Here is a 576,716-nt window from a genome sequence, read left to right on the forward strand (position 1 = left end):
ATATACCGACTCCGACTCCGACTCCGACTCCTGAGTCTTCGAACGTACCGACTCCAACTCCGACTCCGACTCCTGGGTCTTTAAACGTACCGACTCCGACTCCCGACTCCGACTCCGACTCCAGTAATATTACCAATTTACTTCGAAAATTATATGCCACCTTGTCGGTTGAATGACTATCATACAACCATTAAACATATTCAAACATATGAATAACGGTGGCATGCTAAATCGTTTCATTGTGGAACAGCTCGAATTATCCACTATGCAATTAACATGAAAGAAAGATTTGCTAAATATCCTTCCTATTTCAAGTTTTTATAACGTGGACTCTCTAATATCCTGAAATGTATGAATCATTCAAATATGGCAGATATCCAATAATGTATGATAAAATGTAGATAAAAAATCCAAGTGTAGCTCTTGTGTATGAGGTAGCAACTAATAAAAGAGATTGAACTTACTATTTTTGTCATTGCACACTACCCTGATTACAAGCACACACACTCGAACTACTAATATACATTGGTCATAAACGGAATTTAGTTAAGTAGTCAAAGACCATAGCCTATGTCTAGTCTACATGTACTTAATCAAGTATTCAAGGATTGGGACTTTCAGTCTTTCTTAATCACTTGTTCGACCCAAACAGCTAAGCTACACTACAAATATTTTTCATTTCGTCAAGCGGGAAGCATCGTTTGGTCATATTTACATCATTTTTACAATTTTACAAAACCAGCCGATGCATTTGCTCTGTCACAATATCATGGTATAATTCCAAGAATTGCATCAATTTCGACTGCATCGCGAAAACGCATTTTGCAATTTTCTTCCCCTGTGCAACTGAGCTGTAATGTAGTAAGTAATGTCTAATTTTATCTATATCAGGGGTGGGCAACTTTGTCGGCCAAAGGGACACATGAGATTTACGAACCATTGCGCGGGCAACTGGAATATTAATAACCTTGTCCTAGTCGTCCGATAGGAGCAAACCGAATTAGGTAACATTGCAAACAAGACTTACGCTCTAAAATTGATACTATGTCATGCAACTGTGCAGTGCACAATCAGGCCCTTGTCGCGCGAAGCGCGAAATTTTTTTGCAATATAATGTCTGAATTATATCAATAAATATGTTGCTAACATACATTGGGGGTCGCATTTGTATACCACTGGGCTCATTTGGCAAGGACAGGATTATTCGATGTTTAGACATAGCAAAATCGACGGTATCAGTGAACATGCCTCAATCATTTTGTGCAAATGTTTTGTCGACGATCTCGCTGCGAGTGCACAAGCGAAGCCGTATCTCCTTATTGCGAATATAGTTGGACTCAATTCTGTGAAAAATATGTATTTATAATTTTCAGAAGGGGGCTGAAATAGGCCTACTGAATGCAAGAAATCTAGTGACAATGAATCACGCGAAGTACCGAGAAAAATTTCAAGTCAAATAAATCTGCTATGAAACAATCTACTTTATGGTCATATACGAAGATCTGGGATAAATGTGGCTGGGCCCTGGATACGTCAATGCGTCAAAACTGTTGTTTTAATCATCATCAAATTTCGCGGTCATGCTAATCAAATTTTGGTTGGCCTTGCAATTGTACCTGATGTCATAAATAATTTCGAGAATTACCTCACAGGCCACCCCCAACCTTCTCGTGTGCCAAATTTGGCATGCGTGCCATAGGCTTGCCGCACGTGATCTGTATGGTTATTAATAACATTGATTGGTGGTACATGAAAATTATATTGAAAATTCTTCGAAAGCAAATGTTTTCATGATAGAGAAGTTGGAGTCGGAGTCGGAGTCGAAGTCAGGGTCATTCTCACAAACTCCGACTCCGACTCCAGTCAGTATTTTCCTACCGACTCCGACTCCGACTCCGACTCCAGCTATTATAGTTTTCACGACTCCGACTCCGACTCCGACTCCATCAACCGAAAATTACCCAGACTCCGACTCCGACTCCACCGACTCCGACTCCGACTCCACAGCCCTGGCTACAACACTTGGTTAATGTTACCGATTTCGCATGACTTCTGGTGAAAGTGATGATACTTAACTAGTTATCTGTATAGAGTCAGTTCTCGAGCAAATATTATCTCCAATAACCACTATCAATATATGCAATCTTGAGACAGGAGATGCATGATTTTACAGGCCATAAACTACAACATATACCAGCACAATGTATCCTATCCTCATACGGAACAGGTTCTATACAATATATGAGCATGAGATTCAGTTACTGTACTATGCGACAATTGCAATTGCTCGTTTTCATCGGAAAAATTGATGTCATATCTTTAAAGAATACTCTTTCCTCGTGTCGAAGACAACGCTAAATAATGAGATTTAGTGCCAAAACGTGCTGCTTTCTGCGCAACATGACCTGCTGGTCACCTACTATGACCACCGAAACCGAACCGCGGAGTGCATTTGATTTTGTCAGATCTCGAAATTTATTCATATCTCCATTTTAAAGCGTCCCAGTTGAATTCAGCATGATCATGGTCATATCTAGGATATCTCGCGTATGCATGGCGGTCGCAATAAAGAGCGCATATTTCGTCACTCTTAAGATTTATGACTTTCCCCTTGTCGGTTGCATAACCATATATTTAAGAAAAATCATAGCTGAATTCCGTGCATCATATGTGCTGAATTACAACGGACAATTATCTTTGTCCAGTAAATGGTAGTGAAATTCTTGGTCTAATTTTGTGGTATACGTATGTCAATCATTCGAATAATGGTAATATACGCGCAAGCTTGCGAAATGTGCAATGAAGCTCGCCAGGAAAATGTTTAACAAGCATTTACAGCTATGTGGTTAGGATTGGGATTTGGAAAATCCGGATTTGTGAAAATTGAGTCGGGTTAGAATCAGGATTTGGATTTAAATATACAAAAGTTATGGATTAGGCTTTGAAGTTTCGGATTTGGATTGGATTAGGAAATAGAAATTTCAAATCCGCTCATCTCTGGTGTTTAATCCAATCATTTTCATCGAGGTGACGTATTGTTCGAAATCAATGATTCATTTAATTTAGAACACGTTAGACGCGTTGTCGGGTTGAAGATTTGTATCCAGTGCGTATGGTGCTGCGTGTAATCCGGATGACGGCCAAGGATTTTTGGCTACGACCACGGTAATGTTCGCCATACATGTCAAATGTCATACGTCCGCTTCAGGTGATTGATTGCAATTCAAAGTTCAAAAAATTGCACAGCACAACAACTGTTGCATACAGTGGAAATCGCGTGCTACGAATTCAAATGTTTGAGAAAAAGCCATTTCTGTAAAATAGGACTATGAACACCACACTCTTCACTTTACACCAGCTGCCAGATTTCTCTTTATCTAGCAATTGTATTAATCCATTGAATCGACGACAGCAACCAAGATAATTTCCAAACACTTCGCGTGGCACACTTTCAAGGTGGAGATTATAGCCCAATTAGCGGTTACCTCTTTATCGTTACTATCATATCGTACGGAGCCTATTTATAAATAACTGCTTCATTGTCTGCCATACTTGATATATATCTATTTTACGTCAACGCACATTTCAACCCACATTCATATATAGTGGAATTAGATAGCAACACGAAGGTATAGATTACCAAGGAATCAGTCGATATAATGACGCATATACAAGTGACGACGTTTTGCTATCGTCTCACAAATGCTGATATATTAATTAGTTATTGCATTTATTGCTATTTCATAGCATGTTCTTTGCCACAGTCGATTTAATCCAACTTCGCTGTGCGTGTGCGTTGTTTGTGTGGGCGAGCGTCTGTCTGTCTGTCTGTCTGTTAAAAGCGAGATAATGATGGGGCGGGAGTGCTTGAAAGTATCTTCGGTATCATTAATTTGCCACAAATATACTAATCAATTCTCAAATCAAAATGAGAAGGAGAATCATGACAGACATATAGAGATGCCTACTGCTGTCAAGTCCAACAATATCGTGATATTAAAATGAACTCATGTTAATAAGCATGCCACAGCATTTATTGATTTTAATGTATAATAAAATATCACTGCTCTATATATCGCTCTTTTACGACTGCAACCATGCAGTTTGTTTTCTGACTAACCCTGTTGCTACCGAGATCTAACACGACTAATGTCGACATATGGAATTCCGTTAAGTCAACAATTGACGGTTTCCCATTGTTAATGCAATAGTGGATTAAAAAATCTACATAACCTGTAACCAACTATACGGTATAGCATTTGTTTTCGAAAGCAGTATTAGTTTATGAATTGCGTTTGCTAGATAGTACTGCGGGTCGATCATCAACAGAAAAATCATCGTCCATGAATGATGTACTAATCACACGAAAGATTCAGTTCCAATTCAGTCACAGATGACGCAACGACACATATGCGAAGTAATGACAATTGTCCACATCAACTCCTTCGTAGTTACGGAAGCTACTTCTTCAAAGTGAAGAAATCAATATTAAAAGTATATATGCTCTGATTATATGCGATTACTGCTGTTAGGACATTTCGCAACTGAATTAATATTGGCCCGGATCAGGTTTATGACTTTATTTCCCATTTTCCCGAGGAATAAGACGATGATTATTATTGTCCTTGATGTCTTTGCGGTATATAACACCGACTCATGACCTCCATACACACAATTTGTGAATATGAATATGCATACCATGAGCGCATGATGAGCAGACGCCGCAGAACAAGGAAGACGCAGATATAGCCTTGTAAGGCTTTCTAATTCTTATACCACCCCTCCATGATATCTCAGTAATGCTGAGCGCTCAGTGGGGAAGCCATGGATACCAGCGTTTCTAATAGGATATTTGGTCTGACCTTGCCGGGGATTGAATCCACGACAAATGTTCCCACTAATTTTTCACGAGTCTGCGCAAACTCACCTACATAGGATTGCGTATAACATAGGATTGCCACGGCTAGACTCCCAATATTTTGTGCGCGGCACACATTTTCCTTCCGCGCAGAAGTTGTCAGCGCTGCCCACGATCTACCGATCAAGAAACCGGACGCTTCACCATTACGCTATCTTACCGGTGCCGGAATCAGACATTTGGCATAATGAATCATAAAGAACAGTATCGATGTTGCACCGATTCCTGACTCTACACGGAGGCGGAAATAGATGTTTGAAAGTATAAAAATAGAACAGCTTATGACTATGATTCTTGTCGATATTTTCACGCCCGCTCGCGCTTGAGATTATAAGACCACGGTATGTCATATCGATTTCGCCTGCCAACACATTCCACCTCTTTTCATTGCTTGTCATTTTTATGTTATCTTCCGTTACTTTTCATTCAATGTGCTGTATAGAATTTAAACACCTTTTATGTACGTCTTTAGTTCATTACCAACGTCCAACAAAGGACCCACGATAGTTAAGATCAGCGACCCTACTTCATGTTGTGGAATGCAAAACGTGATAATTGGTCAATGCTTACGAAATGTATATTTTTCAAACGGTCGAATAAGATCAAAATAATATATTCTGCAAACGTCACTACTTTTTACTGCACAACGCCGCCGCGTGGTTTCTATGTCCCAGCAGTGCCGGATAATCAAACGACAATTGGCCTGTATCGCGCATTCCTATATCACGTTCTATTGCATGAGATTTTAGAAAATGTATGCCCGGACGAGAAGATAAGCTGTTTCTGAGATATGGAAGATATTTGTTAGGGATGCAATGTCTAACTTTACGATTATAAATGCCCTATTGCAGTGCTTTTCAACCTGTGTGACGGTTCGCACTGGTGCGAACGAAAAAAATTGCGGTGCGAATGACGGAGGTGGTGCGAACGGTGCGAACGAAAAATCCGGATGAGTGCGAACGAAAATCGTGACTGATAATTCGTTCATTTTTCTGACGTGGAATATTTCAAATAAATCTAATGGGAAATTCAAGAGCAGTGCAACTTTTGTAGTTGCGACGCATTTGTAACTTGTTTAACTTACGACACACCACTAATCGTAGGTCTCACAAACCGTAGTGAATTAATATTTTGGACTATAATTATTACGTAACGAAAAGCCTAGTTTGGAAGCTAGTTTAGCGGCAGACATACAGTATATCAGCCCGTCTGAGCCTGTGACAGGCTGGAAAAATGACGTTAAACTAACTTTCTGCTTTCTTTCGCTAGCTGTAATAGCTGTTCGATTAGCGCGAGGCACGTGGATAGAATACCATCATTATAGATTCACATTTGCAAGTTCACATTTGCAAGTGTAACGCAAATTTCAACCCCTTCATGGGGTTATTGAAGTATGGACCGCAAAGGGTACAAGTTTAGGTCAACATGGTGCCAAAGCTATCTTTAATATGTATATGTAATATTTGTTGAAATCATTGCAAAAAATCCTGCGATAGTTTATACATATCCACGGTCACTGTGTTGGGTGATGTAGCCAATAAGCGAGACACGCAGAAAGATGACTTGATCATGAGAATCTTCCGACCTTTGCTTTAAATTCATGATAAGATCTGTCCGAATGGTTTTCCTAGAAAACACGGACGAAGACCGTTGGGATGAACTATAGAGTAGGGGTGTGCAATGAGAGGTTTCCAGCATATGAGACTTTATTCAATACCAGGACAACCCCTTCTGCGTCGGGGCGCCTGAAGACGCAAAGTTTTGGTCATCAAACCGCTGATAAAATGCGGTGCCAAAACATGAGCGGTAACAAAACCTTCTACAAAATGACCGACGCTGGATAACCAAACCTTTCGATATGGTTATGCTCCGTTGTCGGCACGGAATAGTCCCGTTCTTGCAAGCATAGACAGTAGTAGGCTACAAATGCGACACGCAGAGGAATTTATTGATCCTAATTTGAAATCACGTGCGTCAGACATGTTTTGAGAGCTGTAATGGGTAGCATTTTGGCGTGTGCGTTCTGTATGTCATACTTTACATGCCCGCAATATCGTAGCATACAACTGTAATATTAAAAATGAATTCCTTTTCATGGGTGAGGCTCGGGTTGCGAGATGCCACTAAAAATCAGATTTTGGTGGCAGTCTAAAAAGCTGCTTGGAGGTTATGAAACTGTTATGAATTCTCAAGTAAGATTGATCTAAAGAGCCGAATACACAGTTTCGTGAGTCTATTCGCTCATATTTACTCGCACAGAAGAGATTTTAAGACCTCGCCATCCAAGCACTAGTGGACGTTCTTGTACAAAACTCAACAACTTGTTTGGTTTAAGTGTGAAGTAGTTGAAATCAAATCGAGCGAAAAAAGTAGCCATTTCAATGAGACAATTGATAGCTTAAGCTACATAGTAGCCAATTTGTTGGACATCTGAACAAAATGCTGTTAAGTATCTTCATCTTTTTGTATAACAATTTTCGGTTAGTGCGAATGAAATTTATTTTACAGAAAAAGTGCGAATGGAGCTCAAAAAGGTTGAAAAGCACTGGTGTCAGACATACAGTATATCAGCCCATCTGAGCCTGCGACAGGCTGAAAAAATGACGTCAAATTGACTTTCTGCTTTCTTTCGCTAAACAATCATCAGATTTTCGTAATAACTGTTCGATTAGCGCGAGGCACGAGAATAGTAGTAAATAACATCATTATGGACTCACATTTGCAAGTTTACTGTAACCCAACTTTTTACCCCTTCAAGGACCGCAAAGGGTATGATTTCGGGTCGACACGGTGCCAGATCTGTCTGTTAATGTAATATTTATTGAATTTATTGCAAAAAATCCTACGATCGTTTTTACATATCCTAGGTCACTGTGTTGGGCACTGTAGCCAATAAGCGAGACAAGCAGTAAATATGGCTTCATCATGAGAATTTATGATCAGATATGTCCGACTGTTTTTTTTTCTGGAAAACATGGTCGAAGACCGTTGGGATGAACTATAGTGTAGAGGTGAGCAACGAGCGAGTTCATGCCTATGATATTCACTCATTTCGAGGCCAACCCCGTCTGCGTCGGGGCACAAGAAACCGCTGATAAAATGTGGTGTCAAAAACATAAGCGTCGAGAAAACCTCGGTCTGAAAATGACCGATGCTGGATAGCCAAACCTTTCGAGATGGATTGGACATGATCCGTTGTCGGCCCGGAATAGTCCCGTTCTTGCAATCTGAGTAGACAGTAGTACAACTGCGATACGCAGAGGAATTTAATTCGCCGTAATTTGAAATCGCGTGCTTCAGTCATGTTTTGTAGAGCTGTGTTGGATAGAATTGTGATGTGCGCGTTCTGTATGTCATACATGTCCGTAAAATCGCAGCATGCTACTGTACTATTGAAAACAAATTCCTTTTCATGGGTGAGGCTCGGGTCGCGAGACGCCACAAAACTCAAATTTTGGTGGTAGTCTAACTGCTTTACCGTTATTAAATAGTTATGAATTCTCAAGTTATATTGGGCTAAAGAGTAGAACACACAGTAGGCTACCGTGAGTTATGCGCTCTTCTCATAAACTTGTGAGATAGAAGTTGGAGCAACGTATCATCAGGTATCGAGCTCTGATGTGCCTACTCTCCTTGATCGTTTTGCACCTTATGCCCCAAAGACATAAGGCAAAAGCCTCAACGCAAACATGTGGTTTATTCATCCTTTCGACTAACTGGAGCCTCGCGGGACCTTTGTGTCAGCTCTCAAAAACGATTTCTGCCAGCAAGCATTTTTCACTCGCAAAAAAATACGCTGTATTTTGGATAGGAGTGCAGAACAGATTTTAAGACCAGGTCATTCAAGCACTAGTAGACGTTCTTGTACAAATTCTCAACAACATTGTTCGGCCGAGAAGGGTTTTAGTGAAATAATTTAAAGCAAAACGAGCGAAAAAGTTGCCTTTTTAATGAGACACTCGAAAGCTTAAGCTACATATTAGCCAATTTGCTGCACATCTGAAACAAAATGTTGTTAAGTATAGACCTATCTTCATCTTCTTTTTGTATAACAATTTTCGATTAGTTTGTGCGAATGAAATTTATTTCACAAAAAAAGTGCGAATGGGGCTCAAAAAGGTTGAAAAGCACTGCCCTATTGCTTGAAACATGTATCTCCAAATAGATGTGCCTTTATCACACCTAAAAAACTACTGCGATACCGAGTCGGCAGGCATACTCCTGTAGCGATTCATTTCAAGCCTAAGCATTTTAACTTTGCAACAGGCACAATGATAGCTTTTATCAATTACCGAATATTTACGTCTGCAATCTAACTCCTGTATGTATTCCATAATGATACCCCATGTCAAAGTAACTCATTCCGATATGAAATTCGCTATCATTTATGACATCACACAATCGTGAACGCATCCATTTCTGCCAATTTCTATTATCTTTTTGTGAGTTGCAAGCACGCGACAACTATAACCCTTTCGACTGAAGCTCATATACATTTTAGCTCAACCGGCAGACCATTGGCTTATGTCAATCGTCTGCGTCTACCAGTCTTGAAAACGTCGTGAGCGCTATCTCTCATCCCGACGTTATCCGAGTGGACTGTAATGACATAATGAGCTCACGTTGATATGTCTCGCAGGTATGAAATATGAAAGTGTCACCTCCGTGTAACTTACGGCTCTAATTGATTCTCTCAATGAATGTCACAAAATTATCTTCGTGTATGCGAAACCAAGTACATGTATCCAGCTCAATTCCAAAGTCTTCCGTAGGCTCATTATCGCACGACACCACAAATTATACGCTATTATATCGATTCATATGTTCTTTCGCGGAATTCCAAGTATCATACAAATGTGTGAATCGGAATGATCTTCTTCGGCAGGGCAGTGTTGTTGCCAGGTCCAGTTCCTATAACATAGAGTCGTAGCACTCAATTCATATTTTAGAGCGGAGATAACGATCCGTGCAAATCATTACAATGGTATTATGTTCCCTTCGAGTTACACGGCCGATTTCTTTTCCTTCACCATTGTTAGGTTCGACGGTTAACGAAGTACGATCACGAAATCGCGTTTTGATGTAATAGTAGGGATCCTGACGCCGTTTTGCGAGCTACGCGCTCTATCGTATAGCGTAGATTTTGGGTTCTATGTATTGCTGTAGGTTTCACCACCGCATATTGTTTAGTAGTTGTCTCTACCTATTACAGTGGCTCTCAGCATTGGTTTTCATGGGTTTCGCTGGATTTCAAGACACACAATTGTGTTGGCTGTTGTGGTGGTACGCTGTGGACAGTAGCCTAAGCCGGGGAGTTTAGGGTTCGAAATGGAAACCCTGTCCTTTTGAATACTGATTTTATCTTCATAATTTATTACATTTTTTAAAATTACGCAATCGCTAGCGCGCTGTTCCGATTCGGGAGAACAATACGATTCGAATTGCCTGGGTATTAGAACTTACAAGGCCAACCAAATATTTGATTCACCTGACCGCGAAATTTGGTATGATTATGATAATAATAAAATATCCGTTCCGTCGCATTGGCTAGCCAGGGACCAGCCGCATTTTTCATAGATCTTCGTATAATATTAGGCGGTATGTTTATTTCACTTGTAATTTTTCTTCGCGCTTCGCGTGCTTTATTGTCACGGATTTTCTTGATTTTGAAATTGATTTCCCTACCGTAAATTAAAAATACGCCTCATTTACAGAATTGAATCAAACTATATTGAGGGAAAACGTGTCTTCCAACTTGCGAATTCACGTGTGCGCACGCAGAACTATTGCCGGCGATGACACTTTGGCGAAAATGATAAATGCATGTTGGCCGAAAACTTCGGTATTGACATTTCCAGGCGCAGAATAGTCCTGTCCTTGCAAACCGAGCTCAACGATACACAGCGGCGACCAGCAATATATGCAAATAACAATATTATTGACCGTACTTCACGTGGCAAAGGTATAACTGCACAGTTGCACAATGAAATGTCATGTTGTCCATTTTGATGCTTAGTGAGATAAAAAATGTTTTCGCCGTTACCTAATCCGGCTTGATCCTATAGATAGGGCGTATAAAAAGATCATCAACAGTCAAGTGACCCTCACAATGGTTCGTAAATTGCATGTGGAGTGTGGACCTTTGGCCGAAACAATGATGGTGTGAACGCGAGGTTCACGTTCGCGTTGTGTATGTGAACCTTATTTGGAGTTTCGCGTTCACAAATGAACCTTGGTAGGTTCTGCGCCGTGAACCATTTACATCTATTACAATTGTAGCGTGATTATAAAATCTTTGGTTGACATTCCATTCAATTCAACACCGGACCACTCTTCGCACTTTCCGCTTATGAATATTTAGGGACTCTGCTGAGCGTATTGCCCGCAATTATACACAATGACAAGAACGAAATATACTACGGTAGTGAGCAAACTGTGCTTATTTAACCAAGGAGGATTTTGAGGTGGGCCACAGAGCTATTTGGAAAATTGTAGAATTAGTGAACGTCTGGTTATGTTTTTTATGTTATTCGCTCAAAAATATATTCATATTAACGAATTATACGTAGGCTACATAAAGCTTTTCATCCAACTCTGATGAGACGTAGTGACACGTATGGAGTCACAATGCACAAGTCGAAAATGGGTGGGCGAAACGGCGGCTTAAATCCCCCCGGCTATGACAACCTACAGCAAACAGCAACGAAATTAAGTTCGATTGTACATTAACTGTAAGTATTATATCATTGGGTTTCGCGACGTGAGCGAAACAGCAGACGATCATAATATACACCAGAGTTATACGATCTACAAGGACCGTAAGTTCCTCACCCCACAGCCCCAATTGGGGAGCTGGATGGGGCTTAAAACTATTTCGTTGGTCATTTGTTGGAGGAGATTTATGCAACTCGAAAGTTTTCGTCGCGCTTCGCGCGGTTCCATGTCCCCACACTCCCCAGTGGTCTCGGTTTAAATATGAACAATAGCCATCGAAATATGCATACCGTCGCAGGCGATCGCCACGCACAGGACTAAGGCTCTAGTCCCGGTCTAGGTGTCGACCTCAAGGATAGGAGGTGGGTCACAGAGCATTTACAAACAAGAAAATGGGCCACGGCCAAAGTAAGATTGAGTACCCCTGGCCTAGGCGATGTAAAGAGAAGGCATGCACACTGAATGAAAAGTACGTGAGAAGATAGTATAATAAAAAGCAAGCGATAAAAAATGCGGTGGCAAGTCACGGAAGGCGAGATCGATAGGTCAGGTCGTGGTCAGGTGATCTTGAGCGGTGCCTATAGTATTTATTTGGTGAAAATTTCATTACAAAAGTTACTTCAAACTTGATAATACGCTACACCCTGTCTTTACATCTCTTAATACTGATTGCCATAACGGTAGTACAATGCAATTGTATATAAGACCGACGAATGGATTTCTTTCATCCAATTGCAACAGACGGCATGTTCAATTGTCCCTGTTCTGTTCATGCTCATAACAATAAAACATTCAACGACATTACTGTGGTAAGACAACTAATCTTACAATTATTCCAAGACACGAGCGCCATCGTGCGTATTGTAAGTTTTAACAGATAAATCGACGCATATCAAACTACGCCAGAATCCTACACAGGCATAGCTGATATACGGGTGGGTGGGGGGGGGGGTGCTGTTACTGTGGGCATTTCATGTTAATTTCAGGGGGGTCAATAATTTCGGAGCCATACTTTTATTCGCTAGATGGCGTATGCTTGACGACACTTCCTGGTCTGGTCTAAGGTAATATTCTGGATATAGCTGTGTTTAGGGTACAATTTGTCAATAGTGATCGGCCCACTGGACGTTCCCCACTGTATCTACCGATCCTGTTGGGACAATACTATTCGTGCTACTAGCGTGTCTTATAATTTGGATATAAGGAAATTCGATCAATAGGAACTTCAAGCAATATACTGTTTTACCGTAGCCTACTTCAAGATCGCGTATGTTTATATCGCAAAACTTATAGGGCTGTGCGGCGCTGTAAGTTGAAGGGAAGACAGCTTACACAGAATCATATAGACCAGCAGTTCTCAACCTTTTTTGACACGCACCCCCCTTGGCGATGGTCAAAAATATCGCGACCCCCCCCCCCCTTGGCGATGGTCAAAAATTTCCATCATTTATGTAGCCTAAGGCCGCATTCCAGGGCATCGTCGCAATGAAGGATCTGGACGCAAAATACCTATGGTAAACTGTCCTAGTGTCCATATCCATTCCCGGTCAGAGAGAGAGACACACACAGAGAGAGATGGTATCCTTTTTCGCCTGCACCATCGAGATGCTTTGACGACGGAGTTGCGATACGGCCCCATGAGGTCATCTAGTCTGCGCCCCCGTATTTTCCCCCCTCCATTCTATCCGGGATTGCTGAGCGGATACCAATTATCGAGTCTTTGGTATGACCCGGCCGGGGATCGAACCCACGACCTACCCGTCGAGAAGCCGGACGCATAACCATTACAATATCTCGCTTGGTGAACTCGTGACTATTATACTTTTCACAACGGCCTATTGTACGCACCGAAGTCGCGAGTGGCAATGTTATGAATAGTCACTATTAATATTATTATAATCACACAACAACGACAGTGGCGCTTATCGCCTTGTGCGCCACGACAATGCATTCGGTAAGTTAAGTTTCTTTGCTTATTGGATACTCTGGACGACTTTCATGCTCGCGCACATCCACTCCTCTTGCTGGTCTCTGCTGCCGACTTCGTAGCTCGGCTCACTCTTCCTCTGGGCTTTTTCAAGGCGCTGCGTTAACAGCGGGATCGGCGATGAGGAGCCCAGATAAACCTCCGACACGTAAAACACGGCAGAGCCGAGACTCGAACCACCAACCATTGGTGTCGTGACGGTGTCGCTTAGCACACTGCGCCACTCAGTTCCCCGCTATGAATAGTTGCTGGGAGTGCATATTGTCGCGCGGAGCGTGAAAATTTTTTACAGCCGCGAATGAATTGTTATTTCTTGAGGATTCCCATTCCTTCTCCAATTAAGAAGGGCGTTACTGCATTAAAATCGAAAAATGAAATCTTGTTGAATTGCACGGAGCGAGAAGAGAATTTAACGATTAAATAAAATCTCTCGAAAATTCGGGAGTGAATTCGTAATTGCAATCTGTATGTCTACGGCTGCCAACACATACTAATTGAATTAGGCGTCGACGGCCGCACTAAATCCCTTCTACGACCGCATGCAGCCGGACGGGCTGCCCACACCTGATATAATAGTAGGCTATAAATAAGGTATATCTTACGCCAATTTTGAATCCACATTAGAGTTGTTTAGTCTTTTATATTGCTGACGAACTTCCCCAAACTTGTTTGAAAATAACAAAAAATCATTGAAAAGGACATCAATTAATTTCAAGGTAGGTTGCATTGAGACTAATCCTGATGCTGGTAGTGACTACAGAGAGCACGGCGTCATTCTGTCCTGCCATGCTAAATTTGATCAGTTTTGGAAATGAATTAAATTGTGTTGTTTTACAGCTAAAATGAGGGCGAAACCGGGCAACCTATATTGCATCTAAGTCTGTCTTAGGCAGTGCAGTTCTACAGCTATAAATAACAGCTACCTAGCGCACAGAGATTTAGGCTACTGCCAAAGCTATAAAGTAATGAATGACTTGCACGTAGGAATTTCTCTAAATCTTCAAAGAATATCAAAAATTTGCTCAAATGAAGTTGAAGTCAGCCTATACTCCGTTGAGCGCGACTGCTGGAATTTGAGTTTGTCAAGCTTTCTAGAATACGAATTATGTTTAATCTATCTACAAGAATCGTATCTTCAGAATGGTTGTGAAACACATGTTTAGTGACGGTTTATACAGACATTGACAAAATTGACAAAAATTTCTCGCGCCCCCCTGAGAGCCTACCGCGCCCCCCAAGGGGAGCGCGCCCCCAGGTTAAGAACCCCTGATAGAGACAGTTCAGCGACCGCAACAGGTGCTATGAGTTGAGATTTTTCGATTCGAATAAATATTAATGGATGTCGGCACTATGGAGTGAGCTTTTAAACAATCACCAAGTCCCATGACTAGATCTTCACTGATAATTAATTCGAATTCAGTAGCACTTCACAGATTCCCCAGAATATAGCTAGATCGCAAATCATTACTGCTTCTTCAGTTAGTAGGCTACCGGATAGTATATTTGTTTTCAATCAATTTCCATGGTGGTGGACTCAGGGGGCCAAAAAATTCTTTCGTGAATTACTAAAAATGATTTAATAATAATTGGATATTCATATCACTGTTTTCTTCGCGCATTGCGCGATTAATTGTCGTTAGATCTCTTGATATTACCAAAGTTACCCTTGCCCAAAGCAAACAAACGCATAATTTATAGAGATATGCATCTGCGCGTCGGCCATTACAGCGTCACGACACACTCAGACGTTTAAAATGACGTGTCGGCTAACATGCGACTCAGCGAAATGTGCCGCCAAACAAGCTCAGCGTCGTGGTAATGCTAGCCGAAACGGACTGTCTAATGCTGGCAAAACCCGATGTATTTAATGTCGAATTTTACCTTTGTTTATATGCGTCCTAATTACGGTTGCATTTAAAACAAACCGTGTTTTAAAACAAATTGTTTAGAGCATGTTTTGTACAAAGACCTTTAAAAACATTGTGTTTTTTTTCTAGTTGTAAAATTATACCATAATTATGTAAATACTTTCCAAAAACCTATTGTATGAGCCTACGGGCAATTAGGCCTACTACCGGATATAGCCGAAATATATCGATGTGGTATGGTTGAAACCCTCAGAATAGTCAGTTCAACAGCAATAGTACATTTATTTCGTCAAAGAAGCTATATTTACCCTATAATGTCAATTGTCAATATCAATCCACTATGACGGCACAATTTAATATTCGTGACGTGTATGGCTTATAAACAAAAATAAACAAACAAAAAACTGACAATAAAAACATGTTTTAAGCAAGGGGCTTTTTTTAGACATGTTTGTTTTAAATGCAACCTTAATCCTTATATTTTTGTCCTGGCAATCTGAGCTGAGCTCTACATTACAAATAGCACCCCCATGAAAATCTGTGGGCCCCGTGAAGAAATACCACATACCGTTGGCACCCCATGGATGCGAGCACTGGTGGTTACGAAACGCTGGTCTAGAAAAAACCATATAAATTAGGAAATAACAGCAATGATCTCATATTCTCAAGATATTTTAATCGTGGCTCAGTCTTGACCTGCTTAGATAATATCGACTACTTGTCGTCGCCGGTGTAGTTACAGGCATTCATTTCAACTTATGCACCGCATTATAGTAAGAATAAAGTTGAATTAAACAATAATTGCTAACCGGACACACGTACTAAAAAGTGTTAAACTTGTTTAGCATCTTGTAAATATCTCCATAGAAACAAAACAGCCATAAGAAAGCACAACAAAAAGGGCACCGGAAACAAGACACCGAACGCGGAGCTGAAATTATCTATCAAAGCACGCGCGCAAGGTGTGCTAAATGTCAAGAACACAACTCCACCTGCCGTCAGAATGCTGTACGATTTTAGGCGAATGGAACTCGAAAAGTTGGCAGTTATTCCCGATCCGCGGTGTTTCAGACAAATCATCAACGCAGAACGGGTGGATGATAACGTGAGATACGACACATAAACACCAGCAATGTTGTTATAATGGAAGCTCATTGCTGAACCAATGAAGGCTAGGATGAGCAGTGAAGCAACGGAAATTATTGTCAGTCTCGGTTTCGAGAATTTATCAAGTATTTGTCCAACTATAGGTCCCGCAGCAGTTGCTGTTACGATTCCAATGATAAACAGCAACCCAACAAACTGATCATTCAAATAGGGGAATTGTTTCAAAATCAAAGAAGATATAAGGGTGGCACCGAACACTTTGTCTGTCATCGTGAAAGCGTACAGAATAAAAAATATCGCGTATGGGCGATAGGTGAATAGAAATGCGACATCTTTCAGCTCTCTTTTCAGACTGTAAGTCGGTGATGTCTGCACTAAAGGCGTTCTTTCGGTTAGTTCTGGATCATCAATCAGTTCGCCATGCTCGCAAACAGGCGGTCTGTCAGACACAAAGCATTGTACTAAAACGCAACAAAATAAGCACATTACCGACAATGAACCAAATGTCGAAGCAAAAACAATCTTAAATCTGCGATCAATCTTTTCGGACGTCGCCGAGAATATCGATGTTTGCTGAAGCTCTTGATGGCTATACGGAATCCCCATTGCTCTTGTAGCTACCAAGTTACACATCAAATATGCTAGTCGCCTTGTAGCAAATGACATTGCTGTCGCTTTTCCTCTCTCATGCAAAGGAAACCAATTCACGGACACCAACTGTGCTATCGGTATTATAACCCCGCCAGCGGAACCGGAGAGAAACATCCCAGCAACTGAAAGTACGAATACTTTAAACAAAACTCCATTCGTAACAAGGAGAGTACCGAATCCGTTAAAGATGCAGGCTAGCAAAGTGATTTGACGAAGGCTAATCCAACCACCGCTCACGCAAATCAACACAACACTAGCCACACCACCGAGAAGATTGGCGATTACTAGCAAGTCGGTCGTGGCTGGTTCGGTTCCGTAATATCTCGACGTGATATCGTTGACGAATGAGAATGATCCGAAACTGAAGACATCCAATACAATGATGAAACAGACTAGCGATGACATGCCCCATCTTTTCCACACGACACGGTACCTTTTACCCTCCAACAGGAACGTCTTGTCGGATTCTGAATCACAGCCACTGTCATTCGACTCCATAGCGAAAACTCGACCTGCCGTCTCTAACTCGGTTCGGTTTCAATGTATTTTCCGTAATGGATTATCAATGCAGGAAACGAAATACACCAGTTACACCAGCGATTACTAAAAGTAACGAGCACGAGAAGGATCATTCGTGCTCATACGGAAGGAAGAAACACAGAGAGCGATATGCTGTGAGTACCTATTTCTGAGAATATAGGGATAACAATAATGCTACAAATCCTATTTATTTACTGAATGATTAGCATAAAGCTCACTGCTATCATCAATTACCAATCGTTGTACGTATTTTAAACAGCTGCCACTAGGGTTGCATTTACAACAAATGGGTGTTTAGAACACTTTGTTTGAAACATGTTTTGTTTTTTAAATTGTGTTTTTAAAGCTGTATAATTATGATATAATTGTGTATATACTTTCCAAAAAACATGTCGTATGAGCCTACGAACGATTACCAGTCGTTATAGCCGGCATATATGATATCAGATGGTTCAAACCCTCAAAATAGTCGGTTCAACAGCTACACACACAAAAAAATTTACCTCGATTTACCGCGAAATGTCTGGAAGCAGGGTGGCCAGCCACTTGGCAGTAATATAACATTACCGTCACTCAATGTAAATTCAACTTACACCCGTCCGGTAATCTAGCTCTACACGCCAGACTGTAATGTTACAGTCACCTCTGGTATATTCAATCTACATTCTCTCCTGTACATTTACGAGGAGACTGTAATTTTACCTCCTACCTACAACCCTACATGCTGTCCTTTGTAAATCAGATTACATGCCAGCTTCTAAATTCACGTACATCCATACCTATCCCAAAGCAACGCGATGCCAAAATACAGCAAGTTTCTTCACGCTCTAAAAACGACATTGGGACAACTGTATATTCATTCATGATTCACGATGAAAAAGTATTGCTGCTGGAGGTCTAATTCTTCTGTAGGAGGAATGCAAATATAGCGCAAGTGGTCCCAAGAAAAGGTGAATTAATTCCACCGCCGGATAAACTTCCAATTGTTTCTTTTTCTCGTCTTCATTCCTTCTGTGTGACTAGTATCTTGCAGTTCCACTAAAAAGAACTCATGCGTAAGTCGCTATATTAAGCAAAGTTCCTAATCTAGACATGACATTACAATAACTACTAAGACAAATAGGCTAACAAAAATATAACAATTTTTGAAGTACCGTTACTGGTACATTTTGTGACGACGGCTCCGCCTTTTACATGATATAGCAGAGATTCATGACTTACTTTATCTAATGCAGCGGTTCTCAACCTTTTTGGACATGCGCCACCCTCGGCGATGGCCAAAAAGTTTACGCCCCCGATGCACTTATCGTCACGTAAAAAGAGCACATCATCTAATACAGAGATAGGCAACCTTTTTGCTAATCACGGTCACATTTCAATTACTTAGGTACCGGTAGCCTAAGGCCGCATTCCAGGGCATAGCCGCCGCATAGCAACCTATATTGCATCTAAGTCTGTCTTAAGTAGTGCAGTTCGCCAGCTATTACCAACAGCTACCCAGTGCACTGAGCTTTAGGCTACTGCCCAATCTATGAAGTAATGAATGACTTACACGTGGGAATTGCTCTAAATCTTCAAAGAATATCAAAAATCTGCTCAAATGAAGTTGAATGCGACTGCTGGAGTTTGAATTTGGCGAGCTTTCTTGAATACGAAATAAGTTTCTTCTTCAACAATCGTCTTCTGAAAATGGTTGTGAAACACGTTTAGTCAGAATTCAGACAGACTTAGTCAATTTCTCGCGCCCCGCAGGTTGAGAACCACTGATCTAATGTATTGAAGCAAAAGGTTCCTCATTTGAGGAGGCATGTGTGCCAAACAAATCCAGCAGTGGATGGAAACATCTCTATGCTATGGCCCGAAAATTACATGAACAAACCAACAGTTTCAACTCCTCTGTGGCGGAGTATGTGGTGTCACAGGTCACTATGTAAGTCGACTAATATCCCAAAATAGAACAGAGAATGCGGCGAATGAAATATTTCAATAATGAAATCAAAGTCATCCCGATGGTGTGCACAGTCGTAGATATTCACGGTAACAAATACTATGTAGTACTGTACCTTTTACGATGCGTATCCCATTCAGCATTCCTAGGAATCTTCAAGGATCCACTTTCTTCACGCACAACAAGCTTCGCTCCAGCCGGGTTGGAATACCGGTACGTTTAGCGAGACACCTATGACCGATTCCATAATGGCGCTCCACCCTTTGCTCAAATCTCAATAATGGCCAGACGACGATACGACACTCGAACGATTTCAAATCGAGTGGTATTCATCCGCTGACATGCCACCAATAATATTTACCGGCCACGTTATAATGTTTGATTTAGGTCGTATTTTTTCATACAGAAACAATTATCATTACATATAGTCCCTTTCTTTTCCATCTAATCTCGTATAAATTGATATATATTCCACGTGATGTTCACTACTTACTATACATATACTTACCCAGACGCTGCTTGTGATGTCACAGTTGTGCGTTGGTTGTTTACTACGAAACTCAGAAAAAGCAGTAACGCGTAACCCTAACCTACTGTAACCTATGACAGATCGCGATGTCCGCCATTAACAAATGGTCAACTTAGCATGCGGTGCTGATATTTCCAGTTTCCCGAACAATATTATACATCCTAAACTGATATTTTAACTTATCAGTCCTATCCCTGGTAACCAACAAAACCGGCCGTATAGCCATAGCCTTATAATATAATATAGTGGCTATGGTGTACCACATTAGCTACGATTGTCAGTTGTTTCTTTTACCCCAGTATGTACTTTAATGAAATTGGTACTAGGGCCAACAATTTCCGTATGATAGACCCCAGTCTCGCGAACGTGGTTGAATCAGGTCAAATCACCACAAAAAATGATATCAGTAACATTCAGTTCCACGTATAACATTGGCCGCAGCGATTTTCAAGCTAATCAATTTTGCCAATAGCCTGATATACTGCAGGAACGATTAACTGCCAGTAATTTTGCGAATAAATTCCGGTAACTTGACTTTACAGCTAAATTAAGGTAATATTACACATCAAAATGTAAAATTACAAGCTACTCACAGCTATGGGCTGCGACTAGTAATTCGTTGCAAAATTTACAGAGATTTCCCAGTAAATCTACCAGATTTTTTTGTGTGTATAGTACGTAGATATTTCGTCAAAAGGAGCTATGACTACCCTACATTTTCGAATGACAATGTCAATCCACATGAAGTCACAAGTGAATATTCGTGACGTCATGGCTTTAAAAAAACGAAAAAATAGAAAGACATGTTTTAAATAAGGGCCTTGTTTTGAACATCATTGTTTTCAAATTAATATTAGTTTTAGATGCAACCCTAGCTACCACATTATCAGTACGATGCATCTCCGAGTATTGGTAGTTGTTTTCTTTCATTTTCAGTTTGGCTCTTGCTCAAAGGCACGATCTTGGTTAGTATAATGGTGGGATGATAAGTTGCATGACTTAACTATTAGATTTCTAGGTTATTGCATCTATTTTACCCACAAGTAGCCGGCGTACTGCATGTCTTCATTGCCTACGTCTCCTAATGTTCATGAAATACAACATCAGCAATATACTTGTCATAATATATCTGTGGTTCCCAAACTGTGGTATGGTATTGTTCGTATCACCAGTGGTTCGAGAAATTCTCTCAGGTGGTACGCGATAACCTTCAGCGGATCGAGAATTTAAATATTCGATGAATCGATATTTGTACTTCGTAATCAGCCACAACTAAGCTTACTTGTCGATGTCGATGTAAAATCGGCCAACGCCATATGTCCCCAGTTTCTATGGCCCTTGCATTGATCTATGGCTGTGATTTTGCAAGACACTACTTGTTACTTTGCGTGAGCAGTGGATATCTAATTTAGAATCCTCCTAATATCGATATCAAATATGCACATGCTGTATGCAGCCGAGTGTCATGCATCAGAACAGCAATTGTGAGGCACGTTAAAAAGCTATAATAGCGGTATAATCTTACATATCCTATTTTCATAAATCTTATAATACGACCGATTCGAGGATACTTCAGACTCGATCCCGCAAATCCGAAAAAAAATTCTCGCTTGACACAATTCACGTCACAGGTAACTAACTACTTGTTTGGATGGTGGTATAACGGTCATTCTAAGTATAAAAGATTTGAATATTTTGTATGCAAAATATTGGGCGGTATGAACGTACCAATACTCATTCACTGAATTAATCTTGCATTCTTGACAAACCGCGTATGGAGGACAGTGACGACTTTTATGCTTTAATCTCGAGGAATGCAATATCTAGCATGGCGAAGATATTTAGGCCTACCTTTCATTGTTGTCGAGTTTGAAATCCTGTTATAGTTAGATACAAGCTAGGTGGTACGCGAACACTGTATAAAACATAAAAAGGTTATACGTGCAACTAATGTTTGGTAAGAACTGTATTTAGGGTTGCATCAAAACAAAAATAAATTCATGATCCTTGTTTAAAACATTTTTTAGTGTTTTATGTTTTAATATGACGTCACAAACCCTTAATTTTGACCTCAGCCAGTTCAGTTCCGTTTATTAGCAATTTTATCAGTTCTATACAGCACAAAAATGCGATACAATGAAAAGATAGGAAGGTGTTGAAACGACTTGGGGGAGTCATAGGAATAAGACACCCACCTTGTCCTAGGGCCTAGGCGATGTAAAGAGGAGGCATGCTCACCGAATGCAAAGCGATTGTGCATTGAGATTGACAATTGAAAATGTAGGGTACATATGGCTTCTTCGACAAGAAAGGCTTCCGACCAGTGTCACAGAAAATATGTTTAACCGAGACCACATCGTCTGCGGTCATCGTCATCAGAACGCTTCACTTCTTGCGTACCAATGATCCATATTTGCATGCTATATAACTGTTGAACCGAAGACGATTTCGAGAATTCCGGCCACTCCTTTGTCGTATGATTTTCGAAAGTATTTACGCAAGTATGGCATAATTATACAACGTTTGCTAGAAGAAGAAAAAAAATGTCGTTTAAATGAATTTTCTTAAACTCAGCTCAAAACATGTTTTAAAACACCATTTGTTTTAAATGCATCCCTAACTGATATTATGCGAATATGAATCATTCTTAATTTTCATAACTCTTATGATCTTGGAATCTACGTGTTAAATGGTCCATGCAGTCATGGTAGTCCACGGGCCAGTCCAAGTTCACGAGGAGTTCGTTACTGCTACGGTAAACACTTGATTACTACAAAAGTGCAGTGAAGATTCGGAATTATAGTGGTCGCGATCCCCGAGATTAATTTTGAAAAAATAAAACGGGTGAAGCTCGGTTATTACTTGTAGTGTCCATGGTATTCATCATTTTTTATCCGTTGCTGCCGACTTGTTGCGTGGCCCACTTCTAGGTTCTTATAAGACACTGCTTAGGAAAGGACATAGTTTATTTTGGTCCCTGGTGTTTTTGCGGTATACACACTGACTCATGATACACATACACACGATCTGTGCATATGCATACCATGAGTGCATGATGTGCATATGCCGCTGGACAAGGAAGCGCAGAGATAGCCTTTACGGCTTTCTAAGTCATGCACCCCCCCCCCCCATGCTATCCCAGTAATGCATGAGCGCCAAGCAGTGAAGTCATGGATACCCAGTGTTACTAATCAGGTCTTTGGTCTGACCCGGCCGGGGATCGAACTAACTACCTACCGATCAAGAAGCCGGACGCTTCACCATTACGCTATCTTGTCGGTACACGGATGAGATGGCGAAGAGGAGCCTGGATAAACCTCCAACACTTGAGTAGGAATTCTGGAGTCGACCTCGGTCAGACTCGAGCCCGCAAGCCATTGTTCTGTAGATTATAACACTGCGCTATCTCGCCACCTGGCGGTAAATCTCGGTAATCGTGTGTTACCACTGAACACGCATTCTTTCGATTAAAAGTGCATGAGCCGTAACATATTTTCCACATTTTTGTTTTTGACGACCATTGCTCAAGAAAAAACAAGATTTCGAAACCATTCCGCAGAGTCCAAAGTTGCCCACTCCAAATTTAAACAATTCGCCAGACCTATGAGCTCTTACTGATTCGTTTTGTATTAAAAGCCTTGATAACTTTTGCAGTAGGCTAGATGCGATATCCTATATATTCAACAGTTTTTTGCTGTTCGTGTACTGACTATTTTAATTTCGTCGTGTTTTTCCGGTGTCTGTGTAAGTATTCGAATCGATTGGAGCATGCAGGATTGTGGTTGTCGACTTGTTAGCAGGAGATAACAGGTGGTACATATCAATCAGTGAAGCTCAGTAAAAGATGATCAGGGTAAAATTCGAGATTCTGAGTCTGATAAGACGTCAGTAATAATGGTGAAGTCAGTAATAACGTCAGTTATAATGGCTGTGCTTAGTATCCTTCTGCTTTTTCGAAGTCCTTGGAGATGACTTCTGGAAGAATGCAAAAACGTGGTATTCTCATGTAATAATGCCTATATTTAGATTTTTGTGAGGAAGGCCTTGGGAAACAGGTAATCGCAAAAGGTTTGCAACTGAGAAAGTCTAACTGCCGTGACTGATGATGAAATACTTAAAATACTGCTTTGGCATTTGCATCTTATACAGCTACCTATTCCGAAAGTACAATGGTAAGCGCACCGAACATAGTCGAAACTTTATTATCGCTGTTTCAGCTTGAAATAGACTAGCTATACGATTTTTTAGAACAGCTTAGCAGAAGTATAGTGTCGAGCGCAGATACGGAGCCGGATTGATGTAGATATATACGGTTCCGAAAAATATATTTAATCAAGATATTGATTCAAGATATCGACATTATTGAAACATTATCTCGATTCAATTGTTTATATATGACCTAAACCGCTGATGCAAATGCAGTGAATGTTTAAATAGTACCATGATTAAGAAAGAATTATTGGAATTAATGTAAATCAAGTTCTGCAATGAAAGTTAAAAAAAATCAGATATTGCAATTGTAGACGAATTTCTCATTTCAGAGTCATCCCAATATTCAATGAAAGGCGAGTGTTTCTTAATCATCTTCCCATCGTATACCACCAATTTGTTTCTATTGCACTGCGTACCATCTGGTATGATAATGACTTATTTTAGTGAAATGCATTTAATAAATTTAGCGTTATTACTATGCCATAACAACGATGAATGGCAAGAAAACAGACTTTTAATGTGATAAAAAAACTGTTTCGTGTCCACAAGCTTGTCTGCACATCTAGTTGAATGATTTCTTACAAGAACAAACTGCAAATGTAAACTAAAATAATCTAAAAATCGCCTAATTATTCGCGCCACCTCTTAAAATGCTCTCGCGTACCCCTAATAGTGTTAGCCTACGTGTACCACAGTGTGAGAACCACCGAAATAAGGGTGGGTTTCAAATAGTCAACCTAATCCCGTCGTCGGGCTTAAGCTACACCCCTCAGCCCTAAGTCAATTTCAAAACTGTGACTTAAGGGGATTTCCCTCCCAGCGTGGTCTTTGTTAAGACAGATATCCAAGCCTGGTAGGGGGTAGGCTGAAGTCTCCTGTGCTGGTAACTGTTGTGCTGTTTTTTGGAGGAGGTAGGCCATTTTTCTGATGAACAGCTAGTCAAATCAGATGATATTATTGTTTAGTGCTGTCAGGCAGTTTGGAGCAATGTTTTATCACATAACGTGATCCATCTTGTCATGAACGTGACAATCTGATATGATATACCGTTATATAATGGGATTTACAGTGAACAAATGCTGCAGGGTTCTTCATAAGCAGATCTCATTTGAAATGGATAGCCAGAGCCCTGAGCACTGGACACCTCAGCACTTCTCCCATAACCGCACCATATTGTATCAAGTAATGTTCCCTATGACCACCGTAACCCTCGTCATCTGACTCCAATCAATTTGGTTACGAATATGATATGACTATGGTTACGAGACACGGGAAGTGATATTTGGGGTAAGGCGTAAAGGTGTGCCTAGCGTTGGACTTGCGAATCCCGCCCATTTCGGTAAAGAAAGGTCAGCGATAAGAATCCGCTACGGGTAATGATGCTGATCAGTGGTCATGGGGAACATCAGTTAATATAGTGCATGTATCGAAGAAGCCCCAAGATGAGATTTTAGGTTGCGGCAGATCAACAGGTCCTTTATTGATAGCCTACGTCCAACGTCAACTCATCATTATTGTTTTCTCGACTGGTTACGTCTTTTAACTTAGGCACGTTGACGTTTTGACAGTTTGCCGTTGCTGTGGTTCTAGTCGAAAAGTTAACACACGACGCGTCACCAGAAAATAGAAAATATGTATCATGCTCATTTCGTTGAGCCTAATCAATGTTGCACCACTTGCACGCAACTGTGATTGATTTCAGGGTTCCCCTAAATATCCATTTTTGCTCCCCCCTATGAGCATTGTCATGAATATGATTAACCGCTACCTTCTAGAATAGTGCCGACTACATCGAACTTTGATCAATATGTGTTTTTTCAACCAGCATTGTATTGATATTCCGCTCACTGCACGCGGACCGAATTTCAGCATAGTGGATAAAGATCCAGAAGTTTCGGAAAGAAAAATTACATGACTAGGCATGAAGTTGTTAGTGAATTGCTATAGATGTGAAGCAATGTTCCCTCTAATTTTGACGCTATAGATTTGAAGCAATGTTCCCTCTAATTTTTGACGAGTCTGTGCGTACACTCAAGAACTCACTACTCAGACCCACGGACAACAGTGCGTAACGACTAAAAAAGGGTCATGACTTCAGATTTTCTGTGTGCATAGACCATGTCAGCACTGCGCATCTGCGCATGTATGCAGCTTAAAGGGGCCATTGATTTGAAGTGATATATGCCAATAATATTAAAAGTGCAGTACATGCTAACGCTTCAGTAATCCAAATGTTTTGAGATATATGTCAATCCAACATTGATTTTCACAGATTTGCTACCCAGTCATGGTATCGACATAGTAGCATAATCAGTCAATGTAAAAATTATTATATAGCTGTGCAATGTGCCACCAGAGTGAGCTGCAGGCTGTGAAACAAATGATAGCACCATTCTTTTGGAACACAGAGAAAATCAAACGAGCAGTGATGTGCCAAGCCATCAAATAGGTATTTATCTATCTATCCGTATATGAGAGTGTGAATGCGCATACCAATATCCAGTTCCTTTTATATTAAGGTTTTTCTGAAAGCACTTTGCTCGAGCTTTATCCAGTTCCTCGCACCGTGATACCAACACTGGGCTGTAAGTATGTCATTTCCATTCATATTTATACCATGCTTGATAAGTTGTTTTGTGATAGATGCTGACCCATCTGATCTGCCAACTTATGGAGTAGCAGTTGGGAGCTGCATCTGCTAGTTGTTTGGGCAACATTTCCAACCAAATCAAGGTAAATTTGCATTCATTACTAGGCCATCAATTGTCTGTTTGTTATCTCATTATTATTGCTATTATTATTATTATCTAATTATTATTGCTATTAACATTCGTATAGTTTGCTGATGCTATGTATTACAATAGACTACTGAGTTTTGTATGGATAGCACCAGTATAAAAATTTAAAAAATTCGTTCGAAATTTATCAGTTATATCTCTACCAACAGCTCACCGAAGTCCAGGCCCGAAGTCAAGTATGAAGCAGCGAATATTTGAACATCAGTGATAAAGCAGAAGAGAATGAAGCAAGTTGAGCATGGTCTCAACGTTAATAATTATAGAAGATGCTGAACAACATTAATTTGACGCTAGCCGAATCTAGAGTCAAAACATGTCTTTTGTACATTTGATTCAATTTTGTTCAGCCGTTCATGTTCGCCTGCTCCAGTTTTCTAAGCCCCTTGCAATAACTTCGCTATCTTGTTTCCAAATTTATGAACTTGAACTTACTTAAAGCCATAATGCACATTTTACCTCATTTTAACGTGTCACAAGAAATAAAGCACGAGTATGTTTTGGAATGTAATCGAATGTATTGCAAACAAGAATGCCAGCTAGAAAAAATCTCTAGATCATGCGTTGTCGTGCAGATTTCTCTGTAGGAGTCGATACTGTGGGAGTGCGGTCAACGCTTCCAGTTGCAGTATGTCATCAAATTCAGCTCCATCTGCCTTGTCAGCATTGCTATGATTGTAAAGGCAGAAGCAGGCTATTGTCATATCGATATTCTGAGGTTCTTCCTTGAATATAGCCAATGCGTGAGATATTTTCTTCAACACAAAGCACTGCGCTCTGCCAGAGGGTAACAATATGCATGAAAACAATAGTGACTTTTTTCGGTCAACGTTCTTGGGCATAATAGTGGCGTGAGTAATAAGTCCTCAGTGGATATTCAGCATCTCCAAGACCATAATCTTCATCAATTATTACGCCATAATGCTGGGCAGTTGTGTCTTCAAAAATCGGTATCACAGCCGCACTATTTCTTCGAATACTTTGCGATAACGTGCTGATCATTTGCCAGATACTTCCTCGGGGTTCCGTTCTGATCATCCGTCCGTAAATTTAAACAACTCAAGCAATTCCATATTCCTTCACTGCATCGCTACCATACTTTACGACATCAGCAAGCAACTCAAAACAATAACAACTGGCCTCGGTTCCGTGTTGAACTCGCTACAGCGACGAAGTAGACAGTAATTACTCGCAACTAACGGACTTGGCCGAGCGCGGCGCCAAATTGACATTTGAAACCGAAGTAAGACCACCGACGCCTGGCGTCTTGAGCAAGTCAATCACTGGCCTTAAGCCAGGTCTAAATTAAGACAACTTTTCGAAACCCACCCTAAATGTATGTAATATTGGTCACAACACAGTGGTGTTTATTGCGTTTTAGGCCTTGTGCTTCACGAGACGAATTTTATAATGAACATGGGTCTTTGCTTTTTGTATTCTTGCGGACGTCTTTCAATCTCTCTCGAGGTCATTGTTCAGTCGCTCTCACTCCCATGCGTCACAATCGGGGTCGTTGCTGCCGACTTGTAGCTTGGCTCACTATGCGTCTGGGCTTTTTACTGCACTGCAGTTGCAGTGCGCTCGGCAAACAGGAGCGTAGATAAAGCTCCGACACATATAAGTTGGTCAGAACCAACCAGGATTCTAAACCACATCACACTGGTGTCGTGACGCTGGTTTTGATATCATTCTTACAACAAATGAGATCGAAATATAAAATAAATAAATTCTGAATTATTCGCCTACCACATAAAAATCTCTCGCGTACCACAAGTCGAAAACCATTGAATTAACTATTTCGAATATTTAACCGGTCATGTCATGGAAAATCAACATAGAACTTCCGGTTGCGCATCTATCACACTAGAAATAATATTCATTACAGATATGATATTGTTGATACCTAGGAATCGAATAACATTACGAAAGAATGACCAATGGAAAAATCAAATGAGCAGAAGATATGCTCGAAATACATGTCATCGGACAGCATGTAATTTTCGTGTCATCACAATACGTGCTGTTAATATTCTATATATATGTATAATGTTACGATCATGTGGTCGACGTAACGTTGATTCTGCAAAAGCGACGATGAGTGACAACCAGGAAGTATATGCATGTAGTGTCTCAGAAAATAAAACAAACTATAAAAAGTCATTTTGTTCTTTCACATGTTAGCATAGGCAGGTAAATAATGAACTCTCCGAGCGAAGCCGTGTACGAAGAGCACCTTTTCGATGTTTACGAAGCCCCAATGTCAGGTAATGAAAAAAATCGTACGGATTAGCTACGGATGTTCTTATTTCTTTACAATGAAAATCAGTGCAAATTTTACTCGAAATAATTACTTTTTTCAATCATCCATGTATTATAGAACTGCAGCGACGATTAAATATAGAGTTATATTCACAACAAAAAATAATTTATAAAAAACATGTTTCAGACATAACCCTTGAATCTTCATTTGTGACGTCACATTGGACATTTTCATATGAATCCTTTAAAATTGGAATTAAAAATGTACGGTCACTATATGTCTTATTTGTAAAATAGGTCTCTGCCATGTCTTTGCATATTGCATCTAATATTAAAGTGCAAATTGCACGCCACAATTTGGCGGATCAGCAAGGTTAAAACTGTCGAATGGAAGAAATTCATAACAAATTCCGATTTCATTTGGATAGTTTTCGGCCTTGCGTTAATATTTCAAAGAGTTTTCTTGTTTGCACTGCAACCCTCTCCATATAAGATTGTAATCAAAATATTATCGTGGATCACACAACTTAATTGAATTCGACTCTGAGAATTCAAGGCAGATAGACTGTTCACAAATTCTGTTCGCGTTCTTCAACACTACCGAGAAGGTGCCTCGATGATAATAATGACTTATTAGTCGTATACATTACATATGTTAGCTAATTCTTGATAGCTTTGGGACGTAGGCTCCATTTTTCCTTGAGAAAAAGAATGCGTTTTCACCATATTAGCTATGCTGGTTTGGCCGCAGCGGAAAGTCCGTCACTGACAACCAATGCCGTAGGAAATAGCCTATCTTGTATCATGTTCTTTCATTACATTAATGATACATACATCATCTTACTAAATGGACCGTGTGCTTAGAGTTCGATGGTGAATTCGATTTTATTGCCTTTGTGAAACGAAATCCAGGGACATGAATTTATAGTTATCTCAAAAGTTAATCGATGACAAGAATGACAATACCAAATACCAAACTGAAAAAAAATCATGTTTAAATGAAATAACAGAAAGAAACACCTGCAACTTATACACTTCCGCAGTATGAATTTCCCTATCTACTAAATTCCTCCAGGAATTTGATATTGATGGCATTTCTTTCAGCGCGCTACGTTTCGCAACCCATACGATCGCGAAGCCCCGATCGCTCGACTGGCAAACCCCAGCAATCAAATGAGAGTGTGAACATGAACCGCAAGCTGTACCTAGTGTGCCTGCTGACATCGTTGATGTTGGCAATATCTGTAGTCGTATTACAGGCGTTCGTGCTCGAGAAACAAACGGTAAGTGGCTATGTCACCCATCATTTGTACAGTCACTTTAGCGTGATCAATTCACTTGCGAGTAATCCATTCACACTCCACGTAAATGTGCACAGTAAGGTGCATAGTTATTTGTAATTGCCAGTAGATCTAGTTCCCGATTGCTGTTCTGAATTTTGGTTTGCATCTGAGTTGTCTGAACCAAGACCAATTCTGCTAACGTGAACTCCAAAGATATAGGCGTCCAAAATCTGGGAAACACTGTGGCATACGCAGGGGAGCGCGTATTGCCAATGTATTATACTCATCTGTATCATCGGTTCTCTCAATTTTATATCCCTATTCGAAAATGCAAAAAGTCTGACGCATCAAATGCATAAAATGTTTGATTGATTGATAGAAATTTGAAATCTATTTTGTTGCATGGTGTCGTAGTATATATAGTTCATAATCTACTTTGGACTCGATGCAATCCAAAATTGTGCCTGTTTTACAGTGCAGCTAACGGGTTATATCAAACTAAAAGTTGTCTTCAATACTCCTGACTTGCCAAAGCGATTCGGGTATAAAGTTATCCAAGGTTTCCCTGTTTAGACAATGTATTCGATGTTGGGCGCAGCTGAAGAGCGAACAGTTAGTTCATGTTTGGACATGAGACAGCTCGGCGTCGTAAACAGCGGCATACATAAAGTGCAGGTGTCAGATGAGAATGTACCAATTGAGGTAATTTTCATAACAATATGCCATAATTTCCTTACCAGGACTTCGGAACTTGCTAACCAGATGTAATTTCAAACCCAAGGATATTTCGCCAACAAGTACTTTCGTATACTAAGCTACATATTCAAGTAGAATATACAGTTTACACTTGTGCGTGATCTCCCGATCTATAAATTGCACATATCCGCGTTTAACAGCGTGCTGATATTGTTGTGGACTGGACACGCTAATATTAAAATAATAAAACCAACGATGGTCTCTGGCCCCATTGGATGATCAACACAACTTCTAAGGGCGGTCTTCACCACCCAGATGTCCTTTCCTTCTACGAGGAATTTCACCGGTACCGTTACATTTTATCGATGCATACGTTTCACACACACACACACACACATACACACACACACACATACACACACACACACAAACACACACAAACACACACACACACACACAAACACACACAAGCACACATACTTACACACAAACACACATACACACATACACACATACACATACATACACACACACAAACACACACGTTTCGTGTCCCCGTAACGATTGTCGATGGTAATAAAGGTAAGAATCGCTCACACGTACCATATCAAACTAAACAAATATTCATTTTGTGAGACGCATGCGGGTCCAAATTCGTATTTCGTCATGGGGAGCAGTATATTTTTATTTGCGGATCGCATTGGTACCTCGAGGATCATGTGGCATAGGGTTACCATACGTCCTCCTTTTTCAGGTTTTTGAAAATGTCCTCCGATGACGCCTAAATGTCCTCCATTTTGACAGTTCGTCCTCCTTTACAGCTTTTACAGCTAGGATAATGGACAGATTGGACCGAAAATGGGTATAAATGACGCTAAATAGAAAATACGGACGTTTGAGGGGGTAATTCGGGTGTCGCTTCAAAATGACGACCATTTTATAGGTGAAATTCACTAAATTCAATAAAATGTATTTAAATCGCGAGTCCAACGAAAGTGCTGACCTTTTTTTCCAGTCCACTCCACATATTTTCCGGCAAAACAGCAAAATCCGCTGATTTCAGAGTTGATCAGCAAACTTTTATGATTTGGTAAAAGTGTCCTTCTTTTCCTATTCCAAAATATGGTAACCCCGATGTTGCAAGAATAGGATTTTTAGATGCTGAACATTTCTGCGACTGGACATATTATTATCGGAGGCTTTGGTCAACTGGGGTTGAACATTTCATGCTAACGTTTCATCGTCGTCAATCGATATGGGAGCTCATTTCGCGAAGCCGCAATTTGGTCGAAACCTTATGTGTCCCGGCGCCGAAACGCGAGCTCGTAATCGAAAACCAGTTGGTTGCACACAGCGTGTTACGTCTTTAAGCGATATAAAAATTCCTTTCAGCTATGTTAATGAGTACAAGGTAGTAATTTCGTCACCAAGTCACAAGGTTTCAAGCCAATCTCACTTTTATAGTCTTGACTTGAGTCAAGTCGAGTCATTTTGAATTGACCACTGAGTCAAGATCGAGTCCAGGTTGGGGAGCAGAGGTTTGTGTCTGAGTCATTGTGTTATGACCATAGTGTCCAAGTTCAAGTCCTTGTGTTGATTGTTCAGTTTCGTAATAAAGTCTTCTGAAACCCACTTTTTACAACTCTGCTTTGTGATGACGAATGATTCGCATTCACAATATACAAATTTTACACACTTTTATAAATTTCTGGTCGCATTTTCAAGTACCCATACTAATATCTACTCCATCATAAACTGATTTTCATTTATTACGCAATTCTTGGTGTGGTGCAAAAGACCAACAGGTGATAAGCGCCAAATCTTTCTTTTTAATAAACAACAACAACAACAACCCATACTAATAGACGAAATATTAATTGTGAGGAAACTTTCGCATTCGTCAAATTACATTGAAATATAGGTTCAAGGCGTTCGAGTATAGAGTCAAATGACTTGGTGCATGGCATGTCCAATGACTCACGGACAACTCGAGTCAATACTCGGACTGACTCAAATCGAGTCGAGTAATTTTCTGCATTTAGAGATGTCTCGAGTCAAGTCGAGTCACCAAAAAAATCGCGACTCGAGTGATACTGATTACAGCCCTGCGTGACACACATGAGAACCACAAGAAAGCGTCCGAGAGATAACGTAAAGAATGAAGAAAAGTATCTTATATTTCAGTTGCGCTCGTGATATGATTAACAGACGACTTATTCAGGAAGCAGCACCTTCTCCTAGGAAAGTCGTGACATCTACTCTTTCATATCAATACATCGTTTCCTTTTGCAGGTCTTTTGTGACATGGAAACTGACAATGGAGGGTGGACTTTGGTTGCCAGCATCCATGAATCTGATATCAAGAGGAAGTGTACATTTGACGACAGGTGGTCGACCTACGCAAAAAATATTGAAGATCACAGAGGTGAACACTGAACATGTTATGCGGACGACAGAAAAAAAGCCATATATATCGTATAAATTTCACTGATTTAATTCAGGGAATTAGACTCATGTGTATCCATGGTACATGGCAGTCACACAGTTACGATATCTGTAGTTTTGTCGTCGCACTATCACCTCGCGTTGTTCGAGCTGTATGGTCCATTGTCACATGTTCAGGTGTCAAAATGGCAGGGCTATGGAGTCGGTTCCTTTTACCACCGACACCAACTCGGACACTAGAGTCTAGAGTCTAGACCAGTGGTTCCCAACCTTTTTGACCTCGCGGCACACTTCGAAAATTAAAAATAGTTCGCGGCACACTAGCACAGTGTTCCGAACTCTTTTGGCTTATACGCACAGGCAACCACCAGAATGCGTATATCAGCAACCATAGTTTTACAGAGGTGGTCACTGACTAAATACTGCTACCTTTTCGGAGCACTCAAGTTGGCGTTTCTCTGCTTGAGTTTTCTTTTATCTCTGCGGACATCTCACAAATACGTCTACGAATGGTATCATTTGACATGGGACTCGTTTTCAATTCTTCCCAAACATTTTTTTACGATTTTTTTGCAGGCCGGAAGAAGAGCTTTCTCCGTTTCCATGTGAGGTTTTGAATTATCAGCTATTAACTCTGTTACCACATAACTGGCCTGTTGAGATATCGTTCAAACTTCAGGTTCAGCTTAATTTCATAAGATTGACTTGACAATGAAGTCTGCCCACTACCGCATTGTCGATGTAATTAACCGTCGCATCGAAGAGTCCATCACGATCGCCACTAACAAATACGGAGGTGTATTATACAATATACATGGATGCCAAACGCATTTCCACGCAGATAGTGTAATAGCACCTGTGAGGATAGTATACCTCACTTACTCGTAGCCACCCGCAGTTCAATTGTAGTTCCAATAAATCGGGATAATAAACCTCAGCGGAGGGGAAATTTGTAACTGATATAATTTGATCAACTTTACTTCTCAATTCTCGAATTAATCGCCTGCAACATAATATTGCGCACTGAGCCTTCATTTTAACTGCAGTTCTGGCACGCTACCTAACAATCGAGATGTGAATGGCAATGTTGGCAATTCTAATGAGTTCATTTCTCGATGGTGAGAATGCTTTCCTAGGTGTTGGAGGTTTATGTAGGCCCCTACTCGTCCTACGATCTGCAAAAGCAGTGTCTTGCATAAAGTGGGCCGTGCTATAAGTTGGCATCTCAGGAATCAAAATATGTAATATCGGCATGGTGTAAAATGATCATCGATGACGAAGACATGGCAAGAATACGACTACAAATAGAAACATAAAAAGGTCATCAACCTGCGTCATGTCCCTGTTCTGCCTCCGATTGTGATGGGGGTGACAAGTAAAAGGTGAACAGTTCGTCCACATCTCAATATCACGGTCCAATTACCCGAGTTTAGTTATCACCGTCCTAATTGCTACTGATGCTACTATGTGGGCAAACTAGCATACCACACCCATTGACGGTGGAGGCCCCAGTTTGATTCATGGCAGTGCAGTAGCAAGTAACAAAGCGTTGCAGATTTATTAGATCATCCGCCCCTATATACGTTGCTGTGCTCAGAACGTCTTTACAATAAAAAGTCCAGAGAAAGACTCAATCCATGACCTAATGGGGATGCCAGATTGAAATACTAGATTGAGATACAGTAATTACGGTCGCTTCGGCTTCCTTATATCTGTTCATTGCATCGGATTGTGCATCGCGTGTCTTGATCGGGTAAATTCAATACAAAAACCAACAATGACACACTCAAAATTGGGATTTTTGTTATACTTCGACATAGTTTACCACATTTGCTCGCGGCACACCACCGCAGTCCAATTGGCACACTAGTGTGCCGCGGCACACCGGTTGGGAACCACTGGTCTAGACGATAGACGATAGACGACGTTTTCAATATACCGACTATGGGAATTTTAAATTCAGACTTCGATCCCTGCTCCGACATCAAACATTTTCTTCGCAGAGCTCCGACTAGGACATTTCCGTACATCATACACTATATTGATGATACAACAGCTATTTTCCACTTTCGGCCTTCAGATAACAAGTATCATGGTTTTTGTTGTGTCCAGCAAGTTACCATTGGCCGTACTCAGTACTAGACTCTTGGTGGCCGCAGGAATTCTCCATTTAAATGCTTCCATCGTGAGTGAGCTGTCATACTTAAAGCCGATTAGATGTGAACTATGTATATGAGCAAATCATCTACATACGTGTGTTTCAGGAAAATCGAACTGGGAGAACTCCATGATATTTGGAGCAGTGAGAAGCTGCTTGCAAGATGACTATAAAAACTATCTTTTTTACAAGTTACGCGTGAGTACCAAAGTACACTGAACCGCATGTGCCACTTATCCTGCTACGATAAAACGTAACCTTCACACCTTGTTCAAAGGCAGGCCTGCTTTCCGAGTATTTATAAGAACTGAACCATTTTAGATCGCATCTTAAATTCACGGTGGCATAGCCCTATATGCAGGACCGTAACTGCTGCGCCCCATAGGCTACCCCTCAATTGCGGAGGGAGGTGAGCTCAAAGGGGGCGTGATTATTTCGTGAATGAACATAAATTATAGACCATATTTTTTTTAAATTTATGCAACTTTAGTCAATTTTTTTTCGCACTACACGCGATCTATTGTCGCCTAATTTCTTGAATATCGGTTACCGTACCCCAAAGAAAAAATACGCATGATTCATAGAAATGGGCATGTTGTCGTCGTCAATATCGCGCCACGATGCACCAAGACATGTTTAATTTTAGGCCATGTAACATGCGACTCCGAGGAGTGTGCCAGAACGATCGGCAGCGGGACAACCTTGACCGAAAAAGACTGCCATTATGCTGACCGAAAACTTATATATATATACAATACATGTTTTATTCTCCATGGGCGCCTATATATATATATATTTAAGTATACATGTTTAATTGGCCATAGGCGCCTAAAGAGCTTGCGCCGAATGTTCATGTCCTGGAACTCTAAAACCCACCTGCCATCTCGCCATCTCGCAGAAAAGAATTAGATGCCAGTGAAAAAAATATCAATTTGAAATCGTGTGCGTCATTTAGTTCAGTACGTTTGAACGATTTCAATATCTTTCGACATAGCAGACACGAGGTCACGAGATAACATGATGTAAGGATGTCATTATACCCACGGTCCGTCCAAATATGTTTAATTAATATTTACGAGGCCTTACATTGTCCAAGACAACACCTCACTCAGCTTTCACCTTCACAACATATGTTCCAACGTCTGGTATTCAGACATGTTTTTGCCTTATGCGTCAATAATGTGCCACGTCGCCGTTATGAAAAATTGCTCAAGATTAGGAGTTTGAAGGGGCACTGCACTCTAAAAATGATATGCTCTCAAATTGAAGGGCAAAACGAAATAAAAATTTTGGCCGCAGCCGTTTTCTTCAGAACGCCACCGTAATGGAGCTGCAATTTATTGAAATTTCGATAGCAACTTCACGCTCCAGCAGTCACGCAGAGATCGAACTTTATATAGTTGTCAGCCGATGCTATGAAGGAAATATGTATAACACGCCTTGTGTCCTAGAGAAATAGAATACACTAGGCCCGACTTTGACATAAATCTCATGACTGAACATCTTCCGTTGAACGCGGTATCTAAACCACCTAGGCGTGTACGACATATTTCCTTCCTAACATCGGCAGACAACGATATGAAGTTCGATCTCTGCGTGACTGCTGGCGCGTGAAGTTGCTATCGAAATTTCAATAAATTGCAGCTCCATTACGGTGGCGTTCTAAAGAAAACTGCTGCGGCCAAAATTTTTATTTCGTTTTGCCCTTCAATTTGAGAGCACATCATTTTTAGAGTGCAAGGCCCGTTTAAGAGCTGTCAACTGTTATGCATCATGCGATGGGTCCAGGTGTGATGTTCGTTATTATTGTCCAATCACTTTCAAGAAAACGGTGGCGGCTAACTAGTTTCAGTTTTCCCGTTTTCTATTGATTGCTCATTAGTTATGTATCGGCTGGGGGCATTGTGACAAAAATATGTATCATCGTGATCGATACCGACACTGAATGATAAAAACGAGCTTAGTATGCATATTGCACAATGACTAGAGTATGTTCAAGCAATGAACACGATTGACACTTTCAAATTAGCTTAGAAATTGAAAGAAGATACCAGCAGCAGTAATATGGTGACGCCGACATACAGCCTACCGTTTATCGCAATTCAATCGGTACTACCGATTCATATAGTATTCGAATGCATGAAATCGATGGTCGGCACCAAATCTATATGGACAGTGTACCCTATTCGTGAACTAGTTTGTAGATGTGATGAATGTGTGTATTATATATATTAGCCATATACCAGTTACAATTAAACCAGGGGTCACCAACAGGCGGCCCGCGATGTGGTATTTTGCGGTCCGCGACCTGATCTGAGATTTCAGAAGAACGCTAAATACATTATTTTAAAAGGCTTGATTCTCAGTTATAAAATGTTACTGTTGTTGTTCAAAATAAGCCATTCTCTCGCGCCCAACATTACTATTTATCACTTGCTGATACGGCTTCGGCGTTGGTTATAGCATTTCGTGGAGGAAGAATTAGGTGAAATAGGTATATTGAGCCAATGCCGAGATGCTAAAAAAAACACCTCGGTCTTTGCCATAAGATCAAGCTTTACAAAAATATAGTTTGCTAGCAAGAAGCAACTACCGTGTCTAGCTAACCCTAATATCGATTCCTTCGTCGCTGAAAGTGTAGGTAAGTATCGTGCGTAGCTCATAGTTCAAAATAGAATGAATGTGATGATCATGATATTTCTCTTTCCATTTGTACTTCGTTATTTAAATATGTTCGCGGGCAAAAGCATTGTACTGACCTAAATATTAAAAAATGCGGTTGTTGTTTAACTGTGTGACCTATTTCATCTCGATGTTGAATTTATGCGGTCCGCGGCCTCCATGAAACTTGAAAAGTGGCCCGCGAACAGTTTTGAGCTGGTGACCCCTGAATTAAAAAACTGGATTATATAATTTTGATTCTCGCGTGTTTGATGATTCACAGGCATCCAATGTCATGATCTGGCATGTTCCATTCGGACTTTCCATATCTCAGGCAAGAAACGAGACTACACTACGATACAGGACGACCAATAACTTTTTGCGGAGCTACGGAGGGAATATGAGAAATCTATTCAATGATTTGAAAATACTCAACCTAGTTAAACGTAGGTCTAACGTATGTAGTAAGATATGAGAAGAAAATGGATGCTCGATTTGCTCTGATAAGGCAGTTTCTCAGCACATAGTATGCATAATGTAAATACCATGTCGAGAATAAGGATATATTGGACATTTATTGATTTGATTTCTCGTTACGACATCCTATCAAATTTCTATAACGCTTAAAAACCCACTAAGTTATAAGTTTGACCCGAAATAATAGTTTCGCTCCACGTCGATTGACTTTATAAATAATAGTAGGGTTACCATATTTTGGAATCGGGAAAGGATGACACTTTTTCTAAATTTTCAAACTCAGAATTCTGGAGAAAAATCTTCTTCCACTTCGTGGCCGGTTGACTAAATAAAGGTCAACTTTCTCCCTCAGTGCCCAAAATACAGTTTTTTCCTTCACGCTTACAGGTGGTTGACAAGAAATAGGTCTTCTTCCCGGCTCAGCTCCCGAAAGACCCGCCGGAGCTTTACTTCGGTGCTGATTTACGGTATCTCAGTCCAACTTGACAGTAAATTTGACCAAAATTCTCAGAAACGAGGACGAAATTTCGAAAAGGAGGACATTTAGGCGCTCTCGGAGGACATTTTGAAAAACCTGAAAAAGGAGGACAAATCCTCCTAAAGGAGGACAAATGGTAACCCTACATAAGAGGGCTCTTTAAAAACGTTTTGCTGTTGGATAAACTCTAAGAATTGCTGGAAAATAATTTGATTAAATCAAGAATGGACGAGGAACCCTAGCTTTGAACGGATTAATCCCTGAACAATATATACACAAAAGTCCTTCAGAGTTCAGACCCAATCGGCTATTGTTTGAAATTCAAACTTGAAATAAGCTAGTCTCACATGCCTCGGACGGCATGGTTATATATTTTTCAATTTACCAGCAACAGAAAAGACTATTCCGCACTTAAGGAGCATAACCGCCTCTCTAATGCGAATAAAACAGGACATCAAAGGGTGGTATGCATACAAGATCGATGCTGGAGATTATACCATAAGTGACAGAAAATTTGTCCATGATGATGATAGCAATCGAGTGAGTTTCTTTAAATTCATGATGAACACAACACTGTGGAGCTTATCGCCTTTTTAGGCCTTGTGCTCCACGACACGAATTTCATAATGTTCAAAGGCCTTTGCTTTTGTATTCTTGGGAACGTCTTTCAATCTCTCTCGCAGTCATTCCTCATTCTCTCTCGCTCCCATACGTCCCCATCGTAGTCTCTGCGGCCGACTTGCAGCACGGCTCACTTTCAGTCTGGGCTTTCCAATGCACTACCGTAGCAGTGAGGTCGGCGATGAGGAGCCCAGAGACACCTCCGACTCATAGACATTGGTCAGAACCGGGATTCGAACCCACGTCCATTGGTGTCGCTTCCCAATTTTTTTTATCTATAATGCGATATATAATACGCTGAAATCGTGGAATACCAACATGTTGCTTCGCACGGACGTCATATACGATCCTTGTAAGATGTGCTTACGGCTAAAGCGCTAACACTGGAAAATATCTTCCAAAATCATTGCGTGTATGTCAAATTCGGTGTTACCAAGTAACAGGTACTTCAATTCCCTGCGATGTCCAATCCCGACAGTCATTCCATTGATGGATCGTTCAACAGAGGAAAATTGCTTATTCAGGTTTTATGCAGATCGATAACAAGAAAAAGTGAAATTCTAAAAAAAAATCCTTTACCGACTTTGTGGAGAAGGGTTGTTCAGAAAAAACTGTTTTTTTTCTAATTTAATCGGCTTAGTTGTGAAATCGTCAGGTTACTTAAAAAACGTTGCACACCAAGTTTGACTCAATTCCAACCAGTAGAGGCCGAGGTTAGTCAAATTGAAATTTCGGTCATTTTTGAAATAATAGTATTTACGGTGACCAATTTCGTCACACGGTCACGATCAAAAATCGTGTTCCTGGTATGCCTGAAGAGGCAGGGATGTCCTTTCTATTTGTTTTTACCTTGACAAGGGCCCATGGTGGAGGTTGGATCAAGACATCGCCAATAAACGAGAAAAAGATATAACACGGATTAGCTGGAAATCATTCATTGAAATAGCCACGTTAAAAGGATGGTGACATAATTTTTAAATAGAGTATTTTGCACACTGAAATTAACGACCACGAAAAGGAAATAGACGGACAAGCTGGTAAAATACGGGTATATATATTTCTCAAGTGATAGTCATATCTAGAAGTATTTTTCGTCGGACCAATTTAGATTTCACGAAACCTATCCCAGTTTTGCAGGCATACCGATGTCTCTTTGCCTTAATCCGAAGTTTTTACTGGTTGCAAAGTCGCCATTCCCAAAATCTCATCCACAGAGACATCAGTTGCATTCCTCAGCAGCTCAGTGTTCGAATATTTCTCTGCTACTTGACATTGACTGATCCAGGACGTTAAAAATGATGCCCATTGCAATTGAGAATGGGCTATGCCAATGAATAGTATTTATGAGTTAAAAAGCATTTCTGGTACTTCACATAAGCATTGATACTAGAGATTTTATGTGCTCGAAACTTTACGACCTTCAAGGAAACTAAATGGTAACCCACTGAGCTTATAAAGCATATTTGTCTTTTTGTGGTCTTTTAATATTACCCGAACCCCTTTCTTTTCATAGAGTAAGAAAAAGCATTTTTACCACAATATATAAATACAATTAGATGGTATTCACCAAATGTGGAGGATGAAATGAAGAGAGGACGATGAATTTTGATAGGATTAAGATTTGTCACGATGCCCATTAGCCTTCTAATCCGCCTGTGAGAGTATTATAGCAGTGCCGCAGAGCAAATGATAGAATATCATATAATATCAAATTGTATCGTGAAGAATTATACATTGGACCGACAAAGAATATAGATATTGACTATCACTTGAGAAATATATTTATCCGTATTTTATACGTGCTTATTATTTGTTCATTTTCTTTTCGTAATTTTTAATTTCAGTGTGTAAAGTACTCTATTTGAAAATTATCTAACCGTCGTTTATACGTGTCTATATCAATGAAGTTGACTAATTTTCAGCTAATCCATGTCATATCTTTCTTTCGTTTACTGGCAATGTTTCCATCTAAACTCCACCATAGGCCCTTGTCAAGATCAGAACAAGTGGAAACACTTCCCTGCCTCTTCGGGAATACCTGGAACACGATTTTGGGTCATCTCGGTGTGACGAAAGTGGTCACGGTAAATGCTATTATATCAAAAATGACCGAAATTTTAATTTGACTGAGCTCGGCTCCTACTGGTTGCAATCGAGTCAAATTTGGTATGCAAAGGTTTTTAGGTAACCTGATGATTTGACAATCAAGCCGATGAAATTTGAAAATACAAGTTTTTTTTGAACACCTCTAATGTGGAACCTAGCTTCATGAAAATTGATTTGTAATATTCCATAGGATGGTAGAATGATAGAAAATGATGATGATAGTTCATACCTGATTTATGGTGGATTTTCACGACCATTGCAAAATTACTAGTTGTGTCATCAAACCCCGAATTTCCGAATTTACAATCTGTTGACCGTGAAACAGTAGGGTTACCATATTTTGGAAATCTGAAAAGAAGACACTTTTTCAAAATATTCAGACTTACAATACCGGAGTGAAATCCGGAAAAATTGTTAATTTACTCCGAGTTTGTAGTTGGTAGTTGGTGGTCTTTCTGGCTCATATCCCGAAAGAGGCGCCAGACCGTTTCTTGAGTGATGATTTCCTATCTCAGTCCAATTTTACATATATTAAACCAACACTTTCAAAATAGTCAAAAACAAGGACAAATCCTCCTGAAAGAGGACGTATGGTAACCCAATGTAACAGAGGCTTTAATTTCAACTTCACATTATCATACAATGATATAATCCATCCAAACACCACGTTCTACTTGTCAGAATATAACAAAAATGTGGAAAGAAAGTAGTTTGGTTTCAAAAACTCTTAGTAGAAGTGTTCAAAGAAAACATAATCGCGTGAGTAAATGATGCATGTAGATAACCCGTGCTTCAGTACTTTCAACCATTAGGTCCGTATACATCGTTACGTAACCTCTTAGCGCATATGTAACGCTGTCGAGGATGGCCTCATGCTTTAGCGCAGGCACCAATATCAATATTGTAGGCCGTCTCATTTTCTCGACGTTTTTCGTGCCGATTCCTCTCTACGGACTACCTCGGATAAATTGCACGAAATTGAAGACTTCGTCCAGCAACAATTGAATCCCACTCGGTGAAATTTCATTAATATTCATACTTTGTTGCGCCGATAGCAGACGATATATATAAACTAAGATCTTGGTATCTTTCACACTCTATTTAACGTCCACCTGCGAATGAATATAACTAATAAAGTTAGATTCATTCGCAGGTGGACGTTAAATAGAGTGTGAAAGCTACCAAGATCTTACGTTTATTTATATTCCTGTTATTCATAATTTCTGAATGCATTTAATCAAGTACAATTATCTGTACTGTCCTAAATTTTACTCCACGCGATAGTATGACAATGCCGTACGATTCGATTAGCGAATTCCAACGTTGATTTGGAGTCTGAAAATCGCTGTCAAATTTTCAATTTGATGGGATTTAATTGATGTAAGATATCATGAACATTTTCCGTAGTTGCCGCATCGAAAGGTTTGCAGGGATGCCGCTATTTGCGAAGGTGAAGCTCAAAATATAAATATAAACAAAAAATATTTATAATAGGTCTCATTCATCAGCAGCCCGTATGGATACGTGCGTTACGGCAAGGTCCACAGGTAATGATTATCATTTTCGATATCATAAAGCAGACCAATTTATCGCGAGAGCAACAATAGCAGGTGGTAGACCGTATTATTAGACATAATATTATGAATAAAACCATTTTATCGGCCCTTCTCGCAAATCAAGTTTTTTACTCAACGCAGGTAATCAAATAAAGAGAGGTCAAATATGAAACACGTTCCTAACAATGGAAATGGGAATACGTAATTAAATATATGAATCAGGTATGAGTCCGAACATGTTTGCGGCAATGTTGAAAAGTTGAATAGCCAGTACTCTGGGCCACATGAACAAGTTTTCTTCCACTCTCTATCACTTTGGAACAAGCCAATATCTAGTGATCGTTTCAATTTCCTGCACTGCTACCAGAGTTGTAAACAGGTAACGGGTTCCCGAATCACAAATCAATTATACTTGTATATTTTGAATTGGAGTCAAGGAGAGTCATTGTCTAGTCACCAGCGAGTCAAGTCCGAGTCCAAGCCATTGTATCCACGGTTCATTTCCTAATTCTATCCTGTTTAACTCACATTTGTGCAACTCTGTTCGGGAGATATTGAATGCCTCCCATTAATTGACCACACTTAACACGGTTTCGTGCCCTATTTCACAAACACCAGTCATGATAGACGAAATACCAACAATGTGATAGCTGACATTATTATTCGAATGAAAACGAAACGCCTGTATTGGCCGTGCGGGTTTCGAGTCATATGACGTGTTCGAGTCATGCGCAATGACTCAAGTACAAGTTGAGTCAATACACAAATCGCCTCAAGTCAAGTCGAGTCATTTCCCATTATTTTGAAAAAGTCAAGTCACCAAAATATCACGACTCGAGTCGAGTCATGACTCAAGACATTACAGCCTTGGTGCTGACACAGTGGTAACTGTAAGTTGGTAATTAATTTCAAAGAGCGCCGGGCTCAAAGTGATGGCATATAATCGTATGGAGACGGAATGCATTTTGTGGATTTCCTCAGCGTCGTCAAGAGCAATAAGTAAAGAATTTCCGACCTAAAAAATCTAACCACACTGATCAAATCGATTTCCACGCTAGGGGACCAAATTTCCAAAGTTTGGACATCGTTTACTTGAAGATAAAATCGACTATTACCGGCTCAGACAGGTTGCAAAATGTGGATTTTATTTGGAATTGTGATAATAATATTCGATGGGGAAGATGTTAAGGATGGATAACTATCGGTGTTTAGTAACGTCGTAGTTTTTTTTCATTAACCGAGGAGCCGTGATATTGTGGTCAGCTATTGTCATACCACCGTGTCCACGTCCCAATTTGTCGTCAATCAGATTTTTACTTTTTTTAGTTGCTTTGGTCAGCCGGGTAATCGGATTAAATTAATCTGCTCAATCTCCAGTGATTTTGCATTTACCAGTAGACACGGTACGAACAAAATTGCTTCGTTGCCCACTGACACTGATTAGATTTGACATCTGACTGTTGATTACAACGAGCATAATACTCATGAATGTTTCGAAGTTCCAATTTAGTTGTTGTCGTTGTTGTTGTTGTTGTTGTTGTTTGTGGCATTCATGATGTTTATCGAATGTAATTGTCATTTACACCAGGGCGATATTATTTACTATGGACTCCGTAGCTGCCGACTTGAAGCACGACTCTCTTCTATTTTTATAAGTGACCGCTTACGCGGGTCAGATGACAAGAAGGAGCCAAGATAAACTTACCACAATTAGAAAGAGATTTAGGAATCGACATCGGCCGGACTCGAACCCGCAACCTATTGGAGGTGCAACTGTGCAGCATATTATCTACGCGTAACTATTGGTCTGTATACGGGAAGATAGCGCAGTGCGGGGGTGGCCAACCTTCGGCCGTAGAAGGAGATCTTGAAATTTTCTTCGTGCATCGCAATTTTAAGATAGTAGCGACCTTTGTATTCTAAGCTCCACAGTAAAGATGCGGACAGCAGAGGAAAATGATGCGCCCCATATAGAAATACCAAATTGGAATCGTGTGCTTCTCACAAAATAAATGAGTTTATGGTACGTTTGGGCGATTGCAATATATTTCCACAATACCGACAACTCTGGTAGGAGGTCAAGAAATAAAAGCATGCAACATATTGACTAATAGCAACCTGCCCATCCGAAGATGCATCATCACCATTTTTAACTTGTCCTAAATCTTCAAAAACGCTGCCTCCATCCACTCTACTGGTGAGTCCGATCACACGGGCTGAGAAACGATAAATATAATACGAACTTCATGAGTGAAATATATTAAATTTTCGCGCTTCGCACGACCATAGCGAATCCCAGTAATTGCTCAGAATATGACCACTCGCGATTTCGGTGCGTCTACTAAAGCGATATGAAAGAGTAGATTAGTCCGCAGTTCACCTGAAATGGACATGGACAATTGAACAGTTTAACATCGGTATTTGGCGTCCAGTTAGTTCATCACGCCTATGCCCTGGAATGCGGCTGTAGGCTACATAAGTGATCGAAATGCCACCGTGAATAGCAGAAAGGTTGACCACCCGTGGCGTAATGATATGATCCCTCTACACTATCTTGTGACTAAAGACCAATAGTTCTGCGTAGATAAGATGCTCAGACTGTTGAAAGAAAGACAATTTGAAAACTTTAATAGGTAACTGACCAACCCTTGGAGATACACTACCCGCTGTGCTATACTCGAATTCAAATGTAATAGAAGCTATTGTACAGTTCTTCTTGAAATCGGCCATTTACAGACATGTAGCCTATCTGTATTCGCGATAATATCAGCTCTATATTTATTCCCATTATAAGATATGGACAAGTCCTCGCAGTCACCGAAGCTAATACGCCATTCACCGCTCTTGCGATTATTCGAAATGATAATCGTCACTCTCCTGACTATGGGATTCGAGTAAGGTATAGTGGATTCTACTAAAGAAAAAAAACGAATGTTAGTATAATCTTCAGGTGCGATCATACACACGACGTGAAAATATTTTGGTCGGTGAACTGGAAAATACGGTGTCAACTGGAAACTTCCATTTGCAATATCACGCGAAACAGTTTTCACATCCGTCAGCGATAACAGAATGTCAACTTTACTTTTATATCTCAAACGGAAAGGTATATGAAGTTCAGAGAGTTCTTGAATCTTCTTGGCAAATGTTTAGAGGATAAATAATAAAAGTAATATATTGGTATTGTAATATTTTTGGCTAAAATGATTTGGATTTCTTTGATGTAGTTAATGCATCCAACATTTCATGTTCATTTCCGAAGTTTCAGTTTAATAACGGCTTTCGTTCTGATGACAAAGATTGAGGTGGAACTCAACAGCAATGTGCGCAATTGCGCTGTGCTGACACGGTCTCTGCTCACATAAAATCTAAGCTGCGCACAAAATATCCGAAGTTATGTTTTTTTTTTTAGTAATTGCGCACTGTTCTCCAATGGACTGCGCAGTGACTCAGTGCGTGCACGCAGACTCGTCAAAATTAGACGAAACATTGTCCAACGGTATCCCGTATTTAATTTATTTATACCGAGCATTGAGGTTATCTATATGAGAGGCTACTTATATTTTACTGACAACAACGTCGTTGGGTACTAATCTGGCATCTAGGAGTCAGACGTATATGCTTCGTTGTGGTAAGATATGAAAACGCAACCGCAGAAAACATGCGTTACATAGAGGACAATCAAATTATATATCCGAAACATAATAGCCAATCGAGACCAAATTCAACCAGTAGGCCATGTGATCGCGTCTAGCTGAACCGCGACTAATTTTCTGAAAAACTTGATCGCCGACACAGGTTTACATATCAAAAAGGTGCAGTATAGGAGAATCACGCCGTTTCAAATAAACCGTGCCTTGTCTACGGACGAACTTCATAAGAGAATTATCGCGACAGCGTTAAACGGTCGTGTACAATTATGCATCTTATAGGATTGGAGATCTCGTTTGCCAACATCGGTGACCATACGCTATGGGTACAATGAAGTAAGCTTCACGTTACATGGAGTACCACGACGCGTCATGTTCGGTTACATGTTGCTATCAAGGTGATGAACAAGCTTCCCCATAACTAATCAATGTTGACAACCAAATTCTCTATACAATCAGAACTGCTGGACATAATTACACATTGACAGATTTAAATGGAATCGCATCATCTATAATTACAACTGTGTCGGATTATCCAAATTTGATGGATGGTGAGATATTGATTTTTTTTTCTTTCCAACTATGCCAGTGGCTCTCAACCGGGGGTTGATTTCAGGACTCGCATAAACAGATGGCCGTCTGAGATGAAATATTCTACTGTGCAACCTCATTTTAATTGCCAAATTGCCAGTAACCTGCTGATACGAACATATTGTTGTTTAGAGATGTTTTTTTTTGGTGTTTTGAAAAAAAAAGTTGTTTGAAAATATTCATTTTACCCTGTAATATACCTACATGACCGCTATTACAGAATAACCTCAAGATGATCCTCTATAAATAATGATGACCAGTCGACTAGACAGGACGTTATGTGTCTATTAAAAATCTGTTTTTCACTTATGGTACCATATATGTTGCAATCATACTCAAGGGTGTCGTCGGAAGCGTTACGCGTCATTATTACATTCGCCAGCACTACCTATTTTTGCGGAAATGGATTTTCAGCACTGATTCATATCAAATCGACGGCGCGTATTTTCAATAAATTTTAAGAATTGCAGCTACATAATTAGCTTTTAATAATAAAAGTTTTCACAAATACAGCATAAATAGTATGATGTTATTTTCTGGAGAACTACGATTTAATTGCTCCCTCTAATTGCTCAAATGCAACAAGACGAACTTTTTTCTTGCTACATTTAATTCGTGTTTTTCTTTACATGTAACCAACGTGGTGTCAAGTTATTTCAACTTACTTCCAGTAGTTTTGACGGATTTCCATCGTTTTCAAGACTGTAATCGTCATAAAAATCAGGCCATGCATAGGCCTACGATTACGGTAACGAGATATAGTTTTGTACTTCACCTATTTATTCATAATTGATCACTCTTGTCCTAATTTATGAATTTGTCAACTCGATTTCCCGGTACATGTATGACGGATGACCCCTTAGCGCAAGGGACCTTCTGAAGCTATATTTAACTGTATTGATTTCAAGAGTATCGTTTCTATACTTTATGGTGAAGTAATTGTGTCATTGTCTGGAAGTAGCTATTTGTAAGTTATTTCACTTGAAATATTTATCAACGGGCAGCGTGAAGGACTATACGTTATAAACCGTTTAAAATAGTAACTAAGTTACTGTTGTTCAATGATTATCGTACATTTTTCACCAATTTCTATGTTTCGGGAATGATACTAAAACGTATCAAATGACGCCAGATCTCGTAGTATTGATGCTGATGACATTTCGTTGATATGTAGAATTTCATTAACTGCATTTTAACCCAATATAGTCAACGAAATTGTGTTGTTGTAGAATGGATGGACCCAAATCCATTCATAGTGCCAGTAATATTCGATAAGGGAAATGAAGAAACCGTGTTGGAACACACGCCTGTCAAAATGAAACCGTTCGTCAAACCTGGAAACCTGCAATTTGGAGCGTTAAACATTGATGGATATCCCAACGCCATATGCCCAGGTGCAAGGTAAGTGAATGTTGCTTTTAAAAACAAATGTTTTTCCATCTTTTGTTATGGAGAAGAAGCTCATCGTCTCACTGTATCGGCACGGTGTACGTCAACTCATAGTATCAAATTGATTGCCGAAGTCAACGATTATTCTAATGTATAAGATCCTAGTGGATTTACACGTGACTTCACATGATATTTGAGCAAACTTGTGTTCCATTCTGATAAAAACAAAGTAAATATTGGAAAGAGGGTAATGTATAGAGAAGAGAGGATATATAGCATACCCATGTAAAAACTTAATATATATACATGTAAATGAATTGTGAATCACGAGTTTGACGAATTAAATCGTAGTTCAGAGAGTACATTTATCATCTATGCAGTTTGTATCAGATAATAGCTGCGACCAATGCCAGAGTTCAAGAATACCAGAGTAATGCTTTTGTGGTATTTGTAGGTATGCTGAAAGCACGATTGCACAATCTCACACCAATAAGTCATCTCAAGTCAATTAGAGCTTATTCGAATAAGAAGTACTAAATTTCATTTGAATGCTTTAAGACTTTTAACGCGACTTGAGTGAAGATACTAGAAACGTAATGTGGATTTTTCTTCATCCATCCATCCATCCACCCATGCAAATTCAGGTCCATTAAATGAAAACTAACAGAAGACAATATATAAATGTCATGGGAGGAAAATGAATGACTGTCATGTGTTTATAGCCGATGCTGATACCACAGATCATGGTCCGGTAATCTTGAACGGTGGCTAGTATTTATTCAGAAGAATCTTCCTATCTATTAACTTCAATGAGTACAAGCTCGAAGATTATCTGATTGCGCACAACATAATGATCCACAGTCGTGGTCGGTCATACACAATACATATACTTGATAATGGAGCGATGCGTTATCTTGTAATTCGTGCAAATTACGTGGAAATTATACGGCGAGGACGCGCGTTTGTTCCACCTATTCAATATTGATTCCGAAGTGACGATGATATTGAATATGGTGGGGTAGCTACTGCAATGGAGCTGATACAGAAGCGTGGGCTTGCTAGCACTGTCATACTTTGTATGCTTAAAACACCACATAACTGTCGTACGCCTCTCGATGTTTCAGCGTAAACACTACTTCTCCCGAATATTTGTGCGTCGGCGGGATTTCGAATGACATTGCTGAGTTTGGAACGTGTGGAGATTTTGCAGGTCGGTGTATTATAATCCAACGTATATGCTGCGTACATAAAATTTCATCATGTTTTCAAATTTATTTGGTAGGGTGGCAGGGAGTTTTAAAATCGACCGCCTATGGAGGTTTGCTGACATTGGGCATCCGAGAAATATCCGAATTAAAATGCAATATTTTAAACTCAGGTTATGAATACATGGACGGATGGGAGCACTCGACGGATTTATCGTCTACTCTTCTGATATTCTACCGATAATTGTTCGCATTCATCATCCTATTTGAAACGTATGCCACACTCGCTCGTTTTCTCCTATAGCCGTTTCTACATTTGACATTGAGCAGGGATGGCAAGTTATGATAAGAATAATATTACATGCAATTTTGGGCGACCGGCAATTGGTCAGATGTGGCATAAATCATTCTAGCGTTATTTATTTGGGATAATATTCAGAAGTTTGCGTTCGAGCATGAACTTGATAGTTTTACCCTGTGAATCGTTGAGTATAATGCTAGAAAGGGCTGATAATCTAGCAACACTGTGGGACTTTCAGCTTACTACCAACCTTGTATTACGGTGGCAGTGAATTGTGAACTTAATCATCAAACTAGGATGGACCTTGCGTCGTCGAAAAGTATACTGTTGTTTGAGATCTCTGTTTAAAATATCACTCGGTATTGCTTTGGAAAACAAAATAACTCGTTTCTGTCAGCGCTACACTGTTTGACCGGGAATCGGGCAAAAGCGAGATCGTGAGCTTATATTCCGCGCGTTGACCGAGTTAGCTCTAAACCTGATCCAACCACAGATGAGATTTAATTTCCGTTGGGAAATGACGTTTTTGTATGGGCTACAAAGAACCTCTCAAAAGATTTCCTTGGCTGCTCCGCAATAACGGGTGAATTAGATGAAAACCAATACAAAATGATATAGATCATATGAAATATTACAACAGAGCTACTATATAAAACACGGTGGTTCCCAACCTTTTGCGACTCATCATCCCGCTATCAAGGTCGAGACAAGTTTTCGCCCCCCTCCATATTTACGGATCCGATAAATGGGGCATATCAACTGGAAATTTATTCACCAAACTCTGATCGCTGGTGAATTGACTAAAAAAGAAAGGTAATTTCTCCTAGTAGGTGCTGGGAAAACCGGTATTCGCGTCTACTTACCATTGAGTGTGCTATTATTTTAGTCTAGTTTTGCGTCATATGCAGAATAATGCAGAATTTATTTAAGCGTGTTAATTGAATAAATCTCTCTGGACTGCCTTTACATTTTTGCCCATCGTCGCCCCCTAATCGCTCCCTTTGGTATTTTTGCCCCCTTATTTCTCAAAATCATCCACCACTGGAGGGAGATATCGCCCAGGTTGGGAACCACATATATATAATATGTTATGATAATCGTTTACTCCAATAACATCGGTACGACGCATGTTGCGATTGGTACCAAGAGCATTTTGATCATTGAATACCATTGAGACAGTATCTTATTATAAAGACAGAGGTTGTCAGGTAGGCTGAAGGTCTTTTCCGATATCACATATCCCAAAACAAGATTAAAATAGCGTGAATTCGAAACAAATCAGCTGGATTCTTGCTAAAATTGACAAGCGATTTCATTGATGTAATTTATATCGATCTAACTCAGAGGTCTCAAACTCAAATGTGCTTGCGGGCCGTTTTTCCAGTTTTGACGACGCCGCGGGCCGCAGCATTTATAGGGGTATTCTATGTCTTTCCAAGTAGGCCTTATTTGGCGGGAATGAATTGTCCTATTGAAAGTGAGCCGATCCAGCAGACTGACAGTAAACACACATTGTCAAAATGTGATTTACGTTTGTATCAATTTAGACAATTTAAGTTGAGCATTGTAATTCCAATCCAGGATTCGTGTATACTTCTGATAAGTAGGCTATTAATCTCATGGCCAAATATCTTCAAATATAGGAGCAGAAAAAATATACAAATATAATATAAATATATTAATGAATGTGTCCAACTGATTGAAATGTCGGAACGCCGAACGGCCCATTGCTGTTACATCGTTGGAGCGTACCACTACGGTACTCGGTACCTTTCAGTGGCCTTAATAGAATGGTTTAGCGACCAAAGATGTAATGGATTGCGAATGGTTGCTATAACTATACTTGCTTAGTTAGCGAAATACGAAGCTGCGACCTTCTGATCTATTTCCCCTGATACGTGATTAGTTTGTTGCGTCCATATAGGGCAGTGGTTCCCAACCTTTTTTCACCCACGTACCATTTCCAGGTTTTATGCAGTGCTCGCGTACCACCCACACAAGTTTCGCACGCTGAAGACGGTCAAAAAAAGGTTTCCGTCGTTTATGACGTCATAATGACGTTTTGACGTATGCGAGGCGTAAAAGGATATACTAATAAACTAGGCATTATCAGCCAGGGTTAATGGGATGCATGGAATTGTTTTTTCACCACCAGTCACAAGAAGCACAACATAATATTGAATTAAAAGCAAACAACAAACGTCAATTGTTTTAATGCGATGGCTGCATTTGCATATTTTCCACTAGCTCAGCGGTTCTCAAATTTTTTAGACGCACCGCCGTTTATGATGGTGAAAAATTTCGCGCCCCCACTATCGTTATATCACAAAATGCAACCAGAATGCTAGCAATCCTAATGAATAATTTGATGGCATGGAAGGTTATCACAGATGATAATAGAATTCTTAAATATGCAGTTAGGACTATTCACAGAGCAAAGACAATGAAATTTAGGTAAATCGCGCGAAGCGCTAAAAATTTTTTCGGTTGGCCGCAGCTTCGCGCCCCTCTCTGGTTTGAGAACAACTGCCCTAGCTGGTCAATGCGTGGCATATGTTTGCTCACAGCGCATCGAAAGTCATGCATGGGCGCAACAAGTCGGTTTTCGATCATTCTTCGACTTGATAGTCATCAGGGATGAAAATACTTGCTCGTACTCCCACGTAGAAGGGGAAATTAGCAGATGGGGAATAGAGTGAGAAGCTAGAGTCAAGTACGAGCAGGCCACGCTGAGCCTGAAGTTTATTGGAGAACAATCGTTGTGTTCAACCCCACCCTAACTAATAACTCCCTTCGGTCGAAAAAATTACAGAATCTACTCGCGTACCACCTGGAAGACCTTCGCGTACCACTAGTGGTACGCGTACCACAGGTTGGGAACCACTGATATAGGGTCACCATATTTCTCTGACCCAAATTCCGGACGCTCTTTAGCGCCCACTAGTGGATTTCAAAATGAGTTACGAGCACATTTTCTGTCAATATTACGTCACACCGGCAAAGCTTTGCTTATAGACCAGAGGTGGTCATGAACCAGCTTCAGGAGAATGTGGCTGTGTGTTGTGTAACCGGGACTGAAACCCCATTTTCAGCCCCTTCCCACCCAAATAAGCAATGATTTTGGTCCCACCATAGGGTAATCGACGCTACTTCTTGCATGCTATATGCATCTGGTCGTTAAATTTTTTTCAATGGCTTCTGTCTATAATATCGGTTCTTACATATTACTAAATAGTTTGAACCTCTCTCCGAAACATGATCAGAGTTAACGGTAGCGCTGGAGGAGGATAATGACTTCAAAAATACAGGGAGCGTACATCGTTTAGTCATGTTTATGTCACACCGATGAGATTGCTTATAAGCCTTATGCCGGTGCGCACCTCGGAGCTTTATAAACACCCCACATCCAGTGGTTTCCAGTCTTTTATGGTCGCAACTCCATCTCCAATTTGAAAATGTTCCGTGACCCAGATCAAAATTTGACGAGCTGATTAATAAAAGAAGTCAGCACCTTTGCCCAGACTTACTCACAGGCTATTTTGGAAGCTGATTACGTTCAACATCTTCACGAACCCCAGAATAAAGGCAAAGGATCTCCAATTTTCTAACTACTATCTTTGAGTAAAGCATTTAAACGGCCCTAACCATCTCTAGGAATATACCCTTCTCCTATAATTGCGATTACAATTAGGCTTTTTTCAGTAAATGAAGGTTAATTATATTTTATTGCAGTTTTTGCGAGGGTTGTAGGCCCATATTAAAAACGATAAATGTGACAGTAAATAGCGCGGAGCGCGAATAAAAATATCATGTAACATATATATTTCCAAAAATAATGTTATTATGTTGATTTACGAAAAAATTATGAGCCTACGCCAAGCCCTTAAAATTCCGGACATTTAGGCATATTTTAAAAATTCCTCCCGGACGAAAGTTTGAGAAGTGAAATTCCGCACATGTCCGAGAAATTTACGGCAAAACAAATTTACGGCATTCCGAGTCACTTCAAGTCCACTCGAGTCATTTTCATTTTGCCATTGAGTTATCCCGAGGCTGAGTAATTCTAAGAAAGGTCGCATCCTAGTTCAACTCACAAATTTCAGTCTAGAATCGTCTAAGGGTCCGGTTTTGTCATCATGAATTGGAAATTAGCGAAATAGTGAATGTTCCACTGCATGGTAGCGTTTGCAATTGATGTGATGGTGAAGTTTGATGAATAGTTTAAGGCTTTCGGAGCAATTTAAGAGGGAATTTTCACTTTATAACCTGAAAAGATATATATTTTGTAAAATTAATAAAAATCTAAAATGTCGTCGCGGGCCGCACAAAATGCACTGGCGGGCCGCATGCGGCCCGCGGGCCGCGTGTTTGAGACCTCTGATCTAACTAAATACCCACATCGTTTTGTCCGTACTTACATTTGTAGGCCTACATATGCAGTAAGGGGGGGTTGACGAGTCCAAGGCTGGCTATCCAGATTTCGGATGAAGTCATTTAGACATTATATTTTGGAACGACACTATGAGAATCTCATGTTGTCTGAGTTACCTAGAAAATTACTTTATCCCGCATGGTGGCGTCAGAGATTGGTGTTAATATTTTGCTCATATCCAAATTGTCACTATAGCTCAGGGGTTCTCAACCCGTGACATCTTTCATTATGAACGAATTTACTATTGGCACGTTATTGTTGCATATTAATTTCGCTGCTTGGCTCTCTTATCGTACCGTCTCTGTGTCGTTGAAATAATCATTATTTGATGTTGTATAGTTTCTCGATATCTGCTCGAGTTAATCGGCCTTCCTCTGAACTCTGGTTTAAGATAATCCGGCATCGTAGTACATTAATAGAGAGTGTTTCACTCACCGCAAATGGTTTGAACAGAAAAAAGAAAAAGGAATGGGAAATTAAACGGCGAAAACGGTGTTTATAACACTGCGCGTGAAACAATAAATTTACTTTCTCAGATATAAATGGAAAATCGATTTGTCACATTTGTCGAAGAACTATTGTCGCAACGAAGCGTAGACGAAGCTTAAAATGATACAACGAAAGTTTCTTCTGGGGTTATACATATCACCTGATCTTGAAAATCGTTGATAGCTAGGTGTCAAGCCCAAGAATCCATATTTCAAGGCATTGTTAAAATTGCCGACGTCGTTACAGGAACATTGGAATAGCACTAAACTAGGCTTACCATACGTCCTCTTTTAAGAGGATTTGTCCTCTTTTTTGACTTTTTGGAAAGTGTCCTAGGAGGACGCCCTTTTGTCCTCTTTGTTAGAGATTTTGTCCTCTTTTTTGAAAATTTAGGTCATATAAAGAGCAAATTGCGAGCGATACGCCGCAAATTAGCACAGAAGTGAAGCTCCGGCGGGTATTTCGTAGTGAAAAACGGTGATTTTTTTTAATCATCCACCTGGCAATGTGGAGACAAAAACGGTATTTTGAGCTCTGAGCGGAAGAGATGATCTTTTTTTTTTAGTCAACCGATCACAAAGTGGGAAAAATTCACCGGTTTTTTAGAATTCTACTCCGGTTTTGGAAGTTGCAAATTTCTGAAAAAGTGTCCTCTTTTTAGATTTCCAAAATATGGTAAGCCTAACTAAACCCAGGAATCTGCTTGGGAAAGTGTAATTTCAATTAAAATTTAACATACTGTGCGAACTTTCGCTGTTTCTTGAACTTATAGCAGCAGGGACACCATCACATGACAGATTTCGAAGCTGCAGTTGTCTGATGCAACCGCGACCAGAAGAGTAGCAGTAATGTCAGTCAATCGTCTATTGCACGTTGCCGCGTATACCACATTAGCCTAGCATCGGACGACTCCACCAAGTCCACAGACGCTGCATAGCATATTATCTGGGTGCATCATATCAGAGTGGACATATTTGCAGAGGAAATGCTGGCAAGGCAAACGTGGGGAGGGGGCCAGCCAAAAGCATCAGCATTACAAAGCTGACTTCTGTAACTATTGCTGACCTCGAAACACCAGACTTTTTCTCTTATCACGGAGATCTCAAAGTGATAATGGCCTCTGTAACGAAAATGTTACCGTAATGCGCCGCTGGGAGATACATTATTCTAAAAAAAAAACAGCAACTGCAAACTCACGAACACTGCCCATTATTGCTTTAGAATGAGTAAAAGGGTACTAAACGCCCGCATACCGACTGGTAAATAGGCTATACAGTAGCCTAAATTGAATAGTAGCCCGCAAATACATAGTAATAATGTTCTGCGGCCCGCGGCGTATTTTGCTGGTAAAATGCGGCCCGTTATCCACGGGAAGTTGAGAACCCCTGCTATAGCTCATGTTCATCAGAACTAGAGCCTCTCACAGGCTCGCGCCATGCTCATTAGTCATTGCCCCGTTCAGGACATCTATCGTCATATCGAAAAATCGTTAACCGCCATCAGGATCATTCATGCCTCAATGCTAAGAACATACTGGACTGCAATTTTACGATTTCGATCGATGTGAATGGCTTGTCTTTGTACATCAGCTATAAACGGTAGTTTGTAGCAGGTAATAGGTCTTCGCATCACTAACCAAGCCTATTGAATCTCATAACTTCCAGTGACATTCCTCTGATGACTAAAAGCTTTAGAAAATAAATGCATTACGCGATGATCGATGATATGATATGATATATCATATTGACGGACTCGTTTCGACGGATGGTTGTTGGTGCCATAAATGTCTACGGATGTAAAGTATTTATCGTCTTGACTCTTTCACGAAATGATGAGATGGTCTACCAAACCAATATTCAATGTACGTATGCAGAAGGCTATGCTGATGGAATCGATAATGGTTTACGTGATTATCAATCATTCAATTGGATAGGAAGCGACGTATCATGGTTACCTACGATTACTTAACAATAAAAGATGCGACCACCCGGCGTGCGATCAATTCTTTGGTAAATCGATGCACGTATTGATCGAGTGGGCCAAGACAGTTTGTTTTTTTGATATGGTTATAATTACGGTTGCATACAAGGACCTTATTTGAAACATGTTTTTTTATTGTTTTTTTTTTATACCATGACGTCACGAATATTCAGTTGTGACGCCATAGTGGATTGACATTGACAATTCAAAATATAGGTCAAATATAGCTCCTTTGACGAACTATATGTACTATAACTGTTCAATCGACTATTTTGAGGGTTCCAACCATCCCATGTAGGTATACGTCGGCAATATTATGTGGTAATTGTCCGCATACAACATGTATTTACACAATTATGGCATGATTTTATAACTTGAAAAAAAATTCCCAAAGGCTTTTGTTTAAACACTGTCTAAAACAGGTTTCAAACAAGGTGTTTTAAATAGCCAAGCCCCGACTGAAAGTGAGCCGTGCTAGAAGTCGGCAGCAAAGACCACGATGGGAACGAATCGGAGCGAGAGAGACTGAACTGAATGAGAGAAAGAGTGAAAAGTCGTCGCCAAGTTTACAAAAAAAAAGTTGAGCATTTTAGATTCGACAAGATAGTTTTTGAATTATTGTTCGTTGTTAGGTTTTATATCCTAATTCCATTCGATGATGTGATGACCATATTGTGAAGTGAACGTTTAAACAATCACAAAGTTTCATGAAGAAATTATCACTGGTAAAGTTCATTCGAACGAAGTTCCAGCTGACACATTTCTCAGCATATAGCTTAATATCGACCCGACTGCATTGAGTGTTCCAACCATCACATATCGTATACGTTGGCTATATCAAGTGGTAATCGTCCGTAGGCTCATACAATGGCATACCAATTTTAATTTTTTTTTCAAGATAGCCTTTGCTCAAATCAGTGTTTTGAAAATCAGTGTTAAACAAAGTGTTTAAAACAACCATTTTTTAAAAATGCAACTCTATTGACAATATTGATGTTTGCTGAAGCTGTTGATGGCTATACGGATTCCCCATTGCTCTTGTGACAAGCACGTTCGACATCAAAGATGCTAGCCACCGTGTAGCCGATGACATTGCCGTCGCTTTTCGTCTTTCATGCTAAGGAAACCAATTCTTACGCACACTAGCTGCGCTATCGGTTTTATAACTCCGGCAGCAGAACCGGACCGAAACATGCCGGCCACTAAGAGTCCAAATATTTCCAACAAAACTCCCATTGTGACCAGTAAAGTGGCGAATCTTGGTCTGGGTGGTCTATCCGCAGATAGGGTCATGAATATCTTGTGATGTTACAGCGCAATAAAACCATCGAGTAAATCAGTGAACGGAGTAGCAATCTCGGTGTAAGAGCGCGACAGTCATTTGACTATGCAATGTGTCTTATTGGTATGACATTGTTATCGGGTGTGCTTGATGACATTCGATCTGCATCAAAATTACCGGCTATGATAATGTCTGTGGATCGAAGGCTTACTCCCCGATGTTTGTATACCAACACCTTGCATGCAATGCCATATACCCCCTATTTACGCGATAAATCGCGACGTTTGTGTGGATGGTGCATTAGTATTTTTTCGTGGAAACACAGGGTGTAACATGTTTACTTGAATATTGGTCGTTGGGTCATGAGTGAATATCCGGATCCGGTTGTATACTTCCTCATGGATTCCGATTTCAAACTGAATGTAGCGACATACATTGACCAATAAAGACACAATATAGTAAGCATGCGGGAGAAAACTCAACCCGGAATTGTTAGCGCGATGGGGGACATAAATTCAACCGTTTTCCGAACACCATTATCCACGTACCACACAGTTACCAAAATCGAGGGGGTGTATAACAAGTGAATATGTGATTACACAAATGTATCGGAGTCGTTGTGGGTGCACATTTTGTCGCTGTTCGTTGTACCAATATACAAAAATATAAAATTGTCGGGTGTGATTTTCAGTTTTGAAAAGGAAAATGGTATTGTTTCTCAGGGAAAAGATAGATTTCCAAGTGAAAATGGTTTGTTACTCCTGGGGAAAAATATATTTCTAAACAAAAAGGGATTTTTACTCAGGGAAAAAATATATTTCCAAAGAAAAAGGTTTTTTTTAACTCTAGGAAACGATAGATCCGCAAGTGAAAATGTATTGTTACTCTGGGTAAACGATAGATCTCCAAGTGAAAATGGTAATTTTACTCGGGAAGGGTAGAGCTCCAAACAAAACATGATAATTTTACACAGGTAAACGTCGAGAGTTCAGTGTCGTTGGTCTTGTTATACGTAGTTGTCGAGTTGTACAATATACTTGTCGTGAGTATACAATTACGAAGGGAGAGAATGAAATTGCTATTTTGAGTGTCAGAAGATTGTTGTATTTAGATTTGATTTGTCATGACAGTAACCCTATCATTCGCATATGACAAGCGAAATCATTACCATCAATACATGTAACCAACTTGTTCGGTCTCGATCAATGCAAAAGAGATGATTCGTTTTTTGAAACCGATACCGCGCGTTAAGTCGATGTGATTTCTACCTCCTTGCATACAGTCATGCCGAGGAAATTTTCATACGGGTCCACAGGTACGAAACACGCGCACTATCACCGTAAACAGAAGACGATGATTTTGATACACATTAATAAACAGATTTTCTCAACTACATGTTCAACTAAATCGGAATTACGATGTTGTAGTTTATTGAGTTGTGTGTTTGATGAAAGTGATTGGTTACAAGTATGTGTTGGGGAAAGAAAATTTATTTTTCTGTGTGTGACAGTTTGGGATAAAATAGATTCGTGGTTTTAATTGAATTGCGCTGTTTTAATGTATGCTTCGACATGGAGACTTGACGCTGAACAACAATTCGATTCACAAAACATATCCATTGCAAAGTTTGCCACTGGTGTGCAAAGGGTTAGGGACATTTTAATACAGTTCCGTCTACTGGTTGTTTTATTGTGAGGACAATCATGTGATGACTCAGCACTTTTCGTTAGCAAAGTAGATTGATCTGTGTGAAAGATGTAGGAACCGTGACTAGAAAACATATGTACTCTGTCGTTGGAGTAGCTGATTTATTGCTATGACATTGAAAGAACCCTCGGGAAGTGAGTATGCTTTTCTTTCACGAAAGTTTACGTGGCTCCGTTGTAATAAATTTGTGTTAACTAAACTCGAATGGATACCGCAATTGTGCTGGACTTACACATGGTATTCGCATACTGTACACATACAAACTTTTGTGTAAATAACTCTAATGTTTCTGTTAGTACTAGTTCTGTGTTGAACTATTTGATTATTAAGATACATGAACATCCATTCAGACAATACAATTCTTGTGATATCGAAACAGTTTGACAGCGTAGTCGACCATTCTGTAGTATCGTTATATAATAATATCGAGTGACGTCGAATATTTTTGTGACGTAAATATCTTCCATATACCTTTGGTAAGAAATGAGTTCTGTGGGATATTCATAAACAGCCTACAAAAGTAAAACTTGATGCGTTTGATTATATACTTTTTTATCTAAGTCTTTGTGATGTTGAAAGACGGGTGAGTTTACATTTTAATATAGTAAGCGGAACAACTCAAGTAATAAATTTTACTCGTTTGAAAATACCGATTAATTGGGTAGCAGTATCAATACGAGCGGTATATCATTTTCGTGGTATGCAACCAATCTTCTAAGCATAACTTTTCAAAAATTCGTCATGTCACAGAGAAGTCGGCTAAATTTTTGAATGAATTTTTTTCATGGTGCTTTTTATAGATTCCAATTACTCCAATTTAGACAGTCAAAAGGTTTTTTTTCACAATAAGGGTTGAATTTCAGGAAAAAAGTTTATTCTCCAAAAAATTGAAAAAAAATGGCAAATTTTTGACTTCGACGAACCGAAAAGGAGGGACACCTTGCCTGAACGAAAATATAAACCTTTCTAATGTCTTAAACACCCCAAACCACTTCAGACTTCAAATTTTCACGTTGATTGGACGATTTTTTCTGTCTCAAAAATGATACCTAACTTTCAAGGTACGAAAAAAGGAAAATTTTGAGAAAAAGCCACTTTAATTTCGTAACATGTAAAAGTCACAATATCACTCTGAAAATCCGAAATTTCACACAGTTAATAATCTAAAAATCGCCAGGATGCTATATTTTCCTCCTGCATTGCCATGTTTTCTGCTTTTGACAGCCCTGTACATTCGTTCACAGTTCTGAATGAGTAGATTTCCATTCTTTGACTTACCATTTCCCCCCCTTGATTTCCCACGTTTTGCAATAGTCGCTCGATAGTCGACCGTAACACGGTGAATGGCTCGAACAAAATCCGATTCCGTGGTCAATTGCATGTCTTGACAAATGCCATGACACATCAAATGACACTGTGATAGATGTGACACTCCAATCCAGCTTCTAACAGTGATCAATATCAGCTTTGATTGACAAAAAACAGTCACCAAACACAGTCACTGAGAACCCACGAACCACCAGCTGCAAAGTGCTGAGACCGGCATACCGTTTGTTTTGATCTGTTGTAACGCATCGTTGATTACACCATAGATATCCTCAAAAGCACTAGATCGACAGCGACGCGCGTAGATAATATTAAATGATAATAATAAATGATTAGTTACTCTAGGTAAAAGTATTTTTCCAAGTGAAAATGTATTGTTACACTGGGTAAACGCCGGATCTCCAAAAGAAAATGATATTTTTACTCGGGTAAACGATGGACCACCAAGTGAAAATGGTTTGTTTCTCAGGGAAAAAGGTTTGTTAACCAGAGAAAAAGTATATTTCCAAGTGAAAACGGTATTGGTACTCAGTGAAAATGGTTTGTTATCCAGGGCAAAAAATATGTTTCCAAGCGAAAAAGGTTTGTTACCCGAGGAAAAAAGATATTTCCAAGTGAAAAAGATTTGTTAGCCACGGAAAAAAAGAGATTTCCAAAGGAAAAGGGGTTTGTTACTCTGGGAAACGGTGGACCCCCATGTAAAAATGTATTGTTACACTGGGTAAACGCCAGATTTTCAAAGGATAATGGTATTTTTACTCAGGTAACGGCTGATCTCCAGGTGAAAATGGAAATTTTACTTGAGTAGGTATCGTATGTTTAGTGTCGTTGGTATTGTTAAACGTTGTCGCCGGTAGCCGTTGGTATACTATTACGAGTGTGAAAAGGATTTGCACGTCCTGTGCAGAGTATCGCGATAGTGAATATATTTTTCCACGTGGCAAAACAAGATCGCTGTTTAAATGCTAATGCATGCATTTCGATTACCGAGTTGCTGTACAATAGAGATGACTCTACATTAGACCGTGCTGTGTACTTCGATTAAAACCACAAGACCACATGTAAATCTATTCGCACAGCTCGATGATGTTGATATAGTGTTACTAAAATTAATTATTACCTATTTACACAACATAAAATAACAATTCATGTCGTAGTAAGTAAGTTTTTTGAACTCGTGCTTGATGAAATCGAGTGGCGACAAGTAGGTTTTTGTGTTTGAGTGAAAAATAATTATTTAGAGTAGTGACATGTTGCGGTCAACGAATACAAATCGATCATGATATTACAATATACGCTTTCGTCAACATAAGGACTTGGTGTAGAAATACTTTCACGTTTTTTGAATAACTAGATTCTCGAGACTTGTTACTTGTACGATGTACCATTGGTGTGCAAACTATAACGACCATTTTGTATGATAGTATGTTTTCGTTGTATTGTTGTGAGGACAACCATGTGATGACTCAGCACTTTTCGTTAGCAAAGTAGATTGATTTGTGTGTAAGATGTAAGCACCGTAACTAGAAAACATATGTACTCTGTTGTTGGAGTAGCTGATTTATTGCTATGACATGGACATATCCTGAAGCCTTGGTTTGTTGTCTTACGAAAGATTAGGCGACCTCGGTATCGTAAATTGTGTTAACTAAACTCGGATGGATACCACAATTGTGCTGGACTTACAAATGGTATTCGCATACTGTACACATACAAACTTTTGTGTAAACAACTCTGGTGATTCTGTTAATACTAGTTCTGTGTTGAACTACTTGATTATTAAGATACGTGACCAACCATTCAGACAATAAAGTTCTTGAAGTATCGAAACAGTTTGTAGAGTCTAACCAACCATTCTTTAGTTTCGTAATGCGAGAATATCGAGTAAAGTTAATTACTTAGTGTGATGTTAATATCCTTCGTACTTTTGTAAGAGTTGTGGAGTAACATACTAAGTAACTAGTTGACACAAACAAAATATTGAATGACTGCTAACGCATTGAGTTCATAATCCAAGAGGGTGAAATTTGTTTACTGTTAAACTAACATAACTCGTATCCAGCAAAACAGATACAATCCGGCGATGTGATGTTGGTCAATATCCATTTTGTAAAGATTGAGTAAATCCTCTTCCGTCAGGTGGGTGTGATTCAAATCAATAGCATGTTACACATAAACATCATTTGTATTGAGGGTGATATTGTGAAGATGATGCCGCAACAACACAACAAGTAATATTTTGTATCGGGTGTTTGCGCTTTAGGAATAGCGAAATGTGCGATATTTTGGATATCTGTGTTCGACTGAAACTAGGGTTGTCCTTGGGTCTTGTGTTGGGTAAATCAGAACTATGCCTAGAATTCAAGCACGTCCGAGTAACGTCTTTTAGTGACAGAGTATTGTGATGACATTTACTTTAGCGAATGACAAGGGAAAAAATTTCGATTGCATTGTCGGTGTATGTGTTACACAAATAATTCTAGTACACCTAACTATAGGGTACATTTGCCAAACATCGTACAAATTGTTTCTTTGTTATGGTAACGACTTTCAGCGGCTTGGTTTCATGTCGGGAATTATTATTTGAGTGTTCAAAAACAATACGACAAATGAACAACGATACAAAACACGTTTAGTGATAGCAAGTACTTCCTTGATATTACGATTGTTGTGCACTAGACATTTCTAGCTGAATTGAATGCATCCAGCAAACATATTCCAATTTACTTTTGTAATGATCAAAGTCTTAGAGTGCAACCTCGTGATATTTTACATTTAGCACATTCTATAGAAAGTGTGAACGGAGTTGACTATTAATCGTATACTTGGGATAATGCTTTGATATCAAAGATATGTTTTCACACTGTGTAATGTTTCGATTCTCTGTTGTGAATACCACCAGTAACGACGTTGATGTTAAATCCTCACCCGTGGTTATTGTAAGTGAATCCTAAACATCGCAACAGTTGGTATGGAAATCGAACGCGTGCGTACTTTTAGATAGGTGACACTAACAAGTTTATTACATCCGTGAAATACTCTGAAACGTCGATTCGTGATTGTGTTAGCTATATTCATCTTCCATATCTGTGGACACAAAGATATCTTGACTTTGGTTACAACTCACTCGAAACGAATTGTCGCGGGCAATCTAAAAAAGCACAAGTCGAAGACGAATGATTTGATTTCAATGAACTAAAAAAGTCCTTTTGATTTGATGTTGGGTTTAATACAATTTGTACGACTATAACGAATCCGATTCCAAAAGTGCTATGTTACATTTAACAAAAAGTTTGATGACTTGTATTCTGATATTGATAGATGTGAAAAGTAATATGACTAGTTTACAAAATTCCGATCATGTTCTTTGTCATGTCTGTGTTCAACAAATATGTGATCAAGTCTTACCATTCGATATTAACTTTCGCAGTCGGTGTAATTTGTTGAAGTAAGAATACCGACGAGTTCAATAATATTCTCCATCGATGTATTCGAATAATCTGTCAGCTATAAGTGGATTAAAAAACTTGATGCCGTTTTTGTGGTTAACTCAAGTCAGTGGTCGAGTTTGTGTTGATTTCAGGAATGATCATGACGTGTGGGTAGGGTAAATTAGTTTATGTGGTTGTAACTACGACCGTAAAGAGTTGCTGACATTCCAATAAGACGAGTTGGTGGTATATGCCTAAAACCGAACTTGATATGTTTGTTGGTTGTAGTGATTACTTGCGTAGTCTTGTCTACTTTTCGTAAGGATACTTTTTGTTTTGGTTGGGTAAGTTACAAACGGATTGACTTGACAAGGTTTTTTGTATTTTACTCTTTTGTGTATGGGAAGATGTTGAAATGTTGAGACGTAATACTATTTCCGTTCACTCGATTGCAACAAAAAATAACCCGATAGTTTGTTCAAGGTTTCGACAAATAGATTGAAATATTCCGATTTAACTCATCGCGTCACAAGTCGATCGCGGTATGCACACGTGGTTGTCAAGTTAGAAATATTTACAACAGGTGTTATTTCATTGATTGATTCTATTGTGTGTAGTAACACATTAAAATATCGCGATAGTATTTACTGAAACTCTATTTGACAAATGGAAAACTCAGTCGTGAATACAGTTGTAAGTTTCAAGGATTGTTTCAAAGTGTAATCTTGAAATGTGACTGGATCAAAGTTGGTAGTCATGTTTGTCAAACCTATTTCTATTCACACTATGTCAAGTCCAAATATTTCATTCTGGATTATTTGGATTTACCTTTCTCGCGAATGGATTCCGATACCGTACTATAACATTCTTAATAATACGGGTTCGAGGATTTTCATGATACAGTTGACAAGTGATAAGATGCGTGTTTTTGTTAAGGGTTTGATTTCAAGTTGATTAAGACAATAACTGTGTAATGCACGTACTTGTGATTATTGATTCTTGTAGAGTTATAGTTGTGAAAACAGCGGCGCGGGTGTGCGAATAATTCAATGTGGCTGAAAGTCGGCGTCAGTAATATTCGGGTTACGGTCGAATCAAAAGATCACGAAAAGATTTCTCAAAATAATTAGAATTGTACCGAATTAACACATTCAGATTCGAATCAACTTGAGCTGTGTAGCAAGTTTCATTTCGAGTTGACAAATTGACACATTGCTTGAATATTCTTATCACGCAACTAAAGTTCACCACTATTCCGGAGTGTCAAAACATATAGCGACCACCAGAAAGTGTCAAATTGTTGGTTTTCGAATCACCGTCTGCGATGGTTCTGTTATTCGTTACTTATTAAATCTTACCAGTGAAATCTAGTTTCGCGACTTACTGATTGTTGGTAACCGAATCGCCGTCTACGCCGGCTCCGTGACAAACTAATTACCAAAATATTACTTGTGCGTGATTCCTACCTCTGTAAATCCACACCACGAGAGATGGCTATGCCTGATGTGTTATCTTGTCAGCGATCGCGTGGTTTTACAAATATTTCACACATTTTTAAAGTGTTAGTTTGTGAACGCAGTTATTGTTGATATTCGAATCGCCGTCTACGCTGGCTCTGTGGTAAACTAATTACCAAAATATTACCTTGGAAGTGATTCCTAGATTTAGCAAACTATTTCGCACTGAATGGATTAGTGTAATAATCGATAGTAGCGGCTGGACGAGAAATAATTCAGCGCACAGGTCATTCGAAATATAGGTCGCACGCACTGCTTAATCCTCACAACAAGCCACGTTTCCGTCCGCGCGGTTATTGTTGGTGACTCGTACATATTCAACACCGCGCGAGAGATGTCTATACTCGAAAGTACGAATCATCGCCGCGTCCATAAGAATAACGATATATCATTGTCGTACTCGCCGTAATTTGGAATATACACATTACCTAAGGACCAATCACATGACTATTTACTTGATACATATTCAACACGAAGTACGACATGCCAACAACGAAGCCGCGTGCGAGCTATCCCTATGCTGAAAAGGGTTACCGTGCGACCACAAGACACAATAGCCGCATGCCACCGCCGCCATAAGACACAATAGCCGTGGGCACAACATCGCCACAGCATATATCTGAAAGGGTACCATCATCACCACATAGGCACATCATCACCACACGGCAGTCTGAAAGGGTACCATCATCACCACGAGTTTTCACGGCACATCATCGCCGCAGCCTATACCAGAAAGGGTACCATCATCACCGCATCAATAAGAACACATGGCACATCACCACCACAAGGGGGGTCAAAAAGGGTACCATCATCACCCCGGGTTTTCAGGCACATCACCACCCCGCCCATAAGAAACAATGGCGCATCACGACCGATCTACATAACTACTCACCTATCTCAACCTAAGCTATGTAAAGATGAGGCATGCACAGATTGCACACTGAATGTGGAAAGTAATAATGGGATAGCATAATGGACAACGGCAAAAAAAGGTGGCATTCGACGAAGGGTGTGGTTGGGAAATGAGATTGTGGTCGGTAATCTCGGGCGCTTACTAGTATTTACGAATTAGAAGAGTCGGGGCTGGTAGTCGATCTGTGATCTACTAGGGGTTTGAACTGCTGACAACGTCTTTGCTAGAGTTGGATCAATTGTAATTTGTAATTTAGCTGATTGTATATATTACATTGCATAGTGACGGCAGGCGTCACACGCTAATATGAGTATGCGTAGACCGCCGCATAATTATAATTATGGTTTTACGGCTGCATGTGGCCGTACCTCCACAGGTTGGCCACCCCTGGCCAAATAGACATAAGAATAAGACAGAGCATCTAATACAGTGGTTCTCAAACGCAACAATGAGACCCCCTGGCTACGCCGCCTCTGCAATTATGTGGACTTCGGTCTGCGCTGTTTATAACCATCTGGCAGGTACCAATTCAAAATATCTGCGCTATCGCGGCGGTTTCCGCGAGCAACATACTAGACAGCAGTTATCGCAAGCTGAACAGTGAACACACGTTAACTCCATCCTGTTCTACTCCAAAAGGAACCAATATGTCCACTTACCACTACCAACGTTTAAATTATGACGAGAAAATTCGCTGATGACATCCCAAAAGATCTGTAAACATTGTACGATATTGCACATACGGTCATACTGTTCAGAAGCATGAACCTGTATATTTATAGTGATAGCTAGTTATAATGTAATGCGTATCTGGTACACCCCAGTACGATTGGCACACACTTTGAATCAGAAGCGGCCAACCTTTTCGGCCAAAAGGACACACGAGATTTGTGAACCATTGCGCGGGCCACTTGAATGTTGATGACATCTTTTAGTCGTCCAATAGGAGTGAACCGGATTAGGAAACGGTGTAAATAAACAATATTTATCTTACTACCTATATCAACATCAATAACAACTAGGTCATGAAAACTCAGTGTGCCGCAGGCGCGAAAATTTTTCAAAGTTTAGGAATAAGTTCGTTCAATAATATTGTCACTTGCATATATTATGTGTAGCCACCGTATACCTCTGGGCTCGTTTGGCAAGGACAGAATCTTTTTGCTAGTGCAGACGCGAAGTCTGATGTTGGGCAACACGGTCTCTAGGGAGAATGTAGCAATACTAAACGCAACATATCCATATGACACTTGGGATCCCCTTCCCGGTAAATGTTTTTTCCCCACATATGTCACATATACGAGTTTTACCGCCGGCATGTATGTCCATATGACGCGTGAGGCTAGCCTTCTCAGTAAATGCTTTTCCACACATCACATTCATAATTTTTGAGGCCGGCATGTATATCCATATGAGGCTTTAGGCTACCTTTCCGAATGAGTGCTTTTCCACAGACAGCACAGTTATGATTTTTGATTCCAGCATGCATATCCATGAAAATTCAGGTTATCCTTTCGTGTAAATGTTTTACTACATACATCACAGTTATGATTGTTAACGCCAGCATGGATATCTACATGACGCATGAGATCTCCCTCCTTAGTGAATGCACTCCCCATACGTCTCAGGTATGATTTGTGACGCCAACATGGATATCCATATGACGCTTGAGGTTTCCTTTCCTAGTAAATGCTTTCCCACATACATCACAGGTGTGATTCTTAACGCCAGCATGGATATCCATATGAAGCTTGAGGTGTCCCTTTCGAGTAAATGCTCTCCCACATACATGACAGGTATGATGTTTGACGCCAGCATGGATATCCATATGACGTTCGAGGTTATTCGTCATTGTAAATGCTTTACCACATATATCACAGGTATGATTTTTAACGCCAGTATGGATAAGCATATGAAGGTTGAGGTGACCTTTCTGTGTAAATGCTTTACCACATACATCACAGTTATGATTCTTAATGCCAGCATGGATATCCATATGAAGCTTGAGGTCTCCCTTTCGAGTAAATGCTCTCCCACATACATGACAGGTATGATGTTTGACGCCAGCATGGATATCCATATGACGTTTGAGGTTACTCGTCATTGTAAATGCTTTACAACATACATCACAGTTATGATTTTTAACGCCAGTATGGATAACCATATGAAGCTTGAGGTCCCCCTGCCGTGTAAATGCTTTACCACATACATCACAGCTATGATTCTTAATGCCAGCATGTATATCCATATGACGCTTGAGGACTCCCGTTTGAGTGAATGCTCTCCCACATACATGACAGGTATGATGTTTGACGCCAGCATGGATATCCATATGACGTTTGAGGTTACTCGTCATTGTAAATGCTTTACCACATACATCACAGTTATGATTTTTAACGCCATTATGGATAACCATATGAAGCTTGAGGTGACCCTGCTGTGTAAATGCTTTACCACATACATCACAGTTATGATTCTTACCGCCAGTATGGATAACCATATGACGCTCGAGGTTACCCTTCAGTGTAAATGCTTTACCACATACAACACAGTTATGATTCTTAATACCAGCATGTATATCCATATGTCGTATGAGGTCTCCCTTTTTAGTAAATGCTTTCCCGCATACATCACATTCATGATTTCTGACGCCAGCATGCATATCCATATGACACTTCAGGTGATATTTTCGTGTAAATGTTTTACCACATACATCACAGCAGTTATTGTTGTTACCGCCAGCATGGCTATCTACATGACGCATGAGATCTCCCTCCTTACGATTTTGACCGCCAGCATAGACATCCATATGAAGCTTGAGGCTACCCTTCCGTGTGAAAGTTTTCCCACATAAATCACAGTGGTAATTTCTGCCAACAGCTTGCATATCAATATGACGTTTGAAGACCAACACTCAAGTTCAAAGTGTTACAAACAAATTTTGAACAAATATTTTAAACTCTATTCAGCTTAGCTCATGACAATATGGCCATATCTGCCATGTATGATAGTGTAAAACTAATCAAAACAAAGATTATCATCAGATTGTATAGCAATTCCCATACAATATTGTACTACATACAAAAATATCAACAGCACAAAAATTACTGCTCTTCTGATAGTTTCGACTAATTCGACACCTTCCTATCTTTTCACTGTATCGCAATTTTGTGGTGTATTTAACTGATATTAATTGCTAATAAACTGAACCGAACAACAGTCCGCGTGAGTTCTTTGACAGCTTCAACGAATGCACAACGATAGTCGCCTCTTTCACGTGTATTCATCAGATAAGTATAACCGCAATAGATTAAATAAGTCTCACGAATGAGCACCAGAGATACGCAGGCCTATACAGCATGTTGGCGAGAGGCATGTAGTAAAATACTATCAATGTTCAAGACAAGCACTAGACACAGAGATCGGCACAAATCCGTTTAGACGGAGCGTTCGATTTGTGGTTGGTGCCCCCAATTTGCCAAATGGTTACGTGTAAGGCTGACCACAATGATTCGAGCAATCAAATATGAATAGAACATTAATACTCGTTTTTCGAGTCAAATAGTGAGAAACGAATTTTCTGTGCCCCGTGACGAAGCATTTTCCAATATGAAAGGTTGTGAATCTTGGTCGTATCGTTGCATACGAAACATGCAGTACCAAGCTGGGGACTGGAATCGCTCAGACGTACTACACAAACCGTCATTCATGAGGCACACACCATTCCAACTTTGTATTTCTTAACCAAAAATCAACCGCATCACTTTTTCAAGCAGTTTACATGTGTACGGATGGGCTCAGATTGCAAGGACAATGTTATATTAAAAACGAAATTGCATAGTGACGACAGGCATCACACGCTAATATGGGTATTAGGGTTGTTCAGATTTGGGCATTTTTTGAAATCTTGTTTTGCGTAATTGCAAATGATAGTTTAGTGGATAAAAACACTTCTAAAAGCGATTTTGGTCATTTTCATCGCGATCTTCCTTGCGCGCAAAGCCCCCAAAGACCCACGGGCCAATTCTCCTTACTGCAGACTATTCACCATTCCTGGTTTGTAGCTTTAGTGAAGTTTGCGGTAGAAAACGGCTGAGTAGACCTGGGAAATATCAGGTTGAATTATCTTTTTGACGATTGAACATACTTACATTCCTATACATTCCAAATGTGGTTCACATTCCCGTATTTGACATAGGTAGCCGCGTGGTAGGCCTATGTATGAACGAATACAGGCATTTTCAGCTTGTTTTAACTCAGTAAATGTTAATCAAAGACATGTTGTGTATGAATGTAATTTCATCTTTATAGTAGCTCCAATTCACCTAATCCGCATCAGGTTTTCAGTATTTAATGCGTCTGAAGGAATGTTGACCCCCCCCCCACCTCCGAACACAAAAACTCAGGCCTGTACTGTCCAATGCGTTGTCACAGTAGCGAATACGGCCAGAATACCTAGGTAAATTGTGCAAATGTCAAAAGCTCACGACACTAGGCTTCTTCTCAAAAGATCATGGCAGTTAAGTCTAAATGGGGTTCCTGATCCTCAACTACCAATGCATTCTCTAAGAAAACGTCCACGGTGTTCTTATGGAAACAAAAACAATAATCTCAATACATATTGGTCATTGTCGTCACCCACTATGGTATGTGCTTGCAACTATGTATTGAGATTATTGTTTCTGTTTCCGTAAGAACGCCGAGGACGTTTTCTGACAGAATGCATTGTTAGTTGAGGATCAGGACCCCCATTTAGACTCAACTACCATGATCTTTTGAGAAGAAGCCTAGTATCGCGAGCTTTTGACATTTGCACAATGTACCTAGGTATTTTGGCCGTATTCGGTACTGCAGGCCGTTTTTGTGTTCGGAGGTGGGGGGGTCAACTTTCCTTCTGACGCATTAAATACTGCAAACCTGATGCGGATTAGGCGAATTGGAGCTACTATAAAGATGAAATTACATTCATATACAATATGTCTTTGATTAACATTTACTGAGTTGAAACAAGCTGAAAATGCCTGTATTCGTTCATACATAGGCCTACCAGACGGCTACCTATGCCAAATACGGGAAGGTGAACCACATTTGGAATGTATAGGAATGTAAGTATGTTCAATCGTCAAAAAGATAATTCGACCTGATATTTCCCAGCTCTACTCAGCCGTTTTCTACCGCAAACTTCACTAAAGCTACAAACCAGGAATGGTGAATAGTCTGCAGTAAGGAGAATTGGCCCGTGGGTCTTTGGGGGCTTTGCGCGCAAGGAAGATCGCCATGGAAATGACCAAAATCGCTTTTAGAAGTGTTTTTATGCACTAAACTATCATTTGCAATTACGCAAAACAAGATTTCAAAAAAATGCCCAAATCTGAACAACCCTAATGGGTATGCGTAGACCGCCGCATAATTATAATTACGGTTTTAAGGTTGAATTTGGCCGTACCTACACAAGTTGGCCAACGCTGGCCAAATACACATAAGAATAAGACAGAGCATCTAACACAGTGGTTCTCAAACCCGACAATGAGACCCCCTGGTCACGCCGCCTCTGCAATTATGTAGACTTCGGTCTGCGCTGTTTATAACCATCTGGCAGGTACCAATTCAAAATGTATGAGCTATCGCGGCGGTTTCCTCGGGAAACATTCTAGACAGCAGGTATCGCAAGCTGAGCACATGTTAACTCCATCCTGTTTTACTCAAAAACGAACCAATATGTCCATTTACCACTACCAATGGTTAAATGATGACGAGAAACATTTGCTGATGACATCTCAAAAGAACTGTAAACATTGTACGATATTACACATACGGTCATACTGTTCTGAATCATGAACCTGCATATTTATTGTGACAGCTAGTTACAATGTAATGCGTATCTGATACACCCCAGTACGATTGGCACACCCTTTAAACAAGGAGTGGCCAACCTTTTCGGCCGAAAGGACACATGAGATTTGTGAACCATTGCGCGGTCCACTTGAATGTTGATGACATCTTTTAGTCGTCCAATAGCAGTGATCCGGATTAGGAAACGGTGTAAACAATATTTATCTTACTACCCATCAACATCAACAACAACAACTAGGTCATGACAACTCAGTGTGCAGGAGGCACGAAAATTTTTCAAAGTTTATGAATAAATTCGTTCAATAATATTGTTACTTGCATATATTACGTGTAGCCTCCGTATACCTCTGGGCTCATTTGACAAGGTCAGAATTATTGACCCTTGGACCTATCACTATCGAAGATTTTGCAAACATGCATTTATAATTTTGTATAAAGGTTTCATCGCCGATGTTCTTTTTGCGAGTGCAGACGCGAAGTCTGATGTTGGACGACATAGTTGGATATACAGCTAGACTCATTTCCGTAAATGTAGGGTATTTTTAATTTTCAGAGGAGGTAGCAATACTAAGAGTAAGAAATCGAGTGACAATCAATCGATCGAAGTGCTTAGAATAATTTCAAGTCAAATAAATCTACCACGAAATATTCTACTTCATGGTTATATATGTAGATTTACGAAAAATGTGGCGTTGCCAAAGCGTCGGAACTGATATTTTAGTCATCAACATCCTAAATTTCGTGGTCAGGTTAATCAAATTTATGGTTGGCCTTGCAAGCTCCTAATAAATTATGTGGATAATTCATCTTAAATTGAACTAATTATAAGAATTACCTCGCGGGCACTGTTTACTTTAAGCTGCTCATGAGCGCGGCCGCGCACTGCTTTTGAAGTCGCCGCGCACATACAAACGTCTGCCTCGCACAAGAAAGCCGAAGGGAAGACCTTTTATTAGACGTTACCCACTGTTGCCTTAGGGACTGCGCAGTGAGTTGGTGAGTGCGCGCAGATTCGTGAAAAATCAGAGGGAACATTGCTCGCGGGTCACTCAAAACCTTCTCGAGGGTCACATTTGGCCCAAGGGCCACGAGTTAGCCGGCCCTGCTTTCAACATTACGGTACACCCTTGGGTGTACGATAGCATACAGCCGGTTGAAGAGCCCTGACATAGTTAGCTATTCAACTGTGTGATAATACAGGCTTATGAACAAGCCTAGGTATTTTACAATCAACTAGGTCTCTTACAATCAAGTATCAGCCTAAGTATTAGGAAACAGCTTGGTATTTTACCCTTTATAAACTTGTCATACCCACACTAAAATATGCAAGCCTTCGGGAAACTTTAAATTTTTGCTAAATTACAAAAAAAATAGTTCTAACACAATACACATCTAATCCATTACTATCAAATACTTGTGCATAAAATGAGCTGTGCAATGTCCATCAACAACAGTGTTAGAAGGCAAAACTATTACAACATGATTTTGACATACAGCAAAAAGATGCTGATGAATATTTACTGCAAATCAGGTTGACTTTTGCTGTATGAGTCAGTTGCATGTTTTGACCTTCAGCCGATCGAGGTTTGGTTCTAGATTTGAAATTTCCCCACGAATACTCAAATTTATTTCAAATGGTGTTCATTCTGAGAGTCATCGCGTACATTTGGCTTTCATTAACACATGCTGCTTCATAACAGTGGCATTATACAAAATGTGTCAATTGAGCAATTGAGCATACTAACTACCATACAAATCTTTAAATCTCAGTTCCAAAAGGCATATTATGCATTACATGCATCTTGATTTCATAGGGAAATATCTACCGAGCTTTCTGTTATTTCGGAAAATATCTCTGACTACAAATATCAAAATTTCAGCCTTTTCAAATTAGACTAGAAGCAGAATTATAGCTGTCAGTTTTTTCTAAATTGGACTAGAATTAGATTTTTAGCCACACTTTTTTCAATATAATTAGGGAATAATTAGAAGGATCGCTACACAGTTTTCTTCACAAATTAGATTAGAATTAGTATTATTGAATCTGCAAAAACTTGAACTTAGACTCGGGTTCATTTCATAGCAATTCAAAGTTCATTGACATAAGCATGATAATATCAAATGGCTGTACACCGAAATTAATTCGTTTCTCCTAGCATTTTCAGGAAACCAGAAATTAGATTAGAATTAAAATGAAAGCATAGAAACATTACACAAGTTAGATTAGAATTGGATTAATGGCTTAGTCTAGTCAGACAACTAGAAATATCTAGTTGTCCAAGTGTGTTTTAGCGCTGATAAGCAAGCAGTTACCGAAGTAGGCCGACCTCATAAGTCGAGTTTAAGACTCGCTGTGAATGTGTTTGCATTTTAATTCAATATTGTTACAATAATGGTCTTGTCAGCTTGAAAAATATACCATCAAATTAGACAGATTAAACATAAGGATCTGTTTGTATGTTGATAGAAATTCTGCTTACAGTTACAGTAATAGCTGATTGTGTTACATGCAACAAATCCAATCACCGACATATGGCAGTAATAATATAACTCTTTGTATCAGAGGACGCATGATTACAGTATTCGAAACAATCATCTCTCATCACAGGACTTAATTTAATCAGTGTTATTGATGTTCGATTAGGATTCCAGTGCTCGAGTGATTGTGACTGGGGATGGTGTGAACCTCTGAAAGGTTCAGGTTCGCGTCAACGCGAACCTTTTTGAAAGTTTCTGTGTGAACGCGAACGTGAACCTCATGACGTCACTTGCCGTCATATTACTAATCCTAACTAGGGCTGGGCACAATGATTCGAGTACTCGAATCTGAATCGAGTATTAATTTTGATGATTCGAGTCGAGTAGAAAAGACGATTTTTTCGAGTACTGAAATTTTGCGCTTCTGGCCGCTAAAAGTTAATTTATCTACGAGAATTATAGTGTCGATACTAATTTTCGCTGTTGAAGCCTTGAAACCTTGATTCGGGGTATCGTAGCATACGAAACATATAGTACAAACCTACGAAGGTTGCTGGACGTAGCACATTTATGAAGTCATGACAATCTCACAACATTGTCATCAAGTGGAATGAAATCGATATGGTCCGAAAAATACCAAAGTATCATTTATGAGATGGATAACAGGCATTTTATTCTTTGTGGTGGTATAAACGGTGCATATTTGAACTTTGACGCATTATATTCCGTTATGACGTCATAATTATTGGCACTCGATTTCTCGACTCGACTCGAAGTATATTGCGTGATTCAGAATCGAATCACTCTGGTACTCGATTTTGCCCAGCCCTAATCCTAACCCTACATGTCAGTGAAGTGACAGCCCATATTCTTGTACACGATACCTAGCGACGACTCAGCCACATAATGCCGCGATGCTGAAGTACATATTGACGTTTTAAACGTCGCCAAATGTATCAACTGGGACAATCAAGTGATCTAATAATTTATGATACAATAAACATATGAAATCAAGATTGACCCAGTACGCCTGCTAGATTTTTTACATCAGACAACGATATCTATTTCATTGATTGGTTGAATAAACATGATTCGCTGACTACCTACATGTCGAGTATTCCGCTCTTGATGTTGTGTGATTGCGGATGAAGCTTACAGCAGAGAGTTACTAAACATTCGCAAGCGGAAAGCTGGATATTTCGAGCAAACTTTTGTTACAAAGCGAGTAAATTTTTTTAGATTTACAAGATGCATGATCGTTTAGTGTTGATATTTTTATGCGGTCAGCGCCATGCACAGAGTGACCTGCGGTTGAAATGCAATAAATTTCAACCAAAGATGTTATAATGAAGCGAAAATTGTAATATATGAAAAAGGTTCACAGTGCAGAACCTACCAAGGTTCGTTTGTGAACGTGAGCCTCTAAATTCCCAAGGTTCACACACAGAACGCGAACGTGAACCTCACGTTCACACCATCCCTAATTGTGACCAAACGCACTTGTTACATTAACTAACTGCAAGAGAACACAATAGAACACTGGTATCACAATTTCAGTGTAAAATAACATCACATGTGTCGAGTTCTAGTTCAAGTTGTAGGCTATGTTCGCAGGCGCAGCTATATTTTTTAAATGCACAACCAGAACTAGAACTGCTCCCTATTTAAACTCATGAACTAGAACTACTTGAAAAACAGTATCCAGTTGTTGATCATCAACTAACTAATCACTGAGGTCGTGGCGAAGTTAAAGCATGAAGATATCATAGACGCGATTCTACAATCCTGACCGCTTGAATCATACAAGGCATTATTATTCCAATATAAAACATACCACATACTAAGCTATCTGGATAAGCCTGACTAGTTCTGACCGAGAATGTACCATTATACTCACCTACCAATATAAGTGCTACTGGTATTACTACACGCGCGCTTTCGTATTGCTTTCGGAAGTGCCGCATATCAAGTTACAATCCGGCACAAACTACAGAAACACCTCCAAGACACCCATGGACTACGTAATACAGCAGATGTTTTAACGGAGTATATTGGTATAACGCCATTTAAATATTATTCGATAAGGAGTTGGTAAACCTTACATAATTATCTGAACTGGAACCCGATAAGACCTTTGTAAGTCGTATATTCTATCGTGTGAACGTTGATAACAATTTGGCATGTACTCTCTCGTGCCTATGAGAGAGGGTCATTCAATTCATGATATTTCGCGGATTCGGAAGTCCGTTACTTTGTCGTACGTAATTCAATAAAGTTACAAGTCGTGGAGACAGAAACAAAATATATTCGTCAGTGTGATCCATCGAATACGTGTCCAATAGACAGGCTTCGTGGTACGTTAGCCAACAAGGCCGTACGGCGCGGTTACGCCGGTTCGTCGAACGAAAGAAGAAACACGCAGCGAATTGTAAACGCAACCTTCTTGGAGTCAATAATACATCTTGGAGTCAGATATACAATTATACAACTACAAACATTCGCTCTGCGTTAAATGGTGACCCCGACGTGATTAATCACGACGACCGGCCGACCGAAGACAATATAAAGATTCGCCCTGCACGACGGCGAGAAATAGCAAGACCGAGCAACGGACCACGGAAACGATCAATATAAAGATTCGCCTTGCACAGCGGCGAGAAAGAGCATTCAGAGAAAACGACGAGACGTTATTGCCAGGAAGAAATGCAGTGGGGTTGTGCTTTCGACGATCAATACGCCGTAACAAAGACAACAATGAAGAAGACGTCTGCAGTGTCAGAAAATGCTCGGAAATCGCAGAAGTTTAGCAGATGTGCGGACAGTGGTGCTCCAAGCATGCATCACACGGATTAGAACAATAAGGTAGATCGATTTTATTCTCTTACACTACGACGTTAGTTGGTTACTGTTATTGGGATATTGACAAAGTGTAGTTTTGTAAAGTAACTTGCAATCATTGGTTTCTATACCCAGATAGGGGTCGCATTTCCTGCGAGTCTGGACGCAGGTGCTTATATAGCATAATGTTTTGATAAGAGATGTGTGCGGGTAAACCCGTAGCAAGAAGGCTACCCTATTTATTCGATGCCATGATGCATCCAATAGCTGAATAGCTTGATATGTATGTGTGATGAATAATGATATATTGCAAGCCTTATGAAGAGATATTAGGCCTCTGCCATACGACGATACCCTATGTTGAGTATATCATTGAGAAAATATGCACCGCGGTAGTGCATGATATTTGCAAACATTGCTTTGCATGTAATACAATAAATAGGGCACACTCTCGTTCTGTTGGTATGTACCAATGTTAAATGCTACGTGATATGAATTAGGAAGTTTCATATCAATTTAGGATAAAATGATTGCAGGTGAATATTCGATTTTTTTAAACCCATAACAGTATCTTGCTAATTAGTTGTTGTGCGAGTGATATTATCGGTTTTCTGAATGCCCAATGTAAGGTATCCTTTAATGTTACCGTAATATCGTGTATGTATTGTTTTGAGGTATTAAGTCATGTTTGTGTTTTTTTGTTTGATTGCCTAATGTTCTTGATTTGTATGTCAGTAGTCTGCATAAACAGACCGATGTTACTTTTTCCGCCATTTGATGTAGATAACGACGCGTTCGATGATGTTTTGCAGCAGTTTCCGCCCGTTGAGGCGGACAAAGTTGTACTAAACTCCGCGGTAAATCCGGGTGACGCAGGTGTAATTTCGTCCGGTAGTGATGACAGCGAGAGCGACTGTCCGGGTAGTGTTAGGGACGAATCTAGAGAGCGTGTATCTGATTTCTTACCTGCTGATGTTGATCGCGTAATTCGTAGGCGTGAATCCCGCGTGCGCGATAATGCTAAAACCCAAACATATAATGAAGGCAGGACTCTCAACGAGTCAAGTCCAAGATATACGTCCAGAGGGAGACGAATTGTTAGACCAAGACATTTGAATGATTATGTGTTGCATTCAATCGCATAGAATAAAGATATGCGTGATGAAAATTGTGCCTTGTGCATTAATATGTTGTATAAATGCAGGATTGCTGCTTCATCGATTGTCGAATCGCGTAACGTAAAGATGGGCGCGGTTAAATTGCGCTTCGTACAGTGATATATTATGTAAATGCAGGATTGCTGCATCATGTTGTGACTCCCCGTCGTAGAATGTAACGTGGGATCACCGAAGCTCTTTGCTGGAGTATACGTTGTAGAAATGAATGCTGACATCAAAAGGTTAGTCTCGTGTAGGCCCGGTTGTGGTCACGGAACGGTGCGTCATGTTTGAGTTGGTCACTGTAGAATGGTTGTTGGATTGTCATAAGCCCTCTGTTGATGCGCGCGAACAACACGGATTTGGAAAGAATGATTGTTGATCCCGTTGGCCAGGGGTTAACAGTAGTGATGAGAAAGTAGAAAAAGTAAGTGAATGACGGTAAATAGCAGGTTCTGTGGGTTTTGAGGCATGATTGCTGGATGAATTATAATGTTGGCCTTGCATACACGTTGATGGCAGTCGTCAGTGCACAGACTTTTTCTGTCTATGAATTGTATTGTAGTTACTTTAGCTGTTTATCTTTATTATTCATTTTCATTACTTTGTGGTTTTGCATGCGAAGTGGCCTTTAATGTCACCGCTGTCCCGGTTTTGTGCTATTGATATTTTAGTCCTGCATTTGTGTTTTATGATGGTATGTTATTGCAAGCAATGAGATCGTGATTGTCTCTATGGTATCGCTTTTGAGCTAATTTTTATGTTTCTTTTATTGTATTGATGATATCATGTTATTATTGCATGCGAAGTGACCTTTAATGTCGCTGATGGTACCGCTTTTGTGCTAGTTAATGTCTTTTATTTCATTAATTGTATTTGAACGCTAAATATGGTTGGTTTGCGTTTCAGTTGCCTCTAGGGCGTCATAGTGTGATTTCGTGTCATCCCGAGATGGTTAGGTAAAGTAGGGTTGCCGAATGCCACGCTTGGATGGTATTTCGTTTCATTAGTTTACTTTTGCCCCTGCATATAAAATTGTTTCCTGTCTTCAGTCCCTATGATTAGCCCCAGTCCATATGTTGTATGACCCTAGGTTTGAGTTATTGACCAATATACTCGTTTTTTTTTACACCAAGTTATTTTGGTGGGAAGGGGGAACTTTTAACGGAGTATATTGGTATAACGCCATTTAAATATTATTCGATAAGGAGTTGGTAAACCTTACATAATTATCTGAACTGGAACCCGATAAGACCTTTGTAAGTCGTATATTCTATCGTGTGAACGTTGATAACAATTTGGCATGTGCTCTCTCGTGCCTATGAGAGAGGGTCATTCAATTCATGATATTTCGCGGATTCGGAAGTCCGTTACTTTGTCGTACGTAATTCAATAAAGTTACAAGTCGTGGAGACAGAAACAAAATATATTCGTCAGTGTGATCCATCGAATACGTGTCCAATAGACAGGCTTCGTGGTACGTTAGCCAACAAGGCCGTACGGCGCGGTTACGCCGGTTCGTCGAACGAAAGAAGAAACACGCAGCGAATTGTAAACGCAACCTTCTTGGAGTCAATAATACATCTTGGAGTCAGATATACAATTATACAACTACAAACATTCGCTCTGCGTTAAAGATGTGTTTCGACTTTAATGTAGACAATGGGCCTGGACATGCTCGACGACTGTCGCATAGCCGGCGAGATCCTGCTCCACGAATCAGGTCCGGCATAGCTGATAGAGCGATGTTCTTTTTTGTCCACCATATGTTGAACGACGTGGACGCGCGTGTATGGTATTTATGCACTTTCGATACCGAGGTAACGAAGTCATCGAAGTTTTCGGGAAAGTTGCCGCAGTGGAATTGAAAGGCCTACATAAACTTGGCAATTTTTAGTCTTCGCATATCTTCTATGTTTAGGACACCGAATCTTTTGAGCAGCCATTGTAAAAACTATTCACAGCTCAACTGTACAGTACAGATTTTTCGGGAAAGTAATTCGATTCGGATATTCTTTGATTTTGGATGGCATTGTTCGAATTAGCATCGGTTTTAGTTGAGATTTTCCGGATTCGGACGGATAGTTCCTCACAGCATGGAAAACTGAAGGGACTCGAGCGCTGTCGGACGGATTCGCATTCCAAGAAATCAATATCAGCTCATCACTTGATGAAGTCATAGCGACACCTTACGGTCGTGCGTCGCCTACAAAGCATATTTTTGTTTTGTATAGAAATAAGGAGAGAGAGAGAGAGAGAGTCTTTATTTTCATCTAACCAAAATACATAAAAACAGACGGCAATGATAATGGTAAAGAAAAAATGCATGCACAGTATTCGGTATCTGATAGGAGTGATCGACACGACCATGAAGGTCAACTAGTCTGATCACACCAGCATCAAACAGGAAGGCCTATACTTGACTCTACACCAATGGTTCCCAACGTGGGCGATATCGCCCCCAGGGGCGATTTGGCGGTCTAGGGGAGCGAAAATAACGAAGGGGGCGATAGGGGGCGAAAACATCAAAGGGGGCGATACGGGGGCGATGGCGCGTTAAAACGGCTATATTGGAGTCGGGACCGTAACTACCGCACCCGAAACCCCCCAATTGGGGGGGGGGGGGCGAAATCGCAGGAAGCCCAAAATTATTTCGTGAATTAACATGAATGATAGAGTAATTTCTAAGAAATTCATGCGACTTATTCAAAAATTTTCCGCGATGTGCGCGATTTAATATTTTCATGTATCTTGATGTTGGGGTCCCCGTCACCCAACAAAAATACGCATGATTTATGGAAATGGGAGACTTCGGCGTCGGCCATTACTGCGCCACGGCGCACCAAGACATATGAAGTTAGCGGCCATGTAACATGCGACTCCTAGAAGTGTGCCAGAACGATCAGCAGCGAGAAGACCGAAAACTTCGATATATATACAATACATATATGTTTAATTGTCCATAGGCGCCTCAATGGCTGGCGTCGAATGTTCCTGTCCTGGCGACCTTAACCCAACAGGACAAATGCCATCCCGCAAAGAAAAATTATTTGCCAGTAAAGAAATACCAATATGAAATCACGTGCGTCTCTTATTTGGTACGTTTTGACGATTTCCATACCTTCTGGCATAGCAGATATAGGAGGTTACGAAATAGCATCATGTAAAGAAGTCAATATAACAACGATTCCGCCCGAAGATGCTTGATTATTATTTAGGGGTCCTACCTTTTCCAACATACCACACGACCATATTGACCGATTCAAACATGAATTATATAAATTTGTCGCGCTTGGCGCGTCTAGGCGAAATACAGTGACTCACCAAACAGTACATGAAATAGAGTATAGCTGATATGTAGCGACAAAAAGCCCACTGGCGGAGTGGGGTCTGGGGTTCGGGTTATCACCCTATGGGGCCAAAGACTAACGTTTTTTTTTTCGGAGGAGGGGGGGCTGACGAAGTGCTGTTTTTCGGTTCCCAATATTTGGGGGGCGATGATCGGTGTGGAGCTTCAAAAGGGGGCGATGAGTCGCAAAAGGTTGGGAACCACTGCTCTACACAGTCAGGCTGTAAAAATGTTGGTTTAAAAAGGAAAATAAAAAGAAAAGTAAACAATGGTAGCAAATGATCAATGAAGCAATGTCTGGACAAGGTAGGACAACAGTGTTATAATGACAAGAGGTGATTAAGCAAGTCTTTTTTGAATCTATAATAAGTCAATTCACGAATATCTTGTGGTAATTCATTCCAAATGATAGGAACAGTCGATAGATCTCTTAGTTAGGTTGCTATAGACTAGAGAGAGACAGTTGTTATTGAGTAAAAAATTACATTCAAAAATAAAATACAAGTTGCAACGATACGATCCTTAGGGATCCGCTAGTCAGCTGCATATATGGAGTACAAAATCGTCTTTTAATAGTCTCGCGTCGATAATAAATTAAAAACAGGTACAAAAGTGGTTAATTGGAATAACACCAAAGTAACAGGCAACAATAATAAAGAAGTAACGAAAGAACGAAATACAATGAAAACAAAAGATAAATAGAAGATGAATAAATGTACAGAGTTGTCAGTTCAAATTCTAGAGAAAAAAACAAACAATTTGGCAAGAGATTATCATATCCAATAAACGGCAATTACAACGGAACTAACTTCAATATGACATGAGTAAATGAGATTTAAATTCTCGACAAAAGGCTGAAAAAGACATTTCCTACATGGCTAATGGAATGTCATTCCATATTTTTGGTCCGTGATATATGATTGATCTCCGGCACTTACTATTCGTGACATTACAAACAAATAAATTATTGGAAGTCGAAGACCGAGTACGATGTATATGTACGATACTAGATGGCGTAAACATTTCACTAAACAAACTTGGGAGATCACTTCGATCCTCTACTGTCAAGATGTTCGGGCATTTATATTTAGGGGGAGAGTCGTTCCCGTTCTTTCATGCCAGTGATGTTTCTAATTGCTAAATTTTGAAGTACTTCAATTTTAGAATAGTACGTTTTGCAGCTAAGTCCCCAGAAGACTATGTCATAACTGAGCTGACTATCAAAGAGTGGGAAATATAAATTGCCAAGCAGAGGTCTTGGGAGGCTGTGTCTTAGACAAGAAAAAATTCCTTCAACTCTGGAAAGTTATGTGGTAATTTTATCGATATGGAACTTCCATTATAAATTATCGTCAATGTGAATTCCAAGGCAATTCACACAGGTTATGGGGTTCACATTTGTATTATTTAGATTCAAGAATGGAGAGAAGAATTTAACGGGACTAGGCTTTTGGTTAATGATTAGAATTTGTGTTTTAAACGGATTTATAAGTAGCTTGTTCACATTCATCCAAGAACTGATTCGATGCATTTGGGTGTGAACCAGACATGGGGTGATTACTTCATGAATGTAATCGATTGCGATTACGATTACTCCTGAATCATGCGGTTACGATTACGATTACGATTACAGCAAAATCAGGAAGTAGTCGATTACGATTACGATTACATTGGAAAAGTAATCACGATTATACACGATTACATTTATTTTGCTTCTTAGAACTAACCTTGGAAGATATATTGGTATACAATATAAGGATTGCAATGAAAAGGCCTAATGAGACAACAAGTTTCTTTATAAATGATGCGTCATTTGCTTGTTACGTCATAATGTACCCATTGCCCAACTTTATAAGGGACGATTTATCGCGCCCAACGATTTGAATTCTTGCCAGGTCCGTAAATGCCGCACCCCAAACTCCCAATATAGGGTGGGGAGCGAGCTCGAAGGGGACTCAAAAGTATTTCGTAAACCAACATTAAGTATTTTCGATAGATTTTATTAACTTGAAAATTTTATTCGAGCTTGGCGATTTAAATGTCTCTAGATAGCTTGATTCTGAAATGCATACCCCCTTTAAGAAAAAAAGCATGCATAATTTGTAGCAATAGGCATTTCGGTGCTGGTCGTTACCTCGCCACGACACACCAAAAGATATGCAGTTTCGGCCAACATTCGACTCCACGAAGTGTGATAATAAAGAAAGACCTTGGCTGAAAATTAGGGTATGTGTGCATTGTCAATAGCAGCGCTGGGTGGGCCTGGCTAATTATCCTGTCCTTCCAATCCGAGCCCACAATCCAAAATCCACATGGGGCACACACATAGAAATAAAGACATCACAATTTGTGTGTGCGTCTCACGAAAGTTTTTCTTTTGGCCTGCTACGTTTGGGCGAACACAATATCTTTTGATTTTTAACGGACTGAAAATCACGAATTAACAACATACAATAAAGTAATTATAACAACATACCAGATGTTATAATTATGAATTAAGTGCCCCCAGCTCTACAGGTAAATCTGACCATCGGGCGATGTGAAAGAATTTGTAACGAATAGTAATATAATGCGATTACGAATATTATAATTGACGAAATTGAGTCTTCAACTTGAAAATTGACCACCCTATATGGGGGATCAAGACCAACGCTTGGATTGGGGAACGAATTGCTGTTTTGGTACTGATTCTGATTCCAGCTGCAACCCACGCTAACATTGTATATAAGCGGATGGCTGCGGCGGCAGGTCCGAATGTTGAGTAAAGAATGATGAAATAACGATTGGCACCCGTTTCAAGTAGAGTCATATGAGAATAGGAAAAAAATTCTGCCTTCAACTCAATACAGATACTGTAAGCTGTCGCTACGAGAAACGGCAAAGAACGGCTCGGTTATGATATATATAAGCAGTTGTTGATTTTGAATTCTTCGTTGTGGAAACCGTAATGTTTTATTTGACGAGTACAAAATTTCAAATCTTTGCCCGGTGTACGTACGTACAAGGCCTACTGCTCGCCAAACAGCAACGGTCAAACTGGGTTTAACTAAGCATAACTAAACATCGATACATAAGTTGGAAAGTAGCCAGTGTGGTGATTATTATTCTGCTGCCAGGTAGTGGCGTATGGAGCGTATTAATAACCTGATATACAGCACGGCGGGTGTTCTTACAATCACACTAAAATGTACTGTACATTGAATATCTATTTACTATGTGTGGACACTTCTTACAAAATGAGAAGCAAAGCTGAATACTTCTGACGTAATAATGACAGTGGTGGTTGAAAATTTGACGTTTGTGCTATCACTAACCTGGTAAAATACATCTTCCTTGTTCACGAATATTTAGTTTATGTCATAGTCCTTGAACAAATAAAAAGTAATTGTTCTTTCACAAAGAAATCGATTAGATATGGGAAGTAGTCGATTACGATTACTTTGGATTTTTTTTCGAATGTAATCGATTGCGATTACGATTACTTGAAAATGCTGTAATCGTCGTAATCGATTACGATTACTAATCGCGATTACCCCATGTGTGGTGTGAACTAATTCTCGCAATATTGGAAGAGAGGAGGCCGAGACATACGAGCATTAGGGTTGTTCAGAATTGACCGACTTTCAAAAAGTCCAGGTTTTCAGTCCGATTCCCATGCCTTATACCTTAAAAACATATGCTGGCTACTTTTTTTGTAACTCGTCCCCTGCATCCGTGTGCACATTGAGCTGGAAGAATAGCAGCTGAAAATAGGGGATTCCCCTAAAATCTGAGTGTCACGATTTTACCTAGCCTAGTTAAAGTGACATATAACATGGATTTATGCAGCTGTTGTGGTTTGGAGTGCTACAAAACCCAACTATATAAGGCATTCCTAGTTCAGGATATCATTTCCATGTCCCACACTGCCTTAGAACTGCTCAAAACTACCTAAAACTGATAGTCATTTTGTTCGATCACATATCCTACACCCCTCAAACCTACCCGGCACTGTTCATCAATTTCCTGGATCCCCATGTGCAAGAATACAACTGTAAATGTAACATCCACTCACAGCCACATAATAAACATCACAGGAAACGAAAATATAAGGCAAAGAAAGAGATCAACCTGGCAAAATATTACATAAATCAGGTGGATGAAATGGTTGCTTTCGAGAAATCTGCATATCTGTTCCGGTGATCTTCCACAGCCTGTAGGAGGCTCGCTCGCTGTTTTTTGTCATCCGTTATGAACGCAGCATAGTCGGTATTCAATTTTACCATACGCTCTGCTGCATCATTAACTACTTCAACAGTATTCACAAATTCTTGAACAGTCACGAAATCCGGATCAGTATGCCATTCCGAAACTGGAAGACTCAACCAATCATGTTCCACATGTATAGCATCAAATAGAAACCACGATTCTGGCCCAATCAAATCGACCATACTCAATGACTCAGAGACAGAGTCAGAGACCAGACTGAGAGGCATACCTCTGCGAAATTTTTCAGGGATTGGCATTTTCAGCAATTTAGCAGCCATCGCTTCCTTCAGTTTGTCAGGAATCTTTGGATTGGCCGAAAACATGGTAAATACCACCATTTCCTCGGTTAGATACCAATGATGTTTTCGCAATTTCTTGTATGCCACATCAGCAACAGTGAGATCGCATATTGAAAAGTTTTTTATGTCATGAAGGAATTTGAGATCATTCCAAGGTGCGTCACATGCAATACCAGTTTTCAACCAAGCTGGAACATAAAACAAAGCAATGAATGTATTGATTCGTTCCAACTTTTCAATGAACTCTTCAGAATAGTCCATTTGCTCACTCCACATAAACATTTTTTGACAGTACAGGACTTGACTCATCCATCTAGCTCTATGAGTAGCATTTTTGTCATCCAAAATCGCTAAGGTGCCTGTTGCACATTCTCTGTAGTCATCTCTTATCAAGACTTCTTTCTGCTTTCCATCATTGGGTTTCATCAGTGGAATTATTTCTTGCTTTGCTTCATCAGCTTTCATCGCCAACCAGCTGCCTTCAATAAACTTCAGCGTTTTATAGCTTCTTGATTTATCAATATGTTTCCACTTCTTCTTGAAGGTATTAAAATCCGTGTTTTCAGGTTGTCGATCCAAACAAACACTTCCAAACCTCTCGAATGACCAGTTCATAAATATGATGGCGACAGGCATTGTAGAAAACTTTCCTGTTAATCAATTCTTCAAGTAACGGAACCGCACCTTTGTTTTTACCAGTGTTTGAAGATGTTATGTCAAAGACAAGAGCTCTAACAGATTTTGTTAAATTCCAAAGTTCCAGCAGTTCAATTGATGCATCAGCCTGTGCTTTTCCTGTAGCACTTTCCAGAGTTTGACTGCCAAGAAGTTTCCCTTTCTTAAATGCGCCGGAATACGCAGACGATGCGAGCACTGCCAAGGCCTCAAATTGATATCCTAGACGACTCTTAGTGAGCTGTCCATCCCAGTGCAATGCAATGTGCTCTGGTGGATTGGTAGATATTTTTTCAAAGATAGATTCGGAAATTTTCAAACGATTTGCAATGCGTCGTCGATAGGTCCCAGATCTTGAAAGATGGAAGTCATTAGGGTTGCCATCGCAAGCTTTAATCAGTGCTGCAGTTATCATGGTAGCGGCATTATCACTGACTTTCAAGCGATCAAAAACCTGGCATAGGTCTTCGTTGCTGAATAGGTTTACAGGAGCTTTTAGAGTCACAAATTTAGCGGAATGACCAGATGTCGACTGTGCAAGTTCAGAATCAGTGCTGTGAGAAGTGTCAGCTACCTGTGAAGATATAGATGAGCTCTCTGTAAATTCACCTTCGCTACTTGATGCTGGTGCAGACTCTCTTGCACTCATGGTCCGTCTCTTTTGTTGCATGATTTTCGCTTTCAACACTTTATCTTTGCCACCGATCCTTGCTAATCTCGGACCCCTTTGATCCTGATAAAATGCTATGTCTTCACGTTTTTTATCGTCAGAAAGAAGTCTACTTGCTGCAATTGTCTCTATCGCGTCAGGGGCTCCTATATCCCATAGCTTACTCAGTTTGGCTTCAAAGTCGCTTTGTTTTTTTTTGATATATTAGCTTCAAAGTCGCTTTGTTTTTTGATACATATTGCCGACCTGCAGTTTTCTTTAGTGAGAGACATTGTTTCCACACTGTTTCCAATCTTTTAGTGGCATTGACTTTCGTGATAGTCTTTATGCCAACAAGTAACCAAAAACCGATCACTTTATCTACTGCGATCTGGATGTGTGACTTGACTGGTTCATTTTTTTTTAAATGAATGCTCTCTCAGGTGTAGCACATATTGCATACCTTGCCTCAGAGTGGGCAACTTCGATCCCGTAATGGCTTCCTCAGATGGTCCAACTAAGAAATGCTGTGTCTGCGATCGTGTTCTTCTAGTTTTCTTCGGTACTGCTGCACTAGATGACGATTTTCTTTTTTTTCAGACATTTCGCACTACAGCTAATCCTAGAAAAACAGATATACATAAACTCAGTCAAGGAACAAAGAATAGTGGAAAACATTTCAGTTCTTTTAGAGTTTTAGGTCGAACACATACTGCATAACTTGCACAGGAGTAGCCAGATTAGATCCAGTTATAGATTATCGAAGATAGCTACTCCTAAATTGGAAAAACTCATACCACACCAGTATATTGATATCTTGGGATATAACAAAAAATTTACAGCAACCGACTGGCGGTTTTCCCCAGTCACTGGAATAGACATTTGCAAGCTTTGTTCCTATCCCAGTAGAAAGGAAAAGAGTATAAGATCTATTATATCAAATAGTTGTATACTGCTATAATACTATGTTCACTAATCACGCGCTAAACTCGCTAATAGCATGAGTCAAAACGCCGCCTGATAAGTCCTGCACCTCAATCGTAAACACAGTCCATCAACAACAAAGCAGCAAGGCACCTGACTAATCAATAATCCCCGTTTCACAAAAGTGCTCAGCGCTTCATCAGCGCTAGAACATACGCGTCACGTCAATGAGAACACACGCCATTCCTGTCGAGTCATTGACAACGGGGGAATCCCCTAATTCCGAAGAAATTTTTAGGTGCATGAGAAAACGGCAATGTGCACACGGATGCAGGGGATGAATTACAAAAAAAAGTTGCCAGAATTTGTTTTCAAGGTATAAGGCATGGGAAACGGACTGAAAACCAAGACTTTTTGAAAGTCGGTCAATTCTGAACAACCCTAACGAGCATGTGTCATCCGCGAATAGTGTAGTGTGAAATGGAGAGCATGCGATCAAGTCGTTCATGTATATATTGAACAGTAAGGGACCAAGGACCGATCCTTGTGGAATGCCACAGGTAACTAACGATGAAGCAGACTTGGCAGAAGATAAATCATCAACATATTGCATGCGGTTTGATGGATAAGATTGTATTATATTATGCTGAGTGTCTCTCACACCATATCGATATAATTTATCACGTCAAAGACTGTGGTTTACTGTGTCAAAAGCTTTTTGAAGGTCCAGAAAAATACTACAGCTAATTTCATTTTTAGAGTGAGTTAGGGATGATTCCATTTTCTACACACTGATTGAAGAAGTGGCAGATGTATGGTGTAATAGCTAGTGTTATTACTTTGAGCAGCTCAACTGATAACTTATCGTAACCCTCTGCCTTCCCACCCATCATATTTCTAATTATATCATGAATTTCTGGTTCATTGGCATGCAACATGAACATGCTGTTAGCATTGCTCTGCAATGGAGGCAAGATGCATCTGTTGTTGGAATTTTTACACATTAAATCAAGATATGGGCCAATTGATGTAAAACATTTGCTGAAAATGGATGCTATTGATCAGATATCACCAGCCCGTTTTCATCGATAATTTGGGATGATCTGGTTGATTTATGTGAGCAAGGATTGATAAGATTCTTTATCCCACGCCACATCTGTTTTTGATTTGCGCTATGTTGATTGAAGTATTTGTGAAAGTATGATTTTTTTTTATCTGGTTTAATCTATTTGCATATGTTTTATACTTGGTTCGGTCCAATTCATTACCATTTGTAATCCATATATGATGAAGTTTATTTCTTTTCCTAATGGAGCGCAGAATACCTGGAGTGATCCAGGGTTTGAGATGCAACTTGCGTTGTCAACGTGTAAGGCGTTGGATAGTAATGTGTTTATTGACTAGGTCAGTGATCTGAGATAGAAAGCTCTCAAACTGAGCATCAGGATTTTCTTTGGTGAGTGGCTGTAGAGCATTACCGGGAATATAGTCGAATGATTCAACTAATAACGAAGTCTTGGACTCCGTTGTGGGTAGTCTTTTATAAACATAACTACTTTACATGGTGGAGATTTAGTAACAACATTGGCCAAAATTGGATAATGGTCTGTAAGATCGTTCCGTATAACCAAAGAATGAATAGGGCACGCGGTTAAGTTGTTGTATATGTAACCAAGTAGTGTTGCAGAGTGATGAGTTACTCTAGTCTGTAAAGTTATAAGAGCTGTAGGCCTACCGTGGGAGTTCAAAATATTCAAATGGTCAAGAATTTCCGTCGTAGTAGATAGTGAGTTGATATTCAAGTCTCCGAGAATGAAAAAAGTTTTCATCTGAGAATTTAGTAATGACAATGTGCGGCTCATTTCCGTAGAGAAATCTGAGAAGCAGTGACTTGGATGTCTATAGATAACACCAACTATGAAAGAGGGAGAATTGCCGATAGGATGAGCGTAATATATGCCTACTTTAATAGCTGTTGGAGTGAATAAGACATCTGTGGCCCATCGAATTGGCAAAAAGTTCTTTAAACTCTGACGGCATGACGGACGTAGAAACTCTTAGTAATGAATGCACATGAACGTTATAACCGAATATATTGTTAACGCCATTTTAATATATGATCAATAGGGAGTCTTGTGAAACATTACCTAATTCCCTGAAGTGAAAACCCGATGAGATATTTTTGATACTTAGTCATCGTGTAAACTAGAGATAAGGGAAATAAATCGTACGATGTTTTGTGCATATAATCTATCGTGGCTATGATATATGTATGCGTGTAATACACCGTGGCGTATACTTTATTCAATTTTCATGATTTGGAAGTATCGTGACGTCGCCATACGTTGATTCAATAAATTTACAAGTCATGGAGACAGAAACAAAATATTCGTCCGTGTGATCTTCGAATACACTTGTGCTGGACACTGGACAGGCTTCTTGGTACGTCAGCCAGAGCCAACCACTGGTGTGGAAGCCGGTCCGTCGAAGGGAAGATATGCGCAACGAATGCTACAAGTATCCTTCTGGAGTCAGCTTACACAAGTATAACATCAACAAACATTCGCTCTGCGTTAAAAACGTGAACGTCGGTTAAATTTGAACACAGCTTTTTTACGTATTGTTGATGTTCGAAAATGTTTGCTCTCAAATGTATGTAGACGCGCGGACCACATTTTGTAAGACCGGAAACTATCTGTGGGCAGTTCAAAATCCCGTCGCGGGCGGGATGCCGCCGCACCTGGTCCAATATAATAGATTATCCGATAAAAGCTCAAATTATCTACCTTCAAGTGATTTAGTGGAATACATCGGACAAACCTAATCCCGAAGTTCGACAAGAAGGTATGTAATGGCAATAACAAAGTCGCTCTCAATACCTTATCTAATGTCATATTTCCTTGTACCCACTATTGCATGACTTGAATTCTTGGATTTTACAATACGTTGATTAACCGAAGAAAAGTAGACATGGCGACGCCTGTAGGATTAGCTAATCTAAATTGTCCAATGCTTAATCGCAGTTCTTCATTACGTTGCATGGTCTAAAGTCGGACTGATGGTTGATTTGTGCGGCCGTTATATCCACACACACCGACTCACGCAGGTCGAAGTTTTTTGCTTGTGAGGAAATATTATGCTAACATGCGTTTGAACAAATTCACGGAGTGTAATCATGGGATTATCATGAATAATCATTTAAGTATTTCCGGTCCAAGTGTCTCATCGGTACCACATCTCCGCTACCCTAAAATCGTTCATACAATTCCATGATGAATTTTTTTGCTGGCCAGTGTAATAAAATCGCGACATATTCATAACACCTGGGGATGCGCCCGCATCACTCGCAACGCACTCTCATACACCACTGCACTGAGATGGCAAAAAACGCACCACTAGGCCTTTCACCAAGTTTTCTGTGTAACCTATCTGAACACAACAACAGGAAACCACCACGATATGAAATTTCGCTGAGTAAATCATACAGTAGAATGAATGCCAATTCTAGGAAATCATGAAACAAATTTGGTTGATCACGCAATGAATTTGTATGTCATTCTATGAATTGTGCTGACATCAAGTCGAATGATATCGGCCAGGCATTACTATACAGGTGAACAAGTGCAAGGTTACATCTGACTACGTTACATGAATTTTGTCTTCTAGTCAGCAATAGTTAGAAAGTTAAGATTGTGCTTTTCGATTCACGAATAATAATAATTATTTATTCAGGTATAAATGTTTTCATGGTCGTTCTTATACTCATGAGTTCTCGATTTTGAACTTTGCAGCATTTCTATCGTATTGTAGATACACATCAGGTCAGAAGTCTATTTAGTAAGTAGCGAATGTTTCAACACCGGTGGGGTTGGTACACGTGCATAGAACCAGAGTCAAACCAATGGTACATATTAGGGATGGTGTGAACCCCTAAAGGTTCTGGTTTGTGTGAACGCCAACCTTTTTGTAAGATTCCATATGAACGCTAACGTGAACACGAGCCTATGACATAGTGATAATTCCAATCCTACATTTCCTTTAAGTAATATATTAATGTTACAAAGTAGGCCACATAGGCAAAGTAGGCGACAACGCAGGTCACATTATGCCACATCGCTGAAGTAGGCCTACATGCTGATTGCTGACTTTTTAAGCATCATCAAATGTGTACCAACTGGAACGATAAAATGCTATAATAATTCCATAAAATCAAACTCTTCCGTCGCCTTGCCAACAATTTCAATGAGGACTTGCAAGGTAATATAAGCTTACGGCTTAACGGTCCAGCTAGACTACACCGGCCAACGCTTTCTTAGGGTGGCCTTATAATATTGCTAATGATTGCTATTGCTACTGCTATTTATTAGAGTGAAAACCGGTTTCTTTGTAGGCCTGCTCGCTACAGATATCCCCTCATAATCAGGATACGCATTAGCCAGCACCCCAATCGGACGGATTTGGATTTTATGATATAACATTCATATCAAGATGGATCCCATGCGTCAGTAGAGTTTTTACATTAGAAATCGATCCATACTTATATCAATTTCATTGACGTGAAAATGATTGGTTGAATACGCACAATTAGCTGACAAACTACATGCAGTCTATTTCATTCTTGATATTGCGTGATTGCGCGCGACGAAAAAAGCTGAATATTTGGAGCAAACCTTTTTCAACAAAGCTATTCACTTTTTTTGAAATTGGCAAGGTGCATGTTCGTTAGTGCTGTGAATTTCTTTTCATGCTACCAGCGCAATCTAGAGATTGGTCCGAAATTGAAATGCAAAGAATTTTAACCAAAGATGTTATAATGACGTGAAAAATTGTAATGCATAGAAAAGGTTCACAGTGCAGAACATACCAAGGTTTGTTTGTGAACGCGTACCTCCAAATTTCTCAGGTTCACACACAGAACGCTAACATGAACGTAACAGTCACACCATCCCTAGTCGGCTATAAAGATGACTTTCCACATCGCCGATACTGTTATGACGTAACCGTGAGTAATCTTCGAATCCTCTAATGTACTCAAAGCCAATTCAAATCACTCAAGCTCTCGGTTTTTCCCAGCGCCAACTATTACCATAGTCGTAGTAATATCTAAACTCAAAGTAAAGTTTATCATCATCCCATCATAGCTATATGTCCGCTCCATCGAAGGTTATACCCGAAGATGCCTTCAACATGGAGAATACGGCGCAAAATTTCATTCAAAGTAGACCGCGTGCTTTGGTAGATATTCCGGTTCGTCTCATCATTGAGCGGCTCAAGCTATTAGGGAAAGTAGATCAACGGTCTGGATGCTTACTTGATGTGGGGTGTGGCAGTGGCGAATCAACCAGATTGTTGGCGAAGAACTTTCACCATACGATCGGAGTAGACCCGAGTGCACCTATGATATCGTACGCCATCGCATTCGATAATGACATTTCAGACGTTGAGTTTAAAGTTGCAAATGCGGAAAAACTGCCTATTGAAGATAGTTCTGTCGACGTGATTACAGCCATGTTTGTTGTACACTACGCCGACCTCGAGAAGTTCATTCCCGAATGCAAACGAGTGCTGAAACCAAGCGGCGTCGCAATATTTTACCGGCATCAGATATCAAAAATACTGCCGGCTGAAAATGACGCTCTACCCGTAATAGACGGGCCGAATAAAAGTGATGATTCGAAAGCTATTGGAAAAAGCGAGAGAAATGTCGCACCCGAGCTTCCACCAATATGAGCTATATCAAACGCAATTTGACGCAATCAGCTGGGAAGAGAAAAGTAGAGAGATAAATGAGCTGGAATTTGCGCCTGATTCCGTATGGACTCTTGGCTCATGGTCTCGTTTCTATCATAATCTTCCGTTTTATCAAAAAGCGGGTAAAAACGGCGTGAATCCACTTACTGAACTCGTGCAAGCTGTGAAAAATACCTGGTCGATGCAGGATAGGGATTCCGACGACATCAAAATTAGAGTGGTGTACACGACGGTGATGATTCTTTTGAAATAGCAATATGTTAAAACATTCCATTGTAAATTGGTAATCTCTTGCTCATCTCAAAGTGTGAAATTGTGAAAATGTTGATTGAAAAGTTATGTGGAAGTGTATTGCGTGAAATGAGATGAATACCACATCAGGAAACATCATTTGTCATCAACTCATCGTTCAAACTGGTGGTAAGCAACATGTTGTCCTTCGAACGGGTACGGTTCACAAGGAGTTCGTTACCGGCGAGGTAAAAGCTCGATTACTTCATTTAAAGATCACGAGAAGCTTCAGAATTATAGTGGTCAAGATCGCCGAAAAATATTTAAATTGTTTTAAAATTAAAAAAGTAATTAAACGGGTGTCGTTATTCGAAACATGTATGTTACTTTTGACATTTTGATATGAATCCTTATAAATTGCGATTAAAAATATAGGGCCAATGTATCTCGTACGCCTCTACTATATGCATTTGCATATTGCATTTGATGATAAAGTACAATTTGCGTGACAATATTGCGAATCGTAACTGTCGAAATTGTCGAATCGACGAAATTCACAGTAAATTTCAATTCCATATGGTTCGTCTTCGGTCTTGGATTAATATTCTCAATAGTTTTCTTGTCTTCTCAGCAGCCTTATGCATCTAAGAGTAAAATCAGGAATATTAACATGGATAGCGTATTCTGATTTAATTTGGTTGAGTAAATCGGGTGAAAGTGTGAACATAAACCGCAATCAGTGTGCATACTGACTTCGTTGATGTTGGCAGTATCGGTCGCCGTAATGCAGGCGTTTGTGCTCGGGAAGAAAACAATATGTCGCTGTGTCACTCCTCATTTGTATTGTCGGTTTACCGTCACCACTGATTAATAGGGCGTGTTTTTTAGCAAAAAAAACTCAGTGATTTTGCACTCAAAATTATTATTTTGACGTTTTTGACATTAAAAAAAACAAGATAAATTAAGAAAAATTTGCCCTCATGTATAGAGCCCGACCGATTATCGGCTCGCCGATAATATCGAGTCGATATCACGCTTGGAGAGAAATATCGGTATCGGCCATTGAATGTAAAAAGATATCGGCCATATTCGTGACGTCACAACATGGTGGCAGGGAGTCAGAGAAATCGATAGAAGACGTGTGGACGGTAAATTATAAAAATAAATGGCCAAGCTGCATATAGTGCATACTGCATACAGGGCAGTAGGCGTGCCTATATGAAAAATATTATAGATAACTAACCACCGTTATGCCCCACTGACTTCATGGGAATCCCCCTGCAGTAATCGATCACCAAAGACAGAGAGCAGCTGGATGGATAGTTGTATGCAGAAGATTTCAATCAGTAAGAGAAATGAGAAATCCAATCATGCTGGACTGACCCTCGTAATGATAGAGAAAATCGTCGCGTCGAAACATTTCGCGGTTCGGTACCAACAGAGCTACTTATACCAGTAATGTATGAAGTCTGACTGCGGCCTGCGGCTGCGGGGCCACTATGATGGGAAATATGCGAGCATAGAGGGCAAGAAAATCAAGCAAACGTGGAGTAAAGCCAATAATTGATACGAACATTTTTGATTCCATGATGACATTGGCCAATTCTGACAAAAGAGCGTAAAATAGTGATCGATTGATTGTTGAAATGCTGGTCATGGTCAAGGCACAAGGGGGATGGGTGGAGCAGTTGCAGACGTGGACAATTTGAGTTGTTTTGCACATTCTCTTCAGCTATTTGTTAATGATGTGCTGAAGGCTCCAGGTGCATTGCCAGAAGAATATCAATATAAAAATCAATATTTGGTGAAACCATTGAAGGAAAGATCCCCTGCAAGGGAGCGGTGAAATCGAAATGAAGAAAGATTTCCAATTATTGCTGTGCCACTAACTATTGTACCAAGTGAAAGACTGCTCACTGTGTTTAGTACTATATACATCATCTATGGAAGACCACAGAAGTTCCCTCCTTGGAGAAAGGGCCGAGAAAGTGTGCTTCGTGAACTGTAATCTGCAACTGCTGGATTGGTGCTTTTGATATATTTTTATAGTTCCTTGATCATTTATTTCATGTTCAAGCATATCAATGGCTGTAAAGTTGTTAGAAGAAATGCTCTTAGGAGTTAGATACGGGCCTTGAGCTAGATTCCATATCTTTTGAATATCGGCTGAATATATCGGGGTTATCGGTGGAGGTACTGGATATCGGTCTTATCGGTATCGGCTCAGAAATCCAATATCGGTCGGGCTCTACTCATGTATGTAGATTAGGCGTTTTAGCACATAATGTTATAATTGTAATACTTTACTTCGTTTTTGGTGTGAACTGTCTGTCCTTACGAAGTAGCTTTGCTTGGAAAAAAGTACCAGGCTTCATTTCAATGTTTTAACAAGACTTGAGTAAAGATGAGTAATTTCATATGTTGCAAAACGCTGGATCAATTCAAATTCCGAGTAAATAAAATATGAAGAATTAGGAGAGCACAACCAGACATAGCTGAAAGTTCATGTTCAAGCCGAAGTTCTGACGGTACTGCACGGCGAGCGAATGAAGTTGTGACCGAGATAGCACGCAAAAAAAGCTTTTCTAACTCATTTTGAAACATCCACCCACTGAAATACTCTGAATCTAGTACAAATGTTGGTACTTGATCACTTCAAAACACCATCAAATTGCAATAGGATGAATTCATTGAGTTACCACTATATTTTAGAACAGCACAACGGGGATCTGATGTCATTCAGTTACTGTGAAAATTACTCTGTTGTTGCTGTTGTTTGTGGTATTCATGGTGTTTGTTGAGTACTATGGTCATTTTCACCAGGCCGATATTTTTCATTTTTATTCCGTAATTGTCGACTTATAGCAAGACCCACTTCCAGGCTTTTTGTAAGACACCGTTTACGCGGATGAGATGGCGAGGATTAGCCTAGATCAGGGGTGGGCAACCTGCGGCCGTAGAAGGAAATGTGTGCGGCCGTGACACGTAATTTAATTGGTATGTGTGAGCGGCCGTCGACGGGCAAATTGAATTTTTGATAAATTGAATATTAAATAATCTTCAAATTTTCTTCGCTCTGCGCGCGATTCAATGCTATACTTCATAGTAGTTCCCTTTGCAATCTGAGCCCCATAGCACAGACACGAACAGCTGATAAGAATGATGCGCCCCATATAGAAATACCAACTTGGTATAGTGTGCTTCCCACGAAATAAATTTTGTTTCTGGTACGTTTCTAGTGATTCCCAACCGCCGCTCTCAGAGCCACATGCGGCTCATCCGAGATAACCTTCTTGCGGCTCTGATTGACCTCTAAATATGCCACAAGAATATAATAGATAGTTGTTGATCGTTTCTATGAGTAGCTATAGAAAATTAATGTATGTGAATGCTAAAATGGAGGATATTAGTTATGTCTAAAGCCGTCCAAGGCCGCTTATGAAAACCGAGAAAGAGAATTCTTGCAGACATTTATCAAACGCATGGATGAATAACCGTCAGACAACGACGTATCTTCAGTTCTGCTGGTCATAGACCTCTTTATATATCGTATCTGTGAGGAGTAAATTTCGACACAATTTAACTAACATCAAAAAAAGACTTATAGACAAGTATAAATTGCAATAAGTTCAATATTTCTCATCGTGTAATTCCCGCAAACTTCTGCATAAAGTGCAGGAATGTTTGAAGAGCTATCACATCACGACATAATAGTAGCCTACTCGCCAATTTGCTTATATCAATGCTATAATAACCGATATAGAATCTATAGCAGTCCATGTGCAATATGTGCATGCTTTTGAATTAGCTGGATGGTGAGAGCAGAGGTAGGCTTGGCTAGCTACGTTAAAATTTTCGTTATAAGTAGCCTATAATCGAGTGTTTTCATGCGGCTCCAGTCGTACTCCGAAGTTTGAAATGCTGTCCCGACATCCAAAGAGGTTGGGAACCACTGGTTCCGACGATTCCAATATATTTCCGCTAAGCCTGACGACAATCTTGATGGGAGGTCAGGAAATAATTGCATGCAAGAAAGTGACCAATACCACTTGGTCCACCCATAGATGCATCATCATGTGTAAATTGCCCTAACTTTTCGAAGACACTACCTCCATTAACTCCACCAGTGGATCTGATCACATGGGCTGATAAAGGATAAATAGTTGATTGCAATATGTGAGTATACCAATAATAATGACGAAATTCATTTGTGAATCTGAAAAAATTTTCGCGCTTTGCGCGGCCATTGGCTTTCCCTGTAATTCGTCAAAACATGGCCACTTGCGATTTCGGTGTGTATAGTAAGCCGATATGAGAATGTAGATAAGTGTGGAGTTCAACTGAAATGGACATGGACAGTATAACATGGGTATTTGACGCCCATGCAGTTAGTTGATTACGGCTTATGCGCATGATTACTGCCGTAGGCTACATAAGTAATCGAGATGCGGCCGTGAATAGCAAAAAGGTTGCCCACTCCTGGCCTAGATAAACCTCCACACATAGGTATAGCAATTCGGAAGTCGACCTCAGTCGGACTAACAAACCGCAACGTGTTGGTGTTGCAGCCGAGGATTATACCACTGCGCTATCTCGCCACAAAGAAATTACTTTCTTCTTCAGGTATTGTACGTAGACACACACATTTATAACATTGCGGAAAATGTGTTGTTATTGGCAGCGTGATGTCATAGATTCATGTTAAAATTTCAACTCATATCGAACCTTTTAGCAAAGATCGTGTTCATCAGAACCAGAAGAACCAGGACCTTATCTCAAGTTCGCACCATGAACAAGTTCTGATGGTCCTGCATATAGCGAGCGACTGAAGTCGTTATTGAGATAGCAAGTAAAAATAACATTTTCCAGCTCTCTTTTCAGGCTGTAAGTCGATGATGGCTGCATGAATGGCTTTTTTTCGATTACTGCTGCGGGATCTAGTTCACCATGTTCGCAAACAGGCGGCCTGCAACACACAAAGCATTTCATTAAAACGCAACAAAACAAGGACAAAGACCCGAATGTCGAAGCGAAAATAATCCTAAATCTGCGATCTAGATTTTCGGAAGTCATTGAGGATATCGATAATTGCCTAAGCGCACTAGCCAGTCTACCGAGAAGATTGGCGATTACTTGCAGGTCGTTCATGGCTGGTTCGATTCCGAAATATCTCGACGTGATCTCGTTCCCGAATGAGAACGATCCAAAACCAAACACACCCAACACAGACATGAAACACACTAGCTATGAAATGCCCCATCATTTCCACACGACGAGGTGCCTTTTCCTCTCCGACAAAAACGTCTTGTCGGTTTCTGAATCACGACCACTGTCATTCGACTTCATAGCACACACTCGACGCGATGTCTGTCACTCGGATCAGTTTCGAAGAATTTTTCGCAATGGCTAATCAATGCAGGAAACGAAATCTCGTGCAAAGCTACACCAACAATGACTTGAGCAATGAGCACGAGTAGGATAATTCGGGCCGATACGGAAGGAAACAGAGCGAGTAGACACTATGGATATTGGATATCGATTGCTGTGAAATTGGCGAATGATAGCGTAGTGGTGAGCGTCTACTAAAATGACCGACGAAGACAGTTCAACATCGAAAGACTGTAACATCGGGCACTAGGCCGAGGTGGATGCTAGATTAAGAGACCACAATTTTGTCGTTTCGGCGTACTCCTATGTGTTCATTGCATCGCATTGTGTCTTGTATATGGCATCGTGTATTGTGTGTATGTGTCTTGGGCAGATGAAAATATGATCGGGCGATAATCGATTATTATTATTGATAATGCGACTAATATTAATAAGGGACTGCGTGAGAAGCATTAAGCTCACTGCTATACGCTATGATTGATTGATCAACCTGAAATCATGATGGCCATGAATAAGCAATTGTGGTACATATTTCTAAACAGCTATACCTAAGAATCAGTCGGATGAATCTCGGAGCATTGCTGGTTGTTTCCATTCATCCTCAACTTGGCATAGCTCATGAGCAATATCTTGGTTAATGGAATGACTGAACCAGTAGTTTTCAACCGCGTGGCAGCGACTGCTCAGAGGTTCCGCGAGGAAATGGGGTAAAGGTGGTTGTCGTCAACATAAAATTTGAAAACTGCACTTTTCCTATGAAAGTCGTAACTATAAACAACTGTGGTATTGTAAGACACAGCTCTAGACTAACATTTTCAAGTACAACATCATAGAAACACCGAAAACCGAAACAGTGAAGAAATGCGTGCCCGGAATTTGGTAAAGGGTTTGGAAGTGATGCATCATCACATAGATCAGGCTATGGCTAGTTTGCCATATATGGTTCTTTTGATGGTAACATATGGCTCTTTGATAAGTTTCCACTTCCCATCATATTTATGAAAATTGTTTTTAATAGATTTTCATAGCGGCTGACATCATTATTCTTGTGATGGATGAGACGAGTCGTCATGAAGTATGAACAGTGATGTATATATCCTGAAGTGAGGGTTGAGGAGCTCAGAAACTCAAAATCTTGAAATTTAGGATGACAAAGATTGGCTGTTGATGATTTTTCATTATTATCAGTTCAATACTGGGGTGGACACTGGACAACCTCTCTAGTCAGCGGGCCGGATATGGGAGAAAGAAGTACTTGGTGGTAGGGACGGTGTCAACCCGAGGTTCACTTTCGCGTTCTGTGTGTGAAACACTGGAATTTGGCGGTACGCGTTCACAAACGAACCTTGGTAGGTTCTGCACTGTGAACTTTTTCATGTGATACAATTTCACGTCAATATAACGTCTTTGGTTGACATTCTTGCATTTCAACTTCGGATCACTCTCCGCATGACGCTGGCAGCACGAAAAGAAATTCAGCACTACACGTGAATGCACCTTGCTGATTTCAAAAACTATTTGCTCGAAAGTTTGTTCGGAAACATTACTTGCGTATTTAGCCACTTATAGAAGGAATTTATCGTATTCAATTTAAACTTTAGGGTTAAAGCATGGAGACCGAAAACAGTATCAACAAGTTCTTTGGACTCTGGCTGCATGACGGACGTAGAAACTCTTTGTAATTGATGCGCGTGAACGTCGGTTAAATTTGAACGCAGCTTTGTCTCCAAGCAATGTTGATGGTCGAAAATGTGTGCTCGCAAATGTATATAGACCCGTAGACCACATTATCATGTACGACCGGGAACTATCTGCGGGTCATAGGTTGCCCGCCCTGGTCTATTATAATAGATTTTCCGATATTAGCGCAAATTCCCTACCTTCAAGTCATTTAGTGAAATGTACCAGACTAACCTAATCCCACAAGTTCGATAACAAGTTACATAATGGCAATACAAAGTGGCGGTTAGTAGCATATTTAAAATCATATTTCCTTGTACCCCATATTGCATGCCTTGGGTTCTTTGACTTTACAATACGTTGATTAATCAGAGAAAAGCAGAAATGGAGACCTCGTAATGATTTGCTAAGCTAAATTATCTAATGACCGACCGCCGTCCTTCATTTCGTTGCATGGTTTATAGTGGAACAGATGGTTGATTTTTGCGGCAGTTATGACACACACACCGACTCATGCAGGTCGACGTTTTTTGCGTGTGAGGAAAGATTCTGCTAACATGCATCTGAAGACAAATTCGCGGAGTGTAATAATACGTTTATCATGGATAATTTTTCAAGTTTTTCGGTCCCAGTGTCTCATCGGGATCACATCGCCGCTACCCTAAAATCGTTCTTACATTCCATGATGAATTTTTTTTGCTGGCTAGTGTAATCAATTCGCGACATATTCATAACATTTGGGGATGCGCCCGCATCCCTCGTAACCCACCCTCCTACACCACTGTACTGAGATGACAAAAAAAACCGCACTACTTCGCCATGGCGTGCATAAGGCCTTTCACCAAGTCTTTTGTGTAACATATCTAAATAGGTCACAACAACAGGAAACCATCACGAAATGAAATTTGGCTGAGCAAATCATACACTAGAATGAATGCCAATTCTAGGAAATCATAAAGCAAATTGGGTTATTCAAACAATGTAGGCCTATTTGTATGTCATTCTATGAATTGTGGTGGCATCAAGTCAACAGATATCGGCAAGGCATTGCTATGCAGGAGAACAGGCGCAAGGTTACATCTTACTACGTTACATGAATTTTGTCTACTAGTCAGCAATGGTTAGAAAGTTAAGATTGTGCTTTTCGATTCTCGAACTTTGGTAATTAATTATTAAAGTATAAATGTATTTTCGGTCCCAGTGTTTCATCGGTACCACATCTCCCCTATCACAAAATCGTTCTTACATTCCATGATAAATTTTTTTGCTGGTCAGTGTAATTAATTTGCGATGTATCCATAACATTTGGGGATTGGCCGGCTTCCCTTGCAATCTCCCTCTCATAAATCAATGTACTGAGATGACAAAGAAGCGCATCACTTGGCCATGGCGCGCATTAGTTTAGCCGTTTCACCAAGTTTGTTGTGTAACATACTTGAATACAGCAACAGGGCACCACCACGAAATGAAATTTCGCTGAGTAGATCATACAGTAAAATGAATGCCTATTCTAGGAAATCAGAAACAAATTTGGTTAATCAAACAATGTATTTATATATGATTCTATGAATTGTGGTGGCATCAAGTCAAAGGATATCGGCCAGGCATTACTATGCAGGAGAACAGGTGCTAGGTTACATCTTACTACGTTACCTGAAATTTGTCTTCTAGTCAGCAATAGTTAGTAGAGGTGGTCAGTAACGAAGTACTGCTACTTTTTCGAAGTACTCAAGTAGTTTTGCTCTACTTCTGGTACTCACTCAAGTAGGTCTGATTTTAGCTACTTCCACTTCTACTTCGTAATATTTTGTGATCTACTTACTTTTTTTTGTTTTTTTTGTTTTTTGTTTTGGGGTATTCATGGTGTTTGTCGACTACTATGGTCAATTGGTCATTTACACCAGACCGATATTCTTCTTATTTTTCCGTAACTGCCGACTTACTACTTACTTACTTACTTACTTTCTTTTCGCTATTTTCATTTTGTCAAGTAGAAGTAGTTTAACCCTCCAATCAGGATAATAGCCTGGGCAATTTCGGGGCTGTTTTCACGGAGTATTTACATTCAATTTTCATAAAAGTTGAGTAAAGCCCAGAATTTTCTTCGCGCTTCGCGCTCAGTGTATACGGCGTAGCCAGTATGATTTCACGAAAGTATCGGTGAATATATATAAGGTAGAGGGTTGGCGTGGTTCCGTTCACACCGCATTGTGTCACCCTTCGCCGATATGAAATATTTCATCACTGTGTATATGGCTCATCATAACGCTGGAAACTGATGTTCGCAATCTAGCATTTACTTATCGTATCGCAATCTAGCAGTCTATGGCGTGTCCTAATCAGGAAAAGTGGAGTCTGACTTTTTTTTAGTTTTGGAGCTGTTTTTAGCATACCACCTTTAAAAATTTCTGGATAAATGACACGAAATACATTTTTCACTTTTAGAAATAGTCTTTATATTTCACTTTCAATTTCCAGTATCATATACTTTGAGTTTCAATTAACATCAGTTCTTTTGTCTGGATAACATACACGTTGAGGTATAAAAGCAAGTGCCTTTAATTTCCGGAAATAAAGCTACACAATATGGCATTTTTACGGTACACTGTATTTTTTTATTAAGGTTTACTAATCGCGCAAAGTGTTTACACCGTATCCTACAACTTCTACGTATTGCTCTTCGACTAAACTACGGGCCTTATAATATGGGGGAGTGCGCCATACCATGATATTTTCTAAATCGTGCTGTTCGATTAAATAGAAGATTAGTATCGCATTTTCATATCAATACTATTGTTTTCATCCTATGACGCGGACTAATGCTTATGCTGTCGAAAATTGAATACCTCTTTGTATGCATCAAGCTCGGCACCTTTCGCATAGCTCAATCTGCACCTATTGACAATCCATGCGAACGAATTACGATCGTTTTCACAGCTACTTACTTGAGTAGATTTGAAGTCAGCCAATTCTACTTCTACTTCAAGTAGTTTCAGGTTGCATATGGGAGAAGTACTTCTACTCGTACTTGAGTAGATTTTTTACCTCGCTACTTCTACTTCTACTTGAGTAGCTTTCTTGACTACTTTGACCACCTCTGATAGTTAGAAAAGTTAAGATTGTGATTTTCGATTCTAAGACAGTGTTAATTAATTATTAAGTTATATATATGTTATCATGGCCTTTCTTATAATAATGAGTTCTCGATTTTGAACTTTGCGGCATTGCTATCGTATTGTAGATACACATCAGGTCAGAAGTCGATATAGTAAATAGTACATGTTTCAACGCCGGTGGGGTTGATACACTTGCGTAGAACTAGAGTTAAACGAATGGTACATAATAGGGATGGTGTGAACCCCTAAAAGTTTTGGTTTGTGTGAACGCGAACCTTTTTGTAAGATTCTGTGAAACGCGAATGCGAACACGAACCTATGACTTGACGTCATATTGGTAATTCCAATCCTACATTACCGAAAAGTAATATATTAATGTTATAATGCATAAGATACCTAGCGACGGCTCAGGTCACATTATGCCACAATGCTGAAGTAGGCCTACATGCTGACTTTTTAAGCATCACCAAATGTGTACCAACATGACCGATCATATGCTCTAATAATTCCATAAAATCAAAATCTTCCGTCGCTGTGCCAACAATTTCAATGATGACTTGTAAGTTAATATAAGCCTACGCCTTAACGGTCTAGACTAGACCGGTGTATGTATTCGTGAGGCGCCAGAATATTGCTATTGCTTGCTATCGCTATTGCTATTGATCATAGTAAAAATTGGTTTCTATACAGGCCTTCTTGCTACAGATACTCCCTCGTAAACAAGTTATACATTAAAGAACGCCCCAATCGGACGGTTATGATATAATAAACATATCAAGACGGATCCCGCACGCCTGCAGATTTTTTACATTACGCAACGACCCATTCTTTGGTAGAAAAAGCACTATTCGCTGACAACCTGCGTGTAGTCTATTTCATTCTTGATGCTGTGTGATTTCGCGCCAAGCAAAAAGCTGATTATTTCAAGCAAACTTTTTTAACAGAGCTAATAACTTTTTTTTTTAAAATTGGCAAGATGCATGTTCGACGCTCGTATAGTGCTGTGAATTTCTTTTCATGCTGCAAGCGCCATACACAGATTGGTCCGAAGTTAAAATGCAAATAATTTTAACCAAAGATGTTATATTGACGTGAAGAATAGTAATATATGAAAAAGGTTCACATTGCAGAACTTGCCAAGGCTCCTTTGTAAACGCGAACCTCCAAATTTATCAGGTTCGCACACAGAACGCGAACGTGAACCTCACACTCACACCATCCCTAGTACATAAGCTGACATTCCACACCACCGATACTGTTATGACATATCCGTGAATATTCCTCGTTTGTACTCGAATCTACTCAAATCCCTCCTGCTCCCGGTTTTGCCCAGCGCCAACCATTACCATAGTCGTAATATTCTCTATATTCAAAGTTTAATATAATCCTATCATAGCTATGTCCGCTCCATCGAACGTTATACCCGAAGATGCATTCAACAGGGAGGAAACGGTGCAGAATTACATTCAAAGTAGACCACGTGCCTTGATGGATATTCCGGTTCGGATTGTCATTGAGCCGCTCAAGCAATTAGGGAAAGTAGGTCAACGTTCCTCATGCCTACTTGATGTGGGGTGTGGCAGTGGCAAATTAACCAGATTGTTGGCGAAAAACTTTGACCATACGATCGGAGTAGACGCAAGTGCTCCTATGATATCGTATGCCATCGCTTTCGATAGTGACAATTCAGACAATGAGTTTAAAGTAGCAAATGCGGAAAAACTGCCTATTGAAGATAATTCTGTTGACGTCATTACAGCCATGTTTGTTGTACACCAAGCCGACCTCGACAAGTTCATCCCCGAATGCAAACGAGTGCTAAAACCAGGTGGCGTCGCACTATTTTACCGGCACCAGATATCAAAAATACTGTCCGCGGTAGATGACGCTCTACCCATAATAGACGGACCGGTAAAAATGATGATTCGCCAGCTATTGGAAAAGGCGAGAGAAATGTCGCACCCGACCTTTCACACACATGAGCTCCATCGAACGCAATTTGACGCGATCACCTGGGAAAAGAAAAGCAGAGAGATAAATGAGCTGGAATTTGCGCCTGGTTCCCTATGGACTCTTGGCTCATGGTCTCGCTTCTATCATACCCTTCCGTTCCATCAAAAATTGCGTGAAAACGGCTTAAATTCACTGGCTGAACTTGTGGAAGCTGTGAAAAATACCTGGTCGATGCAGGATCGGGATTCCAACGACATCAAAATTAGAGTGGTGTACAAGACGGTGATGATTGTTTTGGAATAGCAACATATTGAAACATTCAATGAAAAATTGATAATGTCTTGCTGATCTCATAGTGTGAAATTATGAAATGTTGTTTATAAAGTTACGTGAAAGTGTAATGCGTGAGAGGAGATGAATACCACATCACGAAACAGCATATGTCATCATTTAAACCAGTGGTAAGCAATATGTAGTCCTCTGGCCGGGTCCGGTTCACAAGGACTATTTCGACTGGCGAAGCAAATCCTCATATACTTGCTTTAAATATCACGAGAAGCTTCGGGATTATAGTGGTTAAGTCGAGATCGCCTAAAATTATTTAGATCAGATTAAAAATTTTAGATTAAATTTAGATTAAAAATTTTAACGGGTGTCGTTCTTCGAAACAGGTATGTTACTTTTGACATTTTTATATGAATCCCTAATAATTGCGATGAAAAATATAGGGGATATGTATGTCGTATGCCTCAACTATGCATTTGCATATTGCATTTGATGATAAATTGGAATTTGCGCGACAATATTGCAAATCGTAAATGTCAAAATTGTTGAATCGACGAAATTCACAGTAACTTTCAATTTCATATCGTTCGTTTTCGGTCTTGGCTTAATATTCTGAATAACTTTTAGTCTCCTCCGCAGCCCTAAGCATCTAAGAATAAAATCAGGAATATCAACAAGGATCGGGTATTCTGATGCAACTTGGTTGAGTAAATTTAAGGCAGCGCCGTGTCGAACAAACAGGAATTACAATCGCGAAGAGTCCTATCCCCATATCTTAATTACCTCTTCACAACTTCTGTTCACATTCCTATTTCTCAGACAGCATCCAGGAACCGCACCGAAAAAGCAGCTGCGATGGTGATATCGACTTAATATAGTCGTGTACATATGTTGAACTCCCATAACTTTGCGCGGTATATTATTCCCTGGCTACTGGTTGGAATTAAACCAAATTTGGTGTATAGGCTTAAATTACGTAACCTAACAATTTTATCAAGTAGCCAGTACGATTTGAGAGAAAAAGTCACGTTCGAAGACTCGCAAGCAATCCTCAATCTCCTCGGTAGACTCGCTATCGTGTTGGTAATTTGCGTGATCGGTGAATGGATCAGCTTTCGGCAACTCGCTTTGCAAGCCTGCATCTTAAACGGATCCACCACTCTCCTTGTTTCGATGGGAGTTTTGTTTAAAGTCTTCGAACTTTTAGCTACAGGGATGTTTATGTCCGTATCCGCTGCCGGAGTTATGATACGGTATCACTAATACCGATAACACAGCTGGTGTCCGTGAATTGATTTCCTTAAGGAAAGAGGATAGAAAAGAGGAAAAGTGACAGCAATGTCATCGGCTACGAGGCGGATAGCATCTTTAATGTCGAACTTGGTTGATACAAGAGCAATAGGGATTCCGCATAGCCATCTACAGTGCCAGCATTTATTACTATTCTCAGCGACTTCCGAAAACATAGATCGCAGATTAAAGATTGTTTTCGCTTCGACATTTGGGTCATTGTCATTAATACTGATTGCTATAACGGTGGCAAGTTGCAGCTGTATGTAAGGCCTACGAATTAATGGACTGGTGTTATCCAACTTCAACAGTGAGCAATGAGCATGTTCAATTGTTCTTGTTCTGTTCATGTTCAAGGCAACAAACATCGAACATTACTATACTGAAGTATCTATGAAACTTACAATTATTCCGAATCATGAGCGCCATCTGGCGTATTCTCGAGAAGTGGTGAAAAAAATAGATTCAAAATCGCCCTGCGCCAGAATCGAAAACAAGCATAGCTGATACATGTGAGATGCGGTAGGTTTTTGATTGTATAACATTATAATTATTCTTCGTTGTTAGGTTTTATATCCTAATTGTATTCGATGATGTGATGACCTTATTATGAAGTAAACGTTTACAATCACCAAGTTTTATGACTAAATCTTCACTGATAGTTAATTCGAATTCAGTGCCTTGTCACAGATTCCTCAGAATCTTTCGCAAATCATTACGGCTGCTGCATAGTAGGTATATTTCCAACCAGTTCCCATGATCTCAATTTTGCCTTTGTGAACATGGATTCAACGCATGTTGGGTGTGCGTTGTTTACTATCTTTCGTAGTGACACGCGTGGAAACTGAAACCATACCGAACATGGTAATGATTCTATGTTCGCTATTTCGGCATTGTTCAAACCACGTATTCGAAAACAGCTAAGTAGTTTAGTTAAGTGGGAACAAACAAACCAGAATGGCTCTTGGATGGACCTGGATACGAGGCACAGTCATAGTTTTGGTTATAGTAGGCTAGTACAAGGATCACCATAATATGTATTACTGAATGGCAGCAATAAAATGATAACATTAATTAGGGCTCGTGCCGGACCTGTTGAGGCAATATCGATTGATTGCATGCCGTAGTAGGTAGGGGCATTTATTTAAACCCATGTATCGCATATATATATATATAGGCCTATATCAATAAGAGAATTGGACAAAACAATAATCGCTCACTAAAAGAAGCACATTGACCTACTATAAAATATTAGACTTGTTTAGCATCTTGTAAATATGTCCAAAGAAAAATAATAGCCATCAGAAAGCATAACAAAAATTGAATCGGAAACAAGTCACCGCACGCGGAACTGTAATTATCCATCAACACACGTACGCAGGCTGTGCTAAATGTCATTAACACAACTCCACCTGTCGCCAGGATGCTATACGATTTTAATCGAATAGGGCTAGTCAGGTTGGCAGTTATTCCCGATCCACGAAGTTTCAGACAAATCATCAACGCAGAACGGGTGGACGTTAAAGTCAAATATGATGAGTGAACACCAGCTAGGTTTTTTTAATGGAAGCTAGCTACTGAATCAATGAAGCTTAGGATCAGCAGTGAAGAAACGCGAAGTATTGTCAGTCTCGGTTTGGAAAATCTGTCAAGAATTTGACCAACTATAGGCCCCACAGCAGTTGCGGTTACGATTCCAATGATAAACAGCAACCCCACAAACTGATCGTTCAAATAGGGAAATTGTTTCAAAATCAATGAAGATGTAATGGTGGCGCCGTACGCTCTGTCGGACATCGTGAAAGCGTACAGTATAAAAAATATCGCGTATGGGCGATAGGAGAATAGAAATACGACGTCTTTCAACTCTATTGACAGGCTTTAGGTCGGAGATGTCTGGACTAAAGGGCTATTTTCGTTTAGTGTTTGATCATCAAGCAATTCGCCGCAACCACAACAACAGTAACAATACAACCACTGATCCATTACATTAATCAATTCCCAGGATGTTACACTTGTAAGTCGGTCATGGCTGGATCGATTACGAAATATCTCGACGTGATATCGTTGACAAAGGAGAATGATCCGAAACCGAAGACATCCAATACGGTGATGAAACACACTATCGATGAAATGCCCCATCTTTTCCACGCGACGCGGTGCCTTTCCCTCTCAAACAGGAACGTCTTGTCGGATTCTGAATCATAACCGCTGCCATTCAACTTCAGCAAATACTCGACCTGCCGTCTCTAACTCGGTTCGGTTTCAATGTACTTTCCGTAATGGCTTATCAATTCAGGAAACAACAACAACAACAACAACACTCCGATTACTTGAGCAACGACCACGAGAAGGATCATTCGTGGCGATACGGAAGGAAGAAACACAGAGATCGATACGCCGTGAATACCTATTTCTGAGAAAATAGGGGATGATATAATGCGACAAATTCTATTTATTTACTGAATGAGAAGCATAAACTTCACTGATGTCATCAATTGCCAGTTGCTGTACAATGCACATATTTTAAACGGTTACCATAGTATCAGTTAAGGATGCGTCTCCAAGTATTATTAGTGGCTTTCTTTAATTTTCAGCTTGGCGTTGATCAGAGGCACGATCTTGGTTAGTAGAATTGCGGGATGAATGATTAGTAGAATGACTAAATCATTTGAATTTTAGGTTATAGAATTTGTTTTACCCCCAAGTAGCCCGCCTATAATAGTAAGTCACTGCATGTCTTCATTGCCTACGTCTCATGACATTCATAAAACGCAGCATCAGCAACCGCTCATTGAACATCTGTGAGCTACAGTATGATATGTATCTCATATATCATACATATACTCATATTATAGCAGTGGTTCCCAAACTGTGGTGTGCGTACCACCAGTCTTTCTCAAAATTCTCTCAGGTCGTACGCGATAAGCCTCAATTCAGCGGATCGAGAAATTAATGAATTTTACAATTCAATGAAGCGAGATCTGTACTAAATAAGAAGGCTTCATAATCAGGCATAACAAAGCTTACTTGATTAGGCTGTCGATGTAAAATCGGACAACGTCATATATCCCCAAATTTTAAGACCCTTGCATTGATCTATGGCTTATGGAGTGGAGCATGGACTGGAGTCGGGCTGGATATCCGGCTTAATTTTCGACCAGAGCTGGTTCTGAGCCAGATCAGTAGTTTTTTCGATACGGCCGAAGTCGGATCGGAGCCGGATCAGTTCCTTTTACTAAGGCAATAAAATGATACAATAATCCCACAAAATCAATATCTTCTGTCGTTTTGCAAACACTTTCGACTAGGACTTACAAGGGGATATAAGCTTTCGCCTTAACGGTCTAGGCCAGACGGGACAATGCATTGGGCGTCTGAGTAAATTGCTACGTTGATATTGAGGAGAGCGCAAAGCGGGTTTCTATACTTGCTAACAATATGACCCCATTAACAAGTTATGCAGCAGTAGCCAGCACCCCAATTGCACGGAATTGGTTTTTATGATACAATAAACATATGAAGTCAATATTGACCCTGGCCCCGTATGCCTGCTAAATTTGTTAAATCAGACTACAATATCAATTTCATTGATTGGTTGAATAAGCATCATTCACTGACTACCTACATGTAGTGGATTTAACTCTTGATGTTGTGCACCAGCGTATTAGAGGAGTATGCGACGGATGCGGCCGCATCCCCAAATGTTTCCGATATCCAAATATTTGAAATTTTTTATGAATTGATTATTTTAGTTAAACGATAATTTCAAAAGAATACTCTAATCTGTTTCCTTACTATATTACAATAGCATTGACAGAAAATTGTTGTACAATATACATGGAGTAGGACAGTAGGTATATATTTAGGGAACAGGTATCTTTTTGAAGGCAGTACTCTTGGTGCACCCTTTATGGAATTAATGACATCATGACAAGCGTATGAACTGATCATCAAAGTTTCCATTATCCACTTATTTCGATTCAGGTTTCAGCATATTATGACCGTATTCGCATATACGCTATGTAATAGATGGACTTTCGGCAATCTTCCGCCATATTAGCTTGGTTAGCTTTTCCTCTCTTTAGAAATGTTTTCCACATATTTTTGATCTTGGTTTCTGCATATTATGACAGTATCACTGTCCGCTGTCATCGGTGGAGATTGGGCAATCTTCTGTCACATTATCCTGGAGCTCGCACTGTTCTCCTTACTCTCTTTAGAAATGTTTTCCACATATTTTTGATCCTGGTTTCGGCATATTTTGAACGTATCACTGTGCGCCATGTCATCGGTGGACATTGGGCAATCCTCCGCCAGATTAGCCTAGAACTTGCATGGATGGCCTTTCCTTTCTTTAGAAATGTTTTCCACATATTTTTTATCCAGGTTTCTGCATATTATGACAGTATCACTGTCCGCTGTCATCGGTGAAGATTGGGCAATCTTCTGTCAAATTAGCCTGGAGCTCGCACGGATGGCCTTTACTTTCTTTAGAAATGTTTCCCACATATTTTTGATCTTGGTTGATGCATATTATGACAGTATCACTGTCCGCTTTCATCGGTGGAGATTGGGTAATCTTCTGTCAAATTAGCCTGGAGCTCGCACGGATGGCCTTTACTATCTTTAGAAATGTTTCCCACATATTTTTGATCTTGGTTAATGCATATTATGACAGTATCACTGTCCGCTATGTCATCGATGGTCCATCTGCACCTAATTCACCATCTTCTTATGGTGGTGAAGTTTATATTTTCCGCATCTTCTTCTATGGCATAAAATAATTTGAAGGTTTCTAAACCATACAAACTGTTATGAGATAATAATGATTGACACTATAGACTTGCAATTGCAACCTAATACTTATTACGAATATAGAATTGGTCAGCCCTACGTATACTGATAGAATCGGTGACCGCCGTTACCGGTACTTGACCTGCATTTTTCTATGAAATAATAACTGTACCTACATTTTCTTGCAAAGCAATAAGGTCAAAAATACTGAATTTCTTATTGCTTATTAACTATTTTTGGTCACTCTGAGTGACTCACTCATCGCCGAGAATGACACAAGCTACAAGCTAGACGCAGTAGACTCGTCAGTGGTCACTGGGTTGGAACAAAACATTTGAGGTCATAGGTGAACGAACATATTCAGTCATCATTCCGGATATCAAAACGACTAACAGAGAAAATAGTGGCATAAACCAAGGGTTTATTCCTAAATGTAATAAAAATGAAGTAATATCGTCATATCATGTCTTGGAAAGGGCAATCGAATATCACAAGCATTATTTCAGCTACGGTTCATCGCACACTAATCCAACAGAATATGTGTTTGGTTATTCGGTTCCCGCCATACCTAGCTCTCTGCCACTTTATTCATGCCCAATTGCATTGAACAATGTTTTTGTCTTTTGTGTTGGCTGAGGGAGAATAAGAAGTATCGCACTGTTGGGAATTTGTTAGAATCGGAAATTCATGCAGAAAGCAGGTAAGTTGTATATTTTTTTAATTGAGATTTTCAAGAAAATATGTTAGCATTGATAGGCAGTATCCAAAGTTTGGATTCCTAACTAGTTCTTGTCGTTTTCGCCTATCGGGTATACCGTATTGTTCACCAATAAAGTGTGGGTCAGTTGCTGGCTAACTTAAGGAATAGCAAAAAGTAGTGTAATTACTAAAAAGTCAGGAACGGTTTTGAATATTGCCCAGGTAATCCATTGGACATGCATCGAAAGAGAAGTTTTCGGACATTAACTGACATGCAAGACTGTCGTCAATCCATATCTGGATGCTGCATCCTGCAAAGAAGAGCATATAAAGTCTGCCAATTGTTCAATTGAATTTAGTGCTGAAGAGAACCTTAAACAAAGAAACTTAACATTTACACCCATTTCTCGGCCACTTGGAATGGAACATTCACACCCGTCAGTACTGGTACCTATTGACAGTGCACAATCACATGGAAAGTCCTGCTCAAGATATAACTACTGTGGCAGCGATTGTTTTGCAAGTGTCTCTTTCTTCAGTCAATGCTTCGTTATCTGTTACGAATTTTGCAATGTCAAATATTGATCCGGCACTGATTGATGATTTCAAAAAATGTGCTGACGACAACATTGAGCCTCACCAACCTATTTTACAACGCTACAACCCAAAGAAATATGGCGACAGGAAAGAAACAAGAGATTTCAACCCAACTCTTCAAAACTCATCCCTGGTTAACTTGTAATGAAAATGACAAGACTATGGAACGCTGTCCATGCCTAAAATTCAACAAATCAAATGATGGATTCAACTATTCACAATGGAGAATGCCTCAAAAATTGGTTAATCATGCAAAGCCAAGACTCGCCTTTCAGCGATGGAAAAATGCGGACTGCACTGCTGAAAGTGCATTTTCAAGATAAAAAAGACTGAAATTCATATCTCAGATCGACTATGGGTCAGACACAACATATCAACAAGGCGGAATTTTACCTTTAATGAGAAATAACAAATATTGTCAATATTGAGCACATCATTGATGTAGGCCCATTTGGTATGCATCATGGCGGAGACAAATACTTATTTCGAAATGGTAATACTGCCCATAAATATCCGAGCCTAGATTAATTTCGGATTTCATTTCAGTGATGGGATATATTTGCTTTCACTTTATTGCAGTTTGTCCTAAATAAGTAAAGTACTTCCCAGTGCGTCATCTACACTATTAAGTGCTTTATTTATACTTTTGTGGCTCACTGTCTATTTTGGCGAAAAAAAATTTCGCATCCCCAAAAGTTTTTCCTCCCATACACCTATGATGTTGTGTCATTTCGAGTCAAGTTCACAGCTAGAAGAGAGTCACTAAATATTTACAAACGGAAAGCTGTATATTTCGAGCAAACTTTTGTAGCAAAGCAAGCAAAATATTCAAGATTGTCAAGGTACATACTCGTTTAGTGTTGATATTGTTATGCTGCTATCGACATGCACAAAGTGGCCCGCAGTCGAAATGCAATAAATTTCAACCAAGGATGTTACAATGAAGTGAAAATATTAATATATGAAAAAGGTTCACAGTCCAGAACCTACCAAGGTTCATTTGTGAACGTCAACCTCTAAATGTCTGAGGTTCATACAGAGAACGCGAACGTGAACCTCACGTACACACCATCCCTAGTACACGCCAAGGTGGGTTAGATACCGCGTTCAACGGAATATCTTCAGTCAGGTGATTTATGTCAAAATCGGGCTTGATGTATTCTATTTCTGCCGCGTACGACATATTTCCTTCAAAACATCGACTGACAATGACAACTATAAAAATTTCGATCTCTGCGTGACTGCTGGAGCGTGATGTGTTTGTGGAAATTTCATAACGGTGGCGTTCTGAAGAAAACGGCTGCGGCCAATTTTTTTTTCGTTTTGCCCTTCAATTTGAGATCACATAATTTTTAGAGTGCAGTGCCCCGTTAAAGTGAAACGTTCCTGGAAATAAACCGCATGCTATTACTAAGTCCAAGCTGGCGTAATTATTTCAGATAATGGAAGGGTTTGATCGCTGCGTTTTTAATGACATGTTAGCATTGTTTCAATCAATATTCAATGCAATCTTGTGAGCAGATAACACTGATCAACACAGCCATGGGGCTATTTTAACCAAAATCTCCCATTTTCGCTGTAATGGCTAGATAGGAAGGCGGCTCAGTCGTACTATAAAGTTTAGAAATTCAATCTACTTGTTATTTTCACAGGGGCACACTGAAGACTCTTTTAAATCAAAATACAGCAACGGCAGTATATTTAGGGTATCAGATTTATCATAGTTATGGACTTTCACGGATATCGTGTACATAAATAAACTCCAGTCATGTACAGAAGTATTTACCTGGATACTCAAATAGAGAGGCATTGATTCAATCAGTTTTACGTCCACCATCTATTGTAAATTTGAAATTATCAGTTGGAATATTTTATTTATAATTTGTTTTAAAGCACAATTGTTTTTGTACGATTTCCGCATCTAAGCAATTTAGTATAGTTTCTTGAAAGGTTCCAGCAATGGTCTGCCATAATATGTTCATCCCATCTGTCCCAATATCTTTCTTTTGTTGTTTTGATGTCTTGGTGGATCTTCTCTCCTTACTAATCAACAATATCACCAGGAAATATGCCAAGATGACCGAACAGGAAGTGAACTTTTATGCTCATGTTTGTTCCTAATTTTCTATATGCAGAAAGGAATTTTCGGACCTGCTATTTATTGCTGGGTGCTTTGTGATCATCTAAAAAGTTTTATTTACTAGACCTTAGGATAAATTCCATGCAACGAACTCCTTACTAATATGAAATTGGAATATTTCATCCGTATTCGAATCTGAAATTTATCGAATATACCAGATTTAAGCTTCTCGTTTGATAGGGATGCAAAAGGTATACCCATTTGGTTGACTCGGCGAAAAATTATCAATTTAAAATTCAAAGGAAATGAGACACATATGAGTATTTTAGTTTAGCTTTTCAAGGACAAATTTTATAGCTTTATACTCCTCTTTCATCTTGGTAGAATGCAGGGTTGTAATGAATCGAGTTATGACGATTTTCTGATGACTCAACTTGACTCGAGTCATTTTCTCGAAATGCAGAAATGACTCGACTTGGACGCGAGTCATTGCGCATGACTGGAGACACAGAAGGCCAAGACAGATATTCATCATAATTTCGAATAATAGTAAGTAATCACCCTATTGGGACTTCGTCTCTGAGTACTAGTACTTGAAAATGCGTTCAGAAAGTCTTGGAATTGAGAGAAATTAGTATATTATAAATGCCAAGCATTCAATATCACCAAACAGAGTTCTAAAAAGTGAGTTAAACAAGATTTTAACTGGAAGCTGAACAGTCAACACATTGACTCTGACTCGGACTCGAGTCATAATACCATGATTCGGATTCGACCCTCTGCTCGATGACTCGGACTCGCACTTGACTCGGTGGTGAGTGGAAAATGACTCGACTTGATTCGAGTCAAAACTATAAAAGTGAAATTGACTTGTGACTCGGAGCCTTGTGACTTGGTTACAACCCTGGTAGAATGACTAATTGATACAGGAGAATATGTATTACCGTTGTGCAAAAGTGCCATTTTTAGGCTTGACAAACTGCTTTTTTGACACACAAATATTCCGCACCAGGTCATGTTAATATTGATAGAATGACTGAGAATGACATGAGGGTTCTTCATCGTCAATTATCTATTAATGCGCAATATAAGATTAGAGAAAACTATAATTTTTTGCCCATCAAATGAAATATTCAAAGGCTTTTTTAGGGGTATAAATATTTTCTGAACAGTAGCCAATCAGGCAAAATGTGATATTCGTAATCAGCAACCTCGAAAACCACAGAAACGGCTCTCTCATTTTTTACATTTTGTTGACCAGTGTAATTATTGTCGTAGTTTTTCGGACCGGATAACGGTCATTTCTAGAATCCGGCCTTGTAGTCGTACCGGAGTCGGACAAGAGCTTTAAAAACAGGATTGGAGAAGGACCAGAGAATATGTCGATCCGCTCCGCTGTACTATGGCTGAATTTTACTAGTCACTGCATCTTACTTTTAGAGAGCAGTTAGTATCAAATTCAGGATCCTCCCAATATCAATATCAATTATTCACATGCTGTATATAGCCGAGTGCCATGCATCAGAACAAGAATCGTGAGACACGTTACAAATCGATTTCCATAAATCTTATATTACGACCGATCTGAGAATACTTTTTAGACTCGATTGCACAAAACCGAAAAATATTTCTCGCTTAGCGCGGTCATTTTAGGTATAAGAGATCCGCGCAACTCGTAGGCGAAATATCAACAAGCGGTATAGACGTATCCAATAGTCAATCACTGAATAAATCTGGTATTCTTGGCAAACCGCGTATGAAGGACACTGACGATTTTTATGCTGTAGATTGTACATCTTAGGTGGTACGGGAACGCTGTATAAAATATTAAAAAATGAAACACGGGTAACCAAAGTTAGGGCAGCACTATATCTAAGGTTGCACTTAAAACAAAAATGAATTCATGAGCCTTGTTTAGAACATTTTTTTATTGATTTACGAAACCTTAATTATGTCGTCACAGTGCATTGACATTGCCAATTGAAACTGTAGGGTAAATATGGGGTGAATATCACACCTTACAGGGGTGTGTTCCGATGTGGTGACCATGTATGGCTCCACCTACACATTTTTCTGTACCACCTTCCAGACTAACCAACACGCAAAATGACGAATAGATGCAATTTTAGAAATATATTCCGCTACCGTGATACAGGTGTTTCGTTCAGTTTTTATGACAATTTCACTGGTAAAAGTGATACAGACTTATATTAAACTACGCTATACTTTGCAAGGTACAAGGTTTCTCATGTAAATAGCGTCGCTGGAAAAACTGTTAAGTAGAAGTAATGCAGAGACGTAGCCAGTAAAGTAAGTCAGATTGAGAACGTCGAAAAGTAGAAGTAGGGTACTTTGCTACTGTCCAACTTCGAACACGTAGGGGTGGCTGTTGAAATAAGATTAAGGAAGAGCCTCCATTTACCCATGATGTCTAGTCTATGCGGCCGTCGGTAAGTGCCAATGGTCGACAACTAGTGGCATATTCCTCATATATTCTGTGCTTTTTGCGTTGTCTGATAGAGAAGCATTTCTTCAACCGATGAGACCAAAACACGTATAAATATGCATTAAGAATTACTGACTTGTAAATGAGCTATCAAGGGTTGGAGATTGAATCTGAATTTCAAAGGAGGTGGGTTTGAGTTTGAAACGGGACGGCTTCTGACCCGCAAGACCCTGGCAACGTTACTTTTAGTAGTGATGGTTGGAACAACATCACACCACAGAACACATAGGTATCACGTTTCATGACAAACGACGATACGTCATGTTCTCCAGTTGTTGCTCTACAACAATATTTCTAGTAAAATGCGCAAATAGAACTAGAACTGCTTTCCAAACTATGCAACCAGAACTAGTCAAAACCACTTGTTAGTTTACCGTGACATAACTAGATCTATAGTTTATACAAATCTGCTGTGGCCAATTTTTGACCCATACACTGAGAACGACTGAACTGTAGTTTGTCAGCATAAATCAGATACAACTGTCCCGTGTTAGTGCTTGCCCTGACAGCTTCAACGAATGTATAACGACATTTACCTCTTTCCCACGTATTCATCGAATAAGTTACCGCAATATGTTGTACGAGTCCTAAAAATGTGCACCGGAGGTACGCAAGATTATGTAGCATGATAGTGACAGGCTTGTATTAAAATGAGCACAATGTTCATGACTAGCACAGAGATCTACAAGCCTCCGCTGTACCAATGCCTCTCGACGGATTTAAGCATTTACCCGTTTATTTGACAAGATGTAGTAGTTCATTTCGACGCCTTCCCATCTTACAATTCTATCACAAACATCTGCGGTTCAGAAATGATTAATTTCCGGAACCGCACATTTCAAACGGAATGAAACTCGAACTAATTCCTGTAAATTTTTTTGCATGAATGATAAAAGCATGATTAACGATCCCAGCCTTGATGTTTGAGGTCGGTTTTCCGAGTAAATGATTTCTCCCGGATGGCACTTGAGATTCCCTTCCCAGTAAATGTTTTCCAACATATGGCACATTTACGAGTTTTAACGCCGGCATGTATGTCCATATGACGCGTGAGGCTAGTCTTCTCAGTAAATTCTTTTCCACACAGCACATTTATGATATTTGATTCCAGCATGCATATCCATATGACAATTCAGGTGATTCTTTCGTGTAAATGTTTTACTACATACATCACAGTTATGATTCCTAATACCAGCATGTATATCCATATGTAGCATGAGGTCTCCCTTTCTAGTAAATGCTTTCCCACATACATCACATTAATGATTTTTGATTCCAGCATGCATATCCATATGACACTTCAGGTTATCCTCTCGTGAAAATGTTTTACCACATACATCACAGTTATGATTTTTAACGCCAGCATGGATATCTACATGACGCATGAGACTTCTCTTCTCAGTGAATGCACTCCCACATACGTCACAGGTATGATTTCTGACGCCAATATGGATATCCATATGAAGCATGAGGTTTTCTTTCTTAGTAAATGCTTTCCCACATACATCACAGGTGTGATTCTTAATGCCAGCATGGATATCCATATGAAGCTTGAGGTGTCCCTTTTGAGAAAATGCTCTCCCACATACATGACAGGTATGATTTTTGACGCCAGCATGGATATACATATGACGTTTGAGGCTTCCCGTCATTGTAAATGCTTTACCACATATATCACAGTTATGATTCTTAACGCCAGTATGGATAACCATATGAAGCTTGAGGTCACACTGCTGTGTAAATGCTTTACCACATACATCACAGTTATGATTCCTAACGCCAGTATGGATAAGGATATGAAGCTTGAGGTGACCTTTCTGTGTAAATGCTTTACCACATACATCACAGCTATGATTCTTAATGCCAGCATGTATATCCATATGAAGCTTGAGGACTCCCTTTCGAGTAAATGCTCTCCCACATACATGACAGGTACGATGTTTGACGCCAGCATGGATATCCATATGACGTTTGAGGCTACTCGTCATTGCAAATGCTTTGCCACATATATCACAGTTATGATCCTTAACACCAGTATGGATAACCATATGATGCTTGAGGTGACCTTTCCGTGTAAATGCTTTACCACATACATCACAGCTATGATTCTTAACGCCAGCATGGATATCCATATGAACCTTGAGTTCTCCCTTTCGAGTAAATGCTCTCCCACATACATGACAGGTATGATGTTTGACGCCAGCATGGATATCCTTATGACGTTCGAGGTTACTCGTCATTGTAAATGCTTTACCACATACATCACAGCTATGATTCTTAATGCCAGCATGTATATCCGTATGAAGCTTGAGGACTCCCTTTCGAGTAAATGCTCTCCCACATACATGACAGGTATGATGTTTGACGCCAGCATGGATATCCATATGACGTTTGAGGCTACTCGTCATTGTAAATGCTTTGCCACATATATCACAGTTATGATTCTTAACACCAGTATGGATAACCATATGAAGCTTGAGGTAACCCTTCTGTGTAAATGCTTTACCACATACATCACAGCTATGATTCTTAATGCCAGCATGTGTATCCATATGACGTTCGAGGCTACTCGTCATTGTAAATGCTTTGCCACATATATCACAGTTATGATTCTTAACACCAGTATGGATAGCCATATGAAGCTTGAGGTAACCCTTCTGTGTAAATGCTTTACCACATACATCACAGCTATGATTCCTAATGCCAGCATGTATATCCATATGTAGCATGAGGTGTTTCTGCTCAGTAAATGCTTTCCCACACACATCACAGTCATGATTTTTGACGCGAGCATGGATATCCATATGGCGCGTGAGGATGCCCTTCCGTGTAAATGCTTTACCACATATATAACAGTTATGATTCTTAACGCCAGTATGGATAACCATATGAAGCTTCAGGCTACCCTTCCTTGTGAAAGTTTTCCCACATAAATCACAGTGGTGATTTCTGCTAATAGCTTGCATGTCAATATGACGTTTGAAGTCCAACTTGCAAGTTCAAAGTGTTACGAACAAATTTAGAACAAATATTTTAAACTCTATTCAGCTTATCTCATGACAATATGTCCGTATCTGCCATGTATGATAGTGTAAAACTAATCAAAACAAAGTGTTTCATTAGATTGTATTGCAATTGCCATACAATATTGTACTACATACAAAAATATCAACAGCACAAAAATTACTGTTCTCATGATAGTTTCGACTAATTCGACACCTTCCTATCTTTTCATTGTATCGCAATTTTGTGGTGTATTGAACTGCTAATAAACTGAGCCGAACAACAGTTCGCGTGAGTTCTTTGACAGCTTCAACGAATGCACAACGATAGTTGCCTCTTTTACGTGTATTCATCAGATAAGTATGACCGCAATAGATTAAAGAATTCTCACAAATGAGCACCAGAGATACGTAGGCCTATACAGGATGTTAGCGAGAGGCGTGTAGTAAAATACGTTCAATATTCAAGACAAGCACTGGACACAGAGATCGGCAAAAGAATTTGGTATGTACGACACGCACAGGTATCGTTGCACAAATCCGTTTCGACGGAGCGTTCGATTTGTGGTTGGTGCCCCCAATTTGCCGAATGGTTACGAGTAAGGCGGACCACAATGATTCGAGCAATCGAATATAAATTGAACATTAATACTAGTTATTCGAGTCAAGTAGTGAGAGACGAATTTTCGGTGCCCTGCGACGATGCGTTTTCCAATATGGAAGGTTGTGAATCTTGGTCGTATCGTTGCATACGAAACATGCAGTACCAAGCTGGGGATTGGAATCGCTCAGACGTACTACAGAAACCGTCATTCATGAGGCACACACCATTCCAACTTTGTATTTCTTAACCGATAATCAACCGCATCACTTTTCTAAGCAGTCTGCATGTGTACGGATGGGCTCAGATTGCAAGGACAATGTTATATCAAAAACGAAATTGCATAGTGAGGACAGGCATCACACGCTAATATGGGTATGCGTTGACCGCCGCCTAATTATAATTACGGTTTTACGGCTGAATTTGGTCGTACCTCCACAGGTTGGCCACCCCTTGCCAAATAGATATAAGAATAAGACAGAGCATCTAACACAGTGGTTCTCAAACCCGACAACGAGACCCCCTGGTTACGCCCCCTCTGGAATTATGTACCAATTCAAAATGTCTGAGTTATCGCGGCGGTTTCATCGAGAAACATCTAGACAGAAGTTATCGCAAGCTGAACAGTGTTCAGTGAACACATATTAACTCCATCCTATTCTACTCCAAGAGGAACAAATATGTCCTCTTACCACTACCAACGGATAAATCATGACGAGAAACATTTGCTGATGACATCCCAAAAGACCTGTAAACATTGTATACGATATTGCACATACGGTCATACTGTTCTGAAGCATGAACCAGCATATTTATTGTGATAGCTAGTTACAATGCAATGCGTATCTGATACACCCCAGTACCATTGGCACACCCTTTGAACTAGGAGTGGCCAACCTTTGCGGCCAAAAGGACACATGCGAATTGTTAACCATTGCGCGGGCCACTTGAATGTTGATGACATCTATTAGTCGTCCAATATGAATGAACCGGATTAGGAAACAATGTAAACAATATTTTTCTTACTATACCCATCAACATCAATAACAACAAGGTCATGAAAACTCAGTGTGCGGGAGGCGCGGAAATTTTTCAAAGTTTATGAATAAATTCGTTCAATAATATTGTTACTTGCATATATTACGCGTAGCTTCCGTGTACCTCTGGGCTCATTTGGCGAAGATAGAATTATTGACACTTGGACGTTAGGGTGGATTGAAAAATGAAAATTTTTGAATTTTAAAAAAGGGTCTTGATATGTGGTGCCAAATAGTAAACAAATAAATTCTATCATGATTTTGGGTTCGTACACCCTCTAGTGGTCGTGCAATTTCACCGAACGAGCAAAAAACAGCTAATTTCGCCATATCTTGATCATCACTTACACTAGCAAGTCAGTTTTGGGCTTAAAAGATGCAGAAGCAACATGTTTCTATCTCACTTCCATAGAACTTACTCTTAAAAATGAACAGAAAAAAAGTTACAAGCAAATTTCTGATTTTATAGGTAAAATTAAGCACTGAAGCAGTGGGTAGGATGTCAAAAGCGTGTAGTGATTGATCTTATGACTGAGCAACATACCCTATCAATCAGAACCAATTTTCAAAACTTGCTCAAACAAATGAAACCCCCTCCAAGCATAAATAGGGCTCGGGCATCGAATAGAGACTGCTAAAACTGTATTTAAAACAGCGTCCATTGGTAGTGCAGCGTCACGACATCGGTAAGTTTATAACAACGGTCCTCAAGAGATTTCTTACCAAAATGCTGTCGTATGGTTTGTATCATATTTGTCACAAAGCTCCTGAAGGAAAGCACAAAAATTGAAAATACACATTCAAAACACAAACATCAATTCTATACTGAAAACAGAAAATTTTTGTAGCAGTATCATATGAGTATCAGTGTGCAGAAACATTAAAATCATGTTTAGTATTGAAAGATTTCATCTGCTTTCAAGACTTCAGTTTTCGTCTGATTAGGCTATCTCTGCGTTTAAATCCTGAAACATGAGTAGATGCTTCAATAACCACGTTTTAATGTCTTTCCACTGCCGGGTTGTGGCAAGGATGACTGAGCCTTAATGGTGATGATCTTAGGTTTTCCACCTCGTCATCTGACAAGGTCTTGATTGCAGGCGGCTGTTCAATATCTTTGTGGTTTAAGTTGACAATTTGGTGGAAAGATTAAGCCTTGATGTTGATAACTGGAATTTGGAAGAAACTGATGCTCAATATCGCTGTTTTTAGGTTTTGTGTCATTTATATATCTTCCTTCAAAATCATAATTGGAATTTGGTATGGTGTGGTTGTTCTGCGCACAGCTGTAATCTTGTTAACTGTAAATCTTCGGACGTTTCCCTCCTCGTCACCAAAGCATTCCCAGCAAAATATTTTCTGGATGTTCAAAATGAGCATTTCTTTGTAGCAAAGATAGTGCAAGGGAGTGAATTCGGGTATCAGTCAGCTTTGTGACACGGGAAACTATATTGTGGACATTTTTCGCACCATCTACAATGGAATTGTGCATTTTTATTTCAAACTATAACGGAAAATTGACCCCTATGCAAAATTGAGCAAGACAGTTCAGATTTCACGATGGACGACTCTGTCCCACATAGTACTTTGAAACGTAAGATGCGAGAGTCAACCATATTGAATGAACGACGGGCCCAGCCTCTAAATATTGCAGATCTGGTTATAATTGACGACTTTGAAGGAGGATATATATATGAAACCAAACCCTAAAGCAGCAACATTGACACCAGCATCAGATTCTTCCAAATTCCAGTTATCAACATCAAGGCTTAATCTTTCCACCAAATTGTCAATTATAACCTAAAAAATATTGAACAGCCGCCTGCATCGCAATCAAGACCTTGTCTGATCACGAGCTGGGAAACCTATGATCATCACCATTACGGCACAGTTATCCTTGCCACAACCAGGCAGTGGAAAGACATGTGACAGTGGTGACATAAGCATATGCTCAATGTTTCAGGATTTAAACGTAGAGATAGCCTCATCAGACGAAAACTGAAGTCTTGACAGCAGATGAAATCTTTCAATACTAAACATGATTTTATTGTTTGTGCACACTGATACTCATATGATACTGCTACAAAAATTTTCTGTTTCCAGTATAGAATTGATGTTTGTGTTTTGAATGCGTATTTTCAATTATTGTGCATTCATTCAGGAGCTTTGTGACAAATATGATACAAACCATACGACAGCATTTTGGTAAGAAATCTCATGAGGGCCGTTATTATAAACTTACCAATATCGTGACGCTGCACTACCAATGGACGCTGTTTTAAATACAGTTTTAGCAGTCTCTATTCGATGCCCGAGCCCTATTTATGCTTGGAGGGGGTTTCATTCGTTTGAGCAAGTTTTGAAAAGTGGTTCTAATTGATAGGGTATGTTGCTCAATCATAAGATCAATAACTACACGCTTTTGACATCTTACCCACTGCTTCAGTGCTTAATTTTACCAATAAAATCAGAAATTTGCTTGTAACTTTCTTTCTGTTCATTTTTAAGAGTAAGTTCTATGGAAGTGAGATAGAAACATGTTGCTTCTGCATCTTTTAAGCCCAAAACTGAATTTCTAGTGTAAGTGATGTTCAAGATATGGAAAAATTAGTTGTTTTTGGCTCGTTCGGTGAAATTGCACGACCACTAGAGGGTGTACGAACCCAAAATTATGATAGAATTTATTTGTTTTCTATTTGGCACCACATATCAAGACCCTTTTTTGAAATTCAAAAATTTTCATTTTTCACTCCACCCTATTGGACGTATCACTATCGAAAATTTTGCAAACATGCATTTATCATTTTGTATAAAAGTTTCATCGCCGACGATCTTTTAGCGAGTGCAGACGCGAAGTCTGATGTTGGACGACACGGTCTCTTATAGTTGGATATACAGCTAGACTAATTTCCGTAAATGTAGAGTATTTTTAATTTTCAAGAGGAGGTAGCAATACTAAGAGTAAGAAATCGAGTGACAATCAATCGATCGAAGTGCTTAGAATAATTTCAAGGCAAATAAATCTGCCACGAAATATTCTACTTCATTGTTATATATGTAGATTTACGAAAAATGTGGCGTTGCCAAAGCGTCGGAACTGATATTTTAGTCATCAACATCCTAAATTTCGTGGTCAGGTTAATCAAATTTATGGTTGGCCTTGCAAGCTCATAATAAATTATGTGGATAATTCATCTTAACACAATACACATATAATCCATTACTATCAAATACTTGTGCATAAAATGAGCTGTGCAATGTCCATCAACAACAGTGTTAGAAGGCAAAACTATTACAACATGATTTTGACATACAGCAAAAAGATGATCATGAATATTTACTGCAAAATCAGGTTGACTTTTGCTGTATGAGTCAGTTGGATGTCTTGACCTTCAGCCGATCAAGGTTTGGTTCTAGATTTGAAATTTTCCCACAAATACTCAAATTTAATTCAAATGGTGTTCATTCTGAGAGTCATCGCGTACATTTGGCTTTCATTAACACATGCTGCTTCATAACAGTGGCATTATACAAAATGTGTCAATTGAGCAATTGATCATGCTAACTACCATACAAATCTTTAGTTCTCAGATCCAAAAGCCAGATTTTGCATCACATGCAACTTGACTTCATAAGGAAATATCTACCGAGCTTTCTGCTATATCGGAAAATATCTCCGACTACAAATATCAAAATTTCAGCTTTTTCAAATTAGACTAGAAGCAGAATTATAGCTGTCAGTTTTTTCTAAATTAGACTAGAATTGGATTTTCAGCCACACTTTTTTCAATAAAATTAGGGAATAATTAGAAGGATCGCTACACAGTTTTCTTCACAAATTACATTAGAATTAGTATTATTGAATCTGCAAAAACTTGAACATAGACTCAGGTTCATTTCATAGCAATTCAAAGTTCATTCACATAAGCATGATAATGGCAAATGGCTGCCGTACACCGAAATTAATTCGTGTCTCCTAGCATTTTCAGGAAACCAGAAATTAGATTAGAATTAAAATGAAAGCATATAGAAACATTACACAAGTTAGATTAGAATTGGATTAATGGCTTCGTCTAGTCCAGTGGTTCTTAACCTTGCCTCCAGCGCCCCCCAAGGGGCGCTGGCAATTTTGAAGGGGGCGGAAACGCTCAGAGGGCAAAATGGGGGGCGCTGGGCTCAGGCGGCGGTATGGGGGGCGCTGGAGAAAATGGCTTCGCAGTAGATGATGTGGTGGTAGGACATATCCTTAATGAGTATTCAGAGCAAATTAACACCGAAAACTTCGTTAAATATAGCCTATAGCCTATAGCCATCTGGCGGGGAAAAATTATATGCCAGTGAAGAAATGCCAATTTGAAATCGTGTGCGTCTTTTAGTTTAGTACGATTGGGCGGCAGGGATATCTAAAACTAGATATTCATGTTGGGCGATATCCTTGTTGGGCGATTCTATATTTTTTGATATAGCGGACAGGAGGTCACGAAATAACAACATGCAACGAAGTCATACCAACGGGTTCGCCCGCCCGAATATGTTTCATTATTAGTTACAGTTTCCAAAACACCTCACAATGTTCGCTATGAGTCTGCGCACACTCAACAACTCACTGAGCAGACCCTTGGACAACAGTGCGTAACGTAGATTTTCTGTGCGCAGAGACCGTGTCAGCACTGCGCACGTGCGCAGCTTAGAGGGAACATTGCACCTCACTCAGCTCTACTGTTAAATCTGGTAACGTGAGCAGAGAGGGCAAGGAATTGATAGCAATATATATGCAATTTCCGATCTTACTGACCGATTTTATCATGAATTATCGAAAGTTTTCGCGCTTCGCACTGACTCGCTAACAGTACAGCTAATTTCGTGGCAAAAGCGAACAACGTGATGGGGGCGGTCGGTTTATCACCCCATGGGAGCCCAAGACCCAAGTTTTTTCGGCGGGCCTGACGAAGTGCCGTTTCGTTCCTGCCAACGGGTATACGCCCGAAGATGTATAATTATTATTGACAGGGTTGTAACCAAGTCACAAGGCTCCGAGTCACAAGTCAATCTCACTTTTATATTTTTGACTCGAGTCAAGTCGAGTCATTTTCAATTCCCACCGAGTCAAGTCCGAGTCCAAGTCAGCGAACAGAGGATCGAGTCCGAGTCATGGTATTATGACTCGAGTCCGAGTCCAAGTCATTGTGTTTTGACTGCTCAGTTTCCAGTTAAAGTCTTCCTAAACCCACTTTTTTAACTCTGTTTGGTGATATTGAATGGTTCGCATTTAAAATATATCAATTTTCCTCACTTTTAGCAGTTTCTGGTTGCATTTTCAAGCACCAGTACCAATAAACGAAATCCCAATAGTGTGTTGGCTTCGAAATTACAATGAAATGTCGGTCTTGGCCGTCTGAATCTCAAGTCAATGACTTGCTTCGAGTCATGCGCAATGACTCGAGTCCAAGTCGAGTCAATACACTGATTGACTCGAGTCGAGTCGAGTCATTTCCGTATTTTGAGAAAATGACTCGAGTCGAGTCGAGTCATCTGAAAATCGTGACTCGAGTCTGACTCGAGTCGAGTCATGACTCGAGTCATTACAACCCTGATTATTGAGGGGTCCTACCTTTTCAAATCACACATCACTCAGCTCTATCGGTATATCTGTTTACGTGAGAAGAGATAGCATAAAAATTGATATCAATATACATGCAATTCCCGATTATATTGACCAATTCAATCATCAATTATTGAAACTTTTCGCGCTTAGCGCGTCTAGATGAGAACAGCTGGCTCAGTAAATGGACAGTGGACACCCAATGTAGATGACTAGTATCAGCAAATAGCGGATAGCAGAAGTGGGGTCTGGGGGCGAAGACCCCGAAAGTTTGGTGTATCACCCGATGGGGGCCCAAGACCAACGTTTTTTGGGGGGCTGACGAAGTGCTGTTACGTCCCTAGTAACGAATTAATGGTACCTACGGGCACGCCCAAATATGTTTAATTATTAATTACGTGCCCTTTATTTTCCCATACAACAGCTCACTCAGCGCTACTGGTAAATCTGATTTCGTGGGCTGAGAGGATAAAAAGTTTAGAGCGGCTTATATATGTAACTACCACCTATTCATTCATGCATTATAGAAAATTTTGGTACCTAGGGCGACCAGGCCACACAAACTTTGCTGACCATCGAAATCACAATACGGGGTCCTTGGGGGCGAAGCCCTCATAACTTTGGTTTATCACGCTATGGGTGCGCAAGGCAATCGTTTTCAGGGGGTTGACGAAGTGCTGTTACGGCCCTCCCTCTTACTCATTGTCTTTATTACATTTCTTACAATATCAGGTTGGGGGGCGCTGCAGCACGATGATTTTTGAAAGGGGGCGCTGGAGGAAAAAAGGTTAAGAACCACTGGTCTAGTCAGACAACTAGAATTATCTAGTTGTTCAAGTGTGCTGTAGCGCTAATAAGCTAGCAGTCACGGAAGTAGGCCTACCTCATAAGTCGAGGTTAAGACTCGATGTGAATGCATTTGCATATCAATTCAACATTTTTACAATAATGGCCTTGTCAGCACGAAAATAACCATCAAATTAGCCAGATTCATTATATGGATCTGTTTGTATTTTGATTGAAATTCTGACTACAGTTAAAATAATAGCTGATTGTGTTACTTGCAGCAAATCCAATAACCGGCATATGGCAGTAACAATAGATCTCTTGGTATCAGAGGACGTATGATTACAGTATTTGAAACACTCATCTCTCATCACTGGACTTAAATCATTGCGATTGATGTTCGATTAAGATTCCAGTACTCGAGTGATTGTGACCAAACGCCCTTGTTACACTAACTAACTGCAAGAGCACACAATAGAACACTGGTATCACAATTTCAGTGTAAAATACCAGAACATGTTTCGAGTTCTAGTTCAAGTTATAGGCTATGTTCGTAGGCGCAGCTATATTTTTAAAAGGCACAACCAGAACTAGAACTGCTCACTATTTAAACTCATTAACTAGAACTACTTGAAAAACAGTATCTAGTTGTTGATCATCAACTAACTAGATCACTAGTTTGTATAAGCCTGTTCTCTCTTCAGGCATGCCTGGAACAAAACGTAATGTCGTGGCGAACTTTACAAATTAGCAATCATAGTAAGGCGTGAGTCGTTACCACATGAAGATGTCATAGACGCGAATTTAGAATCCTGACAGCTTGAATCATACAAGGCATTATTATTCCGATATAAAACATACCACATACTAAGCTATCTGGATAAGCCTGACTAGTTCTGACCGAGAATGTTCCATAATACTCACCTACCAATATACATGCTGCTGGTATTACTGCACGCGCGCTTTCGTATCGCTTTCGGAAGTGCCGTATATCAAGTTACTAATCCTGCACGAACTACAGAAACACCTCCAAGCAATATTCCCTCTAAGCTGCGCACGTGCGCAAATGCGCAGTGCTGACACGGTCTCTGCGCACAGAAAATCTAAGTTGCGCTCAAAAAATCCGTAGTGATGACCTTTTTTTAGTCGTTACGCACTGTTTTTCAAGGGTCTGCGCAGTGAGTTGGGGAGTGTGCGCAAACTCGTCAAACATTAGATGGAACATTGCCTCCGAGACACCCATGGCCATGGGCTACGTAATACAGCACTAGAAGGAATACGAGCGCTCTCGCAGGGGTAGGAAACTTGATTTTCAATGGTACGGAAGTGAGTAAAATTTATGACTGAACTGTCACCAGGCGAGGTAAATATGTCAGAACGAGGCCCGGTAAATTTGAGACCTGACTAGTATTTATTTGATAAGAATTACATGTGTTTCGACCAGGGCTGTGGAGTCGGTAAATTTTACCACCGACTCCGGCTCCGACTCCGGCTCCGACTCCGACTCCGACTCCGACTCCGACTCCGGCTCCGACTCCGGCTCCGACTCCGACTCCACACATTTTCAATATACCGACTCCAACTCCTGAGTCTATAAACGTACCGACTCCGACTCGGACTCCAGCATTATTACCAATTTACTTCGGAAATTATACGACACATTGTCGGTTGAATGACTATCATACAACCATTAAACATATGCAAGCATGATTAACGGTGGCTTTTACAAAACCAGCCGATGCATTTGCTCTGTCACATTATCATGGTTTAATTCCAAAAATTGCCTCAATTTTGACTGCATCGCGAAAACGCATATTGTGATTTTCTTCCCCTGTATAACTGAGTTGTAATTTCCAAGTAATATCTAATTTTATCTATGTCAGGGGTGGGCAACTTTTTCGGCCAAAGGTACACATGAGATTTACGAACCATTGCGCGGGCAACTGGAATGTTGATAACCTATTTTTAGTCGTCCGATAGGAGCAAACCGAATTAGGTATCATTGTAAACAAGACGATATTAATACGCTCTAAAATTGATAACAATATGTCATGCAACTATGCAATGCGCAACCAGGCCCTGGTCGCGCGAAGCGCCAAATATTTTTACTAGATAATGACTGAATTATATCAATAAATATGTTGCTGACATACATTGGGGGTCGTATCCGTATACCACTGGGCTCATTTGGCAAGGACAGGATTATTCGACGTTTAGACATAGCAAAATCGACGGTATCAGTGAACATGCCTCTATCATTTTGTGCGAATGTTTTGTCGACGATCTCGCTGCGAGTGCACAAGCGAAGCCGCATGATGGACGACACGTTATCTCCTAATTGCGAATATAGTTAGACTCAATTCTGTGAATAATATGTATTTATAATTTTCAGAAGGGGGCTCAAATACTGAATGCAGGAAATCTAGTGACAATGAATCATGCGAAGTACCGAGAAAAATTTCAAGTCAAATAAATCTGCTATGAAATATTCTACTTTATGGTCGCATACGAATATCTGGAATTAATGTGGCTGGCCCCTGGATACGTCAATGCGTCAGAACTGTTGTTTTAGTCATCATCAAATTTCGGGGTCATGCTAATCAAATTTTGGTTGGCCTTACAATTGTACCTGATGTCATAAATAATTTCGAGAATTACCGCGCAGGCCACACCTAACCTTCTCGTGTACCAAATTCAGCCTGCGTGCCACGGGCTGGCCGCACCTGATCTGCATGGTTAATAATAACAGTGATTGGTCGTACATAAAAATCCTATTGAAAATTCATTGAAAGCAAATGTTTTCATGATAGAGAAGTTGGAATCGGAGTCGGAGTCGAAGTCAGAGTCATTCTCACAAACTCCGACTCCGACTCCAGCTAATATAGTTTTCACGACTCCGACTCCATCAAACAAAAATTACCCAGACTCCGACTCCGACTCCACCGACTCCGACTCCGACTCCACAGCCCTGGTTTCGACTTGAATGTAAACAATGGGCCTGATCTTTTTTGTCCACCATATGTTAAACGATGTGGACGCGCTAGTATGGTATTTATGCACTTTCGATACCGAGGTAAAGAAGTCATCGAAGTTTTCGTGGCAGTGCCCGCAATGGAATTTATAGGCTTTCCTGAGCTTGGCAATTTTTAGTCTCCGCATATCTTCTATGTTTAGGACACCGAATCTTTTGAGCAGCCTTTGTAAAAACTATTCACAGCTCAACTGTACAGTACAGATTTTTAGGAGAAGTAATTCGATTCGGATTTTTTTGGATTTTGGACGGCATTATTCGGATTCGCATCGGTTTTAGTTGAGATTTTTCGAATTTGGACGGATAGTTCTTCAGGGCATAGAAAACTGAAGAGATTCAAGCGCTGTCGGGCGGATTCGCATTTTAAGAAATCAATATCCGCTCATCACTTGATAAAGTGATAGCGACACCTTACAGTCGTGCGTCGCCTACAAAGCATATTTTGTTTTGTATAGAAATCAGGAGAGAGAGAAAGAGACTCTATTTTCATCCAACCAAAATACATAAAAACAGACGGCAATGATGGCGGTACAAAACATGCTTGCACAGTATTCGGTATCAGATAGGAATTATCGATACGACAGTGAATGTCAACTATTCTGATCACACCAGCATCAAACAGGTATACTTGACTCTACACCAGTGGCTCCCAACGTGGGCGATATCGACCCCTAGGGGGCGATTTGGCGGTCTAGCGGGGCGAAAATGACGAAGGGGCGATAGGGGGGCGAAAATGGACAAAGGGGGCGACGGGGGCAAAAGTAGCGAAGGGGGCGATAGGGGGGCGATGACGCGTTAAAACGGCTATATTTGAGTCAAGTCGGAGAAATGACCTTTTTTTGTTTTTTTTGTCATCCCACGAAAATTCAGTTGCAAAAGTGTAAAATTCGACATCGAACAGCAAATTTGAACTTTTTTTTTAGTCAACCCGCCGGTGATTACAGTAGGGATACTCATTTTTTGGTTCACAAAATTTGGGGGGCGATGATCGGCGTTGAGCTTGAAAAGGGGGCGATGAGTCGAAAAAGGTTGGGAACCACTGTTCTACACAGTCAGGCCGTAAAAAGTGTTGGTTTAAAAAGTAAAATAAAAATAAAAGTAAACAATGGTAGCAAATGATCAATGAAGCAATGTCTGGGCAAAGCAGAACAACAGTGTTATAACGTCAAGAGGTGATTAAGCAGGCCTTTTTTGAATCTATTATAAGGCAATTCACGGATATCTTGTGGTAATTTATTCCAGATGATAGGAGTAGTCAATAGATCTCTTAGTTAGGTTGCTAGAGAGAGAGATACAGTTTTTATTGAGTAAGAAATTACATTCAAACATAAAATACAGGTTGCAGCGATACGATCCTTAGGGATCAGCTAGTCAGCTACATCTATGGAGTACAGAATCGTCTTTTAATAGAATTAATAAAAAAAAACAGGTACAACAGTAGTAAGTTGGAATAACACCAGAGTAACAGGCAACAATAATAAAGAAGTAACGAAAGAACGAAATACAATGAAAACAAAAGATAAATAGAAGATGAATAAATGTACAGAGTTGTCCGTTTAAATTCTAGAGATAAAAACAATTTGGCAACAGATTATCAAATCCAATAAACAGCAATTACAATGCAAGTAACTTTAATATGACATGAGTAAATGAGATTTAAATTCGCGACAAAAGGCTGAAAAATACATCTCCTTAGTGGCTAATTGAATGTAATTCCATATTTTTGATCCGTGTTGTATGATTGATATCCGACATTCACTATTCGTGACACGAGAAACAAATAAATTATTGGAAGTCGAAGACCGAGTACGGTGTGTATGTACTGTACGACACTAGATGGCGTGAAAATTTCTCTAAACAAACTTGGGAGGTCACTCCAAACCTCTACTGTCAAGATTTTAAGGGATTTATATTCGGGGGAGAGTCGTTGCCGTTTTTTCATACAACTGATATATGTTTCTAATTGCTAAATTTTGAAGTACTTCAATTTTCGATTAGCACGTTTTGCAGCTAAGTCCCCAGACGACTATGACATAACTGGGCTGACTATCAAAGAGTGAGAAATACAAATTTCTAAGCTCAGGTCTTGGTAGGCTGTGTCTTGGACGGGAAAAAATTCCTACATCCCTGGAAAGTTTTGTAGTAATTTTATCGATACGGGACTTCCATGATAAATTATCGTCAATGCGAATTCCAAGTTACTTCACACAGGAGATGGGGTTCACATTTGTATTATTTAGATTCAAGAATGAAGAGACGAATGTAACGGGACTAGGCTTTTGGTTAATGATTAGAATTTGTGTTTTAGACGGATTTATTAGTAGCTTGTTCGCATTCTTCCAAGAACTGATTCGTTGCATTTGGGTGTGAAATAATTCTTGCAATATTGGAAGAGAGGAGGCCGAGACATACAAGCATGTGTCATCCGCGAATAGTGTTGTGTGAAAAGGAGAGCTTGCGATCACGTCGTTCCTGTATATATTGAACAGTAAGGGACCAAGGACCGATCCTTTTGGAATGATACAGGTAACTAACGATGAAGCAGAGTTGGCAGAAGATAAATCATCAACATATTGCATGCGGTTTGATAAATAAGATTATATTGGATTATGGTGAGAGCCTCTCACACCATATCGAAATAATTTATCAAGTAAAAGACTGTTGTTTACTGTGTCAAAAGCTTTTTGAAGGTCCGGAAAAATACTACAGCCAATTTCATTTTTAGATATTGTTGAATGATATTGAAGAAGAAGGTTGAGAACTGCTTGGTTAGTATTGCAGTTGGTACGAAAGCCAAATTGGTTTGGTTGCAGTAGAGGTTCAAAGTACTTATATAGTCGTGTATGGATGAGCTTCTAAACACTATAGCCATTCAAGATAAGACGGATATAAGATTATAGTTAGCCTTATCGCTTTTGTCCCCTTTTTATATAAATTGGAACCACCCTTGCAATTTTAAATGAGTTAGGGAAGATTCCATTTTCTACACACTGCTTGAAGAAGTGGCAGATGTATGGTGTAATAGCTGATGGTATTACTTTAAGCAGCTCAACGGGTAACTTACTGTAACCCTCTGCCTTCCCACCCTTCATATTTCTAATTATATCATGAATTTCTGGTTCATTGGCAGGTAACATGAACATGCTGTTAGCATTGCTCTGCAATGGAGGCAAAATGCATCTGTTGTGGTAATTATTACACTTCACAGCAAGATTTGGACCAATGATGTAAAATATTTGCTTTAAGTAGATGCTATTGATGCAGGATCAGATATCACCAGCCCACTTTCATCGATAATTTGAGATGGTTTGGTTGATTTATGTGAGCAAGCATTGATAAGATTCTTTATCCCACGCCACATCTGTTTTTGATTTGCGCTATGTTGATTGAAGTATTTGCGAAAGTATGATTTTTTTTGCCTTGAATGTGATCTGGTTCAATTAATTTGCCAAAGTTTTATACTTGATTCGGTCCAATTCATTACCATTTGTAATCCATATATGATGAAGTTTATTTCTTTTCTTAATGGAGCGCAGAATACCTTGAGTGATCCAGGGTTTGAGATGTAACGTGCGTTGTCCACGTGTAAGGCGGTGAATAGGAATGTGTTTATGGACTAGGTCAGTGATCTGAGATAGAAAGCTCTCAAACTGAGCATCAAGATTTTCTTTGGTGAGTAGCTGTAGAGCATTTCCAGGAAAATAATCGAATGATTCAACTAAAAACGAAGTCTTGAACTCCATTATAGTTAGTCTTTTATAAATATAACTACTTTTAAATGGCGGAGATTTAGTAACAACATCGGTCAAAATTGGATAATGGTCTGTAAGATCGTTCCGGATAACCACAAGATGAATAGCGCACGCGGTCAAGTTGGTGTATATGTGATCAAGTATAGTGTTGCAGAGTGATGACTTACTCGAGTCGGTAAAGTGATAAGAGGAGCTGTACCGTGGGAGTTCAAAATATTCAAATAATCAAGAGTTCCCGTTGTAGCAGTTAGTAAGTTGATATTCTAGTCTCCGAGGATGAAGAAAGTTTTCATCTGAGAATTTGGTAATGACAATGTGCGGCTCAGTTCCGAAGAGAAATCTGAGAAGCAGTGACTTAGATGTCTATAGATAACACCAACTATGAAAGAGGGCGAATATTCCGATAGGATGAGCGTAATATATGCCTAATTTAATAGCTGTTGGAGTGAATAAGACATCTGTGGCCCATCAAATTGTTAAAAAGTTCTTTAAACTCTGACGGCATGACGGACGTAGAAACTCTTAGTAATGAATGCACATATTTGATCAATGGGGAGTCTTGTGAAACATTACCTAATTCCCTGAAGTGAAACCCCGATAAGATATTTGTGATACCTAGTCATCGTGTGAAATAGAGATAAGGGAAATAAATCGTACGATGTTTTTAGGAAAATAATCCCTCGTGGCTATGATATATATATATATGCGTGTAATAAAACGTATACATTATTCAATTTTCATGATTCGGAAGTACCGTTCAGTGATGAGCGGATAGTGCTTTTCGAGACTCCGAATCCCTCCGACAACTTTAGTGTCTGAGGAAAACTCCCTCCGACTCCGGAGACCTCAATCTCAGACTCCGAGATACTCCGATGAATCTCGTCAAGTATCCGAAACAGGGGCAAGCATGATGCACTTGGTAATGTGTTTTAGTAAATTAATCTGATAATATAAATGGTTGGCCTCATAATATTGTCTACTCTCCAGTCCCCAATTGCAGTGCAGATGGCTGATTTTTATGCACTTGGCAATCATTTTTGCATGTTACCCGACATTTACAACTGTACAAGGTGTCAACTGTCGGTGTTTTGGTTTGTAATCATAATCAAGAGTGTATTCAGGTCAGAGCTATCCAAAGATATCGGAGACAAAAGTTACAATAATCCGAAATTTCTACGAAAAAATATCTGTAATAAACTCCGACTCCGCTCCGACTGTCACAAAATCGGCAAAACTCCGCCCCGAATCCACCCCGACTCCACTCCGATGCTCATCACTGGTACCGTTATGCCGCCGTACGTTGATTCAATAAATTTACAAGTCGTGGAGACAGAAACAAAATATCCGTCCATGTGATCTTCGAATACACGTGTGCTAGACAGGCTTCGTGGTACGTCAGCCAGAGCCAACCACTGGCGTGGACGTCGAAGGGAAGATATGCGCAACGAATGCTACAAGTAACCTTCTGGAGTCAGATTACACAAGTATAATATAAACAAACATTCGCTCTGCGTTAAAAACGTGAACGTCGGTTAAATTTGAACACAGATTTTTTACGTATTGTTGATGGTCGAAAATGTTTGCTCTCAAATGTACGTAGACGCGCGGACCACATTTTGTAAGACCGGAAACTATCTGTGGGCAGTTCAAAATCCCGTCGCAGGCGGGATGTCGCCGCACCTGGTCCAATATAATAGATTATCCGATAAAAGCTCAAATTATCTACCTTCAAGTTATTTAGTGGAATACATCGGACAAACCTAATCCCGAAGTTCGACAAGAAGATATATAATGGCAACAACAAAGTCGCTCTCAATACCTTATCTAATGTCATATTTCCTTGTACCCACTATTGCATGCCTTGAATTCTTGGATTTTACAATACGTTGATTAACCGAAGAAAAGTAGACATGGCGACGCCTGTAGGATTAGCTAAGCCAAATTGTCCAATGCTTAATCGCAGTTCTTCATTACGTTGCATGGTCTAAAGTCGGACTGATGGTTGATTTGTGCGGCCGTTATATCCACACTAGGGTTGTCCATAATTTGGAAAATCTCAAAATTTATGCGTATCCATGGCTCATTCTATAGATTATAGTTAAAAAACGTCAATGAACCTGCAATAAGCTCACAGGAAAGTCGGTAACATTTGTCTAAATGCGTTTGAAAGTAGCTGCCGTGGATTGGGCGTGTCAGCGACCATAGAGCGGCAAGCAGACTAGTAATCACGAAATCACGGCGTTTGATTGACTAATCTGCTATGCTTCAATGATCACGACGTTGGCGGCTTGTTGATCAGCGGGTCAAGCAGTCGGCTAACCAGGGCTGCGGAGTCGGTAAATTTTACCACCTACTCCGGCTGACGGCGGTGATTCTGTAAGTACATTATAGGTTGGTCCGCAACTAATGGTTTAGGATTAATTCAGAACATGTTGAGTTACGAAATACATGATGAACTATAAGAACAGCTGCTTCACAATATCTTTAAATACACGACTGGATGGCTTATTGTGAAGGTAACCGCTGTAGCCTGTATGCCTTGATTTCATTGATGGAAAGCACAAAAACACACGGAAAATACTGCAAAGGCTCTTATGCAAGTGGCAAACGAATTTCTAGTTTCAGAGGCGATGTACCATCAGTGAATACAAATATAAAGCTTGACATTGACACTACTTTGTCTGATCTTATTAGGCTGTTGTCGTTGTACATAAATGAAGTCTTGAATGCTGTAAGGGCTGGATGAATCAGTCATTTATGCTTGGCACTTGTCAGATTCTTGCAGCATAATGAATCATATCCGCAAGTGCTATCAAAGTCCTCAATTATGCCGGGCAAAGAGGTCTAAAGATAAGCACAAACTGTGCTGGTAGGACCAGCAAAAAGACAGTTTGCTTGCATTGCTTAGCATGTCCTTAATGAATGTTAGATCATTACCGGCTGCATAACGACTAATGCTTGAATCAAACCAGACATGGACAAAAATGGTGGATTGAAGCGGTGTGGTAGTTACACTCTTCTTCAGAAATCCAATGAAAGCTACCCGGTCGGCCCACATATCTTCTGAGCATACAGGATTGTGTCCAGCATCCATCTCACATGTTATGCTGCACCAGTTTGGTGATGTCTAATATGCCTTACCTGCACCCAGAAAAGCAGGACCACTTGGCGTAATCTTAAGCATATAATATATGTATTTCTTGGATCTGTACTTAGTTCTATAAGTTCACAATTATTCGCTGCTTCACCTCTGTCATGCCTGTAAGAGGCTATTGTTGCTCTAAACCTGTCGTTACCTAGTTTTAACACTAAAACATTCAATGACCAGATGTCTCATTTTAACATTAAATCACCAATGTACAATGCGCTTACATAATCATTGCCGTTAGCGATCTCCTTGGACTAATAGAAGCACATAATCAGCAAGCCGCTGTGATCGTGATCATTCAAGCATAGCTGAATAACCAATCAAGAGACGTGATTTCGTGATTACTGGTCTTCTCGCCGTTCTATGGTTGCTAACACGCCCACTCTACTGCAGCTACTTTCAAACGCATTTAGACAAATGTTACCGACTTTACTATGAGCTTATTGCAGGTTCATTGACGTTTTTTATCAATAATCTACAGAATGAGACATGGATACGCATCTTTTTTGAGATTTTCCAAATTATGGACAACCCTAATCCACACACACCGACTCACGCAGGTCATGGGATTATCATGAATATTTATTTAAGTATTTCCGGTCCAAGTGTCTCATCGGTACCACATCTCCGCTACCCTAAAATCGTTCATACAATTCCATGATGAATTTTTTTGCTGGCCAGTGTAATAAAATCGCGATATGTTCATAACACCTGGGGATGCGCCCGCATCACTCGCAACCCACTCTCATACACCACTGCACTGAGATGGCAATAAACGCACCACTAGGCCTTTCACCAAGTTTTCTGTGTAACCTATCTGAACACAACAACAGGAAACCACCACGATATGAAATTTGTATGTCATTCTATGAATTGTGCTGACATCAAGTCGAATGATATCGGCCAGGCATTACTATACAGGAGAACAAGTGCAAGGTTACATCTGACTACGTTACATGAATTTTGACTTCTAGTCAGCAATAGTTAGAAAGTTAAGATTGTGCTTTTCGATTCACGAATAATAATAATTATTAATTCAGGTATAAATGTTATCATGGTCGTTCTTATACTCATGAGTTATCGATTTTGAACTTTGCAGCATTTCTATCGTATTGTAGATACACATCAGGTCAGAAGTCTATTTCGTAAGTAGCGAATGTTTCAACATCGGTGGGGTTGGTACACGTGCATAGAACCAGAGTCAAACCAATGGTACATAGTAGGGATGGTGTGAACCCCTAAAGGTTCTGGTTTGTGTGAACACCAACCTTTTTTGTAAGATTCCATATGAACGCTAACGTGAACACGAGCCTATGACATAGTGATAATTCCAATCCTACATTTCCTTTAAGTAATATATTGATGTTACAAAGTATAAGATACGTAGCGACAACTCAGGTCACATTATGCCACATCGCTGAAGTAGGCCTACATGCTGATTGCTGACTTTTTAAGCATCATCCAATGTGTTCCAACTGGAACGATAAAATGCTATAATAATTCCATAAAATCAAACTCTTCCGTCGCCTTGCCAACAATTTCAATGAGGACTTGCAAGGTAATATAAGCTTACGCCTTAACGGTCCAGCTAGACTACACCGGCCAATGCTTTCTTAGGGTGGCCTTAGAATATTGCTAATGATTGCTATTGCTACTGCTATTGATTAGAGTGAAAATCGGTTTCTTTGTAGGCCTGCTCGCTACAGATACCCCCTCATAATCAGGATACGCATTAGCCAGCACCCCAATCGGACGGATTTGGATTTTATGATATAACATTCATATCAAGATGGATCCCATGCGTCAGTAGAGTTTTTACATTGGAAATCGATCCATACTTATATCAGTTTCATTGACGTGAAAATGATTGGTTGAATACGCACAATTAGCTGACAAACTACATGCAGTCTATTTCATTCTTGATATTGCGTGATTGCGCGCGAAGAAAAAAGCTGAATATTTCAAGCAAACCTTTTTCCACGAAGCTATTAACTTTTTTTGAAATTGGCAAGGTGCATGTTCGTTAGTGCTGTTAATTTCTTTTCATGCTGCCAGCGCAATCTAGAGATTGGTCCGAAATTGAAATGCAAAGAATTTTAACCAAAGATGTTATAATGACGTGAAAAATTGTAATGCATAGAAAAGGTTCACAGTGCAGAACATACCAAGGTTTGTTTGTGAACGCGTACCTCCAAATTTCTCAGGTTCACACACAGAACGCTAACATGAACGTAACAGTCACACCATCCCTAGTAGGCTATAAAGATGACTTTCCGCATCGCCGATGTTATGACGTAACCGTGAGTAATCTTCGAATCCTCTAATGTACTCGAAGCCAATTCAAATCACTCAAGCTCTCGATTTTTCCCAGCCCCAACTATTACCATAGTCGTAGTAATATCTAAACTCAAAGTAAAGTTTATCATCATCCCTTCATAGCTATATGTCCGCTCCATCGAAGGTTATACCCGAAGATGCCTTCAACATGGAGAATACGGCGCAAAATTTCATTCAAAGCAGACCGCGTGCTTTGGTAGATATTCCGGTTCGGCTCATCATTGAGCGGCTCAAGCTATTAGGGAAAGTAGATCAACGGTCTGGATGCTTACTTGATGTGGGGTGTGGAAGTGGCGAATCAACCAGATTGTTGGCGAAGAACTTTGACCATACGATCGGAGTAGACCCGAGTGCACCTATGATATCGTACGCCATCGCATTCGATAATGACATTTCAGACGTTGAGTTTAAAGTTGCAAATACGGAAAAACTGCCTATTGAAGATAGTTCTGTCGACGTGATTACAGCCATGTTTGTTGTACACTACGCCGACCTCGAGAAGTTCATTCCCGAATGCAAACGAATGCTGAAACCAAGCGGCGTCGCAATATTTTACCGGCATCAGATACCAAAAATACTGCCGGCTGAAAATGACGCTCTACCCGTAATAGACGGGCCGGTAAAAGTGAGGATTCGAAAGCTATTGGAAAAAGCGAGAGAAATGTCGCACCCGAGCTTCCACCAATATGAGCTATATGAAACGCAATTTGACGCAATCAGCTGGGAAGAGAAAAGTAGAGAAATAAATGAGCTGGAATTTGCGCCTGATTCCCTATTGACTCTTGGCTCATGGTCTCGCTTCTATCATAATCTTCCGTTTTATCAAAAAGCGGGTAAAAACGGCGTGAATCCACTTACTGAACTCGTGCAAGCTGTGAAAAATACCTGGTCGATGCAGGGTAGGGATTCCGACGACATCAAAATTAGAGTGGTGTACACGACGGTGATGATTCTTTTGAAATAGCAATATGTTAAAACATTCAATGGTAAATTGGGAATCTATTGCTCATCTCAAAGTGTGAATTTGTTGATTAAAAAGTTACGTGGAAGTGTATTGCGTGAAATGAGATGAATACCACATCAGGAAACATCATGTGTCATCAACTCATCATTCAAACTGGTGGTAAGCAACCTGTTGTCCTTCGAACGGGTACGGTTCACAAGGAGTTCGTTACCGGCGTGGTAAAAGCTCGATTACTTCATTTAAAGATCACGAGAAGCTTCAGAATTATAGTGGTCAAGATCGCCGAAAAATATTTAAATTGTCTTAAAATTAAAAAATTAATTAAACGGGTGTCGTTATTCGAAACATGTATGTTACTTTTGACATTTTGATATGAATCCTTATAAATTGCGATTAAAAATATAGGGCCAATGTATCTCGTACGCCTCTACTATATGCATTTGCATATTGCATTTGATGATAAAGCACAATTTGCGTGACAATATTGCGAATCGTAACTGTCGAAATTGTCGAATCGACGAAATTCACAGTAAATTTCAATTCCATATGGTTCGTCTTCGGTCTTGGATTTATATTCTCAATAGTTTTCTTGTCTTCTCAGCAGCCTTATGCATCTAAGAGTAAAATCTGGAATATTAACATGGATCGCGTATTCTGATTTGATTTGGTTGAGTAAATCGGGTGAAAGTGTGAACATAAACCGCAATCAGTGTGCATACTGACCTCGTTGATGTTGGCAGTATCGGTCGTCGTATTGCAGGCGTTTGTGCTCGAGAAGAAAACAATATGTCGCTATGTCACTACTCATTTGTATTGTCGGTTTACCGTCATCACTGATCAGTAGGGCGTGTTTTTTTTAGCAACTCAATGATTTTGCACTCATAATTATTATTTTGACATTTTTGACATTAAAAAAATATATTGAGAACATTTTGCCCTCATGTATGTAAATTAGGCGTTTTCGCACATAACGTTTTAATTATAATACTTTTCTTCGTTTCTGGTGTGAACTGTCTGTCCTTATGAAGTAGCTTTGCTTGGAAAAGAGTACCAGGTGGCATTTCAATGTTTTAACAAGACTTGAGAGTAAAGATGAGTAATTTCATATGTTGCAAAACGCTGGATCAATTCAAATTCCGAGTAAATAAAATATGAAGAATTAGGAGAGCACAACCAGACATAGCTGAAAGTTCATGTTCAAGCCGAAGTTCTGACGGTACTGCACGGCGAGCGAATGAAGTTGTGACCGAGATAGCACGCAAAAAAAGCTTTTCTAACTTATTTTGAAACATCCACCCACTGAAATACTCTGAATCTAATACAAATGTTGGTACTTGATCACTTCAAAACACCATCAAATTGCAATAGGATGAATTCATTGAGTTACCACTATATTTTAGAACAGCACAACGGGGATCTGATGTCATTCAGTTACTGTGAAAATTACTTTGTTGTTGCTGTTGTTTGTGGTATTCATGGTGTTTGTTGAGTACTATGGTCATTTTCACCAGGCCGATATTTTTCATTTTTATTCCGTAATTGTCGACTTAGAGCAAGACCCACTTCCAGGCTTTTTGTAAGACACCGCTTACGCGGATGAGATGGCGAGGATTAGCCTAGATCAGGGGTGGGCAACCTGCGGCCGTAGAAGGCCGTGACACGTAATTTAATTGGTATGTGTGAGCGGCCGTCGACGGGCAAATTGAATTTTTGATAAATTGAATATTAAATAATCTTCAAATTTTCTTCGCGCTGCGCGCGATTCAATGCTATACTTCATAGTAGTTCCCTTTGCAATATGAGCCCTATAGCACAGACACGAACAGCTGATAAGAATGATGCGCCCCATATAGAAATACCAACTTGGTATAGTGTGCTTCCCACGAAATAAATTTTGTTTCTGGTACGTTTCTAGTGATTCCCAACCGCCGCTCTCAGAGCCACATGCGGCTCATCCGAGATAACCTTCTTGCGGCTCTGATTGACCTCTAAATATTCCACAAGAATATAATAGATAGCTGTTGATTGTTTCTATGAGTAGCTATAGAAAATTAATGTATGTGAATGCTAAAATGAGGGATATTAGTTATGTCTAAAGCCGTCCAAGGCCGCTTATGAAAACCGAGAAAGAGAATTCTTGCAGACTGTTGTCAAACGCATGGATGAATAACCGTAAGACAACGACGTATCTTCAGTTCTGCTGGTCATAGACCTCTTTATATATCGTATCTGTGAGGAGTAAATTTCGACACAATTTAACTAACATCAAAAAAAGACTTATAGACAAGTATAAATTGCAATAAGTTCAATATTTCTCATCGTGTAATTCCCGCAAACTTCTGCATAAAGTGCAGGAATGTTTGAAGAGCTATCACATCACGACATAATAGTAGCCTACTCGCCAATTTGCTTATATCAATGCTTTAATAACCGATATAGAATCTATAGCAGTCCATGTGCAATATGTGCATGCTTTTGAATTAGCTGGATGGTGAGAGCAGAAGTAGGCTTGGCTAGCTACGTTAAAATTTTCGTTATAAGTAGCCTATAATCGAGTGTTTTCATGCGGCTTCAGTCGTACTCCGAAGTTTGAAATGCTGTCCCGACACCCAAAGAGGTTGGGAACCACTGGTTCTGACGATTCCAATATATTTCCGCTAAGCCTGACGACAATCTTGATGGGAGGTCAGGAAATAATAGCATGCAAGAAAGTGACCAATACCACTTGGTCCACCCATAGATGCATCATCATGTGTAAATTGCCCTAACTTTTCGAAGACACTACCTCCATTAACTCCACCAGTGGATCTGATCACATGGGCTGATAAAGGATAAATAATTGATTGCAATATGTGAGTATACCAATAATAATGACGAAATTCATTTGTGAATCTGAAAAAATTTTCGCGCTTTGCGCGGCCATTGGCTTTCCCTGTAATTCGTCAAAACAGGGCCACTTACGATTTCGGTGTGTATAGTAAGCCGATATGAGAATGTAGATAAGTGTGGAGTTCAACTGAAATGGACATGGACAGTATAACATGGGTATTTGACGCCCATGCAGTTAGTTGATTACGGCTTATGCACATGATTACTGCCGTATATAGGCTACATAAGTAATCGAGATGCGGCCGTGAATAGCAAAAAGGTTGCCCACTCCTGGCCTAGATAAACCTCCACACATAGGTATAGGAATTCGGAAGTCGACCTCAGTCGGACTAACAAACCGCAACGTGTTGGTGTTGCAGCCGAGGATTATACCACTGCGCTATCTCGCCACAAAGAAATTACTTTCTTCTTCAGGTATTGTACGTAGACACACACATTTATAACATTGCAGAAAATGTGTTGTTATTGGCAGCGTGACGTCATAGATTCATGTTAAAATTTCAACTCATATCGAACCTTTTAGCAAAGATCGTGTTCATCAGAACCAGAAGAACCAGGACCTTATCTCAAGTTCGCACCATGAACAAGTTCTGATGGTCCTGCATATAGCGAGCGACTGAAGTCGTTATTGAGATAACAAGTAAAAATAACATTTTCCAACGTTTTTTACAGCAACCGTCAAATAAAATATCGTGGTTCTAGTTCGTATTTTGGGTACTAATTGAATAGAAATGCGACATCTTTCAGCTCTCTTTTCAGGCTGTAAGTCGATGATGGCTGCATGAAAGGCTTTTTTTCGATTACTGCTGCGGGATCATCAAGCAGTTCACCATGTTCGCAAACAGGCGGCCTGCAACACATAAAGCATTTCATTAAAACGCAACAAAACAAGGACAAAGACCCGAATGTCGAAGCGAAAATAATCCTAAATCTGTGATCTATATTTTCGGAAGTCATTGAGGATATCGATAATTGCCTAAGCGCACTAGCCAGTCTACCGAGAAGATTGGCGATTACTTGCAGGTCGTTCATGGCTGGTTCGATTCCGAAGTATCTCGACGTGATCTCGTTGCCGAATGAGAACGATCCAAAACCAAACACACCCAACACAGTCATGAAACACACTAGCTATGAAATGCCCCATCATTTCCACACGACGAGGTGCCTTTTCCTCTCCGACAAAAATGTCTTGTCGGTTTCTGAATCACGACCACTGTCATTCGACTTCATAGCACAAACTCATAGCACACACTCGACGCGATATCTGTCACTCGGATCAGTTTCGAAGAATTTTTCGCAATGGCTAATCAATGCGGGAAACGAAATCTCGTGCAAAGCTACACCAACAATGACTTGAGCAATGAGCACGAGTAGGATAATTCGGGCCGATACGGAAGGAAACAGAGCGAGTAGACACTATGGATATTGGATATCGATTGCTGTGAAATTGGCGAATGATAGCGTAGTGGTGAGCGTCTACTAAAATGACCGACGAAAACAGTTCAACATCGAAAGACTGTAACATCGGGCACTAGGCCGAGGTGGATGCTAGATTAAGAGACCACAATTTGGTCGTTTCGGCGTACTCCTATATGTTCATTGCATCGCATTGTGTCTTGTATATGGCATCGTATATTGTGTGTATGTGTCTTGGGCAGATGAAAATATGATCGGGCGATAATCGATGTTATTATTGATAATGCGACTAATATTAATAAGCGACTGCGTGAGAAGCATTAAGCTCACTGCTATACGCTACGATTGATTGATCAATCTGAAATCATGATGGCCATGAATCATCAATTGTGGTACATATTTTTAAACAGCTATACCAAAGAATCAGTCGCATGAATCACGGAGCATTGCTGGTTGTTTTCATTCATCCTCAACTTGGCATAGCTCATGAGCAATATCTTGGTTAATGGAATGACTGAACCAGTAGTTTTCAACCGCGTGGCAGCGACTGCTCAGAGGTTCCGCGAGGAAATGGGGTAAAGGTGGTTGTCGTGAATATAAAATTTGAAAACTGCACTTATCCTATGAAAGTCGTAACTATAAACAACTGTGGTATTGTAAGACACAGCTCTAGACTAACATTTTCAAGTACAACATCATAGAAACACCGAAAACCGAAACAGTGAAGAAATGCGTGCCCGGAATTTGGTAAAGGGTTTGGAAGTGATGCATCATCACTTAGATCTGGCTATGGCTAGTTTGCCATATATGGTTCTTTTGATGATAACATATGGCTCTTTGATAAGTTTCCACATCCCATCATATTTATGAAAATTGTTTTTAATAGATTTTCATAGCGGCTGACATCATTATTCTTGTGATGGATGAGACGAGTCGTCATGAAGTATGAACAGTGATGTATATATCCTGAAGTGAGGGTTGAGGAGCTCAGAAACTCAAAATCTTGAAATTTAGGATGACAAAGATTGGCTGTTGATGATTTTTCATTATTATCAGTTCAATACTGGGGTGGACACTGGACAACCTCTCTAGTCAGCGGGCCGGATATGGGAGAAAGAAGTACTTGGCGGTAGGGACGGTGTCAACCCGAGGTTCACGTTCGCGTTTTGTGTGTGAAACACTGGAATTTGGCGGTTCGCGTTCACAAACGAACCTTGGTAGGTTCTGCACTGTGAACCTTTTTCATGTGATACAATTTCACGTCAATATAACGTCTTTGGTTGACATTCTTGCATTTCAACTTCGGATCACTCTCCGCATGACGCTGGCAGCACGAAAAGAAATTCAGCACTACACGTGAATGCACCTTGCTGATTTCAAAAACTATTTGCTCGAAAGTTTGTTCGGAAACATTACTTGCGTATTTAGCCACTTATAGAAGGAATTTATCGTATTCAATTTAAACTTTAGGGTTGAAGCATGGAGACCGAAAACAGTATCAACAAGTTCTTTGGACTCTGGCTGCATGACGGACGTAGAAACTCTTTGTAATTGATGCGCGTGAACGTCGGTGAAATTTGAACGCAGCTTTGTCTCTAAGCAATATTGATGGTCGAAAATGTATGCTCGCAAATGTATATAGACCCGTGGATCACATTATCATGTACGACCGGGAACTATCTGCGGGTCATAGGTTGCCCGCCCTGGTCTAATATAATAGATTTTCCGATATTAGCGCAAATTCCCTACCTTCAAGTCATTTAGTGAAATGTACCAGACAAACCTAATCCCACAAGTTCGATAACAAGTTACATAATGGCAATACAAAGTGGCGGTCAATAGAATATTTAAAATCATATTTCCTTGTACCCCATATTGCATGCCTTGGGTTCTTTGACTTTACAATACGTTGATTAATCAGAGAAAAGCAGACATGGAGACCCCGTAATGATTTGCTAAGCTAAATTATCTAATGACCGACCGCCGTCCTTCATTTCGTTGCATGGTTTAAAGTAGAACAGATGGTTGATTTGTGCGGCAGTTTTGACACACACACCGACTCATGCAGGTCGACGTTTTTTGCGTGTGAGGAAAGATTCTGCTAACATGCATCTGAAGACAAATTCGCGGAGTGTAATAATACGTTTATCATGGATAATTTTTCAAGTTTTTCGGTCCCAGTGTCTCATCGGGATCACATCGCCGCTACCCTAAAATCGTTCTTACATTCCATGATGAATTTTTTATGCTGGTCAGTCTAATAAATTCGCGACATATTCATAACATTTGGGGATGCGCCCGCATCCCTCGTAACCCACTCTCCTACACCACTGTACTGAGATGACAAAAAACGCACTACTTGGCCATGGCGTGCATAAGGCCTTTCACCAAGTCTTTTGTGTAACATATCTAAATAGGTCACAACAACAGGAAACCATCACGAAATCAAATTTGGCTGAGCAAATCATACACTAGAATGAATGCCAATTCTAGGAAATCATAAAGCAAATTGGGTTATTCAAACAATGTAGGCCTATTTGTATGTCATTCTATGAATTGTGGTGGCATCAAGTCAACGGATATCGGCCAGGCATTGCTATGCAGGAGAACAGGTGCAAGGTTACATCTTACTACGGTACATGAATTTTGTCTTCTAGTCAGCAATGGTTAGAAAGTTAAGATTGTGCTTTTCGATTCTCGAACTTTGGTAATTAATTATTAAAGTATAAATGTATTTTCAGTCCCAGTGTTTCATCGGTACCACATCTCCCCTATCACAAAATCGTTCTTACATTCCATGATGAATTTTTTTGCTGGTCAGTGTAATTAATTTGCGATATATCCATAACATTTGGGGATTGGCCGGCATCCCTTGCAATCCCCCTCTCATACATCAATGTACTGAGATGACAAAAAAGCGCATTACTTGGCCATGGCGCGCATAAGTTTAGCCGTTTCACCAAGTTTGTTGTGTAACATACTTGAATACAGCAACAGGGCACCACCACGAAATGAAATTTCGCTGAGTAGATCATACAGTAAAATGAATGCCTATTCTAGGAAATCAGAAACAAATTTGGTTAATCAAACAATGTATTTATATATGATTCTATGAATTGTGGTGGCATCAAGTCAAAGGATATCGGCCAGGCATTACTATGCAGGAGAACAGGTGCTAGGTTACATCTTACTACGTTACCTGAAATTTGTCTTCTAGTCAGCAATAGTTAGTAGAGGTGGTCAGTAACGAAGTACTGCTACTTTTCCGAAGTACTCAAGTAGTTTTGCTCTACTTCTGGTACTCACTCAAGTAGGTCTGATTTCAGCTACTTTCACTTCTACTTCGTAATATTTTGTGATCTACTTACTTTTTTTGTTTTTTGTTTTGTTTTGGGGTATTCATGGTGTTTGTCGACTACTATGGTCAGTGGTCATTTACACCAGACCGATATTCTTCTTATTTTTCCGTAACTGCCGACTTACTACTTACTTACTTACTTACTTACTTTTCGCTATTTTCAGTTTGTCAAGTAGAAGTAGTTTAATCCTCCAATCAGGAAGATAGCCTGGGCAATTTCGGGGCTGTTTTCACGGAGTATCTACATTCAATTTCATAAAAGTTGAGTAAAGCCCAGAATTTTCTTCGCGCTTCGCGCTCAGTGTATACGGCGTAGCCAGTATGATTTCACGAAAGTATCGGTGAATATATATTAGGTAGAGGGTTGGCGTGGTTCCGTTCACACCGCATTGTCACCCTTCGCCGATATGAAATATTTCATCACTGTATATATGGCTCATCATAATGCTGGAAACTGATGTTCGCAATCTAGCATTTACTTATCGTATCGTAATCTAGCAGTCCATGGCGTGTCCTAATCTGGAAAAGTGGACTCTGACTTTTTTTTAGTTTTGGAGCTGTTTTAGCATGCCACCTTTAAAAATTTCTGGATAATGACATGAAATACATTTTTCACTTTTAGATATAGTCTTTATATTTCACTTTCAATTTCCAGTATCATATACTTTGAGTTCCAATTACCATCAGTTCTTTTTTCTGGATAACATACACGTTGAGGTCTAAAAGCAAGTGCCTTTGATTTCCGGAAATAAAGCTACACAATATGGCATTTTTACGGTACACTGTATTTTTTATTACCGTTTACTAATCGCGCAAAGTGTTTACACCGTATCTTATACAACTTCTACGTATTTCTCTTCGACTAAACTGCGGGCCTTATAATATGGGGGAGTGCGCCATACCATGATTTTTTCTAAAACATGCTGTTCGATTAAATAGAAGATTAGTATCGCATTTTCATATCAATACTATCGTTTTCATCCTATGACGCGGACTAATGCTTATGCTGTCGAAAATTGAATACCTCTTTGTATGCATCAATATTAATCAAGCTCGGCACCTTTCGCATTGCTCAATCTGCACCTATTGACAATCCATGCGAACGAATTACGATCGTTTTCACAGCTACTTACTTGAGTAGATTTGAAGTCAGCAAATTCTACTTCTACTTCAAGTAGTTTCAGGTTGCTTATGGGAGAAGTACTTCTACTCGTACTTGAGTAGATTTTTTACCTCGCTACTTCTACTTCTACTTGAGTAGCTTTCTTGACTACTTTGACCACCTCTGATAGTTAGAAAAGTTAAGATTGTGATTTTCGATTCTCAGACAGTGTTAATTAATTATTAAGTTATATATATGTTATCATGACCTTTCTGATAATAATGAGTTCTCGATTTTGAACTTTGCAGCATTGCTATCGTATTGTAGATACACATCAGGTCAGAAGTCGATATAGTAAATAGTACATGTTTCAACGCCGGATGGGGTTGATACACTTGCGTAGAACTAGAGTTAAACGAATGGTACATAATAGGGATGGTGTGAACCCCTAAAAGTTTTGGTTTGTGTGAACGCGAACCTTTTTGTAAGATTCTATGAAACGCGAATGCGAACACGAACCTACGACTTGACGTCATATTGGTAATTCCAATCCTACATTACCGAAAAGTAATATAATATTGTTATAATGCATAAGATACCTAGCGACGACTCAGGTCACATTATGCCACAATGATGTAGTAGGCCTACATCCTGACTTTTCAAGCATCACCAAATGTGTACCAACAGAAACGATCATATGCTATAATAATTCCATAAAATAAAAATCTTCCGTCACTTTGCCAACAATTTCAATCGGGACTTGTAAGTTACTATAAGCCTACACCTTAACGGTCTAGTCTAGACCGGTATATGTATTCGTGAGCTGTCAGAATATTGCAGTGTTGGGATCAAGTCACTACCTTCGAGTCACGAGTCATCTCGAGTCATTGCACATTTTGACTCGAGTCAAGTCAAGTCAATCGATTTTCAAAGGAGACTCGAGTCAAGTCAAGTCACTCGTTTTTTGGAGGTGACTCGAGTCAAGTCGAGTCAAGTCAAGTCAAGTCACGAGTCAAGTCACAAATCAAGTCAAATTGAATTTTCGCAGTATGAGTGATGATTCAAAGTTATTACATTTTGCTAGACTTGTGTGAAAGACAGATTAATTGGCCATTGATCGTGAATCAAACAACGAATATCTAGTTAAATATACACGCAAAAAGCCGTTGTATCGCTCACGCACACGTAGAACTGCTAATATAATACGTGAGTAACTGTGCAGTACAGCTGTACAGCTACATGCTACAGTCACTTATTATCAGCCAAAATATAAGACCTAATTCGAAGCTCCAAGAATTGAAACAAATTGATATGCTACAATAGTGGTTGAAATGGGATGAAATTGGTATGATACAATACAACACATCCGTGAGAATATAAACGCACAAACTATATTTGTTCGATTAAGATCATACAAGAGGGTTGATAAACGTGAGCACTGAGCAACGTAGGCATTGAGCCGTCTAAGAAACAGAGACATATTGCTATTAGTTTAATCTTCTACTACTATACTGCGAAAACGTAAGCTGTGATCGTTTAGTTTGCGGTCAATTTATTTGTGATCTAACAATGAAGGATCAGTGTAACGCACAATCAGTGAATGACACCGGCGAATCTCGAAGAATCAGAAAATAGACAAGATCCAGTGATTTAATCGACACTGTTCACTTGATGACTTGAAATTGACTCGTGAATTTCGCTCCGAGTCATTGCACATTTTTGGAGCTCCGAGTCAAGTCAAGTCAAGTCTTTTTTCCAAAATGACTCGAGTCAAGTCAAGTCATACGAAAAAGTTGACTCGAGTCATCCCAACACTGGAATATTGCTATTGCTTGCTATCCATATTGCTATTGATCATAGTGAAAAGTGGTTCCTATACAGGCCTTCTTGCTACAGATACTCCCTCATAAACAGGTTATACATTAACGAACGCCCCAATCGGACGGTAATGATATAGTAAACATATCAAGATGGTTCCCGCACGCCTTCAGATTTTTTACATTAGACAACGAATCATTCTGTGGTAGAAGAAGCACTATTCGCTGACAACCTGCGTGTAGTCTATTTCATTCTTGATGCTGTGTGATTTCGCGCCAAGCAAAAAGCTGCATATTTCGAGCAAACTTTTTTAACAAAGCTAATACCTTTTTTTTGAAATTAGCAAGATGCATGTTCGTATAGTGCTGTGAATTTCTTTTCATGCTGCAAGCGCCATACACAAATTGGTCCGAAGTTAAAAGGCAAATAATTTTAACCAAAGATGTTATATTGACGTGAAGAATAGTAATATATGAAAAAGGTTCACATTGCAGAACGTACCAAGGCTCCTTTGTAAACGCAAACCTCCAAATTTATCAGGTTCGCACACAGAACGCGAACATGAACTTTACACTCACACCATCCCTAGTACATAAGCTGATTTCCCACACCACCGATACTGTTATGACGTATGCGTGAATAATCCTCGTTTGTACTCGAATCTACTCAATTCCCTCCAGCTCCCGGTTTTGCCCAGCGCCAACTATTACCATAGTCGTAATATTCTCTATATTCAAAGTTTATTATAATCCTATCATAGCTATGTCCGCTCCGTCGAAAGTTATACATGAAGATGCATTCAACAGGGAGGAAACGGTGCAGAATTACATTCAAAGTAGACCACGTGCCTTGGTGGATATTCCGGTTCGGATTGTCATTGAGCGACTTAAGCAATTAGGGAAAGTAGGTCAACGGTCCGCATGCCTACTTGATGTGGGGTGTGGCAGTGGCAAATTAACCAGATTGTTGGCGAAAAACTTTGACCATACGATCGGAGTAGACGCAAGTGCTTCTATGATATCGTACGCCATTGCTTTCGATAGCGACAATTCAGACATTGAGTTTAAAGTAGCAAATGCGGAAAAACTGCCTATTGAAGATAATTCTGTGGACGTTATTACAGCCATGTTTGTTGTACACCAAGCCGACCTCGAGAAGTTCATTCCCGAATGCAAACGAGTGCTAAAACCAGGTGGTGTCGCACTATTTTACCGGCACCAGATATCAAAAATACTGTCGGCTGAAGATGACGCTCTACCCATAATAGAGGGACCGGTAAAAATGATGATTCGACAGCTATTGGAAAAGGCAAGAGAAATGTCGCACCCGACCTTTCACACACATGAGCTCCATCGAACGCAATTTGACGCGATCAGCTGGGAAAAGAAAAGCAGAGAGATAAATGAGCTGGAATTTGCGCCTGGTTCCCTGTGGACTCTTGGCTCATGGTCTCGCTTCTATCATACCCTTCCGTTCCATCAAAAATTGCGTGAAAACGGCTTAAATCCACTGGCTGAACTCGTCGAAGCTGTGAAAAATACCTGGTCGATGCAGGATCGGGATTCCGACGACATCAAAATTAGAGTGGTGTACAAGACGGTGATGATTGTTTTGGAATAGCAACATGTTAAAACATTCAATGAAAAATGGATAATGTCTTGCTTATCTTATAGTGTAAAATCATGAAAATGTTGTTTATAAAGTTACGTGGAAGTGTAATGCGTGAAAAGAGATTAATACCACATCACGAAACATCATGTGTCATCACCGGTGGTAGGCAACATGTAGTCCTCCTCCCGTGTCCGATTCACAAGTACTTCGTTACTGGCGAAGTATAAATGCTCGAATACTTGCTTTAAATGTCACGAGAAGATTCGGAATTATAGTGGTCGAGATTGCCTAAAATAATTTAGATTATCTTAAAATTAAAAATTTAAACGGGTGTCGTTATTCGAAACATGTATGTTACTTTTGAAATTTTTATATGGCTCCCTAATGATTGCAATGAAAATAAAGGGTATATGTAAATCATATGCCTCAACTATGCATTTGCATATTGCATATGATGATAAAGTACAATTTGCGCGACAATATTGCGAATCGTAACCGTCAGAATTGATGAATCAACAAAAGTCACAGGTAATTTAAATTTCATATGGTTATTTTTCGGTCTTGGTTTAATATTCTGAATAATTTTCTTGTTTCATCAGCAGCCCTATACATTGAGTAAAATCAGGACCACTAACATGGATCGCGTATTCTGATTTAATTTGGTAGAGTAAATTCAATGCAGCTCCGTATCGAATAGACAGGAATTGCAATGACGAAGAGTCCTATCCCCATTTCTCAATTAGCTCGTCACAACTTCTGTTCCCATTCCTATTTCTATGACCGCAACTTGGAACAGCACCGAAAAAGCGGTTGTGATGGTGTTATTGACTTAATATAGTCGGGTACATGTGTTGAACTCCAATAATTTTTGATAGCTTTGCGGAATATATTATTCGCTGGAAAAGGAAAGTGTTTTCACCGTAAGAGCTGTTCTGGTTTGGATGGATCCGAAAGTCTGTTACCAGCAACCAATGCCGTAGCAAATATTTTGTATCGTATTCGTTATTTACGTACATCGTCATACCATAGTGCTAAGTGACGTGTCCAGTGGGTTTGATTGGATTACCTTCGTCAAACGAAATCCATGGGTATCCGTTCCTCGATCGTTCTCTCAATCAGGTTTCGCATAAGTCAAGTTAAATCGGCGACAAGAATGACAACACCAAATACTGTTGTATGCGCGAGAACTGAAATAAAAATTATGTTTAAATGAAATAACACAAAAAAACCGTTTAACTTATTCACGTTGGCAGTATGAATTTCCACATATAGTAAACTCCTTCAGAAGTTCGATATTAATAGCATTTTGTTTCAGTACGCTACGTTTCGCAACCCATATACGATGGCGAGGCCACGACCGCTCGACCGGCAAATAAAAACAATCCGGTGAGAGTTTGAACATAAAACGCAATCTGTTCCTGGTGTGGCTACTGACTTCGTTGATGTTGGCAATATAGGTCGTCGCATTGCAGGCATTTGTGCTCGAGCAGAAAACAGGATGTCGCTATTTCACTCCTCTTTTGTACAGCCGGTTTACCGTCATAGCATTCAGTAGGGCGGTTATTTTTTTACCTAAAAACTCAATATTTACTTCATTATGGCATTTTCGACATTAAAAGACTTGATTTTGACAAATATTTGCCATGATGTATGTAAATTAGGCGTTTTGCACACAGTGTTAAAATCGTACTACTGTTCTTCGTTTCTGGTGTGAACTGCCTGTTCTTACGAAGTAGCTTGACCAGAAAAAACTAGTGTTTCGTTTGAATGTTTTAACGAGACTTGAGTAAAGATGAGTAATTTCATATATTGCAAAATGCTTGATCAATTCAAATGCCGAGTAACCAAAATATTAAGAATTAGGAGATTACAACATAGCTGAAAGCTCATGTTCAAGCCGAAGTTCTGACGGTACTGCAAAGCGAGCGAATGAAGTCGTGACTGAGATAGCATGTTAAATAACCTTTTCTGACGTATTTTGAAACATCCACCAAGTAAAATTTAATCAATCTAGTTCGTATTTTGGTATTTTATCGCTTCAAAACACCATCAATCATAATTTCGAACGGTACAATGAGAATCTGATGTTATGGAGCTACTGTGAAAATTACTTTCGTCTCCGGGTATTGTACATAGACACACATATTTATAACATTGCGGAAAATGTGTTGTTATTGGCAGCGTCACGTCATAGATTCATGTTAAAATTTCGACTCATATCTAGCCTTTTACCCAAGATCGTGTTCACCAGAATCAGGAGAACCAGGACCTTATCTGAGATTCCGACCATGACCAAGTTCTGACAGTCCTGCATAATAGCGAGCGACTGAAGTTGTTATTGGGATAGCAAGTTAAAATAACCTTTTCCAACGTTTTTTACAGCCACCGTCAAGTGAAATTATCATGGTTCTAGTTCGTATTTTCGTACTAATTGAATAGAAATGCGATATCTTTCAGCTCTCTTTTCATGCTGTAAGTCGGTGATGTCTGCATTAAAGGCGTTTTTTAGTTTAGTGCTGGATCATCTAGTAGCTTAGTTCGCCATGTTCGCAAACCGGCGGCCTGTCACACACAAAGTATATTACTAAAACGCAGCAAAATAAGGGCATTGTAAGATGCAACAAAAAATGGTAGAGTATAGACAGGTTTGTTTGTTTGTGTGGGTTATTCATGGTGTTTTTCGACTACAATGGCCAATTTTAAATGACTGACAATCAGCAAAATAACTATTGCAATACCTAATACATTATTCTGGGTAGGATAATGTTCATACCATTTCTTGTAAGGTATAAGTTTACCTGATATTAACCATTATTATCCAATAGCTTATACCACGGATCTCCCAATTTCATAGTTCGGAAGACCCCACGAGCCACAGATATGCTACAACAGGGATGGTCTGCCAAAACGAACACCACAATTGCCGAGTAAAAGGTGGCTGGTTTAGCTAAACTCGCAGCCTTACTGTCCTCCGTCATCGTAAATATATACATTTAGCGATGTATAGCAAATCGGACGAAGTGCGGACGATGATTCACATTCATGGAATTTGACTAAACTGATGATATTAGAAGAAAGTAATCAGTTTTTAAGTATTAGACACAATGCAGGATGACCAATTGGGCATCTTATCGCAAAGGCTGTGGGGTGTATAATTTTAGAGCTAGCTACACGCGATCGGGATTCATGGGAGTGAGAGCGACTGAAGAATGACCTCTAGAGAGATTGAAAGATGTCCACGAGAACGGAAAAAGCAAAGACCCAGGGCCAATATAAAATTCGTGTCGTGTAGAGCACAAGGCCTAAAAAGACTCGCAAGCAATCCTCAATCTCCTCGGTAGACTCGCTAGCTTGGTGGTGATTTGCGTGATCGGTGGAGGTATCAGCATTCGGCAAATCACTTTGCTTGCCTGCATCTTAAGCGGATACGCCACTCTCCTTGTTTCGACGGGAGTGTTGTTTGAAGTATTCGAACTTTTAGCTGCTGGGATGTTTCTGTCCGGATCCGCTGCCGGAGTTATAATACGGTATTACTAATACCGATAACCCAGCTGGTGTCCGTTAATTGATTTCCGTAACATGATAGAGGAAAGGCGACAGCAATGTCATCGGCTGCTAGGTGGATAGCCTCTTTGATGTCTAACTTGGTTGATACAAGAGCAATAGGGATTCCGTATAGCCATCAATAGTTTCATAATTTATTTTATATTGTCATCAACTTCCGAAAATATAGGTCGCAGATTTAAGATTGTTTTCGCTTCGACATTTGGGTCATTGTCGTTGATACTGATTGCTATAACGGCGGTACATTGCAACTGTATGTACGGCCTACGAATTATGAGATTTGTGTTATCCAATTTCAACAGTGAGTATGTTCATTGTTCAAATGTTCTTGTTCTGTTGATGTTCAAGGCGAGAAGCATCGAACATTACTATACTGAGGTATCTATGAAACTTACAATTATTCCAAATCATGAGCGCCATCTGGCGTATTCTCGAGAAGTTGTGAAGAAAATCGACACAAAATTGCCCTGCGCCAGAATCGAACACAAGCATAGCTTATATATGTGAGATGCGGTAGGTTTTTGATGGCATAACATTATAATTATTCTTCGTTGTTAGGTTTTATATCCTAATTGTATTCGATGATGTGATGACCTTATTATGAAGAAAACGTTTAAATTAAACAATCACCAAGTTTCATGACGAAATCATTACTGATAGTTAATTCGAATTTAGTGCCTCGTCACAGATTCCCGGAATCTATCGCAAATCATTACGGCTGCTGGATAGTAGACGTGTTTTCAACCAGTTTCCATGATCTCAATTTTACCTTAGAGAACATGCATTCGACGCATGTCGGGTGTGCGTTGTTTACTATCTTTTGCAGTGACACGCATGAAAGCTGAAACCATACCGAACATGGTAATGATTCTATGTTCGCTATTTCGGCATTGTTCAAACCGCGTATTCGAAAACAGCTTAGTAGTTTAGTTAAGTTGGAACAAACCACAATGGCTCTTGGCTGGACCTGGATACGAGGCATAGTCATAGTTTGGGTTATAGTAGGCTAGTACACGGATCACCATATGTATTACTAAATGGCAGCAATAAAATGATAACATTAATTAGGGCTCGTGCCGGACATGTTGAGACAATATCGATTGCATGCCGTAGTAGGTAGGGGCATTTATTTGAACCCATGTATTGCATATATATATATCAACAATAAAATTGGACAAAACAATAATCGCTCATTAATAGAAGCACATTGACCTGCTATAAAATATTAGACTTGTTTAGCATCTTGTAAATATGTCCAAAGAAACATAATAGCCATCAGAAAGCATAACAAAAAGGGAATCGGAAACAAGACACCGAACGCGGAGCTGTAATCATCCATCAACATTGAACACACGTACGCAGGCTCACGCAAAGAGGTTACCTACTCGGTAGATGTAATCTACAACAACTTCCAAAGGACCTTCATGTACTACTGAACAATCCTATAATGGTACATCCATTAATAGATTATGTGATATTGACCGGAAGGGGAATATAACCCCCAATCAACCCTCCCACTCAGGCCTGGCGCACAAAGCCCTAGTTGCTGAGCGCCATAATACCCCATATACGTATACGCAGGCTGTGCTAAATGCCATGAACACAACTCCACCTGCCGTCAGGATGCTATACGATTTTAATCGAATGGGACTAGTCAGGTTGGCAGTTATTCCCGATCCGCGGTGTTTCAGACAAATCGTCAACGCAGAACGGGTGGACGTTAAAGTCAAATACGACGAGTAAACACCAGCCAGGTTTTTTTAATGGAAGCAAGCTACTGAATCAGTGAAGCTTAGGATCAGCAGTGACGAAACGCGAAGTATTGTCAGTCTCGGTTTGGAAAATCTGTCAAGAATTTGACCAACTATAGGCCCCACAGCAGTTGCGGTTACGATTCCAATGATAAACAGCAACCCCACAAACTGATCGTTCAAATAGGGAAATTGTTTCAAAATCAATTAAGATATAAGGGTGGCGCCGTACGCTCTGTCGGACATCGTGAAAGCGTACAGTATAAAAAATATCGCGTGTGGGCGATAGGAGAATAGAAATGCGACCTCTTTCAGCTCTATTGACAGGCTTTAGGTCGGAGATGTCAGGACTAAAGGGCTATTTTCGTTTAATGTTTAATCATCAAGTAATTCGCTGAACTCGCCAACAGGCGGCCTGTCAGACACAAATCATAATACTACAACAACGCAACAAAATAAGGACATTAACGATAATGACCCGAATGTCGAAGCGAAAACAATCTTAAATCTGCGATCAATATTTTCGGAAGTCGTAGAGAATGTCGATGTTTGCTCAAGCTGTTGATGACTATACAGTATTTTCATTGCTCTCGTAGCAACCAAGTTCGACACCAAAGATGCTAGCCGCCTTGTAGCCGATGACATTGCTGTCGCCTTTCCTCTTTCATGCAAAAATAACCAATTCACGGACACTAGCTGTGCTATCGGTATTATAACTCCGGCAGCGGAACCGGATAGAAACATCTCAGCAACTAAGAGTCCGAATATTCTTAACAAAACTCCCATTGTAACCAGTAGAGTGGCGAATCCGTTTAAGACGCAGGCTAGCAAAGTGATTTGCCGAAGGCTGATCCAACCACCGATCACGCAAATCACTACAACGCTTGCCAATCGAGCGAAGAGATTGGCGATTGCTTGTAGGTCGGTTATGGCTGGCTGGATCGATTACGAAATATCTCGACGTAATATCGTTGACAAATGAGAATGATCCGAAACCGAAGACATCCAATACGGCGATGAAACACACTATCGATGAAATGCCCCATCTTTTCGTCACGACGCGGTGCCTTTCCCCCTGCAACGGGAATGTCTTGTCGGATTCTGAATCATAACCGCTGCCATTCGATTTCGGCAAATACTCGACCTGCCGTCTCTAACTCGGTTCCGTTTCAATTTATTTTCCGTACTGGCTTATCAATTCAGGAAACAACAACAACAACAACAACAACACTGCAATTACTTGAGCAACGACCGCGAGAAGGATCATTCGTGCCGATACGGAAGGAAGAAACACAGAGAGAGATACGCCGTGAATACCTATTTCTGAGAAAATAGGGGATGATATAATGCGACAAATTCTATTTATTTACTGAATGAGAAGCATAAACTTCACTGCTGTCATCATTTACCAGTTGCTGTACAATGCACATATTTCAAACGGTTACCATTGTATCAGTTAAGGATGCATCTCTAAGTACTAGTAGTCGCTTTCTTTAATTTTCAGCATGGCGTTGATCAGAGGCACGATCTTGGTTAGTAGAATTGCGGGATGAATGATTAGTAGAATGACTAAATCATTTGAATTTTAGGTTATAGCATTTGTTTTACCCACAAGTAGCCCGCCTATATATAGTAAGTCACTGCATGTCTTCATTGCCTATACGTCTCATGACATTCATAAAACACAGCATCAGCAACCGCTCATTGAACATCTGTGAGCTACAGTATGATATGTATCTCATACATCATACATATACTCATATTATATCAGTGGTTCCCAAACTGTGGTGTGCGTACCACCAGTCTTTCTCAAAATTCTCTCAGGTCGTACGCGATAAGCATCAATTCAGCGGATCGAGATATTAATGAATTTTACAATTCGATGAAGCGAGATCTGTACTAAATATGAAGGCTGCAAAATCAAGCATAACATAGCTTACTTGATTAGGCTGTCGATGTAAAATCGGACAACGTCATATATCCCCAAATTTTAAGACCCTTGCATTGATCTATCATAGAGTGGAGCATGGACTGGAGTCGGGCTGGATATCCGGCTTAATTTTCGACCAGAGCTGGTTCGGAGCCGGTTCAGTACTTTTTTCGATACGGCCGAAGTCGGATCGGGGCCGGAACAGTACCTTTTACTAAGAATATGATAGCCTTACCCTCGTCTGCCCTAGGATCCGTGGTTGAAGTACGCTTGGGATGGTGTGAACGCGAACCTTTTTCAAAGGTTCTGTGTGAACGCGAACGTGAACCTCATGACGTCACGTGACGTCATATTGCTAATTACAACCCTACATTTCAGTAAAGTGATAGCCCATATTAATGCGCACGATAACTAACGACTCGGGCCACATGATGCCACAATGCTGACGTTTTAAACGTCGTCAAATGTATCAACTGCGGGGGCAACAAAATGATACAATAATCCCATAAAATCAATATCTTCCGTCGTTTAGCAAACAATTTGGACGAGGACTTACAAGGGGATATAAGCTTTCGCCTTAACGGTCCAGGCCAGACGGGACAATACATTGGGCGTCTGAGTATTGCTACGTTAATATTGAGCAGAGTGTAAAACTGGTTTCTATATTTGCTAACGATATGACCTCATTAACAAGTTATGCAGCAGTAGCCAACACCCAAATTGCACGGAATTGGTTTTTATGATACAATAAACATATGAATTCAATATTGACCCTGGCCCCGTATGCCTGCTAAATTTGTTAAATCAGACCACAATATCAATTTCATTGATTGGTTGAATAAGCATCATTCACTGACTACCTACATGTAGTGGATTTCACTCTTGATGTTGTGTCATTTTGGGTCAAGCTCACAGCTAGAAGAGAGTCACTAAATATTCACAAACGGAAAGCTGTATATTTCGAGCAAACTTTTGTAGCAAAGCAAGCAAAATATTCAAGATTGTCAAGGTCCATACTCGTTTAGTGTTGATATTGTTATGCTTCTATCGACATGCACAGAGTGGCCCGCAGTCGAAATGCAATAAATTTCAACCAAAGATGTTACAATGTTCAAAGTGAAAATATTAATATGTGAAAAAGGTTCACAGTCCAGAACCTATACCAAGGTTCATTTGTGAACGTGATCCTCTAAATGTCTGAGGTTCACACAGAGAACGCGAACGTGAACCTCACGTACACACCATCCCTAGTACACACGCCAAGGTGGCTTAGATACCGCGTTCAACGGAATATCTTCAGTCAGATTTATGTCAAAATCGGGCTTAGTGAATTCTATTTCTGTCGTGTACGACATATTTCCTTCAGAACATCGAATGACAATGACCAGTATAAAAAGTACGATCTCTGCGTGATTGCTGGAGCGTGATGTGTTTGTGGAAGTTTCATTACGGTGGCGTTCTGAAGAAAACGGCTGCGGCCATTTTTTTTCGTTTTGCCCTTCAATTTGAGATCACATAATTTTTAGAGTGCAGTGCCCCTTTAAAGTGAAACTTTCCTGGAAATAAACCGCATGCTATTACTAAGTCCAAGTTGGCGTAATTATTTCAGATAATGGAAGGGTTTGATCAGTGAGTTTTTAATGACATGTTAGCATTGTTTCAATCAATATTCAATGCAATCTTGTGAGCAGACAACACTGATCAACATAGCCATGGGGCTATTTAGACCAAAATCTCCAATTTTCGCTGTAATGGCTAGATAGGAAGGCGGCTCAGTCGTACTATAAAGTTTAGAAATTCAATCTACTTGTTATTTTCACAGGGGCACACAGAAGACTCTTTTAAATCAAAATACAGCAACAGCACTATATTTAGGGTATCAGATTTATCATAGTTATGGACTTTCACGGATATCGTGTACATAAATAAACTCCAGTCATGTACAGAAGTATTTACCTGGATACTCAAATAGAGTGGCATTGATTCAATCAGTTTTACGTCCACCATCTATTGTAAATTTGAAATATTCAGTTGGAATATTTTATTAATAATTTGTTTTAAAGCACAATTTATTTTGTACGATTTCCGCATCTAAGCAATTTAGTGCAGTTTCTCGAAAGGTTCCAGCAATGGTCTGCCATAATATGTTCATCCCATCTGTCCCAATATCTTTCTTTTGTTGTTTTGATGTCTTGGTGGATCTTCTCTCCTTACTAATCAACAATATCATCAGGAAAGATGCCAAGATGACCGAACAGGAAGTGAACTTTTATGCTCATGTTTGTTCCAAGTTTTCTATATGCAGAAAGAAATTTAATTTTCGGACCAGCTATTTATTGCTGGGTGCTTTGTGATCATCTAAAATGTTTTATTTACTAGACCTTAGGATAAATTCCATGCAAGGAACTCCTTACTAATATGAAATTGGAATATTTCATCCGTATTCGAATCTGAAATCTATCAAATATACCAGATTTAAGCTTCTCGTTTGATAGGGATGTAAAAGGTATACCCATTTTGTTGACTCGGTGAAAAATTATCAATTTACAACTAAAAGGAAATGAGACACATATGAGTATTTTAGTTAAGCTTTTCAAGGACAAATTTTATAGCTTTATACTCCTCTTTAATCGTGGTAGAATGCAGGGTTGTAATGAATCGAGTTATGACGATTTTGCGATGACTCGACTTGACTCGTGTCATTTTCTCGAAATGCAGTAATGACTCGACCGACTCGAGTCAATCTGTGTATTGACTCGACTTGGACTCGAGTCATTGCCCATGACTCGAACCAAGTCATATGACTGGAGACACAGACGGCCAAGACAGATATTCATCATAATTTCGAATAATAGTAAAGTAATCACCCTATTGGGACTTCGTCTCCTGGTACTAGTACTTGAAAATGTGTTCAGAAAGTCTTAGAATTGAGGAAAATTTGTATATTATAAATGCCAAACATTCAATATCACCAAACAGAGTTATAAAAATAGAGTTAAACAAGATTTTAACTGGAAGCTGAGCAGTCAACACATTGACTCTGACTCGGACTCGAGTCATAATACCATGACTCGGATTCGACCCTCTGCTCGATGACTCGGACTCGGACGTGACTCGGTGGGAGTGGAAAATGACTCGACTTGATTTGAGTCAAAACTATAAAACTGAAATTGACTTGTGACTCGGAGCCTTGTGACTTGGTTACAACCCTGGTAGAATGACTAATTGATACAGGAGAATATGTATTACCGTTGTGCAAAAGTACAATTTTTAGGCTTGACAAACTGCTTTTTTGACACACAAATATTCCGCACCAGGTCATGTTAATATTGATAGAATGACTGAGAATGACATGGGGGTTTTTCATCGTCAATTATCTATTTATGCGCAGTATAAAATTAGAGAAAACTATAATTTTTGCCCATCAAATGAAATATTCAAGGGCTTTTTAGGGGTATAAATATTTTCTGAACAGTAGCCAATAAGGCAAAATGTGATATTCGTAATCAGCAACCTCGAAAACCACAGAAACGGCTCTCTCATTTTTTACATTTTGTTGACCAGTGTAATTATTGTCGTAGTTTTTCGGACCGGATAATGGTCATTTCTAGAATCCGGCTTTGTAGTCGTACCGGAGTCGGACCAGAGCTTTAAAAACAGGATTGGAGAAGGACCAGAGAATATGTCGATCCGCTCCGCTGTACTATGGCTGAATTTTACTAGTCACTGCATGTTACTTTTCGAGAGCAGTTAGTATCAAATTCAGGATCCTCCCAATATTATTATCAATTATTCACATGCTGTATATTGCCGAGTGCCATGCATCAGAACAAGAATCGTGAGACACGTTACAAATCTACTGGAGGGGCACAACCTCAAATATCCGATTTCCATAAATCTTATATTACGACCGATCTGAGAATACTTTTTAGACTCGATTGCACAAAACCGAAAAATATTTCTCGCTTAGCGCGGTCATTTTAGGTATAAGAGATCCGCGCAACTCGTAAGCGAAATATCAGGCGGTATAGACGTATCCAATAGTCAATCACTGAATAAATCTGGTATTCTTGGCAAACCGCGTATGAAGGACACTGACGATTTTTATGCTGTAGATTGTACATCTTAGGTGGTACGGGAACGCTGTATAAAATATTAAAAAATGAAACACGGGTAACCAAAGTTTGGGCAGCACTATATCTAAGGTTACACTTAAAACAAAAATGAATTCATGGGCCTTCATGGCCCCATACATTTTTTTATTGATTTACGAAACCTTAATTATGGCGTCACAGTGCATTGTCATTGCCAATTGAAACTGTAGGGTAAATATCACACCTTACAGGGGTATGTACCAATGTGGTGACCATGTATGGCTCCACCTACGCACTTTTCTATACCACCTTCCAGACTAACCAACACGCAAAATGACGACTAGATGCAATTGTAGAAAGATATTCCGCTACCGTGATACAGGTGTTTCGTTCAGTTTTTATGACAATTTCACTGGTAAAAGTGATACAGACTTATCCTAAACTACGCTATACTTTGCAAAGTACAAGGTTTCTCATGCAAATAGCGTCGCTGGAAAAACTGTTAAGTAGAAGTAATGCAGAGACGTAGCCAGTAAAGTAAGTCAGATTGAAAACGTCGAAAAGTAGAAGTTGGCTACTTTGCTACTGTCCAACTTCGAACACGTAGGGGTGGCTGTTGGAATAAGATTAAGGAAGAGCCTCCATTTACCCATGATGTCTAGTCTATGCGGCCGTCGGTAAGTGCCAATGGTCGACAACTAGTGGCATATTCCTCATATATTCTCTGCTTTTTGCGTTGTCTGATAGAGAAGCATTTCTTCAACCGATGAGACCAAAACACGTATAAATATGCATTACGAATTACTGACTTGTAAATGAGCTATCAAGGGTTGGAGATGGAATCTGAATTTCAAAGGAGGTGGGTTTGAGTTTGAAACGGGACGGCTTCTGACCCGCAAGACCCTGGCAACGTTCAGAGGTGGTCAGTAACGAAGTACTTCTACTTTTTCGAAGTACTCAAGTAGTTATCCTCTACTTCTGGTACTTACTCAAGTAGATCTGATTTTCGCTAATTCTACTTCTACTTCTTAATATTTTGTGATCTACTAACTTACTTTTCGCTATTTTCAGTTTGTCAAGTGGTAGTAGTTCAATCTTCAAATCAGGAAGATAGCCTGAGGAATACCGGGGCTGTTTTCACGGAGTATCAACATTTAATTTTCATAAAATATTAGTAAAGCCCAGAATTTTTGTCGCTCGTCGCGCGCAATGTATACGGAGTGGCCAGTATGATCTCGAAAGTATCGGTGAATATTATTTAGGTAGAGGATTGGCGCAGTTCCGTTCACACCACATCGTCGCCCTTCGCCCATATCAAATAATTGATCACAGTATATATGGCTCATCATAACTTTTGAAACTGATGTTTCGTAATCTAGCATTTACTACACTGTCAATTTGAGATCCCAGAATCGCGAAATTATCCGCTTGAGGCATCACAAAGGAGAGCTTTCAGCGCATGGCCGCGAAAAAAGCTAGGCGCTATAGAGAAAATTTCTCTTTTTTTCCGCTTTGCGTAAGTTCTGTGTTGCCCGTCTCGCTCTTTTGCGATTCAACGTGCTGGGAACATGACAGGAACTGATTGTGCTGCAGATTTCAAAACTTTCTTGGTGAGTAACGGTGTTGCATCGCGCCATATCAAGAAATTGAAAGGTAGGTAAATAGCTTCAGCATTAATGTACCCTGTTATATAGATATCTGATATAAAGTACGATCCTAATCTGTATATAGTTCACGCATAGCTAAAGCAATATGCCAGGCTGTTATAACAACTATAGCTATAGCTCTCCGCTTTGAACTTGGAACATTGCGTAACTAGCGATTAGGGCTGGGCACAATGCTTATAGATCGCGGATTTTGAATGAGTATCAATTAACTCTTTCGACGCCGCGTATCCCCATATGTTCGCTAGAGATTGTCTTCAAAACGCCGCGTATCCCCATATGTTCGCTAAATCGAGAGAGCGTATTTTTGTCTCGAAAATCTGACATGCATTTTTGCGTCCATGGCCGTCGGGGCATTGTGCGGTAATGAATTCAAAATTCAAGACTTGCTACTAAGAAACAATTTTGCTGGATTACCTGTTCGGAATAGTAACTTTATTTGATATATATTTCCACGTCGGTAATGATTTTCAACAGATGCCAATACCTAAAGACATTTTACATCATTATCACTAATCTTTAGCGACACATCGCGCGTTAAGTTGATATACGGATCTACTGAAGCCACCAAGTCAGTACATGTACTGCGAGAACACAGACTTCACACCAATATATACGTATTTATTCATGTTTTTCAAACGTAAAATTGCATCGGGAGATGACGAGGACTCAACGGAGACAAATAATGATGTTTTGGTGCAGATCGTTGCTTGTAATCGTACACAAATGGGCTCCGTCGGTATGTTACTGCGCCTGAAAAACAAACTTGAGTACCGGTACTAGCAGAAGTCTAATTTTCGAGCCATTATTGCGGATTTGACGTCACAATGATAACCTTGAAGCATCGACGGCCGAAGATCATGTCGGCAGCAGTATTTCACGACGGTTCTGAACCTCCGCATTGCCATTGAAAAGGAATTAACGATTTAAGGATAATATAATATCGATATAAAATATAATAAGAATATTCTGTGAAATTTACAACGTCACAGCTAATCTATAAGTACCATAGAAACACCAACAAAATCCATACCTTGGCAGCAGCGCGCCTGAAATCAGCCCAACTTCAGTTCGTACCGAAGCCTGTCCTAGCAACACGACAGGATCAATTAAGGCACGTTACGCATCATTAGATAGATATCGTTCGCGGCTACAATACGGACGTAGGTATGTCTCGGTAACTAAGGTAGCGACGAAGTTACGATCGGTTGAAATTGGGGTTATTTGGTGAAAATCGCGGCGTTTTGAAGACAATCGTCAAATTTAGCTCGGCGTCGAAAGAGTTGAACTGATTCAAGTGTATAGTGGTAAAAGACGATATTTCGCCATGGGTATCAATTTTTCAACGGGAATTGAAGTTGTGATACTTATTTCTACTGTGTTAGCATTGATTGGCCGTATTGCAGCGTACCAAACATAGTAAAAAGCTTTGAATCTTGTCAATTTACATTCTGTTATTTTGTCATAATGCGTGGTCCTAGAATACTCAACTTGAAGCATGAGTCGTGATCCATCAATGCACTATGGCACTCGATTTCGCCCAGCCCTACTAGCGTTGGTAATCTACACAATTTAGTGAGCAGTTGTGATCGATGCATCTTGTACGGGGTTAAATGGTGTTAAGAATTGTGATCTAGAATGTTTTTCTTTTCATTTTGTCTAGAAATAATTATATTAGAGTGTCGTAAATGTCAAATGAAAAATCATGTTGGCTGTGCCCATTTCGTTGGGAGTTCAGATCGGATTACAAAACATTTCTTGTAACGTCACAAGGACCATCCAAGTCTGATTTATACATGCAAGCTTGTGATAAAGACTTTTGGCAAATATTCACCATTGGTGTGACGCGCCATCTGTTGAATCTGCAAGAAGTAAGAAGCTAATCAACTGAAATGTGATCATGCAACTAAGTCTTGTTGTTTCAGTTGTGGAAAAAGTTGTCAACAAATCAAGGTCGAAACAATATAGTCGATGAATCAGCCTCGATTGCTGAATCGGATACCACCTTGCCGGGAGAAGCGTCGGTTGATGAGGATTTAGATACCACCATGCCGGTAGAGCCGTCAGTCAATGACGATTTAGATACCACCGGGCCCGTAGAGCCGTCAGTCCGTTGTGATTTAGCTTCTTCAGAAGCAGCTATGCCAGTGAGTATTTGATGAAATTTTGCAATGAATTTAGCTAACCTGTCTGCCTCAGCAGTCCATACTTCCTCGAAGACGACAACTCGACAGATCTCCTTATTCTAGTACAGTAGTTCTTCAGTTCTTGAAGAATGGGTCGCGACCCAAACATAGGTCGCGAAGGGTATAATTTTGTGGCGCGACGGTACCAGAGCGGTCTTTTAATATGTATGTAATATTATATGAGGTCATTGCAACAACAAAAATATCTTCGCTTTTCGCGCGATTTACTGTAGTTGGTTTGAGCATATCAGAGGTCACTGAGTTTGGTACCACGGCCAATAAGCGAGACACGCGGAGAAGTCGCCACCACAACATGACTTGAACATCAAAATGTGCCGACCTTTGCATTAAACCAGTGGTTCTTAACCTTTTTCCCTCCAGCGCCCCCTTTCAAAAATTATCGTGCTCCAGCGCCCCCCCCCAACTTCATAATGTAAGGAATGTAATAAAGACAATGAGTAAGAGGGAGGTCCGTAACAGCACTTCGTCAACCCCCTAAAAACGATTGCCTTGCGCAACCATAGCGTGATAAACCGAACTTCTGAGGGCTTAGCCCCCACGAACCCCCTATCGTGATTACCAGGCTTCCGGGGGACTTCACTCCCAGACCCCCATTAGGCTGTCCTCAATTTGCTGAAAGCCTGTTAGGTATCCACACTGAGGCAGCTATTGTCGCCTAGTCGCGCGAAGCGCGAAAAATTTCAATAATTAATGATTTAATTGGTCAATATCATCGGGAATTGCATGTAAATTGAGATTGATTTTTATCCTCTCTCTGCTCACGTAAACACATTTACCGGTAGAGCTGAGTGAGGTGCAATGTGCCCTCTAAGCTGCGCACGTGCGCAGTGCTGTCACGGTCTTTGCGCACAGAAAATCTACGTTGCGCACAACAAATCCGAAGTTATTACCTTTTTTTAGTCGATACGCACTGTTGTCCAGGGGTCAGCGCAGTGAGTTGTTGAGTGTGCGCAGACTCATCAAAACTTAAAGCGAACATTGTGAGGCTTCTTGGAAACTGTAGGGCCCGTTACTAATAATTAAACATATTCGGGGGGCGAACCCGTTGGTATGAATTCGTTGCATGATGTTATTTCGTGACCCCCTGTCTGCAATATCAAAAAATATAGAATCGCGCAACGGGGATATCGCCCAACAGGAATATCCCTGTCGCCCAATCGTACTAAACTAAAAGACGCACACGATTTCAGATTGGTATTTCTTTACTGACATATAATTTTTCCCTGCCAGATGGAATTCGTCTTCTGGGGTTCAGATTGCCAAGACAGGAACATTCGGTGTCAGTCATTTAGGCGCCCATGGACAATTAAACCTATATGTATTTTGAAGGCTATATGTAACGAAGTTTTCGGTGTTAATTTGCTCTGAATACTCATTAAGGATATGTCCTATCACCACATCATCTACTGCGAAGCCATTTTTCTCCAGCGCCCCCCATACCGCCCCCCTGAGCCCAGCGCCCCCCATATCGCCCCCTGAGCGTTTCCGCCCCCCTTCAAAATCGCCAGCGCCCCCTGGGGGGCGCTGAGGGCAAGGTTAAGAACCACTGCATTAAACAAATTGATTTCAAATTTGATTTCATGATGAGATTTTTTTCAACATTGGATTCTCTGGGAAACACCGTCAGAGACCTGGGACGCTTTAGTGTAGAGTTGTACAACGAGCGGTTGCCGGTTTATGAGGCCAAAACCCGTCCACGCTTGGACACATGATTATATGGCGTTGGGCCAACATACGGCTGGGCAAAGTGCGGTGCCAAAAAGTTCGGTGGCGATAATTGACCGTCGTTGGGTGGCCAAACCATTCGTTATTGATATAATTATTCGGCACCCAAATGCATTCATTTTGGTGTGTGTTGCTTGGGTCACTTGGAAGGCACTTGTGGAAAAGTATCCGTGCTTAGGATCTACCTTACAGAACCCCCCCTGGGTAAAGTAAACTGGTCTCATTGGTCTGAATTCATTTGCACTGATCATCTCATTTTTTTCTAGAAAAATATCATCACGAAACTGTCTCAGAAATTGAGAGCGCTCAGACTTCTAGACAACGTCCTGCTTTCTTTAAAAACGCTTCCGTGTCAGGTAAATTACTAAATAGTATGTAATGTGTGTATAGAAGTACATAGTTTGTACTGTGAGTATATAGAAGTAGTCGTGTGACGTGCGCCGGTTTAATTACAACGTAGTTTGTACTGTGAGTATATAGAAGTAGTCCGGTGATTTGCGCCAGTTAAATTACAACGTAGTTTGTACTGTGAGTATATAGAAGTAGTCCGGTGATTTGCGCCAGTTTAATTACAACATAGTTTGTACTGTGATTATATAGAAGTAGTCCGGTGATGTGCGCCGGTTCAATTACAGCGTAGTTTGTACTGTGGGAATAGAAGTAGACCTGCATTGTTAATGGGCATAAGAGCGTTGTGGGTAGGAAATTAGACCAGACCCTGTTTGCGGTAGCACCAAGCCATCTGAGTATTGTGTCCCTACTAATATTTACACATTCAGGTGGATTCAAGTTGACTGTTAAAGAAGCCACTCGTCAGCTGCAAAAGGAATTCGACAACGAGGACTGCAACTGGCAGAAAATCGTGACTCTTTTCAAACAATTGCATGAACACCGGCGTGCTCAGCTAACGAAGAAACGGATCCCTCAATGAAATTCTGCAAACGTTCCCTTCCTTGGGTGATATCAGACTGGTGGGTGAACGCATGTATGATTTATCATTAGGCCTCTGCGATATCGAGTGCGGGTCAGTGTATTGACTCTGAATTGAGTATTAGGGTCGAGACTAGTATTCCTGTATCACTCATTCTGATGTCACCAACATGAATGATGTGGGGTGGGAATTATGTGCCTTTTATACGGCCACAAGGAATAAAGTGCCCGTTCTTGATATAATACTCGAAAAACTCATATTTTTACAGGTCAGGAAAGATTTCTGGAAGTTGATCGCACCAATTGATGAGATGAGAACTAATTACACAAAAATGATGCATACATTGGATAAGATATTTATGGTAAATTGGGACTTGCAAAGCTATTATGATTTAGAACTGATTGATAATAACTTCTCGACTTTTTTGTTTTTCAGTTCAGTGTGAATGATCAACTGAAAAATCTGCTTAAAGTACAATCGCAACTCGCCGATGGCAGAGTAAAGTGGAAGAAGACCGACGCCAGCCTGAACTCTGAGAAGAAGTCCACAGTATCTGCATTGTCAGTGGAACAGGTACTTGATTATAACAAAGTTTATATAATGATGTCAATCACTGATACATGCAGCTGACTGTGCGGCAGTGGTGAGCGAGATAGTGTAATGGTAATGCGTCCGGCTTCTCGATCGGTAGGTCGTGGGTTTGATCCCCGGCCGGGTCATACCAAAGACTTGAAAATTGGTATCCGCAGCTATCCTGCTAGGCGCTCAGCAATCACGAATAGCATGGAGGAGAAAACAAACGGGGGTGCAGACTAGATGACCTCGCGGTCGTATCGCAACTCCGTCGTCTGAGCATCTCGATGATGCAGGCGAAAAAGAATACCATATCTCTCTTTTAAACTGAGGGGCATGAAAGCATATGAAGGGGGGTGAAAAGCAGTGGTCAACAACAAAAAGTTTTCTCGCTTCTCGCCATTTACGTAAAATTCATAGTTATTGTTCTGTGTATACTCCTAATTTTGTACTTGAGAATTTTCTCATTACCAGTCATAACGTTCCATGCAATCAACTTTTGTGACATGACGATAAGGGGGCGTGAAATTTTACACTTATTGTGTGGCGTGTCTAAATAACTTGGTGAATTACTGGTGTAGAGATGTTACCCCTGTTGTTGACAGTCGTATGCATTGTTTGAATTTTTTTTAAATATTTCAATTTCAGGCTCAAGATACTCAAATCCACTGCAAAAGATCACAACCTCCGCATTTGATTGTCGCAAAGCACGAGAATGGGAAGATCCAGGGCTGGATTCTGGCTGATGGCCACAGAATTTCGTGTCAAGAATATGATACGGTCTTTGATATGCTGATTAATATCATGGCATGCTATTATGCCTGGGACCTATCGTATCCGAAAGATTTTCAGCTTTTGGCTTTCGTCCAGCATGTCGTAATAGGTGACAAAAGTGCTCAATATGTGTCTACCAAATTGGCGGTTTCTTTCTAAGATTTCAACAATATGCTCCAGAATAAGACTTTCTAAGAACGGATTTCTCACTACATTCGTTTTTTTAATAGTACTTCACAAGTACTACAAGTTCGTTACATGGTACAAATCCTGTATAAGGTCAATTTTCTCACTACATTTGTTTAGTGAGTTATACTTTCAATTAAGTAGCATAATAACAAATTCTGTAATGAGTTCAAGTAATTTTTCCAAGCTGGGCTTAGCATGTGGTTTATTTCCATGCGGGTAGGGCTGCCATATTCTAATTAAAAAATTCCGGCTACGATTTATGCTGCATGTCCTATTTCTTGCCTTCAATTTATTTTACTGCAGTATGTTCATTTGCACACACGTTCATTTTTCCGTTTATAATAGAATGTCCCATGCGGGATTCAAACAGTTTGATTGTCGAGTACACCAGGTGATTTTAGCGTTATTGAGAGGACAGAACGGAGGTCGACATGTACGCCAGATTATTTAGTATCCTATATCAGGCCGCAGTGAGGTATCACCTAGATCGGAAACACCTAAATACGGAAACACCTAAATATGGAAACACCTAAATATAAAGCACAATCGGCATCATCTAGGACATTTTACGTGGGATCTTTTTTGACGAAAAAAGTGTTGTCTTTTCTGATTTCAACGACATGAAAAAAATTACAGTGTAGTCATATCGTAATCTAGCATGTCCATGGCGTGTCCGAATCTGGAAGAGTGGACTCTGACTTTTTTAGTTTTGGAGCTGTTTTAGCATACCACCTTTGAAACTTTCTGGACTAAAAACATGAAATACATGTTCGGCTTTCAGAAGTAGTATTTATATTTCACTTTCAACTCCCAGTATCATATAATTTGAGTTATAATTAATATCAGTTCTTTTGTCTGGATAACATGTTGAAGTATAAAAGCAAGTGTAGTAATGCCTTTAATTTCTGGAAATAAAGCTACAAAATATTGCATTTTTATGGCCCCCCATAATTTTTATCAACGTTTACTAATCGTGCAAAGTGTTTACCCCGTATCCAATAAAACTTCTTCATATTGCTCTTCGACTAAACTACGGGCCTTGTAATATGGGGAATGGCGTCATACCATGATATTTTCTAAAACGTGCTGTTCGAGAAAACAGAGTATTAGCATCGCATTTCCATGTCAACACTATCATTTTCATCCCATGATGTGGACGAATGATTATGCTATCGAAAATTGGATACCTGCTGGTGCTGGTATGTATCAATACGAATCAAGCTCGTCACCTATCGCATACGGTAGCTCAATTTGCATCTTTTTACAATCCATGTGAACGGATTAGGATCGTTTTCACTACTACTTACTTACTTGAGTGCTTTTAAAGTCAGTCAATTCTACTTCTACTTCAAGTAGTTTAAGGTTGCTTAAAGAAGTACTTCTACTTGTACTTGAGTAGATTTTTTTCGTCGCTACTTCTACTTCTACTTGAGTAGATTTATTGACTACTTTGACCACCTCTGGCAACGTTACTGTTAGTAGTGACGGTTGGAACAACATCACACCACAGAACACAGGTATCACGTTTCATGACAAACGACGATACGTCATGTTCTCCAGTTGTTGCTCTACAACAGTGGTTCTCAACCGGGGGTCCGCGGACCCCTGGGGGTCCGTGAAGCATTTTCAGGGGGTCCGCGAAGCCTCTAAGTTTGCAACATGATTGATTACCTAATATTTTAAGCTATACGAAGCTCATGAGGCAGATTGGCTTCGTAACTGCTAAATTTTCAGGACTTCCATAAACAGAATGGTCGTCTGAAATGAAATATCGACGCTAGTGGTTCTTAACCGGGGGTCCGCGAGACCTCTAAATTTGCAAAATGACTTATTACCAATTTGTAACTTTTTTAAAATTAGGGAAATGACGAGGCAGTTTCGCTTCAAAACTACTAAGGCTTCAGGACTCACATCAATAGAATGACACTATATGATATGCATTATCCGACCATGCAAACTAACTTTTATTACCAATAGCATAGGCCTACTTATGCAAGCATATTGTAGTTTAGAGATGTTTTGTTTAGGTTTGGTTAAATTATTTTTTCCTAAAAAGGGGTTAAATCCACATCATGAAATCCATTTTTTCCTGTGATATAGCCTACATATGTGGCAGCCCTGCTCTATAATACTGCCCCTTATATCAGTTGTATAATAATTGCGTCGTGGTTTCACTTGCTCTTTTGTGTCCAGCCGCTTCGGCGGTATTAGGACACTTGATAAAGTCTCTCCAGCAGTTGCTGAATCGTGTGTGATTAACTCAGGTCTTTTACACATATAACCACTATATATTCCAGAATATCTTGAAGATGAGCTGCAGACAGAAACGACTAGTCTGGACGTGATAACTTCATTGAAATCTATTTCTCAATTTGGGTGCCAAATAATATGTTTCGATGACACACGAAGGTGTCGTCGGAAGAGTCAGGTGGCAATGTTACATTCGCCTCAACCTTTACCATTTTGAAAATGGATTTTCGGCACTCTTGTTCATATCACATCGAAATGCGTGAATTTTCAAGACACGGCCACATAATTTAAGAAATGCAGCTGCAGAATACACTCCGGAATAATAAAATTCCAGCCAATTTCTACATACAGTATGATTTTATTGTCAGGAACGGTCATTATGTCGCTTTTTATCACAAGCCAATAGTTGATATATGCAAATGACAGATGCCGGTGGCAATAGAATTGGGCTAAATTTGAACTAAAACTTGAGGGGGTCCGCGGGGTCCGTGACGGTTCAAAAGGGGTCCGCGAAGACAAAAAGGTTGAGAACCACTGCTCTACAACAATATTTCAAGTAAAATGCGCAAATAGAACTAGAACTGCTTTCCAAACTATGCAACCAGAACTAGTCAAAACCACTTGTTAGTTTACCGTGACATAACTAGATCTATAGTTTGTACAAGTCTTCTGTGGCCAATTTTTGACCCATACACTGAGAACGACTGTACTGTAGTTTGTCAGCATAAATCAGATACAACAGTCCGGCGTTAGTTCTTGCTCTGACAGCTTCGACGAATGTATAACGACATTTGCCTCTTTCACACGTATTCATCGAATAAGTTACCGCAATATGTTGTACGAGTCTTGAAAATGTGCACCGGAGGCACGCAAGATTATGAAGCATGATAGTGACAGCATAGTGTCCTATATGGTGTCGACACAAGCAAATCGCACGGTTCAATGAAATTGTAACACGTCACAGTTTCCATTTGGCTACAGGCAATTTGACGGTGATTTTTGACCGGCTTGCCGAGCATTAAATTTGATGAATCGGGTATTAATCGAAAGCTGACGCTGTACTGCTTGCGAAAATATAAATTTAATTTCACTCATGGCCCTGGAACCCCCACAATCAGCCCCAAATTATTCATTGTCGAGTAGATTGGCAGTGTGACGCAACAATGCTGTCTGGCGAAACGAGAGACTAGCTCAAGAGCAAGGATGCGGCCGAGCGGCGAGAGTGGGATCAGCTGACGTCGCGGCAATAGCAATGTGCAATCGCGCCACAGAGAAACGCTGCGCTGTTGATACTTTTTCTATGCGCTTCGGTACAAGCGAGCACACACCAGCCTTTCCTTGACTTGTAAGGGTAAACTGGGTCCACAGAATGTATTAGGGCCCTACCAATTTTCGCGCAATATCCTTCAGCTGATAGAGATATGTAGGCTACGTCTAAGTAGTCTACATTGGATATGTCAGATTATTATGATATCGATTGCCTTAGCCCGCTTGTTGCGTAGGGCTCCAGAGATGCGTGGCGCTGTTGATACTGTATTTGGTCCCTACCAATTTTCCCGCAATATCCTTCAGCTGATAGAGATATTTCGAGTAAGAAAAATATACTTTCAAGTAATAAGATTCACTCAAGACAGCAAATTTAGATAATGTAAATATATCATATTGTAGTAATACAACTACAGTGTTGAGTTTTCACTCTAGTCCCCATAAGCACCACGTCGGTGACCTTGACACCAAATTCCGAGAAGGCAATAAAGTGCAAACTCTGTTGGGCCGAATGGACAATGGACATTCAGTTATTCACAGATGCGAAAAAAATAATGCAAATCCGTTTTACGTAATTACTTAAGTTGCATTAGGAATATAATACAGGCTACAGAATGAATATAATTCAAATAGGCCTATATGTGATACCACTGTATTGCTTTTGACGCAAAAGGTCCCCAGCATTCAAAAAAACTGTTTGGTGATTGAAAAATGCCAAACCAAATTCCAACGTCAACGCGTTTATAGTGATATCAGATATATTCCAGTGAAAAACAAAGGTATGAATTTGGTGGTAACATTTTGGAATCATTTGGCAGGTATGGCCCGCAAGCTTTCTAGTAACGGATTGAATCCGGACAGCGATACCACTTTAATTCGACACTCCTGCTGTTAAACTTTATTCAACAATCAACATTTTACCTGCTGCATTCGCGGACCAAGTCCTACCCATACGGATCAAATAAAAGCTTGTAATGTATGCTCATGCTCAATGCTCCTTGCTCACACTTAACCGTAAAAGCGACTATAGAAAGTATCGACACCCGCCATCAACAGCGCGACGTGTCTCTGGAGCCCTACGCAACATGCGGGCTGAGGCAATCGATATCATAATAATCTGACATATCCAATGTAGACTACTTAGACGTAGCCTACATATCTCTATCAGCTGAAGGATATTGCGCGAAAATTGGTAGGGCCCTAATACATTCTGTGGACCCAGTTTACCCTTACAAGTCAAGGAAAGGCTGGTGTGTGCTCGCTTGTACCGAAGCGCAGAAAAAGTATCAACAGCGCAGCGTTTCTCTGTGGCGCGGTTGCACATCGCTATTGCCGCGACGTCAGCTGATCCCACTCTCGCCGCTCGGCCGCATCCTTGCTCTTGAGCTAGTCTCTCGTTTCGCCAGACAGCATTGTTGCGTCACACTGCCAATCTACTCGACAATGAATAATTTGGGGCTGATTGTGGGGGTTCCAGGGCCATGAGTGGAACAAAATTTATATTTTCGCAAGCAGTACAGCGTCAGCTTTCGATTGATACCCGATTCATCAAATTTAATGCTCGGCAAGCCGGTCAAAAATCACTGTCAAATTGCCTGTAGCCAAATAGAAACTGTGACGTGATACAATTTCATTGAACCGTGCGATTTGCTTGTGTCGACACCATATAGGACACTATGGTGACAGGCTTGTAGTAAAATAAGCACAATGTTCATGACTAGCACAGAGATCTGCATAACAAGGTTCCGCTGTACCAATGCCTCTCGGATTTAAGCATTTACCCGTTTATTTGAGAGAATGTAGTAGTTCATTTCGACGCCTTCCCATCTTACAATTCGATCACAAACATCTGCAGTTTTGAAATGATTAATTAACGGAACCGCACATTTTAAACGGAATGAAACTCGAAGTAATTCCTGTAAATGTTTTTGCAGGAATGATACAAGCATGGTTAACGATCCCAGCCTCGATGTTTGAGGTCGGTTTTCCGAGTAAATGATTTCTCCCGGATATCGCATTCATGATTTTAGCTACCAACATGCATATCCATATGGCACTTGAGATTCCCTTCCCAGTAAATGTTTTCCCAAATATGGCATATTTACGAGTTTTAACGCCAGCATGTATGTCCCTATGACGCGTGAGGCTAGTATTCTCAGTAAATGCTTTTCCACACAGCACATTCATGATTTTTGAGGCCAGGATGCATATCCATATGAAGCTTTAGGCTACCTTTCCGAATGAGTGCTTTCCCACAGATAGCACATTTATGATTTTTGATTCCAGCATGCATATCCATATGACAGTTCAGGTGATTCTTTCGTGTAAATGTTTTACCACATACATCACAGTTATGATTTTTAACGCCAGCATGGATATCTACATGACGCATGAGACTTGTCTTCTCAGTGAATGCACTCCCATATACGTCACAGACTCACAGGTATGATTTCTGACGTCAATATGGATATCCATATGACGCTTGAGGTTTTCTCTCTTAGTAAATGCTTTCCCACATATATCACAGGTGTGATTCTTAATGCCAGCATGGATATCCATATGACGCTTGAGGTTTTCTCTCTTAGTAAATGCTTTCCCACATATATCACAGGTGTGATTCTTAATGCCAGCATGGATAATCATATGAAGCTTGAGGTGACCCTGCTGTGTAAATGCTTTACCACATACATCACAGCTATGATTCTTAATGCCAGCATGTATATCCATATGTACCTTGAGTTCTCCCTTTTGAGTAAATGCTCTTCCACATACATGACAGGTATGATGTTTGACGCCAGCATGGATATCCATATGACGTTCGAGGTTACTCGTCATTGTAAATGCTTTACCACATATATCACAGGTATGATTCTTAACGCCAGTATGGATGAGCATATGAAGCTTGAGGTGACCCTGCTGTGTAAATGCTTTACCACATACATCACAGCTATGATTCCTAATACCAGCATGTATATCCATATGAAGCTTGAGGACTCCCTTTCGAGTAAATGCTCTCCCACATACATGACAGGTATGATGTTTGACGCCAGCATGGATATCCATATGACGTTTGAGGCTACTCGTCATTGTAAATGCTTTGCCACATATATCACAGTTATGATTCTTAACACCAGTATGGATAACCGTATGATGCTTGAGGTAACCCTTCTGTGTAAATGCTTTACCACATACATCACAGCTATGATTCCTAATGCCAGCATGTATATACATATGCAGCATGAGGTGTTTCTTCTCAGTAAATGCTTTCCCACACACATCACAGTCATGATTTTTGATGCGAGCATGGATATCCTTATGGCGCGTGAGGATGCCCTTCCGTGTAAATGCTTTACCGCATATATAACAGTTATGATTCTTAACGCCAGTATGGATAACCATATGAAGCTTCAGGCTACCCTTCCTTGTGAACGTTTTCCCACATAAATCACAGTGGTGATTTCTGCTAATAGCTTGCATGTCAATATGACGTTTGAAGTCCAACTTTCAAGTTCAAAGTGTTACGAACAAATTTAGAACAAATATTTTAAACTCTATTCAGCTTAGCTCATGACAATATGTCCATATCTGCCATGTATGATAGTGTGAAACTAATCAAAACAAAGATTATCATTAGATTGTATTGCAATTGCCATACAATATTGTACTACATACAAAAATATCAACAGCACAAAAATTACTGTTCTCATGATAGTTTCGACTAATTCGACACCTTCCTATCTTTTCATTGTATTGCAATTTTGTGGTGTATTGAACTGATAATAATTGCTAATAAACTGAATCGAACAACATTTCGCGTGAATTCTTTGACAGCTTCAACGAATGCACAACGATAGTTGCCTCTTTCACGTGTATTCATCAGATAAGTATAATCGCAATAGATTAAATAAGTCTCACAAATGGGAACCAGAGATACGCAGGCCTATACAGCATGTAAACGAGAGGCATGTGGTAAAATACGTTCATTGTTCAAGACAAGCACTGGACACAGAGATCGCCAAAAGTATTTAGTATGTACGACACGCACAGGTAGCGCTGCACAAATTAGTTTCGACGGAGCGTTCCATTTGTAGTTGGTGCCCCCAATTTACCGAATGATTACGTGTAAGGCTGACTACAATGATTCGATGATTTAAATCTGAATAGAACATTAATCCTAGTTATTCGAGTCAAGTGGTGAGAGACGATTTTTCTGTGCTCTGTGACGAAGCATTCCTTTCCACAAAGAGTTATAGTTTTTATCCTATTTTCCAATGTGGAAGGTTGTTAATCTTGGTCGTATCGCTGCTAACGAAACATGCAGTACAAAGCTACGCATTGGAATCGCTCGGAAGTACTATAAGAACCGTCATTCGTGAGACACACGTCGTTCCAACTCTGTATTTCTTAATCAAGAACCAACCGCATCACTTTTCTGTACAGTTTGCGTTTGTACGAAGGGGCGCAGATTGCAAGGACAGTGTTATATTAAAAACGAAATTGCATAGTGACGGCAGGCATCACACGCTAATATGAGTATGCGCAGACCGCCGCATAATTATAATTACGGTTTTACGGCTGCATGTAGCCGTACCTCCACAGGTTGACTACCCCTGGCCAAATAGACATAAGAATAAGCCAGAGCATCCAACACAGTGGTTCTCAAACTTGACAATGAGACCCCCTGGTTACACCTCAGCAATTCTGTAGACAGCGGACTGCGCTATTTATAACCATCTGGCAGGTACGAATTCAAAATGTCTGAGCTATCGCGGCGGTTTCCTCGAGAAACATTCTAGACAGCAGTTATCGCAAGCTGAACACATGTTAACTCCAACCTGTTCTACTCCAAGAGGAACCAATATGTCCTCTTACGACTACCAACGGTTAAATGATGACGAGTAACATTTGCTGATGACATCCCAAAAGAACTGTAAACATTGTACGATATTGCACATACGGTCATACTGTTCTGAAGCATGAACCAGCATATTTATTGAGATAGCTACGGTAGTTATAATGTAATGCGTATCTGGTACACCCCAGTACGATTGGCACATCCTTTGAACCAGGAGTGGCCAACCTTTTCGGCCAAAAAGACACGTGAGATTTGCGAACCATTGCGTGGGCCACTTGAATGTTGATGAAATCTATTAGTCGTCCAATATGAGTGAACCGGATTAGGAAATAGTGTAAACAATATTTTTCTTACTATACTCATCAACATCAATAACAACTAGGTCATGAAAACTCAGTGTGCGAGAGGCGCGAAAATTTTTCAAAGTTTATGAATAAATTCGTTCAATAATATTGTTACTTGCATATATTACGTGTAGCCTCCGTATACCTCTGGGCTCATTTGGCAAAGAAAGAATTATTGACACTTGGACGTATCCCTATCGAAGATTTTGCAAACATGCATTTATCATTTTGTATAAAGGTTTCATCGCCGACGATGTTTTTGCGAGTGCAGACGCGAAGTCTGATGTTGGACGACATAGTTGGATATACAGCTAGACTCATTTACGAAAATGCAGGGTATTTTTAATTTTCAGAAGGAGGTAGCAATACTAAGAGTAAGAAATCGATTGACAATCAATCGATCGAAGTGCTTAGAATAATTTCAAGGCAAATAAATCTGCCACGATATATTCTACTTCATGGTTATATATGTAGATTTACGAAAAATGTGGCGTTGCCAAAGGGTCGGAACTGATATTTTAGTCATCAACATCCTAAATTTCGTGGTCAGGTTTATCAAATTTTTGGTTGGCCTTGCAAGCTCATCATAAATTATGTGGATAATTCATTTTAAATTGATCTAATTTCAAGAATTACCTCGCGGGTACCGTTTCCTTTAAGCTGCTCATGAGCGCGGCCGCGCTCTGCTTTTGATGTCGCCGCGCACATACAAACGTCAGCCTCGCACAAGAAAGCCGAATGGAAGACCTTTTATTAGACGTTACCCACTGTTACCTTAGGGTCTGCGCAGTGAGTTGATGAGTACGCGCAGATTCGTGTAAAATTAGAGGGACCATTGCTCGCGGGTCACTCAAAACCTTCTCGAGGGTCACATTTGGCCCAAGGGCCACGAGTTAGCCGTCCCTGCTTTGAGCATTATGCCATAGACCCGGTTGAAGAGCCCTGACATAGTTAGCTATTCAACTGTGTGATAATACAGGCTTATGAACAAGCCTAGGTCTCTTAGAATCAACTAGGTCTCTTACAATTAAATCAAAAACATCAACCTAAGTATTACGAAACAGCTTGGTATTTTACCCTTTATAAACTTGACATGCGCATACTAAAATATACAGGACTTTAAGAAACTTCAAATTTTCGCCAACTCACAAAAAAAAACAAAGTTCTACCACAATACACATCTAATCCACTACTATCAAATACTTCTGCCTAAAATGAGCTGTGCGGTGTGCATCAACAACAGTGTTAGAAGGACAAAACGATTAGGCCTACAATATGATTTTGACATACAGCCAAAAGATGGTGATGAATATTTACTGCAAATCTGGTTGAATTCTGCTGTATGAGTCAGTTGCATGTCTTGACCTTCAGCCGATGAAGGTTTGGTTCTAAATTTGAAATTTCCCCATAAATACTCAAATTTATTTCAAATGGTGTTCATTCTGAGAGTCATCGCGTACATTTGGCTTTCATTACCACATCCTGCTTCATAACAGTGACATTATACAAAGTGTGTCAATTGAGTAATTGATCATACTGACTACCATACAAATCTTTATTTCTCAGTTCCAAAAGGCATATTATGCATTACATGCATCTTGATTTCATAGGGAAATATCTACCGAGCTTTCTGCTATTTCGGAAAATATCTCCTACTACAAATATCAAAATTTCAGCCTTTTCAAATTAGACTAGAAGCAGAATTATAGCTGTCAGTTTTTTCTAAATTAGACTAGAATTAGATTTTTAGCCATACTTTTTTCAATAAAATTAGGGAATAATTAGGAGGATCGCTACACAGTTTTTCCCAAATTAGATTAGAATTAGTATTATTGAATCTGCAAAAACTTGAACATTGACTCAGGTTCATTTTATAGCAATTCAAAGTTCATTCACATGAGCACGATAATGGCAAATGGCTGTACACCGAAATTAATTCGTTTCTCCTAGCATTTTCAGGAAACCAGAAATTAGATTAGAAATAAAATGAGAGCATAGAAACATTACACAAGTTAGATTAGAATTGGATTAATGGCTTATTCTAGTCAGACAACTAGAATTATCTAGTTGTCCAAGTGTGTTTTAGCCAGGGTTGTAACCAAGTCACAAGGCACCGAGTCACAAGTCAATCTCAGTTTTATAGTTTTGAGTCGAGTCAAGTCGAGTCATTTTCAATTCACCACCGAGTAAAGTCCGTGTCCAAGTCATCGAAAATAGGGTCGAGTCCGAGTCGGTGTCCGGACAATACCGAGAAAACCATTACCGAGAATGCCATTACCGAGAATGGACACCACCGAGAATGGACATTACCGAGAATGGACACCACAGAGAATGGACATTACCGAGAATGGACACCACCGAGAATGGACATTACCGAGAATGCAATATATGCAATGCAGGCATGTTATGCATATGCACAGGTCGTGGGAGTGCATCACGGCGTTGCCACATTGGGTATCGATGCTCAGGTATACATTTCTCGGCAACATCAGTCCCAGTAAGCTATATTCTTGACATTGGCCATTCTCGGTAATGTCCATTCTCGGTGATGTCCATTCTCGGTAATGACCATTCTCGGTAATGTCCGTTCTCGGTAATGTCAATTTTCGGTAATGGCATTCTCGGTAACGTCCATTCTCGGTAATGGTTTTCTCGGTATTGGTATAGAACCGTCCGAGTCACGGTATTATGACTCGAGTCGGGTCCAAGTCATTGTGTTGGCTGCTCAGTCTTGTTAATGTCTTGTTAAACCCACCTTTTATAACTCTGTTTGGTGATATCGACTGGTTTGCATTTATAATATACTAATTTTCCTCACTTTTAGCAGTTTTGGTCGCAACCAGTACCAATAGACGAAATTCCAATGGTGTGGTTACTTTACTATTCTTCGAAATTACAGTGAAATGTCGGTCTTGGCGGTCTGCGTCTCGAGTCATATGGCTTGGCTCGAGTCATGCACAATGACTCGAGTCCAAGTCGAGCCAATACAGAAATTGACTCGAGTCGAGTCATTTCAGTATTTTGAGAAAGTTACTCGAGTCAAGTCGAGTCATCGAAAAATCGTGACTCAAGTCCGACTCGAGTCATTACAACCCTGGTTTTAGCGCTGATAAGCAAGCAGTCACCCAAGTATAGGCCGACCTCATAAGTCGAGGTTAAGACTCGCTGTGAATGTATTTGCATTTTAATCAAATATTGTTACAATAATTGGTCTTGTCAGCATGAAAATTACCATCAAATTAGACAGATTCATAGTAAGAATCTGTTTGTATTTTGATAGAAATTCTGCTTACAGTTACATTAATAGCTGATTATGTTACTTGCAACAAATCCAATCACCGGCATATGGCTGTAATAATATAACTCTTGGTATCAGACGGTGTATGATTACAGTATTTGAAACCATCATCTCTCATCACCGGACTCAAATCATTGCGATTGATGTTCGATTGGGATTCCAGTCCAGTACTCGAGTGATTGTGGCCAAACGCACTTGTAACATTAACTAACTGCAAGAGCTCACAATAGAACACTGGTATCACAATTCCAGTGTAAAATAGCATCACATGTTTCGAGCTCTAGTTCAAGTTGTAGGCTGTGTTCGCAGGCGCAGCTATATGTTTCAAATGCACGACCAGAACTAGAACTGCTCACTATTTAAGCTCATTACCTAGAAATACTTGCAAAACAGTATGTAGTGGTTGATCACAAACTAACTAGATCACTATTTTGTATAAGTCTGTTCTTTCTTCAGGCATGCCTGGAAGGAAATCTGAGGTCATGGCGAACTCTACAAATTAGAATCGTAGTAAGGCGTGAGTCGTTACAACATGAAGATGCGTTCTAGAATCCTGTCAGCTTGAATCATACAAGGCATTATTATTCCAATATAAAACATACCACATACTAAGCTATCTGGATAAGCCTGACTAGTTCTGACCGAGAATGTCCCATAATACTCACCTACCAATATAAGTGCTGCTGGTATTACTACACGCGCGCTTTCGTATCGCTTTCGGAAGTGCCGCATATCAAGTTACTAATCCGGCACGAACTACAGAAACACCTCCAAGACACCCATGGGCTACGTAATACAGCACTGGAAGGAATACGATCGCTCTCGCATGGGTTGGAAACATGATTTTCAATGACATGGAAGTGAGGAAAATTTATGACTGAACTGTCACTAGGCGAGGTAGATATGTCAGAACGAGGTCCGGTAAATTTGATACCTGGATAGTATTTATTTCGTAAAAATTACTGGTGTTTTGACTTGAATGTAAACAATAATGGGCCTGGACATAGACATGCTCGACGACTGTCGCATAGCAGGCGAAACCCTGCTCCACAAATCAGGTCCGGCATAGCTGATGGAGCGATGATCTTTTTTTCCACCATATGTGGAACGACGTGGACGCGCGTGTATGGTATTTATGCACTTTCGATACCGAGGTAAAGAAGTCATCGAAGTTTTCGGGGCAGTGGCCACAGTGGAATTGATAGGCCTACATCAGTGGTTCCCAACCTTTTTGTCTTCATTCCCCACTTCAGATATATTCCGAGCCTTCATTCCCCACTAGGACCGTAACAGCACTTTGTTATCCCCGTCAAAAAAACGTTGGTATTGGGCCCTTAGTACCCCCTCAGCGCCGCTGAGCCTGTACGCTTTTCCCCTACAACTGATCAGCTACATTGGTTCTACTGTTTAGTGCGTCGCTGTGATTCGAGTAAACGCGCGAATCGCGAAAAATTTATATAATTCGTTTTTTAATCGGCCATTATGATCGGGAATTGCATATATCTTGCTATCAATTTTTTATCCCCTCTCTGCTTACGTAATCAGATTTACCAGTACAGATGATTGAGGTGTGTAGGATAAGGTAGGACCCCTAAATAAGAATTGAACATCTTCGGGCGGACCCGTTGGTATATTGACTTAGTTATATTATGCTACTCCGTGACCTCCTATATCTGCTATGTCAAAAGATATGGAAATCGCCAGAACTAAAAGGCACACACGACTTCAAATTGGTATTGCTTTACTGGCAAATAATTTTTCCCTGTGGGATGGCATTTGTCCTGTGGGGCTCACATCGCCAGGACAGGAACATTCGGCGCCAGTCATTTAGCCAATTAAACATATATGTATAATCGAAGTTGTGGGTCACGACAAGGCATTCCTTCTCGGCTAAGGTCTTCTCGCTGCTGATCGTTCTGGCACACTTCTCGGAGTTGCATGTTACATGGCCTATAACTTTATATGTCTTGGTACGTCGTGGCGCAGTAATAGCCGAAGCGGAAGTCTCCATGTCTATAAATTCTACGTATTTTCGTGGGGAAAGAGTACCCAATAATTAGATAATTGGCAATATTAATTCGCGCAACCAGCGCGATAATTGTTTGAAAAAGTTGCATAATTTTTAAAATATACTTTAATTTATGTTAATTCACGAAATAAATTTGGGCTCTTCGAGCTCCCCCCCCCAATTGGGGGTTTGGGGTGCGGCAGCTACGGTCCTGTTCCCCACTACCCAGCACTTTTGTCATCACAGAGGGGCTATTTGCTGGTTTGACTACACAAGACAGACAACCACACCAGTACGCAAGACAATCGCCTATAACTGCAACATAAAATGTATTGTGAACCGATGCCAGTAACGCTGAAAATTTCGCGAAATCGTAATTTCACGTCAAACTAGTCGTGCTGGATGCGTTTCTGACGCCATGATTGGCCATCCAGAGTTAAAATGAGGTTTTGTGAACTACACGCAATATAATTTTCGTTACATACATTCCAGAGCAGTTAACTGGTAACGGTGATTGCGCATGTGTCTCCGTGAATATGTAGACTGTCCTATATATACTTTTGAACAAATGCGTCTATTCCCCACCAGAAACCATCGAATTCCCCACCAGTGGGGAATTCCCCACCGTTTGGGAACCACTGGCCTACATGAACTTACCAATTTCTAGTCCCCGCATATCTTTTATGTCTAGGAAACCGAATCTTTTAAGCAGCCTTTGTAAAATCTATTCACAGCTCAACTGTACAGTACAGATTTTTGGGAAAAGTAATTCGATTCGGATTTTTTTGGTTTTTGGACGGCATCATTCGGATTCGCATCGGTTTTAGTTGAGATATTCCGGATTCGGACGGATAGTTCCTCAGAGCATGGAAAACTGAAAAGACTCAAGCGCTATCGGACGGATTCGCATTCTAAGAAATCAATATCACCTCATCACTTGATGAAGTCATAGCGACACCTTACGGTCGTGCGTCGCCTACGCATATTTTGTTTTGTGTAGAAACCAGGAGAGAGAGAGAGAGAGAGAGAGAGTCTGTATTTTCATCCAACCAAAATACATAAAAACCGACGGCAATGATGGTGGTATAGACAGAATGCATGCACAGTATTCGGTATCAGATAGGAATGATCGATACGACCGTGAAGGTCAACTATTCTGATCACACCAGCATGAAACAGGTAGCCTATACTTGACTCAACACAGTCAGGATGTAAAAAATGTTGGTTTAAAAAGGAAAATAAAAAGAAAAGTAAACAACCGTAGCAAATGATCAATGAAGCAATGTCTAGGCAAGGTGGGACAACAGTGGTATAACGACAAGAGGTGATTAAGGAGGTCTTTTTTTAATCAATTAGAAGGCAATTCACGGATATCTTGTGGTAATTCATTCCAGATGCTAGGAGTAGTCGATAGATCTCTTAGTTGGGTTGCTGGAGAGAGACAGTTTTTATTTAGTAAAAAATTACGTTCAAAAATAAAATACAAGTTGCAGCGAGTGCAAGTCAGCTGTATCTATGGAGTACAAAATCGTCTTTTAATGGAGTCAATAATAAATTAACAACAGGTATAACAGTGGTGAGTTGGAATAACACTAGAAAAAGGCTTCAGACTGGGCATTGCAAACTCATCGGGCACTTACATAGAATTGGACGTCACGACGATGGCCTTTGTGCAACATGTGGCGTTATAGAGACGGTTGAGCATTTCTTGATACAATGTTCTCGATATATAGCTCACAGCGTAATTATTTTAAGGACATAGCACTAAGAAAACAAGTGCCCATATACATTGTGTCACTTCTCGGCAACCCTTACACAATTTTGCCTGTGATTGATTATGTTTTTCTCACCGGAAGGCAACTATAATGTAGCAGGAGAGTCGAGTACACATGCCTACAACACTTTGCTCTGGTGCACAAGGCCGTAGCTGCTAAGCACCATAACCCCAATATACATACATACATACCAGAGTTACAGGCAACAATAACGAAAGAACGAAATACAATGAAACAAAAGATAAATAGCAGATGAATAAATGTACAGAGTTGCCAGTTCAAATTCTAGAGAAAAAAAAACAATTTGGCCACAGATTACCAAATCCAATGAACGGCAATTACAATGCAAGTAACTTTATTATGACATGAGTAAATGAGATTTAAATTCGCGACAAAAGGCTGAAAAAGACATTTCCTTAGTGGCTAATTGAATGTAATTCCATATTTTTGATCCGTGTTGTATGATTGATATCCGGCACTCACTATTCGTGACACGAGAAACAAATAAATTATAGGAAGTCGAAGACCGAGTACGGTGTGTATGTATTGTACGACACTAGATGGCGTGAAAATTTCATTAAACAAACTTGGGAGGTCACTTCTAACCTCTACTTTGAAGATGTTAAGGGATTTATATTCGGAGGAGAGTCGTTCCCGTTTTTTCATACAACTGATATATGTTTCTAATTGCTAAATTTTGAAGTACTTCAATTTTCGATTAGTACGTTTTGCAGCTAAGTCCCCTGACGACTATGACATAACTGGGCTGACTATCAAAGAGTGAGAAATACAAATTTCTAAGCTCAGGTCTTGGGAGGCTGTGTCTTGGACGGGAAAAAATTCCTACAACCCTGGAGAGTTTTGTAGTAATTTTATCGATATGGGACTTCCATGATAAATTATCGTCAATGTGAATTCCAAGTTACTTCACACAGGAGATGGGGTTCACATTTGTATTATTTAGATTCAAGAATGGAGAGACGAATGTAACGGGACTAGGCTTTTGGTTAATGATTAGAATTTGTGTTTTAGACGGATTTATAAGTAGCTTGTTCGCATTCTTCCAAGAACTGATTCGTTGCATTTGGGTGTGATCTAATTCTTGCAATATTGGAAGAGAGGAGGCCAAGACATACAAGCATGTGTCATCCGCGAATAGTGTTGTGTGAAAAGGAGAGCTCGCGATCACGTCGTTCCTGTATATATTGAACAGTAAGGGACCAAGGACCGATCCTTTTGGAATGACACAGGTAACTAACGATGAAGCAGAGTTGGCAGAAGATAAATCATCAACATATTGCATGCGGTTTGATAAATAAGATTATATTGGATTATGGTGAGAGCCTCTCACACCATATCGAAATAATTTATCAAGTAAAAGACTGTGGTTTACTGTGTCAAAAGCTTTTTGAAGGTCCGGAAAAATACTACAGCCAATTTCATTTTTAGATATTGTTGAATGATATTGAAGAAGAAGGTTGAGAACTGCTCGGTTAGTATTGCAGTTGGTACGAAAGCCAAATTGGTTTGGTTGCAGTAGAGGTTCAAAGTACTTATATCAGGGGTGGGCAAACTACGGCCCGCGGGCCGCATGCGGCCCGCAACACCGTTCCGTGCGGCCCGCGAGAGTTTAAAGAAACTTATTGAAAATATTGATAAAATGCGTACTAAAAATCGAATTAATGCAGGAACTTGATTAAACTTGTTCTTCGTATATTTCACCATTATTATTCTAAGGCAGTGGTCCTCAAACGGGGGGCTTGGGGGCGCGAAAGCATCTGAAGTGGGGCGCGAAGCTGAGCTCAAATGAATTTTTTTTGCGCTTCGCGCGATTGACCTCAAATTCATAACTATTGCTCTGTATTTAGTCTGAATTTCATATTTAAAAATCTCTCATCCTCAGTCGTAACCTTCTATGCCATCAAACTATCCGTTAGGTTTGCTAGCATCCCGGTTGCGTTTTGTGGTATGACGATAAGAGCGCGCGAAATCTTTCCCCATCATAGGAGTGGGGGTGCGTGTCTTAAAAAGTTTGAGAACCCCTGTTCTAAGGTAAAAACAAGTTTAATTTCTGGCGCGATATCCCGATCTCGAGGCCCACGAAGTTTGAAAGTTTAAACTGCTAAACATCACAGAAATCCTAAACGAGATTGACCTAATTCGGATCACGAGTGTGATTTCAAATTGGCCACTCCAGTTTTAATTATTTTAGTGATGTGCTTATAACAAACGATTCGCGCGTGTCTTAGGTAGAATCGTTCTCTGTAGAATATGCGTATAATCTGGGCAGTGGTTCTCAAACTGGGGCGCGCGCTCCTTGGACGCGTTATAGCATCTGAAGGGGGGGGGGGCGAAGCAGCGGTCAACTTGAATTTTTTTCGCGCTAGGGGCGAATAAGCTCAAATTTATGGTTATTGCTCTGTGTATAGTCCGAATTTCATATTTCTGAATCATCTCATCAACAGTCATAACCCTCCATGTCATCAAACTGTCCGTTGGGATTGCTAGCACTCTGGTTGCATTTTGCGACATGACGAAAAGGGGGCGCGAAATTTTTCAGATTTAAATTTCAATCCTGTTTTAGGAATCGGGACAACCGACTTTCATCTCTATAGTTTTGACAAATTGGTTATTGAGGTCGACCAGCCTATAAAATCTCGCCACTATTTCTGACGCGTGTACGTTATCATCAAAGCAATATTCGGTTTGTTTTAAGTAAGCATATATATTATCTCCATGTCCTCACTATATAATCAAATACCAATATTGCGTTTTGGTTTATAATCCCAAATTTATATAATGCGGCCCGCGAACGGACTCAGATGTTGAATGCGGCCCGCGAGCTCAAAAGTTTGCCCACCCCTGACTTATATAGTCGTGTATGGATGAGCTTCTAAACACTATAGCCATTCAAGATAAGACGGATATAAGATTATAGTTAGGCATGTCGCTTTTGTCCCCTTTTTATATAAATTGGAACCACCCTTGCAATTTTAAATGAGTTAGGGAAGATTCCATTTTCTACACACTGCTTGAAGAAGTGGCAGATGTATGGTGTAATAGCTGATGGTATTACTTTAAGCAGCTCAACGGGTAACTTACTGTAACCCTCTGCCTTCCCACCCTTCATATTTCTAATTATATCATGAATTTCTGGTTCATTGGCAGGTAACATGAACATGCTGTTAGCATTGCTCTGCAAGGGAGGCAAGATGCATCTGTTGTGGTAATTATTACACTTCACAGCAAGATTTGGACCAATGATGTAAAATATTTGCTTAAAGTAGATGCTATTGATGCAGGATCAGATATCACCAGCCCATTTTCATCGATAATTTGAGATGGTTTGGTTGATTTATGTGAGCAAGCATTGATAAGATTCTTTATCCCACGACACATCTGTTTTTGATTTGCGCTATGTTGATTGAAGTATTTGCGAAAGTATGATTTTTTTGCCTTGAATGTGATCTGGTTCAATTAGTTGCCAAAGTTTTATACTTGATTCGGTCCAATTCATTACCATTTGTAATCCATATATGATGAAGTTTATTTCTTTTCTTAATGGAGCGCAGAATACCTTGAGTGATCCAGGGTTTGAGATGTAACGTGCGTTGTCCACGTGTAAGGAGGTGAATAGGAATGTGTTTATTGACTAGGTCAGTGATCTGAGATAGAAAGCTCTCAAACTGAGCATCAAGATTTTCTTTGGTGAGTAGCTGTAGAGCATTTCCAGGAAAATAATCGAATGATTCAACTAAAAACGAAGTCTTGAACTCCATTATAGTTAGTCTTTTATAAATATAACTACTTTTAAATGGCGGAGATTTAGTAACAACATCGGTCAAAATTGGATAATGGTCTGTAAGATCGTTCCGGATAACCACAAGATGAATAGGGCACGCGGTCAAGTTGGTGTATATGTGATCAAGTATAGTGTTGCAGAGTGATGACTTACTCGAGTCGGTAAAGTGATAAGAGGAGCTGTACCGTGGGAGTCCAAAATATTCAAATAATCAAGAGTTCCCGTTGTAGCAGTTAGTAAGTTGATATTCAAGTCTCCGAGGATGAAGAAAGTTTTCATCTGAGAATTTGGTAATGACAATGTGCGGCTCAGTTCCGAAGAGAAATCTGAGAAGCAGTGACTTAGATGTCTATAGATAACACCAACTATGAAAGAGGGCGAATATTCCGATAGGATGAGCGTAATATATGCCTAATTTAATAGCTGTTGGAGTGAATAAGACATCTGTGGCCCATCAAATTGTCAAAAAGTTCTTTAAACTCTGACGGCATGACGGACGTAGAAACTCTTAGTAATGAATGCACATATTTGATCAATGGGGAGTTTCGTGAAACATTACCTAATTCCCTGAAGTGAAACCCCGATAAGATATTTGTGATACCTAGTCATCGTGTGACATAGAGATAAGGGAAATAAATCGTACGATGTTTTTAGGAAAATAATCCCTCGTGGCTATGATATATATATATATATGCGTGTAATAAAACGTATACATTATTCAATTTTCATGATTCGGAAGTACCGTTATGCCGCCGTACGTTGATTCAATAAATTTACAAGTCGTGGAGACAGAAACAAAATATTCGTCCATGTGATCTTCCAATACACGTGTGCTAGACAGGCTTCGTGGTACGTCAGCCAGAGCCAACCACTGGCGTGGACGCCGGTTCGTCGAAGGGAAGATATGCGCAACGAATGCTACAAGTAACCTTCTGGAGTCAGATTACACAAGTATAACATTAACAAACATTCGCTCTGCGTTAAAAACGTGAACGCCGGTTAAATTTGAACACAGCTTTTTTACGTATTGTTGATGTTCGAAAATGTTTGCTCTCAAATGTATGTAGACGCGCGGACCACATTTTGTAAGACCGGAAACTATCTGTGGGCAGTTCAAAATCCCGTCGCGGGCGGGATGCCGCCGCACCTGGTCCAATATAATAGATTATCCGATAAAAGCTCAAATTATCTACCTTCAAGTGATTTAGTGGAATACATCGGACAAACCTAATCCCGAAGTTCGACAAGAAGGTATGTAATGGCAATAGCAAAGTCGCTCTCAATACCTTATCTAATGTCATATTTCCTTGTACCCACTATTGCATGCCTTGAATTCTTGGATTTTACAATACGTTGATTAACCGAAGAAAAGTAGACATGGCGACGCCTGTAGGATTAGCTAATCTAAATTGTCCAATGCTTAATCGCAGTTCTTCATTACGTTGCATGGTCTAAAGTCGGACTGATGGTTGATTTGTGCGGCCGTTATATCCACACACACCGACTCACGAAGGTCGAAGTTTTTTGCTTGTGAGGAAATATTATGCTAGCATGCGTTTGAACAAATTCACAGAGTGTAATCATGGGATTATCATGAATAATTATTTAAGTATTTCCGGTCCAAGTGTCTCATCGGTACCACATCTCCGCTACCCTAAAATCGTTCATACAATTCCATGATGAATTTTTTTGCTGGCCAGTGTAATAAAATCGCGACATATTCATAACACCTGAGGATGCGCCCGCATCACTCGCAACCCACTCTCATACACCACTGCACTGAGATGGCAAAAAACGCACCACTAGGCCTTTCACCAAGTTTTCTGTGTAACTTATCTGAACACAACAACAGGAAACCACCACAATATGAAATTTCGCTGAGTAAATCATACAATAGAATGAATGCCAATTCTAGGAAATCATGAAACAAATTTGGTTGATCACGCAATGAATTTGTATGTCATTCTATGAATTGTGGTGACATCAAGTCGAATGATATCGGCCAGGCATTACTATACAGAAGAACAAGTGCAAGGTTACATCTGACTACGTTACATGAATTTTGTCTTCTAGTCAGCAATAGTTAGAAAGTTAAGATTGTGCTTTTCGATTCACGTATAATAATAATTATTTATTCAGGTATAAATGTTTTCATGGTCGTTCTTATACTCATGAGTTCTCGATTTTGAACTTTGCAGCATTTCTATCGTATTGTAGATACACATCAGGTCAGAAGTCTATTTAGTAAGTAGCAAATGTTTCAACACCGGTGGGGTTGGTACACGTGCATAGAACCAGAGTCAAACCAGTGGTACATAGTAGGGATGGTGTGAACCCCTAAAGGTTCTGGTTTGTGTGAACACCAACCTTTTTGTAAGATTCCATATGAACGCTAACGTGAACACGAGCCTATGACATAGTGATGATTCCAATCCTACATTTCCTTCAAGTAATATATTGATGTTACAAAGTATAAGATACGTAGCGACAACTCAGGTCACATTATGCCACATCGCTGAAGTAGGCCTACATGCTGATTGCTGACTTTTTAAGCATCATCTAATGTGTACCAACTGGAACGATAAAATGCTATAATAATTCCATAAAATCAAACTCTTCCGTCGCCTTGCCAACAATTTCAATGAGGACTTGCAAGGTAATATAAGCTTACGCCTTAACGGTCCAGCTAGACTACACCGGCCAATGCTTTCTTAAGGTGGCCTTAGAATATTGCTACTGATTGCTATTGCTACTGCTATTGGTTAGAGTGAAAACCGGTTTCTTTGTAGGCCTGCTCGCTACAGATACCCCCTCATAATCAGGATACGCATTAGCCAGCACCCCAATCGGAGGGATTTGGATTTTATGATATAACATTCATATCAGGATGGATCCCATGCGTCAGTAGAGTTTTTACATGGGAAATCGATCCATACTTATATCAATTTCATTGACGTGAAAATGATTGGTTGAATACGCACAATTAGCTGACAAACTACATGCAGTCTATTTCATTCTTGATATTGCGTGATTGCGCGCGAAGAAAAAAGCTGAATATTTCGAGCAAACCTTTTTCCACAAAGCTATTAACTTTTTTTGAAATTGGCAAGGTGCATGTTCGTTAGTGCTGTGAATTTCTTTTCATGCTGCCAGTGCAATCTAGAGATTGGTCCGAAATTGAAATGCAAAGAATTTTAACCAAAGATGTTATAATGACGTGAAAAATTGTAATGCAAAGAAAAGGTTCACAGTGCAGAACATACCAAGGTTTATTTGTGAACGCGTACCTCCAAATTTCTCAGGTTCACACACAGAACGCTAACATGAACGTAACAGTCACACCATCCCTAGTAGGCTATAAAGTTGACTTTCCACATCGCCGATACTGTTATGACGTAACCGTGAGTAATCTTCGAATCCTCTAATGTACTCGAAGCCAATTCAAATCACTCAAGCTCTCGATTTTTCCCAGCGCCAACTATTACCATAGTCGTAGTAATATCTAAACTCAAAGTAAAGTTTATCATCATCCCATCATAGCTATATGTCCGCTCCATCGAAGGTTATACCCGAAGATGCCTTCAACATGGAGAATACGGCGCAAAATTTCATTCAAAGTAGACCGCGTGCTTTGGTAGATATTCCGGTTCGGCTCATCATTGAGCGGCTCAAGCTATTAGGGAAAGTAGATCAACGGTCTGGATGCTTACTTGATGTGGGGTGTGGAAGTGACGAATCAAGCAGATTGTTGGCGAAGAACTTTCACCATACGATCGGAGTAGACCCGAGTGCACCTATGATATCGTACGCCATCGCATTCGATAATGACATTTCAGACGTTGAGTTTAAAGTTGCAAATGCGGAAAAACTGCCTATTGAAGATAGTTCTGTCGACGTGATTACAGCCATGTTTGTTCTACACTACGCCGACCTCGAGAAGTTCATTCCCGAATGCAAACGAGTGCTGAAACCAAGCGGCGTCGCAATATTTTACCGGCATCAGATATCAAAAATACTGCCGGCTGAAAATGACGCTCTACCCGTAATAGACGGGCCGGTAAAAGTGATGATTCGAAAGCTATTGGAAAAAGCGAGAGAAATGTCGCACCCGAGCTTCCACCAATATGAGCTATATCAAACGCAATTTGACGCAATCATCTGGGAAGAGAAAAGTAGAGAAATAAATGAGCTGGAATTTGCGCCTGATTCCGTATGGACTCTTGGCTCATGGTCTCGCTTCTATCATAATCTTCCGTTTTATCAAAAAGCGGGTAAAAACGGCGTGAATCCACTTACTGAACTCGTGCAAGCTGTGAAAAATACCTGGTCGATGCAGGATAGGGATTCCGACGACATCAAAATTAGAGTGGTGTACACGACGGTGATGATTCTTTTGAAATGGCAATATGTTAAAACATTCCATTGTAAATTGGGAATCTCTTGCTCATCTCAAAGTGTGAAATTGTGAAAATGTTGATTAAAAAGTTACGTGGAAGTGTATTGCGTGAAATGAGATGAATACCACATCAGGAAACATCATTTGTCATCAACTCATCATTCAAACTGGTGGTAAGCAACCTGTTGTCCTTCGAACGGGTACGGTTCACAAGGAGCTCGTTACCGGCGAGGTAAAACCTCGATTACTTTATTTAAAGATCACGAGAAGCTTCAGAATTATAGTGGTCAAGATCGCCGAAAAATATTTAAATTGTCTTGAAATTAAAAAAAGTAATTAAACGGGTGTCGTTATTCGAAACATGTATATTACTTTTGACATTTTGACATGAATCCTTATAAATTGCGATTAAAAATATAGGGCCAATGTATCTCGTACGCCTCTACTATATGCATTTGCATATTGCATTTGATGATAAAGTACAATTTGCGTGACAATATTGCGAATCGTAACTGTCGAAATTGTCGAATCGACAAAATTCACAGTAAATTTCAATTCCAGATGGTTCGTCTTCGGTCTTGGATTAATATTCTCAATAGTTTTCTTGTCTTCTCAGCAGCCCTATGAATCTAAGAGTAAAATCAGGAATATTAACATGGATCGCGTACTCTGATTTAATTTAGTTGAGTGAATCGGGTGAAAGTGTGAACATAAACCGCAATCAGTGTGCATACTGACTTCGTTGGTGTTGGCAGTATCAGTCGCCGTATTGCAGGCGTTTGTGCTCGGGAAGAAAACAATATGTCGCTGTGTCACTCCTCATTTGTAATGTCGGTTTATCGTCACCACTGATTAATAGGGCGTGTTTTTTAGCAAAAAAACTCAGTGATTTTGCACTCAAAATTATTATTTTGACGTTTTTGACATTAAAAAAAACAAGATAAATTTAAAAAAAATTGCCCTCATGTATGTAGATTAGGCGTTTTCCCACATAATGTTATAATTGTAATACTTTACTTAATTTTTGGTGTGAACTGTCTGTCCTTACGAAGTAGCTTTGCTTGGAAAAAAGTACCAGGCTTCATTTCAATGTTTTGACAAGACTTGAGTAAAGATGAGTAATTTCATATGTTGCAAAACGCTGGATCAATTCAAATTCCGAGTAACTGAAATATGAAGAATTAGGAGAGCACAACCAGACATAGCTGAAAGTTCATGTTCAAGCCGAAGTTCTGACGGTACTGCACGGCGAGCGAATGAAGTCGTGACCGAGATAGCACGCAAAAAAAGCTTTTCTAACTTATTTTGAAACATCCACCCACTGAAATACTCTGAATCTAGTACAAATGTTGGCACTTTATCACTTCAAAACACCATCAAATTGCAATAGGATGAATTCATTGAGTTACCAATATATTTTAGAACAGCACAATGGGGATCTGATGTTATTGAGTTACTGTGAAAATTACTTTGTTGTTGAAGTTCTTTGTGGTATTCATGGTGTTTGTTGAGTACTATGGTCATTTACACCAGGCCGATATTTTTCATTTTTATTCCGTAATTGTCGACTTATAGCAAGACCCACTTCCAGGCTTTTTGTAAGACACCGCTTACGCGGATGAGATGACGAGGATTAACCTAGATCAGGGGTGCATGGGCAACCTGCGGCCGCAGAAGGAATTTTGTGCGGCCGTGACACGTAATGTAATTGGTATGTGTGCGCGGCCGTCGACGGGCAAATTGAATTTTTGATAAATTGAATATTAAATAATCTTCAAATTTTCTTCGCGCTGCGCGCGATTCAATGCTATACTTCATAGTAGTTCCCTTTGCAATCTGAGCCCCATAGCACAGACACGAACAGCTGATAAGAATGATGCGCCCCATGTAGAAATACCCACTTGGTATAGTGTGCTTACCACGAAATAGATTTTGTTTCTGGTACGTTTCTAGTGATTCCCAACCGCCGCTCTCAGAGCCACATGCGGCTCATCCGAGATAACCTTCTTGCGGCTCTGATTGACCTCTAAATATGCCACAAGAATATAATAGATAGTTGTTGATCGTTTCTATGAGTAGCTATAGAAAATTAATGTATGCGAATGCTAAAATGGGGTATATTAGTTATGTCTAAAGCCGTCCAAGGCCGTTTATGAAAACCGAGAAAGAGAATTCTGGCAGACTGTCGTCAAACGCATGGATGAATAACCGTCAGACAACGACGTATCTTCAGTTCTGCTGGTCATAGACCTCTTTATATATCGTATCTGTGAGGAGTAAATTTCGACACAATTTTACTAACATCAAAATAAAGACTTATAGACAAGTATAAATTGCAATAAGTTCAATATTTCTCATCGTGTTATTCCCGCAAACTTCTGCATAAAGTGCAGGAATGTTTGAAGAGCTATCACATCACGACATAATAGTAGCCTACTCGCCAATTTGCTTGTATCAATGCTATAATAACCGATATAGAATCTATAGCAGTCCATGTGCAATATGTGCATGCTTTTGAATTAGCTGGATGGTGAGAGCAGAGGTAGGCTAGCTACGTTTAAATTTTCGTTATAAGTAGCCTATACTCGAGTGTTTTCATGCGGCTCCAGTCGTACTCCGAAGTTTGAAATGCTGTCCCGACACCCAAAGAGGTTGGGAACCACTGGTTCAGACGATTCCAATATATTTCCGCTAAGCCTGACGACAATCTTGATGGGAGGTCAGGAAATAATAGCATTGAAGAAAGTGACCAATACCACTTAGTCCACCCATAGATGCATCATCATGTGTAAATTGCCCTAACTTTTCGAAGACACTACCTCCAATAACTCCACCAGTGGATCTGATCACATGGGCTGATAAAGGATAAATAGTTGATTGCAATATGTGAGTACACCAATAATAATGACGAAATTCATTTGTGAATCTGAAAAAATTTTCGCGCTTTGCGCGGCCATTAGCTTTCCCGGTAATTCGTCAAAACATGGCCACTTGCGATTTCGGTATGTATAGTAAGCCGATAAGAGAATGTAGATAAGTGTGGAGTTCAACTGAGATGGACATGGACAGTATAACATGGGTATTTGACGCCCAGTTAGTTGATTACGGCTTATGCACAGGATTGCTGCCGTAGGCTACATAAGTAATCGAGATGCCGCCGTTAATAGCAAAAAGGTTGCCCACCCCTGGCCTAGATAAACCTCCACACATAGGTATAGGAATTCGGAAGTCGACCTCAGTCGGACTAACAAACCGCAACGTGTTGATGTTGCAGCCGAGGATTATACCACTGCGCTATCTCGCCACAAAGAAATTACTTTCTTCTTCAGGTATTGTACGTAGACACACACATTTATAACATTGCGGAAAATGTGTTGTTATTGGCAGCGTGACGTCATAGATTCATGTTAAAATTTCAACTCATATCGAACCTTTTAGCAAAGATCGTGTTCATCAGAACCAGAAGAACCAGAACCTTATCTCAAGTTCGCACCATGAACAAGTTCTGATGGTCCTGCATATAGCGAGCGACTGAAGTCGTTATTGAGATAGCAAGTAAAAATAACATTTTCCAACGTTTTTTACAGCAACCGTCAAGTAAAATATCGTGGTTCTAGTTCGTATTTTGGGTACTAATTGAATAGAACTGCGACATCTTTCAGCTCTCTTTTCAGGCTGTAAGTCGATGATGGCTGCATGAAAGGATTTTTTTCGATTACTGCTGCGGGATCATCAAGCAGTTCACCATGTTCGCAAACAGGCGGCCTGCCACACACAAAGCATTTCACTAAAACGCAACAAAACAAGGACAAAGACCCGAATGTCGAAGCGAAAATAATCCTAAATCTGCGATCTATATTTTCGGAAGTCATTGAGGGTATCGATAATTGCCTAAGCGCACTAGCCAGTCAACCGAGAAGATTGGCGATTACTTGCAGGTCGTTCATGGCTGGTTCGATTCCGAAAATCTCGACGTGATCTCGTTGCCGAATGAGAACGATCCAAAACCAAACACATCCAACACAGTCATGAAACACACTAGCTATGAAATGCCCCATCATTTCTACACGACGACGAGGTGCCTTTTCCTCTCCGACATAAACGTCTTGTCGGTTTCTGAATCACGACCACTGTCATTCGAGTTCATAGCACAAACTCATAGCACACACTCGACGCGATGTTTGTCACTCGGATCAGTTTCGAAGAATTTTTCGCAATGGCTAATCAATGCAGGAAACGAAATCTCGTGCAAAGCTACACCAACAATGACTTGAGCAATGAGCACGAGTAGGATAATTCGGGCCGATACGGAAGGAAACAGAGCGAGTAGACACTATGGATATTGGATATCGATTGCTGTGAAATTGGTGAATGATAGCGTAGTGGTGAGCGTCTACTAAAATGGCCGACGAAGACAGTTCAACATCGAAAGACTGTAACATCGGGCACTAGGCCGAGGTGGATGCTAGATTAAGAGACCACAATTTGGTCGTTTCGGCGTATTCCTATATGTTCATTGCATCGCATTGTGTCTTGTATATGGCATCGTGTATTGTGTGTATGTGTCTTGGGCAGATGAAAATATGATCGGGCGATAATCGATTATTATTATTGATAATGCGACTAATATTAATAAGGGACTGCGTGAGAAGCATTAAGCTCACTGCTATACGCTATGATTGATTGATCAACCTGAAATCATGATGGCCATGAATAATCCATTGTGGTACATATTTCTAAACAGCTATACCTAAGAATCAGTCGGATGAATCTCGGAGCACTGCTGGTTGTTTTCATTCATCCTCAACTTGGCATAGCTCATGAGCAATATCCTGGTTAATGGAATGACTGAACCAGTAGTTTCCAACCGCGTGGCAGCGACTGCTCAGAGGTTCCGCGAGGAAATGAGGTAAAGGTGGTTGTCGTCAACATAAAATTTGAAAACTGCACTTTTCCTATGGAAGTCGTAACTATAAACAACTGTGGTATTGTAAGACACAGCTCTAGACTAACATTTTCAAGTACAACATCATAGAAACACCGAAAACCGAAACAGTGAAGAAATGCGTGCCCGGAATTTGGTAAAGGGTTTGGAAGTGATGCATCATCACATAGATCAGGCTATGGCTAGTTTGCCATATATGGTTCTTTTGATGATAACATATGGCTCTTTGATAAGTTTCCACTTCCCATCATATTTATGAAAATTGTATTTAATAGATTTTCATAGCGGCTGACATCATTATTCTTGTGATGGATGAGACGAGTCGTCATGAAGTATGAACAGTAGGGTTGTTCAAAAATAACTTTTTTTTCCAAATCTCACTCGCCTAGTGACTAAATCGTCAGGTTGTCCAAGAAAACGATGCACGCCAAATTTGACTCAATTCCAACCAGTAAAGGCCGTGCAATCCTTAATTGAAATTTTTAATTTATTATTAAAAATTAAAAAAAAAAAATTCTCAAATTTTTCTGTCAACCCCATGAAATTGTTGAGCTGTCTTCAAAGACGATGCAAAACAAATTTGAGTCAATTCCGACTAGTAGAAGCGGAACTATTTGAGTTTTTCGTTGATAATCCCCGGATCAAGGATATATCCTGAAGTGAGGGTTGAGGAGCTCAGAAACTCAAAATCTTGAAATTTAGGATGACAAAGATTGGCTGTTGATGATTTTTCATTATTATCAGTTCAATACTGGGGTGGACACTGGACAACCTCTCTAGTCAGCGGGCCGGATATGGGAGAAAGAAGTACTTGGCGGTAGGGACGGTGTCAACCCGAGGTTCACGTTCGCGTTTTGTGTGTGAAACACTGGAATTTGGCGGTTCGCGTTCACAAACGAACCTTGGTAGGTTCTGCACTGTGAACCTTTTTCATGTGATACAATTTCACGTCAATATAACGTCTTTGGTTGACATTCTTGCATTTCAACTTCGGATCACTCTCCGCATGACGCTGGCAGCACGAAAAGAAATTCAGCACTACACGTGAATGCACCTTGCTGATTTCAAAAACTATTTGCTCGAAAGTTTGTTCGGAAACATTACTTGCGTATTTAGCCACTTATAGAAGGAATTTATCGTATTCAATTTAAACTTTTGGGTTAAAGCATGCACTGTAAAAAATAAAAACCTCGATTTACCGCGAAATGTTTGGAAGCACGGTAGCCAGACATTTCGTGGTAATCTAACATTACCGTTAGTCAATGTAAATTTAACTTACACTCGTCCGGTAATCTCACTTTACACGCCAGACTGTAATGTTACAGTCACCTCCGGTATATCTAATCTACATGTTCTCCTGTACATTTGCGATCGAGACTGTCATTTTACCGCCTACCTACTTACATGCTGTCCCTGTAAATCAGGATTACATATCAGCTTGTAAATTCACGTACATCATACATATCGCAAAGCAACCCGATGCAAAAATATCGCAACATTTTCTTCACATTTCCAAAACGACATTGGAACAAACTGTATATTCATTCATGATATCACGATGAAGTGGTTATCGTTGAAACAATATTGCTGCTAGAGGTCTAATTCTTCTTTAGGAGACATGCAGTAACACGAGTGGTCTCGAGAAAACGGGAATTAATTCCACCACCGGCCAAATTTCCAATTGTTTCTTTTTCTCGTTCTCATTCCTTCTGTGTAAGTAGTATCTTGCAGTTCCACTAAAAAGAATTCATGCGTAAGTCGTATATAAAGCAAAGTTCCTAACCTGGACAGTGGACATGACATTATAAAGACTAAGACAAATAGGCTAACAAAACTATAACATGTTTTGAAGTACCGGTATTGGCACATTGTGTGATGACGGCTCCGCCTTTTACATGACATAGCAGAGATTCATGACTTTATCTCTGTATTGAAGCAAAAGGTTCCTAATTTAAGGTGGCATGTGTGGCAAACAAATCCAGCAGCGGATGAAAACATATCTATGCTATGGCCCGAAAATGACATTACCAAGCCAACAGTTTCAACCCCTCCGCAGCGGAGTATGTGGTCACTATATAAGTCGACAAATATCCCAAAATAGAACAGAGAATGCGGCGAATGAAATATATCAATCATGAAATCTAAGTCATCGAGGGCTGGTGTGCAGAGTCAGATATTCACGGTAACGAATACTATGTAGTACTGTATTACCTTTTAAGATGCGTATTCCATTCAGCATTCCTAGGAATTTTTAACGACCGTGTCCACTTTCTTCAAGCACAACAAGCTTCGCTCCACCCTTTGCTCAAATCTCACTAATGGCCACTGGCCAGACGACACTCGAACGATTTCGAAATAAATGGTATTCATCCGCTGACACATGACACCAATAATATTTACTGGCCACGTTATAATGTTTGATCTGGGTCGTTTTTTCCATACAGAAACATTTATCATTGCATGTAGTCCCTTTTTTCATCTAATTTCGTATAAATTGATATATATTCCATGTGTTGTTCACTACTTACTGTACTTACCTAACCAGACGCTGGTTGTGATGTCACAGTTGTGCGTTGGTTGTTTACTACGAATCTCAGAAAAAGCAGTCACCTGTAACCTATTACAGGTCGCCTTGTCCGCCATTAACAAGTGGTCAGCTGAGTATGCGGTGCTGATATTTCTAGTTTCCCCGAGCAATATTACACATCCTGAACTAATTTTCTAACTTATCAGCCTTATCCGTGACAACGAATGTAACCAGCGAGACTGACCGTACAGCCATTGCCTTATAATATAATATGGCTACGGTGTACCACATTAGCTACGATTGTCAGTTATTTCTTGTACCCTACTAAGCTTAATTGATACTAGGGCCAACAATTTCGGTATGACAGACCCCAGTCTCGCAAACGAGGTTCAATCAGGTCAAATCACCTCTAGAATGATATATCAGTAACATTCAGTTCTACGTATACATTGGCTGCAGCGATTTTGAAGCTAATCAATTTTGCCAATAGCCCGGTAAACTGCAGTAACGAGTAACTGTCAGTAATTTTGCGAAGAAATTCTGGTAACTTACTTTACAGCTATATTAAGGTAATGTTACATATCAAAATGTAAAATGACAACCTACGCACAGTAATTGGCTGCGGCCGGTAATTCTTGGTAAAATTTACAGAGATTTCCCAGTAAATCTACCAGATTTGTTACAGTGTGGAGACCGGAAACAGTATCAACAAGTTCTTTGGACTCTGGCTGCATGACGGACGTAGAAACTCTTAGTAATTGATGCGCGTGAACGTCGGTTAAATTTGAACGCAGCTTTGTCTCTAAGCAATGTTGATGGTCGAAAATGTGTGCTCGCAAATGTATATAGACCCGTGGATCACATTATCATAAACGACCGGGAACTATCTGCGGGTCATAGGCAATGTTCCCTCTAATTTTTGACGGGTCTGCGCACGCTCACCAACTCACTGCGCAGAGCCTTGGAAAACAGTGCGTAACGACCAAAAAAAGGTCATCATTTCGGATTTTTTGTGCGCAACTTAGATTTTCTGTGCGCAGAGACCGTGAAAGCACTGCGCATTTGCGCACGTGCGCAGCTTAGAGGGAACATTGGTCATAGGTTGCCCGCCCTGGTCTAATATAATAGATTTTCCGATATTAGCGCAAATTCCCTACCTTCAAGTCATTTAGTGAAATGTACCAGACTAACCTAATCCCACAAGTTCGATAACAAGTTACATAATGGCAATACAAAGTGGCGGTTAATAGCATATTTAAAATCATATTTCCTTGTACCCCATATTGCATGCGTTGGGTTCTTTGACTATACAATACGTTGATTAATCAGAGAAAAGCAGACATGGAGACCCCGTAATGATTTGTTAAGCTAAATTATCTAATGACCGACCGCCGTCCTTCATTTCGTTGCATGGTTTATAGTAGAACAGATGGTTGATTTTTGCGGCAGTTATGACACACACACCGACTCATGCAGGTCGACGTTTTTTGCGTGTGAGGAAAGATTCTGCTAACATGCATCTGAAGACAAATTCGCGGAGTGTAATAATACGTTTATCATGGATAATTTTTCAAGTTTTTCGGTCCCAGTGTCTCATCGGGATCACATCGCCGCTACCCTAAAATCGTTCTTACATTCCATGATGAATTTTTTTTGCTGGCCAGTGTAATCAATTCGCGACATATTCATAACATTTGGGGATGCGCCCGCATCCCTCGTAACCCACTCTCCTACACCACTGTACTGAGATGACAAAAAAACGCACTACTTCGCCATGGCGTGCATAAGGCCTTTCACCAAGTCTTTTGTGTAACATATCTAAATAGGTCACAACAACAGGAAACCATCACGAAATGAAATTTTGCTGAGCAAATCATACACTAGAATGAATGCCAATTCTATGAAATCATAAAGCAAATTGGGTTATTCAAACAATGTAGGCCTATTTGTATGTCATTCTATGAATTGTGGTGGCATCAAGTCAACAGATATCGGCCAGGCATTGCTATGCAGGAGAACAGGTGCAAGGTTACATCTTACTACGTTACATGAATTTTGTCTTCTAGTCAGCAATGGTTAGAAAGTTAAGATTGTGCTTTTCGATTCTCGAACTTTGGTAATTAATTATTAAAGTATAAATGTATTTTCGGTCCCAGTGTTTCATCGGTACCACATCTCCCCTTTCACAAAATCGTTCTTACATTCCATGATGAATTTTTTGCTGGTCAGTGTAATTAATTTGCGATATATCCATAACATTTGGGGATTGGCCGGCTTCCCTTGCAATCTCCCTCTCATACATCGATGTACTGAGATGACAAAAAAGCGCATCACTTGGCCATGGCGCGCATTAGTTTAGCCGTTTCACCAAGTTTGTTGTGTAACATACTTGAATACAGCAACAGGGCACCACCACGAAATGAAATTTCGCTGAGTAGATCATACAGTAAAATGAATGCCTATTCTAGGAAATCAGAAACAAATTTGGTTAATCAAACAATGTATTTATATATGATTCTATGAATTGTGGTGGCATCAAGTCAAAGGATATCGGCCAGGCATTACTATGCAGGAGAACAGGTGCTAGGTTACATCTTACTACGTTACCTGAAATTTGTCTTCTGGTCAGCAATAGTTAGTAGAGGTGGTCAGTAACGAAGTACTGCTACCTTTTCGAAGTACTCAAGTAGTTTCGTTCTCTACTTCTGGTACTCACTCAAGTAGGTCTGATTTTAGCTACTTCCACTTCTACTTCGTAATATTTTGTGATCTACTTACTTTTTTATGTTTTTTTTTTTGGGGGGGGGGTATTCATGGTGTTTGTCGACTACTATGGTCAATTGGTCATTTACACCAGACCGATATTCTTCTTATTTTTCCGTAACTGCCGACTTACTACTTACTTACTTACTTACTTTCTTTTCGCTATTTTCAGTTTGTCAAGTAGAAGTAGTTTAATCCTCCAATCAGGATAATAGCCTGGGCAATTTCGGGGCTGTTTTCACGGAGTATCTACATTCAATTTTCATAAAAGTTGAGTAAAGCCCAGAATTTTCTTCGCGCTTCGCGCTCAGTGTATAAGGCGTAGCCAGTATGATTTCACGAAAGTATCGGTGAATATATATTAGGTAGAGGGTTGGCGTGGTTCCGTTCACACCGCATTGTGTCACCCTTCGCCGATATGAAATCACTGTATATATGGCTCATCATAACGCTGGAAACTGATGTTCGCAATCTAGCATTTACTTATCGTATCGTAATCTAGCAGTCCATGGCGTGTCCTAATCTGGAAAAGTGGACTCTGACTTTCTTTTTAGTTTTGGAGCTGTTTTAGCATACCACCTTTAAAAATTTCTGGATAAAGACATGAAATACATTTTTCACTTTTAGAAATAGTCTTTATATTTCACTTTCAATTTCCAGTATCATACACTTTGAGTTTCAATTAACATCAGTTCTTTTGTCTGGATAACATACACGTTGAGGTATAAAAGCAAGTGCCTTTAATTTCCGGAAATAAAGCTACACAATATGGCATTTTTACGGTACACTGTATTTTTTATTAACGTTTGCTAATCGCGCAAAGTGTTTACACCGTATCCTATACAACTTCTACGTATTGCTCTTCGACTAAACTACGGGCCTTATAATATGGGGGAGTGCGCCATACCATGATATTTTCTAAATCGTGCTGTTCGATTAAATAGAAGATTAGTATCGCATTTTCATATCAATACTATTGTTTTCATCCTATGACGCGGACTAATGCTTATGCTGTCGAAAATTGAATACCTCTTTGTATGCATCAAGCTCGTCACCTTTCGCATAGCTCAATCTGCACCTATTTACAAGCCATGCGAACGAATTACGATCGTTTTCACAGCTACTTACTTGAGTAGATTTGAAGTTAGCCAATTCTACTTCTACTTCAAGTAGTTTCAGGTTGCTTATGGAAGAAGTACTTCTACTCGTACTTGAGTAGAGTTTTTTCCTCGCTACTTCTACTTCTACTTGAGTAGCTTTCTTGACTACTTTGACCACCTCTGATAGTTAGAAAAGTTAAGATTGTGATTGTCGATTCTCAGACAGTGTTAATTAATTATTAAGTTATATATATGTTATCATGGCCTTTCTTATAATAATGAGTTCTCGATTTTGAACTTTGAAGCATTGCTATCGTATTGTAGATACACATCAGGTCAGAAGTCGATATAGTAAATAGTACATGTTTTAACGCCGGTGGGGTTGGTACACTTGCGTAGAACTAGATAGAGTTAAACGAATGGTACATAATAGGGATGGTGTGAACCCCTAAAAGTTCTGGTTTGTGTGAACGCGAACCTTTTTGTAAGATTCTATGAAACGCGAATGCGAACACGAACCTATGACTTGACGTCATATTGGTAATTCCAATCCTACATTACCGAAAAGTAATATATTTATGTTATAATGCATACGAGACCTAGCGACGGCTCAGGTCACATTATGCCACAATGCTGAAGTAGGCCTACATGCTGACTTTTTAGGCATCACCAAATGTGTACCAACATGACCGATCATATGCTATAATAATTCCATAAAATCAAAATGTTCTGTCGCTTTGCCAACAATTTCAATGGAGACTTGTAAGTTAATATAAGCCTACGCCTTAACGGTCTATAGACTAGACCGCTATATGTATTCGTGAGGCGTCAGACTATTGCTATTGCTTGCTATCGCTATTGCTTTTGATCATAGTGAAAAGTGATTTCTATACGGGCCTTCTTGCTACAGATACTTCCTAATAAACAGGTTATACATTAACGAACGCCCCAATCAGACGCCTATGATATAATAAACATATCAAGATGGATCCCGCACGCCTGTAGATTTTTTACATTAGACAACGACCCATTCCTTGGTAGAAGAAGCACTATTCGCTGACTCACTTCGTGTAGTCTAATTCATTCTTGATGCTGTGTGATTTCGCGTCAAGCAAAAAGCTGAATATTTCGAGCAAACTTTTTTAACAAAGCTAATAACTTTTTTTTAAATTGGCAAGATGCATGTTCATATAGTGTTGTGAATTTTTTTTCATGCTGCAAGCGCCATACGCAGATTGGTCCGAAGTTGAAATACAAAGAATTTTAACCAAAGATATTGACGTGAAGAATAGTAATATATGAAAAAGGTTCACCTTGCAGAACTTACCAAAGCTGCTTTGTAAACGGAAACCTCCAAATTTATCAGGTTCGTACACAGAACGCGAACGTGAACCTCACACTCACACCATTCCTAGAACATAAGCTGACTTCCCACACCACCGATACTGTTATGACGCATGCGTGAATAATCCTCGTTTGTACTCGATTCTACTCAAATCCCTCCAGCTCCCGGTTTTGCCCTGCGCCAACTATTACCATAGTCGTAATATTATCTATATTCAAAGTTTATTATAATCCTATCATAGCTATGTCCGCTCCATCGAAAGTTATACATGAAGATGCATTCAACAGGGAGGAAACGGTGCAGAATTACATTCAAAGTAGACCACGTGCCTTGATGGATATTCCGGTTCGGATTGTCATTGAGCGACTTAAGCAATTAGGGAAAGTACGTCAACGGTCCGCATGCCTACTTGATGTGGGATGTGGCAGTGGCAAATTAACCAGATTGTTGGCGAAAAACTTTGACCATACGATCGGAGTAGACGCAAGTGCTCCTATGATATCGTACGCCATTGCTTTCGATAGCGACAATTCAGACATTGAGTTTAAAGTAACAAATGCGGAAAAACTGCCTATTGAAGATAATTCTGTGGACGTTATTACAGCCATGTTTGTTGTACACCAAGCCGACCTCGAGAAGTTCATTCCCGAATGCAAACGAGTGCTAAAACCAGGTGGTGTCGCACTATTTTACCGGCACCAGATATCAAAAATACTGTCGGCTGAAGATGACGCTCTACCCATAATAGAGGGACCGGTAAAAATGATGATTCGACAGCTATTGGAAAAGGCGAGAGAAATGTTGCACCCGACCTTTCACACACATGAGCTCCATCGAACGCAATTTGACGCGATCAGCTGGGAAAAGAAAAGCAGAGAGATAAATGAGCTGGAATTTGCGCCTGGTTCCCTGTGGACTCTTGGCTCATGGTCTCGCTTCTATCATACCCTTCCGTTCCATCAAAAATTGCGTGAAAACAGCTTAAATCCACTGGCTGAACTCGTCGAAGCTGTGAAAAATACCTGGTCGATGCAGGATCGGGATTCCGACGACATCAAAATTAGAGTGGTGTACAAGACGGTGATGATTGTTTTGGAATAGCAACATGTTAAAACATTCAATGAAAAATGGATAATGTCTTGCTTATCTTATAGTGTAAAATCATGAAAATGTTGTTTATAAAGTTACGTGGAAGTGTAATGCGTGAAAAGAGATTAATACCACATCACGAAACATCATGTGTCATCACCGGTGGTAGGCAACATGTAGTCCTCCGGCCGTGTCCGATTCACAAGTACTTCGTTACTGGCGAAGTATAAATGCTCGAATACTTGCTTTAAATGTCACGAGAAGATTCGGAATTATAGTGGTCGAGATTGCCTAAAATAATTTAGATTATCTTAAAATTAAAAATTTAAACGGGTGGGCAATTCCCTGCACAGACAACCGATGTTCCCACCACTACCTCTCCAAATCTCCTGAAATTTGGTACACGCACAGATGAGCTAATTCGAGCTATTCGAAACATGTATGTTACTTTTGAAATTTTTATATGGCTCCCTAATGATTGCAATGAAAATAAAGGGTATATGTAAATCATATGCCTCAACTATGCATTTGCATATTGCATATGATGATAAAGTACAATTTGCGCGACAATATTGCGAATCGTAACCGTCAGAATTGTCGAATCAACAAAAGTCACAGTTAATTTAAATTTCATATGGTTATTTTTCGGTCTTGGTTTAATATTCTGAATAATTTTCTTGTTTCATCAGCAGCCCTATTCATTGAGTAAAATCAGGACCACTAACATGGATCGCGTATTCTGATTTAATTTGGTAGAGTAAATTCAATGCAGCTCCGTATCGAATAGACAGGAATTGCAATGACGAAGAGTCCTATTCCCATTTCTCAATTAGCTCGTCACAACTTCTGTTCCCATTCCTATTTCTATGACCGCAACTTGGAACCGCACCGAAAAAGCGGTTGCGATGGTGTTATTGACTTAATATAGTCGGGTACATGTGTTGAACTCCAATAATTTTTGATAGCTTTGCGGGATATATTATTCGCTGGAAAGGGAAAGTGTTTTCACCGTAAGAGCTGTTCTGGTTTGGATGGATCCGAAAGTCTGTTACCAACAACCAATGCCGTAGCAAATATTTTGTATCATATTCTTTATTTACGTACATCGTCATACCATAGTGCTAAGTGACGTGTCCAGTGGGTTTGATGTTGAGTTTGATTGGATTGCCTTCGTCAAACGAAATCCATGGGTATCCGTTCCTCGTTCTCTCAATCAGGTTTCGCATAAGTCAAGTTAAATCGGCGACAAGAATGACAACACCAAATACTGTTGTATGTGCGAGAACTGAAATAAAAATTATGTTTAAATGAAATAACACAAAAAAACCGTTTAACTTATTCACGTTGGCAGTATAGATTTCCACATATAGTAAACTCCTTCAGAAGTTCGATATTAATAGCATTTGTTTCAGTACGCTACGTTTCGCAACCCATATACGATGGCGAGGCCCCGACCGCTCGACCAGCAAATAAAAACAATCCGGTGAGAGTTTGAACATAAAACGCAATCTGTTCCTGGTGTGCCTACTGACTTCGTTGATGTTGGCAATATAGGTCGTCGCATTGCAGGTATTTGTGCTCGAGCAGAAAACAGGATGTCGCTATTTCACTCCTCTTTTGGACATCCGGTTTACCGTCATAGCATTCAGTAGGGCGGTTATTTTTTTTTACCTAAAAACTCGATATTTACTTCATTATGGCATTTTCGACATTAAAAGACTTGATTTTGACAAATATTTGCCATGATGTATGTAAATTAGGCGTTTTGCACACAGTGTTAAAATCGTACTACTTTTCTTCGTTTCTGGTGTGAACTGCCTGTTCTTACGAAGTAGCTTGACCAGAAAAAACTAGTGTTTCGTTTGAATGTTTTAACGAGACTTGAGTAAAGATGAGTAATTTCATATATTGCAAAATGCTTGATCAATTCAAATGCCGAGTAACCAAAATATTAAGAATTAGGAGATTACAACATAGCTGAAAGCTCATGTTCAAGCCGAAGTTCTGACGGTACTGCAAAGCGAGCGAATGAAGTCGTGACTGAGATAACATGTTAAATAACCTTTTCTGACGTATTTTGAAACATCCACCAAGTAAAATTTAATCAATCTAGTTCGTATTTTGGTATTTTATCGCTTCAAAACACCATCAAATTGCGATAAGATGGCGTCATTGAGACATCATCATAATTTCGAACGGCACAATGAGAATCTGATGTTATTGAGCTACTGTGAAAATTACTTTCGTCTCCGGGTATTGTACATAGACACACACATTTATAACATTGCAGAAAATGTGTTGTTATTGGCAGCGTCACGTCATAGATTCATGTTAAAATTTCGACTCATATCTAGCCTTTTACCCAAGATCGTGTTCACCAGAATCAGGAGAACCAGGACCTTATCTGAGATTCCCACCATGACCAAGTTCTGACAGTCCTGCATAATAGCGAGCGACTGAAGTTGTTATTGGGATAGCAAGTTAAAATAACCTTTTCCAACGTCAAGTAAAATTATCATGGTTCTAGTTCGTATTTTCGTACTAATTGAATAGAAATGCGATATCTTTCAGCTCTCTTTTCATGCTGTAAGTCGGTGATGTCTGCATTAAAGGCATTTTTTAGTTTAGTGCTGGATCATCAAGTAGCTTAGTTCGCCATGTTCGCAAACAGGCGGCCTGTCACACACAAAGTATATTACTAAAACGCAGCCAAATAAGGGCAATAAAAGATGCAACAAAAAAGGGTAGAGTATAGACAGGTTTGTTTGTTTGTGTGGGTTATTCATGGTGTTTGTCGACTACAATGGCCAATTTTAAATGACTGACAATCAGCAAAATAAATATTGCAATACCTAATACATTACTCTGGGTAGGATAATGTTCATACCATTTCTTGTAAGGTATAAGTTTACCTGATATTAACCATTATTATCCAATAGCTTATACCACGGGTCTCCCGATTTCATAGTTCGGAAGACCCCACGAGCCACAGATATGCTACAACAGGGATGGTCTGCCAAAACGAACACCACAATTGCCGAGTAAAAGGTGGCTGGTTTAGCTAAACTCGCAGCCTTACTGTCCTCCGTCATCGTAAATATATACATTTAGCGATGTATAGCAAATCGGACGAAGTGCGGACGTTGATTCACATTCATGGAATTCGACTAAACTGATGATATTAGAAGAAAGTAATCAGTTTTTAAGTATTAGACACAATGCAGGATGACCAATTGGGCATCTTATCGCAAAGCAGACTTGGACAACTAGATAATTCTAATAGTTGTCTAATTTCACTAAATTAGAGCGAAATGCCAGTAATCTAATTCTAATCTAATTTGTGAAATGTCTGTATGATCTAATTCTAATTCTAATCTAATTTGTGAAATCGTCCTATGCTCTATTTCTAATTCTAATCTAATTTGTCAAATGTTCCTATGCTCTAATGTTAGTTCTAATCTAATTCATTGTTTTCCTGTAAATGCGTCTTTGTCCGCGGCATTTTGCATCGAGAATATCCCTCTCGCACAGGGAAATTCAGTGCCAAGCCGCAATCGCGGCTTACATACACCGTACAGTCTTATTATAGTTAATATGACGAATAATAGCCATGCTGGCATAGTAGCTTGTTGTCTGCATACAACATTCTAGTTTCCATCACAAACAGAACAGCAGCGAAGAAAAAGAGATAGTTAACACGGGCTTGTTCACTTTCATGCCCTTAACTACATCATCTCTAACCAAAGAAAATACATTAGAGAATAAATTGGAAAGACATTTCGAAGCAAAGCGTGAGAGCATGGACTGCGATGTTTTAAATTACTGGCGAAGAGAAAATCGTTTCCTCATCTTAAGGCATCTGCTCGATAACTTGTAGGCATGACTTCAACATGAACTCAACCGGAAAAAATTTTCAGCCATGCAGGAGAACTGCAGTTGTCGCCAACTCAAAACGGGTCGCTGCCACTTTTAAATTTCGTAGCGGCCGCTGGCCGCAATAATGCAATATCGAGACAAAATGGCCCACACAGTTGAGCAACCATGGTTTTAAAACTTTACGTTAATACAACGGCGTGCTCACTAACATGGTCGATTGGTACGGTTAGCACAAAAGAAGTAATATTCTATCAAGGAAGTACATATAAAACACGAAATATCATGATCATAAACTTCATTTTATTTTGAACAATGAGCTGCGAACGATACCTGACCAGCCTTTTCAGCAACAAACGAATCGATATTGGGGATAGGCAGACATGTTACTCGCTGAAACACTATCTCATCCTGAACACTGATCTTGTGGAAAATCCCTATAGGCCGTTTTCCAAGCGTCTGGGTTTTGACAGTGTCTTGGCCATTGTAGCCTATGCCAATAAGGCAATATGCCCATATCAGTTTACTCTTCATCGATGTTTCCATGGCCAAAGCTGTTTCAGCTAGTGAGGAATTGTGTTGTTGAGCACAGGCGAATAGTTATTTTGAAACAACTACAATAATTTGATACTGAAATCAATTTCAGCCTTTCAAAATGCTTTATCGCGTTCTTCCAAAATCACAAATCAGATCGTCACCCGCATGTGGCCGCGTATTGGTGACTCTGGTATAGTGCAAAACGAGACAAGCTTGATGTACAGACGTTAACCATTCTCAAACATATAGGAATGCACATTGATATGACATGAACTGAGCTTAAATTTTGCAGTATTTATTTTTCATTCACAATTTCATTGAATTTCCAAGTTTTTGCGAAGTCAGAAATTCTGTTGAGCTCTAATTCTAATTCTAATCTAATTTGGAAAAATTCTGTAGCTCTAATTCTAATTCTAATCTAATTTGGAAAAAACTGTGTAGCTCTAATTCTAATTCTAATCTAATCTGGAAAAGCTGAAAATTTTCTAGTTGTCCAAGTCTGTCGCAAAGGCTGAAGGGTGTATAATTTTAGAGCTAGCTACACTCGATCGGGATTCATGGGAGTGAGAGCGACTGAAGAATGACCTCTAGAGAGATTGGAGGATGTCCACGAGAACGCAAAAAGCAAAGACCCAGGGACAATATAAAATTCGTGTCGTGTAGAGCACAAGGCCTAAAAAGACTCGCAAGCAATCCTCAATCTCCTCGGTAGACTCGCTAGCGTGGTGGTGATTTGCGTGATCGGTGGAGGGATCAGCATTCGGCAAATCACTTTGCTAGCCTGCATCTTAAACGGATACCCCACTCTCCTTGTTTCGACGGGAGTGTTCTTTAAAGTATTCGAACTTTTAGCTGCTGGGATGTTTCTGTCCGGATCCGCTGCCGGAGTTATAATACGGTATTACTAATACCGATAACACAGCTGGTGTCCGTTAATTGATTTCCGTAACATGATAGAGGAAAGGCGACAGCAATGTCATCGGCTACTAGGCGGATAGCCTCTTTGATGTCTAACTTGGTTGATACAAGAGCAATAGGGATTCCGTATAGCCATCAATAGTTTCATAATTTATTTTATATTCTCATCAACTTCCGAAAATATAGGTCGCAGATTTAAGATTGTTTTCGCTTCGACATTTGGGTCATTGTCGTTGATACTGATTGCTATAACGGTGGTACATTGCAACTGTATGTACGGACCTACGAATTATGAGATTTGTGTTATCCAATTTCAACAGTGAGTATGTTCATTGTTCAATTGTTCTTGTTCTGTTCATGTTCAAGGCGAGAAACATCGAACATTACTATACTGAGGTATCTATGAAACTTACAATTATTCCAAATCGTGAGCGCCATCTGGCGTATTCTCGAGAAGTTGTGCAGAAAATCGACACAAAATCGAGCTGCGCCAGAATCGAACACGAGCATAGCTTATATATGTGAGATGCGGTAGGTTTGTGATGGCATAACATCATAATTATTCTTCGTTGTTAGGTTTTATATCCTAATTGTATTCGATGATGTGATGACCTTATTATGAAGAAAACGTTTAAATTAAACAATCACCAAGTTCCATGACGAAATCATTACTGATAGTTAATTCGAATTTAGTGCCTCGTCACAGATTCCCGGGAATCTATCGCAAATCATTACGGCTGCTGGATAGTAGAAGTGTTTTCAACCACTTTCCATGATCTCAATTTTGCCTTCGAGAACATGCATTCGACGCATGTCGGGTACCAACGATGTTATGTTGACATGAAGAATAGTAATATATGAGAAAGGTTCACATTCCAGAACTTGCCAAAGCTCCTTTGTAAACGCAAACCTCAAATTTATCAGGTTCACACACAAAACGCGAATATGAACTTCACACTTACACCACCCCTAGTACATAATTGACTTCCCACATCACTAATACTGTTATGACATATCCGCGAATAATCCTCGTATACCCAGATCTACTTAAATCACTCCAGCTCCCGGTTTTGCCCAGCGCCAACTAATACAATTGTCGTAATATTCTCTATGTTCAAAGTTTAATATAATCCTATCATAGCCATGTCCGCTCCCTCGAAAGTTATACCCGAAGATGCCTTCAACAGGGAGGAAACGGTGCAAAATTACATTCAAAGTAGACCGCGTGCAATGATGGATATTCCGGTTCGGCTTACCATTGAGCGACTCGGGCAATTAGGGAAACTAGATCAACGGTCCGGATGCCTACTTGATGTGGGGTGTGGCAGTGGCAAATCAACCAGATTGTTGGCGAAAAACTTCCACCATACGATCGGAGTAGACCCAAGTGCTGCTATGATATCGTATGCCATCGCTTTCGATAATGACATGGCAGGCGTTGAGTTTAAAGTTGCAAATGCGGAAAAACTGCCTATTGAAGATAGTTTTGTCGACGTGATTACAGCGATGTTTGTTGTGCACTACGCCGACCTCGCGAAGTTCATTCCCGAATGCAAAAGAGTGCTAAAACCAGGTGGCATCGCACTATTTTACCGGCACCAGATATCAAAAATATTGTCTGCTGAAGATGACGCTTTACCCGTTATAGACGGACCGGTGAAAATGATGATTCGACAGCTATTGGAAAAGGCGAGAGAAATGTCGCACCCGAGCTTTCACACATATGAGCTCCATCGAACGCAATTTGACGCAATCAGCTGGGAAAAGAAAAGCAGAGAGATAAATGAGCTGGAATTTGCGCCTGATGCCTTGTGGACTCTTGGCTCATGGTCTCGCTTCTATCATAACCTCCCGTTCCATCAAAAAGTGCGTGAAAGCGGCGTAAATCCACTGAGCGAACTCGTGCAAACTGTGAAAAATACCTGGTCGATGCAGGATAGGGATTCCGACGACATCAAAATTAGAGTGGTGTATACGACGGCGATGATTCTTTTAGAATAGCAACATGTTAAAACATTCAATGATAAATTGATAATGTCTTGCTCATCTTATAGTGTGAAATCATGAAAATGTTGTTTAAAAAGTTACGTTGAAGTGTGATGCGTGAAAATAAATGAATACCTCACCACGAAACATTATGTGTCATCATTTAAATAGGTGCGAGGCAACATGTAGTTCTCTGTTTCGGCCTGGTTCACAAATACTTCGTTAAAGCTCGATTACTTCCTTCAAATATCACGACGAGCTTCTTCTTATAGTAGTCGAGATCGCCGAAAATATTTCAGAATATTTTTATAATAAAAATTTTAACGGGTGTCATCGGTATTCGAAACATGTATGTTACTTTTGGCATTTTTATATGAATCCTTAATGACTGCAATTAGAAATATAGGGCCAATGTAACTCGTATGCCTCTACTATACATTTGTATATTGCATTTAATGATAAAGTACAGTTTGCGCGACAATATTGCGAATCGAAACTTTCAAAATTGTCGAATTAATGAGATTAACAGTAAATTTCAATTTCATAAGGTCCGTTTTCTGTCTTGGTTTACTATTATAAATAGTTTTTTTGTCTGCTCAGAAGCCCTATACACGCATAAGAGAAAAATCAGGAATATTAACATGGATCGCGTATTCTGATATGACTTGGTTGGTTAAATTCAAGACAGCGCCTTGGCGATGAATAAACAAGAATAACTATCGTGAAGAGTCTTATCCCCAGTTAATAATAAACTTTTCACAACTTCTGTCACATTCCTAGCGGCTGCGATGATGATATTGACTAATTAGACGCGTACATATGCTGAACTCCAATATCGTTTGACGGATTTGGGGATTTATTATTCGCTGAAAATTGTGTTTTCACCGTAATAGATGTTCTGGTTTGGATAGATTTTGTATCATATTCGTTCGTAACGTAAATCGTCATATCACAGTGCTAAGTGACGTGTGCAGTGGGTTTGATGTTGAGTTCGATTGGATTGCCTCTGTCAAACGAAATCCATGAGTATCCATTCCTCGTTCTTTCAATCATATTTCGCATAAGTCATGTTTAATAAGTGACAAGAATGACAATACAAAATGCTGTTGTATGTTCGAGAACTGAAATAAAAATAATTTTTAAATGAAATAACAGAAATAAACACTTTTACCTAATACACGTTGGCAGCATGAATTTCCTGATCTAGTAAATTCCTACAGAAATTCGATATTATTAGCATTTGTTTCAGCACGCCATTTTCGCAACCGCTCGACCGGCAAATAAAAATAATCCGGTGAGAGTGTGAACATAAACCGCGATCTGTACCTTGTTGCCTACTGAATTCGTTGATAATGGCAATATCGGTCGTCGTTTTGCAAGTGTTTGTGCTAGAGAGGAAAACAGTCCCATGTCACTTCTCATTTGAATAGCCGCATTACCTTCATCACTAATCAGTAGGGCGGTTATTTAGCTGAGAAAAAAAAAACCTAATCATTGTACCCTCAAAATGATTATTTTGACATTTTTGAAATTAAAAAATTACATTTTTACAAAATGTTACCCTCATATTTGCAGATTAGACGTTTTCGCACATAATGTTAAATTACAATCCTTTACTTCGTTTCTGGTGTGAACTGTTAACTGCCTGTCCTTACGAAGGCGCTTCACTGCTAAATTACGCAAGCAGCATCATAGTCCCAATCATTAAAAATGGAAGATAAATCACGAAACCTTAGAAAGTTTTAAAAAGATATGAGGGAATACCCATCCCTACCCACCACCTTCATATCCATGATATACAATTATAAACATATGAGCGATATTCATTGGATTTAAATCTTACAAGAGTGTTGGTTAAAGTATAGACACCAGTGTTGGGATGACTCGAGTCCTGACTTGACTCGAGTCAGACTCGAGTCACCTTTTTCGTATGACTTGACTTGACTCGAGTCACTTTGCTAAAATGACTTGACTTGACTTGACTTGACGTATCAGAAATGTGAATTGACTCGTGACTCGGAGGAAAATTCACGAGTCAATTTCAAGTCATCAAGTAATCGGTAATCGATAAAAATCACAGTATCTTGCATATGTTCGGATTGTTCGCGAAACGCTGGTGTAACCCGTGAGAGCGACCAATCATTCAATGATCGTATTTTTTGCTGAGCCTCCATTGTTATCTGCCAAATAAATTGACATCAAATGAAATGATCGAAGCTTACAGCTTATGTTGTCGTAAAATAGTAGTAAAGTAATTTAATAGCAACATATATATTTCTGTAATCGGGTCTCACCTTAACCAAACCTCTTGATTTATTGAAATTGAATTTGGATAGAGTTTATATAGTTCTCAACCATCGGCACCGGCTCGAATTGTATCATATCCATTTGTAAATGGGTAATTTATTGCATCTTATCAATTCGTTTTTCTATTCTCTATTTTGGCTGGTAACTGTATAAACTGAGGCTACACAATTCCTTGGATATAGTTTATCGGTTCTACGTAGGCCTACCTGTGAGCGATACAGCTGCTTCCTGCGTGTATATTTAACTCTATATTCGTTCATTGGTTTAGAATTAATGACCACTCAATTATGTATTTCAGACAGCTAGCAAAATGCAATGACGTAATCATGCCTTTTACGTCGAAAAGGCAACATGACTTGAATTGTGACTGGACTCGTGACTTGACTTGACTCGAGTCACCTTCGAAAATCGATTGACTTGACTTGACTCGAGTCAAAATGTACAATGACTCGAAGTGACTCGTGACTCGAAGGCAGTGACTTGATCCAAACACTGGTTGACACCGGGCACTGTTAGCAATTTATACAGCAGATATACATTACGAGATTATTACTTTACCACTAGTTTACGACAGCGTAATCTGTAAGCTCCGATCATTGCGTTGGCGATCAATTTATTTGTGATATAACAATTGAGGCTCCGTAACACGCACATGTTGCACAATCATTGAGTGATTGGTTGCTCTCACAAGTCAAATCACCGCATCGTTAACAATCCGAGCTTTTAAAAGATACAGCGATTTAGTCGACATCGATTACTTGACGAGTCTATCCGCATTTCTGAAACGTCGAGTCGAGTCAAGTCATTTTGGAAAGTGATTCGAGTCAAGTCAAGTCCCACGAATAAGATGACTCGAGTTATTCCAACACTGAATCCCAGCTACTAAAATTCGAGTACTTTAAACAAAACTTCCATCGAAACACGCAGAATGGCGAATCCGTTCAAGATGCAGGCAAGCAAAGTTTGTTTGCTTGTTTTGAAGTATTCATGGTGTTTGTCGACTACTACAGTCATCTACACCAGGCCGATATTATTCATTTTTATTCCGTAACTGTCGACTTATAGCATGGCCCACTTGTAGGACTTTTGTAGGACACCGCTTACGCGAATGAGCAGACCAAGAGGAGCCCGGAAAAAACTCCAGCACTTAGGAGAAGGATTTCTGATGTCGACCTCGGTCGGACTCGAACCCACAACACATAGATATTGCAGCTGCGGATTATACCACTGCACTATCTGGCCGTTAGACTAGCAAATTGATTTGCCGAAAGCTGATCCATCCCCCGACCACGCAAATCTCCAAAACGCTAGCGGGTCTACCGAGGATATCAAGATTGCTTGCTAGTCATTTTAGGCCTTGTGCACAACACGTCACGAATTTCATAATGCCAATGGTTCTTCGCTTTTTGCATTCCCGTGGACAGCTTTCAATCTCTCTCGAGGTCATTCTCTCCAGTCGCTCTCACTCCCATGAGTCCCGATCGAGTATATAGCTATAGCTCTAAAATTATACATCCCACAGCCTTTGTGATAAGATCCCCATTGGTCTTCCTGCCTTGTGTATATATCTAATGCCTAAAAAATGGTTACTTTCCTCTAGGAACAGCAGTTTAATCGAATTCCATGAATAAATCCATTTATTAACATTGCCGGAGGACAGCAACGATGCGAGATTAGCTGAACGAGCCACCTTCTACTCGACAATCGTGGCATTCGTCTTGGCAGACCATACAGCATATCTGCAGCTCGTGGCGTCTTCCAATTTTTTTTAAATCGGTAGACCCATTGTATAAACTATTTATAGTGGATAATAATCGTTGATATCAGGTAAACGTACTCAGGGCCGTAACAGCACTTCGCCAGCCCCCCTAAACGTTGGTTCTGGGCCCCCCATAGGGTGATAAACCTAACTTCTGGGGGGCCAGACCCCCCTCAGTCTGTCCGTTGTGTATCGCTGCTTATCATCTATGTTGGGTGTCCGTTTCGTGAGTCAGTTTTTATCGCATTAACGCGCGAAGCGCGAAAAATTTCTATAATTCATGACTGAATCGGGCAATATGATCGGGGATTGCATATATATTGCTATCAATTTTTATCCAAATTTACCGGTAGAGCAGAGTGAGGTGTGTTTGAAAGGGTAGGACCCCTCCATAATAAATAAACATCTCCGGGTGTATTGTATACCCGTTGGCAGGAAAGAAACAGCACTTCGTCAGGCCCCAAAAACTGGAGTCTTGGGCTCCCATAGGGTGACAAGCCGACCCGCCAGGCCGCCACCACGTTGTTCACGAAATTACAGATGCACTGCGTAGTAAGCCAGCGCGAAGCGCGAATATTTTTGATAATTCATGATAAAATCGGTCAATAAGATCGGGAATTGCATATATATTGCTATCAATTTCTTGTCCTCTATGCTCAGTTGCTCACGTAATCAGATTTACCGGTACAGCTGAGTCAGGTGTTGTCTTGGAAAATGTAGAGCCCGTAAATAATAATTAAACATCTTCGGGCAGGTAGACCCATTGGTATGACTTCGTTACATGCTGTCTGCTATATCAAAAATATACAATCGCCCAAACGTACTAAACTAAAAGATCACACGATTTCAAATTGGTATTTCTTCACTGGTATGTGATTTTTCCCTGCGGGGTGGTATTTGTCTTGTGAAGCTCAGATTTCCAAGACAGGAACATTTAGGTGCCAGTCATTTAGATGCCTATGGACTATTAAACCCACATGTATTTTGTATATATAACGAAGTTTTCGGTCAGCATAATTTTCGGCCAAGGTTTTCTCGCTGCCGATCGTTCTGGCACACTTTTTGCAGTCGCATATTACATGGCCTAAAACTTTATATGTCTTGGTGCGTCGTGGCGAGGTAATGGCCAACGCTGATATGCCCATTTCTATAAATCTTGCGTATTTTTTCTTGTGGGAAGAGTACCCAATATTCAAGATACTTGGCAACTTGAAATCGCGCGCAGCGCGAAAAATTCTTGATAAAATTGCTTAAATTTTCAAAAAATACTCTATAATTTATGCTAATTCACGAAATAATTTTTGGCCCCCTTCGAGCTCGGGCCCCCCCAGTTGGGGGGTTCGGGGTGCGGCAGTTACGGCCCTGAACGTACCTTACAAGAGATGATATGAGCATTGTGCTACCCGGAGGAATGTATTAGGTATTGCAATATTCATTTTGCTGATCGTCAGTTATTAAAAACTGACCATTGTAGGGCTACTCGACAAACACCGTGAATACCCAACACAAACCAACAAACCTTTTTATGCCCTACCCTCTTTCGTTGCATCTCTTAATACTGATTGCTATAAACAGGGTTGCAATACCGTCCTTATTTCTAAGATTTGCCCTTATTTTAAAGGGCCACGTCTTAGTAAACTCAACTGTCCTTATATCTAAGAAATGTCCTTATTTTCGAATTACGTCCTCATTTTGTCTTATTTTCAACAACTACAGAACTTTGATGGTCTCCCTCTGGTATCCGTGCGGTATAATATTCTAAAATTATGCCCCCGCGTCGAGATTTTATGACATCATAAATGAAAGGAGCTCCCGTGGCGTGCGTACCACAGGATTGGACTTCGAAGTGGTGAGATAGCTACGGAAGTGAGTGGTATATTAGTTTCGGCTGTACCAACCTACCGCAGCGGACGTCATTTTAGCAGTAAACAGCAATGCCAGGTTACTGGTGTTTGGTCCACAGCAGAATAAGTTGAAGCTGTCGGGAAAGCCGCATTTACTGCGTAGTGGAAAAAGGCGCAGTGCAGTCGACACATTGGTTAAAAAGAAGTAAAGCTATAAATCATTGATAAATTTCTCCAAATTATATTGCACTTGCGCATATAGTTTTAGCTACAAAAAAGACTAAATCTGATTAGTGAAATAAACAGGCGTAAAAACGTTTTTGATTGAAGGGCTATTGTTTCGCACGTAGCAATATCTGCAATTGTGACATTAACCTGGAGGCCATAGGAGAGACCGCTACTTCAACTTACACTGATACCCCAAAACACAAGAAGTGTGTCATCATGATTAATTTGAGCCAGTCAATGAATAATTTTTCCACAAGTCGATCAGCACCAACGACCTCAGACTACAAGGCAGCAGCTGCAGCTGCAACGATTACACATCGCAATTGTTCAAAGCACCTACTCCGATTCCAACATTGCAAATAAGTTTTCTTCGACCAGGACCAAGACAACAAGAATTGTTACTGGAGTTGTTGCTCCATACCCTCAAAAATGATTTGTCTAAACTTGGTGTGCGGCCTTTTTCCATCTTGGTTGACGCCTCGTCTTAACGAGGAGACCAAATTTGGTTTATCGCACCTGGGGCAACACCAACGGTCTTTTTTTTTGGGGGGGAGGGGGGCTGACGAAGTGCTGTTTCGGCCCTAAATAAAGGTAAACCTAGAACTGAGCTGTCGCGAGATCCATGAAGCACTTTCTAATAACAGGGAGTTGCTGGAGCAGGTTCTGGTGAAAAGTATGGAATGTGATATGCTACGGCTCGTATGAATACAGTATATGTACATTGTACAAAAACGCTTTTTCATGCTAATTTAATTTTTCGACTGTCCTTATTTTTTGGTCCATGTCGATGACAACCCTGCGTATATCGCATTGATCATTGTGTATGTGTCTGCGCAGATGAAAATATAATCCGGCGATGATCGATTATAATGCGACTAATGTTAATAATTGTCTGCATGGGAAGCATAAAACTCACTGCTATTCGCTATGATTGATTGATTTACCTTAAATCATTATTTCCATGAATCATCAATTAAGGTAAGTATTTTTAAACAGCTGTCGAAGTATCAGTCGGATGAATCTCGAAGCATTGCTAGTTGTTTTCCTTGATTTTCAACATGGCTTAGATCATGAGCATTATCTTGAATATTTGAATGACGGAACCAGCAGTTATTATCCGCTGTGCAGCGACTGCTCAGGAGCGTCGCGAAAAAATGAGGTAAAGCTGTATGCCGTCGACATATAACAATTATGAAAGGGGTACCACCTATAGATATGGTGTGATATCAAATTCAAGTTGGAAGTGTGAAAACAATTTTATAAACAGCCTCTTTCCTGTGACAGTCGTAACTATAAACAACAGACGCAGCTTCTTCATGATCTCGGTTGGCAACTAATGATTTTTAGATACATTGAAAACTGCAACAGTGATTAAGTGCTTGCCGGGAATTTGGCCAAGGGTTAAGGAGTGATGCGGCATTTCGACATCACATATAGATCAGAGGTCGGAAACCTATGGCTCGTTAGCCATATATGATTCTTTTGATGATGAATTATGTCTCTTTGGCATATTTCCAATTCTGCACATTATTCCCATCTTCTTTATCAAAATTATGTTTAGTACATTTTTCTCCACGACTATGGCATTATTATTCTTGTGGTTGACGAGACAGTTTTGAGATCACTCGAGTCACCTTTTTCGTATGAATTGACTTGACTCGAGTCACTTTGCAAAGATGACCTGACTTGACTTGACTCGGCGCATCAGAAATGGGGATTGGCTCGTGACTCGGAGCAAAATTCACGAGTCAATTTCCAGTCATCATGTAATCGGTGTCGATAAAAATCAGTGATCTTGGATATTTTCGGATTGTTTACGAAACTCTGGTGTAACGCGTGAGAGCGACCCCTCAATGGCCCTCATTCAATGATCGTGCGTTTTATTCAGCCTTCATTGTTCCCTCGCAAATACATTGACCACAAACGAAGTGATCGGAGCTTACGGCTTACGTTGTCGAAAACTAGTAGTAAAATAATTTATTACCAAAATATCTTTCTCTGTTTTCTGTTCTTATCTTAACCAAACCTCTTGTTTTATTCAAATTGAATTCGAATATCGCTTATATACTCGTTAACCATTGGCTCGGGCACGAATTGTAGGTATGTAATGTATTGCATCTTATCAATTCGTTTCTCTATTTTGACTGGTAGCTATATCAACTGAGGCTATGCAATCACTTACGTAGTCTTACAGTTTTACGTATATGTGAGCGATCCAACGCTTACCTGCATGTATACTTGACTCTATATCCGTTCATCGGTTCAAAATCAATGACCACTCACTCAACCTGTATTTCAAACAGCTAGCAAAATGCAATGACGTAATCATGCCTCATATACTTCGAAAAGGAAACTTGACTTCACTCGAGTCACATCCAAAAATCGAGTGACTTGACTTGACTCGAGTCACCTTCGAAAATCGATTGACTTAAAGGGGCACTGCGCTCTAAAAATGATGTGGTCTCAAATTGAAGGTAAAAACGAACGAAACTTTTTGGCCGCAGCCATTTCCTTCAGAGCGCCACCGTAATGGAGCTGCAATTTATTGAAATTTCTACAAGACCAGCTGCCGCGGCAGCTTAACCCGTTGCATGGCACGATGTCTTCCTCGTCGCACTTGCTCGACGCGATAAGGCAGTCACGCAGAGAACGAAATTCAGACACATTTCCTTCATAATATCGGCTGACAACTATCTAAAATTCGTTCTCTGCGTGACTGCCTAATCGCGTCGAGCAAGTGCGACGGTGAAGATATCGTGCCATGTAACGGGTTAAGCAGCCGCGGCAGCTGGTCTTGTAGAAATTTCAATAAATTGCAGCTCCATTACGGTGGCGTTCTGAAGGAAATGGCCGCGGCCAAAAATTTTTGTTCGTTTCTACCTTCAATTTGAGACCACATCATTTTTAGAGCGCAGTGCCCCTTTAACTTAACTCGAGTCAATATGTGCAATGACTCGAAGGTAGTGACTTGATCCCAATACCGGGACGAGAGGGGTCTTTCTAAAGTCAAAACAGTGATGTATATCCTGAAGTGTGATGTAAGAGCTCAGAAGCTAAAATTCTTGAAATTTTTATGATAACAAATATTGGCTGTTGATAATTTCTCATTATTATCAATCCAATAAAGAGGTGGACAATATTAATCGCGTATTTATCCACATATATGGAAACGGACCACAATATCATGTAAGGCCGGAAACTATGTATGGGCCGCTCAAAATCCCGTCGCGGGCTGTATGTTGCTTGCCCCTGGACGAATATAATAGATTTTTCGATAATAGCGTAAATTCCCGGCCTTAAAGTTATTCAGTGAAATTTATCCGACAAATGTTATCCCTCCATTTCGATAAGAAGGATCATAATGACCATAACACAGTCGCTGCCAATATCTTATCTGATATCAAATTTCCTTGCACCTAATACTGCACTGCACCTAATAATATCACCCGCGGTCACAGTCTGCCGCAATTCTCCACTATGCTTGCTTTTTACGTCAGGGTCAAATTATAGCGTATGTTAGTTATTCTGCCTTTTTGCGGACAGAAATGATAGTGATTGTTAATTATTATTTAGCTCTTTGTTTTCTTTGTGCCATACATGCAGTCAGAGTTCAAAGAACCTTTCCACAATTTTGATCGACAACAGATGTCTCATTGACTTCAACAGCTATTGAAATACATTTCATTTATAAATCCATTGATCATTGTCTTGGTGGCCATAGGCATATGCCTAAAGGTTGAAGTTTACATTAAATAGCCTACGATTAATTCTATAGAGGTGGATAAATACGCGTTTAATGTATCGATTTGTTGGCATGATTTGCCCTGCAGACAACTTCCAGGATGTACATGGAAGAGTTTCCGGCATTGCCAGTATAAGGAAGAGTGAAGATGAAGAGGTGCCACCGGGTGAAGCGAAGTCCTATTTAGATGAAGAATCGAAATCGCAAACGGGCGAATTTCCTGGTCATCTGAGTTTCATGTTAGATGGAGTTCAGGACTTAACGGGGGAGCAGCAGTCGGCAGTGCGGGATCTCTTGACTGAATTCCAGGATGTTTTCATTGGGCCGGATGGGAAACTCGGACAGACGCAAGTTTTGCAGCATAGAATCACTCTCACCACTGAACAACCTGTCAAAGTACGTCCCCGGCGCATGGGCTGGGAGAAACGCAAGTTGGCTATTCAAGAAGTGGAAAAGCTGAGAGAACAGAACGTGATAGAGGAGTCTGATTCACCTTTCAATGCACCAATTATGCTGGTTCCTAAAAAAGATAATTCCTGGAGAATTGTCCTGAATTACAGGAAACTGAATAGCGTAAGATATTCTCGATTCGTTGGGAGGCGCCTCGTGGTTTTCATGTTTGGACTTGGCAAGCGGTTTTTTCCAAGTCACAATAGATCCTAAGGATCGCCCCAAAACAGCCTTCAGTGTTCCAGGTCATAACCATTACCAATTTACTGTACTTCCCATGGGATTTGCAAATTCGCCAGCTCTGTTTCAGAGATTGATGGAGAAAGTTCTTGCTGACGTATTGTGGTCGCGAGCCCCGGTTTTCCTGGATGATGTTATGGTTTTTGAAAAAACTTTTGAGCACGAAATGGAGAACCTCCGACACGTTTTCTCCAGGATACGCACGGCGGGACTAAAGTTCAGACCAACTAAATGCAGGTTGTTTCAAAGACGTGTGGAATATCTTGGCCATGAAATTTCAGACGAAGGGGGTAGCTGCAGTGAGACAAAGATATCGTCGATTCGTGACTGGCCGGTTCCTGGGAAGTTGAAGGATCTCCAAGCTTTCCTGGGCACCGCAAACTATTATCGGCAGTATGTGAAGTCATTCGCGTCCATTGCTTACCCACTGACACATCTAACAATGAAGAATGTGCCTTTCAACTGGGACAATCAGTGTCAAAATGCCTTTGACACCTTGAAGGAGTTATTGACGAAATCTCCGATACTGTCTTACCCACGTGAAGATGGTGAAGTGTTCATTCCTGACACTGATTGCAGCGCTTTTGGTGTGGGTGCGGTTCTCTCTCAGAAGCAAGAGGGTCTTGAGAGGGTAATCGCTTATGCAAGTACTACTCTTAACAAATCACAGAGGAATTACTGTGCTACATATCGAGAGCTTTATGCTGCAAGATGGGCAATTGAGCATTTCAGGCATTACCTTTGGGGGAGACCATTTATTTTGAGGACTGATCATTCTTCGTTGCGTTGGCTTCTCACTTCGAGCGAACCCCATGGGCCTTTGGTGGCAAGGTGGATTGCGTTTCTGAGCAGCTATGATTATACGGTGGAACATCGTCCAGGCGTGTTGCATGGGAATGCTGATGGTCTCTCCAGGAAGTACCGTAGACGCTGTGAGCGAGAGGAATGCTCGGACTGTTGTGATTTTGCAGAACCTCCAGCAACAAGATGTGCTGCGGTGATTGTAGGGAGCGTATGCCCATGAGCAACTGAGTAAGTCTGCTATCCGCCAGTCCAGAAATTTCGATCCATCTGTTAAACCCTTGATTTTGGAAACTGGTAGTTTGTGCTGGTACTTCCATCCACCCGCAAAGTCAAAACTGAGGTCGGGTTGGACCGGCCCACGGCTAGTGTCAGAGCGAATCGAACAATTCCTTTATCGGATAAAACATGTGGACTCCGAACGATATCGCATTGTGCATGTGGATAATTTACATCCTTACATAGATGATGTTAACTCACTTCCAGCTCTGGAAAACGATTCAGTCAGTGACACCGACATTGCTGTGTCGGAAGAGATACCGAGTGTCCTGCCCGATCGTAGCAGACAAATGCCCTCACGATTTAATGACTAAGTTATGTGAAAGTGTTCTTTTTTTACTCGCTTACTGCTTGTTGCTTGGTTATTGCTTGTATTTTGTTGTGAGAGTCTACTTGAGTAGCACCTCTCAAAATTGATGGGAGGGTGATGTAGCAGCCCTCGTGCGCCCCCTATCTGGGTTGGCGCCCTTGGGATGCTTGAGTGATTTCATGGAGCAGCTTCCTCTTTGTGTTTGTCACGTCGCTGCTGGGTTGTTGAGTACGACTGAGTGAATAAACTTCCTATCTGAGCAAAGGCCTCTACACAGGCAATGCTAAATGTCATGAACACAACTCCACCTGCCGTCAGGATGCTATACGATTTTGATCGAATGGGACTAGTCAGGTTGGCAGTTATTCCCAATCCGCGGTGTTTCAGACAAATCATCAATGCAGAACGGGTGGACGTTAAAGTCAAATACGATGAGTAAACACCAGCTAGTTTTTTTTTAATGGAAGCTAGCTACTGAATCAGTGAAGCTTAGGATCAGCAGTGACGAAACGCGAAGTATTGTCAGTCTCGGTTTGGAAAATCTGTCAAGAATTTGACCAACTATAGGCCCCACAGCAGTTGCGGTTACGATTCCAATGATAAACAGCAACCCCACAAACTGATCGTTCAAATAGGGAAATTGTTTCAAAATCAATTAAGATATAAGGGTGGCGCCGTACGCTCTGTCGGACATCGTGAAAGCGTACAGTATAAAAAATATCGCGTGTGGGCGATAGGAGAATAGAAATGCGACCTCTTTCAGCTCTATTGACAGGCTTTAGGTCGGAGATGTCAGGACTAAAGGGCTATTTTCGTTTAATGTTTAATCATCAAGTAATTCGCGGAACTCGCCAACAGGCGGCCTGTCACACACAAATCATAATACTACAACAACGCAACAAAATAAGGACATTAACGATAATGACCCGAATGTCGAAGCGAAAACAATCTTAAATCTGCGATCAATATTTTCGGAAGTCGTAGAGAATATCGATGTTTGCTCAAGCTGTTGATGACTATACAGAATTTTCATTGCTCTCGTAGCAACCAAGTTCGACACCAAAGATGCTAGCCGCCTTGTAGCCGATGACATTGCTGTCGCCTTTCCTCTTTCATGCAAAAATAACCAATTCACGGACACTAGCTGTGCTATCGGTATTATAACTCCGGCAGCGGAACCGGATAGAAACATCTTAGCAACTAAGAGTCCGAATATTCTTAACAAAACTCCCATTGTAACCAGTAGAGTGGCGAATCCGTTTAAGACGCAGGCTAGCAAAGTGATTTGCCGAAGGCTGATCCAACCACCGATCACGCAAATCACTACAACGCTTGCCAATCCAGCGAAGAGATTGGCGATTGCTTGTAGGTCGGTTATGGCTGGCTGGATCGATTACGAAATATCTCGACGTGATATCGTTGACAAATGAGAATGATCCGAAACCGAAGACATCCAATACGGCGATGAAACACACTATCGATGAAATGCCCCATCTTTTCATCACGACGCGGTGCCTTTCCCCCTGCAACGGGAATGTCTTGTCGGATTCTGAATCATAACCGCTGCCATTCGATTTCGGCAAATACTCGACCTGCCGTCTCTAACTCGGTTCCGTTTCAATTTATTTTCCGTACTGGCTTATCAATTCAGGAAACAACAACAACAACAACAACAACAACACTGCAATTACTTGAGCAACGACCGCGAGAAGGATCATTCGTGCCGATACGGAAGGAAGAAACACAGAGAGAGATGCGCCGTGAATACCTATTTCTGAGAAAATAGGGGATGATATAATGCGACAAATTCTATTTATTTACTGACTGAGAAGCATAAACTTCACTGCTGTCATCATTTACCAGTTGCTGTACAATGCACATTAGGGCTGTTCAAAAATAACTTTTTTTCCTGAATCTTGCTGGTTACTTGATTAAATCGTTAGGTTGCCTTAAAAAACGACGCACACCAAATTTGAATTCATTCCGACAAATATTCGCGGTTTACGTAGAGTTTGAAAATTTTGGATTTGCCCATAAACGCAAAAAAAAAAATTTCTCAAATTTTTTTGCCAACCCCATGAAATTGTTGGGCTGTCTTCAAAAACTATGCAAAACAAATTTGACTCAATTCCAAGCCGTAGAAGCGGAGTTATTCCAGTTTTTCGGTGATAATTCTTGGATTATCCACCAATCAAGGATAATCCCAGAATTATCGAATAAAAACTGAAATAACTCCGCTTCTACGGCTTGGAATTGAGTCAAATTTGTTTTGCATAGTTTTTGAAGACAGCCCAACAATTTCATGGGGTTGGCAGAAAAATTTGAAAAAAAAAATTTTTTGCGTTTTTAGGCAAATCCAAAATTTTCAAACTCTACGTAACCCGCGAATATTTGTCGGAATGAATTCAAATTTGGTATGCGTCGTTTTTTAAGGCAACCTAACGATTTAATCAAGTAACCAGCAAGATTCAGGAAAAAAAGTTATTTTTGAACAGCCCTAATGCACATATTTCAAACGGTTACCATTGTATCAGTTAAGGATGCATCTTTAAGTACTAGTAGTCGCTTTCTTTAATTTTCAGCTTGGCGTTGATCAGAGGCACGATATTGGTTAGTAGAATTGCGGGATGAATGATTAGTAGAATGACTAAATCATTTGAATTTTAGGTTATAGCATTTGTTTTACCCACAAGTAGCCCGCCTATATATAGTAAGTCACTGCATGTCTTCATTGCCTATACGTCTCATGACATTCATAAAACACAGCATCAGCAACCGCTCATTGAACATCTGTGAGCTACAGTATGATATGTATCTCATACATCTTACATATACTCATATTATATCAGTGGTTCCCAAACTGTGGTGTGCGTACCACCAGTCTTTCTCAAAATTCTCTCAGGTCGTACGCGATAAGCATCAATTCAGCGGATCGAGATATTAATGAATTTTACAATTCGATGAAGTCAGATCTGTACTAAATATGAAGGCTGCAAAATCAAGCATAACAAAGCTTACTTGATTAGGCTGTCGATGTAAAATCGGACAACGTCATATATCCCCAAATTTTAAGACCCTTGCATTGATCTATCATAGAGTGGAGCATGGACTGGAGTCGGGCTGGATATCCGGCTTAATTTTCGACCAGAGCTGGTTCGGAGCCGGTTCAGTACTTTTTTCGATACGGCCGAAGTCGGATCGGGGCCGGAACAGTACCTTTTACTAAGAATATGATAGCCTTACCCTCGTCTGCCCTAGGATCCGTGGTTGAAGTACGCTTGGGATGGTGTGAACGCGAACCTTTTTCAAAGGTTCTGTGTGAACGCGAACGTGAACCTCATGACGTCACGTGACGTCATATTGCTAATTACAACCCTACATTTCAGTAAAGTGATAGCCCATACTAATGCGCACGATAACTAACGACTCGGGCCACATGATGCCACAATGCCGACGTTTTAAACGTCGCCATAGGTATCAACTGCGGGGGCAATAAAATGATACAATAATCCCATAAAATCAATATCTTCCGTCGTTTAGCAAACAATTTGGACGAGGACTTACAAGGGGATATAAGCTTTCGCCTTAACGGTCCAGACCAGACGGGACAATACATTGGGCGTCTGAGTATTGCTACGTTAATATTGAGCAGAGTGTAAAACTGGTTTCTATATTTGCTAACGATATGACCTCATTAACAAGTTATGCAGCAGTAGCCAACACCCAAATTGCACGGAATTGGTTTTTATGATACAATAAACATATGAATTCAATATTGACCCTGGCCCCGTATGCCTGCTAAATTTGTTAAATCAGACCACAATATCAATTTCATTGATTGGTTGAATAAGCATCATTCACTGACTACCTAGAGGTAGTGGATTTCACTCTTGATGTTGTGTCATTTTGGGTCAAGCTCACAGCTAGAAGAGAGTCACTAAATATTCACAAACGGAAAGCTGTATATTTCGAGCGAACTTTTGTAGCAAAGCAAGCAAAATATTCAAGATTGTCAAGGTCCATAATCGTTTAGTGTTGATATTGTTATGCTTCTATCGACATGCACAGAGTGGCCCGCAGTCGAAATGCAATAAATTTCAACCAAAGATGTTACAATGTTCAAAGTGAAAATATTAATATGTGAAAAAGGTTCACAGTCCAGAACCTATACCAAGGTTGATTTGTGAACGTGATCCTCTAAATGTCTGAGGTTCACACAGAGAACGCGAACGTGAACCTCACGTACACACCATCCCTAGTACCTCAGCAAACACTAGATGTCTTTTGAACCTGTCAGGATATCTTTTTCTTGTCCAGCCAGGTTCAAATCATATCTTGTGCATGCTTTGTGCTGAAGCACGACTTAAATATATCTTTTTCATCTCCAGTCATGTTCAAATCATATCTTTGTGCAAACCTTGTGCTGAAGCACGACTTAAATATATCTTGTTCTTGTCCAGTCAAGTCCAAATCGTATCTTGTCCATACCTTGTGCTGAAGCACGAATTAAACTATATCTTTTCTTGTCCAGACAAGTCCAAATCATATCTTGTCCATACCTTGTGTGCTGAAGCACGACATCAATATATCTTGTTCTTGTCCAGTCAAGTCCAAATCATATCTTGTCCATACCTTGTGCTGAAGCACGACTTAAATATATCTTGTTCTTGTCCAGTCAAGTCCAAATCATATCCTGTTTATACCATAGCTGTAAATGTCTGTCCCGATTCCGTTGTGCGTGAAAGCGTAAATAGGTCACTCTCGAAGCCACGAGCTGTGACGGCACAGTTAGTCTGCGACGCACGTGTTCTCAGAGCCCGCATATCGAGGTCGGCGCGCTCGCGCAGCAGACGTAAGATAGACAATTGGCTCCATTTCGCTTCATTTATTCTTTCTATTTCTTATTGAACCGCAGTATCATTGAACCTGGTAAATCTACAAGTTTCTGACCACTATTACTACTATTTGGCTGTTCTGTGCTAGTAAAGAAAGCTCCTTGGATCTGCGTGTGTGATCAGGATTGCAAGTGTACTCAGAGCGGTCATTAGTCAGTGACTAGTGCGTACAACAGGAACTGTAAGCTGTAGCGTCGACTCCAATCAAGCACTATACCAGCGTGTCTTGCAACAAGTCGTTGCAGCGACCGCTACAGTCAGAAACTTTACCAGTTACAAAGTTGAAAGTCGGAGAAGTTGAAAGTAATGGAAGCTGCAGCAACGCCAGAGAAAGCTGACTGCTCAGCCGTACCAAGTCAAACTGTGGCAACGTCTGAGACGAGTGCTGACTGCCCAGCTCCACCAAGTTCGGAATATGTTGAAGACGTACGTGGAAGTGTCAAAAATGAAGTTGTGGACCAGAGCCCCGCGGAAAGCAAGTCAGTGGGTTCTGATGATCCAACCAGTAGTGTCAGCACTTTGTTCCACGGATTCGATCAGAGATTGACTGAACTTGGCAACCAGTTCCGTGAAACAAAAGGTGAAGTTGAAAGATGCATTGACGCAACTCAGAATGTTATGGCGCTATTCACAAATAAAGAAGAAGTGCGCGAAGCAATGAAACGAGTTATATGCCATCGAGATGAATTGAAGAAAATTACTGGAGAGATTGTTTCGAAGTTCGCCAAGAATACGGAAACAAATGAATTCGCCAATAGCATGAGGTCGGTTGAAATGAAATTTGAAAAAGTCCGGCAAGCCGTTACGGATTTCATCTGAAAATGGATCCGTCCGTAGCCGCGCGAGATCTGGAGCCGGCTCGAGATCGAGTTGCCATACACAAAACAGTCGCACCAGTCACAAACAGCAAATTCACGATCACCAAAAAGAAACAGCCGCTTTGAAAGCAAGACTTCAATTTTCGGAGCAAGAAGCTGAAATGAAAAAAGGTTAGTTAAAGATGAAGCGGAGATGAAAAAAAAAAGTTATTTGAAGATGAAGCAGAGATGAAAAGAAAGTTATTTGAAGATGAAGCAGAGATGAAAAGAAAGTTGGTTGAAGATGAAGCAAAGTTGTCGCAATTGGCTCTGAAGAGTCAAATTGCTGAAAAGGAAGCCGTGATCGCAGTTTGTGAGCGAATTGAAAGGGAGGAGAACCCCTTTGGTTGTGATGACGATGAAGATGTCGTACGTGAAGAACCAAGTTATACAGATATACGGTGTAAGGTTCCCGTATTGAATTCGGAAGAAAAGGTACAAAACTTCGTTATTAGTAACCCACACGTGTGTCCTGAAGTTGGGCAATGTAATGTCAAATCTAGTGAACCCGTATCCTACGGCCCAGTTATTGATAAAACTCCCGTGCAAATGAACAATTTCCCACGTACCGAACCGGAAGAAACCGGCCGAAACACGTTTGTAAAGATGCCCGTTAATCATTCTATAGATATACCAATTGATCGTCAATACAACATGAAACCGTTGACGCGAATACCTGATATAAAAGTTTGTGTTTTTGATGGTGATGAAACTAATTATATGGAATGGGAAAATTCGTTTAAAGCCTTAGTTGAAGATAGAGTGTATTGTGTTCATGAAAAGATGAATTTGTTGAAACAACATCTTGGTCCGGGCCCGTTGAAAGTTGTGAAATGTTATTTTTTGTGTGGTACCGAGGAATCTTATCGAAAAGCAATAAGTGACTTGCGAAGTAGATATGGAAGTCCTGTCGTTGTTGGGCAGGCCTTTCTAGATAAATTGAAAGGTTGGCGTCATATAAAGGAAAATGATAGACTTCGGCTGCAAGAATTCTCTGATTTCTTGGAGCAAGTTTTTGTGAACAAACGGTTTGTGCCAGAGTTAGGCACTCTTGATTACTCGTCAAATCATGTTTACGTTGTGAAAAAGTTACCTCCGTCACTTATTGATAAGTGGCGTTGTAAAGTGTCAAAGTACAAGGCACAGATGAATGATGTAAATTGCTACCCCCCATTTGAGTATTTTGTGTTATTTGTGAGAGATCAGTCTGAACGTCGAAATATGCCAGAATTCAGAATGTTGGATGAAAACCGAAATAGTAATATCACGCAATCTGCTCAAAAGTATGGCCGTGATAGGCCATGTGTTTCATTTGGAACTAATGTTATGTCAGGCGAATATAATTGCATGTTTTGTGGAAGAAATGACCACCATATCCGAGATTGTGTGGATTTTGAGAATTTACCGTATTCTGAACGAATATCGTTTATGCGTGACAAGTTTTTATGTTACGGATGTGGTGAAAAGTTGTACTAGAACGCACCATGGTAAAGATTGTCCAAAACGCGTAATTTGTGTGAAATGTGGAAAGTTACATTTGACTAGCTTGCATCCATGCTCTGCTCCCGCTGTTTCGAATTGTATTGAAGTGTCCGAGTATAAGACTGTGGATGATTGATGTTGTATAATTGGTGCTTTGGTCTCAGATTATCCCTGTCTGTTTTGCATTATTGCTATATGTTGTATGTTATTAGCATTTGCCTGTCTTTGTTGCCTGTTAGGGTCTATTTCTCCTTTGGTGTTCGATGTAGGCTAATGTTTGTAAGAGTCCGACACCCCGACGTGGAGCCACATTGTTTACGAAAATAGTTGTAAAGACATTTTGTGTTGCACAAAAATGTCCTTAAAAGGGGGAGTGTAAATGTCTGTCCCGATTCCGTTGTGCGCGAAAGCGTAAATAGGTCACTCTCGAAGCCACGAGCTGTGACGGCACAGCTAGTCTGCGACGCACGTGTTCTCAGAGCCCGCATATGGAGGTCGGCGCGCTCGCGCAGCAGACGTAAGATAGACAATTGGCTCCATTTCGCTTCATTTATTCTTTCTATTTCTTATTGAACCGCAGTATCATTGAACCTGGTAAATCTACAAGTTTCTGACCACTATTACTACTATTTGGCTGTTCTGTGCTAGTAAAGAAAGCTCCTTGGATCTGCGTGTGTGATCAGGATTGCAAGTGTACTCAGAGCGGTCATTAGTCAGTGACTAGTGCGTACAACAGGAACTGTAAGCTGTAGCGTCGACTCCAATCAAGCACTATACCAGCGTGTCTTGCAACAAGTCGTTGCAGCGACCGCTACAATAGCAATTTGCAACGTAGCTACGTAGTAAATTGCTATGTGCATACCTTGTGCTGAACCACAACTTTTCTTGGCCAAATTTTGTCGAATGCTGAAAATATATTTGTTAGGAATATCAAATTCGATTATTGCTTCCTATTATGATAGAGTGGTGTTTATAAATGTACAGTAGATTATATTGAACTTTTACTCTCATGGGACGATTAATCACCTGTGTCACTACCGTATGTTCCACCTAGTGTCACGCTCTTTCTTGCAATTTTGCAGACTAAAATTAAATATCATATTAGCCCGCATCCTCGCGCTCCGCCACCTCCGCTGCTTTCGGTTGTTGGGCTGTATTTGATTGGAATTGGTCGGCTCCCAAATTTTGGAAGGAAATTTGAAAGTCCGCAGAATCCGGCTGGAGAATTTCCGGTTCTGCGTCCAAAAAACTTCTGCCAAAATCATGATATCGTATTTAAGATTATAATTAAGAATGTTGCCAAAATCCGACTGTCGAAATAAATTCAGAATCCGCATCCAGTCCGGCTGAAATCCTGCTACGACCCCGGCTTCTGATCCGGAGTGTAAACGAGAGGACATTTCTCCCTTGCGAGTTCACATAAGTTTCGGCGCGAAATACTGGCAGACAAAGCGCTCTCGTAATGGAGGCTTACAGCTACGCAGTCGTATGTTAGGTTTAGTTGCGTTCTGGAATTAATCGTGGTAAATTAAGGCTCAACCAACCATATTCCTTCAGAGGATTACTGAAAACTGAACTGTAGATGGTAATTTATATATGCTTGATACGAAACATAGGTATATAGCAGTGGCGGCTCGTGACAATATCGGGTGGTGGGGCAAGGGCCGCAAGCGACTTGTTATCAATATGACGTCACAGTAGCGTTTTTCAACGTTCATGATGGCCACATGAATTTCCCGTAAACAATGATTTTTAACGTAGGTGCCGCGAGAGGTTTGCCGGTGGCGTGACTTGAAGTGCGGTAACAAATGTTTTATTCATTGTTTTTTATTCAAATGATTATTTTACAAAATGTACGCGAACTAAGAATCGTTCCCATGCCACGAATCAATCATCAGGTTATCCTTAGTAGCATGCGTTATGATTTCGTGGTAGAGATTACGCAAGCGCCGAGTAAGACTATACCAAAAATACACAGACCAACTACCTACAAAGAGCATTCGCATGACACCTTGTGGTGTTTAAATCGTTCCATGCTCAGCAATTATGTAAAGTGCTGCAGCGCCTCCGACCCGATTTGTATATGGATTCTCGTCCCGAAAGCGAGTCAAATCGATTTGCCCTCGTCCGAAAGTGTTTGGTACACGATCCTGATGCGTTACGACCAGGGGATAGGCAATCAAAGCGGTGGCACCCATAAACGTAAAACATTATAAAAAGCCAGCTGTTATCCATGGAAGATTAATTACGAGTCTGCCTGCCATCATTCAAGCAGGAATCAAAGCATTGTGTTAAATTGAAATGCGAGCACATATCGCATTAAACAATTTCATGAATAAATTATTTCATCTTGATGAATTTTTCACTTTTTTTCCATAGCCATAACAAAATATATCGGTAAATTAACTGTCAGTGTGCCTCGAGTAATAAGGATGAAAACCACTCACTTTTCCTTAGCCATAGACATGGTTGAGTTACCTGGGCTCACTTGATTGAAATTATTCGGAAAGAACATGATGTGTACAGTCGTCCGCCCACACACGAGTGCGCTTTCCTCCGGCGTACGATTGGATCAATGGGCAATTTCTAGGCTGATACGGACCTAGTCGCTTTACCTCTAATTTTTGCTCTAAAGGCAGCTGGCTAAACGGCGTACGGAGCAAAGATTCAACACGATTCGTGTTCGCACTTGACCTGACTACTTATCTGCAGAAATGGAAATGACTATAAATCGAGAGATTGCGTATGCCTAACTGGAAAGGTCAACGAGTTCCGACACATACGCAATTGTTATCTCATAGATTGGACAAGGAAATGTCATATTGAATCCAAAACATCATTCTGAAGAACTACGGATAGCAGCCTCGGAAATTCGGTCCCGGTACAGCTTGGGAGATTCTGGCCTTGAGGCTGGAGACTGTCACACGACACATACGGCTTACGGTCTATAGTGTCTATATGTCTGCTGCAAAATCGCCTTCGGAAAATATATTACCGAATAAATACGTGGATGAAAGCCGAAAACTTGGTACACTGTTACATGAAATCATCGAGAAGTATAGCCTCATGACCGTTTTCGGTATGGTACACTGTCAAAATTAATACGAACAGATCAACGCCGAATTTTGCGTAATATTTACTGAGGAATCGGCTGATCAAGCGATCAGCTGTTAGCCGCCATGGAAAACGAAACAGCTATGACAGGGGTTGTAATTGTGAGCAAATGGCCCGAAGGCCACCATTCCACGGTGAAATTGACATTGGAGAATATAAAATAAAACTAAATATTTGAATGCAAACCGAGGATGTTAGTAAACTGTTTCATGATATCATCATCTCATCACCTATCTCAGTATGGAACACAGATACACCGGCTTTTGCGTGAAATCCGCAATGCGTTAGGTAGGCTAAGTGTCAGATCAGCGCACATCTCTACCATACTCGAACTTAATAACGAAATTGCTGCCCTAATCATTGAGTGTCAACCTTGAGACTTGGCACAGCGTTCGATACTAAAATCAAGACATACCATGTAAAAGTTCATGACGGATCTAGCTAAGGAGCATCGTTAAAATCAATGGAGACCAATACCGGCTTTGCGTAAAATATGTTTGCGATACATGACCGATCAGCACACACTCGACTTTGGAAACGGAATTACTACCCTAAACTTTGAGTAGAAACCCTGAAACTTAGGACAGTGTTAAATACCACCATCACGACATGACATACCAAGTTTCAAGAATTATCATGGTGTGAAACACCATCAAAATCGACCTGTACCAGCAACGGTCGACTCAACGCATATCACGGTATCCGAGTTCAGATATAGATACGATTGTTACATCACACCTTAGGGGCGAGCAAGCATATTTGCCACGGTTGTTCGGCCATTTTACGAATAGGAGAGAGTAAAGCAACGTTTCTTAATTGTGCGCAGCTTTGAGAGAATAGATAGTGAAAGCTTGTTATGAGCGCTACCGGGGCAAGCCCCGGCTAGGCATTCACAAAGCGAAAACACAGAAGAGAATTCGATTTTCGCGGAGACTTCGCTATGTATGGGCATTTGCAAGCGAAAGCACGAGAAGAACGCGGGTTTCGCTGTGATCTCGATATATATTGAGCGCTGTGCATCTATAAATGGTTAAATTGTTATTGAACAGAATTTTAGGTGGGGCAATGCCCCAGTTGCCCTATAGGACGAGCCGCCACTGGTATATAGTGTATGGTATAATGTCACAAAGTATAGAACTTGGTTTGCACTTTAGCGAATATCATATAAGCTATATTGTGACAGTGCTGGATTATATAATATCATCAGATGGTGGTCGCTAAAATCATTCATTGTGATCGAATGTTCTTGTACTTTTGTCTATAATAGTGTAGTGGGAGCTCAGCTACAACGTGGTAATGCCCAGATATAAAATAAGACGGGGGAAGCACAGACGTAGGCAGTACCAGAAAGAGTGGCAACGGTTCAAGCGAGCTAGAACCGCCGATTTGACGGGACGGATCGTTTCATCATTATCAAGTGAAATATGACACAGGCAATTGGACTCTGTACAAAATACGTATCAAATGCTCATCCGGTAAGTCAACTCATAATTTGTGAAGGTTTACCGTTACTCAGCACCAGTGTTGGGATGACTTGAATCATGACAAAAATGAGACTAGCATGTAGCTATACCAGTGATTCCCAACCGCGGCCTCGAGCTAGCCGTCTTGCGTCCCCCACAAAAATTTAAAGAAATCGATTTATGATATAAAATAAAATTTATATTTATAAAATTCTCTTGCTTAGCTTGGAGTCTGGAGTTGTTAATTAGGATTGCAGAAAAGTTCTGAGTAGAGTGCTAATGTTATGTCATTACAGTATATAGGTATTGATAACTAATCATTGATTAATTATTGATCTAAAGCAGTCACGAATTCGTGCGGCCCCAACTATATACTCTGAAATTCTAAATTTGGCCCTGACACCGAAAAAGGTTGGGAACCACTAAGCTATATATACAGTTACTTGCGTACAGTATTTCATTAGCAGTTCTATGTTTGCGTGTGCGATACAATATTGTTTTTTCAAGTTTGTGCGAGTTTTCAAATTTGAGTAATTCTAGATCTAGTTGCGCTGTTTACAAATCCAGTAGTTTGATAAATCTGGAAACTTACCATCTATATTATCCATCTGTTTTAGATTTATGGGTCAAGGCCTTTCGTGATATGAGGGCAGTTGCAGACAATAGTAGCTTGCCCTCCGCTTCAGATAAGGACCTACAACGGCCTAACCGAAAACGTCAGCCGCCAAAAGATTTTTTGACAAGTCCATGTCATCTGATAATCAAGGTATAGCCTACACCAGGGGTGTCAAACTCAACTTGCGTCGCGGGCCGGATTCAAACCTTCAGAGCACTCGCGGGCCGGACCAGTCAAATGATTTTAAAATGACATCTCAAAATCCATTCCATTGTTTTTTACTTGAATACTCAATATCAAACCTATATAGTCTACATATTAATAATTATAATTACGCTATATCATGTACCATAGGGTTCTATTCTATTAATGCTACTCAATGGAAGCAGAATCATTTCATACATTATACCTTTACTCAATAAAGACTACAAGTTGCGGCTTGCTACGAGAGGTCGATTAGTGTTATACTTAATCGACGGTGACAAATCTCGCAACATGCGAAGCTGTCAGGAATAGACAAAAGGAGAACCTTACACTGTGTTACCGTGATAGGCCGGTGCTATTTAGTACTATCATTACTACGTTTTCACTCTACAGGGGTGTCAAACTCAACTTGCGTCGCTGGCCGGATTCAAACCTTCAGAGCACTCGCGGGCCAGTCAAATGATTTTAAAATGACATCTCAAAATCCATTCCATTGTTTTTTACTTGAATACTCAATATCAAACCTATATAGTCTACATATTAATAATTATAATTACGCTATATATTGTACCAAAGGGTTCTATTCTATTAACACCTTTATTCGAAAACAATGAAATTGGCAAAATTACGATGATTGGCCGGTTGAAGAATTATATGAACTGCTAAAATAGCGGTTCTGCCGACAATATATGTTGGCATATTGCTATATGATTACTTTGTTATAGTCGTAATCTGACAATATTGTTCTGTATATGCATTGGGAGGAATACAAGCGATTTAACCGTAAACTTAGGCGTTGAAATTCCGTTCATTATTTTTATATCGCGACTCGGTTTCTCTCGAGGCCGACGGGCTGTTAAGTCATAAGCACAAAATTATATTTTTGTGTCATGATTATATTCTCGATGTAACCTGCATAGACCGATTTCTGACTGACGTTTTCACTGCTGCAAATAACTATTTTGTTGTCGATTTCCCCATAAAACACTGAACTTAACTCACTGTGCATTTTTTGTCCTCTCAGAACTGGGTGTCAATGGGAACGACTTGTTGCTGATGGTGACTACAGTGTAACCACAACACCAATGTCACGTGGTTATAATATAGCCTATGGAACATAGTCAACATTTTCTGTTTTGAGGGATTATATTAATGAAAGTACTTCGTACTAAAAATCTTGTTGACATTGTTTCGAAATATGCTGGGTATTACAGCCATTTTTTCAGAATCGCGTCGCGGGCCGAATGAAACCGTCTGGCGGGCCGGATGCGGCCTGCGGGCCGGATGTTTGACACCCCTGGCCTACACTGTTATTCTGCCTAATATGTTATACGCAGAAGTGACATATGTATAACTTTCATACTTTGTAGATGATGCTGTTCCTTCAAAGAAAAAACGTAATCCAAGTATTCAGACACAAGGCATTCCTATACCAACTCCAAGAGTGCGGTGACCTCCTGATTCTGGCGATGAAAGTGTGACAAGCAAGAGTGCTCTTGTTAATGATGCTTCGAATGCAAGTTTGCCATCATCAAATGAGGAGAGTGTTCAAGAACAGCATGATCCCAACATTGAATGTAGCGGCCAGTTGCAGGGAATCAACCAATGCAGTAAGCTCCTAACACTTTGATTCATTCTCGAATTTAGGCAATAGAGTCGCTCTATTTTCCAGACGATCCTTCATTTGTAAGCAATGTTGAACTGCAAAATTCTGACTGTCAACAACAAGGCCTATCACAAAGTAATGGTAAGTTTATCGCATATGATCAATCCAGTTTTCTTGAATTCAAATAATTTTTTAGCTCCTCCATGTTCTTCATCAACTCCAACATCTGCACACAGTGACCACTCTATATATTTCTCTGATGCGTAAAGACATCAAAGACACCAAGTTGCAGATGAACCAGATGATGGACCTCAGCTCCAAGCAGATGAACCAGATGATGGATCTAATTAAAGGTCACATCATCAACGACTCAAAAAATAAACACAGTACAACAGCCCCAATCTTGCTTGAAGATCTTATTGAAAACCCCTGTCAAACCGTATCTCAGCTTGAACAACTGGAAAAGAACTTGACTGACGGCGATTGCAAGAAATCTGAACTGGTATGATTTTGTCGATTAGAGCAAACTTAGCCGGAGTATCTAACCCAGGGGCAGGCAGCATACGGCTCGCGAAGTGATTTTGTCCGGCCCGCCGGCAGTTTTCTGTCCTACATGATAATGCCCCGCCCCAGTTTGCCGAGATTCCCCACTAATTCCTTACTACGTCAAATTTTAGTGACTATGTTATTATATTATACGTGTATGCGCAGCGTTGCGAGAGTGGAGCTTACGCGTAAGTTCGTTGAAGCGAGAAGACTTGCATTATCGGCATTGACGATGCAATCAAACCTAATGTGGTCTGTGGTAATCATGATTTTTGTCGACTACAATGGTCAGCAGGCTGATATTTCCTATTTTTGATTCCGTAACCGCCGACTTGTAGCACGGCACACTTCTAGGTTTTTGTAAGGCACCGCTTATGCCAGGGGCGCCAACTCAAAATGGGTTGCAGGCCACTTTTCGAATTTGGTAGAGGACGCAGGTCGCATGAATTCAGTATCGAGATTGCCTACATGACAATGTTATTCTCAATTCCACATTGTATTCGCCATTATCGGCGAGAAATGGCTTTGAAGTGACATTGCTGTCGTTAAAATACATTCATTAAATACGATATATTCCTTGTGGATAAATGGACGAATAGCATCGATTCAGCAATCCGGTGCCCAAGTATTTAATTTTCCTATATCCGGCCTGCCGACTGGAGAAGTTGCCCACCCTGATCTAACCTCTCGTCAAGATCAACGTTCCATCAAGTTATTTGATGTTCATGCAGGCGCGTAGCCAGAGGGGGGTTTGGGGGTATAATCGTCATTTATGCATGTACTTTACCATGATGAATTGATGCTATATTAGTGAATTCGAAAAATATCGAAACCCTACTTATTTTTTGAGCTGATCTAGTTATTTTTCATTCTGGTACACACCACTATCGTAAGGCAGAGCCATTTGTATTTTGTACTACAGGTATCTGCTTTGAAAGGACATCACGGTGAACAATTGGCTTCAACGGTCAGAAATATCATGACAAGCATAGCTGTAAAAGATGTGTGGCAATTGTTCAGCCTAAAAGGTCAAAGAAGCAAAAATGGACAAAAAAGAAGTTTTCAAAATTTTAATATTTACAAGACTATTACACGTAAGTTGTTACTGATATTACAATCGAGATTACAAAACCCTCGATAACAATGCCTTCGAGAGCATTTTTACTGAGTTAAAGTATTTTGCTTTCCCTTCTTGTGAAAGATCATCGCAGCTAAATTGCAAATAGTTGCTGACCACACCGCCTTATAAGCCCTCGTTTGAAGTCATCTTCTACTGACATTGCTGACATGGCAAAATCACAAACAAGTGCGTTGATTGCGCAACTCGGTGTTGAGTCTGGAATGTTTTGAAATACCAATTTTGACACTATGGGGTGATCACATTCGAGAGAGATTGTTACCGCTGGCGGAGATTCCGATTTGCCGCATTGTTTTGTAATGCAGCCCCTGATCTACTTATATTATCTTTGAAGGAGCATGTAAAGTGGCTAATCCTACGGCCGAGAGTACAACAATTACAACCAAAGTGGGACGATTTCTAACTGTTATTGGAGCTTGCAAGGTAATTTTGTTTATGAATCTGACGTCTGTGTGACAGCTGCGTTCTTTATCATATCATTTGACAGTAAGTGAATCGTTGCTACCTCCAGGGCCGCTACCATTCATCTTCAGAACACTATACCAGTGGTTCCCAAACTTTGACGTGATGTAATTTAAAAAAAATTTAGAGTCATTTAATTTTGTCAAAATTGTTGGTCTTGCTTGCATAAATGTTTGATCATCTAGTTACACTTGCTCAGATTTAGCGGTGGAACCAATGTCTCCTAAACTTTTTTGCCAATAATCCGTCACTCATTTCAAACTCCTTTCAATTCACATTTCTACACGGGAAGCAAGTTCATCCTCAACTGGTCGCATTCGTACCGCGTGGGGGGCTCAGATTGCTATTGCCTGACCCATGTTCCCTCAAAGCTGCACTGCGCACGTGTGCAATTGCACAGTGCTTAGTTGGTCTCTGCGCACAGAAAAAATCTGAAGTGATGTCATTTTTTTTAGTCGTTATGTACTACTGTGAGTTGGTGAGTGTGTGCAGAGTCGTCAAAAATTAGAGGGAGCATTGGGTCGGCTATTTCGGTGGCGAACAAGATGCATGGCAAATATGGCTGAATTCCAACGTGTAGATGTCAAATCATTGAGATACAAAATTAGGGATTTGAAACTTCGCTGGTATATATATTAGGTACATTTTACAGCTAGCTATAGTATCCCGGTCACCAAAGAAATGTTTGAAGCTGGCCCAGAACGATAACGATGAGTTATACGATCGTCCAGGGCCATCACACTTCAAACACCCAATTAGAGGAGCTCGACTGAACCCAAAATTACTTGGTTTGTCGTTTGTTGAAGTAGATTTTTGTCGTGCTTTGCGCGATTTTTTGTCCCTGTTGGTCTACATTTAAATATGATTAGTAAGATGAAAAGGTGCTTATAATAGAGAAATATGCAAATTGGTGGTGGCGATTACCACACATTGAAAAGGACTACGACTCTACTCTGTGGTTAGAGATGGGTCTCAAGAACATTTTCAAACCCGAAAATGGGCCACGGCCAAAAGATGGCTGGGAACCCCTGGTTTATTAGCTTCTATATGTTGGAATTAAGCCAAATTTGGCGCGCAGAGTTAAATCGACAATTTCGTCGAAGTAGATGGTAAAGTTTGACTTGGCTGTCACACTCCACCAAGTTCGTATTGACTTCCTAAAGACGGTTCGGAATCCTTGGATGAATGTGACTTGACATGACCGTCCCACATTACTCACAAACAAACACATATAATGACCATTGCTCTACTGCTAATCAATCAAAGTAATCAATTCATTTATGTTATAGGACGACGATAAAGGAAAAAACAGGAGCAAGACTGTTATCGAGGAGGCAGAAGTATTGGCTGAAGTGATTGCACAGTTCTGTATCAAGGCCCAATTCTTGCTAACATATTTTCTTCATCCATGTTTTTTTTCGTGTTTTGAACTGGTACAATACAGAACAAAAAGCCATACATGATTTGTAAAACTGAGGATTCGTATTCGTTCATGTGTGAAGTGCAGCATATAGCAGGTTTAGCCAACCAGGGTTCAGGGTCACACAGGGTCGAATTGTACAAAAAATATCTTAATAGGATATCGTTGAGGATGTTTATCAGGATATCTTTGAGGATCTCCATCAGGATATCTTTGAGGATGTTTATCAGGATGTCTATCAGGATATCTTTGAGGATGTCCTACAGGACATCTTATATATATCCATTTCTGTCGACAAATGTATATATTTTGCACTTCATTGAAGGACATCTTTTGAACTCATGGAAGATGTTTAAAAAATATCTTTAATAAGTTTTGTGTTTGCTGGGACACGCCAAGGTGGCTTAGATACCGCGTTCAACGGAATATCTTCAGTCAGATTTATGTCAAAATCGGGCTTGGTGTATTCTATTTCTGTCGTGTACGACATATTTCCTTCAGAACATCGAATGACAATGACCAGTATAAAAAGTACGATCTCTGCGTGATTGCTGGAGCGTGATGTGTTTGTGGAAGTTTCATTACGGTGGCGTTCTGAAGAAAACGGCTGCGGCCATTTTTTTTCGTTTTGCCCTTCAATTTGAGATCACATAATTTTTAGAGTGCAGTGCCCCTTTAAAGTGAAACTTTCCTGGAAATAAACCGCATGCTATTACTAAGTCCAAGTTGGCGTAATTATTTCAGATAATGGAAGGGTTTGATCACTGAGTTTTTAATGACATGTTAGCTAGGCTTACCATATTTCGGAAATGAAAAAAGAGGACACTTTTTCAGAAATTTCAGTCAAGCATAACTGGAGAAGAATTCTCAAAAACAGGTAAATTTCACCCGCTTCATGATCGGATGACTAAAAAAAAAAAAAAAAAAAAAAAAAAAAAAAGGTCATCACTTTCACTCAGAGCTCAAAAACACGGTTTTCACTCCACATTACCAGGTGGATGACTAAAAAAAAAAAAAAAAAAAAGTCTTCTTTTCGCTCAGAGCTGCAATCACCACTTTTCCCTCCGAAATACCCGCCGGAGCTTCACTTCTGCGCTAATTTGCGGCATATCACTCGCAATTTCCTCTAAATCTGACCAAAATTTTCAAAAAAGAGGACAAAATCTCAAAAAAGAGGACAAAAGGGCGTCCTCCGAGGACACTTTCAAAAAAGTCAAAAAAGAGGACAAATCCTCTTAAAAGAGGACGTATGGTAAGCCTAATGTTAGCATTATTTCAATCAATATTCAATGCAATCTTGTGAGCAGACAACACTGATCAACACAGCCATGGGGCTATTTAGACCAAAATCTCCAATTTTCGCTGTAATGGCTAGATAGGAAGGCGGCTCAGTCGTACTATAAAGTTTAGAAATTCAATCTACTTGTTATTTTCACAGGGGCACACAGAAGACTCTTTTAAATCAAAATACAGCAACAGCACTATATTTAGGGTATCAGATTTATCATAGTTATGGACTTTCACGGATATCGTGTACATAAATAAACTCCAGTCATGTACAGAAGTATTTACCTGGATACTCAAATAGAGTGGCATTGATTCAATCAGTTTTACGTCCACCATCTATTGTAAATTTGAAATAATCAGTTAGAATATTTTATTAATAATTTGTTTTAAAGCACAATTTATTTTGTACGATTTACGCATCTAAGCAATTTAGTGCAGTTTCTCGAAAGGTTCCAGCAATGGTCTGCCATAATATGTTCATCCCTATCTGTCCCAATATCTTTCTTTTGTTGTTTTGATTTCTTGGGGGATCTTCTCTCCTTACTAATCAACAATATCATCAGGAAAGATGCCAAGATGACCGAACAGGAAGTGAACTTTTATGCTCATGTTTGTTCCTAGTTTTCTATATGCAGAAAGGAATTTTCGGACCAGCTATTTATTGCTGGGTGCTTTGCGATCATCTAAAAAGTTTTATTTACTAGACCTTAGGATATATTCCATGCAAGGAACTCCTTCCTAATATGAAATTGGAATCTTTCATCCGTATTCGAATCTGAAATCTATCAAATATAGCAGATTTAAGCTTCTCGTTTGATAGGGTTGCAAAAGGTATACCCATTTTGTTGACTCGGCGAAAATTATCTATTTACAAGTAAAAGGAAATGAGACAAATATGAGTATTTTAGTTAAGCTTTTCAAGGACAAATTTTATAGCTTGATACTCCTCTTTATTCTTGGTAGAATGCAGGGTTGTAATGAATCGAGTTATGACGATTTTGCGATGACTCGACTTGACTCGAGTCATTTTCTCGAAATGCAGTAATGACTCGACTCGACTCGAGTCAATCTGTGTATTGACTCGACTTGGACTCGAGTCATTGCGCATGACTCGAACCAAGTCATATGACTGGAGACACAAACGACCAAGACAGATATTCATCATGATTTCGAATAATAGTGAAGCAATCACCCTATTGGGACTTCGTGTCTTGGTACTAGTACTTGAAAATGCGTTCAGAAAGTCTTGGAATTGAGGAAAATTAGTATATTATAAATACCAACCATTCAATATCACCAAACAGAGTTATAAAAAGTGAGTTAAACAAGATTTTAACTGGAAGCTGAGCAGTCAACACATTTACTCTGACTCGGACTCGAGTCATAATACCATGACTCGGATTCGACCCTCAGCTCGATGACTCGGACTCGGACTTGACTCGGTGGTGAGTGGAAAATGACTGGGCTTGATTCGAGTCAAAACTATTAAAGTGAGATGGACTTGTGACTCGGAGCCTTGTGACTTGGTTACAACCCTGGTAGAATGACTAATTGATACAGGAGAATATGTATTACCGTTGTGCAAAAGAACAATTTTTAGGCTTGACAAACTGCTTTTTTGAGAAACAAATATTCCGCACCAGGTCATGTTAATATTGATAGAATGACTGAGAATGACATGGGGGCTCTTCATCGTCAATTAGCCTATCCATTTATGCGCAGTATAAAATTATAGAAAACTATAATTGTTTCCCATCAAATAAAATATTCAAGGGCTTTTAGGGGTATAAATATTTTCTGAACAGGCAATCAGGCAAAATGTGATATTCGTAATCAGCAACCTCGAAAACCACAGAAACGGCTCTTTCATTTTTTACATTTTGTTAACCAGTGTAATTATTATCGGAGTTTTTCGGACCGGATCAAGGTCATATCTAGGATACGGCCTTGTAGTCGTACCGGAGTCAGACCAGAGCTTTAAAAACAGGATTGGAGAAGGACCAGAGAATATGTCGATCCACTCCGGGAGTGGCTGAACTTTACTAGTTACTGCACCTTACTTTTCGTGAGCAGTTAGTATCAAATTCAGGATCCTCCTAATATCAATATCAATTATTCACATGCTGTATATAGGCGAGTGCCATGCATCAGAACAAGAGTCGTGAGACACGTTACAAATCTATTGGAGGAGTACAACCTCAAATATCCGATTTCCATAAATATTATATTACGACCGATCTGAGAATACTTTTTAGACTCGATTGCACAAAACCGAAAAATATTTCTCGCTTAGCGCGGTCATTTTAGGCATAAGAGATCCGCGCAACTCGTACGCGAAATATCAAGCGGTATAAACGTATCCAATAGTCAATCACTGAATAATCTGGTATTCTTGGCAAACGGCGTATGAAGGACACTGACGATTTTTATGCTGTAGATTGTACATCTTAGGTGGTACGGGAACGCTGTATAAAACATTAAAAAATGGAACACGGGTAACCAAAGTTTGGGCAGCACTATATCTAAGGTTGCACTTAAAACAAAAATGAATTCATGGGCCTTGTTTGGAAGATTTTTTTATTGATTCACGAAACCTTAATTATGGCGTCACAGTGCACTGACATTGCCAATTGAAACTGTAGGGTAAATATGGGGTAAATATCACACCTTACCGGGGTATGTACCGATGTGGTGACCATGTATGGCTCCACCTACGCATTTTTCTATACCACCTTCCAGACTAACCAACACGCAAAATGGCGAATAGATGCAATTTTTGAAAGATATTCCGTTACCGTGATACAGGTGTTTCGTTCAGTTTTTATGACAATTTCACTGGTAAAAGTGATACAGACTTATCTTAAACTACGCTATACTTTGCACAATACAAGGTTTGTCATGTAAATAGCGTCGCTGGAAAAACTGTTAAGTAGAAGTAATGCAGAGACGTAGCCAGTAAAGTAAGTCGGATTGAGAACGTCGAAAAGTAGAAGTAGGCTACTTTGCTACTGTCCAACTTCGAACTCGTAGGGGTGGCTGTTGGAATAAGATTAAGGAAGAGTAATTTGTTGAGACAAGCCTCCATTCACCCATGATGTCTAGTCTATGCGGCCGTCGGTAAGTGCCAATGGTCGACAACTAGTGACATATTCCTCATATATTCTGTGCTTTTTGCGTTGTCTGATAGAGAAGCATTTCTTCAACCGATGAGACCAAAACACGTATAAATATGCATTACGAATTACTGACTTGTAAATGATCTAGCAAGGGTTGGAGATGGAATCTGAATTTCGAAGGAGGTGGGTTTGAGTTTGAAACGGGACGGCTTCTGACCCGCAAGACCCTGGCAACGTTACTGTTAGTAGTGATGGCTGGAAGAAAATCACACCACAGAACACAAGTATCACGTTTCATGACAAACGACGATACGTCATGTTCTCTAGTTGTTGCTCTACAACAATATTTCAAGTAAAATGCGCAAATAGAACTAGAACTGCTTTCCAAACTATGCAACCAGAACTAGTCAAAACCACTTGTTAGTTTACCGTGACATAACTAGATCTAAAATTTGTACAAGTCTGCTGTGGCCAATTTTTGACTCATACACTGAAAACGACTGTACTGTAGTTTGTCAGCATAAATCAGATACAACTGTCCCGCGTTAGTTCTTGCTCTGACAGTTTCAACGAATGTATAACGACATTTGCATCTTTCACACGTATTCATCGAATAAGTGACCGCCATATGTTGTACGAGTCTTAAAAATTTGCACCGACGGTACGCAATATTATGTAGCATAATAGTGACAGGCTTGTAGTAAAATAAGAACAATGTTCACGACTAGCAGTGAGATCTGCATAACAAGGTTCCGCTATACCAATGCCTCTCGACGGATTTAAGCAGTGCCCGTTTATTTGAGAGAATGTAGTAGTTCATTTCGACGCCTTCCCATCTTACGATTCTATCACAAACTTCTGCAGTTCTGAAATGATCAATTAACGGAACAGCACATTTCAAACGAAATGAAACTCGATGTAATTCCTGTAAATGTTTTGGCAGGAATGATACAAGCATGGTTAACGATCCCAGTCTTGATGTTTGAGGTCGGTTTTTCGAGTAAATGATTTCTCTCGGATGTCGCATTCATGATTATAGTTGCCAGCATGTATATCCATATGGCACTTGAGATCCCCTTCCCAGTAAATTTTTTCCCAAATATGTCACATTTACGAGTTTTAACGCCGGCATGTGTGTCCATATGACGCGTGAGGCTAGTCTTCTCAGTCAATGCTTTTCCAAACAGCACATTCATGATTTTTGAGGCCAGCATGCATATCCATATGAAGCTTTAAGCTACCTTTCCCAATGAATGCTTTCCCACAGATAGCACATTTATGATTTTTGATTCCAGCATGCATATACATATGATAGTTCAGGTGATTCTTTCGTGTAAATGTTTTACCACATACATCACAGTTATAATTCCTAATACCAGCATGTATATCCATATGTACGATGAGGCCTCCCTTTTTAGTAAATGCTTTCCCACATACATCACATTCATGATTTTTGTTTCCAGCATGCATATCCATATGACACTTCAGGTTACCCTCTTGTGAAAATGTTTTACCACATACATCACAGGTATGATTTTTAACGCCAGCATGGATATCTAAATGACGCATGAGACTTCTCTTCTCTGTGAATGCACTCCCACATACGTCACAGGTATGATTTCTGACGCCAATATGGATATCCATATGAAGCTTGAGGTTATCTTTCTTAGTAAATGCTTTCCCACATACATCACAGGTGTGATTCTTAATGCCAGCATGGATATCCATATGAAACTTGAGGTGTCCCTTTTGAGAAAATGCTCTCCCACATACATGACAGGTATGATTTTTGACGCCAGCATGGATATCCATATGACGTTTGAGGCTTCCCGTCATTGTAAATGCTTCACCACATATATCACAGTTATGATTCTTAACGCCAGTATGGATAACCATATGAAGCTTGAGGTTTCCCTTTCGAGTAAATGCTCTCCCACATACATGACATGTATGATTTTTGACGCCAGCATGGATATGCATATGACGTTTGAGGCTACACGTCATTGTAAATGCTTTACCACATATATCACAGTTATTATTCTTATCGCCAGTATGGATAACCATATGAAGCTTGAGGTTGCCCTTCCGTGTAAATGCTTTACCACATACATCACAGTTATGATTCTTAATGCCAGCATGTGTATCCATATGACATTTGAGGCTACTCGTCATTGTAAATGCTTTGCCACATATATCACAGTTATGATTCTTAACACCAGTATGGATAACCATATGAAGCTTGAGGTGACCTTTCTGTGTAAATGCTTTACCACATACATCACAGCTATGATTCCTAAGGTCAGCATGTATATCCATCTGTAGCATGAGGTGTTTCTTCTCAGTAAATGCTTTCCCACACACATCACAGTCATAATTTTTGAAGCGAGCATGGATATCCATATGGCGCGCGAGGGTGCCCTTCCGTGTAAATGCTTTACCACATATAGAACAGTTATGATTCTTAACGCCAGTATGGATAACCATATGAAGCTTCAGGCTACCCTTCTTTGTGAAAGTTTTCCCACATAAATCACAGTGGTGATTTCTGCTAACAGCTTGCATATCAAAATGACGTTTGAAGTCCGACTTTCAAGTTCAAAGTGTTACGAACAAATTTTGAACAAATATTTTAAACTCTATTCAGCATAGCTCATGACAATATGTCCGTATCTGCCATGTATGTATATAGTGTAAAACTAATCAAAACAAAGTGTTTCATTAGATTGTATTGCAATTGCCATACAATATTGTACTACATACAAAAATATCAACAGCACAAAAATTCCTGTTCTCATGATAGTTTCGACTAATTCGACAACTTCCTTTTTTTTCATTGTATCGCAATTTTGTGGTGAACCGATAATAATTGCTAATAAACTCAACCGAACAACATTTCGCGTGAGTTCTTTGACAGCTTCAACGAATGCACAACGATAGCTACCTCTTTTACGTGTATTCATCAGATAAGTATGACCGCAATGGATTAAAGAAGTCTCACAGATGAGCACCTTATATACGTAGGCTACGCCTATACAGCATGTTAGCGAGAGGCATGTAGTAAAACACGTTCAATGATCAAGACAAGCACTGGGCACAGAGAACGCAAAAGAATTTGGTGTGTACGACACGCACAGGTATCGTTGCAAAAATCCGTTTCGACGGAGCGTTCGATTTGTGGTTGGTGCCCCCAATTTGCCGAATGGTTACGTGCAATGTTTCGCATCTGAATAGAACATTAATCCTAGTTATTCGAGTCAAGTAGTGAGAGACGATTTTTCTGTGGACTGTGACGAAGCATTCCTTTTCACAAAGAGTTATAGTTTTGATCTTATTTTCCACTAGGGAAGGTTGTGAATCTTGGTCGTGTCGCTGCATACGAAAAATGGAGTACAAAGCTACGCATTGAAATCGCTCAGACGTACTATAGAAGCCGTCATTCGTGAGACACACACCATTCCAACTTTGTGTTTCTTAACCGAGAATCAACCGCATCACTTTTCTATGAAGTTTGCATTTGTACGGATGGGCTCAGATTGCAAGGACAGTGCTTTATTAAAATCGAAATTGCATAGTGACAACAGGCATCACACGCTAATATGAGTATGGGTAGACCGCCGCATAATTATAATTACGGTTTTACGGCTGCACGTTGCCGTACTTCCACAGGTTGGCCACCCCTGGCCAAATAGACCTAACAATAAGCAAGAGCATCTAACACAGTGGTTCTCAAACCCGACAATGAGACCCCCTGGTTACGCCGCTGCAATCATGTAGACTGCGGACTGTGCTATTTATAACCATATGGCAGGTGCCAATTCAAAATGTCTAAGCTATCGCGGCGGTTTCATCGAGAAACATTATAGACAGCAGTTATCGCAAGCTGAACACATGTTAACTCCAACCTGTTCTACTCCAAGAGGAACCAATATGTCCTCTTACGACTACCAACGGTTAAATGATGACGAGTAACATTTGCTGATGACATCCCAAAAGAACTGTAAACATTGTACGATATTGCACATACGGTCATACTGTTCTGAAGCATGAACCAGCATATTTATTGAGATAGCTACGGTAGTTATAATGTAATGCGTATCTGGTACACCCCAGTACGATTGGCACATCCTTTGAACCAGGAGTGGCCAACCTTTTCGGCCAAAAAGACACGTGAGATTTGCGAACCATTGCGTGGGCCACTTGAATGTTGATGAAATCTATTAGTCGTCCAATATGAGTGAACCGGATTAGGAAATAGTGTAAACAATATTTTTCTTACTATACTCATCAACATCAATAACAACTAGGTCATGAAAACTCAGTGTGCGAGAGGCGCGAAAATTTTTCAAAGTTTATGAATAAATTCGTTCAATAATATTGTTACTTGCATATATTACGTGTAGCCTCCGTATACCTCTGGGCTCATTTGGCAAAGAAAGAATTATTGACACTTGGACGTATCCCTATCGAAGATTTTGCAAACATGCATTTATCATTTTGTATAAAGGTTTCATCGCCGACGATCTTTTTGCGAGTGCAGACGCGAAGTCTGATGTTGGACGACACGGTCTCTCATAGTTGGATACACAGCTAGACTCATTTCCGTAAATGTGGAGTATTTTTAATTTTTAGAAGGAGGTAGCAATACTAAAAGTAAGAAATCGAGTGACAATCAATCGATCGAAGTGCTTAGAACAATTTCAAGTCAAATAAATCTGCCACGCAATATTCTTCTCCATGGTCATATATGTAGATTTACGAAAAATATGGCGTTGCCAAAGCGTCGGAACTGATATTTTAGTCATCAACATCCTAAATTTCGTGGTCAGGTTAATCAAATTTCATCTTAAATTGAACTAATTATAAGAATTACCTCGCGGGCACTGTTTATTTTAAGCTGCTCATGAGCGCGGCCGCGCACTGCTTTTGAAGTCGCCTCGCACAAGAAAGCCGAAGGGAAAGCCTTTTATTAGACGTTACCCACTGTTGCCTTAGGGACTGCGCAATGAGTTGGTGATGGCGCGCAGATTCATGAAAAATTAGAGGAAACATTGCTCGCGGGTCACTCAAAACCTTCTCGAGGGTCACATTTGGCCCTAGGGCCACGAGTTGGCCGTCCCTGCTTTAAGCATTATGGTACCCCTACCATACCATACCATACACCCGGTTGAAGAGCCCTGACATAGTTAGCTATTCAACTGTGTGATAATACAGGCTTATGAACAAGCCTAGGTCTCTTAGAATCAACTAGGTCTCTTACAATTAAATCAAAAACATCAACATAAGTATTAGGAAACAGCTTGGTATTTTACCCTTTATAAACTTGACATACCCATACTAGAATATGCAAGACTTTGGGAAACTTCAAATTTTCGCTAACTCATAAAAAAAAAAGTTCTACCACGTTACACGTCTAATCCGCTACTATCAAATACTTGTGCCTAAAATGAGCTGTGCGGTGTGCATCAACAACAGTGTTAGAAGGACAAAAACTATTACAACATGATTTTGACATACAGCAAATAGATGCTGATGAATATTTACTGCAAATCAGGTTGAATTCTGCTGTATGAGTCAGTTGCATGTCTTGACCTTCAGCCGATCAAGGTTTGGTTCTAGATTTGAAATTTCCCCACAAATACTCAAATTTATTTCAAATGGTGTTCATTCTGAGAGTCACCGCGTACATTTGGCTTTCATTAACACATGCTGCTTCATAACAGTGACATTATACAAAGTATACAGTTCTCAGTTCCAAAAGGCATTACATGCATCTTGATTTCATAAGGAATTATCTACCGAGCTTAGGCTTAGGCTTAAACTCCTGTGTATATTATGATCGTCCGCTGCTCCATTCGCCTCGCGAAACACAATGATCAAATCCCCGCATCCACTGTATGATTGGGGTTTATAGTTCCACTACTGTAAGGAATATTATATTCGTTATGGGCCAGCTTCAACCAATTCATTAATGAATGGGGTGCTAGTACTACAGATTAGTGGAGAAAGAGTTGTTTATTATGCATGCTGTACCATGTACATTGTATGTCTTGTACAAAACCGACTGCAAAGATTAATGCACTCTGTGTAATCCTCAATCCATTACGATTCGTTGCGGTCGGGGCAGTATACCTTCACCAGAAGTCACTAATAATTTTCAATTAGGACTATTTTTGTCTTACAATAATACGATCTGCCGAAGTGCAGTAAATCCATACATCTATTACACTTAATTCCAAGTTTATTGCACACCCCTTTCAACGGCATACGACATATCACCCTGTCTACATACTTGGTTACTTCAGCATTACCTTCCAGTTATCATATAGTCGAAATTACTTTAGTTGCAGTTGTCCGTAGGTTGTCATAGCCAGTGGAGAAAACCGCCGACTTGTACATGCTGACTCCATACGTGCCACTACGACTCCTCAGAGTCGGATGAAAAGTTTATGAATATATTTCTAGCGATTAACTTAACAAATATAACTAAACGTACATTAATTCTAAAATTTTGTAAATAGCTTTGTGGCCCACCTCAAAATGCTCTGTGGCCCACCAGTTGGCCATGGCCCACCCTTTGAGAACCCCTGGTCTAGTCAGACAACTAGAATTATCTAGTTGTCCAAGTGTGTTTTAGCCAGGGTTGTAACCAAGTCACAAGGTACCGAGTCACATGTCAATCTCAGTTTTATAGTTTTGACTCGAGTCAAGTCGAGTCATTTTCAATTCACCACCGAGTCAAGCCCGAGTCAAATTCATCGAAAATAGGGTCGAGTCCGAGTCACGGTATTATGACTCGAGTCGAGTCCAAGTCATTGTGTTGACTGCTCAGATTCCTTTTAATGTCTTGTTAAACCGACCTTTTATAACTCTGTTTGGTGATATCGACTGGTTCGCATTTATAATATACTAATTTTCCTCACTTTTAGTAGTTTTGGTCGCAACCAGTACCAATAGACGAAATCCCAATGGTGTCGTTACTTTACTATTCTTCGAAATTACAATGAAATGTCGGTCTTGGCGGTCTGCGTCTCGAGTCATATGACTTGGCTCGAGTCATGCACAATGACTCGAGTCCAAGTCGAGCCAATACAGAAATTGACTCGAGTCGAGTCGAGTCATTTCAATATTTTGAGAAAATGACTCGAGTCAAGTCGAGTCATCGAAAAATCGTGACTCGAGTCTTACTTGAGTCATTACAACCCTGGTTTTAGCGCTGATAAGCAAGCAGTCACCCAAGTATAGGCCGACCTCATAAGTCGAGGTTAAGACCAATGTTCCCTCTAATTTTTCACGAGTCTGCGTAAACACGTTAACTCACTGCGCAGGCCCTTGGACAATAGCGCGCACCAGCACCCCACATAAGGTGATAAACCGAACTTCTGGGTGGCTGCGCCCCCCATACCCCCATCGGGATCTGCGCTTTTTGCCGATACATATCATCTACATCGGGGGCCGGTTTGGTGGTTGTGCCGCCTGAACGCGCGTGACGCCAAAATTTTATATGATTCATGATTGAATCGGTCAATATGATCGGCAATTGCATATATCTATTGCTATCCCTTTTTATCCTCTCTCTGCTCACATAATCAGATTTACCGGTAAGGCTGATCGAGTGCGGTATGTTAGAAAAGGTAGATCCTTAAAAATAATAATAAAACATCTTCGGGCGCACCCGTTGGTACAATGACTTCGTTACATGATGCTATTTCGTGACCTCCTATCGGCTATGTCAAAAGACAATGAAATCGCTCAAACGTACTAAACTAAAACACGAACACGGTTTAAAATTGGTATTTCTCTACTGGCAAATAATGTTCCCTCGACATGGTATTTGTCTTGCTGTGGGACTCGGATCACCAGCACATGAACATTCAGCGCCAGCTATTTACGCGCCTATGGACAATTAAACTTAAATGTATGAATCGAAGTTTTCGGTCAGCATATAGGGCAGTCCTTTTCTGCCAAGGTTTTCTCGCTGCTGATCGATTTGGCGCACTTCTCGGAGTCGCAAGTCACATAGCCTATAACTCCATATGTCTTGGTGCGTCGTGGCAAGGTAATGGCCGACGCCCAAGTGCCCATTTCTCTTAATCACGCGTATTTTTTGTTGTGGGAAGGGTACCCAATAATCAAGATATTTGACAAAATTAATTCAAAATATTTTGAAATATTCCCAAAAAATACACCAGGATTTATGTTAATTCACGAAATAATTTTAGGCTCCCTTCGATCTCGGCCCCCTAATTGAGGGTTTGGGGTGCGGCAGTTACGGTCCTGAGGAAATCTTACGCAATATTCATGACACGCGGAGAAGACTATGCGCTAGTTTCTCGCAGATTAACTTCGAGCCAGCCCATTGTTATATATAACTTTGTTAAACCATGTTATTTCGCCATTACAAGAAAATAATGCGTTATTGAAATGATATCAGTATCGCTCACGCGTACGAGACCTTACTAAAAGAAAATATTTTTCGTTAGGCGCTCGTGATTGCAAAGTCTCATTTCATAATGGAGCGCAATATTTACATTTGCGGGCCGCACTTGTACATCGATCTAAGACATCAGCGATAACACTATTTGCCCTTGGCAATGTTCCCTCTAATTTCTCACGAGTTTGCGCGCCTGCGTGGTCCCTTCCTTGGACAACAGTGCGCAACGACTTTAGAAAAAAACATCACTTCGGATTTTTGTGCGCAACTTAGATTTTCTGTGCGCAGAGACCGCTTCAGCACTGCACATTTGCGCACGTCCGCAGCTTAGAGGGAACATTGGTTAAGACTCGCTGTGAATGTATTTGCATTTAAATTCAATATTGTTACAATAATGGTCTTGTCAGCATGAAAATTACCATCAAATTAGACAGATTCATAGTAAGGATCTGTTTGTATTTTGATAGAAATTCTGCTTACAGTTACAATAATAGCTGATTGTGTTACTTGCAACAAATCCAATCACCGGCATATGGCAGTAATATTAAAACTCTTGGTATCAGAGTGCGTATGATTACAGTATTTGAAACCAACATCTCTCATCACTGGACTTAAACCATTGCGATTGATGTTCGATTAGGATACCACTACTCGAGTGATTGTGACCAAACGCACTTGCTACATTAACTAACTGCGAGAGCACACAATAGAACACAGCATCACATTTTCAGTGTAAAATAACATCACATGTTTCGAGTTCTAGTTCAAGCTGTAGGCTATGTTCGTAGGCGCCGCTATATTTTTCAAATGCGCAACCAGAACATGAACTGCTCACTATTTAAACTCATTAACTAGAACTACTTGAAAAACGGTATCTAGTAGGGATGGTGTGAACGCGAGGTTCACGTTCGCGTTCTGTGTGTGAACCTCGGAAATTTAGAGGTTCGCGTTCACAACAGAACCTTGGTAGGTTCTGCACTGTGAACCTTTTGGTAAATTGTAATTTTCACTCCATTATAACATCTTTGGCTCAAATTTATTGCATCTCAACTGCGGGCCAATCCATGCATGGTGCTGCCAGCATAAAAAATCAACGCTAAACGAGCATGCATCATGCACCTCGATAACCTTAAAAGTTTTACTTGCTTTGTTGCAAAAATTTTCTCGGAAAAACCAGCTTTCCGTTTGTGAATATTTAGTGACTCTCTGCTGTAAGCTTGACCCGCAATCACACGACATCACGAGCGATATATACGTAGTCAGTGATAGATGCTTATTCATATTCAATTAATCAATGACATTGATATCGTCTTCTGATGTAAAAAATCGAACGGGCGTACGGAGTCAATCTTGACTTCATATATTTACTGTATCATTAAAACCAAATCCGTGCGATTAAGATGCTTGTTACTGCTGCATAACCTGTTGTTGTTGTTTGTGGTATCGGTATAGCGAGTATCGAAACCAGTTGTACACTCTGCTCAATATCAATGTTCAAATATCCAGACTCCGAACACATTGTCCGGTCTGGCTAAGACCGTTAAGGCGTAAGCTCATATTCCTTGGTAAGTTCCAGTCGAAATTGTTGGCAAAGCGACGGAATGTATTGATTTTATGCAATTATTATATCCTTTGATTACCGCGGTTGATACATTTAGCGACGTTTAAAACACCAATATGTACTTCAGCAATGTGGCATTATGTGGACCGAGTCTTCGCTAGGTATCGTGTACTTTAATATAGGCTATCACTTCATTGGAAGATAGGGTTGGAATTTGCAATATGACATCACGTGACGTCACGAGGTTCACGTTCGTGTTCACACAGAACCTTTCAAAAAGGTTCGCGTTCACACGAACCTGAACCTTTCAGAGGTTCACACCATCCCTAGTATCTAGTTGTTGTTGATCATCAACTAACTACATCACTAGTTTGTATAAGTCTGTTCTCTCTTCAGGTATGCATGGAACAAAATCTGAGGTCGTGGCGAACTCTACAAATTAGCAATCATAGTAAGGCGTTAGTCGTTACAACATGAAGATGTCATAGACGCGATTCTAGAATCCTGACAGCTTGAATCATACAAGGCATTATTATTCCAATATAAAACATACCACATACTAAGCTATCTAGATAAGCCTGACTAGTTCTGACCGAGAATGTCCCATAATACTCACCTACCAATATAAGTGCTACTGGTATTACTGCGCGCGCGCTTTCGTATCGCATCCGGAAGTGCCGCATATCAAGTTAACAATCCGGCACGAACTACAGAAACACCTCCAAAACGCCCATGGGCTACATAATACAGCACTGGAAGGAATACGAGCGCTCTCTCAGGGGTAGGAAACATGATTTTCAAAGGCACGGAAGTGTGGAAAATTTATGACTGAACTGTCACTAGGCGAGGTAGATATGTCAGAACGAGGCCCGGTAAATTTGAGACCTGACTAGTATTTATTTAGTCAAAATTACTTGTGTTTCGACCTGAATGTAGACAATGGGCCTGGACGGACATACTTGACGACTGTCGCATAGCCGGCGAGATCCTGCTCCAAAAATCAGGTCCGGCATAGCTGATGGAGCGATGATCTTTTTTGTCCACCATATGTTGAACGACGTGGACGCGCGTGTATGGTATTTATGCACTTTCGATACCGAGGTTTTTTACCGAAGTTTTCGGGGCAGTGGCCGCAGTGGAATTGATAGCCCTGCATGGTCTTGGCAACTTCTAGTCTCCGCACATCTGTTATGTTTAGGACACCGAATCTTTTGAGCAGCCGTTGTAAAAACTATTCACAGCTCAACTGTACAGTACATATTTTTCGGAAAAGTAATTAAATTCGGATTTTTTCGGATTTTGGACGGCATTATTCGGATTCGCATCGGTTTCAGTTGAGATTTTCCGGATTTGGATGGATAGTTCCTCAGAGCATGGAAAACTGAAGAGACTCAAGCTGTCGGACGGATTCGCATTCTAAGAAATCAATATCAGCTCATCACTTGATGAAGACATAGCGACACCTTACGGTCGTGCGTCGCCTTCAAAGCATATTTTTGATTTGTGTAGAAATCAGGAGAGAAAGAGAGAGAGAGAGAGAGAGAGAATCTCACCGAAACCGTCGATATTGATATGTCTAGGCCAAATGAGCCCATTGCTATACAGAGGCGACCCCCAATATATGCAAGTAATATATTTATTAATCGACCATGGCATGACTGCATACTGCACAGTGCACTGCACATATTGTACAGTTGTGCACAGAGTTTTCAAGACATAATTGTTATCAAATTTAAAGCGTAGTTATGTAAGTCTTGTTTTCAATTTCACCTAATTCAGTTCGTTTCTATCGGGCGACTAAAAAAAGGTTTTCGACATTCAAGTTGCCCGCGCAATGGTTCGTAAATGTCATGTGGCCTTTTGGACAAAAAGGTTGGCCACCCCTGGAATGGATAAAATTCTACACTATTTGTAAATTACAATTCAGTTGCATAGAGGAAGAAAGAAGCAATATGCATATTCGCGATGCAGTCACAAATTGGACACTATTTGTAAATTACAATTCAGTTGCATAGAGGAAGAAAGAAGCAATATGCATCTTCGCGATGCAGTCACAAATTGACGCATTTTTTGGAATTACACCACGATATTGTGACAGAGAAAACATATCATATAGTTCAGCGGGTCCGCGAAGCATTCTCAGTTGGTCCGCGAAGCCTATAACATTACATAGTTGATAACGTAATTTATATATTTTTGATTAGGAGCATCAGGAGGCAGTTTCGCTTAATTACTAGTAACACTCCAAACCTCACATCAACAGAATGGCCGCCTGAGATGAAATATCCTGCTGTGCAGACTCATTTTAATTGCAAAATTGCCAATAGCCTACTGATACATATATTTTGCTGTTTAGAGATGTTTTGTAGGGGATTGCAGTGTTGGGATCAAGTCACTACCTTCGAGTCACGAGTCATTTCGAGTCAATGCACATTTTGACTCGAGTCAAGTCAAGTCAATCGATTTTCAAAGGTGACTCGAGTCAAGTCAAGTCACTCGATATTTGGAGGTGACTCGAGTCAAGTCGAGTCAAGTCAAGTCAAGTCACGAGTCAAGTCACAATTCAAGTCAAGTTGTCTTTTCGAAGTATATGAGGCATGGTAACATCATTGCATTTTGCTGCCTGTCTGAAATACAGATTAAGTGGTCATTGATTTAGAACCGATGAACGAATATAGTGTTAAATATACACGCAAGAAGGCGCTCTATCGCTCACGTATACTTAGAACTGCTAAACCTCAGTTTATAGTTACCAGCCAAAAAAAGAATTGATACGAATTGAGAAGATGCAATACAGCACGCATTTACAAATCGATAGGATACAATTCGAGCCCGCGCCAATGGTTGAGGACTGTATAAACTATATTCGAATTCAGTTTCAATAAAACAAGAGGTTTGGTTAAGGTAAAAACAGAGAACAGAAATTACTTTACTATACTAGTTTACGACAACGTAAGCTGTAAGCTTCGATCACTTCGTTTGCGTTCAATTTGTTTGTGAGAGAACAATGGAGGCTCAGATAAACGCACGATCGTTAAATGATTGGTCGCTGTCACGGGTTACACCAGCGTTTCGCTAACAATCCTAACATATGCAAATACAATGATTTTGATCGACACCGATTACTTGATGACTTGAAATTGACTCGCGAATTTTGCTCCGAGTCACGAGTCAATCCACATTTCTGATACGCCGAGTCAAGTCAAGTCAAGTCATTTTAGCAAAGTGACTCGAGTCAAGTCAAGTCATACCAAAAAGGTGACTCAAGTCTGACTCGAGTCAAGTCATGACTCGAGTCATCCCAACACTGGGGGATTGTCGAAAAAATAAAAAAGTTTAATTAGCAAGATCAATCACGGTGACATAGCCTTTCTCCCCATTAACATCAAGATGAGCTACTAGAAAGAAATGACCTATTAACCAGGTTTGACGTTTATACTATGTTCAATTTTGGGGCCATATTTGTTGCGATCATACCCAAATGTGCCGTCGGAAACGTTACACGTTATTATTATTATTATATTCAACACCACCTATCTTTGTGGAATTGGCACTCGTTCATATCGAACCGAAGGCGCGGATTTTCAAGACACGAACACGTATTTCAAGAAATGCAGTTGCAGAATTCGCTTTGAAATAATAAAGGTTGACCCGATTTTTACATAAATATGATATACTTTTAGGAAAAGTCATTTTGTTGCTGTTTATCACTAGCCGAGAGTTATCATTTGTTGCACGATAATTGAGCTAAATTTGAACTAAAACTTCGGGGGTCCGCAGGGGTCCGTGACAGTCCAAAAGGGGTCCGCGAAGACAAAAAGGTTGAGAACCATTGGTCTAGTTGTAAAATAGATATAAATATAACTAAACGCTCCTTCCCACTTGACAAAATTAAAAATATGTGTAGTGTATCTTAGCTGTTTGGCTCGAACAAGTGATTAGGAAAGACTGCAAGTCCTAGTCCTTGAATACTTGACTAAGTGCATGTAGACTAGACGTATGTTAGTTAACTACTTCCTAAATTTCGTTTATGGCCAATGTCTATTAGTAGTGACAGTATGTGAGCTTGTCATCAGTACAGTGTGTAATAGGGTTGTTCAAAATTTGGAAAATGTTTGGAATTATGCGTGTCCATCGCTTATTCTGTAGATTATTGTTAAAAAAACAATAATGGGCTTGAAAGAAGCTCCCAGGAAAGCCGCTAACATTTGTCTAAATGCGTTTGAAAGTCGTTGTTGAAGAGTGGGCGGGCAACCGACAGCAGAGGCGGGCAATCACGAATCCACGGTTCTTGATTGGGTAATCGGTTAAGCTTCACTGATTACTGCAACAGCAGACTCGGATTCGGGAGCTTCGCTTTACTAAATTGAAAGTCTGTTTTGCTGAGGTAGAGTGTGTTAGTAGCGGTTGTGGTTCTGTATAAGCGCGTTGTGGGTTGATGAGTCATTAGTAGTACTGTAACACGTGTTCTTTGAATGCTTCACAGTCGATAGCAGTAGTTTATGATTTGGAGCAACAATAGTGCAGTCATGGCAGAGGCAAAACGGCGAAAGATTGCACACATGCCGCAGCGAAGAACAAGATCCAAATCTGAGCAGTACTTGGTCGGATATACTTGCGATTACATCTGTGGCTCGAGATTACGTACTATACGAGAAGTAATGAGTTACTTGCTGCATCTGAAATAGCATTGTCCTCAGTCAACCCCTACTCATGAACTATATGTACTGTGGTGGTGGATGATGTAATGACAGTGTGGAAAATGGCGAGAATTGCGACAATGCAGAAATCACATGTGGTGCGGTCACTTCAAAACCTGCACGAAAGATGGCGTGATCTGAAGAAGAATCCGAAAAAGGAAAGTGATCCCAAGGGTAAGAGGAGAAAATGCACTGGTAATTTGCACAAGCTGTGGGATATTGGAAGTAGAGATGCCATAACAACAATAGAAAATGACATTTATCTATCACATGAAAGAAAGCTTGAAGACATTGCATTTTATGAAGATCAACGGCAATCTCGCCAGTCAATAATGTTGGGAAGAGACAAAATTCTGGCTAAAGACCTCAAAAAGAAAACAGCAGCCATTGCAGATCAAACTGTTGAAAACGTTTCACACGGTGCAAGTTGATGTACAGGATGCTGTAACAGCTTTGGTTTTTGGCACCACAGCAAGCAACAGCGGCTGGAAGAAGGGTGCAGCGAAGATCCTTGAGGACCTTCTAGGAAAGAAGGTTTTTTACCATGCGTGTCGGCACCATGTGAATGAGCTAGTAGTCAAAGACGTCTGGAAATGTTTATTTGGAAAAGCAACAACCGGACCAGAGAACACATGGTTTGCCCACCTTAAGAAGAGCTGGAGCAGTCTTGACAGAAAACAGCAATTCAAGACTCTGACTATTCCTATATGCTTTAAAGAACGAGCAGCAATGACAGTTGAGAACTTCAAGCTACTACTCGCCAGAAAAGATTTCTTCACATGGGATGACTACAAACAATGTGTGACTAATGCTCTTGCTCTTCTCGGTGCAGATGGAGATATACATCATCACAAACCTGGTGCAACACACCATGCAAGGTGGATGGGCACAATTATGTATGCTCAGATGATGTTCATGTGGGCTGATCAGTTACATTACAAATCTGAAGAAGTGGAACTGCTGCATCGCTTCAATTTATTTTGAGTTCTCTTTTATATCCCTGCCTGGGTTGCATCCAGCATCGGTCGTGATGCAGCCGGTAATGACTTGAGATTCATCCAGGACATGTTGAGTTACAAGGAACATGATGAACAAGTTTCCAAAGCTGCTTCACAAAAGCTTTTAAAGCATGACTGGTATATCGTGGAGGAAACCGCTGTATATGCCTTGTTTTCGCCGAGTGAAAGCAATGAAACTCGAGAAAATATGGCAAAGACGCTCCTGCAGGTAGAGCGAACTTCAAGTTTCAGGAGAGGCCCGCCCTCGTTGAATGCAACTGTACACATCAACAAGGACACTACTTTGTCTGATTTTATTGGGCCACAGTCGTGGTACATATTTGATGTTTTTGAATGCTCTGATGAATGCCCAGAGCATTCAAAAACATCAAATATCAGATTCCTACACCAGAATGAGCTCCTACATCAGTTCTGTCAAAGTCTTTAATGATGCCGCAGAACGAGGTGTAAAGCTAAGCACAGACTATGCTGCAATCTTGACTGACATTGAACAACAAAGAGACAGTCTGCTTCAAGATGTGGAACAGCATAGGAAGACAGTTGGAGACAGCAGGAAGTCAACTCTAATCAAAAGCCTGTAATCTGCAACTTGTGCCTGACAATGCAACACTGATCTGCAACGTACTTTTTTAATGCCTTTTGTAAATAGTGCTTTTCGCCTTCATTCAATTGTGAATAAAAAGTGTAATATGCGTTCGTTTATGGGTGAGACGTCGACTAGTCATAACAAGTACTACTGAGATGTTGACTCCTGGTGGTAAATTTTTGAGTTTCACTCACTGTCAGTAACTTTTGGAAAGGTTGAAGGTAGCAAGATGCATGCATCTAGTTTATTCGTATCTCAACTAGCGAGAGCACCTGTGCAATACATAGCACTTTCTGCAGGTAGATATTACCTTAGGCGGTTGCAATGTTATACTATAGGCTCTTGATGACAACATTAACAAAGGCAATATATCATGTCTGTAATGCCACCAAAAGAAACGACTGCACAACAGCACGCAAAAATCGTTACCAGCAGTGTTCAGAAAGTCGGTCTTTCAGCCAATCATTAGCTTATTATTACCGGCTTCAACCAATCAGGATTAATGGCTTCTCTTTGCCCGCCCACTTCATCGGTTCCCCGCCCACTCGCCGACAGCTACTTTCAAACGCATTTAGACAAATATTACCGGCTTTCCTGCGAGCTTCTTTCAAGCCCATTATTGTTTTTTAACAATAATCTACAGAATAAGCGATGGACACGCAGAATTCCAAACATTTTCCAAATTTTGAACAACCCTAGTGTGTAATGAGAAATTAGTAAGATGCAGCATCTCATAATCTGTTTTTTTGTTATTTTCAAACAAGTTTTGGAGAAATTTGTCAGAAATATAAAAGACTCAACAACTGGAATGCGGATTCGAACTTACCGTAAGATATACCATATGTATACTATGCTACTCATCTACTATGCTATGTGCTCTTCTTTACATGACGATAAGTGCAGGGGTTTCCGGGGCGCAATTTTTTGACCATTGGCAAGGGAGGCGCATGTCAAAAAAAAGTTGAGAACCGCTGATCTATGTACAATATTTGATACTTTTTTCATACTTTCGCGGTTGCCCAACCTATCAGGGTATGCTGTATTTTTATGTGAGGAATTATTCTTTTATATTCTGAATATTTTGGATGTAATCATTCATTTAAACTGCCCTGGTGCACAAATTTATTCTCCAAATTTTGTGTTATATGCCAGCGATGTAAGTTGCCCAATTATCGAAGAGGGTAAGAAAAATATATGCGAGATTATTAGGGAATCACAACTTAAACTCATGTTAAACTAGTGTGGAAAAGTACCGATTGCAGTAATATGGAGATATAATCTACAAAATCACATAAAACAAAGGTATTGTGCCGTTAGAATGTATTACGAAATTCAGGGGTTTAGCGATGTGTGGGTCGTAGGCTACTCATTAGCTTCATTAGCAAACATCAGGGTGTCCATTCTTTCATAAGAGCTAATCAGAAGGAAAAATCCGTGTTAGAGACCGACTACATATTCTGAATACAATGGTGCTTAGGTCAAATAGATGTAGCTTGATGATCATCCGAGCAAGCGCAGGAAATGGCTTCCAAAGTTGATATAACTATTCATGAAACTGCTTCAGTCACAGAGTCTGCGATAACAAAACTCCTCTTGTAGTTTACGTAGTGGAATTTACGATAAGCGAAATGTAAATTGCAACGCGACAGCGGTCGAATATCATTCGTTTTCATTATATTCATATTGGGATATTTATCAATAATATTATTTTGGTTCATAGGCGAGTTGCACAACTATATCAGGTCTTAAAATAGCTGTCGACCATAGGGGGTATCATAGGAGTCTGAGTCGCACTTTGAGATGTGAACATTGAACACAGACCTGTCAGAGATAGATAGTATGACGTTTGACTGTTCACAGTGATAAAAATATTAAACGGCAAGCTAACGCATGCACTGCATTAACTGCATACATCGAGGTGGCCATTGTAGGGTGCGTTTCCACTCAAGTAGTCGGTGTAAATTTCTACTCAATAACAATTATTTAGAACTTGAAAATATGGTTGGAGGTACTAAACTTGAGTATTGCTTTCACAACTACATTCATTGCAACCAAGAATTTATTACCTCGAAGACTTTTCGTGTGCCCCTTATCGAGAGTTAACGGCACAATAACAAGCATACAGAAAGAGACCAAATTGGCAAAGTATGACGTATTAATACAATAATAAAAAATGAACGCTAGGCAAAGTCAGCTGTACCGGTAGTCAAAACAGGAGACGAGAGAAGATGTAAGGGTGGCGCCGTACGCTCTGTCGGTCATCGTGAAAGCGTACAGTATAAAAAATATCGCGTATGGGCAATATGAGAATAGAAATGCGACGTCTTTTAATTCTATGTTCAGTCTGATGATCGGTGACGTCTGCACTAAAGCCGTTTTTTTTTGTTTACTGCTGGATCATCAAGTGTTTGTTGCTGTTTATTAAAAAAAAATATGGTGCTTATCACATATTGGTCTTTTGCACCGCGGTCAATAATGGCGTAAGAAATGAAAAGCAGCCGATGATGGCGTACGTATAGGATAGACATAATATTTTTAAAATAGATTTCAGTGAAACGAAAGAATATCAAAGCCTGAAAAAGGAAATTTCGGGACGGTGGAAATTAAAACATTCACGGCCAGTCACAAATTACGGTTGCAGGATAACACAAATTAAATTGTGAGAGGGATGATTTGATCCTTGGTGAGAGGAATTTCAATCCGGAAATCAGCATTCAGTTTAGCACATTCAGCAATGAGGAAAGTACGATGGAAATCCTATTTTGAGCAGTGGATCAAAAAATGTTCAGTGGTTTCCGGATACCGACAAAGAGAGCAAACTTGAAATTCTACTAAAATCAAGTATTTCTCTGTACTTTCAGACAGGCGGCCTGTCGGACACAAAGCATATCACTGAAACGCAACAAAATAAGAACATCAGTGACAACGACCCGAATGTTGAAGCGAAAACAATATTAAATCTGCAATCAATATTTTCGGAAGTCTTTGAGACAATCGATGTTTGCTCAAGCTGTTGATGGCTATACGGAATTCCCATTGCCCTTGTAGCAACCAAAGTAGACACAAGAGATGCTACCCGCCTTGTAGCCGATGACATTGCTCTCGCTTTTCCTCTTTCATTCAAATGAAATCAATCCACGGACATCAGCTGTGCTATCGGTATTCACTTTTCGTTTTTATTGCCGGTTTACGATCATCACTGATCAGTAGGGTGGTTTATGTTTTAGCTAAAAAATCAATGATTTTGCCCGAAAAATGAATATTTTGACGTTTTTGACATTAAAAAACTAGATTTGACAAAATGTTGCCCTCACATATGCAGATTAGGAGTTTTCGCACATAATGTTAGAATTATAATACTTTTGTTCGTTTCTGGTGAGAACTGTCTGTCCTTACGAAGTAGGCTAGCTCGGCTTGAAAAAAGTACTATTAGGCTTCATTACAATGTTTTAACAAGACTTGAGTAAAGCTGAGTAATTTTATGTATTGCAAGATGCTGGATCAATTCAGATTCTGATTAACAAGAATAATAAGAATTAGGAGAGCACAGCCGTACAAAGCTGAAAGTTCAAGCTCAAGCCGCAGTTCTGACGGTATTGCAAAGCGAGCGAATGAAGTCGTGACGGAGATTGCTCGTTAACAAAACATGCTGACATTTCAAACTTCGTCAAATGTACCAACTAGAGCAATAAAATGCTATAATAAAATCACTATCTTCTGTCGCTTCGCCTACAATTTCGACGAGGACCTACAAGAGAGAAAGAGAGATGATATTCTTTTTCGCCTGCACCATCGACATGCTTTGACGACGGAGTTGCGATATGACCGTGAGGTCACCTAGTCCGCGGCCCCGTTTTTTTCTCCTCCGTGCTATCCGTGATAACTGCGGATACTAAATTGCGAGTCTGTGGTATGACCCGGCAAAGGATCGAGCCCATGACCTACCGATCGAGACTCGAGAGGCCGGACGCGTCACCATTACAATATCTCGCTCGGCGGGATCATATATGCCCGTAACGGTCTCGGCCGGACAGACAATGTATTCGGCGTCTGAATATTTCTACATTATATTGAGCTGAGTGTAAACGGGTTTCTATATTTGCAACTTATATTACCAGATAGACAGTTAAACAGTAGTAAACACCCCGATCGCACGGATTTGGTTTTTATGATCCAATAATCACATCAAATCAAGATGGATCCCGTACGCCTGGTAGATTTTTTGACATTAGACAACGATGTGTTCTTTAAATCAGTTTCACTGATTGTTTGAATAAGCTTCAGTCGCTGACTTCCCAAGTGTAGTGAAAGTTGTTCTTGATGTTGTGTTACAGCAGAGAGTCACTAAATATCCACAAACGGAAAGCAGAATATTTCGAACGATCTTTTGTAACGAAGCAAGTAAAATTTTCGTTTAGTGTATATTTATTTTATGCTGTCAGCACCATGCATATAATGGTCCGAAGTTGTAATACAAAGAATTTCAACCACATATGTTATAATGACATGAAAAATTGTATTATAATGAAAAAGGTTCACATTGCAGAACCTACCAAGGTTCGTTTGTGAGCGTGAACCTCGAAATTTCTGGAGGTTCACACAAAGATCGCGAAATCGAACCTCGCGTTCACACCATCCCTAGTAGGCAAGCTTCCCTTAAATTTTCGTTCTAAGTCGCCAAGTCTAGTGTTTTCATGCGGATCCATACATACGCTGATGTTTGAAATGCGGCTCCGACATCCAAAAAGGTTGGGACTTCTATTGTTTATATCCCCATTTTAATTATACAGGATTGGATATATATCATGTTTGAATAATTCATACATATTGGAGTATCCGTGGCTTGTCCATGTTATCAAAACTTGTATCATATGAATAAAAAGAACGATATTTTGAAATGAATACCCCCATGTTAATTGAATATTTCGAGATGTACCACAATAAAACAAGTTTGCATGCTATCGTGAATAATATGTTTGCATATGTTGAATAGTTATGTGAAATTCATTTCAACGTCATCGTGTCAAATGATTTACTTCGAAAATTTGTAGTACTATTGGATTAGGAGTTCTGTGACGAAAACACGAAACTCCGAACTTTTGAGTCGGAGTTGGAATCGGTCTATTTGAAATGTCCGGAGTCGGAGTGGGTGCTGTAGTCGGTGGTAAAGTTTACTGACTCCACAGGCCTGAATGTGAAGGAGATATCTGCTCATATTGAAATAACTACTGCACCCAGTTATTAGTTTTAACATGAATGTATTCGAAACAAAGCAACTCATATTATATAATGTTCATGTGAGGTTGTGGACCACAACACTAAATATTATCATCCTTTATGAGACGATGAAGAAATAATCTGACGTTGTAATTATGTAGCTCACAAATACAAGTATATTTAGTTGATCATTTAGTCCACAAAGCTTTAAAGCATATTTAATGTACCAGGGACTTTCGCTCTCAAAAGTGATGCATAAGTTCCTCTTTCTTCGATTTCCACACGCTGTGCGCTGCAAGATACAATACCTAGTTCGGACCATTTTGTTGAAGATAATCCTAACAAGCGTGACTGCAATGTTTTAACTGGAAATTTGTACGCGTGTAAAAGTACGCGCAATTCATTTAATATGAATAATAATAATAATAATACCGTACACTTTGTGGATCATCGTGAAAGCGTACACGATAAAAGTATCACGTATGGATTATAAGTTTTAGAGAAATGCGTTTTTTCGATTAGTGCTGCTGGATCATCAAGCAGTTCGCCATGTACGCAAACTGGCGGCCAGTCATACACAAAGCATTTTACTAAAACGCAACAAAACAAGGACATTAACGACAATGACTTGAATGTCGATGCGAAAATAATCCTAAATCCGCGATCTATATTTTCCAAAGTCATTGAGGATATCGGTAATTGCTTGAGCACACTAGCCTAGCCATTCTACCGAGAAGATCGGCGATAACTTACAGGTCGTTCGGAGAGAGAGAGAGATTATATTCTTTTTCGCATGCACCATCGAGATGCTTCGACGACGGGGATGCGATACGGCCTTTATAGTAAGGTCATATAGTCTGCACCCCAATTTTTTCTCCTCCATGCTATCCGTGATTGCTGAGCGCCTAGCAGGATAGCCGTGGATACCAGTTTTCCAGTTTTTGGTCTGACCCGGCCAGGGATCAAGAAGCCAGACGCATCACCATTAAACTATCTCGCTCGGTCCGCGGTAGGTTCGATTCCGAAATGTCTTGACGTGAAATCGTTGACGAACGAGACCGATCCAAAACCAAACACATCCAATATAATCATGAAAAACACTAACGATGAAATACCCCATCATTTCCACACGACGAGGTGCCTTTCCCCCCAACAATAACGTTTTGTCGATTTCTGTAACACAACCACTGTCATACGACTTCATAGTACAAACTCATAGCACACACTCGACACGATATGTCTGTCAATCAGATCAGTTTCGAAGAATTTTTCGCAATGGCTATTCAATGCAGGAAACGAAATCTCGTGTCAAGCTACACCAATTACGATGACTTGAGCAATGAGCACGAGTAGGATAATTCGGGCCGATACGGAAGGAAACACAGAGAGAGTAGAATCAATGGATATTGGATGTCGATTGCTGTGAAATTGGCGGATGATAGCGTAGTGGCGAGCGTCTACTAAAGTGACCGACGAAGACAGTTCCACATCAGAAGACTGTAACATCGGGCACTTGGCCGAGGTGGATGCTTGATTAAGACACCACGATTTGGTCGTTTCGGCACCCGCCTATCTGTTCATTGCATCGCATTGTGTCTTGTATATCGCATTGTATATTGTGTGTATGTGTCATGGGCAGATGAAAATATGATCGGGCGATAATCGATTATTATTACTGATAATGCAACTAATATTAATAAGTGACTGCGTGAGAAGCATAAAACTTCCTGCTAACCGCTATGATTGATTGATCAACCTGAAATCATGATGGCCATGAATTGTGGTACATATTTTGACACAGTTGTACCAAAGAATCAGTCGGGTGAATGTTGGATCATTGCTAGTTGTTTTCATTCATCTTCAACTTGGCATAGGCTCGTGAGCATTATCTTGGTTAATGGAATGACTGAAACAGTATATTTCAACCGTGTGGCAGCGACTGCCCAGAAGTTACGCGAGAAAATGAGGTAAAGGTGTTTGTCGTCAACATAAAATTTGAAAACTGATCTCTCCGGATGAAAGTCGTAACTATAAACAACTGTGGTATTGTAAGACACAGCTCTAAACGAAAATTTTCAAGTCGGGAACCTACCGTATGGCTCGTTAGCCATATATGGTTCTTTTGATGGTAACATATGGCTCTTTGATAAGTTTCCACTTCTGTACATTATTCCCATCATATTTATGAAAATTGAATTTAGTAGATTTTCATAGCGGCTGACATCATTATTCTTGTGATGGATGAGACGGGTCGTCATGAAGTGTGACCATGAACAGTGATGTATATATCCTGAAGTGGGGGTTGAGGAGCTAAGAAACTCAAAATCTTGAAGTTTATGCTAACAAAGATCGGCTGTTGACGGTTTGTCATTATTATCAGTTCAATACAGGGGTGAACAACCTCTCTAGTCTGCGTGCCGGATGTAGGAGAATGAAGTAGGCCTACTTGGCGGTAGGGACGGTGTGAACCCGAAGTTCACGTTCGCTTTCTGTGAGTAGGTTATGCACTGTGAACCTTTTTGATTTGATACAATTTTTCACGTCAAATATAACGTCTTTGGTTGACATTCTTTGCATTTCAACTTCGGATCACTCGCCGCATGACGCTGGCAGCTTGAAAAGAAATTCAGCACTACACGTGAACCTATCTATCTAATCACATCTCTTTGTTCGAAAGTTTGCTCGGAATATTCAGCTCGCCTTTGAGAATATTTAGTGCAGTGGTTCCCAACCTTTTCGATCTCGTGCCTCCCTTGGCCGAAATTTATGCCAAAACTCACCCCTCAGGAGAAATCTGCCCTATGATTAAAAGAGGTAATTTCTACCGCGCAAACACCTGTTGACTGAAAGAATAAGAAGGGTGGTACCGAATGTTTGTTTCTAGCAGGGCTGTAACAATACTTTGTAGACCTCCATAAACAATGGTATTTGTCCTAATCAAACAAATTCTGGAAGGCTTGACTCAACAGACCCCCAAACTTCCATTTTCGTTTTTGGCTTACGCATAAATATGCTGGTCTCGCGATTTTTTTCTCAAGATTGCGTATGCGTTTGGCCAATAATATTGGTACTTTCATATATAGCAAGGTTGACCAGACTCGAGTCACCATTTCCTGATGACTCGACTTGACACAATTTCTCAAAATACGGAAACGACTCGAAACGAGACAACCTGTGTATTGACTCGACTTGGATTTGAGTCATTGAGCATGACTCGAACCAAGCCATATGACTCGAGACTATAAGACGGTCAAGACCGACATTTCATAGCAATTTCGTATATTGGTCCAAGTACTTGAAAGTGCGACAAGAAAATGCTCAAAGTGAGGAAAATTAGTATACTATAAATCAAGATCATACAATATCACCAAACAGAGTTATAAAAATTGGGTTTAACAAGACTTCAACTGGAAACTGAGCAGTCTACACAAAGACTTGGGCTCGAGTCATAATACCATTAACATGACCCGGACTCGACCCCTCTGCTCGGTGACTTGGACTCGGACTTGACTCAATGGTGAATTGAAAATGACTCGACTTGACTCGAGTCAAAACTATGAAAATGAGACTGAATAGTGACTCAGAGCCTCGTGACTTGGTTACAGCCCTGATGTATAACATACACGTGATGAGATTTCCTGCTGGAAGTCATTGAAATTTAGGACACCCAATACGTTTCGGCAACATTGTACCAAGTTTAAAATGTCTTTTTCGATCGGGTACATGACAGTTTGGACATGAACAATTTTGGAAATCCGTTACAATTCCAAAGTGGAATTCGTCCCGAAAAATTGCAACATTCCCCCTAGGGGGAATTCCTCCCCGGTTGGGAACCACTGATTTAGTAACTCTTTGGTGTGAGCTTTGCCCGCAAACACAGAATAGAATGGTATATTCATATGGAAATGAACCCGAATATTTTCGGCTGGCACTCGTCAGGGGTAATCGTCAGCAACTAGTAGAGAATTCAAAAGAACATCGTATATAAACAATCGTAACACAAAATATGACTCTACCAGCATGAAATGTCGAATACGAGAGCGTCCAATGTACTATTTTAGATGATACACGAACTCTTTTTGTTGACACTGCCTATTCTGGTGTATTTTGATAAAAGTCGACTTCAAGGCACACAAATGAAAGTGTGAACGACCCTTTCCGAGTATGTGAAATCTGTCGTCTCGGTAATTTTTCGCACAGGCGGAATTATCCTACAAGTGTTTGCCAATTGCAGACTTTATGGCCTTTGATTGTTCCGCATCAATCTTGAGGGGATCAGCAATAGCAAGAACAAAGCACACTGCACGTTGGAAGTCAGTGAATTGTGCTTACTCAACCATTCAGTTATTTATGTTAATGAATTGATATAAACAATACATCGATGTTTAGTGTAAAAAAATCTATCAGGCGTACGGGATCTATCTTGTTGAACTGTATGTAAAAAAATTGTCAATATGACGCCTTGTGACATCATAGGGTCCCATTCGCGTTCAGACCGAATCTTCGAAAAAGGTTCGCGTCTCACGAACCAGAACCTTGACCATCCCTACTTGGCGGTCCGGATTCCTGAATCGAAACATTGCTTGCGTATTTAGTCACTTATAGAAGGAATTTATCGTATTCAATTTCAACTTTAGGGTTGAAGCATGGAGACCGAAAACAGTATTTAATGAATATATTAACGTAATATAGGTCCACTTCAATAGCTGTTGAAGTGAATGAGACATCCGTGGTCCATCAAAGGTAGTCTACAAGTTCTTTGGACTCTGGTTGCATGACGGACGTAGAGACTATTTGTAATTGATTCGCGTGAACGTCGGTTAAATTTGAACCAAGCTTTGTCTATAAGCAACGATGATGGTCGAAAATGTATGCTCGCAACTGTATATAGACCCGTGGGTCACATTATCATGTATGAGCGGACACTATCTGTGGCCCTTATGTTGTCCGCCCCTGGTCTAAGATGATAGATTTTCCGATAATAGCGCAAGTTGCCTACCTTCAAGTTATTCAGTGGAATGTATACTACACTAGATAAACCTAATCCCACAAGTTCGATAACCAGTGTCATAATGACAATAGCAAAGTCGCTGTCAATATCATATTTATAATCATATTTCCTTGAACCCAATATTGCATGCCTTGGCTTCTTGGACTTTACGATACGTTGATTAATCAGAGAAAAGCAGACATGGAGATCCCTGAATGATTTGCTAAGCTAAAGTGTCTAATGACCGACCGCCGTTCTTCATTTTGTTACAAGGTTTAAAGTAGGACAGATGATTGATTTGTGCGGCCGCTATGAAACACACACCGACTCATGCAGGTCGACGTTTTTTTGCTCGTGAGAAAAGATCATACTAATATACATTTGAAGACAAATTAACGGAGTGTAATAATAGGATTATCATGGATTATTTACAAGTATTTTCGGTCACAGTGTCTCATCGGTACCACATCTCCCCTACCGTAAAATCGTTCTTACATTCCATGATGATTTTTTTTGCTGGTCAGTGTAATTAATTCGCGATATATCCATAACATTTGGGGATTTGCCGGCATCCCTTGCAACCCCCCTCTCATACATCAATGTACTGAGATGACAGAAAAGCGCACCACCTGGCCATGGCGCGCATAAAGTTAGCCGTTTCACCAAGCTTGTTGTGTAACATACTTGAATACAGCAACAGGAAACCACCACGAAAAACTTTTGCGGAGTAGATCATACAGCAAAATGAATGCCAATTCTAGGAAATCATAAAAAAATTGGTTAATCAAGCAATGCATTTGTATGTCATTCCATGAATTGTCGGGGCATAAATTCAAAGGTTATCTAACAGGCATTACACTATGCAGGAGAGCAAGCGCAAGGCTACTTCTGACTACGTTACATCAAGTTTGTCTTCTAGTCAGCAATAGTTAGAAAAGTTAGGATTGTGATTTTCGATTCTCAGACAGTGTTAATTAATTATTAAGGTATATATTTGTTATCATGACCTTTCTTATATTAATGAGTTCTCGATTTTGGTATTTGCAGCATTGCTATCGTATTGTAGATACACATCAGGTCAGAAATCGATATAGTAAATAGTGCGTGTTTCGACGCCGGGGGGCGTGGGCGGGGGGTTGTACACTCGTGTACAACTAGAGTCAAACCAATGGTACATATTAGGGAAGTTCCCAAAAGTTCTGGTTTGTGTGAACGCAAACCTTTTTGTAAGATTCTATGGAACGCGAACGCGAACACGAGCCTATGACTTCACGTAGTAGTGGTAATTCCAATCCTACATTTCCGTAAAGTAATATATTAATGTTACAATGTATTAGATACCCAACGACGGCACAGGTCACGTTACACCACAATGCTGAAGTAGGCCTACCTGCTGACTTTTCAAGCATAACGAAATGTGTACCAACGGGACCGATCAAACGCTATAATAATTTAATAAAATCAAAATCTTCCGTCGATTTGTCAACAATTTCAATAAGAACTTGTAAGTTAATATAAGCCTACGCCTTAACGGTATAGACTAGACCGGTATATGTATTCGTGAGGCGTCGGAATATTGCTATTGATTGCTATCGCAATTGCTATTGATGATAGGGGAAAGTGGTTGCTATACAGGCTTCTTGCTACAGATACTGGATCCTAAACAGGTTATACATTACCAACACCCCGATCGGACGGATCTGATATGATAAACATATCAGGATGGATCCCGTACGCCTACAGATTTTTCACATTAACAACGACCCATTCTTTACATCAATTTCAGTGATGTAAAAATGATTGGTAGAAGAGCAAAATTCCTTGACAACCTTCGTGTAGTCTATTTCATTCTTGATGCTGTGTGATTTCCCGCAAAGCGAAAAGCTGATTATTTTTAGCAAACTTTTTAAAGAAAGCCAAAAACTTTTTTGAAATTGGCAAGGTGATTATTTGTATAGTGCTGTGGATTTCATTTCATGCTGCAAGCGCCATACAGAGATTGGTCATAAATCGAAATGCAGAAAATTTCAACCAAAGATGTTATAGTGACGTGAAAAATTGTAATGTATGAAAAAGGTCGGCAGTGCAGAACTTACCAAGGTTCCTTTGTAAACGCTAACCTCCAGATTTGACAGGTTCACACACAGAACGCGAACGTGAACCCCACACTCACACCATCCCTAGTACATAAGTTGACTTCCCCCGTCACCGATACTGTTATGACGTATGCGTGAATAATCCTCGTTTGTATACCCGAATATACTCAAATCACTCCAGCTCCCGGTTTTGTCCAGTGCCAATTATTCCCATAGTCGTAATATTCTCTATACTTAAAGTTTATTATAATCCTATCGTAGCTATGTCCGCTCCATCGAAAGTTATACCCGAAGATGCCTTCAACAGGGAGGAAACGGTGCAAAATTACATAAAGAGTAGGCCACGTGCAATGATGGATATGCCGGTTCGGCTTATCATTGAGCGACTCAGGGAATTAGGGAAAATAGATCAACGGTCCGGATGCCTACTTGATGTGGGGTGTGGCAGTGGCGAATCAACCAGATTGTTGGCGAAAGACTTCCACCATACCATCGGAGTAGACCCGAGTGCTGCTATGATATCGTATGCCATCGCTTTCGATAATGACACGGCAGGCGTTGAGTTTAAAGTTGCAAATGCGGAAAAACTGCCTATTGAAGATAGTTCTGTCGACGTGATTACAGCCATGTTTGTTTTACACTACACCGACCTCGCGAAGTTCATTCCCGAATGCAAAAGAGTGCTAAAACCAGGCGGCATCGCACTATTTTACCGGCAACAGATATCAAAAATATTGTCTGCTGAAGATGACGCTTTACCCGTAATAGACGGACCGGTGAAAATGATGATTCGACAGCTATTGGAAAAGGCAAGAGAAATGTCGCACCCGAGCTTTCACACATATGAGCTCCATGGAACGCAATTTGACGCAATCAGCTGGGAAAAGAAAAACATAAAGATAAATGAGCTGGAATTTGCGCCTGATGCCCTGTGGACTCTTGGCTCATGGTCTCGCTTCTATCATAACCTCCCGTTTCATCAAAAAGTGCGTAAAAGCGGCGTAAATCCACTGAGTGAACTCGTGCAAGCTGTGAAAAATACCTGGACGATGCAGGATAGGGATTCCGACGACATCAAAATTAGAGTGGTGTATACGACGGCGATGATTCATTTAAAATAGCAACATGGTAAAACATTCAATGATAAATTGATAGTGCCTTGCTCATCTCATTGTGTGAAATCATAAAAATGTTGTTTAAAAAGTTACGTAGAAGTGTAATGCGTGAAAAGAAATGAATACCTCACCACGAAACATTAAGTGTCATCATTTAAATAGGTGCGAGGCAACATGTAGTTCTCCATTCGGGCCTGGTTCACAAAGACGTCGTTAAAGCTCGATTACTTCCTTTAAATATCACAACGAGCTTCTTCTTATAGTAGTCGAGATCGCCGAAAATAATTTAGATTATTTTTATAGTAAAAATTTAACGGGTGTCGCTATTCGAAACATGTATGTTACTTTTGACATTGTCATATGAATCCCTAATGACTGCAATTAGAAATATAGAGCCAATGTATCTCGTATGCCTCTACTATGCATTTGTATATTGCTTTTAATGATAAAGTACAGTTTGCACGACAATATCGCGAATCGAAACTTTCAAAATTGTCGAATTAACGAGATTACCAGTAAATTTCAATTTCATATGGTCCATTTTCGGTCTTGGTTATTATTATAAATAGTTTTATTGTCTGCTCAGAAGCCCTATACACGTATAAGAGTAAAATCAAGAATATTAACGCGTATTCTGATATGATTTGGTTGAGTAAATTCAAGACAGCGCCGTGGCGAATAAACAGGAATGACTATCGTGAAGAGTCCTATGCCCAGTAAATAATAAACTTTTCACAACTTCTGTTTCCATTCCTAGCGGCTGCGATGATGATATTGACTAATCAGACATGTACATATGTTGAACTCCAATAATTCTTGACAGCTTTGGGGGTTTATTATTCGCTGAAAATGGTGTTTCACCTTAAGAGATGTTCTGGTTTGGATAGATTTGGATCATATTCGTTCGTTACGTAAATCGTCATATCACAGTGCTAAGTGACGTGTGCAGTGGGTTTGATGTTGAGTTAGCTGGGATTGCCTCTGTTTAACGAAATCCATAGGTATCCATCCCTCGTTCACTCAATCAGATTTCGCATAAGTCATGTTAAATAAGTGACGGAAATGACAATACAAAATACTGTTGTATGTGCGAGAACTGGAATAAAAGTAATGTTTAAATGAAATAACAGAAAGAAACACTTTTACCTTATACACGTTGGCAGTATGAATTTCCTTATCTGCTAAATTCCTTCAGGAATTCGATATTATTGGCATTTGTTTCAGCACGCCCCGTTCGCAACCCAGGCCCCAACCGATCGACCGGCAAATAAAAATAATCCGGTGAGAGTGTGAACATAAACCGCGATCTGTGCCTTGTTGCCTACTGAATACGTTGATGTTGGCAATATCAGTCGTCGTTCAGTCGCAGGTGTTTGTGCTCGAGAAGAAACAGTCTCTATGTCACTTCTCATTTGTATTGCCGCTTCACCTTCATCACTTATCAGTAGAGCGATTTTTTAGTTGAAATAAACTTAATCATCGTACCCTCAAAATGAATATTTTACCATTTTTGAAATTAAAAAATTAAATTTTTACATAATGTTACCCTCATGTTTGTAGATTAGACGTTTTCGCACAGAATGCTAAATTGCCTTCCTTTACTTCGTTTCTGGTGTGAACCAGTGATGGGATCAAGTCACCACCTTCGAGTCACGAGTCATTTCGAGTCATTGCACATGTTGACTCGAGTCAAGTCAAGTCAATCGATTTTCGAAGGTGACTCGAGTCAAGTCAAGTCACTCGATTTTGGGAGGTGACTCGAGTCAAGTCGAGTCAAGTCACGAGTCAAATCACAATTCAAGTCAAATTGCCTATTTGAAGTATTAGGAATGATTACATCATCGCATTTTACCAGCTGCCTGATATACAGATTGAGTAGTCATTGATTCTGAGCCAATGATCGAATATATAGTTAAATATACATGCAAAAAGGCGCTGTATTGCTCACATATACGAACAGAACAGTCTCCGTTTATAGTCACCAGCGAAAATAGAGAAAAGAATTGATAGCATGCAATACATTGGCCATTTACAAATTGATATGATACAATTGGAGCCTGCGCCAGTGGTTCAGGACTACATAAATTATATATATCCGAGTTTGGTTAAGGTAAGAACAGAAAACAGAAATAGTCATTTTGCTATTACATTACTTTAATATACTAGTTTACGACCACGTAAGCTGTAAGTTTCGATCACTTCGTTTGCGGTCAATTCATTTGTGAGAGAACAATGGAGGGTCAGTGAAGCCCACGATCATTGAATGGGTTACACCAGCATATTTCGCTAACAATCCGACCATATGCCATATACAGTGATTTCTATCGACGCCGATTACTTGATGACTTGAAATTGGCTCGTGAATTTTGCTCCGAGTCACGAGTCAATCCATATTTCTGATATGCCGAGTCAAGTCATTTTAGCAAAGTGACTCGAGTCAAGTCAAGTCATACGAAAAACGTGACTCTAGTCTGACTCGAGTCAAGTCGTGACTCGTGTCATCTCATTACTGGTGTGAACTCCCTGTCCTTACGAAGGCGCTTCACTGCTAAACTACGCAAGCAGCATCATAGTCCCAATCATTCAAAATTGAAGAGATTTCACGAAACCTTTGAAATTTTAAAAAGATATGAGGAAATACCCTTCCCTACCCACCACCTTCATATCCATGATATACAATTATAAACATATCAGCGATATTCATTGGATTTAAATCTTACAAGAGTGTTGGTTACGGTATACACTGGGCACTGTTAGCAATTTATACAGCAGATATACATTACGAGTATATTACTTTACCTCTAGTTTACGACAGCGCAATCTGTAAGCTCCGATCATTGCGTTTGCGATCAATTATTTGTGATATAACAATGGAGGCTCCGTAACACGCACATGTCGCACAATCATTGAGTGATTGGTTGCTCTCACAAGTCAAATCACCGCATCGTTAACAATCCGAGCTTTTAAAAGATACAGCGATTTAGTCGACATCGATTACTTGACGAGTCGATCCGCATTTCTGAAACGTCGAGTCGAGTAAAGTCATTTTGGAAAGCGATTCGAGTCAAGTCAAATCACAAGAATAAGATGACTCGAGTCATCCCAACACTGAATCCCAACAACTAAAATTCGAATACTTTAAACAAAACTTCCATCGAAACAAGCAGAATGGCGGATCCGTTCAAGATGCAGGCAAGCAAAGTTTGTTTGCTTGTTTTGAAGTATTCATGGTGTTTGTCGACTACTACAGTCATCTGCACCAGGCTTATATTATTCATTTTTATTCCGTAACTGTCGACTTATAGCATGGCCCACTTGTACGATTTCTGTAGGACACCGCTTACACAGATGAGAAGACCAAGAGGAGCCTGGACAAAGCTCCAGCACTTCGGTGTAGGATTTCTGACGTCGATCTCGGTCGGACTCGAACCCACAACACATAGATATTGCAACCGCGGATTATACCACTGCACTATCTCGCCATTGGGCTGGCAAATTGATTTGTTAAAAGCTGATCCACCCCCGACCACGCAAATCTCCAATACGCTAGCGGGTTTACCGAGGATATTGAGGACTGCTTGCAAGTTATTTTAGGCCTTGTGCACCACACGGCACGAATTTCATAATGTCAATGGTTCCTCGCTTTTTGCATTCCCGTGGACAGCTTTCAATCTCTCTCGAGATCATTCATCAGTCGCTCTCACTCCCATGAATCCAGATCGAGTATAGATAGCTCTAAAATGATACATCCCCCAGCCTTTGTGATAAGATGCCCAATTGGTCATCCTGCCTTGTTTCTATATCTAATACCTAGAAATTGGTTACTTTCCTCTAAGAAGAGCAGTTTACTCGAATTCCATGAATGTGAATTTTGTCCGTACTTTGTTCGATTTACTACATTGCTAAATCCATTTATTAACATTGCCGGAGGGCAGTAAGGCTGCGAGATTAGCTAAACGAGTCACATTCTACTCGGCAATCGTGGCATTCGTCTTGGCAGACCATACAGCATATCTGCAGCTCGTGGCGTCTTCCAATTTTTTTTAAATCGGTAGACCCAATGTATAAACTATTTATAGTGGATAATAATCGTTGATATCAGGTAAACGTAGGCTACTTTACTAGAGATGATATGAGCATTGTGCTACCCGGAGGAATGTATTAGGTATTGCAATATTCATTTTGTTGATCGTCAGTTATTAAAAACTGATCATTGTAGGGCTACTCGACAAACACCGTGAATACCCAACACAAACCAACAAACCTTTTTATGCCCTACCCTCTTTCGTTGCATCTCTTAATACTGATTGCTATAAACAGGGTTGCCATACCGTCCTTATTTCTAAGATTTGCCCTTATTTTAAAGGGCCACGTCTTAGAAAACTCAACTGTCCTTATTTCTAAGAAATGTCCTTATTTTCGAATTACGTCCTTATTTTGTCTTATTTTCAACAACTACAGAACTTTGATCGTCTCCCTCTGGTATCCGTGTGGTATAATATTCTAAAATTACGCTTTCGCGTCGAGATTTTATGACATCATAAATGAAAGGAGCTCCCGTGGCGTACGTACCACAGGATGTGACTTCGAAGTGGTGAGATAGCTAGGACAGTGAGTAGTATAGCAGTTTCGGCTCTACCCAGCCATTGCAGCGGACGTCATTTTAGCGGTAAACAGCAATACCAGGTTTCTGCTGTTTAGTCTACCGCATAATAAGCTGCGGGAAAGTCAGCATTTATTGCGTACTGAAAAGGGTGCACTGCAGTCGACACTTGGGTTAAAAAGTAATAAAGCTATAAACAGGGTTGCCATACCGTCCTTATTTCTAAGATTTGTCCTTATTCTGAAGGGCCACGTCTTAGAAAACTCGACTGTCCTTATTTCTAAGAAATGTCCTTATTTTCGACTTGCGTCCTTATTCTGTCTTATTTCTTCGATCGTTTTCCTCGGGTATCTATGTTGCATGTTGCATAATATTCAAAAATTAAGCTTATTCGTCGAGATTTTATGACATCATAAATGAAAGGAACTCTCGTGACGTACACGCCACAAGATTTGACTTCTAAATGGTGAGATAGCTAGGGCAGTGAGTGGGGGTACAGCAGTTTCGGCTGTACCAACCTACCGCAGCGGACGTCATTTTAGCAGTAAACAGCAATGCCAGGTTACTGGTGTTTGGTCCACAGCAGAATAAGCTCAAGCTGTCGGGAAAGCCGCATTTACTGCGTAGTGGAAAAAGGCGCAGTGCAGTCGACACATTGGTTAAAAAGTAGTAAAGCTATAAATCATTGATAAATTTCTCCAAATTATATTGCACTTGCGCATATAGTTTTAGCTACAAAGAAGACTAAATGTGATTAGTGAAATAAACAGGCGTAAAAACGTTTTTCGTGTCGATTATGAGAGAGAATTCAATGGTATCTAACAAAGATTGAAGGGCTATTGTTTCGCGCATAGCAATATCTGCAATTGTGACATTAACCTGGAGGCCATATGAGAGACCGCTACTTCAACTTACACTGATACCCCAAAACACAAGAAGTGTGTCATCATGATTACTTTGAGCCAGTCAATGAATAATTTTTCCACAAGTCGATCAGCATCAACGACCTCAGACTACAAGGCAGCAGCTGCAGCTGCAACGATTACACATCGCAATTGTTCAAAGCACCTACTCCGATTCCGACATTGCAAATAAGTTTTCTTCGGCCAGGACCAAGACAACAAGAATTGTTACTGGAGTTGTTGCTCCATACCCTCAAAAATGATGGCAACACCAACGGTATTTTTTTTGGTGGGAAGGGGGGCTGACGAAGTGCTGTTTCGGCCCTAAATAAAGGTAAACCTACAACTGAGCTGTCCCGAGATCCATGAAGCACTTTCTAATAACAGGGAGTTGCTGGAGCAGGTTCTGGTGAAAAGTATGGAATGTGATATGCCACGGCTCGTATAAATACAGTGTATGTACAAATACGCTTTTTCATGCTAATTTAATTTTTCGACTGTCCTTATTTTTTGGTCCATGTCGATGACAACCCTGTGTATATCGCATTAATCATTGTGTATGTGTCTGCGCAGATGAAAATATAATCCGGCGATGATCGATTATAATGCGACTAATGTTAATAATAGACACTTACGTGACCTTTGACACGAACCAATCAGGTCGCAGCAGGATGTAAACAAAGGACAAGGCCGGGCAAGCTTACAATGAGCGCTTATGGAAAAGGGTTGAAAAATGAAGGTATTTAGCAAAATTACATTGAATTGGGAATAGCTGACTTTGGTGAATGATAATAACGTAGAGCTAGTATGTATTTGCAGTGTTCTAACCTACAATAAACATGAACGGTGGCAAGCCCTCGTCGGCATAGTACGTCCAAATGAATGGATTTCTGACAACTTTTCGGATGAAGCAACTATTGCTGTATTATCCTTAGTCCTTAGTCGTATACTATAGGATTGTCGTACCGAATAGCATGTATTAGATTAATCTTGAGTCAGGATATGTAAGGTATTCATTATGTGGGCTTGGCGTTATATGCGTTCTATTTATGGAATCGTATATAGTACAGTCTACACAGTCTGCATCATTATCTAGCAAATTACTGTTACACTGGACACTTGTCTGCATATTCAGTGATCATATTAATATGATATATGTTAGGCAATATGATCCGTTCCCAGCTGAAATCGTCATTTTTTGTTCTAGCTCATGTATTGAATCAATCAGGACAAATGCCGGATAACACTGTGCTAATAGCCCGTGTAACTTGGAGATGGCTACCCAGACCGTTCCTGGTGTGCGCTTGTACCTTTACCAGAGCCAATAACATGCACAGAAGAATGTAAAATCTGGATAAAGGCATGTGGACTTCATTGTAGTCATCTGAATTCTCATTTTATTAATAAAATGACATATCTATTATTGTACCAAAAATATTGAATCGTGACATAATTTAGATGAAACAATTCTGTGTTTCAAAATGAGTCCAATCTGAAATGCAGTCACACTTGATGCCACAATCGACTTGGTGTGTGTCTCGTTTTATTCCACTCCAGTTTTGCTGCTTGATGGCATGTGCTGGATTGAAATTGTTGAGAGCAATATATTCAATAATGAGATGAATAGTTGAAATTGGTAGCGGTGATACGTTGCATGAGTCGGACGAGTGCGCCTTGATAGGTGCCTGCATAGCAGTGTTGTTCTGTAAAATGAACATATTATATATTTTGTGCAGGCTTGATGGATATCTTTAATGAAGCTGCAGAAAGAGGAAGTCGATGGATAAAACGCAAGAAAATCAAATCTCTGGAAGAAGTAGAACCACAAAACAGGAAACTCGTCCAGGAAAATTACAAATTAACGGACAATTATTGCTAGTGAAGTTCAGGTCTCATAGGAGCATCATGGTGTCAAAAGATGCGAAGAAGCTGAAATTTTAAGCTAGACTACAATAAATTCTTTCTGAATTGCCCGACTTATCCTACTGACGTCACATTTATAGTATTGCTGTAAGCATTTTATTAAACCATTGGGTCAACCGTATGTAAGTGCTTCATTAAATTTCGATTTGGCCACGTAGATATGTGGTTCTTAAAAATGCACCATTTGCATTCATTCATGATTTCTCAAAACTATAATGATTATTGACTGTCAATAAATCACACACAACTTTGAAAGGATTGATGGATTGTGGTGCACTTACTTTTGTGCAGGAACTGTTCACAGGGACCATTTCAGATCGAAATATTAGTGAAATATGTGAATTCGACAAGAAATGTGAGAAAATGATGAAGTTCAGCTATGGTGAACCAGGAAATGCTATCATGGCAGAAAAGGGATTCACCATTGAGTCTGAAATCAAGAAATTGAATCTAGATGTAAATATTCCTGCACATGATTTGGCACACCGTCAAATGCCTGAGCCAGACTGTTCCGCAAGAAAGATGGCGAGACAACGTATTCATATTGAACAGCTGATCGGAAGAATCAAGGAGTATAAAATTTTGTCTGGTGTCATACTATGCAGCATTGTGTATCAACTAACCAAATATGGACTAATCGCTTACTCTAATTCGAGATTGAAAATTAAAAATTAAAAATGAATGATGCAACATATTCAGCAATTGTGAAAATTCAGTTCCATTGTGAATATCGTAATGCCTAATAGCATGCTACGGATCGTAATTGCGTGGTGCCATGGTCAATGTGTACCAACAGTGCATGTCTATTCATACTATATTCCAGTGGTGTGCATTGAAGCTCATTTAGATGCCCAATTAGTAAATGAACGATTCTCCAGGTGAAAATGTTCTAGGATTATTTGTGTTTGGTGGAATGTTATAAAACTTAAGACTACAGATACACCAAAATCTACCTTGAGGCGGGAGTTGATCGGTTGCGAGTACGGTCGAGAGATTGCTTGTCAATCACGATCGAGCTCACTGATGCTGATGCAAATCACAATGTAGTCCTTGTAGCTTCAGGTGCTGGATTGTCTTAATCAATGCATATGCATGAGAGCATATATCAGAACCTAATATGAAAATAAATCATGGTTACAATATCTATTGCAGGAGTCTCTGACAAAATGTCTTTTTCCTTACTTACCCTGTCTTACAAGTGCAAGACGAATCAATAATGGATTTTCTGAGAATGTGTATTTCCACTGAGTGTGATATATCACTTTTCCGCAAGTTGCGATAACATTAGCTGTTCACTAGAATAGGCCTATTGCTTTCACAAAGAGTGGATTGTCTCCTCAATCTTTGTCTCTAAGTCGTGTACGTAGCGCTCCATGAAATACTTCGTAGCTTCCTCCGCGGTGTTAGAACAAGATGCTGTTCCACTCAAATCCAGAAATTTGATAGAATCTCCATAGCTTTCAAGTTTCATAATCAATATACCAAAATTGTGATGTGTGGCAGCAGCTGTATTTTATAGCATATATTTCTGAACATGAGACATTCTTGAAAATTTCGCTCGAGACCTGGAGCCTATGAAATCGTCAAAATATGCATTACCGCAATCCTATATTATAGTATACAACAATCGTCGCTTAATCCGAAAAGTTGTCAAAAATCCATGCATTTGGACACAGCACGCTGATGCGTACTTGCCACCATTCATGACTAAAAGTTGCAACTACATACTAGTTCTACGCTATTACTATTCATTAAGGCCAGTCATCCCCAATTCAACGTAATATTACTTAAAACCTTCATTTTTCAACCTTTTTCCATAAGAGCTCATAGTAAGCTTGCCCGGCCTTGTTCTTTGTTTACATCATGCTGCAACCTGATTGGTTCGTGTCAAAGGTCACGTAAGTGTCTATTGTCTGCATGGGAAGCATAAAACTCACTGCTATTCGCTATGATTGATTGATTTACCTTAAATCATTATTTCCATGAATCATCAATTAAGGTAAGTATTTTTAAACAGCTGTCGAAGTATCAGTCGGGTGGATCTCGAAGCATTGCTAGTTGTTTTCCTTGATTTTCAACATGGCTTAGATCATGACCATTATCTTGGGTAATTGAATGACGGAACCAGCAGTTATTATCCGCTGTGCAGCGACTGCTCAGGAGTGCCACGAAAAAAATGAGGTAAAGCTGTTTGCCGTCGACATAAAACAATTATGAAAGGGGTACCACCTATATATAAGGTGTGATATCAAATTCAAGTTGGAAGTGTGAAAACAATTTTATAAATAGCCTCTTTCCTGTGACAGTCGTAACTATAAACAACAGACGCAGCTTCTTCATGATCTCGGTTGGCAACTAATGATTTTTAGATAGATAGATACATTGAAAACTGCAGCAGTGATTAAGTGCTTGCCGGGAATTTGGCAAAGGGTTAAGGAGTGATGCGGCATGTCGACATCACATAGATCAGAGGTCGGAAACCTATGGCCCGTATTCAAAGAGACGCCTCGAACTCAAACTCAGGGCTTGCTCGACGGAGTAAAGGCGGAGTTCAACTCCATTGGAGTAGCTCCTTGGTATTCAAAGACATTTTCTGGCTTTGCTCAGTTTCGAGTCTTACTCGACACGTCTGGCATCATTCGCAACTGTGCGCCGTGCGCTCGCTCGGTATGAACTGTTAAGATGCCGGGTTGGAATCCCGGTACGTTTAGCGTAATATATTTGGTGTGCAGTATCACACCGTGAGGACAGTTAGTAGAATCTTTGGTGTGCACGAGACACCGATTCCATATTGGCAGATAAGTATACGGTACGTGTTTCATTCCTTTCAGATAAAATAGCTATTGACATAGATATGTTGGAATATTACATGCAAGTGAATGGAAACAGGCTGCAGCAAGTACGGAAGTGCCTTACAGATTTTGATAATCCCGTGGAATACATCACTGAGGAACTGTGTTCTGATCGCTATAGGCTTACGAAAGCCGGTGTTAGTGGATTATGGAGATCCTACATGACCTTACCAGCCCATCCAACAAAGGCCTGCCCCTGCCCCCGCTGTTGAAGTTCCTTGTTGTTTTGCGCTTTTACCCCACAGGAAGCTTTCAAGATGTTGCTGGGGAACTGGAACATGTCTCCCAGCTCACCGTTGGTTGGTGGATTGGTGAAGCTGGACAGTATTGCCATAGCTCATAAAAGCTCAGCTTCAGCATACATCAAATTCCCACAAGGTGAAGTGGCACCCAATGAGGCCACACGATTTTACGACAAACAGCTGCTGAACAAGGTTCTAATATACTCCAGAATAACTATAGAGAGGACTTTTGGATTGTGGAAGAGGCTGTTCCCCTACTTATCACTGGGTCTACGGGCGACACATCAATGACTGTGATGTTAACAGCAGTGTTATACAACTATGCCAGAAAGCACAGGTAATATATTTCTTGATATTTTTAATATCAAGCGTTTAACTCCCTTCAAATTTAGGTGCATCATCAACAATGAAACTGATGTTCCTGTCATCCCACAAGAAGTTGTATGAGGCTCCCTGAGAGGCCTAGATCGGAGACGATGGATCGTAGAAACCCACTTTACGAGTGAAATTTAATTTGTTATCACAAATGAAGAAACTGCGGTATCACTTGTATGGAACCGAACGAAATGGTACAGGGTAGAAAAAAAAAAGAAGTGGAACAGTAACTATCAATAATCCACGGTTACATGAGCATAGCGAAAAAAGCATAAATATCACGGTGCGGTGTTGCAAGTCAAGGCTTGTGCAGTGTAACAGTGTGGCTGTGTCGTGCCTGTAGCAGTAGGTAGCTGGCTGGCGACTGACTGTCCTTAGGTTGGCGACTTCTTAACTCACAGTTTCACTCGGTACGGATGTATTGCAGCAGAAATACGTACGTCAGGTAGCGTAGTAAAATGAGTCTGAGGGCGTGCGAGAGAGGTCGGCGCATATAGACGAGCGATACGAGAAAAAAAGGTATAGACTTGCGCAGTGCGCGGCAAGATAGCGAGACAGGATATTGTGCAATCGTATGTGGGTCACTTGGTAATCGCAGTACTACAGCAAAGCATGTAGTTCCCTCAACAGATACCTGACGTTATTTAGGGACGTTACGTTAAGGACCAGCGGTCTGCTACACGGTCCCCCCTTGAGAGGGAGCGGAACTAGGTGACGTGGAAGAGTCACAGTACTGAATTATTATCGTCGGTATCTGCTACGAAGGGAGCCACATCCCAGCAAACACAAAACCGTAAAAGGATCATCCGGGATCATCTCGATTAGGTTCTGATTTTCTAAGTGTCGAGGGAATGTCTAAAATACGTAGTAGGATGGTCTTGTGGTTATATTCAATCAGAATAAATTCATACTCGGTGTTGTTCCATCTCATGCATTAGGCTTCGTTATATCCGGTAGTTAACCTAATAATGCAAATTTTCTATCTCTCGCGGGTACGACTAAAATACGTAGAAAGGATGACTTTGTCGGTACATTCAATCACGATGAATTCTATCCGGTTTTGTTCGATCTCATGCGGTAGCTTCGTTCTATCCATTAGAAAACAATGTTCTCCCTTCGTTTTATTGCGTGAGGATGTCACCGATGTTGTATATTCGTGTTGTTGCTCTAAGGTCGAATAGTTTTGTTTTCCTCTGATATATATGATCTTCATTATATATATATTCGCTCTTTCGGTAATCTCGCATGTTCAACGAGTATGGTTAATAGTTTTATTCAGAGAATAACTAAATAAGTGATATGTTGTACGTTTAGGAATATGATTATCGATGCGTGACTTCTAGAATATTTCGGCGATTCAAATTTTACGTCATCGCGCCATACAAACATTTGAAGCGCAACAGGTCGCAGCCAGGCATAGTTCGCTCTTTCTGTATGGTAAATGCCGTAAATATATAGGAATTGTGACTGACTGAGGTAGCGGGTTAAAGGTATATATGCAGTAGCATATAGCTTATGGGGTATTTCGAATTGCCTGTAGTATATGACGCCTAGAGCTGTTTGACTTTCTGCAAAACAGGTGTAGACAACTATAGAAAAGTTTCAGCTTTTCCAGGTTAGAATTAGAGCTAAACCGTTTTTCCGAATTAGATTACAATTATATTGCTGGCATTTCGCTCTAATTTAGTGAAATTAGACCACTATAATTCGCTTCAAACATCTGAATTACCGGTACCTATACCTACGGTATATCATAATATTTATGCTTGAATTTTCTAGGTATATAAGTCATATAGATACATTCCTGTAGAACACTGATTCATGATTTTATAAAAGTTGGTGCAAGAATGGAAATTTTCAACTTGATGTTGATTAATGGAGCAAAACTTGATATTTGAGCGCAATTATACCTCGAATCCAGTGACAAGATTATTAATCGTTGAAACCAAACGCAGCTTGATTATGTTGGCCAGAGAATTTGGCTAGCCAGACCATATTGATGGAATATGGTCACAGTAAGATAATATTTTGGGCTATTTTACATGAACTTTCCAACATTTGATTTGATATGTCCACTAAAACAGTTGTTATTCTGCTTTCGAATAAGACCTTAATTGCTGGTTTCAATGGTAACTGTGTTTGTCAAAGGCTGCAAAGGTAATTTCTTTTCCTTGTTAGATGTTTATTTGTTTGTTTGTGGTGTTCATGGTGGTGGTTCGACTACACTGGTCATTTTACACCAGGCCGGTTCTTATTATTATTATTCCGTATCTGCCCGATTACCAGTGAACTCGGCACTTGGTGAATTCGGCCGCACAAACTCGGCACTTGGTGAATTCGGCCGTGGTAGATCTCGTAGCGGTACCGGTCACCATGATTGGTTACTGGAATGTTTGCCGGTGAACTTGGCACTTTGAGTGGTTGTCAATGTTGTACGGCGGTCAGGGCATGCGTAGATCACACAGTCACGGCGTGATTAGATCACAGATTGCGTAATTGCGGGAAATAACGCGACGCTCTTCACTTGGTGAACTCGGCCCTTGGAGGAATTGGCACTAGAACACCTTCGCATTAGAAATGCATTTAGTATGAATGAACAGTATCAAAAAGGAAATTTGAACGTGTCGTGGCTCGTGGTAGATCTCGTAATCTTGGGATCCTTCAACCGTGTTATCGAGACACCCTAATCCCAGAGTGGAATCGTCTCTCCAAAGGCAAAAAATAATTTATTTTGACGTGATCATGCGAAACATTTGTTGATGAGGAACACTGGCTTGTCGTGATCGATAAACGAAGAAGCGCCGCTTGATGTTCCACAGTTTTGATCTCACATACAACGCCAAGATCCATCTTCTCAAAACTTACACGACACAGGCCCGTGACTCACGCCATCGATTCCAAGCAAACCGCGCGTGGTCGGTATATGAGCGCTGTGTTATTTCCCGTGGCTACGCAATCCGTGATCTAATCACGCCGTGACTGCGCGATCTACGGATGCCCTGACCTCCTTACAAGATTGACGAATCACTTGATAATACTATTATTAGTTTGATAATTCATATTAATAGCTGTAAATACACTTCATTTCAAAATTTCCCGAGGGCCGAATTCACCAAGTGCCGAGTTTGTGCGGCCGAATTCACCAAGTGCCGGGTGCATCGGCAACCATCTGCCCACTTACAGCACGGCCCACTCCTAGGCTTTTTAAGACATGGCTATGCGAATCAGATGGCGAGGAGGAGCCTAGATAAACGGCCAACACTTCGGTAGGAATTATGGAGTCGACGTGTCACGCTCGAACCCGCAATTCATTGGTGTTTAGCTATAATGGAACGTACCACTACGTTTCCTCGCCATACCTTGTAAAATGAGACCGTAGCATTTGGCATTTCGTGTGGCAATTGACTTTTGTGTGGAAAATTGTGTTCGTTTTAGAACTTATCCGAAACTTTTATTCCGCCATAGATTGTATATGATAAAACAATATCGGAATTGATCCTAGAAGAATTCCAAAGCAACTCACCACAAAGGAGGATTTAAAGAAGTTTGATGGAAAATTGAATGAAAGCAAAAGCCTTTGCAAGAGATGTGGTATGTTGAATCTGTTTTGGTATTTTTAAATAGGCCTACTTTGTTGTGCCGATAGCAGACAGTATATATAAACGTAAGATGTGGAAGCTATCAAGGTGTTTTTAGAAATTCAGTCAGTCAAAGTGGACGATCGTATTGCTTGGATTATATTTAGGCTTATTTTAGCATCTTTGAGATGCAACTCTAAACGTGGACGGTCATGAACAGTAGGGCTCTTCAAAAATGACTTTTTTTCTCAAATCGTACTGGCTACTTGATAAAATTGTTAGGTTACCTAATTTAAGCCTACAAACAAAATATGGTTCAAATCCAGCCAGTATCCGCTTTGCTACAAGAGAAGAAAGTTCCTATTTATTATATAAAAATGAATAATAAAAAATTTGAAGATTTTCTGTTAACCCCATGAAAGTGTTAGGCTGTCTATAGAAACGATGCTCACCAAATTTGGTTCAATTCCAACCAGTGGAAGCGGAGTTATTGCTGTCGAAAAATTTGGATTTTAATAAAATAGTACTTACGGTGAGCACAACTTTAATAAGTAAACAAAGAATCGGTCACCGTAAATACTATTTTATTCAAATCCAAATTTTTCGACGGCAATATCTCCGCTTCCACTGGTTGGAATTGAACCAAATTTGGTGAGCATCGTTTCTATAGACAGCCTAACACTTTCATGGGGTGAACAGAAAATTTTCAAATTTTTATTACCTATTTATTTTTATATAATAAATAGAAACTTTCTTCTCCTGTAGCAAAGCGGTTACTGGCTGGAATTGAACCAAATTTTGTGTTTAGGCTTAAATTAGGTAACCTAACAATATTATCAAGTAGCCAGACGATTTGAGAAAAAAAGTCATATTTTAAGAGCCCTAATGTCCATGTGAGAGAAACGTTTTAGGGTAGGCCTACTCATATGTCTCGCAGCGTTCTCTACATAATTGTCAATTGCGATACAAACTGTTTGCTTGTATTGGTAAAGCCATCCAACTTCGAATTGTAAAATGTTGGGAGTCTTGATATCAAATTTTTGAAAGGTGCACTTTGAGAAGATTTCGGAATCTGTCAAATTATACAAAAATTTAGCAAATTCTTTGACATATTTCATCTATTTGGGACTCGATCAACGTAAAAGAATTGGTAATCATTTTATACAATGTATTGTATTTGTAGTTGAAGTATAGTAATAATTCTTATGGTTACCGCACTTGTAACGATTCACGGCCATAACTGGAATAATTAGAATGATGTAACTTTCAACTTGTCATGCATTTTGCAACCACATTGTTCTCAATTTTCAAGGTGCTGACCATTCGAGGAAGAATCACCCACCGGGAATTCACGATCCGTAAACGCGGCCGACTGTTTCTCTCCTCAAGCGGAAGCGACAGAGAAGAGGAACGAAGAGAAAAAAGGAGCAGAAATAGCAAGAGTGTGACAAGTCGCGTCCGTTCGCTTTAATGCGTATTTCCATCCGCGAAGTAGTAGGTGGGAAAACTAATGGGCGTTTGGTTAGGGCTTATATAAGGTTGACTCCAGCGCTGTATTTGCTTAATGTTGCTATGAAATAGGGGTGGTGTCATTTGGTATCAATATTGACTATTGAAAGACCATTTGTTAGTGGTCATGGATTTGTTCGGCCAGTATGCAGTAATTTCTGATGGTCACTTCCCGGGCTTCTGTTCTCTAACCCCTCATGATTGTTATTCTGCTTCTAGTAAGACTGTCGATTCTAATGTTTTATCGTATCATTTGTCGGAGGTTTCGCTCGCTTTATTTACAACGTTTTGCTCTCTGCTAGGTCAATTACTGGCTGAGTATCACTACAGCCTAAGAAACTGCACTAATTCTCATTTTAATGTCTTGCTGGTTATCTTGCTGTCAATTCTAATAATTTATTAATGTCTATACCAGTGCCGCCACTCAAATGTTTTGTTCTCTGTACACAATATTGTTAGGTCTTCAGCTTTCCAGGCAGAGTATCATTCCACTTTCTAGACTTGAGTATATATCTCTCCAACTAGCTGCCAAATAACTGATTCATTTGGATTGTTGAATTGATCATTTTGGACAGAATGTGAAGAAATTTTAGTCAAGAATTCTTTTTGTGTTAGTGGCTGTTTTCAAAGAGTGCTGAAGTAGTCATCGTTGATCTTGATAATCAAGTAGAAGTGACGATTGAAGTCAGTTCTCTAGTCATATAATATTAAAAAATATAATAATAAAACTTGAAAACTTGAGTGGAAATAGTTCAGAATCGAATCCATTTTAGTAAGTATGGGCGAAAAAAATGTAGGAGTCATTCGTTAGTCGCTACCTCTGCCATTTTCGCAGTACGAATGTCTTAGCTATTAATCATCATTTTCATTTTATTTCTGCAGGGTGTTGAGAAAAAAGGCCGCATGCTGGTTATTTAACTGGCTCATCAGAAGATGAAACCTGATGATAAGGACTGTTTTCACTTTCTTTCTAAAGACATTCGTTCGTTTGTTCGTTTTATTTTTTACAACGGCATTATTGCCAATTCGTTTGAAATTAAATTATCACAAATGTGATTAATATGTAGTAAATAATGTGGTGTGTGTACGCAGCCGTGATCAGGTTAAGCCCATAGTGGTAGAAAACAGGTTATTATATCAGGATCTTCTTCTTCTAACGTAGGATCTACATTCTACTCACCATGTTTAAAGGCTGTAGCATCTGCATAATATTTACATTATTGAAGGACATGGAAAAGACGTTGAATTGAGTCGACACAAAATCCCCCTTTCTACGACCTGCCGAGATCTAATATCGACTATGTCGGCTCGGCTTTTCTACATCTTTGGTCTGTACTGTGTTTGCTGGGATGCGAGGATATAAAGCAAATGAAAAAAATACAAAAACATGCAGTTGCGAATGGTTGATAGATGTACCGAGTGAGTTTTATGTTATTTATTACCACACACACTATTAGCCTAAAAGAAAAATACACAAAATCAACGCACAACAAAAGAAAATAAGCATAACAAGTAAATCACCCACGCAGGGGTGGCAATGCGATGTACAATTCGATCGCGCCGCGCGTGGGGGCAAGGTTCTTGAAAAAAAATTCACCACATTGCGTGGGATCGATGAGTCAATATATACAAGACCCTCGACGGTACGTGCTGGGATGCTGGGGTGGGCTAGATCGGGGGTTGGTGACGCTACCAAGCCACGGCGTGTGGCGTCATATTTGCGTGCGTGTAGACGTGGACGTTGGATGATCGATGAGCAAGGTTTGAAATTGAATGACGGGCCACGGTGTCGAAACCGTGGTGATTCGCGACAGCTGTGTTGCTCCGTTGCCGTATGTATGAGCGGTTGCGAGTCGTGGGCGAACGTGGAGTAGTAGCTGGTTGAAGTCGTGCGTTTGAGACATGGCCGTGAACTGTGCGTCGTTCGGCTGTCGTTCGCGAATCAATATAGAGGTTGTGTCCGTCCGTCACGCTGTTTGAGTGGTAGCCCGAATTGACCGATCGCAGTTCAATGTCCAGGTGGCCCAAGCATCCGAAGTCATCTTCAAATGAGCGGCGTACCGTCGTCCGGGTCGGGAATTGCGCGGGTAGGCTGAAAACAAGCTAGGCGCCAGCATAATGTGATAAAAAAACGGTCTAACGATTACTAAGCCTAGAGCCCTAGACGAAGCACAGAACACACGGTAAATAAAACAATGCGATTACTATAGCCAATAACCACAATCCAGGCGGGGGTATGTAGTAAACGGGAGTGAAGGCAGTGCCCAGCGTAGGACAGGATGCTGTGGCCCGCTGGTTCGCCTATGATTAGGCTCGATCGCCGGAGATGAGCGATGTGTGAAAATTGTGAATGTTGCGAGTGATATGTGTCGTCGCGTGCGCGGTTTGTGTCGCGTGAGGACGACAAATCTCGTTACATGAGTTAAACAGGGTGTTACGCGTTGAATTAAACATGAAGATGACCCTAATGACGATTCGAATTAGCGCGTGCAATCGTAACTGTGGTAGCCATGCTATAATGCTGCATGTATTTTTGAAGGTATAGTGCTATGCCGACCGGTATCGTGAAGAAGCGGCCACTGCATGTATAATGCGTATACGCAGTGTTGTCAGTGGTAGAGGAACCCATCCATCCATCCTGAGGCTTTGTGAGTTACCGAACTCGAGGCAACATGTAACAGTGTGGCTGTGTCGTGCCTGTAGCAGTAGGTAGCTGGCTGGCGACTGACTGTCCTTAGGTTGGCGACTTCTTAACTCACAGTTTCACTCGGTACGGATGTATTGCAGCAGAAATACGTACGTCAGGTAGCGTAGTAAAATGAGTCTGAGGGCGTGCGAGAGGTCGGTGCATATAGACGAGCGATACGAGAAAAAAAGGTATAGACTTGCGCAGTGCGCGGCAAGATAGCGAGACAGGATATTGTGCAATCGTATGTGGGTCACTTGGTAATCGCAGTACTACAGCAAAGCATGTAGTTCCCTCAACAGATACCTGACGTTATTTAGGGACGTTACGTTAAGGACCAGCGGTCTGCTACAGCAGTTAAACGGGCATAGCAAAAGAAACGTATTGATGTCACGGTGCTGCAATTAGAGGCATAGTAACTATCAATAATGCACGGTTAAAAGGGTATGGTACAAGAGAAGCATTCATGTCACATTGCTGCAAATACAAGCATGGCAACATCAATAAGGCGCAGGCAAATAGGAATAGGCTAGCCAAAAAGAGTATTTGCGTCACATTGCTGCAAGTACAAGCATAGAAACTATCAATAATCAACAGTTAAACGGGTATGGCACAAGAAAGCATTCATGTCACATTGCTGCAAGTACAAGCATAGAAACTATCAATAATCAACAGTTAAACGGGTATGGCACAAGAAAGCATTCATGTCACATTGCTGCAAGTACAAGCATAGCAACTATCAATATTCCACAGTTAAATGGGTATGGCACAAGGAAAGCATTCATTTCAAATTGCTGCAAGTAAAGGCATAGTAACATCAATAATGCGCAGGTAAATGGAAATAGCACAAAAAAATATTTGCATCACGGTGCTGCAAGCAGAAGCAATGAATCTTAATTGAAAGCTTTTATAAAGTAGGTAGACCAGTTTCTAGTGGGTCTGGTGCAGGCAAGCCTTCAAGCTTTTGCCTTACATCTGCTATCAACAGCTGCTTGGTCACAAGTGACGACTGCAGATCAGCAACGGACTGCTGCTTCTCTACTAAGAGCCTTTGCTGTTGCAAGCAGTCAATTTCCAATTTAATCTTTTCCACTTTCAGCTCATGCTCCAAGAACATGGCATCCGATATGAAGTTAATAACTTCAGCTCTTTTTGGTTTCTTTCTTGGCAACCCTGTCTTTCCGTTTCTTTCATCACCGGCCTTGAAGCCGGAGTTGCAGTCGTGAAGTTACATCTGAAATAGGGACATATGATATAGAAAGCCCTCATTGCATAGCAAATGCGTATAAATTCTAAATATCTTATATATGCTTATAAAGCTTTGCTCAGAATGTTAGTCATGTATCTGTATATATTTACACGGATTTTAGTTAACGCTCATTAATAATGAACAATATCGATGTCAACATCACATCGTGGATATGTCCCAGACCCTGATCCCTAGGGCAAGTTTTTGTTGCAGTCAAATCCGTGGAAAGTTGCATTTATTTTTCACAAAAGTTGCACTAAAACGTTGCATTTATGGACAATAAATTTCCTTCAAAATATTAGGTTATGGGATGCTAGAATGAATCTGTATCCAAGGTACTGTAGCAAAACTCAGGGCAGAGATAATAAAGTTGGATTAGCCTTGAAGTCGATTATCGCGTTCCTCAGGATTTATCAACCCAGGATTAAGGAAACCGGTTGATCGCAGCTCATAAAGTTGGTGTTAATCTCATGATTTAACAAACCGGATTAAACTATCGATAACTGCGTACGCTGCGTACCGTTCCTACGCACAAATATTTCCGATAATGACCGTACCGATTGTCAACTAGGTAATGGCTTCACCAAACAATCAACGAATCAAGTACCCACCATTGCAGAGCGATATCAATGTTCTAAAATCCGTTTCTTAGCTGTACCGTACTAATTGGACACGACTTTCGTTTGGCGATGATGATAATTCTACCTATTACAGTGGTAGTATGGTTGTCCGCAGGCTGCTGTTTCATTCAACAACTTGACAACTGACAGCCTATTACGCGTTTCCGCATTATGATGTATCAGATAACGCCACTTGATTGAAAACTCGCAACTTCCAACTTCTTCGCGTCGCCATTAGCAGTATTTATTCACACGATTAGCATTTTTCCGGATCAGCTGACTTTATTATCTCCGCCCTCAGTGTCAGCGACTTCAACAAAATCAATCGCCAGAAAAAATTGACCCGGTAAAAATATAATTTTCGTCGGTCTAGCCTGAATGTACGTCAAATCAGAAAGGACGTCAAATTTAAACGACAGTGACATAATCAAGCGATCTATTTACATATAGTGCCAAATAATTCCAGTAAAAAGTTAGTCGCATCAAATATTTGCAAGGAGTTTCATGAAAAATCGAAAAAAGTTTCACGAAAAATCGAAAAATTTGCAAAAAGTTGCATGAAAAAAATGGAGAAAAGTTGCAAAAAGTTACACAATAAGTTTCCTTCAAACAGCTTAAAACAGCATCCTACATAACTTCTGAGTATGTAGGAAGCTGCCGGAAGGTGTAAAAAAAGTTGCAAAAACTTGCCCTACTGATCACCATTGACTGGCTATGGTCCTCATGACTATCAATCAATGCGCATTGCTAATTCTGGTCAGTGTTAGCTTTCGGGTTTGCGAATATATGGCTTTACAGTTATTATACGGAGCGATTTTGGAGGTATGGCACAAATTTGGTTTGTAGAGGAGTCGCAGCTAAGCATTAACCCAACACGCAGCAAAACCTACATAACCAGAGTCAACGATGCTCAAACATCAACAGCGAATACCATTGACTACCAATTGTGGGGATCAGTGCTTGATATGATGCTTTTATTAATGAAGTGTCCATTATTATGGCATACCGTACCTGAAGATGTCGATGCTACGGAACGGTCCACAAACATCACTTGATCAGAATCAAAGTCGTTCTGGAGTGGCTCGAATTGTTCTGGTATCATGCTATGGATTATCTGTGACATCTCTGGTACTGCCTTGGTTAGAGGACCTCCGCCAGTTGCAGCCAGGTGGGCACGTTCCTCTGTAATATCTTCTTTCGATCTGTTGAAATGCATACGCTACGCATTAGAGCCCACCTCGGCATATTCCTAGAATTTCATCAAAAATCTTACCTCGCCTTCATGTTTTTCCAACATTTTTTAAGCTGCTTGGATGATACCTTTTGAGCATCCGGGAAGGAATTGTATTGAACGGCAAGATCTTCCCATGCAGCATTTTTCCTTTGGATAGAATTTCCATCATTTCTTTTATCCTCAAGTACATCCAGCTTTGCGCTTACAAGAGTCATAAGACGGCTCTTGTCAGCCAAACTAAACCTTAATTTTGACATACTGGAACTGGAAAAATGTTTCTGTTGAAATCCAACATTATAGTTTGCTTTACCTAAACATTATCATGTGGCAGACACATCGAGAAAACTGCGAAAAAGCAAGGCTTGTATGAATACTACCACATCACCGCCATACTACACAACTACCATTTCATTGATATACAGTACACTATTATACAGCTTATTAAAGCCAGATATTACATGAAAATGATCGAACTCTGTGGACTTTACAATGTTCTATACCGGTATAGTTTACCATGAAGATCATAAATACGATTAATATATGTGCACAGCCCATCATCCCGCAGCAAACTAACAGAAAAGTCAGTGCAAACTGTTCGAGTAAAGCCTTGAGACTGCCCCCGGCTCGACTCAGAAAACGCGCACTCCACTGCCAAATTCTCAGCTCGTCAGCCACCGCGCATCGTCTCTGAATACCAAACAGTTCGAAGTCGAGCTCGACAGACCGTGAAGTACGACTCCAGCCCTGCTCAAACTCATTCTCGAGTTGCGCTCTCTGAATACCGATTGTTACGCAATTTTGACGCAAAGTGAGTTTGAGCACTGAGTGAGGTTTCTTGAATACGGGCCTATGGCTCGTTAGCCATATATGACTCTTTTGATGATGAATTATGTCTCTTTGGCATCTTTCCAATTTTGCACATTATTCCCATCTTCTTTATCAAAATTATGTTTAGTAAATTTTTCTCCACGACTATGACATTATTATTCTTGTGGTCGACGAGACAGTTTTGAGATGACTCGTGTCACTTTTTTCGTATGAATTGACTTGACTCGAGTCACTTTGCAAAAATGACTTGACTTGACTCGGCGCATCAGAAATGTGGGTTGGCTCGTGACTCGGAGCAAAATCCACGAGTCAATTTCAAGTCATCATGTAATCGGTGTCGATAAAAATCAGTGATCTTGGATATTTTCGGATTGTTCACGAAACTCTGGTGTAACCGTGAGAGCGACCCCTCAATGGCTCTCATTCAATGATCGTGCGTTTTATTCAGCCTTCATTGTTCCCTCGCAAATAAATTGACCAAAAACGAAGTGATCGGAGCTTACGGCTTTCGTTGTCGAAAACTAGTAGTAAAATAATTTATTACCAAAATATCTTCCAAACCTCTTGTTTTATTCAAATTGAATTCGAATATCGCTTATATACTCGTTAACCTTTGGCGCAGGATCGAATTGTATCGCATAAATATGTAGGTATGTAATGTATTGCATCTTATCAATTCGTCTCTCTATTTTGGCTGGTAACTATATAAACTGAGGCTATGCAATTACGTACGTGATTTAACAGTTTTGCAATGACGTAATCATGCCTCATATACTTCGAAAAAGCAACTTGACACGAATTGTGACTTGACTCGTGGCTTGACTTGACTTGAGTCATCTTCAAAAATTGATTGAGTTGACTTGAATCGAGTCACCTTCGAAAATCGATTGACTTAACTGGACTCTAGTCAAAATGTGAAATGACTCGAAATGACTTGTTACTCGAAGGTAGTGACGATACGGGTCTTTATAAAGTCAAAACAGTGATGTATATCCTGAAGGTGTAGCAGGTCAGAAGCTCAAATTCTTGAAATTTTTATGATAACAAGTATTGGCTGTTGATAATTTCTCATTATTATCAATCCAATAAAGAGGCGGACAACTTCTTCAGTCGGCAGGCAGGATATTGAAAAATGCAGTCCTACTTGGCAGGGCCGGATTCCTGAATCGAAACAATAATCGCGTATTTATCCACTTATAGAAAGGGACCACAATATTATATAAAGCCGCAAACTATCTGTGGCCCGCTTTATGTTGCTCGCCCCTGATTGAATATAATAGATTTTTCGATAATAGTGCAAATTACCTGCCTTGAAGTTATTTAGTGAAATTTATCCGACAAATGTAATCCCTCCATTTCGATAAGAAGGTTCATAATGACAATAACAAAGTCGCTGCCAATATCTTATCTGATATCGAATTTCCTTGTACCTAATACTGAACTGCACCTAATAATATCATCCGCGGTCACAGTCCGCCGCAATCCTCCACTGCTTACAGCCTACAACTCCACAGCCTACGATTAATTCTATAGAGGTGGATGAATACGCGTTTAATGTATCGATTCGGAATCCGGCCGGCCACGTCATTAACTTTCATACATCCAGCCCGCCGGCTGGAGAAGTTGTCAGCCCCCTTTTTTGACGGATAAAAATGAGAAATTATCAACAGCCAATATTTGTCATCAAAAATATCAAGAATTTGGGTTTCTGAGCTCCTGCAATACACTTCAGGAAATAAATCACTGTTTCGACTTTATATAGACCCGTCACATCCACCACAAGAATAATGACACCACAGTCGTTAGGACAATTTATTAAACACAATTTTGATAAAGAAGATGGGAATAATGTGCAGAATTGGAAACTTATAAAAGGGACATATAATCTTATAATATTAGAATTAGTCTTTATTGTTAGATTTGATTTCCAAATTCTATTCGATGATGTGATGACTAGGGCAATTTTTTCGTACCTGAAAAACGGATGATCTGGTACCTAAATAAACTAATTTCGACATTTTTCGACCTAAAAATATTTAATTTTTATCAAATTTTGACCTCGCATATGCAAATTAGGTGTTTTCGCACATAATGTTGAAATTATACTACTCATCTTCATTTATCGCTGGGACTGTCTGTCCTTGCTGAGAAGTTTGGGCTAAAAAACGTTTTTGACATAAAAACTGACAAATTTGTACCTGAAAAAACTTTATTTTACCGAAATATTGCCCTATGAAGAATTCCAGTAATCACACCACATATTATGGTAGAAATATTTAAAATTTGTTGTAGTACAACGGAAGATACGTTCCTACATTTTCGGGTAGAAAGTGTCTCTCCTTATCTAGTAGCTTGCCAAGAATGGAGAAAGAACGTTCAACAACAGCAGTTGTTGGCTGACAATACTGAAGCTGTGCGTACGCACTGCTGGTGACCAACCGTGTTGATTCATTCTGACAATGCTTTCTACATCACCGTTTTTCATCATGCACCTCCTGGTATAAGAACCATGCAATGCCCAAGCATTCTTGCTTCAGTTAGGATATTGCGGTACGTTGACCATAACACCATGTCAGCCAATTTGTTTCATTAAAACGTTTGTGATTCACAACGAGCAGACAACGGGCCGTCTACAATGGTAGGCCAATAAAATAGGCTACAAGCGGTAAAACATCAATTAATAACGTCACCGACAATGCAAGTTTTACGATACAAACGAAAAGAAGGGGTGAAAACAAAATTTACAACTTTTGACCTAATACTTCAATTTTGACAAAATTTTGACTTATTTTTACATGTCAAAAAAATCACCCTTGGGATGACCATATTATGAAGTAAACGTTTAAAGAATCACCACGTTTCAAGGCGAAATCTTCACTGATAGTTAATTTGAATTCAGAACCACCTCACAGATTCCGCAGAATGTATCTTTATCGCAAATCATCACGGCTGCTCGATAATAGATATGATTACATCCAGTTTTCATGGTCTCAATTATGCCTTTGATGAATATGGGTTCAAAATATACTTTTTTTCATATTTCAATGGCTACTTGATAAAATTGTTAGGCTGGTTAAAATAAATGCTGCACACCAACTTTGGCTCAATTCCAGCAAGTAGAAGCCAGATTCCCGCAGTAGAAAGTTTTGGATTTATCATTAAAAAATCTTCGGATCAATATCTTCGGGAGCCGAATGCCGAAAGCGAAAATAATCCCAAAATCTGCGATCGATATTTTCGGAGTCATTGAGGATATTGATAATTGCATAAGCACACTAGCCAGTCTACCGAGGAGATTGGCGATTACTTGCAGGTCGTTCATGGCCGAAATATCTCGACGTGATATCGTTGACGAACGCCAACGGTCCAAAACCAAACACATCCAATACAGTCATGAACACACCAGCGATGAAATGCCCCATCATTTCCACACGACGAGGTACCTTTTCCTCTCCAACAATAACGTCTTGTCGGTTTCTGAATCACGACCAATTCGACTTCATAGCACAAACTCATAGCACACACTCGACGCGATGTCTGTCACTCGGATCAGTTTCGAAGAATTTTTCGCAATGGCAAATCAATGCAGGAAACGAAATCTCGTACAAAGCTACACGAACGATGACTTGAGCAATGGGCCAGAGTAGGATAATTCGGGCCGATACCGAAGGAAACGGAGAGAGAGTATAGACACAATGGATATTGGATATCGATTGCTGTGAAATTGACGGACGAAGACAGTTCAACATAGGAAGACTGTAACATCGGGCACTAGACCGAGGTGGATGCTAGATTAAGAGACCACAATTTGGTCGTTTCGGCACCCTCCTATCTGTTCATTGCATCGCATTGTATATTGTGTGTATGTGTCTTGGGCAGATGAAAATATGATCGGGCTATAATCGATTATTATTATTGATAATGCGACTAATATTAATAAGTGAATGCGTGAGAAGCATAAAACTCACCGCTAACCGCTACGATTGATTGATCAACCTGAAATCATGATGGCCATTAATATGGCCATATTCTTGAACAGCTATACCTAAGAATCAGTCTGATGAATGTCGGATCATAGCTAGTTGTTTTCATTCATTTTCAACTTGGCATAGGCTCATGAGCATTATCTCTGTTAATGCAATGACTGAACCAGTCGTTTTCAACCGCGTGGCAGCGACTGCCCAGAGGTTCCGCGAGAAAATGAGGTAAAGGTGGTTGTCGTCAACATAAAATTTGAAAACTGATCTTTTCCGATGAAAATCGTAACTATAAACAACTGTGGTATTGTAGGACACAGCTCCAAACTAAAATTTTCAAGTACAACATCATAGAAACACCTAAAACCGAAACACTGAAGTAATGCGTGCCAGGAATTTGGTAAAGGGTTAGGAGGTGATGCATCATCACATAGATCAGGGGTCTGGAACCTAACCTATGGCTCGTTAACCATATATGGCTCTTTTGATGGTAACATACGGCTATTTGATAAGTTTCCACTTCTGTACATTATTCCCTTCATATTTATGAAAATTGTTTTTTATAGATTTTCATAGCGGCTGACAAAATATTGAAATTTAGGAGGACAAATATTGGCTGTTGATGATTTTTCATTATATTATCAGTTCAATACAGGGTTGGGCATCTTCTCTGGGCAGCGGGTCGGATAAGGGATAGTGCGGAGCGGATCGACAAATTCTCTGGCCCGGCTCCGATCCGGCTCGGGCCGCATCAGGAAAGGTACTGATCCGTCTCCAATCCGGTTCCGGCCAAAAATGAAAAAGTCCGGCCAGAAATCCGGCCCTACTCGGTACGGAGGTTTCGTGAATTGATGAATATGCCTCGTTTATGTTCACACTGGCTTGGTGGTTACTTACGTCTGGTTGGTTGGTAGTTATATAGTTATTAAAGTTATGCTTATCCATAAAGATTCTGGCCGGATCAAAAAAGTAGTGATCCGGCTCCGATCCGGCTCCGGCCGTAACAGAAAAAGTACTGATCCGGCTCCGATCCAGTCCGGTCAAAATTGTAAAAATCCGGCCAAATATCCAATCCGGCTCCGGTCCATGATCCGCACTAATAAGGGAGAATGAAGTAGGCTACTTGGCGGTAGGGATGGTGTGAACCCGAGGTTCACGTTCGCGTTCTGTGTGTGAACCGCTGGAATTTTGAGTTTCGCGTTCACAAACGAACATTGGTAGGTTCTGCACTGTGAACCTCTTACATGAGATACAATTTTCACGTCATTAATGTAAATAACTGGATGGTTGAGTAAGCACAATTCACTGACTTCCTACATGCACTGTGCTTCGTTCTTGCTATTGCTCATCCGCTCAAGATTGATGAGCAACAATCAAATGCCACAAATTCTGCAATTGGTAAACACTTGTTGGATAATCCCGTCTGTGCGAAAAATTACCGAGTCGACAGATTTCGCATACTCGGAAAGTGTCGTTCACACTTTAATTTGTGTGTCTTGGAGTCGACTTTTATCAAAATACACCAGCCAAGGCTGTGTCAACAAAACGAGTTCGTGTGTCGTCTAAAAATAGTACATTGAACGCTCTCGTATTAGACATTTTATGCTGGTGACGTCATATTTTGTGCTACGATTGTTGATATACGATGTTCTTTTGAATTCTTTACTAGTTACTGACGATTACCCCTGACGAGTGTCAGCCGAAAATATTCGGGTTCATTTCAATATGAATATACTATTCTATGGTGTGTTGGCGGGCAAAGCTCACATCGGAGAGTTACTAACTAAATATTCTCAACAGCGAGCTGAATATTATGAGCAAACTTTCGAGCAAATGGTTTTTGAAATCAGCAAGGTGCATTCACGTGTAGTGCTGAATCTCTGAATTTCTTGCTGCCAGCGTCATGCAGAGAGTGATCCGAAGTTGAATGCAAAGAATGTCAACCAAAGACGTTATATAATGTATTGATATAAAGAATGCATCGATGTTTAGTGTAAAAAAATCTATCAGGCGTACGGGATCTATCTTGTGGAAATGCATGTAAGAAATTAGCAACATGACGCCATGTGACATCATAAGTTCACGTTCGCGTTCAGACAGAACCTTCGAAAAATGTTCGCGTCTCACGAACCAGAATATTGACCATCCCTACTTGGTGGTCCAGATTTCTGAATCAAAACATTACTTGCATATTTAGTAACTTATAGAATGAATTTATCTTATTCAATTTAAACTTAAGCGTTAAAGCATGGAGACCGAGAACAGTGTTTAATGAATATATTAACGTAATATAGGCCCACTTTAATAGCTGTTGAAGTGAATGAGACATATGTGGTCCATCAAAAGTAGTCAACAAGTTGTTTGGACTCTGGCTGCAGGACGGACGTAGAAACTCTTTGTAATTGATGCGCGTGAACGTCGATTAAATTTGAACGCCGCTTTGTCTTTAAACAATGTTGATGGTCTAAAACAGTGGTTCTCAACCGCCGGTCCGCGGACCGGTGCCGGTCCGCGAGGAATATTACAATTTTATACTTTAATTTCAAGATGCAATGTTGAAGGCTTGTCCTTTGATAAAATAGATAAAACATCTCATTTTAAACTGATTCAAAACTTCGTGAGGTAACATTAGGGCTAGAAACATGTTCGATTTAACTTAAAGTACTAGACGTTTCATTTGATGACATGCGAGCGACAAATACAGAACAGATACATACGAGCTCACTCATCGCTAAGCAGCGCAGTTTGATCATTGGTTTTCGAGTCATTTATTTTGTGCAGGACCGTAACTGCGGCACCCCAAACCGCCCAATTGGAGAGGGGCAGAGCTTGAAAAGGGTCCAAAATTATTTCGCAAATGAATATAAATCATAGCGTTTTATTTGAAACTTTTTCCAACATTTTTCAATTTCTTTTCGGGCTTTGCACGATTTAGTGTCCCTAAATGTCTTGCTTATTAGGTGCCCTTCTCCGAGAAATACGCATCATTTATAGGCATTTCGGCGTCAGCCATTGCGGCACCACGACGTATCCACACATAATGAAGTTTAGGTTAAGATATGGGACTCCGAAATTTGGGCCTAAAATTCGACCGCGAGAAAAGCGCTTCAGTCGTGAATGATCGAAAATTGTCGTCATTGTCGCGATAAGCTACGTAAACTCTCTGCTTACGATGAGTAGAGTCTTGGGGCGAAGCCCCCTGATCTTTGGCTTATCGCCCTGTGGGTGGGGGCCCCAAGATCAACGTTTTTGGGGGTGGGCTGACGAAGTGCTTTTTCGGCCCGGATTTGCGGATGGCCGGTATAGCTGCTGTAATGTGCTTTCTTGCGGAAAGCACTAATTCGCAGTTGCCGGAGTAGCCTGCGTCTGGTGGCAATGGGCAATGAGCAAGGTAGCACGAGAAGGTGCTTGGTTCGATTCCGATACGTTTCTTCTCTTGATAATGTCGGTCGGTATTGAGTTGGCGTGGCCGTTTAAACCCACGGCCTTTGACGCGAAAGACTGTAAACGACTCTCAGCGGTAGTACGTTTATCTGGACAAGGCAATTTTACTTGGCCTTGGCAGACTCACTACCATAAAATCACATGGATGCCATCATGAATAATATTAAATACGATCAAAACCCTCCAAATGTCACTCTCTAGCATCATATAATTGCCAAAAACGATTGCATACTTCACATTTTGGCTTCATTTCAATTTTGACAGTTCACCGGTCTGCCAGACATTTTTTGAAATTTTACCGGTCCGCGAGGCGAAAAAGGTTGAGAACCACTGGTCTAAAATGTATGCTCGAAAATGTATGCTCGCAAATGTACATAGACCCGTGGGCCACTATATCATGTACGACCGGAAACTATCTGCGGGCCGTATGTTGTCCGCCCCTGCGGTCTAATATAATAGATTTTCCGATAATAGCGCCAATTGCCTACTTTCAAGTTATTTAGTGGATTATACTAGACAAACCTACACCCACAAGGTCGATAACAAGCTATATCATGGCAATTCATAGTCGCTGTCAATATCATATTTAAAATCATATTTCCTCGTACCCAATATTGCATGCCTTGGCTTCTTGGACTTTACAATACGTTGATCAATCAGTGAAAAGCAGACATGGAGTCCCCTGAATGATTTGCTAAGCTAAATTGTTCAATCATCAACCGCCGTTCTCCATTTCGTTGCAAGTTTTAAATTAGGAGAGGTGGTTGATTTGTTCGGCCGTTATGACACACACACACATAGAGGTCGATGTTTTTTGCGTGTGAGGAAAGATTCTGCTTACATGCATTTGACGACAAATTCACGGAGTGTAATAATAGGATTATCATGGATAATTTTTCAAATATTTTCAGTCCCAGTGTCTCATCAGTACCACATCTCCACTACCATAAAATCGTTCTTACATTCCATGATGAATCTTGTTTGCTGGTCAGTGTAATTAATTCGCGATAATCCATAACATTTGGGGATTGGCCGGCATCCCTTGCAACCCCCCTCTAATACATGAATGTACTGAGATGACGAAAAAGCGCACCACATGGCCATGGCGCGCATAAGGTTAGCCGTTTCACCAAGGTTGTTGTGTACCATACTTGAATACAGCAACAGGAAACCATTAAGAAATGAAATTTCGCTGAGTGAATCATACAGTAAAATGAATGCCAATTCTAGGTAATCATAAACAAATTTTGTTAATCAAGCAACGTATTTGCATGTAATTCTATTAATTGTGGCGGCATGAAGTCAAAGGATATCTGACAGTAGGCAGGAGAGCAAGTGCAAATGCTACATCTGACTACATTACATGAAATTTATCTTCTAGTCAGCAATAGTTAGAAAAGTTAAGATTGTGATTTTCGATTCTCCGACAGTGTTAATTAATTATTAAGGTATATATATGTTATCATGACCTTTCTTATACTAATGAGTTCTCGATTTTGAACTTTGCGGCATTGCTATCGTATTGTAGAAACACATCAGGTCAGAAGTCGATATAGTAAATATTGCATGTTTCGACGCCGGTGGCGTTGGTACACTTGCGTAGAACTAGAGTGAAACCAATGGTACATAGTGGGGATGGTGTGAACCCCTAAAAGTTCTGGTTTGTGTGAACGCGAACCTTTTTGTAAGATTCTATGAAACGCGAACGCGAACACGAGCCTAAGGCTTGACGTCATAGTGGTAATTCCAATTCTACATTACCGTAAAGTAATTGTTATAATGCATAAGATACCTAGCGAAGGCTCAGATCACATTATGCCACAATGCTGAAGTAGGCCTACAATCTACATGCCGACTTTTTAAGCATCACCAAATGTATACCAACGGGACTGCTCAAATGCTATAATAATTCAATAAAATCAAAATCTTCCGTCGCTTTGCCAACAATTTCAATGAGGACTTGTAAGTTTTCATATAAACTTACGTCATAATGGTTTAGACTAGATCGGTCGGTATATGTATTCGTGAAGCGTCAGAATATTGCTATTGCTTGCTATTGCTATTTATCATAGTGAAAAGTGGTTTCTATACAGGCCTTCTTGCTACAGATACTCCCTCATAAACAGGTTATACATTAACGAACGACCCAATCGGACGGTTATGATATAATAAACATATCAAGATGGATCCCGCACGCCTGCAAATTTTTTACATTAGACAACAACCCATTCTTTGGTAGAAAAAGCACTATTCGCTGACAACCTGCGTGTAGTCTATTTCATTCTTAATGCTGTGTGATTTCGCGCCAAGCAAATAGCTGATTATTTCGAGCAAACTTTTTAACAAAACTAATAACTTTTTTTAAATCGCCAAGATGCATGTTCATTGTTCGTATAGTGCTGTGAATTTCTTTTCATGCTGCAAGCGCCATACACAGATTGGTCCGAAGTTAAAATGCAAACAATTTTAACCAAAGATGTTATATTGACGTGAAGAATAGTAATATATGAAAAAATCACATTGCAGAACTTGCCAAGGCTCCTATGTAAACGCGAACCTACAAATTTATCAGGTTTGCACACAGAACGCGAACTTGAACCTTACACTCACACCATCCCTAGTACATAAGCTAACTTCCCACATCGCCGATACTGTTATGACGTATGCGTGAATAATCCTCGTTTGTACTCGATTCTACTCAAATCTCTCCAGCTCCCGGTTTTGCCCGGCGCCAACTATTACCATAGTCGTAATATTCTCTATATTCAAAGTTTAATATAATCCTATCATAGCAATGTCCGCTCCATCGAAAGTTATACATGAAGATGCATTCAACAGGGAGGAAACGGTGCAGAATTACATTCTAAGTAGACCACGGGCCTTGATGGATATTCCGGTTCGGATTGTAATTGAGCGACTTAAGCCATTAGGGAAAGTAGGTCAACGGCCCGCATGCCTACTTGATGTGGGGTGTGGCAGTGGCAAATTAACCAGATTGTTGGCGAAAAACTTTGACCATACGATCGGAGTAGACGCAAGTGCTCCTATGATATCGTACGCCATTGCTTTCGATAGCGACAATTTAGACATTGAGTTTAAAGTGGCAAATGCGGAAAAACTGCCTATTGAAGATAATTCTGTGGACGTTATTACAGCCATGTTTGTTGTACACCAAGCCGACCTCGAGAAGTTCATTCCCGAATGCAAACGAGTGCTAAAACCAGGTGGTGTCGCACTATTTTACCGGCACCAGATATCAAAAATACTGTCGGCTGAAGATGACGCTCTACCCATAATAGAGGGACCGGTAAAAATGATGATTCGACAGCTATTGGAAAAGGCGAGAGAAATGTCGCACCCGACCTTTCACACACATGAGCTCCATCGAACGCAATTTGACGCGATCAGCTGGGAAAAGAAAAGCAGAGAGATAAATGAGCTGGAATTTGCGCCTGGTTCCCTGTGGACTCTTGGCTCATGGTCTCGCTTCTATCATACCCTTCCGTTCCATCAAAAATTGCGTGAAAACGGCTTAAATCCACTGGCTGAACTCGTGGAAGCGGTGAAAAATACCTGGTCGATGCAGGATAGGGATTCCAACGACATCAAAATTAGAGTGGTGTACAAGACGGTAATGATTCTTTTGGAATAGCAACATGTTAAAACATTCAATGAAAAATGGATAATGTCTTGCTCATCTCATAGTGTAAAATCATGAAAATGTTGTTTATAAAGTTACGTGGAAGTGTAATGCGTGAAAAGAGATGAATACCACATCACGAAACATCATGTGTCATCATTTAAACCGGTGGTAGGCAACGTATAGTCCTCTGGCCTTGTCCGGTTCACAAGGACTTCGTTACTGGCGAAGTATAAATGCTCGAATACTTGCTTTAAATATCACGAGAAGATTCGGAATTGCAGTGGTCGAGATTGCCTAAAATAATTCAGATTATCTTAAAATTACAAATTTAAACGGGTGTCGTTATTCGAAACATGTTACTTTTGAAATTTCTATATGACTCCCTAATGATTGCAATGAAAAATAAAGGGTGTATGTAAGTCGTATGCCTCAACTATGCATTTGCATATTGCATTTGATGATAAAGTACAATTTGCGCGACAATATTGCGAATCGTAACCGTCAGAATTGTCGAATCAACAAAAGTCACAGTTAATTTAAATTTCATATGGTTATTTTTCGGTCTTGGTTTAATATTCTGAATAGTTTTCTTGTCTCATCAGCAGCCCTATACGTTAAAGAGTAAAATCGGGACTATTAACATGGATCGCGTATTCTGATTTTGATAGAGTAAATTCAAGGCAGCTTCGTGTTGAATAGACAGGAATTACAATAATGAAGAGTCCTATCCCCAGTTCCTAATTAACTCGTCACAACTTTTGTTCCCATTCCCATTTCTATGACCGCATCGTGGAACCGCACCGAAAAGCGGTTGCGATGGTGTTATTGAATTATTATATAGTCGTGTACATGTGTTGAACTCCCATAATTTTTGATAGCTTTGCGGGTAGCTGGAAATGGAAATCGTTTTCACCGTAAGAGCTGTTCTGGTTTGGATGGATCCTAGAGTCGGTTACCAGCAAGCAATGCCGTAGCAAATATTTTGTTTCATATTCTTTCTTTACGTTCATCGTCATACCATAATGGTAAGTAACGTGTCCAGTGGGTTTGATGTTGAGTTTGATTGGATTGCCTTCGTCAAACGAAATCCATGGTTATCCATTCCTCGTTCTCTCAATCAGGTTTCGCATAAGTCAAGTTAAATCGGCGACAAGAATGGCAACACCAAATACTGTTGTATGTGCGAGAACTGAAATAAAAATTATGTTTAAATGAAATAACACAAAGAAACACTTTCAACTTATTCACGTTGGCAGTATGGATTTCCATATATAGTAAATTCCTTCAAGAGTTCGACATTAATAGCATTTGTTTCAGTAGGCTACGTTTCGCAACACATATACGATCGTCAGGCCCCGACCTCTCGACCGGCAAATAAAAACAATCCGGTGAGAGTTTGAACATAAAACGCAATCTTTTCCTGGTGTGCCTACTGACTTCGTTGATGTTGGCAATATAGGTCGTCGCATTGTAGGCATTTGTGTTCGAGCAGAAAACAGGATGTCGCTATTTCACTCCTCATTTGTACAGCCGGTTTACCGTCATGACGTTCAGTAGGGCGGTTATTATTTTACCTAAAAACTCAACAATTTTTCTCCAAAAAGTAAATATTATGTCATTTTTGACATTAAAAAACTTGATTTTGACAAATATTTGCCATGATGTATGTAAATTAGGCGTTTTGCACACAGTGTTAAAATCGTACAACTTTTCGTCGTTTCTGGTGTGAACTGCATGTCCTTACGAAGTAGCTTGACCAGAAAAAACTACCGTTTCGTTTGAATGTTTTAACGAGACTTGAGTAAAGATGAGTAATTTCATATATTGCAAAATGCTTGATCAATTCAAATGCCGAGTAAACAAAATATTAGGAATTAAGAGAGCACAACATAGCTGAAAGCTCATGTTCAAGCCGAAGTTCTGAGGGTACTGCAAAGCGAGCGAATGAAGTCGTCGTGATTGAGATAGCACATTAAATAAACATTTTCTAACGTATTTTGAAACATCCACCGAGTAAAATTTTATGAATTTAGTTCGTATTTTGGTATTTTATCGCATCAAAACACCATCAAATTGCGCTAAGATGAAGTCATTGAGACATCACCATATTTTCGAAAGGCACAATGACATTCTGATGTTATTGAGTTACTGTGAAATTACTTTCTTCTTCAGGTATTGTACGTAGACACACATTTATAAAGTTGCGGAAAATGTGTTGTAATTGGCAGCGTGACGTCATAGATTCATGGTAAAATTTCGACTCATACGAACCCTCTACCCAAGATCGTGTTCACCAGAATCAGGAGAACCAGGACCTTATCTGAGGTTCGCACCATGATCAAGTTCTGACAGCCCTGCATAATAGCGGACGATTGAAGTCTGTATTGGGATAGCACGTTAAAATAACCTTTTCCAACATTTTTTACAGCCACCGTCAAGTAAAATATCATGGTTCTAGTTCGTGTTGTGGTACTAATTGAACATAAATGCGATATCTTTCAGCTCTCTTTTCATGCTTTAAGTCGGTGATGTCTGCACTAAGGCATTTTTTCATTTAGTGCTGGTTCATCAAGTAGCCTAGTTCGCCATGATAGCAACCAGGCGGCCTGTCAGAAACAAAGCATACTACTAAAACACAGCAAAATAAGGGCATTAAGAGATGCGACAAGAGAGGGTAGGGTATAGACAGGTTTGTTTGTGTGTGTGGGTTATTCATGATGTTTGTCGACTACAATGGCCAATTTCAAATGACTGACAATTAGCAAAATAAATTTTGCAATACCTAATAGATTACTCTGGGTAGGATAATGTTCATACCATTTCTTGTAAGGTATAAGTTTACCTGATATTAACCATTATTATCCAATAGCTTATACCACGGGTCTCCCGATTTCATAGTTCGGAAGACCCCACGAGCCACAGATATGCTACAACAGGGATGGTCTGCCAAAACGAACACCACAATTGCCGAGTAAAAGGTGGCTGGTTTAGCTAAACTCGCAGCCTTACTGTCCTCCGTCATCGTAAATATATACACTTAGCGATGTATAGCAAATCGGACGAAGTGCGGACGATGATTCACATTCATGGAATTCGACTAAACTGATGGTATTAGAAGAAAGTAATCAGTTTTTAAGTATTAGACACAATGCAGGATAACCAATTGGGCATCTTATCGCAAAGGCTGTGGGGTGTATAATTTTAGAGCTAGCTACACTCGATCGGGATTAATAGGAGTGAGAGCGACTGAAGAATGACCTCTAGAGAGATTGAAAGATGTCCACGAGAACGCAAAAAGCAAAGACCCAGGGACAATATAAAATTCGTGTCGTGTAGAGCACAAGGCCTAAAAAGACTCGCAAGCAATCCTCAATCTCCTCGGTAGACTCGCTAGCGTGGTGGTGATTTGCGTGATCGGTGGAGGGATCACCATTCGGCAAATCACTTTGCTAGCCTGCATTTTAAACGGATACCCCACTCTCCTTGTTTCGACGGGAGTGTTGTTTAAAGTATTCGAACTTTTAGCTGCTGGGATGTTTCTGTCCGGATCCGCTGCCGGAGTTATAATACGGTATTACTAATACCGATAACTAGGGCCATTTTATATGACCTTAAAAAATCAATTATATGACTTTATTTTATGGAAAATATGACTTTATATGACTTTATGAGAAAATAGTGTATTTTTATATGTAACCAACTTCACTCATGGAACTGACGAGTAAAACATACACAACATAGCAGTAATACGCATCCATTTTTATTTTAAACCACTATTGTAGTACAGTTTCATGTTGTGTGGAATGTTGGAGTCTATAAAGTGACAATTTGGACGTAAAATGACGTTAGTAAGGAAAATGAGCCCTCCACAGATGCTGATGTGGGTTGACACTTCTGCAGTTTTGCATACAGCGCTGGTGAAATGTCTTGCCTTTGTAGCTCCATAATTTGTTTCACATCGTTTTTGTCCACTCGCTTCTTAATGTAATTTTTGAGCTCAAGCGGATCTTTTCTGAAATCAAGGGCATTTAGATCCTCCTAGCCTCTCTGATGGTGTATCAAGTTTGAAATATTGTTGTAGTGGAGGCATATTTCGGTGACCAATTCTTCAATTATTTATCATCGTGGTGCCCATCGTAAATACTATTTTATTCAAATCCAAATGTATATGTATATACCGAGACCAAGATAGAGCTTTTTAGCCTGCCTACCCACTGACTGATCTTCAAATTACGTCCTACTTCAGCGCACAGAAGTAAAACAGATTGTGTAGCAATACAATGCAATGTGTGACCTCATAATGCAATGTGTGGCCTCATAATGCAATGTGTGACCTCATAGGTCTGTGACTGTAATGCGATATAGGCTAACCTTACAGCTTGCCTTCGTTTAATCAGAAATTGCCCTACTTTCTTAGTGCTTAATTGCTTCACCGCCTAAATTGGCACTTTTTATTTAAAGTATACAACAATATGACTTTAGAACTCAAATATGACCTAACAAGGAAAATATGACTTTATATGACTTTATAACTTTCTTAATATACCCCATAGGGACGTGGTTTTCGCGTTAAGATTGATTTCACGACTTACTGATGCATAGAAAAAAATATGAGTTTAATGACTTTAAATGGCCCTACCGATAACACAGCTGGTGTCCGTTAATTGATTTCCGTAACATGATGGAGGAAAGGCGACAGCAATGTCATCGGCTACTAGGCGGATAGCCTCTTTGATGTCTAACTTGGTTGATACAAGAGCAATAGGGATTCCGTATAGCCGTCAATAGTTTCATAATTTATTTTATATTCTCATCAACTTCCGAAAATATAGGTCGCAGATTTAAGATTGTTTTCGCTTCGACATTTGGGTCATTGTCGTTGATACTGATTGCTATAACGGTGGTACATTGCAACTGTATGTACGGCCTACGAATTATGAGATTTGTGTTATCCAATTTCAACAGTGAGTATGTTCATTGTTCAATTGTTCTTGTTCTGTTCATGTTCAAGGCGAGAAACATCGAACATTACTATACTGAGGTATCTGTGAAACTTACAATTATTCCAAATCGTGAGCGCCATCTGGCGTATTCTCAAGAAGTTGTGAAGAAAATCGACACAAAATCGACCTGCGCCAGAATCGAAAACAAGCATAGCTTATATATGTGAGATGCGGTAGGTTTTTGTTGGCATAACATTATAATTATTCTTCGTTGTTAGGTTTTATATCCTAATTGTATTCGATGATGTGATGACCTTATTATGAAGAAAACGTTTAAATTAAACAATCACCAAGTTTCATGACGGAATCATTACTGATAGTTAATTCGAATTTAGTGCCTCGTCATAGATTCCCGGGAATCTATCGCAAATCATTACGGCTGCTGGATAGTAGAAGTGTTTTCAACCAGTTTCCATGATCTCAATTTTGCCTTAGAGAACATGCATTCGACGCATGTCGGGTGTGCGTTGTTTACTATCTTTCGCAGTGACACGCACGAAAGCTGAAACCATACCGAACATGGTAATGATTCTATGTTCGCTATTTCGGCATTGTTCAAACCGCGTATTCGAAAACAGCTTAGTAGTTTAGTTAACTTGGAACAAACCAGAATGGCTCTTGGCTGGACCTGGATACGAGGCATATTCATAGTTTGGGTTATAGTAGGCTAGTACACGGATCACCATATGTATTACTAAATGGCAGCAATAAAATGATAACATTAATTAGGGCTCGTGCCGGACCTGTTGAGACAATATCGATTGCAAGCCGTAGTAGGTAGGGGCATTTATTTGAACCCATGTATTGCATATATATATATCAACAATAAAATTGGACAAAACAATAATCGCTCACTAATAGAAGCACATTGGCCTACTATAAAATATTAGACTTGTTTAGCATCTTGTAAATATGTCCAAATAAACATAATAGCCATCAGAAAGCATAACAAAAAGGGAATCGGAAACAAGACACCGAACTCGGAGCTGTAATTATCCATCAACATTGAACACACGTACGCAGGCTCACACAAAGAGGTTACCTACTCGGTAGATGTAATCTACAACAACTTCCAACGGACCTTCATGTACTACTGAACAATCCTGTAATGGTACATCCATTAATAGATTATGTGATATTGACCGGAAGGGGAATATAACCCCCAATCAACCCTCCCACTCAGGCCTGGCGCACAAAGCCCTAGTTGCTGAGCGCCATAATACCCCGTACCCACCCACCCACCCACGTACGCAGGCTGTGCTAAATGCCATGAACACAACTCCACCTGCCGTCAGGATGCTATACGATTTTAATCGAATGGGACTAGTCAGGTTGGCAGATATTCCCGATCCGCGGTGTTTCAGACAAATCATCAACGCAGAACGGGTGGACGTTAAAGTCAAATACGACGAGTAAACACCAGCCAGGTTTTTTAATGGAAGCAAGCTACGGAATCAGTGAAGCTTAGGATCAGCAGTGAAGAAACGCAAAGTATTGTCAGTCTCGGTTTGGAAAATCTGTCAAGAATTTGACCAACCATAGGCCCCACAGCAGTTGCGGTTACGATTCCAATGATAAACAGCAGCCCCACAAACTGATCGTTCAAATAGGGAAATTGTTTCTAAATGAAGGGTGGCGCCGTACGCTCTGTCGGACATCGTGAAATCGTACAGTATAAAAAATATCGCGTATGGGCGATAGGAGAATAGAAATGCGACGTCTTTCAACTCTATTGACAGGCTTTGAGTCGGAGATGTCTGCACTAAAGGGATATTTTCGTTTAGTGCTTGATCATCAAGTAATTCGTTAAGCTGACAGTCGGCCTGTCAGACACAAAGCATAATACTACAACGCAACAAAATAAGGACATTAACGACAATGACCCGATTGTCGAAGCGAAAACAATCTTTAATCTGCGATCAATATTTTCGGAAGTCGTAGAGAATATCGATGTTTGCCCAAGCTGTTGATGACTTTACGGAATTCCCATTGCTCTCGTAGCAACCAAGTTTGACACCAAAGATGCTAGCCGCCTTGTAGCCGATGACATTGCTGTCGCTTTTCCTCTTTAATGCAAAGGAAACCAATTCACGGACACTAGCTGTGCTATCGGTATTATAACTCCGGCACCGGAACCGGATAGAAACATCCCAGCAACTAAGAGTCCGAATATTTTAAACAAAACTACCATTGTAACCAGTAGAGAGGCGAATCCGTTCATGACGCAGGCTAGCAAAGTGATTTGCCGAAGGCTGATCCAACCACCGATCACGCAAATCACTACAACGCTAGCCAATCTACCGACGAGATGGCGATTGCTTGTAAGTCGGTCATGGCAGGATCGATTAAGAAATATCTCGAAGTGATATCGTTGACAAAGGAGAATGATCCGAAACCGAAGACATCCAATACGGTGATGAAACACACTATCGATGAAATGTCGGATTCTGAATCATAACCGCTGCCACTCGACTTCAGCAAATACTCGACCTGCCGTCTCTAACTCGGTTCGGTTTCAATGTATTTTCCTTAATGGCTCATCAATTCAGGAAACAACAACAACAAAAACAACAACACTGCGATTACTTGAGCAACGACCGCGAGAAGGATCATTCGTGACGATACGGAAGGAAAAAACCCAGAGAGCGATACGCCGTGAATACCTATTTCTGAGAAAATAGGGGATATTATATTGCGACAAATTCTATTTATCTACTGAATGAGAAGCATAAACTTCACTGCTGTCATCAATTACCAGTTGCTCTACAATGCACATATTTTAAACGGTTACCATAGTATCAGTTAGGGATGCATCTCCAAGTATTAGTAGTCGCTTTCTTTAATTTTCAGCTTGGCGTTGATCAGAGGCACGATCTTGGTTAGTAGAATTGCGGGATGAATGATCAGTAGAATGACTAAATCATTTGAATTTCAGGTTATAGCATTTGTTTTACCCACAAGTAGCCCGTCTATATATAGTAAGCCACTGCATGTTTTCATTGCCTACGTCTCATGACATTCATAAAACGCAGCATCAGCAACCGCTCACTGAACAACTGTGAGCCACAGTATGATATGTATCTCATATAACATACATATACTCATATTATATCAGTGGTTCCCAAACTGTGGTGTGCGTACCACCAGTCTTTCTCAAAATTCTCTCAGGTTTGTTTGTTTTGGGGTATTCATGGTGTTAGTCGACTACTATGGTCATTTACACCAGGCCGATATTCTTGTTATTTTCCGTAACTGCCGACTTATAGCACGGCCCACCTCTATGCTTTTTGTAAGACACAGCTGATGCGGATGATGCGTGGCGAGGAGGAGCCCAGGTAAACCTCCAACACTTAGGTATCGGAATTCGGAAGTCGACCTCGGTCGGACTCGAACCCGCACCCATTGGTGTTGTAGCCGCGGATTATACCACTGCGCTGTCTCGACACACTATTCTCTCAGGTCGTACGCGATAAGCCTCAATTCAACGGATCGAGAAATTAATGAATTTACAATTCGATGAAGCGAGATCTGTACTAAATATGAAGGCTTCATAATCAGGCATGACAAAGTTTACTTGATTAGGCTGTCAATGTAAAATCGGACAACGTCATATATCCCCAAATTTTAAGACCCTTGCATTGATCTATGGCTTATAGAGTGGAGCACGAAGTGGAGTCTGGCTGGATATCCCGCTTAATTTTCGACCAGAGCTGGTTCTGAGCCGGATCAGTACCTTTTTCGATACGGCCGAAGTCGGATCGGAGCTGGATCAGTACCTTTTACTAAGAATATGATAGCCTTGATCTCGTTTGCCCTAGGATCCGTGGTTGAAGAAACACTGCACTCTAAAAATGATGTGGTCTCAAATTGAAGGACAAAACGGAAAATATTTTTTGGCGGCAGACGTTTTCTTCAGAACGCCACTGTAACGGAGCTGCAATGTATTGAAATTTCCACAAACATGTCACGCTCCAGAAAGTCACGCAGATATCGAACTTTACATAGTTGTTAGCCGAAAGAAGGAAATGAAGGAAATATGTCGTACACGCATGGGATGGTGTCAACGCGAACCATTTTCAAAAGGTTCTGTGTGAACGCGAATGTGAACCTCATGACGTCACGTGACGTCATATTGCTAATTACAACCCTATATTTCAGTAAAGTGATAGCCCATATTAAAGCGCACGATAACTAACGACTCGGGCCACATAATGCCACAATGCTGACGTCGCCAAATGTATCATCTGCGGGGGCAATAAAATGATACAATAATCCCATAAAATCAATATCTTCCGTCGTTTTGCCAACAATTTCGACGAGGACTTACAAGGGGATATAAGCTTTCGCCTTAACGGTCTAGGCCAGACGGGACAATGCACTGGGCGTCTGTCTATTGCTACGTTGATATTGAGCAGAGTGTAAACCGGGTTTCTATACTTGCTAACGATATGACCCCATTAACAAGTTATGCAGCAGTAGCCAACACCCCAATTGCACGGAATTAGTTTTTATGATACAATAAACATAAGAAGTCAATATTGAGCCTGGTCCCGTATGCCTGCTAAATTTGTTAAATCAGACTACAATATCAATTTCATTGATTGCTTGAATAAGCATCATTCACTGACTACCTATAGTGGATTTCACTCTTGATGTTGTGTCATTTCGGGTCAAGCTCACAGCTAGAAGAGAGTCACTAAATATTCACAAACGGAAAGCTGCATATTTCGAGCAAACTTTTGTAGCAAAGCAAGCAAAATATTCAAGATTGTCAAGGTACATACTCGTTTAGTGTTGATATTGTTATGCTGCTATCGACATGCACAGAGTGGCCCGCAGTTGAAATGCAATAAATTTCAACCAAAGATGTTACAATGAAGTGAAAATATTAATATATGAAAAAGGTTCACAGTCCAGAGCCTACCAAGGTTCATTTGTGAACGTGAACCTCTAAATGTCTGAAGTTCACACAGAGAACGCGAACGTGAACCTCACGTACACACCATCCCTAGTACACGCCAAGGTGGCTTAGATACCACGTTCAACGGAATATCTTCAGTCAGGAGATTTATATCAAAATCGGGCTTAGTGTATTCTATTTCTGTCGCGTACGACATATTTCCTTCAGAACATCGACTGACAATGACAACTATAAAAATTTCGATCTCTGCAAGACTGCTGGAGCGTGATGTGTTTGTGAAAGTTTCATTACGGTGGCGTTCTGAAAAAAACGGCTGCGGCCAATTTTTTTTTTAGTTTTGCCCTTCAATTTGAGATCACATAATTTTTAGAGTGATCAACTGAGTCAACACAGTCAACACAGTCATGGGGCTATTTTGATCAAAATCTCGCATTTTCGATGTAATGGCTAGATAGGAAGTCGGCTCAGTCGTACTATAAAGTTTAGAAATTCAATCTACTTGTTATTTTCACAGGGGCACACAGAAGATTCTTTTAAATCAAAATACAGCAACAGCACTATATTTAGGGTATCAGAATTATCATAGTTATGGACTTTCACGGATATCATGTACATAAATAAACTCCAGTGATGTACAGAAGTATTTACTTAGATACTCAAATAAAGTGGCATTGATTCAATCAGTTTTACGTAAACCATCTATTGTAAATTTGAAATAATCAGTTGGAATATTTTATGAATAATTTATTTTAAAGCACAATTGTTTTTGTACGATTTCCTCATCTAAGCAATTTAGTGCAGTTTCTCGAAAGGTTCCAGCAATGGTCTGCCATAATATGTTCATCCCATCTGTCCCAATATCTTTCTTTTGTTGTTTTGATGTCTTGGTGGATCTTCTATCCTTACTAATCAACAAGATCATCAGAAAAGATGCCAAGATGACCGAACAGGAAGTGAACTTTTATGCTCATGTTTGTTCCAAGTTTTCTATATGCAGAAAGGAATTTTGGGACCAGCTATTTATTGCTGGGTGCTTTGTGATCACCTAAAAAGTTTTATTTACTAGACCTTAGGATAAATTCCATGCAAGGAACTCCTTACTAATATGAAATTGGAATATTTCATCCGTATTCGAATCTGAAATTTATCGAATTTACCAGATTCAAGCTTCTCGTTTGATAGGGATGCAAAAGGTATACCCATTTGGTTGACTCGGCGAAAAATTATCAATTTACAAGTCAAAGGAAATGAGACACATATGAGCATTTTAGTTAAGCTTTTCAATGACAAATTTGATAGCTTTATACTCCTCTTTAATCTTGGTAGAATGCAGGGTTGTAATGAACTTGACTCGAGTCATTTTCTCGAAATGCAGAAATGACTCGACTCGAGTCAATCTGTGTATTGACTCGACTTTGACTCGAGTCATTGCGCATGACTGGAGACACAGAAGGCCAAGACAGATATTCATCATAATTTCGAATAATAGTAAAGTAATCACCCTATTGGACATCGTCTCTTGGTACTAGTACTTAAAAATGCGTTCAGAAAGTCTTGGAATTGAGAAAAATTAGTATATTATAAATGCCAACCATTCAATATCACCAAACAGAGTTCTAAAAAGTGAGTTAAACAAGATTTTAACTGGAAGCTGAACAGTCCACACATTGCCTCAGACTCGGACATGACTCGGATTCGACCCTCTGCTCGATGACTCGGACTCTGACTTGACTCGGTGGTGAGTGGAAAATAACTGGGCTGATTCGAGTCAAAACTATAAAAGTGAAATTGACTTGTGACTCGGAGCCTTGTGACTTGGTTGCAACCCTGGGAGAATGACTAATTGATACATGAGAATATGTATTACCGTCGTGCAAAAGTACAATTTTTAGGCTTGACAAACTGCTTTTTTGACAAACAAATATTCCGTATCAGGTCATGTTAATATTGATCGAATGACTGAGAATGACATGGGAGTTCTTCATCGTCAATTATCTATTTATGCGCAATATAAAATTAGAGAAAACTATAATTTATTGCCCATCAAATGAAATATTCAAGGGCTTTTTTAGGGGTAAAAATATTTTCTGAACAGTAGCCAATCAGGCAAAATGTGATATTCGTAATCAGCAACCTCGAAAACCACAGAAACGGCTCTCTCATTTTTTACATTTTTATGACCAGCGTATTTATTGTCGTAGTTTTTCGGACCGGATCACGGTCATTTCTAGAATCCGGCCTTGTAGTCGTACCTGAGTCGGACCAGAGCTTTATAAACAGGATTGGACAAGGACCAGAGAATATGTCGATCCACTCCGCTCTACTATGGCTGAATTTTACTAGTCACTGCATCTTACTTTTCGTGAGCAGTTAGTATCAAATTCAGGATCCTCCTAATATCAATATCAATTATTCACATGCAGTATATAGCCGACTGCCCTGCATCAGAACAAAAATCGTGAGACACGTTACAAATCTATTGGAGGGGTACAACCTCAAATATCCGATTTCCATAAATATTATATTATGATCGATCAGTAGTGAGGGTACGACTTTATACGCCGTCCAATCAGAGAACGTCACGTCATCCTAATTGCCACGCCCCACGCGTGTCTTAGTATTAGGTGCTATAGGGTTAGGAAGAATTAGGTTAAGGAGCGCGCGGGAATGTTTCTTATGCTTATACAACTCAACGAATACCCATCGGCCTGCTTACTACATTTTAAATATTCTCTCCACTATTGTGTATACAAGAATATACTTCTCTTAGTAAGCAATTTCTCGTGAATTCCGAAGCACATTCGCGTGTGTTAACTTCTGTATTAGGTGATAGTATCATTTTCATGTCTGATAATGTTACTTGTCAATGTGATACAAACGTAAGCTCAAACTACTTTAAAATTTAAAGTCTTGCCAAATTTTATCTAAAACTGAAACTGTCAAGTACCGATAAAGTACTCTAAAACCTAGTCACTTTTTACGTGGAGGGAGAACATAGCGAAGTACTAGTACATTTTGGAGTACTCAAGTATAGGTTTGGCCTGCTTGCGCTATACTTAATGAAGTGATTAACTATTTACACTGCATCTACTTCTATTGCTGAGTTTTTCGGTTTTTGACCAAACTATACCTTCAATACTTACTTTTTAACTCACTCGGAAATCATAACTTCTTGTACTTTAGTAAGACTTTACTGCTACAATTTACTTTTTTCAGTGGACCAGTGGTCTTCGTGAGTGGTGTCAGTTTCATCTATATCCTACGAAAAGCTACTTGAGTACTTTACGGCTTCGTATCATCGCAAATAATATATTCTGAACATGTTTAGATAGCGAGGAGTTGTAATTACAGGTGAAAGGGACAAATTTTATCTCAAACTGAAACTGGAAAGTACCTATAAAGTATTCTAGAGTATTTTTTATGTTTATTCAACTCAACGAATATCTTCATATCGGCCTGCTTACTACAGTTTAAAGATTTTCTACGCTAGAAAAATCGCTGTAACATGATAAGTATATTATGATTAATCTTATCAGCGCGGCATAGTACATTCGAGTAAATTCATTTAATTAGCTTATGTTTGTGAAATTATTTGGTTTCCGAATTCTATCTAAAAGTGAAACTGACGAGTATCGGTAAAAGCAGTCTTAAACCGTAGTCACTTATTACGTGGTGGGAGTCGATAGCGAAGCACTCGTGCATTTTGTAGTACTCAAGTATAGGTTTTATCTGCTTGCACTATACTTAATCAAGTGATTAACTATTTACACTGCATCTACTTCTATTTCAGAGTATTCGGTTTTCAGGTAAACTATACCTGCAATACTTACTTTTTAACTCACTCGGAAATCATCACTTCTTGTACTTTACTAGAAATTTACTTCTACTAAATGTTGAAATGTACTGTTTTCAGCGGTCTTGATGAGTGGTGCTAGTTTCATCTATATCCTACGACGCATTTTCGCGCTGCAGGATGACTTATCGCAATAAAAAATAACAAAAATACTTCGAGAATTTGCGAACTCTCACTGCTCAATATTTTAGTTTTACGAAGTACCCTTCAAAGTGAGCCTACATCTTGGATATTACCCAAAACCACATAAAATGTCGCTTCGAACGAGGTATCCTTTAAGTTAAGGTAGAAGTAGTCATTTCCGAGTAAGTAAAACGTTAGTACTCTAGGTCTATTTCTGTTTAATACTCTAGCTATCATGAAGTTGATGTACTCCAATATCATAAGGACTTGAGAGTATTTGGTGCATGTAGGCAAAAAATCTACTTGGGTATTCTCAAGAAGTACGAGTACTATACTTAACAACTCTGAAAGTTATCGCAGTTTGTGGCATTTGTATGCCATCGAAATTTGCGTGCTTCTCACTTACCTTATGTTGGTTTTCCTTTTCTATCTACTTTACAAGATTCAGTGTAGAAGTTTAGTGAAAGTGTAAGAGTTTAGCAAAAGCAGTTTTTGATCGTAGCATTTGTCAAGGTGATACAACCGTAACCTTAAACTACTTTAAAATATAAAGTCCTAAAAGTAGGTAGTTTCTCCTGAAAAACCGATTAGTAGAAGTGTAAATATCCTAGAAACATAACCACCTGTATCAGTCACTTTTCAATCCCTAATTGTAATAAAATTCCAGCAAAATTGCGAATCGTTGAGTATCGAACGATAGCCTCTATCCTACTTGCGGAAAATAGGGATTGGTACACGAGTATCAAATTAGAGTAAATTGAGTAAACTTGAGAGGTTATTAGTGATTCTGCTGGAGTTTATATGAAGGGAAGTCCTGATAAAACCTTGATTATTTCAGAAAAGAATAGAGGGCTTCTTTCGATATTTTGATAGTCTCCGTCGTACTGTCGGATGTCATGAAATTGTACACATGCCATCTAGTACTACGGAAAATGTCAAGGCTGGTACTCAATGGTTCTGTTAGTAAATATATGGAATGTGTGGGAATCGAATTGGAGCGTAAAGTATGCTCCTATGGCATAGAGCCCTACGAAATGAGTCCACATACCCCGTAAAATTCCACTCCGAGCGCTGCGGCTTAGCTCAAGCGAACAAGTATTTCGTACTTTAGGTGTCAAATCATCTTTCTTATGATAAATAAGCATAGGAAGAATTAATCAGAAAATTTTATAGAGTACCGTAGGCATCGATATTTTGAGTGAAATGGGCTTTCTTATCTTAAATTGAAACGGAGAGAATAAATCGAAACAATTTGCAGAGTCCCGTAGGCTTCAAGACATAGCTCAGGCTGAGATTACAGCCTAATAACGAGGGCATCGAGTGGGATGTTATAGGAAGCAAGACGAATCGATGTAAAAGTGTTGAAACTTAATTACATCTGTAATTCCATCACTAAAGTTGATCACGCATAGGTACGTGCTACGCTCCCGCAAACAGATTCCCGCGAAGTTGGTATAGAACTGCGTTAGTTTTAAAGGTGTTCCATCATGAAATGTGTGATGAAATTTGATATGTTCCATTGTCATACTGTCCTACACCTGTGAACCAATCTTCAAGTTGCGCATTCAATGTTTAGCTCGGTAATTACGTTATTAAAGTTGAGTATGCATAGGTACGTGCTACGCTCCAGCAAAAGTCGGTATGGAACTGCGTTAGTTTTAAAGTTGTTCAATCATGAAATGCGTAACAAAATTTGACATGGTGCATTGTCATAATGTCTTACAACTGCGTACCGAGTTTCAAGGTGGGGAGTCGATTATTAACATGCTAATTCCGTTGTTGAAGTTGTCAATGTATAGGTACGTGCTACGCTACGGAAAAACAGATTTAGCCAAAAGTTTGTATAGAACTGCGTTGGTTTTAAAGGTGTTACATCATGAAATGTCTGACGAAATTTGGTATGATGCATTGTTATTATGTCCTACAACTGCGTACCAACGTTCAAGGTGAGAATTTAATGTTTAGCATGCTAATTCTGTTATTAAAATTGACTATGTATGGGTATATGCTATGTTCACGAAAAACAGATATGCGTAAAAGTCGGTATTCGACTGCGATAGTTTCAAAGGTGTTCCATCATTAGATGTGTGATGAAATTCAGCATGGTGCATTGCCATAATGTCCTACAACTACGTATCAAGTATCGAGTTGGGATTCAATGTTAAGCATGGTAATTCCGTTATTAAAGTTGGCTATGTATGGGTACGTGCTATACGCTCCCACAAAACAGACGTACGCAAAATGTCGATGTAGAGCCGCGTTAGTTTTAAAGTTGTTCCATCCTGAAATGTGTGATGGGATTTGGTATGGCGCATTTTTATAGTCTCCTATAACCGCGTACCAACTTTCATGGTGAGAATTCAATGTTTAACACAGCAATTCTGCTATTAAAATTGACTGTGTTTAGGTATATGCTATGTTCACGCAAAACAGATATGCGTAAAAGTCGGTATTTGACTGCGTTAGTTTTAAAGGTGTTCCATCATTGGATGTGTGATGAAATTTAGCATGGTGCATTGCCATAATGTCCCACAACTACGTATCAAGTTTAGAGTTGGGATTCAATGTTAAGCACGGTAATTCCGTTATTAAAGTTGACTATGTATAGGTACGTGCTATACGCCTCCTGCAAAACAGCTGTAGGCAAAAAGTCAAGGTAGAGCCGCGTTAGTTTTAAAGTTGTTCCATTATGAAATGCGTGAGGAAATTTGGTATGCCGCACCATCACAATGTCCTACAACTACGTATCAAGTTTCAAGGTGGGGAGTCACATATTAGCATGGTAATTCTGTTATTAAAGCTGACTATTTATATTTACACTCTACCGAAGACAGATTTAGGTAAAAGTTGCTATAGAACTGCGTTAGTTTTAAAGTTGTTCCATCATGAAATGTGTGATGAAATTTGGTAGGCTGCATAATCACAATGCCATGGAGCTCATTTAGATACGTTTTTTAATGTAGTTACACATTCTAGTTGTTTTGATGAAGGAAAAAATCATTCGATATCTCGATACAACTAGTTTAACACGCGTTGATGTAACTTTTCTCAATTGTATGCATAGCCTACGCGAAATTGGTTACCGAATTTTTCGATTAGTTTATATACCGTATTTTATTTAAAACTGAAACTGTTAAGTACTACTTAAAGTGTTATAAAATGTGAAAAAGTGTACAAGTAGAATTAATATTATGTCATGAATAAGTAGTTTACAAATTCATACGATTTTTCTTGTTGCGTTCCGGGATAAAATGTAATTTTTCGCTCTTTTTTATTTTTTATTTTTTCAATAAAATTAGTATTCATTTTACAAAAAACGTCGTGTAAAGGTAAAGTACTTGTACATTTTGTAGTGCTCAAGTATAAGTTTTCATACTATTACCTTGATAAAATTTTCAGAATAGAGACTTTTGCGTAAAGTCTGTGTTGCATTTAGTTGCCAGCTCTGAAAGCAAGCAAAGTTTATGGTATTTGCGCAACTTCAAAAATCGATAAAGTAGTCTAAAATCTAGTCACTTTTTACGTGTACTTGTACATTTTGGAGTACTCAAGTATAGGTTTGGCCTGCTTGCGCTATACTTAATGAATGTGTCATAAACACTTGAGTAGTTGGTGCGTGTAGACAACAACCTACTTGAGTACATAATTTTTACTTTTTCATTAAAATTAGTATTCATTTTACAAAAACGTCGTGTGAAGGTAAAGTACTTGTACATTTCGGATTACTCAAGTATAGGTTTTTTCAGCTTATTATATGCTCAGTATATTATATGTCAAGAATTGTGGAGCATTTTTGAACTTTCCTCTGCATGATCATTAGAGCTTCTATTTTTTGTTGCAGGGCAACTTTGTTGTAGCCGAAAGCGGTATTATCTAGCAACAAGGTTTAAATGACTCGCCTCCGGCGTTTATTGATTATTTAATTACCCGTGTTCTCGTCATGCAAAAATTATGCATGTATTAGTATGAAGCTCAGATGCAGCAAAGTGTGTGAGACTGCCTGTAAAAATTGCGGGAATTTACATTTCTCGGCTTATAACAAATAACGACGCTGAAATTCTACTTCAGATGCAGCAAAGTTAATGCGTCTGTCTATATAAATTGCGCGAAGGTGCATTTCTCGGCTTATAGTGAATAACGACGCTGAAATTCTACTTCAGATATAGCAAATGCGGCAAATCTGCGCGAATAGCTGCATAAATTGCGAAAAGGTGCGACTCTAATTTTTAGGCTTTATTGCAAATACCGATGCTGAAATTGTACTTATGTCACCGGACACTATCGATGAAATTCACATAAAATCATGCGTAGTTGATCGCGCGAAATGTACGTATAATTTTAATATATAACAATAAAACCGCGAGTGTAAAATAAATTAAAAAAGTTCTACTATACAAAATTTTCGGAGTACCGACTATTTTGTGTAAATTCTGTTATGCGCTTAGTTATTCAGTATAACGCTACTCGCAGTATAAGTGTAACAGTCTAAAAGTAGTTTTCTATATACCTTACAAAATTGCATAGACTACGCGAAATTGGTTACTGAGGGAGGTAATTTTGTAAATAGCAACAACATAGATTTATACCTGTTCCGTATACATAATATTTGTATAACATGATATTTGAAGGCGGAGAACTAACGAAATTGAAAAATAGCAAAACTAAATTGAAAATTTGCGAAGTCCTACCATGCAGTATTTGAGTTTTACAAATTACCCTCGAAGTGAACCAGCATGTTGGATATTATCGAAAATCCTTCGTTCCAAGCGCTACGGCTGTAACGCAGGCGGCGTTTCATTATCGATTTAATCACCCTTATTCTAGTGACATGAAAAGGACTGAATCGTATGAAAGGTGGTGACTACAAGAATCGAGCGAAAGCGTTGTTTCACACCATTTGGTCGTGCTGGATGCGTTTTTGACGTTAACGCTATTACTGATATATTATGCTCTTTTTTCGAAATAAATGAACATTAATTAATTAGTGATGATGCCATTTCTAAATATTTACAGAAGTTTCGTGTATCATATATAGTCTTAAATACACATAAATTGATTCTGCTGAGGAAAGTATCTAAATGTGTACCCTCGGAAATCGTATTCCCATAAACCACGCCTAGTTCAACGTTGATTAGTGTCATTTCTCTAGTGTTCTCGTGAACATAGACAGCCTTAAATACACATACAATCATGCAAAGTTGATCATGCGAAATGTGCGTAGAATTTTAATATATCATCATAAAATCGCGCCTAGTTCAACATCGATCAGTGTTATCTGAGAGGTCATATATTATCCGCAAAAATACAAAGTCCTAAATACACATAATGGGATACCTGGCGAATATATTCTTGTATAGACATCATAGTTTTCGAAATTTATGTATAATCTGAATGTTATTTTTCTCTCGAAAGCATGTTATTATTAGGTTTCGGAATTTAATCACTTTTACAAAATGTACCCTTAGGGTATGAAAAGGGGCGTGGCAATTAGGATGACGTGGCGTTCTCTGATTGGACGGCGTATAAAGTCGCTACCCTCACTACTCCGATCTGAGAATACTTTTTAGACTCGATTTCACAAAACCGATAAATATTTCTCGCTTAGCGCGGTCATATTAGGTATAAGAGATCCGCGCAACTCGTACGCGAAATATCAAGCGGTATAAACGTATCCAATAGTCAATCACTGAATAAATCTGGTATTCTTGGCCAACCGCGTATGAAGGACACTGGCGATTTCTATGCTGTAGAGTGTAGATTGTACATCTTAGGTGGTACGTGAACGCTGTATAAAACATTAAAAAATGGAACACGGGTAACCAAAGTTTGGGCAGCACTATATCTAAGGTTGCACTTAAAACAAAAATGAATTCATGGGCCTTGTTTAGAAGATTTATTTTTTGATTCATGAAACCTTAATTATGGCGTCACAGTGCATTGGCATTGCCAATTGAAACTGTAGGGTAAATATGGGGTAAATATCACACCTTACGGGGGTATGTACCGATGTGGTGACCATGTATGGCTACACCTACGCATTTTTCTATACCACCTTCCAGACTAACCAACACGCAAAATGGCGAATAGATGCAATTTTTGAAAGATATTCCGTTACCGTGATACAGGTTTTTCGTTCAGTTTTTATGACAATTTCACTGGTAAAAGTGATACAGACTTATCTTAAACTACGCCATACTTTGCAAAGTACAAGGTTTCTCATGTAAATAGCGTCGCTGGAAAAACTGTTAAGTAGAAGTAATGCAGAGACGTAGCCAGTAAAGCAAGTCAGATTGAGAACGTCGAAAAGTAGAAGTAGGCTACTTTGCTACTGTCCAACTTCGAACACGTAGGGGTGGCTGTTGGAATAAGGTTAAGGAAGAGCCTCCATTTACCCATGATGTCTAGTCTATGCGGTCGTCGGTAAGTGCCAATGGTCGACAACTAGTGGCATAATCCTCATATATTCTGTGCTTTTTGCGTTGTCTGATAGAGAAGCATTTCTTCAACCGATGAGACCAAAACACGTATAAATATGCATTAAGAATTACTGATTAGTAAATGAGCTATCAAGGGTTGGAGATGGAATCTGAATTTCACAGGAGGTGGGTTTGAGTTTGAAACGGGACGGCTTCTGACGCGCAAGACCCTGGCAACGTTAATGTTAGTAGTGATGGTTGGAACAACATCACACCACAGAACACATGTATCACGTTTCATGACAAACGACGATACGTCATGTTCTCCAGTTGTTGCTCTACAACAATATTTCAAGTAAAATTCGCAAATAAAACTAGAACTGCTTTCCAAACTATGCAACCAGAACTAGTCAAAACCACTTGTTGGTTTACCGTGACATAACTAGATCTACAGTTTGTACAAGTCTGCTGTGGCCAATTCATAACTCATACACTGAAAACGACTGCACTGTAGTTTGTCAGCATAAATCAGATACAACTGTTCCGCGTTTGTTCTTGCTCTGACAGCGTCAACGAATGTATAACGACATTTGCATCTTTCACACGTATTCATCGAATAAGTGACCGCCATATGTTGTACGAGTCTTAAAAATTTACACCGAAGGTACGCAATATTATGTAGCATGATAGTGACAGGCTTGTAGTAAAATAAGAACAATGTTCACGACTAGCAGTGAGATCTGCATAACAAGGTTCCGCTATACCAATGCCTCTCGACGGATTTAAGCAGTGCCCGTTTATTTGAGAGAATGTAGTAGTTCATTTCGACGCCTTCCCATCTTACAATTCTATCACAAACATCTGCAGTTCAGAAATGATTAATTACCGGAACCGCTCATTTCAAACGGAATGAAACTCGAATGAAACCCTTCCCAGTAAATGTCTTCCCACATATGGCACATTTACGAGTTTTAACGCCAGCATGTATGTCCATATGACGCGTGAGGCTAGTCGTCTCAGTAAATGCTTTTCCACACAGCACATTCATGATTTATGAGGCCAGCATGCATATCCATATGAAGCTTTAGGCTAACTTTCCGAATGAGTGCTTTCCCACAGACAGCACATTTATGATTTTTCATTCCAGCATGCATATTTATAGGACACTTCAGGTTATCCTTTCGTGTAAATGTTTTACTACATACATCACAGTTATGATTGTTAACGCCAGCATGGATATCTATATGACGCATGAGATCTACCTCCTTAGTGAATGCACTCCCACATAGTCACAGGTATGATTTTTGACGCCAACATGGATATCCATATGAAGCTTGAGGTTGCCCTTCCTAGTAAATGCTTTCCCACATACATCACAGGTGTGATTCTTAATGCCAGCATGGATATCCATATGAACTTTGAGGTCTCCCTTTCGAGTAAATGCTCTCCCACATGCATGACAGGTATGATGTTTGACGCCAGCATGGATATCCATATGACGTTCGAGGTTACGCGTCATCGTAAATGCTTTATCACATATATCACAGGTATGATTCTTAACGCCAGTATGGATAAGCATATGATGCTTGAGGTGACCTTTCCGTGTAAATGCTTTACCACATACATCACAGCTATGATTCTTAATGCCAGCATGTATATCCATATGGAGCATGAAGCCTCCATTTTTAGTAAATGCTTTCCCACATACATCACATTCATGATTTTTGATTCCAACATGCATATCCATATGAAGCTTGAGGACTCCCTTTCGGGTAAATGCTCTCCCACATACATGACAGGTATGATGTTTGACGCCAGCATGGATATCCATATGACGTTTGAGGCTACTCGTCATTGTAAATGCTTTGCCACATATATCACAGTTATGATTCTTAACGCCACTATGGATAACCATATGAAGCTTGAGGTAACCCTTCTGTGTAAATGCTTCTCCACATACATCACAGCTATGATTCCTAATGCCAGCATGTATATCCATATGACGTTTGAGGCTACTCGTCATTGTAAATGCTTTGCCACATACATCACATTCATGATTTTTGATTCCAACATGCGTATCAACATGACACTTCAGGTGATCCTTTCGTGAAAATGTTTTACCACATACATCACAGCTATGATTCCTAATGCCAGCATGTATATCCATATGTAGCATGAGGTGTTGCTTCTCAGTAAATGCTTTCCCACACACATCACAGTCATGATTTTTGACGCGAGCATGGATATCCATATGGCGCGTGAGGATGCCCTTCCGTGTAAATGCTTTACCACATATATAACAGTTATGATTCTTAACGCCAGTATGAATAACCATATGAAGCTTCAGGCTACCCTTCCTTGTGAAAGTTTTGCCACATAAATCACAGTGGGGATTTCTGCTAACAGATTGCATGTCAATATGACGGTTGAAGTCCAACTTTCAAGTTCAAAGTGTTACGAACAAATTTAGAACAAATATAATAAACTCTATTCAGCTTAGCTCATGACAATATGTCCATAACTGCCATGTATGATAGTGTGAAACTAATCAAAACAAAGATTTTCATCAGATTGTATTGCAATTGCCATACAATATTGTACTACATACAAAAATATCAACAGCACAAAATTTACTGTTCTCATGATAGTTTCGACTCATTCGACACCTTCCTAACTTTTCATTGTATCGCAATTTTGTGGTGTATTGAACTGATAATAATTGCTAATAAACTGGACCGAACAACAGTTCGCGTGAGTTTTTTGACAGCTTCAACGAATGCACAACGATAGTTGCCTCTTTTACGTGTATTCATCAGATAAGTATGACCGCAATAGATTAAAGAATTCTCACAAATGAGCACCATTATACGTAGGCCTATACAGCATGTTAGCGAGAGGCATGTAGTAAAATACGTTCAATGTTCAAGACAAGCACTGGACACAGAGATCGGCAAAATAATTTGGTGTGTACGACACGCACATGTATCGTTGCACAAATCCGTTTCGACGGAGCGTTCGATTTGTGGTTGCTGCCCCCAATTTGCCGAATGGTTACGTGTAAGGCTGACCACAATGATTCGAGCAATCAAATATGAATAGAACGAGTCAAGTAGTGAGAGACGAATTTTCTGTGCCCTGTGACGAGGCGTTTTCCAATATGGAAGGTTGTGAATCTTGGTCGTATCGCTGCATACGAAACATGCAGTACCAAGCTGGGGATTGGAATCGCTCAGATGTACTACAAAAACCGTCATTCATGAGGCACACACCATTCCAACTTTGTATTTCTTAACCGAGAATCATCCGAATCACTTTTCTAAGCAGTTTGCATGTGTACGGATGGGCTCAGATTGCAAGGACAATGTTATATTAAAAACGAAATTGCATAGTGACGACAGGCATCACACGCTAACATGGGTATGCGTCGACCGCCGCATAATTATAATTACGGTTTTACGGCTGAATTTGGTCGTACCTCCACAGGTTGGCCAACCCTGGTCAAATAGACGTAAGAATTAACAAGAGCATCTAGCACAGTGCTTCTCAAACCCGACAATGAGCCCCCTGGTTACGCCTCTGCACTTATGCAGACTGCGGACTGGGCTATTTATAACCATCTGGCAAGGGCCAATTCCAAATGTCTGAGCTATCGCGGCGGTTTCATCGAGAAACATCGAGACTGCAGTTAATGCAAGCTGAACACACGTTAACTCCATCCTATTCTACTCCAAGAGGAACCAATATGTCCTCTTACCAGTACCAACGGTTAGATGATGACGAGAAACATTTGCTGATGACATCCCAAAAGAACTGTAAACATTGTACGATATTGCACATACGGTCATACTGTTCTGAAGCATGAACCTGCATATTTATTGTGACAGGTAGTTACAATGTAATGCGTATCTGATACACCCCAGTACGATTGGCACACCCTTTGAACCAGGAGTGGTCAACCTTTTCGGCCAAAACGACACATGAGCAATGTTCCCTCTAATATTTCACGAGTCTGCGCAAACACGTTAACTCACTGGGCAGGCCCTTGGACAATAGTGCGCAACCAGCCCCCCACACAAGGTGATAAGCCGAACCCCCAGACCCCCTATCGGGCTTTCCGCTTTTTGCTGATACTTATTATCTACATCGGGGGCCGGTTGTGTGATTGTCGCGCCTGAACGCGCCAAGCGCGAAAATTTTATATGATTCATGATTGAATCGGTCAATATGATCGGGAATTGCATAAATGCTGCATTGCTATCCATTTTATCCTCTTTCTGCTCACATAATCAGATTTACCGGTAAAGCTGATCGAGTGAGATGTGTTAAAGGTAGGTCCTCTAAATATTAATTCAACATCTTCGCGCGCACCCGTTGGTAAATGACTTCATTATATGATGCTATTTCGTGACCTCCTATCGGCTATGTCAAAAGACATGGAAATCGTTCAAACGTACTAAACTAAAACACGAACACGATATAAAATTGGCATTTCTCTACTGGCAAATAATGTTCCCTCGACATGGCATTTGTCTTGTTGTGGGACTTGGATCGCCAGCACATGAACATTCAGCGCCAGCCATTTACGCGCCTATGGACAATTAAACTTATATGTATATGAATCGAAGTTTTCGGTCAGCATGTAGGGCAGTCCTTTTCGGCCAAGGTTTTATCGCTATGCTGATCGTTTTGGCGCACTTCTCGGAGTCGCATGTCACATAGCCTATAACTTCATATGTCTTGGTGCGTCGTGGCAAGGTAATGGCCGACGCCCAAGTGCCCATTTCTCTTAATCACGCGTATTTTTTGTTGTGGGAAGGGTACCCAATAATCAAGATAGTTGACAAAATTAATTCGCAATTGAAAAATTCCCAAAAAATACACCATGATTTATGTTAATTCACGAAATAATTTTGGGCTCCCTTCGATCTCGGCCTCCTAATTGAGGGTTTGGGTGTGGCAGTTACGGTCCTGAGGAAATCTTACGCAACGTTCATGACACGCGGAGAAGACTATGCGCTAGTTTCTCACAGATTAACTTAGAGAGCCGGCCCATTGTTATTTATGACTTTGTTAAACCATGTTAGTTCGCCATTCCCAGAAAATAATGCGCTATTGAAATGATATCAGTATCGCTCACGCGTACGAGACCGCACTAAAAGAAAATAATTTTCGGACCGACAAGATAGCGTAATGGTTAAGCGTCCGGCTTCTTGATCGGTAGGTCGTGGGTTCGATTCCCGGCCGGGTCAGACCAAAGACCTGATTAGTAACGCTGGTATCCATGGCTTCCCTGCTTGGCTCTCATGCATTACTGGGATAGCTGGATTACTGGGATAGGGAGGGGTGGTGGTGCATGACTTAGAAAGCCGTAAAGGCTATATCTGCACTTCCTTGTCCAGCTGCATATATGCACATCATGCACTCATGGTATGCATATGCGCAGATCTCGTGTATGTGTATCATGAGTCGGTGTATATGCCGCAAAAACATCAAGGACAAAAATAAACCACGTCTTTTATTCCTTTCCTTTCCCTAGGCGCTCGTGATTGCAAAGTCTCATTTCTTCACGGAGCGCAATATTTTCCTTTGCGGACCGCACTTGTACCTCGGTGAAAGACTTCAGCGATAACACTATTTGCCCCTGGCAATGTTCCCTCTAATTTTTCACGAGTCTGCGCGCCTGCGTGGTCCCTTGGACAACAGTGCGCAACGACTTGAAAAAACATCACTTCGGATTTTTTGTGCGCAACTTAGATTTTCTGTGCGCAGAGACCGCTTCAGCACTGCGCATTTGCGCACGTGCGCAGCTTAGAGGGAACATTGCACATGAGATTTGTGAACCATTGCGAGGGCCACTTGAATGTTGATGACATCTTTTAGTCGTCCAATAGGAGTGAACCAGATTAGGAACCGGTGTAAACAATATTTATCTTACTACCCATCAACATCAACAACAACTAGGTCATGAAAACTCAGTGTGCAGGAGGCGCAAAAATTTTTCAAAGTTTATTAATAGATTCGTTCAATAATATTGTTACTTGCATATATTAGGTGTAGCCTCCGTATACTTCTGGGCTCATTAGACAAGGTCAGAATTATTGGCCCTTGGACTTATCACTATCGAAGATTTTGCAAACATGCATTTATAATTTTGTATAATGGTTTCATCGCCGACGATCTTTTTCCGAGTACAGACGCGAAGTCTGATGTTGGACGACACGGTCTCTCATAATTGGATATACAGCTAGACTCATTTCCGTAAATGTAGAGTATTTTTAATTTTCAGGAGGAGGTAGCAATACTAAGAGTAAGAAATCGAGTGACAATCAATCGATCGAAGTGCTTAGAATAAATTCAAGTCGAATAAATCTGCCACGAAATATTCTACTTCATGGTTATATATGTAGATTTACGAAAAATGTGGCGTTGCCAAAGCGTCGGAACTGATATTTTAGTCATCAACATCCTAAATTTCGTGGTCAGGTTAATCAAATTTTTGGTTGGCCTTGCAAGCTCATAATAAATTATGTGGATAATTCATTTTAAATTGAAGTAATTTCAAGAATTACCTCACGGGCACCGTTTCCTTTAAGCTGCTCATGAACGCGGCCGCGCACTGCTTTTGAAGTCGCCGCGCACGTACAAACGTCAGCCTCGCACAAGAAAGCCGAAAGGGGGACCTTTTATTAGACGTTACCCTTTGTTGCCTTAGGGACTGCGCAGTGAGTTGGTGAGTGCGCGCGGATTCGTGAAAAATTAGAGGGAACATTGCTCGCGGGTCACTCAAAACCTTCTCGAGGGTCATATTTGGCCCACGGGCCACGAATCAACTATCAACCTAAGTATTAGGAAACAGCTTGGCATTTTACCCTTTATAAACTTCACATACCCATAATAAAATATGCAAGCCTTTGAGAAACTTCAAATTTTCGCAAACTCACAAAAAAACAAAGTTCTATCACAATACACGTCTAATCCATTACTACCAAATACTTGTGTATAAAATGAGCTGTGCGGTGTGCATCAACAACAGTGTTAGAAGGCAAAAACTATTACAACATGATTTTGACTTGCAGCAAAAAGATGATGATGAATATTTACTGCAAATCTTGCTGAATTCTGCTGTATGAGTCAGTTGCATGTCTTAACCTTCAGGTTTGGTTCTAGATTTGAAATTTCCAAACAAATACACAAATTTACTTCAAATGGTGTTCATTATGAGAGTCATCGCGTACATTTGGCTTTCATTACCACATGCTCCTTCATAACAGTGACATTATACAAAGTGTGTCAATTGAGTAATTGATCATACTAACTACCATACAAATCTTTAAATCTCAGTTCCAAAAGGCATATTGCATCTTGATTTCATAGGGAAATATCTACCGAGCTTTCTGCTATTTCGGAAAATACCTCCAACTACAAATATCAAAATTTCAGCTTTTTCAAATTAGACTAGAAGCAGAATTATAGCTGTCAGTTTTTTCTAAATTAGAATAGAATTAGATTTTTTGCCACATTTTTTTCAATCAAATTAGGGAATAATTAGAAGGATCGCTACACAGTTTTTCCCAAATTAGATTAGAATTAGTATTATTGAATCTGCGAAAACTTGAACATAAACTCAGGCTCATTTCATGGCAATTCATAGTTCATTCACATAAGTATGATAATGGCAACTGGCTGTACACCAAAATTAATTCGTTTCTGCTAGCATTTTCAGGGAACCAGAAATTACATTAGAATTAAAATTAGAGCATAGAAACATTACACAAGTTAGATTGGAATTGGATTAATCGCTTAGTCTAGTCAGACAACTAGAATTATCTAGTGGTTCAAGTGTGCTGTAGCGCTGATAAGCAAGCTGTCACCCAGGTATCGGTCTACCTTACAAGTCGAGGTTAAGACTCGCTGTGAATGTATTTGCATTTTAATTCAATATTGTTACAATAATGGTATTGTCAGCTTGAAAAATACCATCAAATTAGACTGATTCAATATAAGGATCTGTTTGTATTTTGATAGAAATTCTGCTTACAGTTACAATAATAGCTGATTGTGTTACTTGCAACAAATCCAATCACCGGCATATGGCAGTAATAATAAAACTCTTGGTATCAGAGTGCGTATGATTACAGTATTTGAAACCATCATCTCTCATCACTGGACTTAAATCATTGCGATTGATGTTCGATTAAGATTCCAGTACTCGAGTGATTGTGACCAAACGCACTTGCTACATTAACTAACTGCGAGAGCACACAATAGAACACTGGCATCACATTTTCAGTGTAAAATAACATCACATGTTTCGAGTTCTAGTTCCGGTTGTAGGCTATGTTCGCAGGCGCCGCTATATTTTTAAATGCACAACCAGAACTAGAACTGCTCCCTATTTAATCTCATGAACTAGAACTACTTGAAAAACAGTATCCAGTTGTTGATCATCAACTAACTAATCACTGAGGTCGTGGCGAAGTTACAGCATGAAGATATCACAGACGCGATTCTACAATCCTGACAGCTTGAATCATACAAGGCATTATTATTCCAATATAAAACATACCACATACTAAGCTATCTGGATAAGCCTGACTAGTTCTGACCGAGAATGTACCATTATACTCACCTACCAATATAAGTGCTACTGGTATTACTACACGCGCGCTTTCGTATTGCTTTCGGAAGTGCCGCATATCAAGTTACAATCCGGCACAAACTACAGAAACACCTCCAAGACACCCACGGACTACGTATTACAGCAGATGTGTTTCGACATGAATGTAGACCAGTGGTTCCCAACCTTTTTCGACTCATCGCCCCCTTTTGAAGCTTCACACCGATCATCGCCCCCCAAATATTGGGGAAACTAAAAACAGCACTTCGTCACCCCCCAACCCCCAGACCCCCTCAGCCAGTGGGCCTTCTGTCGCTACATATCAGCTATACCCTATTTCATGTACTGTTTGGTGAGTCACCGTATTTCGCCTAAACGCGCGAAGCGCGACAAATTTATATAATTCATGTTTGAATCGGTCAATATGGTCGGGAATTGCATATATATTGCTATCAATTTTTTATCCTCTTTCTGCTTGCGTAATCAGATTTACCGGTAGTGCTGAGTGTGGTGTGCTAGAAAGGTAGGACCCCTAAATATTAATTAAACATCTTCGGGCGGAATCGTTGTTATATTGACTTCGTTACATGACGCTATTTCGTGACCTCCTATATCTGCTATGTCAGAAGATATGGAAATCGTCAAAACGTACCAAACTAAAAGACGCACATGATTTCAAATTGGTATTTCTGTACTGGCAAATAATTTTTTCCTTACGGGATGGCATTTGTCCCGTAGTGTTAAGGTCGCCAAGACAGAACATTCGACGCCTGCCAATTAAACATATATGTATACATATCGAAGTTTTCGGTCAGCACAGGGGCATTCCTTTTCGGCCAAGGCCTTCTCGCTGCTGATCGTTCTGGCACACTTCTCGGAGTCGCATGTTACATGGCCTCTAACTTCATATGTCTTGGTGCGTCGTGGTGCAGTCAGAGGTGGTCAGTTACGAAGTACTTCTACTTTTTAGAAGTACTCAAGTAGTTTCCCTCTACTTCTGGTACTTACTCAGGTAGATCTGATATTCTCTACTTCCACTTCTACTTCGTAATATTTTGTGATCTACTTACTTACTTTTCGCTATTTTCAGTTTGTCAAGTAGAAGTAGTTTAATCCATTGTGGTCTTCGTCTACAAAATGAAAATGACTCGAGTGGACTCGGAGTGACTCGGAATGCCGTGAATTTGTTAGAACCATGGACGCAACAAACAAATCGCGTATCAGGGGAATAGTAATAGATCAGAAGGTCGCAGCTTGGAAGGTCGCAGCTTGGTATTTCGCTAACTAAGCAAGTAGTTATATGGCAACCATTGGCAATCTGTTAGTTACATCTTTGGTCGCTAAACCATGTTATTAAAGCCATTTAAAGGTACCGAGTACCGTAGTGGTATACGCTCCAACGATGTAACAGCAATAGGCCGTTCGGCGTTCCGACATTTCAATCTCACTAGGACACATTCATTAATATATTTATATTATATTTATATTTTTTCTGCTCCTATATTTGAAGATACTTGGCCATGAGATTAATAGCCTACTTATCAGAAGTATACCCGAATCCTGGATTGGAATTACAATGCTCAACCTAAAATTGTTTTGATATCAGATCAGTCTCTATTATCAATCTGTTAAATTCAAAATATTCATAGTAGCTTTTTACTGAATCAATTACCTGTTCAAAAGTAATTGTAATTGTAATGATAATTGTAATTATTACATTTTTAGCATTGAGTAATTGTAATTGTAATGTAATTGAAACATGCAAGGAAGTAATTGTAAATGTAATCGTATTGAATTAAAATATTGTAATTGATCCAACTCTGCTGTGCATGCATTTTTTCTATACCACCATCATTGCCGTCGGTTTTTATGTATTTTGGTTGGATGAAAATAAAGACTCTCTCTCTCTCTTCTGATTTCTACACAAAACAAAATATGCGTAGCCGACGCACGACCGTAAGGTGTCGCTATGACTTCATCAAGTGATGAACTGATATTGATTTCTTAGATTGCGAATCCGTCCGACAGCGCTTGAGTCACTTCAGTTTTCCCTGCTCTGAGGACCTGTCGGTCCGAATCCGGAAAATCTCAACCAAAACCGATGTGAATCCGAATAATGCCGTCCAAAATCCAAAATAATCTGAATCGTATTACTTTCTCGAAAAATCTGTACTGTACAGTTGAGCAGTGAATATTTTTTACAAAGGCTGCTCAAAAGATTCGGTGTCCTAAACATAAAAGCTAGCCTATGCGAAGACTAGAAATTGCAAAGTTCATGTAGGCCTTTCAATTCCACTGCGGCCACTGCCCCGAAAACTTCGATGACTTCTTTACCTCGGTATCGGAAGTGCATAAATACCATACACGCGCGTCCACGTCGTTCAACATATGGTGACGGTCGTAGAGAATATCGATGTTTGCTCAAGCTGTTGATGGCTATACGGAATTCCCATTGCTCTCGTTGCAACCAAGTTAGACACCAAAGATGCTAGCCGCCTTGTAGCCGACGACATTGCTGTCGCTTTTCCTCTTTCATGCAAAGGAAACCAATTCACGGACACTAGCTGTGCTATCGGTATTATAACTCCGGCAGCGGAACCGGATAGAAACATCCCAGCAACTAGGAGTCCGAATCTTCTTAACAAAACTCCCATTGTAACCAGCAGAGTGGCGAATCCGTTTAAGACGCAGGCTAGCAAAGTGATGTGCCGAAGACTGATCCAACCACCGATCACGCAAATCACTACAACGCTAGTCAGTCTACCGACGAGATTGGCGGTTGCTTGTAAGTCAGTCGTGGCTGGATCGATTCCGAAATATCTCGACGTGATATCGTTGACAAATGAGAATGATCCGAAACCGAAGACATCCAATACGGTGATGAAACACACTATCGATGAAATGCCCCATCTTTTCCACACGACGCGATGCCTTTCCCCCTCCAACAGGAAACTTCTGTTGGTTTCTGAATCACGAGCACTCTCATTCGACATAGCCAACACTAGGCCTGATGTCTCTCACCAGGTTAACTTTCAGAAAATTTTCCGCAATGACCAATCAATGAAGGAAACGAAATTTCCTGCAGAGCTACACCAGCGACTGGGATCATTCGTGCCGATACGGAGGGAAACACGGAGAGCCATATGCTCTGAATACCTATTTCTGAGAAAAGAAGCCGACAATAATGCGACCAAGCTATATCACTAAGTAACTGCATGAAAAGTATTAACCTCATTTGTGGTCCTATATATGTTGTGGTTTATTGATGATGCTGAAACCATGACTGTCGACAATTATTATCAATTGTTGTACACTTGTTGTGTAGGCTTCATTGTTTTCAAACAGCTACCACAATGTCCGTAGGACCCATTTCAAGTGCTGGTATATCATACGTACCATAAAACTGTATAGTTGTTTTGTATCATTTTCAGCTTAACTCAGATCAGAGGTCTCAAACTCAAATGTGCTCGCGGGCCAATTTCCTAGTTTTGATGAAGCCGCGGGCCGCAGCATCAATAATAGGTATATTTACCGTGTAATTTCCAAGTAGGCCTTATTTGACGGGAGCTTGCAGATAGGCATTCCATAAACATCGTGAAAATGTAATTTACTATTGTACCATTCACGCTTGACACGGAAAAAATCATTGTTTTTGTGCCGGGCACAATTTGTTTAAATATTGAGTTATAGACATTATGCGAAAGGATGCATCATGACATCGTCAAACTGTCTGCCCGGGTTATAGCATTGCAGCTAGTGGACCTTTGACGTGCAACAATTGTATGCAGAATATTTTAAAATCTACTGAAGATTGATTTGATATCAGACGTAGTTTAATTTGGTCCTTGATGTTTTGCGGCATATATCCACCAACCAATGATATACAATTATACATGTTACTGTCATTGCCAAAGTCAGATTACATCAGCATCAGATTTTGCCCTCAATTTAATATTGGAACATATCAATAACAACTTAAATATATTCATTATTGAGCCATAGTATTAGCATTGTTTCTTAGCCTTAGCGATCGTAGTCCTCGTTCTTCCAATAAGATTTCTCGTATACATTGTTCATTTTCAACACAATTTCTGATGGTACCTATATTAAAATTAGAAAGCCCATACATACAAAATCGCGCGTAGCGCGAAGACCAGCATTTTTCAGTTGAATAAATTGGCCAAGAAAATATTCCACAGCATATAGGCCTAATTCCACAATGCATATTTTACCTCATGATGTGGTGCGTCGTAGCCCGAAGGGGTCTACGAACCCTGCTTAAGAACCCCTGGAATAGAAATGTCCAATCACCGATGAATTCATTGTTGTTACAGCTGTAGAGCGTACTACTACCTTACTTACCTTACCTTAAGTAGCGGGAAAAATACAGTCTGATGGGTAGGGGGTATGGGCTTGTCACCCTATAGGGGGCCCAAGACCAACGTTTGAGGGAGAGCTGATGAAGTGCTGTTTCGGCCCTGATGACATGCACACAAAATCACGAACGGCTGATAACAACGCACAGTTATACGGCATAACAGACACAACTTCAGTTATAAAATAGTCGAGTAACAACACAACATTTTACCATGGAAATATTTCAATAATGTTATGTTGTTATCCGGCTATTTAATAGAAGATTTGGGGCCGTGATACTGTGAGTGTGCGTTCGTGATTCTGTGTACTTGTCACGAGTCATTTTCGAAAACATGGAAACTGACTCGACTGTACTTGGGGCAAATTGTATATTGACTCGACATGTTCTCGAGTCATTTCGCATGACTCGATTAAATCATATGACTCGAAACTCAGACGTTATAACTACGAAGAATAGTATGCTACCACAATATTGGTTTGTCGTTTATCAGCACTGCCACGACTATATTAGTCGTCCTATAGAAGTAGAGTTGACTTGTGACTTGACTACAACCCTGGTTGCAGTTTATCACAGAGGCGGTAACATATGACCCACATATCAGACGACATAATCCATTGGTCCGAATACGACATAGTCTTTCGCCAATATTCAACGTGTCAAAGGGATCTTTGACGTCATATCATTGTGAAAGTAATTTGGTCACCGGTGATCTGCTCTCAATACCAGGTGGAGGATTTCGAATGCATAAGCCCTGCTTGAAGTGCGAGGGACTCGCATACTCCAATAGAGTGGTGGAAACTACAGGTCGACCGCATCAAGTCAACTATATATGAGACACACCGATGTATTAAAATCACTATTATCTGTAATACAGCAGCTATTGCTCAAGATATCATTTATTGGAAGTTCACTCCTGATCTCACGTTCTGACACGTTCTCATGTTTTGACACGTTGTCTGACTCGTTGTGTATAGTCAAATAGTACGAGATCAAAATTGTTTATAGGCTTCTATTATCCTCGGTAATGGCACTGTTCGTGTGATGTATCAAATTTGCCAACGATTCTCACAACAAGATAACGTAATGGTTAAGCGTCCGGCTTCTTGATCGGTAGGCCGTGGGTTCGATTCCCGGCCGGGTCAGACCAAAGACCTGATTAGTAACACTGGTATCCATGGCTTCCCTGCTTGGCGCTCATGCATTACTGGGATAGCATGGAGGGGTGGTGCATGACTTAGAAAGTCGTAACGGCTATATCTGCACTTCCTTGTCCAGCGGCATATGCACATCATGCACTCATGGTATGCATATGCGCTGATCGTGTGTATGTATATCATGAGTCGGTGTATATGCCGCAAAAACATCAAGGACAAAAATAAACTACGTCCTTTCCTTTCCTTTCTCTACATAGCACACATCTAACAGCATGATCTGCAGAACGTGTTATGAGATCAAATACTTTCGCTTTCGTGCTCTCGCAGTCCGATATCGAAGCATGAGCAACAAGATGATGCAAAATTGTATTCGCGTTTCGCAGCGACGACGAATATGATGCAGTCTTGGTACTCTGATACACGAGAGGACAACATCTATCACAAAATTAAATCGAAACTCCTCAAAATCGAAGTTTGGAAATGATTCCAGGAAATCCATCTTGTTGTATTACACGACTGTCGACGTGCTGTGTTTCGCGATTTTGGAGAAGGATAGTAAAGATAGACGCTTTTAATTGTCAAATTGCTTTTGAAGATAGTTTCTTAATTTCCAAGACAAGCAATCTTGTATCGTTGCCTGTATTATGTAAAAATTCTAGAATAAAGTAGTGCTATACTGATGGTATGATCAATATATTGGATGTGCTAGCACTGTGCTGCGTAAATTTTTAGGTTACCAAGGCATTGACGGTTCTTAGTGTAGGCTTACTTTTTGATGCTGAATCCAAAGCTGTTTTCCGATTTCTTCGATCAAATAGCATTTGAGATTTTTGATAACTTCAGCTTTCAGCTGCTTGCGATTGAGATTTGCAATGTCAGAAATATGATTTAGCAATTGAATTGAGTTTTGATTAAAAGTTTAGAAAATATTTCAATTATGACGAAGAGGATTCCCTAGTATACTGTCAAGATGTTTCAGGATTAATATGCAAGTATCAAATTAAATCGGAATTCATACCCATCACATGAGAGAGGTTATTGCTTACACAAAGCAACTATGCATGGTCAACGTTGGTCGTATTACTCAATGGTGAAGTAATTTTCCGTGGTTGCGAGTCTACATATATTGGACGTTTTTCCGTGGTTGCGAGTCTACATATATTGGACGTGAAGTGTGACTTCATATTAATATCCTGCTTGTGTATGTTTATCACTGTAACGTTCACAGATGAGAGCTTCAATAGGTGTACATATGGTCTTTAGGGACATCAACTTAGTGTTTTTGTATGCAGTAGTCGTATGGCTGTCATTTCGGGAATTTCCCAGAGTAAAGCGGGGTCCAGTGAAGTTTTGCAACTGGTATACTTGGTACAGAACGTATCTGAGGTGTGAAATTTCGAAAGGGCTGATTTCCAGGATTTTATTTTCCGTGTCAGTTTGTGATGTTTGCCTATAATTCACGTTGGTGGTTTAAACCGGTGGATATAAAATACGTTTCGATAACGAAGGTCGACGATATGCACGAGATTATTATCATTAAAATTCAAGTTTTCATTCTACGGGCGGTTATGCATATGGTTAAGGCGAGGAATTGCAGACAGCGTTCCTCCACATAAGTATATGTAATGTATGTATGTAAACCCTTTGTAAATTTAGCAGTTGGTTTTTCCTATAATTTTGAATTTGCGTGACGGAATATCAGACGGCAAACCTGACGTCCGAACAGGGTTATGGGGATGAGAGAATGGAGCTACAGCTCATTCGAATTATATATGTAGAATGTTGATGGCATCGAGCAACCAGTCCGTCGAATCAGTTTTTCGATTTACGCAGTGAAAGGTATGGAAGTATCGGGTAACGGGTCATAACATAAATGCGAAACGTGAATGACCTTGTTACGATACAGCCACATTGTTTCCAGCAGCGCAATAGACTCTGTTTCAGGGGTAGGCAGACCTGCTTCACGCGCGGGCAACATATCAAAAATGATAGCTTTAGAAGAGCCACAACACAAAGCTCCGAAAATACGAATTCATTATAAGGCACGATGAAATTGTAGACAATGGAAAAGTGGTTCTCAACCGTGGACCACGGACCCCTAGAGGTTCGCGAAGCATTTTTCGGTGGTCTGTGACACCTCCGAATTTTCTAAATGATCGATAACCGGATTTGTGTTTCTTTAATTACAGAAAGCACGAGGCAGCGTCGCTTCATAACTATACTAAAACATATTGCTGTCTAGATATGTTTTGGTCGTTTTTTGATTTGCTTGCAAAATCCATATTTTCCTGTGATATAGAGATCCTCTTTTCCTCATTACCTTCAAGATGAGCTTCTTAATAGAAAGAATGGGCCGGATGGTATATCTTCATTAAATAATTGTTACTCGATTTTGATGCCATATATGTTGCGACCATACGCAAACGTGTCGTCGGAAACGTTGTGCGTCATTATCACCTCGCCATATTTTTATGGAAATAGATTTTCTGCGCTCGTTCATACCAATTGCACGACCGCGCATTTCAAGAAATGCATCATACAGAATTCGCATTGAAATGATAGAAGTCTTTCCAATTCCACATAAATAGTATGATGCTATTTTCAAGAGGTGATTTTCAGAAGTCATTTTCCGGGGTTTATCACTAGTATAGTCTAGTCTAGTTTACACCATAATTGAGCTACACTTCAAATCAGATTGGGGAATCCGCGGGTTCCTTGACGGTCCAATGGGGGCCCGCCAAGACGAAAAGGTTGGGAACCACTGGTTCCACTAAGCTAACACTTGCTCATCATTAAAAATAAGCCGGGCATCCAGAGTTTTGTTTTCTCATTGTTCAATCATTCTTTATACCGTTTCACGTCAATTCACTATTGCGAGCATTATCAAATGAGCTTCCTGATTCCTTAGCTGCGTTTGTGCAATTCGAAAATCGGTAAATTGTTTCAGTTCATTGAATAAACGGTCAGCAATACCCAATGACCAAACATCATTTTAGATTCCTACTAAATCAGAGAACGCGGAACTAAAAAAGGCTTTGGTCTTTGTGACTCAGCTGAAGTTGTTAGCATAACATGCGAACCTATAAAATATCTGCCCAACACCATCAATCTTATTAAGTTGAGTAGCATACGCATTGTCAAGTCAGCTGATATTAAATATCTGGCTGCTTCTGAAATGTCGCTAAAAATTGGGATTCCTTTGCTGTTCGGATTCGCGATCTACCTTCGTTCGTCAGGTACGAAGAATTTGTGTTCCAATTTGATTATGATTGTATTTTGGGTTTTCCAGCGACATTCTGCATGAGAAGATTGGTCAACGGCAAATGGGTTTCGACGGGAGACTGTGGGGTTGGTATACGAGTAGTTTGACGTCACCGGTGTAGGTTCTATTCTGTGTGCTCATCGTGAAGGGTCCGGGAAGGATCTCGGAGATGCAGATGGAACTTCTACTCAGAATTGAAGATGAGCGGAAGAAATGCATTGAGAGCAATGAATGGACTGTAAGTAGCATTCAAAATCTTTCTTTTGCAACGCCATGGGCCAACTGGCTGTGTGGTGAACAGAACTTCCACAATCTTAAACACACTCCAGACACTATGATTCGTGGCCTTTCCGAAACACTGAGTATTTGCTGAATTCTGATGCAGGTTTTCCAGCGAAGAATAAACGGCGACGTGGATTTTCACCGAGGTTGGGATGATTACAAAAAAGGATTCGGGGATTGTGATGGAGATTTGTGGCTCGGTAGAAATATTTTTATTTTATTCCTTCAAGTTTTAGGATCAAGTTGTTGTTGTCATCGATATTATATGGGTTATGACTAGGGCAAATTCTTGTTGCAGACAAATCCGTGGAAAATTGCACCTATTTTATACAAAAGTTGCAGTAAAAAGTTGCATTTATGGACAAGTTCCTTCAAATTATCAGGGGATGAGTTACTCGAATCGTTCCATATCCGAGGCACTGTATCAGAACCCATTGTTGGCGACCTCAACAAAATCAATAACCTTAAAAATTGACCCAGTAAAAATATAATTTTCAGCTGTCCAGCCTGAATGCATGTCAAATCAGAAAGGACCTCAAATTTAAAAGACAGTGAGATAATCAAGCGATTTATTGACATATAGTGCCAAATATTTCCAGTAAAAAGTTAGTTGCATGAACAATAAAAGAAAGTTGCAAAATGTTTGATGAAAAAACGCAAAAAGTGGCAAAAAGTATGATGAAAAATCGAAAAAGTTGCAATATAAGATTCCGCCAAACAGCTTAAAACGCCATACTACTATAGCGTGCTCTGTCGTGGGCGAGCGTTCTTCTTGGTCCGCGGCTCGATAAGTCAAAGTAGGCAAGTCAGCATTGCTCTTTTAATAAAACAACTAAAACACGACGGCGATGTTCTTCGGACGGTTACTAAAAGCGACTGCACCTCCGACGGTGACTAAAAGCCGACTGGCATCGCGGACGGTGACTGAAAGGCGACTGGTTCACATAGGTTCGTAGCATCAAGAAATACTCAACATAATCAGTGATCAGCGAGGTTAATTGCGGTAATAATGGAGCGGTACGCTACACTATATAACTTCTGAGTAATTAGGAAGCTGTGGGAAGTTATAAAAAAAGATAAAAAAAGTTGTAAAAGTTGCAAACACTTGCCCTAGTTATGACGTTCGTAATAATGTTGAATGACGTTTGTAATAATGTTGATTCTTGCAATGTAGTTTGACTCGAAACCAACGACTTTACATCATTTCACGACGTTTGTCTCCAGGGCTCGATGAATTGCACGAAAGGACGAAGGAAGGGAATATGGAATTGGAAATCAACATGATCACAAAAGATGAGGGAATTCATTGGGTGGCTAAATACAGGCAAGTTTAAAGCAACGGTTCTCGCGGCCCAATATTGGTTTCGAAAGCATTCCGTATACCAGTCGTTCTAAACTTTTTGGTCTTTGCTGACCCCTCAAATTTTAGTTTAAATTTAACCCAATTATCTTGCCACCGTCATCGATGCAAATATGAGCAGCAGACTAGTGAGAGTAGAAATATCGTTATTCTTGTAAGTGACATCATGATGTGCGGAATGTGAGACTTGTATTTTTTCGAAACGTAATATCAAATCTGAGCCTGCTTGTCAAAAATGTGTATTATTATATATGCGGTCCTCCTGTTTGGGAATATCCGCTCTTTCGATTTTATATGAGACGAAAATCTACTTCCACAGAGATAGGTGGAGGCGGAGGTAATAATAATGCATAACGCTCCCGACAACAGCTTTGGGTATGACCGCAACATGAGTAACACACTTTTCCACGACTATATCCAGCTTCTGCAAATGGATCCAACGAAGTTTTGACTAGATATTATGAATCATGAAATATGGAAGTATGGCTCAAAGAAGATTAAGTACAAATATATACAGAGAGCTACGTGAAAGAAAAATGTGTATTCATAAAACAGTATATTACCGTGAAATAAGCTCAGTCTAACCCAGGCATGGGCAATTATTTTCCTCCGCGGGCCAAAGGAGAAGTAGAAAGTACGTTGGCGGGCCGAGTAAATAATTTAGGTATATTCTCCAGAGTATGTTCCTAGACCTCCTATGGTTTTAGTCCTCTAAGAAGCAAGTTTTATGTTTTGAATTCGAATCAACTCGTGGACCGAACAGAATAGTCTGGTTTAACCAGTGGTTTCCAACATCGGGGATATCGCACCCCAGTGGGCGATTTTAGGAAACAAGGGGGCGAAAATGTTAGAGCGTCAAGGGGGATATATTTAAATATCACGGTCGAAAAATGCACGTGAAGGCGACTTATTCTGCATATATGACGCGAAAAAAAAGGTCAACTCAATGGAAAGTAAACGCGGAAAACGGTCTTCCGAACACCTAACACCTCGGAATATGGCGTTTATATTCACAGGCGATCAGAGTTAGGTCAATAAATTTCCAGATTATGGGTTGTCTTTTTCGGATCCGTAAATATTGGGAGCGAAAATCTGTTTCGAGATTGATAAGGGGGCGATGATCTGTCAAAGGTTGGGAACCACTTGTCTAAACCAACTTTACCAAATCAGGACTTTGGAGCGGGAGCCGAAGCAAGGGGCCGGAGCCCCGGAGCCGAGCATTTTCACCGGAGCTGGAGCCGGAGCTGGAGCTCTATATAAAATTCAGCCAGAACCGGAGCTGGAGCCAGCTAATTGAGGAGTAGCTCCGGCTCCGATATATTTCATATGATGCTATTATGTATTCGGTTGCCATACGTCTGGAATTTCCCTGTCTAAACCGCGTCCGGGTGGAAATACTGAATTATGCTCAAATCTCAGGAATTTTGAAGGCTTGATGGAAGATCAAAAAAAATTTCGTCAATGAAAATAAACAATATTTTATTTTGGGAAGATTCATGCAACTTGAAAACTTTCTCCTCACTGCGCGCGATTTAGTATCACATATATTGATATTAATATAGGTAGCCTATCCATTTCCTCGCGAAAAAAACTACAATAAAAGTAGATTGAAATAGCCATCATTTACTGCTATATGACAAATTGTAATCGCAATTGTAAGAGAACTGTATATTCCTAGTGTCGGTAAGGCCGTTTGGATGCTCTAGTCAAAGACAGTGGTTCTAAAGCTGGGAGTCGTCTGCCTTTTTGGGGGGGATCGTGGTGATGTTGAACTTAATCAGCTTCCAACATAGGTCATGAGTGAGTCTGCGCAAAGGTGATGATCTTTGTTTAGTAATCAGCTTACCAAACTTAGGTGGGCCACGGAACATTTTCAAATTTGAAATGGACTCGCAACCATAAAAAGTCGGAAACCATCACCGGATGTGCAACCTGTTCGTACGGATAGTATTATTCGTGTGACATGAACATGACTTCGCGACGTACAAATACGTTTCATGTATTTTCGAAGTCATCACCTCCACCTGCTCTACCGCTAACCTCATATAGGGAAGAGCGAAAAATCGAACAAGATCGACAGGACATATAAACGAGATGCATATAGTAAGGCCCCAGAAGTTGCATCGATCACACTATATGGTGGCATTAAGACAATTGTTTTTTTTTAGCGGGAGTTAACTTAAAAGTGTTTTTTCGGTTCTGGCTACAACACATAACCACGTATTTGCAACGACCAAACAGTATAGCTGGGCTGTCAAACACACGGCCATGCGGCCCGTGTAGAATAAGTCTGTTGCAGACGAGATGAGAATACCGACGCTAGAAATCACCAGAGCTCAAGTTATAAAGATGACGCAATAGCCTTGTTAATTCACGACTAGGGCTGGGCAAAATCGAGTACCTGAGTGATTCGATTCTGAATCACGTAATATGCTTCGAGTCGAGTCGAGTAATCGAGTATCACTCATTATGACGTCACAACAGAATGTACTATGTCGAAGTCCAAATATGTACCTTTTATGCCACCACAAAGAACGCAATGCCTGTTATCCGTCACATTAAAGATACTTTGGTATTTTCTCGACCATATCGATTTCATTGCACTTCTTAACAATGTTGTGGGATGATCATGACTTCGGAAATGTGGTATTTCCAGTAACGTTCGTAGCTTTGTACTGTGCCTGGTATGCTGAGACACGGCCAATTAAGGTTTCAAAGCTTCCTCAGTGGAAAATAGTATCAAAACTATAATTCTCGTCAGTAAATTAACTTTCAGTTGCGAGGACCGTATAATTTCAGTACTCGAAAAAATCGTCCTTGACTACTCGACTCGAATTATTAAAATTACTACTCGATTCAGATTCGAGTACTCGAAGCATTGTGCCCAGCCCTATTCACGACCTATGTAAAAAATCCACTCTTGTATATAATTGATAGACAAAGCATTGCTACTGTGATGTCATATGTGTTCATACCTCATTTTTAAGTCTGCTAGTAGGCGCTAAAGAGTGTCCGGAAATTGGGTCACGAAAATATGGTAACCCAATTAACCCTATTATATTTGCAACAACCATATCTGCTGATTTCACATAATTCGACAGCAGGCCTTCGCGAAATTAAAATTTTTTGCCTCTTTGGCGTTACCTTTTCTGACTAACCACGTTCATGGAAATTTACCAGCAGAGCAATCATATGTTCAATGTTTAATTTTCATACAAGAGCGCCGAACCTCGGTATGCGAAATATGCCTGGGAATATTGTGGGTATTCGGCATACCCGCAATTTCATCATCTGCACAACCTTGTTGACCAATTGTACGGTTCGAAAATAATAATCACTATGTCATTATTATGCCAGGTTCCTCCTTTTCGGCTAAAGGGCCACATGAAATTGAAGAACTAGTGCGCGGTCCACCAGCCGCGCCAAGCGTGTAACATTTTCAAAGTTTATAAATGAACTATAGGTCAATAATATTATTAGTTTAAGTATATTGCACGTCTACTGCATACCACCCGCTGGGCTCAGTGTGCAAGGACAGGACTATTCGGCATCTGGACATATCGATATCCAAAATTTCTGCTAATATGCGAAATCATTTTGTGCCTACTTTTGATCGTCGTCGATCTTTCTGCGAGCGCAAACACGAAAAGATTTTCCCTCATAATTGCGAATATAGTCAGACTCAATCAGGTAAATTTGGCGTTTTTTCATTTTCAAGACGGATGGGCTAACAAGCAAGAAATCACGTGATAATTAAAAACGCGAAGTGTGAAGAAAAATTTTACTACTATTTTAGTTTAATGTAATGTACGACGATTTACTAAAAATGAGACTGGACCCTGGATCTGCCAATGCGTCGTAACTGATATTTTAGCCATCACATCCCCAGTGTCGCGGCCAGACGAATCAAATTTTTGGTTGGCCTTTGCACGTTCACAATCTGAGCAATTCATTTTCGATAATATAACAAATTTAGGAAATTACCTCGCGGGTCACTCAAAACCTTCTCGCGGGCCAAATAAGGCCCGCGGTCCGCGGGTTGGCCACCTCTGATATAGATAGGCCAATTCTATAGTTTTCATAGCAGGAGCCGGAGCCGAAGCCGGAGCAATGCAACATTTACGGCTGCTCCAAAGCCCTGGTAGAAATAGGAGTATTTATCAAAATTCCACCATAGTGGGGTGCCAATCAGGTGAATGTGACTTTTAGGCCATGAGTGCGAATGAACCAAACAAACAAATCCGTTTTCGTGAATCTTGAAAGCCAAATTCCTGATTTGTTTCTCATTTTGAAAACCGCTAGTGGCCGTTAATGAGTATCCAGATATGTCTTGTCACCAGAGATGAGCGGATTTGAAATTTCTATGTCCTAATCCAATCCAAATCCGAACCTTCAAATCCTAATCCAAATCCTAATCGATAACTTTTCCATATTCAAGTCCATGTGCAATCCTAATCCGAATCCAACTGAAAATTCAGAAAAAAAGTAATTTATGCAATGGAGGGATTCGAAAATTTCCTTTCAAAACCAACGATTCACTTGATTCAAGATAACCTAGTAACCATAAGTACATTAATAACTGATCTGAATAAAGTTTGTCGCCATTCGCCGCACGACATTTCAATTTCCCAGAAATTACATAAATCCAATCCAAATCCTAATCCGTTCTGAAAAAAATGTCTAATCCAAATCCAAACCAAATCCGACAAAATTTCACAAATCCTGTTTTTTCAAAACCTAATCCTAATCCATGCTCATCTCTGCTTGTCACGGAGAATCCTTCAAATTCACATTTCCATTTTCCAGCTACTTCCGCATCGGACCCGGATCCGACCGCTACAGACTGCACGTATCCGGATACTCCGGGAATGCAACCGAAGATGGTCTCTCACCTCACAGCAATCACCAATTCTCGACGAACGACGTGGATCATAATAGTTGCGCTTCCTACTACGAATCAGCCTGGTGGTATGACAACTGCTACCACAGCAATCTGAATGGAAACTTCAACAAAACAGACGTGAAGGGAATTCGGTGGTGGTCTGAAAACCTGCGGTTCTCGGAGATGAAGTTTCGAAAAAGATTATGAAAGGAAATGCAGATATTCACATGTGTGGCCCATTCCAACCGTCAAAAGATATTGATTTTTTTAAGGCCTATATCATGACATGACCATATCTTTTCAATATTTTTAGGGATGGTGTGAACTTGAGGTTCACGTTTGCGCTCTGTGTGTGAACCTCATAAATTTAGAGGTTTTCGTTCACAAACGAACCTTAATAAGATCTGCACTGTGAACATTTTTCATATGTTACATTTTACACGTCATTAAAACATATTTGGTTGAAATTCTTTGCATTTCAATTTCGAAGCACTCTATGCATAACGCAGGCAGCATAAAGACATTAACACTAAACGAGCATGCACCGCCTCGCCCATCTCCAAAACTTTACTTGCTTCGTAAAAAAAGTTTGCTCGAAATAAGCAGCTTTGTGTTTGTGAATATTTAGTGACATCCAGCAAGGGTATGGGATCCATCATGATTTGATATGTTGATTGTATACTAAAAACCAAATCCGTGCGATTGGGGTGTTGGCTACTGTATAACTTGTTTATGGGTAATATCGGTAGCAAGTTTAGAAACCCCTTTAACACTCGGCTCAGTATCAATGTGCAATAGTCAGACGCAAAATAGATTGCCCCAGCCGGCCTTGACCGTGAATGCGTAAGCTTTTTCTTGCAAGTCCTCATCGAAATTGTTGGCAAAGCCACCGAAGTTATTGATTTTATGAGAATATTATAGCGTCTGATGGCTCCAGTTTATGCCTTTGGTGACGTATAAAAAGTCAGCAAGTCGTCTCTAGGTATCTTGTATATCACTCACTGCAATGTAGGGCTGGAAGTAGCAATATGACGTCACGTGACGTCATGAGGTTCGCGTTCGCGTTCACACAGAACCTTTCAGAGGTTCACACGATCCCTAATATATGCCGAATCCCTGTTCTGACCATCTTCTCTAGTTGTTGGAGATTTCTTTGGGCACATCATCGCCGATCTCACTACTACGGTAGTATATTAAAAAGCCCAGACTGGAATTGAGCCGTATTATAAGTAAACAGCCGGGAGGGAGAGAGACTGACGACTGACTGAGAGAAGAAAGTGATTTCGAAAATGACAAACACTACGGACATCATAAAAAATTCGTGTCGTGGCGAACATAGCCTGAAAAACGTGATAAGCGCCACTGTGTTGTGTTAATAATGATATTAATAACAACAACAACAACAACAACAACAGCAACAACAACAACAACAACAACAACAACAACAACAACAACAACAACAACAACAACAACAACTCGAGAGTTCAATTGGAAAGTTCTAACCCTGTGGTGTCACCATCTAAATTTTACATACATAAACCGGTTGCCCGACATATGAGCAATTGAGCATGCGACACAATGGAAAATGGCCGTTCCACATTGGATTCTTCAGCAGCGTCACTTCAGCATGTGACTTTATAACCCAAAAACGTACCCTAACACGAAACATGGACCTGAAATTAACCCTTATACATATATCCTAACCCCAAGCATATCCCTAACCCAAACATAAATCAAACCCTAACCAATCCTTAACCCCAGCATTTAACCCACATGCTCATGCGTCGCATGCCTGTCGCATGCCATAATGTCGCATGTTCATATGTCCACGGACCACACAAACCATAGGGATAGAAACAACACGAAAACAACACGCATATTTTTAATAATACGTGATAGAATGCACCAATCTATAATCTGGATAAACCTCCCAAGCACAATGGCAATCATTAACGAGCCGCAAAGACTCGAAACGCCGCATGCGGCTCGCCACCCGCGGTTATCCCACCCAACAACAACCTTCCATGCCACCAAACGATGCATTGGGATTGCAAACCTTCGGATTGCTCTTTTTAATAATTTTTGATATGACGATGAGGGGGGGAGCGAAATCTTTACTATCATCAAGGTTTGAGAACCAGACTGCTCTATATGAAGGCATAGAGTTAGATGGAACTTATAGATAGCCTATTCATTTGCATAACGGGAAAGCTACGGAATCTTTCCGTGATTTGCGCTCCACCCTCCAAGGCTGCAGTTCTCAACTTTTTAGGACATGCGCCCCCCTTGGCGATGGTCGAAAGAATTGTGCCCCCCGGACCCCCTGCACTTATCGTCGTGTCAAAATTAGCACATCATCTAAAAGTATACATATGTTATATCTTACGCCAAGTTTGAATCCGCATTCAATTTGTTAAGTCTTTTACATTTCTGACAAATTTCCCTCAAACTTGTTTAAAAAAACACATTGAACCGGATCATTACTGATCAGCTGAAACAACTGAGAAATATGAACCCAAAGTCGGGCTTCCTTCTAGATCAGTGATTCCCAACCGCGGCCCCCAACTAGCCTTCTTGCGGCCCCCACAAAAATATTGAGAAATCGATCTAAGAAAAAAAAATTATAAAATACTCTTGCTTGGCTTGGAGTCTGGAGTTTTCAATTGAGATTGCAGGCAAGTTGTGAGTAGACTGCTAAGATTACGTCACTGCTGTTTCAATGCAATGTGCCCTAACTTTCCAGTTGAACAGGCAGTACCTATAGATATAGGTATAGTTAGAGGAATTGACAGGACCGTAACTGCCGCACCCCAAGCCCCCCAATTAGGGGGAGCGAGCTCGAAGGGGGCCCAAAATATAGCATAAATTAAAGAGTATTTTATGAAATTTTATGCAACTTTTTCAAAGATTTTTCGCGCTGCGCGCGATATCAAGTTTCCAAGTACCTTAATTATTGGGTACTCTTCGACCAAGATAAAATACGCAAGATTTATAGAAGTGGGCATATCGGCGTTAGCCATTACCGCGCCACGCCGCACGAAGACACATAAAGTTTTAGGCCATGTAACATGCGACTCCAAGAAGTCTGCCAGAACGATCGGCAGCAAGAAAACCTTGGCCGAAAAGGACTTCCCTTACGCTGACCGAAAACTTCGTTATGTATATTCAAAATACATATAGGTATAATTGACCATAGGCGCCTAAATGACTGGTGCCGAATGTTCCTGTCTTGGCAATCCTAACGTCACGAGACAAATAGGCTACCATCCCGCAGGGAAGAATTATATGCCAGTGAAGAACTACCAATTTGAAATCGTGTGCATCTTTTAGTTTAGTACGTTTGGGTGATTCTATATTTTTTGATATAGCAGACTGAAGGTCACGAAATAACAAATAGCATCATGCAACGAAGTCGTACCAACGGGTCCGCCCGTCCGAATATGTTTAGTTATTATTTACGGGCCCTACAAGACACCTCACTCAGCTCTACCGGAAAATCAGATTACGTGAGCAGAGAGGACAAGTAATTGATAGCAATATATATGCAGTTCCCGATCTTATTGACCTATTTTATTTTGAATTATCGAAAATTTTCGCGCGCTGCGCCGGCTCTCCAAACGGGGATCCTGATTTCGTGGCAGAAGCGAACAACGGCACGGGGGGTCGGTTTATCACCCTATGGGAGCTCAAGACCTAAGTGTTATGTGAGGGGCCTGACCCTGACGAAGTGCTGTTTCGTTCCTGCCACCGCACGAAGATGTTTAATTATTATTGAGTGGTCCTACCTTTTCAAACACAACTCTGATTACGTGAGCAGAAAGAGGATAAAAATTGATACCAATATATATGCAATTCCCGATTATATTGACCGATTCAATCATGAATTATAGAAATCTTTCGCGCTTCGCGCGATTTGTCGAGAGAAGCGGCCTAAAACGGACACCCGATTTAGATGATAAATAGCGGTAAACTGCCATCTAGCCTGAGAGGGTCTGGGGGCTTCGAAGTTCGGTCTATCACCCTGGGGGCCCAAGAGAAACGTTTTTTGGGGGGCTGACGAAGTGCTGTTACGGCCCTGAGTATTGATAACTAATTTACGGATAGATGTGCAACAAGTGACTCACGATTGAATACGCCGAGATGCGTACTGCTTAGCCGGCAAAAAGCAGCATAATTGGTAGTCCTATAGCTCGCGACCCAAGCATCCGAATAATTTGATATGTCGGTGTTTATCGAAAGCAAGTGTCGCACTGATTCCAAAAATACGAATTGAAATCTCGCCATGGCAATAAAACTACTCCGAAATAGCCAGCAAAGGTTGATTGTTCTGAACAACGGGAGCGCGGCAACACAATGGCCAATGGCGTCAAGCGAATGATCGGAACAATGCCAATTTTCATATTTTGGTGACTATTTTGGGTTTCTTTCATTGCCCTGGTATTCGTGCGGCCCCGGCCGTACTCTGAAATTCTAAATTTGGCCCTGCCATCGAAAAAGGTTGGGAACCACTGTTCTAGATGTAGGGTGCGGCAACGGAGAAATAACGAGATTGTTGACGAAAAATTTCCATCATACGGTTGGAGTGGATCCCAGTTTTCCTATGATATCAAACGCCATTGACCACGACACGAAGTGTCCAGAAATTGGATTCAAAGTGACCCGGGCGGAGGAATTGCCGATAGAAGACAATTCTGTTGCTGTTATTACCGGTATATCGATGCTAAACTACGTTGACCTGCAGGCGTTCATTCCAGAATGCAAACGAGTGCTGAAATCAGATGGAGTCGCACTGTTTTATCGCGATCAGATATCGAAAATTCTCTCCGCCGGAGACGACAGTCTCCCAGTAATCGACGCTCCCGTCAAGCTGATGACAAAGTGCCTTTCGGTAAACGTAAGGAAAATGTCGCATTCCAGCTATCACACGTATGACCTTCATCAAATTCAATTTGTCGAGATCAACTGGATAATTAAAGCAGAATTGTGAATGAAATTGAGTTCACGCACCCGTCGCTATCGACGCTCGGATCGTGGTGTCGTTTCTACTCTCATCTGTCGTTAAACGAGAAGGTGGCCGAGAGCGGCATGAATCCAGCCGCCGAACTTGTGCAATCCGTGAAAGAGAATTGGTCGATACAGGATAGGGATCCTGACGACATCAAAATTAAAGCAGTCTACAAGACTGTAATGATTCTGTTGCAATAACACCTCACTAAAGGTCAATAATGCAAAAACATTGGAATAATATATCCGTATATGCTGTTGCGCATCTTGTGTTGGTTAATGAAATTATTTTTCTTTCTTGCAAAACATTTTCATTATGACAAGCACCAAACCAGTGGTTCCCAACCCGTGGTACGCATACCACTAGTGGTAGCCTACGTGAAGGTCTTCTAGGTGGTACGCGAGTAGATTCAGGTTTATTTTCGGCCGAAGGGAGTGATTAGATCAGGAAGGTTTGATTTTGAGTTTTTTTAGCATCGCTTTCTCGTATTCGACGCTAGTTTCTCACGCTATTCCCCAGCTGTTAATTTTCCCTTCTACGTGGGAGTGCGAGAAAGGATTTTCATCCCTAATGACTATCAAGTCGAAGAAACGAAACCTACTTGTTGCGCCCATGCATGACTTTCGATGCGCTGTGAGCTGACTTATGCCACGCATCGACTAGCTAGTGCAAGGGCTGCCAACCGTGGCCCGCGGGCCAAATGTGGCCGCGAGAAGATTATGAGTGGTCTGCGAGATAATTCGCGAAATTACTTATAATATCAAGTAATAAATTACTTAGCTAATTTACTGTGAACTTCCAAGACCAACCAAAAACTTGAGTAGTCTGACCCCAACATTTGGGATGTTGATGACTTAATACCAGTTCCGACGCATAGGCGTAGCCAGGTTTCAGCAAAACTTTTCCTAGATCTCCCTATGTGACCATGACCATAAAGTAGAATATTTCGTGGTAGATTAATATTTTGCTTGATATTTTTATTAGTACTTCGCGCGATTTATTGCCACTCAATTTCTTGCTTTTTGTAGCCCTTCCTGGATATAAAAATATGCCCAATCCAATTAATTGACTATATTGACAATTGTGAGAGAACGTGCCGTCCAACAGCCGAATTCGCGTCTGTACTCGAAGCGATGATGATGAAGATGAAGATGATCGTCGATGAAAATCTGGCACGAAATGATAGACGCATGTTCACCAAAATCACCGCTAATAATATGTCCAAATAATCCTGTGTTTGCCAAGTGAGGCCAGTGGTATATAGAGGTGACTCGCAATATATGCAAGTGACGTTAGTATTGGCCGAACTCATGCACTAACTTCGAAATATTTTCGCGCTTCGCGGGGTTACTTCATCACTGCACTGTGCACACTCACATTTCATGACATAATTGTTATCGATTTTGATGCGTAGTAATATAAGTCTTGTGTTCATCATTACCTAATCCGGTTCGCTTCTATTGGGTGGCTAAAAAAGATCACCATCATTCAAGTGGTCATTGCAATGGTTCGCAAATCTCATGTGGCCCTTAGGTCGAAAAGTTTGGCCGCCCCTGAGCTAGTGGAATAAATGCCGCCATAGCATTAAATAAGTTGGCTTTTGTTGTTTATTGTCAGTTCATTATCTTGTTCTTCTTGTGACTGGGGGTGAAAAAAAATGAATTCCATGCATCCCATCAGCCCTGACTGATAATGCCTACTTTAATAGAATTTGTTATTACACCTCGCATAGTTTAAATACGTGCTTATGACGTCTTAAATGGTGGGATCATTTTTGACCGCCTTCGGCGCGCGTAACTTGTAGGTGGTAAGCGAGCACTGCATAAAACCTCGAAATGGTACGTGGGTGGAAAAAGGTTGGGAACCACTGCACCAAACCATGTTCTATTATTTAATATTACTAATAATATCTTCATAATCGAAAATGAATAATTGGCTGGCAAAGTTACCGAAGTCTACTGGAACCAGGAAAACATGATGTCGTGTCAAGAACCCCATAGTCATTCACGCAATGCACAGAAAACCGTTGATTGCTGACTGATGGGTTTGGGAATGAACGTCTAGCTAGACTCTGTTTTCTTAATTACGTTTGTAAATATTGTGTTATCATTCTTTCTCATGTGCTCATGTGTCATGGCTTAAGGCTGTATATTCGGCAATAAATATTCTCACGATGCCCTAACTAATCTTACGGACTTCTTGTTCTACAGCGGATTAGTAAATCTGTGAATCAGTAAATATCTCATTGTGTCTGACAGCTTGGATATACTTTAACAGCTGATCAGGTGGAGATATGGTGGTGGTGGAGTATATTCATTAAATCAGGTCGAGGTTGCACCCAAAACCGATCGATTTCGAATCTTTCCCACACTTATTTTGGAATATATAAATGGGGTTGAAGTGAAACGAAAGAGACAAAAAAGTGTTGGAGACCTCATGCAGTTACCAAAACGTTAGCAATATATTATCGGGTCCTATAAAATTACGCTGCCCATCTTCGTAATGAAGAATGGCGTGTTTATATATGTGCGTAGGCAGGATGTCATGGCATGAAACCTCAGTGAAATTAAAACATACAGTTCAGTTCGATACCATGAATCCATCGTCCCGTATATAGTTATGCTATTGCTAATGTTATGGCGTTTATACGCTCGATAAATGGATGCTCTGCGCCATGCTTTACGTGATATTTACAAAACGCTATGGTGTAGGCCAGGGGCGGGCAACATACGGCCCACGGGCTCGATCCGGCCCTCGGACAGTTTTCCGTCTTATATGATAATGTGGCCCGCGGCTACAATCTGCCGAGATACCCCGCTACTTGCTTACTACCTCAAATTTTATTGACTGTATGTTATATTATACATGTATTCGCAGCGTGCGAGTGGAGCTTGCGCGTAAGTTCGTAGAAGCGAGAAGACTTGCATTATCGGCATTAACGATGTAGGGGAGATGTGGTACCGATGGTTCACTGGGACCGAAAATACTTGAAAAATTCTACATGGTAATTCCATGATTACACTCCGTGAATTTGTCTACAATTACATGCTGACAGAATCTTTCCTCACATGCAAAAAGAAATCGACCTGCGTGAGTTATGGGGTCTGTGATAACTGATTTACGTTTTAGGGGATGTAAAGTAAATTTGGATCGACATTTGCATTTTTCTATATCACCTTTCAGACTAACAAACCCGCCAGAATTTTTGATGTGAAGTATCGAGCTTGTATCAGGGTATACAATGGCACATCTTTTTTGAATACCATCCTCGAGTGGACTATTTTCAAGTCAATTACAATATTTATGGGGTCGGGGACCTATGGTACCATAGCCAAATCAAGCCAAATAAGTGGACCAACTAATCACTTAGCAACAGAAACTCGCTTACTTATATATAGACTGTAAATCATAGTTACTTGTGGTGTTTTATCGCTATTACGAGGTATTTGAAAGTCAAAATGTCGATTTGCGGGTAATATGTATGTGGCATTAATTTTGTAAGTTTAGGCGTAAATCAAAACATGATTTTATGCCAACATTTGAGTTGATATAATCTATCTTATTCTTGAAGGTCGCGACGAAACATTCTTCATTGGCTTGCTGTAAGTTAGCTTATAGTAGGCCTACACAATAAAACAAATTAACAAATTTTAGTTTTTGAGCGTATGTCTCATAGGTCCCATGGTCGTGTGCCTTTGCACCCACCGGGTGGGGACCGATGACACGTTCGAGCAACAAATTTTAAACGTTTATAAATATTTTTTGAAAATGCGGATACTCATGTAAATGTCCGCGATAGGTAGAGCTTGTATCGAAGTGTTAAGACAGCAAGAGATCTGCTATTCTCGGCTGAATATTTGAGGGCCAGAGATCATTTTGCAATTTTTGATCCATCGGTACCACACTTCCCCTACTATACCCTAATATCGTTTGTGGTAATCATGGTGTTTGTAGACTACAATAGTCATTTACACCAGACCGATATTTCTAATTTTTGAATCCGTAACCGCCGACTTGTAGCACGGTACACTTGTAGGCTTTTGGAAGTGACCGCTTAATTCAGTGATGACCATCAGAGCGGAGTCGGAGTGTATTCGGAGCGGAGTTTTGCCGATTTTGTGACAGTAGCAGCGGAGTCGGAGTTTACTACAGATATTTTTTCGGATATTTTCGGACTGTTGTAAGCTTTGTCCCCGATATCTTTGGGTACCTCTGACCAGAAGACACTATTGATTACAAAATAAAACACAGGCAGTTGACACCTTATAGTTGTAAAGTTGTAATATGACGGGTAACATGCAAAAATGATTGCCAAGTGCATAAAAATCTGCCTTCTGCACTGCAATTGGGGTCTGGAGAGTAGACAATACTATAAGGCCAACCATATTATCACATTTATTTAGTAAAACACATTACCAAGTGTACCATGCTTGTCATTCTAATGATATGGTTAAAATGGTGTGCGAGATTGTGTAATGGTTGTGCGTCCGGCTTCTCGAACGGTAGGTCGTGGGTTCGATCCCCGGCCGGGTCAGACCAAAGACTCGAAAACTGGTATTCACGGCTATCCTGCTAGGCGCTCAGCAATCACGGATAGCATGGAGGACAAAAAAACGGGGGTGCAGACCAGACATGGGGTAATCGCGATTAGTAATCGTAATCGATTACGACGATTACAGCATTTTCAAGTAATCGTAATCGCAATCGATTACATTCTAAAAAACTCCGAAATAATCGTAATCGTAATCGACTACTTCCCATATCTAATCGATTTCTCTGTGAAAGAACGATACATTTTTTATTTTTGCAAGGACTATGACATAACTGAACATTCGTGAACAATGAAGAGATATTATACCAGGCTCGTGACAGCACAAACGTCTGATTTTCAAACGCCACAGCTCATTATTACGTCAGAAACAGCCTATTAGCTTTGTGCGTCATTGCGTAACAAGTATCCACACTAAATAGATATTCGATATACGTACGTCGTACATTAGTGTCATTGTATATATCAGGTTATCAGCACGTTCCACACGCCACTACCTCGCAGCAGTATAATTTATCTTCGCTCTGCCTAGTTTCAAATAGCAACTTAAGGTTGATGTTTGGTTATGCTTATGCTTAGTTAAACGCTGACCGTAGCTGCTTGGCGAGCAGTAGGCCTATCTAGTACGTACGTACGTACACCGGACAAAGATTTGAAATCTTGTACTCGTCAAATAAAACATTGCGATTTCCACAGCGAAGCAGCAAAAATCAACAGCTGGTGATATACATAGGCCTATATCAAAACCGAGCCGTTTTTGCCGTTTCTCGTAACGGCAGCTTGCAGTACAATATCTGTAGTAAGTTGAAGGCAGAATTTTATGTTCGCTTCGTCTTATTCTCATTTGACTCTACTTGAAAGGGTGCCAATCGAAATTTCACAATTCTTTACTCAAAATTTGGACCTGCCGCCGTCGCCATGGGCTTATATATGTTAGCATGGGTTGTAGCTATGGAATCAGGACCAAAACAGCAAGTCGTCCCCTATAGGGTGTTAATCGCAAGTTGAAGACTGAATTTCGTCGAAAATTGCATTATATTACTATTGATTTTTAATCCTCTCTCAGCACCCGATGGTCAGATTTACCTGTAGAGTTTGTTTGTTTGAGGTACTCATGGTGTTTGTCGACTACAACGGTCAGTTACACCTGGCCGATTTTCTGCATTTTTGATTCCGTATCTGCCGACTTGTAGCACGGCTCACTTCTAGGCTTATTGTAAGACTCCGCTTACACGGATGAGGCGGCGAGGAGGAGCCCAGATAAACCTCCATCACTTAGAAAGGAATTCTGAAGTCGGCCTCGGTCGGACTCGAACCCGCAACCCAATGGCGCTGCAGCCGTGGATTATACCACTGCGCTATCTCGCCACACAATAGCCTACGTAGAGCCGGGGGCACGTAATTCATAATTATAACCTCTGGTATCTTGTTATAATTACTTTAGTGTATGTTGTTAATTCGTGACCTCCGGTTTGTTATATAATCAAACGATATTGTAGTGGCTCAAGCGTAGCAGACTAGAAGAAAAACTTTCGTGAGACGCACAAACAAATTGTCATGTCTTTATATCTGACTGCATGTCTAGCAACTCAAGCTGTAAATTACCATGGTCAGTGGCCACATTAACTACAATAGGACATGAAAACATTTTCATCATGGGGAAAAAAGCATTCATTCCGTCAATGCGGCAGTTGAACTTAACAATCAAGTCAAATGATCCATTATTTTGATGGTCAGATAGCGTTGTAAAACGTATTGCAACACCACCTGCACTTAATTTAGTTTGATGATGAGCAGACTTAAATTTGAGTGACGATACAAACGCAATTGAGTATGAGCATACTTTTTGACGTGAGTTGAGTAACGAAATCGTTGCTGAGTAGAGAATCGCTACTCGACATCAAAGGAATTGGTCTCCACCCTTAATTATAAACTCCAGATTCCAAGCCAAGCAAGTGTAATTTTTGAATATCAATTTTTTTTTGTTTGTTCTAAATTGATTTTATGATATCTTTTTTGGATTTTCCAACGTCAATGGGAGCCGCAAGTAGGCTAGCTCGGTGCCGCGGTTGGGAATCACTGATCTAGAGAGGATTTTCAAGTTAATTAGATCACTCGAAAATACTCTATAGCTTATGTTGGTTTACGAAATACTTTTTGAGTCCCCTTCGAGCTCGCTCCTCACCCTATTGGGAAATTTGGGGTGCAGCAATTATGACCCTGGCAAGAATGCAAATCATTGGGCGCAATAAATTCAACTTTATAAAAATGGGTAACGGGTACATTATGACGTAACAAGCAAATGACGCATCTCTTTTAAAGGGAGTTTGATATCTCATTAGGCCTCTTCTGCGCAATCCATATATTGTCTTCTAACATAGCTTCCAAGATGCAAACTAAATGTAATCGTGAGTAATCGTGATTACTTTTCCAATGTAATCGTAATCGTAATCGACTACTTCCTGATTTTGCTGTAATCGTAATCGTAATCGTAATCGCGTCATTCAGAAGTAATCGTAATCGCAATCGATTACAATCATGAAGTAATCACCCCATGTCTGGTGCAGACTAGATGACCTTACTATAAAGGCCGTATCGCATCTCCGTCGTCAAAGCATCTCGATGGTGCAGGCGACAAAGAATACCATATCTCTCTCTGGTATGATTGGCCACGAGCTATTTTAACCTAGTGATCTAGCAAGGCATTTTCGTTGAGCAGTGTCTGTATTGTCTGTAGTGTCTGATGTTTCGGATAAACTTGACGAGATTCTTCGGAGTATCTCGGAGTCTGGGATTGAGCTCTTCGAAGTCGGAGGGAGTTTTCCTCGGACACCAAAGTTGTCGGACGGATTCGGAGTCTCGAAAAGCACTCTCCGCTCATCACAGCCGCTTATGCCAGGGGTCGCTAACTCAAAACGAGTCACGGGCCACTTTTCAAATTTCGTGGATGCCGCGGTCCGCATGAATTTAATATCGAGATAAAATAGACAACACAGATGAACAACGACGCTATCTCATCTCCTAGCCAGCCCTGATGAATTGATATATTGGTAAATTTTGGGTATACCGAGCTTACCGAACGCCTTGAAATATTAATTAAGGATTGCACCGTGAATTGATTGATCACAGCATAGTGTCTTATCACAGTGTCCACATTATGGTCCTTAGAACACTATAGTCCTAGATGGTGTGAACACAAGCAAATCTCACGGCTCAGTGAAATTGGTGTACGTCACACTTTCCCTTTCGTCAAAGGCAATTTGACGGTAATTTTTGACCGGCTTGCCGAGCATTTAATTTGATAAAATGGGTATCATTTGAAAGCTACCGCGGTACTGATTGCGAAAATATAAATTCTATTCTACTCGTGGTCCTGGAACCCCCCAAATCAGCTTCGAATGTTGCATTGTAACGGAGTTTGGTATTGTGACGCAACCATGCCGTCTTGGAGCAAGCGTATTGGCCTTTGTTGCGCAACATATTAAGCATTCACACTCTTACTCTCGTGCGTGCGCGCTTGCTCCTGAGCTGCTCAGACGGCATGGCTGCGTCACAATACCAAACTCTGTTACAATGCAACATTCAAGGCTGTTTTTTTGGGTGGGTTCAAGAACCTCGAGCAGAATAGAATTTATATTTTTGCAACCAGCACCGCGGTAGCTTTCGATTGATACCTGTTTATTGAAATTAAATGCTCGGCAAGTCGGTCGAAAACTACCGTCAAATTGCCCTTGACCAAATGGAAAGTGTGACGTAGACCAATTTCACTGAGCCGTGAGATTAGCTTGTGTCCACACCATATAGGACACTCTGATCAGAGAGAAGCAGACATGGCGGAACCTGTATGACAATGCTGTTCTCAAATCCACATTATATCCTCGTCATTAACGGCGAGAAATGGCTTTCAAGTGACATTGCTGTCGTTAAAATACATTCATTAAATACGATTTATTCCTTGTATATGTGGATAAATGGGCGAATAATGTTTTGGTTCGGCAATCCGGCCCGCCAAGTACTTAATTTTCCTATATCCGGCACGCCAACTGGAGAAGTTGCCCGCCCCTGGTGTTGATCGTATTGTCGTGAGCGATGGCTTGAGCTTCGTAATGCGCAGTGGTACCATGTAGTAAAGAAACACACGCGTAGCCATTGAGTCTTAACAACCAGAGAGAGAGAGAGAGAGAGAGAGAGAGAGAATTTTTATTCATCATCGCAAAATAACAAAATAGGCAACAAAATAGCATAAACTTCAGAAACACGGACACATACAACAAAATGGTTACAGTGGCAGTTTCAAGGCAAATGAGATGTGTACGAATACGATATACAATTCATAGAATAGGCCAAGTGCTATGTCTTACGATTGCAAGATGAAGCTGCAGCGAAGTGATCTGTTAATCATCGAGTCTACTGCAGCTGATTGAAGTAGATTGGCTATAAATTGCATACATCATACTGCAACAGTGAGTTGTAAGACTGACAGGATAAATGTAAGAGCACATGTTAGGATAAACGGAGGAAAAGAATAAAAAGTGTACTAGTCTGAACCAAACAGGATATGTTAACCTATACTAGTTCGCACTAGAAATACATTTTAGCTTTTGTATGAATCAGTAAGGAAGGCACGATACATGGTTTTAAATACGTATAACGTATTGCTCCTAATATGGGAAGGAATGGAGATCCATATCAGAGGACCTTGATAGGCAATGGTTTTGTGATGAGCCTTAGGTAAGTACAGATTCATAACAGAACCTCTTGTAAAATGAGAATGATGTTCACTGATAGGTGTAAAGTAGTCAGAGAAAATGTCAGGTAGGGTGTTATTGTAGAACTTATGCATCAGAATGCCGACTTCAAATCTATAAATATCATCAATTTTCAAGATTTTTGAATTATAATATAGAGGGTTAACGCGATCTCTACGATTGGCAAGGCATATTAGTTTGATGGCTTTATTTTGCAGACTCCTAACTCGATCCAAATGTTTCGCCCATGTGGATCCCCAGAGAATGATACCATAAGTTGGATGAGAGTGAAATAGGGTATGATAAATCATTATTCGTGTGGACTGTGGTAAAATAAAACGTGACTTTCGAATGATACCTATGGTTTTAGATAGCTTGTTGCAAATAGAGGTTATATGTTCACTCCATGTCAGATTGTTATCAATAACTATACCTAAATAATGTATGCTTTTCTGCAGAATCAGGCTTTCCCTATTGAGCCTTATTTCAATCTTACTATTCGAATTCCTTCCAAAGAGCATACAGTGAGTTTTTGAGGTATTTATGGTTAATCTATTGTTATTCATCCAATCCAATATTTTTTGCAGGTTTGAGTTGCAAGAGGACTCTAAGTCAGTTATATTGTTCGACGGCACCATCAGAGATGTGTCATCTGCAAATAACTGGATAGTAAAGTCAGATGCATTATTTAAGTCATTTATATAGATCAAAAACAAGAAGGGACCTAAAACGGATCCTTGTGGTACACCCATTTCAACCATTGATTTATCCGATGGAAATTCATTACTTTTGACAAATTGGCTTCTATTGTTCAAGTAGGACTCCAATAGTTTGTACATCATTCCTCTAAATCCATAGTGATGTGATTTGCCTAGTAGTATAGTTCTACCGACTGTATCAAATGCCTTTTGCAGATCTAGATAAACACAAATGGTTGATAGCTTGATAAACAAGCTCTGATAGATGTTATCAACACTCTCAACTACTGCATGCAAGGTTGAGTGGTTTTCTCTAAACCCAAACTGTTTTTTAGATAACATATTAAATTCATCTGTGAAGTTGATTAATCTAATTAGCATTAATTTTTCTAAAATTTTAGAGAAGACTGGTAATATTGATATTGGTCTATAGTTGGATAACTTGAGTGGATCTCCTTTTTTCAAAACTGGAGTCACACGTGCTACTTTAAGACAATCAGGAAAGATCCCAAGTTCGAAACATTTGTTAATCAATACAGTGAGGGTTGGCGCTGTTATGAATATGGTTTCCTTCAAAATATTAACAGGAACACCATCAGGTCCTGTTGCCGAGTCTCTTTTTAGATTGTGCACAACTGTGATGATCTCATTCTCTGTTGTTGGTTCAATGAAAATTTAGTTAGGTTGTGGCCTACCTAGGAAGTTCTTGTAGGTTCTAGATAACACATGTTTATCTGCAAGATTTTTTCCAATGTTCGCAAAGTATTCATCAAACTCATTGCATATATCTTTCTCAGCAGTAATAATGACATTGTCATTACTGATTTTCGATGGAAATTTTTTTGGTTTGGAGGTTTTGAATAATCGATTAAAGAGATTCCAGATTTCTCGTTGATTCCCTTAAATCTTCTGGAATTGGTCCCGATAATGATTGCTTTTAGATTTTTTCTTCACTTTGGTAAGAATATTAGTGTACTTTTTGTATAAAATTATTTTATCAGCATTGCCTGATAAAAAATGACTTTTATATAGTTTACGTCTAGTTGCTATAGATTTACGGATTGCATAAGTGAACCAAGGTTTGGTAGAAAACCGCCGTTCTTTGCGCGTTAGTTTGCGAAGCGGTGCGTATTTATCCAACAGTGAATTAATACAACTTATGAATGAGGTAAAGCATTGGTTAATGGTATTGGGTTCGGAACTGCAGTCGGGTTGTAGGTCAGTTATTGCTTCAGTAAGTTCGGATGAAAACAAATCGATTGAGAGTCTTCTATAGTCGCGAATAAAAGATATTTTTGGTTTAACTCCTGGAGAGGTATTAGCAATCTTACAGAATATTGGCAGGTGATCAGATATGTCACTGATCAGTATACCAGAGTCGTGCTGAGAGTAGTTGTTCGTAAAGATATGATCAATCAGCGATTGAGACTTTTGAGTTATTCTAGTAGGGTCATTTATCAGTGATTGACAAGAATAGTTAGTTATAAGATCGGCTAATTCCCTAGAGTATTTATTTGATGTTTTAAGAAGGTCGATGTTGAAATCTCCTAGCAGGTAAAATTTCTTATGCTGTACAGTAAGCTTTTCTAAGCAATTCTCAAGAGCTTCAATAAACTGATCCAATGGTTGGTTGGGGGGTCTGTAGATAACTCCTATGACAATATTAGATCTTCTTTTGTTGCAGGTCAAGGGGGTCTCTATCCAAAGTTCTTCACAACTTTTTAGTTTTAGATCAAATTCAGTGATAGTTTGAAATTGGATATTACTTCTAATGTAGAACCCCACTCCCCCAACTATGTTTGGAGAGTTTGCATTTATGAATGAGTATTCATCTAGGCCAATTTCATACGGTAGGACAGAGGCTAGTCGAGTTTCACTGATTGCAATTATGTCAGGTTTATGACTAAGATCTGTAATTATTGAGGAAAGAATCCCTATGTTCCTAGGTAGAGATCTCACATTTGCATGTAATAACAACATAAAAGGACTATCATCAAACAAGCAATTGAGGTTTTCAATGTTATGATAACTAGTACTATTAGGTAGGTTCATTCTCGGTGACCAAAGGTATTCTTGAGAAAGTTGCACATTGTCAAGCAAAGAAAAAGGTAGTATGGAGTTAATGCATTGAGAACAATAGTAGTTCTCTTCGGATGATCCAAGATAATTGAATTGAAGATTAATCAAATTACTACACTTAATATGGAGCCAAGAATCACATAAATCACAGTAAATAACTCTCTGATTGGATTTACAGGGTTGTCGGCAGAAGCCGCAAGGAAACCTAATAGGCATGGCTATCAGACAATCTCATCATCATAGATCCACTTTTTCGTATTATAGCAAAATGTTGTACCTTGACAAGTCCTCATCAGTTTTGATTGACATAGCTCGTTCATCGTCATTCTTTTTCAGGTAGGTAAATCCATGTCCAAATGTATTTAAATGCATTGACTTTTTGTACTTGAGACAGGCATTGAATCTTGTACGGTTTGACTTTGTGAGGCTTTCATTGATATAATTTTTTCCTTGCTGAAGATTGCGTTCAGTCTGAGTGAAGTTATGCATTCGGGTATGCATTCGCTACGTAATGCGCGAAGATTACAACTATTTGATGGATTACATGCATGCTAATTGTTCAGATAGGGCTACAAAATATTTGGAACAAATTATTATTACTCATTGACCGCGCCAAAGCCTATCCACGGAATCACGCAGTAGCGCATTGTAGCTTGACTCAAACGATGACTGCATTTTAGTAAGTCTTTAACGTAATCGCTTTTAAGGTGATCATTATGGCGATTTGTTTTATAAGTCAAAATTTTGCCAAAATTGTAGCTTTAGGTCGAAAAAGTGTCAAAATTGTAAAGTAAAACAATTTGAAACCTGCATTTCCTCTGTATCGTAGATGTTTGCACTGTCGTTGATCTTATCATTTTACATTTTGCAGCATGCAGCCTACTACCGTTGTAGACGGCCGATTGTCTGCTCATTCTGGATCATAAACGGTCGAATTACACAAATAGGTTAACATGGTGTTATGCTCAACGTACCGCAACATCCTAATTGAGGCAAGACTGCGTTGGCATTGGTTCTTATATCAAGAAGCGCATGATGAAAAATTGTGATATAGGTAGACAACATTGCCAGAATGAAGCAAGTTATAGTTTTAGGTGATTATCCTGTGTGTTGGTGCGGTTATGTGTTTTGTAAACTCAAACAAGCAAGTAGCAGCTCCGTATAATGTCAAAATTTTGAGTAGTGGGGAATGAAGGCTCCGAAAAATCTGAAGTGGGGAATGAAGACAAAAAGATTGGCAACCACTGCTCTATGGGGTTGCAACATGCGGATGCGGGGCTATTAGACAGAGGTATTTGAGAGGCAACCCTGTCCGGCCTGGAGATTGGAATACATGAGGATTTGACCAATATGGAGCTGGGCAAAGTGTTGTGCGGAGAAAATCGGAGGCTATAAAATCTTGGCCCAAAATGACCGTCGCGTGTTGGCCCAGTAAACTCTTTACAGACCAAAGATGTAGAAAAGCTGAGTCGATATAGTAGATATTAGATCTCGGCACGTAGGAGAAAGGGGGATCTTGTGTCGACTCAATTCAACGTCTTTTCTATATCCTTCAATAATGTAAATATTATGCAGATGCTACAGCCTTTAAACATGGTGAGTAGAATGTAGATCCTACATTAGAAGGAGATCCTGATATATTAACCTGTTTTCTACCACTGGGTATAACCTGATCACGGCTGCGTACACACACAAACACCACATTATCTACTACATATTAATCACATTTGCGGTAATTTAATTCGAAACGAATTGGCAAGTAAATAATGCCGGTGTAAAAAATGAAACGAAGGAATGCCAAGTAGCAATGAATGAAACTGAGAACAGTCAGTATAATCAGAAGGTTTCATCGTCTGATGAGGATAATCCCTCTGGCGTTTTCTTTTCAACACCGTGCAGAAATAAAATGAAAATGACGATTAATAGCTAAGACATTCGTACTGCAAAAATGGCAGAGGTAGCGAGTAACGAATGACTCCTACATTTTTTTTCACCCATACTTACTAAAATGGATTTGATTCTGGACTATTTCCATTTAAGTTTTTAAGTTTTTTTTTATAATATTTTTTATTATTATAGGACTAGAGAACTGACTTCAACCGCCACTTCTACTTGATTATCAAGATCAACAATGACTACTTCAGCAATCTTTGAAAACAGCCACTAACACTAAAAGAATTCTTGAGTAAAATTTCTTCACAATCTGTCAAAAATGATCAATTCAACAATCGAAATGAATCAGTAATTTGGCAGCTAGTTGGAGAGATATATACTCAAGTCTAGAAAGTGGAATGATACTCTGCCTGGAAAGCTGAATACCTAACAATATTGTGTACAGAGAACAAAACATTTGAGTGGCGGCACTGGTATAGACAATAACAAATTATTAGAATTGACAGCAAGATAACCAGCAAGACATTAAAATGAGAATTAGTGCAGTTTCTTAGGCTGTAGTGATACTCAACCAGGAAAGTAATTGACCTAGCAGAGAGCAAAACGTTGTAAAAAAGCAAGCGAAACCTCCGGCAAATGATATACGATAAAACATTAGAATCGACAGTCTTACTAGAAGCAGAATAACAATCATGAGCAGTGGCGGCTCGTCCTATAGGGCAACTGGGGCATTGCCCCACCTAAAATTCTGTTCAATAACAATTTAACCATTTATAGACGCACAGCGCTCAATATATATCGAGATCACAGCGAAACCCGCGTTCTTCTTGTGCTTTCGCTTGCAAATGCCCATACATAGCGAAGTCTCCGCGAAAATCGAATTCTCTTCGGTGTTTTCGCTTTGTGAATGCCTAGCCGGGGCTTGCCCCGGTAGCGCTCATAACAAGCTTTCACTATCTATTCTCTCAAAGCTGCGCACAATTAAGAAACGTTGCTTTACTCTCTCCTATTCGTAAAATGGCCGAGCAACCGGGGCAAATATGCTTGCTCGCCCCTAAGGTGTGATGTAACAATCGTATCTATATCTGAACTCGGATACCGTGATATGCGTTGAGTCGACCGTTGCTGGTACAGGTCGATTTTGATGGTGTTTCACACCATGATAATTCTTGAAACTTGGTATGTCATGTCGTGATGGTGGTATTTAACACTGTCCTAAGTTTCAGGGTTTCTACTCAAAGTTTAGGGTAGTAATTCCGTTTCCAAAGTCGAGTGTGTGCTCATCGGTCATGTATCGCAAACATATTTCACGCAAAGCCGGTATTGGTCTCCATTGATTTTAACGATGCTCCTTAGCTAGATCCGTCATGAACTTTTACATGGTATGTCTTGATTTTAGTATCAAACGCTGTGCCAAGTCTCAAGGTTGACACTCAATGATTAGGGCAGCAATTTCGTTATTAAGTTCGAGTATGGTAGAGATGTGCGCTGATCTGACACTTAGCCTACCTAACGCATTGCGGATTTCACGCAAAAGCCGGTGTATCTGTGTTCCATACTGAGATAGGTGATGAGATGATGATATCATGAAACAGTTTACTAACATCCTCGGTTTGCATTCAAATATTTAGTTTTATTTTATATTCTCCAATGTCAATTTCACCGTGGAATGGTGGCCTTCGGGCCATTTGCTCACAATTACAACCCCTGTCAAGCGCGATAGCTGTTTCGTTTTCGATGGCGGCTAACAGCTGATCGCTTGATCAGCCGATTCCTCAGTAAATATTACGCAAAATTCGGCGTTGATCTGTTCGTATTAATTTTGACAGTGTACCATACCGAAAACGGTCATGAGGCTATACTTCTCGATGATTTCATGTAACAGTGTACCAAGTTTTCGGCTTTCATCCACGTATTTATTCGGTAATATATTTTCCGAAGGCGATTTTGCAGCAGACATGTAGACACTACAGACCGTAAGCCGTATGTGTCGTGTGACAGTCTCCAGCCTCAAGGCCAGAATCTCCCAAGCTGTACCGGGACCGAATTTCCGAGGCTGCTATCCGTAGTTCTTCAGAATGATGTTTTGGATTCAATATGACATTTCCTTGTCCAATCTATGAGATAACAATTGCGTATGTGTCCGAACTCGTTGACCTTTCCAGTTAGGCATACGCAATCTCTCGATTTATAGTCATTTCCATTTCTGCAGATAAGTAGTCAGGTCAAGTGCGAACATGAATCGTGTTGAATCTTTGCTCCGTACGCCGTTTAGCCAGCTGCCTTTAGAGCAAAAATTAGAGGTAAAGCGACTAGGTCCGTATCAGCCTAGAAATTGCCCATTGATCCAATCGTACGCCGGAGGAAAACGCAGGAAAACGCACTCGTGCCTTTTCTTCAGCGCATTTCGATAAAAATGAATGGCTTACTTATGGCGAGGATAAAACGCCTTGTTTTGCTTTTACTGTCTTTTATTCGACAGTGCCGGTACCGAAGCAGTGGCTCTTGTTGGAACAAAATTGGTTATCGCGATCTGAAGCATTTGTCAGAGCGTCTGAAAACGCACCAAAAATCCCAAGTGCACATGGCTAGTGCACTTAAATATAAATTGTTTGGCAGAGTAAATGTAATGTCGCAGCTCAATGAAAGTTATCGCGTATCAGTCTGCAAGCACAATGAGCTTGTAGATAAAAATAGGCATGTTCTCTCTCGGGTGATTGATGCCATTAAATTTATTGGAGTTCATGAATTGCCCTTTCGAGGCCACGATGAGAAGGAATGCTCTCTCAATAGGGGGGTATTTTTGGATCTAATTAAATACACGGCTTCCATTGATAGCATTTTGCGCGAACATCTCGACACCGCGACAGTAGCTAAGGGTACCTCAAAGACTATTCAAAATGATGTGCTTGATTCGATATATCACATCTATCTAAAGCATTTGTTTACCGAGATTGTTGACGCTGAATTTCTATCTATTCAGTCTGACGAAACAACTGACATTACAATGAATAAAACATTTGTTACCGCACTTCAAGTCACGCCACCGGCAAACCTCTCGCGGCACCTACGTTAAAAATCATTGTTTACGGGAAATTCATGTGGCCATCATGAACGTTGAAAAACGCTACTGTGATGTCATATTGATAACAAGTCGCTTGCGGCCCTTGCCCCACTACCCGATATTGTCACGAGCCGCCACTGATCATGAGGGGTTAGAAAACAGAAGCCCGGGAAGAGACCATCAGAAATTACTGCATACTGGCCGAACAAATCCATGACCACTAACAAATTGTCTTTTAATAGTCAATATTGATACCAAATGACACCACCCCTATTTCACCGCAACATTTAGCAAATACAGCGTTGGAGTCAACCTTATATAAGCGCTAACCAAACGCCCATTAGTTTTCCCACCTACTACTTCGCGGATGGAAATACGCATTAAAGCGAATGGACGCGACTTGTCACACTCTTGCTATTTTTGCTCCTTTTTTCTCTTCGTTCCTCTTGAGGAGAGAAACAGTCGGCCGCGTTTACGGATCGTGAATTCCCGGCTTACGGGTGATTCTTCCTCCAATGGTCAGCACCTTGAAAATTGAGAACAATGTTGTTGCAAAATGCATGACAATTTGAAAGTTACATCATTCTGATTATTGCAGTTATGGCCGTGAATCGTTACAAGTGCGGTAACCATAAGTATTATTACTATACTTCAATTACAATATATTGTATAAAATAATCAACAATTCTTTTACGTTGATCGAGTCCCAAATAGATGAAATATGTCAAAGAATTTGTTAAAATTTTTTGTATAATTTGACAGATTCCGAAATCTTCTCAAAGTGCACCTTTCAAAAATTTGATTTCAAGACTCCCAACATTTTACAATTCGAAGTTGGATGGCTTAACCAATACAAGTGAACAGTTTGTATCGAAATTGACAATTATGTAGAGAACGCTGCGAGACATGTGAGTAGGCCTACCCTTAAACGTTTCTCTGACATGGACATTAGGGCTCTTAAAAATTTGAAAATTTTCTGTTCACCCCATGTAGGCCTAAGTGTTAGGTTATGTATAGAAACGATGTTCATCAAATTTGGTTCGATTCAAACAACTGGAAGCGGAGTTATTGCCATCGAAAAATTTTGGATTTGAATAAAATAGTATTTACGGTGGGTACCACTATAATAAATAATTAAAGAATTGTGTCACGCTGTCATACTGTTCTTCGGGTTTCAATAACGTTTATCATGAAGGTACTTTTGAAAGCAGTATCAAAATTTTGTACCACCAACCAGTTATTCAATTACTATTTATATTCAAAGTAAATGCTCATTGCATGAAGCAGTTGTTGTAATGACTCGAGTCATGATTTTCTGTTGACTCGACTTGACTCAGGTCATCTTCTCAAAGTAGGGAAATGACTTGACTCATTGCGCATGACTTGAGACTCAGACGGCCAAGACCGACATTTCATGGTTATTTCAAAGAATAGTATAGTAAACCGCTATTGGGATTTCGTCTATTGACACTGGTATTTGAAAGTGTGACCAGAAACTGCTAAATGTAAGGAAAATTAGTATATTATAAATGCGACCCACTCGATATCACAAAAAAATGTAAAAAGCTGGTTTAACAGGACTTAAATTGAAAACTGAGCAGCTAACACAATGACTTAGACTCTGACTCGAGTCATAATACCATAACTCGGTGGTGAATTGAAAATGACTCGAGTCAAAACTAGAGCCCGACCGATATTGGATTTCTGAGCCGATACCGATAAGACCGATATCCAGTACCTCTACCGATAACCCCGATATATTTAGCCGATATTCAAAATATATGGAATCTAGCTCAAGACCCATATTTAACACCTCAGAGCATTTATTTCAACAACTTTACAGCCATTGATATGCTTGATTATGAAATACATGATCTAGGAGCTATAAAAATATATCAAAAGCACCAATCCAGCAGTTGCAGATTACAGTTCACGAAGCACAATTTCTCGGCCCTTTTTCCAAGGAGTCAACTTTTGTGGTCTTCCATAAATGATGTATATAGTACTAAACACAGTGAGCAGTCTTTCACTTGGTACCATAGTTAGTGGCACAGCAAGAATTGGAAATCTTTCTTCATTTCGGTTCCACCGCTCCCTTGGAGGAGATCTTTCCTTCAATGGTTTCACCAAATATTATTATTGATATTCTTCTGGCAGTGTACCTGGAGCCTTCAGCACATCATTAACAAATAACTGAAGAGAATGTGCAAAGCAACTGAAATTGTCCACGTCTGCAACTGCTCCACCCATCCCCCTCGGGCCTTGACCATGACCAGCATTTCAACAATCAATTGATCAATATTTTACGCTCGTTTGTCAGAATTCGCCAATGTCATCGTGGAATCCAAAATTTTCGTATCAATTATTGGCTTTACTCCACGTTTGCTTGATTTTCTTGCCCTCTATGCTCGCATATTTCCTATCATGGTGGCCCCGCAGGCCTCAGTCAGACGACTTCATATATTACTGGTATAATTAGCTCTGTTGGTACCGAACCAATAGCCCCATCTTCCCAGAAATGTTTCGACGCGACGCTTTTCTCTATCATCACGAGGGTCAGTCCAGCATGATTGAAGTTCTCATTTCTCTTACTGATTGAAATCTTCAGCAGACAACTATCAATCCACCTGCTCTCTCTGTCTTTGGTGATCGATTACTGCAGGGGGATTCCCACGAAGTCAGTGGGGCATAACGGTGGTTAGTTATCTAATATTTTTCAGATAGGCACGCCTACTGCCTGTATGCAGTATGCACTGTATGCAGCTTGGTCATTTATTTTTATAATTTACCGCCCTCACGTCTTCTATCGACTTCTCTGACTCCCTGTCACAATGTTGTGACGTCACGAAAATGGCCGATATTTTTTTACCTTCAATGGCCGATACCGATATTTCTCTCCAAGCGTGATATCGACTCGATATTATCGGCGAGCCGATAATCGGTCGGGCTCTAGTCAAAACTATAAAAGTGAGATTGACTCAGTGTTGGGATCAAGTCACTACCTTCGAGTCACGAGTCATTTCGAGTCATTGCAGATTTTGACTCGAGTCAAGTCAAGTCAATCGGTTTTCACAGATGACTCGAGTCAAGTCAAGTCACTCGTTTTTTGGAGGTGACTCGAGTCAAGTCGAGTCAAGTCAAGTCAAGTCACGAGTCAAGTCACGATTCAAGTCAAATTGAATTTTCGAAGTATGAGTGATGATGCAAAGTTACTACATTTTGCTAACTGGGTGAAAAACAGAATAATTGGCCATTTAATTAGAATCGAATAACGAATATAAAGGTAACTATTAGGGATGGTGTGAACGTGAGGTTCACGTTCGCGTTCTGTGTGTGAACCTCGGAAATTTAGAGGTTCGTGTTCACAACAGAACCTTGGTAGGTTCTGCACTGTGAACCTTTTGGTAAATTGTAATTTTCACTCCATTATAAGATCTTTGGCTCAAATTTATTGCATTTCAACTGCGGGCTACTCCATGCATGGTGCTGGCAGCATAAAAAATCAACGCTTAACGAGCATGCACCATGCACCTCGACAACCTTAAAAGTTTTAGTTGCTTTGTAGCAAAAATTTTCTCGGAATAACCAGCTTTCCGTTTGTGAATATTTAGTGACTATCTGCTGTGAGCTTGACCCGCAATCACACAACATCACGAGCGATATACGTAGTCAGCGAATGATGCTTATTCAACCAATCAATGACATTGATATCGTTTTCTGATGTAAAAAATCGAACGGGCGTAGGGGGTTAATCTTGACTTCATATCTTTACTGTATCATTAAAACCAAATCCGTGCGATTAAGGGGCTTGCTAGTCTAGGGATGGTGTGAACCTCTGAAAGGTTCAGGTTCGTGTGAACGTGAACCTTTTTGAAAGGTTCTGTGTGAACGCGAACGTGAACCTCATGACGTCACGTGACGTCATATTGCTAATTCCGACCCTACATTTCAGTGAAGGGATATATATATATATGTACAAGATACCAAGCGCCGAGTCGGACCACATAATGTCACAATGCTGAAGTACATACTGACTTTTTAAACGTCGCCAAATATATCAACTGCGAAGCAATCAAATGATATAATTATCCCGTAAAATCAGTATCTTCCGTCACTTTGTCAACAATTCGACGAGGACTTGCATGGGAATATAATCATACGCCTTAACCGTCTAAGCCAGACCGGACAATGTATTCGGCGTCTGAGTGTTCCCACGTTGATATTAAGCAGAGTGTAAACGGGTTTTACCCCATTAACAAGTCATACAGCAGTAGCCAGCACTTCAATCGCACGTATGTGGTTTTAATGATACAATAAACATATGAAATCGAGAGGAACCCCGTACTCTTGCTAGATTTATTACATCTGACATCGATATCAATGTCATTAATTGGTTGAATAAGCATCAATCGCTTTTCGGTCTTGAAATTTTGTGATTGCGGGTCAAGCTCATAGCAGAGAGTCACTAAATATTGTAACAAAGCAGGTTAAAATTTGAAATTGTCAGGGTGCATGCTCGTTTAGTGTTGATTTTTTATGCTACCAGCGCCATGCCTATAGTGGCCCGCAGTTATAATGCAATAAATTTAATCCAAAGATGGTATAATGAAGTGAAAATTGTAATAAATGAAAAAGGTTCACAGTGCAGAACCTATCAAGGTTCGTTTGTGAACGTGAACCTCTAAATTTCCAAGGTTCACACACAGAACGCGAACGTGAACCTCGCGTTCACACCATCCCTACTTGCTACTGCTGCATAACTTGTTGTTGTTTGTGGTATCGGTAGCGAGTATTGAAACCCGTTGTACACTCTGCTCAATATCAATGTAGCAATACTCAGACTGCGAACACATTGTCCGGTCTGGCTAAGACCGTTAAGGCGTAAGCTTATATTCCTTGGTAAGTCCTCGTCGAAATTGTTGGCAAAGCGACGGAATGTATTGATTTTACGCAATTATTTTATACTTTGATTACCGCTGTTGATACATTTAGCGACGTTTAAAACGCCGATATGTACTTCAGCATTGTGGCATTAGTGAACCGAGTCTTCGCTTGGTATCGTGTACAATGTACATTAATATAGGCTATCACTTCATTGGAAGATAGGGTTGGAATTAGCAATATGACGTCACGTGACGTCATGAGGTTCACGTTCGTGTTCACACAGAACCTTTCAAAAAGGTTCGCGTTCACACGAACCTGAACCTTTCAGAGGTTCACACCATCCCTAGTAACTATACATTAGGGTTGTTCAGAATTGATCGACTTTCAAAATGTCGTGGTTTTCAGTCCGATTCCCATGCCTTATACCATAAAAACATATTCTAGGTACTTTTTTCCGTAATTCATCCCTTGCATCCGTGTGCACATTGAGCTGGAAGAATATCGGCTAAAAATAGGGGATTCCCCTAAAATTTGAGTATCGCTATTCGGACTAGGCTAGTAAAACGTCATATATGAGCTGGTTTTATGTAGCTATTGCGGTTGCAGTGCTACATAACCTCACTATAGAAAGTCTTGTCAGTTCAGGACACCATTTTCATGTCCTACACTGCCTTAGAACTCCTCAAAACTGCCTAAGACTGATAGTCATTTTGTTGGATCACCTATCCTACACTCCTCAACCCTACCCGAGATTGTTCATCAATTGCCGGGATCACCACGTGCAAGAATACAACTGTAAATGTATCATTCACTCACAGCCACATTATAAACATCACATTGTTCAAAGGAAACGAAACAAAAAGGCAAAGAAACAGATCAACTTGGCACATTGCATTGCACTGCGATGCAAAGCTCACTAGAAGTCGTTTCGGAGGGAAATTTGAGGCCTTGGCAGTGCTGGCATAGTCTGCGTATTCCAACGCATTTGAGAAAGGCAAACTTCTTGGCAATCGAACTCTGGAGAGTGCTACAGGAAAAGCACAGGCTGATCTGTCATTTGAACTGCTGGAACTTGATAATTTAACAAATAATGTCAGAGCTCTTGTGTTTGACACAACACCCTCAAACAATGAAAAAAATAAAGGTGCGGTTCTGTTACTTGAAGAATTGATAAACAGGAAAGTGTTTTACTTTCTACGTCTGCTTGTCGCCATCATATTTATGAACTAGTCATCCGGGGAGGTCTGGAAGTGAAGTGTATTTGGATCTGCGACCACAGGCCCTGAAAACACAGATTTTAATACCTTCCAAGAAGTGGAAAGATATTGATCAATTAAGAAGCTCTAAAACACTTCAGTTTGATGAATGCAGCTGGTTGGCGATCAAAGCTGATGAAGCTAAGCAAGAAATAATTCCACTGATGAAGCCATGTAATGGAAAGCAGAAATAAGTATTGATAATAAATGACTACAGAGAATGTGCAACAGGCACCTTGGCGATTGTAGCTGCCCAATATATTGATAATCGTTTTCGCAAGCCTGGTGCTACTAATAGCACTGGATGGATGAGTCAAGTGCTGTACTGTCAAAAATGTTCATGTGGAGAGAGCAAATGGGCTATTCTGAAGAGTTCATTAGAAAGTTGCCCTGTTTTATGTCCCAGCTTGGTTGAAAACTGGTAATGCATGTGACGCACTGTATATTGATCTCAAATTCCTTCATGGCATGACAGACTTTTCAGCGTGCGATTTCACAGTTGCTGATGTGGCATATAAAAAGATGCGAGAACATCATTGGCATCTCACCGAGGAAACGGTGGTATCAACAATGTTCTCGGCTAAACCAAAGATTCCTGACAAAGTGAAGGAAGCGATGGCTGCTAAATTGCTGCAAATGGTAATCCTTGAACAATTTCGCAGAGGTAGGCTATACCTCTGAGTCTAATCTCTGAGTCAATGAGTATGGTTATTTTAATTGAACCGGAATCAGGGTTTCTATTCAATGCTATACATGTCGAACATGATTGGTTTAGTCTTCCAGCTTCGGAATGGCATACTGATTCGCATTTCGTGACTGCTCAAGAATTTGTGAGTAGCGTTGAAATAGTTAACGGCGCAGCAGAGCGTTTGGTGAAATTGAATACCGACTTTGATGCTTTCAAAACAGATGACAAAGAACAGCGAGCGAGCCTCTTACAAGCCGTGGAAGATATCGGGAACAGATATGCCGATTTCTCTAAAGCAACCATTTCATCCGGACCTGATTTAAGTAGTATTTGCCAAGTTGATCTGTTTCTTTGCCTTTTTGTTTCGTTTCCTTTGAACAATGTGATGTTTATAATGTGGCTGTGAGTGAATGATACATTTACAGTTGCATTCTTGCACGTGGTGATCCCGGCAATTGATGAACAATCTCGGGTAGGGCTGAGGAGTGTAGGATATATGATCCAACAAAATTACTATCAGTCTTAGGTAGTTTTGAGGAGTTCTAAGGCAGTGTGGGACATGAAAATGGTGTCTTGAACTGACAATACTTTCTATAGTGAGGTTATGTAGCACTGCAACCGCAATAGCTACATAAAGCCAGCTTATATATGACGTTTCACTAGCCTAGTCCGAACAGCGATACTCAAATTTTAGGGGAATCCCCTATTTTTAGCCGATATTCTTCCAGCTCAATGTGCATACGGATGCAAGGGATGAATTACGAAAAAAAGTACCTAGAATATGTTTTTATGGTATAAGGCATGGGAATCGGACTGAAAACCACGACATTTTGAAAGTCGATCAATTCTGAACATCCCTACTATACATGCAAAAGACGTTGTATCGCTCACGCTGCTCATAAATTACGTGAGTAACTGCGTATAGCTACATGTTACAGTCTGATATTATCAACCAAAATAGAGGATCGAATACAAAGCCTCGACAAGTTGAAACAAATTGATATGGTACAGTAGGTTACACTACCGATTTGCACACCCGCGAGAGTATAAACGCACACTATTTGTTAGTTCGATTTAAATTATACAAAAGGTTGGTAAAAGTGAGCACCGCGTAATATATGCACTGAGCCGTCTAACCAACAAAGATATGTCGCTGTTAGATTATTCTACTACTACTACTACTACGACAACGTAAGTTGTGATCGTGTCGTTTGCGGTCAGTAAATTAAATCAGCGAATGACTGATTGCCCTCACAAGTGACATCGGCATATCGCGAAAAATCCTAACATGCATATAATGAGGTGATTTAATTTACACCGTTGACTTGAAATTGACTCGTAAATTTTGCTCCGAGTCACGAGTCAATTGGCATTTTCGAAGCGCCGAGTCAAGTCAAGTCAAGTCATTTTTGCAAAGGGACTCGAGTCAAGTCAAGTCATACGAAAAAGTTGACTCGAGTCTGACTCGAGTCAAGTCATGACTCGAGTCATCCCAACACTGGATTGACTTGTGACTCGGAGCCTTGTGACTTGGTTACAACTAGGGCTGGGCAAAATCGAGTACCTGAGTGATTCGATTCTGAATCACGTAAAATGCTTCGTAATCGAGTATCACTCATTATGACGTCACAACAGAATGTAATATGTCAAAATTCAAATATGTTCCTTTTAAGCGACGACAAAGACTATTATACCTGGTATCCATCACATGAAAGATACTTTGGTATTTTTCGACCATGCTGATTTCATTGCACTTGGTGACAATGTTGTGGGATGATCATGACTTCGGTAATGAATTATTTCCAGTAACGTTCGTAGCTTTGTACTATATGTTTTGTATGCTACGATACGGCCAATCAAGGTTTCAAGGCTTCGACAGGGATAATTAGTATCGAAACTATAATTCTCTTTGTTAAATTACCTTGCAGTGTAGAGGGGAGTATAATTTCAGTACTCGAAAAAATCGTCTTTTACTCCTCGACTCAAATCATTAAAATTAATACTCGATTCAGATTCGAGTACTCGAAACATTGTGCCCAGCCCTAGATACAACCCTGGCATGAAGCCTCAATAGTTACATGAGTGGGGTGACTAGACAAAGAACACAGTCACATTTGCAGCATATCATGAATGTCACTTACTATATGTGATCTTGTTCAAATGGAGGTTGATGAAAGCGTATTTCCCATTCTTTCCGACTCTGCTATAATTACACCAGACTGGCAACCTTCTTCATGATGATTCTTGCTGACCGAACAATATTGTCGCCGCCAACGGTACTGAGTGCAAATGTCTGATATGTCAATATAGGAACAGAATTAGTTGACTGTTCATTAGGGCTCTTCAAAAATGACCTTTTTTCTCAAATCGTACTGGCTACTTGATAAAATTGTTAGGTTGCCTAATTCAAGCCTAAACACAAAATTTGGTTCAATTCCAGCCAGTAACCGTTTGCTACAGGAGAAGAAAGTTTCTATTTATCATATAAAAATAAATAGGTAATAAAAAATTTTAAAATTTTCTGTTCACCTGTAACCAAACAATTTTATCAAGTAGCCAGTACGATTTGAAAAAAAAGATATTTTTAAAAAGCCCTACTGTTCATGACCGTCCACGTTCAGAGTTGCATCTCAAAGATGCTGAAATAAGCCTAAATACAATCCAAGCAATACGATCGTCCACTTTGACTGACTGAATTTCTAAAAATAATAAACGTAACACCTTGATAGCTTCCACATCTTACGTTTATATATACCGTCTGCTATCGGCACAACAAAGTATTTAAAAACAACAAAACAGATTCAACATACCACATCTCTCGCAAAGGCTTTTGCTTTCATTCAATTTGTCATCAAACTTCTTTAAATCCTCCTTTGTGGAGAGTGGCTTTGGAATTCTTTTAGGATCAATTCCGATATCGTTTTATCATATACAATCTATGGCGGGATAAAAGTTTCGGATAAGATCTAAAACGAACACAATTTTCCACACAAAAGCCAATTGCCACACGAAATGCCAAATGCTACGGTCTCATTTTACAAGGTATGGCGAGGAAACGTAGTGGTACGTTCCATTATAGCTAAACACCAATGAATTGCGGGTTCGAGCCTGACACGTCGACTCCATAATTCCTACGGAAGTGTTGGCCGTTTATCTAGGCTCCTCTTCGCCATCTGATCCGCATAGCCATGTCTTAAAAAGCCTAGGAGTGGGCCGTGCTATAAGTTGGCAGATGGTTGTCGATGAACTCGGCCGCACAAACTCGGCACTTGGTGAATTCGGCCCTCAGGAAATTTTGAAATGAAGTGTATTTACAGCTATTAATATGAATTATCAAACTAATAATAGTATTATCAAGTGATTCGTCAATCTTGTCAGGTCAGGGCATCCGTAGATCACGCAGTCACGGCGTGATTATATCACGTATTGCGTAGCCGCGGGAAATAACGCAGCGCTCATACACTGACCACGCGCGGTCTGCTTGGAATTGATGGCGTGAGTGACGGGCCTGTGTCGTGTAAGTTTTGAGAAGATGGATCTTGGCGTTGTATGTGAGATGGAAACTGTGGAAGATCAAGCGGCACTTCTTCGTTTATCGATCACGACAAGCCAGTGTTCCTCATCAACAAATGTTTCGCATGATCACGTCAAAATAATTTATTTTTTGCCTTTGGAGAGACGATTCCACTCAAGATTACCAGATCTACCGCGAGCCACGACACGTTTAAATCTCCTTTTTGATACTGTTCATTCATATTAAATGCATTTCTAATGCGAAGGTGTTCTAGTGCCAATTCCTCCAAGGGCCGAGTTCACCAAGTGAAGAGCGTCGCGTTATTTCCCGCGATTACGCAATCTGTGATCTAATCACGCCGTGACTGTGTGATCTACGCATGCCCCCCCGTACAACATTGACAACCACTCAAAGTGCCAAGTTCACCGGCAAACATTCCAGTAACCAATCATGGTGACCGGTACCCAGGGCTGTGGAGTCGGTAAATTTTACCACCGACTCCGGCTCCGACTCCGACTCCACACATTTTCAATATACCGACTCCGACTCCGACTCCGACTCCTGAGTCTTTAAATGTACCGACTCCGACTCCGACTCCGACTCCTGGGTCTTTAAACGTACCGACTCCGACTCCGACTCCCGACTCCGACTCCAGCATTATTACCAATTTACTTCGAAAATTATATGCCACATTGTCGGTTGAATGACTATCATACAACCATTAAACATATGCAAACATATGATTAACTGTGGCATGCTAAATTGTTTCATTGTGGCACAGCTCGAATTATCCACTATGCAATTAACATGAAATAAAGATTTGCTAAATGTCCTTCCTTATTCATGTTTTTATATAACATGGACTCTCTAATATCCTGAAATGTATGAATCATTCAAATATGGCAGATATCCAATCCTGTATAATAAAAATGTAGATAAAAAATCCAAGTGTAGCTCTTGTGTATGACTCAGCAACTAATAAAGAAATTGAACTTACTAATTTTGTCATTGCACACTATCCTGATTACAAGCACAAACACTCTTACTACTAATAATAGACATTGGTCATAAATGAATTTTAGTTAAGTAGTCAAAGACCATAGCCTATGTCTAGACTACATGTACTTAATCAAGTATTCAAGGATTGGGACTTGCAGTCTTTCTTAATCATTTGTTCGACCCAAACAGCTAAGCTACACTACAAATATTTTTAATTTTGTCAAGTGGGAAGCATCGTTTGGTCATATTTACATCATTTTTACAATTTTACAAAACCAGCCGATGCATTTGCTCTGTCACAGTATCATGGTATAATTTCAAAAATTGCATCAATTTTGACTGCATCGCGAAAACGCATCTTGCGATTTTCTTCCCCTCTGCAACTGAGTTGTAATTTGCAAGTAATGTCTAATTTTATCTATATCAGGGGTGGGCAACTTTTTCGGCGAAAGGGACACCTGAGATTTACGAACCATTGCGCGGGCAACTGGAATGTTGATAACTTTTTTTTAGTCGTCGATAGGAGCGAACCGAATTAGGTAACATTGCAAACAAGACTTATATTAATACGCTCTAAAATTGATAACAATATGTCATGCAAGTGTGCAGTGTGCAATCAGGCCCTGGCCGCGCAAAGCGCGAAATTTTTTTGCAAGATAACGACTAAATTAGGCTATAGCTATATCAATAAGTATGTCGCTAACATACATTGGGGGTCGCATCTGTATACCACTGGGCTCATTTGGCAAGGACAGGATTATTCGACGTTTAGACATAGCAAAATCGACGGTATCAGTGAACATGCCTCTATCATTTTGTGCAATTGTTTTGTCGACGATCTCGCTGCGAGTGCACAAGCGAAGCCGTATCTCCTAATTGCGAATATAGTTAGACTCAATTCTGTGAATAATATGTATGAATAATTTTCTGAAGGGGGCTCAAATACTGAATGCAAGAAATCTAGTGACAATGAATCATGCGAAGTACCGAGAAAAATTTCAAGTCAAATAAACGTGCTATGAAATATTCTACTTCATGGTCATATACGAAGATCTGGGATAAATGTGGCTGACCCCTGGTTACGTCAATGCGTCAGAACTGTTGTTTTAGTCGTCATCAAATTTCCCGGTCATGCTAATCAAATTTTGGTTGGCCTTGCAATTGTACCTGATGTCATAAATAATTTCGAGAATTACCTTGCAGGCCACACGTAACCTTCTCGTGTGCCAAATTTGGTCTGCGTGCCACGGGCTGGCCGCACCTGATCTGTATGGTTAATAATAACAGTGATTGGTGGTACATAAAAATTATATTGAAAATTCTTTGAAAGCAAATGTTTTCGTGATAGAGAAGTTAGAGTCGGAGTCGGAGTTGAAGTCATAGTCATACTCACAAACTCCGACTCCGACTCCAGTCAGTATTTTCCCACCGACTCCGACTCCGACTCCGACTCCAGCTATTATAGTTTTTACGACTCCGACTCCGACTCCATCAAGCGAAAATTACCTAGACTCCGACTCCGACTCCACCGACTCCGACTCCGACTCCACAGCCCTGCCGGTACCGCTACGAGATCTACCACGGCCGAATTCACCAAGTGCCGAGTTTGTGCGGCCGAATTCACTGGTAATCGGGCAGATACGGAATAATAATAATAAGAACCGGCCTGGTGTAAAATGACCAGTGTAGTCGAACCACCACCATGAACACCACAAACAAACAAACATCTAACATGGAAAAGAAATTACCTTTACAGCCTTTGACAAACACAGTTACCATTGAAACAAGCAATTTAGGTCTTATTCGAAAGCAGAATAACAACTGTTTTAGCGGACATATCAAATCAAATGTAGGAAAGTTCATGTAAAATAGCCCAAAATTTCATCTTACTGTGACCATATTCTATCAATATGGTCTGGCTAGCCAAATTCTCTGGGCCAACATACACAAGCTGCGTTTGGTTTTAATGATTAATAATCTTGTCACTGGATTCGAGGTATAATTGCACTCAAATATCAAATTTTGCTCCATTAATCAACATCAAGTTGAAATGTCCATTATTGCAACAACTTTTATAAAATCACGAATCAGTGTTCAACAGGTATGTATCTATATGACTTGACTTATGTACCTAGAAAATTCAAGCATAAATATTATGATATACCGTAGGTAGGCTTATAGGTAGGCTACTATTGGCACTAGGTACTGGCACTAGGTACTATTAGTACTATAGGCACTATTGCAACAACTCACACCAATAAGTCATCTCAAGTCAATTAGAGCTTATTCGAATAAAAAGTACTAAATTTCATTTGAATTCTTCAACACTTTTAACGCGACATGAGTGATGATGAGTAATTTCATGTGTTGAAAAACGGATCAATTCAAATTCCGAGTAGCTAAAATAATATAGCTTGGTATAGCACAACCGTTTATAGCTGAAGGTTCAAATTCTAGCCCAAGTTCTGGCGGTCCTGCAAAGCGAGGGAATGTAGTCGCTCTTTCTAACGTATTTTGAAACCGCAACCATGTAAAATATTATGGTACTAGTTCGTATTTCGGTAATTTATCGCTTCAAAACAACATAACATTGCGATAAGATAACGTCATTGAGACACCGTCATATATTCGAACATCACAATGAAAATCTGATGTTATTGAGTTACTTTGAAAATTACTTTCTTCCTCAAGTATTGCACGTGGACAACTAGAAATACACATTTATAACATTGCGGAAAAGTTGTGTTGGTTTTCAATTTCGGTAACGCACCTGTCTCGATCTTCGTCACGCAATAGCTTCCATTTAGTCGGTGCGAAAAGCCTGTCTATGGGTCTGATGCCAACACCGACATCGCAATTTGGAATTATACATAGAAAATATCTACTAGAAACATTATGTTTTTTTTCGTCCGTCCGTCCATTCATTCATCCATCCACCCATGCAAATTCATGTCCATTAAATGAAAACTAACAGAAGACAATATAAAAAGGTCAAGTGAGGAAAATGAATGTCTGTCATGTGCTTATAGCCGACGCTGATACCACAGATCATGGTCCGGTAATCTTGAATGGTGACTAGTATTCATTCAGAAGAAGCTGCCTCCATATCAACTTCAATGAATACATGCTCGAAGATTATCTGATTGCGCACATCATACTGATCCACAGTCGTGATCGGTTGTACACAATGCATATACTTGATAATAGAGCGATGCGTAATCTTGTAATTTCGTGCCAAATATGTGACAATTATACGGCGAGGACGCGCATTTGTTGCACCCAATGCAATATTGATTCCGAAGTTACGATGATATTGAATTTGGCGGGCTAGTTACTGCAGTGGACCTGATAAATATACGTGGACTTGCTAGCACTCTCATACATTTTATGTTTAAAACACCACATAACTGTCGTACGACTCTCGATGTTTCAGCGTAAACACAACTTCTCCCGAATATTTGTGTGTCGGTGGGAGTTCGAATGACATTGCCGAGTTCGGGACGTGCGGATATTTTGCAGGTTGGTGTATTCTGATCCAACGTATATGCTGCGTATAAAATATTTGATCAAATTCTCAAAATGATTTGGTAGGTTGGCAAGGAGTTTCAAAATCGACCGCCTACGGAGGTTTGCTGACACTGGGCATCCGAGAAATATCCGAAATAAAATGCAATTTTTTAAACTCAGGTGATGAATACATGGACGGATGGGAGCACTCGACTTCGGATTTATCGTCTACTCTTCTGATATTCTACCGATAATTGTTTGCATTCATAATCCTATCAGAAACGTATGCCACACTCGCTCATTTTCTCCTATTGCCGTTTCTACATTTGAAATAGAGCAGGGATGGCAAGTTCTGATAGGAAGAATAATTCATGCAATTTTGGGCGACCGGCAATTGGTCAGATGTGGCATATATCATTTTAGTGTTTATTATTTGGGATAATGTTCAAAAGTTTGCGTTCGAGCACGGACTTGATAGGTTTTACCCTGTGAATCGTTTGGTATAATGCTAGAAAGGGCTGATAATCTAAGTTTTCGTTACCAACACTTCGGGAATTTTAGCTTACTACCAACCTTGCATTCTGTCGGCAGTGAATTGAAAAGTTAAACATCAAACTAGGATGGACCTTGCGTAGTCGAAAAGTATACTGTTTTTGAGACTCCTGTTCAAAATTTCAATCGGTATAGCTTTTGAAAACAAAATAACTCGTTTCTGTCAGCGCTACACTGTTAGACCGGGAATCGGGCGAAAGCGAGATCGTGAGCTTATATTCTGACTGAGTTGCTCTAACCCTAATCCAACCACAGATGAGATTTTATTTCCCTTGGGAAAGAACGTTTCTGTATGGGCTACAAATAACCTCTTAAAAAATTTCCTTGGCTGCTCTGCAATAACGGGTGAAATAAATGAAAACCAATGCAAAATGATATAGATCCAATGAAATATTATCACAGAGCTACTATAAAACACGGCCGTTCCCAACCTTTTGCGACTCATCGTCCCTCTATCAAGCTGGACATAAATTTTTGCCCCTCTTCCCATATTTACGGATCCTAAAAATGGGGCATATCAACTGGACATTTATTCACCAAACTCTGATCGCTGGTGAATTGATTAAAAACGAAAGGTCATTTTTTCGAGTGGATGCTCTGAAAACCGGTTTTCGCGTCTACTTACCGTTGAGTTGGCCATAACATTTTCGCCCATCGTCTCCCCCTAATCACCCCTTTGGTATTTTTGCCTCCCTCGTTTCTCAAAATCCACCACTGGGGGGCGATATCGCCCACGTCGGGAACCACTGATATAATATGTTATGATTAGGGCGGTTTTTTTTTGACATGTCAAAATTTGTCAAAATTTTGTCAAAATTGTAGCGTTAGGTCAAAATTTGTCAAAATTTTTCATAAAATTAAAAAAATTTTGACGTCTTCATTTTGTTTGTATCGTAGATTTAGCACTGTCGGTGAACTTATAATTTGATATTTTACCGCTTTTAGCCTACTGTTGTAAATGGCTAATCGTCTGCTCATTGTGAATCATAAACGGTAAAAAAAAAAAATAATAGATAGACATGGTGTTATGGTCAATGTACCGCAATATCCTAACTGAAGAAAGACTTCTTGTGCATTGCATCATTCTTATATTAAGAAGCGCATGATGAAAAATTGTGATGTAGACAACATTGTCAGAATGAAGCAACACGGTGTGTCACCAGCACCAGCAGTGTAAGCACAACTTGAGTGTTGTCGGCCAACAACTGCTGCTGTTGAACGTCCTTGACAAGCTTCTTAGTAAGGACGTGCACTTTCTACCCAAGAATGTAGGAAAGCATCTCTCGTTGTACTACAAAATATTTCAATTATTTCTACCATAATACATATTGTAACCACTGAAATTCTTCATAGGGCCAGATTTCGTTAAAATATTGTTTGTTTTCATGTAAAAACATGCCTGTTTCTAAGCCAAAAACGTTTTTTCAGGCCAAACTACTTCGTTAGGACAGTCGGTTCAAACCAGAAATGAAGATAAGTGGTGCAATTTTAACATTATGTGGGAAAACACCTAATTTGCATACGTTAGGTCAAAATTTGGTCAAAATTCAGTTTTTTTAGGTCAAAAAAAGTCAAAATTTGGATTTTTTAGGTCAAAATTTTCTTTTTTTCAGGTCAAAAAAAAAACCGCCCTGGTTATGATAATCGTTTACTCCAATAACATCGGAATGACGCATGTTGCGATTGGTACCGAGAGCATTTTGATCATTGAATACCATCGAGACAATATCTTATAATAGAGGCAGGGGTGAGGTAGCAGGCAGAAGGTGTTTTACGATACCACATATCCCAAAGGAATGAATAAAATAGCGTGATTTCAAACAAATAATCCGGATTTTTGTTAAAATTGACAAGCGATTTCATTATTTTCATTTATATCGATCTAACTAAATACCCACATCGTTTTGTCCGTACTTACATCTGTAGGCCTACATATGCAGTAAGGGGGAGTTGACGATCTCAAGGCTGACGATCCAGATTTCGGATGAAGTCATTGAGACACTAGCCTATAGTTTGGAACAACACAATGAGAATCTTATGTTGTCTGAGGTACCTGGAATATAATTTTATCCCGCATGATGGCGTCAGAGATTCGTGTTAAAATTTTGCTCATATCCGAATTGTCACTGAAGCTCATGTTCATCAGAACTAGACGTGTTATGAAGGAAATAGAATGCACTAGGCCCAAGTTTGACATAAATCTCCTGACTCGACATCTTCCGTTGAACGCGGTATCTAAACCACCTCGGCGTGTACGGCATATTTCCTTCATAATATCGGCTGACAACTATATAAAGTTCGATCTCTGCGTGACTGCTGGAGCGTGATGCAACTGTGGAAATTTCAATACATTGCAGCTCCATTACGGTGGTGTTCTGAAGAAAACGGCTGCGGCCAAAATTTTTCTTTCGTTTTGTCCTTCAATTTGAGACCACATCAATTTTAGAGTGAAGTGCCCCGTTAATATTGAACCGACTATTTTGAGGGTTCCAGCCATCCCATATCGTATACGTCGGCTATATCAGGTGGTAATCGTCCGTAAGCTCATACTGCATGTTTTGTGGAAAGTATTCACACCATTATGGCATAAATATAAAACTTCGAAAAAAACACAATTTTGTTTTTTTCAAGATAGCCTTTGCTTAAAACAGTGTTTTAAACGAAGTGCTGGAAACAACAATTTTTTAAAATGCAACCCTACTGACAATATTGATATTTGTTGAAGCTGTTGATGGCTTTATGGAATCCCCATTGCTCTTGCAGCAACCACGTTCGACATCAAAGATGCTAGCCGCCGTGTAGCCGATGACATTGCCGTCGCTTTTACTCTGTCATGCAAAGGAAACCAATTCACGCGCACTAGCTGTGCTATCGGTATTATAACTCCGGCAGCGGAACCGGACAGAAACATGTTGGCCACTAAGAGGCCAAATATTTTCAACAAAAGTCCCATTGTGACCAGTAAAGTGTCGAATCCGATTGGGATACACGCTAACAAAGTGATTTGCCGAAGGCTGATCCAACCACCGACCACGCAGATCACCACAAAGGTAGTCAGTCTACCGAGAAGATAGGCGATTGCCTGATGGTCGGTCATGGCTGGTTCGATTCCGAAATATCTCGACGCGATATCGTTGACGGACGAGAAAGATCCAAAACAAAACACATTCAATATCGTTATGAAACAGACTAATAAACAGACTGGACGCGCGATGTCTGTCACTCGGTTCAGTTTCAAATATTCTGCAATGGCTAATCAATTCAGGAAACGAAAACTCGTGCAAAGCTACGCCAACGATTACTTCAGCTATCAGCACGAGTAGGATCATTCGTGCCGGTACGGAAAGAAGCAGAGACGACAGACGCTATGAATATCGATTGCTGTGAAATTGGCAGATTATAGCGTATAGTGGTGAGCGTCGGCGCTATCTACGCAGTTGGCCCGGGTTCAACTCCCATTTTCTTGGTTTATTCTGGGCACCTTGTCTCCCGTGTCCGCAGTCCTGACGGCTACAAAAATGCCCAGAAAAAGATACGGTAAAGAAAGAAAGAAAAGAGCAAGAAATAATGTCTAAAATGACATGCTAAGACAGATTAACATCGAAATGACTGTAATAGCGGACATCAGGCCGAGGTGGATGCTAGATTGGGAAACCAGAACTTGGTCGTTTCGATATCCTTCTATCAGTCTTTTATATCGCATTGAACATTGTGATTATGTGTCTTGGGCAGATGCAAATATAATCCGGCGATGATCGATAAATATTATTGATAATGCGGCTGATGTTGATACGTGGCTGTATGAGAAGCATAAAGCTCACTTCTACATGCTATCATTGAGTATTTACCTGAAATCATGATGGCCATGAATCATCAATTCTGGTAAATATTTTTAAACAGCTCTCGAAGTATCAGTCGAATGAATCTCGAAGCGTTGCTAGTTGTTTCCTTTATTTTAAAATGAATTTAGCATTCGATCTGGAACATAATATTGGTTGGTTGAATGAATGACTAATCCAACGGTTCTCAGCCACGGTGCCGCAAGAAAATGAGGTAAAGCTATTGTACGACACAGCTCCTTCATGATATCGGTTGATAGCTCATGATAATGACTTTTCATTTTCCTTTCATTTTTCATTCATATATACACTGGAAACTGCAACGGCGAGTAAATGCTTGCCAGGAATTTGGCGAAGGGTTAAGGAGTGATGTGGCATATCGACATCACTTAGATCAGGGTTCGTTAACCTATGGCTCGCGAGCCATATATGGCTCTGTGTGTGTGACGTGAACATGACTTGGAGATCCATGTACAATTACGCTCCCTCATCCGCTCTACTGCTAACTTTGATCACGTGGGCGGGGCGAGGATATTAAAAAGGATGGAAAACCTGCGTTAAAAAATCGATACTATCGATAGGCAATGCATTACCAGTGTGACGTCATCTGTGGTCTTACCTCAAACCCGCTAGGAGAAGCTAAAGAGTCTCCGGAATTTGGTCCACGAAAATATGGTAACACTATGTATGATTAGCTAAGCTAAATTGACCAATGCTCAACCGCCGTTTTTCATTACGTTGCATGGTCCAAAGTCGGACAAATGGTTGATTCGTGCGGCCGTTATAACCACACACACCGACTCCCGCAGGTCGAAGTTTTTTGCGTGTGAGTTAAGATTCTGCTAGCATGCATTTGAACACAAATTTACGAAGTGTACCAAGCGTGCCAAGCGGAATGCTGAATATTTCGAGCAAATTTTTTACCAGAGCTAATAACATTTTTTGAAATTGGCAAGGTGCATGTTTGTATAGTGCTGTAAATATATTTTCATGTTGCAAGCGCCAAACAGAGATTGGTCCGAATTTGAAATGCAAAGAATTTCACCCAAAGATTTTATAATGTCGTGAAAAATTGTAATGCATGAAAAAGATTCACAGTGCAGAACTTACCAAGGTTCCTTGGTATACGTAAACCTCCAATTTATCAGGTTCACACACAAAACGCGAAGGTGAACCTCACACTCACACCATCCATAGTACATAGTTGAATTCCCACATCCCCAATACTGTTATGACATATCCATGAATAATCCTCATTGACTTCGCACATCGCCAATAGTATTATGACTAGGGATGGTGTGAGCGCGAGGTTCACGTTCGCGTTCTGTGTGTGAACGTCAGAAATTTACAGGTTCACGTTCACAAACGAACCTTGGTAGGTTTTGCACTGTGAACCTTTTTCATATATCGCCATTTTTCGCGTCATTATAACATATTTGGTTGATACTCTTTGCATTTCAACTTCACACCACGCTATGCATGGCGCTGGCAGCTTAAAAAACAACAACACCAAGTGCGAAATACACTATACAGTATACACACATGTATAGGTAGTCAGCGAATGATGCTTATTCAACAAATAAATGGAATTGATATCATTGTCTTATGTAAAAAATCTAGAAGGATTACGGGGTCAATCTTGATTTCACATCTTTATGGTATCATAAAAACGAACTCCGTGCGGTTGGGGTATTGGCAACTGCTGTATGACTTGTTAATTGAGTAATATCGATAGCAAGCACAGAAACTAGTTCTACACTCTGCTCAATATCAACGTAGCAATTAGGGATGGTGTGAACTTGAGGTTCACGTTCGCGTTCTGTGTGTGAACCTCGGAAATTTAGAGGTTCGCGTTCACAACAGAACCTTGGTAGGTTCTGCACTGTGAACCTTTTGGTAAATTGAATTTTCACTCCATTATAAGATCTTTGACTCAAATTTATTGCATTTCAACTGCGGGCCACTTCATGCATGGTGCTGGCAGCATAGAAAATCAACGCTAAACGAGCATGCACCATGCACCTCGACAACCTTAAAAGTTTTCCTTGCTTTGTTGCAAAAATTTTCTCGGAATAACCAGCTTTCCGTTTGTGAATATTTAGTGACTCTCTGCTCTGAGCTTGACCCGCAATCACACAACATCACGAGCGATATATACGCAGTCAGCGAATGATGCTTATTCAACCAATCAATGACATTGATATCGTCTTCTGATTTAAAAAATCGAACGGGCGTACGGGGTCAATCTTGACTTCATATCTTTACTGTATCATTAAAACCAAATCCGTGCGATTAAGGTGCTCGCTACTGCTGCATAACTTGGTGTTGTTTGTGGCATCGGTAGCGAGTATAGAAACCCGTTGTACACTCATTTAGCAACGTTTAAAACGCCGATATGTAGTTCAGCATTGTGGCATTATGTGGACCGAGTCTTCGCTAGATATCGTGTACATTAATATAGGCTATCACTTCATTGGAAGATAGGGTTGGAATTAACAATATGACGTCACGTGACGTCACGAGGTTCACGTTCGTGTTCACACAGAACCTTTCAAAAAGGTTCGCGTTCACACGAACCTGAACCTTTCAGAGGTTCACACCATCCCTAGTAGCAATACTCGGACGCCGGATACGTTGTCCGATCTGGCCTACACCGTTGAGGCGTAAGCTTATATACCCTTGCAAGTCCTCGTCGAAATTGTTGGCAAAGCGATGGAAGATATTAATTTTATGGGATTATTATTTCATTTGATTGCCCCAGTTGATACATTTGATGACGTTTAAAACGTCAATATGTACTTCAGCATTGTGGCATTATGTGACCAGAGACGTCGCTAGGTATCGTCTACCTACTATACATTAATATAAACTATCACTTTATTGAAATTTAGGGTTGGAATTATGAATATGACGTCACGTGACGTCATTAGGTTCACGTTCGCGTTCACACAGAACCTTCCAAAGAGGTTCGCGTTCACACGAACCTGAACCTTTCAGAGATTCACACCATCCCTAATTATGACATATCAGTGAATAATCCTCGTATACCCTAATCTACTCAAATCACTCCAGCTCCCGGTTTGCCCGGCGCCAACTATTACAATTGTCGTAATATTCTCTATAATAAAAGTTTATAGATTGTAATCCTATCATAGCTATGTCCGCTCCATCGAAAGTTATACCCGAAGATGCCTTCAACAGGGAGGAAACGGTGCAAAATTACATTCAAAGTAAACCGCGTGCAATGATGGATATTCCGGTACGGCTTATCATTGAGCGACTCAGGCAAATAGGAAAAGTTCATCAACGGTCCGGATGCCTACTTGATGTGGGGTGTGGCAGTGGCAAATCAACCAGATTGTTGGCGAAAAACTTTCAACATACGATCGGAGTAGACCCGAGTGCTGCTATGATATCGTACGCCATCGCTTCCGATAATGACATGGCAGGCGTTGAGTTTAAAGTTGCAAATGCGGAAAAACTGCCTATTGAAGATAGTTCTGTCGACGTGATTACAGCTATGTTTGTTGTACACTACACCGACCTCGCGAAGTTCATTCCCGAATGCAAAAGAGTGCTAAAACCAGGCGGCATCGCACTATTTTACTGGCACCAGATATCAAAAATATTGTCTGCTGAAGATGACGCTTTACCCGTAATAGACGGACCGGTGAAAATGATGATTCGACAGCTATTGGAAAAGGCGAGAGAAATGTCACACCCGAGCTTTCACACATATGAGCTCCACCAAACACAATTTGACGCAATCAGCTGGGAAAAGAAAAGCAGAGAGATAAAAGAGCTAGAATTTGCGCTTGATTCTCAATGGAATCTTGGCTCATGGTCTCGCTTCTATCATAACCTCCCGGTATATCAAAAAGTGCGTGAAAGCGGCGTAAATCCACTGAGCGAACTCGTGCAAGCTGTGAAAAATACCTGGTCGATGCAGGATAGGGATTCCGACGACATCAAAATTAGAGTGGTGTACACGACGGTGATGATTCTTTTAGAATAGCAACATGTTAAAACATTCAATGCAAAATTGATAATGTCTTGCTCATGTCATAGTGTAACTCATTAAAATGTTGTTTAAAAAGTTACGTGGAAGTGTGATGAGTGAAGAGAAATATATACCACATCAGGAAACATCGAGTGTAATCATTTAAATATGTGCGAGGCAACATGTAGTTCTCCGGTCGGGCCAGATTCACAAGGACTTCGTTACTGGCGAGGTAAAAGCTCGATAACTTCCTTTAAATATCACGAAGAGCTTCAGAATTATTGTAGTCGAGATCGCCGAAAATAATTTAGATTATTTTAAATTTAAACATTTTGACAGGTTTCGTTATTCGAAACATGTATGTTACTTTTGTCATTTTTACATGAATTCCTAACAATTGCAATTATAAATGTAGAGCCAATGTATCCCGTATGCCTCTACTATGCATTTGTATATTGCATTTAATGATAAATTACAGTTTGCGCGACAATATTGCGAATCGAAACTTGCAAAATTGTCGAATTAATGAGTTTAACAGTAAATTTCAATTTCGTATGGTCCGTTTTCGGTCTTGGTTTATTATTATAAATAGTTTTCTTGTATGCTCAGAAGCCCTATACACGCATAAGAGTGAAATCAGGAATATTAACATGGATCGCGTATTCTGATATGATTTGGTTGAGTAAATTCAAGACAGCGCCGTGTCGAATAAACAGGAATGACTATCGTGAAGAGTCCTATCCCCAGTTCATAATAAACTTTTCACAACTTCTGTTCACATTCCTAGCGGCTGCGATGATGATATTGACTAATTAGACGTGTACATATGCTGAACTCCAATAATTTTTGACAGCTGTGGGGATATATTATTCGCTGAAAATGGTGTTTTCACCGTAATATATGTTCTGGTTTGGATAGATTTTGTATCATATTCGATCGTTACGTAAATCGTCATATTACAGTGCTAAGTGACGTGTGCAGTGGGTTTGATGTTGAGTTCGATTGGATTGCCTCTGTCAAACGAAATCCATGAGTATCCATTCGTAGTTCTTTCAATCAGATTTCGCATAAGTCATGTTAAATAAGTGACAAGAATGACAATACAAAATGCTGTTGTATGTGTGAGAACTGAAATAAAAATAATTCTTAAATAAAATAACAGAAATAAACACTTTTACCTAATACACGTTGGCAGTATGAATTTCCTGATCTAGTAAATTCCTTCAGAAATTCGATATTAATAGCATTTGTTTCTGCACCCCATTTTCGCAACCGCTCGACCGGCAAATAAAAATATTTCGGTGAGAGTGTGAACATAAACCGCGATCTGTACCTTGTTGCCTACTGAATTTGTTGATGTTGGCAATATACACTGTAAAAAATATCCTCGGTAAATCCCGACCTTAGGCTCGGATATGACTCGATTCAACCCGTTTCCTAGTTTTTTCCCCAAAACGTCGACTCGTTTTCAGTGCATTCCGAGTCACGCGAGATGTCAACCGCATGCGAGGTTGGAAATTACCGAGGATACCATTACCGAAGCTGGAACCTTACCGAGAATGGTCATTACCGAGAATAGACACAACCGAGAATGGACATTACCGAGAATACCATTACCGAGAATGGACACTACCGAGAATATACATTACCGAGAATGGTCATTACCGAGAATAAACCACCGAAAATGGACATTACCGAGAATGTACCCTACCGAGAATTACCGAGAATAATCATTACCGAGAATGGACAGCATCGAGAATGAACATTACAGAGAATGAACAATGTCAAGAATCCAACTTACTAGGACGGATGTTGCCGAGATTAATACCTGAGAATCGACACCGAACGTGACAACGCCGTGATAAATATATACATGTCCTGTACCTCTGAGTAACATGCCCGCATGGCATATATTGCATTCTCGGTAATGTCCATTCTTGAGGATGGATCAACATCAAAAAGAACTGTGACATCGGGCACTCTGGGCCGAGGTGGATGCTAGAGTGAAGGATCGCTGCTGATGCGTGTCATTCAACATCCTCCTATCTCGTTACATTGCATTGTGTCTTATCGCATTGTGCATTGTGCGTAACAGTCTTTGTCAAAACATTTTGTAGTGGAAAATTCCATTGTAAAATCGGGAGTTGAGATTACATCATCGCGCTTTCGGGCGATCATGATAGCTGATTATTCAGTACAGAGCAAGAATGGGCAATTATTTCCATCCGCGCTAAACGATGTCAAACATGTTACATTTTGAACTGCCTTGTAACCCGTATTCGCGTTTGTCTAATGCGTAATGCGTAGCCTAATGTGACATTGCAACAAAGAAGGTTTGGTGACTTTAATTGTCGCGGCATATTAGTATGTGATTATTTGTTCTGCGATCTCAAAATCACAATGCACGTTCAATTTTAACGCGCCTTCAATTTTAACGCGCCTAAGCCCACTAACTATGACACAGTAGATTCAGTTTTGTGGCCACCAATGCCCGCGCTTTCAATTTTATTTCACTTGGCATAATGAATGGAGTGCTGTGTAGCAAGCGCTTAATATAGCAACGAACACTCGAACAGGCACGAAGCTCCATCATTTCCGTCTCGGTTCAGCAGGCATGACAAAGTTTCCGCAACTATTTGCTCTTATATATCGACCCGAGAGAGGTCTTTTGAGGTCAAGAATTTGCCGCACGAGTAGATGCGCGTACCAAGCATTTCGCCAGGAGTTAACGAACAGAGTGCGGTTTCACGCCGACAGACGGCCATGAATTGGGTATGTTCTTAGAAATTATATGGCAATGGATATGAAACATATGGTAGGCAGGGGATTTATGTTGTAAATGAGGCTGATGATGGATCAATATTTTGTCGTGTGGAATATATTCTATATTTCAATGAACAGTGGCACTTGTGTGGTGGCCGTTGCTGAAGTCGAGATTTGTACGACATTTACACTGCTATGCTGTGGAGGAAACCGGTTCTGTTTACGTTTTTCAGCCCGGGGAAATATTTTAGCAAAGGCCCCATGATGCATACTTTATTGGCTGCATCAACAAATATGTTTTAAGTTTGAAGCCTAAAGATAATTGAGCTCATACAGTGTAGTATGTTGATTGAAAAATATTGCTTGACACAAGTTTTGTGCAATTTTCATTATTTTGATTATGACCATTGTATTTTACAGATACACACTACAGCTGGTTATCAAATTACCACTGTGATTGTTGTACAGTTGAATATGAAACTGCTGATTAGTTATGGTGATATTAGAAGAGTGATCACAGTTAATCACCAATCTGCGGTTCCTGATGTTGTGAGAAATGTATTTCGTAATGAAATTGGGGACAATCAATTCAAAATGGAATATTATGACAAGACATTTGATTCGTTCGTCGAACTTTATAACATGTCGGCAATTGTAGATGGACTAACGTTGCGGCTGATTTTGAGCACCAGTGGCGGTAAGTGAAATGTAGGATCAGTAGGCTCATTCACAAGAGAGATGAATATTTACCTACTCATATATTTCTTGCAATAAATTAGATTAGAATTAGATTACTGACATTTCGCTATAATTTTGTGAAATTACGCAACTATAATTATCTACCGTAGTTCTTCAAGTCTGATCTGATGTGCCTTGGCGAAATAGATTCAACCCTCATCGAGTCTATTTTTATTGGTGCAGAGGGAACCTCTCCAAAAACCAACAACTCTGTTGTTGAACGTTTGTTACCTGTATAACGGGTGAGAGGGAGAACATTAAGGATATTGATATTTAGCACAAGAGAATAGCATATTTTGAAACAACAACATTAATAATAACTGAAATCAATTTAAACATTTCAAAAACTACCTGGCATTTCTCCAAAATTTCAAATCAGATAGCATGCACCATAGTATGACCTCCGGGGCGTGTGTTGGTTGGTGACATGGTCTATAACGCACAGCGTCACGTGAATTTTTCAACGAAGGGGTTCCAAAACTTTTTATAGTCCCGATCTCAAACTTTTATTGGTAAATGTTCCGCGACCCGCCTCCGCAGATTATTAAAGAAAGTGGTCTGCACCTTCTCCCAAACCTACTCTTGGCGTATGCGAGAGTCTATTGACTATTCGCGCAGTAATAGCAATTACGCAATTATAAACTCGTCAAAATTTGACGATGAAAAGTAACCTCTGACCATCTCTGATTAGAAAATTTTTTTTTTCTTGTAGATTCCAACCGTATACCCTCCGGAGGATGACAGTAGCATCGAAGCGCATTAAAATGAAATGAAGACTGAGTGGAAAAGAAGCCGGAACGCTGATAAAAACACAATCTTGGATAGGATGAAAAGAACCTTCAAAGATCGTCGACATAACGTTAGCAAAGGGACATCAACAAAGAGTCTGTTGTGTGCGTACCCAGTTCTGGCAGGTGCATATTGGGTAGGTATAACGTATTGGTTTCAGGCACGATTTATAAGCCCTGTGTGCATACATACGAAACGCACAAGAATGAATTACACTAAACTAGTGGTTCTCAACCTGGGGGGCGTGAAAGCTTCTGAAGGGGGGCGCGAAGAAGCGGTCAACTACAAAAATTTGCGCTTTGCGCGATTTACCTCCAATTCAGGCTTGTTTCTCTATATATAGGCCGAATTTCATATTTTTGAATTCTCTCGTCAACGGTCATAACCTTCCATGCCATCAAACAATCTGTTGGGGTTGCTAGCATCCCCGTTGGATAAAATTTCATAAAATACTCTATAATTTATGCTGATTCACTAAATAATTTTGGGCCCCCTTCGAGCTCGCTCCCCCAATTCAGGGGCTTGGGGTGCGGCAGTTACGGTCCTGTCAATATCTCTAACTATACTTATATCTATAGGTACTGCCCGTTCAACTGGAAAGTTCGGGCACATTGCAATGGAACAGCAGTGACGTATTCTTAGCAGTCTACTCACAACTAGGGCTGGGCAAAATCGAGTACCTAAGTGATTCGATTCTGAATCACGTAATATGCTTCGAGTCGAGTCGAGTAATCGAGTATCACCCATAATGACGTCATAACGGAATGTAATACATTAAAGTTCAAATATGCACCGTTTATGCCACCGCAAAGAATATATTGCCTGTTATCCATCTCATAAATGATACTTTGGAATTTTTCAGACCATACCGATTTCATTCCACTTGGTGGCAATGTTGTGGGATAATCATGTCTTCCGAAATGTGCTATGTCCAGTAACCTTCGTAGCTTTGTACTATATTTTTCGTTTGCTACGATACCGCCAATCAGGGTTTCAAGGCCTCAACAGTGAAAATTGGTATCGATACTATAAATCTCGTTGATGAGGTAACTTTCAGTGGCGAGAAGCGTATTATCTTAGTACTCGAAAAATCGTCGTTTACTACTCGACTCGAATCATTAAAATTAATACTCGATTCAGATTCGAGTACTCGAATCATTATGCCCAGCCCTACTCACAACTTGCGTGCAACCCTAATTGAAAACTCCAGACTCCAAGCCAAGCAAGAGCATTTTATAAATATAATTTTTTTTCGTAGATCGATTTCTCAATATTTTTGTGGGGGCCGCAAGAAGGCCAGTTGGGGGCCGCATGCGGCCCTCAGGGCTGCGGTTGGGAATCACTGATTTAAACTATTCCATGGATACTGGATATTAGTAACGTTTATATTTCGTAGGAACCAAAGAATGTCTACCCGACCATCGCATTCAATTCTGAGACGGAAAAGTGGACGATTCATTTCGATGGAGAAGTTGTGAAAGGTTTATTTGGTTTTCACCATGCTCTAGCATGCCTGATAGCTATTTATTGGGTTTTCAATGTGAAGTTTGCTCCTTCATCATCAAACTCCTTGAACTTTATCGCAACTTTTCTCGCCGAGCTTCCAAACGTCAAGCCAACTAATGCTGTTCGTAACAAGATAAACATGATATTCGATGAATAATGGTCGTATTATGATTTGTGGCGGTCCTGTTTTTGCCATCTTTGATGACTGCCAGCAGTAATAACTTGTGTTGTGACGCTTAGCATTGGTTTTTTAATTAATCGGTGCTACTCTATAGTCGTCCTTGTCGATATTAATTCGCAAAAAATTTGTAATGATCGTGGCCCAAAATTTGGTCTTTTGATTATATTTTTGGATTGCTTAACGCATTGGCAACCAATTGGCCTAAACCTTATAAGCACCATTGTTCAGTTGTTAGCACCAGCACATAGCGTGCTCATTACACAATAAAATTTTCAACTTGAACAACAAACATATGTTGTTTGTTTACCTGTAATAATTACGCTTCATTATGAATTTGTGACCCTGCAGGTTTCCAATATTGTTCATTGTACTTTCATGGAACATTGCTTGATTTGCTGCATACACTGTTCTTTAACTGCAGACTGACTACTGATTTTGTGTGTTTAAGGTGAAAGGTCAATGACATTTATTTGTCAGGCTCGGTTTCTTGCAATCCTAGTCAGTCAGCACAGTTATGATTTGGCTGAGGTGAAAGGTCAATGAAAATATAGGTGAAAGGTCAATGAAAATTATCAGACTCGGTTTTTTCCAATCCGAGTCATGGAAAACTCGGGTTTTACCTACTTTAATAAGGTCGGAAAGTAGTTTCCCGGGTCATAAGTCGGGGAATTTTGAACCTAACCTAATGTCGGGATTTACCGAGGATATTTTTTACAGTGTAGGTCGTCGTTTTGCAGGTGTTTGTGCTCGAGAAGAAAACAGTCTCTATGTCACTTCTCATTTGCCGCTTTACCTTCATCACTAATCAGTAAGGCGGATTTTTTAGCTGAAAAAAACTTGATCATTGTACCCTCAAAATGAATATTTTGACATTTCTGAAATTAAAAAATTAAATTTTTACAAAATGTTACCCTCATGTATGTAGAATAGACGTTTTCGCACATAATGTTAAATTGCAATCCTTTACTTCGTTTCTGGTGTGAACTGCCTGTCCTTGCGAAGGCGCTTCACTGCTAAACTACGCAAGCAGCATTATAGACCCAATCATTCAAAATGCAAGATAAATTACGAAACCTTAGAAAGTTTTAGAAAGATATGAGGGAATACCCTTCCCTACCTACCACCTTCATATCTATGATATACAATTATAAACGTATGAGCGATATTCATTGGATTTAAATCTTACAAGAGTGTTGGTTAAGGTACACACTGGGCACTGTTAGCAATTTATACAGCAGATATACATTACGAGTATATTACTTTACCATTAGTTTACGACAGCTTAACCCGTAAGCTCCGATCATTGCGTTTGCGATCAATTTATTTGTGACATAACAATCGAGGCTCCGTAACACGCACAATCATTGAGTGATTGGTTGCTCTCACATGTCAACTCACCGTATCGATAACAATCCGAACTTTTAAAAGATACAGCGATTTAGTCGACATCGATTACTTGACGAGTCGATCCGCATTTCTGAAACGTCGAGTCGAGTCAAGTCATTTTGGAAAGTGACCCGAGTCAAGTCAAGTCACACGAATAAGAAGACTCGAGTCATCCCAACATTGAATCCCAGCTACTAAAATTCGAATACTTTAAACAAAACTTCCATCGAAACAAGCAGAATGGCGAATCCGTTTAGGTTGTAGGCTAGCAAAGTTTGTTTGTTTGTTTTGAGGTATTCATGGTGTTTGTCGACTACTACGGTCATCTACACCAGGCCGATATTATTCATTTTTATTCCGTAACTGCCGACTTACAGCACGGCCCACTTGTAGGCTTTTTGTAGGACACCGCTTATGCGGATGAGAAGACCAGGAGGAGCCTGGATAAACTCCAACGCGTAGGTATAGGATTCTGATGTCGACCTCGGTCGGACTCGAACCCACAACCCATAGATATTGCAGCCGCGGATTATACCACGGCACTATCTCGCCATTAGGCTAGCAAATTTATTTGCGGAAAGCTGATCCATCCACCGACCACGCAGATCTCCAAAACGCTAGCGGGTCTACCGAGGATATCGAGGATTGCTTGCAAGTCTTTTTAGGCCTTGTGCACCACACGGCCCGAATTTTATAATGCCAATGGTTCTTCGCTTTTTGCATTCCCGTGGACAGCTTTCAATCTCTCTCGAGGTCATTCTTCAAGCGCTCTCACTCCCATGAGTCCCGATCGAGTATAGCTAGCTCTAAAATTATACATCCCCCAGCCTTTGTGAAAAGATGCCTAATTGGTCATCCTGTCTTGTGTCTATATCTAATACCTAAAAAATGGTTACTTTTCTCTGAGAACAGCAGTTTACTCGGATTCCATGAATGTGAATTTTGTCCGCAATTTGTTCGATTTACTACATCGCTAAATGCATATATTCACGTTGCCGGAGGACAGTAAGGCTGCGAGATTAGATAAACGAGCCACCTTCTACTCGGCAATCGTAGCATTCGTCTTGGCAGACCCTCTCTGTTGCAGCATATCTGCGGCTCGTGGCGTCTTCCGATTTTTTTTAAATCGGTAGACCCATTGTATAAACTATTTATAGTGGATAATTATCGTTGATATCAGGTAAACGTACCTTACAAGAGGTACAACATTGTGCTACCCGGAGGAATGTATTAGGTATTGCAATATTCATTTTGCTGATCGTCAGTTATTTAAAATTGGCCATTGTAGGGTTACTCGACAAATACCATGACTACCCAACACAAACCAACAAACCTGTTTATGCCCTACCCTCTTTCGTTGCATCTCTTAATACTATAAAGGTGGTACACTATATGCAAGACCTATGAACTATGGGATTGTTGTTATCCAATTGCAACAGTGAGCATGTTCAATTATTATTGTTCTGTTCATATTCATAGCAATAACATCGAACGGGGGAGATGGCGTAGTGGTGACTATAAGCGCCTACCGTCCTGATGGACTGGGTTCGATTCCGCGCAAGAGGTTATAATGGGCTACTCTTACCCCGCATCGCTGTCCTTACGGCGACGAAAAGCCCAGAAAAAGACCGATGAAAGAGCGCACTCACGAAGAATCGAAAGAGCAAGAAAGAACCGCGGTGGTTGCCGGTTTGGGAGACCACAACTGTAATCGCAACTAGGCGTTTGGCATCCTCCTATCTGTTCATTACATCGCATTACATACATTACGTTGTGTGTATGTGATGAAAATATAATCTGATTATTAATGATATTGATTGCTCATGAAACTTACAATTATTCGAAGTCATGTCAGCTCAAAAAGTTGTGGAGAAGTCGAAACAAAATCCAGCTTCGCCAGAATCAAAAACAGGCATGGTTGGTATATGTGTGATGCGGTGAGTTTTGGATTATACAATATTGTAATTATTCTTCGGTTTTATATCCTAATTCTATTCGATGATGTGATGAAGTATATTATCATAGTGTCCTATATGGTGCAATGGAGCAGCTCAGGAGCAAGTGCGCACGAGAGTAAGATTGTGAATGCTCAATCCATTACGCAACAATGTCCAATACGCTTGCGGTTTGAGCTGCTCCTCATTTTTTTTGGGGGGGTGGGGGGGGGGGGTCCAGGGCCACGAGCGGAATAAAATGTATGTTTTCGCAATCAGTAACACAATAGCTTTCGATTGATCCCCGTTTTATCCGATTTCGCGCTCGGTAAGCCGGCCAAAAATTACCGTCAAATTGGCTCTAGCCAAATGGAAAGTGTGACGTAGAGCAATTTCACTGAGCCGTGAGATTTGCTTGTGTCCACTAACACCATATAGGACACTATGATATTATGAAGTAAACGTTTAAATAATCACCAAGTTTCAAGACGAAATCTTTACTGATAGTTAATTCAAATTCAGTGCCACCTCACAGATTCCCCAGAATCCATCGTAATCGCAAATTATTATGCCTAATGAATAATAGATATTTTTCAACCAGTTTTCATGGTCTCAACTTGCCTGAACTGCTGAGACAATATCGACTACATGGCTTAGTATAGGTATGGGTATTGATTTGAACCCACGTACCGCATATATATGATTACAATAAAATTGGATGAAACAATATTTGCTAATTAGAATAGGGTTACCATATTTCTGCAACCCGAATCCCGGACACTTTTTAGCGCCAACTAGTGGGTTTCAGAATAAGTTATGACGTCACACTAACAAAACTTTGCTCATAGACCAGAGGTGGTGACGATCCGGGTCAGGAATATGTGGCTGTGTGTTGTGTAACCGGGGCCGAAAGCACATGTTTTCAGCCCCTTTCCACCCAAATAAACAATGATATTGGTCCCACACTATAGGGTAATCGATGCAACTTCCGGGGGAGAGGGGTGTTTGTTATATAAATCTGGTTTCTATATGCATCTGCTCGTTAAATTATTTGAATGAATTCTGTCAGTAATATTGGTTGTTCCATACATTACTATATAGATACTACTCTCCGCCAACATGATCACAGTTAGCGGGTGGAGGATGATGAGTTCGAAAATACAGGGAGCGTAATTGCACATCGTTAAGTCATGTTTATGTCCTACCGATAAGATTGTTTCTCAGCCTTGTGCCGGTGCGCACCACTGAGCTTTATAAACACCTCACATCCAATGGTTTCCTCCCTTTTATGGTCGCGACTCCACTTTTATTTCAGTTTTTGCGAGGGTGGTATTCACCATATTAAATTTATTAAATGTGATCGTAAATCGCGCCTAGCGCGAAGAAAAACATCATGCATCAGCATAAATATTCCGAAAAACTATTGTTTTTAGAGTGATTTACTAAAAAAAATATGAGTCTACGTCAAGTCTTCAAAATTCCGGACATTTGGCATATTTTAGAAATTCCTCCCGGACGCTAGTTTGAACAATGAAATCCCGGACATGTCCGGGAAATTCCGGACGTATGGCAACCCTAAATTAGAAGCACATTGAACTACTATAAAATATTACACTTGTTTAGCATCTTGTTTATATGTCCGAAGAAACAGAATAGCCATAGGAAAACACAACAAAAAGGGAATCGGAAACATGACACCGAACGCGGAGCTGTGCTAAATGTCATGAACACAACTCCACCTGCCGTCAGCATGTTTTACGGTTTTAATCGAATAGAGTTAGTCATGTGGGCAGTTATTCCCGATCAGCGGTCTTTCAGACAAATCCACAATGCAGCACGACTGAATGTTAATGTTAAATACGACGAATAAACACTAGCGACGTTTTTTATAATGGTTAATGGAAGCTAGCTACTGAACCTGTGAAGATTAAGATCAGCACTGAAGAAACGCAAATTATTGTTAGTCTCCGCTTGGAAAATCTATTAAAAATTTGACCAACTATAGGTCCCACAGCAATTGCAATTACGATACCAATTATTAACAGCAACCCTACAAACTGATCATTCAAATAGGGAAATTCTTTCAAAATGAAAGAAGATACAAGGGTGGCGCCGTACGCTCGGTTGGTCATCGTGAAAGCGTACAATATAAAAAATGTCTCGTATGGGCGATAAGAAAAAAAATTGTGAAGTTTTCCAACTCTATTTTCAGGCTGTAGGTCGGTGATGGTTGCCCGACATATGAGCATGCGACACAATGGAAAACGACAGTTCAGCATTGAACACAACAGCATGCGTCACTTCAGCATGTGACTTTATAACCCCAAAACTTACCCTAACCCGAAACATAGCCTAACCTAACCTAACCTAGCTAACCTAACCTAAAGCCTAACTCTAACCCAACCATAAATCCAACCCTAACCTACCCCTAACCCGTAATTTAACCCACATGCTCATGAGTCGCATGCCAAATTGTCGCATGCCGAAGTCTCGCATGCTGTAATGTCGCATGCTCATATGTCCACGGACCGTCGGTGATATCTGCACTAAAGGCGGTTTTTCGTTAAGTGCTGTATCATCAAGTAGGACACAAAGCATATTACTAAAACGTAACAAATTAGGGACATTAACGACAATGACCGGAATGTCGAAGCGAAAACCATCTTAAATCTACGATCAATATTTTCGGAAGTTTGTTTGTTTGTGGCATTCATGGTGTTTGTCGACTACTATGGCCATTTACACCAGGCCGACATTGTTTATTATTTTCCGTAACTGCCGACTTACCGAATTCCCATGGCTCTTGTAGCAACCAAGTTAGACATCAGAGATGCTTGCCGCCTTGTAGCCGATGACATTGCTGTCGCTTTTTCTCTTTCATTCAAAGGAAACCAATTCACGGACACTAGCTGTGCCATCGGTATTATAACTCCGGTGGCGGAACCGGATGGAAACACCCCAGCAACTAAGAGTCAGAATATTCTCAAGAAAACTCCCATTTTAACAAGTGGAGTGGCGAATCCGTTCAAGACGCAGGCTAGCAAAGTGATCCAACCACCGATAGCCAGTCTACCGACGAGATTGGCAATTGCTTGTAAGTCAGTCATAGCTGGTTTGATTCCTAAATATCAGGGTCGTGTATCGGTGAGAAATGAGGATGATGCGTAACCGAAGACATCCAATACGGTGATGAAACACGCTATTGATGGATTGCCCCATCTTTTCCACACGACGCGGTGGCTTTTCCGCCTCAACGTCTTGTGGTTTCTGAATCACGACCGCTAGCATTCGACTTCATAACAAACGCTAGACCAGATGTCTCTCACTCGGATCAGTTTCAAAAAATTTCCCACAACGGCCAATGAATGCAGGAAACGAAATGTCGTATACCAAGCTACGCCAACGATTACTTGAACAACGAGCACCAGAAGGATCATCCGTGCCGAAACGGAAGGAAGCAGAGAGAGCAGACTATGAACATTGATTGAGGTGAAATTGGCCCATGCTAGGGTAGCGATGAACGTTAGTGCTAGGGATGGTGTGAACTTCTGAAAGGTTCAGGTTCGTGTGAACGCGAACCTTTTTGAAAGGTTCTGTGTGAACGCGAACGTGAACCTCATGACGTCACGTGACATCATATTACTAATTCCAACCCTACATTTCGCTGAAGTGATAAATAATAATGTACGTACACGATACCTAGCGACGACTCGGGCCACATAATGACACAACACTAAAGTACATACTGACTTATTAAACGAGGCTAAATGTATCAACTGGAGCAATCAAATGATATAATAATTTCATAAAATCAATATATTCCGTCGTCTTGCCAACAATTTCGACGAGGAATTGCAAGGGAATATAAGCCTACGCGTTAACGGTCTAGGCCAGGGGTCGCCAACTCAAAATAGGTCGCGGGCCACTTTTCCAAATTCCTGGAGGCCGCGGGCCGCATGACATCAATATCGATATAAAAGTAGGCAACGCAGTTCAACAACCACGTCTGATAACTCTACGTTATTACAACGCTGTGCTTTCTAACATAGGCGACGGTTATAGTCACCACAAAAGAACTAATATTTTATTGAACAAACACAAATACAACAAAAAGTATCATGATCATCAATGTCATTATATTTTGGACTATGAGCTGTACACGATACCTGACAATGATAACACTCTTTAGCCGCTAAAACAGTGGTGGCCAACATTTTTGTAATTCACGGCCGCATTTCGCGTACTCATGTAGCCTGCGGCCGCATACCGGTGGTTAGTCGTGATAAACTAGCTGGGGCCAAATACCCACGTTATCATGTCCATGTCCATTGACGGTACACTCCGAACTAATCTATATGCACATATCGGCTTACTATGCGCACCAAATCGTTAGTAGTTATGTTGTAAAGAGCCACAGAGAACCAATCTGTAGTCGCGCGAAGCGCGAAAAATTTTTCATGTTCATGAGTGAATTTCGTCAATAAATATTAGTATAGTTTCACATATTACTATAAAATATTTATCCTTTCTCGGCCAATGTGATCAGATTCCCAGATACAGCTGATGCAGGGGGTATCTGTGAAAACTTAGGGTTGTTATTACAAGTGTCGACAGCCGCATAATTTTCCTTCTACTGCTGCAGATTGGCCACCCATGGATTGAAGAATCAATATTGGGGTTAGCTATACACGGTAGGCCTACTTGCTAGACAACTATCTCCTCGTAAAGCATGGTCTTTTGGAGCGCCCGAAGTCGTTTTGCAGGCGTCTCGGTCTTGGCAGTGGTGGGCCATTGCACGTCAAGGCAATATGCCCATTCGTACCAGCAAATTCTTCCTCCATGGAATGATATTACCATGCCGAAGCCGTATCAACTAGTGAGTAATAGTGATAGTGGGCACATAGAATGGCTCACTTTGAAAAACAACAACATTATGTTTCAACTGAAATCAATTTTAGCGTTTCAACATGATTTACTAAGCGTTTTTCTAAATTTTTTTCAAATCAGGTCGCGGGCCGCAAAATAGGACCTCGCGGGCCGCATGCGGCCCGCGGGCCGCGTGTTGGAGACCCCTGGTCTAGGCCACACTGAGCTATATATTCGGCAACTGAGTGTTGCTACGTTGATGTTGCGCAGAGTATAAAACGGATTTTACTCCATTAAGAAGTTATATAGCAGTAACCAACACCTCAATCGCGCGGATTTGGTTTATATCATACGATATACATATGTAATCGAGATGGACCACGTACGCTTGCAAGATTTTTTTTACATCAGACAACGATATCAATTTCATTGATCGGTTGAATAAGCATCATTCGCTGACCTACATGTAGCTATTTCGCTCTTGATGTTGTGTGATTGCTGGTCAAGCTCAGAGCAGAGAGTCACTAAATATTCCAATCAGAAAGCTGGACATTTAGGGCAAATTTTTGTAGCAGAGCAGGTAAAATTACTGAGATTTTCAAGGTGCATGCTCAATTGCTCATTTAGTGTTGATTTTTATGCTTCCAGCGCCATGCATAGAGTGGCCCGCAGTTTAAATGCAAGAAATTTCAACCAAAGATGTTATGATTACGTGAAAACTGTAATATATGAAAAAGGTTCACAGTGCAGATCCTACCAAGGTTCGTTTGTGAACGTGAACCTCTAAATATCAGAGGTTCACACACAGAACGCGGACGTCAACCTCACGTCCACGCCATCCCTAGTTAGTGCCTTCTACGCAGGTGGCCCGGGTTCAGGTGCTACCTTCGAAGGTTCCTCTGGACTTCTCGTCCCCTGTGTCCGCAGTTCCCACGGCTACAAAAAAGGGCCAGGCAAAAAGATCCGATTTCCGGAGAAAACATCCGATCGCCAAAGAAAGAAAGAAAAGAGCAAGAATAACGTCTTAATTGACATACTAAGACAGATTAACATCGAAATGACTGTAACATCGGGCACCAGTCTGAGGTTATTGCCAGATTAAGAAACCACTACTTGGTCGTTTCGGAATCCTCCTATCTGTTCATTGCATCGGATTATGTCTTGTATATCGCATTGAACATTGTGAGCATGTGTCTTCGCAAGAGGAAAATATAATCCGGCGATGATCGATTAATATTATTGATAATGCGACTAATGCTAATAATTGACTGCATGAGAAGCATAAAGCTCACTGCTATCCGCTATGACTGATTGATTTACCTGAAATCATTATGGCCATGAATCACCAATTGTGGTAAATATTTTAAACAGACATCGAAGTATCAGTGGAATGAATCTCAAAGCATTGCTACTTGTTTTCCTCCATTTTCAGCTTGGCTCAGATCAGCGGTTCTCAACCTTTTTAGACATGCGCCCCCCTTGGCGATGGTCAAAAAATTGCGCCCCCTGACCCCCCCGCACTTATCGTCATGTCAAAAAGAGCACATCACATAATACAGTGGTGGGATTGCTATTAGTCACTTTGTTGCATGCTGTTATTTCTTGACCCCCCCCCCCTTCATCAGGATTATCGAATGTATCGGTAGTGGAAATAGTGGAAATATATGGAAATCACCTCAATGTACCATAAACAAATTCCTTTCGTGAGAGCACACGATTCCAATTTCGGCTCAGATTGAGAAGGGCGCTACTATAATAAAATCGAAATATGACGTGATGTTGAATTGCGCGGAGCGCGAAGTAAATTTCAAGAATAATTAAAATCTCTTAAAATTTCGGGTGGAAATTCGTAATTTCAATTTGCATGTCGCCGGCCGCCAATCCATCCTACTGACCAAATTAGGTATCGACGGCCGCACAATCCCTTTTACGGTCCAAGGTTGCCCACCCCCGATCTAATATTATACATATGGTATATCTTACGCCAAGTTTGAATCCGCATTCCAGTTATTGAGTCTTCGACATTTCTGACAAATTTCCCCAAACTTGTTTCAAAATAGCAAAATAAATTTTGAACAGGATATCAATTTAGTTCCAGCTAGGTTGCACTGAGGCTAAACCTAATGCTGGTAGTGACTACAGAGAGCACGGCATCGTTCTGTACTGCCATGCTAAATTTGAACAGTTTTTGAAATTGAATAATTGTGTAGATTTAGGGTAGCCTAATTGAGGGTTAAACTGGGCAACCTATATTGCATCTAAGTCTGTATTAAACAGTGCAGTTCGCCAGCTATTAACAACAGATAACCATTGCACCGAGCTTTAGGCTACTGCCAAAGCTATGAAGTAATGAATGCCTTACACGCGATAATTGCACTAAATCTTCAAGTGACATCAAAGATTTGCTCAAATGAAGTTGAAATCAGCCTATACTCCGTTGAGCGCGACTGCTGTAGATTTGTATTTGGTGAGCATTCTTGAATACGAAATAAGTTTCATCTTCAACAATCGTATTCTCAGAATGGTTGTGAAACACATGTTTAGTCAGAATTCATACCGACTTTGTAAAATTCTCGCGTTCCCCCGCACCCTTCCCCCCACGAAGAGGGGGGGGGCGCCCCCAGGTTGAGAACCACTGGCTTAGATCATGAGCATTATCTTGGGTAATTGAATGACGGAACCAGCGGTTCTCAACCGCGGTGCCGCGACTGTTCAAGGGTGCCGGGAAACAAATGTGGCAAAGCTGGTTTCCGTCGACATAGAACAATTATTTGAAGATGTAGTACCTATAAATATGATATGGTGTCAAATTTAAATTGGAAGTGTGAAAACAAATTTGTAAACAGCCGATTCGCTATGACATTCGTAACTATAAACAACAGACACAGCTCCTTCATGATCTTGGTTTGGCAACTAATGACTTTTAGATGCATCATTACAGATACACTGAAAACTGCAGCATTGAATAAATGATTGCAAGGAATTTGGTAAAGGTTTAAGGAGTGCGATGCGGCATATCAACATCACATAAATCAGGGGTCGGGAACCTGTGGCTCGCGAGCCATATATGGCTCTTTTGATGATGAATATGGCTCTTTGATAAGTTTCCAATTTTGCACAATATTCCCATTTTCGTTATCAAAATTGTGTTTAATAAATTTTCTTAACGACTATGGCATCATGAGAGAGACGGTGAGACGGTAAGACGGTGAGACGGGTCTTTATAAAGTCAAAACACTGATATATATCTGGGCTTACCATATTTTGGAAATGTAAAAAGAGGACACTTTTTCAGAAATATCAGACATGTAAAACTGGAGAAGAATTTTCAAAAACCGCTAAATTTTTCCCACTTCGTGATCGGTTGACTAAAAAAAAAAAGGTCTACTTTTCGCTCAGAGCTAGAATCACCGCTTTTCCCTCCGAAATACCCGCTGGAGCTTCACTTTTGCGCTAATTTGCGGGATATCACTCGCAATGTCCTCTAAATCTGACGTAAATTTTCAAAAAAGAGGACAAAATCTTAAAAAAGGGAAAAAAGGGCGTCCTCCAAGGACACTTTCAAAAAAGTCAAAAAAGAGGACAAATCCTCTTAAAAGAGGACGTATGGTAAGCCTATATATATCCCGAAGTGGGGTGTAGGTGCTCAGAAATTCAAATTCCTGAAATGGATGATGACCAATATTGACTGTTGATAACGTATTATTATTATCCGTCAAATAAAGGGGAAGACAACTTCTCCAGTCGGCGGGCCGGATATGGGAAAATTAGGTACTTGACGGGCTGTATTCCTGAATCGAAACATTGTTCGCATATTTATCCACTTATAGAAACGGTCCACAATACATATCTGCGGGCCGCTCAAAATCCCGCCGCGGACCGTATCTTGCTTGCCCCTGGTCGAATATAATATATTCTCCGATAATAGCGCAAATTCCTGCCTTCAAGTTATTTAGTGGAATTTATCCGACAAATCTAACCCCTTAATTTCGATAAGAAGTCTTATAATGACAATAACAAAGTCGCTGTCAATAGCTTTTCTGATATCATATCTCCCTGCACCTAATATTGCATGCCTTGGAATCGTGGATTTTACAATACGCCGAACTTAATCGAAGAGCAAACATGCCGACGCCTGTATGATTAGCTAAGCTAAATTGTCCAGTGCTCGACTGCCGTTATTCATTACGTTGCCTGGTCTAACTAAAGTCGGACAGATTATTGATTCGTGCGGCCGTTATAACCACACACATCGACTCACGCAAGTCGAAGTTTTTGTGTGCGAGGAAAGAATATGCTAACATGCATTGGAAGACAAATTGGCGGATTGTAATCATGAGATTATCATGAATAATTTTTCAAGTATTTTCGGTCCCAGTGTCTCATCGATACCACATCTCCGCTACCCTTAAATCGTTCTCATACTCCATGATGATTTTTTTTACGTGCCAGTTTAATCAATTCGCGACGTATTCATAACTTTTGGTTAAAGCACCCGCATCCCTCGCAACCCCCTTTCATACAGCAATGCACCCCTTGGCCATGGCATGCATAAGGTTAGGCCTCTTGTCAAGTTTGTTGTGTAGCACATCTGAATACAACAGCAGGAAACCACACGAAATGAAATTTCGCTGAGTAAATCATATAGTAGAATGAATGTCAATTGCAGGAAATAATGAAACAAATTCGGTCAATCAAACAATGTATTTGCCTGACATTCTATGAACTATGGTGGCATCAAGTTAAAGGATATCTGTCAAGCACTACACTCTGCAGGAGAGCAAGTGCAGGGTTACGTCTGACTAAGTTACATGAATTTTGTCTTTTAGTCAGTAATAGTTGGAAAAGTTATGGTTATAATGGTCGTTCGTATACTCATGAGTTCTCGATTTTAAACTTTGCAGCATTGCTATCGTATGATAGATATGCATCAGGTCAGAATTCTATGTAGTAAATAGGGCATGTTTCGTCACCGGTGGGGTCGGTACACGTGCATAGAACCAGAGTCGAGGCAATGGTACATGGCCGTGGTCATGTAGGTTTGGGTGTTGGTGTTGTTTTCCGACTGAGCTTCAAGAAGTGACAAGATAGCACATGCTCCATAGCTGAAATACCAATGCAACACCATTACACGAATAAATTTTATTTCAAGGAGTGCTGGTCACAATGATTCGAGCAATCGAATTTGAATCCGAAACAGATATTATTTGTAATGATTCGAGCCGAGAGTTGATTATTTCCTGGTACTGACATCATATTTTCGGTACATGCCTACCGCCGCCGAAGCCTTGAAAACCATATCGGTCGTATCACACTAACCAAAACATGCACAAAGATTACCAATTGCACAGTGCACACGTTTGCAGAAACCAAGCTTCGCAGAAGTATAGCGAATAATGCGCAGCATCGTCTTCAAGCGCTATTAAGGCGGTATTGTCCAGAAAATACATTATCTGTAACGCGTGTACAACTGTACATAGATTGCAATATTTTATGTGGTTGCGTTGAATGTTGATAGTAGGGATGGTGTGAACCTCTGAAAGGTTTTGATTTGTGTGAACATGAACTTTTTTGAAAGCTTCTATGTCAGGGGTTCTGAAAGTATGAGTCGCGATGGGTATAATTTGGGGTCGCGACGGCAGCCGAGTGATTTTTTAATATGTAATATTTGTTGAATTTGTTGCAGCGAAATAATTTCTTCGCACCTCGCGCAGTTTCCTGTTGCTGCTTTGTCCATATTCGAAGTCACTATGTTGGGTTGTAATGACAATAAGCGATGCAGGCAGAAAAGTTTTTGCTACGACATGGCTTCGTCATGAAAATGTGTCGATCTCTATATTACACAAATTAATTTGAGATCATGATAAGATTTATCTGACATTATTTTCTCTAAAAAAATACCGTCGGAGACCGTTTGGATGCTTCAGTGTAGGAGTGTGCAACGAGCGGCTGCAATACTATGTAGCACAGATATTTAGAGGCCAACCCCTCCCGCGCCGGTACACATGAGGACATCGGTTTTCGGCGAGCGTACGGTTGGGCAAAGTGCGGTACCAAACAGATCGGCGGCGATAAAACTTTGGCCAAGAATGACCGTCGTATGTCCGCCAAAACCTTGGACATTGATATGTCCGGTTGTAGCAATTGTCTTTACCCGCGCAGTTCCGTCGTGGAAATCTGAGTAGTACGAATACAGTACAAAAGCGACTGTCGAGGAAAATAATGCATCCCAATTGGAAATCGCGTGCCGCTGAAATGTTTCATAGAGCTGAGTTGCGTACAACTGATGTCTGCGCTGTCTACGTCATACATGCCCGTAAAACACGGCATACATATATTAAAAATGCATTCTTTTTTATGTGTGAGGTTTGGGTCACAAGATACCACCAAACTCAGATTTGGGTCTCGGCCTAAAATGTTTAAGAACCCCGGTGCTATGTGAACGCGAACGTGAACACGAACCCATAACGTCACGTGACGTAATAGTGCTTATTCCAATCCTACATTTCCCTAAAGAAATGTATTTGTGTTATAGTGCATAAGATACCTATGGCGTCGGCTCAGGTCAGAATATGCCACAAATGCTGAAGTACATGCTGGCATTTTAGGCATCACCAATTGTGTACCAACTGGAACGATCAAATACTATGATAATTCCATAAAATCAAAATCTTCGGTTGCTTTGTCAACAATTTCAATGAGGACTTGCCAGATAATATAAGCTTACGGCTTAACGGTCTGGTCCAGCGATTGCCAACCGCGGCTCCAAGGTAGCCTTCATGCAGCTGTGATTGACCTCTGATTGCCACAGACGACAGTTGTTGTTTGTTTTTATGAATAGTTATTGTCAATTTCTGTATAGGAATGCAAAAATTAGGGATATTAGTTATGTCTAAAGCAGTGGTTCTCAACCTGGGGGGCGCCCCCCCCCCCCCTTAGGGGGTGTGAAAGCATTGAAGGGGGCGCGAAGAAGCGTTCAACTGAAAAAAAATTCGCGCTCTGCGCGATTTACCTCCAGTTCTCGCGTGTTTCGCTATATACAGACCGAATTTAATATTTTTAAGACTCTCGTCAACACTCGTAACCTTCCATGCCATCAAACAATCTGTTGGGGTTGCTAGCATCCCGGTTGGATTTTGTGATATGACGATAAGGGGGGCGCGAAATTTTTCACTGTCAAAAAGGGGAGCGTGTCTAAAAAAAGGTTGAGAACCACTGGTCTAAAGCAATGGTTCTCAACTTTTTAGACCTCGCGGACAGGTCAAACTTCAAAACAAATCTTACGTACCGGTGAACCTTCAAAAACTAATATTCACCCAAAACTTAATTACGACCACTTTAATGTAATTTTAGAAACTCCGTTTAATGATGCCTTGTTGATAGTAGAAATTTATAAGCGTTGCTATTGAAGTTTCTGTAAGGCATGTTTCGCGAAGTCCTGTTAAAGACCAGTAATTTGAATGGGATTGTTCAGTGTCCCATGAAAGAAATGTGAATTTGCTCTTTGCTATAGCACCTATCATACTGCAAATAGTTGCCTAATTGAAGTTTGTTTGAAGTCTTCGCAGCTTTCACATATACCTTGTCCGAAACTAGTTGTTTGCTACTTTTTGACAATTTCACACAACACTAGTACCATTGTGACGAACGCCAAATGTAGACCATAAACTCTTTTTTGCAACGCCATGCAAAAAATACCTTCCAAACTTCTAAATGAATTCAAATTTTATTTTCATTTCTCTTATCAATGCACAAGCACCCAATATCTTGCATTTTCGAATTGAGATTTAAAAAAAATCAGGAAACTTGTTATGGACCGGCACCGGTCCGCAGCCGTCCAAGGCCGCTTCCGAAAAACTGGAAAGAGAATTCTTGCAGACTAGCGTAAAATGTTCCGATGAATACCCGTCAGAAAAGGAGGTATACTGGTCATGGACCTTTATATATAGTCTATGTGAAGAATAAATTTGGACAGAATTTTACTTATATCTAAATAACTGCAAAATAACTGCTCATTAGGATTATCATTAAGAACTTTGACAACACTTACAAGTGAATTCAATTTGCTGTAAGCATCTTATAAATGCCAAGCATGACCCGCTGATTCTGCCGATCCCTGGAGCATTCAAAACGTCACCTGTATACTACAGTTTGAGCCGAATAAGATCACGCGAAGTATAGTGCCCTTGTTAAGCTTTATATTTGTATTCACTGATGATTCCCTTCTGAAACGGGGAATTCGTTCACCCCTGGCATAAGCGCCTTGATTTCCCTCGATGAAAACACGTCATGTTGGCCACAGCCATTTCCTTCACAATGCAGCTGTCATGCTGCAAAAGTTTTTGTGAAGCAGCTGTTGTTTGTTCATCATGTGTTTTCTACCTCAACATATTCTGAATTAATCTTAAATCATCATCTGCTAACCTACCAACAATGCGCTTTCAGAATCCCCGCCGGTAGCGGACTCCTTGAACACCTATAACCATCAAGCTGCTGCTGTCGTGATCATTGAAGCATAGCCAATTAGCCAATCAAGAGCCGTGGTTATGTGATTACTAGTTTTCTTGCCGTTCTATGGTCGGTGGCACCCCCATTATGGGGCAGCTACTTTCAAACACTTTGATCGAAATCTCAACGGCTTTCCTGTGAGCTTCCTTCAGGCTCATTGTTGTTTTTTATCAATAACACTGGTCCACACATATTTTAGGCAGACAAAGTAAGAGTGGTTTTAGGGGTTCTGAAGTGCTCTGATTCAGAATATGACCTTAGTTTTTTCAGATTTGCTCTATTTTTGAAGATAGTACATGGGGCTATTTTGACAAAATCTCATATTTTCGCTGTATGGACTGGGTAAAAAAAACCGGTTTAGTCGTACTATAAAGTTCAGAAATTCAATCTACTGGTTATTTTGACACGCTGACGACTGTTCTAAAACAAAATACATCAACAGAATTAAATTTCGGGGTATTAGATTTATCATAATTGAAGACTTCCACGGATATCATGTACATAAATAAACTTCAATCATGTATATAAGTGTTTACCCAAATACTCAAATAACGTTGCATTACTTGAATCAGTTTATGTCAATCACCTATTTTAAGTTCAAGGTAATGAGTTGGAATATAAAATTAGGATAACATATCTTGAAGCAAAATTGGTTCTTGTACTATTTTCAGTTGTAAGCAATTTAGTGCTGTTTTTCGAAAGTTTCCAGTAATAGTCTGCCATAATATGTTCGTCGCATTTCCAATGATATCTTTTTTTAGTTGTTGTTTTGATGTATTGGTGGAACCTTCCCCATTTCTATTCCCTCTAATCAGCAATATTATCAGAAAATATACCGCGATGACTGAACAAGAAATGAGATTTAATGCTCATGTTCGCTCCAAGGTTTCCATATGCAGATACCAATTCTCGGACCAACTGTTTGTATTTGGGTATTTCTTCGAAAAAGTTTTATTTACTACATCCCAGAAGGGATTCCATGCAGTGAACACCTTTCCTAATATGAAATTGTACTCCTTAGTACGCGTTCGAATCTGAGATGCATCAAAGATTCCAGATTTAAGCTTCTCGTTTGATATGGATACTAGGTAGTAGGTATACCCACTTTATTGGCTTTGTGGAAAATTGTCCATTTACAAATGAAAAGAGATGAGTATTTAGTAAAGTTTTCCAGGGACAAACTTGATAGCTTTTTACTCCTCTGTCATCTTGGTAGAATGACCAATTGGTACAGGAGAAAAAATATTTCCAATGGGCAAAAGTACAATTTTTAGGCTTGACAAACTGCTTTTTTACCAAACAAAGTTCTCGCATCAGGTACTGTTATAATGATGGAATAACTGAGAACGGCATGAGTTTTCATCATAGTCAAATATCTATTTATGCGCAGTATAAAAGCAGAAAAATCTAAGATTTACTCCTTACCAAGTGAAATATTCAAGTGTAAATACTATTATTTTAAGCTTTTTTAGGGGTATAAATATCTTCTTTTCTAGAGCCAGTCTGGCAAAACTAATGTGATATTCGTAATCAGCAACCTCGAAAACCCCAGAAACGGCTCCTCGATGTTCTGCCGAAAAAAAAATTGTACATTTTGTTGACCAATGTAATTTATACAATGACAGGCAATCACAGAGTATTTTTAAGATTTTCCAAATTTTTGACAACCGTACTGCTCATGGTCAAGTATGAATTGCAATAAGTTCATTATTGCTCATCGTTTAATACCTGCAAACTTGTGCATTAAGTGCTAGAATATATGAAGATAGGGTTACCATAAGTACTCATTTTATAGGATTTGTCCTCTTTTTTGAAAGTGTCCTAGGATGACGCCCGAATGTCCTCTTTTTGGAGAATTTGTTCTCTTCTTTGAAAAGTTTGGTTAAATGTAAGTGAAATATGAACTGATATATAGGAAATTAGAACTCAAGTAATGGTCAGGTGGGTACTTCGGAAGTTGAGTCAGTAAGATAACCATTTTTAGTCGAAACCACTACGTTAGCGAAAAGAGTGGATAATTCGCCAGTCGAATCAACGTGATGACCTTAGCCAAAAAACTTCAAACTACGAAAATATTTTCAAATTTTTCCGGATTTTACTTCGGTATTGTAAGTATGAAAATTTTGAAAGTGTGTCCTCTTTTCGGATTCCCAAAATATGCTATCCCTATATGAAGAGCAATCACATAACGATAGTATGTTGTAGTAATGATATGCATTTTCATAAAAAAACTAGTAAAATTTTTGAGATTGGGAAGGGCATGTTCGTTAAGCGCTGTAAAATTATTGTCCTGCTGCCAGCGCCATACAGAGATTGTGTATAGGGTTGAAATGCAAAGAATTTGAACCAGAGATGGTATAATGTTAGATATGAAAAGGCTTTAAAGTGCATTTCTCAGATTCGCACACAGAACGCGAACGTTAATCCCCACGTTCACAGCATCCCTATTACATAGTTGACTTCTTACATCGCCTATACTATTATGACGTAACCGTGAGTTATCCTCGAATATTCGACTCCAATTCAAGTTCTCGGTTTTGCCCAGCGCCAAATATTACCATAGTCGTAATTCTATAAACTAAAAGTAAAGTTTATCAGAATATCATCATAGCTATGTCTGCTCCATCGAAAGTAATACTGGAAGATGCCTTCAACATGAAGAAAACGGTGGAAAATTACATTCAAAGGAGACCGCGTGCATTAGTACATATTCCGGTTCGGCTTATCATTGAGCGGCTCAAGCAATTAGGGAAAGTAGATCAACGGTCCGGATGCCTACTTGATGTGGGGTGTGGCAGTGGCGAATCAACCAGATTGTTGGCGAAAAACTTTCACCATACGATCGGAGTAGACCCGAGCGCCCCTATGATTTCGTACGCCATCGCTTTCGATAATGAAATTTCAGACATTGAGTTTAAAGTTGCAAATGCGGAAAAACTGCCTATTGAAGACAGTTCTGTCGACGTTATTACAGCCATGTTTGTTGTACACTACGCCGACCTCGAAAAGTTCATTCCCGAATGCAAACGAGTGCTGAAACCAAACGGCGTCGCACTGTTTTACCGGCATCAGATATCAAAAATACTGTCGGCTGAAAATGACGCTCTACCCGTAATAGATGGGCCGGTGAAAATGATGATTCGACAGCTTTTGGAAAAGGCGAGAGAAATGTCGCACCCGAGCTTTCACACATATGAGCTCCACCAAACGCAATTTGACTCAATCAACTGGGAAAAGAAAAGCAGAGAGATAAATGAGCTGGAATTTGCGCCTGATTCTCAATGGAATCTTGGTTCATGGTCTCGCTTCTATCAAAATCTTCCGTTTTATCAAAAAGCGGTCAAAAACGACGTAAATCCAGTTACTGAACTCGTACAAGCTGTGAAAAATACCTGGTCGATGCAGGATCGGGACTCTGACGACATCAAAATTAGAGTGGTGTACACGACGGTGATGATTCTTTTGGAATAGCAATATGTTAAAACATTCAATGATAAACTGGTAATCTCTTGCTCATCTCATAGTGTAAAATTGTGCCAAATTGCGTGAAAAGAAATTAATACCAGATCAGGAAACATCATGCGTCATCATTTAAATCGGTGGTAGGTAGCCTGTAGTAGTCCGGATAGGGATGCTTCACAAGCTCTTTTACTTCCTTTAGAGCAGTGGTTCCCAAACGGTGGGGAATTCCCCACTGGTGGGGAATTCAATGGTTTCAGATGAGGAATAGACGCATTTGTTCAAAATTATATACAGGACAGTCTACATATTCCGTGAGACACGTGCGCAATCACCGTTACCAGTTAACTGCTCTGGAATGTATGTACAAAACCTCATTTTGAACTCTGGAGGGCCAATGATGGCGTCACAAACGCATCCAGCACGACTATAGTTTGACGTGGAATAACGCTATCGAGAAATTTTGAGCGTTACTGGTATCGGTTCACAATACGTTTTATGTTGCAGTTACAGGTGATTGACTTACGTACTGATGTAGTTGTGTGTCATGTGTAGTCGAACCAGCAAATAGCTGCTCTGTGATGACAGAAGTGCTGGGTAGTGGGGAGCAGGACCGTAACTGCCGCACCCCAAACCCCCCAATTAGGGGGACGAGCTCGAAGGGGACAAAAATTATTTCGTGAATCAACATGAATTAAAGTATTCTTTTAAATTTATGCCACTTTTACAAAAAAAATTCGCGCTTGGTGCGCGATTTAATATTGCCGAATATCCGATTATTGGGTACCTTTCCCCCACGAAAATACGTAGAATTTATAGAAATGGAGACTTCGGCGTCGGCCATTATTGCGCCACGACGCACCAAGGCATATGAAGTTATAGGCCATGTAACATGCAATTCCGAGAAGTGTGCCAGAAGGATCAGCAACGAGAAGACCTTGACCGAGAAGGAATGCCCTTGATATATATACAATACACATATATGTTTAATTGGGTAAATGGCTGGCGCCGAATGTTCCTGTCTGGGTGATCTGAGCCCCAAAGGACAAATGCCATCCCGCAGGGAAAAATTATTTGCCAGTAAAGCAATACCAATTTGAAATCGTGCGTGCCTTTTACTTTTGGCGATTTCCATATCTTTTGACATAGCAGATTTAGGAGGTCACGAATAGCATAAAGCAACGAAGTCAATATACCAACGGGTCCGTCCGAGGATGTTCAATTCTTATTTAGGGGTCCTTCCTTTTCCAACACACCTCACTCAGCTCTATCGGTAAATCTGATTACGTGAGCAGAGAGGGGATAAAAAATTGATAGCAAAATATATGCAATTCCCGATCATATTGGCCGATTCAAACACGAATTATATAAATCTTTCGCGCTTCGCGCGTTTAGTCGAAATAAGGCGACGCAATGTAGCTTATAAGTTACAGGGAAAAAGCTTACAGGCTCAGCGGGGCTAAGGTGGTTCTGGGGGCCCAAGACCAACGTTTTTGTGGCGAGGCTAACACAGTACTGTTACGGTCCTGGTGGGGAATGAAGGCTCGGAATAGATCCGAAGTGGGGAATGAAGACAAAAAGGTTGGGAACCACTGCTTTAAAGATTACCTGAAGCTTCGGAATTATACGGTGGTTGTTATTGGAAACACATATGTTACAACGAAACATAGATTCTTTCGATGAAAACCTAATTGTCTTTATATTTTTGATATTCAATATTTTTAGTTTTGAAGACCCTCGCCTTAAAAAAGATTTTGAACTGGATTCCCCGGAGAAAGAATTCCATCAAATCATCACCCATTCATTTGCATTAGGAGCCTAGGCATGCAATATTTACTTTAAATGCTAGGCCTTATAGCCTACTCCAGAATTCTTACTATTGAGGAAATGACTGTTTTGTTTTTGTCGTGTTGTCGGTGTCTATACTGTCTATTATAACGGAATACATTCACCACGTCATTTTGAGATTCATTGTAGTGAGGTATCCGATTACAGTATTTTAAACGTACTCACATTGCCACGCACTATCTCAGAACAGATTAATTTACTGGAAACACCGGATACAACGTCATTCTTCGTATGGAAGGTTGATAAGAACCGCCAAGCTGTTATACTCCCGTATTGCATGAATATATGTGGGTGTTATGAAATTGTAATACATTCTAATTTATGTCAGATTCGATAACGACTGCAATCCGTTGGAACGGTTACAGCAAAACCTCGTCGTGTCGTGGTCTCTGTATCTAGAAGACAGGCCGTCGCGTGTTACGTCAAAGTAATATAAGTGGTCAGGTCCGTCGGAGAAAGATATCCGCAGCGAATTACGAAACGTAACCTTCTGGAGTCAGATTACACATCAACAGCATCACAAAAACATTCGTAATGCGATATATCTCTCCTACATTTGATTGGAGCATACTGGATTGTTCCAGTAGACTTGTTATCAAGAGATCGTAGCAAGAAATATTAAATCAGTGTTTCTTAACCTTTTTCCAGCGCCCCTGTTCGAAATAGGTAAGGTCTGACGCCCCACTCATAGTTTGAGGACTGTAGTGAAAGGAAATGGGTGGTCTTTTCGGGTTAGGACTTCACCATTGGAATATGCTTGAATCGCGCTCGAGAACCACACAACTAAATAACAATATAATAATTGTATGTGCTATATCCGGGATGAAATCAAGATTATTGTTACATCAACCATCGGTTACCAGAGATGGCCACAGTCCGGTTCAGGAGCCGGAGCAGGATTTCACTGATTTTTTTGGTCCGTGGACATATTAGCATGTGACACAATAGCAAGCGACACTTGAGCATGCGACACTTGAGCATAGCGACTTTTGGTCATGGCGACTCGTGGGCATGTAGACACATGAGCACAGAGACATATTAACATGAGGACATATTAGCATGCGGACACATGAGTATAGGGACACACGAGCATGGATACACGTGGGCATAGGGACACATCAACATGGTGACAGTTTAGTAAGTGTCACTTGAGCATGGTGACACATGAGCATGCGATACATGAGCCTTGGCGACACATGAGCATGGGCATACAAGAGCATGGGCACACATGCTCATATGGACACATGGGCATGGGGACACAAGAGCAAATGTGCACATGAGCATAGGGTCACGTACGCATGCGACACTTGAGCATGCGACCCGTCTACGTGCAGACACTTGAGCATGCGACACGTGGATATACAGACACTTGAGCATGCGACACTTGAGCATGCGGCACTTGCGCATGCGACACTTGAGCATGCGTCACTTGAGAATGCGTCACTTGAGCATGCGACATTTGAGCATGCGACATTTGAGCATGCGACATTCGAGCATGCGACATTTGAGCATGCGACATTTTAGCATGCGACACTTGAGTATGTTAGACTTCAGTATGCGACATATGAGCATGCGAAACTCGAGCATGTGACCATATAGATTTGTGTGAAAAGCTTCAAAAATCGTGGTAAAGCGATAAATGTTGTCATTGCTCCCCATATATTGGAATCGCGTTTACACGTATCAGACGAACTAAAAGAATATATCCTTTTGTAAGACGAAAGTGATTCCAAATTTGCATTTCGACACGGGACTTATTATTTTATTTTGCGGGTCTCTTTTGATAGGGAAGTTTTACGTGCCGTGGGTGGGTAGGGGGAACATTCGGGTTCGAAGTGGGTTAGGGTCCATGCTGTGGTTAAGGTATCCCAAGATTAGGGTTTGGGGTGATGGATATTAGGGTTGGTTGGGGTTAGGGTTAAGGTATCCCACGATTAGGGTCGGGATTATGGGCATTAGGGCTGGGAGGGGGATATTAGGGTTAGGGTTATAGGGTTAAGGGTAAGGTATCCCAAGATTAGGGTTAGGGTTTGCGTTAGGGATAAGGTATCCCAATACCAGGGTTAGGGGTGAATGATATTAGGGTTGGTTAGGGTTAGGGTTAAGGTATCCCACGATGAGGGTCGGGATTATGGGTATTAGGGTTGGGAGGGGGATATTATGGTTAGGGTTATAGGGTTAAGGGGGTGGGGATAAGGTTTTGCGTTAGGGATAAGGTATCCCAATACCAGGGTTGGGGGTGATGGATATTAGGGTTGGTTAGGGTTAGATGTGGGGTTAAGGTATCCCAAGATTAGTGTGGCGGTGATGGGTATTAGGGTTGCAAGGGGGATATTAGGGTTGGTTAGGGTTAGGGTTTGCGTTAGGGTTAAGGTATCCCAAGATCAGGGTTGGGGTGATGGGTATTAAAGTTTGGAGCGGGGATATTAGGGTCGGAGTAGGATGATTTTGACGCCAGTTAACTGCACACTAATATATGAAAAATGCTCAAGTGTCGCATGCTCAAGTGTTGCATGCTGAAATGTCGCATGCTCAAGTGTCGCATGCTCAAGTGTCGCATGCTCAAGTGTCGCATGCTCAAGTGTCGCATGCTCAAGTGTCGCATGCTCAAGTGTCGCATGCTCAAGTGTCGCATGCTCAAGTGTCGCATGCTGAAATGTCGCATGCGCAAGTGTCGCATGCTCAAGTGTCGCATGCTCAAGTGTCGCATGCTCAAGTGTCGCATGCTCAAGTGTCGCATGCTCAAGTGTCGCATGCTCAAGTGTCGCATGCTCAAGTATCGCATGCGCAAGTGTCCTCATGCTCATTTGTCATCATGCTAATATGTAACCATGCTCATATATCACCATGTACAGGTGTCAACATGCTGAAGTGTCACAATGGTTATGTGCCCCATGCTCACGTGCTACCATGCCCATATGTAACCATGTTGATTAGTCTCAATGCTAAGGTGTAACCATGCTCAAGTGTCGCATGCTAATCTATTTCCATGCCCATGTGTCCCCTTGCTCATGTTTCACCCTGCTGATATGTCCCCATGCGCATGTGCCCCCATGCTCATGTGTCCCTATGCTCATGTGTTACCATGCTAATGTGTCCTCATGCTATAGCGTCGCATGCTTAACCGTCGTTTTTCATTGTGTCGCATGCTCATATGTCGGGCGACCGATTTTTTTACCTGTCCCGACTGGATCCGGATTTTGAATTTGCGCTGACGGTCGGATTTTAGCCGGATTTTTTTGCTGCAATATGACCTATTAGCATTGTTCTGGCAGGATTTTGTCGGATTCCGAACTGGACCTTCACCAGCCGGATTTTTCAGACTCTGAATTTCCAATTGCCGACCGGATCCGGATGGATTCGGATCCCGAAATTTGGGAATCCGCCCATCTCTGTCGGTTACGGGCTCATACCATCTGGTTTGAGCCCGATGATTAACACATCCTGATGAATTCATCTTTCTGCGAATGGCAGACTGACTGGGGACGGTGGTAGATATCTGCAAATACTGCACCCAGTTATTAACATTAACATGAATGTATTCCAAACAAAGCATCTTTGATGTACAAAGGACTCCCACTCTCAAACATGATACACTGCAAATTTGATCAATTTTGACACGCTGAGCGCTGCGGGATGAACTTGCTAGTTCGAAATATTTTGTGCAAAACAACCCGAGCTAGCGTGACTGGCGTATTTTATCGGGGAATTGGTCATCTCAAAATATGCGCAATCAATTTTGCATGAATTGTTTGTTTCGTGGTATTTACACTACAAGCAATTCTACAGCACACTCACCACAAGACCAGATAAAAACAGCAGTCGCCATATCGAACGCCTGATATTTCGACTATGGTCAGGACACTGTGGAGTAGTATCCCATTTATTCAGAATCGGCTGCTCGGACTCTCCGATGTGCGAAGAATGCGATGTCAATGAAATAGTCGAACACTTTTTAATATCATTCATTAAATACGACTTTCATCGTCAATTTTTATAACCTTTTGCAATCAGTTACATATACCGCCCCCCATACGTAACCTACTCACGTCATCGCAATTGTCCACCGCCGTCGCTGAGTTAGTGATAAGTTGTAATAAGTTCGTTTATTTACTGCTTGATTTAAATTTCCTGACGACCGCGGCGCACAAGGCCACAAATGGCGAAAAGCACCACGCATATTGGTAATAATAATAATAATGCTTATTCAACCAATCAATGAAATTGATATCGTTGTCTGATGTACAAAATCTAACAAGCGTACGTGGTCCATCTCAACTTCATACGTTTATCGTATCATAAAATCCAAATCCGTGCGATCGCCGATCGGGTTGTTGGCTACTGATGTATAACTGACGACGAATACATTGTTCGGTCTGGCCTTGACCGACAAGGCGAAATCTTATATTCCCTTGCAAGTCCTCGTCGAAATTGTGGGCGAAGCGACGTAAGATATTGATTTTATGGGATTATTATATCATTTGATTGCGCCAGTTGATACATTTAGCGACGTTTAAAACGTCAATATGTACTTTAGAAATGTGGCAATATGTGACCCGAGACGACGCTAGGTATCGTGTACACTAAAATAGGCTATCACTTCACTGAAATGTAGGGTTGGAATTAGCAATATGAAGTCACGTGACGTCATGCGGTTGACGTTCGCGTTCACACAGAACCTTTCAAAATGGTTCGCGTTTACACGAACCTGAACCTTTCAGAGGTTCAGAGGTTCACACCATCCCTACTCTTCACCTTCCGCATAGCTCAATTTGCAGCTTTTGACAGTCCATGCGAACGAATTATGACTGTTTTCGAAACTACTTACTTACTTGAGTAGATTTAAAGTCAATCAATTCTACTTCTACTTCAAGTAGTTTTAGGTGGCTTATGGAAGAAATACTTCTGCTCTTATTTAAGTAGATTTTTTCGTCGCTACTTGTAGTTCGATTTGAGTAGCTTTCTTGACTACTTTGACCATCTCTGTTCTTATATCGAGAAGCCCATGATGAGAAGTTGTGATGCAGACAGCAATGTCAGAATGACTTCTTGAAAGACACGCAGGTATAGTGCACGATTGGAGTCGATGCTACAGATATTTTATATCAAAATATGAATCTGGTGGTGGCCAATTTTGCACGAGTCCGCGCGCACTCACCAACTCACTGCGCGGTCCCTCGGACAACAGTGCGTAATGACTAAAACGAAAAGGTCATCACTGCGGCTTCTTTGTGCGCAGCACCGATTTTTCTGTGCACGGCGACTTTGTCAGCAGTGAGCGGACGCGGACGCACTCGCGCAGCTTAAGGGGAACATTAGTAACGGCTCAAATCAATTCATGAGTGTCGCAAAAACTCTGCAGCAGATTTGGACAACTACAAAATTTCCAGATTTTCCTAATTAGATTAGAATTAGAATAATAGCTATACAGTTTTTTTTTAAATACATTAAGATTATTATTATAATAACATTTTTTCCAAATTAGATCAGAATTAAAGAGAAACAGTTTTTTTCTTCTTATTAGACATCAATTGGAATTACATCTACACCATTGATTCCCAGCCTTTTTCGACTCACCGCTCCCTTATCAAGCTCGACACAAATTTCGCCCCCCAAATTTACAGATCCCCAAAAGAGGACATATAAACGGAAAATTTATTCACCTAACTCTGATCGCTGGTGAATTGACTAAAACAAAAGGGTCATTTTTCCCAGTATATGCTCGAAAACCGGTTTCCATGTTTATACTTTCCGTTGAGTTGAACCTTTTTCTCGCGTCATATGCAGATAAGCCGTCTTCACGTGTATATTTTGGCCACGTTAATTACATATGTCTCACTGAATGTTCTAACATTTTCGACCCCTTCGTTCTCGAAACCGCCCACTGAGGGGCGATATCGCCCACGTATGGAACCTCTGGTCTACACAGTTTTTCCAAATTATATTAGAATCAGTATTAGGCTATAGCTACACAGTTTATTCCAAACCAGATTAGAATTAGAATTATTGCAAAACAATTTTTCCTAATTAAAATTGAATTAGAATTACAGCTACATTTTTTTCCAAATTAGAATTAGAATTACTAAAGCCTGAACATCGAATGAAGTCCCGTTCATGAAATCATGACGCATTCTCACTGGCATAAAAAATGCAAATACCTGTACAGCAAGCTTGGCTCGTTTCACACTAAACAGTTCTCCTTAAGCACTTTCAGAACAATCAGAAATTAGAATATAATTTTAATGAAAGCATGGATACATGTTCACAAATTAAATCACAATTAGCTTAACGGCACAAAGTTTTGGCGTGTCTTTCGAATCGCTACTTCCGCTTGTAATAAAGTAGAAAATCTACGAGGTTACTTTTACAGGAGTAGCGACATTGCCTACTTTGACCGACCACTTCCTACTAGTAATTGAGTATAAATATACAAGGTTACCACTACTTGAGTAGCATCACTGACTACTTTCACCACAAACTTCTACTTGTAATTGATTAGAAATATACGAGCTTAGTTCTACATGAGTAGCAACATTCACTACTTTGACCGCCCCCTACTTCTTCGTGACTTGTATGGCGAGTTCTTACTATTTCTACATGAAGTAATTTTGATCCATTTTTGAAATTGATAGTTCTACTTGTAATTGAGTAAAATTTACGAGGATAGTTCTACATGAATAATTGTGAAGTAGCTTAGACCTGTCTTTTAAGTCGCTGTATCTGCTTTCATGTGAGTAGAAATGCGTGAGGTTACTTCCAAGTTGTAACTTAGTATAAATATGTGGCAATACTTCTACTTGACATAGTTGCCTAATAGTACTACTTACTAGTAGTTGATTCAATTTCACAAGGTCACTTACAATGTAGACTAGTTTGAGCACTTCTGCGAGTGCTGTAAGCAATTTCTTTCACGCAGGACCACTTCGAAAGGAGTCTGTGTCCTATGACGGGAGAAGTGACATACATGAGCCAGCAACATACCTTCGCAACCTACAAATTGGAACTGCTGCAAAAAATATGGATGCAATCAAAGTGTGGGCGCTGGCTTGCGATACACAGATTGTGTGTTGGAAAGACAGATCTTTGAAGACTCTATTTCACAAGATGATTGATGATACGCTCGATGCAATGAGAAATACATTTGTATATATTTTCTACAAATTTTTCAATTCACTCTTTTTGAGCTTAGCGCGATTAAATGAATGCATGATAGGAATGTATTGTTCGTTGCTATATTCCGACTATGTACCACCTGGGTGTTTTATACATGACTTTGTGATGGTTGTCTCTGTATATTCATTGCAGCTTTGACAGGAAAGCCTTTCTCTTGCGAATCGAGCTGATATTATTTATCTAAATAGGTAGATGTGTCGGATTGAATTTTTGCAATAGGCTTTGTGTTTGACGTTACAGTTTTGAGGAGTACGGGAGTGGTCAAATGTAGTCAGATCTTGCTATTCGATTTGAAGAAGAAGTCACGAGGTAAATTTCCACTAAATTACGAGTAGAACTTGCGCTTTTAAAGACATTTCAAAACTACTAGTCACAAACGGGAGCAGATCATGAAACACCGGAAAATTAGTACAGTAACGTACTGTATCTTGAAAAAGATGATTCGGTTGAGGTGTCGAGTAGTCTTTTTATTCTTAGATGTCTATTTTCGAAATCGTAATAATTACTTTAGGAACTCGATGATATTCCGTTACCGTGATACACGAGGTGTTTCGTTCAGTTTTTTATGACAATTTCACCGGTAAAAGTGATACAGACCATGTTATACTTCACCAAATACAAGGTTTGTCATGTAACTAGCGTCGCTGGAAAAACTGTTAAGTAGAGGCAGGGATATCTAGAACTTCGGGATAGGACACGAAGCGCGTGGCGTCATCGTCAGTGACCCAAAGCTGACCGACGCTCATACGCGCTCAGCTGTCAGACGCGAAGGAAGTGCTTGTTCTTTGTATGATTTCCGCGATCGGTGTGTGCTTTTGTCGCTTTTGTTTACATGTGATCAGGTCTATTCATACACGGTCAGCCGTCTTAGGTGAAGGACATGCCTGCAAGTTGTAGAATTTCTGCGATTTTGGTGTAGCTTTGTGAGTTTCATAGGTGCATGTACCATTTACACTACAGGTATAGGTTTGTGTTGTGAAGTTGATATGTATAATATTCGTGTCATGTTAGATCAGCTACCGGTATCACCAGGGAAGTCTTAGGCCCTTTTCATACCGGATTTACGAAACTCTTTCGGGAACAAGTTCCGAAACAGGCGATGTTCACATTGAGAAAAAATTACCGAAACAGTCCCGAGAAAAGTGCGCGTTCATACCTATTTAGAGTTACCGCGAACTTATGTTCATACAGGTCGTTTTTCTCGGTAAATTCGCGGGAAATTATGGCCAGTATGAACGCGATTCTCCGTAAGTGTTGATAGTTACGAAACCATGTCTGTGGGGTGTTCCAGTTGTAATATGCTTGTGGAAAACGATGTGGGAGATGCATATTCGTGAGATGCGGAGAAGTTGGCTCCAACTTTTAGCTATGGGATGTTGCGGATATGCCTTCTCGATGTGTATGGGGCTCTATACTTAATATACCTGTATCAGTAATAGAGCCCGAGCATGTTCCTGGCTTGTATATTATCAACCGAAGCTGAGAGCAGAAACTGAAAGCCAGCAAAGAGGATAGAGTCCTGGAATGAAAAGAACCACCGATCCCATCTGCGTACGACAAAGTCAGTTTATCTTTATGATTGCTGTATAATGGTTTGGGTAAATCTAATCATGTACATTGTACAGAGAAACCAGGGAATTCGAGGAAGCCGTGAGAGAAACATTTGGTATACTCTGCGACGAGCTTCGAGACCATAACAAAAAGCAGCCAGCAAACTACACGAACTCAATTTCTCTTGCTTGCTGAGTATAGCTGTCTCTCTTTGGAGGCTATAGCCAATCGTTTATAGATCCAGGTAAACATCAGATGCATTTTAAGAAGGCAACTGTCACAAGTTGATATTAATAAAAATAATTGCTAGTGCCTAGTAGGGCTAGCCACAATGATTCGAGTACTCGAATATGAATCGAGTTTCAACTTTAATGATTCGAGTCGAGTAGTAAAATACTATTTTTCGAGTACTGAAATTATACCGAAAGTTGATTTACTAACGAGAATTATACCGTAGTTTTGATACTATTTTCCACTGAGTAAGCCTTGAAACCTTGATTGGCCGTGTTGCAACATATGCGATATAGTACAAAGCTACGAACGTTGCTCGAAATAACACATTTCCGAAGTCATGACCATCCCATAACACTATCAAGCAGTGCAATGAAAACGGTATGGTCGAAAAAACACTAACGTATCTTTAATGTGACGGACAATAGGCGTTATGTTCTTTATGGTGGCATAAAAGGTAGCCCGCACATTTGAATTTTGGCATAGTACATTGTGTTGTGATGTCATCATGATGATACTCGACTCGAAGCGTAATAAGTGATTCAGAATCGAATCACTCAGGTACTCGATTTTGCCCAGCCCTCAGTGCATAGTAATATTTCTATATTTAGTGCATAGTAATATTTCTATATTTGTCATGACGGAATGTCAGCCTGTTTCTGCGTAGCATACCACTACAAAAAGGTCAGACAAATTTGGTCTTGAATCATTATGTTAGAAAAAGAAGTCTGAAAGACCAATTGTTCTTGCCAAGTAGGCTACTTTCTGTCTCAAAAGTAAGACCGAAATTGATGGAAAATAGACTTAAACTGGAAACTGTGCAGTCAACACAATGACTTGGCCTCGGACTCGAGTCATAAAACCATGACTCGAACTCGACGCTCTGCTCAATGCGTTGGACCCGGATTTGACTGGGTGGTAAATTGAAAATAACTCGACTTGAATCTAGTCAAAACTATTGAAGTGTGATCGACTTTTGACTTGGTTACAACCCTGCTCACTTATTAAGACTGAAATTGCTGAAAATGAGACCAAATTTGCATATTTTTGTAGTGTAGTCAGACATGTACATCAACCTACTCATTTAGTTAAGTAGTTCTAGTTGTGGATTTGAAAAAGTGAATAGTTTCTGGTTCTAGTTGCGGATATATGAAAGTGAGTAGTTCTAGTTCTAATGGCAGATTTTGAAAAGTTGATAGTTCTAGTTCAGGACCGGCCAACCCGAACCCGTGGCCCTGCGAGTTAATTTCCGAAATTAGTAGTATTATCAAAAATGGATTGCACAGACTGTGAACTTGCAAAGCCAATCAAAAATTTGATTAGTCTGGCCGCAACACTTGAGATGTGATGACTGAAATATCAGTTCCGACGCATTGGTAGATCTTCGTACACTGCAATAAAGCAGAATACTTTGCGATAGATTTATCAAAAGTAAAAATTTTCTACACGCTTATAGCGCAACATCTTGTCCCTTGATTTCTTGCTTTTAATATTTGTGAAAATGAAAGAACGCCTAATGTATCAGATTGAGACTAACTATATATATTCGCGACCTCCAGTTTGCGCTCGCAGAAAGACCGTCGACTATGAAACCTAGGCACAAAATGATTGCCGCATGTTGGACGAAGCTTTCGATATGTCCAGGTGCCGAATAGTCCAGTCCTTACAAACTGAGCCCAGCGATATACAGCAGGCTTGCAATATAGTCAAGTGACAATATTATTAATTTATCAACTTCAAAATTTTTTCGCGTTTTGCGCCGCTAGTGGCCCGCAGAATAGTCTGTCAATCGAATGTGGCGATTTGACTGAAAAGGTTGGCCACCCCTGTTCTAGTTAAAGTTGCGCATTTTGAAATTCCTGTACTTTGTACAAGTCTTGAGTGTTGTGGGTGGATAAAAAATTACCACAGCAACATTTGTACCAAACATGCATTTGCTGCATTCCAGTTTTTCAGGATGACTTCATGATTGGGAGCCAGAGGGTTCCCGTACTAGTCTACATAACTGATGACGCAGCCTATCCCTTTCAGCCCCGGCTCATGAAGCCCGAGCATAAACTAAAGCTAATTTCAAATATGTAATATAAATTTCCTTTCTGCTGCCCTTAAAATTCACAATTGCTTTTTCAGAAACTTAGCGAAGCACACATGAAGGTTAGAAGATTTTGGTCGACTGAAGGCGCGGTGTTCGGCTTTATTCAGAAACTGCAATCCGCCAAGGCCAGAATGATACAGAGGATGGTATACGCAATTAAGACAAGACCTGGTGGTGATCCAAGTATCGCTGGCTCAGACGTCGGAAATGCCCTGTGTGACTTTCTCAATAAACAATGCTATTGCTTAACCAGATGTGTTTGTGCTGTTTCATTTTATTCATGAGAGAAACTATAACTTAATGCACACTTGCACAGTTCCACCTTTTTCATCAGTATCCTCCATCTAGACCTGCGAAAAGATCAGATTAAATTACACTTGCCTAACATTGCTAAAGGAATGACTTGCTTGTAACAAGAAAATGAAGGCATAGGTGAAAACCGAATTATGGCTTGGATGATGGTAATATGGTTTACCAGTTTGTACCATTTCAATTTTGCTAAGGACATCACTCTCTGCCGTGCTGCCACTATCAAAGCAGATGTTACTAAATCCCCTTTTCAGTAGGCGTATATGACGGTGACTAACCTACGCAAAGCATATCCGTGGTTAGAAACTTGCCTTTGATGTAACAAATTAGTGTTGAAGTCCTAAAGTTTTCAGGCAACTCACCCAATGCTGCATCATTTGGAGATGGTGTTCTACCTTCTTAGCCGTGCTCTGTTTCTGCTACCACAGAAAAAAAGAAGCTGACTAGTAGTCAGCGACTACATATTGTGAGCATACAGAATATAAATCCAAGAATAATGCATTTCCAACACCATTACACAAACAGATCAGGTAGCTGACCTCGAAACACAAGCACCCTGAATGAACAGCGCGTTACCGTAACTAAAAGTTTGATTGACAGCGTTCCGGGAACCCAGCTGCGCCTTTCGTGTTCATACTCAGTCGGTCCCGTAAAAATCTCCGAAAATAAGCGCGTTCACACCGCCCCGTAAAACCAGTGTTATGTTCACATAGAGGGGTTCCGGTAAACATTTTCGGGAAATGTTATTCCCGGAACCCCGGTATGAAAAGGGCCTTATATGGTGCTGATAATGTTCATTGCCACATTTTCTTGCAGCGCTATAATGTAAATGCTACAGTATAAAAATGGGTTTTAAATGTTGCGTTCCGGGATGCAGATCTGGTTACACAAAGACAAAAGATGAATCAGAAGGCAGCAGCAGCACTGTTGTTTCATTCTATAGCTTTCCAAGTGATCCTATCATGCGGAAAAAGTGGATTATAGCAATCCCAAGAAAAGGTTTGGCCGCTTCATGCTCACAAAGAGTTTGCCGGCTTCACTTTTCGGATGATGATTTCGAACATTTTTCATGTGACAAGCAGTCTAGGCGCATCAAACGTAGGGGTTGTGCAAAACTATCGAGATTACGCCTCAGATCTACTGCTGTTCCTCATATTTTCCCAACTTTGCCCAATTATCTAACAACCTCGAATCTGAGACCTCGAAGCAGCAACTGCTGCTCATCTGGTCGTCTCTCCAGTGAAAACGCCCGCATAGCTGAATGCAATGATAAGTTTATTCAACGAGAATGCGTGGTTGATCTTCCCTCTTTGAAGGAGAAGTTCTAGAATGAGCATCTCCCTGCAGGATATGTCTTTTCTGCTGATGATGAGACATTACAGTTCCATCTTATAACTTTGGAAAAAGATATTCATCATCCACCTGTGCTCACAGCCTCTGTGATAGTAACGAAGGACATGAAGATTCAATCATTCATTAAGGGTGTCCCTGTTCAGCCTTCCAATTATGAGGACTTGTTGAATGCAAGTTACGTTCAGAAGACATCCGAATTGAGCAACGTTCTTGCTAGATGCAAGTCATTATCCAATGGTGACAATAATTTCAACCGCGTGGAATTGGCCATATCTCTATTGGAGGAGTACCTGACTGCGTCGTCTGCAAAATCTGAAGATTTCAACCCAATGCTGATCAGATTTGTTATTGAGTAATTGTCACTCTGTCAAGTTACCCCTACTTCACGGAGATACTCTACAGACCTTCTTACCACTGCTTTCATGTGGAAATTTACCAGTCCAGCTCTCCATAAACAACTGCTGAACGTTTTCGCTTTGCCTTCAGTGCGCCACCTGCGTAGACTATGTGAAGATATGACAGTGACGCCAGGCAAACTTGATATGAGTTATTTGAAGCAAAGGACTAAATCTTTATCCTAAGGAGAAAAAATTGTCACCTTATTGATAGATGAGGTTTACACAGCACAGCGCGTGGAATATACAAGTGGTTGTTTCATTGGTTCAGCGGAAAGTGGGAATGCCGCCAAGACGGTTCTAACATTCATGGTGCAATCACTTTTCGGGAAGTACAAGGATGTGGTTTGTCTCATTCCGGTTGACAAACTTGGCACTAAGACGCTGCGAACATGGTTTGATATAGTAATGGAAACGATCAACGATATGCTACTGGTGATAGCAATATCAACGGATAATCATGTCTGTAACCGCAAATTGTTCATGGATCTCTGTAATGGAGAACTTTGTCACAGCATCGAACATCCTCATCGACCAGGAAAAAAATTATTCCTGATTTTTGATTTTACTCACAATTTCAAAAACATCTTCAACCATTTTGTGAATAAGAAGCAGATGCATCCTCCTATTAAAGGCAATGAGGATATATTTGATGGGCCATGCCATGCAATGTTCATCCATATCAAAAACCTCTATGCTCTGGAAGAAGGCAAGACATTGAAAGTTGCACATCAGCTCAAAAAAGTATCTCTTGACCCCAGCAGCATTGCTCGAACCTCGCCCCAGCACGCTTTGAGCGTGTTTAGCGAATCAACGGTACTGGGACTAAAACACTTCGCAGAGGATGGACATCCAGAATTTAAAGGAAACTTCACGATATGTTGAATTCATCCTCACCATTTGGAATATCATGTCTGTTAAAAGCCTAAGTAAAGGTAAGTTACATTATACACGTTTCTCGCTGTAATTTGACTTCAACCTAATGCAACAAAATAATCGTTTCAGCCCTGCGGAAGAGGAATTCCATTTTTTACGCCACTGCGCATGGGTGAAGATCATCATGGTGTTAACTATTTAAGAAGAGCCATACACATTTTCAAGGATTGGCAAAAATCGGGCCGTGCTGGTCTCAGCAATGAAACATTCATGGCCTGTATTCAGACAATGGGGGTTGTGCTATCGTTGACGGAGTATCTTCAAGCAAACCACAATGTGCAATATTTATTATCCGGAAAAATAATGTCGGACCCGATCGAAGCCCGATTTGGGATGTACCGCCAGAGCAATGGCGGTGATTTCTTCATGTCTGTGAAGCAATTGCTGCTGGCGGAAAAGAAAATCCGGTGTCTAAGCCTGCTGCGACAGGACAGACTGTCCGGAGCAATCACCAGTTATGAACCGGGCGAGGAAGATGCATCAGCAAACCGCGAAGATTTCCAGTGGCTTGCTAACTTTATGCAAACTGCTGACACGGATGATGTGGACGATACTGATGCATCTGTTGTATTTTACGTTAGTGGGTACATTGGTCGCTCAATTTTTCGCCGTAGGAATTGTGACGACTTGCAAAGGCATGCTTATATCCGGTATTAATAATGCTCCAGATCTTCAGGGCGGCATTCCTGAGAAATATAAAACAATATTTCTCATGGCAGATCGTGGAGGACTTGCTGAACCGACTGAAATTTGCTATGCTAATACATTATTGGCTGTGCAGTATTTCTCAGCTGTTTCAGCGGATGAAGATACATTAAAAAAGCTGATGTGTTGTATGAATCAGCGCAATGTTTTCTTAGATGCAATGCGTCATGTTGTGTCTTCTTCTTCTTTTCTTTGTCGCCTAATGGAAGTCGAATGTAAATCTAGTCATTCGAACTTCAATCATATTGTGCAAAGTGCTTTTAATTGTTTTGCAAAGAACCACCTGAAGCGTTTGAATAGCAAACCGATGCTTGAGGAGGCACCGAAGAAAAATTTTCGAAAGATCCGTAAACTGACCTCGAAGGCTTCTGCTAAATGCTAGGCCAGTGTTCGATTTCCCATTTTGACGTCACCATCACAGCTGTGACATCCTGGTCATCATTTTTATGTTGTTTCCTAATAAACATGAACAAAACACATGTCCTGGATGTTTTCTCAGTACTTTTTCTAGGTACATGGTTGCATCGACATCGGCCTGCTATCGGTCGCCCCTTAAAACCGTGTCCCATCCCGAAGTTCTAGATATCCCTGAGTAGAGGTAATGCAGAGACGTAGCCAGTAGAGTAAGTCGGATTGAGAACGTCGAAAAGTAGAAGTAGGCTACTTTGCTACTGGCCAACTTCGAACACGTAGGGGTAGCTGTTGGAATAAGATTAAGGAAGCGTAATTTGTTGAGACAAAGCCTCCATTCCCCCATGATGTCTCGTCTATGCGGCCGTCGGTAAGTGCCAATAGTCGACAACTAGTGGCATATTCCACATATATTCTGTGCTTTTTGCTTTGTCTGATAGAGAAGCATTTCTTCAACCGGTGAGACCAAAACACGTATAAATATGCATTACGAATTACTTACTTGTAAATGAGCTATCAAGGGTTGGAGATGGAATTTGAATTTCAAAGAACGTGGGTTTGAGTTTGAAACGGGACGGCTTCTGACCCGCAAGACCCTTGCAACGTTACTGTTAGTAGTGATGGTTGGAACAACATCACACCACAGAACACAGGTATCACGTTTCATGACAAACGACGATACGTCATGTTCTCCAGTTGTTCTGCAACAACATTTTAAGTAAAATGCGCAAATAGAACTAGAACTAATCACTTTCCGAACTATGCAACTTGAACTACTCAAAACGACTTGTTAGTTGTTAGTTTACCGTGACATAACTAGATCTACAGTTTGTACAAGTCTGCTGTCGCCAATTTTTGACCCATACACTGGAAACGACGTTATTGTAGTTTGTCAGCATGAATCAGATACAACAGTCCCGCGTTAGTTCTTGCCCTGACAGCTTCAACGAATGTATAACGGCATTTTCCTCTTTCACACGTGTTCATCGAATAAGTTACCGCAATATGTTGTACGAGTTCTAAAAATGAGCACCGGAGGTACGCAAGATTATGCAGCATGATAGTGACAGGCTTGTAGTAAAATAATCACAATGTTCATGACTAGCACAGAGATCTGCATAACAAGGTACCGCTATACTAGTGCCTTTCGACGGATTTAGGCAGTACTCGTTTATTTGACAGAATGTAGTAGTTCATTTCGACGCCTTCCCGTCTTACAATTCTATGACAAACATCTGGAGTTCTGAAATGATTAATTAACGGAACCGCACATTTGAAACGGAACGAAACTCGAAGTAATTCCTGTGATTTTTTTGCAGGAATGATACAAGCATGGTTAACGATCCCAGCCTTGATGTCTGAGGTCGGTTTTTCGAGTAAATGATTTCTCCCAGATGTCGCATTCATGGTTTTAGTTGCCAGCATGCATATCCATATAGCACTTGAGATCCCCTTCCCAGTAAATGTTTTCCCACATATGTCACATTTACGAGTTTTAACGCCGGCATGTATGTCCATATGACTCGTGAGTAGGGCTGGGCACAATGATTCGAGTACTCGAATCTGAATCGAGTATTAATTTTAATGATTCGAGTCGAGTAGTAAAATACGATTTTTTCGAGTACTGAAATTATACCCTACTCGCTGTAGAAAGTTAATTTGTCAACGAGAATGAAAGTTTCGATACTGATTTCCACTGTTGAAGCATTGAAACCTTGATTGCCCGTATTGTGGCATACGGAACATATAGTACAAAGATACGTTACTGGGAAGAGCATCATTTCCGAAGACATGATCATCCCGCAACATTGTCACCAAGTTCAATGAAATTGGTATGGTCGAAAAAATACCAAAGTATCTTTAATGTAATGGAAAACAGGCATGATAGTCTTTGTGGTCGCATAAAAGGGACATATTTGATCCTAAACATATTACATTATGTTATGACGTCATAATGAGTGATACTCGATTACTCGACTCGAACCATATTACGTGATTCAGAATCGAATCACTCAGGTACTCGATTTTGCCCAGCCCTACTCGTGAGGCTAGTCTTCTCAGTAAATTCTTTTCCACACAGCACATTTATGATTCTTGATTCCAGCATGCATATCCATATGACAATTCAGGTGATTCTTTCGTGTAAATGTTTTACTACATACATCACAGTTATGATTCCTAATACCAGCATGTATATCCATATGTAGCATGAGGTCTCCCTTTCTAGTAAATGCTTTCCCACATACATCACATTCATGATTTTTGATTCCAGCATGCATATCCATATGATACTTCAGGTTATCCTTTCGTGAAAATGTTTTACCACATACATCACAGTTATGATTGTTAACGCCAGCATGGACATCTACATGACGCATGAGACCTCCCTTCTTAGTGAATGCACTCCCACATACATCACAGGTATGATTTTTGACGCCCACACGGATATCCATATGAAGCTTGAGGTTTCCTTTCTCAGTAAATGCTTTCCCACATACATCACAAGTGTGATTCTTGACGCCAGCATGGACATCTACATGACGCATGAGACCTCCCTTCTTAGTGAATGCACTCCCACATACGTCACAGGTATGATTTTTGACGCCCACATGGATATCCATATGAAGCTTGAGGTTTCCTTTCTCAGTAAATGCTTTCCCACATACATCACAGGTGTGATTCTTAACGCCAGCATGGATATCCATATGAAGCTTGAGGTGTCCCTTTTGAGTAAATGCTCTCCCACATACATGACAGGTATGATTTTTGACGCCAGCATGGATATCTATATGATGTTTGAGGCTACTCGTCTTTGTAAATGCTTTACCACATATATCACAGTTATGATTCTTAACGCCAGTATGGATATCCATATGATGTTTGAGGCTACTCGTCTTTGTAAATGCTTTACCACATACATCACAGTTATGATTCTTAACGCCAGCATGGATATCCATATGATGCTTGAGGTTACCCTTCCGTGTAAATGCTTTACCACATACATCACAGTTATGGTTCCTAGTACCAGCATGTATATCCATATGTTGCATGAGGTCTCCCTTTTTACTAAATGCTTTCCTGCATACATCACATTCATGATTTCTGCCAACAGCTTGCATATCAATATGACGTTTGAAGTCCAACTTTCAAGTTCAAAGTGTTACGAACAAATTTTGAACAAATATTTTAAACTCTATTCAGCTTAGCTCATGACAATATGGCCATATCTGCCATGTATGATAGTGTAAAACTAATCAAAACAAAGATTATCATCAGATTGTATAGCAATTCCCATACAATATTGTACTACATACAAAAATATCAACAGCACAAAAATTACTGCTCTTGTGATAGTTTCAACTAATTCGACACCTTCCTATCTTTTCATTGTATCGCAATTTTGTGGTGTATTTAACTGATATAAATTGCTATTAAACTGACCGAACAACAGTCCGCGTGAGTTCTTTGACAGCTTCAACGAATGCACAACGATAGTCACCTCTTTCACGTGTATAGATTAAAGAAGTCTCACAGATGAGCACCAGAGATACGCAGGCCTATACAGCATGTTAGCGAGAGGCATGTAGTAAAATACGTTCAATGTTCAAGACAAGCACTGGACACAGTGATCGGCAAAGAATTTGGTATGCACGACACGCACAGATATCGTCGCACAAATCCGTTTCGACGTAGCGTTCTATTTGTAGTTGGTACCCCTAATTTGCCGAATGGTTACGTGTAACGCTGACCACAGTGATTCGAGCAATCAAATCTGAATAGAACAGTATCCTAGCTATTCGAGTCAAGTAGTGAGAGACGATTTTTCTGTGCACAGTGACGAAGCATTCTTTTCCCCAAAGAGTTATAGTTTTGATCCTATTTTCCAACATGGAAGGTTGTGAATCTTAGTCGTATCGCTGCATACGAAACATGCAGTACAAAGCTACGCATTGGAATCGATCAGACGTACTATAAAAACCGTCATTCGTGAGACACACACCATTTCAACTTTGTATTTCTTAACCAAGAATCAAGGGCATCACTTTTCTATGCAGTTTGCGTTTGTGCGGAGGGGCACAGATTGCAAGGACAGTGTTATATTAAAAACGAAATTGCATAGTGACGGCAGGCATCACACGCTAATAGGAGTATGCGTGGACCGCCGGATAATTATAATTACGGTTTTACGGCTGCATGTGACCGTACCTCCACAGGTTGGCCACCCCTGGCCAAATAGACATAAGAATAAGCCAGAGCATCTAACACAGTGGTTCTCAAACCCGACAATGAGACCCCCTGGTTGCACCTTTGCAATTATGTAGACTGCGGACTGCGCTATTTATAACCATCTGGCAGGTACCAATTCAACATGTCTGAGCTATCGCGGCGGTTTCCTCGAGAAACATTGTAGACAGCAGTTATCGCAAGCTCAACACATGTTAACTCCATCCTGTTCTACTCCCAAAGGAACCAATGTGTCCACTTACCACTACCAACGGTTAAATGATGACGAGAAACATTTGCTGATGACATCCCAAAAGAGCTTTAAACGTTGTACGATATTGCACATACGGTTATACTATTCTGAAGCATGAACCTGCATATCTATTGTGATATCAAGGTATAATGTAATGCGTATCTGGTACACCCCAGTACGATTGGCACACCATTTCAACGAGGAGTGCCCAACCTTTTTGGACAAAAGGACACATGAGATTTGTGAACCATTGCGCGGGCCAATTGAATGTTGATGACATCTTTCAGTCGTCCAATAGGAGTGAACCGGATTAGGAAACGGTGTAAACAATATTGATCTTACTACCCATCAACATCAATAACAACTAGGTCATGAAAACTCAGTGTGCAGGAGGCGCGAAAATTTTTCAAAGTTTATGAATAAATTTGTTCAATAATATTGTTACTTGCATATATTACGTGTAGCCTCCGTATACCTCTGGGATCATTTGGGAATAACAGAATTATTTGACACTTGGACGTATCACTATTGAAGATTTTGCAAACATGCATTTATCATTTTGTATAAAGGTTTCATCGCCGACGATCTTTTTGCGAGTGCAGACGCGAAGTCTGATGTTGACCAACACGGTCTCTCATAGTTGGATATACAGCTAGACTCATTTCCGTAAATGTGGAGTATTTTTAATTTTCAGGAGGAGGTAGAAATACTAAAAGCAGGAAATCGAGTGACAATCAATCGATCGAAGTGCTTAGAATAATTTCTAGTCAAATAGATCTACCGCGAAATATTCTACTCCGCGGTTATATATGAAGATTTACGAAAAATGTGGCGTGCCAAAGCGTCAGAACTGATATTTTACTCATCAACATCTCAAATTTCGTGGTCAGGTTGATTAAATTTTTGGTTGGCCTTGCAAGCTTATAATAAATTGTGTGATTAATTTATTTTAAATTGAACTAAAATCAAGAATTACCTCGCGGGCACTGTTTGCTCTAAGCTGCACGTGAGCACGGCCGCGCACTGCTTTTCAAGTCACCACGCACAGAAAATCGTCTGCCTCGCACAAGAAAGCAGAAGTGAAGACCTTTTATTCTACGTTACCCACTGTTGTCCCAGGGACCGCGCAGTGAGTTGGTGAGTGTGCGCAGATTCGTGAAAAATTAGAGGGAACCTTGCTCGCGGGCCACTCAAAACCTTATCGTTGGCCGCATTTGACCCAAGGGCCATGAGTTAGCCACCCCTGCTTTAAACATTATGGAACAACCTTGGGTGTACGATACTTTCATGTGGTGAACAAAAAATTTTAATTTTTTTTAAAATTCTATACAATAAATAGAAACTATCTTCTCTTGAAGCAATGCGGCTACGGGTAGGAATTGAACCAAATTTGGTGCGTCGGCTTAAATTAGATGAGTCAACAATTTTATCAAGTAGCCAGTACAATTTGGGAAAAAAGGCATTCTTGAACACCCCTGGTAAACAATCACCCAGTTTCATAGCGAAATATTTACTGATAAGTGATAACTAATTCGATTTCAATATGACCTCACAGATTTCGCAGAATCAATCTTAATTGCAAATATTCACGGGTAATGGGCAATATATGTATTCTACAGCTAGTTCTCGTGGTCTCAAATTTTTCATTGCGAACATGCATTCTACGCATGTCGGATGTGCGTTGCTTACTATCTTTCGCAGTAACACGCGAGAAAACTGAAACCATACTGAACATTGTCATGATTCTACGTTTGCTATTCAGGCAATGTTCAAAGCACATACTTGAAAACAGCTGAGTAGCATAGATCACTTGGAGAAAGCCATAACGGATCTTGGCTGGACCTGGATAGGAGGCGTAGTCGTAGTTTGGGCAGTACGGATCACCATATGTAATATGAAATGGCAGCAACAAAATGATAACTTATTTTAATTCGTGCTCGTGCCTGACTAGCTTAGACAATATTGACTGCATGCCGTAGTAGGTACGGGCATTGATTTGAACCCATGTACCGCATATATAATATTGACAATAAAATTGGATGAAACAATAAGTTCTAACTAGAAGCACAATCGCCCTACTATAAAATATTACACTTGTTTTGCATCTTGTAAATATCTCCATAGAAACAGAACAGTCATAAGGAAGCACAACAAAAATGGCATTGGAAACATGACAGCGAACGCGGAGCTGAATTTATCCATCAAGGCACGCACGCAAGCTGTGCTAAATATCATGAACAGAACTCCACCCGCCGTCAGAATGCTATACGATTTTAAGCGAATGGGACTGGAGAAGTTGGCTGTTATCCCTGATCCGCGGTGTTTAAGACAAATCTTCAATGCAGAACGGGTGGATGATAACGTCAGATACGACACATAAACACCAGCGATATTGTTATAATGGAAGCTCGCAGCTGAACCAGTGAAGGCTAGGATGAGCAGTGAAGCAACGCAAATTATTGTCAGTCTCGGTTTGGAAAATTTATCAAGAATTTGCCCAACTATAGGTCCCGCAGCAGTTGCGGTTACGATTCCGATGATAAACAGCAACCCCACAAACTGATCATTCAAATAGGGAACCTCTTTCAAAATCAAAGAAGATATGAGGGTGGCGCCGTACACTTTGTCGGTCATCGTGAAAACGTACAGAATAAAAAATATCACATATGGGCGATAATTGAATAGAAATGCGACATCTTTCAGCTCTCCTTTCAGACTGTAAGTCGGTGATGTCTGCACTAAAGGCGTATTTTCGTTTCGTGCTGGATCATTGTTTATCTCGCTGTGCTCACAAACAGGTGGCTTGTCAGACACGAAACATATTACTAAAACGCAACATAATAAGGACATTAGCGACAATGAACCGAATGTCGAAGCGAAAACTATCTTAAATCTGTTATTAATATTTTCAGAAGTAGTAGAGAATATCAATGTTTGCTCAAGCTCTTGATGGCTATAGGGAATCCCCATTGCTCTTGTAGCAACCAAGTTGGATATCAATAAGGCTAACCGCCCTGTGGCCGATGACATTGCTGTCGCTTTTCCTCTTTCATGCAAAGGAAACCAATTCACGGACACTAGCTGTGCTATCGGTATAATAATTCCGGCAGCGGTACCGGATAGAAACATCCCAGTAACTAAGAATCCAAATATTCCTAACAAAACTCCAATTGTTATCAGTAGAGTGGCGCATACGTTCAAAACGCAGGCTACCAAAGTGATTTGCCGAAGGCTGATCCAACCACCGATCACGCAGATCACTACACCGCTAGTCAGTCTACCGACGAGATTGGCGATTGCTTGTAAGTCGGTCATGGCTGGATCGATTCCGAAATACCTCGAAGTGATGTCGTTGACAAATGAGAATGATCCGAAACCGAAGACATCCAATACAGTGATGAAACACACTATCGACGAGATGCCCCATCTTTTCCACACGACGCGGTGGCTTCTCCCCTCCAACTGGAACGTCTTGTTGGTTTCTGAATCACAACCACTGTCGGTCGACTTCATAGCGCAAACAGTCGAGTCAATGTCAGTCACTCGTTTACATTTCAAGTAATCTTCCGCAATGGCAAATCAATGCAGGAAACGAAATGTTCTATACCAATCTACGCCCACGATTACTTCAGTAATGAGCACTAGTATACGTGCCGAAACGAAAGGAAACAGAGAAAGATGATGCTATGAATATTGATTGCTGTGAAATTGGCCTAACGCAGTCGAACCGGATGCTAAGTTAAGAAGTTACGAATTGGTCGTTTCGGAATGCTTCTATCCGCTCACTGTATCGCATTATCAGAGGTGGTCAGTAACGAAGTACTTCTACTTTTTCGAAGTACTCAAGTAGATTTCCTCTACTTCTGGTACTTACTCAAGTAGATCTGATTTTCGCTACTTCTACTTCTACTTCGTAATATTTTGTGATCTACTTACTTACTTTTCGCTATTTTCAGTTTGTCAAGTAGAAGTAGTTTAATCCCCCAATCAGGAAGATAGCCTGATGAATGTCGGGGCTGTTTTCACGAAGTATTAACATTTAATTTTCATAAAAGTTGAGTAAAGCCCACAATTTTCGTCGCGCTTCGCGCGCAGTGGATACGGAGTGACCACTATGATTTCACGAAAGTATCGATCAATATAATTTAGGTAGCGGGTTGGCGTGGTTCCGTTCACACCACATTGTCGCCCTTCGCCATATGAAATATTTCATAACAGTATATATGGATCATCGCAACGTTTGAAACTTATGTTTCGCAATCTAGTATTTACTTATCATATCGTAATCTAGCATGCCCATTGTCCATGACGTGTCCTAATCTGGAAAAGTGGACTCTGACTTTTTTTTAGTTTTAGAGCAGTTTTAGCATGCCCCCTTTGAAACTTTCTGGACTAAAGACATGGAAATCATGTTCCGCTTTTAGAAGTAGTGTTTATATTTCACTTTCAATTCCCGGTATAATAAACTTTGAGTTCTAATTATATCAGCTCTTTTATCTGGATAACATACATGTTGAAGTGTAAAAGCAAGTGTAGTAATGCCTTTAATTTCCGGAAATAAAAGCTACACAATATGGCATTTTTACGGTCCACCATATTTTTCATTACCATTTACTAATTGCGCAAAGTGTTTACACCCCTCGTATCGTATACAACTTCTCCGTATTGCTCTTCGACTAAACTACGGGCCTTATGATATGGGGGAGGGCGCCATATCATGATATTTTCTAAAACGTGCTGTTCGAGAAAACAAATCATTAGTATCGCATTTACATATCAATACTATCATTTTCATCCCATGATGCGGACGAATGCTTATGCTGTCGAAAATTGGATACCTGCTGGTAATGGTCTATATGAATCGAGCTCGGCATTTTTCGCATGGTTCGATTTGCACCTTTTGACAATCCATGTGAACGAATTAAGATCGTTTTCACAACTACTTACTTACTTGTGAGTAGATTTCAAGTCGGTCAATTCTACTTCTACTTCAAGAAGTTTTAGGTTGCTTATGGAAGAAGTACTTCTACTCGTACTTTAGTAGATTTTTTCTTCGCTACTTCCACTTCTACTTGAGTAGCTTTCTTGACTACTTTGACCACCTCTGCGCGTTATGTCTGGTATACCGCATTGGGCATTGTAAGTATGTGTCTTGGGCAGATGGAAATATATTCCAGCGATTATCGATTAATATTTTTGATAATGCAATGAGATGCATAAGGCTCACTGCTATCCGCTATGATTCATTGATTTACCTGAAATCAATAAGGCCATGAATCATCAATTGTGGTGAATATTTTTAAACGGCCTTCGAAGTATACAATTCACTAGTACATTCATATTGAAATCAACCGAATATTTTTGGCAAGGGTAATCGTCAGCAACTAGTAAGGAATTGGAAAGAGCATTGTTTATCAACAATCGTATCACAAAATATTACGTCACCAGCATCAAATGAAATCTCAAATAGGAGAGCGTTCAATGTACGATTTTAAGATGGTACACGAACTCCTTCGTACACAAAGCTTGAGCAAAAGGAGTTCGTCTACCATCTTGGCTTAGATCAGAGGCGACCAACCAGTGGTCCGCGAGAATATTTTGAGTGACCCGCGAGGTAATTATCGAAATTAGTTATATTATCAAAAATGAATTTCACTGATTTTGAACTTACACGGCCAATCAAATATTTGATTAGCCTGTTCGCGGCACTTGAGATGTTGATTATTAAAATATCAGTTCCGACGAATCGGCAGATCCAGGGGCCTGTCACAATTTTGACAAAACTTCATATGTAACAATTCAGTAACGTAGTTTGCGGTAGATTCATCTAAAGCAGGGGTGGGCAAACTTTTCAGCTCGCGGGCCGCATTCAACATCTGAATCCATTCGCGGGCCGCACTATATAAAATTGGGATTATAAACCAAAACGCAATATTGGTATTTGATTATGTAGTGAGGACATGGAGATAATACATATGCTTATAACAAACCAAACAATGTTTTGATGATATCGTACACGCGTCAGAAACAGTGGCGAGATTTCATAGGCTGGTCTATCTCAATAACCAATTTGTTAAAACTATAGAGATGACAGTCGGTAGTCCCGATTCTTAGAACAGCATTGAAATTTAAATCTGGGAGCAGCGATCTGTTCATAGATTTACTAATTCCAGTTTTGGTTCAGTTCAAGGACATACAATGCTGACAGCATCGTAACCAAGTTAGCTTCAAATACGCTTCTACTGCGTGTAGATAACATATAATTATACCCTAATTCTACGCATACGGAGAACGAATCTACCTAAGACACGCGAGAATCGTTTTTTATAAGCACATCACTGATATAATTAAAACTGGAGTGGCCAATCTAAAATCACACTCGTGGTCCGAATGGACGATTCTCACCGCTTTAGCGCCCCTTGTGGATGGTTGGCCAGAGTGATTTCGCCTCCATGAGGTTAGCATTGTCAGCAAGGGCAATCTCATTGTTTTGCCCTTCTGGCGACGCTTTACTGCGAGCGTATGGGTTCTTAGTTATTGCTACAGCCCTTATGACCGATTTCATGTCATTGCTAGCAAAATCAGGACCCTATTTCTTCACTAGTTGTTTGAGAATCCTTATCCGTTGAACTGCATTTTGCCAAAATGCACTGATACCAATGTTTATCTCAAATGTCACAAATGGCAGGAACATTTTAGACAGTAATCGAACCGAGAGTATGGAACTAGTATATTCTGAGTTGTTGACGGGTTTACCCACGTTCAGTTTTGCTGACGTAGACAGGATTGCCAGTGAAATTTTTGCCTGTCGCTGCCGTCAATGCGTGATATTGGTAAAGCAATAACTTGTAAAGCTAAGTATCAGCAGTTAAATTGTTCCCAAATAATAACGAATGATACGAAGCTTTAAATACGAGTACAAAATGCTGCCGCATATTCTTATTTTAAAGGTGCAGATGTGCCATATTGACCAACCACAACGCCGTGGACCTATGGACATTATTTCAAGATCTGATGACGAACTGCCTAGAAATGTCAGTGACACCCAACCCATTTGCTGGATAGGAAAGGGTCATGGCGACCCGGAGATCTTTCATTTTAACCGGGTTTATACTTTGGTCTCCATGGTGTTCTCATGCACCAAACCCCTCACTTCCAGTTGTGCCCCGGATAGCTCTGCATAACTGGCTAGTTTCTAGCAAATGGCCAATACATTGTCAATAACTCGCCCATTGTCTACGTGCCTAATTTGTCAATATAAATAACGCACAGAACTGTCGAAAGTTGATTATTTATTGAACATTTGGGAAATGAAAGGATTGCATGCTATGATAGAATAGCAGTCAACCATGCCTCAAGACTTGTGTGTATCCTCCCTTCAGTGTGGTAGAGGATTTGTTGATATACGTATCGTCATTGAACCTTCACTCAAATCCTGTATTCGTTCCTTTGCTTTACATAACTCTTCGGAAAGGGGTAAATCTTCTTTACAATAGCTGTGATCCAACAATGGCTCTTGCAGGTGTGTGATCTGATCAGTGCTGCTTGAACCCGGCATTTCTTTTGGAGTGTCATGTCCACTGCAAATACAGTTATGCAAAAATTAATGACACGTAACCAATGGGGGAACATGCCATGTGACAGAAATTAAAGTAGGCTATGCACAACTACGCCATGGAATTTAGCAAATGTGGCAGTTTATGAAGTAGGTCTACATTTACTTACTTGAAGTAATCGAGCTTTAACTCAATAATTAGTCCCAGTGATGTAACCCAAAAATATCAAACAATTATAAAATTACTCAGATCACAAATGAGTCGGATTACATAACATGTCAGTCAGCTTGCCACAGATTGATGGGAATGATTTTCGCTACTCATATATATGTTGTAATTGTAATATGTTGTAAATTGATAATTTATTTATTCTTCTCACCTCTGATGCCTGAGTAACACCCTTCTTAGGGCTCTTGACTTCGTCCACTCAAAAATGCCAGGAACTGCTCCCATTTTCAAAAAGTGACGTCTGCTAGAAATTAGTCCATAGTCCTTTTCATGAAAATGCTCGCCACAAACCCGCGTATTTACAGTTATCTATACAAATGTCAAGAGTTATCCGATTTCCTATAAGCTATATAAAATAGGCAATATAGATGTGTTGTTAACGGTACTTTGCAAATCAACCTGTACACATAAAACTTGTTGATTATTAGTCGAATAAATTCACTACTTTATATGCGTTATGATCAACTATTTCACAGATAGGGTTATGCTATGGCCTCAAAGTCTATCTGGTATTACTTGTTGGTCTTGTGGATATACGGCTGTCGAGTCATCAGAAAATCATGACTAGTGTCATTGCCGCCCTGGCTGTGATACAGCTGATACTTGAGTGATGCAGCTAATACCTGAGTGTTCCAGCTGTGATACAGCTGCATATCCACAGGTTCCCCGACTTTTGTGAGTGAAAAGTTGTCACACACCGGCACAAGAAAGCTTTGTAAAACGACTGTAAACCAGCTCGGTTTTTCGCTCAAAAACATTGTAGTATTGTTATCAATACTTATTTTGCACCAAAACGCGGAACCACCATTAAGCGAAAACGCAAGGCGTTAAATAACGTAACCAACTCCAAAACAGCCACCTGCGCCTATGAAGCTCGATTCGGCTCTGGCCAACCATAGGCCAAGATGGCGGCGCCCGAGAGCAAAAATGAAAATCGTCCATTATGTCAATCCATAGATTACTAACTTGCGGATAGATACGCAACTCCTGGTGGTTACGCTTGGGCAAGCAGTGTCTCGTATTGCTGAGCAATCTGAAAGTAGCGTAATTGGTAGTGCTGTAGCTGGCGACCAGAGCGCTGAAATTCAATATAATTGGTCTTAAGCGAAAGCTAGTGTCGCACTGATTCCGAAAATATAGATTAAAATCTTGTCAGGGGAATGGAACCACCCCTAAACAGCTCGCAAAGTCTGAAAATCGGCATTGTTCCAACAATGGCAGCGTCGCGACACAATGAACATAACAATGGTCAATTTCGTCCAGCGATTGTTCGGAACAATGCCGAGTTTCAGACTTTGAGGGCTGTTTTGAGGTGGTTCCATTGCTCTGAAAATTTTTTAATTTGTATTGTCGGAACCAGTGCGACGCTAGCTTTCGATTAAGACCAGTTTTATTCATTTTCATCGCTCTGGTCGCCAGTTAGAGCACTACCAATTATGCTGCTTTTAGATTGCTCAGCAATAAGTGTAACTGCTTGCGCGAGCGTAACGACGGGTTTTGCGAGAGTTGCGTATCTATCCGTAGGTTAGTAATCTATAGTCAATCGCGTTTAGGATTTCTGTGATGTTTAGCAGTGGAAACATTTTAAACTGCGTGGGCCTTGAAATCAAGCTGTCGCGCCAGAAATTAAACATAAAAAATATTATAGGAAGTATTTACCTTAAAACAGTGGTTCTCAAACTTTTTAAGACACGCCTTCCCCCCCCCCACCCTTTATGTCGGTGAAAGATTTCGCGCCCTCTCACCGTAATATCACAAAACGCAACCAGGACGCTAGCAAACCTAATAGACAGTTTGATGGCGTGAGAAGGTTACGACTGTGGATGAGAGATTTTTAAATAAGTAATTCAAACTAAATATAGTGATCAATAAATCCGAATTTAATGTAAATCACGCGTAGCGTGAAAATTTTTTCAGTTGAGCTCAGCTGGGCACCCCGTTCAGATGCTTTCACGCCCCCAGTTTGAGAACCACTGTCATCGAATTATCATGATGAAATATACTAAGAAAAGTTTACTCAAGTCCCTGCATTAGTAAGATTTTTAGTGCGCTTATCAATATTTTTGATAAGTTTCTTCAGACTCTCGCGGGCCGCACAGAACGGTGTTGCGGGCCGCATGCGGCCCGCGGGCCGTAGTTTGCCCACCCCTGATCTAATGGCTCTCTATAATTGCTCAAATGCAACAAGACGAACTTTTTTAGTACTACATTTAAGTCGCTTTTTCTTTACATATAACCATCGTGGTGCCAAGTTATTTCAACTTACTTCAAGTAGTTTTGATGGATTTCCATCGTTTCCAAGACTGTAATCGTCATAACAATCAGGCAGTCCATAACCCTACGACTACGGTAACGAAATATAGTTTTAGTACCTCACCTATTTATTCATAATTGATCACTCTTGTCCGAATTTTTAAAGTTGTCAACTGCGATTTCCCGGTAAATGTACGACCCCTTAGCGCAAGGGACCGTCTGAAGCTATATTTAACTGTATTGATTTCAAAAGTATCGTTTCTATGCTATATGGTGAAGTAATTGTGTCATTCTCTGGAAGTAGCTATTTGTAAGTTATTTCTCTTGAAATAATATCAAAGAGCAGCGTGAATGACTACGTTATAAACCTTTTAAAACACTATCAAATTTACTGTTGTTCAATTATTATCGTACAGTTTGCACTAATTTCCATGCGTCGGGAAGGATACAAAAACGTATCAAATGACACCAGATCTCGTAGTATTGTTGCTGACGACATTTCGTTGATATGCAGAATTTCATTTGCTTCATCAACTTATTAAGCATTTTAAACCTATATAGTCAGCGAAATTGTGTTGTTGTAGAATGGATGGACCCAGATCCATTCATAGTGCCAGTAATATTCGATAAGGGAAATGAAGAAACCGTGTTGGAACATACGCCTGTCAAAATGAAACCGTTTGTCAAACCTAGGAGCTTGCAATTTGGAGCATTAAACATTGATGGATATCCCAACGCAATGTGCCCAGGGGCAACGTAAGTGAATGTTGCTTTTAAAAACAAATGTTTTTCCGTCTTTTATCATGAAGAAGCTCATCGTCTCACTGTATCGGCATAGTGTACGTCAACTCATAGTATCAAATTGATCGTTGAAGTCAACCATTTTTCTAACGTATGAGATCCGAGGGAATTTACATGTGACTTCACATGATATTTGAGCATATTTCTGTTCCATTCTGCTTAAAACAAAGTAAATATTGGAAAGAGAGTAATGTATAGGAAAGAGAAGATATGTAACATACCCATGTAACTACTAAATATATATACATGTAAATGAATTCTGAATCACGAGTTTGAAGAATTCAATCGTAGTTCAGAGAGTACATTTATCATTTATGCAGTTTGTATCAGATAATTGCTGCGACCAATACCAGAGTACCAGAATACTAGAGTAATGCTTTTGTGGCATTTGTAGATATGCTGAAAGCACTATTGCAATAGCTCACACCAATAAGTCATTTCAAGTCAATTACAGCTTATTCGAATAAAAAGTACTAAATTTCATTTAAATTCTTTAAAACTTTTACCGCGACATTAGTGAAGATGAGTAATTTCATATGTTGAAAAACGGATCAATTCAAATTCCGAGTAGCTAAAATAATATAACTTGGTACAGTACAACCCTTCATAGCTGAAAGTTCAAGTTCAAGCCCAAGTTCTGACGGTCCTGCAAAGCGAGGGAATGGAGTCGCTCTTTCTAACGTATTTTGAAACCGCAACAAAGTAAAATATTCTGATAATAGTTCGTATTTCGGTAATTTATCGCTTCAAAACACAGGGTTGTAGCCGAGTCGCAAGGCTCCGAGTCACAAGTCAATCTCCCTTTTATAGTTTTGACTCGAGTCAAGTCGAGTCATTTTCGATTCACCAGCGAGTCAAGTCCGTCATTGCGGACAAGCTGTGTTGTTTTTCAATTTCGTTAGCGCACCTGTCTCGATCTTCATCACGCGATAGCTTCCATTTTGTCGGCGCGAAAAACCTTTCAATGGGTCTGATGCCAATACCGACATCGCAATTTAGAATTATATATAGAAAATATCTACTAGAAACGTAATGTTGATTTTTATTCGTCCGTCCATCAATTCATCTATCCATCCACCCATGCAAATTCATGTCTATTAAATGAAAACGAACAGAAGACAATATAAAAAGGTCAAGTGAGAAAGATGCATGACTGTCACGGGCTCACAGCCGAAGCTGATACCACAGATCATGGTCGGGTAATCTTGAACGGTCACTAGTATTCATTGAGAATAAGCTTCCTGTGGATTAACTTCAATGAGTACATGCTCGAAGATTATCTGATTGCGCACATCATACTGATCCATAGTCGTGGTCGGTCATACGCAATACATATACTTGATAATAGATCGATGTGTCATCTTGTAATTCGGGCAAATTATGTGGAAATTATAAAGCGAGGACGCGCGTTTATTGCACCTATGCAATATTGATTCCGAAGTGACGATGATATTGAATTTGGCGGGGTAGTTACTGCAATGGAGATGATACGTAAACGTGAACCTTCTAGCACTCTCATACTCTGTATGTTCAAAGCACCACATAACTGTCGTACGCCTCTCGATGTTTCAGCGTGAACACTACTTCTCCCGAATATTTGTGCGTCGGTGGGATTTCGAATGACATTACCGAGTTGAGAACGTGTGGAGATTTCGCAGGTTGGTGTATTATGATCCAACGTACATGCTGCGTAAGAAAAATTTCATCATGCTCTCAAATTGATTTGGTAGGGTGGCAAGGAGTTTCAAAGTCGACCGCCTATGGAGGTTTGCTGACATTATGGGCATCTGCGAAATGTCCGAATTAAAATGTAAATATTAAACCCAGGTGATGAATACATGGACGGATGGGAGCACTCGACTTCGGATTTATCGTCTACTCTTCTGATATTCTACCGATAATTGTTTGTATTCATATATGCCATTTGAAACCTATACCCCACCAGTTCATTTTCTGCTACAGCCCAAGCCCTAGGGTTACCATACGTCCTCTTTTAAAAGGATATCTCCTCTTTTTTGACTTTCTTGAAAGTGGCATCGGAGGACGCCCAAATGTCCTCTTCTCATGAAATTTTGTCCTCTTTTTTTGAGAATTTTGTTTAAATATAGGGTGAAGGTCAAGTGAGATACAGTAAATCAGCACTGAAGTAACGCTCCGGCGACTATTGCGGTAACTGAGCCTGAAAGATGACCTTTTACCATCTTTTCAGAATTTTCCTCCGGCATTACAAGTCTGAAAATTTTGAAAAAGTGTCTTCTTTTCAGATTTCCAAAATATGTTAACCCTACTATACCCGTTTCTACATCTGACATTGAGCAGGGATGGCAAGTTCTGAAATGAATAGTAATTCTTGCAATTTTGGGCGACCGTGCAAAATACATGACATATCATTCTAACGTTAATTATTGGGGATTAGAGAGAGACAGAGAGATTTATTTCGTCAACCGATGACGCCACAATAAATAGAAGTCATATAACTATGCAATATTTAACAAACACAAACAGTGGTTTCTCGGTATTGTCTGGTAACGACGATATGATCATGACGATCTTCGTGTCAACCGGAACCAGCGATAATGGTTATTTAAATGAGATAACTTCATAACGTAATAACAAACCAGGGTATGCTAATATGGAATGTATTGTACAAAAAGCAATTGCAGCAATAACAAAGAATATATGAAACACATACCAGTTACAGACAGTTACAATCAATGTGGAAAAGAAAAAATAGGTTTAGGATTTATAACAGAATGGACAGTGCACAAGCATTGAACTAGTATTTACTCAGAAGAAAGTCAAGTATCCCTGTCGTAAAAATCAATGATAATTGGAGCTTTTTAGGCGTGGCGGAATCTGCTTGTTCTATACATTTAATGCCTGATCGTTTAAATGAAGGGAAACCTCAATAAAAGTGAAACATAACTAAGTTGGAATTTGGGGCAGACCACGTGTAATGACTATGAACATCTCTGCAGTATTGTAATTAGTTCTGTGGAGATACAGGGACTTGCAGCAGATTAATTATATACATTACTTTGGCTAGTTCAAAGATATACATATATAACTAATTTTAAGAATACGCAACTTTTTGTAATACGGAGCAAATCGACTATAGAGTGGTATTCGATTATTAGCTCTATATCTTTGTTTTGAACGACCTACAGCTGGTTTAAAAGGGTTTTGGTAGCAGATCCCCAAATTATTATACCATACTGTAGGTGAGAATGCATGATAGATAAATAAAGAGTACGACGAAATGGTTGTGGAACTATTCGGTTAAGCTTCCATAATAAACCAATGTTACGTGAAACTTTTGCGCATACATTGGTGATATGATCATGCCATGTAAGACCAGCATCTATATGAATGCTTAAAAGACTTGAACAGGTCTAGTTGTTGTCTTGAAATTGCCAGCACTCCTGCATATTTGGAATTGGATAACTCTGATATGCAAGCTCCCTTGCCTATTGGAAGTGCTTGGCACTTTTTAACATTGACAGAGAATTTGTTGCATCCTAACCAAGTGATTGTACAGTCAAGTCAAGCATTGCATTTCGACACAAGGGTCTCGGCAATTCCTGATTGAAGTGAGAGTTAGGTGTCGTCTGCGAAAAGGGCTGTAGTAAAATCAGAGCATATTGAAATATCGTTAATATATAGTAAGAATAAGGATGGTCCAAGTACGGATCTCTGTGGAATTCCACAGGAAACAGATGGAGAGTTCGATGCTCGATCATTGACTAATGTGTACTGTTTAAGATGTGTAAAGTAATTTTTGAAAATATCCATCACAATTCCTCGAATACCATAGCACTCAAGTTTATTAATCAATATGCAATGATTGACAGTATCAAATGCTTTCCGCCAGTCAAGGGAAGTACCTATTCCGTGAGTATTTGTTGCTTTGACATAGTGATAACTAGTGAGAATATCGAGGAGGGCAAGGATGGTTGAATGAAGACATTGGAAGCCATGTTGACGAACACTGATTACTGCGTGTTTGGACAAAAATTCCATTAACCGAGAGTGCATCAGTTTCTCAAACAGTATCGCGAAGCTAAACAGTACGGATATTGGTCTCTAATTGTCAGTAGAGTATCTAGACCAGGAGTGGGCAATTATTTTACTCCGCGTGCAAAATGAGAAATAGAAAATACGTTGGTGGGCCGAGTGAAAAATTCTCCAGCATATTTTAATTTTATTCCTAAATTACATTGTTAATAAATGCTGCTCTGGGAATGTGTTGATCTTAGGTAATGAGAAAGTGAAGGTTAATTGAAAAAAATATTTATCTGCCGTCATGATTCGAAACAATGTTAAACATGATATATTTTACCTCTCTCTAAACCCCTATCCACGTTCTTCTATTAAGACTCTAAAACAGTGGTTCTCAAAAACTTTTTTAGGGATGCCTCCTTGTATGACAGTGAAAAATTCATGATATCACAAAATATTAAAAAGTGCAACCAGAATGCTAGCAATCCCAGCGGATAGTTTGATGGCAGGGAAGGTAATGACTGTTGATGAAAGAATTCTGAAATATCAAAGTCGGACAATACACAGAGCAATAAGTATACGCTGGGGGTAAAGTAAACTTTGGCTTCGCCCCCCCCCCCCCCCCCTCCCCAAACCTTCTGATGCTTTCACGCCTCCTAGTTCGAGAACCACTGCACCCAAATGTATATGCAGTAGTGCAAAGCTTATTTTCTTGGTCGCTGCCTTCCGAGCAGTGTGCACCGTGCAGCTTAGATAGCCTTTATGTTGAGCGAAGCTTGTAGTTTTTTGAACTTCGCCATCCCTTGACCGAGTGTTTCGTGTGTTTGTCATAATCCCTAATCTCGGCGACATGCTAGGCAAAAACTAAAACTAGAAACTAAAACTAGAAGGACGGGTTTACCGATGACTCCAGTATTCAAATATTTAGCGCCCTGAAGTCTAAACCTTCTTTTAATTTCAGTTTTCGGCATTCTTTTTTTGGCATGCCCGTTGGCGTTAATCCTTTATGGGTGATCGATATGATGAGTCATATTACTCATATAGTAACTGTCAGCACTGATTGACTTGTTTTACGAATTTGGGAGTTGGAAACGCATCACGTGACAATTTGAAACACATACCGTATAATGCGTAATGTGACAATGGCAACAAAAAGGGTTCGAACTATATAGGCTATGTGGAAAGAGTGATTTCTTGTGACTTTAATTGCTACTAATACTTTGCCACATTGCCTTTGTTTTGAATCTGTATTACGCATGCGCGGTGCGTAGGCAGCGTAATCGTGGCATATTAATGAACGGGCTTCAAAGCATACGAATTTCCTGTTCAATTCATAGAGCCTGGGGTTTTAGTCATTCAACAAGCAAGTTTTGTGTTTTGAATTCCAAGCAACCTTTCGCGGGCCTCACAGAATAGCCGCACTTTGCCCAGGGCTGATCTAGACCCTGCTTCATGCACTGAGGTAGGCAGACGGTGTTTTCCGATATCACATATTTCATAAGAAGATTGAAGTAGCTTGAACTCGAAACAAATAATACAGATTCTTGCTAAAATTAACAAGCGGGTTCATTAATGTAATTTATATCAATATAACTAAATACTCACATAGTTCTGTCTAGGGTTGCATTGAAAACAAAAATCAATTTAAAACTAACATGTTAAAAACAAGGCCCATGTTTAAAACATGTTTTTTTTTAATGTTTTTCAATGTTTTTTCAAAGCCCCGACGTCACGAATATTCAATTGTGACGTCATAGTGGATTGAGATTGACAATTGAAAATGTGGGGTAAATATAGGTCCTTTGACGAAATATATGTATACTATTTCTGTTGAACCGACTATTTTGAGAGTTCCAACAATCCCATATCGATACGTCCGCTATATCGGATGGTGATTGTGCGTAGGCTCAGGCAACATGTCCTTTGGAAAGTATTTACACAATTATGGCATAATTTTACAACCAAAAACAAATTTTTAAAAGGCTTTTGTTTAAAACACTGTTTAAAACATGTTTTAATCAACGTGTTTTGAAACATCGTTTGTTTTAAATGCAACCCTGGCTCTGTCCGTTCTTACATTTGTAGGCCTACATATGTCGTAAGGGGGAGTTGACAAGCTTAAGGCTGACTACCCAGATTTCGGATGAAGTCATTGAGGCATCATCTTTTGGAACGGCACAATGAGAATCTGATGTTGTTTGACTTACCTGGAAAATTATTCCGACCCTCAAACATTGTACGTAGACATACATATTTATAACATTGCGGAAAAGTTGTGCTGTTATTGGCCGGGTCACTTCAGAGATTCGTGTTAAAACTTGACTTATATCGAACCTTCAACTACAGGTCGTGTTCACCAGAACTATATAGCCTTTCAGTGGTTCGCGCCATGCTCATTAGTCAGTGCTCCGTTCAGAATATCTCAAGGATATCTAGAACTGGGACATCTATCACCATATCGAGAAATCATTCACCGCTAATAGGATCAGTCATGTATCGCTATTAAAAACATACTGGACTGCAATTTTACGATTTCGATTCATGTAAATGGCTCGTCTATGCACATCAGCTATAAACGGTGGTTACTAGCAGGTAATGTGCGTCTAGACTGGGGTGATTACTTTATGACTGTAATCGATTGCGATTACGGTTCCTTCTGAATGACGCGATTACGATTACGATTACAACAAAACCAGGAGGTAGTCGATTACGATTACATTAGAAAAGTAATCACGATTACTCACGATTACATTTATTTTGCTTCTTAGAACTAATTTTACAAGAAATATTGGAAGGCAATATAAATATTGCTATGAAAGGGCCTAATGAGATAACAACTTACCGTATAAATGATGCGTCGTTTGCTTGTTACGTCATAATGTACCCATTGCCCAACTTTAATGTAGGGGCGAATTATCGCACCCAATGATTTGCATTCTTTCCAGGTCCGTACCTGCCGCAGCCTAAACTCCCCAATAGGGTGGGGAACAAACTCGGTGGAGACTCAAAAGTATTTCGAAAACCAACATATATTATAGACTATTTGCGAGAGATTTACTTGCCTTGAAAATTTTCTTCGAGCTCTGCGATTTAAATGTCGCTAGATAGTTTGATTTTGAAATGCATAGGCCTCCCCCTCAAGAAAAAAAGTATCCATGATTTATAGGAATAGGGATTTAGGTGCCGGTCATTACCGTGCCACGACACACCAAAAGACATATGCAGTTTCGGTCAACATGCGACTCCACGAAGTGGACTACTAAAGAAAGACCTTGGCCGAAACTTTGGGTATGTGTCCATTGTCAATAGCAGCGTTGGGTAGGCGTGACTAATAGTCCTGTCCTTCCGATCGAAGCGCACAATACAAATGCCACCCGAGGCACCAACAGAGCAATAAAGACATGAAAATTTGAGTGTGCGTCTTATAAAAGTTTCTCTTTTAGTCTGCTACGTTTGGGCGACTACAACTACAATATATTATGATTATATAACAGACCGATGGTCACGAGTTAACAACATACCATACAGTATAACAACATACTGTAAAGTAATTATAACAACATAACCAGGTGTTATAACTATGAATTAGGCCTACTTGCCCCCAGCTCTACTTGTAAATGGGACCATTGGGGGCGGGGAGAGGATTAAAATGAATAGCAATATAATGCATTATCAGTATTATTACCGAAATTCAGTCTTCAAGTTGGAAATTGACCGCCCTGGGGGCCCAAGATCAACTTTTGGAATGGGAGACGTATTGCTGTTTTGGTGCTGATTCTAGCTACAACCCTCGATTAGCGAGGCTCGCTAACGTGGTTTATAAGCGGATGGCTATGGCAGAAGGTCCAAATGTTGAGTAGAGAATTGCGAAACATACAATTGGCGCCCGTTTCAAGTGGAGTCTTATCAGAATAAGATAAAGTTAACATAAAATTCTGCCTTCCACTTAATACAGATACTGCACGCTGCTGTTACGAGAAGAGTCAAAGAAAGGTTCGGTTATGATATAGATAGGGGAGATGTGGTACCGATGGATCAAAAATTGCAAAATGATCTCTAGCCTTCAAATCTTCAGCAGAGAATAGCAGATCTTTTGCTGTCTCAACACTTTGATACAAGCTCTAACTATCGCGAACATTTACATGAATATCCGATTATTCAAAAAATATTCATGAACGTTTAAAATTTGTTGCTCGAACGTGTCATCGGTCCCCACCCGGTGGGTCCAAAGGCACACGACCACGGGACCTATGAGACATACGCTCAAAAACTCAAATTTGTTAACTTGTTTTGTTGTGTACTGTTAGCTAAGCTACAGCAAGCCAATGAAGAATGTTTCGTCGCGACCTTCAAGAATAAAATAGATTATATCAACCCAAATGTTGGCATAAAATCATGTTTTGATTTACGCCTAAACGTACAAAATCAATGCCACATACATATTACCCGCAAATCGACATTTTGACTTTCAAATACCTCGTAATAGCGATAAAACACCACGTGTAACTATGATTTAACGCCAATATATATGCAGGCGAGTTTCTGTTGTTAAGTGATTAGTTGGCCCATCTGTTTGGCTTGATTTGGCTATGGTACCATGGGTCCCCCACCCCATAAATATCGCAATTGACTTGAAAATAGTCCACTCGAGGATGGTATTGATTCAAAAAATATGTGGCATTATATACCCTGATACAAGCCCTATACTTCACATCAAAAATTATGGCGGGTTTGTTAGTCTGTAAGGTGATATAGAAAAATGCAAATGTCGATCTAAATTTACTTTACACCCCCTAAAACGTAAATCATTCGTCACAGACCCTATAACTCACACAGGTCGAACTTTTTTGCATGTGAGGAAAGATTCTGTCAGTATGTAATTGTAGAAAAATTCACGGAGTGCAATCATGGAATTATCATGGAAAATTTTTCAAGTATTTTCGGTCCCAGTGATCCATCGGTACCACATCTCCCCCACATATCAGCAGCTGTTGATTTTAATGCCTCGTTGTGGAAATCGTAGTGTTTCATTTGACGAGTACAAAATTTCAAATCTTTGTCCAGTGTAGGCCTACGTACGTACGTTCTACTTAGGCCTACTGCTCGCCCAAGCAGCAACGGTCAAACTGCGTTTAACTCAGCACGATCAAACATCAATACATAAGTTACTATTTGAAACTGTAGGCAGAGTGGTGATTATTATTATCCTGCTGCGAGGTAGCGGCGTCTGGAGTGTATTGATAACCTGATATACAGCACTTCGGGTATTCATACATTCATACATTCACACTACAATGTACATCGAATGCCTGTTTACTATGTGTGGGTACTTCTTACACAATGACGAGCAAATCTAATACTTCTGACGTAATAATGAACCGATAGGCGCTTGAAATTCAGACGTTTGTGCTATCACTAACCTGGTTTAATATCTCTTTCTTGATCAGCTCACGAATGTTCAGTATATGTCATAGTCAATGTTCCTTCTAAGCTGCGCACGTGCGCAAATGCGCAGTGCTGACACAGTCTTTGCGCACAGAAAATCTAAGTTGCGCACAAAAAATACGAAGTGATGACCTTTATTTTAGTCGTTACGCACTGTTGTCCAAGTTCCTGCGCAGTAAGTTGGTGAGTGTGCGCAGACTCTTCAAAAATTAGAGGGAACATTGGTATTAGTCCTTGTACAAATAAAAAGTAATCGTTCTTTCACAAAGAAATCGATTAAATATGTGAAATAGTCGATTACGATTACGGTTACTTCGTAGTTTTTTAGAATGTAATCGATTGCGATTACGATTAGTTCAAAATGCTGTAATCGTCGTAATCGATTACGATTACCCCATGTATGTGTGCGTCCCCCTCTAAGCCAGAGGCGGGCAACTTCTCCAGCCGGCGGGCCAGATACAGAAAAATTAGGTAGGACTACTTGGCGGGCCGGATTGCTGAATCGATTTCTTCACCCATTTATCCACATATACACGGAATAAATCGTATTAATGAATGCATTTTAACGACAGCAATGTCATTTCAAAGCCATTTCTCGCCGATAATGATGAGGACAATGTGGATTTGAAAACATCAGTATTGTCATACAGGCGCCGCCATGTCTGCTTCTCTCTGATCAATTAACACAAGGTGCAATCATAGTGTCCTATAGTGACCGGCTTGGCGAGCGCGAAATTTAATAAAACTGGTATCAATCGACAGCTACCTTGGCACTGATTGCAAAAATATAAATTTTATTCTGCTCGTGGCCCTGGAACCCCCCAAAACAGCCTGGAATATGCATTGTAACCGAGTTTGGTATTGTGACGCAACCATGACTTCTGGGAGCAAGTGAGAATCAGCGCAAACCAAAAACGTTTTGCCATTGTTGCGCAACCGATTGAGCATTCACACTGTCACTCTCGTGCGCACTTGCTTCTGATCTGCTCAGACGGTATGGTTGCGTCACAATACCAAATTCCGTTACAATGCAACATTCCAGGTCGATTTTGTTTCGGGGGGGGGGGGGGGTTCCAGGGCCACGAGCAGAATAAAATTTTGACTTTCGCAATCAGTACCGCGGTAGCTTTCAATTGATACCAGTTTCATCAAATTTAATGCTCGGCAATCCGGTCAAAAATTACCGTCAAACTGCCTTTAGCTAAAGGAAGGTGTGACGTAACCCTCTTTCACTGAGCCGCGAGAGTTGCTTGTGTCCACACCATATAGGACACTATGATGCAATCCTTAATTAGGATTTCACGGCGTTCGATAAGGCCAGTCCACAAATTTACCAAGATATCTATTTATTAGGGTTGGGTACATGGTAAATGCCGATGATGCAAGTCTTCTCGCTTCGACAGACTTACTCGTAAGCTCTACTCTCGCACGCTGCGTACACACACACGTATATAATGACATACAATCAGGGATATCTAAAACTTTTTTATAGATTTTTAGATATCCCTGCATACAATCACTAAAATTTAACGTTTAAGCAAGTAGTGGGGAATCTCAGCAGACTGCGGCCGCAGGTCAAATTACCATGTAACGAGAAACTGTCCGCGGGTCGGACAAAATCCCGTCGTGGGCCGGATCCGGCCCGCGGGCCGTATGTTGCCCGCCCCTGCTCTAAGCCTATTGAATCGCATACAGTCCATCGACATTCCTCCGATGACTAAAAGCTTTGTAGATAATAATAAATGCATTGTGTTAAAAATGCCGTCCTCTAAGTAGACCGCAGCAAATTTTAAATAGTTTCATGTTCAACCAACGTGTCGAAAAAAATAAATACAAATGTTGTGCCGCGTCTCTTAAGTTCTATAGTGCCTGAGAAAGAAAGTGTAAGTGCAAAAAAGACAAAAATGCAGAACAAATGTATTAGGTAAATAAAAGATCGATTGCCGTCTCGAATTTGAACTTTTCGAACTTTCGGCGGAGTAAAATCAGCGATTTTATCCTCAAAATCAATTTTTAGAACGTAGTCTCTTTTTATAGAAAGAATCGGTGTAGCTGATAGCCGATCATCATTCATGATAAAAGGTAAATACGACTTTATCATTTTTAGCTTTAAGAAACTCCTCCTACAGTTCGCAATTGAAACACCACCCGTAAGATGAAGTTTCATGCACATTGCACAAGCATAAATACGGTGTCTAATCGAGTATGGCTGTGATTTAACAAACCAATGTAAAACATCAAACACGGTTGCATTGCCATCAAATGTAGTTTCACGTCTTCGCACCAGCTTCTCAAATCTGCCAACCTTTCTAACGCGTGCATCATGTTGTCGAAAACAACCACCGATTCGAGTCTGGACCGTAACAAATAAGCTCCTGATTACCCGTCTCTCCGTGCTGTGTGTACTGTGCAGCCTTATTTGCCGCCCCTTGCAGCCTGCCACCTCTGGCGCAGAGCCAGAATCGCCAAGTGGTTGCTACGCCACTGCTGATTTCTCGTTTCGACGTATGGTACATTTGCTGTTGATGCCATAAATGTCTACGTATGTAAATTCTTGATTGTCTTGCCTCTTCCATGAAATGATGAGATTGTCTAATAACAAACCATTATTCAACGTACGTATACAGACGGCTATGCTGGTGGATTTTATGATGGCTTAACCGTGCTTTTCAACCTTTTTGAGCTCTATTCGCACCTTTTTTTAATGAACTCATTCGCACAAATCCACTGAAAATTGCTACAAAAAAGAAGATGGAGATACTTAACAATATTTTGTTCAGATGTGCAACAGTGTCTCATTGAAAAGGAAACTCTCTTCCCTCGTTTTGATTTCAACTCTTTCAATAAAACCCTTCTAGGTCAAACAAGTTGTTGAGAACGTCTATTAGTATTTGTGTTTGGATGGCCATGTCCTAAATACTCTTCTGCAATCCTATCTGAAATAGGCCTACAACGTATTTTCCGCGAGTGATATCCCAAAGTAAGCAGCTGTCCTGCTCGTCTGTCAGTTCCTTCCTGCGAAAATAGAGCGGTCGATATTCTGGAGATAAGCCGCTAGCGGGCCAATCATTAATCGCATAGTAATTTACACGACATGACAGCGGGTCTCGGCGCGTCTCAAAACCAATCCTTTTCGATGTTATTGGCATATTGTTTACTTGTATTGCATTTCTCTTGTTGGCTTCATGCGTTGATGGATCCACATCGGCTGATGCATTCGAGGGACTTCCGGAAAGCCAATCCGCAGTAACATTCCGCTTACCCGGTTTGTAACGTATTTCGTAATTATAACCCGCGAGTTTGATTGCCAAACATTGCAACCTGGATGCGGCTAGCACGGGTATACCAATCTTTGGACCTGGAATCAATGCCAAGGGTTGGTGGTCCGTACATAGGGTAAACCTCCTCACGCACAAGTAATGATGAAATCTCTGTAACCCGAATATTATGGCCAGAGCTTTTTTCTCGATGTGGGAATAGTTTTTCTCGGCTGCTGACAATGTATGAGACGCGTACGAGAATGGGCGCTCAGTCGCTCACGTTCTCCATCGCGTTGCATGATTACTGCTCCTAAACCAGAGGCGCGTCTACTGACATCGTAATCGGTTTATCAGGGCCATAGTGAGCCAATACCAAATCGGAGGTAAGGCAATGTTTCGAGACTCCGAAGGCCTTTTCACAAGCATCATTCCACTTCCACTTCACATTCTTTCTTATCAAGTTCGTTAACGGTTGCAACAGACTGGATGGGATCGGTATAAATTTTTTATGGACATTTACCAGCCCGAGAAAAGACCGCAGCACACTTACGTTGTTTGCGCGGCAAGCGGAAGTCACTGATCGCAAATTTGAGTTGCTCGGTCGTATGCCATTCCGGGGACTCTTCCAGGAAACAACACTTGGACTTTTCAGCTTTCAAACCATATTTATCCAAACGATTACACACAGTTATTAACAGCTCAAGATTTCCCTTCTCCGAAGACCCTGTGATTAAGATGTCGTCCAGTAAACACGTGAATTCAGTCCTCGCAGCACCTGATCCATCAATTGCTGAAAAATCGTCGGCGCTGATGCCACTCCAAACGGAAGTCAGGTGTTTGTTTGTTTTGAGGTACTCGTGACATTTGTCGACTACTATGGTCGTTTACACCAGGCCCATATTCTTCACAGCCTATGTAAACCTCTAACACTTAGGTATAGGACTCGAACCCGAAAACCCATTGGTGTTGCAGCCGCGGATTATGCCACTGCGCTATCTCGCCGGGTCGGAAGTCGGGTGTATCTGAACAATCCGAGATGGGTGTTGATCACCACGTAATTATGCGCGTCGTCATCAAGCTCCGCTTGCGTGTACGCTTGTGATGAATCGATCTTGCTGAAATACGAACTTTTCCTTCCGTTGCGAAGCACCAGTAAGTCGTCTGGGGTCGGTAATGATATTCGGGTGTATCCAATTGCGGATTGATCGTAAACTTAAAGTCGCCGCAAATACGAACTTCATCGGACGCCGGTATAGAACAGGCACAATTGGACTTGCCCAGTCGGAGTGCTCAACCAATTCCAACACACCAGTATCCACTAACATACGCTCAAACAGTTAATCTTGTATCCGGTCCTACCCTTGCGCCTTGTACATTTTCCGGGGCACATCTTCCTTATGTGTCTAACCTGTCTGCACGCAAGTAGTTAGTATGATCGGTCGTGGTGTGCCATTGTCTCTTATGGGCGGGGTGGTGAGGTGCCTGAAAACCGGGGGTGGTGAGGTGACCCTTATCTCTTATGGCGGGGGTGGTGAGGTGCCATTGTGTCTTATGGCGGGGGTGGTGAGGTGACCCTTATCTCTTATGGCGGGGGTGGTGAGGTGCCTGAAAACCGGGGGTGGTGAGGTGACCCTTATCTCTTATGGCGGGGGTGGTGAGGTGCCATGTGTTTTTATGGATGCGGTGATGATGGTACCCGTTCAGACCCCCTATCGCTCGTGATGTGCCAATGGTTCTTATGGGATCTCTGGTGATGTGTCATTGTTTCTTACGCGGTCTCTGGTGATGTGCGATTGGTTCTTATGGGATCTCTGGTGATGTGCCATTGTTTCTTATGGTATCTCTGGTGACGGCACCCTTTCGGGTATAGGCTACGTCGGTGATGTGTCTGTCATGTATTCTTACGGGATCTGTGGTGATTCACCATGTGTTCTTATGGGTGCGGTCGTGATTCGCACTTTCAACCATCTCTCGCGCGGTGTTGAATAGTCACCAACAATAACCGCACAAACGGAAACGTGGCTTGTTGTGAGGATTAAGCAGTGCGACCTATATTCCGAATGACCTGCGCGGGGAAACTCGTGTTGGCATGCGGCTCTTATGTCTTATGGGTGCGTTGGCATGCGGCTAGCGTTATTCTTATGGACGCGGCGGTGATTCGTACTTTCGGGTATAGACTGCGGGTGGCATGTCGTACTTTTAGCAAAAAACGGTGTGGAATAGTTTACAAAATCTTAGAATCACTCGCAGAATTATATTTTGGTAATTATTTTGTCACAGAGCCGGCGTAGACGGCGATTCCAATACCAACAATAACCGTGCACACAAACTAACACTTCAAAAAGGGTGTGAAATATTTGTAAAATGCTACGATCACTCACAAGATAATGTCCCAGACATAACCATCATTCGTGACTTGATGTTACATACATACCAATCGCTCACAAGGTAATATTTTGATAGTTTGGTACGGAACTTGATTTCACTCGTAAGATTTATTAAGTAACGAATAACAGACCACCAGTGTCGGTAACTTGAATAGCGACAAATTGTCACTTATTTCCGCTCTAACCCTAATCCTTTGTGAAGTGAACGCTTATTCAAAAGGGTGTGATATAATTTTAAAATCCAACGACTACTCACCGGATAATGCTTCAGACATATAGCAATCCCTCATACCCGCTCACAAGGTAATATTTCGGTAATAAGTTTGTCACAGAACCGTCGCAGGCGGTGATTCGAAAACCAACAATTTGTCACTCGCCCGCGATCGCTATATGTTTCACGCCTCCAGAATAGTGGCTGACTTTAGTTGCGTGATAAGATCCATGAAAATATTCAATCAATGTGTTAGTTTATCAACTTGAAATGAAACTCACTACACAAATCAAGTCGATTCGTATCTGAATGTTTTAAATCGGTACAACTCTAATCCTTTGACAAATCCCTTAACGCGTTTTTGTTGAATCGAACGTAACCCGAATATATTATTCGCACATTCCGCGCCACTGTTTTCACACTTATAGAATCAATACCAACTATAACTCTACAAGAATCAAGAATCACAAGTATGTGCATTACACAGTTATTGTCTTTATTAACTTGAAATCAAACACTTAACAAAAACACGCAACTAATCATTTGGCAACTCTAGCATTACCAAAAAATTCCAGTATTGTTGATTGAAAATCCTTGAGTCATTATCATCAAAAATGTTATAGTACCGCATCGGAATCCATTCGCGGGATGTACTAAAAGTAAATCCAGATAATCCAAAATGAAATATTTGGACTTTGACAAACATGACTACTAACTTTGATCCAGTCACATTTCAAGATTATACTTTGAAACAATCCTTGAAACTTACAACTCTATTCACGACTGAGTTTTCCGTTTATCAAATAGAGTTTCAGTAAATACTATCGCGATATTTTAATGTGTTACTACACACAATAGAATCATTCAATGAAATAGCACCTGTTGTAAATATTTCTAACTTGACAACCACTTGTGCATACCGCGATCGACTTGTGACGCGATGAGTTAAATCGGAATATTTCAATCTATTTGTCGAAACCTTGAACAAGCTATCGGGTTATTTTTTGTTGCAATCGAGTGAACGGAAATAGTATTACGTCTCAACATTTTAACATCTTCCCATACACAAAAGAGTAAAATACAAAAAAAACCTTGTCAAGTCAATCGGTTTGTAACTTACCCAACCAAAGCAAAAAGTATCCTTATGAAAAGTAGACAAGACTACGCGAGTAATCACCACAATCCAAAATCCATAGCAAGTTCGGTTGTATTCATAGTCCACCAACTCGTATTTTTATTCAACTGTAAAAGTCGTTACTATTCCGCAAGACAAAGAAATTACTATGTGGTATATTTTGTAAGACAAAAGTAATTACTTCTCGGTGTCGGCGACTTGAGATTAACATATGTTTTGAGTATATGATATTTGAATGTCTGACCAACGTAGTTAAGAATTCATTTTATACTATCGAACACCGGTATTACATTGAAAGTTATCATGATGTAAACATAAGGATTGACACATGGATTTGACATATGTAATAGTTGATCATGACTTGATTATTAAATTATTCGCGTTAATTAGACCCGGTGTTGCGGTAAGGGTTATTATGACAGCAACAAACTTTTCACCACCGTGGTTATTAACATATTGATTTGTAAAACTATACTTGTCTGAAATGTTCTTGGTTTGAAAGATATTCCGTGTTGGTACAAATCACTCTGTGTATTACGGATATCAGAAAATATTTTTACAAATGTAGTTGTTTCCAGTAACCAAGACTAAAGATGACACAACAATTTCGTTTGGAATATCTTTACTGGACGCATCCTATTCTACTAGACTTGAGTAATACACAAAACTCATAGCATTAACAAAATCACAATAGGCGCTACACTGAAATCTACAAAATGTGTTTGTATTGTTAATCAAAGTAGTGATCATAAATTATCATTTAAATAAGTAATTGTAATCATAAAACCAAACTTGTGAAAGTCATTACCATAACAAAAGAATATTGTAGGTTGCTTGCTAAATGTATGCCGGAAATATTTGTAGAACGCTCACGACCAAAGAAATCGGAAATTTCTCCCCATTGTCATTCGTCAAAGTATATGTTGTCACAATACTCAACCCGTAAAAGATCTTACTTGTATGTGATTGAATCGCCGGTAATTAACTCACTAAATCAAACCATAAGGAAATTTCACTCAGTCATCGGATTATGATATTAAACAGCGTCGCTTAATCGGTGTAGAGCGTTTTTCTAAATGCAAATCATACCTGACCGACAGAAAACAATTTTCACTCACCTTGTAATGAAACCAAGTGGTGGGCCTTCGTTCAATATTTTGTTTGTGTCAAATACTTTGCAATAAACACACACACTGGAGTGGTTGAGCTTTACATCATCAAGCTGTCATCTGTAAATCGAGATCACATCCGACTTGTAACTGCATCGTTTACCTAACCGAGTTGTATGCACATTGCACAGTTTCATATTTTTATCATTTAGTGATTGCTGAACATACCAAACGATACACATTCACTTCCGAAATACTGCGTTGATCTCAATTCCCTTTATCGTGATAACCGAAGTACATTTGTTTCGAATTCGTAACAGCCGACTTTTCTATGACACGATAAATTTTGACAAGTTATGCTTAGAAGATTGGTTGCATATCACGAAAAATAACATACTGCTCATATTGATACTGTTAATCGGTATTTTCACGCGAGTCGATTTTCAAATGAGTAAAATTTATTACATGAGTTTCTCCGCTTAATGTAAATGAAAACTCAGTCGTCTTTTAACATCACAAAGACATTGATAAAAAGTAAGCAATCAAACACAACACTTTGTACGACACTAATTATTGTTCCACACATCTCATTTCATACTAAGTGTATACGAAAGATATTCATGTTACACGAAAGTATCCGCTCATGCTACAAACCTGTACAATGATTGGTGGTGTAAGTCCAGCACAATTGTGGTATCCATACGAGTTTAGTTAACACAATTTACGACACCGAGGTCGCCTCATCCTTCGTAAGACAACAAACCAAGGCTTCAGGATATGTCCATGGCATAACAATAAATCAGCTACTCCAACAACAGAGTACATATGTTTTCTAGCACGGTGCTTACATCTTACACACAAATCAACCTACTTTGCTAACGAAAAGTGCTGAGTCATCACATGGTTGTCCTCACAACAATACAACACATGGTTGTCCTCACAACAATACAACTAAAACATACTATCATACAAAATGGCCGTTATAGTTTGCACACCAACGATACATCGTACAAGTAGCAAGTCTCGAGAATCCAGTTATTCAAAAAAACGTGAAAGTGTTTCTACGCCAAGTCGGTATGTTGACGAAAGCATATATTGTAATATCATGATCGATTTACATTCGTTGGTCACAAAATGTCACTACTCTAAAAAATTATTTTTCACTCAAAGTCTACTTGTCACCATTCGTTTCATCAAGCACGAGTTCAAGAAACCTGCTACGGCATGAATTGTTATTTTTATGTTGTGTAAATAGGTAATAATTAATTTTAGTAACACTATATCAACATCATCGAGTTGCGCGAATAGATTTACATGTGGTCTTGTGGTTTTAATCGAAGTATACAGCACGGTCTAATGTAGAGTCATCTCTACTGTACAGCAACTCGGTAATCGAAATGTATTAAAATTTAAACAACGATCTTGTTTCGTCGCACCAAAAATATGTTTACTATCGCGATACTCTGCACAGGCCGTGTAAATCCTTTTCACACTCGTAATAGTATGCCAACAGCTACCGGCGACAACGTTTAACAATACCAACGACACTAAACATACGATACCTACCCAAGTAAAATTACCATTTTCACCAGGAGGTCGGTCGTTACCCGAGTAGAAATACCATCGTCCTTTGAAGATTTATCGTTTACCCAGTGTAACAAACCCCTTTTCCTTTGGAAATCTATTTTTTCTCTGGGTAACAAACCTTTTTCACTTGGAAATATATTTTTTCTCTGGTTAACAAACCTTTTTCACTTGGAAATATATTTTTTCTCTGGGTAACAAACCTTTTTCACTTGGAAATATATTTTTTCTCTGGGTAACAAACCTTTTTCACTTGGAAAGATATTTTTTCCCCGGGTAACAAACCTTTTTCCCTGAGCAACAAACCATTTTCACTTGGTGGTCCGTCGTTTACCCGAGTAAAAATATCCTTTTCTTTTGGAGATCCGGCGTTTACCCAGTGTAACAATACATTTTCACTTGGAAAAATACTTTTACCTAGAGTAACTAATCATTTTCTCCTGGGTAACAAACCCTTTTCGTCTGGAAACTATCATTTACCTGAGTACCAATACAGTTTTCACTTGGAAATCTACCTTCTCCCTGGGTAACAATATCATTTTCGTTTTGAAAACTGACAACCACACCGGCCAATTTGATAGTTTTGTATATTGTTACAACGGGCAGTGACAAAATATACACCAACAACGACTCCGATACATTTGTCTAATCAAATATTCACTTGCTCTGATGCATCCCATCAAAATCATTGGTTACTCACATACAATAACAATGAGCTGTTGTACATCGACATGTATGTTTTCGAATTGGCGAATAAAGGGGTTTCCGATATGTTCGTGATGTCCGGTTTCGTGCTTTGGATTTTCCAGAGTCAAAATGTCTGAATAAAACACCTCCTCGACTTTGGTAGCTGGTTGATACACGGATAATGAATTTATGTTCCCAATCGCGCTAACAACTCCGGATTACTTGTGAGTTTCCTCAGGTCTGTTTACTATTTTGTGTCTTTACTGATCAATACATGTCGCTCCAGTCAGCTGAAACCGGATCACTAATATGAGAAAGTGTGTGGGGGCCTGATCCGGATATTCACTCATGAACCAACGACCAATATTCAAGTAAACATGCTACAGACCGTGTTTTGTCTCCATGAAAAATACCAATGCATACACCATCACATACAAGTAACGTCACGATTGTTCACAAGTATTCGCGTAAACGAGGTATACATACAATGTGTCGGTGTACAAACATCATGGTAAACAAATTCAAGTTCTCAAGTCTCATCATGCGACGACTCTGTACATTCAATGTGGGCATAGATGACTTGGAGACAGGCAAGCAGCCATATTTGGACGTAACACGGTCTTAGTTTGAACCGACCTCCACCCAACTTGTGAAAAATCAATCTCACACGAGTACAACGCTTTCACGGATTCACACCTTGATTTTGTAAGATTGTTCGGATTCTCAGGTAGACTTGTATCGTGATACAGACTTCGACATAATCGGGTTGCGTAACTCGCTCAATCCCACCACGTATTGTTCGTCCTAACCTGCGAACTTTTTTGCTGAGACCACAGTGTTTCACCCGGCGTAATGTATTTGGCGATCACCATCGTTATCAATCTTTCACGCGATGAATATGTCAGATGTCGCTACTCCCACATAACGACTACAGATAAAAATCGTGAGCAGTGACTCCGGATTGAAATCGTAAACAGGGACTCTGTGCGTGTGTGTGAATCTCGAGTTCGATTACGATTAGATAATGTAATCCAAGGTGTGTCTCTGCGAGTTGAAGGCTTATTTCATGTTAATCACACCGCAAGAGGGTGCTATCTCGTAATTCTACAGGTCGTTATAAAACACGATTGGAAACTTTTGGTCTAGTCGATCCAGCTACGTATTGAAACGGTGCACCCACACAGACCATTGAGAAAACATCGTCGTAACCTAACCATATCCACGAGTAAATATGGGACTACGCGTAACTGTCCATAGATTCCTCTGGCCCCACGCCGTGGTTTTACGTCACAGACAAAATGCGGCAGTGGAAATATTAAAAATGAAAAACGATACCTTGGTGACATTTGATTTGGATTTTACACCTGATGAACCATACACTCGATTGGTACATTGGGAGGAAAACTCTATCGTCAAGGTTGAGGGAAAAGAAATGTACAGATTTGTTGTTGTTGTGGATATTCAGCGAAAATCAGGGTATATGATTGTGTATGGTTCGCATATTTGACTGAGAATATATCAACATGCATGTTGCGCTGTCAATTGTATCATGCCGTGTGTCATCTATGCCCACATTGAATGTACAGAGTCGTCGCATGATGAGACTTGAGAACTTGAATTTGTTTACCATGATGTTTGTACACCGACACATTGTATGTATACCTCGTTTACGCGAATACTTGTGAACAATCGTGACGTTACTTGTATGTGATGGTGTATGCATTGGTATTTTTCATGGAGACAAAACACGGTCTGTAGCATGTTTACTTGAATATTGGTCGTTGGTTCATGAGTGAATATCCGGATCAGGCCCCCACACACTTTCTCATATTAGTGATCCGGTTTCAGCTGACTGGAGCGACATGTATTGATCAGTAAAGACACAAAATAGTAAACAGACCTGAGGAAACTCACAAGTAACCCGGAGTTGTTAGCGCGATTGGGAACATAAATTCATTATCCGTGTATCAACCAGCTACCAAAGTCGAGGAGGTGTTTTATTCAGACATTTTGACTCTGGAAAATCCAAAGCACGAAACCGGACATCACGAACATATCGGAAACCCCTTTATTCGCCAATTCGAAAACATACATGTCGATGTACAACAGCTCATTGTTATTGTATGTGAGTAACCAATGATTTTGATGGGATGCATCAGAGCAAGTGAATATTTGATTAGACAAATGTATCGGAGTCGTTGTTGGTGTATATTTTGTCACTGCCCGTTGTAACAATATACAAAACTATCAAATTGGCCGGTGTGGTTGTCAGTTTTCAAAACGAAAATGATATTGTTACCCAGGGAGAAGGTAGATTTCCAAGTGAAAACTGTATTGGTACTCAGGTAAATGATAGTTTCCAGACGAAAAGGGTTTGTTACCCAGGAGAAAATGATTAGTTACTCTAGGTAAAAGTATTTTTCCAAGTGAAAATGTATTGTTACACTGGGTAAACGCCGGATCTCCAAAAGAAAAGGATATTTTTACTCGGGTAAACGACGGACCACCAAGTGAAAATGGTTTGTTGCTCAGGGAAAAAGGTTTGTTACCCGGGGAAAAAATATCTTTCCAAGTGAAAAAGGTTTGTTACCCAGAGAAAAAATATATTTCCAAGTGAAAAAGGTTTGTTACCCAGAGAAAAAATATATTTCCAAGTGAAAAAGGTTTGTTACCCAGAGAAAAAATAGATTTCCAAAGGAAAAGGGGTTTGTTACACTGGGTAAACGATAAATCTTCAAAGGACGATGGTATTTCTACTCGGGTAACGACCGACCTCCAGGTGAAAATGGTAATTTTACTTGGGTAGGTATCGTATGTTTAGTGTCGTTGGTATTGTTAAACGTTGTCGCCGGTAGCTGTTGGCATACTATTACGAGTGTGAAAAGGATTTACACGGCCTGTGCAGAGTATCGCGATAGTAAACATATTTTTGGTGCGACGAAACAAGATCGTTGTTTAAATTTTAATACATTTCGATTACCGAGTTGCTGTACAGTAGAGATGACTCTACATTAGACCGTGCTGTATACTTCGATTAAAACCACAAGACCACATGTAAATCTATTCGCGCAACTCGATGATGTTGATATAGTGTTACTAAAATTAATTATTACCTATTTACACAACATAAAAATAACAATTCATGCCGTAGCAGGTTTCTTGAACTCGTGCTTGATGAAACGAATGGTGACAAGTAGACTTTGAGTGAAAAATAATTTTTTAGAGTAGTGACATTTTGTGACCAACGAATGTAAATCGATCATGATATTACAATATATGCTTTCGTCAACATACCGACTTGGCGTAGAAACACTTTCACGTTTTTTTGAATAACTGGATTCTCGAGACTTGCTACTTGTACGATGTATCGTTGGTGTGCAAACTATAACGGCCATTTTGTATGATAGTATGTTTTAGTTGTATTGTTGTGAGGACAACCATGTGTTGTATTGTTGTGAGGACAACCATGTGATGACTCAGCACTTTTCGTTAGCAAAGTAGGTTGATTTGTGTGTAAGATGTAAGCACCGTGCTAGAAAACATATGTACTCTGTTGTTGGAGTAGCTGATTTATTGTTATGCCATGGACATATCCTGAAGCCTTGGTTTGTTGTCTTACGAAGGATGAGGCGACCTCGGTGTCGTAAATTGTGTTAACTAAACTCGTATGGATACCACAATTGTGCTGGACTTACACCACCAATCATTGTACAGGTTTGTAGCATGAGCGGATACTTTCGTGTAACATGAATATCTTTCGTATACACTTAGTATGAAATGAGATGTGTGGAACAATAATTAGTGTCGTACAAAGTGTTGTGTTTGATTGCTTACTTTTTATCAATGTCTTTGTGATGTTAAAAGACGACTGAGTTTTCATTTACATTAAGCGGAGAAACTCATGTAATAAATTTTACTCATTTGAAAATCGACTCGCGTGAAAATACCGATTAACAGTATCAATATGAGCAGTATGTTATTTTTCGTGATATGCAACCAATCTTCTAAGCATAACTTGTCAAAATTTATCGTGTCATAGAAAAGTCGGCTGTTACGAATTCGAAACAAATGTACTTCGGTTATCACGATAAAGGGAATTGAGATCAACGCAGTATTTCGGAAGTGAATGTGTATCGTTTGGTATGTTCAGCAATCACTAAATGATAAAAATATGAAACTGTGCAATGTGCATACAACTCGGTTAGGTAAACGATGCAGTTACAAGTCGGATGTGATCTCGATTTACAGATGACAGCTTGATGATGTAAAGCTCAACCACTCCAGTGTGTGTGTTTATTGCAAAGTATTTGACACAAACAAAATATTGAACGAAGGCCCACCACTTGGTTTCATTACAAGGTGAGTGAAAATTGTTTTCTGTCGGTCAGGTATGATTTGCATTTAGAAAAACGCTCTACACCGATTAAGCGACGCTGTTTAATATCATAATCCGATGACTGAGTGAAATTTCCTTATGGTTTGATTTAGTGAGTTAATTACCGGCGATTCAATCACATACAAGTAAGATCTTTTACGGGTTGAGTATTGTGACAACATATACTTTGACGAATGACAATGGGGAGAAATTTCCGATTTCTTTGGTCGTGAGCGTTCTACAAATATTTCCGGCATACATTTAGCAAGCAACCTACAATATTATTTTGTTATGGTAATGACTTTCACAAGTTTGGTTTTATGATTACAATTACTTATTTAAATGATAATTTATGATCACTACTTTGATTAACAATACAAACACATTTTGTAGATTTCAGTGTAGCGCCTATTGTGATTTTGTTAATGCTATGAGTTTTGTGTATTACTCAAGTCTAGTAGAATAGGATGCGTCCAGTAAAGATATTCCAAACGAAATTGTTGTGTCATCTTTAGTCTTGGTTACTGGAAACAACTACATTTGTAAAAATATTTTCTGATATCCGTAATACACAGAGTGATTTGTACCAACACGGAATATCTTTCAAACCAAGAACATTTCAGACAAGTATAGTTTTACAAATCAATATGTTAATAACCACGGTGGTGAAAAGTTTGTTGCTGTCATAATAACCCTTACCGCAACACCGGGTCTAATTAACGCGAATAATTTAATAATCAAGTCATGATCAACTATTACATATGTCAAATCCATGTGTCAATCCTTATGTTTACAGCATGATAACTTTCAATGTAATACCGGTGTTCGATAGTATAAAATGAATTCTTAACTACGTTGGTCAGACATTCAAATATCATATACTCAATACATATGTTAATCTCAAGTCGCCGACACCGAGAAGTAATTACTTTTGTCTTACAAAATATCCCACATAGTAATTTCTTTGTCTTGCGGAATAGTAACGACTTTTACAGTTGAATAAAAATACGAGTTGGTGGACTATGAATACAACCGAACTTGCTATGGATTTTGGATTGTGGTGATTACTCGCGTAGTCTTGTCTACTTTTCATAAGGATACTTTTTGCTTTGGTTGGGTAAGTTACAAACCGATTGACTTGACAAGGTTTTTTTTGTATTTTACTCTTTTGTGTATGGGAAGATGTTAAAATGTTGAGACGTAATACTATTTCCGTTCACTCGATTGCAACAAAAAATAACCCGATAGCTTGTTCAAGGTTTCGACAAATAGATTGAAATATTCCGATTTAACTCATCGCGTCACAAGTCGATCGCGGTATGCACAAGTGGTTGTCAAGTTAGAAATATTTGCAACAGTTGCTATTTCATTGAATGATTCTATTGTGTGTAGTAACACATTAAAATATCGCGATAGTATTTACTGAAACTCTATTTGATAAACGGAAAACTCAGTCGTGAATAGAGTTGTAAGTTTCAAGGATTGTTTCAAAGTATAATCTTGAAATGTGACTGGATCAAAGTTAGTAGTCATGTTTGTCAAAGTCCAAATATTTCATTTTGGATTATCTGGATTTACTTTTAGTACATCCCGCGAATGGATTCCGATGCGGTACTATAACATTTTTGATGATAATGACTCAAGGATTTTCAATCAACAATACTGGAATTTTTTGGTAATGCTAGAGTTGCCAAATGATTAGTTGCGTGTTTTTGTTAAGTGTTTGATTTCAAGTTAATAAAGACAATAACTGTGTAATGCACATACTTGTGATTCTTGATTCTTGTAGAGTTATAGTTGGTATTGATTCTATAAGTGTGAAAACAGTGGCGCGGAATGTGCGAATAATATATTCGGGTTACGTTCGATTCAACAAAAACGCGTTAAGGGATTTGTCAAAGGATTAGAGTTGTACCGATTTAAAACATTCAGATACGAATCGACTTGATTTGTGTAGTGAGTTTCATTTCAAGTTGATAAACTAACACATTGATTGAATATTTTCATGGATCTTATCACGCAACTAAAGTCAGCCACTATTCTGGAGGCGTGAAACATATAGCGATCGCGGGCGAGTGACAAATTGTTGGTTTTCGAATCACCGCCTGCGACGGTTCTGTGACAAACTTATTACCGAAATATTACCTTGTGAGCGGGTATGAGGGATTGCTATATGTCTGAAGCATTATCCGGTGAGTGGTCGTTGGATTTTAAAATTATATCACACCCTTTTGAATAAGCGTTCACTTCACAAAGGATTAGGGTTAGAGCGGAAATAAGTGACAATTTGTCGCTATTCAAGTTACCGACACTGGTGGTCTGTTATTCGTTACTTAATAAATCTTACGAGTGAAATCAAGTTCCGTACCAAACTATCAAAATATTACCTTGTGAGCGATTGGTATGTATGTAACATCAAGTCACGAATGATGGTTATGTCTGGGACATTATCTTGTGAGTGATCGTAGCATTTTACAAATATTTCACACCCTTTTTGAAGTGTTAGTTTGTGTGCACGGTTATTGTTGGTATTGGAATCGCCGTCTACGCCGGTTCTGTGACAAAATAATTACCAAAATATAATTATGCGAGTGATGCTTACGAATATTTCACCGCGTGAGCGATTGATATGTCTGTAACACCAAGTCGCGAAAGATGGTTATGTCCGAGACATTATCTTGTTAGCGATCGTGGGATTTTACAATTATTTCACACCTATTTGAAGTGTTAGTTTGTGTACACGGTTATTGTTGGTATTGGAATCGCCGTCTACGCCGGCTCTGTGACAAAATAATTACCAAAATATAATTCTGCGAGTGATTCTAAGATTTTGTAAACTATTCCACACCGTTTTTTGCTAAAAGTACGACATGCCACCCGCAGTCTATACCCGAAAGTACGAATCACCGCCGCGTCCATAAGAATAACGCTAGCCGCATGCCAACGCACCCATAAGACATAAGAGCCGCATGCCAACACGAGTTTCCCCGCGCAGGTCATTCGGAATATAGGTCGCACTGCTTAATCCTCACAACAAGCCACGTTTCCGTTTGTGCGGTTATTGTTGGTGACTATTCAACACCGCGCGAGAGATGGTTGAAAGTGCGAATCACGACCGCACCCATAAGAACACATGGTGAATCACCACAGATCCCGTAAGAATACATGACAGACACATCACCGACGTAGCCTATACCCGAAAGGGTGCCGTCACCAGAGATACCATAAGAAACAATGGCACATCACCAGAGATCCCATAAGAACCAATCGCACATCACCAGAGACCGCGTAAGACACAATGACACATCACCAGAGATCCCATAAGAACCATTGGCACATCACGAGCGATAGGGGGTCTGAACGGGTACCATCATCACCGCATCCATAAAAACACATGGCACCTCACCACCCCCGCCATAAGAGATAAGGGTCACCTCACCACCCCCGGTTTTCAGGCACCTCACCACCCCCGCCATAAGAGATAAGGGTCACCTCACCACCCCCGCCATAAGACACAATGGCACCTCACCACCCCCGCCATAAGAGATAAGGGTCACCTCACCACCCCCGGTTTTCAGGCACCTCACCACCCCGCCCATAAGAGACAATGGCACACCACGACCGATCATACTAACTACTCACGCATGACACAGCGCTATTTGAAAAATACAATTGTGTTCTCCGTGGTTAGATATACCGCAGCGCAGTCACCCGCTGTTCCCTTCGTACCATCACGGTGCTGTAACTACCACTATCGAAAAGTTGTCTTCCCGCTGCTTCTATTGCGACAGCCTTTTAAACGGCGTCTTATAAGCTCAAATCTTTCTCCAACAGTAAGTACTCTTGGATAGGTCTCGAGCGCAAACCTCAGATGAGTGGATCCCGAATTACTTGAGTTAAGAATTGCCCCGCTCGCGATGTTCCGACAATTTCTTTAGAAGGCAATAATTCGATTTAACAATCCTGTCTAGCAAAACGAGGGTGTAGCCAAGAAGAAAGAATCAGACAGAAGTGTCTCGATCTCAATGCAAAATTCGGGGCTGATTTTTTTTGGGGGAGGGGGAGGGGGTTTCCAGGACCATGAGCAGAAGAAAATTTATATTTTCGTAATCAGTACAGCAGCAGCTTTCTATTGATACCCGTTTTAGCGAATTTAGCGTTCGGCAAGCCAGTCAAACATTGGCCGTACAGCTGCCATTGGCCAAATGGAAAGTATGACGTAACCCAAATGCAGAGAGCCGTTCAATCTCGCTGTGTCCACATCATATAGTACACTATGTTTCAACATCTCCGCAGCCATGGGAACAGTTCTAGCATCCTCTGGATGCGAGCACACCTGGTTAAGAAACACTGGCCCAGAGAATCACCATATACATTAAAAAATAAGAGCAATAAAATCACAACATATTTTTATCCTGACTCGTGCCTGACCTGCTGAGATAATATCGACTACTCGCCGAAGTATAGGCACAGGCATCAATTTCCACTCATGCACCGCCTATATAGTAATATAGTCAAGTTGGATAAAACAATAATTGCCAAATCGAGGCCCATATACTGTAAAATATTACACTTGTTTAGGATCTTGTAAATATGACCAAAGAAACAGAATAGCCATAAGGAAGCAGAGCAAAAAGGGCATCGGAAACAAGACACCGAATGCGGAGCTAAAATTGTCCATCAATGCACGTACGCAAGCTGTGCTAAATGTCAAGAACACAACTCCACCTCCCGTCAAAATGCTATACGATTTCAATCGAATGGAACTAGGCATGTTGGCAGTAATTCCCGATCCGCGGTGTTTCAGACAGATCATCAACGCAGAACGAGTGGATGTTAACGTCAGATACGACACATAAACACCAGCGATGTTGTTATAATGGAAGCTAGCTACTGAAGCAGTGAAGGCGATGATCAACAGTGAAGAAACGCAAATTATTATCAGTCTCGGTTTGGAAAATTTATCAAGAATTTGACCTACTATAGGTCCCACAGCAGTCGCCGTTACGATACCAATGATAATCAGCAACCCAACAAATTGATCATTTAAATAGGGAAATTGTTTCAAAATCAAAGAAGATATAAGGGTGGCGCCGTACGCTCTGTCGGTCATCGCGAAAGAGTACAGGATAAAAAATATCGCGTATGGGCGATAAGTGAATAAACATGCGACGTCTTTCAGCTCCCTTATCAGGCTGTAGGTCTTTGTCTGCAGTAAAGGCGGTTTTTCGTTTGGTTCTGGATCATTAAGTAGTTCGCCATTTTCACAAACAGGCGGCTTGTCAGACACAAAGCATATTACTAAAACACAACAAAATAAGGACATTACCGACAATGAGCCGAATGTCGCAGCGAAAACAATCCTAAATCTGCTATCAATATTATCGGAAGTCGTTGAGAATGTCGATATTTGCTGAAGCTCTTGATGGCTATACGAAATCCCCATTGCTCTTGTAGCAACCAAATTAGACATCAAAGATGCTAGCCGCCTTGTAACAGATGACATTGCTGACGCCTTTCCTCTTTCATGCAAAGGAAACCAATTCACTGACACTAGCTGTGCTATCGGTATTATAATTCCGGCAGCGGAACCGGATAGAAACATCCCAGCACATACCAGTGGGAATATTCTTAACAAAACTCCCATTGTAACCAGTACTGTGGCGAATCCGTTCAAGACGCAGGCTAGCAGAGTGATTTGCCGAAGGGTGATCCAACCACCGATCACGCAAATCACTACAACGCTAGCCAGTCTACCGACGAGATTGGCGATTGCCTGTAAGTCCGTTATGGCTGGATTGATTCCGAAATATCCCGATGTAATATCGTTGACATATGAGAATGATCCGAAGCCGAAGACATCCAATACGGTGATGAAACACACTATGACTGAAATGCCCCATCTTTTCCACACGACGCGGTGCCTTCTCCCCTCCAACGGGAACGTTTTGTTGGTTTCTGAATCACAACCACTGTCATCTGACTTCATGGCACAGACAGTCGACGCGATGTCAGTCACTCGATTCAGGTTCAGAGAATCTTCCGCAACGGCAAATCAATGCACGTACCTGTACCAAGCTACGCAACGATGACTTGAGCAATGAGCACGAGTACGATCATTCGTGCCGAAACGGAAGGAAATATAGAGAGCATACGCTATGAATGGGCTATTGATTGCTGTGAAATTGGCCTATGATAGCGTAGCGATGAGCGTCAGTGCCATCTGATGAAATTCAGAATCTACAGTTCTACACCGTTCTACCTGCGGCTTGAGATTTTTATTCCTTACACTGGACAAACACCAGTCCAACACACACAGCAGAGTATATAACAGCGGACCTGTTCATAGCAGTGATGAGCATCGGAGCGGAGTCGGAGTGTATCCGGAGCGAAGTTTTGCCAATTTTGTGATACTCGGAGTGGAGTCGGAGTTTACTACAGATATTTTTCCGGAGTTTTCCGGAGTGTTGTAGGTTTTGCCCCTGATATCTTTCGATAGCTCTGACCAGAAGACACTATTGATTACAGACCAAAACACAGACAGTTGACACCTTGTAAAATTGTAATATGACGGGTAACATGCAAAATTGATTGCCAAGTGCATAAAAATCAGCCACCTGCACTGCAATTGGGGACTGGAGAGTAACCTAGTGATCTAGCAAGGCATTTTCGGCGAGCAGTGTCTGTAGTTCACAAAATTGAAGGCACCCAATATCATTCGCAGCAGACATGGGGTGATTACTTCATGAATGTAATCGATTGCGATTACGATTACTTCTGAATGACGCGATTACGATTACGATTACAGCAAAATCAGGAAGTAGTCGATCACGATTACGATTTCATTGGAAAAGTAATCACGATTACTCACGATTACATTTATTTTGCATCTTAGAAGTTCTATTGGAAGACAATATATGGATTGCGCTGAAAAGGCCTAATGAGAACAACTTTCTTTAAAAAAGAAGCGACATTTGCTTGTTACGTCATAAAGTACCCATTGCTCATTTTATATTGGACGATTTATCGCACCCAACGATTTGCATTCTTGCCAGGTCCACAACTGCCGAACCCCAAATTTCCTAATAGGGTGGGATCGAGCTCGAAGTGGACTCGGTAGTATTTCGTAAACCAACACAAATTATAGACTATTTTCGAGAGATTTCATGAACTTGAAAATTGTCTACGAGCATCGCGATTTAAATGTCTCTAGATAGCTTGATTTTGAAATACATAGCCTACGTCTGTCGATCTCCTCCTCAAGAAAAAAAGCATGCATAATTTATAATAACAGGCATTTAGGCGCCAGTCACTACCGCGCCACGACACACCAAGAGACAGTCCGCGGCTGCAACACCAATGGGTGCGGGTTCGAGTCCGACCGAGGTCGACTTCACAATTCCGATATCTAGGCCCTCCTCACCACCTCATCCGCAAGCGGTGTCTGACAAAAAGCCTAGAGGTGGGCCGTGCTATAAGTCGGCAGTTACGGAAAATAATGAAGAATATCGGCCTGGTGTAAATGACCGTAGTAGTCGACGAACACCATAAATAGCACAAAACAAACAAACACACCAAAAGACATATGCAGTATCAGCCAACATGCGAATCCACGAAGCGTGATACTAATGAAAGACATTGGACGAAACTTGTGGTATGTGTGCATGGTCAATAGCCGCGCTGAGTGGGCGTAACTAATAACCGGTCCTTCCAATCTGAGCCCACAATGCAAATGCCACCCGGGCACCCAATGAGCATTAAAGACAAGGCAATTTGTGTGTGCGTCTCGCGCAAGTATTTCTTTTAGTCTGCTACGTTTTGCGCACAACAATATCTTTTGATTATATAACAGACCGGAGGTCACGAATTACCAACATACCTTAAAGTAATTATTACAAGATACCAGATGTTATAATTATGAATTACGTGCTCCCAGCACTTCAGGTAAATCTGACCATCGGGGGCTGAGAGAGGATTAAAAATGAATAGTAATATAATGCAAATACCAATTTTGTTGACGAAATTAAATCTTCAACTTGAAAATTAACTACCCTATGGAGGCCCAAGACCAACGTTTGGAGTGGGGGACGATTTGCTGTTTTTGTCCTGATTCTAGCTACAAGCCACGCTGACATTGTATATAAGCCGATGGCTATGGCGGCATGTCCAAATGTTGAGTAAAGAATTGTGAAATAAAGATTGGCGCCCGTTTCAATCAGAATCATATGAGAATAAGAGAAAGTGAACATAACATTCTGTCTTCAACTTAATACAAATAATGTAATGCAAGCGGCCATTACTAGAGACGGCTCGGTTATGATATATATCAGCAGCTGTTGATTTTTAATGCTTCGTCATGGAAACCGTAATGTTTTATTTGACGAGTAGGCTACAAAATTCCAAACCTTTGTCCGGCGTACGTTCGTACTACATACACATAGGTCTACTGCTCGCCAAGCAGCAACGGTCAAACTTCGTTTAACTAAGCAAAACCAAACATCAATACAAAAGTGACTATTTTAAACTAGGTAGAGTGGTGATTAATTATCCTGCTGCGAGGTAGTACACACTAATCTACATCGAATATCTATTCAGTATGTGTGAATAGCTGGCTGGATACTTCTTACTAGAGATGTACGGATCATGGTTTTTTGGGATCCTGATCCAATCCTGTTTCATGATATCATAATCCTGATCCAATCCTGGTCCTGTTGCAATCGCATATTTCAGTATCCGAGTCCAAAAATAATCCTGTTTTCAAAAATTGCTTCATTATCCATGTTACTATGAGCAGCGGGAAATATTATACTGCCATATGTGATTTCTGGTCAAAACAAACATCAACAGAAGCTGAACGAAGGCAGGAGGAACTTACAACATCAGAGTAGGCCTAGTTTACATACTGCAAACAGACAGATGATAACTGAAATTGTCTTCAAGAATTGCAACACGGTCATCGTTAAGATATATACTGACAAAAAAAAGAAATGATGACAAAATCAGCCTGACCTCACTTGAAAATCGTCACCAGAACTAAGGCATCGAAGAACTAAGGCATCTAAGCTGTCAGCTGAGGGTAAGGATCTTTTTTGTCAATAGTATTCCCACACAAACTGAACACCTTTTCACTGGATGCATTTGATGCAGCAATACTGATTTTGATTACCCCAACAGCAAGTCTACTGAGATTTGGATACCTGGCAATTGCAATGCGATTCGTCCAATACTTCAGTAAGCCGATGCCATCTCCATTCTCTGAGTCACTCAAAGGACTCTTAATCTAATATAGTCTTTGAGCTCATCAGTTGAACTTTGATATGATATTGACCGCACAAAACATACCCAGCATAATTCCCATCTTGCTTGTCTACCAAATGTCGGAGCTATCACCAAACATAACTTATCGTCTTTTTGACGGTATTTTCGTCAGCCATGACAACGTCATTCCGACCTATCAATTATAAAATTGCATCATTCTGAATAACAAATGCAACCCAAATGATATCAACCAATATCAAGATCTCAAGAACTCAAGACGTTTCTGTCGCTGAAATTTCCTAAGCGCAAAATATATATTATCAGACTTTTACCTGTAAAAAATATTGTTTATGAACTCCGAGAAGATAAGTTTTACCTTTTCTGAATCTAAACATGTTGGGCATGATTCTGATCAGGTTTTCATCAAAATAAAAATCCTGTCCTGATACGGATCCGGCAAGACAGTAAAATTTGGAATCCGGATCCAATCCTGTTGCCAAAAAATCACCCGGATTCCTGACCTGTTAGAATCCAAAATCCTGATCCTGTACATCTCTACTTCTTACGCAATGCCGAGCAAAGCTAATAGGCCACTTCTGACGTAATAATGAGAAGTGGCTTTGAAAATCTGACATTTTGTGCTATCACTAACTGGTATAATACCTCTTCCTTGTTCACGGAAGCTCAGTTTATGTCATAGTCTTGTGCAAATATAAAATAATCGCTCTTTCACAAAAAAAATCGATTAAATATGGGAAGTAGTCGATTACGATTACTTTGGAATTTTCTCGAATGTAATCGATTGCGATTACGATTACTTGAAAATGCTGTAATCGTCGTAATCGATTACGATTACTAATCGCGATTACCCCATGTCTGATTCGCAGTGCATCATCTGCTCCCTGACTTGAGATGCAGTCTTCGAATCCACAGCTGAATGTCACCATATTATGAGATAAGATCTCCAGAATCTTCCACGTTGCTGTCATTGCAGTCTTCTATAGTCACATTCCTATTTGCGTATTTGTTTCGTGACTGATTTTCATGCTACCCCAGTAATTGTGCGAAACATTTACAATCAGCGACATACAGCGGGGCTTCGCTATGGTACAACCTTTAGCTACCCTGATTCTTCCAGCCAGTTCATGATCATAACGGAATATATCCCATTATCCTGATGACATTCAACGTAGTAATAGGTCCAGTTGTGAAAATGTATTCCCAACGTTGGTATCAGTTGAAACAAGATAATATCCAATACCACTTTTGTGATAACTTTTCGCAACTTTTATCGTACTTGCACTTTGCAGTGAGAGATATCGATAATAGGTGTTACATCAATATTCCTTTGATATCTGTGAGAAATATACATACAACAAGCAAGTTTCTGGATTGAAACAATAATAACCTATGCAATGCGTTATAATGATTTGATTTAATGACCTTGCGACGAATTTTCGCTGGTAAGATCTGCTCACAAAGGCATACCAGCATCTAAGCCCGCTTCAAAGATTTCAACAATACATAAATCACTAAGGTATGCTGATCTTACCCTGTAAAAACAAAACGTTCCGAATTTCTGAACAGCCACCGAGCGAGATAGTGTAATGGTTATGCGTCCGGCTTCTCGAGCGTTAGGTCGTGGGTTCGATCCCCGGCCGGGTCATACCAAAGACTCGAAAAATGGTATCCGCAGCTATCCTGCTAGGCGCTCAGCAATCACGGATAGCATGGAGGAGAAAAAAACGGGGGCGCAGACTAGATGACCTCATGGGGCCGTATCGCAACTCCATCGCTAAAGCATCTCGATGGTACAGGCGAAGAAGAATATCATCTCTCTCTCACACTAAATAACTACAACCCTCTGCTTTGCTCTGCTCGCAGCTCGCATCAACTACGCTTCCTTCAATATTGATTGACGTAATCAGTCATCCAGAACTCTTCTGAATTTTCGTCATGTAATGTTTGGTTTGATTGAGAAATGACTTTGACGTGATAAGAAAAATCAGCACCGCAATCAAGTTTCTGCTGCTGGTCTGTCTCAAACTCCAAATATCATGTAGCAGCTTTAAAAAATTGGAAGTCATTAGTCATTTAGTCAACTCCAAGGAGCGTCGATCGGTGCGTCAGTGATACACCATGTCTGTTTAGTGCAGCTCCATCAACCGTTTCATGGCGATGCGGAACTTAATTTACTGAAACCTGTGATGTGATCGTCGATTTTAGTGGTGTTAATGGTAGTTAGTTCGAACTGACTTGTTTTTCTTCGTCGTTTTAATATAATGGCTGAAGCACCGTTGATGTCAAGTGGGTTACCCACAAAGACGAAGAAAAAGAGTGACGTGTGGAAGGATTTCACTCTGATGCCGCATGATAATAATGGCCAGTATACTGGGTTTGCGAGAAGTCAAAAGTGCAATATTCAGCTAAAGCATCACAAGTTGACAAGTGGTACGTCGCATCTTTGAAGACATATCAAAGCGTGTAAGAAGAATGGTTCGCAGTTGAAGAAAGTCCTTTCTTTCTTCCAACAAAAGGTAAGCGAGAAATCAAAGGAGAAGGTTTGCCCTGGTGTTGTCTCCTTGGTATGTAGCCCATGATATGAGAACACTGAGCTCTGTTGAGGTTAAGCACCTTAAGCAGGTCGCTGATGCCTTGATCGAAATTGGGGCAATGCTTGGCAAAGCGAGAGCAGAAGACGTTTCGCCATCCAGATTTACGGTGAAACGTAAGTTGGATGAGGAGGCTTCATCTTTGAAGCAGAAGCTGTCACAGGAGATAAGAGTTGCTATTAAATCTTATGGGCTGGCTGGTTGGCATCACCACAGATATGTGGACCGATATAAAGCGTCGCAGTTGTATTAGCTTGACTGTCCATTTTTACGGAGAGAACTTGACTCTCCAAAGTAATGTTGCGACTGTTCGGCAATTCACGGATACTAAAAATACTGGTCTGAATATAAAACAGGCTATCGAAAACATCGATTGGGATTCTTCGACAATGTTTTTGAATAACTACCTCTACCGATATGGATGTTTGGGAGACTGGACAAGATTCTTCGGGTTATCTCGGAGTCTGGGACCGAGATCCTCGGAGTCGGGGTGACTTTGCCTCAGAGACCAAAGTTGTCGGAGGGACTCGGAGCCTCGAAAAGCAGACTCCGCTCATCACTGGTGCTCGCATCCAAGGGACCGAAACTCTTTTTATGGTTGCGGACATGTTGAATCATCAAGATTGGTTAAGTCTTGTCCAGTTGTGGTTGTTGTTGTCGTTGCTAATTTTGTTTGTGGTATTCATGGTTTTATCGAGTAGTATGCTCATTTATACCTGGCCTATTACCCTAATTTGTTTATTCCGTAGCTGCCGACTTGTTGCGCGGCTTTTTATAAGACACCGCTTACACGGTTGAGAGAGCGAGGAGTAGCCTAGATAAACCTCCACCACTTAGGTAGGAGTTCTAAAGTCGACCTCGGTTGGACTCGAACCCGCAACGCATTGGTGTTGCCGCTGTGGATCATACCATCACGCAATCTCGCCACGGCCAGTCCGCTGGTGGGCAACTTTTTTTAGAGGAGCCCCAATTTGAAGGAAAACGGTTTTGAGAAAAATATTTCACGTAGTGTTAAAGCTGATACACAAAACTTTTTCGAAAAGATTTTTTTAGTAAGTTTCGATTAACACATGAACCCGATTGCACGAATACAAAATTGTCAATTTGTTTCAAGGTTATTTACGCTCTTAATGCGATGATATCACCTGCCTAGTGCATACTGACCGCCAGTTTTTAATGTCTCGGCTTGACTTTGGATATACTTGACAGCATGCTAGGCTCTGCTTCCATTCGATACGTTTTTAATATACTCATTGGGCTGGATCTGACTTCACACCGAAAACTTGAAAACAGTTATATAAATATCCAATATATAGGCCTACTCTACAATTTTTAATAATTCATGAAAGATTTTTAAGCCCCTTCTAACTCACCCTTGGAGTGTTTGGGGTGTGGCAGATGCGGCCCTGCCTCAAGGTTTCAGTGGCAATTATCCACATAAACACTATTGTAACACTGAATTTTCATTGTGACACTAGGCAGCAAGCTGTGCTCCAAAACACAGGCAAAGTTTGGGAACTAGAACAAAAAAGTGTTAGTCTTTTATCACTATTAAAATGAAACGGTGATAAAATAAATGTGGTTAATTTTGGCTACCCTGGGAAAAAGTAACGGCTTGGGATCGCGACCCACAGGTTGCCGGCCACAAAAATCCAATTCATATATTGCTTGGGTAATTGCAAGAGCACCAAGTACCTTGGAACTACAACTAAATATTGGTATGAGAATTTCATAATTGTCGAAACGTAGCCTAACTCCGGCCACTCCTCCGGGTATACCACACAAACTACGACTCTGACTCTGATCCAGGTCCAGTCAAGAATAGTCCTTTGGGTTAAGTGTTCCAACTCCCCCCCACTACAAAGTGATTATTGAATACGTGGTTTGGGCCAGCAGGGCTTTGGAGCCGGAGCAAGGAGCCGGAACCCCGGAGCCGTGTATTTTCAGCGGAGCCGGAGCTGGAGCCGGAGCTCTAAATAAAATTGTGATGGAACTGGAGACGGATCTGGAGCCGGTTGTTTGAAAAGTAGCTCCAGCTTCGATGTATTTTATAAGATGCTATGCTAATACTTTTGGCCGAATTCACAAAAATTTACGGTATTTGTTTAAAAAATTTGGAGTTTGTGCCTCGTTGGCGTCACCTTTTTAAACTAAGCATGTTCAAATTGTTCCTACATAACGCGCTAAACCAGGTATGCGATTACCGTATTCTGAAAAGTGGTTATTGGTCATACCCGAAATGTCATCATCGTCACAACACTGATGGCTAATGGAGCGGTTAGAAAAATATTGATCACTGTGTATTATACAAATGGGACTGGTGCTTATTATGTGAGTTGAGAAAATTAGGTAATGAGTAATTAGCCAGTGGTTCTCACAGTGTGGTACGCAGGTACACGTACCACAGTGGTACACGAGATCTTTTTAGGTGGTACGCGAAAAGTGCTGTGAGTAATGTCGTACCTCAGATTAGCTAGCTTCTGCATAAGAAACAGTTGCAATTATATCAATAAATAGTGCTTTCTTGCACACTTGCACGTGTCGATTTGGAGGTGCGCACGCTGAGATGTACCACGCCGTCTACTCTTTCTACGCTTTCTAATCATACGGCGAAATTTAATAGTGTGCTATTGTGTGTGCATGCGAATTGAAATTCAATCCTGCGCATGATTGAGTATTGCTGCAAGGATCTGCGAACGTAAATAGAGAAATGCATCCCAGAACGCCGTCACAGTCCGCGAACAATTTTCCTGATGCGAGCTAGTCAATTCGATGCCCGAAACCCATGAGGTGGGATATAATGGATAGGAATTAGAGATTGAATGCGCGCTTTCCCGTGTGTAATGATCTATTTTGTGCATTTAATATTGTCAGCTTGAAACAGTCGTATCCCTGAATTGCCACACATTGAGCGTGTATAGTTTAATTCGTTACTGACAAGGTGCACTGCGCACCAGATTCTCAGTGGCACCATATTTCTACATTTTTTCGGTTCTTTTGAAGGAAAACTTTCTATATTCCAGTAAACTTGATCGACACCGGACGGACTGGTAACGAGCGCATCAATATCGAATTTCAACCCATTGGGTATTTGTTAGAAGGCGAATTTCTACTGATATGCTCGCGACATGCGCTCATGTTGAGTTTGCTGCCGTTACACTCGAACAACCCCACAATTTCAAGTTCACATGAACTGTATGGCTTGATATGAGTAGAACCGTAACAGCACTCCGTCAGGCCTTCCAAAACGTTGGTCTTGGGCCTCCATATGCTGATAAACCGCACTTATGGGGGGCTTCGATCCCCATACCCCCCTCAGGCTATACGCTTGTTGCCGCTACTTACCAGTTACATTGGGTGTACTGTTAAGTAAGTTAGTAAGTTAGTTGATATCACCTTAAGGCGCTACGCGCGAAAAAATCTCTATGATTCATGATTAAATCGGTCAATATGATCGGGAATTGCAGATATATTGCTATCAATTTTTCATCCTCTCTCTGTTCACTTAAATAGATTTACCGATGATAGAGCTGAGTGAGGTGTGTTGGAAAAGGTTAGATCCCTAAATAATAATTAAACATCTTAGTGCGGACCGATTGGTATAATGACTTCGTTTCATGATGCTATTTTGTGACCTCATATCTGCTGTTGAACGATAATGAAATCGCACAAACTTACCAAACTAAAAGACGCACACGATTTTAAATTTGTATTTCTTTACTTTCTAATAAGTTTTTCCTACCGGATTTAATTTGTTTTGTGGGGTTCAGATCGCCAGGACAGGAACATTCGACGCAAGCCATTTAGGCGCCTACGGACAATTAAACATTATGTATTTATCGAAGTTTTCGGTCAGCACAAGGGCAGACCTTTTCGGCAGCTATATCTTCTCGTTGCTGATGGTTGTGGCACACTTCTTGGAGTCGTAGGTTACATGGCCTATAACTTCGTTCGTCTTGGTGCGGCGTGGCGCGGTATTGGCCTACGCCTACGGGCCAATTTCTATAAATCATGTGCATTTTTTGTCGGGGGAAGAGAATCGCAAATGTTAATTCAGGAAATAATTATGGGCCCCTTCGGGCTCCCCCCCCCCAATTGGCGGGTTTGGGGTGCGGCAGTTATGGTCTTAAATATGAACAAGCGCAACGCCGGTATTAAAACGCCGCATTATTGTTTTGATGCGGTACACCACAAGTGCCGTGGAGTGAGTTCTTATGCGACTATGATGTTTTCGACATTCGACATAGAGTAATTATGAAAGTGTCCTCGGAGGACGGCCTTTTGTCCTCTTTTTTGAAAATTTAGGTCAGATTTAGAGCGAATTGCGAGTGATATGCCGTAAATTAGCACAGAAGTGACGCTCCGGCGAGTATTTCGGAGCGTAAAACGGTGATTTTAGCTTTGAGCGAAAAGATGACCTTTTTTATTTTTAGTCTTCCACCTAGCAATGCGGAGAGAAAAACGGTATTTTGAGCTCTAAGCGGAAAGATGACCTTTTTTATAGTCAACCGAACACAAAGTGGGAAAAATTCACCGGTTTTTGAGAAATCTTCTCCGGTTTTGCAAGTCTCAAATTTCTGAAAAAGTGTCCTCTTTTTAGGTTTACAAAATATGGCAAGCCTAAATTATGACGTCACAGGACTGTGCATACCCAAACACAATAACGGTTCGAAGAGACTCTTTGGAGTACAGAACTTTAATATACATTTAAATAATATATTCATGGCAGAAATATATTAAAACCCGAAGCTTATCGAGCTGACACTCTTCAAGGGCAATCATCAGCAAATGGAGAATTTCAAAAACATGCATCTAGCTACATTGCATACAACCAATTATGACGTCATCGAAACAAACAAAATGAGATACAGGCAAACCACGAGCGCAGCTAGTGGCCAATTTTTAGATTGACCAAAAATTCCTTCTGTAGACACAAGCGCGGTCGGTGGATTTTAATATAAGTCGACATCGCGATATTTTTTTGCGCAAGCTGCATTCTCAGCCAAATGCTTGCCGATGGCAGAGTCCACAGCCATGACCTGATTAAGTTCTAGTAATCGCAGATCAGTTACGGATGCATCTTCGCGAGTGTTCAATGTGCGCGATCTAATGACGCTCGGAACATGTTGTTTGATGCGTTCCTGCGTGACCGGCCCGGCGCGACTGTAGTTATTGACCACATGACTGAAACATTCGATAGTTTACGGAGCCGGAGCAGCAGTATCAATGAGCTCCGGAGCTTGGAGCCGGAGCTATTTCATCATAGAAGGGAGAACCGGAGCTAGAGCTGGAGCGGTTTAAAATTTATGACAGCTCCAAAGCCCTGGTATGAACCATTCCGCAATAGCGAACATAGAATTGTGAACTTGTTCGGCATGATTTCACGCTTGTCACCAACGTTCCCTCTAATTTTTCACGAGTCTGCGCAAACACGCCAACTCACTGTGCAGGCCCTTGGACAACAGTGCGCAACCAGCCCCCCCCCCCTGTAGGGTGATATATCACCCTTTGGGCCGTGCGCTTTTTGCCACTGCTTATCATCTAGATTGGAAGTCCGTTTGGTGGGTGTGCCGTCTGAACGAGCGAAGCGCGAACAATTTGTGTAATTCATGATTGCGTCGGTATATTGCTAGCAATTTTTATGCTATCTCTGCTCACGTAATCAGATTTACCGGTTGAGCTGATCGAGTCAGGTGTGTTGGAAAAGGTATAGGACCCCTAAATTAGGCTTACCATCTTTTAGAAATCTAAAAAGAGGACACTTTTTCAGAAATAGACTGGCAGACTAATTTTTCTCACTTTGTGATCGGTTGACCAAAAAAAAGGTCAACCTTCCGCTGAGAGCTCAAAATACCGTTTTTCTCTCCACATTGCTAGGTGGTTGACTAAAAAAAAGGTCAACTTCTCGCTGAGAGCTCAAATCACCGTTTTTCACTCCGAAATACCCGCCGGAGCGTCACTTCTGTGCTAATTTACGGCATATCACTCGCATTTTGCTCTAAATGTGGCCTAAATTTTCAAAAAAGAGGACAAAATCTCAAAAAAGAGGACAAATCCTCTTAAAAGAGGACGTATGGTAACCCTACCTAAATAGTAATTAAAGGTCTTCGGACGTACCTACTTATGTCTTCGCACTTCCTTGGTAATTTGGCTTGGTGAAGGGATGAGCATGAGAAACTATCCATTCGTTTTACCATCATTAAAAGCGATCAGTATAAACAGTGACAATCAGAATTAGCGAGTATTCTAAGCAACGTTGGCCATGGCCACACAGTCAAGCAGCTAGCCAAAACACTTGTTGCGACCAGGGCTTTAGAGCCGGAGCCGGAGCCCCGGAGCCGTGCATTTTCACTGGAGCTGGAGTCGGAGTGCCTACATTTCACCGTCGACGATTTTTATGCGAGCGCAAACGCGAAAAGACTTTCTCCCGTAATTGCGAATACAGTTAGACTCAATCGGCTAAATTAGGCGTTTTTGGCTACCAACCAAGAAATCGTGTGACAATTAAACACGCGAAGCGTGAAAAAAAATTTCGCTACTATTTTAGTTTATTGTAACATACGACGATTTACTAAAAATGTGACTGGACCCTGGATCTGCCAATGCGCCGGAACAGATATTTTAGTCATCAACATCCAAAGTGTCGCAGCCAGAATTGTAATTTTTGGTTGTCATTGCAAGTTCACAATCTGAGCAATTCATTTTCGATAATATAATAGAAAATTACCTCACGGGCCACGCAAAACCCCCTCGCGGGCCACATTTGGCCCGCGGGTTGGCCACCCCTGATATAGACAGGACCATTCGATAATTTCAGAGCCGGAGCCGGAGCTGGAGCCGGAGCAGTGGTAATAATGCGGCTCCGGAGCTGGAGCCGGAGCTAATGTATGATAGAAGAGAGCTCCGGGGCCGGAGCTGGAGCAGTTTGTATTTACGGCTGCTCCAAAGCCCTGGTTGCGACAAAAATGGACGCTTGAAACCGCAAGTACTATAGACGGCGAATCGTAATTTTGTGCGATCCTATGTGACGTCACAATATATCCGTGTACATACATGGTGACATATGGATTCCCAGTAGACATACACACACGACTGACACGAGAACGCACTTCAAATCAACACATGCGATCGATATAGGAGGCCTACCGCGTTAAAACACTGATGTGACGTCTTATTAATACCGGCAATACACTATTTACTATCAAAACCTACAGTAATTTATATTGATACGAATAAGTCTGACCGAAGCAAGAACAATATTAGCGTATGACCTTATCGACAGAACCTTCCCGTTCAAACGAATCGAATAAAATCAAAATTTGTGCTGCTGAAAAGCTGATTTAATTCAACGCCCCACAGTGCGCGGTTGAAGCATATATGCCGATAAACGTTTGCAAGGGGATGGATTTTTTCCTAAATATTGGTACTTTTACTTGCATATTTTGCATATCATCCTATCTCATCACACGTGATCAGATTTGCCTGATGGAAGTGATGACTTCGAAAATTCACGGCATGTAATTGTACAGTAAATCTTATGTAATGTTCATGCCACGCGAAGAATACTATTCGTTGGTTTCTCGCAGATTAACTTCGAGTTGGACCAGTGGTTCCCAACGTGGGCGATATCGCCCCCCAGGGGGCGATTTGGCGGTCCAGGGGGCGAAAATGACGAAGGGGGCGATATGGGATCGAAAATGCACAAAGGGGGGGACAGGGGGCGAAATTAGCCAAGGGGGCGATAGGGGGGGGGCGATGACGCAACAAAACGGCTGACCTTTTTTTTTAGTCATCCACCTAGCAATGCAGAGAGAAAAACGTTATTTTGAGCTCTGAGCGGTGAAAGATGACCTTTTTTTTTAGTAAACCCGCCGGTGATTACAGTTTGTATGCCCATTTTTCGGTACACAAAATCTGGGAGGCGATGAACGGTGTTAAGCTTGAAAAGGGGGCGATGGTTCGAAAAAGGTTGGGAACCACTGAGTTAGACCATTGTTATTATTATTTATAACTTTGTTAAACCATGTTATTTCACCATTCCCAGAAAAAGACTGCGCTATTGAAAAGATATCAGTATCGCTGACGCGTACGAGACCATACTAAAAGAAAAATCTCTTTCGTGAGGCCCACGTCATTGCAAATTATCATTTCTTCGCAGTGCGCAATGTACCTCGGTTTCAGACTTCAGCGAGAACACTATCTGCCATTGACAATGTCCCCTCTAATTTTTCACGGTTCTGCCCGTTTGCGCGGTACCTTGGAGAACAGTGCGCAACGATTATAAAAAAGTCATCACTTCAGATTTTTTGTGCGCAGCTTAGATTTTCTGTGCGCAGAGACCGTTTCAGCACTGCGCATTTGCGCACGTGCGCAGCTTGGAGGGAACATTGCTTGTCACTGAGAAACATATAGTAAGCAACGCACCCGACATACATCGAATGCATGGTCTCAAAGGCGAATTTGGGGCCATGGACCCTGATTGAAAATATCTACTATCCAGTGGCCTACTTACTGAAAGAGCAGTTATGATTTGCGACCAAGCTCTATTCTGGGTAATCGGATCTGTGAGTTGGTACTGAATTCAAATTAACTATCAGTGACGATTTCTTCATGGAAGTTGGTGATTGTTCAAAAGTTTAGTTCCTAATGCCGTCATCAATGTTTCAATCGAATCGAAAAATCTCAACCGATAGCATTTCCCGTACATCAGCTTTACATGTGTTTGATTCTGGCGTAGTATGTAGGCTTACCATATTTTGGAAATCTAAAAAGAGGACACTTTTTCAGAAATTTGCAACTTGCAAAACCGGAGTACAATTCTCAAAAAATGGTCATCTGTTCTGCTCAGAACTGCCAGGTGGATGACTAAAAAAAAGGTCATCTTTATGCTCGGAGCTAAAATCACCGTTTTTCACTCCGCAATACCCGCCGGAGCGTCACTTCTGTGCTAATTTGCGGCGTATCACTCGCAATTTGCTCTAAATCTGACCTGAATTTTGAAAAAAGAGGACAAAATTTCAAAAAAGAGGACAAAAGGGCGTCCTCCGAGGACACTTTCAAAAAAGTCAAAAAAGAGGACAAATCCTCTTGAAAGAGGACGTATGGTAAGCCTAGTAGTATGATTAGCGTCGATTTATTTCGGATCTGTTAGAACTGACAACACGCTAGATGGCGCTCGTGTCTTGAAATAATTGTGAGATTAGTTGTTACCGCAGTAATGTCGTTGGGTGTTATGAGCATGAACAGAACAGGAACAATTGAAAATGCCATCTGTTGCAATTGGATAACAGCAATCCTTTCGTCTGTCGTGCAGTCATAGTAGTTATTGTGACGAATAATAGCCTGCTAGCATAGTTAGCTTTTAGTCTATGAACAACAATCTAGTTTTTAACACTTCACTTTAGTACAACGGCGTTATGACTAACATGAGCGATGCACATGGCTACCACAAAAGAAGTAATATTTTACTAAAGTAGTGCAAATAAAACAAACAAAAATATCATGATCATAAACGTCATTTTATTCTGTACTATATGAGCTGCGCACGATACCCGACAACGCTTTCCAACGACTACTGAATCAATATTGGGACTAGCCTGACATGTTACCAAATGAAAAACTATCTCAACCTAAAATTTGAACTTGTGGGGACATCCTACGCCGTTTTCTAAGCGTCTCTGTCTTGGCAGTGTCTGGGCCATTGCACGTCAAGGCAATATGCTTATTGATATGAACTGACTCTTCATCGATGAAATGCTGTTGCCATCGCCGACGCTGTTTCAGCTAGTGTGGAATAGTGTTGTTGGGCACTGGGCACAAGCGAATATCTCATTTTGAAATAACAACAAATTTGAAACTGAAATCAATTTTAGCATTTCAAAATGCCTTGTTTCACGTAGTTCCAAAATTTCAAATCAGATCGGCGGTCACGATTGCGGTGACCCCTGGTATAGCAAAAAACGAACCAAGCTTGGTGTACAGACGCTAACCATTCTCATGGTTGTTGGAATGCACTGTGATTTTATATGAACTGATTTTTGCTGTATGCATTACCCATTCACAATTTCATCCAATTTCCAAGTTTTTGCGAATTCAGTAAGTCAAATTCTAATCTATTTTGAAAAAAACTGTAGATCTAATTCTCATCCAATTTGGAAAAAGCTGTGTGGCTCTATAATTCTAATTCCAATCTAATTCGGTAAAATATGTGTAGCTCTAATTCTAATTCTAATTCAATTTGGAAAAAACTGTGTAGCTGTAATTCATATTCTAATTCAATTCAGAAAAGTGGAAAATTTTACAATTGCCAAAGTCTCTTCAGAAAGACGGGATTTCAATTTCGAACCCCAAACCCCTGACCACCGCCCACAGCGTACCACCACAACAGCCACAATGCCACTTCTGATCGCGCGTAATTGCCCGTAATAGCCAATGGTGGCCAGGATGGGCTTGTCATCACGAATCATATATATGAGTAAAGTTTGTTCGTTTGTTTTATTTGCACAACTGATGACGCTTATCATCATTTCGGTCATTTGCGCCCGCTCAGTAATTTCATAAGTTCGTGTCTTTTTTAGGTCGTTTTCCACTTTCTTGCGTACGTTTTCTGGTCTCTACTTCCATTTTTCCTGAGTTCGTCTCACTCTTCCTGCTGGGATTTTGAAGGCGAGATCGGCGATGAGGAGCCCAGATAAACCTCCGACACATAGAAACATGGCAGAGCCGACACTCGAACCAACAACCATTGATGTCGCGACGGTGACGCTTAGAACACTGCGCCACTCGCTACCCCTATATGAGGTAAGTGTACGCCTTGGCAACCAGTGAAACTTCTGAAAACCACTGTTGAGAACCACCAGGTAGAGACATCTACTGAACAATATGCGGTGGTGAAACCTACGGTAATATTACATATAAATCAAAGTCTAAGCTATATGGTAGAGCTAGTAGAATAGACAAACGCAAAACGGGCTCAGGTAATATGATATACTACGATTATATAAAAACACCGTCGATTACGGCTTCGTACTTCGTTAACCGCCGAACCTAACAATGGTGAATGAAAGGAAATCGGCATTGTAACTCACAAGGAACAAAATACCATTGTGATGATTTGCACGACTCTATGTTATAGGAACCGGATTTGGCAACAACACTGCCCAGCCGAAGAAGATTATTCCGATTCGCACATTTGTATGATAGGCCTACTTGAAATTCCGCGAAAGCATATACGAATTGATAAAATAGCGTATAATTTGCGGTGACATGGCATAATGAGCCTACCGAAGACTTCGGAATTCAGCTGCATACATGAACTTGGTTTCGCATACATGAAGATAATTTTGTGACATTCAATGCGGGAATCAATTAGAGCCGTCAGTTACACTGAGGTGACACTTTGATATTTCATACCTCCGGGGCATAACAACGTGAGCTCAATATGTCATTACAGTCCACTCGGATAACGTCTGGATGAGAGATAGCGCACACGACGTTTTCACGACTGGTTACGTTATGGAATGCATACAGGAGTTAGATGGCAGACGTAAATATTCGGTAATTCATAAAAGCTATCTTTATGCCTGTTGGAAAGTTAAAATGCGTATAAGCAATAAGCATGCAATGAATCGCTGCAGGAGTGTGCTCGCCGACTCGGTATCGCAGTATATAGTTTTTCTAGCTATGATAAAGGTACATTAATGGAGGTAAATGTTTCACTAGATAGGGCCTGTATAATGGGTAATTTTGAGAATGCATTCCAAAACAAATATCTTCTATATCTCAGGAACAGCTTTTCTCCTCGTCTGGGCATACATTTTCGAAAACCTTATGTGATACAATGCGATATGAGAATGTGCGATACATGCCAATTTGCCGTTTGATTAGCCAGCGTTACTGGGACATGGAAACCGTGCGGCCGCGGCGTTGTGTAATAAAAATGTTGATGTTATCAGGATACATTATTTTGATCGTATTCAACCCTTTGAAACTACATATATTTTAAGCATTTACTGATTATCACGTTTTGCATTCCACAAGATGAAATAGGGGCGCTTATCTTAACTATAATTGTGAGCCCCTTGTTTGACGTTAAAAGGACCTGAAGATGTACATGAAATATCTATATATAACATGCATGCACACTGAATGAAAAGTAACGGAAGGAAACATAAAATGACAAGTATTGAATAGAAGTGGAAGGTGTTAGCAAGCGAAATCGATATGACATACCGTGATCTTGTAATCTAAAGCGCAGGCTAATATTGATTCAGTAGAATCTGTTAGTATCTTGTCATGAATGTGAACATGCTTGGCCTCAGTTTTAGTCAATCATGTCGTGCTAGTCGATTCGACTTTATTTTCGTCTTATACAGCAGTAGAAAAAATACCATCACCCCGTGCGTGAAAATAACGACAAGAATCAAAATTATATTGAATAGAATGTAGGCTGAATAGTATAGAATGCAGGCTGCTCAATTATTATACCTTGAAACGTCTATTTTGCGCCTTCGTCATGGAGTAAGGAATCGGTGCAATGTCGATACTGTTCTTTATGATCCATCATACCAAATGTCTGCTTCCGGCACCGGCAAAATAGCCTAATGGTGAAGCGTCCAGTTTCTTGATCGGTTTCTTGATCCGGTTTCTTGATAGGTCGTGGGTTCAATCCCCGGGCGGATCAAAGATCCTATTAGTAACGCTAGTATCCATGGCTTCCCCACTTGGCGCTCAGCATTACTGGGATAACATGGTGGGGTGGTTTAAAACTAAGAAAGCCTTGCAAGGATATATCTGCGCATTCCTTGCTCTGCAGCGTTTGTCATCATGCATACTCATGGTATGCATATTTACAAATTGTGTGTATGGAGATCCTGAGTGGGTGTTATACGCCGCAAAAACATCAAGGAATAACAATATACATCCTATTCCTCGGGAAAATGTGAAGTGAATTCGTAAACTTGATCCTGACCAATAGTTATTCAGTCGCGAAGTATCCTAACTCGCATATAATCAGACCATATATATCTTCAATATTGCATTCTACTTTGAAGAAGTCGCGTCCGTAACTACAAAGCAGGTTGTTTGTTTGTTTTGGGGTATTCTTGGTGTCTGTCGACTGCTATGGTCATTCACACCAGGCCGATATTCTTCATATTTTCCGTTATTACCGACTTATAGCTCTCTAGGCTTTTGTAAGATACCGCTGACGCGGATGAGGATGTGCCTAGGTAAACCTCCAACACTTAGGTATCCGAATCCGGAAGTCGACCTCGTTCGGACTCGAATCCGCCAGTGTTGGGATCAAGTCACTACCTTCGAGTCACGAGTCATCTCGAGTCATTGCACATTTTGACTCGAGTCAAGTCAAGTCAATCGATTTTCAAAGGTGACTCGAGTCAAGTCAAGTCACTCGTTTTTTGGAGGTGACTCGAGTCAAGTCAAGTCAAGTCAAGTCAAGTCACGAGTCAAGTCACAATTCAAGTCAAATTGAATTTTCGAAGTATGAGTGATCATTCAAATTCATTATATTTTACTAGCTGTGTTAAAGAAATCAATTGGTCATTGATTTCGAATCAAATAACGAATATAAAGTAAAATATACATGCAAAAATGCGTTGTATCGCTCACACACACGTAGAACTGCTAATAAAATACGTAAGTAACTGTATAGCTACATCAGGGGTGTCAAACATACGACCCGCCAAATGATTTCATTTGGCCCGCGAAGAAATTCTGGGTATATGTTGAAAATTGCATGATTTTATCCAACACATTTCTCGAATTTGTAGTAAGAAATACTACTAATAAATATTCCTTCAAGATAGCAAATTTCGAGTATGTTCATAGGCCACATTATAACAACCCGACAGCGGAGTTGTGATTGTAGTTATCGTCAGGAGAAAATCGCTGACATTAACACCCAATTCCGAGAATGCGAAAAAGTGCATATATTAAGTTAAGAGTTAGTAATATTTTGGAATCATTTGACTGGTGCGGCCCGCGAGTGATCTGTATATTTGAATTCGACCCGCGACGTCAGTTGAGTTTGACAACTCTGAGCTACATGCTACATTCTCTTATTATCAGCCAAAATAGAGGATCGAATACGAAGCCTCGAGAAGATGAAAGAAATTGATATCGTACAATACACTAGCCATCTATACACATCCGTGAGGATATAAATGCATAAAATATATTTGTTAGATTTAAATCATACAAGAGGGTTGGTAAAGGTGAGCGCCGTGCAATGTAAGGACATTGCCGTCCAATAAACAGCGATACGTTGCTATTAAATTAATTTGCTACTTCGACAACGCAAGCTGTGATCATTTCGTATGCGGTCAGTGTATTTGTGATGTAACAATGTAGGATCAGTGAAACGTACAATCAGTGAATGACTGGTTGCTCTCAATAGTGAATAATCCGAACATCCACAAAACACATTGATTTAAGATTTAGTCGAAACCGTTTACTTGATGACTTGAAATTGACTCGTAAATTTTGCTCCGAGTCACGAGTCAATCCACATTTTTTAAGCGCCGAGTCAAGTCAAGTCAAGTCATTTTTGCAAAGTGACTCGAGTCAAGTCAAGTCATTCGAAAAAGTTGACTCGAGTCTGACTCGAGTCAAGTCATGACTCGAGTCATCCCAACACTGGAATCCGCACCTATTGGTGTTGCAGCCGCGATTTATACCACTGCGCTATCTCGCCACACTACGAAGCAGTTGATATGGGCATAATTGTCTTTACTTCGCCTATGTGTCTCAGTGTCATTTGCAACTGAATTGGAACTGAGTTGTTTCGCGTTCTTGGTACTTCATTTATGCACGATGATTTTTCTGTTGATGATCGACCCGCATTAGTATCTAGGAAAAGCAGTTCATTAACTACCACTGCTTTGAAAAGCAAGTGCTGTAACGAGGAGTTGGGTGTAGGGCAGATGTTTGTTTTATCCTTTACTGCATTAACAATGGGAAACCATCAAACTCCTCACTATTTACGGAATTCCGTATGTCGGCATTATAGTCGTGTTATAAGTCGGCGACAACAAGGTGATCCATGAAAGGAACCTATTTCCTGCATGGTTGCAGTCGTAAAAGAACGATGTATAGAGCAGGGATATTTTAATACATTAAAACCAATAAATGCTGTGGTATGCTTACTAACATGAGTTCATTTCATTATCACGATGTTGTTGGACTGGACAGCAGTAGGCATCTCTATATATCTGCCATGATTCTCCTCCTCCTTTTGATTTGAGAACTGATTAGTGTATTTGGGTCAAATTAATGATACCTAAGATAATTTCAAGCTATCCCGTCTCATCATTATCTCGCTTTTTACAGACAGACAGACGCTCCCCCACACAAACAACACACACGCTCAACGAAGTTGGATTAAATCGACTTTGGCAAAGAACATGCTATGAAATAGAGATAAATGCAATACATAATTAATATATCAGCATCTGCGAGACGAAAGTAAAGCGTCGTCACTTGTATATACGTCATTATATCGACTGATTCTTTGGTAATCTATCTTCGTGCTGCTATCTTATTCCACCCTATATAAATGTGCGTTGAAATGTGCGTTTACGTAAAATAGATATATATGAAGTATGGCAGACAATTAAAGCAGTTATTTATTAATAGTATCCGTATTATACGATGGTAACGACAAAGAGGTAACCGCTAATTCAGCTATAATCTCGACCTTGAAAGTGTGCCATGCGAAGTGTTCGGAGATTATCTTGGTTACTGTCGTCGATTAAATAGAATAATACAATTGCTAGATAAAGAGAAATCTGGCAGCTGCTATAATGTGAAGAGTGTGGTGTTCATAGTCCTATTTTACATAAATGGCATCTTCTCATACATTTGAATTCGTAGCACGCGATGTCTACTGTATGTAACAATTATTGTGTTGTGCAATTTTTTGAACTTTGAATTGCAATCAATCACCTGAAGCAGACGTATGACATTTGACATGCATGGCTAACATTACAGTGGTCGTAGCCAGAAATCCTTGGCTGTCATCCGCATTACACACGGCGCCATACGCACTGCATACAAATCTTCAACCCGACAAAGCGTCTAGCGTGCTCTAAATTTAATGAATCGATGATTTCAAACAATAGGCTATGCCACGGATTAACCCACAGAGATGGGAGGATTTGAAATTTATATGTCCTAATCCAGTGGTTCCCAGCCGGGGGGAATGTTGAAATTTTTAGGGGGGAATCTGGCCGAATTTTGTTAGGGAAAATCTGACTTTAGCATTGTATCAGAATATACATCTTGGGTCACAAGGTTTTCCGATTTTTATGGTATAGAACTGTAAGTAGAGATTAGTTCATTACAATTGTATGTTTCTTTGTCGGATTTCAAGCTAGGCATATGTTTAAATGCCTTCCGTAGCTATTAGGCTACACCCCCTAATAAAGCGAGGCTCACGAGACCATTTCGTTGGGTCCGCGACAGCCTCTCGACCAAATTGTTACTAAGCAGGATAGCGTGAAGCCGAACTAAGCACAAGGCTGCTAGTGAAATTGTTTAACTTTTTAAGCCAACATATGATTTACCGTAAAAAACATGCCGTACCGAATTCATCGATTCAACTCAAGTCCATAGCAAGCGGACCTGGTGATTTGTTTTTCGTTTGATTTGATTTGATTTGATTCGTTTACCCGATCGGTCAAAAACTGGTCAAATTAGACTGTACTTTGCCAAATTTTAGTGCGGTCCGCATTCGCCATAGTTCGGACATATCTGAATATGTTTGGCCAATAATTGCTCAGTCAACACATGGTTGCGGGTTAAAAAGCAAAAATTTTTAGTCACAGGCAACTTTTTCATAGGGAGGAATTTTAGCTCAAATATCGGACAAGGGGGGTACAAGACGAAAAAGGTTGGGACCCACTGTCCTAATCCAATCCAAATCCGACACTTCAAAGCCTAATCCATAACTTTTGTATATTAAAATCCTAATCCTGATTCTAATCCGACTCAATCTTGGAATTCAACATAGAAACTGAAGGCTACATCGTAATTGCTTATTTAATTCCGCAAAAAGAAATAAAATGCTGAATGGGTGCCAAAGTACCTGAAGTATTAACTTTGCAAACTATGTAAAATGCGTTGTAGGACGAAAAGCTTTATCGTTGTTTGCTACCGTACATCATTATCTCCGCGAAAATCAGCCAATTCAAACTTGATCCTTTTTCAAAAAATTCTCAAATCCTAATCCAATCCAAATCCGACAAAATTTCACCAATCCGGTTTTTCCAAGTCCTAATTTATGCTAATCTCTGTTTACCACATAGCTGTAAATGCTTATTAAACATTTTCCAGGCGAGCTTCATTGCACATTGCGTAAGCTTGCGCGTATATTACCATTATTCGAAATATTGATATACGTGCACCATGAAATTATACTAAGGATTTCACTACCATTTACTGGACAAAGAGAACTGTATAGCACATATCATGTACGGTATTCAGCAATGATTTTTCTGAAATATTTCGTGATGCAAATGCACACCGCGGTTCGGAGGTCATAGTAGGTGACCAGCAGGTCATGTTGCGCGGTAAGCAACACGTTTTGGCACTGATTCTAATTATTTGGCATTGTGTTCGACACTGGGAAAGACTATTCCTTAAAGATATGACATAAACATTTCCGATGAAAACCAGCATTTGCAATTGTCGCACAGTACAGTAACTGAATCCCATTCGCATATATTGTATAGAACCAGTTACCAAAGAGGCTAGGATACATTGTGCTGGTATATGTTGTAGTTTATGGCCGGTAAAATCATGCATCTCCTGTCTTAAGATTGCATATATTTAAAGTGGGTATTGGAGATAATATTTGCTCGAGAACTGACTCTATACAGATAAGTTAATTAAGTATTATCACTTTCGCCAGAGGTCGTGCGAAATCGGTAACATTAACCAAGTGTTGTAGCCGAGGTATTGAAGGCCTATATCCCTGATCACTCAAGCGATCACACGCCGGTAACGCGACCATGCTGTTTTCCGATCTAGTTATAATCTTGCAAGGTTGATTGATGGTAGTACGCTGTATTCGACCGTTTCTAAATCAGCAGAAACATGGATCTACAAGCCGACAGCGTTTTGGTGTAGGAAGGTTGTCGTTTAACCAAAATATACGAGCGATCCACTAGAGCCGGCATTTCGTAGTCCGGTTTATTAAGACGAGATTGCTTTGACATTACTTTAGCAATCAGCATGCAGCTGGTAGCTAAGTGCGTGAGACCGTAGGTATCAGTCGTGTGCACTGCTAGTGTGCATTTTGTTGTATCCTAGGATTTTGCATTCCGTAATTATCGAGTTTCTTGAGTCATAGACCGTTTTTTATAGATTGAGTCGGTTTGCATATCATTACGGTCGGTATGCAACAGCATTATTTGCGATCTTTGTAGCATCACTACCAGGAAATGATATATCGTGTTCAGACAGAATCACCTCTCTCAGTGATACAGCAACTTGTGTTTTTGTTATGCGATACATGAACATAGTCTCGTGCTTACATTCTCAAGTCGTTATCTGTATGATTTTCATTTGCAATTTGCAGTTGATGAAGAGCGATGATACATAACTTGGTGAAGGCGAAATAGCGATGACAATCTCAACTCAATACTCGCGCTAGTTTATCCATGCGAAAGCTGCTGGTATTTCGACTTGAAGATAATCACTGGTCAGTGATCAACTGGTGATACATTGATGTTCAAGGTTGTCTGATCTATGTATAATGGTGGACAGTCGTATGGTGCTAGTCTCTTCACTCTATAGGCGTAACAAGAGATTATCATCACATCAATTTACACAGTACTCACAGGGCCTACGATATCGTAGGCTCCGGAACTCCATTGTTCAATCAACACTGTGTTGCTGTCTACTTTCATAGCTATCATAGCATGTAGCTAATCACCCTGCCAAAACTGTGCCTACTTACTTCCGTTACCATATAGTGACAGGCGAACCGAATTACTAATGCAGCTAGTACGGTTTGCCCACTCCTATGTGGTATTCTTTGAGATATTCATCAATGATGTATCACAGTGGTTCTCAACCTTTTTGTCTTCGCGGACCCCTTTCGGACCGTCATGGACCTCGCGGACCCCCAATAAATTTTTGTTCAAATTTAGCTCAAATATCGTGCAATTGTCATCTGTCTCGTGCAAATGATTACTGTAGGCTTAGTGATAAACAGCAACAAAATTACTTTTCTTGAAAATAATATCATACATTTCATTAGCGATGGTGTGATCGTGAGGTTCACGTTCTCGTTCTGTGTGTGGATCTCTTAAATTTAGAGGTTCACGTTCGCAAACGAACCTTGGTGGGTTCTGCACTCTGAACCTTTTTCATATATTACATTTTGTCACATCTTCATAACATCTTTGGTTAAAATTACCTGCATTTCAGCTTCGGACCATTCTATGCATGGCGCTGGCAGCATAAAAAAATTAAACAGTAAACGAGCATGCACCTTGCCAATCTCAAAAACTTTACTGCTTTGTTACAAACGTTCGCTCAAAATAATCAGTTTTCTTTTACTGAATATTTAGCGACTCAAACTCAGACTGTGAGCTTTACCCGCAATCACACAACATCAAGAACGAAATACACCACATGTTGGTAGTCAGCGAATGATGCTCATTACACCAATCAATGAAATTAATACATCGTCGTCTAACGTAAACAATCTACCAGGAGTATCGGATCCCTCTTGCTTTGATATGTTTTTTGTATCAGAAAAACCAAATCCGTGCGATTGGGATGTTGGCTACTGTATATCTTGATGATGTATAGTGATATCGGTAGCAATTATAGAAACATTTTTATACTCTGCTCAATATCAACGTAGCAATGGTCAGACGCCGAATACATTTTCCGGTCTGGCCTGGACCGTTAAGGCGTAAGCAGGCTCGTAACAGCACTTCGTCTGCCCCTCAAACGTTGGTCTTGCCCCCCCCCCCCCATAGGGTGATAAACCGTACTTCCGGGGGGCGTCATAGATGCAAGTTCACGTTGACACAGAATCTTTCAAAAAGGTTCGCGTTTACACGAACCTGAACCTTTCAGGGTTCGCACCATCCATTTATTCATGTAAAAATTTTGTTGACTTCTATTATTTCAAAGCAAATTCTGCAACTGCAGTTCTTGAAATACGTGGTGTTTCTTGAAAATCCGCTCCTTCGATTTTATATGAACTAGTGCCGAAAATACATTTCCACAAATATAGGTGGTGATGAATGTAAAATTAACGCTTAACGCTTCCGACGACACAGTTAGGTATGATCACCACAACTGTGGCACCAAAATTGACAAATAAATTTATTTAATGAACATATAACGTCAAGCCTGGTCATTTCTATCTAGCAACTGATCTTGAAGTGATTATGGAAAAATGGTTATGTATATCACATGAGAAAATGGATTTTTGTAAACATTATTAAGTCATCGTGATTGACTTTACTCATCCAACTTTTTTTCCACAATCGCCAGCAAACATGTCTAAACAGCAAAATGTTTGTATCAGTATAGGCTATTGACAATTTAGCAATTTAAATGACTCTGTATAGTAGGATATTTCATCTCAGATGGTTATTCTGTTGATGGGAGCTCTGGCGTTTTACTAGTAATGAAGCGAAACTGCCTCGTGATTTTCCGAATTAAAAAAATACGAATTAGGTTATCAACTATTTTGAGGCTTCGCGGACCCCCTGAAAATGCTTCACGGACCCCCAGGGGTCCGCGGACCCCCGGTTGAGAACCGCTGATGTATCATGACAGACGACTGCCGTCACTGCTCGGTATCCTTTCATCTATGAACACTGAACAGTAGTGTGCTGACATACGAGATATCGAAATTGAATGTCCCTTGCATATTTTCATTGCACAGAACGGAAATGAAATGGACAGATTTACTTCGGTTGGTAATCACGATGGTGGCGATCACGTTAAAACACGATTTATGCGGCAAACGCTCCAAATTCGGTTCAGTGACAAAATCGCATTCCCATACTTTCTAGTTGAAATTATTAACTTGGGTGTTTGAAAGAACATTCACACATTATGATGTCAATGGCTAATGATTAAATGACCTCTTTTGAGGTAGTTCTGACATATGATATATAAACCCGTGGATCACATTATAATGTACGACCGGAAACTATCTGCATGCCATATGTTGTCCGCCCCTGGTCTAATATAATAGATTTTCTGATATTAGCGCAAATTCCCTACCTTCGAGTTATTTAGTGAAATGTACCAGACAAACCTAAACCCACAAGTTCTATGACAAGTTACATAATGGCAATACAAAGTCCCCGTCAATATCATATTTAAAATCATATTTCCTTGCACCCAATATTGCATGCCTTGGCTTCTTGGACTTTACAATACGTTGAATAATCAGAGAAAAGCAGACATGGAGTCCCCTGAATGATTTGCTAAGCTAAATTGTTCAATGATCAACCGCTGTTCTTCATTTCGTTGCAAGGTTTAAAGTAGGACAGGGGTTGATTTGTGCGGCCGTTATGACACACACACACCTACTCATGCAGGTCGACGATTTTTTGCTCGTTAGAAAAGATTATACTAATGTTCATTTGAAGACAAATTAACGGAGTGTAATAATATAATTATCATGAATATATAAGTATTTTCGGTCACAGTGTCTCATCGGTACCATATCTCCCCTACCATAAAATTGTTCTTACATTCCATGATGATTTTTTTGCTGGTCAGTGTATTTAATGCACGATATATCCATAACATTTGGGGATTAGCCGGCATCCCTTGCAACCCCCCTCTCATACATCAATGTACTGAGATGACAAAAAGCGCACCATGCACCTGGCCATGGCGCGCATAAGGTTAGCCGTTTCACCAAGCTTGTCGTGTAACATACTTGAATACAGCAGCAGGAAACCATTACGAAATGAATTTTCGTTGAGTATATCTTGCAATAAAAAGGATATCTGACAGGAGGAAGGAGAGCAAGTGCAAAGGCTACATCTGACTACATTACATGAAATTTGTCTTCTAGTCAGCAATAGCTAGAAAATTTAAGATTGTGAGTTTCGATTATCCGACAGTGTTAATTAATTATTAAGGTATATATATGGTATCATGGCCTTTCTTATACTAATGAGTTCTCGATTTTAAACTTTGCAGCATTGCTATAGTATTGTAGAAACACATCAGGTCAGACTGTCAGAAGTCGATATAGTAAATAGTGCATGTTTCGACGCCGGTGGGGTTGGTACACTCGCGTAGAACTAGAGTCAAACCAGTTGTACATAGTGGTGATGGTGTGAACCCCTCAAATTTCTGGTTTGTGTTAACGCAAACCTTTTTGTAAGATTCTACAAAAGGCGAACGCGAACGCGAACCTAAGACTTGACGTCATAGTGGTAATTCCAATTCTACATCACCGTTAATATATTAATTATTTAATAATATTAATGTTATAATGCATAATTTACCTAGCGAAGGCTCAGGTCACACTATGCCACAATGCTGAAGTAGGCCTACAATCTACATGCTGACTTTTTAAGCATTATCAAATGCGTACCAACGGGACCGCTCAAATGCTATAATAATTCAATAAAATCAAAATCTACCATCGCTTTGCCAACAATTTCATTGAGGACTTGTAAGTTTTAATATAAAGCTACGTCATAATGGTTTAGACTAGACTGGTATAGGTATTCGTAAGGCGTCAGAATATTGCTGTTGATTGCTATCGCTATTGCTATTGATCATAGTGAAAAGTGGTTTCTATATAGGCCTTCTTGTTACAGATACTGCCTCATAAACAGGTTATACATTAACGAACACCCCAATCGGACGGTTATGATATAATAAACATATGAAGATGAATCCCGCACGCCTGCAGATTTTTTACAATAGACAACGACCCATTCTTTACATCAACTTCAGTGACCTAAAAATGATTGGTAGAAGAAGCACAATTCGCTGACAACCTGCCTGTAGTCTATTTCATTCTTGATGCTGTGTAATTTCGCGTCAAGCGGAAAGCTGATTATTTCGAGCAAACTTTTTCAACAAAGCCAATAACTTTTTTCGTAATTGGCAAGGTGTATGTTCGTATAGTGCTGTGAATTTCAAGTGCCATACGGAGATTGGTCCGAAGTTAAAACGCAAACAACTTTCAACACAGATGTCATAATGACAAGAAGAATAGTAATATATGAAAAGGTTCACAGTGCAGAACTTACCAAGGTTCCTCTGTAAACGCGAACTCCAAATTTATCAGTTTCGCACACAGAACGCAAGCGTGAACCTCACACTCACACCATCTCTAGTACATAAGTTGACTTCCCCCGTGACCGATGCTGTTATGACGTATGCGTGAATAATCCTCGTTTGTATACTCGAATATACTCAAATCACTCCAGCGCCCGGTTTTGCCCAGTGCCAACTATTCCCACAGTCGTAATATTCTCTATATTCAAAGTTTATTATAATCCTATCGTAGCAATGTCCGCTCCATCGAAAGTTATACCCGAAGATGCCTTCAACAGGGAGGAAACGGTGCAAAATTACATTCAAAGTAAACCGCGTGCAATGATGGATATTCCGGTTCGGCTTATCATTGAGCGACTCAGGCAATTAGGGAAAGCAGATCAACGTTCCGGATGCCTCCTTGATGTGGGGTGTGGCAGTGGCAAATCAACCAGATTGTTGGCGAAAAACTTCCACCATACGATCGGAGTAGACCCGAGTGCTGCTATGATATCGTATGCCATCGCTTTCGATAAGGACATGGAAGGCATTGAGTTTAAAGTTGCAAATGCGGAAAAACTGCCAATTGAAGATAGTTCTGTCGACGTGATTACAGCCATGTTTGTTTTACACTACACCGACCTCGCGAAGTTCATTCCTGAATGCAAAAGAGTGCTAAAACCAGGCGGCATCGCACTATTTTACTGGCAGCAGATATCAAAAATATTGTCTGCCGAAGATGACGCTTTACCCGTGATAGACGGACCGGTGAAAATGATGATTCGACAGCTATTGGAAAAGGCGAGAGAAATGTCGCACCCGAGCTTTCACACATATGAGCTTCATCGAACGCAATTTGACGCAATCAGCTGGGAAAAGAAAAGCAGAGAGATAAATGAGCTGGAATTTGCGCCTGATGCCCTGTTGAATCTTGGCTCATGGTCTCGCTTCTATCATAACCTTCCGTTTCTTAAAAAAGTTCGTGAAAGCGGCGTAAATCCACTGAGTGAACTCGTGCAAGCTGTGAAAAATACCTGGTCGATGCAGGATAGGGATTCCGACGACATCAAAATTAGAGTGGTGTATACGACGGCGATGATTCTTTTGGAATAGCAACATGTTAAAACATTCAATGATAAATTGATGATGTCTTGCTCATCCCATAGTGTGAAATCATAAAAATGTTGTTTAAAAAGTTACGCTGAAGTGTAATGCGAAGTGTAATGCGTGAAAAGAAATGAATACCTCACCACGAAACATTATGTGTCATCATTCAAATAGGTGCGAGACAACATGTAGTTCTCCGTTCCGGCCTGGTTTACAAAGACTTGATTGTACCCTGAAATTGAATATCTTGACATTTTTGAAAACAAAAAATAAACTTTGACAAAAGTTTGCCCTCGTGTATGTATACTTGGCGTTTTCGCACATAATAGTAAAACTGTAATCCCCTTTTTCGTTTCTGGTGTGAACTGTCTGGGCTTGCGAAGTAGCTTTGCTTGTAAAAAGTAACACGCTTCATTTAAATGTTTAAAGAAGACTTGAGTAACGATGAGTAATTTCATTTATTGCAAAATGCTGGATCAATTCAAATTCCGAGTAACTAGAATAATTGAAATTAGCAGAGCACAACCAGATATGGCTGAAAGTTCAAGTTCAAGTCGAAGTTCTGACGGTACTGCAAAGCGAGCGAATGAAGTCGTGACTGAATAGCGCAATAAAAACTTTTGTAACGTATTTTGAAACCTCCACCAAGTCAAATCGTCTGAATATAGTTCGTATTTTGGTATTTTATCCCTTCAGAACGCAATCAGATTGCGATAAGATGAATTCATTGAGACACCTCCGCATTTTCGAGCAGCACAATGAGATTCAGATGTTATTGAGTTATTTCAAAAATTACTTTCTTCTTCAGGTATTGTGTGTAAACACACACATTTATAGCATTGCAGATAATGTGTTGTAATTGTCAGGGTTACGTCATAGAATCATGTTAAAATTTAGACTCAAATGGAACCTTTTACCAAAGATCGTTTTTACCAGAATTAGAAGAACCAGAGCCTTTCTGGGGTTCGCACCATGACCAAGTTCAGGCGGTCCTATGCGTAGCGAGCGAAATAAGTCGTTTTGGGGACAGCATTTTTCTACCTTTTTTATAGCAAACGCTAAGTAAAATATCCTGGTTCTTGTTCGTATTTTGTTATAAATTGAATAGAAATGCGACATTTTTCAGCTCTCTTCTCATGCTGTAAATTGTTGATGTCTGCATGAAAGGCGTTTTTCCGTTTAGTGCTGGATCACCAAGTACTTCGCTATGTTAGCGAACAGACGGCCTGTCAAACACAAGCATATTACCAAAGCGTTGCAAAATAAGGACAGTACCAAAATAGTGTTTTTTAGTTGTATAATTATACCATAATTGTGTAAATATTTTTCAAAAAATATGTGGTATGAGCCTTAAGGACGATTCACACTCGATAGAACCGACGATAACGATATGGAATGGTTTAAACCAGTGATTCCCAAGTGCGGCCCCCAGCTAGCCTTCTTGCGGCCCCAAAAAATATTAAGAAATCAAGTTATGACAAAAAATTAAATTTATATTTATAAAATACACTAACTTGGCTTGGAGTCTGGAGTTTTTAATTAAGATTGCAGGAAAGTCGTGAGTAGACTGCTATCGTTACGTCCAGTTGAACGAGCAGTAGCTATAGATATCGGTAAAGACAGGACTGCAACTGCCACACGGGGGGGGGGGGAAGCTCGAACGGGGCTCAACAGCGTGATTTCATACTGCCAAATATCTGGATTTTTGGGTAGGCTACTCATCCCCAAGAAAAATGCGCAAGATTTATAGAAATGGGCATTGGGCATATCGGCGTTAGCCTTTACCGCACCACGACGCACCAAGCGAGAAAACCTTGGCCGAGCAGGACTGCCCTTATACTGACCGAAAACGTCGTTATATATACAAAATACTGTCTTGGCAATCTTAACCTCACGAGACAAATACCATCCCACAGGAAAAAATATATTCCGGTGAAGAAATATCAATTTGAAATCGTGTGCGTCTCCTAGTTTAGAAGCCTATACGTTTGTAGGATTCTATGTTTTTTTGATATAGCAGACAGGAGGTCACGAAATAACATGTCAAGGAATCATACTAATGGGCCCTTAAGTTTCCAAGACACCTCACTCAGCTCTACCGGTAAATCTGATTACGTGAGCAGCGAGGACAAGAAATTGATAGCAATATATATGCAATTCCCGATCATATTGACCGATTATATCATGAATTATCGAAATGTTCGCGCTTCGCGCTGGCTCACTTAACAGTACAACTATAGTTTCGTGGCAAAAGCGAACAAGGTGATAGGGATAGGTTTATCCCCCTGTGGGAGCCCAAGACCCAAGTTTACTATTTTTTGGGAGGCTGAAGAAGTGCGGGGGGCTGACGAAGTGTTTTTTCGTTCCTGCCGACGGGTATATACGCCCGAAGATGTTTAATTATTATTGAGGGGCCCCACCTTTTCAAACACACTTCCCTCGGCTCTACCTGTAAAACTGATTACATGAGCAGAGAGAGGATAAAAATTGATGGCAGTATATAAGCAATTCCAGATCATATTGACCGATTCAATCATGAATTACAGAAATGCTCGCGCTTCGCGCGTCTAGGCGATAAAACCAGACTCACTAAATCGCCCCTAAAGCAGCATAATTTGTAGTCCTATAGCTCACGACCGAAGCGTCCGCATAATTTGATAGGTCCAGTCTTTATCGAAAGCTAGTTTCACACTGATTACAAAAATGCAAATTGAAATCTCGCCAGGGCAATAAAACTACTCCGAAGGTCGACTGTTCTGAACAATGGGAGCGCAGCAACACAATGACCATGACAATGGCCAACGGCGTCAAGTGATTGATTGGAACAATGCCAATTTTCCTATTTTGATGACATTTTGGGTCCGTTTAATTGCCCTGGTATTCGTGCGGCCCCGACCGTGGTCTGAAATTCTAAATTTGGCCCTGACACCGAAAAAGTTTGGGAACCACTGGTTTAAACCCTCGAAATAGTCTGATCAACAGCTATAGTACGTAGATATATAGACTATTGGTACGGAATGAATGTTCTGATAATGATGACTGCGACCGTAAAAATGCTGCATGACGATGTAATCCTGGTTAAGAATATTTTTAGTCCGTATATGAAAGGGTTGGAGGGTTTCGCCAAAGGAGCTATACTTGAATTATATTTTGAATTGTCAATGCCAATGGACTATGACGGCACAATTGAATATTCGTGAGGTCATCCCCCAAAAAAACGGTAAATAGCATGTTTTGAAGGGCGTTATTTTAATCATTTTTTTAAAATATAATATTGTTTTAAACGCAACCTTAGGTATTATAACTCCGGCAGCGGATCCGGACAGGAACATCACAGCAGTGTTTGGATAACATCACTACCTTCGAGTCACAAATCATCTCGAGCCATTGTACTTTTTGACTGGAGTCAATTCAAGTCAAGTCACTTGATTGTCAAAGGTTACTCGAATCAAGTCAAGTCACTCGATTTTTAGAGGTGACCAGAGTCAAGTCAAGTCAAGTCACAAATCAAGTCAAGTTGGATTTTCAAAGCACGAGACATCAGTAACAGTCATTTCATTTTGCTGTTTTAAATATAGGTGGAGTGCCCATCTTTTCTGAATTGAAGAACAAATAAACAGTTGATTCTAAACACGATAAAGCGCTGCACTGCTAAACTACGCAAACAGCATCCTAGTCCCAGTCATTCAAAATGCAAGATAAGTTACGAAACCTCGGAAAGTTTAAAAAAGATGTGAGGGAATACCCTTCCCTACCCGCCTTCATATCAATGATATACAATTATAAACGTAGAGTGATATTCATGGGATTCAAATCTTACAAGAGGGTTGGTTAGTTTACGATAACGTAATCTGTAAGCTGTGATCATAGCGTTTGCGATCAATTTATTTGTGATATAACAATGGAGGCTCCGTAACACACACAATCATTAAAGTGATTGGTTGCTTTCGCAAGTCCAATCACCGTATTGGTAACAATCCGAACTTTAATAGGATGCAACGATTTAGTCGACTTCGATTACTTGATGAATTGAATTTGACTCGTCAATTTGTCCCTAGTCACGAGTCGATACGCATTTCTGAAACGTCGAGTCGAATCAAGTCATTTTTGAAAGTGACGCGAGTCAAGTCAAGTCATACGAATAAGATGACTCCAGTCTGCTCCTAGTCAAGCCATGACTCGAGTCATCCCAACACTGAATCCCAGCTACTAAAAGTTCGAATACTTTAAACAAAACTCCAATCGAAACATGCAGAATGGCGAATCCGTTGAGATGTAGGCTAGCAAAGTTTGTTCGTTTGTTTTGAGGTATTCGTGGTGTTTGTCGACTACTATGGTAATCTACAACAGGCCTATATTATTCATTTTCATTCCGTAACTGCTGACTTATAGCACGGTGCACATCTATGCTTTTTGTAAAACACCGCTTACGCGGATGAGGTGGCAAGGAGGAGCCTAGATAAACCTCCAACACTTGGGTCTGAGAATTCTGAAGTCGACCTCGGTCGGACTTGAACTCACACCCCAGTGGTATTGCAGCCGCGGATTATACCACTGCTCTATCTCGCCACTAGGCGAGCAAAGTGATTTGCTAAAAGCTGATCCATCCACCGACCATGCAAATCTCCACTTCGCTAGCGGGTCTACCGAGGATATTGAGGATTGCTTGCAAGTCTTTTTAGGCCCTGTGCACCACACGGCACGAATTTTATTATGCCTATGGGTCTTCGCTTTTTGCATTCCCGTGGACAGCTTTCAATCTCTCTCGAGGTCTTTTATCGGTCGCTCTCACTCCCATGAGTCCTGATCGAGTATAGCTAACTCTAAAATTATACAGCCCTCAGCCTTTGTGATAAGATGCTCAATTGGTCATTTTGCTTTTTGTCTATATCCAGTACCTAAAACATGGTTACTCTCCTCTAAGAACAGCAGTTTAGTTGAAATCCATGAATGTGAATTTTGTCCGCACTTTGTTCGATTTACTACATCGCTAAATGTATATATTTACGTTGCCGGAGGACAGTAAGGCTGCGAGATTAGCTAAACGAACCCTCTACTCGGCCATTGTGGCATTCTTTTTGACAGACCATCTCTGTTGTAGCATATCTGCGGCTCGTGGCGTCTTCCGATTGATGAAATCGGGAGACCCATGGTATTAACCATTTATAGTGGATACTAATAGTTGATATCAGGTGCACGTACCTTACAAGAGATGGCATGAACATTGTGCTACCCGGAGGAATGTATTAGGTATTGTAAGATTCATTTTGCTGATCGTCAGTTATCAAGAATTGGCCGCTGTAGGCCTACTCGACAAACACCATGAATACAAAGAGACCAGAAAAAGAGCCGACGAAAGAAAACGCTCACAAGGAATGTAAAGAACTAGTAGAAAGGTCAGCGGCTTCAATACGATCAACATCAAGAAAAGAACTGTGGCATCGGGCAGTCATAGGCCGAGGTGGATGTTACAGTAAAGGATCGCTACTGATCCGTGTCGTTCGACATCCTCCTATCTGTTCATGACATCGCATTGTGTCTTATCGCATTGTACATTGTGTGTGACTTGTTCAGATGAAATATATATCCCAACGATATTATTATTAGAGTAGTGGCAAATGTAAGCGCCTACCGCCCAGGGGACAGGGTTCGATTCCGCGTCGGAGGTTATAATGGGCTACTCTTCCCCCACGTCGCTGTCCCTACGGCGACGAATGGCCCAGAAAAAGATCCGATGAATGAGCACACCCACGAAGAATGGAAAGAGCAAGAAAAATCCGCGGTGAATGCCAGTTTGAGAAACCGCAACTGCAACCGCAACTGCGTTCGGCATCCTTCTACCTGTCCATTACATCGCACTGCATACATTACGTTGTGTGTGTGATGAAAACATAATCTGATTATTAGTGATATTGATTGCTTATGAAACTTACAATTATGCAAAGTCATGTCAGCTCGAAAAGTTGTGGAGAAATCGACACAAAATCCAACTGCACAAGAATCGAAAACAGGCATGGTTGGTATAATGTGTGATGCAACGAGTTTTTGATTGTACAATATTGTAATTATTCTTCGGTTTTACATCCTAATTCTATTCCATGATATGGTGAACTTTATTACCATAGTGTCCTATATGGTACAATGGATCAGCTCAAGAGCAAGTGTGCACTAGAGTGAGAGTGTGAATGCTCAATCCGTTGCGCAACAATGGCCAATAAGCTTGCGGTTTGCGCAGCTCCTCATTTTGGGGTTTTCCAGGGCCACGAGCGGAAGTAAATGCATATGTTCGCAATCAGTACCACGGTAGCTTTCGATTGATCCCCGTTTAATCAAATTTCGCGCTCGGCAAGCCGGTCAATAATTACGGGTCAAATTGGCTTTATCCAAGTGGAAAGTGTGACGTAGAGCAATTTCACAGACTCCGGAGATTTGTTTGTGTCCACACCATATTGGACACTATGATATTATGAAGTAAACGTTTAAACAATTACCAAGTTTCATGACGAAACCTTTACTGCTAATTAATTCGAATTCAGTACCACCTCACAGATTCCTCAGAATCCATCATAATCGGAAATCATTATGCCTACTGAATGATCGATATTTTTCAATCAGTTTTCACGGTATCAATTTTGCCTTTGAGAACAGGCATTCGATGCATGTCGGGTGTACGTTGTTCACTATCTTTCGCAGTGACATGCGTGGAAACGGAAACCATAGTGAACATGATGATAACTCTATGTTCGCTATTTTGGCATTGTTTAAACCCCGTATTCGAAAACGGCTTAGTAGTTAAATTAAGTTGGAGCATAACCAAAATGCATCTTGGCAGAACCTGGATACGATGCATAGTCGTAGTTTGGATAGTATGCACATATCACCACATGTGTTATGAAGTGGCAGCAATAAAATGATAACATATTTTATTCGGGCTCGTGCCTGACCTGCCAAGACAATATCGACTACATGCCTTAGTATAGGTATGGGCATTGATTTGAACCCAGGTACCGAATATATATATTACCAATAAAATTGGAGAAAACAATAATCGCTAACTAGAAGCACGGTGGCCTACTAAAAAATACTACACTTGTGTTGCATCTTGTAAATATATCCAAAGAAACAGAATAGCCATAAGAAAGCACAACAAGAAGGTCATCGGAAACAAGACAGCAGAGTCGGGGCTGTAATTAATTTAGGGATGGTGTGAACTTCTGAAAGGTTCAGGTTCGTATGAACGCGAACCTTTTTGAAAGGTTCTGTGTTAACGCGAACGTGAACCTCATGACGTCACGTGACGTCATTTTGCTCATTCCAACACTACATTTCAGTGGACTGATATATTAACGTACAACACGATTCCTAGCGACGATTCGGGCCACATTATGCCACAATGCTGAAGTGCATACTGTTATGTTCGTGCATTTTACGTTGGTATCGTTTGTCTCTTATTTGTCTAGGATTAGTAATTACCGCCAATCATTATTTCCCCGTGTGTCGTGCTTCGTATTTATACTCTGTGTTCTGTTGTCTCGTGGTCTTTCATTTGAACTGAACTCTGGATCGTGTCACCTGTCTTAAAGTTATTCTGCTGTTAATATATACTGATTTCATATTGCAACCTCGTCGTATTGAGTTATTGTTCGAACAAGATCAAGAACATCACACATACCAACTTTTTGAACGTCGCCAAATATAACAACTGGAGCAAGCAAATGATGTAATAATCACATAAAATCAATATCGACAAAGCCTTGTAAGGGAATATAAGCTTACGCCTTACGTCTAACCCAGACCGGAGTATTGCGACATTGTTACTGAGCAGAGTGTGAAAAGGGTTTCTATACTTGCTACCGATTTTATCCCATTATGCAGGCGTAGCCAACATCCCAATCACATTGATTTATTTTTTATGATACAATTAATATATCAAATCAAGATGGTCACCGTACGCCTGCTAGAATTTTTATATTAGTCAACGATGTATTCTTTATATGAATTTCATTGATTGGTTGAATAACCATCATTCGCTAACTATACGGTAGCGTATTTCGCTATTGAAATTGTGTGATTGCGGGTCAGGATCACAGCCAGGGCCGTAACAGCACTTCGTCAGCCCCCCCCCCAAAAAAACGTTGGTCTTGGGCCTCCAACTTATGGGGGGGCTCGCCCCCCAGACCCCCCTCAGGCTATACCCTGTTACGACCACTACTCATCAGTTAAATTGGGTTCCGTTTAGTGAGTAAGCTGTTCTCGCTTGAACGCGCGAGGCACGAGAAGTTTCTATAATTCATGACTGAATCGGACAATATGATCGGGAATTGCATATATATTGTTATCAATTTGTATCCTCTCTCTGCTCACATACTCTGATTTACCAGTAGAGTTGAGTGAGGTGTGTTAGAAAAAGTAGGACCCCTCAATAATATTTAAACATCTCCGGGTGTATACCCGTTGGCAAGAACGAAACAGTACTTCGACCCCCCCCCCCAAAAAAAAGTCTTGGGCTCCCATTGGGTGATAAAGCAACCCCCATCACGCTGTTCGCTGTTTTTTACGAAATTATGGTGGAACTGGTTAGTGAGCCAACGCGAAGCGCGAAAATTTTCGATAATTCATCACAAAATCGGTCAATAAGATCGGGAATTGCATATATATATATATATCAATTTCTTGTCCTTTCTGCTCACGTATTCAGATTTACCGGTACAGCTGAGTGAGGTGTCTTTGAAACTGTGAAGCCCGTAAATAATAATTACACATTTTCGGGCGGGCGGGCGGACTCGTTGGTACGACTTCGTTACATGATGTTATTTCGCGACATCCTGTCTGCTATATCATAAAATATAGAATCGCCCAAACGTACTAAACTAATAGATCACACGATTTCCAATTGGTATTTCTTCGCTGGCATATAATTTTTCTCTGTGGGATGATATTTGTCTTGTGAGGTTCAGATTTCCAAGACAGGAACATTCGATGCCAGTCATTTAAGCACCTATGGACAATGAAACCTATATTTTACCCGGTCAGCATAACGGCAGTCCATCTTGGAGTCGCATGCTATATGGCCTGAAACTTTAAATGTCTTGGTGCGTCGTGCGTCGTCGTATTTCTATAAATCTTTCGTATTTTTTCTTGGGAAGGAGTACTCAATAATCCAGATATATGGCAACTTGAAATCGCGCCAAGCGAATTTTTTTTTAAATTGCATAATTTTTTTAAAAATACTTTAAAATATATGCTAATTCACGAAATAATTTTGAGCCCCCTTCGAGCTCGCCCCCCCCCCCCCCCAATGGCGGGTTTGGGGGTGCGGCAGTTACGGCCCTGATCACAGCAAAGAGTCACTAAATATTTATAAACGGGAAACAGGATATTTCGAGCAAAATTTTGTAATAAAGCAAGTGAAAATTTTGAGATTGTCAGAGTGCATGCTCCTTTAGTTTTTTTGATTTTTTATGCTGTCAGCGCCATGCATAGAGTGGCCCGCAGTTGAAATGCGATGGATTTTACCTAATAATGTTATGAGGTGGAAAATTGTGATATATGAAAAAAATTCACAGTGCAGAACCTACCAAGGTAGGTTTCTTTGTGAACGTGAATCTCTAAATTTTTGAGGTTCACACACAAATTGCGAACGTGAACCTCACGTTCACACCATCCCTATTATCCATATCAACACACGTACGCAAGCTGTGCTAAATGTCATGAACTCAGCTTGGCAGTTATTCCAGATACGCTTTTTTTCAGACAACTTATCAAAGCATCAAATACGACGAATAAACACCAGCGATGATTCTATAATGGAAGCTAGCTACTGGACCAGTGAAGCCTATGATCAGCAGTGAAGAAACGCAAATTATTGATAGTCTCGGTTTGCAAAATCTATCAAAAATTTGACCAACTATAAGTCCCACAGCAGTTGCAGTTACGATACCAATAATAAACAGCAACCCTACAAACTGATCATTCAAATGGGGAAATTCCTTGAAAATCAAAGAAGATACAAGGGTGGCGCCGTACGCTCAGTCGGTCATCGTGAAAGCGTACAGTATAAAATATATCTCGTGTGGGCGACGAGAAAAAAGAAATGCGACGTCTTTCAACTCTATTTTCAGGCTGTAGGTCGGTGATCTCTGCACTAAAGGCGTATTTTCGTGCAGTGCTGGATCAGCAAGCAGTTTGCTATGCTCGCGAAAACGTGACCTGTCAGACAAAAACCATAGGCTATCACTAAAACGCAACTAATTAAGGACATTACGACAATGACCCGAATGTCGGAGTGAAAACAATCTTGAATCTGCGATCAATATTTTCGGAAGTGTTGATGGCTATACGGAATTCCCATGCAACCAAGTTAGACATCAGAGATGCTAGCCGCCTTGTAGCCGAGGATATTGCTGTCTCTTTTTCTCTTTCATTCTAAGGAAACCAATTCACGGACACTAGCTGTGCTATTGGTATTATGACTCCGGCGGCGTAACCAGATAGAAACATCCCCGCAACTAAGAGTCAGAATATTCTTAGGAAAACTTCCATTTTAACAAGTGGAGTGGCGAATCCGTTCAAGATGCAGGCTAGCAAAGTGATTTGCCGAAGGCTGATGCAACCACCGATAGCCAGTCTACCGACGAGATTGGCAATTGCTTGTATCCGTCATAGCTGGTTTCCTAAATATCTCGACGTGATATCGTTGACAAATGAGAATGATCGGAAACCGAAGACATCCAAATCGTTGATGAAACACATTATTATGGATTATCCTATCTCTTTTACATGACGAGGGGCCTTTCCCCTCCAACGTCTCGTTGGTTTCTGAATCACGACCGCTATCATTCGACTTCATAGCAAACACTAGACCTGATGTCACTCACTCGGTTCACTTTCAAAGAATTTTCCACAATGGCCAATCAATGCAGGAAACGAAATGTCGTATACCAAGCTACACCAACGATTACTTGAGCAATGAGCACGAGAACTATCATTCGTGCTGAAACGGAAGGAAGCAGAGAGAGCAGACTCTATGAATATTGATTGCTGTGAAATTGGCCTATGCTAGCGTAGCGATGAACGTCAGTGCCATCTACGCAGGCGGCCCGAGTTAAAGTTCTGAAGTTCTGCCTTTGGAGGTCCCTCTGGACTTCTTTTCCCCTATGTCCGCAGTTCCTACGGCTACAAAAAAGGGCCAGGAAAAAGATCCTATGTTCTGAAAAACATTCGATGACGAAAGAAAGAAACTAACTAGAAATAATGTTTAAAATGACATACCAAGACAGATTAACATCGAAATGACTGTAAAATCGGGCACCATGTTGAAGTGGTTGCTAGATTAAAAAACCACAACTTGGTCGTTTCGGAATCCTCCTATCTGATCATTGCATCGTATTATGTCTTGTCTATTAAACATTCTGAGTATGTGGCTTGGGCAGATCAAAGTATAATCCGGCAATGATCGATTAATATTATTGATAATGCGACTGATGGTAATAATTGACTGCATGAAAAGCGTAAAGCTCACAGCCATCCGCTATGACCGATTGATTTACCTGAAGTCATTATGGCCATAACTTATCAATTGTGGTAAATATTTTTGAACAGCTATCAAAGTATCAGTCGAATGAATATCGAACCATTGCTAGCCAGACTGCTTAGAGTCAAGTGTACCTGTTTGATGCTGGTGTGATCAGACTAGATGACCCTCACGGTCTTATCGATCATTCCTATCTAATACCGAATACTGTGCAAGCATATTTTCTGTACCACCATCACTGCCGTGTGTTATGTATTTTGGTTGGATGAAAATAAAGACTCTCTCTCTCTCTCTCTCCTTCATTTTCAACTTGACTTATATCACGAGCATTGTCTTGGGTAATTGAAGGACGGAACCTGCGGTTCTCAACCGCGGTGCCGCAACTGTTCAGGGGTGCCGGGAAACAAATGAGGTGAAGCTGGTTGCCGTCGACATAAAACAATTATTAAAGGGGTGCTACCTATAAATATGATGTGGTGTCAAATTCAAATTGGAAGTGCGAAAACAATTTTGTAAACAGCCATTTTGATATGACAGTCGTAACTATAAACAACAGACACAGCTCCTTCATGATGTCGGTTGCCAACTAATTATTTCTAGTTACATCAATATAGATACACTGAAAACTGCTACATTGAATAAATTGCCAGGAATTTGGCAAAGGTTTAAGGAGTGATGTGGCATGTCGACATCACATAGATCAGTGGTTAGGAACCTGTGGCTCGCGAGCCATATATGGCTCTTTTGATGACGAAATATGGCTCTTTGATAAGTTTTCAATTTTGCACATTATTCCTATCTTCTATATAAAAATTGTGTTTATTAAATTTTATACTATGGTATCATTATTCTTGTGGCGGTGAGAAGGGTATGTATAAAGTCAAAACAGTGATTTATATTCGGAAGTGGGTGTAGGGGCTCAGACATTCAAATTCTTGAAATTTATAATGACCAATATTGACTGTTGATAACTTCTCATTATTATCGGTCCAATAAAGGGGAGGACAACTTCTTCGGTTGGCGGTCCGGATATGAGATATGCATGCCTTAGATTCTTGGATTTTACAATACGTTAAGAATAATCAAAGAAAAGCAGTCATTCCGACGCCTGTATGATTAGCTATGCTAAATTGTCCAGTGCTCGACTGCCATTATTCATTGCGCTGCCTGGTCTAACAGAAGTCGGACAGATTATTGATTTGTGCGGTCGTTATAACCACATACACCGACTCACGCAGATCGAAGTTTTTTCGTGCGAGGACAGATTATGCTAACATGCATTTGAAGACAAATTCACGGAGTCTGGTCATGGGATTATAAGGAATAATTTTTCAAGTATTTTCGGTTCCAGTGTCTCATCGATACCACATCTCCGCTACCCTAAAATCGTTTTTACAATCTATGATGATTTTTTTTTACTTGCTAGTGTGATCAATTCGCGACATATCCATAACTGTTGGGGATGCGCCCGCATCCCTCGCAACCACCCTGTCATACGGCAATGCACTGAGATGGCAAAAAAAAAACGCACCACTTGGCCATAGCGTGAATAAGCTATAAGATTGGGCCTCTCGTCAAGTTTGTTCTGAAACATATCTGAATACAACAACAGGAAACCACACGGAATGAAATTTCGCTGAGTAAATCATATAGTAGAATGAATGTCAATTGCAGGAAATAATAAAACAAATTTGGTAAATCAAACAATGTATTCGTCTGTCATTCTATGAATTATGGTAGCATCAAGTTTGAAGGATATCTGCCAGTCATTAGGCTACACTATGCAGGAGAGCAAGTGCACGGTTATCACTGACTAAGTTACATATGACTTTTGTTTTCTAGTCAGTAATAGTTAGAAAAGTTAGGACTGTGATTTCCGATTCTCGGACAGTGTTAATTAATTATTGAGTTCGATAAATGCTATCATGATCGTTCTTATACTCACAAGTTTTCGATTATGAACTTTGCAGCATTGCTATCGTATAGTAGATATGCAACACGTCAGAAGTATGCATAGTAAATAGTGCATGTTTCGTCACCGGTGGGATCGGTACACGAGCATAGAATCAGAATCAAAACAATGGTACAAGACCGTGGTCATATAGGTCTCAGTGTTGGTGTTGCATAGCGACCGAGCTTCAAGAAGTGACAAGCTAGCACATGTTTCACAGCTGCAATACCAATGCAACAACATTGCACGAATAAAATTTATTTCAAGGAGGGCTGGTCACAATGATTCGAGCAATCGAATTCGAATCCGAAACAGATACAATTTGTTATGATTCGGGTCGAGAGTTAATTATTTTCTGGCACTGACATCATCTTTTCCGAGCCTTGAAACCCTGATCGGTCGTATCGCAGCAACCAAAACATGCACAAAGATTAGCAATTGCACGCGTTTGTAGAAACCAAACTTCGCAGAAGTATAGTGAATAAAGCGAAGCATCGTCTAAAGTCTATATAGTAAAGAGTGCATGTTTCGACACCGGTGGGGTTGGTACACTTGAATTGAATCAGAGTCAAATCAATGGTACATGGTAGGGATGATGTAAGCCCCTAAAAGGCTGGGGTTTGTGTTTACGCGAACCTTCTTGTAAGATCCTATGTGAACGCGAACGTGAACACAAGCCCATAACGCCACGTGACTTCATAGTGCTAATTCCAATCCTACTTTTCCTAAAAGAAATATATAGAAATATATAGAAATATATAGAAATAGAAATATAGAAATATATTAGTGTTATAGTCAGGGTTGCCATCGACATGAACTCAAAAATAAGGACATTCGAAAAATTAGATTAGCATCAAAAAAACGTTTTTGTACATACTCTATGGGAGTTGAAATAGCGGTCTTTCCTATGGCCTCCAGGTTAATGTCACAATGGCAGATATTGCAATGTGCAAAACACTCGCCCTTCCAGCTTCGTTTGAGACTTTTGAATTCTCTCTCATAATCGTCATGAATAACTTTTTTACGCTTGCTCATTTTAACTAATCAGATTTAGCATTATTAGTAGCTAAAACTATATGTGCAATATAATTTAGATAAATTCATCAATGATTTATACGCTTACTACTTTATAACTCAAGTGTCGACTGCACTGCTCATTTTTCACGACACATTAAATGCAGCCCTCTCCACAGCCTTTTTTGCTGTAGACTAAACAGCAGTGCTAAAATGATATCCGTAGCGATAGCTTGGTACAGCCCAAACTGCTATACCACTCACTGCCACGGTAGCTATCTTACCACTTAGAAGTCATATCCTGTGGTATGTGCACCCAAGGAGTTGCTTTCATTTATGGTCATAAAATCACGACTCAAAAGCATAATTTTAGAATATTATGCAGCACGGATACCAGAGGAAAACGATCGAAGTTCTGTAGTTGTTGAAAATAAGACAAAATAAGGACGCAAGTCGAAAATAAGGATATTTCCTAAAAATAAGGACAGTTGAGTTTTCTAAGACATTGCCTTTCAAAATAAGGACAAATCTTAGAAATAAGGACGGTATGGCAACCCTGGTTATAGTGCATAAGATACCTATAGCGACGATTCAGGTCAGATTATGCCACAATGCTGACGTGCATGCTGGCTTCTGAAGCATCACCAATTGTTTACCAACTGGAACAATCAAATACTATAATAATTCCATGAAACCAAAATCTTCGGCCGCTTTGTCAACAATTTCAATAAGGACTTGCAAGATAATATAAACTTCGCCTTAACGGTATAGACTAGCGATTCCAACCGCGGCTTCAAGGTAGCGTTCATGCGGCTCTGATTGACCTCTAATTGCTACAGACGACAGCTGTTGTTTGTTTTAGTGAATAGTTATTGTCAATTTCTGTATATGAATGCAAATATTAGGGATATTAGTTACGTCTAAAGCAGTGGTTGTCAACCTTTTTGACCTCGGGGGCCGGTAAAACGTCAAAACAGATCTTGCGGACTGGTGAACCTTCAAAAACAAATATTTACCCAAAATTTAATCACGACAACTTCAATGTAATATTGGAAACTTTTTTAATGATGCCTTAATGATAGTATAAATTTATAAGCAGTGCTACTGAAGTTTCTCTAAGGCGAAGTTCGCGAAGTCCTATTAAATACCACTAATTTGATAGGGATTGTTCAGTTTCCCATGAAAGAAATGTGAATTTGCTCTTTGCTATTGCTCATATTATACTGCAAATAGTTGCCTAATTGAATTTTGTTTAAAAGTATTCGTGGCTTTCACATATAACTTGTCCGAAACTAGTTGTTGACTACTTTTTGACACTTTCATACAACACTTGTACCATTGTGACGAACGCCAAAAGTAGACCATAACTCTCTTTTGTGACGTCCTGCAAAAATACGTTCCAAACTTCTAAATAAATTCAAAATTTTATTTTCATTTCTCTTGTCAATGGAGAAGCACCCAACTTCTTGCATTTTAGAATTGAGATTAAAAAAAATTTAATATATTTGGCGGACCGGCAGGAAACTTGTCACGGTCTGGCACCGGTTCGCAGCCGTCCAAGGCCGCTGCTGGAAAACGAGAAAGAGAATTCTTGCAGACTAGCGTCAAATGCACGGATGAATACCCGTCAGACAAGGAGTTATACTGGTCATGGACCTTTATATATCGTCTATGTGAAGAATAAATTTCGACAGAATTTTACTTACATCAAAATAACTGCGAAATTACTGCTATTTAGGGTTATCATTAAGGACTTTGCCAACACTTACAAGTGAATTCAATTTGCTGTAAGCATCTTATCAGTGCCAAGCATGACCCGCTGATTGAGCCGATCCCTAGAGCATTCAAAACGTCACCTATATAATACAGCTTGAGCCCAATAAGATCACGCAAAGTATAGTGTCATTGTTAAACTTTAGTTTTGTATTCGCTGATGATGGATCTCTTTTGAAACGGGGAATTCGTTCACCCCTTGCATAAGCGCCTTTGCTTTCCCTAGATGAAAACACGGCATGTTGGCCACGGCCGTTTCCTTCACAATAAAGCAGTCATGCTGTAAAAGTTTTCGTGAAGCAGCTGTTGTTTGTTCATCATGTATTTCGTACCTCAACATATTCTGAATTGATCTTAAATCATCATCTGCCACCTTACCAACAATGCGCTTTCAGAAACCCCGCCGGTAGCAGACTTCTTGAACACCTATAATCAGCACGCTGCTGCTGTCGTGATCATTGAAGCATAGCCGATTAGCCAATCAAGATCCGTGGTTATGTGATTTAGGTCTTCTCGCCGTTCTATTGTCGATGGCACGTCCATTATTGGGCAGCTACTTTGAAACGCTTTGATCGAAATCTCGACGGCTTTGCTGCGAACTTCTTTCAGGCTCATTGTTTTTTTTTATCAATAACCTATAGAATGAGACGCAATCACAGAGTATTTTCAAAATTTTCAAAATTTTGGACAACCCTACTGCTCATAGTCAACCATAAATTGCAGTAAGTTCATTATTACTCACCGTATAATGCCCGCAAACTTGTGGATTAAGTTCTAGAATACATGAAGATAGGGTTACCATAAGTACTCCTTTTAGAGGATTTTTCCTCTTTTTGAAAGTGTCCTCGGAGGACGCGCAAATGTCTTCTATTTTTGAGAATTTGTTATCTTTTTTGAAAAGTTTGGATAAATGTAAGTGAAATTTGAACTGAGACATAGGAAATTAGAACTCAAGTAATGGTCAGGCGTGTACTTCGGGAGTTGAGTCAGTAAGATAACCATTTTTTAGTCGAAACCACTACGTTAGCGAGAAGAGTGGGTAATTCGCAAGTCGAATCAAAGTGATGACCTTAGTCAAAAAACTACAAGCTACGAAAATATTTTCAAATTTTTCCGGATTTTACTTCGGTATTGTAAGTATGAAAATTTTGAAAGTGTGTTCTCTTTTCGGATTCCCAAAATATGCTATCCCTATATGAAGAGCAATCACATAACGATAGTATGTTGTAGTAATGACATGCATTTTCATAACAAAGCTAGTAAAATTTTTGAGATTGGGAAGGGCATGTTCGTTAAGCGTTGTGAAATTATTGTCCTGCTGCCAGCGCCATACAGATATTGTGTATAGGGTTGAAATGCAAAGAATTTGAACCAGAGATGGTATAATGTTAGATATGAAAAGGCTTTAAAGTGCATTTCTCAGATTCGCACACAGAACGCGAACGTGAATCCCCACGTTCACAGCATCCCTATTACATAGTTGATTTCTTACTTCGCCTATTCTATTATGACGTAACCGTGAGTTATCCTCGAATATTCGACTCCAATTCAAATCACTCAAGTTCTCGGTTTTGCCCAGCGCCCAATATTACCATCGTCGTAATTCTATAAACTAAAAGTAAAGTATATCAGAATATCATCATAGCTATGTCTGCTCCATCGAAAGTATTACTGGAAGATGCCTTCAACACGAAGAAAACGGTGGAAAATTACATTCAAAAGAGACCGCGTGCATTAGTACATATTCCGGTTCGGCTTATCATTGAGCGGCTCAAGCAATTAGGGAAAGTAGATCAATCGTCCAGATGCCTACTTGATGTGGGGTGTGGCAGTGGCGAATCAACCAGATTGTTGGCGAAAAACTTTCACCATACGATCGGAGTAGACCCGAGCGCCCCCATGATTTCGTACGCCATCTCTTTCGATAATGAAATTTCAGACATTGAGTTTAAAGTTGCAACTGCGGAAAAACTGCCTATTGAAGACAGTTCTGTCGACGTTATTACAGCCATGTTTGTTGTACACTACGCCGACCTCGAAAAGTTCATTCCCGAATGCAAACGAGTGCTGAAACCAAACGGCGTGGCACTGTTTTACCGGCATCAGATATCAAAAATACTGTCGGCTGAAAATGACGCTCTACCCGTAATAGATGGGCCGGTAAAATGATGATTCGACAGCTTTTGAGAAAAGGCGAGACAAATGTCGCACCCGAGCTTTCACACATATGAGCTCCACCAAACGCAATTTGACTCAATCAACTGGGAAAAGAAAAGCAGAGAGATAAATGAGCTGGAATTTGCGCCTGATTCCCAATGGACTCTTGGCTCATGGTCTCGCTTCTATCATAACCTTCCGTTCTATCAAAAAGCGGGTAAAAACGGCGTGAATCCAGTTACTGAACTCGTGCAAGCTGTGAAAAATACCTGGTCAATGCAGGATAGGGATTCCGACGACATCAAAATTAGAGTGGTGTACACGACGGCGATGATTATTTTGGAATAGCAATATGTCAAAACATTCAATGATAAACTAGTAATCTCTTGCTCATCTCATAGTGTAAAATTGTGACAAAATTGCGTGAAAAGAAATGAATACCAGTTCAGGAAACATCATGCGTCATCATTTAAATCGGTGGTTGGTAGCCTGTAGTAGTCCGGCTAGGTCTGTTTCACAAGCTCTTTTACTTCCTTTGGAGATTACGTGAAGCTTCGGAATTATAGTGGTCAAGATAGCCGAACAAAAATGAATTGAAATTTTTAAAAAATTATACGAGTGTCGTTATTGGAAACATGTATGTTACTTCGAAACATAGAATCTTTCGATGAGAGCTTTATTATTTCTAGATTTTTGATATTTATTATTTTCAGTTTCGAAGACCCTCGCCCTAAAAAAGATTTTGAACCGGATCCCCAGCGAAAGAATTTGCACAATTCATCAGTCGCACGTGCTATCCCCCATTCATTTGCATTTAAGAGCCTAGACATGCAATATTTAATTTACATACTATGCCTTATATCCTACTCCACAATTTGTACTTTTGGGGAAATGTATATGGTTACAGTATTGTAAACGTACTCAAATTGTCACGCACTATCTCAGAATAAAATAATTCCCGGGAAACACCGGATACAACGTTGTGCTTCGTACGGAAGGTTGATAAGAACCGCCACGCTGTTATACTCCCGTATTGCATGAATATATGTGCGTGTTATGTAATTTTAATGCATTTTAATTTATGTCGGGCACGATAAAGACTATATTCCGTTGGAACGGTTACAGCAAAACCTCGTCGTGTCGTGGTCTCAGTGTCTAGAAGACAGGCTGTCGCGTGTTACGTCAAAGTAATATACGTGGTCAGGTCCGTCGGAGAAAGATATCCGCAACGAATTACGCAACGTAACCTTCTGGAGTCAGATTACACATCAACAGCACCACAGAACATTCGGAATACGGTATATCTCTCCTACATTTGGTTGGAGCATACTGCAATGTTCTTGTAGACTTGTTATCAGGAGATCGAAGCAAGATATATTAAATCAGTTTTTCTTAGTCTCTTTCCTCAGGGGCCCCTGTTCTAATTTGGTAAGGTCTGACGCCCCACTCATATTTTAGGGACTGTAGTGAAAAAACAATGGGTCCACGTCCAATCGGTCTTTTCGGGTTAGGACTTCACCATTGCAATTAGCTTGAATCGCGCTCGAGAACCACTCGACTAAATAACAACATATTAATTGTATATAACAATATATCAATTGTATGTGCTATATTCGGGATGGAATCGAGGTTATTGTTATAACAACCATCGGTTACGGGCTCATACCATCTGATTCGAGCCCGATGATGTATACACATCCTAAATTCATCTCTCTGCGACTGGCAATAAGGGGACGGCTGCAAATACTGCACCCAGTTAATAACTTTAACATGAATGTATTCCAAACAAAGCATCTGTGATGTACAAAGGGTTCCCACTCTCAAAAGTGACACAGTTTTCTCTTTGTTAGGTTTTGACACGCTGAGAGCTGCGGGATGAAATAGCTAGTGGGGATGGTGTGAACCTCTGAAAGGTTCAGGTTCGTGTGAACGCGAACCTTTTTGAAAGGTTCTGTGTGAACACGAACGTGAACCTCGTGACATCATGTTGCTAATTCCAACCCTATCTTCCAATGAAGTGATAGCCTATATTAATGCACACGATACCTAGCGAAGACTCGGTCCACATAATGCCACAATGCTGAAGTAGGCCTACATATCGGCGTTTTAAACGTCGCTAAATGTATCAACAGCAGTAATCAAAGGATATAATAATTGCGTAAAATCAATACATTCCGTCGCTTTGCCAACAATTTCGACGAGGACTTACCAAGGAATATAAGCTTTACGCTTTAACGGTCTTAGCCAGACCGGACAATGTGTTCGGAGTCTGAGTATTGCTACATTGATATTGAGCAGAGTGTACAACGGGTTTCAATACTCGCTACTAATACCACAAACAACAACAAGTTATGCAGCAGTAGCAAGCACCTTAATCGCACGGATTTTGTTTTAATGATACAGTAAAGATGTGAAGTCAAGATTGACCCCGTACGCCCGTTCGATTTTTTACATCAGAAGACGATATCAATGTCATTGATTGGTTGAATAAGCATCATTCGCTGAATACGTATATCGCTCGTGATGTTGTGTGATTGCGGGTCAAGCTCACAGCAGATAGTCACTAAATATTCACAAACGGAAAGCTGGTTATTCCGAGAAAATTTTTGCAACAAAGCAACTAAAACTTATAAGGTTGTCGAGGTGCATGGTGGATGCTCGTTAAGCGTTGATTTTTTATGCTGCCAGCACCATGCATGGAGTGGCCCGCAGTTGAAATGCTATAAATTTGAGCCAAAGATCTTATAATGGAGTGAAAATTACAATTTACCAAAAGGTTCACAGTGCAGAACCTACCAAGGTTCTGTTGTGAACACGAACCTCTAAATTTCCGAGGTTCACACACAGAACGCGAACGTGAACCTCACGTTCACACCAACCCTAATAGCTAGTTCCAAATATTTTGTGCAAAATAACCCTAGCCAACGTGACGGGAGTATTTTAACGAAGTATGGCCATCTAACAATATGACCGATTAATTTGGGATGAATTATAATAAACCACTACATTCTTGGAAACAAGTTGCAAACATTGTCGGCGCATGTTTCGCGCGTAGCGCAACGGAAAGTTCCGAGATTTGACTGATTTTTCGTGAAAAAGACAGCAGCCGCAACTGGTGGTTCGGCATCCTTCTATCTGTTGATTACATCGCATTGTACATTGTGCGTGTCTTGTTCAGATGAAACTATAATCTGACGTTTATTAATATTGATTTCTCAGGTATTTATGAAACTTCATGCTATTCGAAATCATGAGCGCCATCTGGCCATAGCTCGGAAAGTTGTGGAGAAAATCGACACAAAATAGAACTGCGCCAGAATCGAAAACAAGCATAGCTGATGTGTGATGCGGCGAGATTTTAATTATATAACATTTGAAATATTCTACGTTGTTAGGTTTTATATCCTAATTCTATTCGATAATGTGATGAAGTATATTATGGAGTAAACGTTTAAACAACCACCGAGTTTCATGGCGAAATCAGATCTATCTTCTATCTATCTTAGAATCTATCTTAATCGCAAATCATTACGGCTTCTGGATAATAGATAGATGTTTACAACCAGTTTTCCTGGTCTCAATTTTGCCTTCGAGAACATGCATTCGATGCAGGTCAGATGCGCGATGTTTACTATTTCTCAATGATACGCGTGAAAACTGCAATCATACTAAACATGGTCATGATTCTATGTTCGCTATTAACTTAGATAAGTTGGAGCAAGCCAGAACAGATCTTGGCTGGACTTGGATATGAGACGTAGTCGTATTCGGGTTAGTATACACGGAAATCATATATGTATTACGAAATGGCAGCAATAAAATGATAACATATTTTAATTGGGCTAGTGCTTGACCAGTTGATACAATATCGACTGCATGCCGTAGTAGGTACGGGCATTGATTAGAACCCATGTACCGCATATATATATATTGAAATAAAATTGGATAAAACAACCATTGCTAACTAGAAGCACGCTTGTCTACTATAAAATATTACACTTGTTTAGCATCTTGTAAATATGACCAAAGAAACAGAATAGCCATAAAAAGGCACAACAAAAAGGGAGTCGGAAACAAGACACCGATCGCGGAGCAGAGATTATTCATCAAGACACGCACGCAAGCTGTGCTAAATATTATGAACGCAGCTCCACTTACTGTTAGAATGCAGTACGATTTTAAGCGAATGGAACTGGTCAAGTGGGCAGTTGCAGTTATTCCCGATCCGCGGTGTTTCAGACAGATCCTCAACGCAGAACGGGTGGATGTTACCGTCAGATACGACACATAAACACCAGCGATGTTGTTATAATGGAAGCTAGCTACTGAACCAGTGAAGGCTAGGATCAAGAGTGAAGAAACGCAAATTATTGTCCGTCTCGGTTTAGAATATCGATCAAGAATTTGACCAACTATAGGTCCCGCAGCAGTTTCTGTTACGATTCCAATGATAAAAAGCAACCCCACAAATTGATCATTCAAATAGGGGAATTGTTTCAAAATCAAAGAAGATATAAGGGTGGCGCCGTACGCTCTGTCAGACATCGCGAATGCGTACAGTATAACAAATATCGCGTATGGGCGATAAGTGAATAGAAATGCCACATCTTTCAGCTCTCTTTTCATGCTGTAAGTCGGTGATGTCTGCACCAAGGGAGTTTTCTCGTTTAGTGCTTGATCATTAGGTAATTCGCCATGTTCGCAAACAGGCGGCTTGTTAGACCAGAGTGTACTCAAAGGTGGTGTGGACACAGAAAGAAATTCTCTCGTTCACGCTTCGCTTGGGTTGTCAAGATTGTTATTTTCGATCCGTTTTCAGTACTGACTCAGTGCAAAAGTCGGTATTGGTATATGTCGATTTTGACGATGTTTCATATTGATTTGGGTGACAAGTTTTCGTATGGTATATCTGGATGATGTAATCTAATACTGTACCAAGTTTCAAGGTCTTCACTTTATGATTAGGGCAGTAATTGCGTTACCGAAGTCAAGTATGCTATTGTCGATCCGTCTGAAACAGTGATTTGACGTAAACGTAGGTATCGGTATGTGTTGATTTTGACGATGTTTTATACCGAGATGGGTCCCAAGATTTGGTATGGTATATCTTGACGATATCATGATATCATGGAACACTGTACCAAGTTTCAAGTTTCTCACTCATGATTAGGGTGGTAATTGCCTTATTCAAATCGACTAAGTATAAGTGTGCGCGGCCTACGCATTGCCGATTTTACGCAAAACTGGCTATTGATATGTTTTGATTTTGAAGGTATTCTATACGTAGTTGGCATACAAGATTTCGTATGATATATCTTTATATTATATCAGCTAATAATGTACCAAGATTAAAGTCTTTCACTCATTGATTAGGGTAGTAATTGCCTTACCGAATTCGACAATGCCTAGATGAGAGTCAGACTGAAACTAGGCTACCGCATAACAGATTTTACGCAAAAGTCGCTATTGATATGTGTTAATTTTGACGGTGTTCTATACGTATTTGGGAGACAAGATTTCGTATGGTTTACCTTCATTATGTCAGCTAACGATGTACCAAGTTTCAAGGCTATCACGCATTAGGGTATAGGGTAGTAATTGTCTTATCCGAATCGACTATGTATAAAGGTGTGCGCTAAACTAAAATTAGGCTACCACATAGCAGATTTTACGCAAAAGTCGCTATTGATGTGTGTTGATTTTGACAGTGTTCTATACGGAGTTGGGAAACAAGATTTCGCGTGGTATATCTTGATTATATCAGCTAACGTGTCAATTTTCAAGGCTGCATTTAACGATTAGGGAAGTAATTTCGTTAGCGATGAGTACACCCCAATCCTTGAGTTACAACCCTAAAACTTGAATCAGTGTTGGATGACATCATGAAGATATACCATGCGGACAAATGGACACCGGCCAGTGCCGGCTTTTGCGTAAATTCTGTTATGCGGTAGGCTAGATTCGAGAGGCCAGACGCTGCAGCTGCAGGTCTCTACATAAACGGTCGACTTCGATAACGAAATTACTGCCCTAATCATGAAGTGAGGACCTTGAAACTTGGTACAGTATTAGATCACATCATCCAAATATACCATACGAAAACTTGTCACCCATATCAATACGAAACATCGTCAAAATCGACATATAATAATACCAACTTTTGCACTGAGTCAGTACTGAAAACGGATCGAAAATAACAATCTTGACTACCCAAGTGAAGCGTGAACGAGAGAATTTCTTTCTGTGTCCACACCAGAGATTAGCGGATTTGGAATTTCTATGTCCTAATCCAATCCAAATCCGAACCTTCAAATCCAAATCCTAATCCATAACTTTTTCATATTCAAGTCCATGTCCAATCCTAATCCGATTCCAACTGGAAATTCAGAAAAAATACTAATTTATGCAATGGAGGGATTCGAAAATTTTCTTTCACAACCAACAATTCAATTGATTCAAGATAACTTAGTAACCATAAGTACATTAATAACTGATCTGAATAAAGTTTGTCGCCATTCGCCACACGACATTTCAATCTCCCAGAAAATAGGTAAATCCGATCCAAATCCTAATCCGTTCTGAAAAAAATGTCTAATCCAAATCCGACAAAATTTCACAAATCCTGTTTTTTCAAAACCTAATCCTAATCCATGCTCATCTCTGGTCCACACCACTCTGGTTAGACACAAAGCATATTACCAAAACGCAACAAAGTAACGACATTACCGACAATGAGCCGAATGTCGAAGCGAATACAATTCTAAATCTGCGATCAATAATTTCGGAAGTTGTTGAGAATATCGATATTTGCTGAAGCTCATAATGGCTATACCTCATCCCCATTGCTCTCGTAGCAACCAAGTTAGACATCAAAGATGCTAGCCGCCTTGTAGTCGATGACATTGCTGTCGCTTTTCCTCTCTCATGCAAATGAAACCAATTCACGGACACTAGCTGTGCTATCGCTATTATAACTCCGGCAGCGGAGCCGGATAGAAACATCCCAGCAACTAAGAGTCCAAATATTCTTAACAAAACTCCCATTGTAACCAGTAGAGTGGCGAATCCATTTAAGACGCAAGCTAGCAACGTGATTTGCCGAAGGCTGATCCAACCACCGATCACGCAAATCACCACAACGCTTGAAAGTCTACCGACGAGATTGGCGATTGCTTGCAAGTCAGTCATGGCTGGATTGATTCTGAAATATCTCGACGTGATATCGTTGACAAATGAGAAGGATCCGAAACCGAAGACATCCAATACTGTGATCAAACACACTATCAATGAAATGACCCATCTTTTCCCCACGACTCGGTGTCTTTTCCCGTCCAACAGGAACGTCTTGTTGGTTTCGGAATCACGATCACTATCTTTAGACTTCATAGCAAACACTACACCTGATGTCACTCACTCGGTTCAGTTTCAAATAATTTTCCTCAACGGCCAATGAATGTAGCAAACGAAATGTCCTATACCAAGCTACGCCAACGATGGCTTGAGCAATACGCACGAGTGGGATCATTCGTGCCGAGACGGAAGGAAACAGGAAGAGCCGACACTATGAATATTGATTGCTGTGAAATTGGCCGATGATAGCGTAGCGATGAGCGTATGTGCCATCTACGCAGGTTGCCCGTGTTCAAGTCCTGCCTTCTCAAGTCCCTCTGGACTTCTCGTCCCCGTGACTGCAGTTCCAACGGCTACGAAAAAGGTCAGGAAAAAAGATCCGATGAAGAAAGAGAGAAAAGAGCATTAAATAATGTATAAATTCACATACCAAGATAGATTACAATCGAAATGACTGTAACATCGGGCACCAGTCCGATGTGGGTGCTAGATTAGGAAACTACAACTTGGTCGTTTCGGAATCCTCCTATATGTTCATTGCATCGCATTATGTCTTGTCCATCGCATTGAACATTGTGAGTAGTCCTATGTGTCTTTGGCAGATGAAAATATAATCCGGCAATGACACTGGTCAATTTCGAAAAAAATTGCGCTAAAAATTTAATGCTTGACTTAGGCTAATTTAAGGTTGCCAAATCCGATTCAGTGCTCAGAATTTCTCTATCGGCACGTCAGATTGTTTTCTAGATGAATTTCTCTCATTTTCATAAATAAATCAGATTTCGGCTTTCGTTAGTGACATAACAGTAAGCATACAACAGCAACAGATCGAATGTTGTTATTGAAATCATCTATCAAGAAATGTTAGTTGTTGTAGTACAGAATGAGTGAGTGTTCGGTGAACTTGAATCCAATGATTCTTCATCTTCGTTCAATCAGAAGCTCTTATCGACCCATAAAATCGCACCGGTCAACAAATTTCAGAAATAAAATTGCACCAAGAGTTTTAATGATTAGGCTAATTTTAGGTTGCTGAATCCGATTCTGCCGTCAGAATTTTTCTAGCACGTCAAATTTTTTCGGTATGTATTTTGTTATTTTCATAAATTAATCAAATTTCGGTTTTCGTTAGTGACATCACGGTCAGCGTACAACAGCAATAGATCAAATATTGTTATTGAGATCATCTATAATTATGAAACCCGGGTTGTTGTAGAACAAAATAACTGAGTTTTCGCTGAACTTGAATCCAGTGGTTCTCTATCTTCTTTCGCTCAGGACCTCTTTTCGGCCCATAAATTCATATGAGGATACAAATATTTTTAGTCGGTAGCAGTTATCATCTTTATATGCTACTCTTCTTATAAAGATTTCGATTAGTAACTCCGTACCTAATTTAGTTCCATACGTTATCTATCTTTATACATCCGTTCTGCAGATTTAATCGGTCAATGCATGTTGTGACAGCACACCATTCTTTCGTAAAACGTAAAAATTTGCAAACAATAAACATTGTGTTGTTGGTATATTATGTAGAAGAGAATTGTTCACTCGCGTACATGACGCTTTAAGCTTGTGCTGAAACAATAAAAGAAACAGGCTGTCTGCTTTTCGAAAAAAAAAGTGCTTTTCATGATAACTTGAAAGAATTTATAAGCATTAATCTCCACCTGTACTTATCATGCTAATTCTTTTAACATTTTATTGGAATCGGGTAAAGCTGTTACTGAACTGTTTTTCTTTTGGTGTATTGCCATGATATAAAGGGCTTCTTTTGCATTGTCTATTATAGATAACCAGATGAATAGAGACTGCTTACTAACAGCTCAAACGAAACCTGATATGCGTGATACTTCACAATAGAAATAACTATGCTTCGGTTCTAGGACAGTCGATCGCTCTCGACATAGGACATTCTATGGCCGACACTCAATAACACGTGTTCTATTCTGTAATAGAGCCAGAGATTAGCATTGGTTAGCATCGAGGCTTTTTGTTAGTGTTTTGCATGATTAAACGTCAGATCTTAATACAAAAGGGGGGTTCCTGATTTGGGGGTTCCTGATTTGCCGTAACATTTTACTATGAGCTAGAGTTGGTTGAAGTGATCAGCGTTGCTACTCAAGTAACATAAGTAACGCCTATCATTTCTACTCAATTACAAGTAGAATTAGTCATTTCTAAGACATGTTAAAACTACTTCAAGTAGAAGATGAAATGGAAGGTCTGATAATAACTGAAAGTCAGTAAATATATAAGTATATATTGGTCTGGGGAGGGTGGTCGTATACCTTCAAAACGTAGTGGAGGTGGCTGCATACGAAATTGCAAGATGCATCGCTGCATATAACGCAAAATGACTTTAATGATACCACTCATTGGTAGAACCTTCGAAAACAATATATTCAGTTACCGTTATTCAGAGGCTATTTTACACGTTTCGTATGACAATTTACCTCATGATAGTGGTGCAATATTATCCTTGAATTACTTTCTACTTTACAAAAATCAAATTGCAAAAGTAATTAGTTCATTCAGAATACTGTTCAGGTAGAAGTTGAAGTAGTTGTAAAACATTAACACTTCAGTAAGTACTGCAAGTAGCCAAAATCTACTTGAGTACCTTAAAAAAGTAGAAATATTCAACATAAATAATATCCCAAACACGCGACGTGATGGAACAAATATGACGTCAGATTCGTATTCAGCGACCCCAAATTAGGTATAATTCACCCAAAGAAGTCCTGGCGCAAGTAGTTAGTATGATCGGTCGCGAACTAGCGTTGTCTCTTATGGGTGCACCCGACCGGTGCCGCGAAAACTCGTCCTGAACCGGTGACCCTTTCAGACCCCCCTTCCACCCGACCGGTGCCTTATGAGTATAGGGATCTCTCGACCGGTGCCTCGAAACTCGTCTTGAACCGGTGACCCTTTTCGGTATAGGGATCACTCAACCGGTGCTAGTATAGCCATCTCTCGACCGGTAACCCTTTTCGGTATAGGGATCACTCGACCGGTGCCGCGAAAACTTGTCTAGAACGGGTGACCCTTTTCGGTATATGCATCTCTCGACCGGTGTTGAATATGTATCAAGTAAATAGTCATGTGACTGAATCTTTGTTAATGTGTATATCGTGAAAACTCGTGGTCGTGACTCGCCTTTTTTACTATAGGTGGTGGCGGTGATTCGCCTGCCGTGTATTCTTACGGGATCTGTGGTGACTCGCCATGTGTTTTTATGGGTGCGGTCGCATGCGGCTATTGTGTCTTATGGGTGCGGCCGTGAATCGCCCTTTCGGTATAGGGATCGCTCACACGGTTCTACATGAAGACATCGTAGTTTAGTCGTGACAAATGACCGATCGTGTGACCAATTTGAAGTAATCCCAACGTTACGGCGAGTGCGACAATGATATATCGTTATTCTTATGGGTGCGGCGGTGATTCGTACTTTCGGGTATAGGCTGCGGGCGGAATGTCGTACTTTCAATAAAAAAGGCGTGAAAATAGTTTGCAAAATCTAGGAATTACTCGCATGGTAATGTTTGGGTAATTAGATTACCACAGAGCCGGCGTAGACGGCGATTCGAATATCAACAATAACAACGGTCACAAATTAACACTTCAAATAGGTGTGAAATAGTTTGCAAAACCACGCGATCGCTGACAAGATATTGTCTCGGACATAACCATCTTTAGCGACTTGGTGTTACAGGCATATCGATCACTCACGCGGTGAAATTTTCGTAAGCAGTTTGGCACAGAACTTGATTTCACTCGTAAGATTTAATAAGTAACGAATAACAGACCGCCAGTGTCGGTAACTTGAATAGCGACAAATTGTCACTTATTTCCGCTCTAACCCTAATCCTTTGTGAAGTGAACGCTTATTCAAAAAGGTGTGAAATAATTTTAAAATCCAACGACCACTCACCGGATAATGCTTCAGACATAGCGATCGCTCATGATTTGGTGTTACAGACATACCGATCGTTCACAAGGTAATATTTCCGCAATAAGTTTGTCACAGAGCCGTCGCAGACGGTGATTCGAAAACCAACAATTTGACACTTTCTGGAAGTCGCTATATGTTTTGGCACTTCGGAACAGTGAGTGACTTTAGTTGTATGATAAGAATCATGAAAATATTCAAGCAATGTATCAATTTGTCAACTTGAAATGTAACTTACTACACAACTCAAGTTGATTCTTATCTGAATGTGTTAATTTGGCACAACTCTAATTCTTTTGAGAAATCCTAATAACGCGATCTGTTGAATCGAACGTAACCTGAATATTACTGACGCCGACTTTCAGCCACATCAAATTATTTGCACATTCCGAGTCGCTGTTTCACGCATATAGAATCAATACCAACTAGCTCAATGAGAATCAGGAATCACAAGTATACACACACAATAATTATATTTAATACTGAGAAATCAAACGCTTAACAAAAACACGCAACTAATCATTTACCAACTCTAGCATTACCAAAAAAAATTCAGGCATTGTTAATTGAAAATCCTTGAATCCTTATTATCAAAAAATGTTATAGTGCGGTGTCGGAGTCCATTCGCGGGGTGTACTAAAGGTAAATCCAAATAATCCAGAATGAAATATTTGGACTTTGACATTGCGTGAATTGAAATATGTTGGACAAACATGACTACCAATTTTCACCCAGTCACATTTCGAGATTATACGCACATTGATTTGAAACAAGTAATGAAACATTACAACTCTATTCGCGACCTGTCTTTACGTTTGTCAAAGAGAATTTCAGTAATTACTATCGCGATATTTTAATGTGTTACTACTCACAATAGAATCAATCAATGAAATATCGCCAATTGTTGTAAACATTTCCAACTTGACAACCGCTTGCACATAACACGATCGAGTTGCAATGCGATGAGTTGAATCGGAATATTTCAACCTACTTTGTCATATCGCGATTTGAAGTAGGATTGCCAGACAGGCTGGGTAAACTTTAACTCCACTGCGTTTCAGATTAATTTATTCACACGATCATCATCTCGCTGTCTTCACACTTACACAATCGCGTGCTGTTACCACTCGCAACTTCGGTACGATATTTCAACTTGTCACAATAACTGATTATTCACATGTTGATTTGAAACAAAAGAAGCCTTGAACAAGTTATCTGGGTATTTTTTTGTCACAATTGAGTTAATGGAAATAGTATTACACCTCGAAATTTTAACATCTCACCATACTCAAAAGAGTCAATCATAAAGACCTTGTCAAGTAAATCCGTTTGTAACTTGGCCATCCAACTAGACAGTACCCGTACAGAAAGAAGACAAGATTACGCGAGTACATACAATCGCTACAATCTAAAATCCATAGCAAGTTCGGTTGTAGTCATAGTCCGCCAACTCGTATTTTTTGTTCAACTGTAAAAGTCGTTACTATTCTGTAAGATAAAGTAATTACTACTCGGTATATTTTATAAACCAAAGTAAGTACTACTCGGTGTGAGGTTTCAGATTAACATATTACATTTGAGTATACGAGATTTGAATGTCTGACCAACGTAGTTGAGAATTCTTACAATCGAACGCAGGTGTTATATTGAAAATTTTCACGATGTAAACATATGAATTGACACATTGATTTTGACATATGAGATTTTGTAATAGTCGATCATGACTTGATTATTAAATTATGACATTATTAGACCTGCGTTGTGTTGAAGGTTATTACGATACCAACAAACTTTTCAGAAACATTGTTATTAACATATCGATTTGTGAAACTAGATTAACATGTCTGAAATGTTTTGATTGGTAAGATTAAGCCGTGTTCGTAAAAACCACACAGCGTATTGTGGATATCAAGAAATATTTTACAAATGTAATTGTCTCCAGTAACCAAGACTAAAGATGAAACAACAATTTCCTTTGTTGAACAATAACCGGTACAATACTTTATCATCGTAATCTGCGGTGAGAATTGAAACACTTTCGCACATTACCCGGTGTCAAGATATCACACTGGGTGAATTGACATACCGCCGCTTGATTAATACCTAATCCGTTCGCACCATTTCACCTACTTTGATCATTACAAAAGTAAATTGGAATATGTTTGCTAGATGCATTCAATTCAGTTAGAAATGTCTGGTGCACAACAATCGTAATATCAAGGAAGTACTTGCTACACTGTAATTCACTTAACATGTTTTGCATTGTTGTTCATTTGTAGTATTGATTGAAATTGTTTTTGAACCCCCAAATATTAATTCCCGACATGAAACCAAGCCACTGAAAGTCGTTACCATCACAACGAAACAATTTGTACGATGTTTGCCAAAATGTATCCTATAGTTAGGTGTACTAGAATTATTTGTCTAACACATACACCGACAATGCAATCGAAAATTTTTCCGTTGTCATTCGCTAAAGTAAATGTCATCACAATACTCTGTCACTGAAAGACGTTACTTGTATGTGATTGAATCCCTAACAATAAACCCACTAAACCGAACTCCAAATAAATTTGACTCACTCGACGGATATGAAACAGCGTCGCTTAATCGGTCTATATCGTTTTTCTAAAGGTAAATCATATCCAATAGAAAACAATTTTCACAAGCTTGGTAATGAAACCGAAGTCTTTATTCAATATTTTGTTTGTGTCAAATACTTTGCAATAAACACACTGGAGTGGTTGAGCTTTACATCATCAGACTGTCATCTGTAAATCAAGCTTACATCCGATTTGTAACTGTATTGTTTACCTAACCGAGTTGTATGCACAGTTTGATATTTTTGTCATTCAGGGAGTGCAAATCCTTTTCACACTCGTAATAGTATACCAACAGCTACCGGCGACAACGTTTAACAATACCAACAACACTAAACATACGATACCTACCCAAGTAAAATTACCATTTCCACCTGGAGGTCAACCGTTACCTGAGTAAAAATACCATTGTCCTTTGGAGATTTATCGTTTACTCAGAGTAACAATACATTTCACTTGGGGGTCTATCGTTTCCCTGGGTAACAAACCTTTTTCACTTGGAAATATATTTTTTCTCTGGGTAACAAACCTTTTTCACTTGGAAATATATTTTTTTCCCTGATCAACAAACCATTTTCACTTGGAAATATATTTTTTACCACAGCAACAAACCATTTTCACTTGGAAATATATTTTTTCCCTGAGCAACAAACCATTTTCACTTGGCGGTCCGTCGTTTACCTGAGTAAAAACATCACTTTCCTTTGGAGATCTATCGTTTATCCGGAGTAACAATACATTTTCACTTTGGGTTCTATCCTTTCCTAGAGTAACAAAACCCTTGTCGTTTGCAAATCTATTTTCTCCTACAACAACAAACCATTTTCACTTGGAAAAATACTTTTACCTAGAGTAACTAATCATTTTCTTTCGGAAATATATTTTCTCTTGGGTAACAAACCCTTTTCGTTTGGAAAACTATCATTTACCTGAGTACCAATACTGTTTTCACTTGGAAATCTTTTTTTTTCCTGGGTAACAATAGCATTTTCGTTTTGAAAACTGACAACCACACCGGAAAATTTGATATTTTTGTATATTGTTACAACGGGCAGTGACAAAATATACACCAACAACGACTCCGATACATTTGTCTAATCAAATATTCACTGGCTCTGATGCATCCCATCAAAATCATTGGTTACTCGCATGCAATAACAATGTGCTGTTGTACATCGACATGTATGTTTTCGGAATTGGCGAATAAAGGGGTTTTCGATATGACCGTGATGTCCGGGTTCGTGCTTTGGATTTTCCAGAGTCAAAATGTCTGAATAAAACACCTCCTCGACTTTGGTAACTGGTTGGTACACGGATAATGATGTTCGGAAAACGGATGAAATTATGTTCCCCATCGCGCGAACAACTACGGGTTACTTGCGGGTTTCCTCAGGTCTGTTTACTATATTGTGTCTTTACTGGGCAATACATATCGCTCCAGTCAGCTGAAACCGGATACCTAATATGAGAAAGTGTGTGGGCCGGATATTCACTCATGAACCAACGACCAATATTCAAGTAAACATGTTACAGACCGTGTTTTGTCTCCATGAAAAATACCAATGCATACACCATCACATCAAGTACGTCACGATTGTTCATACATACCAAGTATTCGCGTAAACGAGGTGTACATACAATGTGTCGGTGTACAAACATCATGGAAAACAAATTCATGTTCTCAAGTCTCATCATGCGACGACTCTGTACATTCAATGTGGGCAGAGATGACTTGGAGACAGGCAAGCAGCCATATTTGGACGTAACACGGTCTTAGTATGAACCGACCTCCACCCAACTTGTGAAAAATGAATCTCACATGAGTACAGCCCTTTCACGGGTTCACACCTTGATTTTGCAAGATTGTTCAGATTCTCAGGTAGACTTACATCGTGATCCAGAGCTCAACATATAGTAAAATCGGGTTGCCTAGTTCAATTACTCACCCAATCCTCGCGTATTCTTGGTCATAACCTGTGAACTTTTTTGCTGAGACCACAGTGATTCACCTGGTTTAATGTATTTGGCGATCATCATCGTTATCAATCTTTCACGCGATGAGTATGTCGGATGTCGCTACTCCCACATAACGACTTCAGCTAAACATCGTGAGCAGTGACTCCGGATTGAAATCGTAAACGGAGATTATGTGTATGTGTGAATCTCGAGTTCAATCACGATTTGATAATGTAATCCAAGGTGTGTCTCTGCGGGTTGAAGACTGATTTCGTGTTAACCTCTCCGCAAGAGGGTGCTGTCTCGTAATTCTACATGTCGTTATAAAACACGGTTGGAAACTTTTGTTCTAGTTGATCCAGCTACGTATTGAAACGGTTCACCCACGCAGACCACTGAGAAAACGTTGTCGTTACCTGACTATATCCACGAGTAAATATGGGACTACGCGTAACGTTCCATAGATTCCTCTGGCCCCACACCGTGGTTTTACGACACAGACAAGATGCAGCGGTGGAAATATTGAAAATGAAAAACGATACCTTGGTGACATTTGATTTGGATTTTACACCTGATGAACCATACACTCGATTGGTACATTGGGATGACAACTCTATCGTCGAGGTCGAGGGAAAAGAAATGTACAGATTTGTTGGTGTTGTGGCTATTCAGCGAAAATCAGGGTATATGGTTGTGTATGGTTCGCATATTTGACTGAGAATATATCGGTATGCATAATGCACTGTCCATTGTATCATGTCGTGTGTCATCTCTGCCCACATTGAATGTACAGAGTCGTCGCATGATGAGACTTGAGAACATGAATTTGTTTTCCATGATGTTTGTACACCGACACATTGTATGTACACCTCGTTTACGCGAATACTTGGTATGTATGAACAATCGTGACGTACTTGATGTGATGGTGTATGCATTGGTATTTTTCATGGAGACAAAACACGGTCTGTAACATGTTTACTTGAATATTGGTCGTTGGTTCATGAGTGAATATACGGCCCACACACTTTCTCATATTAGGTATCCGGTTTCAGCTGACTGGAGCGATATGTATTGCCCGGTAAAGACACAATATAGTAAACAGACCTGAGGAAACCCGCAAGTAACCCGGAGTTGTTCGCGCGATGGGGAACATAATTTCATCCGTTTTCCGAACATCATTATCCGTGTACCAACCAGTTACCAAAGTCGAGGAGGTGTTTTATTCAGACATTTCGACTCTGGAAAATCCAAAGCACGAACCCGGACATCACGGTCATATCGAAAACCCCTTTATTCGCCAATTCCGAAAACATACATGTCGATGTACAACAGCACATTGTTATTGCATGCGAGTAACCAATGATTTTGATGGGATGCATCAGAGCCAGTGAATATTTGATTAGACAAATGTATCGGAGTCGTTGTTGGTGTATATTTTGTCACTGCCCGTTGTAACGATATACAAAAATATCAAATTGTCCGGTGTGGTTGTCAGTTTTCAAAACGAAAATGATATTGTTACCTAGGAAAAAAAAAAAGATTTCCAAGTGAAAACAGTATTGATACTCAGGTAAATGATAGTTTTCCAAACGAAAAGGGTTTGTTACCCAAGAGAAAATATATTTCCAAAAGAAAATCATTAGTTACTCTAGGTAAAAGTATTTTTCCAAGTGAAAATGGTTTGTTGTTGTAGGAGAAAATAGATTTGCAAACGACAAGAGTTTTGTTACTCTAGGAAAGGATAGAACCCAAAGTGAAAATGTATTGTTACTCTGGATAAACGATAGATCTCCAAAGGAAAGTGATGTTTTTACTCAGGTAAACGACGGACCGCCAAGTGAAAATGGTTTGTTGCTCAGGGAAAAAATATATTTCCAAGTGAAAATGGTTTGTTGCTGAGGTAAAAAATATATTTCCAAGTGAAAATGGTTTGTTGATCAGGGAAAAAAATATATTTCCAAGTGAAAAAGGTTTGTTACCCAGAGAAAAAATATATTTCCAAGTGAAAAAGGTTTGTTACCCAGGGAAACGATAGACCCCCAAGTGAAATGTATTGTTACTCTGAGTAAACAATAAATCTCCAAAGGACAATGGTATTTTTACTCAGGTAACGGTTGACCTCCAGGTGGAAATGGTAATTTTACTTGGGTAGGTATCGTATGTTTAGTGTTGTTGGTATTGTTAAACGTTGTCGCCGGTAGCTGTTGGTATACTATTACGAGTGTGAAAAGGATTTGCACTCCCTGAATGACAAAAATATCAAACTGTGCATACAACTCGGTTAGGTAAACAATACAGTTACAAATCAGATGTAAGCTTGATTTACAGATGACAGTCTGATGATGTAAAGCTCAACCACTCCAGTGTGTTTATTGCAAAGTATTTGACACAAACAAAATATTGAATAAAGACTTCGGTTTCATTACCAAGCTTGTGAAAATTGTTTTCTATTGGATATGATCTACCTTTAGAAAAACGATATAGACCGATTAAGCGACGCTGTTTCATATCCGTCGAGTGAGTCAAATTTATTTGGAGTTCGGTTTAGTGGGTTTATTGTTAGGGATTCAATCACATACAAGTAACGTCTTTTAGTGACAGAGTATTGTGATGACATTTACTTTAGCGAATGACAACGGAAAAATTTTCGATTGCATTGTCGGTGTATGTGTTAGACAAATAATTCTAGTACACCTAACTATAGGATACATTTTGGCAAACATCGTACAAATTGTTTCAGTGGCTTGGTTTCATGTCGGGAATTATTATTTGGGGGTTCAAAAACAATTTCAATCAATACTACAAATGAACAACAATGCAAAACATGTTAAGTGAATTACAGTGTAGCAAGTACTTCCTTGATATTACGATTGTTGTGCACCAGACATTTCTAACTGAATTGAATGCATCTAGCAAACATATTCCAATTTACTTTTGTAATGATCAAAGTAGGTGAAATGGTGCGAACGGATTAGGTATTAATCAAGCGGCGGTATGTCAATTCACCCAGTGTGATATCTTGACACCGGGTAATGTGCGAAAGTGTTTCAATTCTCACCGCAGATTACGATGATAAAGTATTGTACCGGTTATTGTTCAACAAAGGAAATTGTTGTTTCATCTTTAGTCTTGGTTACTGGAGACAATTACATTTGTAAAATATTTCTTGATATCCACAATACGCTGTGTGGTTTTTACGAACACGGCTTAATCTTACCAATCAAAACATTTCAGACATGTTAATCTAGTTTCACAAATCGATATGTTAATAACAATGTTTCTGAAAAGTTTGTTGGTATCGTAATAACCTTCAACACAACGCAGGTCTAATAATGTCATAATTTAATAATCAAGTCATGATCGACTATTACAAAATCTCATATGTCAAAATCAATGTGTCAATTCATATGTTTACATCGTGAAAATTTTCAATATAACACCTGCGTTCGATTGTAAGAATTCTCAACTACGTTGGTCAGACATTCAAATCTCGTATACTCAAATGTAATATGTTAATCTGAAACCTCACACCGAGTAGTACTTACTTTGGTTTATAAAATATACCGAGTAGTAATTACTTTATCTTACAGAATAGTAACGACTTTTACAGTTGAACAAAAAATACGAGTTGGCGGACTATGACTACAACCGAACTTGCTATGGATTTTAGATTGTAGCGATTGTATGTACTCGCGTAATCTTGTCTTCTTTCTGTACGGGTACTGTCTAGTTCAGAGGTCTCAAACACGCGGCCCGCGGGCCGCATGTGGCCCGCCAGAGCATTTCGTGCGGCCCGCGAAGACATTTTAGATTTTTAATAATTTGAAAATATTTTAGTGTCACATATATCTTTTCAGGTTATAAAGTCGAAATCCCCTCTTAAATTGCCTCAAAAGCCTGAACTATTCATCGAACTTCGCTATCACATCAATTGCAAACGCTACCATGCAGTGGAAGATTCAATATTTCGCCACATTTCCAATTCATGATGACGAAACCTGACCCTTAGACGATTCGTGACTAAAATTTGTGAGTTGGACTTGCACGCGACCTTTCTTAGAAATACTCAGACTCGCAAAATGAAAATGACTCGAGTGGACTCGGAGTGACTCGGTATGTCGTGAATTTGTTAGAACCTTGAACGCAACAAACTAATCGCGTATCGGGAGAATAGCAATGGATCAGAAGGTCGCAGCTTTGTATTTCGCTAACTAAGCAAGTAGTTATAGCAACCGTTGGAAATCTGTCAGTTACATCTTTGGTCGCTAAACCATGTTACTAAGGCCACGTACAGGTACCGAGTACCGCAGTGGTACGCCCCAAGGATGTAACAACAATGGGCCGTTCGGCGTTCCGACATTTCAATCACTAGGACACATTCAATAATATATTTATATTATATTTATATTTGTTTCTGCTCCTATATTTGAAGATATTTGGCCAAGAGATTAATAGCCTACTTAGCAGAAGTATACCCGAAACCTGGATTGGAATTACAATGCTAAACCTGACAATGTTTTGATATCAGATCAGTCTCTATTATCAATCTGTTAAATTCAAAATATTCATAGTACCTGCAAAATTATAACCCGATAACTTTCATGATGGCATCATACATATGTCCGCCCATATGATGTCAATATGTTATAATAAATATATATCAAGTACAACAACAACTCTATTCAAGTAGTTATAAATGTGATGATTCTTTTCTTGCCAGGCCTAAATTTACACAAGAGTATATCACATTTTGACGATGTGTGTTTACTGATAGTCTGCTGGATCGGCTCACTTTCAATAGGACAATTAATTCCCGCCAAATAAGGCCTATTCGGAAAGACATAGAATACCCCTATAAATGCTGCGGCCCGCGGCGTCGTCAAAACGTGAAAACTGGCCCGCAAGCACATTTGAGTTTGAGACCTCTGGTCTAGTTGGATGGCCAAGTTACAAACGGATTTACTTGACAAGGTCTTTATGATTGACTCTTTTGAGTATGGTGAGATGTTAAAATTTCGAGGTGTAATACTATTTCCATTAACTCAATTGTGACAAAAAAATACCCAGATAACTTGTTCAAGGCTTCTTTTGTTTCAAATCAACATGTGAATAATCAGTTATTGTGACAAGTTGAATATCGTACCGAAGTTGCGAGTGGTAACAGCACGCGATTGTGTAAGTGTGAAGACAGCGAGATGATGATCGTGTGAATAAATTAATCTGAAACGCAGTGGAGTTAAAGTTTACCCAGCCTGTCTGGCAATCCTACTTCAAATCGCGATATGACAAAGTAGGTTGAAATATTCCGATTCAACTCATCGCATTGCAACTCGATCGTGTTATGTGCAAGCGGTTGTCAAGTTGGAAATGTTTACAACAATTGGCGATATTTCATTGATTGATTCTATTGTGAGTAGTAACACATTAAAATATCGCGATAGTAATTACTGAAATTCTCTTTGACAAACGTAAAGACAGGTCGCGAATAGAGTTGTAATGTTTCATTACTTGTTTCAAATCAATGTGCGTATAATCTCGAAATGTGACTGGGTGAAAATTGGTAGTCATGTTTGTCCAACATATTTCAATTCACGCAATGTCAAAGTCCAAATATTTCATTCTGGATTATTTGGATTTACCTTTAGTACACCCCGCGAATGGACTCCGACACCGCACTATAACATTTTTTGATAATAAGGATTCAAGGATTTTCAATTAACAATGCCTGAATTTTTTTTTGGTAATGCTACAGTTGGTAAATGATTAGTTGCGTGTTTTTGTTAAGCGTTTGATTTCTCAGTATTAAATATAATTATTGTGTGTGTATACTTGTGATTCCTGATTCTCATTGAGCTAGTTGGTATTGATTCTATATGCGTGAAACAGCGACTCGGAATGTGCGAATAATTTGATGTGGCTGAAAGTCGGCGTCAGTAATATTCAGGTTACGTTCGATTCAACAGATCGCGTTATTAGGATTTCTCAAAAGAATTAGAGTTGTGCCAAATTAACACATTCAGATAAGAATCAACTTGAGTTGTGTAGTAAGTTACATTTCAAGTTGACAAATTGATACATTGCTTGAATATTTTCATGATTCTTATCATACAACTAAAGTCACTCACTGTTCCGAAGTGCCAAAACATATAGCGACTTCCAGAAAGTGTCAAATTGTTGGTTTTCGAATCACCGTCTGCGACGGCTCTGTCACAAACTTATTGCGGAAATATTACCTTGTGAACGATCGGTATGTCTGTAACACCAAATCATGAGCGATCGCTATGTCTGAAGCATTATCCGGTGAGTGGTCGTTGGATTTTAAAATTATTTCACACCTTTTTGAATAAGCGTTCACTTCACAAAGGATTAGGGTTAGAGCGGAAATAAGTGACAATTTGTCGCTATTCAAGTTACCGACACTGGCGGTCTGTTATTCGTTACTTATTAAATCTTACGAGTGAAATCAAGTTCTGTGCCAAACTGCTTACGAAAATTTCACCGCGTGAGTGATCGATATGCCTGTAACACCAAGTCGCTAAAGATGGTTATGTCCGAGACATTATCTTGTCAGCGATCGCGTGGTTTTGCAAACTATTTCACACCTATTTGAAGTGTTAATTTGTGACCGTTGTTATTGTTGATATTCGAATCGCCGTCTACGCCGGCTCTGTGGTAATCTAATTACCCAAACATTACCATGCGAGTAATTCCTAGATTTTGCAAACTATTTTCACGCCTTTTTTATTGAAAGTACGACATTCCGCCCGCAGCCTATACCCGAAAGTACGAATCACCGCCGCACCCATAAGAATAACGATATATCATTGTCGCACTCGCCGTAAACGTTGGGATTACTTCAAATTGGTCACACGATCGGTCATTTGTCACGACTAAACTACGATGTCTTCATGTAGAACCGTGTGAGCGATCCCTATACCGAAAGGGCGATTCACGGCCGCACCCATAAGACACAATAGCCGCATGCGACCGCACCCATAAGACGCAATAGCCGCTCGCCACCCCCGCCATAAGACGCAATAGCCGCATGCGACCGCACCCATAAAAACACATGGCGAGTCACCACAGATCCCGTAAGAATACACGGCAGGCGAATCACCGCCACCACCTATAGTAAAAAAGGCGAGTCACGACCACGAGTTTTCACGATATACACATTAACAAAGATTCATTCACATGACTATTTACTTGATACATATTCAACACCGGTCGAGAGATGCATATACCGAAAAGGGTCACCGGTTCAAGACGAGTTTTCGCGGCACCGGTCGAGTGATCCCTATACCGAAAAGGGTCACCGGTTCAAGACGAGTTTCGAGGCACCGGTCGAGAGATCCCTATACTCATAAGGCACCGGTCGGGTGGAAGGGGGGTCTGAAAGGGTCACCGGTTCAGGACGAGTTTTCGCGGCACCGGTCGGGTGCACCCATAAGAGACAACGCTAGTTCGCGACCGATCATACTAACTACTGGCGCAAAAATCGTGTAGACCAGTTTGATTTAATTCCTTTTCCGAATTTTCGATTAATATTATTGATAATGCAACTAATGGTAATAATTGACAGCATGAGAAACATAAGACTCACTGCTATCCGCTATGATTCATTGATTCACCTAAAATCAATATGGTCATGAATCATCAATTGTGGTGAATATTTTTATGCAGCTTTCGAGGTATACAATTCACTACTATATTCATATTGAACTAAACCGGAATATATTTTGCTGACATTATAGTCACGGGTAATCGTCAGCAACTAGTAAAGAATTGGAAAGAACATTGTATATCTACAATCGTATCACAAAATATGACGTCACCAGCATGAAATGAAATCTCGAATAAGAGAGCGTTGAATATACTATTTTAAGAGGCTACATGAAATCCTTTGTAGACAAAGCTTGAGCAAAATGAATTCGTGTACCATCTTGGCTTGGATAGGGGGCGGCCAACCCGTGGTCCGCGAGAAGGTTTTGAGTGACCCGCGAGGTAATTGTCGAAATTAGTCATATTATCAAAATGAATTTCCCAGATTTTGATTTTGCAAGGTTAACCAAATATCAGATTAGCCTGGCCGCAACACTTGGGATGTTAATTATTAAAATATTAGTTTCGACGAATCGGGAGATTCGGGGGCCTGTCACAATTTTGACAGAACTTCGTATATACCAATGAAGTAAAATAGCTTGCAGTAGATTCTTTTAGAGTGGAATTTTTCTTCAAGCGTCGCGCGATATGTTGTCACTCGATTTCCTGCTTTTAATATTGGTACGCCCTCTTAAAAACGAGAAAGCACGCATAATTGATCAGATTGAGTCTCATTATATTCGAAATTTCGAGAGAAAGTGTTGTCCAATATGCGACGTCGTGTGTGGGCTCGTAGAAAGATCGTATACGATGAAACCTGAGCGCAAAATGATTCACACATGTTGGCTGAAACCTTTGATATCGATATGTCCAGCAGAGATGAGCATGGATTAGGATTAGGTTTTGAAAAAACAGGATTTGTGAAATTTTGTCGGATTTGGATTGGATTTGGATTGGACATTTTTTTCAGAACGGATTAGGATTTGGATTGGATTTACCTATTTTCTGGGAGATTGAGATGTTGTGTGGCGAATGGCGACAAACTTTATTCAGATCAGTTATTAATGTACTTATGGATACTAAGTTATCTTGAATCAAGTAAATCGTTGGTTGTGAAAGAAAATTTTCGAATCCCTCCATTGCATAAATTAGCATTTTTTCTGAATTTCCAGATGGAATCGGATTAGGATTGGACATGGACTTGAATATGAAAAAGTTATGGATTAGGATTTGGATTTTGATTTGAAGGTTCGGATTTGGATTGGATTAGGACATAGAAATTTCAAATCCGCTCATCTCTGATGTCCAGGCGTCGAATAGTCCTGTCCTTGCGCATTGAACCCAGCGGTATACAGTAAACCCACAATATACTCAAATAACTAAATTGTTACCTGTAATTCATTTACAAACCTTGCGAAAAAATTTAGCGCTTCCTGCGGCTGGTGGCCCGTGTAATGGTTCGTCACGGACATGTGGACCTTTGGCTAAAAAGGTTGGACACCCCTGGCTTAGATCATTAGTATAATGCGAGTAATTGAACGACTGAACCAGCGGTTTTCAACCGCCGTGCCGCGAAAAAATCGAGGTGACGCTTGTTATCGTCGACATAAAACAATTATTAGAGGGGTACCACCTATAACTATGATGTGGTAGTAAATTTAAGTTGGAACTGTGAAAACAATTTTATAAAGGGCCATTCTCCCATGACACTTGTAATTTTTCTGCCCACCGTAAATACTATTTTATTCAAATCAAAATTGTTCGGCGGCAATTTCTTCTCTTGTAGCAATGCGGTTACTGGTGGGAATTGAACCAAATTTGATATGTAGGATAAGATTACAATGCCTAACAATTTTATCAGGTGGCCAGTACAATTTGAGAGAAAAAGGTCATTTTTGAACACCCTAATTCAGGGGCGGGCAACATACGGCCCACGGGCCGGATACGGCCGCGACGGGATTTTGTCCGGCCCGCGAACAGATTCTCATCTTACATCATAATGTGGCCCGCGGTAGATATACTTGCTTACTACGTCAAATTTTAGTGACTGCATGTTATTACGTTTGTGCGCAGCGTGCGAGAGTGGAGCTTACGCGTAAGTTCGTCGAAGCGAGAAGACTTGCATTATCGGTATTTACGATCTACTCAACCCTAATGTTTTGTTTGTGGTAATCATGGTGTTTGTCAGGGTTGTAATGACTCGAGTCATGACTCGACTCGAGTCCGACTCGAGTGACGATTTTCTGATGACTCGACTTGACCCGAGTCATTTTTTCAAAATACGGAAATGACTCGACTCGACTCGAGTCAATCTGTGTATTGACTCGACTTAGACTCGAGTCATTGCGCATGACTCGGACCACGTCATTGACTCGAGACTCAGACGGTCAAGACCGACAATTCATTGTAATTTCGAAGAATTGTGAAGTAACCATCCTACTGGGATTTCGTCTGATTGGTACTGGTATCTTGCGGAAACTGCTAAAAGTGAGGAAAATTTGTATATTATACATGCGAAACATTCGATATCACCAAACAGAGTTATATAAAGTGAGTTTAACAAGACTTTACCTGGAAACTGAGCAGTCAACACAATGACTTGGACTCGAGTCATAATACCATGACTCGGATTTGACCCTCTTCTCGATGACTTGGACTCGGACTTGACTCGGTGGTGAATTCAAAATGACTCGACTTGACTGGAGTCAAAACAATAAAAGTGAAATTGACTTGTGACTCGGAGCCTTGTGACTTGGTTACAACTCTGGTGTTTGTCGACTACAATGATCATTTACACCAGGCCGATATTCTTCTTATTTTTGATTCCGTAAACGCCGACTTGTAGCACGGCCCACTTCTGGGCTTTTAGAAGACACCGCTTACACAGATGAGTTGGCGAGGAGGAGCCTAGATAGACCTCAAACACTTAGGCAGGAATTCTTGAGTCGACCTCGATCGGACTCGGACTCGAACTCACAACCCATTGGTGTTGTAGCTGTGGATTATGCCATTACGCAATCGCGCCACCTACCCAACCCTAATTAATTGATATCTTGGTAAATTTGGGGTACCGGGCTTATCGAACGCCTTGAAATCTTGCACTGTGTGTTGATGGATCAGAGAGAAGCAGGCATGGCGGCGCCTGTATGACAATGCTGTTCTCAAATCACCATTGTATTCGTCAATATCGACGAGAATTGGCTTTGAAATGACATTGCTGTTGTTTAGGGTTACCATATTTTGGAAATCTGGAAAGAGGCCAATTTTTCAAAATTTTCAGACCTGCAATATCGGAGGAGAATCGAGAAAAAATGTTAATTTTTCCCACTTCGTGATCGGTTGACTAATATAAAAAATTCAACTTTCCGGCTCAAACCCCGAATTACAATTTTTCTTTCACATTATCCGATGATTGACTAAAAAAATCATCTTCCCGGCTCAGCTCCCGAAATAGCCGCCGGGGCGTTATTTCAGTGCTGATTTATGGTATCTCAGTCGCATTTTGCCCGATGTTTAACTAAAATTTTCAAAAATGAGAGCGTCCTCGGAGGACACTTTCAAAAAAGTCAAAAAAGAGGACGTATGGTAACCCTACTGTTGTTAAAATAAATTCAACACGATTTATTCCTTGCATATGTGGATAAATGGGCGAATAACGTATCGATTCAGCAATCCAGCCCGCCAAGTACTTGATTTTCCTATATCCGGCCCGCGAACTGGAGAAGTTGCCCGCTCCTGCCCTAATTAAACTATCACCAAGTTTCATGGCAAAATCTTTACTGATAGTTAATTCGAATTCACTACCACCTCACAGATTCGCCAGGATCCATCTTAATCGCAAATTCTTACAGCTACTGGATAATAGATACGTTTACAGTCAGTTCTCGTGGTCTCAATTTTGTATTTGGGAACGTACATTCGACTCATGTCGGGTGAGCACTCGTTACTATCTTTCGCAGTGACACGCGATGAAACTGAACTTGGTCATGATTTGCTATTTCGGCATCGATCAAACCACGTATTAGAAAACAAATTAGTAGGGATGGTGTGAACCTCTGAAAGGTTCAGGTTCGTGTGAACGCGAACCTTTGTGAATGGTTTCCGTGTGAACTCCAACGTTAACCTCATGACGTCACGTGACGTCATATTGCTAATTCCAACCCTACTTTTCAAAGAAGTGATATATATTATTGTACAGGTACACGATACCTAGCAACGACTCGGGCCACATAATGCCACAATTCGGAAGTAGCCTACATACTGACTTTTCAAATGTCGCCAAATGTGTCAAATGGGGCAATCAAATGATATGATAATCCCATGAAATCAATATCTTTCCGTCACTTCGATAGCACTTTCGACGAGGACTGGCAAAGGAATATAAGCAGTCTAGGCCAGACAGTGTTATCCCATTAACAAGTTATACAGCAGTAGCCAATACCTCAATCGCACGGATTTGGTTTGTATGATACAATAAACATACGAAATCGCGATAGGCCCGAACGCTTGCTTGATTTTTCACATCAGACAACGATATCAATTTCATTTATTGGGTAAATAAGCATCATTCGCTTATTACCTACATGCAGGGTATTTTGCTTTTGTTGTTGTGCGATTTCGGGCCAAGCTGACAGCAGAGATTCACTAAATATTCACATACAGAAAGCTCGATATTTCGAACAAACTTTTGTTACAAAGCGAGTACAACTTTTGAGATTGTCAAGGCACATGCTAGTTTAGTGTTGATTTTTATGCTGTCATGGATAAAGTGGCACGCAGTTGAAATGCAATAAATTTCAAATAAATATGTCAATAATGATGTGAAAATTGTAATATATGAAAAAGGTTCACAATGCAGAACCTACCAAGGTTTTTTTGCGAAAATGAACCTCTAAATTTCGGAGGTTCACACACAGAACGCGAACGTGAACGTCACTTTCACACCATCCCTACTTATTAGTTTATATAAGTTGGAGCAAGCAAAAACGGATCTTGCCTGGAACTGGATAAGAGGCATAATCGTAGTTTGGGTATTATACACGGATATAATAAAATGGCTGTAATAAAATGAAAATTTTAAATAGCTGAGACAATATCGACTGCATGCCGTAGGTACGAGCATTAGTTCGAACCCATGTACCGTATATATATATAATTTTATACAATAAAATTGGATAACACAATAATTGCTAACTATAGAAGCACATTGAACTACTATAAAATATCAGACTTGTTTAGCATCTTGTAAATATGTCCAAATAAACAGAATAGCCATAAGAAAGCACAACAAAAAGGGAATCGGAAACAAGACACAGATCGCGGAGCCGAAATTTTCCATCAAGACATGCACGCAAGCTGTGCTCAATAATATGACGACAGCTCCACCTGCCGTCAGAATGCTATACGATTTTAAGCGAATGGAACTGCACAGGTTCGCAGTTATTCCCGATCCGCGGTGTTTCAGACAAATCATCAACGCAGAACGTGTGAATGATAACATTAGATACCACACAGAAACACTAGCGATGTTGTTACAGTGGAAGCAAGCTACTGAACCAGTGAAAGCTAGGATGAGCAATGAAGAAACGCAAATTATTGTCAGTCTCGGTTTGTAAAATTTATCAAGAATTTGACCAACCATAGGCCTTGCAGCAGTTGCGGTTACGATTCCAATGATAAACAGCAACCCCACAAGCTGATCATTTAAATATGAAAATTCTTTCAATATCAAAGAAGATATAAGCGTGACGCCGTATGCTTTGTGGATCATCGTGAAAGCGCACACGATAAAAAATATCGCGTATGGGCGATAGGAGAATAGAAATGCGACGTCTTTCATCTCTATATTCACGCCGTGAGACGGCGATGTCTGCAGCTGCACTAAAGGCGTATTTTCGTTTCGTGCTGGATCATTATTTATCTCGCTGTGCTCGCAAACAGGCGGCTTGTCAGACACGAAGCATATTACTAAAACGCAACAAAATAAGGACATTATCGACAATGAACCGAATGTCGAAGCCAAAACTATCTTAAATCTGTTATTAATATTTTCAGAAGTAGTAGAGAATATCGATGTTTGCTCAAGCTGTTGATGGCTATAGGGCAGGGGTCTCCAACACGCGGCCCGCGAGGTCCTATTTTGCGGCCCGCGACCTGATTTGAACAAATTTCAGAAAAACGCTTAGTAAATCATTTTTAAACGCTGAAAATTATTTCAATTGAAACATAATGTTGTTGTTGTTTGAAGTAAGCCATTACACTGTGCCCAATATCACTATTCCTTACTAGTTGATACGGCTTCGACATGGTAATATCATTCCATGGATGAAGAATTTGCTGGTACGAATGGGCATAATATTGCCTTGACGTGCAATGGCCCACCACTGCCAAGACCGAGACGCGTGAAAAACGACTTCGGGCTCTCCAAAAGACCATGCTTTACGAGGAGATAGTTGTTTAGCAAGTAGGCCTACCGTGTCTGGCTAATCCAAATATTGATTCTTTAATCCAGGGGTGGCCAATCTGCGGTAGTAGAAGGGAAATTATGCGGCTGTCGACACTTTTGATAACAACCCTACGTTTTCTAAGATACCCCCTGCATCAGCTCTATCGGTGAATCTGATCACATTGGCCGGGAAAGGATAAATATTTTATAGTAATATGTGAAACCATACGAATATTGACGAAATTCACTAATAAACATGAAAAATTTTTCGCGCTTCGCGCGACTACAGACCGGGGTGTCCTGTGGCTATTACAACATAACTACTAACGATTTCGGTCCGCATAGTAAGCCGATGTGCATAAATTGATTAGTTCGGAGTGTACCGACAATGGACATGGACAGTTTACCG

At 40.2% G+C, this 576,716-nt stretch overlaps 20 protein-coding genes and 9 long non-coding RNA genes across 43 annotated transcripts; 18 read left to right on the forward strand and 11 right to left on the reverse strand.

The window, feature by feature from the left end:
* Nucleotides 1–16,211: 16,211 nt before the first annotated feature.
* Nucleotides 16,212–17,786, reverse strand: LOC145458787 (uncharacterized). Its single transcript, XM_080337311.1, has one exon. The coding sequence runs from the start codon at nucleotides 17,741–17,743 to the stop codon at nucleotides 16,319–16,321; it is 1,425 nt and encodes a 474-aa protein (XP_080193437.1). The 5' UTR covers nucleotides 17,744–17,786; the 3' UTR covers nucleotides 16,212–16,318.
* A 797-nt stretch (nucleotides 17,787–18,583) lies between these two features.
* Nucleotides 18,584–20,800, reverse strand: LOC145433509 (uncharacterized). Its single transcript, XR_013913121.1, has 3 exons — nucleotides 19,849–20,800; nucleotides 19,338–19,468; nucleotides 18,584–18,823 (listed from the first exon to the last, which is right to left on the reverse strand). It is a non-coding gene; the product is annotated as an uncharacterized LOC145433509 (long non-coding RNA).
* Nucleotides 20,801–26,520: 5,720 nt separating this feature from the next.
* On the forward strand, nucleotides 26,521–28,155 carry LOC145433567 (uncharacterized). The gene is made up of 4 exons (XR_013913139.1): nucleotides 26,521–26,923; nucleotides 26,994–27,059; nucleotides 27,118–27,207; nucleotides 27,422–28,155. It is a non-coding gene; the product is annotated as an uncharacterized LOC145433567 (long non-coding RNA).
* Nucleotides 28,156–29,429: 1,274 nt separating this feature from the next.
* On the forward strand, nucleotides 29,430–401,068 carry LOC145453615 (uncharacterized). Of its 6 annotated transcripts, none has more exons than XM_080331754.1 (16): nucleotides 29,430–29,533; nucleotides 30,633–30,811; nucleotides 31,385–31,513; nucleotides 33,800–33,932; nucleotides 36,217–36,308; nucleotides 39,055–39,217; nucleotides 40,115–40,266; nucleotides 43,948–44,000; nucleotides 46,804–46,903; nucleotides 46,960–47,115; nucleotides 47,942–48,057; nucleotides 48,119–48,210; nucleotides 49,480–49,651; nucleotides 400,606–400,691; nucleotides 400,764–400,799; nucleotides 400,860–401,065. In XM_080331754.1, exons 1-16 carry the CDS (start codon nucleotides 29,467–29,469, stop codon nucleotides 400,931–400,933), a joined length of 1,800 nt encoding a protein of 599 aa, XP_080187880.1. In that variant the 5' UTR covers nucleotides 29,430–29,466; the 3' UTR covers nucleotides 400,934–401,065. The 6 variants fall into 6 exon arrangements, with proteins under 6 accessions (XP_080187880.1, XP_080187807.1, XP_080187939.1 ...); XM_080331681.1 differs by lacking the exons at nucleotides 400,606–400,691; nucleotides 400,764–400,799 and adding exons at nucleotides 50,764–50,849; nucleotides 50,922–50,957 and having other exon boundaries at nucleotides 400,860–401,064; XM_080331813.1 differs by lacking the exons at nucleotides 400,606–400,691; nucleotides 400,764–400,799; nucleotides 400,860–401,065 and adding exons at nucleotides 50,764–50,849; nucleotides 50,922–50,957; nucleotides 51,018–51,329.
* LOC145432496 (uncharacterized) lies at nucleotides 69,463–70,929 on the reverse strand. Its single transcript, XM_080309481.1, has one exon. It carries the CDS (start codon nucleotides 70,888–70,890, stop codon nucleotides 69,847–69,849), a length of 1,044 nt encoding a protein of 347 aa, XP_080165607.1. The 5' UTR covers nucleotides 70,891–70,929; the 3' UTR covers nucleotides 69,463–69,846.
* On the forward strand, nucleotides 94,579–97,654 carry LOC145440834 (putative methyltransferase DDB_G0268948). Its single transcript, XM_080318594.1, has one exon. The coding sequence runs from the start codon at nucleotides 95,838–95,840 to the stop codon at nucleotides 96,420–96,422; it is 585 nt and encodes a 194-aa protein (XP_080174720.1). The 5' UTR covers nucleotides 94,579–95,837; the 3' UTR covers nucleotides 96,423–97,654.
* Nucleotides 107,695–109,422, forward strand: LOC145437173 (uncharacterized). Its single transcript, XM_080314369.1, has one exon. The coding sequence runs from the start codon at nucleotides 108,257–108,259 to the stop codon at nucleotides 109,112–109,114; it is 858 nt and encodes a 285-aa protein (XP_080170495.1). The 5' UTR covers nucleotides 107,695–108,256; the 3' UTR covers nucleotides 109,115–109,422.
* Nucleotides 121,597–123,614, reverse strand: LOC145459642 (uncharacterized). Its single transcript, XM_080338240.1, has one exon. It carries the CDS (start codon nucleotides 123,531–123,533, stop codon nucleotides 122,325–122,327), a length of 1,209 nt encoding a protein of 402 aa, XP_080194366.1. The 5' UTR covers nucleotides 123,534–123,614; the 3' UTR covers nucleotides 121,597–122,324.
* On the forward strand, nucleotides 152,929–157,660 carry LOC145432869 (uncharacterized). Its single transcript, XM_080309693.1, has one exon. The coding sequence runs from the start codon at nucleotides 156,671–156,673 to the stop codon at nucleotides 157,526–157,528; it is 858 nt and encodes a 285-aa protein (XP_080165819.1). The 5' UTR covers nucleotides 152,929–156,670; the 3' UTR covers nucleotides 157,529–157,660.
* LOC145433121 (uncharacterized) lies at nucleotides 170,250–177,291 on the forward strand. 6 transcript variants are annotated; one of them, XM_080310103.1, is made up of 7 exons: nucleotides 170,250–170,468; nucleotides 172,448–172,669; nucleotides 174,721–174,810; nucleotides 175,234–175,425; nucleotides 175,654–175,746; nucleotides 175,821–175,958; nucleotides 176,607–177,291. In XM_080310103.1, the coding sequence occupies exons 1-4, from the start codon at nucleotides 170,427–170,429 to the stop codon at nucleotides 175,246–175,248; spliced, it is 369 nt and encodes a 122-aa protein (XP_080166229.1). In that variant the 5' UTR covers nucleotides 170,250–170,426; the 3' UTR covers nucleotides 175,249–175,425; nucleotides 175,654–175,746; nucleotides 175,821–175,958; nucleotides 176,607–177,291. The 6 variants fall into 6 exon arrangements, with proteins under 6 accessions (XP_080166229.1, XP_080166205.1, XP_080166213.1 ...); XM_080310062.1 differs by lacking the exon at nucleotides 170,250–170,468 and adding an exon at nucleotides 171,285–172,393; XM_080310079.1 differs by having other exon boundaries at nucleotides 170,250–170,511; nucleotides 172,448–174,810.
* Nucleotides 171,123–171,614, reverse strand: LOC145433602 (uncharacterized). 2 transcript variants are annotated; one of them, XR_013913151.1, is made up of 2 exons: nucleotides 171,556–171,614; nucleotides 171,123–171,275 (listed from the first exon to the last, which is right to left on the reverse strand). It is a non-coding gene; the product is annotated as an uncharacterized LOC145433602 (long non-coding RNA). The 2 variants fall into 2 exon arrangements; XR_013913149.1 differs by having other exon boundaries at nucleotides 171,123–171,287; nucleotides 171,556–171,606.
* LOC145437185 (putative methyltransferase DDB_G0268948) lies at nucleotides 199,836–201,443 on the forward strand. The gene has a single exon (XM_080314378.1). The coding sequence runs from the start codon at nucleotides 200,064–200,066 to the stop codon at nucleotides 200,985–200,987; it is 924 nt and encodes a 307-aa protein (XP_080170504.1). The 5' UTR covers nucleotides 199,836–200,063; the 3' UTR covers nucleotides 200,988–201,443.
* On the reverse strand, nucleotides 207,343–208,673 carry LOC145433579 (uncharacterized). The gene is made up of 2 exons (XR_013913142.1): nucleotides 208,072–208,673; nucleotides 207,343–207,596 (listed from the first exon to the last, which is right to left on the reverse strand). It is a non-coding gene; the product is annotated as an uncharacterized LOC145433579 (long non-coding RNA).
* On the forward strand, nucleotides 221,130–222,147 carry LOC145440842 (uncharacterized). The gene has a single exon (XM_080318605.1). It carries the CDS (start codon nucleotides 221,156–221,158, stop codon nucleotides 222,011–222,013), a length of 858 nt encoding a protein of 285 aa, XP_080174731.1. The 5' UTR covers nucleotides 221,130–221,155; the 3' UTR covers nucleotides 222,014–222,147.
* On the forward strand, nucleotides 245,448–252,147 carry LOC145440849 (uncharacterized). Of its 2 annotated transcripts, none has more exons than XM_080318624.1 (8): nucleotides 245,448–245,781; nucleotides 246,387–246,535; nucleotides 247,960–248,199; nucleotides 248,262–248,330; nucleotides 248,392–248,697; nucleotides 249,664–249,835; nucleotides 250,214–250,302; nucleotides 251,631–252,147. In XM_080318624.1, the coding sequence occupies exons 4-8, from the start codon at nucleotides 248,283–248,285 to the stop codon at nucleotides 251,802–251,804; spliced, it is 789 nt and encodes a 262-aa protein (XP_080174750.1). In that variant the 5' UTR covers nucleotides 245,448–245,781; nucleotides 246,387–246,535; nucleotides 247,960–248,199; nucleotides 248,262–248,282; the 3' UTR covers nucleotides 251,805–252,147. The 2 variants fall into 2 exon arrangements, with proteins under 2 accessions (XP_080174750.1, XP_080174743.1); XM_080318617.1 differs by having other exon boundaries at nucleotides 245,459–245,781; nucleotides 248,262–248,336; nucleotides 251,631–251,904.
* On the reverse strand, nucleotides 256,751–258,806 carry LOC145440862 (uncharacterized). The gene has a single exon (XM_080318631.1). The coding sequence runs from the start codon at nucleotides 258,724–258,726 to the stop codon at nucleotides 257,329–257,331; it is 1,398 nt and encodes a 465-aa protein (XP_080174757.1). The 5' UTR covers nucleotides 258,727–258,806; the 3' UTR covers nucleotides 256,751–257,328.
* On the forward strand, nucleotides 285,005–286,019 carry LOC145440870 (uncharacterized). Its single transcript, XM_080318644.1, has one exon. It carries the CDS (start codon nucleotides 285,028–285,030, stop codon nucleotides 285,883–285,885), a length of 858 nt encoding a protein of 285 aa, XP_080174770.1. The 5' UTR covers nucleotides 285,005–285,027; the 3' UTR covers nucleotides 285,886–286,019.
* On the forward strand, nucleotides 292,012–293,552 carry LOC145440877 (uncharacterized). Its single transcript, XR_013915643.1, has 2 exons — nucleotides 292,012–292,123; nucleotides 293,121–293,552. It is a non-coding gene; the product is annotated as an uncharacterized LOC145440877 (long non-coding RNA).
* Nucleotides 299,708–302,923, forward strand: LOC145440887 (uncharacterized). The gene is made up of 3 exons (XR_013915646.1): nucleotides 299,708–300,367; nucleotides 301,667–301,852; nucleotides 302,746–302,923. It is a non-coding gene; the product is annotated as an uncharacterized LOC145440887 (long non-coding RNA).
* On the reverse strand, nucleotides 305,101–308,506 carry LOC145440895 (myb/SANT-like DNA-binding domain-containing protein 3). 2 transcript variants are annotated; one of them, XM_080318676.1, is made up of 3 exons: nucleotides 307,692–308,237; nucleotides 307,430–307,620; nucleotides 305,101–305,783 (listed from the first exon to the last, which is right to left on the reverse strand). In XM_080318676.1, exons 1-3 carry the CDS (start codon nucleotides 307,907–307,909, stop codon nucleotides 305,743–305,745), a joined length of 450 nt encoding a protein of 149 aa, XP_080174802.1. In that variant the 5' UTR covers nucleotides 307,910–308,237; the 3' UTR covers nucleotides 305,101–305,742. The 2 variants fall into 2 exon arrangements, with proteins under 2 accessions (XP_080174802.1, XP_080174795.1); XM_080318669.1 differs by lacking the exon at nucleotides 305,101–305,783 and having other exon boundaries at nucleotides 306,546–307,620; nucleotides 307,692–308,506.
* Nucleotides 340,788–341,836, reverse strand: LOC145432972 (uncharacterized). Its single transcript, XM_080309824.1, has one exon. The coding sequence runs from the start codon at nucleotides 341,773–341,775 to the stop codon at nucleotides 341,119–341,121; it is 657 nt and encodes a 218-aa protein (XP_080165950.1). The 5' UTR covers nucleotides 341,776–341,836; the 3' UTR covers nucleotides 340,788–341,118.
* Nucleotides 355,241–359,675, forward strand: LOC145433241 (ficolin-1-like). Its single transcript, XM_080310283.1, has 4 exons — nucleotides 355,241–357,357; nucleotides 357,420–357,509; nucleotides 357,657–357,753; nucleotides 358,778–359,675. Exons 1-4 carry the CDS (start codon nucleotides 357,310–357,312, stop codon nucleotides 358,885–358,887), a joined length of 345 nt encoding a protein of 114 aa, XP_080166409.1. The 5' UTR covers nucleotides 355,241–357,309; the 3' UTR covers nucleotides 358,888–359,675.
* A 7,107-nt stretch (nucleotides 401,069–408,175) lies between the features above and the next one.
* Nucleotides 408,176–410,725, forward strand: LOC145432863 (uncharacterized). The gene has a single exon (XM_080309680.1). The coding sequence runs from the start codon at nucleotides 408,228–408,230 to the stop codon at nucleotides 409,083–409,085; it is 858 nt and encodes a 285-aa protein (XP_080165806.1). The 5' UTR covers nucleotides 408,176–408,227; the 3' UTR covers nucleotides 409,086–410,725.
* Nucleotides 410,726–411,123: 398 nt separating this feature from the next.
* LOC145433203 (uncharacterized) lies at nucleotides 411,124–413,779 on the forward strand. Of its 2 annotated transcripts, none has more exons than XR_013913066.1 (3): nucleotides 411,124–411,842; nucleotides 412,343–412,530; nucleotides 413,284–413,778. XR_013913066.1 is itself a non-coding variant. In XM_080310176.1 (3 exons), the coding sequence occupies exons 1-3, from the start codon at nucleotides 411,768–411,770 to the stop codon at nucleotides 413,310–413,312; spliced, it is 381 nt and encodes a 126-aa protein (XP_080166302.1). In that variant the 5' UTR covers nucleotides 411,124–411,767; the 3' UTR covers nucleotides 413,313–413,779. The 2 variants fall into 2 exon arrangements, 1 of the variants encoding a protein (XP_080166302.1); XM_080310176.1 differs by having other exon boundaries at nucleotides 412,254–412,530; nucleotides 413,284–413,779.
* Nucleotides 413,780–432,695: 18,916 nt separating this feature from the next.
* LOC145432854 (putative methyltransferase YcgJ) lies at nucleotides 432,696–437,159 on the forward strand. Its single transcript, XM_080309668.1, has one exon. The coding sequence runs from the start codon at nucleotides 434,355–434,357 to the stop codon at nucleotides 435,210–435,212; it is 858 nt and encodes a 285-aa protein (XP_080165794.1). The 5' UTR covers nucleotides 432,696–434,354; the 3' UTR covers nucleotides 435,213–437,159.
* Nucleotides 437,160–445,408: 8,249 nt separating this feature from the next.
* Nucleotides 445,409–448,352, forward strand: LOC145433552 (uncharacterized). The gene is made up of 3 exons (XR_013913134.1): nucleotides 445,409–445,782; nucleotides 445,847–446,016; nucleotides 448,134–448,352. It is a non-coding gene; the product is annotated as an uncharacterized LOC145433552 (long non-coding RNA).
* On the reverse strand, nucleotides 448,353–448,909 carry LOC145433495 (uncharacterized). The gene is made up of 2 exons (XR_013913118.1): nucleotides 448,770–448,909; nucleotides 448,353–448,448 (listed from the first exon to the last, which is right to left on the reverse strand). It is a non-coding gene; the product is annotated as an uncharacterized LOC145433495 (long non-coding RNA).
* Nucleotides 448,910–463,399: 14,490 nt separating this feature from the next.
* LOC145440911 (uncharacterized) lies at nucleotides 463,400–465,227 on the reverse strand. Its single transcript, XR_013915651.1, has 2 exons — nucleotides 464,620–465,227; nucleotides 463,400–464,264 (listed from the first exon to the last, which is right to left on the reverse strand). It is a non-coding gene; the product is annotated as an uncharacterized LOC145440911 (long non-coding RNA).
* A 1,461-nt stretch (nucleotides 465,228–466,688) lies between these two features.
* Nucleotides 466,689–469,592, forward strand: LOC145433164 (uncharacterized). Its single transcript, XM_080310124.1, has 4 exons — nucleotides 466,689–467,477; nucleotides 469,095–469,180; nucleotides 469,253–469,288; nucleotides 469,350–469,592. The coding sequence occupies exons 1-4, from the start codon at nucleotides 467,230–467,232 to the stop codon at nucleotides 469,421–469,423; spliced, it is 444 nt and encodes a 147-aa protein (XP_080166250.1). The 5' UTR covers nucleotides 466,689–467,229; the 3' UTR covers nucleotides 469,424–469,592.
* Nucleotides 469,593–576,716: the final 107,124 nt, after the last annotated feature.

The sequence above is a fragment of the Botryllus schlosseri genome, chromosome 1, assembly GCF_051294905.1.
Source record: "Botryllus schlosseri isolate E-star chromosome 1, Bs_hap1, whole genome shotgun sequence".
Lineage (NCBI taxonomy): Eukaryota > Metazoa > Chordata > Ascidiacea > Stolidobranchia > Styelidae > Botryllus > Botryllus schlosseri.

Bases quoted from the DNA above. Each gene is read 5' to 3' on its own strand.
- LOC145433164 (XM_080310124.1), top strand. From the start codon at position 467,230: ATGCAGAATTTCATTTGCTTCATCAACTTATTAAGCATTTTAAACCTA. The intron at 467,478-469,094 runs GTAAGTGAATGT...TCGATGTTTCAG, and splicing joins GCAATGTGCCCAGGGGCAAC to CGTGAACACTACTTCTCCCG. The intron at 469,181-469,252 runs GTTGGTGTATTA...TTGATTTGGTAG, and splicing joins AACGTGTGGAGATTTCGCAG to GGTGGCAAGGAGTTTCAAAG.
- LOC145432496 (XM_080309481.1), bottom strand. From the start codon at position 70,890: ATGGATATGCATGCTGGCGTCAGAAATCATGAATGTGATGTATGCGGG.
- LOC145433121 (XM_080310062.1), top strand. From the start codon at position 172,211: ATGTCAAATGAAAAATCATGTTGGCTGTGCCCATTTCGTTGGGAGTTC. The intron at 172,394-172,447 runs GTAAGAAGCTAA...TTGTTGTTTCAG, and splicing joins ATCTGTTGAATCTGCAAGAA to TTGTGGAAAAAGTTGTCAAC. The intron at 172,670-174,720 runs GTGAGTATTTGA...ATTTTTTTCTAG, and splicing joins CTTCAGAAGCAGCTATGCCA to AAAAATATCATCACGAAACT.
- LOC145440862 (XM_080318631.1), bottom strand. From the start codon at position 258,726: ATGCAAGCTGTTAGCAGAAATCACCACTGTGATTTATGTGGGAAAACT.
- LOC145433203 (XM_080310176.1), top strand. From the start codon at position 411,768: ATGCGCGTACCAAGCATTTCGCCAGGAGTTAACGAACAGAGTGCGGTT. The intron at 411,843-412,253 runs GTATGTTCTTAG...TGTATTTTACAG, and splicing joins GACAGACGGCCATGAATTGG to ATACACACTACAGCTGGTTA. The intron at 412,531-413,283 runs GTAAGTGAAATG...TTTTTCTTGTAG, and splicing joins GATTTTGAGCACCAGTGGCG to ATTCCAACCGTATACCCTCC.
- LOC145432854 (XM_080309668.1), top strand. From the start codon at position 434,355: ATGTCTGCTCCATCGAAAGTAATACTGGAAGATGCCTTCAACATGAAG.
- LOC145432972 (XM_080309824.1), bottom strand. From the start codon at position 341,775: ATGGTTATCCATAGTGGCGTTAAGAATCATAACTGTGATATATGTGGC.
- LOC145440895 (XM_080318669.1), bottom strand. From the start codon at position 307,909: ATGTCAAAATTAAGGTTTAGTTTGGCTGACAAGAGCCGTCTTATGACT. The intron at 307,621-307,691 runs GTAAGATTTTTG...GCATTTCAACAG, and splicing joins TGGAAAAACATGAAGGCGAG to ATCGAAAGAAGATATTACAG.
- LOC145433241 (XM_080310283.1), top strand. From the start codon at position 357,310: ATGAGAAGATTGGTCAACGGCAAATGGGTTTCGACGGGAGACTGTGGG. The intron at 357,358-357,419 runs GTTGGTATACGA...CTCATCGTGAAG, and splicing joins TTTCGACGGGAGACTGTGGG to GGTCCGGGAAGGATCTCGGA. The intron at 357,754-358,777 runs GTAGAAATATTT...GTTTGTCTCCAG, and splicing joins TGATGGAGATTTGTGGCTCG to GGCTCGATGAATTGCACGAA.
- LOC145458787 (XM_080337311.1), bottom strand. From the start codon at position 17,743: ATGGAGTCGAATGACAGTGGCTGTGATTCAGAATCCGACAAGACGTTC.
- LOC145432863 (XM_080309680.1), top strand. From the start codon at position 408,228: ATGTCCGCTCCATCGAAAGTTATACCCGAAGATGCCTTCAACAGGGAG.
- LOC145440870 (XM_080318644.1), top strand. From the start codon at position 285,028: ATGTCCGCTCCATCGAAAGTTATACCCGAAGATGCCTTCAACAGGGAG.
- LOC145437185 (XM_080314378.1), top strand. From the start codon at position 200,064: ATGTCCGCTCCATCGAAGGTTATACCCGAAGATGCCTTCAACATGGAG.
- LOC145440834 (XM_080318594.1), top strand. From the start codon at position 95,838: ATGTCCGCTCCATCGAAGGTTATACCCGAAGATGCCTTCAACATGGAG.
- LOC145453615 (XM_080331616.1), top strand. From the start codon at position 29,467: ATGAACTCTCCGAGCGAAGCCGTGTACGAAGAGCACCTTTTCGATGTT. The intron at 44,001-46,803 runs GTAATGATTATC...TCCCATTATAAG, and splicing joins CGTTACGGCAAGGTCCACAG to ATATGGACAAGTCCTCGCAG. The intron at 48,058-48,118 runs GTGATGAACAAG...CTATACAATCAG, and splicing joins GGTTACATGTTGCTATCAAG to AACTGCTGGACATAATTACA.
- LOC145440842 (XM_080318605.1), top strand. From the start codon at position 221,156: ATGTCCGCTCCCTCGAAAGTTATACCCGAAGATGCCTTCAACAGGGAG.
- LOC145440849 (XM_080318617.1), top strand. From the start codon at position 248,283: ATGTTGAACTGCAAAATTCTGACTGTCAACAACAAGGCCTATCACAAA. The intron at 248,337-248,391 runs GTAAGTTTATCG...ATAATTTTTTAG, and splicing joins AGGCCTATCACAAAGTAATG to CTCCTCCATGTTCTTCATCA. The intron at 248,698-249,663 runs GTATGATTTTGT...TTTGTACTACAG, and splicing joins ATTGCAAGAAATCTGAACTG to GTATCTGCTTTGAAAGGACA.
- LOC145437173 (XM_080314369.1), top strand. From the start codon at position 108,257: ATGTCCGCTCCATCGAACGTTATACCCGAAGATGCATTCAACAGGGAG.
- LOC145432869 (XM_080309693.1), top strand. From the start codon at position 156,671: ATGTCCGCTCCGTCGAAAGTTATACATGAAGATGCATTCAACAGGGAG.
- LOC145459642 (XM_080338240.1), bottom strand. From the start codon at position 123,533: ATGGTTATCCATACTGGTGTTAAGAATCATAACTGTGATATATGTGGC.